Raw genomic sequence first — 576,716 nt, 5'->3', positions numbered from 1 at the left:
ATAAGGATAAGTGCAGGGTCCTGCACTTAGGACGGAAGAACCCAATGCACAGCTACAGACTAGGGACCGAATGGCTAGGCAGCAGTTCTGTGGAAAAGGACCTAGGGGTGACAGTGGACGAGAAGCTGGATATGAGTCAGCAGTGTGCCCTTGTTGCCAAGAAGGCCAATGGCATTTTGGGATGTATAAGTAGGGGCATAGTGAGCAGATCGAGGGACATGATCATCCCCCTCTATTTGACATTGGTGAGGCCTCATCTGGAGTACTGTGTCCAGTTTTGGGCCCCACACTACAAGAAGGATGTGGATAAATTGGAGAGAGTCCAGCAAAGGGCAACAAAAATTATTAGGGGTCTGGAACACATGACTTATGAGGAGAGGCTGAGGGAACTGGGATTGTTTAGTCTGAAGAAGAGAAGAATAGGGGGGATTTGATAGCTGCTTTCAACTACCTGAGAGGTGGTTCCAGAGAGGATGGTTCTAGACTATTCTCAGTGGTAGAAGAGGACAGGACAAGGAGTAATGGTCTCAAGTTGCAGTGTGGGAGGTTTAGGTTGGATATTAGGAAAAACTTTTTCACGAGAAGAGTGGTGAAACACTGGAATGCGTTGCCTAGGGAGGTGGTGGAATCTCCTTCCTTAGAAGTTTTTAAGGTCAGGCTTGACAAAGCCATGGCTGGGATGATTTAATTGGGGATTGGTCTTGCTTTGAGCAGGGGGTTGGACTAGATGACCTCCTGAGGTCCCTTCCAACCCTGATATTCTATGATTCTGATTCTAAGCCCTCCATCGCATGCCCACCAATAAATCTACAGGCATGGATGGGCTGACTGTGGAGTTCTACCGCGTGTTCTGGGACATCCTTGGCCCAGACCTAGCCACTGTCTGGGCCGAGTCTTTGCAGGGCGGGGTCCTCCCTCTTTCGTGCAGGTGAGCGGTGCTCGCCTTGTTGCTGAAGAAGGGGGACTTCCGTGATTTACGAAATTGGCGTCCCGTCTTGCTCCTTAGCACGGACTACAAAATCGTAGCAAAAGCAATCTCACTGCAGCTAGGGTCAGTGATGGCAGACGTGATCCACCCAGACCAAACCTACACTGTCCCGGTATGCAGCATTTTTGACAACTTATTTCTAGTCCAAGATCTTTTGGAACTCGGGCGTAGAGACGGTCTGTCGTTCACCCTCCTGTCTCTTGATTAGGAGAAGGCGTTCGATAGAGTGGACCATGGGTACCTCCTGGGCACTCTGCAGGCATTTGGATTCGGTCCTCCGTTTGTGAGTTTTCTCCGGGTGTTGTACGCCTCTGCGGAGCGTCTGGTTAGGCTCAACTGGACCCTGACCGAACCGGTCAGCTTCAGGCGAGGAGTACAACAGGGGTGCCCCCTCTTTACCATTAGCAGGTTATATTTGTATATTTCTGTTAAGTCTGCAGGTAATACAGTGCTTACCAACACATTTGATAATAGATAGAAGTTGCTTTGCAAAAAAGCTAAGAAACCAAGTCCAAGATTACTGTCTTCTTAAACTGGTATTCTCTCTTTGCCTTAGCATGACTGCAGAGGATTATTGGGAATTTGTTCATGAAACCAGTTCAAAGGCCTTATGAAAATATGGGTTATAGGTCACCTCAGATGTGGGAGACCCAAGTCCCTACTCCAATGACTTATGTATTAAAAAAAAAAAAAGCTTCAACAGGAGAGATCCAGATCAGCATAGCCCAGTGTACTCATTTGCAATGTGGGAACCTCAAGTTGAGATCCTCTCTCCACATCAGGAGGAAATGAATCTGGGGCTCCCACATCCCAGTTGAGTGCCCTAGCCATCAGGCCAGAAGCTTTATAAGCATAGCAGCAGCACCGGTTCATTTCCACATTTTTGAAACATTTTGATTTTTGCAGTTCAGTCAAAGCTATTCAGCAAACTTGACACAAATTAGTGAATATATAGTTTTGGTTGACTTCTCTTCAGCCCGTCTGATCAGATAAAAGCTACAATTTTCTTCTTAGATTTGCACACAGAAGTAAGTTTCAAACTGAAGATAGTCTGAATGCCTTAGCTTCCAAGAAAATGCAAATAGTGACATGTACATAGCTATCAAAATTTCACAAGGTTTTTTGTTTTAAGTACATCTTCTTGGAAATAAGTTTTTACAGTGTCAGTATTCTACTAAGATTTGACTAGAGCAGTTACACAATTATTCAAAATCTTGAAACTTTCATAACTCCAAATGTAAGAAGTGTGAGGTCAGTTTACTGAAAGAACATTGAAAATTGACTTGTAACAGATGAAGCTGAATAATCAGTCAATCAGGACTGAAACCAGAACCATGCACCTGAAGTATAGGTTGAAGTCAGTTCAGAAATTGGCTGCGCAAACCGAGACCTAACAAAACATCAGCTGTTTGCCAAAGTGGTGAAAGACAGGATTTGGGTAGTACCAGAAACTAATGCTGTAAGTGAGTGCAGTTTAAGTGCTACATCAGTGCTACTCAAAGTGGTGGTCCGCAGACCGCTGCTGGTCTGCACACACATTGGAAAAAAAAACTTGCCAGTCCCTCAGATCAGATGGTACTAGAACATGGCTTTGATCCACAATGGGATGGTCACAGCTAAACTGGTGTATGATTTCATATGTACACAAGGACAAAAGTGACGACTTACAGGTGTAGCAGGAGAATTCAGTTAAAAAAACAGGGTGAAGATCATTGTATGGAACTTTTTCAAGATTTGTAAGTCATTCCATTTACTCAGGTTTAAAAAGTAATGCTCTAGTGAGTAGTTCTGTACCATGACTGAATTTGTACACGTTTAATAAAGTGAGAAACAAGCTTCTGTTCCAAACTCAGTGTTTCCTTTATTAAGGCAACCCTTCATATTTTTGGTGTGAGGCCCTAAAGGCCCCCACAACCTCTCCAATTTTCTAGACCCATGTTTTTTGTGCAGTTGCAACTTCATTTCAACTTCTAGCTCCACTCTCCCTTTCCTCATCTGAGGGGGCATTGAGACACTAACCTTCTGGTCCATCGCCTCTCAAGGGGTTCCCTCTGCCTTCCACTACAGCAGCACTGTCCTGCAAGCAGCTTTTCAGGAGCCTCAAAGGCAAGCTATAACATGCTGCCATAAGCCACTAACCCTTGCTGTGCCGGGGTGTTGGGTTTTGAGTTGGATAGGCACGTAGCGTTACACTCTCCTGCCTCCTTAAAGCTGCAATTCCACATGGAAAAAAACAACACTCAATCAAGAGCATGAGAATTCCCAAGGAGATGAGAACCCTTTACAACCTGCCTGTTCAGGGATAAGACTGGTGAACTCCAGAGGTTCTGGGTCCCAAACAGATAAAAGCAGGCAGTCCCTTCTCAAGGGAGTAATTCATACCATTCAGGAGCAGGTGGTGGTAAACAACGACAAGGTTTTGAGTAGAGGCAGGTGAATTTTTTTGAATAGTTTGACAAAGAGCAGTTTCAGTTGACTCAGCTATACAAATTGGACACTAGTAGTTTAGGTCATTTACAAAACAGTGAGCAGGAGCATCACCACCAGTTCCCTCTCTAGCACCACCATCCTGCTTATCACCCTTAGCCCAGTAGTTAAGGCACACACCTCTGCTGTGGGAGACCCAGGTTTGACTCCTGACCCAAAGCAGACTTTCAAGTCATGAAAAATTTCAACCCGAATGTCTTTTTAAAACTGCCACTGAACTGCAAAAATCAGTTAGTTATTCTCCCAGCTCTCATTTTGAACCCTTTCTCCTTTGCCTTCCTGCCTTAGAGCATTAGAGGTGTAGCTGTGTTAGTCTGTATCCACAAAAAACAACGGGAAGTCCGATGGCACCTTAAAGCCTAAGATTTCTCTAGGCATAAGCTTTCATGGGTAAAACCCACACTTCTTATTCACTTACCCCGCATTTTTTACCCACAAAAGCTTATGCCCAAATAAATCTGTTAGTCTTTAAGGTGTCACCGGACTCCTGGTTGCTTTAGAATGTGTTTTTCCTGGGCCTTTGTTCCTCCCAGATTCTCTCTGTGCCAGGCTTGCTGCCCTACCCCCACCTTACACAGAAATCCTGTTACTCCTGTGAAGCCCTGCCTCAGACTGCAGGGTAACGGGAATTGTACCCATCAGGGTCCTGCCCATGGATCATCCACTCTACCAGAGAAAGGGGCTTAGTTTGAAAGACAAGGAGTGTCTCTCTCCACCCTTCCACTTCTATAGGCTGTATCCCCATTAGGGGCACTTCATGCAGTCTATGTCCAGAATGGAGGCATGTGAGGATGCCATTCCTCATGCAGCTGCACCATTGTGGGATTACAAGCAGGTAAATGAGAAAACCCCTCGTGTTCAAAATGACTCCTGTTTTACTGAGTAAAGCCCTGAGTGGTACAAGGTCTCCTAAAGTACTTACATGGGTGTGGGGGGGGGGAAGGGGAAGAGCAAGGAGGTGTCCGTTCAGGTTCCCATGGACATTCAACAGGCTATTCCCACCATCAGGGTATTTGTTCCAGTACGCTTCTTGGTTAAGTGGTCCCCAGACCAGGATGAACAGCATAACCTCCCTCTTGTAAATAGCCAGAGTAAGTACCACATACACACTACTTGGTGGCAAGCCAGTGGTTTGTCATCTCACACTATGATCCTTGCTTTGAGTTCCACAGCATTCTGGTTAAATCCCTGCAGTGGTGTATAAAATATTCATTCTGAGGCAATTTTTTCCTGGGCCTTGATGTGACCGGTGGCAAGAGCCAGGACTCCTAACTCTGGCTACAAAGAAACTGTGTTTACACCTGCCAATCCTCCTAAACAGATTTCCTATACCTCCAAATTTAGATGTGTAAATTAATCTGGGTATTCATTAGAGAAGTTAGTAGCTGAGAATGCAGAGCTGCCTCAGCCCTCACTACTATGCTTTTTCTTATCTTTTACTTGAACCATCTTGTAAAGAGGCAGAGAGAGCTGACGTCCTCCACTGGCCCAGAAGGCAAATGCTTGAACTTAGATGACCAAGGAACCTCCACTGCAATTGTAGAAGGGACCAGACTTTTTGTAGAAGGGACCCCTTCTTCATTTGATTCTGAACCACCCATAGTTAACAGCCTGGATATCAAAAAAAGAAGTGTAGTTCAGCAGGAGTCCTCTGCTAGCCTAACTGAGGCATTTTGGTACCCTGAAGAACTCAGTTAGGAAACTTCAATCTTTGATCCAGTCGAAAGATTAATTTCTGGTATGAGTGGAAGAGCAAGCTCTTCTGAGCAGGCACTGCCTGTATGTTTGTATAAAGCCTAGCACAATGGGGGCTTGGCCTCTAGATGCTACCATAATGCAGAGCTCTGGCAATCTCAGCTATGCTAGAGTTTCTCCTGGACAGTTGTTTGGGGTTCTACAATGAAGCGCCACAGAGGAGAGGGTATCAGCCTTACCATCGTTCTCTAGGCAGGCACCTTGGTCTCCACATCCGAGTATTATCAGATGTCAATTCATCAGAATGACCATATTAGACATTCCTAGGGCTGACTTTTCTAACTACCATTATCTCTGAAAGACAGGTTTTGTAATTAGTACCTCTGTGTATATATAAGAGCCATGCTGCTCTGCTTGGGAGGAAAAAGTTATCCTTTTAGGTCCAGAGATCCTTAGCACTCTTTTGTATGGTTGTGGCATAAACAGGCATTCCTAATACTCTAAAGCAACGCGCACACACACTCTCATTCTATGAGAAATGCCAGAACCTTATGGCTTTAAAGCTGCTGTAGGCAAGATGTTAAAATCCTGTACCAGTTGGCATATTCGTCATTTGGAAAATATTTATGAAGGAGGCAATGCTCCCTCTGCAAGGTCCCTAGTGGTATTGTGGGCAAAAGCGTATTAGCCTCATCTAAGGAAGACTTATAAAATAAACTTAAAAATTCATGCTGGAATAAGACGCGCATTTGAAATATGAAACCTTGGTAAGTTACATTTGGGGACATATGTGGGAGTATGTAAATGCAGAAGTTATGCCAATTTAAAAAAAACCCAAACTATTTAAAAGCCACTTTAGGTAAACTAATCCAACCCCTGTGTAAATACTCTGAGGTTTAAACCCATAAAAGTTTACCTTTAGTTTAACCCATGCAAGAATGTGTGTAGACCAGGCCTATGCCAATGGGATCATGTGAGCCCAAGTTTAGATATTCATCCAAATATAATTAGGGCCAGTGAACTCGTGAAGCACCTTTCTCTGGAAGTAAGTGAACAATTACAACTAGAGCCAAAGCACTGTAACCAGGCTCTGCTGACCGAAAGAGAACAAGTTAAATATTCTAGATTAAAAAGAAATGTGGAAACAAACAAGTCACATATTCCTGGATTAAGAGGCATGTCACTAAATAACGGGTCATTAAAATTAATGGGATATGTATAATTTAACTTTAATGAGGCCAGAATGGAGGGAATAGCACTACACAGTTCGGGGGTGGGAGGGGTTCAACACATCAGGCTGATGGACCCATGTGTGTTTTCTGGCCTTTGTTTCAGTATCTGGCTGCATAATCCAAGTTTGTCAAAAAAATTTAATGACAAAGGAACCCTGCTCATCCAAATGTTACTCCGAGGGTGAAATTCAACCCACGCACCAGGTCTAGGCATCATTTAAGCCTTATTTTGAGTGGTGCATAGATCTCATGCTCTTCCTCTGCACTGGAGTGAATTGTTGATACATTGGGCTGGCTGAAAATGAAAAATAGCCAAGGAAAGTTCACATTTGAATAGGAGAGGTTAGGTCTTACTTAAAAAAAATAAATAAATAAAATTCGTTACCTAAATATTTTGCTATGGAGATCAAACAGATGCTGTAGTTAGAAGCGAGTGGACTGGCAACGATCGTGGCTTGTCTATACTGTCTGCCGCTTGGACTATGGAGGCATGAGTAGTGGTGCACACCAGAGTGCTGCGCTGGAAGTCCCCCATGCGGACACCGCGGGCCCAAACTAAATGGTTGCTAGTTCATGTTAACTTAGTCCTCTTCAATTTGCATTTTCCTTCAACCTGATGACTTGTGATTCTTTTCCTGCTGCCACTTTGATAGCCTTAAAGGGTGCTACACTTAATAAACCAGAGGAGAGCCTCATATCAAGAAATGAGCCAAAACTGGACTTCAAGACTGGCACTGGTTGCCTGTTTTCGGGATTGAATTTAAGGTGTTAATGTTGGCCTATAAACCCCTCAATGGCTTGAGACCTTCCTATTTGGAAGACAGCCTCTCATTATGCCACACGGTCACAGTTGTGCACAGAGGAGACACTTCAGCTGTATCCCAAGCACTTTAAAGGAGAGGCGGCTGGTGATAGAGCAATCTCCTTTCAGAGCCCTCTGCTCTGAAACAAGCTTTCACCACTTAGCCTCAAATAGCCCTGAGCTGTTGGCCTTCAGGGCTTGCTGCAAGGTTAGGTGTATCTATTTAAGTGAGTTGCCACATTTGGTGGGGTTCAATCTGTATGGGGAAGGGAAGTATCTTGGTTTGGGTTTTGAAGGCGATTCAGTTCTGTTGGGGTAAGATGCTGTTTAATTTTTGGTTTTTATAATTTGTCAGAGTGCGGAGAGCTATCTCCCTTCAGAATCTTTTCTCTTATATTTTGCTTTGTGTGTGTTTCAAGTCACTAGAAACTTGGAGGTAGTCAAAATTAGTTTATAAATCTACAATCCAAAGTTTGAGAGACAGAGGGAACACCACAGACTTACAGGATAAATTCTCCCTATGCAAGTTGCACTGATTTTAGAATGTGATCCTTTATCTCCTGTACAGGGGGCCAATATAAGGTCTACTATCTAAGCCCTTTAAATAGGGCTACATTCATATAAGAGTCCAAGATGAAAGATGTAAAGCTACATGAAGTGTGCTTGAACAAGGTAGTTGAATAAAGTGTCATCCAGACTAGAACAAACTGTTTAGACTCCTAAAGCACACTGAGCACTTGGATGGAGTTGTTTTTTCAGAATGAATATAAACTTGGCACCATTTGCCCTATTTAGGACAACAAAGCCTCAAACCTCACTTTTCAACAGGTTTTGTCTGTTCCTTACAGTTTATCCTTCCCAGGGCAAATTATGCTCTTGGTTAAACCATTATAATTCCACTATTGGAAGTGGGATTAGTGTTTCCCCCAGGAATAGAAATGGGGGGGCAGGGGGAAGGTGTTGGAATATTCAGGGGAGAGTGAGGGCAAAAGGTGGACTGTATGGCACCATAGTAAAAACTGAAAAATGTTTTATAATCATCACAAAAATTAAAAGTTGGCTACTCAAGCCTACTATGAAGTACTACATCTACATCCTTCTTGGTTTCTTGTAATTTTACTCTCTTTGGTGTTTTCTTTTGTGTCCATTACTTCCAGTCCTTCATGATATGCTCCTGATCAGGCAGAAGGGGACTTTTCAGCTCACAAAATTCTATTCAAGGAGGAAAAAAACGCTCAACTGTAGCTGTTGTGACTGGGAGTAGCAAGAGATGAATTCCTACTTCTTTCATCCCAGGAAACATAGCACGAAGATTGGGTCGAACCACCTGTGACGATTAAGAAGTTGAAGTTAAATCTTCATTCGTTCATCATCTGATATTCCACTCTGTATTCAAAATTCTTTATTCTATCCTGATCACATAGCAGCCCTATTGCTGTTAGTGCCTCACTCCACTCTCTCTTTGTAGAAGCTGCAATTTTTTAAATCCACCCACTATATACACAGTTTGGCTTGAGTCTGTTTTCTTTCAAGAACCATGGCCTTGTTTCTAATCATCTGGATAAATGCTATTTTCAGACTCAGTGCAAAAATATTACCAGAAATCTTGGCTTCACTGACTTACAGAAACATCCTACTTATATTTGTCCTTTCCACAAAAAGTAATGCAGCTTTGTTCATACCCTTGCTTGAAAAACAAAAATTGTGTGTGAAAGATAGCCAGAAATCAAACATGAATATCAGTTACAAAAGAATGAGAGAAGAGAAATAAATTAGTTGGGGATCGATCCTGCTTTGAGCAGGGGGTTGGACTAGATGACCTCCTGAGGTCCCTTCCAACCCTGATATTCTATGATTCTATACCCATCTCACATATATGGTGATGATACATATATGATAAATTGCAATTAACATGCACGTTTGACTTCCTCACTGCTCATGAATCCAGGACTGCTTATAACAACATTTCAGACAGGTTAACAATTTTCAAACAACAAATAATCTTTCTTCTCTCCCTACAAATGTGGAATTTCCTATCACAATTACACTAATCCAAAGGGCTGATCATGCAATAAGTCCTTTAATCACAGACAAGTTTAATGTCAAATATTTCACAACTCATCATGGCTGGAAATGAGGACATTATACTGTTACAATGCCAGAGATCCTCCACTAAGCAGGGGTGCTGTCACAGATTACAATGGAAGTGGGGGGCAACTTTCAGTGAGAATCCAGCTTTTGTATTTTTTTGAAGAATAAAATCAGTTTATGTGGGGAGCATTTGTGATAATTATTTGCTAGCCTCTCTCACATAGGTTCACTACAACAAAATTACCAACCCACGACAAACGGGCAACTTTTAAAACTAAACAATCTGTATCTGTGCAGACACAGTACCAAATAAAACATAAATTTTCAAACTCTTAAAACAACAAAGTTCAGACCACACAGGAAACAGAATAAAATATTACTGATCCCACATGTCCTGGGATGTTCAACTCACAGCTGGGCTGGCACCTCTTCCTGATTGCTCTCTCTCTTTCTGGTCTGCAACTCCTCTTGCTCCAGGACCTGCAGCATCCTCTTCATAACTTAGCACGCTGGCTAAATCACTCACTGTTCCCCCTTCCAGGGTTCAGTCCATCATCAACCCTAGACAGTTTTCCCATTGCTACCCCAGTGCCCAGCAGGAGAACCCAGGCCTGCCCTCTACTCCAGGTTCCAGTCCAGGTAGGGTGACCAGATGTCCCAATTTTATAGGGACAGACCCAATTTGGGGTCTTTTTCTTATATAGGCTCCTATTACCCCCCATCCCCTGTCCCAATTTTTCACACTTGCTGTCTGGCCACCCTAAGTCCAGGGACCCTGATCTCAGCAGTTCTAGATTTCCTCTCTCTGCCTTCATTACTCATTCCCTTCTCTCTCTGGTTATACCAACTCCTTCCTCCTAGGGAGTAGCTATCTCCCTGCAGCCCCCAAACACGCCTCCCTCTTCCTAGAGAATGACTACTGCTGCTGCCTGCCTTCCTGCAACCTCTCCTAGTAGCCCCAGTCTGTAGCCAACTTGCCCCACCTGTTCCTGCACAGGTGAGCCTCCCTGGAGGTAACTGCCTCCGTCCAAAAGCTCCTCTGTTTGCAGCCTAATTAGCTGAGTGGGCCCACCTGGCCCAATTCTCCTCTTGCAAGGCTAGTCCTGTTGGGATCTTACCTCATCACACCACAGTTTTGATGTATCTGTGTTTTAGCCTTTCCATAGGTAGCAGTGCAGTCTTACAGGATGACACATCGCTACTATTTTTCATAGAGAAAAATCAAATAATTTACCCCCATATATGTAATTCCCATTTATCAGGCCTGAAGGACATTCACTGCAGTCTGTGATGTGGTCCCCAAAAATAATTCCAGGTGATTTCATGGCTTTCCTCATTCCAATTTAAAACATTAATTATGTACAGCACAGTATCAACCTACAGTATCTTCTGATGTGGTCCCATTGTTTATAAATGAAAGTTTTAGTATCTAATTAATCATGTTGCAAATTGTTGAAAGGAGAATGAAACAACTCATTTATCTCTGGCATAAGATTAAAGTGGAAGTGCTGGGAAGCAGAGGTATATTTTTACCTGTGGGAGCTGGAGCATTTTTCCATAGGAGACAAGTAAGTTGGAATACTGGAGTTATGTAGGGATAAATCAGGCCCAACATTTAGAAAGCATTCCAGGACAGAGGTGGTGCTGTAATGTATACCCCACCGTAGAACTTCTTTCAAATGGCCATTTCCTGAGTGCTTTGGTAGGAAACTCGTTTCTTTTCTCTGACTAGTGGTAGCATACGTAGTAAGTTTGGCCATTGGTTTCCAAGAAATTAGATTTGCATAAGGAAAAGGAATGAAAGAGCAAGAAAGTCCAAGAATGATGGGCACCAGGGCTAGAAAAAAAATCACTTTGTTAATAATGCAATCTGAGCCTCTGCATCTCTGCACCATCAAACAAGCAGCCCATTTACTTCCCCAAATCAGCTTCAAAGTCTTTGCCATTGGGCTACCTAATCGATCTGATACTCAGAACAGCACTGAAAAAACTGATGATTAGAAGCAAGTGAAGGAATTAATACAGACAAGAGAGAAAAACATCAGCACCTTTCCTGAAAGCCATTGAGAGCAAAACCTTGCCAGGGATTGCTACCCAGCTATAAGCTGCAGAGTTTGTGCGATACTAATTTTTCTCTAAAGTCTACTGGACTGGTTTGGTTTTTATCTTTCTCTCTGTGCATTATGCATACATGTACACAAGTGTAACTGAGAACAACCACACACAAATATATGTATACACAGACATATATACTACCCATTCAGAATATTAAAAGGTGATGGTTTACAAATGAAGGTGTTATGTCCTTTGTGCTATAATATATAGACACATATACAAAGACTTGATCTGCCTGATATTTCACAACCTCCAGCATTTAGAATTTATTTTTTTAACAAATTGACTTAACATAGGAGATGAAAAATATCCATTAAGACTGTTTTATTTTTTATATTCTGTGCTTTTTAATATTTATGCTTACTACTTGAGACCTGGTGGTAATGAAAACTTAGGCAACTATTTCACTAAAATATAGAAATATGTGAAACAAATGTAATGGAAGGTTATTTCAACCTCTTGTGATAAACAGATATGTTTTAGCTTTGTGACTGTGAAAAACAGGGATTACTTGCCTTCTTAACTGCAGTAGGACCTGATAGGCAGTGACAAGTGCTTCAGTTTTCAGGATGCTTGGAGTAGCCCTAAGTAAATACATATCATGAGCCTAAAAATAAAAAAATGTTGCATGAAAGCAATTAATTTAGATCAACCACATTCAGTGGAATATATTTACTGTAATATGCAGATAAAAGAATGTGCTTACTGTGGCAAGTTGGGTGAGATATCTTTTACTGGTCCAACTTCTGTTGGTGAGAGAGACAAGCTTTTGAGCTACACAGAGCTCTTCTTCAGGTCTGGGAAAGGTACTAAGAGTGTTACAGTGTATAAGGTAGAATAGATTGTTTAGCATAAGTAGCTAACACATATATTTCAAGGGACCAGTCAAGCTGAAGTGGCCTGTTAACACCCCCTCCAGTCATAGGGAGGAAAGGATAGCTGGGGGTGGGTAGTTAGTGGGATATAGATTGTTGTAATAAGCCATAAATCCAGTGTCTCAGTCCATAGAATACAATCCACAAAAGCCAGCATGCTAGGAGACTCCCTGCATACAGTAGTCAATAGAAGATGCTGATAAAAGAGCTGTGTCATAAGTCCTGCTCCCTTCTGCAGAGCTAGGCACCTATCTGTGCTTGTGATCCATGAACCAAGTGAAGATAAGTGTTCGCTTGCCTGTAGGGCCCGATTCAGTAGATGTGCACAGAGCTGGACACAGTATTCTAGTAGCAATCTTACCAAAGATAAGATCATTTCCTTACATTTGCTTGATATTCCCCTTTTGTATATCCAAGGAGCGCATTAGCCCTTCTTGCCACTGCATTGCACTGAGAGCTCTTGTTGAGGCGGTTCTCCATGATGACTCCTAAGTTCTTTCCTGAGTTATTGTTTTCCAAGACAGAGGCTCCCATCCTGTCGAGTCTAGCCTGCATTGTTCCCCCATGTACTACCTTGCATGTGGCTGTATTAAATTGTATTTTATTGCATTGTGACCATTTAAACAGGTGATTCAGATAATTCTATAACAGTAACCTGTCCTCCTTTTTACTTACTGCCCCACTAATCTTTGTGTCAGCTGCAAATTGTGCCAGCAAAGAATGTATATTATCATCGAGATCACTGATAAAAATATTAAATAACATTGGCTCACAGCTGTGACTAACGTAATGCTGTATTGCATCTATTTATTCTTCCTGGTCTTCTTATAGGCATGGTGCCTGGCCAATTGCTGCCTGACTCCTGCCTGTGTGGGAAGCAGAGAAACAGTATGGCAGGATTAGCATTTGTAAGATGATGGGTTCCCCTTTCTGTGTGAGTCACCAGAATCTGTAAATTGGTAGGTTGCACCCCTGCCTCCACCAGAGCCTTTCTAATCCCCGCAGGAGGAAGTAGTAGGGGACAATTTGAACATAAATCCCAGAGGAGAAGTGTGTAAAGTTTACTGGTCCTCTATCCTGTTTGTGAGAATTCAAGAGTACCTGTGGCTCACAGACTCCTAAGTCCAGTGAAGAAAAGAGCAGAAAGTAAGAATTCCATTAATATATAGAAAAACGTTAAGGTCCCATAGGAAGCATGTTAGTTTAAACTGCAGAATTCCAATAAGGTTTATTTCCCTTACAAGTCTCCTCATTAAGGGCAGGAAGGCTTCTGACTGCTATGCTGATTATTTACCCACTCTCAAGACTGGAGTAAGGGCTTTATCTAGAGCAAAGCTTCCAGGCTGGAGTGGGCATCTGAACTACACTGTGCCCCCGGGTTTCCAATATAGGCCCCCTGAGCTATATTAAACTCCCAACTTGGAATAAGTTCATCAAGGCTGAAGCAAGCCTGAGCTCCCAGAATGGAGGAAACCCCCCTAAGCTGAGCCAAACCTCTACCACTGAGTCAGGTGTGAAGCCCTCACTCCACAAATCAGCAGAAGTGAAGGCTGGCCCTGCGTCCAGAGCCCTGATTGGCTGGGGATGGGCAGGCAGGAGAGGCAGGTCTCTCCCTCCTCCCCTGAGAGCTGGTTGGCCAAAGGAGGAAAACCTGATCCTGCTGCCTACTTTCCTTCCATTTGAGAAGGGACTGCATGGGATGCAAGAGCACAGCCAGCCCAAATGGGTCTCTGGGTTAGGCCCAGAGAGTAGCCGGAGCATGCAACTCCTATGAGCCTGCAACACATGTAAGAACCAGCCACTGTCCAAAACATTGTTTGTGACCAATGGGGGAGAGTTTCTTTTAGGCATCTGGAATTTATCAAACTCCCATTGACTATACTTTGCCATGATGCTGGCGTTCTGCACATGGCACTGAAGGTGCTGTGAGAGATCTGTGTTGGAGTGATTCCTCACTGAAACCTCCCCCGGCAAAACAATAGGGTGCCCCTACCCACAGGATTTATAGTTCCTTATCCCCACCCCTTAATAGTTACTGGCCAATCAGCCCCCTCCAGTGACTCAAAATGGAGTTTTGTAGCTAACAGCTTGTTCCAGCTCTAAGAATGCTCCACCAACATATTTCTTCAAGATAAAAATATTTAAATATTTGTGGTTTCAAAAGAAAGATAGTTGGGAAGAAGAAACCTTTCTTGCAAGTTCACGCCCTGCTGTTGATTTCTACTTTTCCACTTCTTTAGACTTAGCAGAGAATGTTCAAGCAAATAACTAGCTACCCATTTAAGTTTTTCATAAACCAGCTCCCTTAGACTCCATGTTGTCTGTGATGGACTGCTCTATTGCAGTTTCACAGGGGTACTTTGGGGGAAAGGTACAGCTTGACCTTCTGAATGTGGATATTCTGATATTACATGTACAAGTAAAGTACTGTTCTTGTGGCAAAATCATGGGGTCTTTATTTTGCCAGTGGATCTCATTTCATACCCCCATTCACTGTGGAGTCCCCAGCACCTAGCTGAGTTATGCTGTGGAAATGATTTGCCCCAGTGAGCAGAGTTTGGTGGCCTGTCTATAAGGTTACTGTTGTACCTCAGTTACTCGCCTGAAAGGGTAGAATATCCCTTCACCTTGGCCTTAATTTCCTGACATTTCACGTTTCTTTTGAACTGTAAGTGGGGATTCAAGGAATTAAAAATGTTCCTTTGAAGTTCTGTTGGGCATAGAATATCTGCAGAAGCCCACATTTCACATCTGATGGGAAGACTTCAGCCTTGTTAAATTATTGACAGTGGAGAAGGATGTACACTAGTATACTGTGCATTTACAGGAACAGACAGCATGAATCTTAGTGTTTTGGGGGGTGACATTTAAAAGAAAAGTTACTCAAAATTTGTTTTCTGTAAATTGGCTTTAGTAATTTACTTTCTTTTCAAATAAATCTGCTGCTTGGCAAGCGAACTTGAATTCAATCATTCTCTACATCTGTCACTGTTATACTGTTTCTAGTACGGTGACATCTGGAATTAAGAGCAGCTGTATAAGAAATCAAGATGTAACATACAAAAACTGGGTCTGAATGTGATCCAGCTGTTACTTCATGATTTCTAAAACAAGAAAATGATAAGCTATGAAGCGAACACTGAGCAGCAGATTCAGGAAAATAGAATTTAGTTCAGTGAAAACCATTCTGAAATTAAAAAACAGTTCACAAATAATAAGACTGAAAAAAAAACCCTTCTGTGGCTTGCTTTGTCTCCTTTCTCTTCTTTTAAGTCCAATGTGGAAGTATTTGCATATGCTGTTGATAAAACCTCTGTGGTCCAAATCCCATTCTTGAAGCTATTCATTCATTGTGAATGAATTTACCCCAGTGAAACACAGCAGCATTTGATCCGTTATAAGGGAGAAGGAGAATGCTAAAGCACTACAGATGACAAGAAAAATGAAAAGTGGATTTTCATTTAAAAAATAGTTACCACACAGTAATGTATGAGATGCCAAACTTATTTCCTGTTCCTACTCTCACAGATACCACTGTGGGAGAACTGTCGATTTTTAAACAAAAACGTAAGGGCAATCACTTATCCTCTCTGATGAGATACAGTTTGAAATTTTCTTCAGGCTATTACATTTGCAATACGTTATCGAACTTCCAAGTGTTTTGTGAAAACTTGAAAACACTCTGTGAGGGTGGAATGCATATTTCAATCTGGTTCTGATTTTCCTAGGGCATTTGCTGTAAACTAATTAGCAGCATTCTACAGAAAGCTGGAACCCTGGTACTGAATCCTTCAGTCCTGTACCCCAAAGAATCTAAATAAATCCAGTTTCTTTAATCTGTACCTTTCTATGGTCTAGGCCATGCAGTGAGTTCTAGTTTTTCAGCCTCTGTGGAGGACAGCCCCTGGGTGAGACAGTTTGGCATGCGTATTGATCAATCAGGTAGAATTAGCTAACTCTAAATGAGAGAAGAACATCAGAAGAACATATAGTAGACAATGTGTGGGCTCGGTGTAGCAAAAGAAATTAAACAGGGACAAGAGGAACAGATATTGAAAATCTCAAAGTCTAGAAAGCAATATGAAAGGCCGTACTTCCAGAGAGAGTTATCTGAATACTGAATTCAGATTTGTGCTGTTTAAGAGTATGCGGCATCCCAGCTGAGAGTGAAGGCATCAACCCCACTGAATTTATGAAGAAGGTGATTCTGAAAGCGATCTGTCTAAAGCAGGAGATGATCTCTTGTACAAGAGTATTATTAGCATCATCACTGTTCAGGGTGAAAATACTTAAAAAGGGGGGGGGAGGGGGCGGGAAAGAACAAGGGCTCCAAAACAAAAATATTTTTCTTACTGGATTTCAGCCCCACCAAAAAGGGTTTAAAAGAGAGCTGCTCGCAGTAAAACGGTTATCCAGTGTGCTATGTTTTATCCTGTAAATATGACCAGCAAACCAGCAGCGTTTGTTTTGGGATTAAGAATCAGTTGAGGAACATTGACAGGAAATACAGGAGAACAGCGAAAATAATGTAGAGGAAAAAGATTCACACTACCAGTTCTATTCAGACTTTTTCTTCAGCACTTGTTAAAAATAATAGCCTTTTTCTTTCCAGTTCATTGGTGTTGACTGCACCCTGCTTAGTTTATTTGATCATGTAACTATTACCCTCAAAGTGGAATGTATACTTGGGGCAGCTGTGGCTTACAAATCTACAGGGCATCCAGTCAAATGTGCTGTGTAAGAAGCTGCCCTCACAGCAAAATCTTTGAGTCAGATTCTCCTCTCATCCAAGTGTAAATGAGAAATAGCTCCACTGAAGCCAGTGTTGTTTTACTAGCAGGAAAGCCGTGTTAGCAACATCAGAATAGACCCTCTGAGCCAAGCTCTTTCTGTCGCATATGACCTGCATCCATTCAGTGAATTTGTAACAGGGCAAATTTTTATGAAGGGCCTTTTTGGTTTAAGAGATGTTTGTCAGGAAAAGGCCATAAATATACCTAATGTCCTGTCATGGGCATGAGATGTAGTATGTCACATAGAAAATGAGAGGGTTACACCTACATCAACAGAACAATAATTGTGCCTCAGTGCTGTATCCAGTGGCACCAATTTAGATTTTTTGGGGGTGGACTAACTTTTCTGATTGGAATTAAAGTATACAACAAAAAACAATTTAGCCAGGCTCTGCTCCTCCTCCCACTCCCCAGCCACAGCATACCTCTGCCATCCCCTGAGGGGACACTGGAAGATCTCCCAAAGGAGGCAGTGACTGATAGAGATGTCCTTGCTGACAATGTCTTGGAGAGAGCAGGTGTAAACCTCAGGGAAGGAAAGGCACTTCATGCACCCACCAAGCTCAGGTGGGGACAGGACATTTTGAGGTCCCTGTCCCCCTGCCCTCCAATGTCACTGCCTGGGCCTGTTGGCAGAACTCATTGGGAGGGGGACAGGGCTCCCTGTAGTATTATCTGCCTAGATGGGAGACATTGCTGCTGTCAGAGATGGGACTACAGTGCTCCCACCTGCCACGCACTTGCTGTCTGTGTGGACCCTGTTGCTAAGTGCTAAAAGTCCCTGAATGCGCTTTGACGTACTGTTGTTTGAAACACGGAAGTGTTTCAGGCTCCCTCTGTGAGGACATTGGCTATCGGTGTGTGTCACTAGTCTGGGGGGGACGCTGCACTTGCAAGAGGGACCAGTTTCATACAGACAATGGGCCTAAGTGGGACTTTAGTGATGCATAGACCTTTCCCCAAGCCTCTGCGCTGGGGTGTGAATGTCACTGTTATATGACATCTCTTACATGTGCCTTTGTGTCACTTGGGCCTTGTCCTCACGAGAAGAAAGGATGTGTTCTTACCATGTGTTAGCTAAGACATGGTAACTAACAGGAGGTGAAATCTTAGTGAAGCTGAGACAGTTCCTACCTTTCAGCTAAGTTAGCAGGTTGAGGTGAAGTCTATGGGAGGACCTAGCGTTTACCTTGATTTAACTCATTTTAAACTATAAACTGCCTTGTTTTCACTGAGATTTCAGAGGCAGTTAGGAGACTAAATAGGATTTGGATATTGCAAACCAAAGGGGGTAGGGAAAGCCAAAGTCAAAGGGCCATCGTGCAGAACATCCTAAGGCAGCCCCCTACCCTTTCTACTGAAAGGACTCCAGCCTGAGCACCTCTGCTGACTGCAGTTGTGGCAATATTGCACTAGAAGCGAGGCTCCAAGACAGCTTGATTTAAGTGAGCGTGTTGGGTGTGGGAGAGGGAGCACCTTTCCCCCAACAGTGTATTCTCAGAGAAGATGGCCATAAAGCTGCTGCAATGTCCTTCCTTCCTGAGCCCCAGCCCCAGGCAGGGCTGTGGAGATTGCACCATATACCTTGTATGCAAGTGTGTAAGTGTATAAAACTCTTGCTGCTGTGCATGCTTCTCCCAGATCCCATGAGACACTATGCCTTGCACAGGTACAATGCTTTTCTCCACACTGCACAGGCACTGAAGGAGTTTCCTCCCTTGCATTCCACTTGCTCTCTGAGCCATAATCTGGGACTTGGTGCCTGTATGTATTCCTGAGTAGATATTTAGCTATTTAACCACTTTGCTCCTCTGCTTAACACAACAGGGGTGGCTTACAGAAAAGTTGGTTTCCGTGGTGCCTGTTGGAGCCGGAAGGAAAGCACAGCTGCACAATAACAGTGGGAGACAGCACCTCAACTGCTGAAAAAATGGTAGATGTAATGATTGGGTTTTGGATCACTTGGTCATTTGGGTTTGGGAATTTAAAATTACTTTTGAGGGGTAGCTACATTTAGCTACTAAAAACTTGCTCTTTGTCTCTGTGTGCAGTGAATTGTACTTTTCCCACTGTATATCACAGCTACATTCATAGAACAAAGGGGAAGTTGATAGTGAAATACATGCACCTAGAAGAACCCACTCAGCAAGCCAAGGAAAAGTCACGTAAAAGCTTGTGAGCAATGGACTCGGCCTGCTTTTCAAAAGCTTCATAATCATTTCACGTAATATTTTTTCTACAGCCGACCATAGTTTACAAGTTTTTGATAGTGTCTAATTGGGCTACATTTATTTTCAAATGGTGATTACTTAAAGAAAAAAAAACATAATCAGAAAACAAAGGCAAGCTTTTAAAATACACTGGATAGTGTCTTTTGATTGACTTGAATAAAAATAGTCTTTTGCTCAGTTTTCTAAGCTTTCACTATTTTTATACTCTGTTGTTAGGGGATTTCTTTAGCGATATCCAAGCACTTTTGAAAGACAGAGAATCCTTATGAAAAAGAAAAACAAACAAACTTGTACACCTTTTTAGAGAGCAGAGTGTGTCTGGCCTTGAATTATTTGTCTCCTCTGCCTCATGTCTTCCACAATGAAAATCCCTGATCAGGTGGAATAAACAAACCTTCCGACTAAGGAAGGATGAACTGTACTCCCTCCAGAGCCACTGATGCTGTCTCAGGAAGTCTCTCAAGAATAAAGAAAGATGTTCCCCACTCTGGCGGCTGAGCATGACACAAAAGTTTAATATATGTTGTGTTTTCAAAGCTCCAGGGCTTATTAGAGCAATATGAATATTGATAAACTTTTTAAAATGTAGATTCTGAATAGTGTTTAGTAATTTGTCTGATCATTCAACTGGCTGCTTGTTTTAGTAGAGTTATCCTGGTGTTTAACAAATTGATGGATCTTTCTGATTTTCTTAGCTGTTGGCAAGGAGAAAAATAGCAGAGATGGGAAAACAAAGCCAATAAAACAAATCTCATGAATGCCAGCTACTCCGTGAACAACCTCTGTTTCAGCTCACTTTCCATCAACTGCTGAGGTAGCAGTCAATGCAAATTCAAGGCAAAGAGGTAGAGAGGGTTATGAGAGTAAATGGACTATATTGATACAGTAGCATTGTTTTTAATAATTTATATAAAAGTGGAGAACTGAACATATCAGATGATACATGATGATGCTATGAACACACCTCATTCATATGGGCATCTTATCTGTATCATCACAACATCTAAATAATTATATGGCCAAAAGGACAGGTTGAGACCAACACGTTTGTTTTCTTTATGAACTGCTTCAAATTTGACTTTGCTTCTTCAGCGATGAGTGGGTGGTATGTTTAGTCACTATGTAATAATTTGACATCTCAGTAACTTCCAGTAAATTTTATCCTAGGTAGTCATTGGGGGAAGAGAAAACTAATCTCTCTCTATTAGAAATAGTATAAAGTATAATTTGCCTATGTAATGATCACATCCATTGCTCAAAACCTTGTTAATTATATTCCTGCTGTAAATGATAGTCAGTGAACAGATGGTGAAAGTGGATCATGACTGTATGATTGAACTTTCTTCAAAGACTTTTGTATAAACACTGTAAATGATTGAATAGCCATGAAATTTTGCACATGAAGACATATGTTTGCAATTACCCTGGTGAACATTTACATAATCACAATATTTTCTTTTTTCTGAAAGGATGATCTATGTATTGTAAAGTTCTTCCTTTCCTTTGACAATTAAATTATTTGATTAAGGATAAAAGGAGTACTTGTGGCACCTTAGAGACTAACAAATTTATTGGAGCATAAGCTTTCGTGAGGTAAAGCTCACTTCTTCAGATGCATTCAGTGGAAAATACAGTGGGGAGATTTATATACATAGAGAACATGAAACAATGGGTGTTACCATACACACTGTAACCAGAGTGATCACTTAAGGTGAGCTATTACCAGCAGGAGAGCGGGGTGGGGGGTGGGGAAACCTTTTGTAGTGATAATCAAGGTGGGCCATTTCCAGCGATTGACAAGAACGTCTGAGGAACAGAGGGGGGTGAGGGTGGGGATAAACATGGGGAAACAGTTTTACTTTGTGTAATGACCCATCCACTCCCAGTCTCTATTCAATAATTATTCAATATCAAAATATTCAAGCCTAAGTTAATTGTATCCAGTTTGCAAATTAATTCCAATTCAGCAGTCTCTCGTTGGAGTCTGTTTTTGACATTTTTTTGTTGTACTATTGCCACTTTTAGGTCAGAAATAGTGACCAGAGAGATTGAAGTGTTCTCCAACTGGTTTTTGAATGTTATAATTCTTGACGTCTGATTTGTGTCCATTTATTCTTTTACGTAGAGACTGTCCAGTTTGACCAATGTACATGGCAGAGGGGCATTGCTGGCACATGATGGCATATATCCCATTGGTAGATGTGCAGGTGAATGAGCCTCTGATAGTGTGGCTGATGTGATTAGGCCCCATGATGGTGTCCCCTGAATAGATATGTGGACACAGTTGGCAACGGGCTTTGTTGCAAGGATAGGTTCCTGGGTTAGTGGTTCTGTTGTGTGGTATGTGGTTGTTGGTGAGTATTTGCTTCAGGTTGCGGGGCTGTCTGTAGGCAAGGACTGGCCTGTCTCCCAAGATTTGTGAGAGTGTTGGGTCATCCTTTAGGATAGGTTGTAGATCCTTAATAATGCATTGGAGGGGTTTTAGTTGGGGGCTGAAGGTGACGGCTAGTGGCGTTCTGTTATTTTCTTTGTTAGGCCTGTCCTGTAGTAGGTAACTTCTGGGAACTCTTCTGGCTCTATCAATCTGTTTCTTTACTTCTGCAGGTGGGTATTGTAGTTGTAAGAATGCTTGATAGAGATCTTGTAGGTGTTTGTCTCTGTCTGAGGGGTTGGAGCAAATGCAGTTGTATTGTAGAGCTTGGCTGTAGACAATGGATCATGTGGTGTGGTCTGGATGAAAGCTGGAGGCATGTAGGTAGGAATAGCGGTCAGTAGGTTTCTGGTATAGGGTGGTGTTTATGTGACCATTGCTTATTAGCACCATAGTGTTCAGGAAGTGGATCTCTTGTGTGGACTGGTCCAGGCTAAAGTTGATGGTGGGATAGAAATTGTTGAAATCATGGTGGAATTCCTCAAGGGCTTCTTTTCCATGGGTCCAGACGATGAAGATGTCATCAATGTAGCACAAATAGAGTAGGGGCATTAGGGGATGAGAGCTGAGGAAGCGTTGTTCTAAGTCAGCCATAAAAATGTTGGCATACTGTGGGGCCATGCGGGTACCCATAGCAGTGCTGCTGATTTGAAGATATACATTGTCCCCAAATGTGAAATAGTTATGGACAAAGTTCAGCCACCAGGTTAGCCGTGACATTATCGGGGATAGTGTTCTTGATGGCTTGTAGTCCATTTTTGTGTGGAATGTTGGTGTAGAGGGCTTGTACATCCATAGTGGCCAGGATGGTGTTTTCAGGAAGATCACCGATGGATTGTAGTTTCCTCAGGAAGTCAGTGGTGTCTCGAAGATAGTTGGGAGTGCTGGTAGCATAGGGCCTGAGGAGGGAGTCTACATAGCCAGACAATCCTGCTGTCAGGGTGCCAATGCCTGAGATGATGGGGCGCCCAGGATTTCCAGTTTATGGATCTTGGGTAGCAGATAGAATACCCCAGGTCAGGGTTCCAGGGGTTTGTCTGTGCGGATTGTTCTTGTGCTTTTTCAGGGAGTTTCTTGAGCAAATGCTGTGTGGTTTCTTTTGGTAACCCTCAGTGGGATCAGAGGGTAATGGCTTGTAGAAAGTGGTGTTGGAGAGCTGCCTAGCAGCCTCTTGTTCATATTCTGACCTATTCATGATGACGACAGTACCTCCTTTGTCAGCCTTTTTGATTATGATGTCAGAGTTGTTTCTGAGGCTGTGGATGGCATTGTGCTCTGCATGGCTGAGGTTATGGGGCAAGTGATGCTCTTCCACAATTTCAGCCCGTGCACGTCAGCAGAAGCACTCTATGTAGAAGTCCGTCTGTTGTTTTGACCTTCAGGAGGAGTCCACCCAGAGTCCTTCTTTTTGTAGTCTTGGTAGGAAGCTCTCTGTGGGTTAGTATGTTTTCAGAGGTGTGTTGGAAATATTCCTTGAGTCGGAGGCGTCGAAAATAGGATTCTAGGTCACCAGAGAACTGTATCATGTTCGTGGGGGTGGAGGGACAGAAGGAGAGGCCCCGAGATAGGACAGACTCTTCTGCTGGGCTAAGAGTATAGTTGGATAGATTAACAATATTGCTGGGTGGGTTAAGGGAACCACTGTTGTGGCCCTTTGGGGCATGTAGTAGTTTAGATAGTTTAGTGTCCTTTTTCTTTTGTAGAGAAGCAAAGTGTGTGTTGTAAATGGCTTATCTAGTTTTTGTAAAGTCCAGCCACGAGGAAGTTTGTTTGGAAGGTTGGTTTTTTATGAGAGTATCCAATTTTGAGAGCTCATCCTTAATCTTTCCCTGTTTACTGTAGAGGATGTTGATCAGGTGGTTCCACAGTTTCTTCAAGAGTGTGTGGCACAAGCTGTCAGCATAGTCCGTGTGGTATGTAGATTGTAATGGATTTTTTACCTTCAGTCCTTTTGGTATGATGTCCATCTGTTTGCATTTGGAAAGGAAGATGATGTCTGTCTGTATCTGTATGAGTTTTTTCATGAAGTTGATAGATTTCCACTCCATACGGCTAAATTCAGTGCCTTGCATAATGACAGGTTTCAGAGTAGCAGCCGTGTTAGTCTGTATTTGCAAAAAGAAAAGGAGTACTTGTGGCACCTTAGAGACTAACAAATTTATTTGCTGTCTACATTCTTGGTGTTTACATTTATATTTGTATTGTTTTGACAAATATTCAAAAGTGCCTCACACAGACAAAGTAATACAGAATAAGACTGTGTGCATCACTTCAATCCAGGTTATTTTATCTGTTTTATAGAGCACGATTATAACTGGGTCTATTACGTGAGCTTTTCAAACATGTTCTCAGTATTTGTTTACTTGCTTAGCATTTGTTTAGGCAATGATACCGTATATTTAATCTGGGTCCCTTTGCTAGCTGCACTCAAATCCCCTGATCCTGCACACACTTCAGTATGCATGGAGTTTTATTCATGTGAATGAAGTTACACATGTGCTTATGTGTTTGCAGGATCAGAGCCAAAATACGGACCACTTAAATCACAGAGTAGTCTTTGACCTCAAGAGACTATGGGCCATTGTAACAAAAAGGTCTTGCTTTTCTGTTTTGATTACCTAATTCATCCATTTTTAACATCAACAGGTCTTCAATGAGAAAGTTAATGTAATCTGAGTAAAAAAACTATTGTGATAGTCCAATCCTCCTGTGTTACCTGTATTCTATAATTCAGACAGAAACCTGACTTTCACACTGACTAGGAAACAGTGAAATGTGTCTGGCTCTAAAGAGAAAGTAAGTTGATCTCTGACATCGAAGCTTTCTATAAAGTTAGTATTTTAAAAGAAACTAGTCAAGATGATTATTTCAAGTGAAGTGCCACAAAAATCTTTTTATGGCTCTTTTTTGCACCCTCTCCAATTTTTCAACATGCTTTTTAAAATGTGGACACCAGAACTGTATGCAGTATTTTAGTATTTGTCTCACCAATGCCATCTACAGAAGTCTTACTCACTACTCTGCTGTTTATTCGTTCAAGGATCATATTAGCCCTTTTTGCCACAGCATTACACTGGCTGCTCATGTTCACTTTTTGTCCACTGTGACCCCTAAATCCTTTTCAGCGTCACTGCTTTCCAGGATACAGTCTGTCCCCCTGCATTCTGTAGGTATGGTCTGTATTCTTTATTCCTTGATATGTAACTTTGCATTTGATTGTATAACTACATTTTATTTGACTGGGCCCAGTTTACCAAGTGATCCAGATTGCTCTGTCTGACTGCCCTCTCCTCCTCATTATTTACCATCCCACCAATCTTTGTATCACCCACAAATTTTATCAGCTGCAGTGTGCATTTTATCAGATTAGGATCTACACTTTTCCACTTTCTAAGGATCAGTGAATCCAGAGTTTTGGTTTGGACCCATCTGTAGTGATCACATTGCCAGTAATGACGTGCCTAACCTGGAGATATACTGTGAGCAATGGACTGTCCAATATGTGTGTACAATCTCAAATTGCTGTCTATGCCTCTGTCATCTCTAGTGCTAAGGATCCTTGCTTCCAATAAGTTTGCAGCTGAAAATATTATCAACTAAATACATTTAACTTTCTGGGATGACACAGTTTAGAATGATCCAAATTTTAAAAAATTACTCTGTTGTAGTGATTGTAAGCATTGTGGAATGAATTTATTGTCTTGGCTATACAGTTTACATTTAACACTTTGAGTAGGAGAATAACCATTAGCAAAGAGTGAATGATGAATAACAATTAACAAATAGTAAATTGTCCCATCAGAATTTTCAGACAAATAGCTATTTGTGCTTAAATTCAGGAAAATCAAACTCATGATTCACAAACACATTTTCAAAAGTTTAATGAATTTTAGCACAAAAGACTATTAGTCTGAAAATTCATACTGGAAGCATGTACTCATTATTTGCTGTTGGTTAATAATTGTAGGTGGAAACCAAGGAGTGTCGAGTATCCCAACATATAGGACTTTTGGCAGCTACAGAATACCTTTCTGAATAGAACTGGCCTTCCAGATTCAAATTTTTCTGCTGTCTGTGTGAACCTTATCCAACACCTGCTAATGTTAATCAGATCAGTGGATTTGTGCACCAATCCATTTTCATTACCTCCTTAAAGGAGAAACACTTCTCCATATAGCAAAAGGGATTATAGTTCTCATGTCTACTTGGGCAATGATATGTGCATTTGTGTTATGCTATTTCAATTTGTTCTGTAGATATATACTAGCCATGGCATAAAAAAAAAAAAGACACACACACACACATTCCAGCAGAAGAACCACATATTATAATAGCAAAAACTTCTCTCACATTTTTAGCATTAATTTAGTGCTTGTACAAGGTTTTCTGAAGATGGAAAACTTCTGTCCATGGAACAGGAAGAGAAAAGATGACTTCCCGCACACTACCTCCCTGAGATACCTCCTTCTTGTTCTGGAAGGTTTGCCTTAAGGGTTGAGAAGGATCATTCAGTCTCCAAGCCCACTTCATGCCTCTCTGATAAAAGTGTTGTCCTGTTAGTGCCATTTGCACTGGTGATTTTTTGGGAAACTGTGACATACTGGGGCACAGTCCAGACCAGTGGGGGACTGTGTCACCCTGGATCTCTAACCTAGAGTGCCTGTGTCATAAATATAAAGGGAAGGCTAACCACTAACTGGTTACCTAGCCATCCTCCTTAGTCCTTTGTTCTCCAGCTGGTCGCAACTGGCTGGCTTCCTGTAGGGGGTGGACCATCCATGGTTGTTTGTTAGTTGCTAGCTACCAAATGTCTGGGTAATTGGTGTGGCCCTTATCTTCTTGGACGCTCCATGGGCATGGGGCCCCAGGCCCAGGACAGCTAGGCATCAGTCACCCCTGGATCTCTGGGTCTCTGCAAAGAGTAAGCAATCTCCCCCCCTCCCCACACACCCCACCTACTTAACTATGCACCACATAAGGGAAACGGAGACACACACAATTTTAATCCAAAATATCAAAAATTCCCACTCTGTCACAGGGGACACTCTAATCCCCTCCACTTTTCTATGGAGAAGACACACTCCTTGCTGAGTTGCTTAATCCCTCAATTTCTACTGAGTTGTGCGTGCTCAGCACTCAGCAACTTACAGAGCTGTGTCATGGGCAGGAATGAGAACAGCTGCAACAGCAAGAGAGAGCAGTTGAAGTTGCCTGAAGACACTGGTTTCAGTAGGAGAAACGGTAGTCCTAAAAAGATTTGCAGTGGAGGGATACACAGGTTAACAGATAGATAGCTGGCATGACTGACTGGCCCAATGTGGTTCACAGGGAGGGCTGCTGGCAGCCCCAAAATGCGAGAAAACTGAACCAACTGGACTTAAAACCCATCCCATTTTACCTTCTAGTGAGCAGAGCAGAGAAGGGGACATACTGCATTCAATGTCCCACCACTCCTCACCACCTACTTTGTGCACGCACATACAAACTCTACTAGGGTTAAAAATTAAAAATGGTGTGTATTTATGTATATAGCTACATCTACTTATGTGAAAATGAGAGGGACAGTGCTCCATTCCCTTTTCCACCCTTTCATGCCATACAGTTGAAACCATCCTATTCACCAAGGGCATTAGCAATGACCTGGAGAGCACTAGTTCATTTCCATGAGCCATCACTATTAGAATGTCCTGAAAATGAGGCTGTTTTCCAGACCCTTAAACATTCCCACTTTCCTGCAGGTATAGGACGCAGCATTTCATCTGGTAGTGATACTTTCAGTTGCATAGTATATTGTTCAAAAGAGACTTGTTTTCCCTTTTGCCATGAATAGCACATCAAATGGCTGCTTAAATAAACTAAGAGCCCAGACTTATGTCCACTGAAGTGAATGAGACTTTTGCCATTCACAGCAATAACCACTCCCCGCTTCCATTCACATGCATTCCCATGAATTAATTTAATTTAAAAAACCTTCCTAGAAGCCAATAAGATTTCACGGTAGCATGTCTGACCTTGCTGATTTCACAGCAGCCTCCATTTATTGAGGTTTAATAACCATGCAAACGATACCATGATAAATGATTGATTGTCTTAGTAATCACTGGCATTTAAGTAACATTCAGTAACTGCTATTACAATTGCAATATATATATAGCTAAATTGAAGTTAACATTAAATAAATAGCGTTTATGCCCTCTGTATATCAATTTACCTGCAAATAGAAGGTGCACTCTCTCCAGCAGACTCAGTCCTGCTCTTAAAGATGATGCAAGTTTACATATCACTCTGATTGGCCATTTGGAGCACATCCTTCCCCCTCTTCTGATGTGGAGGGTTTTGAAGGCAGCAGAACCAGTGTGATTCTAGTGTGTGTGGAGAGGGGATGGAAAATGCAGATACCTCGTACTTGGGATCTGGACCAACTGCATATCATATGGTGCACACAGAACCTTCCTGCCTCCCAGCATGGAGAGATTTTAGGGGTTGGGAGGGGAAAGAGGAGGGCTGGTCTCAAATGAAGCAGATACACTGGACATCACATTGACATAGTGGATAAACACGGATGCAGCAGGTGCAGGGGTCAGTGTAGCTTTCAATCTGTGGCTGGAAATGAGTTCCAGTTTGTGCAGTCCAGTCATCCTCCATCTACCCCCACTGGCCTTCCACAGCTATATTCCACATACTAGACTTTGCCCTATGTCCAGGATTTGGGCCTCTGTGCAGACAAGAGTATTCTCATGGAAGAGAAATTAATTGACACCTGTGAATTATACAGAATGAATCACCTAACTGTCCTGGCACCGCAATCCATGCCTGTGAAAGTAATGTTTACATTATGTTTAAACTTCAATAATGTCCTTACAGAATGGACACACACACACACACACATGTGCCCATAGAATAAAATCTTTGAGGAGCCAGCACCTGTGGGCCAGATCCTCAAATGGTATAAATCAGTGTTGCCAGTTTACACCAGATGAGGATTTGACTCCATTCCTCTTATGTTAAAGCTGGTATGCAGAGCAGTATGCAGTCAGAAGGAATGGTGGAGTATTAAATTGTCTTTGCCCACTGAAGAGAGCTTCATAAGTAATGACACAGTAAGTTAGTGCATGAATTCATGGCTGAAGAAGGCAACGTACCCTTTATAGATTTCCTGCATTTTTTCTAAAGCATGTTCCAATGTCCTTCTTACACTTGATATATGGAATTTTTCCCTCCCCCAGAACTGAAGCTTGGAACTTTGCTGCTGACTTTGTCTGTCATCATTATTGGGATCCACAGTTCGGTGACTCAGAACCCAGGTATTTCTGTATCTTTTTTATACACTATAATATTATGAAAAGAAATTTGGTTATCACCCATTTTGCCTTTAAAGATTCATCAGAAGCTTGAGAGTCTAGAGTCGGCACTCGTATGCATTCATGCCTCGATGTGCTGTAGGCAGAAGTTGAGTTTGGACTATGGTTATAGACACTAGATACTACGGTGATGGGCTCTATAGCAAACCCTAAGAAGTGAGGCCAAGTTCAGAAGTGGAGATGCAAGTTAGTTGTTGTTAAGGGTGCAGTTCCAAACTGGGGTTTAGTGGTGAAAAACGTAACAAAGAAGGGCTCAGCCCTGCAGCCCTTCCCCTCATGTGTAGTCCCAGCAAAGACTTGGGGGGGATCTGGAACTCCACTACTTGGCTCACAACCTATTCACATCCACCTAGGCAAGGTGAGTGCAAAAAAGCCACCAAGTCAAAATTAATACAATGCAAAGGGACCCTAAAAAGGGTCACAGACATGAGCCCAGGGGAATTCACAGTTATGTATCTATTATAGAGTTTTATACTGCCACCCATCACCATAGCATCTGAGACCCAGATTTTCAAAGGTGTTTAGGCGTTACTCTGCTCAGGGTTGCAACACCTAATTGATTTAGGATCCTAAGTCTCAGTTTCAAAACTGACTTAGGCTCTTAGAAGCCAAAATCCTCAATGACTTGGCCAGATTGAGAAGGGTGAGTGTACGTGTGTAAATATATATATGCACATCCTCAGCCAGATAGCATACATTGATGAATGAGCATACGAGGCTTTGATGACTCTATTTATGTTAAAACCAGGATGGTGTGACCGGACAGAGAGCGCTTCTGCTCTTCAATCCGTGTGTGTACGTGTGCGTGTGCGTGCACACAATCCAAGGGGATAATTGACTGGTTTCCAGAATATAAACTGAAATCCCTCAATTATTTTGCCTGTATGTTTTGTCTATACTGCTGGAGATTCTGGTGGAGGTACAGTTGCCACATGCACACCCTATTTCTTATTGGATGAGCACACTAATTCATAAGCACAATCAATATGGTCATTTATAGTGATTTGTGTAGGTCCGTAGTCTTCCCAGTGCTTTCTGCAGGTTGGATATTCCATAAGTGCTCTCTCAGGCAACGATTTTGTGCTGGCTCCCAAACCACAACTGAAATCTCCCTGTTATTTCTGTTTGTGGGGATAAAGGATAATCCTGGGGTGGCTAAATCACAGGGAATTAGGAGATCTGAATTTTATTTCCAGCCCAGTGACATGACAAGGCCCCAGAGGGTTCTAGTGCAAGAATAGGTTAGGGGATTCCTAATTCCTTTCCTGATTCTTAAATCCAGTCTGTCCCCGCCCCAACTCCCAGAGGACACTGAAAGCAATCTATTGCCCTAGGCAACACTTCAGTGTGCCAACCCCACACCACTCAAATATGGCCCAGCTGCTCCTCTGTCAGGACTGGTGGATGGCCAGGTCAAATCTGCTGGCCAGAAATCTACTTCCCTAGGCATCTGCCTAGCTTCCCTGTAGCTAGAGTGCCCTCAGCCCACCCTCTCGCCAGCTCCCCCACAGCTCCAATCCAGCTCCAGCCTAGTTTCCCTCCAGCTCCCTCACAGCCCTTCTACAGCCCGTCTCATTTGGCCAGTCTCTTTAGCATATCCCATTGTATTTCTAGGGCAAAGTTATTCCATGTTAACGCCTTCTGTGATTGTCCTGTAGCTCTGTGGTTCTCAAACTTTCTTTTTTGTAGACCACTTGAAACTTGCTGAGGGTCTCGGCAGACCACTTAATGATCTTTCCAAATGTTGCTTGAACCGTTAGCTAACTATTGTAAAGCGTTTTTTGGATAAAAGCACTATATAAAAAAACCCTTAATAATAATTAATGTTTTTTTGTTCTACAAATAAAAGCATACAACTCGTATTTTAATATCAGCAGACTTACCTTTCTAATGCAATGGATGTGCCCTCTCTTCCCTGCCGCAGCAGCCCCCAAGGTGGGGCTGGGAAGGACAGGGGTCTCTCTCCCGCCGTGCCAGCCCCCGAGATGGGGAAAGTCGCCTCTTTCTCAGGCCACCACAGACCTGCACGTCCCAAATTTCTCCCACCCCCTCATGTCACCCCACTGCTTCCTCCCACCTACCCCCAATTCCCCACAATGCCACCACCTCACCTTACATGTGTGTCTTCTCCAGCGTCCAGGCACCTAATCAGTGAAGCCACGCCTGCGCGGCTCCACTAGTTAGGTGGATGGCCCTTCATTCTGTCATGTGTGGCAGCCCAGGAGCACACCTTAGAGGGAACTATCTGAGGACTACCTGAATGGAGCTCACAGACCACTGGTCGTCCATGGATCACAGTTTGAGAACCTCTGCTGTAGCAAACAATGGCTGATTTAATACACACTGAGGGTTAGAGCTATACACATAGTTCATAAAATCAATCAGAATTCATAAATTGTTGTAGATATGTTTGTCCCAGGATATTTGAGAACAAGGTGGGTGAGGTAGTATCTTTTATTAGACCAACTTCTGTTGATGAAAGAGGCAACTTTTGAGCTCTTCTGTAAGCTCAAAAGCTTGCCTCTTTTACCAACAGAAGTTGGTCCAGTAAAAGATATTACCTCAGTCACCTTGTCTCTAAGTTGTACATAGACAGATTTCCCCAAACAGTCATATCAATCAATGAGGTTACACGGGTGTAAGTGGGAATAAATTAGGGCCTCTATTTTGACTTTTCAACAAGACCATGATAGGGGTTCTTACTTATTTTGTTACTCAAAAAAACAAACATCTTAAATGTGCATCATTGTAGAACCTTTTTCTGAATTGAAGACTGCACCTTTACTTCTAGATCCCATTTAAAAAAAATGCTTTCCTAAAAGATGAGTGAGACCAGATATCCCTGTGTAGATCTTTAACAACCTCTGACTTTGCCTTCTGTTAGGCTATAGTTTTCAATATTCCATTGACTTCACTGGAGTTGCTCCTGACTTACATTGGTGTACAGATTAGAATTGGGGCCCAATTGTCCCTTCTGAGGAAACAATAAACAACTATTGGCTTCAATGAAAGTCACTCATATTTAGTGGCAGCTAAGGGTCTGGCTTGACACAAGCTGAGGATCTGGCTCATTATATAAAAAAGATTATTGTATTTATTATCTCTAGATACAGTTATTAGGAAAAGAAATACACTCCAAGAAAACTCTTTCTCTCACACATGCACATAATCCTCCTCCCCAAATATGTATTCATTTCTTAGATCAAATTTTTTCACATTATCTGGCCTGCTGAAATCACCAATATGGTATCACAAAAAAAAAAATCTAAATAGAGAGTTTCCACCACAATTATTTTAAGTATATTGTACATATTCTCTGACAGTTTGGTCATGTATTTTAATGTGTATTATTCTGCTTGTCCTTTATAAGTTGCCAACATTTTTTGTTTTTAAAGTAAAAGATGTGTCGCAACTGGCTTTCAATCAATCTGTTCTTAAAACTGAATAGCTAATTCACCATGGATATGGCCAAGGAGAAAACAATTAATATTGCATTCTTCTTCCCTTCATTCCCACTGCAATGTGTGAGGTGATTCAGATATTGCTGAAATTGTGTTCGTAGGGGATGAGAGTTTTTCAAAAGCAAACTTTGACAACATTTAAACATTCCTGCAAGACACAGTCTCCTCTCTTGCTATGAAAGTAAACTGCATAAGGACTGGCCTGGTGATGTACAGCAGTCAGTCAAAAGTGATATCTTTCCTGAACACAGAAACAAATAAAATTGATATTCTGCAGAAAATAGAGAGTCTTTCTCCCAGGGACAGAAAGGCCAACACTGTGCTACCATTAATGCTACAAGGAAAAGAGTCTTCTCTGAAAGCACTGGAAATAGAAAGACCCAAGGGGTAGAACAAATAGCCATTCTGATCACCCACCGGTCCTCTGAAGACAACCTGCGTGATGTAGCTAGTCTCCTTAGGAGAGCTGGTGTGACTGTGTTCACAATAAGCATTGAAGGTGCTAATAACAACCAGTTAACACAGGTAGCATCCTATCCTCAACAATAGTATGTTACTAATCTACAGGCATTTTCCGACCTGCTAAATCAAAACAAGATTTTTCAAAAGAAACTCTTGAAGCAAATACAGACCAAACTCTTTGTCCAGACTGGAAGAAGAGAACTTCCAAAACAGGTAAACTTTCCACGGTAACTGCATTTCTATTCTCCTTTAGGGGAAGGGTTTTAATTAGCAGTAGTCTGAATCAGAACTCAGTATCTCAGATCCGGTGAACTTTGAATCCATACTCAGATCCACACTTTACACTTGGCCCTTTTCTCTACAATGGACATTGGGGAAGTTCAGCTGTGGTGTGGGACCTGAACCCAGACTTTATTTTTCACATATTACCCACTTCATATTATTTAACTGAGATGATGCAAAAATGTATATCCCCATTCTGCACTGGGATCTGTTAGCGCAGGTCCTTTGTGGAGTCTCGCTGACTTCAGTGGGATCCTGTGTGGATGTAAGAGTCCAAGCTAGGAGATACCAATACAGGATCAGTGCCTACATTATTTGATTTAGTTGGCTTAGTAGGTGGTTTTGAGTTGTTGCATTTTTTTACCTTTTCTTTTGTATAATTATTTGTATATCCCCATAAATGGGCGGTGGATACATAGAATCTATCTGGGAGCAGTTCAATTTATTTTTACATGACTGAAACATTTTACAGTGGCAGCTTCCAAAGCCAAATCGTCCATTTACTGGCGCAGGCCCCAATCCTGCAAACAACTATGGACATGCTTAACTTCAAACATGTGGGCAGTCCCACTGACTAAATCTATAATGAAATGGGAATCTGGATATAAAACTGGGTGAAACAATACAATAACAGTTTTGGGATGTGAGAGAAGTTAGGCTTTAAATCTTGTTTCATTTAGAATGTACACTTTCTTTAAAAAACAACATGACAGGGAGGTGAGTGGGTCCATTGTTAACTCAATGCTGATGAGTGCCGAAGCATCTCCTTTATCACTGTGGCGGCAGTGGCATTAGATCCTCAATGTGGAGTCTTTTGTTTGCAAGACAGCACTGAAAATCTGAGCCATTGGCCATCATCTAATTGACGAGCATGAAAGGTCAGCAGATGGCTTGGGTAAGATGGATGGCATAAGAAGGATTTTTTAAAAATCATGGGGGTTTTTTTCTGCCTCAACCCTCATCTTGAGATGTGGAATTTGAGTGGGAGAATCAAAATTTGTAATTTGTCTCTGTCAAGATTCCTTCCCCACTCTGAACTCTAGGGTACAGATGTGGGGACCTGCATGAAAACCTCCTAAGCTTATTTTTACTAGCTTAGGTTAAAACTTCCCCAAGGTACAAACTATTTTCCTTTTTCCCTTGGACTTTATTGCTGCCACCACCAAGCCTCTAACAAATATATAACAGGGAAAGAGCCCACTTGGAAATATCTTTCCCCAAAAAATCCCCACAAACCCTCCATCCCCTTTCCTGGGGAAGGCTTGATAAAAATCCTCACCAATTTGCATAAGTGAACACAGACCCAAACCCTTGGATCTTAAGAACAATGAAAAAGCAATCAGGTTCTTAAAAGAAGAATTTTAATTGAAGTAAAAGAATCACCTCTGTAAAATCAGGATGGTAAATACCTTTTACACGGTATGTAGATTCAAAACACAGAGAATCCCTCTAGGCAAAACCTTAAGTTACAAAAAGACACAAAAACAGGAATATCCATTCCATTCAGCACAGCTATTTTATCAGCCATTTAAACAAAACAGAATCTAATGCATATCTAGCTAGATTACTTACTAAGTTCTAAGACTCCATTCCTTTTCTGGTCCCATCAGAAGCATCACACAGACAGGCAGAGCCTTTGTTTCTCCCCTCCCCCCGCCATCCAGCTTTGAAAGTATCTTGTCTCCTCATTGGTCATTTTGGTCAGGTGCCAGCGAGGTTATCTTAGCTTCTTAATCCTTTACAGGTGAAAGGGTTTTTCCTCTGGCCAGGACGGATTTTAAAGGTGTTTACCCTTCCCTTTATATTTATGACATGCCCCCCAAATCACAGATAGGGTGAAATACGGGCTGTGATTTCTTCCTGGAGCTCTAGGAGAAAACAGAGTTAATAAGACACATACACCTCTAAATATATTACCAACTATATAAAGACAAACAATATTTTCCACATCTCAAGGACGATTTTAACCAGTTGATTCTGGGAAACTTTTACGGGAGAGTGCATCAGCCACTTTGTTAGAAGCTCCTGAGATGTGTTGGATGTCGAAATCAAAATCTTGGAAAGCTAAACTCCACCGAATAAGTTTTTTGTTATTTCCTGTGGTGGTATGAAGCAACTGTAGTGCAGCATGGTCGGTTTGCAGGTGGAAACACCGTGCCCAAACATATGGGCATAGCTTTTCCAGAGCATAGACAATGGCGTAACATTCTTTTTCAGTGACTGACCAGTTGCTTTCCCTCTCAGACAGCTTCTTGCTGAGAAACACTACAGGGTGGAATTCTTGATCCGGTCCTTCCTCCATTAAAACTGCTCCCACACCACGCTCGGATGCATCTGTGGTTACAAGGAACAGTTTGTCAAAGTCTGGGGCCCTTAGCACAGGGTCAGACATGAGTGTCGCTTTAAGCTGGTTAAAGGCCTTCTGACACTCTGGGCAAGTTACGATTTTGCGTGGACTACCATATGCTGTATCTCCCCATCTGATTTGGGAACTAGAACCAATGGAGATGCCCATGCACTGCCAGAGGGGCAGATTACCCCCATCTGTAGCATATCCTGGATCTCCCATTCTATAGCAGTTTTAGCTTGAGGAGACACCCGATAAGATTGGACTTTAATTGGGTGAGCATTACCTGGGTCAATGGAGTGGTATGCCCGTTCAGTCAGTCCTGGGGTGGCTGAGAACGTCGGCGCGTAGCTAGTGCACCACTCCCTGATCAGCTGTTGCTGCATACGCCCAAGGGTCATGGAGCGGTTCATCTCTTCTAAGCCACCAGTACTTTTCCCTTCATAGTAGACAGCTTCAGTCCACTCAGCGTCATCTCCTCCCTGGGCTGTAAACTGACAAACCTTTAATTCTCTGGAATAAAAGGGCTTTAGAGAATTAATATGGTACACCTTAGGCTTTCGGTTGGAGGTGGGGAATGCTATGAGAGAATTAACAGCTCCCAGGAGCTCCTGGACCATGAATGGCCTTTCCCACGACACTTCCATTTTATGGGCCTGAAGCGCCATGACCTGGTCCCCTACTTTGAAGGAACGCTCTCTGGCAGTTTATCATATCAGGCTTTTTGCTGTTTTTGAGCATCCTGTAGGTTTTCTTTAGCAAGGGCTAGAGAGGTTCAGAGGGTGTTTTGTAGGTTGGTTACAAAGTCCAGAATGTTAGTTCCTGGAGAAGGTGTAAATCCCTCCCATTGCTGCTTCACCAACTATAATGGCCCCTTAACCTCGCGGCCATATACAAGTTCAAATGGTGAAAACCCTAAACTGGGATGTGGTACAGCTCTGTAGGCAAAGAGCAACTGCTGCAACACTAGGTCCTAATCATTGGAGTGCTCATTTACGAATTTACGTATCATGGCCCCCGAAGTTCCATTACATTTCTCCACCAGGCCATTTGTTTGATGATGATAAGGAGTGGCAACCAAGTGATTTACCCCATGAGCTTCCCAAGGGCTTTCCATAGTTCCTGCCAGGAAATAAGTTCCTGCATCTGTGAGGATGTCGGAGGGTGAACCTACCCTGGCAAAAATGTCTGCTAGTGCCTGGCACACACTTTTAGCCCTGCTGTTGCTTAGAGCTACTCCTTCCGGCCATCGGGTGGCAAAATCCATGAAAGTCAGGATGTACTACTTTCCTTTGGGTGTCTTGTTTGGAAAAGGACCCAGAATATCCACAGCTACTGGCTGAAATGGAACTTCAATGATGGGGAGTGGCTGGAGAGGGTCTTTAACCTGGTCTTGGGGTTTTCCCACTCTTTGGCATATCTCACAAGACTGGACATAGGTAGAAACATCCTTGCCCATTCCCTCCCAGTGGAATGACCTCCCCAAATGGTCTTTGGTCCCATTCACCCCAGCATGGTCACTAGGATGATCATAGGCTAAGCTCAAGAGCTTGAGCCGGTACTTAGTTGGAACCACCAACTGTCTCTGAGGATGCCAGTCTTCCTGATGTCCACCAGAAAGAGTTTCCTTGTATAAAAGTCCTATTTCTACAACAAACCTGGATCGATTAGAAGAGATGAGAGGCGGTGGGTTGCTCCAGGCTGCCATCCAAGCTCTCTGGAGGCTTTCATCTGCTTCCTGTTTGGTCTGGAATTGTTCCCTTGATGCTGGAGACATCAGTTCCTCATGGGATTGTGGACCTAGGCTTGGTCCCTCTGGAAGCAATGTAGGGGATGGGGCTGTTTCCATTGACTGTGAACCGCTCTCCGCTGGTGCACTATATTTGGGTTCAGGCTCTTGCTGAGCCTCCTGTGTAGGGTTATCAGTTGCTGCCGGTTCAGGTTCGGTGGGCCCCTCTCGTGTTGGGGTTGTAAGTACTGGATTCAGTGCTGGCAATGGGTCTGGTGCTAGTTGTTCCGCCGGTTCTGATTCTGGGACTGGCTCTGTCTGGGTCTCTGGGACTGGATCCACTACTGCTGTTGCAGACACTGGCCTGTGGTCCGGGTCCATCACCTCTGACCGGGTTCTGGTAGAAGTTTCTGGAACAGAGCTGGGGGGATGGCTTGTTTAGCCTGGCTGCGGGTGACCATTCCCACCCTCTTAGCTAGCTTCACATGATTGGCCAAGTCTTCCCCCAACAGCATGGGTATGGGATAATCATCATAGACTGCAAAAGTCCACGTTCCTGACTAGCCCTTGTACTGGACAGGGCTGTAGGCAAATTGAAAGAGTTTGACTTGAAGGGTTGAATGGTCACTTGGACCTCTGGTGTGATTCTGGTGCAATGAACTGTAATCTGTTGGGGTTCTTGGGGCAGTTAGCCTTTCCATGCCCCGGCTCGTTACATTTAAAAACATCATCCAGCTGACAGGTCACTGGGGCGAGGTGGGTTGCTGGAGAACAGTGTGGCAGGACAATAAGGAGTCTGGAGGGTTCCTTTGGGGGTAGTTGCGGCCTTTGGATGCCCCCTGTAGTAGGGTTTGGTCTGAGGTTGTCCCTTCTGGTATCCGCTCCAACTGCGACCAGTTTTTTTTCTTCTCTGCCACCTCCACCCATTTGGCTCCAATCTCCCCTGCCTCGATTACAGTTTTGGGCTTCCCATCTAGGATGTATATTTCTATTTCCTCAGGGACACCCTCTAAGAACTGCTCCATTTGCATTAGGAAGGGCAAATCTTCTGGAGATTTAACATTTGCTCCCGATATCCAGGCATCCCAATGTTTCACAATGTGGTAGGCATGTCGGGTAAATGACACATCTGGTTTCCACCTTAGGGCTCTGAACCGCTGATGGGAATGCTCGGGTATTAGCCCCATTCTGACTCTTGCCTTGGTTTTAAACAGTTCATACTGGTTCATGTGTTCCTTAGGCATTTCAGCTGCCATCTCAGCTCAGCGTCCACTGAACTGCGGCCTCAGTTCTACCATGTATTGGTCTGTAGAGATGCTGTACCCAAGGCAGTCCCTTTCGAAGTTTTCTAAGAAGGCCTTGGTATCATTGCCTGCCTTGTAGGTGGGGAAATTTCTGGGATGGGAAGTGGTACCTGGAGAAGGATTGCTAGTGTTTGTTGGTATATTCTGCTGAGCCTTTGCCTCCTCCATCTCCAGTGCATGCTTCCCCTCTTTTTCCTTCTCCTCCAGTTCTTTGTCCCTTGCCTCCATAGCTCTCCTGTGGGCAACCTCCATTTCTTTTTCTTTGGCCGCTTGTGCATCCATCACCATCTGTCTGAGTTCTACCCATCTTTCAGGTTCCCTTTGTCTTTCCTCAGCCTCAAATCTGGCTAATTCCAGCTTCTGTTGAACAGTGCAGTCTGTCATCCTAACCTCTCTGTTTTTAACTAACTTTACACCCGAGAGTTAGAAAGAAAAAAAAAACTTGGCTTGTAAAATTTTGCTCTGCTGTCCAGATACCTATGTTCTCTGATAGTGATTGTCAGCCGACAGAAAAATCCTTAAAAAAAACCCCTAACACCTTTGTTTCCAGGCAAATAGGCAGAAGACCCCTCTAGTTGTTCTTAGGAAAAAAAAAAACTTCTTCAGGTCTGTGAAGACTTATGAATTTCCCTGCAGGAGGTTAACCTCCCTGCCTTTAGGTAGAGAAAACTCCAGCTCACAAAAGACAATTCCCTTTTGTTTCTGCTCTGGCCCCCAAGCAGAGACCAAAAAACCCAAAACTTTTAACTGCTTTCAGCTTAAAACCTGCTTTTCAGCAGCCCAAAGGAAAAAAAAATTCCTTTTTGGGGGGAAAGACGTTTCCAAGCAGGCTCTTTCCTGGTTATATATCTGTTAGACACTCGGTGGTGGCAGCAATAACGTTCAAGGGAAAAAGGAAAATAGTCTGTACCTTGGGGAAACTTTAACCTAAGCTGGTAAAAATAAGCTTAGGAGGTTTTCATGCAGGTCCCCACATCTGTACCCTAGAGTTCAGAGTGGGGAAGGAACCTTGACATGGTGGCAGCGAGGTTATCCTAGCTTCTTAACCCTTTACAGGTGAAATGTTTTTTCTTCTGGCCAGGAGGGATTTTAAAGGTGTTTACCCTTCCCTTTATATTTATGACAGTCTCAATCCTGCAATGAACTCCATGCAGGCAGACCCCAGTGCCTGCACAAAGCCCAGCTGATTTCTGCTGGGCTCCATGTGAGCATTGGGGTCCAGGTATGCTGAGATCATTACAAGATTGGGGCCTTAAATACTGGCAGTATGTCACAGGCAAAAAACTCAGAGCAAAGAGACATAATGCACACCTCCCTGTGTCAGCAAAACCAACTGTACTTTACAGGGGATAATCCCCAGTGAAGGCAGCTGGGGTCTCCACTGCCACTCTTCCTCGGGATTCCTGCTGGGGGGCAACTTTTATATCCCACTGGGTGCCATTGGAATGCTGCTTGTGGAAAGCTACTTGAATCGGCACACTCCATGGCTGCCTTAGCTGTGCTAACATTTCAGTCAACTTGTCCTGCATTTCTCCCAAGCCCCCACAATAGGAGAGATTTGCAAAATCAAATTCTCTGGCAGGCTTTTTGCCACTGTGGAACTTCACGATGGCTTATGCCATGGTAATACCTGGTTGAATCTGCTCCCCTTTTCGATGGCTGGGCAATCGCCTTTAGATGTAAAGTCATATTGTTTGGTACATGATTGAGAAGAAAAAAGGTCGCAAAACTAATACTTTTATGCCTAGTTTTAATCTGTCTCAAAACGAGCTTTTTAAAAAAGTGACATACTGTGGCTATACGTGGCAAAACTGCTTTGTTTTCTTGCAATAAAGAAAACTTCATTCAACTGGCTTTCAGAATATGACCTCATTCTAGATATGTCCAAAACAAATATATCCACTGGCCCAGATTTTCAAAAGTAACTAGTGATCTGGGAAGTCTCAGTTTTTGGATGCCCAGTTTGAGACACCACTGAGAAGCCTGATTTTCAGAGGATGGGTGCTGAATGCTGTCTGAAAATCAGCCCTTTTTATGGTGTCTGGCAACAAGCAAGACACCAAAAATCACTAGTCGCCTTTGAAATTCAGGCTGTCATAAGAACATAAGAATGGCCCTACTGGATCAGACCAAATGTCCATCTAGTATCCTGCCTTCTGACAGTGGCCAGTGCCAGGTGCCCCAGAGGGAATGAACAGAACAGGTAACCATCATTCATATACACACACACACACACACACACACACACACACAGATATAAATATAGCAAACCAATTATGTCAAATATATAATATGATGAGGCTAATATTCTAGTTTGAATAATTGATAATATATTCATAATATATATATGAATGATGATTAAAGTGATCCATCCCCTGTCACTCATTCCCAGCTTCTGGCAAACAGAGGTTAGGGACACCATTCCTGCCCATCCTGGCTAATAGCCATTGATGGACCTATCCTCCATGAATTTATCTAGCTCTTTTTTGAACTCTGTTATGGTCTTGGCCTTCACAACATCCTCTGGCAAGGAGTTCTACAGGTTGACTGGGCATTGTGTGAAGAAATACTTCCTTTTATTTGTTTTAAACCTGCTGCCTATTAATTTCATTTGGTGACCCCTAGGTCTTGTGTTATAAGAAGTAGTAAACACTTCCCACTGTCATTCACTTCAATTATTCAAACTAGAATATTAGCCTCATCATATTATATATTTGACATAATTGGTTTGCTAAACCAACAGGAAACAAAGTTTCTGAGTTCTAAAGGTAAAATCAAAATTTCTCTTACCTTCTTCAGAACAGATCTCTTGAACAACTTCATTTTTTCTGTCTTTCATGTCCATGGTGCAAAGACCACTGGGATCTACCAAAAAGCTGGTGAGTAGAGCTAGTTGAATAATGAATCAGATGATTTGCAAATATTTTTGTTAATAAACAGTGGCAAATTTGCTCCTGTATTGTGCATGGGGACATATTATTTGTGGTTCACAAGAATTCTGACAACTGCTGGGGAATAAATCGTTGGTAGTACCCCACCACACCCAGGAATGCCTGGACTTGCTTTTTCCGATTCGGCCGGGGCCAATTTTGGATAGCCTCTGGTTTGTTTAGTTGGGGCTTGACCATGCCCCTTCCTACAATGTAGCCAAGGTATTTAGCCCCGGCCAGCCCTATAGCACACTTGGCTGGGTTAGCTGTGAGGCCAGCCCGTCTTAGCGTGTCCACAACTGCTTCCACCTTTTCTAAGTGGGTTTCCCAGTCCGGGGGGGCGGGGGGGGTGAATAATCACATCATCCAGGTATACCACTGTATAACTGATGTGGGGCCGTAGGAGCTTGAAACAGACCCTCTGGTGTAGAGAATGCCGTCTTTTCTTTCGCATCTTTGGCAAGGGGAATCTGCCAATATCCCTTTGTTAAATCAAGGGTGGTCAAAAATCAGGTATTGCCCAGGCAGTCAACTAACTCATCGATATGGGGTATGCGGTATGCATCAAATTTGGATATCTCATTCAGCCGGCAAAAGTCATAACAAAACCTAGTGGTGCCATCGGGTTTGGGCACCAACACAATCGGGCTTGACCACTGACTGTGGGACTCTTCGATGACTCCCAGCTCCAACATCCTTTTTACCTTTGCTTTGATCTCCTCCCTTTTTGCTGCTGGAACCCGATAGGGCCTTAAAGTTACTTTTGCCCCAGGGTCTGTGATAATGTGGTGATATGCTTTGGTGATCCGACCTGGTTTGTTTGAAAACACATCCTGGTATCGGTTGATCATCTCAGTTACCTCCTTCTTCTGGTTTGGTGTCCAATCAGTGGATATCCTGATCTGCTCCTGCTGTTATTTCCCTGGATCGGGGTCTCTTGGGCCACTACACACGCCTGTCCTTGGTGCCAAGGCTTTAAGAGGTTAATGTGATAAATTTGTTCTTGTTTCTGGCGTCCTGGCTGCCACACCTTGTAGGTTACTTCCCCCACAGGTTCAACCACCTCATAGGGCCCCTGCCATTGGACCAAAAGCTTGCTTTCTGCTGTGGGTACCAACACCATCACCCGATCCCTTGCTTGGTACTCTCGGACTTTTGCCTGATGATTGTAATGGGTTCGCTGGGCCTCCTGCGTCTTTTCCAAATGTTCCCGTACAATAGGGGTGACCCGGGCTATCCGTTCTTGCATCTGCAACACATGGTCAATTATATTTCTCCCCTCATTGAATTCCTCTTCCCAGATTTCTTTTGTGATATCTAGTATGCCACGGGGGTGACATCCGTATAATAATTCAAAGGGGGGGAAACCCAGTTGAGGCCTGAGGTACCTCCCAGATTGCAAACATAAGGTAGGGTAATAGGGTGTCACAATCCTTTCCATCCTGATTTACCACTTTCCTTATCATTGCCTTGAGGGTTCAGTTAAACCTTTCCACCAGCCCATTGGTCTGCGGATGATAGACTGAAGTTCTCCGGGTATGTATATGGAGCAGCGTACAGAGGTCCTTCATTACCTTCGACATAAATGGGGTATCTTGGTCTGTTAATATCTCCTTTGGTGGCCCCACTTGGCAAAGATCCCTACCAATTCTTTAGCTATTGTTTTAGGGGCCGTGTTCCACAGGGGGACAGCTTCTGGATAGCGAGTAGCATAATCCAGAACTACTAGTATATATTCTCCAGGGGTCCCACCAGGTCCATGGCTATTTGCTCGAATGGGACCTCTATGATGGGAAGGGGTACTAAAGGTGCCCTCAAGTGGGGACGGGGACTGTGCAACTGACACTCCGGGCAGGACGCATAGTACCTCCACACTTCTTCATGTAGTCCAGGCTAGAAGAATCGTTGCAGGACCCATGCCAAGGTCTTCTCTACCCACAAATGCCCCCCAAAAAGATGACTATGGGCCAGACTTAATACAGCATTCTGGTGTTTTTGGGGTACTGGGATCTGCTGTACCTTCTGCCCCTGTACTGGTGCAACCCGGTATAAGAAATTCTTCTTCATTATGAAGTAGGGTCCTAGTCCCTGGGTTTTCCCTTCCACGGGGACCCCATCTATTTTGGTCACCTCTTTCCTAATGTTGTCGTACCTTGGGTCTTCAGCCTGGTCCCGTCCAAAATTTCCTCTCCCAGGGCTAATCTGCCCGAGATCTAGCGGGCCAGTCTTTGTTGCCTCTACTAGTTCAGAGGCGTTAGGGTGTGGGTCAGACTTTGGTGCTTTTCCCTCCTGGGTGGCCTCCTTTTCAGCTGCTCTGGTCCGCCTACCTCTGGCTTTGGGCCAGTATTTGGGTTCCCAAGGCGTTAGCTGCCCTTCTTTCCCTTTTTGTCTTTCTACCCTGTCTGGGAGTGGAGAACAAATCTGGGGATATTTCAGAGAAGGTTGGGGGTTGACAGTCTACTGTGGATGCCTCCCTAACTTCAGGGCTTCCCCCTTTCTCCAATTCCCCTGCCAGTAGTAAGTCTCCAAACCCTGGGAAGTCCCTCCCTATGAGCACTGGGTATAGGAGTTTAGGGACTACCCCTGCTGCTACCTCAGTAGTGTTCCCCTGAATCTTGATTTTTACTGGGATGGTGGGGTAATAACCAACTGTCCCATGGACGCATGCTATCCCCATATGCTTAGCCCACAGCAGCTGACTACGCTTCCTGAGCTTCCCCGAGACAAGCGTGATAGCACTCCCCGAATCAACCAGTGCTGTGGTCTCTACCCCATTTAGCTTCGCTGGTCTGGTGAACATATGTGGGGTTAGTGAGACCCCCACAAGGTGGATTAGGGAGCATGGGTCTGCCCAGTTCCCCAGGTTACACTGCATAGGCTCCTCGGCACTGGGACACTGTGCAGCTATGTGTCCCCACTCCCCGCAGGCGTAACATCTGTATGGAGCCCTAGGCATTCCCCGGTCTCTTGGTTTGGGCAGTCTAACATCACGATCCTCTTCCCTCTCAGTGCTCCGACTCTTGGTGGCTTCTGGTGGGCCTTCAGCCCCTCTCTTTTTCCACCTGGGCTCTCCTGGCAGCCCAGTCACCCAAGCTCTAGGGCTTGGTGCTGCTAGTTTAACCCGGGGTGCTTCTTCCTTAACTGATCGGGTCAGCTCCCTTGCCGTCCTTCGCCTTTCTACCAGTGTGACAACTTCGTTGTAGGTGGAGGGTTCATTCTGGCTTACCCAGGCACGAAGGTCTGGCGGTAGTCCTCTCATGTACCTGTCAATGACCAGAACCTCTAGTATTTCCTCTGGACTCTGGAATTCAGTTCATAACCACTTTCGTGCGAGATGGATGAGGTCATATAATTGGGACCGTGGGGTTTTGTTTTCCTGGTACCTCCACTTATGATATCGCTGGGCTCGCACTGCAGTTGTTACCCCAGATCTGGTCAGGATCTCTGCTTTCAGCTGGGGGTAGTCTGCCCCAGCCTCCTCAGGCAAATCATAGTCAGCCTTCTGGGCCTCCCCACACAAGAATGGAGCGAGGATGCCAGACCACTGTCCTTGGGGCCAAGCCTCCCGTAGGGCTGTCCTCTCAAAGGCCAAGAGGTATGCCTCTACATCATCCTCCCGTGTCATTTTCTGCAGCCAATTGCTGGCCCGCATGATCTGCATCCCATCATGGCCACAGTTCAGCTCTGTAAGGGCCTTTACCTGGTTTACCAGTTCCTGCAACATAGCCTGGTCTTGAGCAGCCTGGTCCATCAGTAGGCGATTAGTCTCTTGCTGCAGCCACACTCTCTCCTGTTGGGCGGCTGCCTGGACATGAGTAGCCTCCTGCTGGGCAGCCATGGCTTGTATCAGTGCCCGCACTACCTCCTCCATTGTGGTGAAAAAAAATAAAAATAGACCCTCTCCCCTTTTTTTTTTTCCTCAAACACCCTCCTTCTTCCACTGCACTGTGTACACCAAATCCCACTGCTGACACCAGTTGTGACAAAGTTCCTCCTCTACCATGGTGGGTCTTGCGCTTATTGGCAGATTTGCTCACCGTGGAGCTTCACAGCAGCCCTCAGTTTGGCCATTTTCATTAGCCCACAGTCCAGGTCAACTCTTCCTGTGTCTGATCAGGAGTTGGGAGATTTGGGGGGAACCCGGGCCCGCTCTCTACTCCGGGTTCCAGCTCAGTTGCCCTGTGGAATGCAGCTGTTTAGAGTGCCTCCTGGAACAGCTGTGCAACAGCTACAACTCCCTGGGCTACTTCCCCATGGCCTCCTCCCAACACCTTCTTTATCCTCCCCATAGGACCTTCTTCCTGGTGTCTGATAATGCTTGTAGTCCTCAGTCCTCCAACAGTATGCGTTCTCACTCTCAGTGCCTAGTGCCTCTTGCTCCCAGCGCACCACAAACTGAAGTGAGCTCCTTATTAAACCCAGGTTCCCTGATTAGCCTTCCTTAATTGATTCTAACAGTTTCTTGATTGGCTGCAGGTGTTCTAATCAGCCTGTCTTTCTTAATTGTCTCCAGAAGGTTCCTGATTGTTCTGGACCCTTCCCTGTTAAGGAGCCGGAATCGTTCTTCACTCGCTCCTGAGCTATTTGCTTTCCTTTCTTTCCTAAAGCCCCCCGGCCCGGATTTTTCACACTTTTCCTTTTGCTTAGTTTCCCCCCCCGCGTTTGGGCCGGACGCTTTGTTCTTTTGGTTTCGTTTTTTCCCGTTTTTTTGAGCTGCGTCAGTGTGCTGGCCGGTCGCCAGCACCCCCCCCCCCGATGCCTGCTTTTGGACTTTGCTCCTTGCTTACTTGAAACCCCCGGAGGAGGGGGGGAGGACTGCCAACCTGCTGTCCGGAGAGGGGAGTGGACCCCCCCAGACCCAGCTGTTTTGCTTTTTGCCTGGACTTTTTCCGAGAGCCTTGGGACAGAGCCAACAGCTGTAGCAGACGCCAGAGGCCGGAGAACTCCCGGGCAGCTATGAATCATCGTGGAGAGAGGCCGTAAGACTGAGGGATTTCTTTTGAATTTCTACCCTCGGGGGGGGGAGTTGACTGCATTTCAGCTGCGCCTGCGGCGGCACAGGGGTGTAGCAGGGAGCTACCCACAGTTCCATCGGTGCCCCCAACCCCCCCCACCACTATTACAACTATCACGGCCCCCGCTGCTTTGTCCCTGCTGGCAATCTGCCATCTGCCTTCGGATCCAGCTGTTTGCTTTGGACTTTGCCTTTTGGACCAGGCATAACAACCAACCAAGCGAGACTCTTTGGACACTTGTGGTGGGTTGTCCTTCCCCCACCCCCCCCCCCCGGATTGTTTACCCCATAGCCTACCCCTACTACCGGACCCCGATTTTTGCCCCCCCCCTCCCAGTGTTTCCCTGTCTCTCCCTGCTTACAATGGCAGAGAAGGAGGGACGCAAGGCCCCTCCACCGAAATTGGTTGCCCCTTCCCCATCTACCCTCCTGCCCACCCCTCAAGATTTCCCCACCGCCTCCATTGTTAGAACCCCTGCCACCGCCCCCGCTGGGGCATCGGCAGTGGGAGGCACCGGGGCGATTACTACTGCTGCTCTGGTTCCTGCCCCACTAGATTCTAGGAACCCCCCCCCAGTTAGACGGAAAAATCGAAGCGGGCCAAAAGGGAAGGGCCCCGCTAATGCCGCTGGACCCTCCGTGGCAGAGGCCGCCCCCACCACAGTGGCCTCGTCATCGATCGCGGCACCCCTCCCAGCTGTTCCCTCCACCAGCTCTGCGACCATCCCTCCCCCGGCCCCCAGGACGTATGCCCGGGTGGCGACAGGCCCCCCCTCACCTGCCGCCTCCTCATCTCGCCCTCCCACTGCCTCCGCTGCCATTACTAGTAGTCGGGGCCCTCTTCCCGCCCTGACCAGGAAGCACGGTGTTCGTTGCCTCCTAGTACCCGCCTCGCCCCACGTGGAGGCATACGTGCAGGCGTTGGCGAAAGTGGTAGGACCCATGGCCATTGTGGCGGCCTCCAAGATGTATGGGAAGGTCGTTCTCTTTCTGGCCTCGGAGACTGCCGCCCAGGAGGCGGTGGAGAAGGGCCTAGTGGTGGGGGGGGTGTTTCTCCCCCTGGAACCGCTAGAAGATCTGGGCGTTCGCTTCGTCCTCACCTCCGTTCCTCCCTTTTTACCTAATGTTGCCCTGTTACCTGCTCTTTCTGCCCTGGGGAAGCTTGTTTCTGTTATTAGCCCTCTCCCGTTAGGCTGCAAGGACCCCGCCCTCCGTCACGTCCTATCGTTCCGCCGGCAAGTGCAGATTTTACTGCCGGCGGGGGTGCGTGACGGAGAGGCGCTCGAGGGGTCCTTCCTAGTTCCCTACCAGGGAGCCCGCTATAGGGTCTTTTATTCCACCGGAGAGGCCCGGTGCTACCTCTGCCGCTCGGCAGGGCATGTCCGCAGGGACTGCCCTTTGGCCCGGGGGAGAGGGGCACCTGAGACCCCCGAGACCCGGCGGGATATCGGCCCTGTTGTTGCCGACACCCCTGGCCACCCGGCACCCGACACCACCCCCCCTCCCACCCGATCCACCGCTGCCCCCGTCCGGGCCCAAGAGGCACCCCTCCAACAACGCCCGGGCGACCACGGGAGTCCCACTCTTGCCGTAACCACCTCGGCAGAGCCTATGGAGGGGGGTGTGGCAAAGCTTTTACCGGGTGCAGGAGAGGGCTCGCCCCAAGGAGAACCCCCCGCCCCTAATGCTGCCTTACCGCTACCCCCCCAAACCCCTGAACCTCTGCCTCCGCGCCCCGCTCCGTCCCCTGCTACTCCACCCCCGGACGACGCCATGGAGGGCTGGACTGTAGTCCAGGGGAAGCGAGGCAAGCGGAGGGCTCGAGCTCCGCTGCATTCATCTGACGCGGAAGCCCCCCGGAAGACCAGGAAGGGAGGTACCGACCCTGAGCCTCCCGCCTCGGCCACGAGTGAGATCCATTCGCTGGTGTCGGGAGGTGAAGATAGACCAGCATTGGAGGGTGGAATCCCCCCTCCGCGGGGGACCCTCCCCTCCGAAGCCCCGGGGGAAGCCCCTTCTAACCAGATACCACCTGAACTCCCAACGAACCCCGACGTGACCGCCGAGGCGGGCCCTAGCGGAGAGGCCCCTGGGGTGGTGGGAGTCGGCCTCTCCTCTGTGTACGCAGAGATTGAAGCCCTGGATTTGACCCCGGTCACCCAGGGAGGGGATGATTTACTGCCGGCCGGCCTCGATTTGGGCAATCTCACCCCAGGCCCCCTCTCCCCATGCCCTTTCCCCCTGACTGCCTTTCCGGGTGAGCACCCCACGGAAAGTGGTTTACCGCCTGGGGCCATGGCTGCCACGACCACCCCGGAGCCAGTACCTAGCATTCCTCGGAGCCCCCTCCCTTGCCCCTTCACCCCCGACCCTGCTCGGGAGGCGCCTTCTTTTCGCTGTGCGCCTCCTGAAGCCCAGGGCCTTACCTCTGCCCCTGCCCCCACCCCTATTCCGGTTCAGTCTCCCTCCTCCTGCAAGGCTACCGCCGCCCCTGGGGTTATTTCTTTTCCGCCTTTTGCAGATTCCCCCCAGGGAGCAGTCTTTATGTTTTCTAGTTGCGACTCCCCAGGAGTTGCACCTTTCCCCCTGCCATCCCCGTCCGCCCCAAGGCACGAGATGGAGTTAGTAACCCCAGCCTATCAGACACCCCGTCGGCGGTCCGCACCCTGCCTACCCGCCTTAGCGGACCACGAAGCTGCATCAAAAGCCCCACCAGGGACTGCTCTGGGAGTTGTAACCCTACCCCCCCATGAGCTGCAGCATGCATTACGGGAGTTCTTGAAACGATGCCGTGGTGCCCGCGATAGGGCACAGCTGGCTCTCCAGCAATGGGGGGACTTTGATCGACTCCTTCGGGCCGCGAGAGCCCTTATGAGGGAGGGTAGAGGGCAAGGGAAGGGCGGTGCCGCGGCCTACGAGCGGGCCCGCAGCTTCCGGAAAGAGTTACTTACTCACGGGATGGGACACGGGTTGCTACGCGACCCGCCGGGGGCCATGAGTACCCCCACCCCTGAGAACTCCCCACCCCCCCAGCCCTCCGCATGACACCTCTCATCATTGTAACCCTGAACACCAGGGGCTGTAGGATGGCTCTCCGCAGGTCCCAGGTGCTCTCCTACCTTCGGGAGGGGAGGTACTCTGTGGTTTTCCTGCAGGAGACCCACACGGACCCAACCGCCGAGGATAGGTGGCGGCTGGAATGGGGGGACGGGGTATACTTTAGCCACTGCACGGCTTGGCAAGCTGGAGTGGCGACCCTGTTCTCCCCCACCCTGCGGCCCGAGGTGCTCGGAGTCACTGAGGCCGTGCCGGGCCACTTGTTGCACCTCCGAGTTCGTTTGGAGGGGCTCGTGGTCAATTTTGTTAATATCTATGCCCCGCAAGTGAGCTCACAGCGGCCGCAATTTTACCAGCAGGTGTCCGAATTTCTCGACACCCTGGATTCACACGAGTGCCTGATCCTGGGAGGGGACTTTAACACCACCCTCGAGGAACGGGACCGCTCGGGGGCCGAGCCGAGCCCGGCCGCCGCGACCATTCTTCGAGACATAGTCGATTATCACTCCCTAGTGGACGTCTGGCGTGACCATCACCCAGATGATACTTCCACGTTTACCTTTGTTCGGGTGGAGGCCCGTCGGTCGCACCGCTCTCGGTTAGACCGTATTTATCTATCCCGTCTCCATCTTTCACAGGCCCACTCCTCCACCATTCGGCCGGCCCCTTTTTCCGACCATCATTTGGTTGCCGTCACGGTCTCCCTCCGTGCAGAGGGACCGGGGCCGGCTTACTGGCATTTTAACAACAGCCTGTTGGAGGACGAGAGCTTTGTGATGTCCTTCCGGGAGTTTTGGCTGGCCTGGCGGGAGCAGTGGCGTGCCTTTCCCTCGGTGCGGCGCTGGTGGGATTTAGGGAAGGTGCGCGCCAAGCTCTTCTGCCGCAATTACACTCGGGGCACCAGCCGACGGAGAAATGCGGCGATAGAGCAGTTGGAACGGGAGGTCTTAGAGCTGGAGAGGCGCCTGGCCGCCAGCCCCGGGGACCCGTCCCTCTGCGGAGCGTGCCGGGAGAAGCGGGAGGAACTTCGAGCCCTCGAGGACCACCGGGCCCGAGGTGCCTTTGTCCGGTCCCGCATCCGCCTCCTTCAGGAGATGGATCGCGGCTCCCGCTTCTTCTACGCCCTGGAGAAAACGAGGGGGGCCAAAAAACACGTCACCTGCCTTCTAGCGGAAGACGGCACCCCCCTCACGGATCCGGAGGAGATGTGTGGGAGGGCCCGTGACTTCTACGCAAACCTTTTCTCCCCGGATCCGACCGATCCTGGCGCTTGCGGGGTGCTCTGGGAGGAACTCCCCACGGTCAGCGTGGGCGACCGAGACCGGCTAGAGCTGCCTCTCACCCTGGCCGAGTTCTCGGACGCCCTCCGTCGCATGCCCACCAATAAATCTCCGGGCATGGACGGGCTGACTGTGGAGTTTTACCGCGCGTTCTGGGACATCCTTGGCCCAGACCTAGTCACTGTCTGGGCTGAGTCCTTGCAGAGCGGGGCCCTCCCTCTCTCGTGCAGACGAGCGGTGCTCGCCTTGCTGCCGAAGAAGGGGGACCTCCGCGATTTACGAAACTGGCGTCCCCTCTCACTCCTTAGCACGGATTACAAAATCGTAGCGAAAGCAATCTCGCTGCGGCTAGGGTCCGTGATGGCGGACGTGATTCACCCAGACCAGACCTATACTGTCCCGGGTCGCAGCATTTTTGACAACCTCTTTTTAGTACGAGACCTTTTGGAACTCGGGCGGAGAGACGGTCTGTCGTTCGCCCTCCTGTCTCTCGATCAAGAGAAGGCGTTCGATAGGGTAGATCATGGGTACCTCCTGAGCACCCTGCGAGCGTTTGGATTCGGACCTCAGTTTGTGAGTTTTCTCCGGGTGCTGTACGCCTCCGCGGAGTGTCTGGTTAGGCTCAACTGGACCCTGACCGAACCGGTCAGCTTCGGGCGAGGGGTGCGGCAGGGGTGTCCCCTCTCAGGCCAGCTGTACGCTCTGGCGATCGAGCCTTTCCTCTGTCTCCTCCGCAGGAGGTTGACGGGGTTGGTGCTGCGGGAGCCGGAGCTGCGGCTGGTCCTGTCGGCGTACGCCGATGACGTCCTCCTCGTGGTCCAGGACCCGGGCGACTTGGCGCGAGTGGAGGCATGCCAAGCCATCTTTTCGGCAGCCTCCTCCGCCCGAGTCAACTGGGTCAAGAGCTCTGGCTTGGCGGTGGGGGGCTGGCGGCAGGTAAGCCCCCTCCCACCCGCGCTTCAGACCATCCGGTGGAGTGCCGGCCCTCTGCTCTATCTCGGCGTTTACCTTTCTGCCACGCACCCTTCTCCGCCGGAGAACTGGCAAAATTTGGAAGGCGGCGTGATTGAGCGGATCAGGAAATGGACGAGGCTACTCCGATGTCTCTCCCTTCGGGGGAGAGCACTGGTGCTTAACCAACTAGTCCTGTCCACGCTCTGGTACCGGCTCAACACCCTAGCCCCGGCCCCGGGTTTCCTGTCCCACCTCCGGAGATTGATTCTGGAGTTCTTTTGGTCAGGATTGCACTGGGCCCCTGTCGGGGTTCTCCACTTGCCCCTGAAGGAAGGAGGGCAGGGCCTGAAGTGTCTGTACACTCAGGTCCGCGTTTTCCGCCTCCAGGCCCTGCAGAGGCTCCTTTATAGTGCAGGTAGTTCGCCGTGGAGCATATTGGCGCATGCCTTTTTACGCCGCTTCCATGGGCTCCGCTATGACCGACAGCTCTTTTATCTTTGTCCGAGAGGTTTTCCGCGAGACCTCTCCGGGCTGCCGGATTTCTACCAGGACCTCCTCCGGGCCTGGAAACTGTTTTCAACGACCAGGTCCGTGGCGGCCATCGTGGGGGCAGATCTCCTCACGGAGCCCCTGCTACACAACCCCCAACTTTGTGTGCAGGCGGCGGAGTCCCGCACGGTGCGCCAGAGGTTGGTCCTGGCGGGAGTTACGAGGGTCGGGGACCTCCTGGACTACGACCGGGGGGACTGGCTGGATCCCCTGACGCTCGCTCGACGCATGGGGCTCTCCAGCCTTCGCACCCCCCGGCGCGTGCTTCAGGAGGTGGAGGCCGCTTTGACCCCCGCCGCTCGGGCTTATGTTAGCCGAGCCTTGTGCGAGGGCGCGCCCCGCCCATCCCTTACCCCAGGCCCGCCGGACCTTTCCATCGGGCCCCTACTCTGTCGATCCCAACACACCCCTCATCCTTTCACTGCGAGCCGGCTGCATGAACTGCAACCGGTCGGTTTTCAAGTTGCATCACGGAAATATCTATATACACTCACGCTCCATACCCTTCATGCCCGTACCCTGGTGTCCCGCCCCGATACAAAGTGGCGAGATCTCTTACCACCTTTGGAGGGTGAGCAGCCTCGGTGGGCCAGCCTGTACTCCACCTTGGTCCCGAGGCCCGTCGGGGACATCAGTTGGCGGCTCCTTCACGGGGCTGTGAGCACGGGCGTGTTTTTGACACGTTTTACCTCCCTTCCGGAGACTTGCCCTTTTTGCAACGTGAGGGAAACCCTGGCGCACGTCTATTTAGAGTGTGCCAGATTGCAGCCTCTTTTTCGGCTCCTCACAAATATTCTTTTGCGCTTTTGGCTTCATTTTTCTCCCCACCTCTTTATCTATACACTCCCCATCCGTGGCCCCACCAAGTCGCGGGATCTCCTGGTTAGCCTCCTCCTAGCCTTGGCTAAAACAGCCATTTATAAGACCAGAGAGCGGAGGTTGGCTCATGAGGCGTCCTGCGATTGTGAGGCCGTTTTCCGACTCTCAGTACATTCACGTATCCGGGCGGAGTTCCTCTGGGCAGCGTCCACCGACTCCCTTGACACCTTCGAGGAGCGGTGGGCGCTGTCCGGGGTTCTCTGCTCAGTGACCCCGTCCGGTTCCCTCCGTCTGACCCTCTGATTGAGGGAAAGAGCGAGAGCCGCCAGTCACAGCCGTTAGTTGCTGTGAATACCATCATTACTGTCTTCTAGGAGGGGTCCTATAATACATGGGTGTACCCCCCTCCCTCCCAACCACCCACCCCGCAGCCGTGCCCATCTTGTTGGGCACTCTCAGGAGAGGGAGGGTCGGTGACCCTGGGCGCGGCGCTAGGTAACTCGAGAGGGTGGAAGACCACGAGTGTCGAGGAAGCCCCCCCGCTCTAGGCCACCAGGTAACTCAGGAGGGTGGAAGACCACGAGTGTCGAGGAAGCCCCCCCGCTCTGGGCCTGGGCTAACCTGAACACCTCTCCCTCCTGAAAGCTGTTGTGTTATACCTTTTGATTGCGTTGTTTTGTTGCTAAGTTTTTTTTATCCCTTTGTATTCTTTGTAACTGTTACAAATAAATTTCCTTTCTGTTTCAAAAAAAAAAAAAAAAAAAAAAAACCTTCCCTGTTACCTTACCCAGGGAAAAGGGACTTACTTAACCTGGGGCTAATATATCTGCCTTCTGTTACTCTCCTGTAGCCATCTGGCCCGACCCTGTCACATTACATGAATAAATTTCTGCATGTGGATTGTTCACGAACTGTTCACTGAGACTACTTTTTATCGTTAAACAGGCTGCATGATGGGCCACTTAAATCACATAGTCTACTTCATGCCTGGATAAATGAAAGTATTTAACAGAAGAAAAATGGATGACAAATAGTAAATAACAAGTATCTCATTTCTGGTATCAATTCTCAGGTCAATGGTCATTTGTGTTACCATTCATAAAACTTTGGAGATTCACAAACTTTTTTAAAATTACCCAGCAGTTGTCAGAATTCTTGTGAACCACAAATAATATGTCCCCTTGCACAATACAGGAGCAAATTTGCCATTGTTTATTAACAAAAATATTTGCAAATCACCTGATCCATTATTCAACTAGCTCTACTCACCAGCTTTTTGGTAGATCCCAGTGGTCTTTGCACCATGGACATGATAAACAGAAGTGAGTTCAATGGCTTCTGGGAAGTACATGCTATGAGGCTAGTGTGCCATGAATCAACCATAGCCTTCACAACTGTTTCATCATGGTGGTGGATCCCAGACCATGTGCATCAATTATCTTAACTGAAATCGAAGATAGGTAGTTGTCACAGAATCCTGCTACGTTGCATACCTGTCCACTTTTGTGCCAGTTTTTCCCCTAACCTCTGAAGTGAGAGCCCCTCAGTATTTTAAATAAATTATATATGTTATAACTATAGGATTAGACATAGATGATCGATAGCTGCTATTATCAGTAGGTTTTAAACTCCAACCACCCCTTCTGCTCCTGCTGTATGGCCTGACCTTAATTTAGACTTATATGATGTGTTAAGTACATTTAATTTTGTGTTCTTTCTACTGCCAACTCTTCCCAACCCACTACAACCTAGGGGTGTTGCAGGTCCGTGGAGTATTGGGTGCATCAGGTGGTGAGAGATTTGGATTGGATAGAGCCCTGTGACACCTTATATAGTAAGGGGAAAAGAGAGAAGAATCAGAACTCTATTTCTGTATAACACATTAAAAAATGAACCAACAAGACATGTGCCAAACCATCAAAGGAGACTCATGATCTTGTAACTGTAACCCTTGTCCTATACTTGCCCACCCTGCTTCCGTGTGCTTGTTTTGTCCTGTCTTTAGTGAGACTGTAAGGTCTCTTGTTACCTGCATACATTAGGGCACCCCATCTTTTCCCAGTCCGTAGGGGTCCAGGCGTAACCCGGTTAATTTAGGCACCTCCACCTTTTCCCAATTCGTACAGGTCCAGGCAAAAAGCACCTACTCTTACCCAATCTGTAGGGCTCAGGGCCACCCATACCCAATTCATAGGGCTCAGGGTGTAACTAACCTGGTCAATTTAAGTATCCACACCCTTTCCCAATACGTAGGGCTCTGGGTGTATACTACTTCTGCAGGTTTGCAGGACCTTTTAGTGGTGAAAGAGCCTTACACAGTAATATACTACATAACCTCTATTTATTAACAATCACCAAAAACAGACTGCACATGCTACACATACAGTGCTTACCACTCCCAATAAGACAGATGAACTTTTCTTGATGGCCAGTCAGGATCAGATCCATCTTGGGGACTCCAGTTTCTGCACGGTGTCATTGGCAGAGTGTTAAGGTCTGGCAGCTCTGATCTTGGGGCTGTGTCCTGGAGTTAGTTCCCAAAGAACTTCCTTTTTGGACCCCAGTTTATATAGTGAAATTTGAGTTCTTTTTAGCTGAACCTTAACCAATCATTATACTAAATTTTACTAACCAATCCTAACATAGTGTAACAAAATTCTTTAACCAATCCTACCCCACCACCTTAATTAATTTACACCTAGCAAAATTAATTATGTAATGGACAGAAACAATTAAAGAACCAGACAGAGACCATACAGATAAACAATAGGGAAATGAGGATCATAATGATAGAACAATAAAGAAATGAGGATTTCACAACTACAGCTATTGATAAATGATTTCTTGACAGAGAGGATGCTATCAAACTAAGTTGTTTTCTTAAAACAATTGTCAAAGTTTGACTCAGACTCACAATTTATCAGACCACTCTGTTTTATTAGCAAAGCTGCTCTGCTAATACATTTAGAAGTGAGCCCCCCGAGTGGGGCTTGTGTCTCTTAATTTATACAACTTGTTGGAGAGCAAGTTACAGAGAAGTTACAGACAAAAGAAGAAAAAGATTTTAGTCACCACCCTTCGAGATCCCTGAGACCAGTCACGTATATTCAATTACCTGCCACCCTTAACAATCTCCTTTAACAGCTTCCAGTTAACTTAACTAATTGCCCTTCACACCTTCCATTCTGATGCCTGCTTCTTAGACGTGCTGGCTCTATCTTAATTGCTTCTCCATTCAAAAGCTAACTGTCCCTACGTGTGCTCCCTCAGATACTTTGTAACATGTTTTGGCATGCCCTCTCATATACAATGTATCCAGCATGTCCCCTTATACAACGTTATACTTATACAATGTTATACTTCCACACCATCTTAAAATCTGTTTCTTTATCTGGTGATAGTGGGTGTAATTAGGAGGGGATCTCCTCCTTAACAGCTTGATATTACACTATTTTAATGTAATTTAAATAGAATTTGAGGATGTGACTTCCTGCTACTCAGCTCATGGCTGCTGCTCTTTCAATCTGGCTGCAGATGAAGGCTTTAAGCTTTAGGGCTTACAATATGGCTACAGGCCTTATTCTTACACTTTTGGGTAAGAACTGTCTTTTAGTTGTCTGTAATATGCTTAGCACACTTTGGGTGCTAGGACCCTGATTCTGCACTGTGGAGACAATGGGAGCAGAATTGGGTGCTATCAGTAATGTCATTTTCCTTTTATTCTCAGCAGAATGTGAGTGGTTGGAATAGTAAAAGCTCATTTCATTTCCTGCAAATCTCAGCGCTTCACCTAAGACCCATTTTCTTCTCTGGATCATCAACCTTTTCTCTTAGATTTTAAACTTGGCTTTTTTTCCCTCTTTTTCTGAGCTGTTTGTCTTGATGACCACATCCTCTAGCTCAGGACTCCCCTGAGTTGTTCATTGACAAGATGAATTTCTTGCATATGTCCATAAAAATTTCTAAATGGCAGCACTAAAGCTCTCATTACAGCCTCTGTTATCGACCATGAGAAGTTGGCCTCATAGACTAAAAGCATGTTATTTGGGACTTTAGCAACGCCAGTCTGCAAACTCTCTTGCAAGCTAGAATTTTTAAACACAGAGTGGATCCAAATTAATTGAAGGGAGATTCTAATTTGTATCGAGCTGATGAGCTGACTTTGATTTCATTTTCTGTAAATTCTGTGTTCTTTGAGGTTTTCAGGTTAACTGAGCCAGGCTGTTGCTAAAGATCCAAAGTTTGTGCTGATGTGTGATTTTGGTTGCTAAATCCACTATATAGAGTCACATACAAAGCTATAGAGGAAATAAAACTTGTCAGCACTGCAACAATCAGACATTGATAGCTCTTCTGTCTTTTGTAGGAACTTTGTCAAGGAACATTATCTACTCTCTCCTGTTCTTGTCCTCCAAGTTTATCCTCTCCCCCTTTTTTCTGATCTGTATAATGCTGTATATTGTTCCTTTATGGCATTCAGCTTCTCAGGTGGACTATAAGTATTTCCCAGGAATGTCAGGAGGTTTTATCACTTCTTTCCCTTTCTTTATCACCTCTCCCCTACTGTTTTCTCATTTAGCTTTTTTTATTGAATCTCATTACATCCTCAGGTCCTCTCCAACATACTGTGGTTGCTTAGGTTTCTCAAATGTGTCTCTAACAGTTACTTCACTATTTTGTATGCATTCTTCTGAACCATTATGAAGCTGAATCATCTCCTATAGCACATATAAGGAAATTATTTGGTATTCTCCACTCTCGTTGATGAATCCTGATGCAACACAAAACTTCTTTAAATGATCTTTCTGTCTTCCCCCCCCCCCCCCACCGACTGATGTATCACAAAATTAAAACTTTATAGGGTCACAGAATCATAAAATATTAGGGTTGGAAGAGACCTCAGGAGGTCATCTAGTCCAATCCCCTGCTCAAAACAGGACCAACACCAACTAAATCATCCCAGCCAAGGTTTTGTAAAGCCGGGCCTTAAAAACCTCTAAGGATGGAGATTCCACCACCTCCCTCGGTAACACATTCCAGTGCTTCACCACCCTCCTAGTGAAACAGTGTTTCCTAATATTCAATTCATCCATCATCCAGGTCATTAATAAAAATGTTGAACAAAACCGGCCCATGACCGACTCCTGGGGCATTTCGCTTGATACCGGCTGCCAACTAGACATCGAGCCGTTGATCACTACCCATTGAGCCCAACAATCTAGCCAGCTTTCTGTCCACCGTATAGTCCATTCATCCAATCCATACTTCTTTAACTTGCTGGCAAGAATACTGTGGGAGACTGTATCAAAAGCTTTGCTAAAGTCAAGATATATCACATCCACTCTAAGAAGTCAAACTACAGGAAAAGGGTAGAGGAAATTGCTACAACAATTATTATATACACTTTGATATTAAGTAAAAAAAAGGCCTGCTATGCCTGACTGCCCGTCAGTATTTACAAATCCCCATTTGCAAAGAGGAAAGTACTTTTCTGCCTCATTGAAGCGGATAGAATAATTACTTATTCAGAACATGCTTTTAATATTTCCATGTGCTAGTGTCTGTCCTCTGTTGCTCCCAACACACTGGCAGTCGCACTGTTTTTATTGGGTTCTGTGATTCAGAAAAACCAAAAATAAATAGGGTCAATAAGCTGAAGAGAAACACCAGAACGATATTTGTGAATACAGCTGTATCTGTTCTTCTGTAAATTACAGAAGACAAGAAGGATACCAGGGAGATTTTGGACTGAAAAGTATCTGACTTCACATTAATGTTGTTACTTTCAAATGAATGGGCTTGAGTCTCCCACTCTGTTACATGCTCATGTAACTGCAGTTCACAAAATTGCACTAGTGTAGTGTAAATCTGGTTCAATAGCTCTTTAAAGATGGAAACACATTTCCAGGGCAGATTTTGGGCAACAGACCCCTTCCTTATATTGTATGAGAAGAATACAAAGAGCTATTGTAAAAATAGGAATCATCCATCTTTTTGTTCATGTTAGCAGAGCAAAAGGGGAAGCTTTTGAGCATGATACACAGATTGCCTGTCATTCTAAAGGGAGCTGGCATCCTTGCCCTCCCCCATCCTGTCCTCCAACACTGGAGACAGAGGGACTAGAAGTGGAACATGGTTTTGCCAGGGGGAATCGTGTGATGATGGCTGTTGGGGGAAAGAACAGGACATAGAATGGAGGACAAGCCATGGGATACCATACTGAAATTATCTGTGGGGGACTATTCATTAATTGTTAAATCCAACATCTCCGCCAACATACTCACCTTAATGACCTTACCCCTTATCCAGTAACGTAAGGGAGTTTTGAACTTCAAAGTCCATGTTGGCCATGTAAACGCTATCATCATCATCATCAACACCAGGCAGTGTCTTACCCTTCCCCCTATATCCTGATGGCTGGCGCATAGGTGGGCGGAGCCATGACTCCTCCCATTTCCCAGCCTTCTAACCAATGTGCAGCCTCTGCTCCCCCTTGCAGCCCGGTGCCTGGAGCCACAGTCCAAGCAGCATTAACATGGTGTGGCCATGTTAAACCAGTGGCATAATCTAGTCTTGTATTGTTATAATACAGACCTTTAGAGAGAAGAGAATTTATCATGTAAAAAGTCCAAAATACTCAGATTTTTGTAAGTCAGGAAACAAAACTCTGACCGAGTGCTTAACTCTGCAACCACAATAATCTGTTAACATCGTATTTTAGCAGGAAAATATGTAAAACCAGAATCAATCAATCGAAGAACTGTGATTGGTAATTATAATATAAAATATCACAAGTTGTTGTTCCTTTTTGTTTTCTCTGCCGTATTTGATTCTGTTGCCACTTTATATTCAAGTGGGTGAATCAAATTCCAGCCTAAATCTGGGTGTCTTAATCAAGTAAATAGTTGTTTGTCATACAACAGCAATTTTGCCAGAATTAGTGTAATACAACATTCTATTCAGTATTCTGTAATTCATAGATTTTTCTGGCATGTAAATGCAAAAATCTAGCCAGGAGAATTCTTTGCTGACTTTTTCAATTTTTTAGCAATACAAATAAAATCATTTTGATGGAAAATGTCCAACTAGCTCTAAAAGTAATGACGATGCTGGGTCAACATTCAAAGAAATGAATGGAGGATTTGAGCTACAAAATTCAGACCAGAAACTGGGGTTAGCCCAGAGCAGAGATAGAGACCAGCTGTAAAATGTGGATTGCTATCTGGGATTTAGTTCTGAACCTGCCCCCTGACCTCCCCTTCAAAGTTCAGAGATGTTCAGTAGCTCAATAGGCCACAAACAGTAGATATAAAAATCAAATCTTGTCCCTTAGCTAGAAAGCCACCCAGGGACAGTAAAAGTGTAGGAGTTTCTGCTAGCAGAAAAGAAGTTATAGGGTAAGAAATTTCTCAATTTGCAGCCCAGTGTCTCCCACAACTCTGATGCATATATGAAATAGTGAGCAATCAACAGAAGTAGGGAGGGATAAAGCAGCAGAATGAGATAAGGAAAATTTCCCATCCCGAAACTAACTGCCAAAATGGCAAGCTACTTCTGGATCACTACATACTGCACCTTCCTGCCAACAGGGGCCTCTCTAATCCACCAGGTATTTAATAAAAGTGTTAATAGAGGACCCTGTTGCTGCCCTACAGATCTCTTAAATGGAAAAGAGACAAACAAGGAGCCCTATCTTCTTGTTCATTAGTTGTGCTTGATAGATAGATATTTAGTGCTCTATGAACATCCAGATTATGACACCTCTTTTCTGTAGGATGCTGTGGCTTTGGACATAATGACAGGATGATGACCTCCTGTGGGGAATGGAGACATGAGTTCGCCTTTGAGAAGAAAGATTCTAGAGTTAGTAACACCACCTTGTCTTCATGAAACACACAATGAAGTTCTTGCATGGACAAAGCTGCCAACCGTCACACTCATCTAGCAGACGTGATAGCTATCAAGAAACAGGTTTTTATGATATGTAGAATGGGACTGACCGATGTCAGTGCTTCAATGGGGCAGGGTGGTTCAGGGCTTTCAGCCCCAGTGGTAGGTCCCATTGAGAAAAGATTGGTCTGACCACAGGTCTAGCCAGTCTGAGTGCTCTGAGAAATCTAGATACATGAGGATGATCTGCCAAGGAGCCCACAGACTCCGCATGAACCCCTCAGATTGCTTCTATTTCCCCTTTATTATTCTTTTTCCATTTGGGAGGGGCTCTTTTCACCTATTTTTGCAGGCTGTGCTGGGTGGTTGCTCTTGAGGCTTTATCTCCCTCTGTGTCCTCCCCATCATAGTTCCCTACATCCAGCCTGGGGGAATGTGGTCTTATTGCCAGAGTCCCTGAACTTGTGCTGGGAAGAAGGAGAAGCTGTGCCAACATGATCTGAAGACAGTGGGATTGCACAATGTATCTTAGGACACTGCTCTTTGGTTTGCTGAACCTCTGTATGGGGGATGGCGTGTGAGGCTGAAAGGACCCAGCTTGACTGCTAGAGCCGAGGATGAATTTGCAGAGCTGATAGTTACAAAAATATTTGAAAACTGAGGAAAATCTGATATGGAAGTCAGTAAGATGCACTGAGTATGTGACCCCACAGTATTTTTTGCAAAGTCACTTTTTGAGGTTGAGTTACTGCCTAAGTACAGTTGGTCAAAATTTGGAAGTTCTGTTCCATGGGAAATTTTGACACTAAAAAACTTTTAAAAATAAATAAAATCTTTCCGAATCACAACAAAGTCAAAAAATTGCAATTTCCTGCAAAATGACATTAAAATAATTAATTTCAGGTGAATCAAAATATTTCATTTTGATTTTGACTTTTTTATTTTTGTTTTTTATATTTCACATTTAATTTTACATTAAAATTAAGGTTTAATCATTTAAATTGTACTATAAAATGTATTAGAAATTGAATTACCAATTTTATATTAAAAATGTTTCATTAATGGGTTTGGTAATTGGTATTTTAATTGATATGATATAAAGATTATTTTTAAAATAAAGTACTATTGAAATGAAAAATTGAAATATTCTGTTCCAATAAGGTCAAAACACTACTTTTCATTTTTTTTAACTTAATGAAAATATCATTGAAATCAACATTTCCCACATAATGTTTTGATTAGACTGATGAATATTTTCAGAGAGAAAAACATTCTACCAGAATATAATTTTTGACTACCACTAATTCTGTTCTATGCACTTAATAATAATAAAGTTAGAAACTATATATACATTGTAACTGACCACAGGCTGAATTGCTGGAGGAACAATACATTTTAAATTTCCTAATATTTGCCCCTTATTTTTACTGTGCCACCTTAAAGCTTAATGAACATAGTTTTTGTAGTTAATATTAAACACCATTCCTGTCTAGTTACCTACTTTGTTCTGTGGTGTGGCATCCAGTTATTTTACATCTCTAGTGTGATAATGGGATAACTTTTCTTGAGCTTAAAATTTCTGGCTTCATTCATGTAATTAGTCATAATCAGCGTCGGTGAGTTATATGGGCCCATAGAGCCCGGGCTCCAGCAATATTCAGGGCCCGGGGGCTCGGCTCCACCAGTGTTCGGGGCTGGGTCTCTCCCCCAGCCTCCACCTGCCTCCCCCGAGTGTCCCCCAGCCTGCACCTGCTGCCCTCGCACTCCTCCCCCAGGCCCGGAGCATCCCAGCCTCAAGCAGGCGGCTGCCCCCTGCAGCTCCATGCTGCACTCCGCTCTGCTGGCTCCTGGCATCAACTGCCACCTCAGGCCTCCCCCTCCCCTCCCCCCCAATCACTAGTGCCAGGGCAGGCTGACCCTGCTCTTCTGCCTCGGACCCTTCCCTTTTCTGGCGGGACCCTCCACCAGCACGGAGGCCCCCCTGCCTGTAGTCACTGCTCCTGCCCCATGCTGGGGAGGCGAGGGTCAGCTTCCTGAACCTGAGAGGGGCTCTAGGAGTATGTGGAGTGACAGTGGTGCAAGGTGAGTGAGCTGCCAGTGGGGAGAAGGCTGGGGGGAGTCCTCCTCTCTGGCCCCAGCCCCAGGGCAGCCTGCCTGCACCCCAAACTCCTCACCCCCCCGTGCCCCAACCCTGTGCCCTAGCCCTGAGCCCCTCCCACACCACAAACCCCTCCTCCCCAGCCAGAGTCCTCATCCCCCACCCACACCCTAACTCTCTGCCCCAGCCCTGAGCCCCCTCCTGCACCGTGAACCCCTCATCCCCGGCCCCACCCCACAGCCCTCACCCCTGCACCTAAACCCTGTGCCTGAGTCCCTCCCACATCCCAAAACCCTCATCACCAGCCCCATCCCAGAGCCCTCACGTTATTTTAAAAAATATATATCAGCTTACAAGGCAGGTGTATAGGGGCTTGGACCTGTTCTGGGCACCACCAAAAATTATACAAACCTGCCACCCCTGGTCAGAATGACATAGATGGGGCTACTTGCCTGAGTTAAGTAAGCAGGCTGTGATTCCCTTATATCCCTTATATTACATAATGTTCTAAAAATTAACTTTCATTTTAGTTATTCTGTGGTACAGTTTCTGAAGAAATAGTTCTTTTTGGCCTCATTTGCTGGAAAGGAGAAATGTCAGTGGGGATTTCATAGCTTTAACATTCTGACTTTTTATATCTCTATAAAAATAGATCTACAATAACATGATTTCTGTATCCAGTTATAAATTTCTTAGGAAATTATGTAAACTTGTAAACAGAAGGGCTAGAATCCAATTACACAAAGATAATGAAGAAACTCTTAGGAAACAATAGTTTTTGACAAATGCATTCAGAAAAAACCAAGCAATAACTGCAGCATTTGGTTTTAGAGTAAATCAGGAGATAGGCAGTTGAGTGATCGTGGAAGGTTCTACATTAAATATATCCAAATGCAGGTTTCTTCTATATCAGTGTTGGCCTAAAATAAAAATAGACTGTAGGAAAAATAATAGTACCCCCAAGTTTTTTTGTAGCACTTAAGGAAGTATGCTTGAAGTTCTAAAGTATGACCCCTTTTCCCTTTCCACCCCTATTACAATTAAAAACTAGTTTGTGTTATTCTGAATTTTTGGAAGCAATGTCTCCAGATTTTTTGGCCAGCAATATTTCTGTCCATTACCTTCAGATCTTTATGTAAATATGTACAACCCTCATATACCACCATTCTCTCTCAGCACCAAATTGCTCCTCACCCAACCCTAATTATCCTCTTAAATTGTTACTGACTCTGGTGACACTCACAGAACAAATTCAGACTTGCTTTACTCTCACTCTGTATCATAAGCCTTTTGTGTATCCATAACGTAAACCTTTGTATTTCTTTTCTACTGTTTCTACAAATAGGAGCTATTTTGTTATGTTGTCAAACAGGTGGAAGGGGTCTTAGGCTAAAAATGTCATCTCTAAATGTAGTGGGCCATATTTATCCAGGACATAACTGAAGTACATGGAGGTATGTCCGGATGAATTTGACCTGCTATATTTTGGTTCTGGCTTGTATTTGTAATACACAGCTTGTAAGACAATTAGATAACAAATGTGTCTGGGACAGAGATTATCAAACCAAATTCAGACTGAGCATGAGACTGTATCAGGTGTAGTGTGTTTTCCTGTGAAAACACTCGAGTGTGTTTCCCCACTAGCAATGAATTATTCCATCCTACTCATGCTATCCCCTGCTATGGCCTCTGCTGCAGCTGTTATAGAAACCTAGTTACAGCGTAAGCCTCTTGTGGCCGTGAGATAGAATCCAGCAGTGTCTCACTTGCAGTCTCTTGAAGAATTTATTCTCCTCTAAAAAATCTTTGTCCAGTTGGACTTAATAAAGATACTGATTAATTCAGCAAATCCCCTATGTAACCCTTCTGTTAGTCGAGTAGCAGCAACAAGGGCCGGGTTCAGTGTCTAGGGGTTCCTTTTCAACAATACAACACAAACCGGCTTGAGCCCCACCCAATGACCTGGGACAATTACATACCACTCCCTGGGTGCCTCTAAGAGCCAATACTTCCCCTCTCGCAACCACAGAGTCTGAGTGTAGTAGAAAAACTTTTAATAAGAGGAGGGAAATAAAGCAGCATTAATTTCGGGAAACACTGCAAACAGGGTATATAAACATTTAAACAATGAGCAAAGGACCCACTGCCAAGTAAGTTGGGCAGTGTCCTTTTCCCCTCAGGTTCTTAAGTCCAGTAACCCAAAAGCCCCTTTAATGTGCCTGTCCCTTCTCTGCACCCCACTCACAGTTGCTGTCCTTGCACAGTGCAGAACCAGAGTTCAGAGGTGCATCTGCAGAGTTCACCTCCCACCCTGGGTGGAGGGGGAAGGGGATAAGGACAGGCACCTTACTCGTTCCGCTGCGGTACTCATTCGCCGCCACTCTCTGTGGGGCTCTGCTCCTGCACTCTTGGCCAGCTTCCCTGCTGGCCACTCACCATCCCTCTCCGCCAGCTGCCCTGCTGGCTGCTTGCCGCACCTCTCTGCCAGCCACCCTGTTGGCTGTGCCTCTCCACCAGCTGCCCTGCCACCCTGCTGGCCACGCCTCTCCACCAGCCACACTGCTGGCCTCACCAAGATGTCTTCAGGGCTCCCCACTTAACACAGCTCTCAGTGATTTCAGCTGTTAGTGGGGGAGCCTCACTGCTGGTGCACACTGAGCAGTCTCTTACATCAGAGACACTGTACCAAAGCAGATCTAATACTTAGACCTAGGTATCAGTGATTTCAGCTCTGCAGCATGTAAGAAGACTCCCAGTGAGTCTAAATTAGCTCTATTACACAGTGGAGAGAGACAGGGTCAAATGATGTCTGGGGCCCTTGGGAAAGTCCCGCACCACCAGGTACAAGTATATGTCCCGATCCTCTCTCTACTCACCAGGCTTTGGAACCCATGTCCCCTGCCTAATGAGTGCTGTTTAGTTGAGAATCAGTCCCTCAATCAGGAAATGCCAAGTAAAGTTCTGCTACCCTTGATTCACATAGCAAGGATAACAATGCTTTATTACTCCTACCCCAATAACAAGGAGACTGTGGATCCCACACCAGCCAAAAGTAACCATTTGGGCAAGCAATCCCATCATGCTGAGCACCAAGGCCGGGTAGGGTACCCATGCAAACGAGAAGAACTCCTGAAGTCCTTTTCCACAGCTCACCACTAGATGTCAGGGGAGAGCTCATTCAGACTCTGCTTACATCTATATAGTGGAGTCTGCTGCTTCATGCCAACTGCCATGTCTAATGGTGGACTTTAAACCATCCAGATTTAAACCTTGTCCATCTTGTGACAGACTCATCCCCTGCAGATGGGCACAGCAGACAGAAGAGACAGCTGAATGAGAGTCACATTCCACATGGATGCTCAGTTTCTTGTTGCTTTTCTTTCAGGAACTGTAAGTGCAGAGACTCATCTCAAGCTGCATCTATGAGACCAGTCTGTGAGGGTCACCTGAGACCTGGAGGAACTGGCACCTGCCAAACTGGAGAGACCCCTCAAGCAGGCACCCCACACGTGGGTCCAGCCACAAGAAGTCAAAAAGGGCACTGAAGACATTGACAGTGGCAGCCCCAGCATCCATAGCCTTGGCACTGGCAACCTCAGCTTTGACCCCAAGGACGAGGGTCTGAAGAGAGAGCACAAGCAAAAACTTGGCTCCAGGCACCACTGCAGATCATATGGTAACGAAGGACCTAAGCACCAGTTTACCAGAGACAAACCCTCCAAATTGTCTGTGTCAACTGCTAGAGATAGAAGTGTAACTGCCAGTGTAGCACAGAGAAAGGGTGGCCAGGTATCAACCTTAACAATGACACTGTCAGCCTTACATGTGCCAATGCAGGCATAGATGTTTGAACCCACCATGGTCCCACGATATATACTGGCTAAAAAAGTCTGTATCCCCACCAGAGACATTCTCCACACTAAGACCGCAGCTGGCACCAGCTCCCTCAGCACTGAGGTCATGCTACCCTAGAGAATCACCATTTGAAGAAATATACTTTTCATTGCCCTCACCGAGACACTTGTTGTCACCAACATCAAGCCAAGATTCACCCACCTGTGGTCGGGAGGGAACACCACTGGAGGCTTCCTGTTCAGGGTCTCATCACAGGCAAGGCTCAAGTGACAGTGGACTGGCCAATACCCATACAACATGTCACTGTTGGCCCTATTGGCCATACTGGGGACCACCATCACACATGCCTCAGTACAAATTACCCTCCCACTTCTCATGGAAGAGGAAGAAATTTCGCTCCCTAGTAGCATCGCTAGCCAGGCCTCCCATGCCAGACCCAAGATCAGGTCTCTGCAAATATATTGAGGCAACACTGGAGGAACCTCAGCAACCTCCTCGTCTGCTGACAGTCTTCATCTTCATCAGATTAAGCAGTGGCACTGGTACCTGATAACTTAAAAGCATTCCAGGACCTTTTGACCCAGCTCACTGAGACCATGGATATTGGTGAACCAGAAGAAGTCCCATGAGCTCATCAATATCCTGAGCTCATCAACCCTAGATAGGGCTGCCCAAACAGGCAATCTAGGACTGCATCAAAAAGGTTATATTCAAGCCAGTTAAGGGACTTTAGCAAACCATAGCCACTCTTCCTCATCCTCAGCTCTCATCCAAGAGATTTGGAAAGAGGCCCTGTTTGCAAAAATATTTTTTTTTTCATATGGGAGAGAGAGTGGCTGCCTTTCTACCAAAACTCCCACAGGATAGTAGAGAGGAATTGAGAGATGTCATAAAGGTGGGCCAGATGGTCAGAAAAACTCCTTTTAAAAGTGGCCATAGATGCACTCGATGTGGTTGCCATGTGGCTGGCCACAGCCATCATCATGAGACAGGCCTTCTGGCTTCAAGCGCTGGAATCCCTAGAAAAGAGCAACACGCTATAGAGGACCTGCCATTGGGAGAGCTTGAGCTCTTCAGCAGCCCAACAGATGAAGCGCTCCTCTCTCAAAGATTCAAAGGTCACACAGCAATCACTGAGGATTTACGCACCATTGCCCTACCCATACAAATACCAGCCTCAACAGAGGAAGAGAACTCCCTTCTAGCACCAGATTCAACAATGGGAGTACTCTCTCAGAAAAAGACCCAGAAAAAGTGACAATCATCCTCCTCTGTTGCAAAAACGGTACCCTCTCAGAGGCAGCAGGTTTGATGGGAACGTTGGGAGCCACACTAGAGCAAACCTAGGGCTTCCCAACATCTTTTGGAAGCTTCAGTGCACTATTTCATTGGGCTTGGTCTTCAATCACAGCCAACAAACGGGCACTGTATAGACCCCAAGGCTACCCCATCCATTTCCGCTCCTTTCCCCGTATCCAGCTCCCCCCTTTCCCATCCCTCTTCATGGACCCTTCTTACAAGAGCTACTGCCAACATAAGTGGCCTCATTGCTTTATCTAGGTGCCATAGAAAATTACTGGAGAAGTACAAGAGAAGAGGCTTCCATTTCCAATATTTCCTTATTCTGAAGAAAAAGGGGGTCTCTCTTCTATCCTAGACCTGAGGAGAGTGAATTACATAGGCTGCCTTAGAATCAGGATGGTAATGCTTGCTCCATCATTCAGGTCCACTGACAGCAATTCCAGACCACAGGGCCAGGGCCATCCCTATGTGGCTGCAGGGCCTGGGATGGAAATGACAAATTCATCACTTCCAGGACCAACTGCGCTGGCCAATCACGCCTCCCAAAGTGCAGGGCCCAGAGCGGTCATGTGTGCTTAGGAGCCCTGCAGCCTACCCGGGCAATTTAAAAGAGGTCCAACAGCCTCATTTGACACGCAGACTTGCCTTATTCACTGTCCATCCTGTGTAGTGAATGATTCTGTGGAAAATATGGCATATGCTGATATAATCAGTAGTTTCACTCAATTCAATAAATTCACTAGAAACAACATATCCAGCATGTACAGAGGCTCATTTTGTAATATAACACCTGTTAAATAGAGTTGATTATATTACAGGGTAAAGTTTCCAAAAGCAAAAACAAAAAAGTTTTATCTCTGATATTTAAATGGTAATGATTTGCAAACTGGTTAAAACTTCCTAAATAAAAAAGTGTGAGTTATTTAAAAAGTATTACTTTATTTAAAAATAAAGTTGTACTGGACTGAATCCTAGGTTCATTGAAGTCAACCTTTGAAATCAAGTCTCTCATTGACTGCTTTGGGGCCAGGACATACTGGAAGGAACAATGCTGCAAGTGACAGGAGGTCAGGCAGCTTGATCCTTGTGTTTTTTCTGGCTCTGACTATTGTATTTGGCTCTGTAACCCAAATTTACATAAAATCTCTAAAGGTAAAGGAACTCGGTTCATCGAAATGTTAGACTACTGAGTATCATTTCCTTTTTGCATCTCTTCTGGTTATTCAGTTTGCCAGATATATTCGCCAGCTTTAATACACACATGTAGATTTCTCTTATAAGAAAAAAAGACAGTTATGCAAGTTAACTTGGCTCTTAGAATCAGCTTCTTAACTCATCCGTCTCCCCACATTACTCCCCACTTCCTTTCTGTTTTACCACATGAAGTTCATGCTTCTTGCCTTCGCTCTTAAGGTATCTCACAGCTCTACCTCTCCCTACCTATCCTGCTCTTTTTCTCTCTTATCTTGTCGTCTCCTGCCTCTCCCACTCTGCCAACAATGCAAACTTCATTGTTCTGTTTGTCAGCTTTTCCACAGCCATCCCTGTACCTTCTTCCACGGCACCACTAGCAAAGTGAACCCCTTCCTGAATTAATTCCTACTGCCACTACTCTCCCCTCCTTCAAATTCTTCTCACAACCTATCCCTGCTATGATGCCTACAAAAAAAATCAGCCAGTGAATGATGGTTTGTGCACCAGTTGCGGATATAGGATTTTATTTAGTTAAAATAAATTAAGAATAAAAAACTAACAAAATACTTGTTATGCAACAGCTCACTTAAATATCTGTGATAGTTACCCTTGTCCTTCCTCTCTTGCTTTTGGTTGTCATACTTGCTGTTACATCTTGTCTCAAACTGTGTGCACTGTGCCTAGTATAATGGGGTTATTTGGGGCCTGGAGAAAATATTTCAATAGAGATAACAACAAAGAACTCACTACTAATATAGAGATTAGATGGTTGCTTCCAGTGCCAATGAACTTTTAGAGGCCTTAATGCTGTTAGCCAAAAGGAGATGTTTTCACAGTCTCAGATAGCCATGTTGTTCACATTTGAACAGCAAAGTAGGGAGGGTCTTTCTACAAAATAAACTCACTAGTAAATATTTTGCTGTGGAGATAGAACAGCTGCTGTGGTCAGAAACTTAAAAGCCTGGAAGTGATTGTACTCTAAGCGTTAAATTGAGAACTTCTGCCTGTGCAGGGGAGTCAGGGAACACTGTTTCCTTCAACATCATAGCTTATGGGAAGCTTATCATCCCCCAGTTCCTATTCCTGAAGTTGATACTTCATTGGCTGCCCTAGCAAAAGCTGCTGCATATAAATGAGAAAAGTGTTGTTTCACATCCGGAAAAGAAAGCTCAGTATCAGGTAACAAAAAGCAGAACTACTGGTGCAATGGGTCACTTGTCACTGTAAGTCCATAGCTCTTGAGGCTTCAAAGGCTATTTTAAATTGGTTCTTCTATTGTGCTCACTGCTATAGTGGCTAAGTGCCTTCCAGTAGTGTATAGCACAACTTGACTAACATCTGTGCCATGTTGTTTGTTTTCTCATTCTCTCCTCAGGGGTAGAAGTGTGTGCAGGGAGTGTTTTGTTTTGGTAGGGTTTGGTTTGTTTGTTTTGTAAGCAGTGTCAGGATGAGCTCCACCCTGACATCTGGTGGTGAGGTGTCGCAAGTTGTGGAAAAGAACTTCAGGGGCCGATCTCATTTGCATAGGCACACCCACCACGGCTAGAATGAGACCATAGCTGCCCAAATGGTCACTTTGGCTGCTGTGGGATCCCCAGTGTCTCTGTTATTGGGGCAGGAAGAATAAATTGTTATTACCCTGATTATGGGAACTGTGCCTGGAACTGTACGTGGCCTTTTGTTATGATGGAGGGATTCACCATCAACTAAGTAGCACTCGCTAGGCAAGGGTCATGGGTTCCAAAACTGTGTGAATGGAGAGAGGCTGGGGACAAGTATTAATACTTGGTGGCATGGGCCCCTTGGTGAGGGCCTTACATGCTAATTGCACTTCCTCCTCTCTCTCCACTGTGGAATATCAGAGCTAATTTTGATTTCATTAGAAGTCTAGTTATAGGCTGCTGAGCTCACTTTGGGCTGACAGTGCACCAGCACTGGGGCTCCCCTATTATAAGCTGAATTCACCTAAGAGCTGAAATCACTGAGTGTTGTGTTAAGTAGTGGGGGAGCCTGAAGATATATTGTGGAGCAGTTTGCGGGACGGCTGGTGAAGCAGTTCGACGCGGCGCAGTGTGTGGATGGCAGGAGCTGCTTGTGGGCCGTGGAGCTGAGTGAAGGAGTTCGTGGGGCGGCTGGCGGAGCGGAGCGCAGCTGAGTGAAGGAGTTTGTGGGGCGGCTGGCGGAGCGGAGCGCAGCTGAGCGAAGGAGTTCGTGGGGCGGCTGGCGGAGCGGAGCGCCGCTATGGAGCTATGGGGCGGTCAGCTTCAGATCACGTAAGGTGCCTCTTACCCCTGTCCCATTTCCACCCAGGTTGGGAGGTAAAGCTCCGCAGATAAACTTTCGAACTCTGGGGCTGCCCTGACCAGGGACAGAGACTTTTGGGGCATTGGACTTTTGGGACTTTGGGTGATTTGGGGTTGCTGGACTCAAGAACCAAAGGGAAAAGGGCATGCCCCAATTTGCCTGGGGTGGGTTTTTTTTGCTCATGGGTTGTGTTATGAATTCTGTTGGTGGTGTTTCCCCAACATAATGCCACATTGTTTCTCTCTGTTATTAAAAGACTTTTGCTACACTCAGACTATGTGCTTGCGAGAGGGGAAGTATTGCCTCTTGGAGGCGCCCAGCGGGGGTGGTATATATTGGTCCCAGGTCACTGGGTGGGGGCTCGAGCCGGTTTGCATTGTGTTATTGGAATGGAACCCCTAGATATTGAACCCGGCCCTTGTTGCTGCCAATTCTGACGGGCAGAAAGGTTACAGTTTTAACATACATGTTGCTATGTGATTGTTAGAGAAGGCAAGGGCAAAGATAAGGGTCTCGTGCTTGGAGCAGAAGTGGTGAGACCTGTGAGGTCCTTAGTCCCTGTGATAGTTTATTCCACAGTCTCAGCCCAGCCACTGAGAAAGTTCTGTCTCCTGCATAGATGAACTTTACCCACAATCCACTTTAGTTATCTAAAGTGGAAGAGAGGTGGTTTTTCAGAATGAAAGTTAAATTTTGTCCTGTTTTATCTGTGTAGTTCAAATTTGTTTGAAATTTGGTGGTTTAGCTAAACCTAAAGCTAAACCATTATCTGCATAAAAACTAAGAAAACATGGGAAAGTACGTACAACATGCACAAACAAGGTAGATGAACAAAATGTCATCCAAAAAACCCCTCAAGTCTGTTTAGCCTTATTTATAAAGCAAATTGAGCATTTGTGTTGAGTTGTGCAATTCTTAGCATTAATATAAACATCAAGATATTTTCTTTAGTTCAAGTAATTGTGGGTGGTCTGAGCTATTGGACCAATGGTGGTCACCATTAAACTCATGCATTCCCATTCCAATCAGTACAATTGCATGGGTGTAAATGAGGACAGAATTTTAACTGTGTGTGTTGGCTTTCCAATACTGGAACAGTGGGAGTGAACTTTTCTCCACAATCATGAGGGCTAGAAACTCAGCTTCATTTTTTAAAGTGAGATTCTTGTGCAATCATTTGATTACTTGATTAAAGCAGCTAGGACTTTAAGTCAAACAATAAATATTGTGAGACACACATTAATACAGCATTGCCAACTCTTGTGATTTCACCATCAGTAACATGATTTTTGGCTGTTGCTGGAGCCAGTCTCAATATGATAGGAGAAGGAGCAGCTCTCATGGAGTTTCCAGCTGGCTCAGGGGCAAAATCGCCTCTGATTGGCTGCCCTCCCCTAATCAGGGCTAGCACAGGAGTCTGGCAGAGCTGTCTTCCCTACCCTGGAGAGTAGATAGGAGATTTTTGGGGAGGGAAGCAGAAGAGGGAGCAGCTGATGATATTCTCATTGGGGTGGCCTGGAAGGAGGAGGGAACTGCTGGAGGTGCTCACCCTCCCCCCAGGATTGGGAAGCAGAGACGGGGACTCTGCAGCAGCTGGGGGGACCCTGCAGCAGCAGCACCCTTCTGTCTTGGAGAGAGACACGATGAACCAGGTACACTGGGCGGGGCAAGGGGCAGATGTGGAGTTGGGGACCTAAAGTTGATGTAGGGGTTGCGGGGAGTATAATTAGTTGAAGGATGGACAGATGTGGGGCAGGGAACAGAGAAAAAAAATCAATGAGAACATTGGTTTTGGGGGAAGAAACTAGAATCTCCACACCATCAGGCAGCAGCCAAAGCTTCGCATCAGAGGCCAAAATCACCTTATGTGCTACGTTTGGGAGAATTGGGATCACTAACCGTCTCACACAGTGATTCACAAATCAAAAGACAGACCAAACAACACAACTTAACCTTTAAAAGAAGTCATGATTTTGGGCCTTGTTTAGAATTGCCAACCCTCCAAGACTATCCTGAAGTCTCCCAGAATTAAAGATTAATCATGTGATGAAACCTCCAGGAATACATCCAGCCAAAACTGGCAACCCTAGCCTTGTTGGAAATAATTTTCCTAATAATTTTATTAAGATTTACCATGACATCAGATTCCACACACACATTCCTTTGTTAGTCAAAGGCCACATGGTGTTGGTTACATCCAAAATATCAGCTTAAGTATTTACACCCTTATATTCTATATCCATAGCAACAATACAGTTATAAGCATTGGCCAACATACTTACAACAGGATCGGGAGGTACCTTTCCATCATGGCATGACTCTAGAGCAGGTAAGAAAAGGCCTGACAAAGAATGGCTAGGATACCTTCCATTTAACACACTATAACAAACAAGTGATGTCACTGCTGGTTATTGGACCTTATTTAAAGCCAGCTGAATCACTTTAAGGCTGCACTCTGCTCTCTTCAAGGTTTGTTTGTTTTTTTTTCCTTATCTCTCTTTGCCATATTTTACCCTAACTACTAGGCTAAGCATTTCTCTATAATAAATTAAACAAACATATAACCACTTATTTACTGCACTTGGTACCCAATTAACCATGTTTTCTTTATTTGTATTACTTCAGCTCAAACCTTAAATAAGCTAATACTGAGTTTCCAAAGAGTCTCTATATGTTTAACACAAATAACCCTCCTTTCTCATGATTTTCTTTTTGCTCACATACTTTGGGCCTATTGCTCATGCTAATATTCAAACTCAATTTTAAAACATCGTTCACTCAGGCCTAACATAGGTCTATATTCCTACAGGCCCAGCTGATGCTATTTTGGAGTCTAATTCCTGACTTTTTGACTTCTTTTGGGGTTGGCAATACTGATAACATCATTCAAGTTAGCAACAGTGGATTTCTTCCTTCAGACCAGTGACATTTTGTCCTAACTCAAAATGGCCACCAACTCCAATTGCTATCAGTAGGACTGACTGCCCTCAGCATGGTGGCTGCCACTTCCCTACAGCCTTTACACATCAAAGCGACGCTGCCCCCATTAAAGATGGCCACCATCTCTGATTGTTTCCAAGGGGATTGAAGCCAGGTTTCCCTCAGGGAAGTCATGGTGACTCCTTAGTCACCATGTGAGGACCAGGCAGGGAACAAGAGAACATGAAGGATCTGGGTGAGTGTTAGGAAACTGTACAGGAAACTGAGGAGTCTGAGGGAGCAAGAGTAAGGCTAAGGAGATGCAGGAATATGTGGAGACTGAGGGAGTGTAGAGAGCAGGCAGCAGATTGTAAGTGGGTTCAAGGCAGTGGGGAGGCAGGAGGCAGATTGTGGGGGACCCAGCAGAGGCAGCATGGGGTCAGACTAAGAGGTGCTGAGGTATGTGGGGACAGGAGGAGCCTGAAGTGGGTGCAGGGGAAAGTGGCATGGTGGAGAAGGAGAATATGACGGGTAGGAGACAGAGGGGGAAGAGAAGGAATTAGTGGGTGTAGGTGGTGGACAGGAGCCTGGAGGATGCATGAAGGGGGAGTGTGAGTGATGTGGCTGGCTATCCTGTCTATTTAAGGAGCGAGACTGGCCTCCCAACTGTATCATATTTCATTGTAGTTTTCGCCATGGGGCATTTAAGGCTCATGGTTGTGCTGTTACATGCAGGCTAATGGTGTTCTTCAGTCTGTAGCAGCTGGGGCTGGTACAGCAGCCAGCAGAAGCCAGTGAGAGAACAAGAGGAGACACCACCAAGCAGCACACGTCCTTGGATGTGTGTGTGTGTGGTGAAATCACCACAAAGAGGACACAGGCACGTGCTGGCAGCACCTCTTCTCCTTGGGCGTGTGAGAGGAGCCTCTGCGAGCCATTATCTGCTGCCAACCTGTAGCCGGAGGAACAGCAGAGCTGGGGAGCACTCTGTGGAGCTACCCTCCACAACCACTGTCACTGCCTGAGGCAAGCCCACAGGCTGAGAGGAGGAGCAAGGAAGCCTGAAGAGGAACTGAGCTACCACTGACTTTACTGTTGCTGCTGCTCCCTGAAGAATTTGCAGATAGTTTCCTGGCTCTTTTGGGGTCGGATATGGAGAGCAAAAGTAAGGGAGTGGGGGAGAACAGGAGGCAACAACAGGCAGCAAGAGGAACAAAGGGGAAAATGGGACTGGGGAGAGGAGGTAGGAGGGCAAAGGATACTGTTTGTGAGAAGGACATGGGTAGTGCAAAGGGGCTCTTTGGTTGTGAATTGTGCCGTAACTGATGGATTACAATGGTTCTTAAGTATAAAACCTGTTTGGGGGGGGGGTGTATTTTCACTGTTTGAGTCCAAATAAGCCAGTTTTGCAATTTAGTTCAGCAATGAGAAAAGATCCCTAAAATCAGGTTTTATGGCTAAAAGCCATTATAATCCTTCACTTGCTGCACAGTGGCTAAAAAAGCCCAGGTGTTCCATACGTTGGTCATTTGTCATGTATTTTGATGGCTTGTGCCACATATTGGTGGGTTGAGAGGTTTGTTTGCAGCCCTGGCCCTCGCTTTCTTGCATGACAGGGAAAAGCTCCTCCAGGAGGAGCTCAGAGGTAATAGCAGGGAACAACCTGCGCTCTGAGGCAGCTCCCAAGAGTGGCTGACACAGGGCTGCTTCAGGCTGCACTGCTCCCTGTGGCCTCCAAGCAGCCCTTCAGAGAGATGCACTGGATTTACCTCAGAGCAGCAAACAATACTGTTGGGAGATTAGCAATGAGAACCCTTCCCACACCAACCTCAGTGAACACAGAGAGCAGTCAGCTCTGAAGGACCAAAAGAATTTCTTGACCCAAAATAGTTTCATCAAAAAACAAAACAAAACATTTTTTGTGGGAAAATGTAATTTAAATGACTGTATGGGAAGTTTCTAAACAAAAGCACACTTTCCATGTAATTTTGAATTGAAATTTTTGTTGTATTCAAAGATGTGTTGGTTATTATTTGTGTTTTCCCCTCTTTGCCCCATTTACATTTTTGCCACTGAATGCAACAGAATGAATAATTTCCAGCAAGTGTATTTCCCAATTTTCCCCCTCCATTCTGTAATTCAGTGATTCTCAAACTTTTTTGTACTGGTGACCCCTTACACATAGCAAGCCTCTGAGTGCGACCCCCACTTATAAATTAAAAACACTTTTTGATATATTTAACACCATTATAAATGCTGGAGGCAAAGCGGAGCTTGGGATGGAGGCTGACAGTTCACGACCCCCCATATAATAACCTCACAACCCCCAGTTTGAGAACCCCTGCTGTAATTTTTCAAAATTTCTCCTAGCTTTGAAAAAGTTAAGAGTGGCAAAAGGAAAAATAAAACACTGTAAATCTGCCCCTCTGCATCATCTCCAAATGTCCTTAAGTTTTAGTGGAAAAAGGAAAAAGAAAAAAAAAGAGAGGGAAAAAATTAATAAAGCAAAACAAACCTGTAGACAACATTCATTCATTTTATTGCATGCAGTGGCAAAAAAGAAGTAGGGCTTGAAAAGTCGGTGGGGGGGGAGAGAAATAAACATTTAAAATTTCCATATAAAAAAGTAAATCAAAACAAAATTTCTGAAGTGAATCAAAACAAAAAAATTCAATTTGAATCTAAACAAAACAAAAATTTTGATCTGAACTATTTTGAAAATTTCTCACAAAAGGTTTAAAATAATAAGTTTGTGTGAATTTTTTTTTCCACAGGAAGAAAAGGGGTTTCTATCAGTTCTAGCTCAGTCTCCTTCCATCCAAGTGCTGGTTAGCTCTTCACCAGCATCATGCCCCTGCAAAGTGACAATTTCAAGTTATGGCAGCACAATTTGTTATTAACAAATATAAAATAATCAAAAGAAAAATATCCAGAAAGTCCTACAATCCCATGACAGACTGCCTTAGCAGTAGGCTTGGCAGTATTTGATTTTCATTTTTTTTATAATATTGACTTATATCAGTGTTTATTTTTAAGTATTTTTTCTTTATTTATTTAAATGTTCACAGTTGCACAAATACAGTAAAAGCTTTGTTATCCGGCATGTTGGGGGAGTAGGGGGTGCCAGTTAGTCAAAAATTCCAGTTAACTAAGAGTTATACTTACCAATGGAATACCAATTTTCAAAGAATCAGAATAGAATAAAATGAATCAAGTATAAAATAGTATACAGGGACTCACCAATCCAGTAGTAGTACTGCACTGCAGAGTGGTTGGTTTCTTGAAGCACTTAGGTGTATACAGGTAACCTACTGTATAGAAAACTTTATCTTGTGACACTACATATCGCTATGGGCAGCACATGGCATACACCCAGATCACTAAAAATACACTTAACACTAAAACTATACTGAGCATAATTTAATGTTTCTTTGGTGATTCAGAAGGCACTTCAGGATCTTGCAGTGCCTCAGGATCATCATTATCAAGATCAATTTTCATTGTAGATGTAGAAGGTGTAGGAGATGGGGATGAATCTGTAAGGACCCTCTGACATACCCTGGAAACTGCTTTTTTGAATAAATCCCTGATATCAGCTTGCTTACTTGTCTTCTGCCTCTTTTGCATAAAAGTAGAGTGCAGAATGGGCAATTACATAACCTTTTGGGCAGCATACTAGTCCCAGTTACTAGATTGAAGATTTGTATCAGGCAATATCAGAAATGCCGGTTAATAGAGTTTTCTGGTTGATAAAGTGCCAGTTAACACAGGTTTTACTGTATATGGCTTTTAAGCATTTTTTTCAATGTGTATTGATTTAAGTTTTCACAGTTGCAGAAAATTAGGGGTCAGACAATTATTTAATGACAGTACATGCTGAAAAAATTAAAGCTTTATAACCATTAAAATGCAATTTTTCAACACCATATGTCAAAATATACAAAGTAAATAACCTTAAATCAAACTCTACGAAGTTCTCAAGCAGCATTTTTCTTATTTTGCCTGTCTGTGCATTTTGATTATCAGTGGAAATATTTTTTGTGGGTTGTGTGTGTGTGCGCGTGAGAAACTCAATGTTGAACAACAGTTACCGATTAAAAAAATCTCCTCTTTCCAAGCCTACTTATCAGCTTAGGGCACATTCACTTTCAAATAAATTTTAGTATTGGCTTTTGTTATCCACTGTTGTCAACTAGTGTGTCATTCTCTTCCTCATAGATTTTCTCCTCCTCCTAAATTCCAGCTTAGGTTTGGGGCACCAGAGGTATGTTGTAGCAGGGCAGCATAGCTTACACTGCTGTTTCCCTTAGTGAATTTGCTCTGTGAATAAATGACTTCAGTCTCCCAGGGCTGCCAATTTCATACCTTTCAATAGCACTCAATTTAAAAATGCCATGTATGGCATGCAACTGTAAAGTATACTGCATTATCTATCTTTTTAAATGGCCATTTCCTCATTCTATATGTGGGAAACTTTCTCTTTAAAATTATTATTACTAGAATATACAATAGATCATGGCTGTCAGAATTTCTGTGGTCCAGCAGGATGCATTGTTGTTTATATATGTTACAAATAAAAGTTGGAAGAAAGCAGGAAAGTGCTTTCCAGCTAATTATCCCTTTGTGAGCAGTCCAAAAAAATGAGTGAGTCAGCTGGGGCAGAAAATTCACTTGGTTCATCATTAAGCCTGCGTTTCTGCATCTTGGCAGCATTACTCCCTAAAGAGGGATGAGGGTCACCTCATTATCCTGGCAGTAAACAGAATTTGTGATAAGAAGCATGGGAAGGGATAAATATAGATAAATTAAGAAAACATCAGCACCCTTTCTAAAAGCTGCTGAGAAAAAAACCCCAAGGCTGCTACCCAGCCCTCAGCTGCAGAATGTACAGGAATAACTGATGCTCAAAGTGAAAATCAGGTTAGTAAGAAACCCAAGAAAGTGATGAAGCCCTGAGCTTCACCCTCACAGCTGCTGCTGCTGCTGGCAGTGAACTCAGCATTGAAGACCAACCTTCTTCACTGTGTGAGGAGAGAGGGAGAGATTATTTCTGGTGGTTTGGAAGCTTTTGAAAGATACATATTTTAATTGTCATCATGTCATCAGTTGCTTTTAAAAGGGATTCAGTCTTTGCTGCGCCACTTTGGAGGGTCTAAAGTTTTGAGCTGATAAACATCTTCCCTTTATGTGGTAAGTATCACAAGCTGTCTTCTGCATTACCAAGGAAAGCTACAAAATTACATTTCACTCTGTGGCAAGTTTTGCATTTAAATATACTGTTAGTCTGAAATTTTCACTCTGAAGTTTTGGTAATATACAGATTTTTCTCTAAAATCTCTTGAACTTTGATTTTGTATATAGATCTATCAGTATAATCTTTTTCTCTCCTCCCCTTATTTATATCATTATATATAGGCAATGTGTGTAGAGATATTTAAGTTTAACTTTTTAATTCTGAATTTCCTGAGTATGCAATGCTTGTTTTTAAGATAATTACAACATTCTTTTAATGTTTTAGACTCTTAAATTCATGATACATTTGCGCAACCCTAATGCCAGATAAACACGGCAATGCCAGATAAAGGTTTTACTTTTTTTTTGTCCACAACTATAGTAAAGAGGAAGGATGGTCCAGTGGCTAGGGCACTAGCTTAGGATGTAGGAGACCCTGCTTCAATTCCTTTCTATGGCATGGACCTCCTGTGTGACCTTGGGCAAGTCACTTAGCCCCTCTGTGTCTCATATCCCCATCTGTAAAACTGGGATGATAACACTTTCTTACAGGGGTGTCGTGAGGATATATACATTCAAGATGGTAACGTGCTTTGAGCTTCACAGATAGGAAGTGCTATAAGGCATCCACTGCTTTTTCCATCAGATACCTGACAAGCCACATGTACCCCCTTAGTCATACTCACACTCTTAACACAAAATCAATCTCTGTGATGGTAAGGTGGAATGATGTTACATGTATACGGACTGTATGAAAGTCAGATGTGCCAGTTTCTTGAGTATGTTGTGTCCTATTGCAATCTTAACTATGACGAAAGTTTCTGCTTGTGTTAATGTATTGTATATAAATCTATACTTATACACGTACTTTTTGTATATTAAAAGATGCTGGTTTGCAAATGAAGGTGTTCCATCCTTTGAAAATCTAATATCCCCAAGATAATTTCATTCTTATTCTGACCTGGATATTTCACAAAACTCCAGCATTTATTTTTTAATATTTTACTTTTACAAATCAACTTAACATACAGATTATGAAGAATTCCCTAGGTTTGTCTCATTTATAATCACTTTTTTTTCTATTTATGCTCTCACTTGAAGATATTGAGGCATGGTAGTAATTTATATTTGAGAAATTATTCCACTAGAACAGTGGTGGGCATCCTGCAGCCCACATGCAGCCCGTCAGGGTAATCCACTGGCGGGCCACGAGACAGTTTCTTTACATTGACCGTCCGCAGGCACGGCTTCCCACAGCTCCCAGTAGCCACGGTTCGCCATTCCAGGGTAATGGGAACTGCGGGCAGCAGTGCCTGCGGATGGTCGATGTAAATAGATTGTCTTGCGGCCCACCAGTGGATTACCCTGATGGGCCACATGAGGGCTGCAGGTTGCCCAGCACTGCACTAGAAATATATGCATATAAAGGAAGGTTTTTTTAACCTCATCTAGTAAATGTATATTTTAGCCTGATGACTTTAAAGGCAAGGATTATTAGGTTCCTCAAAACTGCAATAAGACTTGAGGAGTGACTAAAAAGTGACAAGTTGTTTCACTTTCCAGACTACTGTACCCCTTTCAGGAGTCTGATTTGTTTTGCATACTCCACGTTTCACTTCACTTTAAAACTACTTGCTTACAAAATCAGACATAAAAATACAAAGGTGCCTTAGCACACTATTACTGAAATTTTAGTTTGTATTGACTTTGCTAGTGTTTATGTAGCCTGTTGTAAAACTAGGCAAATATCTAGACGAGTTGATGTACCCCCTGGAAGACCTCTGTGTACCCCCAGGGGTTGATAACCACTGTGCTTGGTGATCCCAAAATTGCCATGATTACAAAGAGCTAGACTTTGTCCAGGACTGCATAACCACTCAGGGGAACATGATCTCCCTTATGCCTCTGTCTAGATCTGGGCATGCAAGGGGAAAGTGATAATGTGCCTGGCTTGTTCTGCCAGAGTAAGATGTGTGTAGAGTGCAGAAAGAAAAACAGCCATGTTGGTATGCCAGGCCAGGAGTATAATTTACCAGTGAATGTAGCTGAGTAGTAAAAAGCAGAATCCCCAAAAATATTGTTCCAGCGTTTTGAAATAGTATTGAATGTTTGCTATAACATTACATTGCCATCAGTTTAGTATAAAATGTAATATTAGAAATTAATGATCAGCCCCCTTTCCTCCACTGCATTCCCCCCCCCTTTCCCACTACCCGCCAGAAGCTTCTCCTTGGGTCTATTGCAAAGAATAGGCTCTGCAGGGACTCACGGAGAGGGAGGTCCCATTCAGAAGAAGGAGGGGCCCATATTAGTGGAGGCATTGCATACTTTTAAAGATAATGCAAGAGTTTCCCAGAGGGCCAATTTCCTTCCATCACCTTCCTTGTCTCCTCCATCCAGAGGCTTTTACTGCTCCAACTCCCCTTCCTGGAAACTTTTTCTAACCCTGCCCTTCCATTGTCTTCCTGTTGAAAAAGCCTGCCATTACATCTGCCCCCAAAACCTAGGTCACCAAAGGCAGGCCCCATGCAAGGTGTACTATGACTGTGACACTGCATTGTTTGCACATTCCTAGGAGGAGCAGTTCTGCTCTCCTCTTACCCACTGGGAAGGCAGTTGCACATCTGTGATTATAGTAACAGTTGCCTGAAACAGCATTTACTTCCACTTCCTGCTTGAACCCCTGTGGCCCTCACGGGTTTGTTGGTTAGTTGGCATGTTTAGGTTTTGTTTCTTGTAGAGATGGGCATGCCTGGCCGATGGCAGCCTGGTTCCTGCAGAAGGAATGTTGCCACGGGGGCTAGAGGGCTGCCAGAGGAGCAGCACCAAGAAAACACCCTTTAGTGGGATGGGAAGCTTACTCTTCCCTGTAGTTCAGCAGACTCTATGGGGCTGAGAGGCAGCACCCTTCCCTTCTTGATGGCGCTACCAATCCCTCCAACTGAGGGGACAACTCAAAGGTAATCCCCTGAGTTGAAATTTATTGGCCCCCTCTCTCCTGTCACATGAACATTTCTGGGGAGTGTACACTTCGGCTCTTTGAGTGTAGATTTTCTGATGCGACAGATTGTCAAGGTTCCTTCCCCACTCTGAACTCTAGGGTACAGATGTGGGGACCCGCATGAAAGACCCCCTAAGCTTATTTCTACCAGTTTAGGTTAAAACTTCCCCAAGGCACAAAGTCTTTGCCCTTGGATTAGGAAAATGCTGCCACCACCAAGTGATTTAGACAAAGAACAGGGAAAGGACCACTTGGAGTTCCTATTTCCCCAAAATATCCCCCAAGCCATTACACCCCATTTCCTGGGGAGGCTTGAGAATAAACAAGATGAGCACAAACCCCTTGGATTTTTAAGACCCAAAAAACCCAATCAGATTCTTAAAAATCAGAACTTTATTAGAAGAACAAAAAAAAAAAAAGATAAGAGAACAACTCTGTAAGATCAGAATGGAAGATAATCTTACAGGCAGTCATTCAAAACAGAGAATCCCTCTAGGCAAAACCTTAAATTACAAAAAGACACAAAAACAGGAATACACATTTCCTCCAGCACAGCGAATTTACAAGCCAAAACAAAGAAAACCTAACGCATTTTCTAGCTAGATTACTTACTAACTTTACAGGAGTTGAAGGGCTTGCATCCTTGATCTGTTCCCAGCAAAGGTATCACACAGACAGACAGAAAAACCTTTTCCCCCCCACTCCATATTTGAAAGTATCTTGTCCCCTCATTGGTCATTTTGGGTCAGGTGCCAGCAAGGCTACCTTAGCTTCTTAACCCTTTACAGGTGAAAGGATTTTGCCTCTGGCCAGGAGGGATTTTATAGCACTATGTACAGAAAGGTGGTTACCCTTCCTCTTATATTTATGACACAGATACAAGTACAGCCCTTGTCCTTATGGCATTATCATTCTGTCGGTTGACTCTCCCTTTTACTTCTGAATTTTGCTTAATTTCTCCTGTTTCTCCTTGTGGAAACCATCAACAACCAGCAGAGTTATGTTGTGGGGTGCGGAGCTTAATGCTTTCTAATTGAGATTGCTACAGCACATTGGCTACTCCCGTTATGGGGTAGAATATCTCTTTTGCCTGATGTGACCTTAAATTAAAATATTTTCAACAGCAGAGTCCATATTTGTGCCATGTGGAACGTGCCCTTCTTCAGCAGTCACACAATCCTCTTTTTTTTTTTTTTAGGAGCTCCATTAACTGTTTTATGAAGCCTCTGCAGTACTATTTTTATACTGCAACAATGTTAAATTATAACTGTCCCAGAACCACAAAGCAGAAGTGATGGGAATGTATCCATCAATGATGCTATATTTCTGAATTCGGTACAATATTTTTTAACAGCACAAGGAGTTGGGAGAAACATTTCATAAATTGTTTTTCTTGTAGTTTTCCTGTAAAAAATATTAAACAGGCTTTGGCTAGTCACTTCTATTTTGAAGGAAATCTGAGTAATGTTTGGCAACAAAATTTTAATGAAACAAGCCTTCACATCTGTCATAGAATCGCACTTTGAAATTCATGATCAGTTTACTCTACAGCAAGGTGTTATGTATAGTTTCAAAATATGGGAAGAATAGGTCCATGATCCAGATTTATATATATAAAATAAAAAATTATATATATATAAAATAAAAAACCATCTGGATCATGGACCTCTTTTCCCCACATTTTGAAACTATGCATAACATCTTGCTGTAGAGTAAATTGATCAAAAATATTTAAATAAATGGTATTCTATTATTGTTTAACAGTGTGATTAATTGCATGATTAATCATGATTAATTTTTTTAATCATGGTCAGCAGCAAATTCAGGTAAATAAAATGTAATTAGGGCTGTCAAGCGATTAAAAACATTTATTGTGATTAATCATGCAATTGATCGCACTGTTAAACAATAATAGAATACCATTTATTTAAATATTCTTGGATGTTTTCAAATATATTGATTTCAATTACAACACAGAATACAAAGTGTACAGTGCTCACTTTATCTTTATTTTTGATTACAAGTATTTGCACTGTAACCCCTCCCCCAAAAATAGTACTTTTCAATTCACCTAATACAAGTACCGTAGTGCAATCTGTTTATCATGAAAGTTGAACTTGCAAATGTTGAATTATGTAAAAAAACCTGCATGCAAAAATAAAACAAAGTCTACTCAGTCCTACTTCTTGTTCAGCCAGTCACTCAGACAAACAAGTTTGTTTACATTTGCAGGAGATAATGCTCCCCGATTCTTGTTTACAATGTCACCTGAAATTTCAAACAGGTGTTCTCATGGTATTGTTATAGCCGGCATCGCAAGATATTTATGTGCCAGATGTGCTAAAGATTCATATGTCCCTTCATGTTTCCAGGGGACATGCATCCATGCTGATGATGGGTTCTGCCCAATAATGATCCAAAGCAGTGTGGGCCGATGCATGTTCATTTTCATTGTCTGAGTCAGATGCCACCAGCAGAAGGTTGATTTTCTTTTTTGCTGGTTTGGGTTCTGTATTTCTGCATCAGAGTGTTGCTCTTTTAAGACTTCTGAAAGCATGCACCACACCTCATTGCTCTCAGATTTTGGAAGGTACTTCAGATTCTTAAACCTTGGGTCGAGTGCTATAGCAGTCTTTAGAAATCTCACATTGGTACTTTCTTTGCGTTTTGTCAAATCTGCAGCGAAAATGTTCTTAAAATGAACAACATGTGCTGTGTCATCATCCGCGACTGCTATAACATGAAATATATGGCAGAATGGAGGCAAAACAGCAGGGGATGTACAATTCTCCCCCAAGGAGTTCAGTCACAAATGTTAATTAATGCATTTTTTTTAAACGAGCATCATCAGCATGGAAGCATGTCCTGTGGAATGGTGGCAAAAGCATGAAGGAGAATATGAACGTTTGGCCTCTCTGGCACATAAACTCCTTGCAGTGCCGGCTACAAAAGTGCCATGCAAATGCCTGTTCTCACTTTCTGGTGACATTGTAAATAAGAAGAGGGCAGCATTATCTCCTGTAAATGTAAACTACTTGTTTGTCTGAGCAGTTGACTGAACAAGAAGTAGGACTGAGTGAACTTGTAGGCTCTGAAGTTTTACTTTGTTTTGTTTTTCAGTGTAGTTATGTATCAAAAAAAATCTACAATTGTAAATTGCACTTTCACAACAAAGAGATTGCACTACAGTATTTGTATGAGGTGAATTGAAAAATACTATTTCTTTTGTTTATCATTTTTACACTGCAAATATTTACAATAAAAAATAATATATACTTTGATTTCAATTACAACACAGAATACAGTATATGAAAATGTAGAAAAACATCCAAAATATTTAACACATTTCAATTGGTATTCTGTCGCTTAACAGTGCGATTAAAACTGCAATTAATCTTTTAAATCATTATTAATTTTTTGAGTTAATCACGTGAGTTAACTGCGATTAATTGACAGCCCTACATTTAATAGAATGAAACTGACCCTGAATTTGTAAAATGTCTCACAAATCGCAAGATTGAAAAAAAGTTATGTCGAGCTTGCCTCCTGCCTTTTCTTCTTATAAATGCAATTGGACAGTATTTGCATGTGCTGTGAAAATTTATATTGTCTGTCAAGCAACAGATTCTGTCTCCTTTCCAAAAGATTAGTATTCCATTCGCTATATTTTCTACAGCCAAACATAGTTTTCAAGCCACTGACAGTGTGTAATTGGACTACATTTTTTTCAGGTGTTACTTGCCACTGTTGAGATTAAAGAAAGATAATAAAGTCAGAAAACAAAGCATGGAATCTAAACTATGCTGGATAGTGTAGTTTTGATTGACCTTCATAGAGATTGGCTTTGTCACACAGATTCCAAGCCTGAATTCATCTCTGCTATACTGATGCAGAGCCCTGCAATGGGACTAAGAAGGGAGGCAATGTGATTCCTCTTCCCTGGGGCTTCAAAGAGCTGGTTAGTCCCCCAGTACAGTTTAGGGAAGCCCTTAGCATTGGCTTAACTTGAACCCAGCTGACCATGGTCTGTATGTGTCTTCTGGCAGCTAGGAAATAGCTGTCAATAAGACTGCCTCTGCCACATCTCCACCCACCCCCAAAATGCTCTGGTACACGCCCTGTACTGGGGACTTACATAACAGGGATGGGGGCATGGAGAGCTTGCTGAACCAACTCTACGACTGTCAGAGAGCTCCTTGAACACAGGATATTCTTTAATGGTCATTACAGATGTTTTGCTTAGAGGTGTGGCCACAGGAGCAACTGTTCATTCTGTCATTGCCTCAGCCTGTTGGCCACTTGGCAGGGCTCCTTCTGCTTGTACTGCCCTGCTCCTCATCTTGAGGCTGCCTGCTGGGTCCCATTCTCCACTGGGCCGGAAGGACGAGGATTTGTGTTAAGGCTGTTAAGTGTATGGCAGTTGCAGGTATAGATCAGAGTGGAGTTTTTTGAGTGTGCATACACCCATAATGCAATTTCCCTTTACAGGTCAGTTTATTTTATGGACTCAGTTCTGATTTTAAAGATGAAAGGTCACACATCACTGACAGTAGGGTCAGCCTTATGCAGCTTGTCCCGCTCCCTCCACTATCCTCCACCGGAGTGGAGGACCTTGAAGGGTGCAGACTGATGTTAGAGTCCAGTGTTTGTGGAAAGGAGGTGGGGGATGCAGATCGTCCATGCAAGGAATCTGCACCAACTGCATGCCCCAGCACCCCAGGAGCTCCCTGCATCACAAGGCAGAGAGCGTCTTTGCTAGGGATGGTGGTTCCAAAATAAAGCAGATTCATTGGGTGATATTCCCTGTGAGAGTGGCTACAACTGGTATACAGGTGATGTAGCTTTTAGTCTGTGGTAGTTGCTGCAAAGTGGTTCATAACCAATCTCTCATGTGCTTCCTCTAGAGGGTAGTCCATTTACTCCCAACTGTGCAGTGGATCCAGGATTTGGACTTATGTGCACATTGTCATAGTAAGTGTAGCCACAGCCCTTTCAAAGCAGACATTGATTAATAAAGGAATAAGCTACAACCAAAACAAGTTGGCTTCCATCTGTTGTGGGACCAGAGATTGCACCTTTGCTGGGACTTTCAGTATAACACAGACATCTAGTGGCCAAATAACATAATGAGCTCCAACCTTGTCCCCGTGGGTCCTGCGCTTCCAGGCAGTTTATGCTAGTTTCAGAGACTTACTGCAACCCTCCACGTAGCCCTTCTCTCTCTAGGGACAGGGATACAGTTTATTGAGCCCTTTTCATCATAAGCCAGCAAGGAGGTTGGTGAGAGAATTCCCACAGTCTCTGTTGCTCCTACAGCCTTATACCAAAACAGTTTAGCCTCCTGTCCTGATAGGGGCCTGTTTTCCCCTCCCAGGAGATGTTTCTGTAGTGGCAGGTCGTGGGGGGAACCCAGGCCCACCCTCTACTCCAGGCTCTGGCCCAGGGACCCTAATGATAGTAGCTGTTAGCAACCAATCCTTCACTGCCAGAGTTGCTACATTTCCCTTGGCCACTTCTCCCTTATCTTAGAGCTCCCTTACTAAGGGCTTGAGGGTGTCTTCATTAACCAGCCCTTCAGCCACACTTGCTCTCCTCTGCCTGACTGGAGTGAGCCCTTTTATAGTATCAGAGGGGCCTTAATTAGAGTCAGGTGGTCACATTAGCTTAATGGCCTCACCTGACTCTTTGCAGGTTAATTGGAATCAGGTGTTTTTATTAGCCTGGAGCAGCCCCTGCCCTGGTCAGTCAGGGAACAGAAACATATTCATCCAGTAGCCAGTAGACCTGCTTTCTGTTCCTCTGCTGAACCCGACTGGCCTGAAGAGAGGAGGAGACTCCTACTCAACCTTGGGCTCTTGCTGCCGCTGCCGCCACTTCTCCACCTGCTCCCCTGGCTGGGCCGGGCTGGACCGGACACCGCCCACCCCCCACCCCCCTTCTCTCCTACCTGGTTGCTGGCTAGCGGCTGGACTTCCCCCCCCGACACACACATACCCTTGGGAGCTGCTTCTACTCCAACTACAGCCCCTTGGGGGGGATGGCTGCTGGCCCGCTCCCCAGAGCGGGAGAGTGAGTGACCCTGCCACAGCTGTTGCTACTGCTGTGGACACGACCACCACCACCTGTGAGGGGTCCTTTCTGTCTGCCTGCCTGGACCACCACCTGGAATTGCTGGCGCTGCGGAGCTTGCTGCTTGGAGCTGCTGGAGCCCCAAGGAGGAGGAGAAGAGGACCATCTACCAGTGGGAGAGCACCTAGAGACTTTGCAGACCACTGTGGAGGGGGTCTTTCAGACTGAATAACTTCTGAACTGTACTCTTGTGGTGGGGGTTTTGACTGTGTTTGTAGGGACACAAGGGGTGTGGTGTGGAGCCTTTCCCCTGATCCGTCTGTGTGTCCCCACCCCCAACCCTCCCCGCCTCACCACCGTTACCCCCTCCACCACTCCCACTGGCTGTTTACCATCTGCCTCAGCTCCTATCTCTGGACTCAGCTGCTTGCTTGGCTTGCCACGCCCTGCTTCCACCGTTTGGGCCTGAAGCAGCAGCCAGCCCACACTGACTTTGTGCAAGCCCACATGGGTGCACGTGTCCCCCCTTGGATTGCCCACCCCACAGCTTTGCCCCTTGCTACCTGCCCCATTTGCCCCTTGCAGCCTTTGCCCCTCCCCTTTGCCCCAGCCCCCCTTACTAGCTTCAGGTTGTTTGCCTGCCCTGCCTGTTTCCCTCTGTAGCCTTTGTTTGTTTGGCCCGCCCCAGCCTCTGAAGCTAGCTCTTTGGTTTCCCTGTCCTACCTCCAGCCTGTTTAGCCCCTCGCTCTGTGTGCCCGTGCCCCCTCCCATGCGCTTGTGCCCCTCCCCATTTTAGTTTGAACCCCCTGCACTACACCCCCCAATGCTGTTGTATTCCCCCCTCCCCTAGTGCAGCTAGAGGAGCCAGAATCCCACCCTCTGTTGGTGATTGACCCCTAGCCCCTGATTTGCCACCCCGTCCAGCCCACCCCTTTTGACGTCCTCCACCCTGGCCTGCAGCCTAGCAGGGAGGATTGGCTGACCTGCTTCCCCTTTCCCCTCTTTTTTCTGGAGTCTCCCCTTCCCTCCCTGCTCATGATGGCAGGGGACGAGGCGGGTGGGGCTCCTCCAGAAAACCCCGTTGCCCCCCTGCAACTTCTACCTCCACTGCCACAGCCGAACCACCTGCTACTGCCCCCACTGGGGCACTGGCAGCAGTGGACAATGGGGTGACCTCCGCTACTGCCACGTCCCTCACCCCTTTCGACTCTGGGGAAGCCCCCCCAGCCAGTGGGAAGGGTCAGGGTAAAAAGAAGGGTAAGGGCCCTGCAAAAAAGGCCAAGCCCTCCATGGTAGGAGCTGCCCCCACTGCTGCGGCCCCGCCATCGGCCACGGCATCCCTCCCTGCTGTTCCCTCCACCAGCTCTGTGGGTTCCCCTCCCCCGGCCCCCAGGGCGTACGCCCAGGTGGCGGCAGCCCCCCAACCTGCCGCTACATCATCTCTCCCACCCACTGCCTCTGCTACCATCTATAGTGGCCAGGGCCCCTTCCCGACCTTGACCAGGAAGCACGGCGTCTGGTGCCTGCCTCGCCCCATGTAGAGACCTATGTGTGGGCGTTGTCAAGGGTGGAGGGGCCCATGGCCATTGTGGTGACCTCCAAAATGTACAGAAAGGTTGTCTTCTTTTTGGCATCGGAGACCACCACCCAGGAGGTGGTGGAGAAGGGCCTGATGGTGGGGGGGGGTGTTCGTCCCCGTAGAGCCACTACAGGACCTGGGCGTCCATCTGGTCCTGACCTCCGTCCCTCCCTTCCTTCCCAATGCCACCCTGTTACCCGCCCTCTCTATCCTAGGGAAGCCCATTTCCGTTTGCGGCCCAACGGGAGAGGGCTGACAAGACCCTGCCCACTGTCACGTCCTCTTGTTCTGCTGCCAGGTGCAGCTTCAACTGCCACCGGCAGCGCGTGACGGGGAGGCGCTCAAGGGGTCATTCCTGGTCCCCTATCAGGGGGCCCGTTACCAGGTGCATTATTCTACAGGGGAGGCCCGGTGCTACCTCTGCCGGGCGATGGGGCACATCCGGAGGGACTGCCCCTTGGCCCAGCAAGGAGGGGCATCCGGGACCCCTGAGCCCCGGCAGGGCGCCGGCCCCGTCCTCGCCGGTGCCCCTGGCTGCCCAGCGCCCGAAGCCAGCCCTCCTCCTTCCCAGTCCGCCACTGGTCCCACTTGGCCCAAGGGGCACCTCCCACACTATGCCTAGATGAGCAGGAGAGCCCTGCCTCCGCTGCATGCAATCTCGTGGGGCCTGTGGAGGAGGGTGCGGCAGGGTTACCGCTGGGCATGCTCCCTCCCATTAACCATTGCTTCTGCTCCCACCTCTGAGGAGCCCCTGGACTCTTCCACCAACCCGGCTGCAGATGGCACCCTGCTGACAGCCACCGAGCCTGCTGAGGCGATGGCCAGTGCCACGCGGCCAGGACCCGAGCCACCAGGGGCACCCCTCGATGTGCTCCTCGTGGTCCAGTACCTGGGTGACTTGGCGCGGTTGGAGGCTTGCCAGGCCATCTATTCGGCAGCCTCTTCCGCCCGGGTCAACTGGGTCAAGCACTCTGGCCTGGTGGTAGGGGACTGGTGGCAGGCGAGCTCCCTCCCACCCGCGCTTCAGGCCATCCGGTTGAGCGAGGGTCCGCTGCTCTACCTTAGCGTCTACCTTTCTGCCACGCATTCCTCTCCGCTGGAGAACTGGCATGGTTTAGAGGGCAGGGTGATAGAGCAGCTCCAGAAATGGACAGGACTACTCCAGTGCTTCTCCCTTTGAGGGAGAGCACTGTTGCTTAATCAACTAGTCATGTCCATACTTTGGTACCAGTTCAACACCCTGGTCCTGGCCCTAGGTTTCCTGGCCAACCTCTGGATATCCATTCTGGAGTTCTTCTGCCCAGGACTGCACTGGGTCTCTGCAGGTGTTCTCCATCTACCCCTGGAGGAGGGAGGGCAGGGCCTGAAGTGTCTCCACACTCAGGTCCATGTCTTCCGCCTCCAGGCACTGCAGAGGCTCCTTTATGGTGCAGGTAGTCCGGCATGGAGCATACTGGTGCATGCCTTCCTCCGCCGCTTCCAAGGGCTCCGATATGACTTGCAGCTCCTTTATCTCCATCCGAGAGGTCTTCCGCAACACACCTCCCAGCTGCCGGTCTTCTACCAGGAACTCCGCCGGACATGGAAACTGTTCTCAGCGACCAGGTCCATGGTGGCCACCGTGGGGGCAGATCTCCTCGCGGAGCCCCTGCTACACAACCCCCAGCTCTGTGTGCAGGTGGCGGAGTCCCCCTCGGTGTGCCAGAGGTTGATCCTGGCAGAAGTCACCAGGGTCAGAGACCTCCTGGACTATGACCGGGGAGACTGGCTGGATCCCCTGATGCTCGCTCAGCTCATGGGGCTCTACAGGCCTTGTACTCCCCGGCGCGTACTTCAGGAGGTGAGGGCTGCTTTGCCGCCCGCTGCTCGGGTTTACCTCAACTGGGTCCTAGGAGAGGGCACGCCCTCCACCCCAGACCCTCCGGAACTTTTCATCGTGCCCCTACCCCATAGAGCCAACCAACTCCGCCCCCCCACCCCCTGTCCCTTCACCGTGAGCCGGCGGCATGATTTGCAGTCGGTCTGTTTCCAGACTGTGCCAAGGAAACATCTATACACGCTCGTGCTCCACACCCTTCACATCTCACCCTCGCGTCCCGCCCTGACACGAAGTGGCGGGACCTCCTGCCACCTCTAGAGGGTGAGGAACCCTGGTGGGCCAGCCTATATTCCACCCTGGTCCCGAGGCCTGCCGGGGATATCAGTTGGCGGCTCCTTCACAGGGCCATGAGCATGGGCGTTTGCACAGTTCACCCCTATCCAGACACCTGCCCCTTTTGCAGCATGAGGAAAATCCTGGCGCACATATACTTAGAGTGCGCCAGGCTGCAGCCCCTATTCTGGCTCCTCACAAATATTTTGTTAAGATTCTGGTTGCATTTTTCCCCTCACCTCCTTATCTATGCACTCCCTATCCGTGCCCCTCTAAGTCACGGGACCGCCTGGTCAACCTCCTCCTGACCCTGGCTAAAGTGTCCATCTATAAAACCAGGGTGAGGAGGTTGGCCGATGGAGTCTCCCCTGACTGTGGGGCCTATTTCCGACCCTCCGTCCATTCACATATCCGGGCAGAGTTCCTCCGGGTGGCGTCCACTGACTCCCTTGATGCCTTTGAGGAGCAGTAGGCACTGTCCGGGGTTCTCTGCTCGGTGTCCCCATCTGGTTCCCTTTGTTTGACCCTTTAACCGCACTCCTGTACCTGCTATTTCATTAGTTGTCCCCCGTAATTATTTGGTTTCCAGATCCTGTGGACCCCTCTTAGGCTGGTGGGGGGATCCTTTAGCAGTGGGCGGGCAAAGCCCGCCCTCTTTCCAGATCCCAATAAGGCTACTCTGCTGTACCCAACTGGCCTGTGTCTATCACATAACCTATAAGTAAATATCATGACACAGAAGTTAGTACTTCCATAGACAAGTAACTTAGCAACAAGTTTTTACAGACTCACAGGACTCATGCTCTTTCTTTGCTCCGAACGGTCCCTGGGAGGAACCCCCTTCATTGTGACAGTCCTTCTCAGGAGTCCACTCTCTCGGGGCTTAAGCTGTACGCTCCACCGCCTCCTGGAACTGCACCTCTCTGAGCGGTCAGCCTGGGGCCTCCACATCCAGAGGGAATAACGGAACCCTGATCTCTAGACTGCAGTGACTCAGCCAGTGTAAAACAGACGGGTTTATTGAGCGTCTGTAAAAAGCATAAGAGGCTCTCAGGGCTCTTGGGCCTAACATCCCTCAGCAAAGTACATCTAGGTCTTGTGTCACAATGGAATGCAGAGAGCCATTTCATTGTACAGCTACCACTATAAATCCCTATTCTCATTTAGCTGTTTTTTATTTGTTTAAATATTATGTTTAAATAGCTATACAGAAGGGACACAGGAAAACACCTGTAAAACATGAACTCTTAGGAGTTTCTTTATATTAAACCTGAAATGCAGAGAAATATGTAGTTGGAAGGGACAGTGGTAGCATTTAAGCTGCCTTTCATCATTGCAGAGAGCCTCATGTGCAATAATAGTCATTATTATTTGTAGTGATCTTTAGTAGTATAATGGTATGCAATTACATTGTAAGGCAATATCTAAATCTTGGCAGGCCAATAGGTTCTCTCCAGGGCCAAAGGGCTCTTCAGGGTTTGCTCTCTAGTAAAAGCACAGCAATTACTGATTCCGTATGAGGAGAGATTAATAAGACTGGGACTTTTCAGCTTCGAAAGGGGAGATATGACGGAGGCCTATAAAACCATGACTGGTGTAGAGAAAGTAGATAAGGAAGAGTTGTTTACTACGTCTCATAACACAAGAACTAATCACTTTGGGATCACCAAATGAAATTAATAGGCAGCAGATTTAAAACAAATAAAAGGAAGTATTTCTTCACACAACGCACAGTCAACCTGTGGAAGTCCTTGCCAGAGGATGTTGTGAAGGCCAAGACCATAACAGGGTTCAAAAAAGAACTAGATAAATTCATGGAGGATAGGTCCATCAATGGCTATTAGCCAGGATGAGCAGGAATGGTGTCCCTAACCTTTGTTTGCCAGAAGCTGGGAATGAGCAACAGGGGATGGATCACTTGAAGATTACCTGTTCTGTTCATTCCCTCTGGGGCACCTGGCACTGGCCACTGTCAGAAGACAGGATGCTGGGCAAGATGGACCTTTGGTCTAACCCAATAGGGCTGTTCTTATGTTCTTATGCTTTATGTTGCATAGGCACCTGATTAAGCGCCTGATTGAAAGTGTACCCCTTTAAATTGAAATGTATCCACACAGCCTAGCTCCAGTGTGTTTAAATGTAAATGAAAAAGATTCTAAATGAAATACACGTGAAGTTCATTTATCCAAATGACTTGGGGGAATGTCTGATACCTTTGGGCATTGGGATTAAGGGAAATGATATTTTTAGCTGTAGTTTCACAGTGAAATTTCATGCAGTCACTGTCCATGATGACAGACTGCATTGAGAGTCGAAGTTCTGTACACAGCTGAAGTGGAAGTGTTTGTTACTCACCCAAATAACTAAAAATCCTGATGATCTGAATCAGTGGTGTGTTGCCCCATGCTCATTGGGGTAATTAGGATTTTCAGTTTCCGAGGGTGTGGGGGAGAGAGACAGGGAGTAGTTGCAGGAGACAGGAGCCTACTTAGTACTCCTTGAGTGTGGGGAGCTGGGAGGAAGATGGGGGCAGTAGAGGCCCAGGGAAACAGGATATGATTCCCCCCAAGAGCCTGTCTTGTCCCTGCCTCCTTCTGCCTGTGCTCAGCTCCTGCTCCCAGCTGGGGGGCTCTGCTGTAAGGTTGGCCCCATGACTCATCGCTGACTCTGTCTCTGGGTCTACCCTGTGGTCCTGGGCGCTCCGAATCCTGTGCTTCCCTGCTCAGCCCTGGCTTCAGTGTGCCTATGCTGAGCCATCTCTGAGTGCCCCCGGTGTCCCCCGCCAGGGCCTGGCACTTGCCGACTCAGAGGATGCTCTGGAGCTGGGGAGGGAAAGGGGCCAGAGCCATGAATGAGGGACTTCTGTTTGGCCCACGAGGCACCAACTGTTCCTTCCTGCTCCCCACTGGTGGCTCTGCTCTAAGGGCAGCTCCACGACCTGGCTTAAGTGCGCCCTGGACTTCCAGCAGCTCTGGCCTTTGCATTCCCCTGCCAGGCGGCCCCTTTCCCTCTCAGGCTGCAGAGTGTCTTCCAAACCAGCAGGTGCTGGGCCCGGGCAGGGCACTTGGAGGCAGGTCAGCAGGGGGATGCTGCAGCTGGACTGGGCAGTGGCTGGAGCTGCTGGGAGCCCGCTGTCCAGGGCAGAGCTGGAGCCAGGTAATCGGGGCGTCCCTACAGTAGAGCTACCAGCAGGGAGCAGGATGGAACAGCTGATGCCCAGTGGGCCAGATGGAAGGCCCTCATGGGCTAGACCTGGGCCCAGGCATGCCACCGATTGAAGAACACTGCAGTATTTCCTAATGACCCTTCTCAAGGGTTAAGGCCCCATTGTACTGTGCACTGTCCCTCCCCCAGACAGGTTGCAATCTAGCAGTTAGAAAGTACGGGACAGGAGAATAAACTGACAAATGGGAGGGGCAGTGAGAGAAGGAAAAACTAACAGTAGAGCCAGGGGCAATGGGAGCTGCGGAGTTGACGCTCGAGGTGGGGGCAGCGAGCGGAACTTCCCTGATTGCCCCTGAGCAGAGCGGCCACGGGGACATGCTGGCCACTTTCAGGAGCTGCGTGGAGCAGGGCAGGCAAGGAGCCTGCCTTAGTCCTGCAGCACCACCGACCAGACTATTACGCCCACCAAAGCTGCCAGGGTCCCCTTTCGATTGGGTGTTCTAGTCGAAAACTAGTTGCCTAGCAACCCTAAGCCAGGCACATTTGCATAACTCAGCATGGTCTCAGTAACAGCTGGCTGCCAGCCTAATCAGTCCCAGGTGGCAACGGTTTGTAGGCTTGTATCTTTTAAAAGTAGGTTTCAAGGAGGAATCTCAGTGAGAATAAGGTGATGGCTTGTGAATGTTGTCAGAAGGTTCTTCCCCAGCATGTGGGGTGGCATGGGAAAAAGCAGGAAGGTGCTTCTGTGACAGGCAGATAAATGGATGCTCAAGGGTATCACTGGCAGAGCGAAGGTGAGGGTCAGGGCCATAATAAGAAACTAGATTTGAAAGGTAAGGTGCCGCTGCTTCAGTGGAGAAGGGGAAGCCAGTGGAGAGGTACAAAGGGGAAATAATGTCATTAAAATCACCTTGGAAACATTTTAAATAGCTATGAAGCGGGAAGGTTGGAGGCATCAGCGCCACACAGCTGAGATTACAATAATTAATGTCTGATTTTATGGTGTAGCAGGGCAGTCACCCCGCTCTGGTTCAGAAAGGGTTAAAAGCCGGCCCTTGGAGAGGGCTGGGGCTGGGAACCAATCAGGAAAAGGCTGATATAAAAGGGCTGCAGCCTTGGAAAGAGATGGATCTGGCAGCTGGATAGAGAAAAAGGTACCTTGGACAGCACAGTGCTGGGAAAGGGCAGGAGGAGGAGCTGGGGGAGCTCCAGCCTGGCAAACCCTCAGGCAGAGGCCTTGATGTCAGGGCCAGAGGTTGTATTAGGGCTGTGGGGAGGCATCAGGTCCAACCCCCTGGCCGATGATGAGTGGCCAGTTCAGACTTCAGTTTGCCCCTGAGGGAAGGGGCTAGATGAAGACGGGCAGTGGGTCATTGAGGTGAGGTGGGCTTAGGGGACTGGGGTTCCCTGGGGAGAGGAGGACCCCATGTGCGTGGGCGCTGCTGAGGGAAAGTACCCAGGAGAAGGGGCAGGGAGGGGACACGGTGCCTAAATTACAGTGGTGGAAATTGATAATGATAAGACAAAAAGCGACAGGAGGAGGCGCACCGACACTGAGATGAGCTAATTCCCGAGGTAACTAGCAGAAGGTGCCGTGGCGGTGAGTGCACGCCGTGTTACACGTGGATAAAGAAGACAGTGTATCCTTTACTGTTTTCCTGTTTCTTTATCTATATTGCTTTCGGTTCTTATAACAGCATATTGGGATTGGACTACATCTTTCCCAACCCTATAAGTTTCCTTATACTAATGCATTATGCAGTTATGTTCCAGGGTCTTTGTGGTATATGGGATTTTTATTTTATTTTTTCCAGAATTAAAGCTTGGAACGTTCATTCATAATATGAAGATGTTGCTGACTTTGTTCCTCTTCCTTATTGGGAGTCAAACTTCAGTAACTCAGACACCTGGTATTTCAGTATCCTTTGTATTCTGTTGTATTATGTGATTTTTTTTAATACAATATTTAGTCCTCAATTTTCCCAATTGTGAAGCCTGAGACACTTGTGTCAGGATCTCTATATCTTATGAGACTTTGTATAATAGACTGAAACTGTGTTTGGATAATGGAGATGGACATTAGATTTACATATTAGGTTGATCAGTGCTATCATAAACCTTGACAGACTTATATAGATTAGGGCCAAATTCAGAGGTGAAAATGCAGATAGTGTATAAATGAAGCCCACACATGTAATTAAGTTATTTTCAAGGGGGTACCTGGGATTTAATTACTCAGCATGTGCAAAAGGAGGATCCAGGCCTGCACCCTACTCACATGGATTCTGTTGGGGTCACTAGGATTCTACATGTAATGTTCTGCAGAACTGGGTCCTTAGTATAAATCGCAGGCACAGCGAGACCTAAATTGTAGCATTGCATGTAGTGTAAGTTAGGGCAGAATTTGGCCGTGGAGGGGGCCAGATCAATGTGATTGATAGGGTGGGCATGTTGCACAATTTAGGAAAGTTGCTCAGGAGGAAAGTGGGGCCCAATGCTGCAAGGTGATCTTCTGAGAAAAACTGAGGGCTTTCAACTCCTATTGACTTCAGTGGAGGTTAAGGATGATTAGCCACTTGCTGGAGGCAATCAGCACTTGTGACAGGCACGTAACTAAGCACAGAGGAATCAAGGCAAAAAGAAAAAGCAACGTTTGCCACTTTGTGGCATACAACACAATGAGATTCTGAAGAGGGTTGTGCACTTAGTCCACAGTTGCCATAGGATTCCATATGGGAGAGAATATACGTTCTCAGGAATGTGACAGATGTCATCTACTGTGGTGTAAGTTAAAGTAGGAGGAAGGGTGCTTTATTTTAACCCTTCTGTTTGTCACTTAAGGCTGTCTGGATCACTGACATATCCTTGAAATCTACTGTATTAAGGTAAACTATGACTGTGCCAGTGAAGAGTATGGGGATGACAGGAAGAGGTGAAATTTTCCCCATCCAAACTGGTGTGACCATGTAAAGCTGCAGCTCCTCTTCTCTCACCCCAATACCTTGACTCCTCCATAAGAGGTGGAGTAGTTGTCTCAGCCCTTCTTAGTTACTAGCACTGGGAATTGGGGCCAAAGGATAAGGTTCTGCCTAAATGTGGATTTTGGGCGCCACCTCCATCCCAGCCCTCTGCAGTAGAGTTAGTATGGAGATTCTTTTTGCGGTGCACAATTCCTTGCAATTCCTGAGCCTAAGTGGTTCAGGGGACTTTTCATGGGTCCTCCACACTAAGGGTGAACTACACTGTGCCATGTGCTGAACTGAATGTTAGCAAAAATAACCCAGAGTGCATTGTTTGTGGCTATGGGGTGGTGACTACAGGCAGATGTGAAAGCAGTTAGCGCTTAGAGATATTTCTCTAACTGGAAACACTAGATAATGTAAAAGCGGCAAAGAGTCCTGTGGCACCTTATAGACTAACAGATGTATTGGACCATAAGCTTTTGTGGGTGAATACCCACTTCGTCAGATCCCATTCAGTAGAAATACCAAAAAAAAATAAAAAAATTTAAATCTCAAAAAGGAAGCAGAATTGCTGAATAGCTACATCTCCTGGGAAGTCCTAGGTACCAAACAGATGGTAAATTCCCATCTTTGTAATCTTTCATGATATTAAAATAAGCTTAAAATATGAGAGAGAGAGAGAGAGAGAGAGAGAGAATTCTTGGGCTTAGAAGGATATTTTTCAGCTTTTGGACATTATGTTTCTGGATATCTCTGGATAAATTCTTCTGTGAAGCGTTGCTTTTATCATCTGAGTATTGTAGAGTTAAAGGGTAAGAAGTATGTAATAACATTTAATTTTCTGGGGTTTTTTTGCAGCCCCTACATCTGCAGATATTGTCCTTTTGGTTGACAGCTCTAATAGCCTGGGAAAAAAGGCGTTCCCCTCTATGAAGGCTTTTATTAGCAAAATGATCAGTCATCTAACAGCAACTCCTAACCAATACCGTATTGCACTTGCCCAGTACAGTGATGATTTGCACACTGAATTTCTGTTGGACACCTATAAAGCAAAGAACCCAATGCTGAACCATGTCAAAAAGAACGTTGTATTCAAGGGTGGTTCAGTAAAAACTGGCAATGCCCTTCGAAAAGTTCACAGAACCTATTTCAAAGGACCAGCTAGCGGAAGAGACAAAGAACAAATTTTGGTAATCTTGACTTCAGGGGCATCAGAGGATGCTGTAGTAGAGCCTGCCAAGATCTTGAAAAGCAATGGGGTAAAAATCATAGCCATGGGGATTCATGATGTTTCTCCTCAAGAACTGCAGTCAATGGCTACACCTCAATTTTCTTATAAATTTCGCACAGTGAGGGATCTCAGTATGTCTTCTCAAAACATGACCAAGATCATTGAGGATGTTATTCAAACAGATATTAATGGCATAATACCAACAGATATAATTGAGAGTGTTCCTGAGAAAGAAGGTAAGGAATGCAAGGCTATGAAAAAATTGTGATCATATTGGTTGGAAGAAGTAATTCAGTGTTAGAAAGAAAGACACCTTGAACATTTTGGGCTAAATTTTCAAAATATTAAATGACATGCATATTTTAAAATAAGGAAGAGAACAGACATGTACATGACCAGGTACCTGTGTATACAGAGAGGCATGTAACACTGACATTTTGAGAACCAGTGCCTATCTGTTCATGACTTTTTGCATGACTAACTCCGGACTCCACAAAAGTGAATGGAGAGTGGGTGGAGTGAAGCTGTAACTATTCTTGCAGATTTGGTAATTTTCAAGAGAAAATAGCTCTTGTTGTTGGTTCATGCCCTGAAACAACTAATTAATGGGCATTTTCCTTTGGGCTTCCTCTGACGTGGCTGGTATTGACCACTGCTGGAGACAGGATGCTGGAGTTAGGTAGACTGCTAATTTGATCAGTATGGCAATTCCTGTGTTTCTAGATAAATCTGGATGAGGGAAACTATTTTAGAAGACTGTTCCATGGATTGGCCAAGAAGTAGACAATTAATATTGTGTCATTTTCCCCCTCTCTTCCCACTGCAGTTTGTAATTCTGTTGCTGATGTTGTGTTCATAGTAGATGAGGGTGTTTCAAAACCAAAATCTGAAGATATTAAAAATTTCCTGCAAAATACAGTCTCCATTCTTGATGTGAAGAAGAACTGTACAAAGATTGGCCTAGTGACATATAGCAGTGAGCCACACCTGTTATCTTTATTGAGCAAAGAAACAAACAAAACTGCTATTCTGCAGAAAATAAAGGGCTTTTCTCCGAGGGAAGGAAAGGCCAACACCGGTGCTGCCATTAATGCTACAAGGAAAAATGTCTTCAGTGTAAAATTTGGAAGCAGAAAGGCCCAAGGAGTAGAGCAAATAGCCATTCTGATCACCCACAGACGCTCTGAAGACAACGTAAGTGAGGCAGCTCGTGATCTTCGGAGAGCTGGTGTGACTGTATTCACCATAGGCATTGAAAATGCTGACGACACCCAGCTAACCCAGATAGCATCATATCCTCAACAGCAATATGTTACTAAGCTGACGGCATTTTCTGACCTGCCAGAACAAGCCGGAACTTTACAAAAGAAACTCTTGAATCAAATTCAGGACAAGCTGTATGTCCAGACTGAAAGAAAAGAACTACTTAAAACAGGTAAACCTTTCCCAGTAATTGTATTTCTATCTTTTCTCTAGGTGGAAGATTTTTAAGTAGAGATGGTCCTGAACCAAAAACTGGATCCAAACCCCCCTGAACTTTTGATCTAGTTCCAAACTTTAGCCTTTGAGGAAGTGCAGTTCTGTAGCTGAAACTGGATCCAAACTGTAGCTCAGACCCATCTTCTTAACATATTGACTGGTTCATGTTGTTTTATTGAATTCATGCAAAGATTCTGCATCACGGTCTCCTAGTGGAGCAATTTATGTCTTGGTGTCAGTGGGACTCTGCATAGGTGTAAAGGAGGGTCCATGCTAACAGAACCCAGTATGGGACTGGTGCCTAAATTATTTTATTTTCATTGGGTTAGCAAGTGTGGTGTGGGGTTTTTTTGTTTTTTTTAAGGTAAATAGCTTTTTTTTTTCAGACAGCATCATTAATGTGCATAAATGTTTAGGTTGCATTTCTGGTGTCTGCTGGCATGGTTGTGGACAGTTTTTTATAGTCCAAGCAAACACAGCCTGGACAAGCAAGTTTTTACAGCTCCAACCCCAGAGTTTTGTCATCACACTGGTTGAAAAACAGAGGCTGTGTGCCTGGCGGGGTTCCCTTCATCCCCTCATCACCCAAGAAGATAATTACAGATGCCTCTGAATGGGGTTAGGGAGCTCACTTGGATAGACAAGGGAGCTCACTTGGATAGGCTCCAGGCTCTTGTACCCAGGAAGAATCCAAGCTAAACATCAACCTCCTGACACTCTGGGCAGTGCATGAAGGCTGAAAAAGATTCCTGCCACTCATCCATATCCTACATTGTCAAGTCACATCTAACATGACTACAGTACACTATATCAAAAAACAGGAATAGGGAGGTCCACTCTCCTTTGCACAGAAGCAGTCAGTCTCTGCAGTTGTTGGCCAGAAGAGTAGGTGAACTTGGGACCCTTAAGGTGGACCCTCCTACACAGTCTTCCATAAGGATAAGATTTCTTCGAGGTTACACCCTATATTCATTCCAAATGTTCCCTCTGAATACCATTTAAATCAGGTCATATAGCTAGCTATTTTCCGCCCCAAATATTATGCCACCAGAAAAGACAGGGAGCACCATTCTGGATTGTCTGAGCCTGAGCATTCTACCTGCAGACGACAGAACACTTCAGGGAATCTCCTAATCTAGTTGTCTCCTTTGCTTCCCCTTTCATACGTTTGAGATTTTCTAAATGGATTTCAAGTTGCATCAAGCTGTGAGTTGATGGTGACCCCTCCCACACAAGGTGTACAGGTTACATCAGTGGCTTTGCTTCATGGAGTTCCCCTTCTGGAGATCTGTAGAGTGGCAACATGGAGCTCTATGCATTCTTTTACTAGGCATTATGCCCTAGAATGAGTTTTGTCAGCAGATGTATCCTTTCAGATTGCAGGATCACGCTGCCAAACACATCAGGGTTCCCTGCACCATTGAGTACTGCTTGTGAGCCACCTTGAATGGAATACGCATAGGGACCATCATTTGAAGAAGAAATTCTGCTTACTTACCTTACAGTAACTGGTGGTCTTCAAGATTTGTGGTCCCGATCCGTATTCCACTACCCACCCTCCTTCCACTCTGCTTCTGATCCCTTCCTTGGATTATTCATGGTAGAAAATGAACTGGAGAGGTGGTCAGTCCATGTGGTCCCTTATGCCCTCGACTTGGAGCACAAGGAGATGATGGGCACTGATGTGGACCAAGAGACACTGCTGTTGAAAAATCTTCTGGTCTTAGGCACATGGAGTGCATACACACATACCGAGTGGCGTACAGATAGGGATCACATAACCTGAAGAACTCCAGGTATCATAAGATAAATAACCAGCATTTCTAAGCCATTGTTACTTTACATTGAGGTTGCAGCCACGTTGCGCCATGATCACCTCACTCTCTGGCAGATTTTCTGCCGCTGTGGAACTCCACCTGGGTTTGTGTCATTGTATAAATACTGGTTGACTCTGGGCCCTAATTACATGTCTATCTGCTTTGGTGCTTCTCTCAATGCTTCTCTCTTTAAATTTTGTTCTCGCACTAATGCTGTATACAATTTCTTTTTCCATGTAGGATGTATGGACACAGAGGAAGCTGATATTTATGTGCTCATTGATGGCTCAACAAGCATTCATCCTAATGACTTCGGAGACATCAAAAAATTTTTGAAGGAAGTGGTTAAGATGTTTAACATAGGGCCGAATAAAGTTCGCTTTGGAGCTGTGCAGTACTCAGATGTCAAAAGACTGGAGTTTGAACTTCATGAATACAGCAAAACAAACGATTTAGAGACTGCCATTGACAACATTAGGCAAATATATGGGAATACCTATATTGGAGAAGCTTTGACTTTCATGCAGCCACTGTTTAAAAAGGCAAGGGAGCAGAGAGCTGGCAGGGTGCCTTGTCACCTCATTGTCCTAACGGATGGGGAGTCACATGACAGTGTGAAGGAGCCTGCTGAGAGCCTGAGGAATGAGAAGGTTAATATTTATGCCATTGGTGTAAAAGATGCAAATGAAGGACAGCTACATGAGATTTCAGGGTCAGAGAGCAGGACTTTCTTTGTGCATGAGTTTGACTCTTTGAAAAACATAAAAAATGAAATTGTTCAAGGGATCTGTTCTGGAGAAGGTAAGGAAAATTTTGATTTTGCCCTTTGAACTCAGAGTGCTAATTGAACACAGCGCTCCTCTTCTATAACAAGCAATTTCAAGTTCAAAACATAAGCATATTAGTCCAGCCTGAATAACTGAAATGTAGAAATATACTTTGGGCACATTTTGAACTGAGATGGCTGTCTGCAAGCCAATTATAAATAATGCAGTTTTCTTTCTTTCTTAAATCCATTATGTGTATGTTCATCATATGCTTTAAAAAAGCAAGGGTATTTTAATTTGGTTTCAATCACAGCATCAAAGCACTCCTTTTCCTTCCTCCTTTTTTTCCTCAGCTTTGTAACAAACAAGATGGCTTTTCAACTGAAGAGGGTAGTCCTACATCAAGTAGTGTGTTTTCCAACTTGTCATGTTGTGTTGCTATTGTCCCAGTGTAAATACCTGTGTCGTGAATTGTTCAGGTGCCCACAGAGCACTAACCCTACAATCAGTCTGCAGTCAGGCAAGATGGCATTTAAGATCATTGTCTTTGTAAGACTGTAATGCTCAATAGCCTTCAACCCCACCACCACCACACACACAAAGAGTAAGAGGAATACAAATGCAAGCTAAATTCTCTAGCAGTGAGCTATGTCAAGTTGGTGTTTGTGACTAACAAGTACATTATTAGAATGCTAGTGCCATATGCTTATACACAGCTGTAAACACCTGAATCTTTTGTGCCTCTATTGATTTGTGAACCACAGAATCTCTTTCTGTTCGGAAATGGAAGTGTCTCAGACAACAATATCTCTCCTGTGTGTGTAAATGCATGTACTTAGCAAACCTCTCCTTAGGAACCCTACTAAACTTATAGCAGTGCTGTCCAGTGTCATGCAACTCGGGTGGCACTCACACAAGCAGCAGCCCTGTCACACCTGTGCTCAGCCCATCCGGATCCTCATGCACCCAGTCAGGCTGCAGGGACAGCTCTGCAGTTGATTCTCCTGGAAGCTACTGTGACACTTGGGTGACCTCTCTGCCTCACTTCTAGCTGCTCCATAGTAGATTCTAATTCATGGCAGCAACCGGAGGAGGGGGCAGTAACAGCATGTGAGAGAGGGCCCATTACTGGCCCTAGGCTCCCTGACCCAGCTATTCTCCAGACAGCACCCACCCATCCATTCACCTACCTCATTATTCCCCCATTTACCCAGCACAGCCAGAAATCTTAGCACCCACCCATCTATCCCAGACCATCCTGCCCCAGTTAAGTCTATTTACTTATTTTTAATGTACAGCCTGGGTTATACTAATATAAATGTTTTCTTCTGTAGCCTGCAAAGAAATGACAGCTGACATCATGTTTCTAGTGGACAGTTCTGGAAGCATAGGACCAGAGAACTTTTTGAAAATGAAAAACTTTATGAGAGAACTGGTGAACAAATCTGACATCAGCGCAGACCGAGTGCAGGTTGGGGCTGTCCAGTTCAGTGGCACAAACAAGGAAGAGTTCCAGCTTGACCGATACTCTTCAAAAAGTGACATTTTCAGTGCTATTGATAGAATGTCTCTTATAGGGGAAAATACACTAACAGGAAGCGCATTGACATTTGTGGCTGATTATTTCAAGCCTCCCAAAGGTGCGCGTCCCACTGTCAAAAAGATTCTTATCCTGATAACAGATGGGGAAGCGCAGGATGAAGTGAAAAGTCCAGCAAGAGACCTACGTGATCAAGGTGTTGTTATCTACTCTATTGGGGTGTTTAATGCAAATAAAACTCAGCTGGAAGAGATTAGTGGGAAGCATGAGCTGGTTTTTTACGTTGAGAAGTTTGATATTCTGAAGCACATAGAAGATGAGATCATCTTTGGAATATGCAGGCCTCATGAGGGTAAGTACTGCTGTTTTCAATAACTCATGTCAGTCTGTGCAGGAATTTTGCTCTGTCCAAATAGTTGAGTATTGTAATAAAGTAAATAAACAGGCATGCTTTCTCCTTGCAATGCCATCTTCTCTTGGAGATGCCTACAGGGATGAGAAGCATGCGAGAAAATGAAGGTAGAATTTGGATCACAGTACCAGGAGGTCTGTCCTACTAGCTTTCAAAGATGCTATATTCTCTCAAACAAATAATATAAATTTCATAATATTTTAAAAGTACAATATGTGTGCTAATGTGTGTAAGAAAAGACTAAGAATCTGATTCTCCCTTATACTAAGGCTTTTTTGTGGTGTTCTGGCAGTGTAAAACATCCTTGGGGACTGATTCTTGTTTACACTAATGGCCTAGTTCTGCCCTCATTTACAAGGGAGCAACTCCTATTGAAGTCACAGAAATTGTACACATGTAAATGAGGGCAGAAATGGGCTCTATAGGTTGTATTTACCTGATACACAGACACACACAGAGTCTGGCCCCTATCCATGTTGCCAGCAATACAGCACCGGAAACTAGTTTTCTTGGAACCATATTTACAAGTTTCAGTGTGGGTTCCAGATGCAGTTCAAACCCAATGTAGCCAAGGCTTTTAAGAAAATGTGTTGATGGAAGCATTTAAATAGGTGCAAAAGAGGCATAAAACAGTGTAAAGATAGATGAAAATGGTAGTGAGTACCACATGCTACTAATTTTGGGGGGGCCCAGTCCAGGACTGTGTGAAACGAACTCTCACAGGAACTAAGGACCGTCACAAACCTCTCCACCTTCCACTCCACGTGCAAGGTATTTTCCTTTGACCTGGCCTTCTCTAACATAAATATATGGGGAGTGGGGGTGACATTCAAAACAACTCACTAAACTCACTTTTGCTCCTGGGGAGAAGATGAGAGGAAAAACACACACTGCTTAATACATGGCTGGAAGGCACAAAGGTATATTGAGGTGATGATTATAGTATAAGAACCTATATAGAATAAAATAGAATAACCATCTGTGCAAACACTTCTCTGCAGAGGCTGCTATCTAAACATTGCACAACTTGCTGATGTATAAGAACCTGAAAAATGGAATAGCCCAGGGCCAGGTTATGCCTGGCCCCATACATGGTTGTGCAATGGGGCTGGGGAGAGCACAAGGAGTTTCTCTCCTCTTTGCACATTGCATGTTCCATTTCAGGGGCTTACAGGACTGAGATCTGGTTATCTTTTTCACTCACTTATCCAATTGCAGAAAACACATTTTTGCTGTCGCAAAGTGAGAACAGATCAAACCTGCCACTGTGTTATGCCCTGAAAGGTATAAATTCTGTTCCATGTTTAGGAGCTACAATGTCCTCCTTACGAAACTGTTAATCAGGTATTGACTTCCCATCTCCTCGTCATAAATGCTGATCTTTAGTTTAGGAGTAGTTTTAATGGGTTTCACAAAAGTCCCGTTCAGCCCTTTTTGGTCACTGCAACACAGGGCCTTGGGGGCTGTACAGGGGTGGCAGGGCTTCAGTCTCCAAACTGAACATTTTTCATACACACAGAAAAAAGATTGCAATAGATCCAAAGCACAAAATAAATTCTGCTATCATTGATGCTGGTGGGTCTCCATGCATTTCAGTGTGGTTGCATAGATGCAAATGGCAGCAGAATTTGGCTCATTTCCATTAGTAAATAGTACATAAAACTGTGTGTGATGACTCTGTAGAACAAGGGTCACAGAAATTTGACTTAACTCCAAAAATGAAAAACTTAAAATATGTTTTTTGGGGGAAAACACAAGCTTTTAGTTGGTGCTTGTATTCTAATAGAATACAGATTCATAGATTTTTTTTTTTTTTTTTTAAGGCCGGAAGAGACCATTACGATCATCTAGCCTGATCCCATTCTGTTGTGTTACCATTCATTTCTCCCCCCCGTCTCTCTGGATTTTAGATTAAGTTGAAACTATCAGTTATTTTAGGATTAGTGGTTAGGCTCTTCTGTTGTGCACTGATGGATTTTCCCAAAACATGCCTAACATAGGATGTTCAGTTGTGTTGCTGCCTCCAAAAAGTGATCCAAATTCACAAGCTTTGCTTGAATACAAAGGGACTAATAAGAGAGATTCAGTAAGAGTCCGTACGTACTTATCTGTTTGGGTTTTTTTGTTTTGTCATTTGTTCTTTTACAGAATGCAAAAGGATAGAAAGATTAGATGTTGTGTTTGTGATAGATGGATCTGGGAGCATAAGTCCCTTGCAATACCAAACCATGAAAGACTTCATGATTGCCTTGGTGAAGAAATCTGATGTCGCTCCAGATAGAGTTCAGTTTGGAGCTGTAAAATATTCTGATGAACCGGAAACGTTTTTCTACCTTAATAAGTACACAGCAAAATCCGAGATTGTTGAGGCTATCCAGAATGACTTAACTAAAGGAGGTTCAACGTATACGGCCAAGGCAATTGACTATTCGGAAGCTCTGTTTGCTCAGGAGCACGGCAGCCGCAAAAGCAAGGGAGTTCCACAGATTCTTATAGTGATAACAGACGGTGAGTCGCATGATAAAGCACAGCTCGGTGACACAGCCAAGAGATTAAGAGACAATGGAATTATTATCTATGCTGTTGGGATAGAAGGAGCAAAACCTGATGAGCTTTTGGCCATGGCCGGATCAGAAGACAAATATTACTATGTGGATACATTTGAAGGACTCAAAAACACATCTGTAGCAATATCAGAAAAAATATGTGATGATTCAAAACCAGGTAAGTGTTTGTTTTTACTACTCTATACAGTTTAAACTTTCCTTATCAATTTATTTAAAAATTGGCGAAGATGGGGAGACACATCTCTAAAATTTCAAAGCAATGTGTATGGCTTCATTTGTTCATCTAACTTCCTTATGGTATTCTTTTCTCTTTAGCAAGCCAAGCTATAGGCAAAAAGGGAAGTTTCTTAAAGTTTATCCTTACTTGATCCTACAACTGAGGATTTTCATTGGTTAAATAGTTGATATTGTTAGTCTGTGCAGGTTCAGAACTTTCATTAAGGGTAAAATTAGGGCACTAACCTTTCACTTTGAAAGGCCTGAGGTCAGGTTTCAGTTTGCTTATCCCCACAACAACTAGTCTAATCAATTACATACATCACAAAAGCACCACATGATTTGGCCTGGTTGATGAGCTCTGCTGAGGAAATAGGCAAGAACAGGCAGATGGGGACAATTGCAAGTGGCAATCAAAATGCAGTGGCAATTATGAGGAAACTTACACCATGCAAACTGCACAGTGGCATCCTCTTGTCCAGTGGTGGGCAACTTGCAGCCTCTCAGGGTAATCCACTGGTGGGCCGTGAGACAGTTTTCCATTGACCGTCCGCAGGATGAACCACACCTGGGTTGAATCAGGAGCTGGCAGATTAAAAAAAGCAGGAAGCTTCAGAGGGGTGGGAGAGAAAGTTGTAATTAGGTTTATAGACTGCAGGGAGGGAGCAAGAAGGTTCCTGTAAAGGCACTGGGTCAGTAGGGAAAAAAGCTGAAGTTGGAGGAAGGTCTCTAGGCAGTGAGACCTGGGAGAGACCTTGGACAAGCAGGAGAGAGACTGTAAAGGCCAGCTGCGATGAAGACTATGTGAGTTTGTGTTTTGTGTGTTAATCTGGAGAGGGACCTTGAACTGCCTGGGGCCTACAGGACCAGTATGTGTCAGAGGACTCAATAAATGGGATGTCTTTGGGGGGATTCTTGGAACCACTTTTGAACTATGAGATCTAAAGGGCCATGGAAGGTGGATAACAGAGTGAGGGTGCTGCAGAATGATCTCTGGCTGTAAGGGGTTGCCCAGGGGGCAGTGAGCAGGCCTGTGCTACAGTGACCCTATGGGCTTTTTGCTAACTGTTCACTTATTTTCTATTCATTATTTGCACTGTTAGTGGGCCAACATAAGTCACATGATGTTTCTGCTCCCCAATTGGATGATTGTAATTTTTTTTTACAGGTGAATAAAGAATAACAAGTAACAATGTATTTCTAGTATAGATTTTTCAGATGAGCATTCAAATTAAAATTCATGGCACTCCTGTGACTCCCACAGCTTTCTCACTTGTCTGGAAGCTGTCGGAATACTTGCAAACAGTGAATGACATGATTCCATGGATACCATCAGTGTGAATGTATTTAGTCACAAGAATATTTACAAATTGCTGTTTGTATTATTTGACCGGTGCCCTGGGTCAGAGTGGACTGTAATCAACCTCCCCTCCTGGGGCTACTGGAGTGCTGCTGTCCACCAAACTTCTTTAGATAGTCAGTAGTGTGACAGCTTTACTGCGCCTCAGAGGCAAGCACCATAGGGGCTAGGTCCTGTAGGGCTCCCAGGAAGCACTCGGAGGCATGCCTGTGTGAATGAATAGTTGACTACGGCTGGGAGGAAAGGTCCATGCATACTCTTATTACAACACCTTAGCCTAGATCTACGCTGACAGTGGGGTGCAGAGTACATACACTACATGCCTCTCTACCACAGGTATAAAGAGCACAAGACAGAGAGGCTCTGCTTAGGAAAATAAAGACATGCCAGAATCTTAGGGCATGTATCCTATACTCTCTATGTGCCCAAGTTGTGCCTCAACTGTCGACACTATTTTTAGCAGTATAGTGTCCCTCTTGCGAGGAAAGGCTCTAGCAAGCATCAGGCAGTGAGGAAAGGCTCTGGCAGCTCCCTGTTGCCTGAGCCTTTTCCCTGAGGTGTAGTTACCCAGTACAGTGTTGATGCAGCCTGCTTTTCACCGTGGTGTGTAGCTACACATATCCTACACACCGCCACCAGTGTAGACAAGTCTTTTGTCAGTTACAACAATGACAATTGTTAATTTGGCCATAAGGGGAAAGTCCAGTAAAGGGTTGGGTCTCCTGAAGCCTAGTAGTTGAGGTTCTTCTAATCCATTCTGTTATCTGAGGACAATAGCAGAACACCTGCTGGAATGTGTAAGGTCTGCAGTTCACTGGCTTGTTTGGGGGGCCCTTCCATGCTAGCATCCAGTTGTTGCACAGACTGCTTTCCCTGTTCCCTACATGCCCTGTTTTTATGTATGCTTGTACGCCTGTCCCTTTACAAATACTTTGAAGGGTTTCTGCTTCTGGAACCTCCTCCAAGCTCTCCTGTATTCAGCAGTGTCCTTCTCCTGAATCTCTGCTCCTCCCCACAGGTTCTGTGTGAGCCTGTAACAGCCCACTGTTGCTCCAGTCTCAAAAACCTCACCCCATGGAGCTCTGCTCCCATCAGTGAGGAACAGAAATCCCCATCTCATGCCAGATCCAACCAGGAGATGCCTGGGAATATGGGCTCACAGCCACATCTCCCTGACCACTTAGAAAAACAGCAGGAGGAGCTTTGGAGTGTTCTTAAAGCCCCAGCTCCAGAAACTTTTCTCATTCTGCCAGCAGCAGAGCAGGGAACAGGTGGGAAGTACCTTCACTCACCCCCAATCCATTTCCTCATGTTATCAGAATTTTTGTCCTCTAAAATACAAACTCTGATCTGCCTTTACACTTGCTGATTGCCCAACTGATTTGTTGTTTGTCCTAATCTCCTTCCATCTCTCTTCAACTACCACACTCATCCTGCTGTAGGATGTCAGCCAGCCTCTATCCCTCTTTCCTTCTCTTTTTTTTTTTTGAGCTTTCCTCCTCCTCTTCCCCTCAGTCTTCCTCTCTACACTCCCTCATGCTCATTCTCTCCCCAAAGTGATCTTTAAAAAAACCCGAATAGGATTCAGAGTATGATTGTGATTATTTCCATGTAATAAAAATACACATAAAGTGAATCAATAGGATGTGTGCAGAACCACTGAAGTAATCACACAGTCTTGTACTTGTAAGCCTTGTCCTGCTCTCACCTTCCCCACTTCCTTTGTGTTTGTCTGCACTTGTTTTGTCTTGTCTCTGTTTAGACTGAAAACTCTTTTGAGGGCAGGGATCCTGTCGTTTATTTATCTGTGAAGAGCCCAGCACGTTATGAGCACTATATAAATAATAAGCTAATTTTCCTTTTTTTTTTTCCATTTCAGAGTGTGAAATTCAAGCAGACCTTGTTTTCTTGATTGATGGTTCCAATAGTATACAACCAGATAACTTCACCAGGATGAAGAATTTCTTGAATGATATAATAGATCAGATTGATTATGAGCACAATGTTGAAATTGGCATTGCCCAGTACAGTGATGGGTATAAAAGAGAATTCAGCCTGGGTGCTTTTCAGAGCAAATCAGAACTGAACATTCAAATTCAGAACATTAAACAGATGACAGGAACTCGCACTTTAATTGGAGCTGCACTTAGGAAGGTGAAGGAATTCTTTGCACCAGCACGCAGCAGAAGAGTAACAAGAAATGTCCAGCCAGTTTTGCTGGTAGTCACTGACGGGAAGTCGTTTGATGATGTTGCTGAACCAGCAGAAGATCTGAGAAGGGAAGGTGTTCATGTATATGCTATAGGAGTTGGGGATATTGATCACTCGCAGCTCATGCAAATAGCTGGCGTCTCGGAAAGGAAGTACACTGTTCATGATTTCAAAGAGCTGAAGATTATTAAAAAAAGACTAGTTGATGACCTATGTAAACCTGCTGTTCCTACAAGTAAGTATAAATGAATAAGGGGGAAATTCAGATTTCAATCCTGACTTCTTATATCTGTCCCACTTCTAGAGCTATTTTTCTTCAAACTTGTATTATTTTTGACCATCACTGAGGACTAATAAAAGCCAGGATTGAGTTTTCTAGCTGCAGGATTTGTAAATTACTCTGGCCCAAAATTACTGCTTGGAACATGCAGGGAAAATGCTTTGTTTACATACTCCTGTTTTGCTCCTACTTTCAAAATAAACTAGGGGGTCGCACACTTTATAGCTTCCGTAGGTCAAGCTCCTTGCTTCTCTCCCATCCCCCTTTATTTCAGGGATTCACTGTAACCCGATCCTCCTGGCAGGATCCCGCCCCCCCAGCTTCCTCTTCTCCCCTCACCATTCTTTTTTCTTTGTCTGAGAGATAAGTAATTACAGACTTGGTTGAAGCTGCCTTCTTAGCAGATGCCTCTTCAAAAGTTATTGTATTTCATCCAAACAGACAGAGGAATGCCATCAAGTTGACTGCAGGCTCCTTGCTATGCCCAGCCAATAGAAATTCACCTTTGGGCCGAGTCAAAGCATGCTGGGACAGAGCCATGCTAATAAGTCGTAACAAGCTCCCTGGTGGCCAGTCCTCCTTTCTTGTACTAAGCAGATCTTGGCAGAAGGCAGAATCTGGCCAGCTAACCTCCACTGCCTTGAAAACAGAGCTTCTGATCCTTTACAATCACTTTCCTTCAGCTTATATGCCTTTATGTCAACGTGTCCCCCCCTCCCCCCCTCCAACCCCTGTGCGTCTTCCCTTTGCTTCTAGGGTATCTGGATCTCCTTGCTACAGCTATTCTGATTTTCAGCCTGCAATTCATTGGCTCAGAGGAGCCTCCTTTTTACTTTCCCATTGAAGAAAGGAGTTTATTTTTCTTCACCTCCTCTTTGGGCTGGCACTTTCTCTGCCCTCACAGCCATTGACCGAGCACTGAGCTGCTCTCTCCTTTTCTTTCACTAGAGCCTGGTCCTAGAGCTTGAGACTAATGAAAACAAATCTCCAGATTGGGAAAGAGTATCACTTGCTTCCTTTTCCCTGTATGCCTTTGCCCTCTTTCTCTGATGTGGGGGTGCAGCTGCTCTAACCCTGTCATGTAGTAGCATTGGCAGTAGCAAGAACATAGAAAGACGTAATTGGTGGCAAAAGAAATAAGTGATTTGTTCACAAGGTGCAGGCATACCATATTGTATTATTAAAGAATCTAAATTTGAATATTTGATTTTAACCTTTTAGACTGAATCATATTTTATTTACACATTGCAAATTCTTTACTTTCTTCCTACTTCATAGGTTTAAATTGCTAAAGTGGATGTTTTATACTTATTTCTCCAATTAGTTTCCTAACTGTTGGAATTTGAGGTTTTACACAGACTTTTTTTCAATTGAGAGATTTCACTCTTAAAATACTCATTTATGCAGAAAATAATTCCAGTTCTCCATTAACCCTTACTGTGAGAACAACACAAACTCGACACAAAATAGGTGAGCTATATTTACAACCAACACAATCTTGGATATACTGAACTTCCATAAGTCAAGAAACTGAAATGCTTTGACCAGGCTGTACTCCTCCATCAGCAGTTGCAGTTGGGAGCCCCTAAGACTTGTGGTCTTTATGTGGTCTTGAAAATTTCTTTGATCCTTAAGCTCATATTTAGGTAATTAACTTTAAGATATATTTTTTTTAAAAATTGCCCATTTGTATAAATAAAAGTTCATAATAACTGTTAATGTACTGAAAGTCTAAATAACTTCTCAGTGTTAACACAGAAGCTGTTTTGCTCTGAAGTGATACTGTCACTAAGACATGTTTCATAAAAATACAAGCGCTCATGCATCTATTTAAATTTAAAAGCGTAGCCTCATTGTCTATTCATATGAGTAAAGTTAGATACCTCTTAAATGCCTGCACAATCAGGGTTTTAATTTTTAGTACTTTTGCCTATAGCAGTTTTGTAAAACTCAAATAAGATACCCCACCACCACTGGCATTTAAAAAAGCAGCACTTACAATCAAGTACATTATAAATTTTATTCTAAAGTTGCAATAGCACAAAATTTCAAATTAATTTTATAAAGGCTTAACCTAACTTAAATCAATTTTTTTTAAGTTGTCATTTTAAATCATCTTGATTTAAGGTGTTCCACACTTTTTGTTAGTATTGACCTACATGTGAGACAGAATTGTCAGTATGACTTCTAGGTATATTGAACAGACTCTTAGTACAGCATCGTTAACTCTTAAAGCATCTTCCAACACAGTGCACTATTAAAAAAAAAAAAGTTTCAGTCTGTTTAACTATTGTTGGGGATGGGGACTAACATGAAATTGAGACTAGTTCTGCTCCCATTGAAGTAAACAGCAAAATTCACATTGACCTCAATAAGAGTAAAATTTGTTAAATGGTTCAGATGAAAAAATAATTGAACTTAAAAATACTTTTTAAGTTAATTACAATTGCTATGTTTGAAAGTGTCTCCCTTTTCTTTTCAGCAGAAGTACATATATTGAGGCAAGTTCATCCCTGGAATAATTCTGCTGGTGTAAAAGATGAATTCAGGGTGAATTTGGCTCTGATCTGGATTAAAGACATTAAGGACCTCTCTATACATATTCTATCCACCAACGGTTGTCTTGTTTTCCTGTCCGTATCTGACTGAATTCTACAATTACCATGATTCTTTAGCTTAAACTCTGTCCCCCTCTTTTTCTCTATTCCTCCACCTAAATTTGTTTGTGCATTAAATTGTGATATTTTGTTTTCTTCTCCACTATAGCTTGTTTTGTGGATATTGTTATGGGATTTGACATCTCCTCACAAAAGAGAGGTGACCATTTATTCCATGGACAGTACCAGCTGAAAGCATATCTTCCTGACATTCTAAAAGCTCTCACATCCCTAAGCAGTCTGAGTTGCAATGTAGGGACAAAGACACAGAGCAGTGTGGCTGTTTACCTGAACAACACAGTTACACCCGTGTCTTCAAAGTTCCAATTTGACAGTGAGAAAATACTGAACAGCCTGAGAAATATCATGATTGACCAACCATCTCATCTCAATGGCAACTTCCTGGAGTCACTCTGGAAAACATTTCCAAGCAAAGCTGATGATCAAAATAGAAAGAAGGTAACCTAGTCCCTTACACCAAGACTTTGGACCAAAAATAAGTTCTTTTGTTTTAATTCTGCTTTTGACTTCCTGTGATTTTCTCTCTCTCTTTAGGTTTTACTTGTGTTTTCAGATGGTTTGGATGAAGATGTAGAAGAACTTGAACAAAAGTCAGAAGAACTCAGAAAAAAAGGTATCTTAAAGTGGACACATATTTAAATTAAATTACTTTGAGAGGGTCTGTAAGAGTGTTACTCAACCCAAAGCTCTTTAGCTGAAGAAAGGCAGGTGAAAAAGGGACAGAAGAAAAAATAATGCCTTCCCTTTTAGCAGCCAGGATATGGAGATAGGACATAGCACTCTGAATTAGTGGCTCTCTCTAACATTACTTTTTGTTTGCTTTGTCATGAAGCTTCCATGCATGATGATGTGGTGTGATAACCCACAATCATCAACAAGTGGTACAAGGTCATGAAATAAATATAGGAAAAGCACCAGATTTGCTCAGCACCTTTCACTGGGAACAGATTTTCAAAAGGGCTGAGCATGCAGTGCCTTGGACTGTGGTGCTGATGGCTTGATTCTCGAAAGTGCTCACATGTACCCAATGTGCTGAGCTTTAGTGAAAATCTGGCCTCTTATTTTGGTGTGTATATATGGGAGCTGAAGTGGTGGGTTTTTTTGTTTTGTTTTTTTGTTTGTTTGTTTTTTAAATCTAGTCCTAAATGTGGGAGCTGAGCTCTTTTGAAAATTCTGGCCATGATACTAGGATATTTTTCAATCTATTTTATTCCATTTTTGGATTTACCTCAGCTGATGATCTAGCCCAGTGTGTGTTTTTTCTCTTCAGCTTTAAACTCAATTTTAGTACAAGGCAGTATTATTTTGAAAATTAAAAACTTGGTTTCAGGTGAAAGGACAAAATATTCTGGAAATAATTGTGCTGACAGCCACAGTGGTCACATGTTCTTTGATGCTCAAACTTCACACAGAGAATTCATTCCATGATTGCTAGTGATTCCAGATTGCCACTGGCCCATTTATTTTCTATAAATTAATTATGGACTCTTAAAAATAAAATGTGAAGATAAATCATGACTTTCATTCTCTAATCTATAATCTTTGTTTTACCCTTATAATAATAATAATCTGAATTCATACACGCAAGGATCCTATCAACTAAATAATTGTCTACAATATTCATTTGGATAAATGTTTTGTTTGTTTTTGCTCATTTATGGTCAATGTTTTAAATAGGATTGGATGCACTGATAACTGTTGTTCTGGAAGGAGCCTCTAAATTTGATGAGCTTCAGTACATTGAGTTTGGAAAAGGATTTGAATACATGACTCAATTAACTATTGGCATGAGAAATATTGCCAAAGCACTGTCCAAGTATGTGGTAAGTCATTCAGAGAAGCTCCAGTGTGTCTAGTTAGAGTTTTGATTAAGGCCCTAGTCATTTTCTTAAAGAACTAAATAAGGCTCACAACTGAATACAATAGTCAGAGGGCAAGATTCTCTGGTATGCTCGGGCTGCTTTGTGCCAACACTGTTGACAGGCCTAGAGTCAACTTGCTCAGCCAGCTGACTTTTCCCACTGTGTAAGAGAATCTTCTCATGGTACTGGAGCAGCCCACTTAGCTTGGCAGCTGTTGGTGCAAGGAGTGTGGCTGAGGGCGGGGGGAGGAAGGGGAAGAGTAGAGGCTGCTCTAATTTAGCCTGGAACCAGCCCTGGTTGCCAGATAGGATCAGGGTGCTGCAAAGGCCTGCTGCACGGAGTGCTGCTTAGCCACAGCTGAGAATCTAGCCTGTAGAATGTAAGGCACAATCATGCTCCTCCTGAATTAAATGCAAAACTCTCAATGTCTTAAAAGTGCTCAGGATCAAGGAAGTATGAATGAAAAATGAAGTTTCACATGTAGTTTCTTCCTCTTTTCTGAGACTAACGTTGCTGAAAGGACATGCTGCGCTGTTTTTTGCAAGTGCATTGGGGAGGAAGGTGGAATGGGACTCCGAGGGAAACAAGGAAATAAAGTAAGAAAAATTTTGTGACCTTTCATTTGGATTGTAATTATACGGGGGCCAGCCAAGTCCAGGAAAATTCAAGTGTTGGAGCTTTATAGGAAGACTTTTATTGCCTTTGCCTGTATCTATTCTCAGGGCTTGTCTACACTTAAAATCCTGCAGCTGTGCCGCTGTAGTTCTCCAGTATAGACGCTCCCTACTCTGACGAGGGATTGTCCCGTTGGTGTAGGCAACCTACCTCCCTGAGAGGCAGTAGCTAGGTAGGCCAAACAACATGAGATCTATTTTTAAAAAAATAATTCCAAAGTTGAATTGGCTCCTGGTGGGGGGGAATCTGCAATGAACAAACACAAAATACTCACAGCATAAATAGACCGGGTATACTACTGACTGGCAAAACCATGCTGAAAAAATATACTCTAGTACAGGGGTGGGCAAACTATGGCCTGCGGGCTGGATCCAGCCTGCCAGCCATTTTAATCTGGTCTGTGAGCCGCACCATGCGGCTCAGCCCCACTCCAGCCAGGGCGCTGGGGTGGGGGCCACACCATGTGGCTCCCGGAAGCCGCAACATGGCCCCGCTCCGACCCCTACATGCTCCAATGGGAGATGCAGAGATGGTGCCTGCGGCTAGGGCAGCCTGCAGAGCAGCTTGGTCGCACCTCCGCATAGGAGCTGGAGAAGGGACATGCCACTGCTTCTGGGTGCCACTTGAGCCTCTCACCACACCCCTGCCCCAGCCATGATCCCCTTCTCGCTCTCCAAACCCCTCAGTCCCAGCCCAGAGCACCCTTCTACATCCCGAACCTCTCATCCCCAGCCCCACCCCAGAGCCCGCCCCCAACCACAATTTTGTGAACATTTGTGGCCCGCCATACAATTTCTATTTCCCAATGTGGCCCTCGGGTCAAGTTTGCCCACCCCTGCTCTGGTAAGTCTAGCTGTATAAAATCAAACCAGTTGTAAAGCCTAAAGAAGATAGTGATTTTTCAACTGTTGCTTTATTTGAATTTTTAAAAATTTGTCATTTTAAAAAAAAAAAGTCCAGTTTCCACACTTTGTTAATGTTTAATATTCTTTTAGGTGACTTAGATGCTGCTTTTATTATTCCAAAAACAGTGGTTCTCAAACTTTTTTTTGTGTGGACCACTTGAAAATTGCTGGGGGTCTCAGCGGACCATTTAATGATCTTCCCAAATGTTGTTTGTTAGCTAACTATTGTAAAGCACTTTGGATAAAAGCTCTATATTAAAAAAAATCTTAATTATAGTTTTTTGTTCTACAAATGCACACAACTCATATTTTAATATCAGTAGTCTTACCTTTCTAATGCAATTGATGTGCCCTCTCTCCTTCGCCATGGCAGCCCCCAAGTTGGGGCTGGGAAGGGGGGGTCTTCCCTTGCTGCGACAGCCCCCAAGTTGGGGCTGGGAAGGGGGGGGGGTCTTCCCTTGCTGCGACAGCCCCCAAGTTGGGGCTGGGAAGCGGGGGGGTCTTCCCTTGCTGCGACAGCCCCTGAGTTGGAGAAAGTCGCCTTTCTCTGGCCACCACAGATCTGCACATCCCAAATTCCCCCTACCCCTCTTCTCACCCTACTGCCTCCTCCCACCTACCTGCTATTCCCCCCTCATCCCCCCCAGGCACCTAATTAGTGGAGCCACGCCTGCGCAGTGCCACTAATTAGGTGGGTGGCCCTTCATTCTCTTGTGTGTGGCCGCCCAGGCGCGCACCTTAGAGGGAATTATCCACAGATCACCTGAATGGAGCTCGCGGACAACTGGTGGTCTGCGGACCACAGTTTGAGAACCTATGTCCTAAAAAGCTGATATTAAGAAATTAAAATGATTTCTCCCTGCAGGTTATCCATTTATCCTGCTTTGCTGAACCCATTTCTCCAGTATTTGGTTTTTGTTTTTTGTTTTTTTTTAAAGAGTGCTTTGAAGACACAATCAACAAAGGAATGAAGTTTGCAATGTACAGAATAAAACTGCCTTTTGCAAACTTTTAGCCGTTCCTAAATAAAGTAACCCATCAGGACAATCCTTAATAGTTTCACCTTTTAAAGTAAAGAGAATTTTAGTATTAATCTTCACTTTTACTGTCTGAATTTCAGGGATCTAAAGGTATAGAAGGCAGTCGAGGACACTTAGGAGAAGAGGGAGAGCCGGTAAGTTATAACATTTGACTACATTTTACTAAGAAAAAATACTTCAAAACTAAGTGCCCATAAAGACTTTTTTTGGGGTCCGTATTTTAAAAAAATGTAATAACCTGATGGGGAAGGGGGGATTTCCTAATCTTGATACCAAAGAAATCATTCTGATTAAAATAAAATTGGCATATCTTTTTTAAAAAACTGTCAAGATTCAGCACTTTGTCAATATTTAATACTCTAGAATTGTAGGTAATGTATAGTTCCTTCTCTTTCAAATTTCCAAAAACTTGGGGATCTCTTGGAGAAACTTTTATATAAATTCTTGATTAAAATCCTGTTGGTCTACATGAGAATTCAAGGCTTATATTTTTTCAGAATATTTAGAAATTAAAATAATTCCTCCCTCCCTTGGTTCCTGCCTCAGTGCAGGGGCTGGACTTCATGACTTCTCAAGGTACCTTCCAGACCTATTTTTCAAAGATTCAATAAGCAAAGGGAAAAGAGAAAAACCTAATTTTCAGCAAGTAAGTAGGCAAGTATTTGCATGTGAACTAAATACTTACATGCAAAGTATGTGTACAAACTGGTGCACATGCATTCATAGAATCATAGAATATCAGGGTTGGAAGGGACCCCAGAAGGTCATCTAGTCCAACCCCCTGCTCGAAGCAGGACCAATTCCCAGTTAAATCATCCCAGCCAGGGCTTTGTCAAGCCTGACCTTAAAAACCTCTAAGGAAGGAGATTCTACCACCTCCCTAGGTAACACATTCCTTTATAGGTGCCTATTTAGTTAGGAACTTATCTAGCTGTGTGTGAAAATAATATCCCCAATAGTATGCAAAGTAGGTAAGCAAGTGGATGCTGTTGCATTCACTATTGGACCCATAGTATGCAGTTATGTAATCTTTGATGTCTACAAGCTGCTGAGACCGAGCACATGGCACAAGAAAGACACTAGGAAACATTTTCTTCTAATGGGCACCACTCCATTTATAAATAATTGGGTTTCATGCCTTCTGTTTTTCTATATACATGGCTTGATTCATTATTGGATTACTCCAGTGTGTAACCCATGGAGTTACATGGGCATAAAACTGAGTAACGTAGTGGTGATTCAGGCCCAATAAAAAGAAACGGTATTTTCAATTTTAACTATTTGTTTCAGATTAAGAAACACAACAGATAAGCACAAATATAATCCGTCCTATTTTCCACTCCCTTAAACCATACCTGTTAATGGTGTGGCTCCTGGGTTACTGCTTGTAGCGGAAAGTGCATGGGTGCACTAAGATGGAAAATACCAGCACAGTGCATGAATGTGGTCTGACAAGTAGAACTGCATGAGAAGTACACCAGAGAAACTATTGTAGCACGTGATAAGAGGCGAGTTAGAATGTATTTAATGTCTAATTTGGGGTCACGATACTATGGAGCAGATTCACCGCCCCACTTGCTTTGCACTGCTCAGGTGGTGCAAAGGGAGTATATTCTGCCCTCTTCTCCCCTTCTGGGGGAGTGTGGGAGAGTCCCATGAGGGTGTAGAGCCAGCATGGCTTCTGCACCGCACCACACTTCTGTGTAACTGAGAGCAGAATTTGGCCTTTGGACTGTGCTCACTGAAGAAAAATGATCACTCCATGCTTTTTTGCCCACTGGGCCTAGGTCTTCATTGCAGCAACACCCTCTTCCTCCTCTGGCCCTCTTCCCCTCCCCCGCAAGCAGGAACTCTCTAAATAGAGTAGTATTAAGAGCAGAATGAAGGAAAGTGCCCCACCGCTATCTATAGTGGAGGTGAGCAACATTAATTGTCAATTTGCTTTTTCAATTCAGTACTTTCTTTTTCATTATGTAAGTGATTATATTACAGTTTCATACCAAGTGTAAATACATGTATATCTATATCAGAAGCTTGTAATGTTTTTTGTAAGCACTCCAGAGAGAAACTACAGCGGTTTTAACTGCACAAGCACTTAGCTCAATCTAAGTCTGCTCAGGCTTCTGAAACATCTAGCTTATGCGGGGCTTTCTCAGAGATTTACCATATTCCTTAACATACATGCTCCCTTTCTAGTATTACATCATCTCATGAATATAGTCGCCCCTGGTCAAACACATGATCACTCTCCTTACAAACTTCATATTTCATTTCCTAGGCAGGATATACTAAGATGTGTTTTTCATTTTCTCTCTTTCAGGGTTCAAGAGGACTGCCTGGACCAATGGGAGAGCAAGGGAATAAGGGATGTGATGGTAGTAAAGGTCCTAAAGTAAGAATCTACTGATAACGTTATTTTAACTCCGCAAAATGTCTTTGCATTTATTTTTTGTTTACCTCATTCAAACAAATATTTGTTGTCATTCTTTTCAGGGATACCAAGGAATACCTGGTAAAAAGGTACAGTACTAATGCACTTATTTTCTGAAAAACTTTTGTGTTGATTTGACTACAAATCAGGTGAGATAAAAGTGCATTAAAGGAGGAGGGAGAAGAGAAAAGGTACGCCCTGACCTTCATATAGACACGTTGTCTTAATTCATCTTTCTTTGTAAGTATCCTTAAGTTTGAAGATCTTTGGTATGAGTCTGATGCTGTTTAAAGGCTCGATCCTGTGGTCTTTACCCAGAAGTAGTTTTGTTGACTCCCAAGAGAATAAAATCCAATGCTAAGTGATTCTTGGATTCATCACACTGCAAATTATCTTTGTGTTTAATTCAGGGCTTAGGGATTCGCGTTTGCTTTCTGCAGTAAGATTGTAAAAACTTACTGTGACCCATGGTGCCTAAGGCAGCCCTCACTGGAAATGCCAAGGTCAGGGCAGGGTGCAAAAAGGAGAGCAGGTTCTCCCAAAGACTGGTGGTTAACACTGAAGTAAACTCACCAACCAGTCACAAACTGTGCTTCTGATCCTCCCCCACCGGTTATCAAGAAGCAAAAAAAAAAAAAGAAATCACACAGCCCCCTTTATTGCATTCCAGTTCTCTGGCTCCCAGTCAGCACCTAGGTCCAGTCCAGTGAGTTATTTTAAAACTCTGCTCACCTATACAAAATGTTCCTCTGACCCCAAAGGGCCAGCCACGTTACCAGGTGAGTATAGGTTTGGATCTTACCCAAAATGGCTGGCAGCATGGTAGTCTTTTAGTGTGTCAAACTAAAGGTTTATTCTGAAGAAAAAAGAGAGAACAAGAAGAATTGTTGTAAAATGGTGAAGCAATCAAATACATACAGAGACTTCAAAGTCCAAATATCAGGTTCTTAGCAGTATTAGTAAGTTTGCTGCCTTGAAATTCCCTCTGGAACACATCAACAGCTTGGATGGGTCATCCGGTCCTTTGTTCAGAGCCTCAGTTTTAGAAAAGTTACTGCAGAGGCCAGAAGTAGGATTGAAGACAAAATGGAGGAGATGATGATGCAGCCAGCTGCCTTTTAAATTTCTTTTGCCATGTGGCTTGTACTAGTTTTGTTTCAAACACAAGCTGTCCAGCACATGGCATGGAAAAACGTTAGAGTTCTGTCCATAGGCATGCCCTTATATGCCTTGCTGAGTCACAAGGTGTCATCCCTGGTTCCTTTCAGTGGGTTCATTGTATAGTCAAACGGCCATCAAACAGGCTAGGACGTGCTGATGCCAATCTGTCTGGAGGAGTCAACCATAAAAACAGCACAAGTTTGGAAATAGAGATATGCCTTCATATCTATAACTCACGATACAAAGGTGATACAAACATATAAATAAGATTCATACTTGGCAAATTGTAACACATTTGCCAAAACCTCACACATCATATCTAGTCAGATTCCTTGCAATTTAATAATATTGGTGTCAACAATATCAGTGTCCCACATAATCCATACAGCAGCACGCTTACATTGAATTATAGAAATATTCACGTTACTGAAAATATAATTTGATGTGACCATTGCCACATGGTGCCAGCGCCCTGTTAGCAATTATGCAGGGTGACTATGTATTGCGTGTGTTTTAAGACACCAGTTTTACAGTCAAGAAAAAACAAGAGTCGTTAAAAACAAAATACATGTCCCTGTTAAAGCTTCCACGTGACATAAAGGAAAAAAAATGTACTGGAATGACATAAAAGTTGGGTATCATTTTGACTTTCAGCTTACTGGTCTTTTTATTGGCAAATACTCTTAACGTTGGTCTCTTCCACCCTCAGTCCTTTTAGTGGTCACTTTAGCTCTGGAAGTCTATCTGGACCCTTAAAGTTGACCAATAGCCTGGAGCATCAAAGGAAAATAAATGTGCAGATGAACTATTTTTGGGCCTTATTCTGATCCTGTTAAAGTCCATGAGAGCCAGGGACTTCAGTGGGTGTACTATTAGGGTTTTAATCCTTTTTAGCCTGTTTTGAGGGTTGGCCATAGTGTCTATTCTACTGTTGTACTTAGGGCAGATGGAAGAAATGAGATAGATAATTTGTATATTTTAAAATCTGCCAATGACTTTGGCTTCTATGGTCAGCTACAGGAGTTCACATGGACACCATTTTTGCTGGACTGAGAGCACATACTGGTTATTTAGATCAGTAGGTCTTATATAATCCCTATCACTTTTGCTACCTCAGGGAGATGATGGGGACAACGGGATTGATGGAATTACTGGAGAGCAGGTAAGTAGTTTTGCTTCTCATTTTCCATTGACATCAACAAATGTTTTTTAAATGAGAAAACATTACTTTTTCTTTTCATTAAGGGATCACTTGGGTATCCAGGAACGGCAGGAGAAAAGGGAGACCAAGGCTACATGGTAATGATTTTTATTATCTTATTTGGTCGGGGTTTGAATTTGAGAGCAATCAGATAGGTATCTCATGAGGCTGTCCCAGTGGAGAAAAAAAACTTAACTAAATGCCTGGAGAGGGGAAATGGTTTGATACCACAAATTTACTGATGTATTTCAACTTATTAGAACTGGCATCAGAACACTGTAGTCATAATTCGTGTTGCATTAGAAATGGGGTGATCCGTCTCTAAATAATCTCTAAGGTATTATTTTTTTTGCTTGAAAATGTCCATTGTAAAGTTGTTCCATACAAAGTGTTTGTATTCAGTGTTGTTAGAACAAATGTAGAATTTGAAAATATCATTTCTTGACACAAAAAAACTCCCCTTTAGGGCCAGAATTGATCTATATTTAGTGGCAAAAACTACATTAATGCAGAGTTAAGGTTATTTGGTGGTATGTCGTCCCTTGCAGAGAGCTGAGCTGAGCAAAACTCAAATGTCTGAAAAGAAGGAAATGCAGAGTTGAAATGCATGCGCAACCTTATTCAGCAATGTGCCCCTTTAACACACAGAGCTCCATTCTGCCAGCCTGATAGTCCACCTCCTTTTATAACCCATTCACTCTCATTACCTCTGAATTAATGTAGTTTTTTGCAATTTAATTTCCTAGTTTTTTGATCAGGAAAAGAGATTGTTAGTAGTCATTTTGGCAGTTGTACATACCAGGTCCTGCAATCAGCCATCCTCATGTTGTAATGCACTCCTTGCTCTACAACAAACTCCTGCAAGCTCATGATCCAGGTATCACCCAGAACCCAATGTTGGCAACCATGGCAGTGCACGTATATTTCTTTTCCCTCCGTGGTCAAAGTATCTGTGCTGTGAGTTCCAAACCTCTGCACTGTGTGTCTTTTGAAAACACCACAGTATTCTGCCCTAAGATCAGGAAGTGGCCACTGGCACCCCCACTGGCTAGTGAAATACACATTTCCCCCCACCCCCAAACAACCAATCCAAGGTTTGGCTACCACCCATCATCATTACCCAACCCATCTGCAAATGCAACCTCTTCATCTCTCCCTCCCACTCCACCTACATGCAGTCCTCTGCTTCCATCTTCTCCTCATCCAATATAACAAACATTTTGGTTAGACTGACTGCTGATTATTCTGTTTATGTTCACAGTAAGCCTTCCCATAAAATAAAATCATGTATTATAACAGACAACTTGTAGCAAGCAACATGAGTTGTTGTTTCTTTATTGCACAGCTGTACAACTATTGGTGACAGGGTGTTCCCCAGGGCAATGGCATTGGCACATTCCCTCAAACTATCCAGGCAACCATAAAATGGCTGCATAGAAATCCTCTCACAGTTTTTTTCGTTATTGTCTGTAATCCTTCCACGCTGCATGTCTGCGCAAGCAAAGTGAACGTGTTCTTAAATACCATTCACAATTTGGGTCCCCAAAGACTTAGTGGGGGCCATGCACTACCTTGGGTAAAAAATGACCAGTGGAGACTATTTTGACCTGAATCACAACCATAGTTTGATCTCTAGCTCTGCATAAAAATGATCCACCTAGAAACTTTGGAAAAATGGCTGTTTTCTTCAGGGCATATACCTCCAGAACCCCAGGCTCAAATGGCCCCAAACGTGGGTCACTCCCACAAGTCATAGCAAATTGCAAGAAAATCTACACAAACATGCAGACTTTAGAGCTCTTAAAGCCTCAGCCTTTAAACAAGGGTAGCGGGACGATGGCGGGAAAGGGCTCCCCTGCACATCCATCTGCAGCATAGGAGGCACTGAAAGGTGTAAAGTGGCCCAGTCATCTCAGTGTGACGTTCTCGACTAAATGAGAATGCCCCATGGAGGTGAGCACCACCTGAAACAACAGGGGTGTGTGTGTGAGTGGCTCCATTCATCTTAGTGGGTGTTCCTGTCCCCCTCCTGAGTGCTTTCTAGCCTGTGATATGCATAAAGTAGACTTGTTTTCAGCTCCCCAATCAAAGGGGCAGGACTTCCCCAGATACTGGTTCATATGGGGTGCAGGAAAGAGGACTCATTCACTTCTAAAAGGGCAGCACCGCCCCCCGCCCAGAACCTGGCTTTGATGTGGGGGGGAGGTTAGATAGTACAGGGCCCTCAGATCCTGGCACACAATTGGGGGGGCAGCAAGAGGGGCTCAGGCACCCCAGAGGGGCATGGCCTCCATATCCCAGATCATAGGAGTGGGACAGGGAGGGGGCTTAGATCTCCCCTTTGGGGGTAAGAGCCCTTCAGATCTGGGCACACACCTGGGAGGAGAATGTGGGGCTGACAAGTGCCACTGCTCCTATTGTCCCCTAGTTCCCTGCCACTCACCCTCACATCCCTCTTCCTAGTGTCTGATCCCTTCACTCCCCCAAGCCTCCCTCACCTGAGACCCCAGCCTTGCTCCCCTTGCTGCAGCCCCAAACTCCTCATCCCCCTAATCTCCCACTGTTCTGTCCCTTACTTTCCCCCTCACTGCCCAGGAAGCATTCACATGTCTGATTTTTCGCCCAAAGACTTTGGGCGGGGGAGTGTGGGGGGATGGTGTGCACTGGCAGAGCTGGGGCTCCAGGGGTTGGGTGCATTGGGTGAGCTGTGGAGTACACAGGGGTTGGGTGCCCTGGTAAAGCTGGGGCTGCGGGAGAGTTGGGGTGCTCTGGCATAGTTGGGGCGTGCCATGCCTCCCTCACCTGAGTTCCCCAACATTGCCTGCTGCCCTACCATCCACCACTCATTGCAGCCCTAAACCCCTATTCCTCCCCTTCTCCACTCCTAATACACCTCCATACCCAGGACCAGATGACTGGAGGGGAGCTAATGCAACACTGGTTTTATTTATTTATTTATTTATTTAAAAAAATCAATTACAGGCCAGTAAACCTAACTTCAGTACCAGGCAATGGTTGAAACTATAGTAAAGAACAGAATTATCAGGCACCTAGATGAAAGTAATTTGTTGCGGAAGAGTCAATGTGGCTTTTTTTCAGAGTAGCAGCCGTGTTAGTCTGTATCTGCAAAAAGAAAAGGAGGATTTGTATCACCTTAGAGACTAACCAATTTATTTGAGCATGAGCTTTCATGAGCTACAGCATGCGTGCATCCGATGAAGTAAGCTGTAGCTCACGAAAGCTTATGCTCAAATAAATGTGGCTTTTGTAAAGGGAAATAAAAAATAAGTTTTGAACCAGACAAAACATGTCACAGGGCTGAGAAATAGAACCCTCTGCTGCAACTGTCTCCGCTGCCTACACAGCTGGGCTGCACCTGCTACTACAGAGCGTGCACTGATTAATGTGGTCAGCTTTCCATTTCTCACTATGCAGGATTTGGGCTAATGGAGCTATGTACACTTTTATAAACCAATAGCTGTGCCCCCCACTTCAATCCCTTCTTACGTGGGGTTCTTTACAAGCAGGTCCCTCTGGAATTGACTGTTAGTCTGCTGAAAGCAGTGTCAAGATTTGATCAGTTCAATATAGTTTCACCTGAGGCTGGTTCTGAACATTCACTATGATTAACTGAAGAGGGTACTCTCTGTTTTTAGGGAAACTGATAACATGCAGAGCATATATCTAGAAGTTATTCATTGTAACCGCCTTGCAAAGGGCTGATTTTTACAGTTTTGGTTTTTTTATTTCTTTATTGAGCACCTCGGTGTGTGTGACATTGTGCTAAACATAGGCTTGATAAATCTTCCACTGGCTGGAGTGCCTCTCGCACTTAGACTGAACCAACTAAATCTTTTAACTGAAAAGCAAAAGCATTTGATGATATAAAATGTTGAGGGGCTTGTGTAACTCAGTGAACATAACCTGTTACTTTGCTTTTATAATTATGGGTTAAAAAAAGAAGATTCTGGACTGTGCTTGTTGAGGAACAGATTTCTGCTACTCTTAAATTAATTCCTTTACTCTGCAAGTGAATCCAGTGGGACTAATTGTGGATTAAGGTACAACTCAAGGTGAATAAAGATGGCAGTATCTAGTCCATGACGTATAGATTGAGGAAGGCATTACTTACTCTGAAGGCACTTGCAAAAAATTAGAGTTACTACAAAGGGATCTCACAATACTGGGTGTTTGGGCAACAAAATGGCAGATGAAATTCAAGACTGATATGCAAAGTAATACACACTGGAAAAAATAATTGCAACTACACGTTTACAATGATGGGTTCCAAATTAACTGTTACTACTCAAGAAAGATCTTGGAGTCACCCTAGGTAGTTCTCTGAAAACTTCAGCTCATTATGCAGCAATGGTCAAAAAGGCTAATAATTTTAGGAGCTATCAGGAAAGGTAAAAAAAAAATAAGTCTGAAAATATCGTAATGCCACTATATAAATCTGTGGTGCACCCCCCTCCCTTGAAACCAGAATCCAGTTCTGGTCACCCCTTTTCAAAAAGGATAAAGTGGAGCTGGAAAAGATTCAGAGAAGGGCAACCAAGATGATTAAGGGTATGGAATGGCCTTCATATGAGGAGAGACTGAAGAGACTAGCGCTGCTCAGCTTAGAAAAGAAACAACTAAGGGGGATGTAATAGAGGTCTATAAAAGCATGAATTGTGTGGAAAACGTGAATAGAGAAGTGTTATTTACTCTTTCATACAATATAAAAATCAGGAATCGTAAGATGAAATTAACAGGCAACAGGTTTAATATAAACAAGAGGCAATACTTTTTCTCACAATGCACAATTAACCTGTGAAACTCATTGCTGTGGGAAGTTGTGATGGCCAAAAGTATAACTGGGTTCAAAGAAGAAATGGATAAGTTCATGGAGGATAGGTCAATCAATGGCTATTAGCCAAGATAGTCAGGAATGCAACCCTATGCTCAGGGTGACCCTAAACCTCTGACTAGTGAAAGACTGGGTGGATCACTCCAACTACCTTGTTCTGTACACTCCCCCTGAATCACTGGTCCTAGCCACTGTCAGAGACGGGATATAAGGCTAGATGGACCATTGGTCTGACCATATGGTAGTTCTTATGTTCTTAAATAAACATTAGCAAGTGGTAACTTTTTTTTTTTCATTTTGAATAAGAGTTTCAAGCTCTTGATTGAAAAACAAAACCTACATTTCAATTTTATTTTCTCATGCAAACATTAATGCTGGGGAATCTGGCAGCTGAAGATCATCCTGTTTTTAGAATGTATTTACTGAACATGGTTAATTACAATTGTAGTAATTGCTTTAAGTTTAATAAATTGCAGTTAGCTTTTTTCCTTTGTGTCAAAAGAAAATTCAGAGAACTTGTTGCTGTTTTGTTTACATATGAGCGGGAACCAACATTAAGAGCCAAGCTCGTCCAAAATTTGGAGGTGTTCCAAATCAAATCCACCTTCTGGAACTGTATTTTGTGAAGGCCTGTGACTTAATAGATTAAACAAAATCCTGGATGCAAACCGCCCTGAACCTGGGGAGTTTCTAATTCTGTATTAAAATGTTGGCGCTTGTTCCTGTCTCTTGTTTTGTTAACATCAGCAGGAAAATGATTGTTTAGATTCTCACTCAGCCATTTTATGATTTCAGGGCAGTCCAGGGTCAAGAGGACTCCCTGGTGAGCGTGGTGAGAGGGGCTTACAAGGAGATCCTGTAAGTTTTTTCCTAGGTGCAAATCTATTCTATGTTATACATCTATGACTCTATGGGGTTCCCCCAGAGCAGTAAGGGAGGGAGGGATTGTGTCACCCTGGGTGCTTCTTTGCTGTGCAGCTTTGGCTCAGAGCCCTGGCACCAGCAGCCTGGTCACAAGACAATGGCCTCACCCTGGCTTCCACCAGCCTGGTTGCTCCTTGCAGTGTGACACCAACAGCCCTTCCAGTCCTGCATCTCCCCAAAACCATCTCTCCTGCAGTGTCCAGACCCTCTCACGGGATCCTCACACAAGTATCAAGTTGGCTGCCTCCAAAGAGCAGAACACATACCAGCCTGGTAGTTTGGCTAAGGGATTTTATCCTTCAGTTTAATACAGAGCGCTGAGATGGTTTTGTAATAAAACAAGAATAAGTTGATTAACAAAGAACAGAGATTTAAATGATAAGTAAGACTAGAGGAGACAAGCTTGGTGACAAGTCAAACAAAACCAAACCTGCTTTCTAATGACTACAACTTAATTTCAGAAAGTTGTAATCATTGTCTAAGCACGTTTCTCCCCTGTAGTCCGTTTCCAGCTACTCTTGCCTCCTGGGCCAAGAGGATCCACTTTTCATGAACTCAAAGGGTGCTGCTCCCCTTTTTTCCCCTATGTGATGGATACCCCAAAGTCTTTAGTAATTGCTTATATCCTCAGTTTATCTTTGTTTTCAAAGTCTGGAAGCCCAAATGATCTTCCTGTGATCCTTCATGCAAACAATTAGCCCATTGTTCTTAGCCACACCTGTCTTGATTGCAGTTGAGCCCAAGAGGAATTGGCTATTCTTCTTTGTCTGGAAAACTGTTTTGCCTTGTTGGTCTGTTGACCGATTCTAAAACATAATATCAGAGAGTATCTATAATTTCACATACAGCTTTATTACTTACATTTCACAGTGATATTAATCATCAGAGTGTTTTCAAACGATATGCTCCAAGACACTTTTTAGATAAATATTATGTGTGAGGTGTAGAGTTGGCCAGGCCAGCTGACTTAGTTCTATACCACGGGGCCCCTTGGCATTGGGGTGCTCTTAGGATCACAATATTAAGGATGTGAATCTGATCTCAGAACCTCACTTATGGTGCTCTAGAAAATGAATAAACTTGCAGGGAGCATAAGCCTCTGTTCAGATCTGCATGGGGATATGATATTCTTTCAAAGGTATGTTAGGACAGACGTGTGTGACTATTGCACTGTAATCCCAATGATGAGGATAATAGATCAGATAAACCTAGCACATCTTAGCCTTTCATGTCTCAAGATGACAAATTTGTCTACATGTGGCTATGCAGATCTGTCATTTGCCTCATAGACCTACAAGAAAAATCCAGTATTATGGGACATCCTGTGGATTTATGACACTTTCTGTGTGGGGACTTTGTATCCATTCACTAGTAAATGAATTATGCTTATTCCTATGCCAATATGTAATTGTATTGCCCGAGGCAAAGATACCATGATGATAAGCACTGTATAAAGGCTGATATTAATCTTTGTCAGATATGACATAGGGCTAAATCCTGCAGTCTTTTCCATTCTTCTTTCAGGGCCCAGTCCTGAAAGGTGCTGAGCATCCACTGCGAGATGAAGTGCCATCAATTCCCACTGAAAGTAAATGGGAGTGGGGAGCACTTACCAACACATGGGAGGAATAGTGATATCTTTTTGAATCCGGACCATAGTAGGATTTAGCCTCTGGATGGTGATCTTGTACTGTTGAATGATTACTTATAAAACAGAAGAAAAAAGTATAGCTCAGGATGAGGTTTTTTTTTGTTTGTTTTTTAAATAAAACAAAGAATATTCCTCTGTTTAGAACATAATATTTAAAACATTGATGAATGGAAATTACATAATGTGTGAAAAGGGACTGCAGTGTTTTCTTATGTTTATGGTAGCATGTCTCTCAGGGAATTGAAAGCTCTCACCCTGCTTCTTGAGTGGCATACCGAGGGCGTGGCCTGTCACAGTCAACAGGCCAGCTTGTGAGAGTCTGACTTCAGTGAAAGGTGTGTCATATGTCATGAAATGCTGCAGCCCTAGCTGCTAATCGTTGTAGTACTTATTGGTCAGGTATAGCATTGCTGGGCTAGGTGTAAATTATGAATGCAACCATCACAAATAGAATATGAGAAATGGAGGGAAAATATTACAAATACATTTGCAAAAAGAAAAGGAGTACTTGTGGCACCTTAGAGACTAACAAATGTATTTGAGCATAAGGTTTTGTGAGCTACAGCTCATTCATTCATTCATATCTTGAATTAGCTCCCCGGACTCTGTGGATTCAGCTGAAGATAATGTATTTCTCATATAATTCCAATCAGTTGTTTGTCATTGTTATTATTAGTTTATAGTAGCACCCACAATTTGCTAAGAACTTCTCAGACATTCTGATAGGAGTGGTCCCTGCTCCAAGGAGCTCACAGTCAAAGGATAGAGGCAGACTGGCAGGCAGAAGTTAGGGGGAATGGGAAAGGAAACAATGAATAGGGATTTCTTTAAATTCAAGTCAGTTAGATGCACTGTAAACAGCTTGGCAAAAATGGAACTTTAAGGGGGAAAGAGGAACAAGGTAGAAGGCTTGCCAGTGATCTCATGGAGGCTGCATAGGGGCTTCATGGAAAAAGGCACTGAGATGATTGTGTGAGAAGCTGACAGATGAGCAAACAAGGTTGAGAACATTAGTGGGATGGGGTGGGGGCAGGACACACTGACAAGCTTGAATAAATAAGGAGGCGCAGAATTCTATGATGCCAAAGTGGATGGGGAGCCAGTGAGGGGAGTAACATCAAATCAGTAGGGATGAAGATGCATTCTGTCTGGTGTGACAAGGACCTGACAGAGCAACATGGCTGTGGAAATCACTATAAAAGGACAGATGTTGTAGTTGGTGAGGAGGAGAAAACACCAGGAAAAGGAGGCAGGGCTGCACTGTATTTCCAGTGTGTTCAAAGAGTGCAGTATCACCTGCAAAATTGCTAATACTTGGGTTTTTTCATGGTTTTTTAAGGGTGCCCTTGTGGCTAAAGTTTGCCCCGCTGCCAAGACTTAGTGCCATGTACTCCCTTTGAGCTGCAGTGCCCACACAGGACTTCCACTGATTCGAGTGGGAATTCTGTCTAGTACTGAAAATAGAATGACTCTTAATGTCCCTTTTGTCTGCCCACCGTATCATAGATTCTGTGAAGTCTCGCAACACTGATTTCATAAAAACAAAAACTACAAATATTTTATCAAAAAGGTGTAAAGGCTGATAGGCTATTAATCTTTGTTAGACATAACAAATGGTCAACTCCTGCTGTGTTTTCCCTTTTTTTTTTTTTTTTTTCAGGGCCCCCTGCTGAAAGGTGCTGAGCATCTACCGTGAAATATTAAGTGACATCAGCTCCCATGGGAAATAAATGTACTTAACTTTGTGTCTTTGTTTAGGGTAACCCTGGATTGGACAATGACATAGTAGGGTTCAAAGGTTCAAAAGGAGAACAGGGAAGACAGGTAACTATTTAGAAATATGTGACTTTGTTTACAGTACATTGTTTTAAATACTAACCTACAATCCTTTAAAATATAGCTATTTACAGCAAATTAAAATTAATCCATTGATAACCAAGACTGTTAAAAATAGTATGACAATTCTATCGTTCCTAATTTTATACCACAAAATACATCTGAAATCAACAAGGTGACATTCAATAAAGACACGTGCAAAATACCATATTTAGGAAGGAAAAGTCAAATGCAGCACTATAAAATAGGAAATAACTGGCTAGGTAATAGTACTGCTGAAAAGGGTCTGGGGTAATAGTGGATCATAAATTGAATATGAACCAACAATGTGATGCAATTGCAAAAAAGGCTAATATTCTGGAATGCATTTACAGGAGACTTGTATGTAAGACACCAGATGTAATTGTTCCTTTCTACTCGGCCTTGGTGGGGCCTCAGCTCAAGTACTGTGTCCAGTTCTAGGTGCCACAATTTAAGAAAGATGTGAATGAATTGGAGAGAGTCCAGATGAGAGCAACCAAAATGATGAAAGGTTCCGAAAACCTGACCTGCAAAGAAAGGTTAAACAACCTGGGCATATTTAGTCTTGAGAAAAGAAGACTGAGGGAGGGAGGGACCTGATAACTCTTCATATAGGTTTACTTGTCCTGCCTCAGCACAGGGGGCTGGATTTGATGATCTCCTGAAGTCCCTTCCAGTCCTACATTCTATGGTTCTCTGATTCTATCCTTGTGGGTGATTTTGCACTCAGTGGTCCAGCTTCAGAAGTGGTCTTACATTTTTTAAAGAGATGAAAAATAACTAAGGTGTGGATGTATGATGATTAATCATACCTACTGTCATCTGTCACCACTTATTATTATTATTATTATTTTTTAAAACATTTATTTTAGTACATTAATGAACTTCCACAGAAAATCTTCCAAAGTGTGTGTGTGGGGGGGAAGTACTTAGAGCTATTTATGGGCCCAATACTACACAGCGCCTAGCCCCCCTGAACTTCCATTGATTTCACCGTAGAGCAGTTATGGAGCATCAGTACAAGACTTGGATTATCGGCATAGTACGCATGAGATCAATGTTGATACACAACAGAATGGTAACTGTAATGACAAACATGCAGCACTTTCCAGACAAATATAGTTTGAGGGCAACATCAGTGATTATTTTGATGTTACTACTTTATGAAATGTACCGTAACACAATGGCATTTCTTTGATGTTATTTGATAATGTTGCATAGATGAAGTGGTGCACTTAAAATACTATGTTTCTGTTCTTAATTCTGACAGATGGGTGAGTGGTTACAGATGTTGTATGCCCAAGTGTTATGAAAAGAATTTTTTCCCATTGGTTTGCATGTCCACTGTTCATGACTAGATGGCTTAATAATCTGGAAAAATATAAAAAGTTTGGAATTTGAGTGACAATTGAGATATAACATGAAATTAAATTTCTCATTTCCAGGGTGAAAGAGGACCAAAGGGCTCACCAGGGTCACCAGGCTCTCAGAGAACCACAGTAAGAACCCATATAGACAAGGAGACTAAATATGCAAAGGAAATACTTGATATTAATCCAAGGTAGAAAGAATAATCTCAGAGTCCATAAATTTAACCTTGATCAATCACTCCGTCAGCCTCCATTCACTGCAGGAAGATGAGATGAATAAATCTCTGATAGACTGCCCTGAAAAAATTAACACTAGCAGTAGCCTCTGATTCCAGGCAAACTCTTTCCTCTTGAATAGGGCTACCCAACACAACTATCAGAGACAAAATAGCTTCCTCGTTTCTTTCAGATTTGAACCCTACTGCAATACTACCCAGTTTCTGTCCCCCAATTCTTGTTGGTGACTTCGCTTCTCTGCTGCTTTTTTCTCCTTCCAAAGAAAGAGAAATTCTGCAAAGATAGAGTATGCAAATTCTTTTCTTCTGGTGTGGCAATGTAGCAGGGTGACCAGGCTCCTGCCTCTGTCCCAGTCTACAAACTACTCAGAGATCCTTGTGCTGGTCCAACACCTTGTGCAGTTTATTTACAAATGGATTCATAATACATACAGCTCTTGTAACAAGAAGGGGAGCGCAATCTCTCTCTCTGCCTGCTTCCCCCTTTCCACTTCCTTCCTGTGCCTATTTGTGGGCTCTGCCTAAGGGCTTAATTAGCCTTTCTGCCCTTCCCCACCCACAAATTAGGCACAGCTCTGCTTAATCAGCTCCATTCTGCCTTGCTTCATTGGAGCTACTGTGAACAGAGTGCTGACTCAGCCTTTCTTGCCTAGCGCTCTGTCATAGGCAGTTATCAATAAGAACAGACTAATGAGGTGGGAACCTTTCCTACTGCTTGACGGGAAATGTCTTTAAACTCTACAGCCAAAACCAATTTTATAAACACATCTGTTTCGCTAGGGCGGACAGGGCATGAGTGTTTTAGTCCTCTTGGCACAGCAGGACTGAAGCGTGTGAGCAGTGAGCAAAGTGATAGCAAAGTATATCCCGACACATCTATAATAACTTTCACTTTGCTCTCAATCACTGTTCTAACATGTACAGTAACTTGAGCATATAGTAAAGCATTATGTGAATATCAAATTATCTGAAAAAAATTGACCTAGTCGCCACAACTTCTCTACTGTTTGTCATTTAATTGAGAGATAGAACTGGGGTCTAACAAACATCTATCTTGTTTTGTCAGGGAGCAAAAGGTCGAAGAGGAACACCAGGTCCACAGGTAGGTTTCATTAATTTCCCATATCTACAGTAGGACTAACGTGGGAGCTTTCCTGCCTTCTAAAATATTTGCAGAGTTGAATATTTATTTTAGATTTGTTATAGCATATAGGATAAAGGACAAATCCTGCTTGCCTTACTTATGCAATTAATCTCAATGACTTCAGTAGTATTACTTGTGGGTCCTAGTTCAGCAATGCATATGCTGCACAAGTCCCATTGAAGAACTAGTCCCATTCATGAGATCTAGTAGCTGAAAGCCCATGCTGTTGCCTCAGTGTAATCCATAAAGTCGTGTTTTTGTTTTTTTTTTAAAAAGGCCAAAAATGGCTGAATTTATAAATTGAATGGTTTTAGAGTAGCAGCTGTGTTAGTCTGTATGCATCTGATGAAGTGGGCTGTAGCCCACAAAAGCTTATGCTCAAATAAATTTTAGTCTCTAAGGTGCCACAAGTACTCCTGTTCTTTTTATAAATTGAATGATAGACTGACAATCCCAGTGATGATTGAACCTCGTGCTAGAATAAACAAAAGGAGCTTTCAACCATGCCTGTAGTTGTTTTCATCTCTTCACACTGAGTATACAGACGTTCTAGGCTTCAGAGTAACACATGAGTGACAATCGTGGAATGTCATTGTACTGAGTAAGCATGTGCTGAGACTTTGCTGAATAGACTTGGACTACTGAATCTGGGCTTGAGTGTATGAGATGAGCAGGATCGGGCCCTCATACTATAACCAGCACCATAAAAATCCAAATTGTACAAAATATGGCACTGTAGAGCATTAATAGTGAAAGATTATGGATGCATAATAATTTATTTGAAGGACATTGTCAAGTCAAACTTGAATCTAAATGAGATCTTGTGACAAGACGTTTTTACAAAACCTGAGAGCAAAAAAAAAGTTTCTGTAACATTCCAGTGCAACAAAAATAATCATTTCCCTGCAGTGTTTTCAGTTCAAACAGCACTGAGACACTAAAAGTGAAACTGAGATTTTTGTTGTCAAAGACAGAGAAATGAAAAACTGAAAATAAACCAGAATAAATATTTTCAGTTTTAATCATCTGAGATATTAGAAGTGTGTTTTGTTTCGAGAAGATTTTTAACCTGGTAACACTCCTTTACAAAATACTTTTTGCTCTTTAAACAAAATAAAGATACATTATGTTGCACAGTACATAGTACTGGATTGCATTGTATAGGCACTACCCCATGTTAGGTGTAGTATGGGATGGAATCCAGAAGACATGCACATTCTGCTTGCCTCTTTGAGGTCTATAGGGGTGCTAGTCTTACAAAGTTCTTGGGCTGAGGTGAGTGCAGAGTTGTAATTGTGATGTGCCCCTAAAGAGGGGTAAAACATGGGCAGGAAGCTCCTTGCACTCTCCCTCAATTATGCACAATTGTATGGAAAAGTATTGTCCAACTGCTAAACTGAAAAAACATGTCTCAAAAACCACGTTTCAGGCATTTTGTCTTATAACAGCTGCCTTGGTTATAAGCTCAGCCTGCTTTGTGGCAATAAATAAGCTTCACTTAATTTCTGGATTTTAAAAAAAAAATTTTAAATCCATGCGTTGCAATGACCAGCTTTATTAAAAATATGGTAGGTTATGCTGATAGTCTGTGAAGCCACTATGCTAAGAAATGTAATTTGATCTAAATGCTGACTCTTTAGAGAAACGTCTCTTAATGAAAAGAAAAGAGGTGTTCAAATGCCAAATAAATGGTATTAGAAATTGAAAATATCATACTGTTCTCCTGGCAGATCAGTCGCTGTTATGATCACTTGAGAAAATTGTTACAATACTGTCTCTTAATACAGGGGGAGGAAGGAGCTCCTGGCTCACAGGGCTTTCCAGGAAAACCAGGATTTCAAGGATCCCAGGTGAATATTAACATTCATCTAGGCCAGGGGTTCTCAAACTTCATTGCACCGTGACCCCCTTCTGACAACAAAAATTAGTACACGACCCTAGGAGTGGGGACTGAAGCCTGAGCCCACACGAGCCCCGCTGCTCAGGGCGTGGGGGCCAATGCCAAAGCCTGGTGGGGCCAAAACTGAAGCCCAAGGGCTTCTGCCCTAGGCGGGAGGCCTGTAACCTGAGCCCCACCAGCCAGGGTTGAAGCCCTCAGGCTTTGGCTTTGACCCCGGGTGGTGGGATTTGGGCTTTGGCCCTGGACGATGGGGCTCGAGCTTTGGCCCCAGGCCCCAGCAAGTCTAATTCCAGCCCTGCTGACCCCATTAAAACAGGGTCGCAACCCACTTTGAGGTCCCGACCCACAGTTTGAGAACCGCTAATCTAGGTATTTTCGGGGAGAAGGAGGACTTGAAATACAAAGGAGAAATGAAATAGTCTATGTCCAAAAATCATAGGGTCCAGTGTCCATACTCACACAAAGCTTAGTCCTGCCTTGAGTGCAGGGGACTGGACTAGATGACCTCTTAAGGTCCCTTCCAGTTCTATGATTCTATAAAGCTAACATGTGAGTGAATATATTGTTGGTGGCTGTGAAGCACCAGCAGCATTAGTTTGAGTTGGGCATAGCATAGTAAGGCAGGCACAGTGCAAACTTCCCTACACAGCTCTGGCTTTCCTGGCTTGCAATATCTCTGATGTTCCAGTACTGCCCTTCTGTTGAGCAAATAATGCCTCCTATCTAGATCTGGACTTCTGACCACAGTTTTCTGTGGCCCAGATTGGAAGCCTCTTCCTCATGTTGATGAGTAATCCAGTGAAATAGCTTGTGTAACCATAGGCGCTGACTCCGTGGGTGCTCCAGAGCTGGAGCACCCCGGAGAAAAATTGGTTGGTGCTCTGCACCCACCAGCAGCTCCCTGCCCCACCCCCTCGACTCTAGCTCACCTCCCCTTCCGTCTCCTACGCGAGTGACGCCACGTGCTCACTTTTTCCCCCTAGCTCCCAGCACTTGCGCCATGAAACAGCTGTTTCACACAGCGAGCGCTGGGAGAGAGGGGAAATGCGGCGTGCTTGGGGAAGAAGCCAGGGCGGGGATTTGGGGAAGGGGTCCAATAGGGGCAAGGAGGGGGCGGAGTTGGGGCGGGGACTTTGGGGAAGGGGTTGGAATGGGGGCGGAGAAAGGGTGGAGTTGGGGCGGGGCCAGGGAGGGGGGGCGCGAGCACCCACCGGCACCGTGGAAAGTTGGTACCTATGTCTGTAACCAATGTGAGTAAGGGATTCACAATCTGGCCCTGTGTGATTTTAGACGTATGTTAGATCCCTGCATTGTAAATATGGATATAGATTCACTCTTGCAGGTACAAGGGCTGCAAATTGAAGAAACTGTATTGGGGATTTCCTTGAAGCTAACACCTGGGGAGGCAGCTGCACCAGAGTGCCATCCCATGGGTGCAAATCCGCATCCTTCTCAGCAAGTCTATCTCATCCCCCCCAGATTGCCCCATCTTCTGACTGCCAGATGCTGGGACAGGACATCAGGGGATGGATCACTTGATAATTGCCCTGTTCTGTTCATTCCCTTCAGGGCATCTGGTATTGGCCACTGTCCGAAGACAGAATAGTGGGCTGGATAGACCATTGGTCTGACCCAGCATGGCCGTTTTCTTATGTTCTTGCATGCACCTGGACCTCTTCAGCAGAAAGGGACTTAGGGGCAGCTGAACTCCTGTTCTTGGCTGACTGTCTGCTATGGGAACCCAGTGTCTGTAGCTGTGTGCTAGAACTCACTGATTATTTTTTCTTTACATTTTTAATGCATTGTATTTTTCTTTGGCGGGGGGACCTTTGCTGACATTTTAGCGGGGAGCTGTTGGGAGTTGGTGTAATTCTCCTCCCCTCCCCCCCCCCTCCCCGGGAGGATGGAGAATGCTTGTGTGGGTAAGAGCAGAATAATGGATCTTATCAAATGTCAGCTGTGAGTTTAGGAGAAACCCTACTACCGCAGCCCCACAGGCGCAGAGGACCCCTTGGCAGCAGATCCTGGGCAATTCCACTGTGAAGGATCACATGATATGGGGGCTGTTCCACAGCTCCAGAAAGACTCCCAGAGCACAGCAGGTCATTGCCATGGGGTAGGAGCTAGCTGGGAGCATGACCAGGGGATCCACAGTAATGCAGGTGATCCCAGGTCGTTCCTCCTCCTCACAGAGGGACGTTTATAAACTATTCCATCTTTAGCAGCGTCCCTTGAGCGTATCTTGCCAGTCTATCTGGACAGGATTCCTCCCATCCTTCCCCCTACAGATCTCCCTAGTCCTTCCCAGCTTCCCTCCACCCCACCTGCTCCCCACACACACCTGTTCAGCTGGAGAGTAGCTGTGCCCCTGAATCTTTGTTTCCCCATATGTAAAATGGGGAGAATATCTATCACACAGTGATGATATAAGGATGAATCAGGTGTTTTAAGAGCACTTTCAAGACATAAAGCCTATATAACAGGCTAAGTGGTGTTATTTCATAAGACAGGGTATTTAATATTTCTGTTTGTAATATATGCATTTGTGTGTTAACTGGGTTTTCTGTCCTATAACATACCTTCTAGGGACAAAGAGGAATTGTAGGTGTGAATGGAGAGAAAGGAAGTGAAGGAAGTAAAGGTCTTCAGGTAAAAATACTGTGTGAAGTTCACTCAGTGTTCTACTCACTGTGTGTGTAACCAGTGGGAGACTTCCATTTTTACTGCTGTTTTACTGCATTCTTTGTTTCAAAATTCCTGTGCAGTGTATCATGATATTCTGTCAGAAATGTATTCGTAAGGGGATAAGGAATTTTAAACATCTCAGAGCAATGATAAACTGTTTTATATTATAAGAAAAAAATCTGCAATAGCTATATAGCAATACGTTTCTATTCTATCATGACCCACCAGTTTATTTAAGGGTATAGGAGAATGTGTGTGTGTGTGTGTGTGTGTGCATAAATATTGCAAAATATAGATTTAAAATGTTTTTAAGGTTGTAAAATGAACTACTCAAGAGTTAGAAAATAACAGAACTTTCGTTTTATGATAGTGTTTAATTAAATGACAACTATGAGACTTAGGAAGCTGTAACTGGTACCTTGACAGTCACAGAAACTGGACCATTGAGTCTGAACCATGGTACAGCCACTGAATCTGGACCTATCCACTAGATAATTTAACGAGAAAGCTATCCAAATCTTCTTCCTGTTCTCCATTTGGCAGACGGGGCAATTATCAGTTTGATTTTTCTAGGCTGGGTTTTTCAAATGTTGGGGCAGGGGGAAATTCCCATTGAAATCAATGGGATGAGAGGTAGGCCAGTGTGGAGTACTTTTGAAATCTCACCTAACGTTTATATTTGCTTCGTTGCCATACTTTCCTTTCTCTTGGCAGTACTGTCTAAAAGAAATGTCTGATGATTCCATTGCTGCTTTGCTTTTTTGTATTTGGCAGTTTGCATCTTAACTGAGCAGCTATTATTTACCTGTTTCCAAAGTATTTACCGTCAATTTACCACGCAGAGAGGCTAGGTTCCTAATTTCTTCCAGGATTTTCTTTATTTCTGACAAGTTGTCACCTTTATTGTGACTGGAGTCTCTGGAAAACCATTGCACTCAAACAGCTAGACACATCAAGTTTCAATAATGGAAGAAACTGTATTAGGGAGTTCCCTGAAGCTAACAATGGGTCTTCTCCAGATTCTCTCTTGTAAACTTCCTTAAAGCCATATATGTCGTTTGGGTATATTTGTGTTCGAACGATGTGGCCACTGTGACAAAATAAAAAATTGTGACAAAATTCTGCTTCTGTTTTCAATGGGACAAAATTCTGCTTATGTCCCATTGAAATCAATATGATCTATACAAACCTGCTACAAAGCAATGGAGATTGCATCTACTAAAGGCAGAATTAGGCCTTTCTGGTTTATATATGACTAATATAGAGACTGTGTGGATGAGAAGCCAGTAGTAACTTTGTCTGGATTTTTTTTTAAATGAATGAAGAATAGGTTTTAAGTCGACAGTATAATCACTTTATAGACACGTCTCTATTTGTCTGGAATTGAGAAAACAATGTTTGATGGATACTGAAAAAATGTTCTGTACCAGTCAAACTAGTGAATGGCCTTCATCTTATACAAAGTTGCTGCCATCCTGGTAGGAAAATAAATGTTTGGTCTAGACTTGAAGCAATGAATCTAAGCGTTATTTGTGTTGACTGCTTTTGCTGCCTGCCAGATGTCTGCAGGAAAAGCACACGTGGCACAGCTGAGACTAGATTCTTGTCATTCTACATGAAGTGCTAATGAAGCAAAGTGATTTGTTTGGGGTTGTTTTTTTTTCCCCCCAAATTCTCACTAGGTATCATATGTTCATTTAATTTCAGGGTAAATGGGGAGCTGCGGGTCCAAAAGGGAGTCCTGGCAGTCCTGGAATGAGAGGAAATAAAGTAGGTTTCATTCCTTTAACTACTTTTGTTGTTGTTTTAAAGTTAATTTGTTTGTTCCCACCTGAAGATCTTGCCTTTGAGCCTGCTCCTGAAACAATCATTCAGGCAAAAGTCAATGGAAGTTGGGTTGTGGTTTTTTGTTTGTTTGTGTTTGAATAAGGACTACAGGTCTTTGACCTCAGTGGCAGCTCTATGCACAGTTCAAGGGCAGTGCATAATCATAAGTAAGGCTAGATTTCAGTCACGGGTATTTTTAGTAAAAGTCATAGACAGGTCACGGGTCACGAATTTTTGTTTACTGCCCGTGACCTGTCTATGACTTTTACTATATACTCCTAACTAAAACTTGGTCTGGGGGGCCACAGGTGCTCTGGGGGGGTGAGCTCAGGGGGGCACAGATGCTGGGGCGGGGGGTGGCCCAGCTCCCCCATTGGTGCTGAGGGGGACACTGGCCGTGACGGCGGCACATGGCCCGGGACCTTCACTGGTGTTTTGTGGGAGAGGGTTGGCCAGGCTTCAGGCTCCCTACCCGGCTCTGACCAGCATGTCCCTGCAGCTCCAAGGGGGAGGGGCATCCAAGTGGGCTCCGTGCGCTGCTCCCACCACAAGCGCTGGCTCCACAGCTCCCATTGGCTGGGAACCGCAGCCAATGGGAGCTGCTGGGGCAGTGCCTGTGGGCACGGGCAGTGTGCGGAGCCCCCTGGTCCCTCTGCCTAGAAGCTGCAGGGACATGCCAGTGCGAGCCAGGGAGCCCCCCGCCCCCACACTGAGGTAAGCGCCGCCCTGCACCACAAACCTCTGCCCCAGCTCTGAGCCCCTTCCCACAAGCCAAGATGCTGCTGCTGGCTCAGGGGCTGCCTGGCTCGGGTAGCCCCTGAGCCAGCCACACAGTCTACTGCAGAAGTCACAGTGGTCACGGAAAGTCGTGGTATCTGTGACTTCCATGACAGACATGCAGCCTTAATCATAAGTAATTTAAGTGAGATTTACTGTTTATATTTATTAAACCTTTTGATTGTAGCTTCTCCAGTATTCTTAAAATCAGTTGGCTAGAAAGATTAATCAGGCTCTGTGGGTTTAAAAGATATTACTTACAAGTCTGAGATCGCATTAATTGCATTTAACAGGGAGAATATGGTGATCCTGGAGAGAGAGGACAGAGAGGGCCACCAGGTCAACGGGGAATGCAGGTTTGTGTTTTATTCTCTCCATGTGCCGTGTGTGGCCAAAATCTAGTCCTTAATTTATAAATTGCCAATCCTGTCACTTCTCTCTGTCCTCCTGACATTTGGGTTGCTACACAAACACTTAGAATTAATATAGACATTAATAGCCGGAGTAAAGCACAGACAGGAAAAGCAGATGATTTAATAATAATTGTCTATTCACAGGGAGAAGATGGTGCTACGGGATATGGTGGACCAGGAAAGAAAGGAGCGAAGGTGAACATGAAAAAGGAAAAATAAATGGAAACTCTTAACTTGTTTTTATATTATTTTAGTGAGAGTGAAAACTGCAGGGGAAAAAAGTCCTTTCATTATCATCTCTGACTGTAAACCCTGCAAGCTGATCGAGACAGGCAGACTCCTGCACCTATTGACTTCACAGGGGGGATGCATAAAAATCCACCAGATGGATCACATTGCAAGATTAGGGCCATAAGTTGTAATGTCATTGTGGGAGGGGGGATTGTTGTTTTTATTTGTCCATCAATTGCCCTGTGTACCTGTGGCAACATATAAACATTAGAAAATAAGTTATAAACTCTCTTAAAATTAGAGTAAAAGATAAAAATATAACAGTAGTAATAACCCTAATTATTTACTGGAGCATTATTTTAATGTTGTTGTGTTGTTGTAACAATATTTTAATGCTGTCCACACTCAGGAAGATATTGTTCCTGCCCTGAAGGGCTTCCAGTTTAAAAAGACAAGCAACACATGAAGAGTGCAGGAGAAGGATAGAATCAGATTTATATACCCTTCTGTAGACACATTTTATATAGTTTAGATGCATTTTACAGTTAAAAAAGTTTACATTTACTATCATTATTTAGAAAACCTCTTTTGAAATGAGAGAAAAAATTCTGCCGCACTAAAACTAATCAAAGAATAGTTCTAATTTACTCCAAAAAATGCTTCCAGTATTGATTCCCCTCTACTTTGAACTGTGAGGTCTAATATTTTGAAATATCAAATCTTTCTGTCAGTCACAGGTGCCTGACAGCTTAGCCAGTGCCTGTTCACTGTACAGTTCCTGTCTGTATAAGACTAGTAAAGCTATCCTGGAGTATTTCATCTTTACGTAGTCACTTCCTTTTAATTTATCAATGCAATTAGGAGCACATGAATAGCCCTGTAAAGTACAGTGCTGCTTTATTTAAATTTTAAATGATATATGTCTGAGTATAATAAGGGAGAACAGAACGCTTTTCAAAAACTTTTTGTCTTTGTCCTGGGTAACTACTGCCAGACTCCCTGAACTTCTTCATCCATTTCTGTTAACCCTATTAATGCAAACCTCACCTTTTTAAACTCCTTCTGGCAAGCCCATCCCACTTTAGTAACATGCTGTCACACCCCTACTGTACCTCTTGCTCCCCCCCCCCCCCCGCCTGCCCCAATACTTCATATGTTCTAAGGACTTAATCCAGAAAGGTGCTTCCATTGGGAATTTAGGGTAACCAGCACATTGCCGGATTGGGCTCTAAACTTCCTGGTCTGCAGATGTATTTTGGGTGCAATCCAACCCCCATTAAAATCAATGGCAGTCTTTTCATTGACTCTAACAGGAGTTGGATCTGGCCCTTTATGCATCAATTGTATCATTCAGCTTAAACTATAAGATTCTTGCATCGGGCTGTGCCGTCTTCTGTATTTTGTACAATCCATGTTAGCACCTCAAAAAATAATAGATAGCAATAATAATACTGTTTTCCAGCACATTGCTAGTTTCACTGTTTATTATTGAGTTGTGTCTGATTCTGAAAAGTCAAATATAGAAAAAACTGAGTAGAAATATCAATGTGGTGATAATTTTACCTTATTTACTGTAAATAACAGGGACAAGAAGGATTCCCCGGAGATATTGGACTGAAGGTATTGTGCTTCACCTTTATGTTGTAGCTTTCTGATCAGCAGACTTGAGTCTCCGCTCCATTACACTACTTTTGCACCAACACAACTCTGCTGCAGTTAACAGTTATGTTGGCATAAAATCAAGATAACAGAGTGGAGACTTTAAGGATGGAAATAAGTTTCAGTGGTAGAATAAAAAAAAACGTTCTTGATGTTTCATGGGAAGAAAGTCCTGATTTATATGTCAACAACTGAAATTACTTATGATACTAAAGGACTAAAAAAAAATTCTTGTCTGATCACCTTATTGCTTGGAAATTTTTAACAGTTTTTTAATTTATCACTTTTTAATTATTGTGTGTCATTTCTGAGGTTGTTGGTGGAGTCAAATCTTACATTTAGAGATGTGCTGAAACAGCCTCTAAATATAGGAATAGCTATGTGTTGTGCCTGCCAGTTTAGGAGTATGTGTCCCACTTCTTCCTGTCAGTAACGTGGAGCAGGTAGCCGATAGTGTCAGCAGTTACAAAGCACAGTTATCCAAACAAAGTGCCAGGAAAAAATCCCCAGATAATATCTTGCACAGCCTTAGATGCACTTTTGCGTTTTGTCTTGTAGTGTTGTATATGAATCTGTGTGTGATATACATAGTCTACTGAAGCTATGTGTATGAAAAATACACTATTAACTAGACTTTTGTGCTGTGCATTACATATGAAGTATGACATCAATGTGTTGCGTAAGTGATGGTGAAAATATGCTGGTGTGTACGTATAGACCAACTAAATTCATTGCCTCATCTCCTGAATTACACACAAATTACAGGTTGAAAAAATAATGTATAGTAGTACACGACTGATTATATTATCAAAATTACCCATTTTGGGGAGAAATTACCCATTTTGACACATTAAAAGGCTCTAGTTTTTTTTAAATGTCAGCCCTAAAAGCAAGTCTGACATGCTCATCCTTAACTATTAGCAATGCTTTACAACTGTAAAACCAAACACCCAAAAGTCATGTACTGCTGACACAGCTTCTTTGAGGGAGAATATATAAAACCAGGCCTACAGTTTCCCCATGTATTCTTTCTAACTAGTCACTTTAAGGTAAAAAGACAAGTTGTTTCTTCCATTCTTTTGTTTTCACTGCAGAATGTGTTTCTGTTGATATTTTATTTGCTCTAGAGTTGAATCAGGGTGAGGAAAGACTCTATGCCACCTTCGTACTCTTCTGATCAGTTGTACCTGAAAGTAACTAGGAGCAGGCTAAGAGCTACTCTAAAATCTCAATCCTGCTCCCGTTGACTTCAGTGGTGCCAGATTGTTTCATCCTCTGCTGCACTTACAGGAATAATCTCCTCAGACAGAGATCACCAGAACATGACCATAATCCACTTTACATCTAGCTCTCCCCTGACAAACACTCTATCCTGAGGGAAGTAGCTGATACATTGCCAGTTACTTCCACTTTATACCACCAGGGGATTCTCCTGCACTAGGGTTATCGTCCACCAGCCCTATTAGGTTTCAGAGTAGCAGCCGTGTTAGTCTGTATCCGCAAAAAGAACAGGAGTACTTGTGGCACCTTAGAGACTAACAAATTTATTTGAGCATAAACTTTCGTGAGCTACAGCTCACTTCATTGGATGCATACCGTGGAAAATACGGTAGGAAGGTAGATAGATATACACACAGAGAGAACATGAAACAGTGGGTGCTATCATACACACTATAACAAGAGTGATCAGTTAAGGTGAGCTATTACCAGCAGGAGAGGGGGAAAAAAAACCTTTTGTAGATAATCAAGATGGGCCATTTCCAGTTTGGCCAATGTACGTGACAGAGGGGCATTGCTAGCGCATGATGGCATATATCACATTGATAGATGTGCAGGTGAAAGAGCCTCTGATAGTGTGGCTGATGTGATTAGGTCCTATGATGGTGTCCCCTGAATAGATATGTGGATGCAGTTGGCAATGGGCTTTGTTGCAAGGATAGGTTCCTGGGTTAGTGTTTTTGTTGTGTGCCGTGTGGTTGCTGGTGAGTATTTGCTTCCGGTTGGGGGGCTGTCTGTAAGCAAGGACTGGCCTGTCTCCCAAGATTTGTGAGAGTGATGGATCATCCTTCAGGATAGGTTGTAGATCCCTGATGATGTGCTGAAGAGGTTTTAGTTGGGGGCTGAAAGTGACTGCTAGTGGCGTTCTACCAATGTGATATATGCCATCATGTGCCAACAGTGCCCCTCTGCCATGTACATTGGCCAAACCAGACAGTATCTACATAAAAGAATAAATGGATGCAAATCAGATGTCAAGAATTATAACATTCAAAAACCAGTCGGAGAATACTTCAATCTCCCTGGTCACTCGATTACAGACCTAAAAGTCGCAATATTACAACAATAAAAAATAAAAAAAACACTCCAACGACAGACTGCTGAATTGGAATTAATTTGCAAACTGGACACCATTAAATTAGGCTTGAATAAAGACTGGGAGTGGATGTGTTATTGCACAAAGTAAAACTATTTCCCCATGTTTATTTCCCCCCCCCCCCCACTGTTCCTCACACGTTCTTGTCAACTGCTAGAAATGGCCCACCTTGATTATCACTACAAAAGATGTTTTTTTTTTTCCTCTTCCCCCACCTCCTCCTGCTGGTCATCTTAACTGATCACTCTCATTATAGTGTGTATGATAACACCCATTGTTTCATGTTCTCTGTGTGTGTGTGTGTGTGTATATATGTATATAATCTTCCTACTGTATTTTCCACTGCATGCATCTGATGAGGTGGGTTTTAGCCCACGAAAGCTTATGCTCAAATAAATTTGTTAGTCTCTAAGGTGCCACAAGTACTCCTGTTCTTTTTGCAGCCCTATTAGGATAGCTCTCCAGCTAGTAGGCTCTCTTTGAGCTGCTCAAAGTAGCCAGGAGAGGGCTGAGTGCCTGGTGCTGGGAGTCTAAATATAGTAAGGAGATATTTGGTCTACACCAATAATCTTGCACAACTGGGAATTAACACAGTAAAATATTCAGCATGGTATGTTGTACTTTATAAACTTTCTCACAGGTAGATGCCAACCTGGCACAAAGAGCATTTTGATATCTTCTTTTTAATTTTAGCAGTGCAAAATAGAGTTTCAGGGGAAGTACCAATGAAAAATAATGTTAAAAAAGATAAAGTTCTTACATCTCCTCTATGACTCTTATACAGTAAAAATATGCAATATGGATCAGTTGCTTCATTTAATTAAAACTTAACTAAAATAAAGACGGTATTGGGCCAACATCCAATTAAGTTATAGAAGGGCCTGAGCTGAAAAATTCAAAACAGGATCTCAGGTTTTGGTTCAGCCCATAGTAGAGATACAGACCAGCTGTGAAATTTTGGATCGTATCTGGGTTTGGATTGTGAACTTGTCTCCTCAAAGTTCAGACATGTTTCAGATTCAGACTTTTAGTTTGGGTCAATCTCTAAAAATCAATATATTTCCAAAGCAAATAAGTTAGGAGCACATCTCCCCTTGCTTTTCTGCAGGCACAGAGGCTTTGACCACAACCAGACCAATAAGGTTTCACTGCACAGGGGCTATGATAGGATATGGGGAATGTGTGCAGAGGTCTGCATCCCAATACTGAGAAGTCCCTAATAAGTTCTTAAGCAGCATTTTTCTTTCTTTGCCTATCTGTACATTTCTGTTATTGTTGATGGAAATATTTTTTAAATCAGTTTATGTATGTACAGAGAAATTGACATTTACATATAAAAATCTAATCCTTCCAAGTTATGGAGCTGGTATTTGGGGTGGAAGATAGGGCAGGGGTTGGATGTGGAGGGTCAGTGTTTAGGAACAAAACATTATATGTTAACAAAAATAATCAGCGGTAGAGTGTTAGCATACTAAATAGACTAGCACTTCACATGGAAAGAATAAGAACTTAAATATTCCCCACTGACTCAGCAAAATGTGCATTTTCTGAAAAAAGAAAAGGAGTACTTGTGGCGCCTTAGAGACTAACCAATTTATTTGAGCATGAGCTTTTGTGAGCTACAGCTCACTTCATCGGATGCATACCGTGGAAACTGCAGCAGACTTTATATACACACAGAGATCATAAAACAATACCTCCTCCCATCCCACTGTCCTGCTGGTAATAGCTTATTTAAAGTGATCATCAAGTTGGGCCATTTCCAGCACAAATCCAGGTTTTCTCACCCTCCACCCCCCCACACACACAAACTCACTCTCCTGCTAGTAATAGCCCATCCAAAGTGACAACTCTCTACACAATGTGCATGATAATCAAGGTGGGCCATTTCCTGCACAAATCCAGGTTCTCTCACCCCCTCACCCCCGTCCAAAAAACACACACACAAACTCACTATCCTGCTGGTAATAGCTCATCCAAAGTGACCACTCTCCCTACAATGTGCATGATAATCAAGGTGGGCCATTTCCAGCACAAATCCAGGTTTTCTCACCCTCCACCCCCCCCACACACAAACTCACTCTCCTGCTAGTAATAGCCCATCCAAAGTGACAACTCTCTACACAATGTGCATGATAATCAAGGTGGGCCATTTCCTGCACAAATCCAGGTTCTCTCACCCCCTCACCCCCCTCCAAAAAACACACACACAAACTCACTATCCTGCTGGTAATAGCTCATCCAAAGTGACCACTCTCCCTACAATGTGCATGGTAATCAAAGTGGGCCATGTCCAGCACAAATCCAGGCTCTCACCCCACCCCAGTCCCCTTTTTTTTTTTTTCTTTTTTTTCCCGGGGACACACACACACACACAAACTCACTCTCCTGCTGGCAATAGCTCATCCAAACTGACCACTCTCCAAGTTTAAATCCAAGTTTAACCAGAACGTCTGGGGGGGGGGGTAGGAAAAAACAAGGGGAAATAGGCTACCTTGCATAATGACTTAGCCACTCCCAGTCTCTATTTAAGCCTAAATTAATAGTATCCAATTTGCAAATGAATTCCAATTCAGCAGTTTCTCGCTGGAGTCTGGATTTGAAGTTTTTTTGTTTTAAGATAGCGACCTTCATGTCTGTGATTGTGTGACCAGAGAGATTGAAGTGTTCTCCGACTGGTTTATGAATAAAGAAAAGGAGGACTTGTGGCACCTTAGAGACTAACCAATTTATTTGAGCATGAGCTTTCGTGAGCTACACGAAAGCTCATGCTCAAACAAATTGGTTAGTCTCTAAGGTGCCACAAGTACTCCTTTTCTTTTTGCGAATACAGACTAACACGGCTGTTACTCTGAAAACCTGGTTTATGAATGTTATAATTCTTGACGTCTGATTTGTGTCCATTTATTCTTTTACGTAGAGACTGTCCAGTTTGACCAATGTAAATGGCAGACGGGCATTGCTGGCACATGATGGCATATATCACATTTGCGGGGTGGGGGTGAGACACCACACACAACACTACTTGTATATATTTTTGTATATACCTATTTCATATCAGTCTTTGTGCTCTTAAAAGCGAGATATATGAATGGAAGAATAAACAGCAAGAACCATTTCTTGAGTTATTAACATTTTTGTTTTACTGAATAGCCATTTTCAGTTTTGCTGTATCCAATTAATTAGGGTGAAATTGGAGAAAAGGGAGTTCCAGGAGAACTTGGACCAAAAGGAATCAGAGGAAAAATGGCAAGTACCCTTTTATGAATATTGATTTGTCTTGAGATTGGCTTGTTGTGAATGCAGAAATCACATGTCATTTTACCTGCCCAGCTGACAGAAATCTGTTTTAAATGGATATCTTTTAACCTGCTGAATGTATGTATATCACAGCTATTGTAAGCACAATAGTCCAGATCCCGCACTCTGTTGCAGTTGCTTTGTACACCACTAGCACGTCTAAAACTGGTGTAGCCAGCTATGGAAGATCAACCTAGTGCAAGAGGTGGCCTCCAGTGGCCTATAGCTGGATACCATGTCTGTCTCTTCAGACCAGTGCAATGGGCCACTACCTTGAATGGTCCCTTACAATATATGCTAACTACTTATGCTGAACAATCTGTTCCACCTTGCCTTTTGCTGTGACACTGGGAGTACCTTTCCCAGACCTGAAGAAGAGCTCTGTGTGGCCTGAAAGCTTGTCTCTCTCCAAGAGAAGTTGGTTCAATAAAAGATATTACCTCGCCCACCTTGTTTGTCTTTGGACCTAGAACTAGATAAGTTCATAGAGGATAGGTCCATCAATGGCTATTAGCGAGGATGGGCAGGAATGGTGTCCCTAGCCCCTATTTGCCAAAAACTGGGAATGGGTGACAGGATGAATCACTTGATGATTACCTGTTCTGTTCATTCCCTCTGGGACACCTGGCATTGGCCACTGCCAGAAGACCCAGTACTGGCTAGATGGACCACTGGACTGACCCAGTGTGGCCATTCTTTTGTTCTTATGACCAATGGCAACCTGAATAATTTACACTGGAAGACTGGTGTAGCACAGAGCAGGCTCCAAATCAGGGAAACACAACGTCTAATTATTTTATAGAAATCCTGTAGAGGGCTGATGTTATGGGGAAGGTGGCGGAGTGGGCTGGGGCATATTTTGTTGCTGTTTTTACTGGATGAGACTTTAACATTTCTTATTATATTATGCTCCTTATGAATAGTAAGTTTAATTTTTTCAGAGTTGCTAGAGCTCATATAAGTGATTTTTATATTTTAAATTGTAATTATAAATGAGTTACTTCAGAGTTACTAGTTTGAAAGAGTCTGATAGATGGCCAAGTCTTCTTCTTTTAATAGGCCAACGTAAACAAAACATTTCTTTTGTAGTAATTGTTTCCTGTTTAACTGTGTTTTTAGCTCCTCTGACAAAGGAAGGGCAAAGTCATAGTAGTAGTTTGTATTATAAGTTAGCCATGCAAACTACTCACCTTTTTCAACTCTTGTTTTTGTAGTTATCACACTCTGACCTGTTTCTCCCACCCCCCACCCCCACTTCAGCCTGATCTTGCTCCCTCTGAAATCAGAGACTTTTGCCTTTAACTTCAATGGGAGCCAATTTTTTTTTTTTTGGTACATGTAAAATGTTATTGATTAGATATTATACGTGGTATGGTGCCCATTATCCATTAATTTCTAACACAGGGTAAAATTTTCAAAAGCATCTGAGTGATTTAGGAACCTCAGTCCCATTGAAAGTCAGTGAAACCTTTATACTCCCGAAGAACTTAGAGCCTTATGAAAATTTTTCCAACAGACATTAATAAACCAGGAGAGGCAGCATGCCATTGGGGTTATAAATGTATACGTTGTGCTAAGGTAGTTTAATTGGTAGCACCCTCACGTCTGGGCCAGAAGAAGCTTTTCTGAGGTAGTCAGTTCCCTTGCCAAGGGCCAGGTCCTTGGTCATGCTAAGGTCACTGTCCACTGCTGGAGCTGTGCAATATGACCTTAAAATGGTGTTCAAATGGTGTGCCAGCATGGGAGGAGAACCTTGGACCAGCATAGCTGGCTTTACTTTCGCTGCACTCGCCCCCCTGGTGCAGAGGTTGTGTCAGGGATGGCTGAAATTAGTTAGGGGTGCATAACTAGGGATCGAAGGAGTGGGACACTTATGTAGCACCTCCTATCCAAAAATATCAAAGCACTTTACCAATCTGAATGAATTTAGCCTCAGTGTCTTTGTGAGGTGTAGGCAGGCAGGCAAGTGGTGGTGTTCCCATTTTACCATGAGGAAACTGAGTCACAGAGAAGTTAAGTGACTTTCCCAAGGTTACACACAGAGTCCATAGTAGAGGTGGGAGCAAAATCCCCATCTCCAGAGTCACTGTACAGTAAACGTTGCCAGCATTCAGCTGAACCACCCAAAGAAAAGTAATAGTATGCTGCCGTCCTATTTTTCTTCTTTTAAGGATCGTTATATGTGAAAATATACAGGGCCTGATTCTCTTCTCACCAAGCTATAAATCAGGAGTATATCCATGGAATAGAATGGAGTTAAACTCATGTAAAACTGGCATTAATAAAATGGAGATCTGGGCCCTAGAGTAGAGAAGTAAGCAATAGTATCGTAACTGCTGTATATATCATTTGTAGATTGTCTGTCTGTCTAATTTATGCCAATGTTTCCAGGGTGTTGCAGGTTATCCTGGTGAGAAGGGAATTCCAGGAGACAGGGGACCTCTGGGACCCAGGGTATGAATTGACCACATTAAGTGCATGTAATTTTATTTGCATGAAAAGGTACTTCCTTTAAATTTGAAGGTGAGGATAGGTGATTTTTTCTCCCTGTCTCAGGCTACAGTATGCATTCAATAGTCTAAATCATTAATACACTCACATTTTGGGGTGCTCGAGGTAAGTTTCTTGTAAGCTGCTTGGTTATGTCACTTTGAAAATGCTAATTCTGTATTTTCACCAGCAATATGACAATAAGTTTGTGTGTTTGTATATCAAATTATGTTACAATACTTTGAACTAAAATTCTAGGGTCAGATTTTCAGAAAAAAGAGACCCAAAGTCTATGCATGTAATTGTGTGTCTAAATTTTCACTCTACTACAACTGAGAGCACAAATCAGGTATTTGCATGTGCAAATGATTATTTAGATGCCCAAATCTAATTTTGCATGCAAATCTAGACAAGTATTTAAATGCCTAATTGAACTTAAAATGTAGTTGCAACCTTTTTTTCATTTGGACCTTGGGCCTCTCCTGAAAACTGGCAATTAAAGAACAACCCGTGTGTTGCAATATTTTTTTAAAATTAGGAACATATATCTGGTTTTTGGAATCTTTTCTAGCCATGTCTGAAGTTTGCAGCTTATGGCTGTTTTCAGAGAGTTTTTTGTAATCACAGGCTGGAATTAAAAGATCCCAATAAAAGTGAGCTGAGATTTCACTCATCTCAGAAATTGAACCTGGACTCCACTCAAATCTATTTTTTGTTAGTAATCATTACTGCTGCTTATACCCAAATAATGTCACACAAAGATATATTGGACTGATGCTTAAGGGCAACAACATTATACCTGATTTTCAAAGGTGCTGAACACTTGGATTCCCATATATATTAACTATTTATTCATTCTTCTCTCTCTCTCCCCAAACCCAATTAAAATAAAATTAACTCGTTCTGTTTCTGTTTGGGTATCATGATCCCACCATTCTGGAACTTAAATTGCCAGCATACCACAATACATATTAAATGAATAGAGAGAAAATATACAGTACAGTCAAGTTCTGGTATGATTGTCCTGTTGTACAAGACATTCTCACAGTTGAATTATTTTAATTATCCAGGCAGTTGAAAGCTTTAAATTATCTAGTAATCTACAATCTTGTTCTTATAGGGCGCTAAAGGAACAATGGGACTGCACCCTTTTCCCGTATGTATCTCTGGCATGTTCTACATTCAGTGTACATTAAGAAATAAAGCACTTCATCAGCTAAGAATTCCTTTCTTTCTCTTCGTTTTGTTTGTGTTCTGCAGCCATGTGAACTCATTGACTATGTGCGCAGACACAGCCGTAAGTACTGTATCTTGCTTTATAAAATTGCCTCACCCAAAGGGTCAGCACTTGAAGTGATATTTTAGGGAAAGAAAATAAAGTTCTACTGACCACTTATTTTTCAATTTCACACAATGGCCATTTACGTGCAAAAGAGAGTAACTGCTTGACAAGTAAACAACCTTCATTTCGGAGAGTATTTTTAGCTCACAGTAGATCCTTTTTATGAGGCTGTTTTAGCTGTGTTTGTACCGTGTACTAAGTGAATTGGAAAACATCTATTGATTCTAGTAATCAGTCGGTAACTCTGCATGAGCATTTCTAACATGCTTCTCTGATTTCCTTTGAAAGTTCAAAAATTACGAAACAAACAAAAAACCCTCTTTTGAAATATAAGACTGTTTTAAATGGCAGTAGCTGTTAGAGGGATCTGTGTTCCCTTTGTTGTGTATAAAATAGCCTTCATGGAAATTAGGTGCTTGGGGCACTTGGAAAGGGCTAGTGTCTGTAGGAATAATGAAGGTGCCCCGAGTGCCCTGAAGGGAAGATAAGTAAGTGATTTACATAAAATAATGTAATTTAATCTTAAATACAGATTATGGACCCTTACTCATGTGACTAATCTTGATCTTCAGTGAAAGTTCAGCTGAGCTGAGCTAGGCTAAGCAAAGAATATTTGGGAACACATTAGAATGTTTCAGTCAAGTGTCTCGAACGTGGAATTTGCCGAAACAAAGTCAGGAGTTTGGATCATTTGCCGAGTTACATCTATTTCTCTAAACGCTGTTAGAAACCAGGGACCGTAGAAATCTACAATAAGAACATGCAATGCAAATTCAGGGACAGAAGCTGAACTCCCTGTGCACCTAACAACTTCCACTGAAACCAGTGAGTGTTTTGCATGCACAGGGAATGCTGTGAAATTATAGATGTGCAATCCATGACTGTACACATTTTCTTTTTTAAAGAGATTTTAGGATTGTTTTAAAAACATGCTATATAATTTTTTCCCTTTTTTGTTTAGCTTGTTGCCGGGGTGAGTACTGTTTGTTTATTATTACATTATTTTAACTAAAATCTTAATGTATCAATGTGTCTGGGAAGGTGGTTTAGGTAAAGACCTCACTTTTGATCTGGAGTACCAGTTTTGGTCTGGAGTTTCACTTCTTTAAGCTCCCCACCTGCTGATAGATCAGCCACTGTTTGGCTCTGGCTAACTAAGTGGAACAATTGTAGTTCTGCAATTCTGTAAAGAGAGCATGCCTCTCATTCCCTGCCCATCATATCACTACTTCTTAATTTGTCAGACTTTTCTTCCAATAGGCATACCCTTTCTGCTTTATTTCCTCATTGATAGCTTGTCTCTGAGCATGCTGTACTGATGCAGATTTTAAAATATTCACCCTGCTTTACCTCTGTTTTTGAGAACTTCAGTTCAGCTAGTGCTGGCTGTGTGAATCCCCATTACCTAATATTGTATCAGCAGAGTTCAGTGACTAGATAAGACAACATAAACTAGAGTTCAGTTGATCCCTGTCTATCTTGATATCTTGCTTTCCAGCTACAGCTAGAAAAAAACAACAAAATAACACTTAGCTCCTGGCCCTGTGTCCTTCTGAGTTATTCTAGTTCCTTTGTTACCTGATTTTGAGAGGTTCTGAACATCTGCATTTCCATTCAATGCAGTGGGAGATGTGGATGATCTGAAATTTAGGCCATTATTGTAAAGATACTTATGGTGCATCTCTCTGGATTACTTGCCTTTTAACCACTAAAACTGCAAATTATGTCACTTACCCTGCAGCCCTCACATGAGTAACTTTATAGTCAATTGGATAGCTCACATGACATAAGGTTTTACTTCTATGGCTCTTTGAGGTTTACTCACGTTTGTGGGAATTGTAGGATGATTTTGCCTTAAAACTTCATTCGTCTTCCTCGATATCTGATGAAGTACCTAGCATCTGAGGCAACTTTGCAAATAAATATACTTTTCAGAGGAAATCCCTTGGGAAAACCTACCCCATTGTTTTCTTCTCCTCTCACTCCCAGAAGTTCTCATTGGCCTTCTCAGAGTGCTACTTTTATACTCACAATTTTCAAGGCCCTGAATTGAGTCCTCCACTGTGGGATGAAGAGGATTGGACATGTGATCAGAAAGGGGCCATCAGTGCTTCTCTTTAACTGGTCAGAGTGATTGTTGTGTGTTGTGATTGCTGCTTCCACAGCAGGAATGAGAAACCAGTATTCTTCCTTTAATCAAGAATTTCTTCACATTGAGTGTCACCCTTGACAACAATTCACATTTATGAGTTTGCTGTCCTCACAGTCTGCATATATTTGCAGTTTCAGATGTACTGAAGTTGGTAGGATCATGCACTGAACCAAAAAGAAGGATATATTTTTAGTTCCACAAATCTTTTAAGTTTACGGTCCAGTCAATCACTGATTCCCATTGTATGAATATTTTCAGTTTATATTCTCGTGGCGTTTTCTTGTATGTTTCTGATTTGCTTCTTGGTGTATTAGCATCCTCAATCCTTTGCATCATTTGTCTTCGATAGTGGTAAAGCCCCCATATAGCTAATCTCCTGGAATTTTACTTTTACCAATTCCAAAGCAGTATATAGTCATCTTTTGTATTTTTTATTTCTCTTATATCTTTGTCTTGTTGCTTTTCCTGTGTTGTTCTTGCTCCTTTTTTTTGTTTGTTTTTCTGGTCTCTCTTAAGGAGGCAGACAAGGTCCACTCCCTAAACATTCCAGTGTTGCCTCACTTCTTCAAACTGGTGATGAATTTTGTTCTGACTCTGACATATCCAGGGTACAATCCAGACTAACGAATAGCTGTGTCACCATGCCCTCTAACCTGGGATGCCCTTTACAATGTTTGACTGCTCACAAACAGCCTCCAGCATGGAAGCTTGGGGCGTTTGTTCCTCTTTTTTATAGTTTTCAGAGTAGCAGCCATGTTAGTCTGTATTCACAAAAAGAAAAGGAGTACTTGTGGCACCTTAGAGACTAACAAATTTATTTGAGCATAAGCTTTCGTGACATCTGATGAAGTGAGCTGTAGCTCACGAAAGCTTATGCTCAAATAAATTTGTTAGTCTCTAAGGTGCCACAAGTACTCCTTTTCTTTTTTATAGTGTTAATCTCATTCTTGAAAACATTTCCAGCTGAGATTCAGGAGACCGAGTCTATGGAGAAGGACGTTCCCTGCTGTGTTTTCCTCATCTTTCTGATCGCTCAATGACTCTGACTGCTTAAACGCAAATGAAGCAGAGCACATATTCCTTTGTTTGAGACAGACCTGTATGCCAACCTCAGTTTGGAAAGTGTTAATAACGCCATACAGTGGAATCTTATATCTTCATATACAATGTTGCCACACATATTTTATCAGGATAATAATGACCAGCGAATTGTGAGTTTTCAAATGATACCTCACAAGGCATACTTCATACAAAGATAATTACAATACAGTATAGGGTGTGGACAAAGGACTATATTCTGTCACATTCCCCTTCTCCAGCCCTCCATATGTGTTCTTATCTTCACCCCCTTCCACTCCTCCTTGCTGCTTTACATCCCACTCCCCAAAAAAATCCAACCTTATCAAACCATAGTTTCTCTGTCAGTGTTCTGATCTTGATTTGCTTTTCTGCTTTTGCCTTCCCTCAAGATCTGTTTCAGTTCCATGACTTTATGGCCTAACCTCCGAGTCTCTGACACACTCCATTCCTGATCCACACCCCATTAAAGAGCTAGCTTGGTTTCTACAGTTAATTGACTCACCATTTCAGCCAAGTTACCTCATCACTCATTGGTGATAGATTAATCATAGAAATGTAGTGCTGGAAGGGATCTTGAAAGGTCATCTAGTCCAGCCTCCTGCTCTGAGGCAAGACCATCCCTGACAGGTGTTTGTCTAATCTGTTCTGAAAATCCTTCAATGATGGAGATTCCACAACCTCAACAATCCTTATACTGTAGTTAGAAAGTTTTTTCTAATACCTAACCTAAATCTCCCTTACTGCAGATTAAGCCTATTATTTATTGTCCTACCTTCAGTGGACATGGAGAATAATCGATCACCATCCTCTTTATAACAACCCTTAATATATTTTAAGACTTTTACCAGGTCCCCCATCAGCCTTCTTTTCTCAAGACGAAACCTGTCCAGTTTTTAACCTTTCCTCATAGGTCAGCTTTTCTAAATCTTTTATCAGTTTTGTTGCTCTTCTCTGGACACACACTCTAATTTGTCCACATCTTTCTTAAAGCATGGTGCCTAGAACTGGATGCAGTACTCCTGCTGAGGCTTCACCAGTGTCAAGTAGAGCAGGACAATTACCTTGTGTGCCTTACATATGACACTCCTGTTAATATATCCCAGAATATTAGCCTTTTTTGCAACTGCATCACATTGTTAACTCATTCAATTTGTGATCCAATATCACCCCCATATCCCTTTCAGTAGTACCATGACCTAGCCAGCTATTTCTCATTTTGTAACTGTGCATTTTATTTATCCTAAGTGTAGTACTTTGCACATGTCTTTATTGTATTTCATCTTGTTGATTTTAGACCAATTCTCCAATTTATCATGGTCATTTTGAATTCTAATCCTGTCCTCCAAAGTGCTTTCAACCCCTCCCAGCTTGGTGTCATCTGCAAATTTTATAAGTATAACCTAAGCTTCACTACATTGTCCAAGTCATTTAATGAAAACGTTGAATAGTGCTGGATCTATGTCAGACCTCTGCATGACTCCACTAGATAAGTCTCCCCACTTTGACAGTGGACCATAGACTCTATTCAGAGAATAGTTATCAATCAACTAGTTGTGTACCCACTTTTTAATAATTTATTTAAACCATATTTTCCTAGCTTGCTTATGAGACTGTCATGTGGGACTGTGTCAAAAACCCTACTAAAATCAAGATATATCTTGTCTACTGCTTTCCACCTATCCACTAGGCCAGTAACCCTGTCAAAGAAGAAAATTGTTTTTTAGGTATGATTTGTTCTTGACATGTCTACGTTGGCTATGATTTATAATCCTGTTATCCTCTAGGTGCTTACAAATTAATTGTTTAATAATTTGTTCCAGTATCTTTCCAGATATTGAAATTTAGGTCTATAATTCCCTGGATCCTCTTTGTTCCGCTTTTTAAAGATAAGTGCTATGTTTGCCCTTCTCCAGCCCTCTGGGACCTCGCCCAATTTCCATGAGTTCTAAAAGATAATCACTAATGGTTCCAAGATTCCTTCAGCCTAGTTCCTTAAGTACAATAGGGTGAATTTCATCAGGCCCTGCTGACTAGAATACATATTCCTTATCTAAATATTCTTTAACTTGTTCTTCCCCTATTTTGGCTTGTGTTCCTTCCCCCTTGTTGTTAATATTAATTGTGTTAAGCAGCTGGTCACAGTTTACCTTTTTAGAGAAGACTGAAGCAAAACAGGCATTAAACATCTCAGCCTTCCTGATGCCATCCAGTTATTAGCTCTTTTTCATCGCTAAGTAAAGGACCTATACTTTCCTTCATCTTTCTCTTCTCCTAATGTATTGTTAGAACCTCTTGTTGTTGCCTTTTTATGTCCCTTGTACATTTTGTGCCTTAGCCTTTCTGATTTTGTCCCTACTTGCTTGCGCTATTCTTTTGTATTAATCCTTAGTAATTTGTCCATGTGTCCACTCTTTGTAGGATTCCTTTTTGATTGTCAGACTATTAAAGAGCTCCTCATGGAGCCATATTGTCCTCTTATTATTCTTCCTATCTTTCCTTTGCATGAGGATAGTTTGCTGTTGCTCCTTCAATGCCGTCTCTTTGAGAAACTTCTGTTTCACAGCTCTCCTGTGAACTCCTTTAGCCCTTAAATTTTCTTCCCACGGGACCTTACCTACTAATTCTTTTCATTTGTTAGTCATTTTGGTGTTTCTCTTTTCTCTGAGTTTTCTCTTATGTTATAACAACCTTTGGGTACCATCATGGTCCTCTTTATGGCCCATACCATGAGCTTAGATTACCATTTCCTTTCTGTTCACTAGCTTTATTTTCAGCTGTCTTTCTGAACATCATGTGCTTCTACTACCATTTGGAGCCACTAAACGCACTGAAATGTATTTAATCATAGATGCAACCCATGCTTTTCCAAGACTTAGTGTTGCATTTAAGTAAAGTACAATAGACATGGTAGGACCCATTGTGCCTGATGAGCATGGAGCTGGGGGCAGTACAGAACCACGTTACCACCGGGAGTGCTCCAGGAGTGATTGTGCCTCAGGAAAGGCAATCCCTTCTGGACCTTCCAGACAGGAAGGGAAGTGCTCCATAATCCCCCCTCTGCACTCCACCAGTTTCGCTAACCTGTATGTGGTATGGGAGGGGGCAAGACTATGACTTTGGATTCTCCCTGCCCCTCCCTTCCTCCCTGTTCGAAGGAGTACAGGGATTGCAATTGTGTCCAGCACACGCACTCCTCAGTCTCATTGCATTCCTGAACTGTGCCCCAGCACGACCTGCCCTTGTATCATTTTCTGTGGAGTGAGTCCCTAGATGGCATGCAACATATCAGGCTATCTAGGGAAAGTAAAATAAAATAGTTATTAATCACTTTAAAATAGCTTGCATTTTTTATCTTGTGTGATTTGTATAACAACTGTTTTTTATCTTCTAGAAAAACCGGAATGCCCAGTATATCCAACGGAACTAGTGTTTGCTTTGGAAATATCCCAGGACGTCACATCCCAGTTATTTGAAAGAATGAGAGAGATTGTAATATCAGTAGTGAATGCCACCAAAATTAGAGACAACAACTGCCCAGTGGGAGCTAGAGTTGCTGTTGTGTCCTACAATTCCAATACTCGTTATCTGATCCGCTTCTCTGAGTTCTACAACAAGAATCAGCTCCTCAACAAACTTAATAATGTGGCTTATGAGAGATCCTCAAGTGAACGGGATATTGCCGGAGCGATGAGATTCGTTGCCAAGAATGTTTTCAAACGAACTCGCCAAGGTCCTAATGTGAGAAAAGTAGCAGTGTTTTTTAGCAATGGGCCATCTACAGATGAATTTTCTATTAACACAGCAGTTCTGGAGTATGTTGCATTTGATATTGTTCCAGTAGTTCTCGCTTTTAATGATGTTCCCCTCCTCAGTCGTGCTTTTGCGGTAAGAACTCCACAAACGTTTTCTTTTTGATGTTCAGTAACTAGACTTTGTATTTCACCGCCTTCAAAACATAGTGGGTCACATTCGTCCTTTGGTGTAACTCCATTATCTTCAGTGGAGTTACACCAAGGACAGATCTTGCTCATTGTATTGGTTATTTGTGATCATATATTGGGTCAAATCCTGCAGCACTTACATGAATAGTCCTTATTAATGCTAGTGATCCCATTCAAGTCAGTAGAACTACTTCTATAAGGACTATGCATTTTGTAAAAATTGTAGGACTTGGTGCTTAATCAGAGTATTTAATAAATTCAAGAAAACCTGGCCTGATTCTCCACTGCCTTACACCTGACATTGTCTGTCATTTTACCCCTGTGCAAAGTGAGTGCAGAATGGCAGCAAAACAGTACCTAACCAGAATAGTGGTGTGTTCCACCCACTCTGCTTGGGGGGTAAATGACGACTACACAAGGGGCAAGGCAGTGGAGAATCAGACCCAGTGTGCTTGAAAGCTGTAAAGTTCACTACCGAAGCAATGTGTTTGTGGAACTATTAGCATTTGTGACAAGGAAATCTTTCAGATAACAGTGGTAGAGAGAGCAGGGCATCTTATGAAGAAAAACACTTTAATTCTTAATTATGCGGTGGCTTGCAGAGGTATCACTGGTTACATAATCTAACAATAACAGGGTTGCATACTTGTAGCTGAGGGAATAATTCAGCCTGCAGAATCCGTATTAGCACTGATGGTGTGTGAAATGGAAAGAACCCAAGTTGACTGTCAACAGCTTAGCTGAGTTGGTGGGGGGTCAGACAGAAAAAATATCTTCTTGCAAACTGTGCAGATTTGGTATGGAAATCACTGAGGCACACTGAATATGGAGACCCACACTTCAGTCATTGTCTTAGGGTAGCAGAGCAATTTCAGCTCTGGATTTAGCAGCAGGAACAGATCAAAGAGCAGATCTGTGCAATGTGGCTAAGTTTGCATAGCTGTAGGAAATATAAGTTTGGATTTCTATATATTTTTTTCCTTATTTTAACAGTCAGTACAACTTTAATGTTTCTCTAACACAGTTTGGGGCATCTAATGTTACATATAGTTCCTGTTCAGCTAACTTGTTCTGTGATGACATTTCCTGTTACCACAGTACCATTATAGGAGAACGCTGTCTTGGGCCAAATGCTGATCACATGAGCAAGATGAGCAGGACTCGAGCACTTACAGCACTCATTACTCGGTGTCTAAAAGTGTGTTCAGAGAACGTACTGCAGCACAACTAAGCACAGAAGAGAGAGTTCTTTTTGCAGCATTTTTTGCTGGAAAGGAGAAAAATCAGTTGGAATTTTACAGCTTCAACATTCTGTGCTTTGATGTTGTAAAAATTGCTTTACGATAAAGCATGTCATGGATTTCCTTGGAAACCCTGTAATCTCTTTCAAGGAGAAAGACTAGAAGCTAAACAAATATACAGTTGAAGACACTATTAAGAGAAATCAGTTTAACAAAGGGATGTGGAGTAGGACGGCCCCTACACAAGGAGCCCTTCTGCAGCAGGGTGCTGTATCTACCTCAGTTTCCCCTTGGAATCCACCTGTGGATAGGAACATTGTCTCTCTCAGCAGAAAATTCAAACCCTTTATATTAGTAAAAGGGTCACAGTCCACAGATGACTCTTAGTAAAACAGTTCTTCTCAAACCCCCAAAGTTAAACATGGTTACAACGCAGCAGCTCATCAATCCCGTGCAAAGGTCACCCGAGAGTCACTAACCACTCTGTCCCGGTTGCTTTAGCCCCTGTTCCAGGGCCCCACTCTCCAGGGCATCTACCTGGGTGTTCCAAGACCTACAACTCTTCTCCCATATCCCCAAGAGAGGTCTCCTGGGACAGAACTCTCCACAGTGTTCCTCTGAGCCAGGCTTCCCTCCCTGAGAGTCCTACCCCTGCTCAGGGAATATCCCTCCAGAACAACCCCCTTGTTTTGGGCTCTGGTTCCTGCAGCCCTCCACTCAGGCTTGCTGCAAGGGGGCTTCCCCTAGTGTTCTACTCTCACAGGCCTCTCTGCCTGTGACCCCTATCCCAGGTTCCCCCTCCAGCATCAATCCTTCTTGCTTTGGCTCAGCTTCTCCCAACCAGCCAGGTTTTTCCCCTTCTTCATAGGGGCTTCTGCATGAGCTCTCTTTTAGCTCCTCGGGGTTCCCCAGCTCTGGCCAGGTCCCACCACTGACCTCTTGCTCTTTCCAGTGGTTCTCTGTACAGCTCTCCATTGCTGCTGTTTCTCCCTGTCTCTCTCCTCTTCTCCTTGGACAGCTCACAACTGCCCTTCTCTGTCCTTTTCAGACATTGCTCTTGAGCAGCTCTGACTCACTGGGTTTCTCTCTCCCCTCTAAGGCCAAACTGAGGTGCCCTCTTTTAAGCCTAATTGGGGGTCAACTGACCAGTCATAGGTGTACTGGCCTCTTCTCTCTTAAAGGGCCAGTGTCAACCTGTGACAGTATTTTTTTTAAAGGCTACAGGTTTGGGCTTTACAGTAATTTAAAGGCCTGTTTAAAGGGTGAGAGATGGAAGCATGGAGTAAGAAATCTAGAAATAGGTAGTTGAGGGATACGTGGCATGTTTCTTAAATATATCAGACCCAATAGTCTGCCAAATCATTGTTGGCTAAGAATAAAAATTCCTAAGCAAGCCCAGAAGGTGGGCATAGAATTTTTCTGCATCACTCACTTCTGCCCCTTTTCCCCTCTCCCTTTACATAATAACTCATAGCTTGTGTTACATTACATCAGTGGAAAGAGAACCATTTCAGAATAGAATAAGATGCCTGGTATCACTGATTCCCAGTTTCAGCAAACAGTCCTTTTAGCCCCTACATTGAAGTCAATGGGAATTCTGTTCAAGGAGACACTGAAGGACAGGGGTCATCACTTTGTAAGGAGTAGCTAGTGTTTGGAAACACTCAATGTAGCATTTTTGTTTTGAGAATTATTCTCAATCCATACTTCTGCTTGGAAAACTAGAGTATGCAGTGCCTTATTTTTGGACACTCATCTAAAGTCACACCAGTTTTCTACTGAATTAACTGTGTGTCAGATGAAACACTCCAAATCACACAAGTTGGCTGACTCTGAGATTTGGAACACTCCAGCTCCTATAGAGGGCAAAACTTTAGTGTGGAGGTGCCAAGCTGGAGCCCAGTGCAAAGACCGACAGAACCCAAATTCATCACTGAAGGGTAGTAGGGAAATTGAAGGTTTCTCTAGAGGTTTTCAGGGTCACTGAAGTTTGTCATGCTGGAGAATATACAAAATTGCTGTTGGTTATAGGTGGCTTAGGGGTTGAATGCCTGACACCTAGGAATGAATGTAATTCTCTATGAATGCCTGATGTGAACACAGTTGTACAGCATTCAAATAAACTGTTTTAAGGTAAAACTCACCACTTGCCTTCTGCACTAAATCCTTTTATTATTGTTCTGTCTAGATGGATGATACTGGATTCTTCCAGGTAATAAATATTAATCCAGAGAACAGCTATGAGCCATTGTTGGAAACATTTCAGCGCTGCACTCTTTGTTATGGTAAGATCCAGGGTGGATAAAAATCAATGTTTTAAAAAGGATAAAATAAAATAAAATCTGATTTTTTTTATTTAAATCTGATTTTTTTCTTATAAAATGCTTAAGGAAAAAAACCTATATAAAGATAGTTTTAATTAAGATACATTATAGCTCAAAGATACCTCCTCATGGAATAAGGATTATAAATTCTAATTCTATAGTATGAGACAATATATTCATGTAAAGTGTAAGGAAAGTTTTTTAAATGAGTTCCAATAGTCCATGGATTAGGGACCCAATCTTATGGGATTCCAGGGGCTTCTGTATAGATTATTTAGGTTAATCTTTCTATCTACCCAATGGGACTCAGTGCTCAGTCTGGAAGATACCATCAGAGATGCTTAGTTTTGCAGTTCTCAAACTGTAGCTTTTTGTCTCCAGAGATAACATGCTTGTTAACAGCAAAAATGTTTTTAAATAAATTATATAGAGAGGTGAGAAATAACAAACCTCAACCCTATTGTCCCTGTGCAAATTTATGTACACAGAGTCAATCCTTTACCTCTCTCTAAAAGTGCAAAGTTTCAAATACTTCAATGAATAGAAGACTGTTGGGGGCGGAATAGATCTGGACAAGGAGTGAAAGTGAAACTGTTTGAGCAACATATTCCAGAAGTCTTGAGGTCTTTCTGAGTGTAGTCTTCATTGATTTGAGGTCTACCATACCATTCTGTCACTAGAAGGGAAAACCTGTAATGGCAGCAGGCCATAAAAGAGACCCAGTTTGGGAATATTTTAAAGAAGTTCCTCTACCTGTGGGTAAGACAGGCATGCGTGCAAAATGCAAACAGTGCAACAAAGAAATGCAAGGCCTGGTTGCCTGAATGAAACAACATCATGAGAAGCATTCCTTCTCAGGAGGAAGCAGAGTTGAAGGTGATGAAAGGAACATGTCTGAACATGCAGGATCTTCAGGTTGGTGAACATTTTTTTTTTTTTTTTTTAAATTTCGTACTCCTTTCTTAAGGGCTGCCTGTCTTCCTTCTGGACTATTCTTGAATTTTCATGTTTGAGCAAAAAATATAGTTGTTACTCTATGATACTATCATTTTAGATGCAGTTGTGTTAAAAAAATAAATAGCTGAAATAGGCGATCTTCCTTTTACAATTTCACCTTTAAAGTAGTACTGAGTGTCAGTGAATGCAATGAGTAATACTAAATGAGCGGTATGGTGGTAATAATTAAATAACTGCACTGACTTATTTTGTTTAGGAGAATCCATCCTCAACCTACAGGATTCTGAAGACTATCCACCTTCAAGATCACCATCATTTTCTATAGTTTCAGAGTTATCTGCCAATGACAGTGTTTCAGTCACATCATGTATGTCACATAGCCACAGTAGATCACCTGTAGCAAAAAAAGAAAAAATCTCCGTCATCCAGAAACAACCATAGATAAGTTTGTGATAAGAACCAGCAGATTACAAAAACAGGTAATTGATGAAAAAATTGCCCAGTTTGTTTATGCAACAAACTCTCCGTTCTGTATGATTGAGAACCCACACTTCATTAACATGGTTCAGTCATTAAGACCAGGGTACAGTCCACCCAACAGAGCAGGCAAATTGCTGGATAAAGTGTATGAAAGAGAAATTGAGCAGTGTGCAAAAGGTCTAGCACAGGGGTCTCAAACTCCCAGCCCACGGGTCATCTGCGGCCCGAGAACCTCCCCAATGTGTCCTGCAGGCCTCCAGCAATTTTCGGGCCAGGTCTCTCCCTTGGCCCCGTTGCCACCCCCCACCCGCGCATCACCTGAGGCCCTGCCCACCACCGGCAGCGCAGCGGAGCTCAGCGGCTTCCTGTGCGCTCGCTCCAGTGACTGCGGGTCTCTCCCTGGGGCAGGGCTGTGCCTCTGCGCGCTGCCCCCGCCCTGAGCGCCCCTGCAGACAGTGGGAAGCTGTGGGGGTGGTGCCTGGGGGAGCCCCAGGTAAGTGCTGCACCTCCCTCCCAGAGCCTGCATCCCCTTCCCACACACCCCCTCCCGCCCCCAAACTCCCTCCAAGAACCTGCAGCCCTTCCCCCTCCTCCTGCACCAGCACCCAAACTCCATCCCCGAGTCTGCACCCCAGACCCTCTCCCCTGCCCAAACTCCCTCCCAGAGCCTGCACACCAATCCCCTACCCCAGACCACCTCCCACACCCAAACTCCCTCCCAGAGCCTTAGGCAGGTGGGGGGGCAGAGTTAGGGGGGCAGAGTTTGAGAGGCGGGTTCTGGGAGGCATGAGTGACATTATTGGCCCGCTGGGAGAACTGAGGACTGGCACTGGCCCTAAGGTAAGTTGGGTTTGAGACCCCTGATCTAGAGGGTGACATTGTTAACCTGAGTCTTGATGGGTGGAGCAATGTCCACAATCATCCTGTTGTATATGCTTGTGTGACAACAGAAGAAGGGAATGTCTTCCTTACAGAAACAATTGATGCATCAGGAAATGCACACACAGCAGAATACTTACAAGAAGTAGCAGTAAAAGCTATAACAAACTGTGTGTGGGGGGGAATTCAAATGTCTTGTACGCAGCTTGGTCACAGGCAATGCTGCAAATGTATCCAAGATGAGAAGAAATTTAGAAGACAGTGAAGAGAGTCCCAAGCTAATAACATATGGTTGCAGTGCTCATTTGATGCACCTCCTAGCTAAAGACTTCGGTGTTCCAAAAATAAAGGCTAATGTTGAAATTGCAAAATTCTTCTGTAACAACCACTTTGCAGCAGCTGCTCTGAAAAAAAGTGGAAGGAGCCAAGCTAACTCTCCCACAAGACGTGCGATGGAACTCAGTAGTGGACTGTTTTGAGCACTATATCAAGAACTGGCCTAATCTGATGACAGTTTGTGAACAAAATCGTGAAAAAATAGATGGCACTGTCACAGCCAAAGTTCTTAACATTGGGCTTAAAAGAAATGTTGAACAGATGCTGAGTACCCTGAAGCCTATTTCTGGAGCCTTGAACAAAATGCAGGGAAATAGCAGCTTTATTGCTGACGCTGTTGAAATTTGGAAGGAACTGAGTGAGATCTTAAAAAGAGAAAAATGCAATGACAGAGTTAAATTACAAGCATTAAAAAAACGAATGAAGAAAAATGAAGAAACGAATGAAGAAAAAACAGGTCACTTCTTCTGCCCGTGTAGAAAGAATATTGTCTTCCTCTGGACTAATTCATTCCTAATTGAGAAATCATTTGGGACCTGGAAAAGCAGGCAAGCTTGTTTTTCTTTTCCAGATTATGAACAAACTGGAAAACGAAGGTGAAGACGACTGAGTTTGCAGAAGCCAACATTTTAAGTTTCTCATGTTGACCTTGCTGACATAGTCTATTTAATTTTTGCTTTTTGTTTTTTAAATATTTCATTTAACTATTTTAGTTAAAAACAATTTTTTAACAAAAACAAACCTGATGTTTTAAAAACTTGAATGTTTAACTAAATTCAAAAATTCATATGCTTGTTTTGTTAAAATATTGTGTGCTGTTGAAGAAAAAATCCAGTTATTTTAGTTAAATAAAACAATTTAAATATCTGTCTGGTGAGGTTCTCCTCCTAATACAGCATGGCAAGAAAATCCTCCAAATATTAATGATTAACCTGTTGAATTGGAGATAGTTCACCTTCCAATGACTTCATAAATATCTGCTTCAATTACCTTTGGTAAATGAAATAACCAAACAATCGTTCATTTTCTGATACAGCTGTAAAACTAATATGAAAAGTTTTCAAAATAAATCACTTTAAAAATGTAACGTGTATACCTTCTAAAAATGAAACCTACATCCATCTCTGAGTTGTGAAGAATATGTATTAAGGTTATAACAACCAACAAGAATGCACTTTTATGTAGAAATCCATAATTAAATCGAGTCTGCCTGACTAGTGATTTAAATCAATTTAATTTAAATCAAATCCACCCTGGTAAGATCCATATGTATTAGAGAACAAACACTATTATTTAGTGCTGCCTGGCAAAAAGCCTGAGAGAGACTGGCAAAAGCATTTAGGCAAAGACATTGGTGTTTCAAATAACCACAGCTGAATTTTCTGGCTCTATTTCTTCTTCACAAGTTAATCCCTAAAAGGGGGGAACTTTTCAAGGAGTAGCATGTTGATCATGATTTACAAGCAACTGCTTACCTCAACTATCTGTGTTGCCAAGTTTTTCTTAGGAGGAAATATACTCAAATACCTAAAAATTAGGGCTGTCGATTAATGGCACTTAACTCACGCAATTAACTCAAAAAATAATTGTGATTTAATCACAGTTTTAATCACACTGTTAAACCAATAGAATACCAATTGAAATTTATTAAATATTTTGGATGTTTTTCAACATTTTCAAATATTTTATTTCAGTTTACAACACAGAAGGCAAAGGGTATAGTGTTCACTTTATATTATTATTACAAATATTTGCACTGTAAAAATGGTAAAAGAAATAGTAATTTTCAGTTAACCTCATACAAGTACTATAGTGCAATCTCTATAGTGAAAGTGCAACTTACAAATGTAGATTTTTTTTGTTATATAACTGCACTAAAAAACAAAACAATGTAATAAAACTTTAGAGCCTACAAGTCCATTCAGTCCTACTTCTTGTTCAGCCAATCACCAAGACAAACAAATTTGTTTACTTTTACGGGACATAATGCTTCCTGCTTTTTATTTACAATGTCACCTGAAAATGAGAACAGGTGTTCTCATGGCACTGTTCAAGATATTTATGTGCCAGATATGCTAACCATTCATATGTACCTTCATGCTTTCGCCACCATTCCAGAGGACCTGTTTCAATGGCAATGATGCTTGTTAAAAAAATAATGCATTAAATTTGTGACTGAACTCCTTGAGGGAGAATTGTATGTCTCCTGCTCTGTTTTACCTGCATTCTGCCATATATTTCATATTATAGCAGTCTCAGATGATGACCCAGCACACATTCATTTTAAGAACACTTTCACTGCAGATTTCACAAAACGCAAAGAAGGTACCTATGTGAGATTTCTAAAGATAGCTAAAGCACTTGACCCAAGGTTTAAGAATCTGAAGTACCTTCCAAAATCTGAGAGGAACAAGGTATGGAGCATGTTTTCAGAAGTCTTAAAAGAGCAACACTCTGATGCGGAAACTACAGAACCCAAACCACCAAAAAAGAAAATCCATCTTTTGTTGGTGGCATCGGACTCAGATGATGAAAATGAACGTGCGTCAGTCCGCACTGCTTTGGATTGTTATTGAGCAGAACTGTTCATTAGCATGGAAGCATGTATTCTGGAATGGTGGGCGAAGTATGAAGGGACATATGAATCTTTACCACCTCTGGCACATAAATACCTTGCGACACTGGCTACAACAGTGCCATGAGAACACCTATTCTCACTTCCAGGTGACATTGTAAACAAGAAGCAGTTTAGGTTGGACATTAGGAAAAACTTCCTAGCTGTCAGAGTTGTTAAGCACTGGAATAAATTGCCTAGGGAGGTTGTGGAATCTCCATCATTGGGGATTTTTAAGAGCAGGTTGGACAAACACCTGTCAGGGATGGTCTACTGGTCCTGCCTTGAGTGTAGGGGACTGAACTAGATGACCTCTCGAGGTCCCTTGCAGTTTGATGATTCTATGATTATCTCCTGAAAATGTAAACAGACTTGTTTGTCTGAGCAATTGGCTGAAGAAGTAGGACTGAGTGGACTTGTAGGCTCTAAAGTTTTACATTGTTTTGTTTTTGAGTGGAGTTATTTTTTGTACATAATTCTACATTTGTAAGTTTAACTTTCATGATCGAGATTGCACTACAATACTTGTATTAGATGAGTTGAAAAATACTTTTTTTACAGTGCAAATATTTGTAATAAAAAATAAATATAACATGAGCACTGTACACTTTGTAATCTGTGTTGTAATTGAAATCAATATATTTGAAAATGTAGAAAACATCCAAAAATATTTAAATAAATGGTATTCTATTCTTAACAGAGCAATTAATCACATGATTAATTTTTTTAATCGCTTGACTGCCTAATAAAAATGTTTAAATCCTTCAAATGCTTCATCTGTTGTATTGCTAAACTGCAAAATTACTTTCAGTTTAATAACCTAGTAAATATTTCTGTCCATGTAAGAAGTTCTTCTGCTATTTGGAATCTAGGGTCAATGTCTAGTTTGGTAAATAAAAATAAAATGTAGTTGATTTTAATTTTCCTGTCAACTCAGGTCCGTTAATTTAATTGAAACAAGCAATGTTTCCAGCTTCCAGAGGAACATCCAGGCTGGGCAGCTCTTCCAGTGCCCCAGACTGTGTAGTACAACTTCCTCTAGGTCAGAGGTTCCAAAGTAGTGCCCACAGAACTTCAAGGGAAGGGGCCTGCATTGAATTGAAAAGCCTGCAAGCTATGCTGAAAGTTGCCATGTGCTTGGATCCTCACAGAGGGCAATGCATATCCTCCCAGAGGAAGCTCAGGGTGGTTTTGTCCTCAGGAGCTAGAGTACTGCATTGCTGGAGGCCACTTACACCCTTGATCGACTGAGCTCCCTAGCCAGAAGGGCAAGTGTCCAAATTGTACCATCCCTTGGAATCAGGCAGCCTGTCCAGTCAGGCATGGATAGGAAGTGGGCCCATGGCCCTGATTCCTCCTTACCCCTCTCACCACTTTTGGGCTGATTTGCAACTTTGGGGATGCAGGGAGAGAGCAATCCCTGCATTCCCTGAATGCAGCGATCATGATGGGCCCTGGCCCTTGCATAGGATGTTCCCTGTGCCTTCCACAATCTGTGTATTCACATTAGGGCTAAGGATAATCTGGTCCTAGAATGGTCCTTGGAAAAAGTAAAGTGCATGAAATAGCAGAGCATACACACACGACTCAGTGTGACTCGAGCAACACCCCTGCCCTTCATACATAGTATGGTATTTTATAATGCTTTTCTATAATAAATAAAGACGTTGTAGGAGGTGTGTTACAGCAGTTTTCAATGTGCATGTCTTGTCAGTGGAATGACTTACTATTCCATTGGAAAGAAGACAGATTAAGGAGCACGCAGATTTCTTAGTGGTTGGGAATTTGGTATATAATTCTGGAAGAGCATCTTTAAGCCTTTAGGGGTGGTGTGCAGCATCCAGCATGATTGAAATGTGGAAATCTACATAGAACATTGCACCCAGAGTGCTGATTGAAGCACCCAGAGTGCTCATTGGAACACTCAGGGTACGTCTTCACTACCCGCCCATCCAGCAGGTAGTGATCAATCTATCGGGGATCGATTTATCACGTCTCGTCTAGACGCGATAAATCAATCCCTGAATCGACGCCTGTACTCCACCTTGGCAGGAGGAGTAAGCGGAGTCTACGGGGGAGCCACTGTGGTCAACTCGCTGCCGTGAGGACGGCCAGGTAAGTCGAACTAAGGTACTTCAACTTCAGCTAGGCGAATAACGTAGCTGAAGTTGCGTATCTTAGTTCGAACACCCCCCACCTAGTGTAGCCCAGGCCTTAGAGTGGTATTCTTTCAACAAAGAAATTTCTCCTTTTAGTTATTTCTCATTCAATGCCAGTAAATATACATGTTTTCCCAAATAAGAATTCAGTGATAATTGCTAATAGAATACCAATATATATTTGGTCATTGTAACATCTGAACAGTTCCTTACATATTTCTCAGTACTGTGATAAATGTTTTTAGAACATTGTGTTTTAGGGCTATTTATATGTATTGCAAAGTTGCTTCTGGCTCTAAATTTGCATCAAAGTAAATAATGCCACAAATGTCACCAGTCTCCTAAAACAAGTGAATGGGAGGGAATTTTAATGTAATAAGTAGGGCTGTCAAGCGATTAAAAAAATTATTCATGATTAATCGCACCGTTGAACAATAATAGAATACCATTTACTTAAATATTTTTGGATGTTTTCTACATTTTCAAATATATCAATTTCAATTACAACACAGAATACAAAGCTCACTTTATATTAATTTTTTGATTACAAGTATTTGTACTGTAAAAAATCCCAAAAGAAATAGTATTTTTCAATTCACAAGTACTGTAGTGCAATCTCTTTATCATGAAAGTTGAACTTACAAATGTAGAATTATGTAAAAAAATAACTGCATTCAAAAATAAAACAATGAAAATTTTAGAACCTGCAAGTCCACTCAGTCCTACTTCTTGTTCAGCCAGTTACTCAGACAAACAAGTTTGTTTACATTTGCAGGAGATAATGCTGCCCGCTTCTTGTTTACAATGTCACCTGAAAATGAGAACAAGCGTTATCGTGGTACTGTTGTAGCTGGTGTTGCAAGATATTTACATGCCAGATGCACTAACGATTCATATGTCCCTTCATTCTTCAAACACCATTCCAGGGGACATGCGTCCATGCTGATGATGGGTTCTGCTCGATAACAATCCAAAGCAGTGCAGACCGACACGTGTTCATTTTCATTATCTGAGTCAGATGCCACCAGCAGAAGGCTGATTTTCTTTTTTGATGGTTCAAGTTCTGTAGCTTCCGCATCGGTGTGTTGCTCTTTTAAGACACATGAAAGCATGCTCCATACCTTGTTCCTCTCAGGTTTTGGAAGGCACTTCAGATTCTTAAACCCTGAGTCGAATGCTGTAGCTATCTTTAGTAATCTCACATTAGTACCTTCTTTGTGTTTTGTGAAATCTGCAGTGAAAGTGTTCTTAAAATGAACAACATGTGCTGGGTCATCATCCGAGACTGCTATAATATGAAATATATGGCAGAATGCAGGTAAAACAGAGCAGGAGACATGCAGTTCAGTCACAAATTTAATTAATGCATTGTTTGTTTTTTTTTAATGAGCGTCATCAGCATGGAAGCATGTCCTCTGGAATGGTGGCCAAAGCATGAAGGGACATACGAATGTTTAGCATATCTGGCAGGTAAATACCTTGCCGTGCCAGGTACAAACATGCCATGCAAATGCCTGTTCTCACTTTCTGGTGACATTATAAATAAGAAGAGGGAATCATTCTCTCATGTAAAATAAGAGATTGGCTGAACAAGAAGTAGGACTGTGTGGACTTGTAGGCTCCGAAGTTTTACATTGTTTTTGAGTGCAGTTATGTAACAAAAAAAATCTACATTAACAACAAAGAGATTATACTACAGTACTTGAATCTTTGTAATCAAAAATAATATACACTGATTTCAATTATAACACAATACAATATCTATGAAAATGTAGAAAAACATCCAACATATTTAATAAATTTCAATTGATATTCTACTGTTTAACAGTGTGATTAAAACTGCGATTAATCGTGATTAATTTCTTTAATCGCAATTAATTTTTTTTGTTAATCGCATGAGTTTACTGTGATTACTTGACAGCCCTAGTAATAAGGCTGAATCTTGTGTGGAGAAGATTATTTCAAAGGATCCATCCCTTAGCTTTCTGATTTTAATTATACATAACTTTCACAAAGGTAGAAGACTGTTGTTAATACTTTAAGCTTAGGCTCTTTAATCCTCTCCAGAACTGAGAGCTCAGACGCCGTTTCTCTTGTCACACTTTCAGTTTCTTAAAAAGAGAAGTACAAACTAATTTTTTGTTTATTTTCAGACAAATGTAAACCAGATGAGTTTTGTGAACGCCGCAGATACCGATCACCACCGGCATATGTGGATGCTGCTTTCATTTTGGATAGCTCACAGAAAATGAGTGGTGCCGAATTTGAGAACGTGAAAAACTTCTTGAGCAGAGTACTTGATAACTTTAACATTTCCTCTGAGCCAGAGACTTCTTCCACAGGTGATAGGGTGGCTGTGGTGAGCCATGCTCCTCCAGGTTTCAAACCCCGCCCAGGGAGGAGCCCTGTAAAGAAAGAGTTTGACTTTGTTGCCTACAGCAGTAGACCGTTAATGAAAAGACATATCCGACAATCTGTTCAACAGTTGAATGGAGCAGCTGCTCTTGGCCATGCCATACAGTGGACAATTGATAATGTTTTCTTAACTGCACCCCACTCCAGACAACACAAGGCTATCATTGTTATATCTGCTGGAGAAACAAGTCAGTGGGATAAAGAAATATTAAAGAAGGCATCTCTGAGAGCCAAGTGCCAAGGATATGCTCTGTTTGTAATTTCATTAGGACATGTATATAACGACAAAGAATTGGAAGAGCTGGCTAGTATTCCCCTGGAACATCATTTGGTTCAGCTGGGCAGAGTTCACAAGCCTGAACTTGAATATGTAGTGAGGTTTATGAAACCGTTTGTGCATCTCCTCAGGCGTAAGTTATTATGTTAATACTGTTTCATTGTTCTTCAGTGAATGTCCAACAACTCATGAAAAAGGTTAGGTTGATAACCTTGGACATTAGTCTTCCATAGATTCACAAATGTGTTTAGCATGGAGACTTCAATGGAAGTTTCCCATTCCAAAGTCCCTCAGTTCTGTCCTCAGTGGATCAACTTAAATACTTAAGGGGTGAAAGAGTGGTTCAATTCCATGCTTGTTCATTCCTAGGGCTGTCTAATAAGACTATCAACACTGGTGATCTCAATAGGTTTTATGATGGGGAAATCTCTCTACTAGGAATTTAACTCAGGCCACCAACCTTATTTCACATAGACCACCTAACAACTGTCAGATGGCAGTGACTTTAGGTCACTTCTAGCTTCTGCCACAGTTTGGACCAGTGATCTAGGCTGAGGGCTTGATATCCTATTATCGGTTCCCTGGGCCTTCCATTTATTCAATAAACAGGAAAAAAACACTGACCTAGTAGTAGATCAACACAGTGATATGTCAGAAGGTTGGTTGTGTTCTTGGATCACTTGACTAAACATCAGAAGAACCTGCAGATGGGGGATGTATTTAGTACAATCTATGCTGCTTACACATCACAGCAGCCCTTGTAGACTCATTGATGGAATGATACTGGAGGAGAATTCAAAGCATAATTAGACAATTATCCTGAAGTCCTTACCTTAACATAGACAAATTTTGAATTATTTTTAGATCCCTAGGCAAAAGTAAGCCTTTGAGAGAGACTGAATTGCAAGGGTGAGAGAACAAATATACTATAAACTAATCATAGCTTGTAATAGCATTATGGTGTGAATGTGTCTAAACAATGGTGCCTATGCATAAAGAAACAGAAGGTATTTAAACTGAGTTTGTCAATAGGCCTGTTCTCATTCTCTTATTGAACCAGTGAACTATAAGAAATGTTGTAATTAATGTATCAAGATTACTTTTAAAGGTTAAGCATACTAGAGAGTTGCACATTTGTTACTTCTGTAGGCCAAGCACATTACCCACACCAGGAGCATCTTGCATTCCTCCACCCTTCACACAGGATCCCTGTGTACCACCATCCTATTTCAGAAACTCCCTGCACTCCCCCTCCTTCATACCAGGAGCTCTCATGTCAGGGGCTGCATGTGCCCCCATGCCACAGTTCTGATTCTCTCTCTCTCTGTCTCGTCAGTATTTTAAAACTGAATTGGGAGGATGGGCAGACCTGAGATGGGGGTGGGTGTTATGATAGAAAGCGTTAATGGCAGCCATCAAGTAGTTCTTTGATTTGTAGACAATTACAGAGATGCTTGAAGCTTCTAGGTCTACAATCAGATGCCAGGGGCTGTGTGTCATTCCCCTCCCCCCTTCTGATTTTCACCAAAATCAATAGAATTCTTCCCACTGATGCCTAGATAAATCCATGGAGGATAGGTCCATCAATGGCTATTAGCCAGGATGGATAGGGATGGTGTCCCGAGGCTCTGCTTGCCAGAGGCTGGGAGTGGTTGGCAGGGAATGGATCACTTGGTGATTGTCTGCTCTGTTCATTCCCTCTGGGGCACCTGGCATTGGCCACTGTCAGAAGACAGGATATTGGGCTAGATGGACCTTTTGTCTGATCCACTATGGCCGTTCTTACGTCTCGACCATTCCCTGAGATTTTGGAATCGCTTGGCTGTGACATCCAAAAGTTATTGTGTTACATCAAACAGAAATACCATCAAGCTGAGAATAAGCCCTTGCAAGCTCTGACAGTAATTTGTCTTACTGCTTTCAGTATTTAGTACAACCATGCTGGGTGAATGAAGATACGTGGGGGCAGAAGAGGAAAAATTGAGTGAAAACTGTTTCAAATTGCATTGAGTTGGTACATTTTGTTACTATGTCTTGTTTTCTTGACAGGTGCAATCAACAAATATCCACCAGTACAGCTCAGGAGAAGTTGTACCAGAGCTGCCTCTCAGAAACCAGAATATGCACGAAGGGGCCAAGAACATGTGTGAGTCCAGACACTTATTTTATGATGACTTGTTATATATGGGCAAATTGATGAGAGCACCTAGTTCTCCTGGGTAGGGATTCCTACCAAAGGTCCTGAACCTGCAAACGCTCACAGATGTGCTTCACTTTATGCATGTGAGTAGTTGTGCTGGGCAGTAATTTCATGTTCTGCCATCAAAATTATCAGTCATTTAAAAAAAATTGAAAACTACAGAATTGTAACAAAGATTTTAAAACTTATCATTAAAACGAGATACAAAATTCTCCTCCTGCCTGATTGCTGTTTGTCCTGCAGAGCTCATTTGTGCAAAGCACTACCACATATGGTTTCAGCTCTTAGGGCTTGTCCACCTGAACATTTAGTTTGCAGCAGGCTGTGGTGTAAATCTGACTTTCACTAGCCTGCTGCAGCACACTAACAGTTCCTTAGTGTGCTTTCAGCTACTCCCTAAGTGCACTTGTGCATAACAGCAGGGTCTACACAGATACCTACTGCAGGACAGGGTAGATTCATACCCCAGCTTGCTACAAATCGTGAAGACGAGCCCTTATTGAAATCTGAATACCTCTGTTCCTGGGAGGTTGAGTTAAGACTGGAACATAAGGAAAAGGGCAGACATTGAAATAGAGGAAGTTAGCAAATACCAGCTATTTTTGAGTCCTCCTGCCAGGGCAAAATGTTTCCTGTTCTTTTATTCCCAGAGCTATCATAGATGACAGTTGGTCAGGAGGTGATGCCATAGCTGATGCTGAATATGCTGTTTCTGGGCATGCAACACTAATGTTCCAGGATGACAAAAGCGATGGTTCTCTAAACACCAACAGTTTTGCCAGCAGTACACATCAGTCCGTGGTAACTACAGACATAATGGAGAATGCTGCCAAAACAAACGGAAGGAAAGATAACGTGAGTTATGTCTGAGGTAAGGAAAGGAAGGAGGATGTCTGCATAAACCTCACGGAGCAGGGTGGACAGTTTAACCTTTGGAACCCTATGGATGACTTCGCACCTCCTTAGACAATTCAGCTGAGGGAAAGGAGCCAAATATACCAGCTCTTCTCTGTCGCCTCCTCCTCTTCCTGCCATCAAACTAACCTCTTTTCTGCCCTCTGTAGACTCACTGAGTCTGCACCAGCATGACAGGAAGAGGACCCCTACACAAGCAGGCAGAATTTCCTGTTGCCACTCGCTTTCTCCGTCAGGTAGCCTCAAAGCACAGAGCTGTTTCATGGCTTCAGGCCCATTCTAAGCTAACTTCAGCTACACATGATCCTCTTAGTCGCCCTCCTGTGGCTCTTTCCCAACATGAGCCTCTTATGTGGCTCACCCATGGCCTCCGATTACCCCAAGCCCCGATATTCTCACTGAAACAAGCACCCTCCGTAAAATCTTAAGACCTGGTCCATCTGAACTGTTTTGATTAATATTAATCACGATCGTGTTCAAATAATACAAAGCAAGAATTCCTAGGCTCCTGTATTATAAACCCAACGAGGATTTTGGTTGGATCTGCAGCCACTACAGAGTTTATCGGTCATCAGCACATTCTGTTCTCAGAATGCTGTGAAGAGAGCTGCATATAAAGGCTCATGGATAAATATTATGGCAGTTAGAAGAAGTGGAAATAAAAATATTCTTGTAAAATATCTAGCAAATTGAAAAGCAAATGGCTAGCATTCACTACTGCTTTCAAGCTCCCTTAACTACAGTGCTTAGCACTTACACAGCACGTTTCATCTGCGGGTCTAAAATGCTCTACAGGAGCAAAGACTGTGATCTCCTATTAATGGATGGGGAAACAGAAGCCCACAGAGGTTAAGGCTCACATTTTCTAAGTTGGCTGCCTGAATTTAAGCACCTAAATAAGTGACCTAATTTTCAGAGGTACTACACATCCACCGCTCTGAGTGATGTGTTTCTGAAATATTTTTGTTTCCTTTATGGCCCTTGCATAGCTTTTGAAAATAGCTGTAGAGATTTCCCTGGAATGCAGTGTCAGGTACAGTTGTGATGGGGATTGAATGGATGCACATTTGCAACTGCGTCTCTACTATGCAGCACACGTGCATCAGCTTTCTCTGCTCTTATTAGTTTTAGATGCTCTTTTGCTGTGTAGCGCTTATTCACATCCTCAGACATCTCCCCTATCCCCATGATGGATCTAGTCTATTGGTTTTGTTCTCAGAGGTGGAAAGCCTACCCATAATTCCACACTTCTGGCAACTGCAGAAGCAGCATGTGTCATTTGGGGGGATTGGGCTCAGTCTGAGGGAGAAGTGAGGGCACTAACAGAGCCACTGCATCGGGCCATCTTGCCGCTCCTCCTGGCTGAGGCAAGACTGGCTCCGTCAGCTGGCTCAAGATTTGTTCCCATCCTGGCCTTCTGGAGAGGCACCACAGCACGTGCTCAGGCTGTGGCAAGAGGCCAAGAGTTGGCCATCAGTCCCTGGTTTGAAAAGATACACTCTACCTTAATACAATGCTTAGGGGGGGAAAAGAAAAGCAATGGTATTGAAAACAAGTCTTTTTTTCAGTCCTCTGTATGGACAGTCTCATCCTAAAGAAAGGGCACTTTGGGTTTTTGTTTTATAGATGGCTGGAACCAAAGCGTTTTAAACAATGAAATGGTTAAATATGGCACTGGGCTGAAGAAACTAACTGCTGCATGGTTCTGACCTGTAAAAATTCCCATCTCTGCCTCCTACAATGGTTTATTGGTGGAAATCATGGAAGAAATGTGGACATGATCTGTCAGATACAGAATCATTTTATTCCTTGAAAAATGGACAAGAGTGTATGTTAAACTTGAATATATCTATCCATATGCACGTAGGGTCTGCTCCTGTATAGGACTGAATGTGCTCAACTCCCAATCACTTGAGTGGAAGGTGAGGGCACTTGAAAATTAACAGGGTCAGGCCCTTGAGGAACTGTCTAGTCTCCAGGTCAGTTGTGCTTTGTTGGAGTTGGCTGGCAAGAATTGAGGCATGAACGTGTGTAACACTCTCCTCTTTCAATGCAGTGCAAATTCTTCTCAGTGAAACTTTATTTTCCATACTCCTTTTACAGGTGTAAGTTGCATTTTGTAAAGATAGGAAGAAGGCTTATTAGTCACTGCTGTGCTTTTCCAGGTAGAGTAACTGTGCAATTGGTGACTGAATTACTTCCTTTAGACCAAGGGGCACTCTAAAAGAACAGTGCTCTTTAACATGGAGCATCTAGTCTGCCTTAAAACAAAACAAAAAAAAACCAAGGTCATAAGCATAGGGCTTGTAAAAAAAAATACTTCCCCATGTAAGTTTTTTCCATCAGAAAATGTCAATTCCATGGAATGTCTCTATTCCATCATAAGTTTTGATGGAAACCAAGCAGAGTGGCTGCTGATGGTCCTTTTACAGGTGTTAAGTTGCTAAATGAAATTTAGTTTCATATGCCACAATATACCAAGTTTCAGACTGATGTGATGTCAAATAGTCACCAAAAACATTGCAACATCCAGGTTTGTTGTACATTTACAAAGCTTCATTTCAGTGTTAGTACACAGACATCTAAAAATAGACAGCATACATATACAGTAGCTCATTGCATTTTAACTGGGACGTTAAGTACTTTAAGCAGGTAGTGAGCCCATCAAACTATCCTTCCCATATTACTCAAGCATTGCTAGTTACTCTTGGAGTAAACTCTTGAACCTAGAATTATGTTGTGCCAATTGTGGAAGAGAAGAGATATTGGTTAAATGTATTTTTTTCTGTGTATCTTATTCCAAAAAGGAAAATTTTAAAATTTAAACAAAACTACTCAAATCCCTGGGGATATACGCTACTGGCTTTAGTGGGATCAGGCTTTGAATAGCCGTGCACTCCAAGGAATAAAAGTCCCATTTCTCAAACTCTTATGACCAGGCATAGGTGACTCTTCACAGTAATAAGCTTGCCTGATAGTCATTGTTCAAAGCTACAGATCCCAAATTCTTTGCAATTTAGACCAGTTTTTGGTCCAGAGATTAGCATAAAAAATATTTTACATTCTTCTGACTTAAGACTACACCTGAGAATTACCTTTTTTAGGAAAAAGAGGTACTGCTGAGTGAGTGAGTGTGCAAAAAACAGTACTTTGACATTAGGAATTGAAGAGAGATTTGCTGAAACTGTCACTGTTGTCTGGCAACACAAATCTGTTAGTGGTGAGCCAAAATTCAGATCCTCATGTCCCTCCAACTAGCACTGCTGAAGTCAACAAGACTTCTCATAAGAGTATGAAACACAATTTGGGGCTACAGTACAAAATACTATGCATTATTTCTAGGAGTCACATGCACATATTGCATTGTTTACAGAGTTCAGATCTGGTTAGTGGTTTCACTCTTCTAGTTTTAAAGTTGCCATGCTCGGGTTTTTTTTTTTTCAAAAAATATATCTGTTACCTCTAATTGGTGAAAGACATTTAAAAACTGTATGGGGACAGTTTGTAAAATGTACCTTCTGTCACTATGGTGGCATTATACTGAGCTTTAATGCATGTTATGCAACATGTCATGGTACCAATTAAACTATCTACCTGAAACTTCAGATGGTGTCTTTGTTTCATGTGATCATAATAGCTAAAAATAATACTCAGTGCTATTCCCATCAAGCCTTCTGTGTTAAGAATAAGACACGATGCAGTGATCATGATGGGAAATTCTTGTTCCTTTACAAGTCATTACTTACATACAAGAGACTAAATTGCTTGCTCATGATGTACCTAAAAACTTCCTGCTGCCTGGATATAACAATCGTATCTGTTTTGTGCAAGAAAAAGTGTATAATGGAATAAGAAAACATTATGCATCACTCATTCTGTGGCTTATGCATTCATTTACAGCAGGGGGGAAGGTAGCAAGAAGTGCTTAAATATTTTTTTCCCTGCACAATACCATTGGGCTTTCAGTCCTCTTTTATATAACATGCTCAAATAAATGACATTTGCCTGCAAGCAGAAGCCTGGCAGGTTTCAAGGTTCAACACACCATAGACGTAAAGAGACACTAGATATTGCAGACAAACTACTGTACAAGTAAGCTCAAATGGAGTTTATTCTCTAACTGTATATTTATCAGAGTATACATGGACATTAGTGCAACAAATTCTTTCACTCTTCTTCCAGATCCAACGTAAAAAAAGTCAGACTTCATAAATACTGTTTATGTAGGAGTCAGCAGCTTTCATTATGTTTATAATCTGCAACATGAGATTTCATAAACTATTTTCTCATAGGTTCCTGAAGAATAGTATGGTTACCACAAGGCTAAATACAATTTCTTCATAAACAGCTTCTGCTTGTTACTTTCAGAAAGTGCTACAGAAACCAAGCAGCTGTAATATGATAACTCAAAGGGCCTTTAAACAAGCTTTAATAACCATAGTGATTGATGTATGGTCACCTTCGTATTCTTCAAAATCAGTATAGTACTATTCTTTGTTACAAATATTTACATACTATATACTAGTGCAACTTTTACTTCCATACTTTAACAATTCCATCTCTTGATGCAGTTACTATAAACCCTTGAGTAGTCTGGAAAGTAGCAATATCTGTGATGATATCATGGTGTCCAACTGGTAGAGACTCTGGTCCGCGACGAGGGGTCTCATCTGTGGGGCCCATCTTCTGCTTGTTTTGAATTTCCTGTTTGAGAGTAGAAGTATTAAAATAAAACAAGTATGCAAAATTACATACATTTAAAAGATGATGTTTAATACTCTGGCAAAGTAGAAAGACTATTAAAAAAATCAACATAAGTTGTCTTTTGCCAGAAGTTCTCCTCCTATTACTGAAGAGGGTGGGGGTAAGAGCCCTCTTCATTCACCATCTAGCTTCTTGATTCTGCACTGAAGTCATAATTCTGTACTAGTGATTAGGGAAACACGGGTGTGCCAAACTCATTACAACTTCAGTAAAGGAAAAGCTACAAAGAGAAAATGTATGCTTAGTTGTCCTCATGGAAAAATCCTAGTTCAGATCTGTTCATTTAAACATTCTAGATGTAGCAGGGATATCATTTATGTTTAACTTTATAGAAAGGATATATTCAAAATCTACAGATTTTTATAGTAATCTCTAGAGAATTCAACCAGTTTTGTCCTAATTGTATAGGACTTTTCCATAAGGGAAAATTCTCTCAAAATTGGCATACAGGGATGAAATTCTATTTAAAAAAAAAAAAAACCTTGGCAACTGATTTTACATATTAAGGAAATATGTAAAAATGCCTCCTTAGAAGAAGATTCTAAAATAGCATTTATTCAATTAAATAATCAATACAAAACATTACAATGCCATATTTAAATTAGTAAAGCTGCAAGTACCAAAGGTCACTTTGAGGGACACAATCGCAGCAGAATTCTGAAATGAAAACATTCTTGTACTTTTCTGATATGGTTTAAGTTGTGCTCCATTTATTTGTTCCTTATGGCATAATTAAAGTGTACTTACAGCATTGCATAAATAACTAATACAGTACTCAACTTCTAACTGCAGGACAAATTCCACACTAACTGGGTAACAGCCGGCAGTGGAAATGCCTCAGTGACGGGCAAGCCAAAATATTAAATTGTTAAATCACTGAGTTTCAGGATCACAAAAGTCATCCCAAGATATCAGGCTTCCCCCACTGAATACTATCTGGTGGTATTGTTTGTCAAAAGCAAGTTCTGCCTCTAAAATGTAACTCACTGACTGAAATCCTCGATCCAGAGAAGAGGTAAGGCACAGGTGCTAGCAATGAGAGCATCCCTACCATCATACTGGTGTAACTTGAACTCTGGCCTGGACAGGCAATAAAAACAAAAACCAAACAGGATACCTGAACCACCTCTGTGCCTTCAATTATCTTCCTGTAGTAGGATACAGATGGGCAAGTAGCACTTCCTGCAACAATGTACGATCTCTCAGGATAAGCCATTTCCCAAAACCTAAGAGAGGAAAAAACAAAAAAAACCAAAACACACACAACCCAAAAAACAAACATACATACATGATAAATGCTTAATGCTGCTTAAACCTCACTACGATTGTGTAAGAGCCTTCTTGCCCTTAAGGTAAAATTCAGTTAGCCCAGACTTTACAGAAACATTGAATGGAAGATTTCAGAGTAGCAGCCGTGTTAGTCTGTATCCGTAAAAAGAGAAGGAGGACTTGTGGCACCTTTAGTCTCTAAGGTGCCACAAGTCCTCCTTTTCTTTTTATTGAAGGGAAGAGTTATAGGTTATAAATATGGAAAATCAAAGTTAATATCACATTTACTCACAAGGCATCACTAACTGCTGCTTCCAGCATAGCATATCAAGCACTTTACAAAAGGTGGGTATTATTTCAGTTTTGCAGACGGGAAAAGTGAGATGCGGGAAGTTAAAAACCCTGGCCTGATATAACAGGCAGCAGCAATGAGGAATAGAACAGAGAGCACAGCTCTCTTGACTGTGGAAAAAGCGAACATTCAATTTCACAAACTTCTAAGCTTGTACTGTGAGGGGGTGGGTTAGTAGTAATAGGTTTACTATTTGCAGATTGGTTCATTAAAGATGTGATGGGTTTTAAAAAAATCTAAAGAGATTCCTCAGACTATTTTTACCTTATTTTCATGTCTGAACCTGCAGTCAGTAAAATGGGATTTCCATCTGCAGGACTACAGTATATTCCATGAACACTGTGAGGCGAAGGCTAATGGGGGAAAATGCAAACATGTTACTATCTCCAAAAACATTTTTGTACTAAATTACTAATTTATGTTGCCATGCTTCACAAAACAAGACAGGCATCAAATCATAGAATATCAGGGTTGGCAGGGACCTCAGGAGGCCATCTAGTCCAACCCCGTGCTCAAAGCAGGACCAATCCCCAACTAAATCATCCCAGCCAGGGCTTTGTCAAGCCTGACCTTAAAAACGTCTAAGGAAGGAGATTCCACCACCTCCCTAAGTAACGCATTCCAGTGTTTCACCACCCTCCTAGTGAAAAAGTTTTTCCTAATATCCAACCTAAACTTCCCCCACTGCAACTTGAGACCATTACTTCTTGTTCTGTCATCTGCTATCACTGAGAACAGTCTAGATCCATCCTTTTTGGAACCCACTTTCAGGTAGTTGAAAGCAGCTATCAAATCCCCCCTCATTCTTCTCCTCTGCAGATTAAACAACCCCAGTTCCCTCAGCCTCTCCTCATAAGTCATGTGTTCCAGCCCCCTAATCATTTTTGTTGCCCTCCGCTGGACGCTTTCCAATTTTTCCACATCCTTCTTGTAGTGTGGGGCCCCAAACTGGACACAGTACTCCAGATGAGACCTCACCAATGTCGAATAGAGGGAAACGATTACGTCCCTCGATCTGCTGGCAATGCCCCTACTTATACAGCCCAAAATGCTGTTAGCCTTCTTGGCAACAAGGGCACACTGTTGACTCATATCCAGCTTCTCGTCCTCTGTAACCCCTAGGTCCTTTTCTGCAGAACTGCTGCTTAGGCATCTTGTACAATAGTGACTCAATTACAGACAGGCAACTTATTTGTAAAAAGTTGCCTTTTGTTTCATGACAAACATGAAGTGTGGTGTTTTGGTGTCTTGGTAAATGGTCAGATCTTAAATATATAGAGGTAAACATTTCTTTTTTTTGTTCCTGTTCACAAAGCAACGCAAGAGAAACTAACTCTTCCTACACTTCAAATGAGAGATGACAAAAAATTCTCTGACATTTCCATAGAGATGTTCTCAGCTGAGTAAAATTAGGGTAATTATCTCTTACAGAATTGGGTAAAATGAGTAAGTTGAAAAGCACATTGATACACAAAGTCTTGATGTCCTGGCAGTTCCAAGGTTATAGGAACCAGCATAACAGGTTGCCAGTTAACTGAATCACAAAAATCTCAGTTATGAAAAGCTATCATTACACAGGAGACACAAGGTGGATGAGGTAATATCTTTTATTGGACCACCTTGTCGCTTGAATTATCCTGGGATCAACATGGCTACAACCACCCTGCGAACTATTTAAGATCCCAACAGTGAAGGGAACCTAGGGCTTTTATTCAGGAGAGAGAGAGGTCATTTAACCAAGTACAGCATATACTGCAATCTGAATGTTTAACATTTATTAAAAAGGGGGGGTTAGTGATATTTTTTTGCTTGAAGGTTTTTATTTTATTTTATTTGGTTTTGCACTCACTGCTAGATATGGAGGTGCCTCTGACTTATGAGCAACAGTGAAAAAAGCATGTGCGTATTGCTCCGTATGAAGGTATATTTTCTCTATTTAATGCTAACTGCTAAACACAGTGGTGCGTTTACTCTCTAAAGGGAAAGTGCAACAGAACAGAGGTACTGTGATCACAGGAATAACATTTAAAAGTCATTATGTTATGAACAGACCCAAACACAATACTATGAATTTGCCATTTTGGGAAAGATCTTTACAGTTAACATCACAGCACAGATGGTTGCTTAGTTTGTTTTGTGAGAAAAATAGGGTGACCAAACATACCAGTCAGTGAGTTAAATATCATTAACTCCTCTACAGTAGATGAAGCTGCAAGGGGAATAGGCAACATACCCTACCCCAAACTACCTGGTCCAATTCCCTGGTGCCAAGGTCACTTTGCAAACACACTACACAAAGGGGTCCAACCCCAGCTATTGAATCTAAGAAGTTTAATAAGGAAGAAATATCTAAACCCTTAACTAAAAAATCCAGACAATTGACATCAATTAATTCTCTGGAGCCCACAGTTGCCTTATATTGTATCTTTCATTTCTGCAGGATCCTAGACTTCTTTGGAAAGTCGATTTCATTTGGACAGCAAAACATGATTAAGTTGCCCAAGATGAGCACATGCTGAGAAACTACAGAAACAAAAGGCAGGAATCAAACACACAGGCAAAAATACTGAAGTGCTGTTTGGAGGCTGAGGAAATTCTAAAGAAAACTATAAAGCACAGTAATGGGAAAGGAAAAAGGAAGTCAGACCTGTAATTCTGAAAGAGGAGGTGCACTGCTGGCCCACAAAGTGAAGCGCCTGTCGCCGGTTTCCATATCCCACATGGAGACTTCATTATTGCCTTGAACAGCTACAGGAAAGACATTGCCAACACAGTTACAACTAAACCAGATGGCTTGGCTTTCTATTGACAGAGGCTAAGTGTACAACACATTTGGCTTGTTCTCCTTGGGGAACATGTCAGCCTCACTCTATTAGTAAGTTCTGAACATATTTTGTTGCTTTCATCTCTACAGTGGCAGCTGCACTACGGTTAAAAAGGACCCTAAACCTCACTTTAAGGTAGTTTTGATAGTTTTGTTTTAAAAACTCTCTGTTACAGGTGAGTCGCATCATATGCGCATTTAACTTATGCAAATTCAACTATTCGACAAAAAAAAGAACAAAAACCAACCAAACAAACAAGGTACCTGTAAATAGTGCGGGCGATTCCGCCCACCATTCCACTCAATGAGCATGAGTGAGCGCGAGATGGGAGACGTGACTCTGCTGTTCCCTCAGTCGGTCTCAGTTCCTGCGTGCCTCTCATAGTGTGAGCATCTCGCCGTGCTGAGTGTGATTCTAGCGTTTAAAGACACGTATTTTTCGTACAAGATGGCCCCAAAATGCAAGCCAACTACTTCATCTGGTGCTCAACTGAAGAAACAGCGATCTGTTCCAATGCTGGAGGAAAAAGTGGCTGTGTTGGACTTATTGAGAGACGGTATGTCGGTCTCCAACGTGGTGCATAAATATGGCCACAACGAATCTAGCATCTGTGCCATCAAGATTCGAGAGAGAGAAATTCGTCAAGCTGTGGCATCAAGTGCTCCAATAACTGCAAAGGTGACGAGCCAGGTGCGCGATAAAACTTTAGTGAAGACTGAAAAGGCATTAAACTTATGGCTGGAAGACACGAACCATAAACGTGTGCCTATAGATGGCAACACGTTGCAAGAAAAGGCTCTTAGCCTCTATGCGCTGTTCAAACCTCCCGCCGAAGAGGGACAGCCTTCTGATGAGAAGGAATTCAAAGCCAGCCAAGGTTTGCTTAACAGTTTTAGGAACCGCTTCAACCTCAAAAACATGCAGACTACTGGTGAAGCTGCATCTGCCAATGAAGAGGCAGCAAGAGCCTACCCCAAACAATTAAAGAAAATCATAGAAGAAAAGGGCTATCTTCCGGAACAAGTTTTTAATGCTGATAAGACTGGGCTCTTCTGGAAAAAAAAATGACCAACCGCACTTACAATTCGAAATCAGAAAGACAAGCCCCTGGCTTTAAAGCAGCTAAAGACCATGTGACTGTGTTGTTTTGTGGCAATGCGGCTGAGCATTTAATAAAGCCGGGTTTGCTCTGCAAATCCCCAAGCCCTAAAAAGCAAGAACAAAAATCTCCTGCCTGTGTTCTGGCAATCAAATAAAAAGGCTTGGGTGATGGCAGCATTATTTCTGGACTGGTTCCACAAGTGTTTCATTCCGGAGGTCAAGTGGTACCTCGAAGAGAAAGGACTTGACTTTAAAGTGTTGTTGATTGTAGACAATGCTCCTGGCCACCCTGAGGCACTCCGGTTCGCACACAATGACGCTGAAGTCATCTTTCTCTCCCACAATACCACCTCCATCCTCCAACCTCTCGACCAAGGCATGATTCGCTGTTTCAAGGCCACATACACAAGGCTTACATTCTCACGGATACGTAGTGCTATGGATGCTGATCCCAATCTTAATATGATGGAGTGTTGGAAGTCCTTCAACATTGCTGATTGCATCACTTATATTAAACAGGCAATGGATGCAATCAAGCCTGAAACAGTCAATGCATGTAGGTGAAACCTATGGAAAGAATGTGTGAATGATTTTAAGGGTTTCCTGACCATTGACAAAGAAGTAAAACGCATTGTTCAGGTGGCCAGGCAAGTGGGTGGTGATGGCTTCGTCGACATCCTTGAGGAAGAAACCGAAGAATTAATTGAGAGCCATAGAGAAACATTGACTAACGAAGAGTTAGAGGCACTGATACAATCGTCTGCAAAAGACGACGACGATGACCAGGAAGAGCCAGCAAGTTGGAATCTTCATAAATTTGCTGAAGTGTTCCAAACAACGAAACACTTGAATGATTTAATTTCTGAATACGATCCCTCTATGGAACAAAGCCTCAAAAATCACACATAGTATTACGGACGAGTTGAGACCGTATCAAGAAATGTTTGAGCAGCTCAAGAGACAACAGTGACAGTTGCCGATCACCATGTTTTTCAAGGAAAAACAACCAGCAGCAGATGAGCCTACACAATCAACTTCTCGAGCTGAACCAGAGCCAACCACTTCGTCTACGACTCGCTCTCCATCACCCAAGCTCACAGTCACCTTCGTCTCCTGGATCAACACCAAGCCCTGACGACCCCCTGTAATTACCCCCGTAATTAAAAATACAGTACTGTAAATTTATATTTTGCATATGTACTCTTTATTATATACTGTACACATACATATTACTGTACAGGGTTGTACAGTATACTGTACTTTATGGGCAATTTAAGGGATTTTCAAGGGAAATTTTGACTATATGCGATTTTCGCTTTACGTGCTGACTTTAGAACCTAACCCCCGCATAAGATGCGACTCCACTGTTTTCCAATATCCTCTTGAAAACATATAATTGTATCACTTACTTCCTGGGAACTTCTGCCCCCAGCTTGTGAATGGTAAATGGTGGTTTGCCTGTATAGGTATAAGAGGCAGTTCAGCACTCTGGCTAGGAAACTCAGAGCACATCCTTCCCTTCCACCTGTTAGAAGAATTTCTAAGTCTATAGAAATTCTTGTAGACTATTATGGTCCTGATCCAGCAAAGCACTCATGATGTACTTTACTATAAACATGTAAATATTTCTGTTTAAATTCAAGGGATCTACTCCCATACTTAAAGGCAAGCACATAAGTGAATCCTTTGCTGGATCAGAGTCCAACAGGACAAACTTAGCTATTTATGTACCTCACCAGCAGGGGAGGACTTGCACTGTTTGTGCAGGTTTCATACAAGTGAAAGGCTTTTCAAAGAGATATTTAGAATCTGGATGTCATCACCCATTAAAATAAAACAGGTGACATTTAAGGAGTAAGTTTACTTAAACTCTGAACCCCAAATTTAAAAATCTTTTAATTTGCACTGGGTGAAAGAAACTTTAAATTTTATTCTTACTATACTGCAACTTTGTATGCTCTGTTACTGCACAATATTTTAAGCATAAGAAAAATATCTCATTACAGGAATGGGCTGCTGCACCATTACTTAATAAAATATTTGCAATATTATGGCAGAGTACTACAATTCTGTGTATATAAGAAAAAAACAACTGCAAGTGTTTGTGGTAAGAATCTTGGGAGATTTTCAAAGGCACAAATGAGTTGAGTTCAATGGGATTTGGACACTGAACTATCCTTCATACTGCTGAAAATCTTCCCTAATCTGGGAGAACTCCTGACCCCAACGAAGCCAACAACAAAACTCCCACTAACTTTACTGGGGTCAGGATTTCACCTCCTGTCTTTTAAGCAAATTCCCCCTAAGCAGCAATATGTGGCAAGCAGTGGGCTGGGCTCGTAACCTCTTGAGAATTGGAATATCCAGGAACACAAACTCTAGAGATTATAGTTTTCATCTGGGGATAACACTGTACCCCCTTTTTTTTAAAAAAAAAAAAAGTCATTATAAGGCACAGAGGCAGAATCCAACTGTGACCCTCACCTGCTGAGCAGAAGCAAGTCTGCAGAATCAAGTATTCAGTGCACCAGAAAGCGAAGAACAAGCCTTAATCACGATCCTCAACAATAAAGTGGTAAGAAAGATATCTGTTTTACCTGCAATTACCCATGACTGAGACAGTGGATGCATCAGCAGGCGTCTGATACGAGCCCTGGAAGGATGGCAATGGCTGGAGATGGGTAACTGGAACCTCATGTCCCAGCATGCCATGGTACCATTGCTTGTACCTGGTGAGAGATTTATTTGTTGTCAAAGGGACTGTTGCACCAGTTGTTTATCTATATCCTTTCTTTCTGTTCCAAAGGTAAAGGGACTGCACTCTTGATTAGGTATACAATAGAATACCGACTGCAAAAAAATCTGCTCTTTAAAAGTTCTCTTTCCCCTTTTGGAGGCAAGAGTATCTGGAGTCATTATAAAACATGCACTCTATAAGGGACAGCTTTAATTACATAGTTATTTTAGAGGAACTTCACTAAGTCTAACCAATAAAATGAGAATGAATAATAATTAAGCTTACCAATACATAGCCAGCACTGGTGTATGTCCACAGCAAATGAGGTTATGAGACCTAGCCTCAAATCATGTTTTAATGTCCAAGCATTACTAGTGGATCGCAGGTCCCATCCAACTAGGGAACCATTCACAGTGGCATAAGCCAGCACTGACTGTGCTCCCGAATTGAAGTGATGCATATCTACCACACATCCATCATCCTTCTGGTCTAGCAACCTGGATAAATAAAGCAAATCAGAAACAAGACAGATATTATCCCTTTATATGTTTCTTTAACACTCCCCCAGACTGAAGATGCTTTACTGCCATTCTCATCCACACTGTCGCCTGACCTTTCTGCAATGAACATCTTCCCTATTTCTCCAACAAATTCACTTCTCCTGCAAGGCCTACATATCTTAATCAGCCCAGTAAAATGTGGTCAGCTCATCTTTAAAATCCACAACTACAGCACTGACTTCTTGGTCTCCCAACATGTCTGATATTTGTCCAGATTGTGAGGGCAGGAACTGTACATTTCTTTGTTTCTTGTAGAGTGTTATTACAGTGCTGACAGCATACCCGATAGTCATCTAAAGCGTATGCAAATAAGCAACTATTTCATACAGAGATGCAATATACACAAGGATGAAAATTAATCTCTAGTTTATAAAAAATGGAACATTGACCACATTTGGGTTATTTATTACATTAATCCCAATTCAGAGGTTGACATTTGAGACACAACCTTGAGTTTACGGATCAGACAAAAAACTGCATTCAAACAGTGAATTTTTAACCTGGATTGCTAGAATTTAGGAGATACAACCTAATGTGGAACTTACAGTCACACCTCATCTAAGTATCAGAAGTAACAGAATCATAAATAATACAAAGCAATACTAAATATTTAAGACAATAAAATCTTTCATATGGCAGAGATGACCAAAGACCAAAATCACCTCCCACAGTTTACACACCTATCTATTCATCCCTTAAAAAAACCTGGAAGAATCACCTGTATGTCTGCAGCAAAATCACATGGCATATATTTGTAAACATGATGTAAAAAACTTTAAAAGCTTTATAAATAGCAATATTTTCCATTTATTTAATGCCTTCCATGAAGACCTCAAACAACTTTATGAGAAAAGTAGATGTCATTCCCATTTTGCACAGAGGAATAGGAAATAGGAATAGAAAGTTTGGTGAATAATTCAAGATCAAAAGCATGTCAGTGACAGTGCTGGGTATATAACCCATATCTCCCAATTTTCTCCTATGCTAGACCCATAGAACTGTGCAGCCTTTCAAGCATTCTTTACCCAAGAGGGAGGGAATTACTGTTAAGTGCATGCTAGTACCTTATAGTACATGAATTGTCCAGTATGAAATAGACACTGTTGACATGTACCTGCTTTGTATTGGATGAATTTTAGGAGATTTCGGAAGCTTTGATGCTTCAATCCCAAGAAGCTGGATCCCACCATTATCTGAAGCTACAGCCAGGTAGTGTGAGCCTTGGCAAAAAGTGAGTGTCTTGACACTTCCTCCAATCCGAGAATATGTCAAAATTGATCTAAAAAGGGAGAGGGGAAGAGACAGGAAACAGTTTCAAGTAGTGGCCCAGTGTCTTAGCAGGCTCAAAAAACAATTTAATCTCTCCCACCACCTTAAAACAACAACTTTGCATTAAGACAATATTAAGGTTGCACAGTTAAGTGCTCCAAAGTCACGAAATGTCAAAGTCTAAGTTGCCCACGTAACCTTAATTCTCCCCCTTTGTGATATGTATTATGATACTCTTCAATTTCATGACCATTCTGTGCTACGGATACAGAATAATAAAACCCCTACAATCTTACATACATACATGTAGCTTTTTTACAATATCTTAATCTGTCTATGAACATACATACTCTAATTTCATTATCATAATGGCCCTGTGCGTCTTTACTGACTTCATTTCTTTTTAATGTATTAACAGGACTTCTCTTCTCTGTAAGGTATGCATTTCAATAAATTATGTACCATGCATTTTCTCTTCAACCAACAGTACAAACTTCCTGAAGTGCATTTCAGGGAATGAGGCAGTTAACTATGAAGCTCATTTAGCTGCAAACGTAGGTGATCTTAAGGTATCAGTACCAGTATATATTTCACCTGTACATCAAAAGGATTTGCAATTACTTTGCCTATGTAATATTCCCCTTGTAGTTTCAATTAGATAGAAGAGAACAAAGATTCCTAGAAAATGAAGCATAAAATGTTATAGTTGCACACTTACATGTTCCATTTGAACATTTCAGATCTTCAGTATACTGTAGGAGTGGTTCAAGCTTAACTCCGAGAGTGTATTTAAATATTTTTGGTTTAAAAAAACAACAACAAACAAACAAACAAACAAAAAACCCTACATATTCCAAGAAATTTTAAGTTACCTGGTCGTAGTGGTTTTTCCTTCCATTTTTTGGCTGTTCCAGATTTTCACCGTGCCATCATTAGAGCATGTGGCAAAAATGGAATGTTCATCCGAGACTCGAATACGGTTCACTGCAGACTTGTGTTCATGAAGGTGAGCAACTAACAGCCCTTTAGGACGCCACCCTATGGAAACAGCAAGAGGAAATCAACCCCCAAAACCGACCACAAAGGAAATATGAAAATTCCCATCCCCATCCAAGTGATAAATTGTGATAGCTTGCAGGCACATTCAACACTAAAAAGATAGTAGGCAGACTGCACATCAACACACCAGATTTAGGCACCGTTTATTGGTGCCAAAGAGAATGTTTTTAGGAGACCCAAAAGCAAGAGCAGTATTATTTTATTTATTTATTTTACACACATTCAAATATATAGTCATTGGGACTGGTCTGTGATGCTGGACCCAAAGGATCCTAGTGTGGGATTCCATACAATAGAAGCACATAGATGGGATTTAAAATATTTTGTGGGTCAACAACCTCTTCTCTCAAACCACTGCCTCCCTCCCCATTTAATTCATGAGAGCTATGTTTAAAACCGATGAATGATTATGGGCTTTCAGACCTTGAAGATCTAAACTGATGTTACTCCACTGGCATTTAGAACAGCAGCAATGTGGAGTGCTATTCTCACATTGTCATTACTTGGCACAGTGGAATAGAGGAAATGGCAGCAACTTCTGACAACAATGCTCTTAAGCTGTTCTGCTGAGAGCCTGCTCCAATAAAGCAAAGTGAAATACTCCCAAGCCCGCTGGGGAGGGGATGCTTTGCAAGGAAGCAAAGAGACAAAAGGCAGCTGCTTACAGGCAACTCTAAAATTGATAGTGGGGCTGCTGCCAGCAGGAAGCTTGAAGAAGGAATAACTCACTGTTAGCACCAGTAGCTTAAAGCACATTAAAGGGACTAACCCAACCCTGTTTCTATCAGAGGTTAATGCATTCTTCCTGCCTCTGATCTTAGAAACAGCAGGACCCTGCCCTCTTGCTTCCAGTCATGTGTGGGCTGGATTCCTGCTGCCTGGACTCAGCAGGATGGAGGGTTGATAGAATCACACACAGCCCGCCCCTTATCATTGCTAGAACCTAGCAGGAGGGATTTAACTGGAATCCTTATCATCAGCAACAGCATCTCTGTATGAGTAGTTATTGCTATCTCCTCTTGCCTACCTACCATTATTAGCCCTTCCCAAATGTGGCTGGCAATCAGGAAGCGAGAGCAGGTTCCATAAAACTGAGAAGTACTGTAGATCTAAAAACTAAACTGGGACTTTTTAAAAACAAAACACAGATTCAGAGTTATTACTAATAGGTTTTAGCAATATGCCAAATTACAGGGGAAGGGTATATTAAAGTAACCCAGATTCTAAAATAAAGCAAATCTACCAGAGTTTGGAGGACTGGAAGGGGAGTATTTTCTTTCAGAGATGTGACCTATGCATTTAATAACGTTACACAGAGGCAGTCAAAGCTTAGGAATATTGTAAAGTTATTGACCCACAACTGTTACACAAATCCTCTGCTCTCCTGTTGGCAGCAAGGAGTTGATTTGCATAACGATATTATTCCTCAATAACTATAGAGTATGCAAATTACAATACTGCAGTTGGCAACTGTCCTCAGAATGCCATAAAAGAGATTGGGCCATGTTGCACATCCTATTAATTTAGCCTGAGCAACCTGAACTTCTGGGACTATCTGACTTAAGAGCGTTTGATCTTGCAGCCTTCATGTTGTATTAACACTAGGTTTTCTGCACTATTTAGGTATTTGATAAAACGCATGACAACTCTTCTAAAGCCATCTGAAACCCAGTAAAATCCTTCAAAAAACAGGGGGGAGGGGGGCGATATCAGAGCTTCAATTCAAGCACTCTTTTCCTGAATGAATGCAATTTATCATGTAAATATTAGTTTCTTCTCCAAAACGGCTAACCAAAAGTATCTGGATCAACCTCTTACATACTTTTGTTGTGAATCTTTCCTTGAAACAAACAACATTGTTTGGTGCGCTTGATCACTCTGAGGGTATGTCTACACTACAAAATTAGGTCGAATTTATAGAAGTCGGTTTTTTAGAAATCGGTTTTATATATTCGAGCGTGTGTGTCCCCACAGAAAATGCTCTAAGTGCATTAACTCGGCGGAGTGCTTCCACAGTACCAAGGCTAGAGTCGACTTCCGGAGCGTTGCACTATGGGTAGCTAACCCAGAATTCCAATGGGCTATCCCACAGTTCCCGCAGTCTCTGCTGCCCATTGGAATTCTGGGTTGAGATCCCAATGCCTGATGGGGCTAAAACATTGTCGCGGGTGGTTCTGAGTACATATCGTCAGGCCCACGTTCCCTCCTTCCCTCCCTCCGTGAAAGCAAGGGCAGACAATCGTTTCGCGCCTTTTTTCCTGGGTTACCCGTGCAGACGCCATACCACGGCAAGCATGGAGCCCGCTCAGCTCAGTGTCACCGTATGTCTCCTGGGTGCTGGCAGATGCGGTACTGCATTGCTACACAGCAGCAGCAATCCATTGCCTTCTGGCAGCAGACGGTACAGTACGACTGGTAGCCGTCATCATCATGTCCGAGGTGCTCCTGGTCGCCTGTGTGAGGTCGATCAGGAGCGCCTGGGCAGACATGGGCGCAGGGACTACATTTGGAGTGACTTGATCAGGTCATTCTCTTTAGTCCTGCAGTCAGTCCTATTGAACCATCTTATGGTGAGCAGGCAGGTGATACGGATTGCTAGCAGTCCTATTGCATCATCTTCTGCCGGGCAGGCAAGAGATGAGGATGGCTAGCAGTCCTATTGTACCATTTCTGCCGAGCAGCAATGAGATGTGGATGGCATGCAGTCCTTCTGCACCGTCTGCTGCCAGCCGAAGATGTAAAAGATAGATGGAGTGGATCAAAACAAGAAATAGACCAGATTTGTTTTGTACTCATTTGTAACCCCCTCACCCCCGCCCCCCGTCTAGGGGACTCATTCCTCTAGGTCACACTGCAGTCACTCACAGAGAAGGTGCAGCAAGGTAAATCTAGCCATGTATCAATCAGAGGCCAGACCAGCCTGCTTGTTCCAATAAGAACAATAACTTAGGTGCACCATTTCTTATTGGAACCCTCTGTGAAGTCCTGCCTGAAATACTCCTTGATGTAAAGCCACCCCCTTTGTTGATTTTAACTCCCTGTAAGCCAACCCTGTAAGCCGTGTCGTCAGTCGCCCCTCCCTGTGTCAGAGCAACGGCAAACAATCGTGCATCTAAGTTGAGAGTGCTGTCCAGAGCAGTCACAATGGAGCACTCTGGGATAGCTCCCGGAGGCCAATACCGTCGAATTGTGTCCACAGTACCCCAAGTTTGACCCAGCAAGGCCGATTTAAGCGCTAATCCACTTGTCAGGGGTGGAGTAAGGAAATTGATTTTAAGAGCCCTTTAAGTCGAAATAAAGGGCTTCATCGTGTGGACGGGTGCAAGTTTACATCGATTTAACGCTGCTAAATTTGACCTAAAGTCCTAGTGTAGACCAGGGCTGAGAGGAACAGCTCAGCTGTGTCCTGGGATGCATTATGCATTTCCCAGGTCGCACAGTTCTCTTCAAATGAAAAATGTATGGCTGCGCAGACAATATTTCTCTCAAAGGAGAAATCAATATATATCAGTCAAGATCACCAAGATTTAAATATAATTTGGCGGCTCATATCTTGGTAAAATACCATTGCAGTTACCATTTTATATAGCAATATAAGAACAGTGGACAGTTAAATCTTTTACTTACAAGGCACAAGAGGAAAAAAATCAAAATACCCCTATCCAAACTTGAGTACAATATTTAAATTGTTGTAAAATTTTAGCTCTATTGTTTAGGTTTCTGAAGGTTTAACACATAAAAGCTTTCCAAAAGTAGAGTGAAATTGTTAAAATTACCTAATCAACACCCTGGGCAACTGTACCTTTCTATACATTTATATACTGCCTAGAACAATGGAGCCCTGGTCTGGATTGAGGCCTTTGGTCACTAACACCACACAAATAAATAAAATGTTATTGCTAATATGGCAATGGACATATCCAAATGATGCTAAAATAGTAGAGTCATTAGGGAGACTAACAGAGTCAGGAAGGCCACTTATTTTATAAATTCAGTCAACTGGCCACGGTTTCTCCAGCAGAGAGATTACCACTGTAACCATGCTTTGAAAAAAAAAATCATGTTTTGTCCTGTGAATCTCACCACAGCACAGGGTCTAACCTGAGACAAAACTAAAATTTTAGTAATTCCAAGACGGTGTTGAACTGTAGATTTAGAAATTAAAATCACTGTTTTATCTGCTGCATCAGTATCAGTCAGGCAATCTCCTTATGCAATAGGATGTCCTTTAAAAATAAAAATCACATGCCGCAATAAAATTAACTGCATCCTCGGTACAGATAGCTTAGCATTTTGAGTGAGGCTAACCCTGTCTCCATGTTAAAGGTGAACTGAAAAGCTTACTGATCAGAGTTCAATCTCTTTCCCAGCAAAAGTTACTGACAAATCAACTACACTGATGGACAACTGCATTCTCTGTACTGCCTGAAGTATTAGCAAGGTCATCTGTGATTACAAGAGAACAACTGAAGACTAAGTCTTGGCAGGTAGATGAAGAAACTGATTTTAAATTACCATTTATAATTTGCATGTCTACAGGTTCAGTAACATGGAATATAAAAATGGTTTCCCTTTTTAAAATTTTTAAAAATAAGGCTTTTTAGGTGACCTTTAGGGAAAAGGTTCTGTTTTGACAGTGGAAATATTAGAAGGAACCAGTCCAGATCAGCTTCTTAAAACTGCAACATTTCCTAACCCGGTAATTTCCTGTGTTCCTAGCATTTCAAAATTTTCCCTTATTATGAATGTAATTTGATCCAAGAGGTTTTATCTGTGGTCTAATGACACCTTGGTCCTGATCTTTACCTGTAGGAGGTGGTTTGCTCTCCCATTCAGCATTTTCCATCATCTGTTTGGCCATTCTTTCTGCATTGCACTGTTCTCGCTTCTGTTGGACTAACTGCTGAAGTTCAGTTTTGCAAGTAGTGATGCGTAATTGGTACGTGGAAGGTGAAGCTGTACTGCTTAAAACCTGTATGGTTGGTTTCCTGGTTTGGACAACTGTTCCATCAGTTGCCTGTATGCCATAAACAATTTAAAAAAATGTTCACAGCTAAATCAGTCATGTGATTAGCATGTCACACTGACGAGAGCATGGAAGAATCATTTAGCCTTTAATTTGTTAGTGGTGAGTAAAGACACACATTCAAAATTAAGAATTCAATACTTGTACAAGTGAGCAACCTGAACGCAGACACACAATTCGCCACAAGCCAAACTGCAACCACATTAAATGAAAGGGTTCCAAAGCCACCATAGAGAGTGGAGTCAATGTCCTGATTGCATAACAACTTTAAATACAAATTACTATTCAAAACACAGTACACAATTGTCTATTCACTGTACACATTTTCGTGAAGAAAATATTTACTAATATTTCTTCAAGCAACTGTTGTAGGAGCAGTTACTGCAAATATACCTGTAGTTAGTATTGCCAACAAAGTGACAAATTAGCTAACAATTATTTGTTTACATAAAACCAAAAATGTTGACAAACTCCCATCAGAGTTCCAGAATTAATGTCACAGCTAATTAGTAAGGCCCTAATCCTGCAAGGTGATCCATCCAAGCCGCCCCTAACACCCATACCAATTTTGGAAATTCTACAAACACATGCTCCAGAATACAAATCAATCTAATGAGGGATGGGAAAAATTTTCCCTATGAACAAGTTATTCCATCCATGTTTACAGCAGGATTTCTTGCACCTTCCTCTGCATCTGGTACTGACCACTACTGGATACAGTATTCTGTACTGTAGACAGACCACTGCTACGATCTGGTATGGTAACTGCTGCATTCCACTGAAGTCACAGACAAAAACGGGTTCACCCAAAGGGAGATTACAGGGCCTAAATTCTTGAATTCTCAAAGAGCTTCCAAGAGCTTTATTGCCAGCATAATTTACTTAATGCATTGGTTAGTCTTCCCCCAGCACATCCCTTAGAGAAAGATATATATTCACTTGTAGGATCATGCTGTTCATAGAACTAACCCTTATTTTTCCCATTTTTTTGAACTTTAAGCCCCAATATTCTGTTGAACAAAAGAGCCAAAAGAACAAAGAAACACTACATAAAATGGCTAAAAAAAAAATCCCTTTTTACCCTGGTTTCAGTGAGTAGATATTAGTGTTTGCTGCTATTTAAATATTCAGATTAGATAAAAAAAAATGCAAAAAAGTGAGGTCTTCAGAAATACCTGTGGAGAGGATGACAAATTGGCACAGATGCCAGCAGCGGACTCGGAACGAAGAGGTTTTCCAGTCTGAGCTGCTTCTTGATCAGTACTTTGCCCTTTAGGTATTGGCTGGGAGATGTTAGAAGGTTCCAAAGACCCAAACATACTTTTCCATTCTTCATTTACATTTGCTTCTTGTTTTACATTTTTTCTAGCTATAAGGAACAGATCAAAAGAGAAAGGATTAACATAAGATTTAATTCATTACAACAATCATTCAAATTGGTCATGACATTAGCACTAAGTGTAACCCAATAAATGCCATAATAAATCTGCATGTATTACATTTATCAAAGAAAAAATGCATTACCGGGTTATTTAAATCAGCTGGTAGGGATGTTAGAAGAAAGAAACAGTTTTACACGCCTACTAATTGGAAAATTCCAACTTAGCATTAGAAGAGCTTTATTAAATAAACATAATATTCTATTTACATATTCTTAATCCTAAAGCTGCCCCATTCAGATAACTCATACAAATCACAGGGAATTTTTTTTAACGTAGAAGGGATGTAGGATCAAGCCATAAATAATGATGTTCTTCCTATGAAAGTTAATCCAGTATTGGCAGAGGAGAGAGACTAGTTCAGTGATTCTTAACCTGAGGTACGTGTACGCCTGGGGGTACACAGGAGTCTTCCAGGGAGTACATCATCTAGTTTTACAAGAAGCTACGTAAAAAGCACCAGCGAAGTCAGTACAAACTAAAATTTCATACAATGACTTGTTTATACTGCTCTATATACTCTAAACTGAAATGTAAATACATTATTTATAATTATATGGTAAAAATGAGAAAATAAGCAATTTTTCAATAATAGTGTGCTGTGATACTTTAGTAATCTCATGTCTGATTTTGTAAGCAAGTACTGTAATTTTTAAGTGAGGGAGTATGCAAGACAGATCAGACTCCTGAAAGGGGTTCAGTAGTCTGGAAAGGTTGTGAGCCACTGGACTAGTTTATCATATGACACTAGGCAGATTACTGCTGGCATCAAATACTATCACTTTTCCAGCAAGGTAGCACCCCACCTTCTGATGGCTCAAGAATGCCTATTGTAATTAAGAAATTTACTTTGAAAATTCCTTTTTGGGTCACTTAAAACTAAAAAAAGTAGACACATGGGGCAAATTAAACCAAAGCATAAAGACTAAAGGCAAGATGCCTAATATTAATCAGTTTAAGGGAGAGAATTTATTAAAAGCATTCACTCTGCATATTAACTTGTAAACCCTCTCTACGACTGACTTCCCAGTATCCAAAATTTGTGCTTATGCTCCCCTCCACCCAAATTTATGAGTATATTATACATATTTTATAATATACCACAGGGAGTTGACAGGCATTGTGCTTTTAAATGTGAAAGTCAGAAATCTTGAGATTCCCAAGGTGCAATAAAAATGCAGGCATGTGTGAGAGAGAGGGGAGCTGAAGTGTTTGCTGCAGAGCAAGTTGGAGCAGTGAGCTTGGGGGATTTGTAGCAAGCAGAGTTCCAGGTGAAAAACAGACACAAGTAAGAGGAGTGGCGGAAAGCCTGCAGCATCAGGGAGGAGTTGCCCACAGATGGGGGCATGATAGAGTCAGAAGAATGGGAAAGAAATGGAAGCAATTGAAGGCAGCAAGGTATTGGGGTAGGTGTTTGGATGGGGGAGATGAACAGTGTTGATACAGAGAGTGATTGATGAGACATACCAAAAAACACTCCTAGAAACAACTCCTTGCCCCAGAGTTCCACCCTTTAAAATACCTCAGACAAGTGGCCAAGATATTCAGAGTGAAAAAAACTGGTCATCCCACTAAGGGGGAGCAGGGGGAAGAAAAGTGGTGAAAACAAGGTCATCTGAGACACTGAAAACCTCACCATTTATTTTTAATACAAACACTACTTATAGTCCATCTCACTTCACACAATCTTTGCTCATTGCTGCCCCAAACAGAGTTCTACAGAGTTAAGTCCAGTTCGTTAGAAGTGAAAGACTCCACAGCCTATTACTAATCCAGTGGAGCCTGCCAGTTCCCCAGTTTCTGATATTTCAAGTGACACTCTTGTTTAGTGAAGTTGTGCTTTCTTTATTACTTCTATCACTACGATCCAGTGTTATTGCCAAAAACTGTTAAAGCTGAAATACTCAGAATGTTTACTGAATATGTTCAAGAATCAACTGTACGACCCTCCTGAAAATAAAACAAAGAGAGAGAAAACGTGAGATATACCAACCACGTTTGTCATCAGGCTCCTGCTTTGTTTTAACAAGATCAACTTGTCTTCCAGTTATTCCCAGAGCTGCCAAGTCAATAACCCCTTTTTGAGTGCTGTCATGCAGGTGGCTCTGGTCCACTATATTGGCCTTGGCTTTATTGGATTTTAACATAAAGTCTTTTAGTGCTAACAGTTTGTCTTCTTCCTCCTCAGTCATACCCTACAACAGAACATATGGAGACAATTTTAAACAGAACTTTCATCAAGATATGTAGATACAGAAGTGGGATACATTATCGGTCCTTAATAAAGGGAGTGAGCTCAAGAACTCAAGACAGACTTCTATCATTTCAAATACATTTTGGGGAATTTGCTACATTGTAAGGACAGTATTTTGTGCCCCACTACCACCACAAGTTAGGGAGAAGGGATAAAAAACTGCTAAAGGACGAAACTACTAACTGATATATCTGGCTTGTTTGCCTAGCACCAGGGATTTGAAATCAGTGCACACTAGGAAAGAACTGACATAGGCTGACTCTTCTCTACAGTTTCCATCTCTGCAGATGGGAGGTTCTCAAGGCCAGCCATTTCCATAAGGAGGATTACAGTGCTCCATCATTAGCAAGTCTCCCCCCAGTTATCTGCCTGGAGACACAAGAAAGGGAATGGGCTGTATCCCACAGCTCAGCTGCTTTAGCGGATGGGAGGAAAGGGTTTTAAAAAGGGACTTTATGCTCCTCCTCCATTCAGTACTGTAGAGCCAGCCTACTTTATCCCATGTCTTCTCTCTGGTCAGGTGGAGCAGCACATCTCTGGGGCCTTGGAGTGATTATGTCCTCTTTGTAAAGCGCTTTCCCTCCTCCTTTTACACATGCAAGCCTCTAAACACCATGGGTCCCTCTTACTCTAGCCTGGTTGTCTCTCTATGGCAGACCTTTTTTAAATGCCTCATTACCTTCTCAAGGCCCTCATTCTGCAAACTCATGTACTGAAATCAATAGGACTGTTTGAGTAGTTTTTTGTATGATCAGAACTTTGGATTGTGAGCTCCTTGGGACAGGGACTGTATCTACCTGTGTGTTTGTACAAAACTTATCACACCAGGGCCTCACGCCTAACTGGCATGTACTACTGCAGTACAAATAAAGAATAATAATTACTTGGGAAAGTAGCTTCTTTAGCAGCTGCGCTATGGCTGGGTCCTCAGGGGGAGGACAATCAGGGAGAGCACCATTCCTTTTCTTCTGACGCATATGAAGATGTCTGAAAAGGCTTGCGATGTCCTTTGATCTTAAAGCATAATCAAATATGGAACGGCTTACTGGTTCTTTAAGGACACTCAACAGGACTATTTCTTTATCTATCTGCAATTCAGAAAAAGGGAACAATCAACAAGGAAGGTATCATATCTGTAGAAATACAGGACTAGTCCAATAGCTTTTGGCTATCATCTCACCTTTTCAATAGTTCACCCTGTTAAAGGTCCAATAACAGATATTTGGGCCACTTAGAGGAAAGAGAAGCATCATTCCCTGAAAATGCTAACAATCCTTCAGAGGAAGAGATTTGTTTTATTTTAAGAACATGTTTTCAGTTCTTCCTGATGGGCTTACTTTCAAACTAGTACTGTAAAAATTTTACCCTAGTATTTCCTAATCATTACATACACCCCTATTAAGCAAGAGAAGTTAAATCTCAATCCTGCTCAGAGGCGATGCACTGGGGGTGGGGGGAATGCGAGGTCACATAAATTGGAATACTTTTTCCTCAAAATCCAGAAAAGAATCTATCACAGGATGCAAGATGCGATAATGTCTGTCTGGTTTTAAGAAAAACTACTTTTAAAAAGAAATAAGTGTTTTTATATATTTAAATCTTACTTAATATCATAAATTTTTGTAGTTACCCTTTATGAGTCGTAGATGTTTATTACATTATAATACACAGAAATCATTTTATGCTGTAACAGGAAGTGAAAGATTATAAATCAGAGTACTTCTCATTTGAAGATGTACACAATATAAAACTTCTTTAAAAAGGCATTGCTTAAAATAATATTTTAGCAATGAGTTTCTTTACAGTGTTAACACCACCATAGTTTATTAAAACAAAGCATGTTAAGAATCAAATGTACTTTCAGAATATATGTTGTGATTACATTTGGATTTCTCTTTGCTCCGACAATTGGGGCACACATTCAAAAAGAAACCTACAGTATTGTGCAAAAAGGCGTGCCACTGCACACCATTTGCGCAGAAAATAATTGCAAACAGAATGATCTGCAATTGCTTCGTCCTGCAAGGTGCTGACTACACTGGCCCTGATCTAGCACAGCACTTAAGCATGTGAGTAGTCCCACTGAACTCAGAAGTGCATTGATGACTAGCTAGCTGAAGTCAACAGGACTACTACTGTACTTAAAGTTAAGCATGTACTTTAATGCTTTTCTGGATCAGGGCCGGAATGCTCAGCATCTTACCGGACTGAGACCCAAGTGCGCGTAGCTATATGCACACAACAGACCTTGCTTGCACTTTTGCACATGAATCATTGGTCTCAAAAAAATTACCCATAGCAGTTTTTACGGCCAGTTTATGATCACTTTCAGGTTCCCATGAACTAGCACAATACTACAGTATCTTGGTTGCAAACACTGCAGGGAAATGCTTTGTTCAAAAATTATTCTATCAATTTTAGCTGCTGTAAAAACTTCTATTATTTGGATGAAATTTGAAGTGGTGTTGCCCTTTAAAAAAAGAAGTTTCATGTATACTGCATTGCCAGTCTATCAACAGCTGCTACAAGAGGTCAGAAAAACTGAACTGCTCCTAACTGAGCATCTGATTAGTTTCCTAATCTGAAAATTGAATTGAAGCTTTTAAAATTTTTAAACCAGACATTATTGCAAAAATGATCTAAATTTATGAAGATACAGTACGTAGTCATGTCAGTATGCGAATGATTACCTGTATTATCGGCTGAGTGATAAAAGGATGGAGATAAGGCATTAGCTTGCAGTAGACATCAGCAATATTTAAGTGTTGTGCTACCACAGTGATAAATCCTACTGCACCGTAACGTATCCAAAGGTTTGGATGACATAGGAAAGGCGCTGGAAAAAAAATTAATGTTAAAACGTATCATTTCAAATCTGTTGTTCCAATTGAGGAGACAGGACTGTCCTGTATTTGCCAGTCAAGGCATTTTCCCTCCCCAAGTTCAGCCTCTGCTCCTCCAAAGTACCAGAGATTTCACAGATGGGGCCTGAAGTCAATGAGCTTCAGAACAGGCACTTGGGGCCAAATCCTCAAAGGTATTTAGGCACCTAACTGATTTCAACTGGAAGAGCACTGGTGACAGACTCGAGAAGGGAGCCAGCTCCAGAATAATTGAGGGGAAATAAATGAAAAAAATTGGGGGAAATTCTGCATGCACTCTTAAAAATAAGATGGGGGAACATCACCACAATCATTTGGGAAGTATGAGCCTGTGAGTCGTGTAACCTAGTCCCCTGAATAATGGCAGGGCAGACAGTCATCGCTAAAGTTTCCCCAAATATTTCAGTTACAGCCTTAAACATTTCTAATGATTGTGCAAATCTAACCATTATAAATTTCAAATTATTCTATAACCTTCTTTGGCAGTTTATTCTCTTGTATAATCCAGTTTTTACTAAATATTTCACATAAGTGTTCTTTGCCGTAACCAGCACATGTTATTTCTTATTTAATCATCTCACATTTCTGAAACTGACAGGTAAAGTTTCAGGCTGGTAAATTTATGTAAGCAGAAAGTGAGCCTTGACCTTAATTTTGGCAGCGCTTCTACTGGAAGTATTGATTAAAAACAGAAAGTCCTAATCCAAGTGAATCTGAATTTTAATAGAAATTTTACGCCCCAATATCCACTTCAGATTATTTGTTATATCAAAATAGTTATTTTACAATTCTAAGCAACATGTTATTGCATTAGCAACAGCTTAGTAAAAGTTAGGAAAATAATTCCCACCAGAACCTAAAGAAATTTGAAGTAGGGTCATATAATGGATAACTAAGGTAACAGTTGCATCCGATGAAGTGAGCTGTAGCTCATGAAAGCTTATGCTCAAATAAATTTGTTAGTCTCTAAGGTGCCACAAGTACTCCTTTTCTTTTTGAGAATACAGACTAACACAGCTGCTACTCTGAAACCTAAGATAACAGTGAAACTTTACAGAATAAAGATTTTCCATAGAAAAACCAAGATATTTTCAGCAGTTTTTTAACTTACCTATATCACAAGCAAATTCATAGATGTGTGGTTTCTGCAACAGCCCTAACTGGCACATACAGGTAAGGGCATTGAGAGCCTTAAAAATGACAAATTCTTCAGCATCACTGAGACCTTGCTGGAGTAGAGGTTTTAAAATTGATGAGCTTTGCCAGCCAACGTAAGCAGCAACACCTAAAACCCATAAAGAAAAAAAGTGTTATTGTAATCGGCAAGGTAACACCCCCAAAAAGCTAAGACAGCAGGGTAACAAACACTATATATAAAAGCAGTCCACATCTTCCTGAAAGTGATTACATCATTTGGAGGAGGGGGGAGAATGGGTGGGGGAGACCACCACAGATTCAAACACAAAACTGATAAGCCAATAGCCCATGCTATATTTGCAAAAGGCAAAGGCAAAACTCACAATAACTTCAATGGTGCATCATCAGGGCCATACTGAACCTCCACAAATGAAGAAAGCTGAAATGATTCATACTTCAGGCTACTCTCCTCCATCAGTGTTTGCAGTTGGAAGCCCAAGAGACTTGTGCCCTTAAAATTATTTAGGCTCTTAAACACATACCTAGACACCTAACTTCAGTTACTATTTTTGAACATTGAGCCTGTGTGTATAACAAAGTTGGCAATAACTTTGTTAATGTATGGAAAGACTAAATAACTTAACTGTTAATAAAGAACCAATTTTGTTTTGAAATGAGAGATTTTATGCCACTCAGAAAAGTTTAATAAAAATATAATTTTAGCCCCCTGGTGCTGCAAACACTTATGCACATGCTTAAATTTAAGCACATGAATAATCCAATTGAAGTGAATGGAATTATTCATGCAAATAAAGTTCTGTATCTGCTTTGGGGGAGGGAGCTAACAGTTTTGTGTAATTCAAATACAATACTTTTTAAAAAGAAAAAAAACAGCATTTACAGTTAAATTCGTTATAAATTTGAATCTAAAATTGCAACTGCACAAATTTTCAAATTAGTTTTACAGAGCCTCAACTTCACCTAAATCAATTTTTTTTAATCAAGAGATTTAAAAGGTCTTGATTTAACTCACTCCATCCTGCTACCAAGAAGGGGAGGAGGGAAAAAAAAAAAAAAAAGACATGCATGAGCATTAAATTGCTTGCCTCTATGTCAGAGTTACTAAACTCTCCACAAACGAAGCCCTCTTCTATGACTGTAAAAATTTCTAAGAACCTGCAGCAGTGTATTCAATTAATTGATTACATCTAAGCATGTTTCAGCCAAGAAACCGAGTACCTACCAACTATGCTGTCAAAGAAAGCTCCCCGAAGATGCCAGTCATTCTTATCATTCAGGAAAGTGATCATATGAGATAGGAGGACATCATTGGCTTTTTGACGTCCAAAGAAGACACAGAGACGTGTTATTCCATTTTCCATTAGTGTCTGTTTCACAATGTTTTCTGGGTCACTCAGCAGAGTAACAACTTTCTGCTGGACCATTTCATGCAAAGCCTGAAGCTCTGCAAGTCAGACACAATAGAAAATTGAGTCAACATAAAACAAAACATATGCATTTGTCAGCCACCATTAAATGAATTAAAATAATATGCAATTCTGAAGTACAGCAGACTCAGTAAGCCAGTAATGCAACAGAATGACTAGGATTCTGACGCCATGCTTACAAATGGATTCATACTCAGGCTCTGAATTGATAGAACTGGGGAAGCCATAGAAGCGTATATCACTGATATGAATAAAAACATACCCCAAACAGTCTAGTCTGTGCTTCTGTCATAAATATAAAGGGAAGGGTAAACCCCTTTGAAATCCCTCCTGGCCAGGGGAAAGCTCCTCTCACCTGTAAAGGGTTAAGAAGCTAAAGGTAACCTCACTGGCACCTGACCAAAATGACCAATGAGGAGACAAGATACTTTCAAAAGCTGGGAGGAGGGAGAGAAACAAAGGGTCTGTGTGTCTGTCTATATGCTGGTTTCTGCCGGGGATAGACCAGGAATGGAGTCTTAGAACTTTTAGTAAGTAATCTAGCTAGGTATGTGTTAGATTATGATTTCTTTAAATGGCTGAGAAAAGAATTGTGCTGAATAGAATAACTATTTCTGTCTGTGTATCTTTTTTGTAACTTAAGGTTTTGCCTAGAGGGGTTCTCTATGTTTTGAATCTAATTACCCTGTAAGATATCTACCATCCTGATTTTACAGGGGGGATTTCTTTATTTCTATACACTTCTATTTTTATTAAAAGTCTTCTTGTAAGAAAACTGAATGCTTTTTCATTGTTCTCAGATCCAGTTTGGGTCTGTGGTCACCTATGCAAATCGGTGAGGCTTTTTATCCAACATTTCCCAGGAAAGGGGGGGGTGCAAGTGTTGGGAGGATTGTTCATTGTTCTTAAGACCCAAGGGTCTGGGTCTGTAGTCACCGAGGCAAATTGGTGAGGCTTTTTACCAAACCTTGTTCAGGAAGTGGTGTGCAAGGTTTTGGGAAGTATTTTGGGGGGAAAGACACGTCCAAACAGCTCTTCCCCAGTAACCAGTATTAGTCTGGTGGTGGTAGCGGCCAATCCAAGGACAATGGGTGGAATATTTTGTACCTTGGGGAAGTTTTGACTTAAGCTGGTAAAGATAAGCTTAGGAGGTTTTTCATGCAGGTCCCCACATCTGTACCCTAGAGTTCAGAGTGGGGGAGGAACCTTGACAGCTTCCATTGAGGTGACCCACTCATCGCACTTATAGCTGAAGTAAGGATGCAGAGAAGCATTAAAATGAGTCAATTAGAGTATGTCTACACAGACCAAAAAAAACCCGCAGCTGGCCTGTGCCAGCCGACTCAGGCTCGCGGGGACTCGGGTTGCGGGCTGTTTCATTGCTCTGTGTTTTTCCAGACTCAAGCTGAAGCCCAGGCTCTAGGACTATGACAGGTGGAAGAGTCTCAGAGCTTGGGCTCCAGGCCAAGCCCAGAAGTCTACACAGCAATTGAAACAGCCCTGCGAGCCCGAGTCGGCTGGCATGGGCCAGCCATGGGTTTTTCTTTGCTGTGTGGACATACCCTTAGAGATAATGGTTCAACAGTGAACAAAAAATGCTTTGTGGCAACAGAGTAATTGAAAATTCACTTGCTCGTTAGTAGCTTCATTTCCTAAACTGATGGCAGAGTTGAGGTTGTGTATTTTAAAAAATCTAGACAGATTATCCCTATTAGGAATATAGAGATAAATAATTAGCATCAAAAAAAATCAGAGATTTCCAGTTTCATTAAATAAGTGAGCAATTATCCCCAAGCTACTAAGTGTGCTCTAAAATGGTAAACCACGATAAACATTCATTGCCAAGTCACGTGCTTGGATATTTCTAGTCCATGGTTTAAATAAAAGTGTAATTTTACAAAGAATTTCTTAACTATTAGATGGAACTTGATAGTACAGGGCCAAGCCCCAAGAGATAACGAGTAAGGCCTGGTCTACACTGGGGGGGGATCGATCTAAGATACGCAACTTCAGCTACGAGAATAGCATAGCTGAAGTCGACCTATCTTAGATCAATTTAGAATCACTTACTTCGCATCCTCGCGGTGCGGGATCGACGGCCACCGCTCCCCCGTCGACTCCGCTTCCGCCTCTCGCTCTGGTGGAGTTCAGGAGTCGACAGCAGAGCGATTACACTAGATGCGATAAATCGATCCCCGATAGATCGATCACTACCCACCGGGCCTTAGACTATGATTTGGTTGCAGAAGTCACGGAATCCATTACTTCCAGCGACCTACGTGACTTCAGCCTGTGGTGGTCAGGAGCTGCAGGGTCCCCCACCACCCCGGGTGAACACTGCAACTCGGGAGGCGGCAGGTCTGTATAATTTTTAGTGGTGCCCAGAACGAGTCCAAGTCCTGCTCCCCCCCATACCTGCCTTGTAAGCTGATATATATATATATTTTTAAATAATGTAAAAATGTGAGGGCTCTGCGGTGGGATGAGGGGTTTGGAAGGGGCTCGGGCAGAGGGGTGGGGTGAGGGGTTTGGGCTGCAGGGTGGGGCCAGGGATGAGAGGTTCAGGGTGCAGGAGGGGGCTCAGGGCTGGGGCTGCATGCTCTGAAGTGGGGTGGGGCCAGGAATGAGAAGTTTGGGGTGCAGGCAGGCTGCCGCTGGCTGGGGCCAGAGAGGAGGACTCCTGCAGCCCTCTCCCCCCGGGAGCACACTCACCTTGCACCACTGTCACTCCACGTGCTCCTAGGGCCCCTCTCAGGTCCAGAAAGCCTCCTTGCCTCCCCTGTGGTGGGTGCGGCGGCGTGGCTGCCATCACGTGTGTGCGTCTTCCTACTGCTGCCCCTCACTGTAGCCTCACTGGGGAATGGGGCTGCCTCTTGCCCAGCGTGGGGCAGGGGCAGTGACTGTGGGCAGGGGGGCCACCTGAGCTGGTGCAGGGTCCCGCCGGAAAAGGGAAGGGTCCAAGGCGGAAGGGCAGGGTCAGCCTGCCCCAGCACTAGTGGTTGGGGGGGCGCTAGGACCCAGCAGCAGCAGTTGATGCCAGGAGCCAGCAGGGGGCACCCGCCTGCTGCCCAGGGCGCAGGGACGGACGCTCGGGGGAGGTGTGCAGGGGCGGCACGCGGGGCCGGGGGAGAGAGCCGGCCTCAAAAATTGGTTGAGTGGGCCCCGGTGCCCTGAATATTGCTGGAGCATGGGCCCATACAACTTGCCACCCCTGCCTGCAGCTCCTGGATGCCGGAGAACCCCCTCAGCTCCTGGCTGACATGGGAGGCGGGGGCACCCCACAGCTCCCAGCCCCACAGGCTGTGGGGGACCCCCAGAGCTGCAGGAGGCAGGGGTATCCTGCAGCCCCCAGCTGCTGCAGGCAGCTCCTAGCCCCTGCACAACTGCCCTGCTTGTGGCGGTGTGGGGACCCCACAGATCTCCATTTCGTCACTGATATTTTTTTACTAAAAGTCATGGCTTCCGTGAATTTTTGTTTTTTGCCCGTGACCTGTCTGAGTTTTACTAAAAATATCTGTGACAAAATCTTGACCTTAATAATGAGCACCCAGAATTGAAATCAACAGAAATGTAAGAACTCAGCACATCAGGCTTTGACCCATAAGTAAGCAACCCATGTATAAGTTACATTACCTGTGTCATAGTTTTCACTGGGATGTGACACTTCATCCATTTCTTCACTGGTCGGCTCATTTTCCATGTTCAGATTTTTCAGCTGTACTAATTCCAGAAATCTCAGCGCCGTTTCTGCTAACAGTGCTATGTTTTCTGCAATGATAAACATTTACCACCATAATTTTTTTTTCATTTTAAACTGTGTAAACCTGGTGCTTGCAGATGGAAAGAATTATTACTACTGACAAGAACCAGACTGTGAGCAAATACAGTAGTACATGCTCTGTCAACACCAGTGCTCTCAAACGTTTTTACTGGTGACCCCTTTCACATAGCAAGCCTCTTGTGTGCGACCCCCCTTTTAAATTAAAAGCTTTTTTACATATTTAACACCATTATAAATGCTGGAGGCAAAGTGGGGTTTGGGGTGGAGGCTGACAGCTCACAACTCCCCATTTAATAACCTCGTGACCCTCTGAGGGGTTCCGACCCCCAGTTTGAGAACCCCTGGTCAACACAAGGTGACCTGGCACATTCCTGCAATTATAGCTCCAGTAAAACTGTCAGGTGAATCAAACTGTGTGGTACTTTGGTGATCTGAGAAGTTGGAGAAGAAGTGGAGAAGTTAAAATGAAACCAGGTTCATTGATAACATAAGCGGAACTATTTTTACAGAAGCAACAAGCTAATGGACTAGCCCAACAGGTCACCTAACCTCAGGCTCATGATTTATAACCTGATAGAATTAAATGCCATTAAATTCAAATTAACCAACAGGATAGTAAGAGCTTGCATCACAACAAATTTGTTCAGAACATGAATGTTTGTGGTTACCCCAGGGCAAAACACAAACCTTTGTAGAACGTCTAGACTAGCATTTACTATCAGGTTGGTTAACTCAAGATAATTGACAATCAGTTAACTCACCTTTAAAAACAAGACCAACAAAGCCTGGGTGTAGCGGAAGAGTGAAACAGGCCCTGCTCACCCACCCAGATTCAGCCTGACTGTAGGGGTAACTACTGAGAACTTCCCCTGTTACCATTCCTGCCTCTCTGGGGAAAGAGGAGCTCCCTGTTGCTGCCTCTAGTGCTTCCAAAGGTCGTTGTTGCCACTCTGGGGGTGGGGGGGGGGGCCTTGCCTCTCCTGCTACAGGGAGCCCTGTGCCGTAGTGCTCCTAGGGCCTCAGTCCAGCTCTTTCAAAGGAATACTGACTTTACCAATATGCAACAATCTACAAGCTGCTTTATTAGAAAACATTATATGGTTTTGCATGTACAACTGAAATAAAAGTAGTTTCTACCAAAACATTACTTCATCTGCAGTAGTGAGCACTGATAATGCTGCTGACAAACTTTTACACTTAAAAGCATGAAACTCCCACTAAAATCAATAGCAGCTTCATTTATAAACATAAGAACGGCCCTACTGGATCAGACCAAAGATCCATCTTGCCCAGTATCCTGTCTTTTGGCAGTGGCCAATGCCAGGTGCCCCAGAAGAAATTAACAGAACTGGTAATCATCAAGTGATCCATCCCATCACCCATTCCCAGCTTCTGGCAAACAGAAGCTAGGGACACCATCTCTGCCCATCCTAATAGCCATTGATGGACCTATCCTCCATGAATTTATCTAGTTCTTTTTTGAACCCTGTTATAGTCTTGGCCTTCACAACATCCTCTAGCACAGTTCCACAGGTTGACTTTGCGTTGTGTGAAGAAATACTTCCTTTTGTTTGTTTTAAACTTGCTGCCTATTAATTTAATTTGGTGACTCCTAGTTCTTGTGTTAAGAGAAGGAGTAAATAACACTTCCTTATTTACTTTCTCCACACCAGTCATTATTTTATAGATTGCTATCATATCCCCCCTTAGTTGTCTCATTTACAAGCTGAAAAGTCCCAATCTTATTAATCTCTCCTCACGTGGAAGCTGTTCTATACCCCTAATCATTTTGTTGCCCTTTTCTGAACCTTTTCGAATTCCAACATAATCTTTTTTGAAATGGGGCAACCACATCTGCACGCAGTATTCAAGATGTGGGCGTACTATGGATTTGTATAGATGCAATATGGTATTTTCTGTCTTATTGTCTACCCCTTTCTTAATAATTCCCAACATTAGCTTTTTTACTGTCTCTGCACATTGAGTGGATGTTTTCAGAGAACTATCCATAATGATGCCAAGATCTCTCGCCTGAGCAGTAACAGCTAATTTAGATCCCATCATTTTATATGTACAGTTGGGATTAGTTTTCAATGTGCATTACTTTGCATTTATCAACACTGAACAGCCATTTTGTTGCCTAGTCACCCAGTTTTCTGAGATCCCTTTGTAGCTCTTCACAGTCTGTTTTGGACTTAACTATCTAGAGTAGTTCTGTATCATCTGCAAATTTTGCCACCTCACTGTTTACCCCCTTTTCCAGATCATTTATGAATATATTGAAAAGTACTGGTCCCATTACAGACCCCTGGGGGACACCACTATTTACCACTCTCCATTCTGAAAACTGACCATTTATTCCTACCCTTTGTTTCCTATCTTTTAACCAGTTATCAATCCATGAGAGGACCTTCCCTTTTATCCCTTGACAGCTTATTGCTTAAGAGCCTTTGGTGAAGGACCTTGTCAAAGGCTCTCTCAAAATCTAAGTATACTATATCCACTGGATCCCCCTTGTCCATGTTTGTTGATCCCCCTCAAAGAATTTTAGTAGTTTGGTAAGGCATGATTTCCCTTTAAGAAAACTATGGTGACTCTTCCCCAATAAATTATGTTCATCTATGTGTCTGACAATTCTGTTCTTTACTAGAGTTTCAAACAGCTTGCCTGGTACTGAAGTCAGGCTTACTGGCCTGTAATTACCAGGCTCACCTCTGGAGCCCTTTTTAAAAATTGGCATCACAATAGCTATCCTCCAGGCATTTGATACAGAAGCTGATTTAAATGATAGGTTACAAACCACAGTTAGTAGTTCTGAAGGAACTCAAATGTGAAATTGCAGAACTCTTGGGTGAATACCATCTGGTCCTGGTGACTTATTACTGTTTAATTTATCAATTTGTTCCAAAACCTCCTCTAATGAATGTGGGCCAGTTCCTCAGATTTGTCACCTAAAAAGAACAGCTCAGGTTTGAGAATCTCCCTCACATCAGCCATGAAGACTGAAGCAAAGAATTCATTTAGTTTCTCCACAATGGCCTTCTCATCCTTGAATACTGCTTTAGTATCGCCATCATCCAGTGGCCCCACTGGTTGTTTAGCAGGCTTCCTGCTTCTGATACACTTAAAGAATTTTTTGCTATTATTTTTTGAGTCTTTGGCTAGTTGTTCTTCAAATTCTTTTTTGGCCTTCCTAATTATATTTTTACACTTCACTAGCCAGAGTTTATACTCCTTTCTATTTTCCTCACTAGGATTTAACTTACTTTTTAAAGGATGCCTTTTTGCCTCTCACTGCTTTTTTTACTTTGTTGGTTAGCCACAGTGGCACTTTTTTGGTTCTCTTACTATGTTTTTTAATTTGGGGGTATACATTTAAAGTTGAGCCTCTATTATGGTACCTTTTAAAAGTTTCCATGCAGCTTGCAGGGATTTCAATTTTGGCACTGTACTTTTTTGTGTACTCATTTTTGTGTAGCTCCCCTTTCTGAAATTAAATGCTACCGCGTTAGGCTGCTGTGGTGTTTTCCCCGCCACAGGGATGTTAAATTTAATTATATTATGGTCACTATTACCAAGCAGTTCAGATATAGTCAAGTCTTGGACCAGATCCTGTGCTCCACTTAGGACTAAATCAAGAATTGCCTCTCCTCTTGTGGGTTCCAGGACTAGCTGCTCCATTAAGCAGTCATTTAAGGTGTCAAGAAACTTTCTCTCTGCATCCCGTCCTGAGGTGACATGTACCCAGTCAATATGGAGTTAATAATAATGGAGGATTTCAACTGAGTTTTTTAAATTTATAGCCTCTCTAATCTCCCTGAGCATTTCACATGACAGCATGTGGCCTAAAGCTTTCAAGACAATGGAAAATATATGAGTGAGGATCAAGAAAAACTGAAGGTGTTTCCCTCTTACCAGCATATGCCAGTCTGACAATAGTGGCTTCATCTTGGGCTAAATGTGCTATGCCTGGCAAAATATATTCTGGGTAAATATTGATATCATTGCGTGGCACCTCCTTGACAAGAGCAAGAACTTTAGTCAGCGTCCTCACAGCTTCTGCCCTCACCCTGGGCACAGAGTCATTGCTGAAATGTAATAGATAAGGCATAATACGATCCAGCAGAATCTCCACACTTAATCTTGGTGCTAAATGCAGAATCAGTTCCAAAGCAGCCAGTTTGGAATCACAGTATTTGAGAGTCTGTAAACAGGACGTTATCACAGACACTAGAACAACTAGCCCATTCTCTTTTGTCTCTCCCTCTGCTTTCTCTGTTCGGTCATGTCCACAGAGATTGTGAATAATGTTGTCCAGATCTTTACGTATGACAAGTATACGCTCATCTGCTGATAGGAATGTTTCCTTGGCAAACTGTGCCATGTAAGGCTGGAGAAAGGTGTAAAATATTTCAGGAAATGCATTGTTACGTTGTTGTTTTAAGTAATCGTCTGCTCCTAAACGTTTATCTGGCTCACAGTGGATCATCTGAGTGACCTGCAGGGAGGCAGGGGTGGAGGGGAGTGGGAGAAAAGATTATAAGGTTTAGAAATGAATGACAAGTTATCCCCAAAGCAGTCAAAAGCAAAAGCAGAATAAATAAGATGGCTCTACAGAATGCAGTGTTATTTACCAGTTCTCTGATACTGCGATCTTCAATTTTGTTCAGGACTTGGTCAGGGGAGAAAAGACCATTTCTATAGGCCAAAAGCTGAGATAAGTCAAACAGTGGTACACCTTCTGTGAAGAGCTCTGCTATTACACAGCCTGGAAAATATCAAATATGGTGTCTGAGCATTACAAAATAGGTACTGCTCCTTTGCTGTCAATGCAAAAACAAAAATAAGTTTTACACAATTCAACTGAATACAAAAATCTAAAAAAGGTTGTGTCCAAAGAGCTATTTTAAGTTTAATTTCTCTGTATCAAGAAAAACCCCAAAATTGCTTTCAAACTTGATCCCTACATTCTAAGTCTTAGAAGTATATTTCAACAGCCACAGGGTGGTAGCATTAGGCAACATAAGGCACTTGCATTTTTCAGCTGGCAGGTGCTTGAAGCAAAACCAGAAAAGGAAACCACATCACTGTCATGTGGCAGAGTAACTAACTAACCAACCAACCAAGAAAGCACAGAGTAACCAGCCCTCCTCAGGAAGTGACTGAAGGACCTTTGCTTCTGTGATGATGCTCAGTGATGGTGTTTGTCAACTACGGGTATGTCTACACTGCAATTAGACACCAGTGGCTGGCCTGTGCCAGCAGACTTGGGCTCACCAGGCTCGGGCTGTTTGATTGTGGTGTAGACGTCCAGGCTCAGGCTGGGGCCAGGCTCTAAGATCCTGTGAGACAGGTGGCTCTCCCAGCTCGAGCTGCAGCCAGAGCTAGAATGCCTACACCAGTGTTAAATAATCCCGCAGCCTGAACCCTGCGAGCCCAAATCAGCTGGCACAGGCCAGACACTGGTGCCTAATTGCAAGGTAGACCTACAGCTTTACTTGTTTTAGATATTTTGAGCAGTAACATTAAGATTGGGGCAGAAACCACCCAGAATTGCCAAATAAACACAATTATTAGGTCACGTTGAGTACACAGAACTACAAAAGTATCCTTTTCCAAGACTTGAATACCAATCCTGAAATCTGATCCACTTGGGCAGAATCCCACTAGAGCAGAGGTGGGCAAATTACAGCCCATGGGCCACATCCGGCCCATGGGACTCTCCTGCCTGGCCCCTGAGCTCCTGGCCCGGAAGGCTAGCCCCCCGGCCCCTCCCCTGCTGTTCCCTCTCCCCCACTGCGCAGCTGGCGCAATGCTCTGGGCAGCAGGGCTGCAAGCTCTTGCTGGGCAGCGCAGCTGCAGAGCTACGGCTTGACCCGGTGCTCTGTGCTGTGCAGTGGTGTGGCTGGCTCCAGCCGGGCGGCACAGCTGCCTGTCCTGGTGCTCTGGGCGGCGCGACACCCGCGCCGCCAGCCACCGGTACTCCAGGCAGCATGGTAAGGTGGCACGGGGGGTTGGATAGAGGACAGGGGAGTTCGGGGTGGTGGTCGGCAGCTGGGGGTATGGATAGGAGTCGGGGCAGTCAGAGGGTGGAGAATGTGGGGGCAGTCAGGAATGTGAGGAGGGTTTGGATGGGGCAGCGGGGGGGGGGGCAGTCAGGGGACGGGAAGGATGGATGGGGCAGGGATCCCAGGGGGGCCATCAGGGAGCAAGAAGCAGGGAGGGAGCGGGGGTTGGATGGGGGGCAGGGGCCGGGCCACACCTGGCTGTTTGGGGAGGCACAGCCGCCCCAACTGGCCCTCCATACAATTTCAGAAACCCGATGTGGCCCTTAGGCCAAAAAGTTTGCTCGCCCCTACACTAGAGTCAATAAGGCTTGGCAGATGTCTGCCCATGTGGATCACACTGCAGGATTAGGGCCACAGATTTTAAATTCAGATCCCTAGTTACGCAAAAAAAGAAAAATGAACAGAGACCAAACCTTTCCAGGTGGCTTCTCTAGACCATAGTTGAAGCACATTAGCATGGCAGTTTGCAGTTCCACAGATACATCACCATGGTATCAGAGTGCCTTTGTAAGGTTTTATATCACACAAAAATATATAGATTTTGTACAGTACTTATCCTGTGAATAGAAGGCTCTGGGGTCAACACTAAGAAGTTGGGGTGGGGGGGTTTATTTCCCCCCAAATCTCCCTAAATTCTTTAAGCTTCTTATTATAAAAAAAATCTCTACCCAGTTGATGCAAAACTATAAATCATGTATAGTTCTCGGATAATCACCCCAAATACCTGCAGAAAAGATATCCATTGCACGTTTCAATTCTCCTCTGGTTCGCTGATTACTGTTTGCCAAGTCTACCAGTGGCATTGAAGGATCTTTCATATTCTCCAACTCTGTAGAAAACATACTGCCATCAACAAAGCGCTCAGGGGCAATATAACAAGTCCTTCTACGCGATGTGTCAAAGAAATAATTGAAGTCAGCAGGATTGTCCTCAGGAAGATAAGTTGGTTTAAAACTGGCAAAGTCAGTTAGAAGCACCCAGTTCCAGCTAGTCACCATAATGTTTTCAGTTTTGATGTCCCCATGACGGACTCCAGACTTGTGTGCTTGGTCCACAGCAGTCAAGATCTGGAAGGCTATCCACCTCTTTTCAATGTTATTTAGGAATGGCCTAGTACTAATTCGATCATAAAGGTTGTCCCGCACATACTGTCGGAAGAGCATAGCTGCTTTTTCAGACAAAGTGGCCTTCTGAAAGGGAAGACAGTTCTGGGCAGAGTGTAGCCTTATTTTTAACTCCTCTAGCTCTTGTTTGTAGCTAGTTAGTGGTAAAGTTGGATCCTGAATTGCAAACACCTTCACAACCACCAGGCCTTCCCTGTGCTTGGCCCGAGCAACTTTAAAAAATCGAGTACTCCCCAGACTTTTGTCATATTCAAAGTCATGGATGTCTGAGAAATAGCTGTCAACAGACAGGATCTGAGATGGGGCTATGCCGGCCAGCTGATTCCCCATGATGGCACCTCTTGTTGTAGAAGTCAGCACTTCACAACTGCACCTAGAAAACAATTAAAATACTATCTCATATTTTTATAGTGTCCTTCATCTCAAAGTATCCAAATATTATATATAAAAAGATAGAGACATGCAGAAATCATTTCAAATGACACACAAATGCAGCCATTTCTGCTCTGGAGTGGAATGTGGCAACTACTTAATAACTCCTAGGACTGAAAGCTGTTCCTTGCTTTTTTATTAATAGTTCATACTCCTGCAGTACTGTACTTGTTTAAAAATATGTTTTCTTTATGAGTTTCTCATGATTTCTGAGAAACACTTAATACAACAGCTCCAACCTCATTGCTCCCATCGATGAGCTCAGAATTTGGCCTTTCCTTGTGCAATGAAACCACAGTTTGGTTGACAGCTATGCAGGACCAAGTTCTGCCCTGGCATAAGCAAGTTGCATCTCCCACTGAAGTAAAAAAACACTTATTCCAGGAGCAAATTTGGTGCAGACTCTCCAGGAACAGTACTGGCAACTGCACTGATGTGTCTGGAAAGCCCTAGGGTCTCAAGGGATCAGCATTCCTACCCACATCCTACTGCTACTCCCTCAGAGATTAATCTACAAAAGGAAACTTCAGCATTTGGGACATTTGCAACAAGCCAGGCACAAAGAATGAGAGAACAAAGGGAGCCCACTGAAACATTCATGGCCAATCCTGCCTGAAGAAGCAGGGCTGGAATGTGTGGCAGACTAGGACTAGTCTACACTGGCAATGTTAAAGCACTGCCGCCGCAGCGCTTTAAAATGGCTTGTATAGTCGCGGCAGAGCGCTGGGAGAGAGCTCTCCCAGTGCTCTAAAAAAAACCCACCTCCACAAAAGGCATGGCTCCCAGTGCCGGTGCACTGTCTACACTGGCACTTTACAGCGCTGCAACTTCCGCGCTCAGGGGTGTGAAAAAACACCCCTCTGAGCACAGCAAGTTTCAGCGCTGTAAAGCGCCAGTGTAGACAAGCCCCAAACAAGGTTTAGTGGGCCTATTAGATTTGATTTCCAGAGTCCCCTCCCGCCCCTCACCCTGTGCTCATATCAGGCATGACCTGCACTCCTCTCCCATGCGACACCCGCCACACACCCCACCCAACTTTCACCTGATCCCCTCCCCAATACTCTCTTCGGGCAGCAACCCCCTCTCCCCCCCCCACATCTCAGCCAGCGCCTACCTGACCCTGCTCTGGCAGCATCCCCACCCAGCTCCCACCTAACCCCCTCCCCAATGCCACCCCCTGTGGCAACATCCCCACAAAGCTCCTCATCACCCTGCTCTCACCTGATCTCCCTGCCCCCCGTGGCAGCATCCCCACCCACACTGTTCCCTTCATTGCTGCTGCTGCTCCCCCCGCCCGACACACATCCCCCCCCGCGGTACCTGGAGCAGAAACCCGCGGAAACACCAAGCGACCCCGCCCCGTCACTCACCCGGGGGCCGCCCCCCGCCGGGCCTGCGGGGACCCGGGAGCCCCCGGCTGCGGGGTGGAAGGGGCCGGCGCGCCTCTGAGGAAACTCTCTGCTCCGCGGAACCGGCAACCATGACACGGGGCGGCGCTGTGAGCTCACATCCGGCTGGGCTGGGCCCCGTCACCGCCCCTCGGGCCTGCGGGGGCTCCGGCTACAGGGACCGCGTCAGGCTGCAGCCCCCAGCCAGAGCCCCGCCCCCGGCCAGCCTGTGGCGCGGGGGCGGGCCTGGCGAGCCAGAGCAAACACCGCCCCCCCCCCCCCCGGCTTAGGTGGCGGGATTCGCCCCTTCCCTGTCCCCCTGGGAACGCCGGGGGGCGTTGGCAGCTCGCCCGCCCTGGCCCCGCTGTGGGGGTGGTTCTGAAAGCCCCTGCTCCTGGAGTCCTGTGATGAGGGGAGGCTCTCCGCTTTCATTGCAAAAAGGGGTCTGGCCCTGGGGCGGCTGAGACAAGCTGGGGCAGGTGACCCTTGAAGGCTCAAAAGGGAGACACCGAGTTACTTGTTTCACTTATAGCTTGTTTCTTGTTTTAAATCTCATTATTTTGGAGCCTAAGGTAAGTGTGAAGAGCGGGGAGATAAGGTCATGCTAAAGTGTATGATACTGTTCGGCCCCTAGGTTTCACATACTGTACCTGATTTCAGCTGGCCTCAGCCCATAGCTGCCAGAGCAGTAAACAGTGAACTCATCTGGTGTCCAGCTCTCTGTGAGAGAAAAGCCCTGTAGGTTTCAGAGTGGCAGCCCTGTTCCACTGTCTCAGCAAAAACAAGGAGGAGTCCTTGTGGTACCTTAGAGACTAACTATAGCTGGTACAGGAGCTTGGCTTGCTAGTAGCAACCCCATCACCGACACCTGCCATGTGGAAGTGTATGACCCGGAGCATGACTAGTGATTTTTGAACAGCTGGGGTTGGCAACGTTGCTGTACGCAGTGACTGTAAAGCACCCTTCAAAGTCCTTGTCCCTCTTTCTCCCAGGGGGAGAGGCTGGATCAGAGAGATTACAACGCATCTAACAACGTTCTTCCGCCAGCCTTGGGAGAGACTGTAACACACTAACAATACCTCTCCCTGGTCCCCAGCAAGAGAGGATGAAAAGATTGTAACAGTGAGCAAAATGTCGCTTCTCCCTAGGGAGGGGGGATTCTGCAACACTCCTTTGCTCCTTTTTTTTCCTGTCAGAGTGCCCCTTCTGCTTCTGCCAGTCTTTGCAATGAGGAGCAAAAAGCAGCAGCGACTGGTCTCCACAGCACCATTTACAAGTAAGGGCTGGTCAAAATGTCTTGAATGCAAAGCTTCTTCAGCAAAAAAAAAGGCCTTTTTATTTTCTTTTTCAAAATAGAAATATTTTGGGAAAGCATGTCAATATTTTGAAATGTTTGTTTTATCAAAAAATCACTTTTTCAAAACGTTTCCCAGTATTGTTTTCCAGATTAGTTGTGAAATGTCAAAATATTTTTAATTCGCCACACTGTAACTTTTGATTGGAGCGTTTAGTCACATGTGGGTATCTTGTTTTCTTGATTGGATGGTATAGTCATAAATACTTTGACAGCATGTAATTGAGTCATCTGATTTATGCCTTCCAGAAGACAAGCTGATTATTCTGGCTTCTTTGTGTGGGAATCAACTAGGCCAGGCTATATGGTGAGACTGACCTTCTGTTAGTGGTTACAGGGCTGTCGGTCCTGTCCTTCTTCCCCCCCGCCCCTCCAAAAAAAATCTTTGTAGGAATAGGCAGTGGTGGTACATTTCCTGTAGGAAAATTTCACAATTTTTGTTGGGTTTTTTGTGTTTGTTTGTTTTAACTCCTCTACTTTCAATTTAAGAGGAAGGGCAGCAGCAATGAGGTGCTATACAGCACATTCTCCTCTCCTGCAGTTGATGCTGTAGTTACTGGGATCAAGATGACGTAATAGGCATTAAGGGATGCTGAAGATGCCTGTCATGGGTGTATCTGTGCTCTTCTAGGCCAACCAAATGGGGAATTAGCTAGCCCATTTCTTTCTCCCTGTGCCCAGGTTTAGATGTTAGTGAATAAATGATCTAGCAGAGGCCTGTGCTTTTACTTGAGTCCTGATGGCTTTGCAGTAGGTTTGTCCCACTTACTCCTCTCTGAGGCTTAGAAGGGAATTTGTTTTCATACGTTTGAGTTATAAGGAAGAGTCTTTTCAGGTGGCTTTTGGTTGTTTGGGGGGGATTGTCCTCAGGCTTGTTTCTTTTTAAGAATTCTTATGAAGGTAAAAATCTCCATTCTGTATTTTTAAAACTGAGAAATAGGATTAATTCCTTCCTTGATACTTTTCTTCTTTCATGACATGGCTCTTCTTGATGAATTTTCTCAAACCTAGAATGAAGTAGAAAGGGATCTTGGTTACCATTTTAGTTTGAAAACAAATGTGACAGCAAGAAGCGGGGGATAGAATTAGGGAAACTGTTTTCTGTTTTTGTTGGATTCTTCCTTCAGCTGCCTGTTGCTTTCATGGTATAGTGCTCAGTCCTCTGGACTACCGTCTATAGTCCAGGTTTTGGTATGGTCTAATAGGTAGAGCAGGGAATGTGGAGCCAGGTCTCTTGGGTTATATTTTCAGCTTTGAGATCAAGTGTGATCCAATAGATCTAAACTTCCTGCTCTGATCTCTCTTGCCTTTAATGCAGAGGTGGGCAAACTAGGGCCTGCAGGCTGGATCTGGCTCACAAGCCATTTTAATCCAGTCCTCGAGCTCTTACTGGGGAGTAGAGTCTGGGGCTTGCCCCGCTCTAGAGCTCCAGTCTGGGAGCAGGGTCAGGGGCCACTCCACACAGCTCCCATAAGCAGCGGCATGGCCCTGCTCCGGCGCTCCAGCCAGGGAGCAGGGTGGGGGCCATTCCACGTGGCTCCCGGAAGCAGCGGCATGGCCCCCTCCGGCCTGGTGGCTCTGCACGCTGCCCCCGCCCGAAGCGCTGCCCCCACAGCTCCCATTGGGCAGGAACCACAGCCAATGGGACCTGCAGGGGTGGTGCCTGCGGATGGGACACCGTGCAGAGCCGCCTGTCTGCACATCCATATAGGAGCCGGAGAAGGGACATGCTGCTGCTTCTGGGAGCCACTTGAGGTAAGCGTTGCCCGGAGCCTGCACCCCTGAGCTACGCCCCTTCCCCAGCCCTGATCCCCCTCCCACCTTCCAAACCCCTCGATCCCAGCCCAGAACACACTCCTGCACCCCAAACCCCTCATCCCAGCCCCACCCTAGAGCCTGCACCCCCAGTTGGAAGCTGCACCCTCTTCCCACACCCCAATCCCCTGCCCCAGCACTGATTTCCCCCCCCCGCCCCCGAACCTCTCGGTCCCAGCCCAGAGCACCCTTCTACACCCCAAACTCCTCATCCTCTGCCCCACCCCAGAGCCTGTACCCCCAGCTGGAGCCCACACTCCCTCCCACACCGAACCCCAACTTTGTGAGCATTCATGGTCCACCATATAATTTCTATTCCCAGATGTGGCCCTTGGGCCAAAAAGTTTGCCCACCCCTGCTCTAATATCACAAATCTGTTTACTCCTTTAGGTCACTATTCCTACTCATATGGCTTAACATGTTGTATTTGAAATGGAAACAACTGAATTGGGATAGTACTATGTAGGGAATGATGATGGACATGGGCCTGCCTGGCAAATCTTCAGTTTTTGTTCCTTCCCTGCCCCTTAAAACATTTTAACATAACTGGTAATGATGATGCTTGTGCTTGTTGTGAAGTTAGAGGGTGGCAAATCCAGTGGTTTAATAATCTTTGTTTTAAAACAAAGTGTCAAATGGCCTAGAAATAAAATAGATATAGGTAAATAATGTTAAGTGACATGGATATTATTCGGTAGCCTGAATGACCTTCGTGTCTTCATTTTTAATGTTAGTAGCTGAAGAGTAGCTTACAGGATTTTGTTTGTCCCATTGTATTATCTTAAAAAAAGAGAGAGAGCATTTAATGCTTGTTTAGAAAATCTCCATTATCTTGTTTCTATATAACTAACGTATTTAATTGATACATTAAATTAAATGTCCCATCTACAGAGACGTTATTGGCATTTGAGAACAAAGATTCTTATCAATTAAGTCAGATGCATGAAGCCTATTTGAAAATGCAAATTTGTACATGTAGGCTATCCGAAGAAAATAAGGCTGTTTAGAACACTGAAATCACCATGATAACTATTTAATCATCTTTTAGTATTTAATATCCCTAGGTCATTCTTTTCCCAAACCAATTAAATTATGATAGTCTGAAAGAAATATCCTTTTGTAGTTAAAGAACAGGATTAGGATCCTGGATTCCCAAATTCTGTTCCCTGCTCTGATCCTGACTTCTTGTCTGGCCTTGGGCAAGTCATTTCTCCTCTTAACCTCAGTTTCCCCAACTGTGAAATAGAGTTAATGATACTCACCTACCTGGTGCCTTGGGAGGACTAATTCAGTAAAGTTTGTAGCTTGCTTTTAAGGTCTTTGGATGGAAAGTGCCGGATAAAGGGGTAAAGTATTTAATAAAGAAGCTTGGTAAGCAATTGGGAGCAAAATGTTGGATGCTGGAACCTGCTTTGAAATCACCATCTTTATGCCATTGTTTCAAGTCTGAGCTTTCTATCCCAGAGTGTTCCTGTCTCCTCAGGAGGCCCAGCAGATGCTGCATGACAGGGAATATTGTGAAGCCCAAAACTATAAATGGGTTCAAAAAAATAGATACGTTCATGGAGGATAGGTCCATCAATGGCTATTAGCCAAGATGGTCGGGGATGCAACCCCATGCTCTGGGTGTCCCTAGCCTCTGTTTGCCAGAAGGTGGGAGTGAATGATGGGATGGATCACTTGATTATTGCCTGTTCTGTTCATTCCCTCTGAAGCACCTGGTATTGGCCACTTTCGGAAGAAAGGATACTGGGCTAGATGGACCATTGGTGTGACTCAGTATAGCCATTCTTATGATTTCTGTCCTTTTCATCCTTGAACAGCTCTTGTACAACCTACATAGTCTGACATCTGAATGAAAATAAGATCTACAGTTTCAGAATGTGGAGAAGGGTGCAGTTTCCCTGGCATGAAATATCTGATAAATTTTCAGAGAGACAAGGTAGGTGAGTTAATGTCATTTATTGGACCAACTTCTAATATTACTTCTTTAGTATCCTGGGACCAACACAGCTCCAGCAAATTTTCAGCAGGTCATTTTGCCCCTTTCTCCCTTATTTTAACTGTTTAACATAATAGTGAAAGACGTATTTTTCATCCTAGTTCTCTTTCTGGCTTTATTTGATATTTATTAATCTGTTCTTCCTGGGTGTTGTAGGTGTGAAACATGTTTTCAGCCACAATAGAGATGAGGTAATAGTCATAGTATTATCAATATAACAACTAAAGTCATACAAGGACACTGGACACTACACACTATAGGATATAAATACTGGGGAACCCCAGAGAGTTGCAGCCTTGTCCAGCAAGTAATTCTAGGACTCTTTCTTTGGGAAATATTTCTTGGATGCATATCAACGGCACAGTTCTTTGCTCTTTAGAAGTACCATGACAAGGCAGGAAAAGCCCTCTTGAGTCAGGAAGCCTCCTCACTCACAACTGCTATATCCCCATCTTTCCTTTGCTTCTAATGATGCTTAAGTGTTTAGAAGAAAGACATTCACTGCAGTCTCTCAAGCTTTTGCAGTTTGCTAGAAATTCATTTAGACATATTCCTTTTTCTCATTTAGCTCAAGTGATTGAGATCGTGGATTTCTGAACAGTAGATCTAAGTTCTGTCCTCAATGAACTTTATATTGTCTCATCATTGATCATGATAAACCTCTTTTTCTGTTCCAGCAGAATGGGAGACTCAGACCACGTCTACAGTATACATTTTTGTTAGTATAGCTGTGTTGGTCAGTGTGTGCAGAGGCGTGATTCCTGACCCTCTTAGTTGAAAACTCTCTTTAGCCTCCAAGATTAAGCTGTATTTCATCCCTCCCATCCTATCATCTCTTCACTAGAGATCATGAGAAGTGATCATTACGCCGGTGACTGGCTGACAGACTCCAGAGAACTGACTTCAGGCTTGCGTATCATGCAGAATCAGCTGAGCATTTTATGTTTGAATTGTTTTATACTATATTGTTATTTAGACTCCCAGCCTAAACTCTAGGCACAAAAACAAAATAGTTCTCTTCAAGGATGCATCACCTGATCTGCGAGTGAATATCACAGGATAGCACGGAAACATTTTGGCTGTGTTTTTATCTAAAAACAGCACTTCTGTGCTAAATGAACTAGGACTGATAAGCTTCACTTAGGGAGAAGGAGCTAGTGGTGACCTGAAACTTGGCTTTAAAAGACTGGCTGTCTTTGGTAAGGCCACGCTCTGAAGCAGAGTCACAGTCAATTTACTCCATTCATTACAGGAGAAAATGGCACTTCATAGCCTCTAGGTGGCAGTGATTCTTTACCAGGAACAGCATATCCATATCCCCCTACCCCCAAGTCACAAGACTGGGAGCCAGGGGAGCAGAGCGGAACTGGCTGAGGTCAGGTCACTCCACTGCCCGCCGCCCCATGAGTGCAGGGTCGGACCCGCCCTGCAATCACCGGGCAGCAGGAAGTGGAGCGACCCGGCCCCAACCCACTCTACCGGCTCGTTCTGGGGGATCTTGGGGGAGCGGGGGCTGAATAGGGCACCACAATGTCTAGGGACGGCCTAGTGTTACCAGACAGCTATATCTGGAAATAATCCATGCCTCACAGCTCCCCAGAAGGCCAAAATCTGGCTAAAATTTTAAGTTCCATGCTTGTTTGAAGAGATGCAGCAGTAGCATGAAATGTATTACTATGAACAGAAAGCCAAACAGTCAATTCCTGTTTTCCTAATTAGCATTTGGAAAGGATTAATTCAGTTACTGGCATCTCCTCAAAATTTGGTTAGAGAATGCTTTCCACAAGCTCTACAACCTTCCAAAACATGCATAATTCACCAGTTCCTGTGGTTTTGGCTCAGTTTTCATCACTAGGATGGAATGAGTCGCTTCCTCAGTAAGTAATCACTTCTACTGTCAGTACTACTGGCAGGTGGTATAAACTGTCCTAGTGCCTAACTATGAAAGTCGTATTGGAAAAAGGATGAAAAAATTCCTTGTAAAATGCATGAGTGCATGCTGATTCAATGAATTACCCAGCATTGAAATTGTATGGGAGAGAGAAAGAGATTAATTAGTTACCAAGTAACCTGAGGTAGCAGGTGTTGCTAAATATGAGTCAATGCTGGTAGATAAGCATTGGGTGGTGGCTGTAAAGCTTGAGCCAAAGTAATGGTAATGCCTTGGACAGAAGATCGGTGTATGAGCTGTTTAGAGATAAGTACAGGTTGGAGAAGGGCTACTGAGATAGCAGCAAGGTAGCCAAGTTTAACTGATTTACTGCCTCAATTCCTATGCATCAAAGCAAACAATATGACAGACTTAGAACAGCAACATTTGAATACAAACTTCAAACACCATCCTCTTTCTCCCCCCCAAAAAAGAGTGTGTATCCAAATCTGGAGTCTTGGTTCAGGCTATCATAGAGGCTAACCACAAAATTTGGCTCCAAACCCAAGTCTGAATTCCAAACCCAACACCACCAAAGTTTATGGATGTTCAGGTTTGGGAGGACGGGTTGGTTCAGGCCCATCTCTAGGATAACTGTTGGTGGTCTGCCTTTGGATCCCTGGGAGACCCAGTGCAAGAGAGAGCTAGTCACCTGGGATGCCTGTTTGCCTTGGGGATGGTGGTTCTTGACTTGTTATATTGAAATAGAAGCCCATATTTTGATCCTAGTCTCCATAACCTTATGCCAATAAACAGGGATTTTTTAAAGCAGAAATTTACGTGCAATTTCATCTCCCACACAGTCCAGTCACCCAACCTGCTTCATCTTGTGCAGTAACTAATAAAAGAACAGCTTGCATGGCTACTGTAGCTATATAAACTCAGGGAAAAGCTCTTCAGATTTTAAGGAGTGCCTAGAGCAGGGGATTAAACAACATTTAATTTGTTACATAAATTAGAGCAGAAAGATACCATGCCTCTGTGTGGGTTTTAGGTTTACAAGTATGTACTTTAAAAATAATTGCAATATGGGTAAAACAGCAAAGGAGTGAGAGAATAAGCAGGGTAGAACTCTGGGTAGAACCCTCATTATTAAATCTAGTTATAATTAATCTAGTAACGACAGTGCAAACCAGCATGTAGTTTTATATGTAATAGTACATTGGTCAGAAATGACATGTTTAGAGAACCTTTTCAACCAATTTCCAGGCCTTCTCATTCACAGTAGTCTCACCAGCGTTCCAAGAAAATATCCTCTAGAAAGGTAGATTTGCAATAGTGGTGATGGTGTTTGCTGTAGCAGCCAAACATCTAGGTCATCCAAAAGATTCTACAGACTTACTAAAGTGTTGACCTTTTGTCTTGAAAACTGTTGACTTTTAGAATTGTTATGGTGTATATCTCTTCGCAATTCTTTATGCATCTGAAAAATACATTTTTATTGTTCTGCAGAGCTCCCAGTCACATATGATTTGTTTTTTTAAATGCTGAGTAAATTGCATTCCTTTGCTTTTGCATTATTCTCCTCCTACTGCTTTCCTCCCCTCACCATCTTCCATAAAATGCCTGATCCACTGCTCTCTAAATTCAGTGGAAATATGCTGGTTGGCTTTAATGGCAGACAGGCTAGGTCCAAGGTAAGCATTTAGGATTTCACCTCTCGGTAATTATTGCTTCTCCAGTCTAGGGAAGTGTCACCAGGATTTCATTCATACCATTTCCACTTGCTAAAAAAGCAATAAAATTCTTGTATAGTCTATTGAGACAGAGCAACATAATAGCTTCCAAGACTTTTAAGGCCAGAATCCCCTGTGATCATGTAGTCTGGCCTCCTGTATAGAACTTCACCTAGTAACTCCTGCAGCAAGCCCATAACTTCTACAGCACGTCTCTTACTGGGATCATGGAAATCTTGGATACTGTCAGTAGGAAAGCTGTTGGCATTGGCTAGCTAGTACAGTTACATCTACATCAGGGATGGGCAAACTACGTCCTGAGGGCCGCATCTAGCCCTCCAGATGTTTTAATCTGGCTCTCGCGCTCCCGCCAGGGAGTGGGGTCAGGGGTTTGTGGTTTCAGGCTTCAGGTGACTCTGAAGTTTGAGTTGTTTCTGATTGCTCTGAGAGGCCTATCCTTTCTTTAAGTTGCTATGAAATTAGTCCTGGGACTGCAGCTGCACTTTCCTTGTGCTTGTGCTATTATTCTTATGTTTTAAATTTCTAGGACTTCAGGCTAAGCCTTGCATTAAATCAGAATAAATATCTGGCTGAGTTACTTGGGTTTCTTTCTTTGGCATTCTGTTTCTGAATCCCTGTTTGGCCTTTGTTGAGGATGGGATACCTTTCGTTGTTGGTTTGTTTTTCCTTACCAGGTTTCACAGTGGCTTTTTCTTTCTTGTTATCTTTTTGCTTTCATTATAAATAGTGGAAGCCAGAAATGACTTGGTTCCTCTAGTCCAGCCTCTTGCCTTGTATGACTCCTGAATACTTCATTTCCAGGTCTGGTGCCTTAAACCTTCCTTATTTCTTTGAGTTTTGGTTTGGTTTGGGTTTTTTTGTTCCTGCCTCCCTTAATCCACTTGTTTAAAAACTGTTTTTTTTTCTCCAGCCTACAATTCCCTAGCTTCAGCTATTATTACATGATGATTTTTTTAAACAAATAAAGGGTATGACCCTGCAAACTCTTAGTCACAAGGTTGTCTGTACCCACGTCAGATGTCCTGTTGACTTCAATAGTCCTATTACCATAAAGATTGGTTGTCTGAGAGGGTGTGCAGGATCAGGCCCTAATGCCCTTCCATTAAAGTCTTTACAGGGCATGGTTCGACTCTGTTCTGTTCTCCCACTCCAGCCACCAGACTTGCCCCTGCCCTCCCGCCAGACTACATACATTCTGGGCCTGATCTTAAAATACGCCTAAGCCTTGCTTAGGCCAAAAGCCAAGAAGAGGAGGTGGTAAAGGTGGCTGATTCCCTCAGGTAGCCAGAAACTGAGGTGGTGCATGTCGTAATTTAGAGCAGGGATCTAACACATATCAAGTTCTGTCCCATGACATATCCTGTGTGCAAGCTCTGTAAGTGATGGAGACCCTGGTTGCCTGTTTAGGATAGCTTTACAGGGCCTTTGCACCATGGGAGTGGTGCAAAGAGGCCTCCTTGTGGGGCAACATCTGGCCTTCTGCTTCCATCCTCAAATGTATAATCTCAAATTCATGTATCCACTTTAGTGCCATTCTTTGTAGTCCCTTCCATTCATCTCTGCTGAATGCTCGGGGAGGGAAGCCAGAACTTATCCACAATATTTCAGGTGCTCAGATAGCAACGAATGTGAAATAATAATCGTCAGATCTTTAGCAAGTAAAATTATGAAGTTAAAAACGTTCCCCACAGTAGTTTAGCCAGGCTCTGGGAAGGGTTAGCTAGTATGATGCAGCTCTGTGTTTTGTTAGATGGGTTGCTGTTACAAACACTGGAGGGCAGCAGAACAAATGCAGCTAAGGATTTAACCAATGAACAATAGTAATGAGCTGGATTCTGAATTACCGTAGCATCCTCCCACAGTCAAGTCAATACAGTGACTTAGAAAGAGGTACTTCGAAATGTGATATTTTTCTGTAAAAAGCCAGAACTAGTGGTACTGGCTTGAAGTAGCAATAACAACCTAAATACATGGTTTCTGCCTTCAGCACCCCCACTATGAAAATTGTTCCATCACCACTGGTAAAAAAATAAATTCAGTGAGTAAGAATTGCTTTCCCAACCTGTAGTAAACCTTTAAAAAGAACTAACCACTTCCCTCCTCTTGCAAGAGAGTTCATTCAATTCACAATGTCCTATTGTTTTCTTCCCCCGTTTTTTTTTTTTATAGGATTGATGGTGAAAATACACCAGAAATAACCACTTTGCGTTATCTCAGATTTGAAAAATTAACAAAGGTACCTTTGTAATGAAGAGTTACAGCCCCAGCCAGGTGCAAGGAGGATGAAAGTGAGTCTGTCTCTGGGTTCTTCATGTCTAGCTGTTTGCAAAAGGGGGAAAGATTGCAAAAATCTCTCCTCTGTTGTGCCACAGACACAATCACGCATACAGACTCACACAGTCCTTGTGCTCCTAGAGTGCAAGGATAGCTTCTTCCAAGCAGTGCCAAAGTAGGCAGGGAGGAGCAGTTGAGGCAAAGCCATCGCTCCACCAGTTTCCCTCTTTGTCCCAGCTGGGCTCCATGAGGAGAGCACATGCTGCCCCTTGCCAACATATACCAGAGATTTTGCTCTAGCATCCATTGCACTGGGAGCCCAGGAGCACTTTTTACTGTAAATATACATATATAAACACAATGAGTTCATGGAAGATAGGTCCAGCAATGACTGTTAGCCAGGATGGACAGTGATGGTGTCCCTAACCTCTGTTTGCCAGAAGCTGGGAATGGGCGACAGGGGATGGGTCACTCGATGATTACCTGTTCTGTTCATTCCCTCTGGGGCACCTGGCACTGGCCACTGTCGGAAGACAGGATACTGGGCTAGATGGACCTTTGGTCTGACCCAGTATGGCTGTTCTTATGTTCAGTATACTTTTAAAGCTGGATTCCTCTTTGCAGGCAGGCAGAGGCACCCAGTGTCCAACTACTGGAAAACATCCTAAGCCAGCATTGCAGTGAACCCATTTATATAAAAATTGCCTCATTACTGAGACTACTACTCATTACTTGAGACTACTAATAGTCTCAAGCATGGAAGGGATGGAGACTAAGTTATCTTTTCAGTCTTAGAGGTGGCCCTTCCAGAACATGATACACACAAATGTGGAGAAACTTGTACTGCTGTTCTCCATGCCATATGTGTTCTATGAATAAATAGAGACATGCAATTTACTAAGGCTGCTGAGCTAGAACTTTCACAAGAAATGAATTCACTGTAGAAAATACTGGTTATAAATTGTATAACTTCCCAAGAATTGGGAAATTAGCATGTGCAATACAGTATATGTAATCAGATATTGCTACAGAGGACTAAGTGTACATACAGTATCGTTTATAAATCATGCCCAAAAAATGTGGGGAGAGTGGGAGGAACGATGACATAGCTGACCTTTTATCATTTTCAATGGAAAATTGTTTGGCAACTTCCATTGTCCAGGCAAATTCAGACAGATGAAAGGGTCGACTAAGCAATGATTATATATGTACATAAATTAAAATAAATTACTGAAAGCTTTCATGTTTTATCTGTTAAAATGCTTCTGTGACTTTGGCTTAAAAGAAGGAAGAGCTTTAGAAGGATCAGAAGAGAGTGTCCCATGGGAATAAAATTACCCGTGGAAATAACAATTTGTTTTTTGAACTTCACAGAGAAACAAAGGTTTGATACAGATGCAATAACCATATCTCTGCAGCAGGATTTTTTAATAACCAAAGGCAGAGGAGTTGTGACTTTGCATGTAATGGCAACTTTTGGATCATTCATAACTTTTCCCACAAGCAGCTTATTTCAAACAACAGTAACCTACCAATGCTATTCTAAGCAGAACTAGTTAATAGTTTCCTGTTAGCAAAACACGAGTGGTGGTGTGTGAGGGTTGATTTCTTTATATTCTAGAAAAAAGCTAAACTGTGTTATCTGTATTCTGATTTGTGAGGGTCCCTCCTCCCCTAATATCCATTTAAACCAAGCAGTGTTGTTAGGAGTCTCTTTCTTTTTCTAGTGTTTGGCCAAATATCACTTCATTGCCCTCAGGAAGTGTGAAATTAGTCCAGTGCATTTCATCAGGTAGGCCCTGATCAGTAGGGACTCCAGAATGTTGACGGGCAGTCTGTATACACCCATCTCAAAGATAAAGTAGAAGACTTGCACAGAATTCAGCCACCTCGGGGCATTCCCATCAGATATGAAGGGAAAATGCTGCAGCTTTTACATTCCTTCCAGAAAGCATGTAAATAATCAACAGAATTTTTTTAAGCAAGAGGAAATAATGTATCAGCGGATCATCATGTAGCTGAGTTCCATTACATTAAGTACCTGGACAAAAAGCTCGCCTACACGCTTTTGAAAACTTAACCCACAGGGAGCATGTATGTTAGTTCTAAAGTACTATTTATACTGTCAGCTCTCTCATCAGAAACACACTTTGAAGTTAGAGGACATCTTTCCCAAGCATTAAATTCAGTCCCATGTTTGGGAGCTAGTAAGTGCTGGCTGTGGGCTCTCTCCACACACATTCCCAAATTGTGTTTAAATTGGAATTTCAGTACAAATATAAAATAAACATGTTATTGGCAAATGCAGATGTCAATTAAAATGAGAGCTTATCCATATAAATCTGAGTGGGAGAACGGTCTGGGCATTTGGGAATGCATAAGTGTCCATGACCTCCAAAAGGGGACACCAAGTACCTGGCCTTGTCAGAGTTAATAGATTATTTTTTCCATTTAGGCTATAAACACCATGTTTCTTGTTCAATCCAATAATTAAGAGTCATCTTATTAACTACCAGCATAACAACTCAGCACGTTTATACATTTAGTGTAAGCCAATATTTTAAGGATTTCTTTTAAGGATTCCGTAACTGATAAATTGTACTTTTCTCTTATGATTCTGCTAATATGTTTCCATATTTTCTGTATTGCAGGTAATTCTCACATTGCAGGGCAAGCTGATGTTTCTACTGTATAGCATTTGGGACATTTAAACGTAGCTATTCTGGGGTATAATTTAGGACAAATCAATCCTTTGTTTCCACATGCAGTTGTTATGGGGCTTATTTTGTTGCAAGTGGCTGCTTTATATATGTTGGATGTGCCCTGGTTCTGTTCTTCAGCAGTGTTTTCAATTTACTTTTCATTTTGCAGTTTCCCCATACCACTGAGGCAATATGTTGGATAATCATCTCTTAGTAGTTTATATAACATCTGCTAGTCAATTTAGAAGTGATGGAGCCGCACAGCATCGTTTCTTCAAAGAGTGAGAAGTGGTTATTTTTCCTTTTTTGGTAAAGATGCAGTGATGGGAAGGCAATGCAAACTGCCCTGATGGAGAGGCATTGCAATGATTCAATCTCTAGTGCTCCCTTCCAGGAAGATGTGTAGAGCAGAGAAGATAAGCTCTGTCTGTCTTGTATCAGTTTAGATGGGATCGGGCTTGACATGAGGGCCTTGCAGGTGGGGTCTAGGGCATGGTTAAAATGGAGATATTTATGTGCACTATGTACTCTACAGACATAAATAAGATTCAGTCCCTGCCCCCGAAGATCTTACAGTCTAAGGGGTTGATACTCGGGTGATTAAGTTTATGCATGTCAGTAGTCCCACTAAACATGGGGCCTAATGAAGACATGACAGAACACGGAAAGACAATCAAAAAGTAAGGCACAGAGGTTACTCATACAAGCCCACAGACTAGATCCTATATGTACCCCAGCTGTTTTGGAGCTCTGGAACAAAGTAACCTCATTCTCTCCCCTGAAAGAAGCACCTCCTTTAGCTGCTTCTAAAAATTCCTGCTGTGATTTAACAGACAATAAAAAGCCATTCTCTGGTTGGATAAGGACTCTGCTAGGAATACTACTAGGTGAGGTGCAATGGGGCTGCAGGCCCCTCCAGGGCACACCAAAGACCTGTACTCCCCATCACAAGGTGGGAAAATAAAGTTGTGTACCCGCATGAGAAGAAAGTGATTGCACATCATCACAAGAATGGCTTAGCCTCTAAGAACTGAAAAATGCAGTCTCTGGTGAGAGAAGAAAGGTCAAAGATCTGTCAACTTAAACAGGCACAAAATGATCTACTGGGTGACATTTCTTTTTTCCTTTCCCTCACGGCCATGTGGCTCTTTTCTCATTCTCAATGAGTGTCACAGCCTGACATCTGCCCCCCACAAATCAAAAGCTGCACTAATAAATATCTTTTCAGCTGGCAACTTCGATGCACATAAAAATCATTAATAATGGTAAATGGTTTCCATCTCAGTTACTTTGTCATTACAGGTTCGTTAGATGTATCCAGAATAGAAATGGCAGCACAGTTTCACTACTTTAAGAGTGAAAAGAACTACAAGAGTAGTGGTTTTTAACCCTTGAGAATCTGAGTTACATTGGGAAATGCGGAGGACTTCTGAGGCAGGCAAAATACCTCCACTGGCACCAGCAGGGAGAGCTATGGTCAGGAGCAACTCCTCTGCCTCCTTTTTAGATCTGCAGAATGTACTCCTCCATTCCCAGCTTCAGACTGCCTCAAGGGGCTGGGACTTGGACGTACACCCTCCCCTACGCAACCATTTGGGATTGTAATCTTCTGGTCACACAAACAGTCCCTCCTCTCCCCTTACATTCATTGGTGCAAGAGCTAGAATGTTGGCTGTCCTTGCCCAAGTGCCTAAGGGAGGTTAAGCAGCTTCCTGTGCTTTCTCATTCCTTGGAAATTTGCATAGAAGCTGCCAGAATCTGGCCTTATGCACTGATATTTACGCATATGGCAGCTGTTTTCCTACAGTTAATTTATTGCTCTCTTCATTTTTTCCCCATAGACGTCTTTTCCTGTGTTTTTGCAACTTCAAAGTGCCCTGTGTAGGTAAATGGAATTAGGGTTTGTGCCCTATTTATGTTTTGATTTTGAGTGGCACTGTATCACCAAAAAGAGGATCAGTCCCTGGTTCTAGGCACCTTGCTTCTTTACTGAAAGGTTCTGGGTTTTTTAATTTCTTTTCCTGTATATGTTTGACCTTAGAAAGTGTATTTACCTCCTTCTTGTAAACTTGCTTAATGTAATTATTAAAGAGTTAATGCATTTGGACAAACCACAGAGCAAGAGAGAGTTCTTTTTCTGTGATCTCGTAAATTTGATTGAAATTTGAAAGAAGACAAAGTGTACGATCAACTACAGTAGGGAAGGCATAAAGTCTACAATGTTCTCTAACCTTTTGCTTTAGCTTACACTCTTCAACACATAAATGTCTCTTTTCTAATGGACAGAACTGCAGAAATGCCACACCAGGGCCATCTAATTAACTAAACCTAGGTAAACTGAATGTTAATTTAGTCGAATCTTCTTAGCAGGTGGACAGCCAATTCACTCAGTTAAACAGCTATTCTGATAGAGAACGACTTATAATGACAGAAAATACTGAACAGAGTAAAAATGCAACAATAAAAATTATATTTGTTGCAGTTCATCTTTATTTGATCTTTATTTCTTATGGTTTTTTATTTGGAAATTTCTTTATGGAAAAAACTGGAGTTTGGCATTTCAGATTTATTTAATCTCTTGTTAACTTGTTAACTTGTTGTGTCTCTGGGTGAATATACCCCTATTAAGCAGTTTCATTATCATTAAGTACAATTATGCTAAACTAGCACCATGGAAGATGTCCTGCTTAAGAATATCCTGGTTAAGTGGCGTGTACAGTGCCTGTAATTCTTTGTCTCAGGTCTCACATTTGCACTTGGTTAGCATTTTCCTTCTGTATATTTTGAGTTGCTTGCTTGAGTTTTCATCACATATGTTCCTAATTACAAGATGTGAAGGTTAAACAATAAACACACCAGAATGCAGTGGGATACTACCACACCCTACTGTGCTAATTATGCAAAAGTCCATTAATATAGGTCTAATACTTGGTGTGGCTATACTATAAAATGACTCATTTGGGTATTAATTATTCATAAATATGGTCTTTAAATAAAAAATGAGTTTTTTGTCCCTTTTATATTGTGTATAAAGAAGGCATGTTTTTTAAAGGAGTGGGGATTGTTTCTGCTTGTATTTTACCTTAGAAATTCGGGTCTTACCTATTGAGGTTTTTCATATGGACTCTATGGACAACTGGATAACTTTTATGGTTATAATATCAAAAGGGTCAAGGTGAAATTTGAGCAACTGAGAGAGGAAGGATTTTTTAGTCAAACTGCTAAACTATTTTCTATTGTGTTTTTCTGAACACCTGTTTAATACAAGAGCCTAATAAACAGTTTGCTGAAAAGATGTCTTTATTAAAGATTCACCACCCTGTTCTTTCATTTAAAGTCTGTGGGAACTCTTACTCCTGTTCTCTGGTCCTTCAGAGAGACCTCAAGCAAAATCAGGGAAGACTTGATAATCCCATCTCTGGTTATGGTACAGAACAAAGAATCTTTAAATATTGTATTTCTGAATCTGGAATTGTGCATGGTTTTGTTTAGAAGGGTATTTTAGGTAGCACTGTATCTCTGGAGTTAAAAGCTAATATTCAGGGTGACAGGTTTCAGAGTAACAGCCGTGTTAGTCTGTATTCGCAAAAAGAAAAGGAGTACTTGTGGCACCTTAGAGACTAACCAATTTATTCAGGGTGAAAGATCTATAAGATGTGTCATCATTAACAAGGTACTAATTGGGTAACTGGGTGAGACTGAAAAGTTAGTTGTTCGGAAATATAGCTCTGAACCCTCCAAGACCCAAATGCAATAGCAAATACACAAAGGTGCCAGTCCTACCAGGTGCTGAGCACTTCCTTCCAGAGCTGAGCACTCCCACTTCCAGTCAAGTGTCTGTCAGTTGTATGCCACTGTAAAGTACCCCTGCACAAGGAGGCTCCTCAGCTGGTTACTTAAGCAGCCATAATGAGGCCAAGAATCCAGCCCTATGTCTGTCTGCTCTATTCTTTGCTAAATATTTGTTTATTCTATGACATTACAAGAGTTTCACTCACTGGTAAAATTTGTGCCTTTTTTCTAATTTGAATTTGTCTGGCTTCAGCTTCCAGTCACTGGTCCTGGTAATACCTTTTTCCAGGAGATTAAAGAGCCCTTTAATAGCTGGTATTTTCTCCCTGGGAAGTTACTTATCCACTATAATCAATTCATGTCTCAGTTTTCTTTCTGATAAACTAAATAGATTGAGTTCTCTAAGTCTCTCATGGTGAGACAATTTCTCCAGCTCTAGACTAATTTTTGTGTTTCATGTCTGCACCCTCCCCAATTTTTCAACATCTGTTTAAAAATGTGGATACCAGAACTGTGTGCAGTATTCCAGTACTGGTCTCACCAATGCTCTGTAGAGAGGTAAAATCATTTCCCTACTCCTGCTTCCCTAAGTATATATCCAAGGATTGCTTTAGCCCTGTTTGTGACAGCATGGCACTGGGCGCTCATGTTGTTGCTATTATTTTATTTATTATATTATTGTAGCAGAGTTGCTTATCCACTTTGACCCCAAGATCATTTACAGAATTGCTGTTTTCCATGATAGAGCCCTTCCCCTCCTGCCCCATTCTGTAGGTATGGCTTGCATTCCTTGTTCCTAGATATGTAACTTTGCATTTGGCTGTATTCAAATGTATTTTGTTTGAATGGGACCAGCATACCAAGCGATCCAGAACACTCTGTATGACTGCCCTGTCATCCTTATTTATCATGCCACCAAGCTTTGTGTCATCCACAAATTTTAGCAGCAGTGATTTTATATTTATTTCCAGACAAGTGAAGAAAATTTTTCCCTGACACCATGTCAATATCCCAAACAGCTATATAATGGTGAAGGGATCACAATATGGAATTAACTTCTCAGGGGGAAGTTTCACACGTTAACAGTTCTTGCAAGAGAGAACGTTGTACTGTTGTTTTTTTCTTTCAAGCATTTAAAACTGAGTGAGTAAACCTGTTTAGCTTGCCCCATATTGCTTTGACTACAGCCTTTTGCCTAATATAGATGTGGGTGTCTTAGCCTGTGGCTTGGCAAACATCCTAAGTTTTTGTATGATAGGCTTTCTTCCTGGATGGAAATCGCATGTGATGTGCTTTTTCTTCTGCTTCCCATGAGCTCTGTGCTCAAGAACGATGTTTGCCGTACAAATCCTACCCCAAAGCGCTCTTGTAGGCATTAGTGTTGGACAAGGAGCCTTATGAGTTGTCATACTTAATTTCTAATTAGCCCAAGGCATGAAAGCTGACATCATTGTTTAGCCCACACCGTCTCATGAGGTGAGAGGAATGATTTAAAGCAGGGGTTCTCAAACTTCATTACACCGTGACCCTCTTCTGACAACAAAAATTACTACACGACCCTAGGAGAGGGGACTGAAGCCTGAGCCCATATGAGCACCCCTGCCCGGGTCGGGGCAATTCCAAAGCCTGGTGGGGCCAAAACTGAAGCCCAAGGGCTTCTGCCCCAGATGCGGGGCCTGTACCCTGAGCCCTGCCACCCAAAGCTGAAGCCCTTGGGCTTTGGTTTCGACCCCGGGTGGTGGAACTTGGGCTTTCGCCCCAGGGCCTAGCAAGTCTGATGCCAGCGCTGGTGACGCCATTAAAACGGGCTCACGACCCACTGTGGGGTCCTGATCCACCGTTGAGAACCGCTGATTTAAAGTAATCATTAGGAGCTGCTTGGTCCTGAAAACAGAACTCTCTCTTTATTCATAACCCAGACAATTGCATTACATTTAGGGCTCGTTCCTGCAGTTATTATACAGACGAAACACAAGTTGATTTAAAAGCTGTGCAATACGCACTATCACCTTGATTATCAGAATATAATGCCAGCCAATGAACAATTTCAGGTAACCGATGTTTTGGTAATTGAGGGAATTTTAGGTCTAATTAATAGACATTGGGAGACAAGAACCCATTTTGGATAAGAGGAAGTTTTAGTTAACTGAATTTCAGAAAATCATGGTTACACTGTATGCATATCTCTTTAACTCAGTCTTTCACTTTATGGAGGACTTGTGGCACCTTAGAGACTAACAAATGTATTTGAGCATAAGCTTTCGTGAGCCAGAGCTCACTTCATCTGTAGCTCATGAAAGCTTATGCTCAAATACATTTGTTAATTTCTAAGGTGCCACAAGTCCTCCTGTTCTTTTTGTGGATACAGACTAACAGGGCTGCTACTCTGAAACCTGTCTTTCACTTTATGAAACGTTATTGAAATTCAAAGGATTATTTGGAAATAATTTTTCGTTTCTTACAGTATGACTCTTAACTGTCCTTGACTGCTAATCGTTTGATCGTTTCTCATTTCATTTCCAGAAAGTCATGTTGACAGCACATTTTCTTGCTTATGTATGCAAAGGGAAAGAAGAGGGGATAAGAGCTGTGTCTTATCACCTAAAACTACCCAGACACTGGAAACTTCACATGACAAATCATCACTTAGACTGACAGAGAAAATGTTTTTAGGTGTATTGTGGGGTGGTGGTGATCGCAGGGTTTGGTTTGGTTTGGTTTTCTTCCCCGACATGATTTTGAAGTGTTTCAATATGGATTATAAAGTATATAAAAAAACCTTTTTGAGACCACTCTGCCATTGTCTGTCTTCAGCATTTCATACTCTTTTTATTTATTCTATTGCAATGTTTTCTAAAGGCTGATCGACACACAAACTTTCACTAAATATCTAAATTAGTTGTAAGTGAGACCTCTTGTTATTTTGGTGCCATCCTGTGAGTGGACATTCTTATTTTGGTATAAGAGTGCCTATATTGATTTAGTTTATATTGGTGTTTTACTGACTTCAGCTAAATTGAAGTAGGACACCTTAATTCTGAAATACACAGACTTCCACCAAAGCAACAAAATGTGTCAATTACAACTACTTGAGGCTATGTCCACATTACTATTTATGTTGGTATCACTTATATCATGGGGGGGTAGTTAAGCCAACGGGAGAGCTACGCTAGAAAGCTTACAGTGGCATCACTCACTGTACGTTCTCCAGTGTAGCCATAGCCTGAGGCCATGTCTACATGTACAATGCTGCAGCGGCCCAGCTGCACCCAAACAGCTGTGCCACTGCAGCACATCTGGTGAAGATGCTCTATGCCGATGAGCGAGAACTGTCCTGTTGGCATAAAAAGACCACCTCTGTGAGAGGCGGTAACTATGTCAGCAGGAGAAGCTCTCCCACTTACGTAGTGCTGTCCACACTGGCACTTAGATTGGTGTAACTTATGTCACTCGGGGGTGGTTTATTCACACCCTTGAGAGACCTAAATTATGTCAAGATAGGCTGTAGTGTAGACATAGCCTGAGTTATTTTGGTGCAAATTTATATGAGAATGAGGCTTACATTTTCTCTAGCCGTATTAGAATCTTTGGCCTACCTGCACCATAAAATACCTTCTACATGAATTTTGTTTTCTTTTACTTGTTTTATAGAATGGAATTTTCCTTCCAGGGGCAGACTTTTCATTTTGTTTTTAAATTTGTGAATAAACTGGTGAGACTAATACCAGCAGTGTGAGCCAGGCATGGCCCAGGAATGTGCTATGCAAGTTTCTACACAGAGACAATGCAGGATGCATTTCCTTAAGCAGTGAGAAAGGGCAGCAACGGCAAAGATTCTCAACAATCTAACTATGCATATAACTGTGCTGGAGCAAGTGAACAGCGAGTCATCAGGAAAAAATCTAGTAACCAACAGTGGCCATTAAAGATTGCTAAATACTGGTAGGCTTGTTTGGGAATGATGAGGAGCAGCGCGCTGCTGTAAATGGGGCAGCATCTAGAGCAGGAGCTAGTGGTGTCCAGCCCCTGTGCAGCAAGCTTTGCCAAGCCTTTCGCCAGCGGAAATGAAGCCATCTATGTCATTATTTCTAGGTAGCCCCTCAGAGCGTAGAAATCCAGAGAAGCGAGAGTGCTGGTAGTGAAGTTCCATGGCAAAGCGATTTTGACTGCAGCATCAAGATATTTTTAAGCTCTTAGACCAGAGGCATGCAGCAGTCTGGCCACCACATCCTCGGAACGTCAGACAGATTATTTTCAGGAGTACAGCTAGGTTAATGAATGTTCACATATGAAATGTGCTCAGAACATAGTCCCTGGATTAGAAACAACACATCCAGCTCCTCACCACAATCACCTGCCTCAGGCCCAACCCAAGAAAAGAAATGGCCATTTCAGTTTTGCCTAAAAGTCAACACATCTGGACTTTGTTAGACCAGAAGGAAAATCAAATTCCAGGATGAGGCCCCATCACTGACATCACCCCTTTCCCTCCACTTAGACATTCAAATCTAGGGACTGCAGCCAAGAGCCCTACAACTGACCTTGACTGTAATGCCAGGAGGAGAGAGAGAGAGAGAGAGAGTTTCTCAGATACCCAGCAGGCAAGCCACATACCACACAAAGACATGGGTTTCTGTTGTTAGCAAATAACTGCTGCCTGGAGAAGAAATCATTCTTGCAACTTTTCTGTATTAAGTTGCATTGTTTTTCCAAACAATCATACCAGTGTGCAGCAAATTTGGGTTTTTCCTGACTCCTCCTATGTTTCCATAGACCACCCCCTCATTTGTGCTTTTTGGAGACACTTGCCTTGGAGCATTTTACTGCTGTAATTTGGTATGACATCATACCAAGTAGCTGGTTTGGGCTTGTATCAGAGGTCGGAGGCAGGTTTTATAGTATGTTGCTATGTTTTTTAATGTGCCAGTCATGGGAGTATATGCCCCAAATTTCTGGCCTACAATAGCCATTCTATTCCAATTCTGGGCTTTTTCTGAACAGACACAGCCAGCTGTGCCTAAAACCATGGTCATTTTCTCTGACATGCACAAATGGGAAGTAGGATAAGACCATCAAATATATTTTCAGAGGTGAAAGACCAGTATAATCATACCACATCCCCCTTTTGCATGTATTTGATCTCATTCTGTTTCCTGGTACTGCAAAGTTTCCTTGAGTCTTTCTGGTCATTTTGAATAATTTCAATAGAGCAGTTTCAAAAATGCATCAGTGACTTAGGAACCTAAGTTCTATTGACTTTCAGTGCTTTGACCTTTTATAGTTAGTTTTTTCTCATCCGTTCTTGCTCATTCTCTCGGTAAACAGATGTTCTTTTTCAAAACGGATTTTTGAAAAATATTTATTACAACTGTACATATTCTGTCGGTTATAGCCTTCCTTTCACTCTCCTAATGAAATTTATTGATGAATAAATCACTACGGGCTGGATTCTGCCTCCTTTTTGTATATTGAGTACCACCTTACTCCATGAGCAGTCTCACTGATTTCAGTGGAGTAAGGTACTATTCAACATGAGTGAGGATGTCAGAATCTGACCCCGAGCCATGGGCGTATTCTGCGAGTTCTCATTTACCTCTTTTGTTTCTGATAAAAGCCTCTGGCTAACAAAATAATATCTAATCTGTTTCAAGACCAGATGATTACTGCATCCTAGTTAATATTTCATTATATTTGTGGCCTTTGAGTTGTTTTTGTCAGCCTCTTTTTCCAGCACTAATAAATAGCTGATAAAGCTCTCGGAGGAACTTTCCATTCATATAGTGAACCCAGTTTGTCCATCTTGTCTATTCTGTACTTCTGTTGTCTACAAAGAGTTCAATCTTTTGCCTTTTAAACTAGAATAGAAAGTTCTGGGTTCAGAAAAATCCAGGTGCTTCTTAGGTGAGGACTGGAGCTCTGACATTAGTGCCTCATCTTGCAGTAATTTAAATCAGTTGACATTTTGCTTCAATGAGAGCAAGATCAGCCCCTTCATGTAGTCATTTTGATACCCAAGCACTGGTCCTTATAAATAGCCTATCTGCTCTCCTAGAGCCGGATCCTCCCCTGATGCCATCCGATGCTGTTGCCATCCCATCAGAAATGGACATCAGAAGTGGTAATCTCTAGAATAATGTTGCAATGTCTGAAATAAAGACAGAGTAGGAAATCCTGACTCCATGGAAGTTAATGAGAGTCTTTCCCTAGACATCAATAAGGGCAGGATTTCACTCTGTTTATGAAGAAATGTAATTTCAGAATCATAGCTCTGAAAATGACCATTATCTCCTTGTTTTAGCCACTAAAGTCCTGGTATTTTATGGGATTTTCCAGTGTCTTAGGAACGTCTGTTTTTCATTTCATCAATCAAAATTATTTGGCTTATATATAGTTATGTTGATATGAGAGAGAGAGAGAGAATGCATCTCTTTTCCATGCAGAACATGAAGTATTCACCACTGCCTTCCATCTTTGCCAGTCTCTTGCTGCAGTCTTAGCATCTTCCCAGGTCATTTTGATTGCTTTTAATTCTGCTTTTAGTGTGCATTTACACACACACACACACACACACAATATTTGTTCAGCACCTATTGCTATATAAAGTAGAGTTTGCTCTGTGTTTTCCAGACACAAACAGACCACTGTAATGAATGTTCAGTTCAATGAATGATGTTTGGAATGTAGAGAAAAGTCAGATGAGCGTAAACATGATCAAAGCTGTTCTTTAGCTCAAAGGAAGTGCTAATGATCCTTGTTCCTCGTTTCATGACCGATTTATTCAGAACTTTAAGGCACTGAAAGAAATTCTCCACGCTGAGAAGTATACACATCATTGTTTGGGTCAGAAGCTGGAAGTAGTGACACCAACATGCATTATTTTAAAGTGCTACTTTGTCTTCTGTATGAATATTTCATGACCTTAAAAATGTTGTCACACAGTGACCCATTCTTTGATTTTGAATATATAGCTACCCTAGGAAATGGTGTTATGTTATGACTTTTGTGAGAGGGTGTCTTTTTGGTATCCATGAGTGTAGCGCATCTCGAGACATTGGTTCATTGCTAAAGACATTTACATCCAACTTAACGTGGAATTTTGCCAGAATGTCTTCAGTAGGCAAAAAATCTTTTTGGTATAAGAAATCTAAATTACTGATGTAAAAGCATAACATATGGTTCCATTTTTCAACCTCATTAACCCATCAACAACCAGCACAATCCATTCCCAAAGGTTCAGAAGCCTTTTTTCATATCCTTCTTAGTGTTAGTGCTATACTGTATCCATTATATTAATATAGCACACGCAAGTATCTTATTTACTCTACCAATCCCAGAACATCCTGCAGGGTTTTTATGTCAGCTGGACTGGTCCGTTCCTGATCTTTGCGGGGAGGTTGCAGGGCAGTGTTCTCACAATGGGGAATTGAGAATCCAAATAGGGATTCTCTGCACTCCATGCCAAGGATGCGTTGCTCAAACTACTCATTGCCCAACACTTTCAGTAGGTAAAAGACCATTTCTCTGCATCACAGATTTGAAACTAGCCTAGGTTTATAGTGGCCAGAAGTTCTCAGTTTCTGATGGCAAGTTTCTGATACCATGACCTCTATGAAACAAGTTGATAGTGATATAATCCAGTTCCTAGTAGTCCAGTATTCACATAATTATTAGCATAATCACAAGTGGCATCACCTGGCAGCCAAAGACTGAATGGGCCTCAAGACTAAAGAAGCCTCTCCCTTTCGAAGCAGGGTTTGGGAACAGTGATGTGGGGACATCTTCACTTGCAGCTGTTCACACTGTATCAGTTTGGTGGAGAAGGGACTTTCACGATTAGGGCTGGGACCCTGGCATGTTCACCATTACAAATGTGTTTTCAAAATACCTACAAGCAACCCACAACCACACAAATGTGTGAAGTGTCATGCTGTCTGGAGTGGCTCATGACTGAAAGTGCCAACCTCAGGGCAGCCTGCCAACAAGCAGGGCAGAGACCCCAAACTGGCTGTGTTCTGTAATTAGATTTCACCGACCCAGTAACAGTTGTGAACTCCTAATGCAATACTTGTATAAGTAGGGGCATAGCGAGCAGATCGAGGGACGTGATCGTTCCCCTCTATTCGACATTGGTGAGGCCTCATCTGGAGTACTGTGTCCAGTTTTGGGCCCCACACTTCAAGAAGGATGTGGATAAATTGGAGAGAGTCCAGCGAAGGGCAACAAAAATGATTAGGGGACTGGAACACATGAGTTATGAGGAGAGGCTGAGGGAGCTGGGATTGTTTAGCCTGCAGAAGAGAAGAATGAGGGGGGATTTGATAGCTGCTTTCAACTACCTGAAAGGGGGTTCCAAAGAGGATGGCTCTAGACTGTTCTCAATGGTAGCAGATGACAGAACAAGGAGTAATGGTCTCAAGTTCGAGCAGGGGGTTGGACTAGATGACCTTCTGGGGTCCCTTCCAACCCTGATATTCTATGATTCTATGAATGCACTATACCATGGAGTGCCAGACAGGCCCCTTGGGCATTCCAGTCTAGCTTGCCACCTAGGCAAGCAGGACTTAGTGATAGATGGTTGCTCTACACCAAAGATCAGAATATATTTAGGTTACTCCCAGTCCCAAAGGACCAGTCACTTTCCCCAGATCACTTTGTACCTTAGATCTCATGCCAAAGACAATGCTTGCAGATAGTTAATAAATCCTTAGATAGTTTACTAAGGAAAAAAAAGTGTTATTAAAAGATTAAAACAGGCAAGCATATCTACACAAATGAGTTACAGTTACGGTGTCAAAAGGTGACAGATTTGTAGAAGTCCGTCAGCTCCGAATGCCTTTCAGGGCTAACCCAGGTTGACTGTGGGGATCTCTGCTTCTGTTCCATAGCTCCAGCCCTGTGAGAGTCCAAACAGCAAAAAAGATGAACAATTTTCTTGTCAGCTATTTTTATTTCCTTCTTCCAGAATTCAAGCTAATGGGCTGTGCCCTTTTGCACAAAGCTTGTTCATGAGTGTAAGGGGGCAATTAACAAAGTCTTTGCATTGAGATGTCCCACAATGGCCCATTTAGTTTTGATAGGCCTTCTTGATGGGCAGGAGATGAGCCTTCCTTACTGGATTCATTTCAGAGTAACAGCCGTGTTAGTCTGTATTCGCAAAAAGAAAAGGAGTACTTGTGGCACCTTAGAGACTAACCAATTTATTTGAGCATGAGCTTTCGTGAGCTACAGCTCACTTCATCGGATGCTGTGATCATATCGATGAAGTGAGCTGTAGCTCACGAAAGCTCATGCTCAAATAAATTGGTTAGTCTCTAAGGTGCCACAAGTACTCCTTTTCTTTTTTCTTTTTACTGGATTCAGTTTCAGAGCAAACTTTTTTACAGTTACAAAGGGCATGTCTACACATACAGCACAGCGCATCTGGTGAAGATGCGCGATGCCAATGGGAGAGAGCTCTCCTGTCGGCATAATAGCCACTGCCTCTTGCAGAGGTGGTTTTATGTCGGGGGGAGAAGCTCTCCTGCCAAAGTAGCTCTATTCACACCGCACTTATGTTGGTGTAACTTATGGTGCTTGGGGTGGGCTGGGGGGGTTATTCACACCCTTCAGTGACATAAGTTACGCACTGGTTTCCAGTGATGAATTTGTCAGCACTCAGCTGAGGCCTAAAGCCTTGGCAAGAACTGACACCTGGTCTGCCAGTATCACATAAACCATACACAAATATTGTAATGAACACAAAAACAGGGACATTACAAACAGGATTCCTTGACACTAAAAAGCATTGACATTTATTTTCCCATTAATGTGTTCATATAATTCCAGTTACTGGGAGTTGTGTGTGAACATCAAGAGAAACTATACCTCAGACTTTTCGTTCCTGTAATACAGGATATAGAAAAAATAAGTACAGATGTTTCAAATCTTCTGACTACCCAAGTAGATAATTCAAAGATTAGGAAAGTGTTATTTTCCTGTACTATTAATAAATCATTAGTAAGATTGTGTAGTACATTTATGTACAAAATCTAACATATCTTGGTAGCAGGGAATACAGTGTGGGGTTTTTAAAAGTCAGCTTGAAGATTATTATTTAAAACAGACTCAAAGGCTTAGGAAGAAGATATGGATTTAGCTCCCTGGAGATGATAAGGAAAAATTGCATTGAGAAAACAGAGCAAGAGGTTAGTTTACTGCACTCTGGAAATGAAAAGCAAAAGAATAGTAGTAAATCATAAGGTAATGGAAGCGAAAAGTCATTCAGTGAAATGCCCTGGAAAATTAAATGGAAGGAGGAAAGTCGTGTTCTATACACAGGCATTGTGAGTGTACCGAGTGATAGACTAGTGTGCTGGCAAAAGGTCTTTAAACAGAAGCAGAACATACTGGCCCTTCAGATGCCCCACAAACTGCCAACCTGCCGTCACCCTGCATCCTTCCTGTTGGATTCTGGGGAGCTATTACAAGCGGCACACCCTAAATTTTCACATGCTAAAATGAGGATAGGCTTAATTCTTCACCGTCAAAAAAAAAAATAAACATCATTACAGCTGAAGATCATTTAACAAGCCTGCTGTTCTGTGGCACAGAAGTCCTTAAAGTGACTCTTCTAAAAATGAAATGACAGTGTGAGTGTGGAATGAGGTCTTGTTCTCTACCATTACTATAAAGAAAGAGGAATTACTGCGTGCTCCTAGCATCTGCCTCCTGCATCAGAAGGGGGAGTGGGCATCTAGTAAACCTCTGAAGAGGCCCTTTGCAAGAATAGGGGAGTGAGAACTCTGCCCCTCAAGAAGAAAGCTGTTGTTGGAGGTAAGTGAAATAGGTGGAAGGGGGGAAATTTTTGGTTCTAGGGATCATGCCAGTTCTTACTGTACACAGTCTAGTCTGTCCATCCATCATTTATAGCTCCCTGAAGAATTAGGTCAAGGGAGAGGGTCTTTGAAAAGCTCCTGTGACAGCATAATCTATGGAAAGGGATGAGAAATATTTAGTTATATGGCAAGTTTCACAAAACATTTGTGACCAGTGCATAACAACAGTACATTTTAATCCACAGTATGTCCATTCCCATTGCAGATATATTGGGAAATCAAAATGCAACAAGAAAATCCCTATATTATGGTAGCAGCTAAGACATGCTATTATTGCCCTTGAAATAATTGGTTTATCTCACCACTACAACATTACTTGTTTTTTTAATTCTCCCTGTGGACTTGGGAGTTACTCAGTTTTTTATGAACTACTACATTTATATCTTGATTAACACAGAAATTGACAGTTTGTAAACTGATCTTTTTTCAGACATGTCCGTATTAAAATACTTTCTGATTAACATACACCATAATGTATTCTCCCATGCAAACACTATTGTGTACAGAAATGAAAGGTTTCTAACTGAGGCATTTGTGCATGTTTATTGTAACATATTAATCATAAATGGGAGGCAGCCAAGAGAAGGCCTTCTCCAGTGAAACAGGGGGTTACAGTGCTGATTATGTTCTCAATGATAAGTAGCACTGATTGTGTTATTAATCTTCTCATTTATTCTCTGAAGATATTTCCTTCCAACATAATTTCTACTGATAATATGCAATTTACTGCCCTTTTTTATGTAATCAAAATTTTGGCTGCCAAGGCTGATGACACCAGGACTGAAAAAAAGGAAAAAGGAAAAGCAATTTGATTCTCCAACCCATAGAGGGCAGCCACTCCGTCATACCACTCCTTAAACTTCCTTTACGTTAGAGTCTTCATGCCAGGAGCTTTGTGTTTCCAGGTGAAGACAACCAAGTGAAATCATTCAAAGCATCTGACCGTACTTAGTGGATCAAATTACTTACTTGATAGTGGATCAAATTCTGCCCTCAGCTACACCTACGGCTCCAATAATAACATAGTTGCACTATGATAGCATTTTTTTTTATTAGAGACTCTCAAAATCTTCACAGAGTGGCTAATAATTATTATCCCCATTTTATAGATGAAGAAAATTAGATACAGGAAGATTAAATGACTTGCTTAAGGTGACCCAGTAAGTTAGTGACAGAGTCAGGAATAGAACTTAAATCTCTTGACTCCCACCCTCTTGCTTTTAAAACTGGACAATGCTACCTCCATTCACTGGGTGTGGATGAGGATAGACTTTGGCCTACTATGCCAATTAGTTGAACTATTAAATGGGAAAGACAATGCTAAAAAACCCATATGAATAATTGTGGATAAAGAACCGTTTCCTATACAGCCCTTTTCTGAAAGCTTGGAACAATACTAATAGAAACATCAACAATTCCATCATACTTGATTACACACTATCAAATATTTCATAGGTCCTGCATGATCCTGTTAAGACTTCACAAAGATATGCTGCTGAGGATTATTGGAGGGGCTGAAAGACTGAAGGTTGTGATTCTAAGTAGACATGATTGGGAAAGTCTGAGAATTTGTACACATGCCTTCTCCATACATTCTGGGAATAATTGTATAATCCAGCCTGTCTTGCTAGTGATCCATTGAAGAATGCACCTTCATTTAGGAATTTTTCTTGACTTCTCTATGGACAAACATGGGCCCCACTCCTACAGTGGGGCATACCTGTGCAAAGCTCCTTGCAGGATGGAGGTCAGAATGGAAAAGTCCATACATTCCAGCAATCACCATATTTTTGTCAAACTATGGGATGGTTCATAGCTTGAAAAAAGTTAAAGAATATGGAGTACTCTGCCACTGGAATCTGCTCATCCAATATGCCTCATGAATGGCAAAGGAATACCTCCCAAAATCTGTGTTTATTCTTTCTTTTCTTCATTCCTTCTAAGAGAATTTTAGGCTCAATGAAAGATATCAGACTAACTGCCCTGACAAATGATGCCCTTTGCCCACAGAACAGACAGTTCAAGATGCATCACGCTGTTCCGTCAATGTGCTTCAATGCTTTGGGTGAAGGACTTCCTCTTAATAAGAAAATAATCCACTGTATGAACATTCAGTCCTTGGCTGTTCTGTGGAGACTGTGAACAAAGGTCCCCAGTTACTGTCAATTGTGCCTGATGTGGAGTTATGTGCACTGAAACCACTGGCTTATTTCACCCAGCGCTTCAGATGGTGATGACTTTCAGTTACCACCTGAAACTGGATTTGAGCAAGTGACCTAAAGTTGTAAGGCTCTGTACTGGATTACTAACCCCTCTGCTGTCATAATTATTCAGCCTATAGTAATAGAATTTTTCACAGTTAGAGTCTGCTCTCTGATGTGGTACTCTGATTCTTTTTCTTTTAATTAAAACTCCTTCATTCATTGACTCACAGTCTTCCTACCACAATTAAATTTCCTGTCTTTCTTTCTAACTGTGGGGTCTTCACTATGCTCAGTTTTTGGGAACTCTGATTCTCTGTCTCTACATTTTATGATTTTCCATCATGTTACATCTCATCTCAAAACCTATCTTTTAATATGTCTAATGAAATGATTTCCCTTTTCTTGCTTTTTTAAAGACCATTATTTTGTTCACTTAAATACCACCAAATGTTGATTCCTCTGTTTCTTTTGTAAATTGGATAGTGTTTTCTTTGATGACTGTATCCTCCTGTTTTCCTTCCCCAGTACTGTGAATTCAAGGCACTGTATGTATGTACATATAAGGAAAGTAAGAAAAAACTCCAGAATGGACAATTGTGAAATAGCTGTCCACAAATGAAGTTTCTTTCTAATCCTCTCAGCTGGCTGTTGGCCTGTGCCCCAAAGCATGAAGATTTCTATCCCCGACATAAAACATGGTGTCCCAGTGAATTTAAAACATGGATGTTATTAGTGGTGTAAATGTCCAGTCCTCTTTTGAAAGCTACTAATTCCTGGCCTCAAGATGACTTGTGTCAGAGTTCCACATGTTAATTATGCAATGTGTAAAAAAATATCTATTTTATCAGTTTCAAATGTGTTATAATTTATTTCTTTGTTACTGTTTTATGAAAGTGGCTTATTAAGAGCCTACATTTTCCCTTCTCTATTTTGTATGCCTCTTTCCTTTCCCTTATTATTCAACTCCTCTCTGAACATTCCCAGCCCTTTCATCTCTCTTCATATGGAAATCTTTCTATGTCTCTGATCATCCATCCCTCAGCTCTTTGTATTTCTGCTATTTGTTTTTTAAGATAGGATGACCAGAACTGGATATGGTACTCCAGATCAGACATACCACTGATTCATAGAATTGAACATAGTGGGGAAAATATTGCGACTTCCCATTCTTTACACATGCTGACATTTTATTTGCTTTTTTTGACCATTGTTGCACATTGAGTTGGAACCCCATTGCTTGCTATATTGGAAAATGATTGGCTAAAGCACCAGAGAATATGCTGTTGGGCAGGAGATTGGCCTACGCGACTTAAGCCCTTTTTTATCTTTATGCCCCGTGACGGTACATCCTTCTCAGCACTACAGAGCTATGGCACCAAAACAATTGCCAGTTACATTCCAATCCCAGAGCAACTTTTGCAGGTGCTCTGAAAGGGGAAAAGAACAGCTTGCTATACAGACAGATACTAAACAGTAGGCAGCTAGAAAAATCCTTTTTTGACTTATAAGCAGAGCAAGAAACATTTTTCACAATGAGTTTTCTGAGTCGTACTGTACTTTGAAACATCACTCTTCTGGTCAAACTTTCCCCCATTAATATTATGAAATTCAGGGGACTGTTAGCAAAGCCTTTCTTCTGTTTCTCTCTCTGGACTATCATGCTGCTTCCTCTCACTGCTTTATGAAGTTTTCTTACTGATTCTTCCCCTTCTCTGAGCTGAAGGGAAATTCGCTTGACAGCTAGGTCTGCAAAAGGCTAAGACATACCAAGTAGCACCTGATTTGCAGAGGTGCTGAGCAGCCTCAGGTTCTATTGATTTCAGCTGGACTTTTGTGTGTTCGGCCCTTCTGAAAATCAGGCCCTTAATTCCTGGCCCTTGGTAGCTGGCCCGTAATGAGATGCCCCCTTTCCAATTACACATTTGCTTCCCATTAGCACCCATGTATCCCATCATTAATTGAACACACGCTGGCTAACACAGGATGAAGTCTTTTTGATGGATTTACATTGTTACTTTTCTTGGTTTGTTGATCTCAGGCTGTCTCAAACCTAAAGGTTTCCATAAAGAAAAGGAAAAAATAATGATGTCTAGCAATCTTTTCCCTAATCTACAAGTCCTGCTGTGTCCCTTTAAGTGGCAGTCAGACTAGCCCAATCTGACCTTTTATAAAGGCAGCATTGCAACACCTCTTCTGCTGTGTTAACAGTCTTGTCAAAAGCCATGGTTTCAGGGGAAAATCTGAAGGGGCAGCTCCTTCGGAGAAGGAAGCGAGGAAGTAAAGTTGATGAGCAAGAGAAGATGGGAGAAGAGGTTAGTTATTTTTTGTTCTTTGCTTTATTTAATTTGGTAGCCAGTGGCAAAACCTTTCTCATGTTTTCTAGCTTATGAGAAAACTTGCTAGGGACCCTCTTCAAACAAGTGGGGTAGCTTGAGGTCTGCTGGAAGGTCACATTTCTGTTCTTGTGAATTTTAAGGTCTGCCTTTCTGAAGAAAGGGGAGCAAGCAAAGGAAAACAACATAAATCTTTCAGATTACATCTCAGAAACTCCTCTAGGCTTTTCACTTCGTTGAAATAGATCCCTGGGAATACTGTATTCCTGCTATTGTGGCATGAAGCAAATACTCAAGAGCTCGGTAGCCACAGCAGGGGCTAGGTTTGAAAAGGAGCCCAGCTCCTGTTTAGGCCCCAAACAACAAGAGCCAGATTTTCAAAACTACTCTACACTTGGTATCTCCCCCTGTAACAGTGATGGCCAGACTATCAAATGAGCTTAGGGCCAGATTTTTAAAGGCATTTAGGTGCCTAAAGATGAAGATAAGCATCTAGTGGGATTTTCAAAAGCACTTGGGCACCTAATTCCCATTGAAATCACTGGGAGTTAGGCATCTAGAGAGGACTTCTGAAGATCCCACTAAAGTACTTATTTGCGTTTTTAGGCACCGAAACACTTCAACAAATCTGTTTCTTTGTGCCCACAATGCAGAGTTCTTTTGACAATCTGGTCCATTATTTTGATTCCTAAGTGAGAGCTGAATGCCTTGAAAATCTGGCCTTGTGTGTTTCCTATTGTTCCCCCTGTAGTCTGGCTTTCCACAGGTCCCATTCCCTCCTTTGGTAAGTAGAGCCTCTGCTAAAGGCAAACAGTCCAGTTTTTTGGCTACTGTATGCAAATATCTCCCACTGAAGTCAGTATTGCTGTAAAATTGTGGGTAGGGTGACCAGATTCGCCCAGTGAAGAACCACACCAGTTTTGGGAGGGTACTGTGCAGGCGGTGGGTGGGAATTTGAACGGGATTGGTAGCTGGGCAACTGGGCACAAAGGGGGATAAAAGTCTCAACTCTGTTCTCACCCAAATGACGGTCTTCCTTGACATCCTTCCATTGGCTATTTACAGCACTTTGAGTCAGTATGTCTGATTTCATGTGTAGGGGAGGCTGGCTTGAGGACTTGGGTAGAACAATGACTTGCTGAGAAGTTTAATTGAGTTGGGTAGAAATGGGCATTGTAACAACACAGGACAGAGCTTGGAGGCATGGGGGAAAGGGATTGTCCTAGAGATGCACAAAAGCTAAGATGGCTGTCAATTTCACATGTGCACCGTGGGGCGGGGGAACCCAGCTCTATTAGGGTGTCAAAATAGACACATACCTTGTTCTCAGGGAAATAATTAGATGTTTTGTTTTCTCTTCAGAAAAGGCTAGTAGCCTTTGGCCTATTTTATACGTTTGGTAAACAAAGAAAAGACAGTGGATTTGCTTTATTTAGCTCTAGTGTGGTTTTTCATTCCATTAAAAATGGAAAGCTACAAAAACAAATCTCTGGTTCAGAATACTGTAATGTGAACACAGAAGTGGTTGGATCCTAATCCAGGCATAATTATTAACAGTAAACCATCAAAATGGGGGGAGTAATATCAGCTGAGATCCACAGGGTTTGGTGTGGGTGCTAATTAACAAATATTAATTAGCTTTTCCATTAAACAATCTGGAGGATCAAATAAATTATACCTTGATCGGATTTGTAGAGGCTTGGCTGAAGCGACAGAATAATTGATCTGGAGATCTTAGCATAAGAGGCACATCTAAAAAGAGTGAGATTTTAATTTAGATAAATGTTAAACAATACACTGGGGGGATGACTCTCAATACAAGTATAAAATGTAGACTGCTGATTATAGAGCAATAATACAGAAATGAACCCGGGATAGTGGATAAAGTCTGGGACACAGAACTTCCAGCTACTATGAAACAGTAAAAAGGCAAATGTATGCAATCGAGACAAGCACGTGACAGCCCTTTACTGTGTACAACAATGGTGGCAGTAATACTTCTATGTGCTATAGGAAGGCTGTAGACAGTTTATGTTCTAGACCTTTCCTATAAAAGTGTTAAAGTAGAATCCAAAGATGGGTGACAAATGACTAACTATGGCAACTGGGGAGAGATTAAAAAGACATGATATGTACAAGTGAGCAACAAAACAAAAGAAGCTCTGACAACTGTCAAACATTTTTTATTTTTTGGTGACAAAGAAGGGTGAGCAGGGTTTGTTTCTGGTGGTGATATTTCGAATACCCGTGCATAATATAACACAGAACTTCACCTTCTATCTGGGACTTGCATGCCCCACACCCCATCACCATTCTATTTGACCACCCTCCAAGTATTTTAAAACAGAATAACAATCTCTTCCTTCCCAGCTTGTAGGGGAAGGGGAGAGGGGAAAGTGTGAGGAAAATGAGTCTTGAGTTTAGCTCTGAACATAGTGAGGCCCGTTGGTGGTTATTCTCATCTCTTGTAGGAGTGAGTTCATAGAGGTCCTGGGGAAGTTCAGTCTCCCTTACACTTGAACCACTCCTCTTGGTCAACATGTTCCCCTGGAATAGTAAATCTGATTTTTCTTTGGAGGAGAAGTTGGGTGTCTCTTAGCAGCACTGTTTCTATAGCAGTCATGGGGACAGTGGTGCTACCAAATAGTATCATGCTAGCCATTTGCAATTAGATACATACACTGTGCATGTTATTTCTGGAAGGGCACAGGTGAGTGCCCTGACATACATATGTATGTGCACATAGAGTTTAAGCTTGAAATTAGATGAAGGTTTCTAACCATCAGAGGAGTGAAGTTCTGGAAAGCCTTCCCAGGGGAGCAGTGGTGGCAAAAAGCTAACTGGCTTCAAGGTTGAACTTGATAAGCGTATGGAGGGGATGGTATGATGAGACTGCCTACAATGGCATGTAACTGATCTGTGACTGCTAGCAGCAAATATTTCCAATGGCTGGTGATGGGACAATTGATGGGGAGGGCTCTGAGTTACTAGAGAAAATTCTTTCCCAGGTATCTGCCTCTTGGGTCTTGCTCACATGCTCAGGGTCTAACTGATCGCCATATTTGCGGTTGGGAAGGAATTTTCCCCTGGGTCAGATTGACAGATTCTGTGGATTTTTTTTTCACCTTCCTCTGCAGCATAGGGCACAGGTCACTTGCAGATTTAAATTAGTGTAAATTGTGGATTCTCTGTAGCCAGGAGTCTTTAAATCATGATTTGAGGACTTCAGTAACTCAGCCAGAGGTTAGAGGTCTATTTCAGGAGTGGGTGGGTGAGGTTCTAGAGCCTCCAATGTACAGGAGGTTAGACTAAGGCCAGAAGAGACCATCATGATCATTTAAAGTCTATAAAGAAAACTCAGATGTTGCATTTCAGTGATTGTAATGTCTGTCTTTCAGTAAAAATACATTTTAATTTACACTTTTAAGTATATCCAAAAGTTTAGGATGAAGTTTTTGCCTTTCAAAAGTAAACAGGAAGTAGACTGTGGTTTAACCAGATTCAAATAAATCATGCTGATAGGAACAGAAAATATATTAAACCCTACACTAACATTCTGTACTAGAACACAAGCCATTTTAATCAAAGCAATATATGAGAAGGAAATTATCTGCAAACCATACTTCTTGCACTCTGGATCTGGGGACCGTTGTGTCCCTTACTATTTGTTTGCACTATAGTTGTGCCGAACAGAACCAATCAAAGATCAGGGTCTGTTGCACTAGGCAGTCTACAACTTTAGTTTAAAAAAAAAAAAAGTTCCTGACCCAAATTTATGATCTAGGTTGTTACAACATAAATTGTGTGGATGAGACAAATAGGGTAGGCAGGAGAAGAAGATAAAGCAAGGAACAGCCCACTACCATTGGCTAGTATTGTTCTATAGGTACTGTGGCAGAAGTGAATCTTTGTATGTCACTCATTTCCTTACCTTGTAAGCTCCCTGTGGTAGAGACAGTGTCTCCAGGTTTGTAGTTACAATTTATTTTATTTACATTTATAGAAAGGCCCTAAAAAAAAGTGCCTGTTCTTCCACAATGGAGTCCTGATCCTGACTGGGGCCTCTGGCTGCTATTGCAATATAAACATTTTAATGACAATAATAAACTTCAACTTGCAGTTCTCGATAAATGTTGAGAATCTAGTTCCCCAGTCTGGGCCTTGACTTATACTGTGCTAGTTGAACAAAATGGAGTAATGTTACTCTTGATAGTGGATGTCTGCTCATTCTGGGGCTGATGGGTTTATTCTGCATTATTTGCTGTTGTCTGAACCAAATAATGGATCAATATTTCAGTATAAATGTACTGATTTCTCCTTCCCCCTCCCCCACTGCCCAGTCACGTTGAAACGTAAGTTTATTTTCTTTATGTATATTGTGGGGCTTGAGACCACTGGATAACAATGAGAAAAGATAGTATTGAACAGCTACAAGTAACTGGTTTTCAGATGACATCATCTAGTTTGCGGGGGAAAATAATAAAGGAGAAAAGAGAGCCTTTCACCAGAAACTCTTGCATTAACAAATTCTGACAGTGGTATATGTTGAACTTGTCTTTACTTTCCTTAGCTTGTAACGCTTTTTGTTAAAGGGAAAAAAAAAGTAATAAAATATGCATCACTAGTTTATTCATGTGAATTGAACTTGCCAAGAAAGGTAGTATAACACTGCATAATTTCATCTTTTTATATGTCCCTTAAGTGTCTCAGGGGCTATTAAGAAAAATTGTAGAACTGTGATCCTGGCTATGGTGAAGCTATCCAGCAACAAGATGACACTGCTTCCTACGCTTTCAGAGCTCCAGCCATCTGGATTACTGCTGATGTCTCCCCTTGCGCTCAATAAATATCCATCTGTACCATACACAGAAACTGGCACACGTGGCTTACAAAGGATTAATATAGGCATGTCCTGAAACAAGTCCACACACAGGAGGCCCATCACCCTTGGAGGAAAGCATATTGACTTGTTAAGGTATTTCAGGGCTGTGAAAACAGGCAGTTGTTGGTTCTGGAACGTGGTATGTTCAATGTATTTCTGTCCTGTCTAGAATACTATTGCTCCTTTGCTCTTACAGGAGCTAGGTCACAGTAAAGAGGTCATGTGGAACCCTTGTGTGCAAAGTCTATTTTCACCCACTGTGGAAGAGCGGTGTTAAAGCAATTCTAATTCCCGGAATGAGGGAACCCCTTGTGTTGATGGCTTTATTATTCTTACTCTGAGCATGAGCCCTGGCAGAATACCTACAACAATGATTCTTATGCTCTGACATACCAGCATTAATACGTTTCCTCTGGGTTTGCAGCAACACATGTAATTACTTGAGGTTGCCAAATACACTAATCCAGTTTTCCTTTTCTTCACTGTTGAGGTGGGCAGGCTAGTTGCATAAATGACAACATCTTTGATAAAGAGAAGTCACATTTTTGACTTGGAGGGACTTCAGACCAAAGTGGGGGCATGTGATGTGTTGTCCAGGATGTCCCTCTCTGGCTGGCATCTTTGTGGAAACTGGAATATCACCTTGAGTGGGCCCATTGCCATCCAAACAGAGGGCCTGAAGCATAAGCAGCCAAGCAGTCATTTAGGAACATAAAATTCATTCACCATGGGCAGGATTCCAAATATGAAATAACAAAATGGCTGTTTGTGCGGCGTTTCCACACCGAGAGCAGAGGGATGCCACAGCTAATCACTTATGTGCTGGATTCATAGGCAGTCTGAGTTACTGGGCGGTGCTCTGTTCCACCCTACTCCCCCGAGCGCACCCTGCCCTCTCTTCTCCCCCTACCCCACAGGCACAGAGTCCCCCAGACTTGGATTTACAGTGTGCTGTAGACATAGCCATAGAAATAGCAAAATATTTCTACCAAATGGATCAATTTCTACTGAGATTCTCACACTAAAGAAATCAGTTCTTGTGTTCTGTAGACTTCAGCGTGCAGAAGGCCTAAATATTTCTAGTTAATTAGTCCTTGGTTGCTGTATTGCTACTACCCAAATCCTAGTCTTTACTTGAATGCCTAATGAATTATCAAAGCTTACCCGAATAAGGCCTGAAAGTATTTTGCTTGGTAAATTCCTATTGGCTATAGAGTGTTCTGAGTAAAGACTGCAGGATTTGTCTGATTAGCTTGAATAAGCACCTAACCCCTCCCTTCAGCATTACAAGAATTTTGTTGCTTCTAACAATAATTCTAAAAGCAGAGAATCCTATTTAAGATATTAAACTGAAAAGTCTTTCACTCTTTTTTGACATAAAAGACAAAAGAATTCTGCTACTCGTTTGATCAAATTTATATATTTGAAGGGTCTGGGAGGAAGGGGAATTCAGTAACTTGAAAGAAAATATGATAGAAGGTATTACTCCAAATGAAGGCACTAGTTGCAGCCTAAGCTTTATATGAGCTTAAATTGTTATGCACTATAACCAGCATTTGTGACATCCAGCAGTTCCATATTAGAAAATAGAGAATAAAGTAACACATGTGGATTTGAGACTGATAAATAACAAGATTCTCTGTGGAACAAAAGTGAAATCAGACCTTGCAGTTGATGGAATGCAGCTGGGGGCGGGAAGGGGAGAAATACATGCTAGAAACCCTGCACTTCCAAACTATTTACTGGAGCTAAACAAGTTTTAAAAGGAATTAGGCTTTAACTTCTGCAGTGAGGGGGATGGGAAAGTCACCAGCTATCTAATAGCTACAGCAGAATAGTTTTACTAGAAATAGGATCATCAGATTGCTGCCGGAGAAGTGACTTTTATTCTGCGTGACTGCCCAGCTCATGCTGTCCTTGTGGCATTTTAACACTGGTCATTTGTTGTACATACTGCATTTGATCTTCTGGTTATCGCCAGTTACACTGCAGAAAAGGATGTGAGCAAGACTAGCCCCTTGTAAAGAACGGTAGTCCTTAAAGATGCATTCACATTTCCAATTCCAACCTGGGGAGCTTATTTACCAGTGCCCTAAAGAGAAGAATTGTCTAGCTGACTTTAATTATGGATAATCTACTGCATAAATATCACTTATCCTATTTCCCAGAGTTGCTTCTCAATGCAATTGGGAAACTTATACTAGCACTGAAAGAAAAGAGGACTCAAGAAAAGGTAAAAAGAAAAACCCCTTCAGCTGTAACGTCATAGACAGAATAGAATATCAGGGTTGGAAGGGACCTCAACCCCCTGCTCAAACCAGGACCAATCCCCAATTTTTTTTGCCCCAGATCCCTAGATAGATCAATTAGCTTGTGGGAATCTGAAGTTTAGGTGTAATGATTTCTAAAGTCATTGTTCCTTTATGGCAGCTGTTTTATAGCTTCACAGGAACTATGTAGCTTTTTGTGAGGGGAAAACTGGCCACTTTAGCCAATAATGTGTAGCTTTAAGGTAACTACTGAACACTTACAGCAGTTAGAGCCTGAGTCCATAGAGCTTTTTAACAAGTCCTTGCCCATTTGGTAAGGATTGCAAAAAAATACCCATGTATCATTGCTGTATTGAACCATATTTATAGCCATTTCGGTTCTTGACTCACTGCCTCCATTCAAGCTATCTGAATGAATGGTTTGATTCACATTTTTGATAGTTTTGAATCTACTTGCGATGCTAATAGTGTATTTAGACATCTGAAATTATTTGTGTATGAGAGAGAGAGATGGATGTTTGTCATAGCTGTTGCCAGCTGTAAAAGCTATGACAAAGCTTGCTTACTTGCTGTCTTAATGTTGTAAGCAAATCGAGCCACTCAGGAACGCTAATTTGCACATCTGATCAGTTCAGACCAATGTTTAGTCCCCACTTTGAAGCAGACTTCTGCCAAAGAAAAGGTGGGATTCTTAGCAGTAGGTTTATAACATAATTTACTAAGCCTTCTGATGTGAGTTTCATGATTTTCTAAAAAAAATTTTAGAGCAATGCAACTAATTTTAGAAATGTAAAACTGTTAGTCAACTCTGCTAGTTCAAGGATGGGAAAGGAGTTGGGGGAGACATGGGGTGAGTGTGGAGTTGAAGCTACACAGCTGACAGTGTCATTATTCAATATATAATCAATATCAAGGTATGTGGTCAGCATTCACGAGATGCCAGTACAACAAGCTGAAATCATTCATTCCTGTTAAACCTATTCTTTGTAAAACACTGTTAGTCATAGCGCTCTTGACTCAATGAAAGGTCAGCAGACAAACGAAGCATTCCTTTCAATATAATATTTTGGACAAAAATACCAATGCTATCATTTCGAAGAGAAGAAACAATTTTTGACAAGTGATGTTTTCCCCTCTCACTAATGTTTTTACAATAGCTAAAAATCCCAACTATGCATAGAAAAAAGAATAGCTTGTGTTTTCTGATTGGTTTAGTCCTCATATTTATGAGGTGATAGTCAGCAAAGGCACGTTTCCTTTTATTTACTCTAAAAACACTAACTCCGTTGAGTGGAATGCCGGTTGTGCTGTATGGATTGCCACACAGTGTTTAGAACAAGTTTTTACTTCTGAAGGCCTCATTCCTTTTTTTCTAGCAGTGTAAATACTTAGGATCTGTTTGCTTAGGAGAGCTTTTGGGAACAAGCCCATTCTTGCATAAATATTGTCAGTGGTTTGCTAATCCCACTTTTTTAAACTTGCAGGCAGTTGTTTCACTTATTCTGATCTCAACTTAATTAAAACTCCAGATCAGAATGGCTGATAAATTCCTGCTACCGGGGCTTTATTTCAGATCTGGAGATTCCTGCCCTTCTAGTAGGGGACGCTTCATACACGTGTGGAAGTGGAATGGAAGCATGTATGCAGGATTGTAGACTAGTTAACTATTCACTTTGAATCATTCAGAGAAGGTTTTGCCTGAACACTGAACTTGACTGTAGCTGTTCTCTACCTAATTCTAAAGAGACTCAAATGACCAGTTTTCAGAGTAGCAGCCGTGTTAGTCTGTATTCGCAAAAAGAAAAGGAGGACTTGTGGCACCTTGGAGACTAACCAATTTATTTGAGCATAAGCTTTCGTGAGCTGTAGCTCACGAAAGCTCATGCTCAAATAAATTGGTTAGTCTCTAAGGTGCCTCAAATGACCAGATTGCTTGACTGGCATGAAGGCAAACTGCAATGGCTAACTTGTAGTTCAATTTCATAATGAAGCTTGTTTGTAGATCTGAAATATTCAAATACAAAAGCCTTTTAGATGCAATATACTTTTGGCACTACAGCTCGAAACAGTGGGGGGAAACTATCCATTCCATTGAAAGAAGCATTCATAGTCTTGTTCAACTTTTTAAATCCCATTTATGAAGCTGTATTTATGTAAAATTATATACACTGCTGTTCGTGGTCTTTTTTTATATTATCCTGCATTATGTTGTGAATGCAATATGTTGTATGACTACTGTTCACTGGGATGTCAAGAAAAGTTGTGTATTCCAAGACCCTCTTCTATTGATTTAACACTTTAAATGAAATAGAACATTAAAATAGATTTATCAATTTCAGGCTGAACTTAGCTTTACATGATTACGTTACTGAGCTACTCCTCAAAGGTTGCCTGAAAACTTTAGGGAAACTATTTCCTTTTGATAACACTAAAGCTGTTCTCGTACCCGTGATGGAATTAGACCTGAACCACTTCAGTAAAAATAAAGCTATAAAATGTATACTGTCTAGAGCAGTGGTTCTCAAACTTTTGTACTAGTGACCCCTTTCACATAGCAAGCCTCTGAGTGCACTGCGGACCCCCCCCAATAAATTAGAAACACTTTTTAACCTATTTAACACCATTATAAATGCTGGAGGCAAAGTGGGGTTGGGGTGGAGGCTGACAACTCGTGACTGCTCCCCCCCATGTAATAACCTCATGACCCCCCTGAGGGGTCCCAAACCCCTGGTCTAGAGAGAACACGATAGCCTGTGGAACTCATGGCTTTGGTTACATTTTGTAGCAAAGAGCTTAACAGGATTAAAAAACAGAACACTTATAAGGACAAGAACATGAGGCTGGAAGAGATGGACACTCATGCTTCAAGGTATAGGCTGCTATTCAACCGAGTTAGGAAGAGCTTTTTCCACATGGCAGTTATTTATACCCTGCTCTACTTCAGAATTTCTTGCCTGCTTCTCTGAAGCATCCAGTACTGAACAATGCAAGACACAGGACCATCAACTACATGAAGTCCTGATCTGATCCAGTATCTCAATTATTCTGTTCATGGTCTGCAATAATCCATCCATTCTCTTGCTGCCCAATCACCTAATGTATTTAATACATCAGGACTGTTTCTCATAATCATAGCTTTGACTAAACAAAATAGCATTAGCATTTTCTAAGTAGGTAACTAAGAAATTCATGAATGAATGAATTTGGTTGCTGCTTTCTTATTTAAACTTTGTTAAATGCTGTCATGCATAATAAATCCACAAGGTCTGTTGATGGACTCAGTGGAAAATGCATGAAAACATGCATAATATGGGTACATACCAGAGGTTCTTTGAGAATGAAGTGACCTCTCTTTGCAGTTGTGATTAGGACATAATACTATTTAAATGAGCTTTTTATCCACTCTGATACAAAGCAATTGCTATTTCTCGTACAAATATCTTAAAGAACCACTTCTTATTTTATATTACACTCTGAATTCTTAAAGTATTACTGAGATTCGGTTCCTTGGAAGGTGAGGTTAGTTACTATTGATAGTTGCAATATTGTTAAAACTGATCCTGCACTGGTTTCTGGCATGCCAAACCAGTCTCTGACAGTCCAAGTAATGTATTATAATTCAAGTTAAAAAACACTGAGGAAGAATTATCATTAAGGAGTGCATATAATCTATGTAGGAAATCTGAAGATAGCAGAGAAAAGACTATAAACTTTAGGGGAAACCTATACACCAAAATGTGGATATGGAGACAGGTTGCTATAAGAAACTGACTTTAGCTTCAGGGATAACTGGTAGTAGTCCCAAAATAGCATCTGAAAACCACCATGAGCCACTTTTCTGCAGTGAATAAGCAGAATCTACAGACATATGGTTTTAATAATATTGTAGGCTAATCCTGTTCCAACCCAGTTTCTAAATAGATAAATTCGAAAAATTCATTTTGCTCCCTGCTGATAGTCACAGTATATCTATAAACTATAAAAATTTTTCTTGTCAGGCTTATAAGACCTTAAATTCTAGGTGCTGTTTTAAAAACCTCCATACTCTTGAACAAATACAATAAAAACCCTGCAAATACCCCATGAAGTAAAGTGGCATAAATTATTTCTAATGTGCTCTTCTCAAAGAACTAATTTTTCAATTTATCTAGCAAGACAAAATATTACCTCATTGCTGGTTTGATTATATTATCCAGTCCTATAAATTAGCATTTAACAACACGACTCTTGAAGAGTATTCCAAGGTTCTCCATTTCCAAAACGTTGCTGTAAATTTAAACTTCCTGTTGCAGAAGCCAGATAAAATACTGTCACAGGAGAAACCAGTCTTTTTTATCCTAGCTAACATCAGCCTGAAAAGAGCATCTGACTTCCATTAAGGAAAATGGGAGAACCATTATGTGTTGAAAACTGCCAATGCAGGTAACTAGTAATTACATGTAGAGTAAATGGGATATTTATGAGAGCACGTAACTTCAGTGCTTTATCATTTAACTGTCCTACTGAGTCCTAACAGTAATTATGACATTCATGAACCTGTCTTGGTCAAAAAAAATTATACGGCAGTTTATTAGAGGGATCACTTAAGTTCCAGATAAGCCACATTCAATGTTTATTTTTGGTAGCTAATGTTATTTGTCAAGTGAAACTTAGCATATACACTTGAACTATGAACTTCTGCATATATGCCTTTATGCTAATAAGGAGCTCTGTGCAGACATCTGCCTATAAGGAGCAATTTGCAGGACTGGACACAATTTGGTAATCCAAAGGGAAAACCTGAGTTCTCCTTGATTTGACAATAGGCATGTCTTTGACACAGTTAATTGCTAGCTGGTTTGGTGAACTTCCCCCACACTGAGCAACCAGCACCTCTTCATAGGTCATATAGACTCTCGCTCTTCATGTGAGTTACTTCTGAAAGTACTGAATTGGAACCAGGCTTTTATATCTCCACCAATCTATACCTGTGAAGGTACCTGTAACCTTCAAATCCTATGATACTTGCAGGTCACTCTCAGGTCCTGATTGAGACTAGAGAGCACAGCCCACCGCTACCCCATTAGATGTCATTGTTACATCTCGTTGTCCTTTATCTTGCATTTTTCTCAAAAGTGCCAGCCAACATCTTCTGTAGTGTAATGCTGAAAACCAACTCTCTGATCCACAAGTACCTACAAGGGAAAGAAATTTCTGAAAGCAGATGGCTCTTTAATAAGAAAAAAAAGCTTACAGAGAACCAGTATTTGGAAGCTGAAGCTAGACAAACTCAAGCTAGAAATAAGGTACAAACTTTTATCAGTGGGTAATTTTAATCATTGGAATAACTTACCTAGGGTCACAATTGATTCTCTTCCCCTTCCCTCCCCCCCCCCCCATTTAAATCCTGACTGGATAACTTTCTGAGAGAGCTGCTATGGCCCAAGCAGAAGTTATTGACTTGATGCAGAAATTACTGAGTGAGGCTGTTTGGCCTGTTGTACAGGAGATCAGATTAGATTTCAAACTATCCTTTTTTGACTTTAAAAATCTATTAATCTGATCACATGAAAACAGAGGGGCAAGAGAGAATGAGACCCTTAATTATTAAATGCAATAGATAAGAATGCTTATTTGTAGGACAAGCAGAGTCAGTTACAGTGGGGTGTGTGTATAAAATATATAACATACTTAAGTCCAACAGCATGCTTATCACCACTTCTTGTACCAAATCCTGGATGTACCTGCATGTATGATTCACCTGGGCTCTGGACACAGAGGCCTAACAAATGGTAAGCACCACGTCTCCTTAAGGGTGGCAATTTAAGAATTCTGCAGGAGCCCAGCTCTACCTTTTGGGCGGAGGGTGCTGGCCCCATATTGTTGCTTTTAAATTAATAGCTGAGCACTGGAAGGTCAAATCTCTTATCCTCAGCAACATGACAATAGTGGTAAAAGCACGTAAGACCATCTGAACAACAATCCAAAGTACCACCAATGACAATCAGATAAAATAAGAGAGGTTAAAACCTTGGACTTCCTCAGTCTCTAGTCTACAGAAGAACAAAGACAAGGCTGTCTGTACTAGAGGTTTTTTCTTTTAGTGCAGTTAAATGCTCTACAAAGCAACAGTTACTACAAGTGACTTATCCCTTTATTAGGAATGCATTAAGAAAACTATACAGTTCAATGAAAAGGTCTCAATTATATTTCAGAGAAAATTCCAGCATCAAACTAAGTTTATTTTAAAAATGCTGATGCAGTTACCAGTATTTGCTTGTAAACTCTGCAAAAATGACATTTTTAGGTAGGGCTGTCAAGCAATAAAAAAAATTAATCGCAATTAATTGCACAGTTAAACAATAATAGAATACAATTTATTTAAATATTTTTGGATGTTTTCTACATTTTCAAATAGATTTCAATTAAAACACAAGTGTACAGTGCTCACTTTGTATTTATTTTTGACAAGTATTTGCACTGTAAAAAAATGAGATCGTATTTTTCAATTCACCTAACATACTGTAGTGCAATCTCTAGATCATGAAAGTTGAACTTACAAATGTAGAATTACATTTAAAAAAAATCTAAAATTTTAGACCCTGGAAGTCCACTCAGTCCTACTTCTTATTCAGCCAATTGCTCAGACAAACCAGTTTGTTTACATTTGCCTGAGATAATGCTGCCCACTTCTTGTTTACAATGTCACCTGAAAGTAAGAACATGTGTTTTCATGGCACTGTTGTAAATATCTTGCAACGCTGGCTATGTACCTGACGTGCTAAAGATTCATATGTCCCTTCATGCTCCAACCACCATTCCAGGGGACATGCGTCCATGCTGATTACTAATTCTGCTTGATAACAATCCAAAGCAGTGTGACCAATGCATTTAATTTTCATTATCTGAGTCCAATACCACCAGCAGAAGGTTGATTTTTCTTTTTTGGTGGTTAAGATTCTGTAGTTTCTGCATAGGATTGTTGCTCTTTGAAGACTTCTGAGAGCATGCTCCACACCTTGTCCCTCTCAGATTTTTGGAAGGCACTTCAGATTCTTAAATTTTGGGTCGAGTGCTGTAGCTATCTTTAGAAATCTCACATTGGTACCTTCTTTGCATTTTGCCAAATTGGCAGTGAAAGTGTTCTTAAAATGAACATGTGCTGGGTCATCAACCAAGTCTGCTATAATATGAAATATATGACAGAATGTGGGTAGAACAAAACAGGAGACATGCAATTCTCCCTGAAGGAGTTCAGTCACAAATTTAATTTACACATTCTTTTTTTAATGAGCATCATCAGCATGGAAGCATGTCCTCTGGAACAGTGGCTGAAGCATGAAGGGGCATATGAATGTTTAGCATATCTGGCACGTAAATACCTTGCAATGCCAGGTACAAAAGTGCCATGCAAATACCTGTTGTTTTCTGATGACATTGTAAATAAGAAAAGGGCAGCATTATCACCTGTCAATGTAAACAAACTTGTTTGTCTTAGTGACTGGCTGAACAAGTAGGACTGAGTAGACTTGTAGGCTCTGAAGTTTTACATTGTTTTGGGTTTGAGTGCAGTTACATAACACACACAAATCTACATTTGTAAGTTGCATTTTCACAACAGAGATTGCACTACAGTACTTTTATGCAGTGAATTGGAAAATACTATATTTGCATTGTAAAAATTTGTAAAAAAAAAACTTTGCTTTTAATTCCAACACAATACAATATATATGAAAATGTAGAATAAAACCAAAACATTTAATAAATTTCAATTGGTAGTCTCTTGTTTAACAGTGCAATTAAAACTGTGATTAATCGTGATTAACTTAAAAAAAAATAATCACCTGAGTTAATGGCAATTAATCAACAGCCCTAATTTTAAGTGACCTCTTGAAAGTGCTGCCTGCTGCATATGATAAAGTTACCAAGACTTTGCTTCAAACAGAAGTTTGCCTCATGTCTCAAGCTAAAACTTTCTCTAGTCCCCTCCCTTTATTTTTGTGAAGCATGATAATGCACTAATTGGTTGCTGTCCTTCATCCAATATGTGGCTCCATTTCCCTGCAGTGGCAAAGTGCTTTGGGACTGAAGGCATATTATATTTTCATTTAGAATCACTGAGGCCTATGGTAATTTTTGCCTTAACTGCGTTGTTTGCTGCTCACTGAATTTCCTTAGAAAATATGTATCTGCCAATAGGGAGTGGTAGTCCAGGTGTTCCATCAGTCATGTTATGCTAATTCCAAATTTATTCAGACAATGTTTGAGTTGTAATCCCTCAGTTACGTGCATTGTAGTGCTTCAGAAGCTAAATTACCTGAAAACTGCAGTAAATATGGAGTTCTATCTACTAAATGCAGTATAAAAATATTATGGTAAACAGAGGCACCTCAGGATCAGGGCTCCATTGTACCAAGTGCTGTATAAAACATATGAAGATACTTATTCTTGCCCCCAAATGATTTCCTTCCGGAATTGTACTCACCGGTAAAACTTAAATCTTTTCCATCTAAGATAAACTCTTTTGCTGACTCTCATCTTCCTGTGTATTAGGAGTTGAAATTCAAGCCACATCTCAAATGCCTTACAGTAAGCGCATAACATGTTAGCCCTTCAAGTAAACATTTTAAGTGTACAAATTAAGGACCGCTTCCAGCATTCCTGTAAAGAAATGGGGAATAAATGACAATCTTGTGGAGGAAGTTGTGAAGCTCAATAGGAGCCTAATAATGAAGTATTTGAGCACCTGCAATCCCCAGTGAAGTAAATGGGAGTTGAGGATGTTCAGCACCTCTAAGAATTAGGCTGCCATCCAAAACTACTGGCAAATGAAGCTTGTTTAGTATCCTCAACTATTTACAAAGGTTTTTGCTGTTCAAATCCCTGCATTTGTCCAATAAGACAGCAAATGGTTTGTCATAAAACAATGCACTACAGTAAAATGGACAGTGATTCTAGGGGTCCTGCCTTTTCCAGGAGCCTGGGAAATTTGAGACCATGACGAACCAAATCTTATGCTTCAGGACTTTAGCTAGTCACCTGCAGGTCTCTTTTCCTAGATGCACAATTGATTAATACACCCAACTTGTGCATGGGGTCTCAGCACCACTCAGGTTGGGAAACCCTCTGAAGCTTCCCCAATGAATTGGCCCTCAGCACATGGCTAGGTTGTCCATGCCTAATCTGGCCCTGCTCTGAAGGTACAAAGAATCCTGTTTCTAGAATGTCTGGCTGGGGTTTCTTGCCCGCATGCTCAAGGTCATGCTAATTGCTTGATTTGGGGTTGGGAAGGAATTTTTCCCCAGGTCACATTGCCAGAGACCTTGGGTTTTTTCACCTTCTTCTGTTGTATGGGGCACAGTTTGCCTGCTGGGATTACCTAGACAAATCTCCCCATTGCAGGGACCTCAGACATTGGTGTAGTACCTTGGTCTTTCCTGTTCTCTCCCATGGCGCACCAGTTTAGTCTTCTGGGAGTGAAATGTTTTGGTCTAACTGAAGTCTTTGGAGTTCATATCAGATAATCTGGTCCCACTTAGTGGCATTTGATAGACACAAGGTCAGAGTTGATTATCCCTTCTGACCTTTAACTCTATGAAAGAGAAGTACAGAGTTTGTAAGCTGACATGGTGCATGATAGAATTCTTATCAAGTTTAGATTAAAAACAGAAAATTGCATATTCCTTGGATAAATTTTTTTAGGCACTTGACAATACCAATGACAGATGACATCTCACCAATGATGCATTGTCATGTCATTCACTTAAGTCAGTATCACTAAAATCATGACTGAATGTGACTAGCAATGACCGCAAAACTGATTACTGAAGCAATTTCTTAAGTAGTTTTCTTCTTTTGCAAAATTTTAAGAAGTTAAATAGTAGGTAACCGTAACAAGAAACTTAATGAAGTCAACTTATCCAAATACTAAAAATGTACGGAAATGACTAGTATATTAACATAATTATTCAAATATTGGGTGTACAAAAAAGACTGCAAAAGAGAGAAGCTGTTAAGATTTCAAAATACAGAAAAACCCTGTTGCCTTAATCTGTAACAGCACACTTGCTTCTCTACTAGATATCAGTGATGTACAAACTTTGATTTATAGCTAGTTTATCCATCCACATTATAATACATCTTAATCTAAGATCTCCCCCCTCGCACCCCCCCCCCCACTCAGAATAAAAAGTTGCTAGATAAAACCAGGTAGGTCTCCACAAAGTGAACCGCATCTCAATAACTTGTTACAAATATTGTCAATCAAAAAGCTCTAAAATTAAGCTAAAACCAGGGAATTTGAGTGAAACTCTGTCCAAGAGCTGTAACCAACTTCAAGTGAATTTACCTCAGTACTACTCATTAATTTTCAACTGTTACTACCAAGCTATTTTGATCACAAACCTTGGATGCACAACATATTTTCCTTTCACTACTCTTGATTCTACAGAAGAAAATGTTGTCTTCTAGGAATTTGCACAGTGCCTAGCACAATAAGGCCCCAGCTCCAGTTGGGGTCCTGGAATTCTACTGCGATATAAACAAATAACTAGGCAGCAGAAAATGTTCAATTAGACTGAATTTGTCTACCAATCTTAACGATAAATTCCTACCAAACAAGATAGATTCACGCTGGAGTTTCGAGAATCACCAATTCCAAGAACTCAAAAATCATGAGACTTAGAAAAAGAAATGTGGGTTTCTTTTTATTTGCGGCCTGGTTCTTGAGCCTTTACAGTTCACATTTTCAAGCTTTTCTCCCAGTTACAAGGGCTAGAGTTCTATAATGAACACTGAGATTCCCATTCCCATTCCCCTCCCCCTCCCCCCATCACATGAGTCCATGAACTGGCTCTTTAAGAAATATACCAATTATTGCAAGACTTGTGATTAAAATCTCAAGAGTTGGCAATGTTGCTATTAGCACAGCCTTTCCATAACAGGGCTGTCCCACTATCTCCCATGCATATGTTATACCAGATTTCTTCTCCACCTCCTCGTCCCCATGTGGATGCAAAGCAGTGAAACTTCTTATAGATCTACACAGTAAAAGACCCCCTCAGGGGTTGGGGTGAACATACACAGCCTGGGTAGACTCATGTTAGCAGAGCTTGAGCTATGGCACTAAAAATACTAGTGTGGATGTTGCAGCTCAAGCTCTCAAGCCTAAGGGATCGGGTGGATTTGAGATCCTGAGCTCCAGCCCAAACTACAATGGCTATAGTGAGTCAGTGTACTTGGGCTCAGAGGCTCACTCCCAGCTGCAGTGTAGACATACCCTGAGAGGCCAAAGGGAAGGGAGGTGTATACATTTTTCAGTTGTACCTGTCCACTGGTAGTGATAGTCTATATGAGGTCTTATCCTCTCCCCCCCCCCCCCCCGCCCCCAAGTGTATGTGTGGTCACTGCAATTCATTTAAGGGAGTCAGAAGGATAATTACTGATATTTCTGTTGGAAAACTGTAAACTCTTGAACAGCATGTTAATTCAAAGTCAAACTAAATTTGATAAATCATTTGCTTTCCATTGTTCCAGAAACAAACACTTGACTCAAAGCACTATTAATCTAAAATACTTGAGGAATTTAAAATGTATCAAGTACAAGATAAATAAGACATTTGATTCCCCTGTCACTGAGAATTTGTGACATTACCCAGTGTACAATCTCGACTGTTGAACAGCTGTGTCCCCTTAATTCTCTAAGCTGGGGTGCCTTTTACACTGCTTTGCTGTCAAAACATCCACTCCTGACCTGCTCACACAGCCTTCAGCAAGCAAATTCACGCCAAGGTAAGTACATGAGCACTCTGACCAGTCACTCATGAATTTAGCTGCAGGATGACACCCGCAAATTCTTAATCCCAGCCTTGTCTACCGGAAATGTGCATTTTTGTACTGTCCAGCATGCTACTGAACAATGCAAGCTCACAAGTCCATATATCACTTTCCTTCGATGAAATGATGCACCATCTTTGCTATCCCAAATACTTTTGCCATACATCTTAATCCAAACATACTAGTTAAGATAAAACAATAAGATAAGTTTATTAACAACAGAAAGATAGAATTTAAGTGATTACAAGTATTGGTGCATACGTCAGGATTGGTAACAGAAGAAAATAAGAGGTATTAGCTTGCGTATTACTAACTTAAACTAAGTGAACTTAAAAGCAAAGGTTTTGTCTCTCCATATGCTGTTGTAAATTTCACAGGCTGCATCTCCTTTCAGCCTGGGACGACCTTCTCCCCCTTAGTTCACATTTTGAATCGTTGATGTCATGAGCAGACAGATGGGAGGAGAGGTGAAATCAGGTGTTTTCCTCCCTCTTTATAATTCAATTTCTTGTATTAAAACATCTGAGTCATGATGACCTGCAGTCTGTTGTGAACGTGAGGTTTGAATCATCCTTGTGATGAAATGTAAATTTCTTGTCTATACCTTCCCTTGGCTGGAGGATGGTTGCATAAGTAGGTGATTGCCCTTTAACACCTGTCTGAAGTGCTAGTGTGCCCTTGTCTTTGAAAAACTGCTTTCTGGGTGTTGTAATTCTGGGTAACACATTTAAGTAACATAGACTTATAGAGCTTAAGGCCAGAAGGGACCATCATGATCATCTAGTCTGACCTCCTGACACTGCAGGCCATAGAACCTCACCTACTCCTGAAATAACCTCTGGCTGGGTTACTGAAGTCCTCAAATCATGATTTAAAGACTTCAAGTTACAGAGAACTAACCATTTACACTACTTTAAACCTGTAAGTGATTCATGCCCCATGCTGCAGAGGAAGGTGAGAAACCCCAGAGTCTCAGCCAATCTAACCTGGGGGAAAATTCTTTCTGGACCCCAAATATGATCAAGACCCTCTAGACAGATATCTGAGATACAATTATATGTAGCAACTCAGAACCCTCCCCCATCTAGTGTCCCATCTCCAGCAGCTGGGAATATTTGCTACTGGAAGTCATCGATGGTCCACATGCCATTGTCAGCAATCTAGTCATACCATCCCCTCCATAAATTTATCAAGCTCTGTCTCGAAGCCAATTATGTTTTGCACCCACTGTTTTTCCTTAGCAAGCTGTTCCAGAACTTCACTCTTCTGATCTGATCTAATGTTGAGCATAACTTGTTGATGGCCAGTTTATGGCCACTTGTTCTTGTGTCCACACTGGCACTTAACTTCACTCCTCTCCCTCCCTGGTATTTATCCCCCGATGTATTTATAAAGAGCAATCGTATCTCCCCTCAGCTGCCTTTTGGTTAAGCTAAACAAATCAAGCTCCTTAATTCTCATTTCATAAAATAGGTTTTACATTTCTTGGATCATCTTAGTAGCTCTTCTCTGCACCTGTTCCAGTTTTCATTCATCTTTCTTAAATGTGGGAGACCAGAATTGCACACAGTATTCTAGATGAGGTCTCACCAGTGCCTTGTATAATGGTAATACTTCCCTGTCCCTATGGGAAATACCTCACCTGATGCATCCTAGGATTGCATTAGCCTTTTTCACGGCCGCATCAAATTAACAGTTCATAGTCGTCCTGTGATCAACCAACACACCCAAGTCTTTCTCCTCCCCTGTTGCTTCCAACTGATATGTCCCTAATTTATAGCAAAAATTCTTGTTGTTGTTAGTCCCTAAATGCATGACTTTACACTATTACATTTCATCCCCTCTATTCTCCAATTTACAAGGTAATTCAGATCTTCTTGTATGAGATTCCAGTGCTTCTCCATATTGGCTATACTTCCCAACTTTGTCATCTGCAAACTTGTTTCACACTCACTTTTTGTGCTAATGTCCATAATAAAAATCTTAAATAAGATTGGTCCCAAGACTGATTGCTGAGGAACTCCACTAGTAACCTATCTCCAGCCTGACAGGTCACCTTTAAGTATGACCCGTTGTAGTCACCCCTTTAACCGGGTCCTTATCCATCTTTCAGTTCTCATATTAATCACAATCTTCTCCAATTTAACTAGTAACTTCCCATGCGGAACTGTATCAAATGCCTTAATCTAATCTACCTGGATTTCAGTTACTGCACTTCCTTTGTCTGAAAAGTCAGTTATCTCAAAGATCAGGTTGGTCTGGCATGATCTACCTTTTGTAAAATTATGTTATTTTATCCCAATTACTGTTCACCTCTGTCCTTGACTACTTTCTCTTTCAAACTTGGTTCCAAGACTTTGCATACAACTGAGGTTAAACTAATAGGTCTGTAGTTTCCTGGATCACTTTTTCCCCCTTACTTAAAAATAGGACCTCTATTAGCAATTCTTCAGTCAGAATGTCTGACCCCCAAGTTTACAGATTTATTAAAAATTCTTGCAATTGGGCTTGTAATTTCATGTGCCAATTCCTTTAATATTCTTGGATAGAGGTTTGCCTCCCTCCCCAATTTAGTCCCATTAAGATGTTTGCATTTGACCTCAGATGTAGTAATTTCTACCTCTATTTCCTACAGTAGAATCTTATAACTTCACATATAGTGTGGCTACACATTTTAACAGGATAATGATATTCAGCAGATTATGAATTTTCAAATGATACCTCACAAGACCTACTTTGTATAAAATTTATCATAGTCTTGTGAAAATGGTGACTATAATAGTATAGACTGTTACAGTATTCAATAACTAAATACTTTAATTTTTTCCTCACATCACGTTTGCCAAAATTTCTTGATCACAGTTCTTCGTGCTTTAAGCCCAGAGGTACAGTGACTTGAAAATAGGCTCACTGATGACTTCAGAACTTGTCTTGCTACAAAGTCAGCTTTCTCATCAAATTCTAACTCGACTCTGGCTTCCAATACAAACAGTAAAAAGCACTATGGATAGTAGTTTCTTAATCCTCACATCACTTCAATGACCAAGTGAAGAAAAGGCTCAAAGAATTATGTGGGGGAGATGGAAGGACTTGTCACAATGATGGATTTCAACTCATTTAAAGAGTTAAGACAACACAACTGTGAAATTTTAAAAGCCCTGAAACTTTTACAAACAGTTTAAAATACACTGGGCCTACTGGAGGTTTTCTTCAGCATGAAATGGAAGTACCACCCTACAACTGTAGGAAACTACATCAGGGATTTTATGACATCTGCATATGCACAGTGTGCATCTTGTAACTAATCCAGGTCACTGCTCAGCATCGGGGCTCATAAAGATTCTCTGAGTTCTGACTCGTCCCTAGATGGCTGACTTTCCATATAGCACAGACAACTACAAAAACTAGAAATGTTTAACATTTTGCATGTTGATATTTCTTCAGCAAATCAAATGAGTGACCATTTTTGTAGGGGTACTACAAAAATACTCCATGCCAGAAATGAGCTTCTGAAATCTGAACATAAACCTGTAAATTGACCAGAACCTAGTAATATTTCAGATTTGGATGACTTTAAAAGTTAACGGCAAACATAAAAAGAAACAATCTTCTCCCAGACTTGTATGTTTATTGCCAACTTTTGAAATCTAGAAATACACCTTTTAATTCTGACTTAAAGGACGTCACCTAGTCCTGGTTTATAACAGACAATGGGAAATTAATAAATATTTTACTGAAAAAGAAACTTCTTCCTTCAGAATAGGCAGTTGAAATTATGAATTTGTATAGAATGTCCCCCACTACCAGACAGTAGGGAGGATTCAAATTCACTTGTAATTAAGCATGAATTTAACTCTTGAAAATAAATTAAAAATCTGGCCACCGCCCCCGCACTTTCTGGTTTCTTAAAGATACACAAGAATGTGACGGATAACACTGGTTGCAGTATGTAACCTTGTATCTGCCACAAATATATGCCAGAATATTTTCAGTAAACCAGGAGAGCTAGCAGACTTCAAAAGAAGCGTGGGTATACACATAGTCTTATTCCTCACCCTCTCCCTGGTCAAACTCCATAGCTGTATTGGCAGACTAAGAGTAAAATCTTGCTTCCATCCACTTTCACTTCAGCATTTCATGTTATCTTAAAGCTACTGGGGTCTTTCATTCTAGAGTGTGTACTTTCTATAGAAATAAAGACAATAGCAACATGCTGCAGAAATCATTTAATCTGACTTTAAATAGATCTCTTCTAAAAGGGGTGGAAGAACCTCTAAGGGAAGGATAGATTTCTATTTCAGTGTAAGTAGTACTTTTTTGTAATAAAGAATGTGAATTGTCTTATAAGACAAAAGTTTAGAATAAATCTTTTGCCAAGCAAACTAGTATGCTTCCACTAGATTAAAATTTTGGCTCTGAGTCTGAATGAATTTATAGAAACAAACCCGTCACCTCTAAGAACTCATCACTGAAATTAGCTTAGTTTTGCCCAGAGCTGAAATTTTACAAGTAGGTAAAGATCTATTCATTAACTTTATTATATAAATCCTCCTCATCCCAATTTTCAAGATCAGAACAGGAATCCTGTAAATTCTCAAGTGAGACAAGTGGCTTTCTCTTTTAATGTATGCAACATAAGTGAAATTCTTGGCATGTTAGCTTGGAATTGATTGAAACTAAGCTGCTCTACCACCACTAATTTTCATCTTGCTTCATAGTCTTATTGCTGGAATGTCTTTATGCTCCACCACAGACACTTCAATACTGTAACTGAAACCTTTTAATAACACTCTGTGCTGGAGTGCTCTTCTTTATACTTTGGTTTTAAATTCAAGGAACAATCATAGCTTTCCTCTGAGCCATAAAACATCTTACTCCACTATGGAACTGGTAGTTATCTTTCATCCCTGCACTAGTACTACATCATGGCTTTAAGCCATGGTTGGTGTTGAAAGGATGTGGTGAGGCAATATTGTAGCAAGGGCCTCCATTGTGGCTGTCTCAACTAGGTGCCCCGCTTGGCATATGATGCAATTTAAGCTTCTGTTCCAGGATGGTGTATAACATGCACTTTCTTCCTGGCCTGGCTAGCTCTGTTGGCTATTTCTGTGCGAAGGATCATGGGACTCTGCTAGTGTGTGTGAACAGGGGTGTTTGAGCCCTATGTACAATAGGGAGAATCACCACTTGTGAAGAGTCTACACTTGAGAACCCAACTTGAACAGGGGCAGTTGAGAACATAACAGCTGAAGATCCTTAGTTGTGTTAATGTAGGGGAAGAGCAGGCAGTCTGGAGAACCTACACCTGAGTCTTTGACCTAACCCAAAACACAAGCTGCTCAAAGAGAGGATCAGCTGTGGTGTGCTCTGTATGAAGTCTAGAGGAGAAACAGATGTTAAGAGGAAAGAATGTGAGCACAAAATATTATGAATATGGAAGAAGATTAGACCTCTTTCCTGATTACAAAGTTAGAAAATGAATTCATCTTGTCTTGCTGACAGATAATTGAGAGGCTAGAGTCTGAAACCTTTATAATTATGCCACAGGAGGAAAAAAAATTTCAACAGTCTAATGTTTAAAGAAACATTAGGCACTTTAGTGTTGGTGGTCTCATATTACTTGAAATGAATTATAAGTATATGGTTAACTGCATTGTCATTAGAGAACTAAGGTTGTTTGGGTACCTCAGTTGTGCATTTCTTACATGAGCTTAAACGTATTTTAAGTGAAACCTTAATTATGATTTTTTTGGGGAGATTTATAACACTTCGTGAAAATTTTCAAACATCCCTGGAACCTTTTTAACTTGCTGGTACATCTACTCAAACTTTGCTCCATCTTAGCACAGTTTTCTATTCTGGGAATTCTGTACACCAGGGCTTCTCAAACTGGGGGTCATAACCCTTCAGGGGGTTGTGAGGTTTTTGCATGGGGTGGGTCTTGAGCTGTCAACCTCCACCCCTAAACCCCACTTCCCCTTCAGCATTTATAATAGAGTTAAATATAAAAAATGTGTTTTTAATTTATAGGGCGGGGGTGTCGCACTCAGACGTTTGCTGTGTGAAAGGGATCACCAATACAAAAGTTTGAGAACCACTGCTATACATAGAGCTGAAGTGCATGCCCCATTAACTGTCATGGATACTGTGATGGGGGGAGGGAAGCTCTAAAAATGATACAAGCCACTTACAAAATGTGCATTGCTAAAAATGGAGATCTGCAGTGCCAAACTTTCTGTACCTGACTGTAGTAGCATAAGCACGTTGCTTTAATTCTCCTCTACAATGTAAGAAACTGGATTTATACTTTCTTCAATCCCTTCCACCAGAAAGAGATTCTCTTGTTATGAGGGAACATTTTCCTCCAAAAAAAGCCAGTTTATGAAGTAGGAGGGAACAGGGTGCTCCAGGAGGCTGAATTCTCATACTTGGAGTAAAGAAGTAAACCTTTTAAAATGCATTTTAAAAAAAAAAAAAGAGGAAGGTCCCAATGAGATTTCCTCCATTTCCCCAAATTGGATATTGGTGTCTCAGAACTTTGCTTCTCTCTTGGCATCTCTAAAGTTATAGACCATTTAAAAAATCCAGGGGTGTTTTAAAATATAGAATTTAGTAGATTTAAAATTCTGTAAAATATTTCAGGTTATAAAAAAAATCTGTACACATTAATGTCTCATGAGTAAAACAAAGTCCTAGGCAAGCTTTATTCTAGAACTTCTTCTCAATGTCAATAATATTTAAACAAATACATCTTTAAAAGGATGCTTCAGTGTTGGTTTTGTGTGTAAAAAGAAAAGGAGTACTTGTGGCACCTTAGAGACTAACCAATTTATTTGAGCATGAGCTTTCGTGAGCTACAGCTCACTTCATCGGATGCATGCCGTGGAAACTGCAGCAGACTTTATATATACACAGAGAATATGAAAAAATACCCCCTCCCACCCCATTGTCCAGCTGGTAATAGCTTATCTAAAGTGATCATCAGGTGGGCCATTTCCAGCACAAATCCAGGTTTTCTCACCCTCCACCCCCCCACACAAATTCACTCTCCTGCTGGTGATAGCCCATCCAAAGTGACAACTCTTTACACAATGTGCATGATAATAAAGGGCCATTTCCTGCACAAATCCAGGTTCTCTCACCCCCCTCCCAAAAACCACACACACAAACTCACTATCCTGCTGGTAATAGCTCATCCAAAGTGACCATTCTCCCTACAATGTGTGTGTGTCTGTGTGGCATGAGGGTGGGAGGAGTTTGGATTTTTACCTTGAAGGAAAGGCGAAAGTGTTTCAGAATATATTAATCAAAATGCAAGCGAGATGGGAATTTTTTGAAATGCAATATCAATATAAACTACCCCAGAATTTATTTCAATAAATGTTCTGATTCTACTTTCATACCAAAGATTTTTCAAATACCCATTGGTGTTATATACTTTTTTTGTAAGATCATTCCTCTGAAAAATTTAGTTGTGGAGCTTGAATACCTTTGTGGTTCTGCCTTTCATGTTCCAATTAGCAGTTAATCACCTTCATTCTCCTTTTAATGATTCCGTTGGAATTGAAACAAAATAGAAAATATTACTCCTTTGTTTTGCTGACTAGTATTCTATTACAAATAGTTTGAAAATTGGGACACACTACTCAGGATTCTCAAAATGCATAGGACTGATGACCACAAATGAAAAACTTCCATTTTTATTCTGATTTCTGATATTTATCTTCAGGCTTTTAAAAATCTATTCCAACAATGTCCTTTTTTGCCAAATAGCTCCTGCTAAAACTAAAGCTTTCCAGTGGAATCTGAAACTAGTAAGGCTGTCTTGACACTTTGCTTTGTGTATCAGGCTCATGTTAGGGTCAGAAAACTTCTGAAAACTGCTGCAGTGGATGGAGCTTTATGCTATTATCTAGGATTTTTTTTAATACGCAAAACCCTGAAGGTAGGACTAGGGATGTTGGAAACCGAATTAGTCACAATTTTTTTCTTTTAAAGAATGCTTATAATTCAGATATCGCCTAATAATAGTTTACATTCAGTCAGACTGAAGTTGTTTAGGCCTAAATGCTGAAGTCCTATGGTTTAAAAATGTAAACACCTTTTTTGTAGTATGTGGATCTAAATATTAGCAAGAGCTAAAGGGCTTGCACTGATTTTTTCTTTAATCTTTCGCGAGGAAAATGTTAAGTGCTGTAAACTTACATACTTTGCCTTAAAATAGCAGTTGTCGTAGCTTTCACAAATTAAATGACAGGTTGTCCACTAAATGAGTCCTTATGCTCCTGCATTAATTTACTTGGTAAACTGAATTACCCTAGTTTCCCATTTATGCCAGCTCCATGTTCTTCTTTGGTCTAGCTCATTGTGGCTCCTAGACTACTGCTGATGATAGCAATGAGAAGAGATAAATATGGAGGTGCACACATGCAAAAAGCATAAGAATGGGCAGGATATGTTTAGCTGTGATGCTATTCTTGCACCTTTTTCCCACTGGAAATAAGTGGGACACAGATTTCAGAGTAACAGCCGTGTTAGTCTGTATTCGCAAAATTAAAAGGAGTACTTGTGGCACCTTAGAGACTAACCAATTTATTTGAGCAAAAGCTTTCGTGAGCTACAGCTCACTTCATCGTGAGCTGTAGCTCACGAAAGCTTTTGGCTCAAATAAATTGGTTAGTCTCTAAGGTGCCAAAAGTACTCCTTTTAATTTTACAGATGAATCACTAAAATCTCTGTTGGTGACCCACTGTTACAATGGTAGTCTTTTGGGATACTTTGCAGTGGCATCCTTAAACTCTACAGGCTCACTTTCAGACAGCATGGACCACCATCTGTCATGGCAACTATTTGGGCAGAGCCTGAAATCATACATTATATATTTTTGGAACAACTAACTTACCAGTTCTCCTCCTCCTCCTCCCCTGAAAGCAGATATTTTTCTTCTCATAGTAGGTTAAATCAGAACTTCTGTACTCCCCTCCCCCACTGTAAACAGCCAGATGCAAATATATCTGCGTATAAACAAATTCAAGTATTAAAAAGAGACAAGCATTTAAATCTGATCTTGCCTAGCTGAGGCCTTCAGAAAGCCATGCTAATGAGTTATGAGACTTAATTTTAACCTTTGTAATTTGGTTGCTGTAAACACCACTTATGAACTGACAGATTGATTTTTGGTTCCCTGTTCTCTTGCTGAAGACTGATTAGCCTGTCACTTCAGCTTTGTTTGACAAGCCGTCAATGAGATTCCTTGTATGACCATCCTTTATATTTCTTTAAAAACCAGGTGTCAGGCCTGCATTAGCATGCCTAGATCACACTTTGACCTTGAATGACAAAACACATCATGTACTCAATACATTATCTCCAAAGGAACAATCCTGTTTAAAAGATCTACCCTGGATGCTCAACGCTTTCATTGGCATCCCAAAGGATGCCCTCCATGTTGTTGGGGTGTATATAACCTCTTATTAATAGGAAGGGTTGGGAGTTATATTTTCACTCAAAGGAAATAAAGATATCCTGTAGTTAAACTCTGGTTTAAAATGTCTAGTTTTTAATGTACTCAAATATTCCTCTTTCTGGTGGCTGGGAGCATATGCTAGCTAGCCTTCTTAGATTAGTATATGATACTCTAAAGCAGTGGTTCTCAAACTTTTGTACCGGTGACCCCTTTCATATAGCAAGCCTCTGAGCACGACCCTCCCTTATAAATTAAAAGCACTTTTAAAATATATTTAACATCATTATAAATGCTGGAGGCAAAGCAGGTTTGGGGTGGAGGTTGACAGCTTGTGACTCCCATATAATAACCTTGTGACCCCCCCGGGGGGTCCTCACCCCCAGTTTTAGAACCCCTGTTCTAAAACATCAATTCAGTGTGTGATATTGGCCTTCATAAAAGGTGTGACTGACACTTAGTGAACACCATAAAAGTAGCAGAGGAGAATTAGTTGGGATTGAGTCACAGGGAGGAATGATTTTGATTTGTGGAGGCCCTGGGCTGGGATTTAAATATTTGGGTTTGTTGATACATTGCATAGTCAATTGCTTGACTATGCTTTGGATTGTTATGAAATATACTCAAGACCAAATAACCAATGTCAGTCAGGTGTATTAATAGGGTACAGGAAAAGGGGTTTATCTGATGCCAGTCTCTGAGAAGCAGTCCAGTGCAGCATGGTAAAGAAGGTATGTTCACCAAATTACACACCTTGCCAAAGGTCACTTAATCTGTGCCTCTGTAAAATGAGGTTAATGATGCTTACCTTCTGTGTAAAATGTTATGTAGTACTTTTAATCAACAGGTCTCAAAAGAGCTAGATATTAATAGATTGTAATATATTTGGGACAGAGACTGTCACACTATATTTGTACAGTGACTAATATAAAAGTTTAATCTCAGCTGGAGCCTCTTGATGTGACTGTAATACTAATGAATGAGGTGGGCACCATCCATCTCTCAACTTCCTTATCTACCGTCACATGAATGCGCTAATGCCAGTTTCAAGAACCAGCATCTCTGATATCAAAATACAGTAGCAAAGAGAGCTAAGGGTCGATCAGGCCCTTGGAATCTGGCCTGGTCTTAGGATGCTGTGATGCCCCTGCCTCCAGGGGCAGGCTACTGTGAAAGACAGGTTTCTTAGGTAAAAGGATTTTAGCAAGAGCAGGAAGAAGGAAAGGGGAGGTGGTGGAGCATGCAGAAGTGGGGGCTTACTCAGGAGTGGGTGTCTACGGGCAGTGTGCAATGTGGCTCATGGTGGGTGGGGATGTGCAATCAGCTGGGGTGGGGACACCGAGGTGTGTAGGGAGAGGGGTGGGCACTAGAGCAGGGAGATGCTCAGTGCCATGGGGTGGGTGTGTGTGTGTGAGAGTCTATGGGGCACGCTTGACGGGAACGCTCACTCAGTGGAGGGGGGGGTACGTAGCCGCTAGGGGGCAGGCGCGCGGGGGGGGGGGTCGGTGACCTGTGAGCGGGCTGGGGGAGTTCAGGGGGGCGGGGCTGGAGCGCGCAGCAGACGGGTTCCCTGGGTCTCGCTGAGGTGCTGGCGGGGCACGCGGGCGCTCCCGAACAGGTGGCTGCGGCGGGGGTCCGTGCGGGGGGGAAGTCGCTGCTCCTGAGACTGGGAGTGGCAGAGGCGCGGGCGCGAGCGCGCGCGCGCTCGCTCCCGACCTTGGGCCGCGCGTCTGGGGGGGGGGGGGGGAGGGGAGAGAGGAGAGGAGGAAGCTCTGAGGCGCCTGCGCATCGACAACTCCCTCTTCCCGAGTGGCCCTTCCGTTCCCGGCCCCACGGGTAGCGGAAGTGGATCGAGCGCTCGGGGAGCGGGGATGCGTCCGTGCCGCCGCCGCGCGGAGCCCGAGCAGTGAGACGTGCTGGGGGGCGGAGGAACCGCCGCCGCCTGCGCCACAGGCGTCTCGGGTGAGCGGGGGAGGCCGGGGACGCCAAGCGGGGGAGAAGTCGGAGGGAGGAGGGGGGGCAATGAGGCGCTGTGCGGAGAGACTGGGGGGGGCGGCGGCGGCGGCAGGCGGTGTATCGGGGGAGCTGCGGGGGCGGTGGGGACAGAGGCCCTCCCTAGGGGCAGGGAACGAGGGTGGTCACCGGGTCCGAGGCTCTTCAAGCTGCCTCCCGGCGTAGGGGAGCGGTTCTCGGTGGCTGGGCACGGGGGGGGTGAGGGATATCGTGTTGTCGGGGGGCGGCGGCTATGGGGCTGCCGGGAGCTGGTGTAGGAAACGCGCCCTGCGCTCTTTCCTCGGGCGGCATCTGTGCTGGCTTCGTTGCTGAGTCTCCCTGTTCGGTGTGGCTGCTGGGTAACTAATCCTCCCGTGGCAGCTGCCAGCCAGCTCGCCCCGTGAGCGTGTTTGTCTCGGTGCGGGGCGGGGGGGGGGGGTGTATGTGCGTCTAAGAGAGCGAAGGGACCCGGAGATCTGCTTTTACTTTTGCTAGCGCCCATTTCTCTTGCAGATGTTGCTGCAGGTGGGGGCAATGGGAGCTGTGTAACTGCCTGGGATCTGGGGCGGCTCCCCCTTCTCCTCTGTGTCAGCTCCAGGGCTGCTGTTGCTAAAGTCTTTGTAACTAACAACCCAAGTGCAGTTTGGATGGAAAATGAAGGTAAAGCTCTCATCAGAGTCACTGACTTCATTGGAGCCCAGAGGGGAGGGGGGTTGCGCGTGATTTGATGGTGGTAGGTCGTACAGCTGTTTGTACACCACTCTAGGTTTACACTGCTGCTTTGACATGTTCATCTAGTATCTGAGGGTTTTATGAGTTCCTGGGTCTTACTCTGCAATCATACCTTATGCATTATAAAGCTATTATCTTTGTGGCAACATCTGTTGAACATACTTGTGGTGAAGTTTTTATTTTGTTTTTGTCATCCTCTGCAAAATATAGTGAAATAAATTCTCCTCCAGAATGTCTTAACGGTAAGTAGATCTTTGTGGTCTTATTGACATTGGAAAATGCACCTTAGTTGCTTTGAAAATAATGAATTAAATATGTATCCTAAAACTAGTGAATTCTTTTGTTGGTGGTTATTTGGATCACCTGCTTCTTAGAGAATTAATATTGGAAATACTCTTTTATTTTCTTTAAATTGTGTAATTGTAGTTCTGTTTTATGTAGAGGAAACCTGTTTTAACTCCGTACTGTGAATAAGTCATTATGGTAGTCTTTCAGCTCTGTTTTTTCCTAATTGAGTAACAGATGTTATGGTGTTCTGATGGTTATAAAAATGCAGCACTGAGGAATCTCATGTTCATAGTACCTCTTGAAACGTCATACATAAAGATATAATGTGTCGATCTAAAAACAGGCTGCTTTGTTGCCATGCCACTTCCTTTTAGGTAGGATATCTAGGTGTTCCAGTAATAGAACTACTAATAGTTCACAGATGCCATAGTCCAGTGATGACCCCACCCAAGCCTTTCCTATAGTTTGAACCCCCCATGCACATAGCAAGCCAATCCTAGAATCCCTAAAGCAGTGGTTTTCAAACTTTTTTTCTAGCGACCCAGTTGAAAAAAATTGTGGGTGCCCATGACCCAACAGAGCTGGGGATGAGTGGTTTGGGTGAGGGGTTCAGGCTGTGGGATGGGGCTTGAGTTTGGGGTTCAGGAGGAGGTCAGGGCTCTGGGCTGGAGGTGCAGGCTCTGGGGTGGGGATGAGGGGTTTGGGGTGCAAGAGTGGGGCTCTGGGTTTGAAGGGGAGGCTCAGTGGTGCAGCTGGGGTACAGAGGCAGGCTTCCTGCCTGTCCTGGAACCGTGGACCGTGCTGTGCCTCAAAGCATCCAGCAGCAGGTCCAGCTCCTAGGCAGAGGCACGCAAGCAGGCAATAGGACTTTTAGCGACCTGGTCAGCAGTGCTGACCAGAGCCGCTGTGACCCAGTACTGGGTCATGACCCACAGTTTGAAAGCCATTGCCCTAGAGCAGCATGGTTGTGATCCCAGAAACAGATACTTCCCCCTCACCCTGGGCTGAGAATCCCTGTTATAGTTGATGACAAAGTCAGTCTGTTGAAACTTGTCAGTGACATCTAGATCCTCTGCAGATTTTGGATAGGTATGTTTGTGGCTTTGAAGTTTCCTTCAGCTGAATTTAGATTTTTTTTTTTCTTCTGACTTCTACAGGTTCTGATTCTAGAGAAAGCACTAATTGCTTAGTTTTAAATAGAAGGTTTCAGAGTAACAGCCGTGTTAGTCTGTATTCGCAAAAAGAAAAGGAGTACTTGTGGCACCTTAGAGACTAACCAATTTATTTGAGCATGAGCTTTCGTGAGCTACAGCTCACTTCATCGGATGCATGCCGTGGAAACTGTAGCAGACTTTATATATACACAGAGAATATGAAAAAATACCTCCTCCCACCCCACTGTCCAGCTATTACCGGTACTTATTACTGGTAATAGCTGGACAGTGGGGTGGGAGGAGGTATTTTTTCATATTCTCTGTGTATATATAAAGTCTGCTACAGTTTCCACGGCATGCATCCGATGAAGTGAGCTGTAGCTCACGAAAGCTCATGCTCAAATAAATTGGTTAGTCTCTAAGGTGCCACAAGTACTCCTTTTTAAATAGAAGTAACTCCAAAATCAAGATGAATTCTACTCACAGTGGAATGGGTTCATGAGACTGTTAAGATAGACATTTTTTTTAGACTCTAAATTGACCTGAGTGCTGTTTTTCTTCCTCATTTTGTGTCTGAATTATGTGTAGTTAATTTCTCTTGATTGTGTAGGTCTTTCAGGCAGCAATGGGAGAAATTATTTTAAAAACAAGATAGTGATTGTAGAACCACAGAAATTTGCAGTGGCACTGGAGCCACTTGTTGGTTTTAGCCTGTACAAAGTTTTAAAAAAAATTATCTTTTTGTTCATTACTTTGAAAACTGAGAGTTCTACTTTGCCACTCTGATATTGTTAATGAGTTTCTTGTATGGAATTTAACATTTTAATTGTCTTCTAAGGGAGTACTGTACTCTAATTGAAGAGCATTAATGTGGAACAGTAGGGCGTGTACTAGAGAGAACACGTCATAGTAGGACATAGACTACCCATTTGCAACCCTAGTTAGCTTGTTGCATTGATTTTTCTTCAGTAATCTGCATTTCAAACATTGTTATTGTAAAGAAATATGTAATTTATTTTAAAAATGAGACTATTAGAGACTGAGTGTAAAAGAGATGAAAATAACATGTTATCAGTTGAATGCAGGTAAGTGTTCATCCAGCCTGAATCTTCTATGCTAGAAATAGATAACAAAAATAAGGCTTATAATTTTTATAACTCTAGTCCTCTACAGGGTAATAATCTAGTTCAACTCTTCTGAATATCAGTTGCACGAGAAGGGGATTTCTTAGTCAATTCACAGTGAGGAAAATATCTATAGGAATAAATTAGTAAAACGTGTAAGCTTAATGATACTTCCACTTTTTAAAATGTAGCTTTAACTTCTGGAAAAAAGGACAGGTTTTCAGAGTAGCAGCCATATTAGTCTGTATCCGTAAAAAGAAAAGGAGTACTTGTGGCACCTTAGAGACTAACAAATTTATTAGAGCATAAGCTTTCGTGAGCTGTAGCTCCTTTTTCTTTTTACAGAAAAAAGGAGACATCTTAAAAGATGAACAGTTTCAACTCTGTTAAATTTAGATAGCGAACACTTGCAGTATTAATACATGCTTTCTGTCTGCTATCAGCTCTAATTTATTTTCTAAATTAATTTAAGAAATGCCAAATATCTTCTAAGCAATTCAGGTACTGAACCTGTGACTAATACAATATAGTCTTTCTTTGTGAGGACAGATACATTAAAAGATTGTGTAGTGCTTTGAAATTAGGGTGACCAGATGTCCCAATGTTATAGGGACAGTTTCGATATTTAGGGCTTTGTCTTATATAGGTGCCTATTACCTCCACTCCCTGTCCCGATTTTTCACACTTGCTGTCTGGTCACCCTATATGAAATCTCTTAATGGATAAGTGCTATATAAGAAGTAGGTGGTGGTGGTGGTATAGTATGAATGATGCTACACCTATCTCATCTGCCTTAGGGTTAGTGAGAGAAACTGAGGTGCAGGCAAGGGAAAGGAGTGACATACCTGAGAGAACTGGAAGTCTGTTCCAGAAATATATGTACACTTCCTTCTAAGTGATATTTTATAATATCATTTTTTTAAATTAAACCGTAATTCTTTGTAAATGCAGGTCCCTTCTTAATAGCTATGTTGTGAAATGTGAATGAGGGAGTGTTCAGGGATTGAAGTAATTGAGGAAGCAATGGTATTTATGAAAATGACTGTCAAGGTTCCTCCCCCACTCTGAACTCTAGGGTACAGATGTGGGGACCTGCATGAAAACCTTCTAAGCTTACTTTTACCAGCTTAGGTTAAAACTTCCCCAAGGTACAAATTAATTTTATCCTTTGTCCTTGGAATAACCACTGCCACCACCAAACTCTCTAACTGGGTTTACTGGGAAACGTGGTTTGGACACATCTTTCCCCCCAAAATCCTCCCAACCCTTGCACCCCACTTCCTGGACAAGGTTTGGTAAAAAATCCTCACCAATTTGCATAGGTGACCACAGACCCAAACCCTTGGATCTGAGAACAATGAAAAAGCATTCAGTTTTCTTACAAGAAGACTTTTAATAAAAATAGAAGTAAATAGGAGTAAAGAAATCACCTCTGTAAAATCAGGATGGTAGATACCTTACAGGGTAATTAGATTCAAAACATAGAGAATCCCTCTAGGCAAAACCTTAAGTTACAAAAAAGACACACAGATAGAAATAGTCATTCTATTCAGCACAATTCTTTTCTCAGCCATTTAAAGAAATCATAATCTAACGCATACCTAGCTAGATTACTTACTAAAAGTTCTAAGACTCCATTCCTGTTCTATCCCCGACAAAAGCAGCATACCAACAGACACACAGACCCCTTGTTTCTTTCCCTCCTCCCAGCTTTTGAAAGTATCTTGTCTCCTCATTGGTCATTTTGGTCAGGTGCCAGCGAGGTTACTTTTAGCTTCTTAACCCTTTACAGGTGAGAGGATTTTTCCTCTGGCCAGGATGGATTTTAAAGGGGTTTACCCTTCCCTTTATATTTATGACAGAGACATACACAAATTTTCAACGTTTTATTGTCCTGTTCTTCCTTTCATTTTTCAGTCTTTGAATTAGCTCTTCCAGAGGTTTAAATGGTTCTGTTAATAAGCATATATTTTCTTGTTTGCACATCTGCTGTTCTCTGTCCCCCCACTCTATTCCTTTTGCTGTTTTGAGCTCTTGTCTTCCTTCTCTATCCTGGTCAACACTTTTTACAGCTAGATGCTAGGAGCTTTCATTTTAGTAGCTCTACTAGTTATCCCATCTGAAGTAGCACTTAATTTTTCAAGGAGAGAAATGTCAGTAAAGATTGCAGTTAGAACTAAAACCTTAGTTTTACATTTTTGAAAAAGGATATTAAATTTGTTTAATAAGATCTTGCTCTGAAACACCACTACTTTGGGTCTTGAAAGTGGGTTTTATTAGTCAGAGCAATAAGTTTGAATGGTTCACCTTGAAAGCAAAAACATTGTTCTACTAATTGACATTAGCCTCTGAAAACTGAGTTTTGGTAAGCAGTGATGTATTAACATACAAGTATGCTTCTAGGAAGACAACATTAAATACATTTCCCCATTTATAATTCCCTAATGGGGTCAAAGTGAATGAGAAAACCAGTATTCCCAGAAGCTGGGATTCCCACCAATGTTGTCCCAGGACCTTGCTTGTGCCTCCCTCTCTTCTATTGAGGTTGACAAACTAGGAATGTTTAAGCTGAGGCTTGAGAAGAAGCCCCAGATGTTTCCTGGTTGGTTGGAGGCTAAGGGATGCTCATCTCAGACAGTTTTTACCCAGCTCAATCCCCTCCCCCCAGTCAGGGAGATGAGACACTCAAAAATAATAATCATGGAACACAGAACATAATACAAAATTAACTTAATAAGCAAATACTTATTCCTTAATCATATGCTGTTCAAAATAAAAAGCTTGCAATTCTGTATGTAGAACAACTCAAGTTTAGCTCTCTGCCTATGAACTAGTTAGGCTTAACCACTTTCTTGTACCTGCCCTTAGATACAGATGCACTTTTACCAACTTAATTCCCCCCCCCCCAAATCTATCTTGTTACAGGATTTTGATCAAACTAATCTGAATGTGTTAACACTCTGAATTTTTGCTAAACTAGAGAGAAAGGAATGCAGGTTTCTGTAAAACTAACCATTCTGATTAATCTCTGTAGTCTTTGACTTTATTCCCACAATTTTTCACCACTTTGCAAGAAATTGTGACATCTTTTCTTGGCAGACATAAGCCTGGTGTAGAAATCTGGATATACAACTAAATGCTAGGAAAGCAGAAAGGAACCCAGGGTTATTGTTCAGTTACACCTCTTCATCCTGTTTTTGAGCTCAAACTGTAATCTTTGTATTGGGGATCAATCACATTGACAAGTGATACTGTATAAATGCTTTTCACCAGTAGATTTCACTTTACAAAGGAGGTAAGTATAGTTATCCCCATTGTGCAGATGGCAAAACTCAGGTGAAATGATTTGCCCCGGGTCACACACTAGGCCAGTGGCAGAGCTGGGAATAGAACCCAATTCTCTTAAGTTCTGGTCACTTTCTGAATTATTTTGTAGCTATTATCTAGTCATGTTTCATATTTGACCAACCACCTTAGAGTAACATCAGTATTGATGCTCTACATTTTTAACATTTCCTTCATTTGCAGCATCTAGTGGTGGACCTGGAAGTTTACATCTTTCTGGAAAAGTATATTCAGGATGAAGTTGCTCATTTTATTTTTGTTGCTCGTCTTATGCTACATTCAAAGTGACTTTGTCCTTTTGAAAAAAGACTGCACCTTTCCTATCAAGTCTTAGCTTTTTCAGTTGTTTAATCTTGAACGTGAGATGCAAAAAACCTCCCGGATTAACGTGATGAAGGGGAGTTGTTGGAATGTCTGGAACAGGGACTTTATCATTACAGCTCCACCCTTTTCCTTTGGGCTTGTAGGCAATTTAATACTTTCAGTGGTGTTATCCCCTCTATTAGAAAACTATTCTCATCACTTCCCTTTTAACTTCTAGAATTAAATTAAAACCAGTATTTCTGGTTTCCAAAGCTTTCATATGTTCATACAAATACTTCAGTGGGGTATTTTAAAACAAAAACAAGCCTCAAGGCGACTTGGGTTTCTTTTGGGGAGTGGGGGACAGAAAGGGGAATTTCTTTCATAAACCTGCCTCCAAGCAAGCTTCAGTACCCACATCTTTGTTCTAAATACTGTCATTCTCCAAGCTGGTCGTGTTACTAGTTATTCTATTTATCCTAGCACTGCCTTTCTACCGTGCTAATCAGGCAGACTTGTTTGCCAGATCCAGCAACCAGTGTCTCTTGTCTGTCTGGTGCTGCTGTAGTAGTATAGCTTATACTACACTACTTCAAATACTTTCCCTTTCCCTCCAGTGCCAAAAAAACTTCATTTATCTACTGTGGCATAGAAATAGTTTTGAGACTGAATCTGCTTTTGAGTCAAACTTTCATGAAAGTATGCCAGTGTGATCCTGTTACTAGGTTGTCTGTTAAAACCTATTTGAAGGGTCTGTAACTTAAACAATTGTTGATGAGGCAGGAGAAAGTAGTACTCCTGGGGGCATTCTGCACCAAAAAGTTAAATTGTATGCACAATATTTTAAAATTCTGCAAATGTTTTGTCAAAAGACACAATCATGCCATTTTCAATTATTTTGGTAATTTTATTTCAAAATACCTGTCATCAAGTACGTCTGACTATACAGACACACACAAATTCCCCTGGGAGTAGAGAGTTAAAGAACCACCCTATGATAACCCAGTTCCTGTTCCTCTGCCCCCTTCCATCCCTGCCCAGAGCTCAGCTGCGAGCCCCCCTCCCCCCCCCCATGCCCAGATAACCATACCCTGTCCCTCCCCAGAGCCCAGCTGTGTGGTGGTCGCCGCCCCCCCCCCCCCATAACTTTGCAGTAGCTGCTCTGAAAAAAGTGTGAGGAATCAAGCTAACTCTTCCACAAGACATGCAATGGACCTCAATAGTGGACTGTTTTGAGCACTATATCAAGAACTGGCCTAATCTGTGAACAAAATCGTGAGAAAATAGATGGCACTGTCACAGCCAAAGTTCTCAACATTGGGCTTAAGAAAAATGTTGAACACACGCTGAGTAGCCTGAAGCCTATTCCTATAGCCTTGAACAAAATGCGGGGAAATAGTTCCTTCCAAATTTCAACAATGTCAGCAGTAAAACAGCTGAGTGAGGATCTTAGAGAAATATGCATGACAGAGTTAAATTACAAGCATTAAAAAAAACAAATGGGAGAAGCACTATCCCTAGCTCATTTTCTTGCAAATATTCTCAATACTGAGTACCAGGGTCAAACCTTAACTGCTGAAGAAGAGTTGGCTCTGATATGGACATCCAGCCATCATCCCTCCATAATGCCAACTATAATAATCTTCAGAGCTAAGGGTGAGCCATTCAAGAAATATGTTTGCTGATGATGCTTGAAAGAAAGTCACCCCAGTGAACTGGTGGAAGTCACTTAAGCACTTGGATTCAGAGACGGTTGAAGTGATGATCTCACTTTTAACAGCAGTAGCTGCTTCTGCTGGTGTAGGAAGAAAATATTCTTTCTTTCGACTAATTCATTCCAAATTGAGAAATCGTTTGGGACCTGAAAAAGCAGGCAAACTTGTTTTCTCTTTTCCAGATTATGAACAAACAGGAAAACGAAGGTGAAGACAACTGAGTTAGTGGCAGAAGCCAATATTTTAAGTTTCTCATGTTGACCTGGCTGACCTAGTCTATTTCATTTTTTTTGTTTTTAAAAACTATTTCATTAACTATTTTAGTTGAAAACAATTTTAACAAAAACAAACCTGATTTTAAAAAAACTTGAATGTTTAACTAAATTCAAAAATTCATATACTTGTTTTGTTAAAATATTCTTTGCTGTTGAAGGAAAAAATCCAGAATACATAACGTTGTTGTTGTTTTAGTTAACTAAAAACAATGTAAATGTTTGTCTGGTGAGGTTCTCCTCCTGATACAGCATGGCAAGAAAATCCTCCAAATATTAATGGTAACCTGTTGAATTGGAGATAGTTCACTTCCCAATGACTTCATAAATATCTGCTTCAGTTAGCTTTGGTAAATGAAATAACCAATCATTCATTTTCTGATATAACTGTAAAACTAATCTGAAAAGTTTTTTCAAAATAAATCACTTAAAAATGTATATTGTCTACCTTCTAAAAATGAAACCTACATCTACCTGAGTTGTGAAGAATGTTTTAAGGTTATAACAACCAACAGGAATGCACTTTTATGTAGAAATCCGTGATTAAATAAAGTCTTCCTGACTAGTGATTTAAATCCAATTGATTTAAATCAAATCCATCCTGTCACCTCGATTTCAGACTTCTTCAAGAAATGTGTCTCCACTATATGCAATGCATCTTTGGTATGGTAGACATCCTTTGAACTTTGTAGACTAGAAGATCCACATTCTTGGAAAGTTGAAAGCTAGATGAAAACTTCTTATCTGTTGTTCTTTGAAGTTGTGTGTGGTTATAACAGATTATGCTCTCATCCTTCTCATATTCTGAATTGGGGAATGGATGGTGGAGAAAAATGTTTTAACGTCTTTATTGATTTACAAATAACATGAGGGGCTTATGACTGTCAAGACTACTAGTTATGGCTCGCATGCAAATGCCTGCTATTGGTTGGTGTCCAGAGAACTTGGAACAAAGCATGTACTCAAGACTGTAGTTTTATCATTGCATGCCCTTATAACAAAAATAAAGAACTATATTTCTTAATTTGTCTTGAAGTAGAGGATTAAATTGCCAATATATCTAGTAATTGTAGATTACTTCATAGAACTCATGTGAACTGGGTGTATATATATATATATGCAGTGTAGTTGTAGCTGTCTGTCCCAGAATATCAGAAACAAGGTTTTCTGAGGATACTGCAGGAAACTGCCATATCTGACACAGAAGGTACTTACACTGTAGTGAAGCCATCTCTGTAAGTTGTTTTCTGTAAGGTATTTTCTCTAAAGCTTGAATCATTTTTGACTTTTCTTTACCTTCCAATTTTTCAACATCCTTTTTAAAATGTGGACACCAGAACTATATGCAGTATTTGTCTCACCAATGTCATATGCAGTGGTAAAAATCACCTAAATGTATACCAGTGTCCTACTCACTGCTCCCCTGTTCATACATTCAAGGATCACATTAGCCTTTTTTGCCATAATATTGCACTGGGAGTTCATGTTCACTTGCTTGTCTGCTATGGTCCCTAATTTTAACTTTTAAACTTACGTGGTAATGGAAATCTTGAGGATGTAACTAGAAAAATAACCTTCTTTAGCTTGTGAAATGTAATGTTGAATGAAACTAACACTAAAATAAACCAAGTAGGGAGAAAGCTGGGATCTAACAGATTCTTCCCTGCAATTTAAGTAAAACTATACATGCTGTATTTTGTAAAATACAGGACATCATTGTTTATTGTCCAGTACTGACTGTCAGAATCCCTTTTGTTCCGGAATAAGTTGTGATAAGCAAACTAACCAAAATTAGTCTGGTTTAATATTATGTATTTTTAAACAGATGTGTAAACTTTACTAGTCAGAGAAAAGAATCAGAAATGCAAGTCAAAGACAAGACTTTGTCTGTGATGCTAGTTTGTGAAGTTCTAATTGGTCTGTACAGCTTTATTGTCATTGATGTTACTGAGTTGTTACTCTGAAAATTGCTATACCATTGAATTCCCCTCTCTGTAAATCCACCATGGGCTGCCAGGAGTTAACTTTTCTAGTAGGGAAGTACTGTAACTGTTCTCCTGCCTTCAGACAACCTCTTCAGCATACCCATTATATAGTCAGAATACAGTCATTTAGGGACAATGGAGAACCATTTTTCTCCAACCCCTCAACAGGGGTCTGTCATTTTAGAGCAGTGGAAAATTCCCAACAGCATAACAAGGGAATCAGGCAGTGGTGGTAGGGCATATAAATTCTAGGGACTCAGACACAGGAAGTTTTGGGCAGGTAGAGAGGAGCATATGCTTTTGTAGCGTGGGAGTGGTGCTTGGTCCCACAGCTAGATCAAGGTGAGAGAAAGCAAGCCTGTCAATAGCTCAGACATAAGTGAGAGGTTTTTCGCCGGAGTGGGTGGGTGAGATTCTGTGGCCTGCGTTGTGCAGGAGATCAGACTAGATCATAATGGTCCCTTCTGACCTTAGTATCTATGACAGGCAGAGAGTCAGAAGTCAAGCCATGAGCTGTAGCAGAAGGTTGCTGGACATCCCCCCAGAGTACCCCTGCCAAAATAATGCTCCAGAGTGGTGACAAAACTGAGGCAGAGAGATGCATGTACGATTTATCTTTTTGTACAGATGTCTGCATTTCTTGTGCCATTTGAAGAAAGAGCAGTGGTGTCTTACAAGAAGCCTGTGCAAAGTCTATATGTTATGTGCTACACCTGTCATGTCCCTGAAAAGGTAAACTAAACTGGATGCTCTTGTTTTCAGGTGGAGTGCTGAGAAAGGGTGTCTTAAGAAATGGGGTTGTCTCAGGAAGTCAGTACTAGTTCCAGGGCCTGGGCAGTTGGAGCATGAGGTCTCAGCTATCAGAAAAGGGGGCTAGATAGAGGATCTGCACCCTGCGAGTATGCTTAGGAACCCCAAGGTGGGCAATACCTGCATTCTGTTCAGATTCTGGAGGCTTAAAGCACATGGGATCCAGCAAATTCCCTCATAGCAGGCTGGTGGGTGCCTGAAAGAGGGTATTTGACTAAATCTGTGACATAATTGGAGTAAATTCTCCAGAGGGGCAAGATCCCTTTGTTCTGAACAGCACATGGACTTCTGATTTGGTGTGAAATTGTCTCTCTATTGAAATTATTTTTGCCTTTCATGTCAGTGGACCCGTGGTTTCACACTGGGGTCTACATCTACATGAACTACATAGCTTAACTTTTAAAATAACAAAATATTGTTGGGAGAATTTTGCCCTTGCCTCCTGTCATAAATATAAAGGGAAGGCTAACCATCTTTAAATCCCTCCTGGCCAGAGGAAAAAACCCTTTCACCTGTAAAGGGTTAAGAAGCTAAAGATAACCTCGCTGGCACCTGACCAAAATGACCAACGAGGAGACAAGAACTTTCAAAGCTGGAGGGGGGAACAAAGGGTTCTCTTTCTGTGTGTTGTTTTTGCCGGGACCAGAGCAGGAGTGCAGGTCAGAACTCCTGTAAATAAACAATCTAGTTAGATATGCTAGATTCTGTTTTGTTTAAATGGCTGATAAAATAAGTTGTGCTGAATGGAATGTATTTTTGTAACTTAAGGTTTTGCCTAGAGGGATTCTCTGTTTTGAATCTGATTAGCCTGTAAGGTGTTTACCATCCTGATCTTACAGAGGTGATTCTTTTACTTTTTCTTCTATTAGAATTCTTCTTTTAAGAACCGGATTGCTTTTTCATTGTTCTTAAGATCCAAAGGTTTGGGTCTGTGTTCACCTATGCAAATTGGTGAGGATTTTTATCAAGTCTCCCACAGGAAAGGGGGTGTAGGGTATAAGAGGACTTTGGGGGGGGAAGATGTTTCCAAGTGGGCTCTTTCCCTGTTACATATTTGTTAGACGCTTGGTGGTGGCCGCAATAAAGTCCAGGGGCAAAAGGTAAAATAGTTTGTACCTTGGGGAAGTTTTAACCTAAGCTGGTAAAAATAAGTTTAGGGGGTTTTTCATGCAGGTCCCCACATCTATATCCTAGAGTTCAGAGTGGGGAAGGAACCTTGACACCTCCTCTTAGTTCCCTACTTTTTGCTAAATCCTCTGCTGATTATCGTCCCTGGTAATCAAAAAGACAAGTAGCTTTAAAGCTAATGTTTCTTGTTTGAGAATCTCTTGTGATGCTTATGTAAAGTTCATCTGGGAGTTGGGGGGAGAAAACAATAGTGGACAACCCCCCTCAATCAAGTTGACAGCTGCATAGTGTTTTAAATAGTCTGCTTTGTTTTGAATAACACTTTTGGTCTCTCTCTCTTCCCCCCCCTTGCACCCCCCCTTCTGCTCCCCCCATCATTTTTGCTACTTATCACATCTTCAGTGTTCACCTTGGGCAATTGATTAAAGTCTTTTTAATACTGGTTTGGTATTTTTAATACTGGTTTGGTACTGTATTAATTTCCCACAATAAATACCAGTAAAAGCTGTTATCTGGTACTTTACCAATTGGAAAGCTCTAGAAACCGGCATTTCTGGTCTCCATTAAAAGTCTGGCTATCGGGAACCACGTGGTTCCCTGGAAGGGGGAACATGTCCCTGCTGTTCTAAGGTGGAGGAATGGCCAAGGGGCTGCGTGCACTGCCTCTACCCCGACCTGAGTGCGGGTTCTGCAGTTCCCATTGGCCAGGAACTGCAGCCAATGGGAGCTGCGGGGGCACATCTGTAGGGCAGAGGAAGTGCGCAGAGTGGCATGACGTGCTTCCACCTAGGAGCAGCAGGGATATGTCACTGCTTGTGGGGAGCCGCCCAAGGTGAGTGCCGCCTGGATCTGGCACCCTGAAACCTCTCCCATGACTCGGCCCTGAGCCCCCTCCCACATCCAAACTCCCTCCTTCCATTGGTAAGTATAACTGTTAACTGGAAGTTTTGACTAACTGGCATCCCCTATTCCCACAACATGCCAGATAACATAACTTTTACTGTACTTGTCTTCATAAAACAAATCCCCCCCCCCCCCCCGCCCTGCACAGAATGACTCTCCTTTGGAAATAGGATACATCTGACCGGTGGAATTCAGAGGTGGGCCAGCTTTTCTTGGTGCTCCAGGACTAAGCCTTGCACTTCAGGCCACCAGAGTTTCTGCCTCCCGTGGTGGAACAAATTGGCAATTCAGTTTCTCTCAATCACTTTTGTATTATACGTAACTTCAACGTTTTCAACTTCTAGCTGCACTGTCCCTCTCAACTGAGCACTCATTAGAGCATTAAGGCTCTAACCCTCTGGTTCCTCCAGTGTGATACCACTCTAGCAAACTCCTGCTGTACCTCTCTGCAAACATCAAGCCAAGTCCAAGAGCAGATTTTCAAGAACCCGAGGGAAAGCTGTGTCCTGCTGTTGCAAGTCAGTGATCCCTCTTGTGCCAAGACATGAGTTGAGTTGGGCACTATGCTGGGGCCTCTCCTGAAGCTGACTGTGGGAAGGTTTGACCAAGAGCGCCTCTCAGCCTGCATACTTGAGTAATTCTTGGAAACTGTAGAGGCTCTGGGTCCTCAAAAGACAAAAGCATTCCCTTAAGAAGCTGGCAGAGCTTGTGAATGTCTTACAGCCTGACACACCTCTGCAATTGTCTCTAGATTGAACAACTGGTTGGCATCCGTTAACAGTTTCCAGGATACTGCATTTCATCTAGTTTATCCTTCCAATAGATTTTAACATATCCACACCCTGAATGACTAGTCTCCTGGAAAGAAGGAAGAGTGGTGGTGGAGGAAGAGGGAAGTCTGAGGAAATGGGGGCATGTGCATGCCCCCAAGGGCTTATCTGTACTTAACATATTTCTGTATAACTTATATTGCTCAGGAGTTTGGATAATCCATATCCCTGAGCAGCTTAAGTTGTACCGATTTTAAGTGCTTGTGTAGACAGTGGCTTCTCCCACCAATATAACTGCTGCCTCTGTGAGGCAGAGTTGTTATACTGATGGGAGAGCTCTCTCCATTGGCTTAGAGCATCTTCACCACCACTAGTGTAGACCATCCCTTAGTATGGGGGGAGAAATGAGGTACACAAACCCTTGGTGCGGAAGAGATTGGGCATCCTGGTATAGGTGAAGTGGGCACACAGAGCTCCATCCAGGGGGCAAGAGAAGGGTATCAAGCAGGGGAAGATGTTAGTCTTTGCCCTAGGACTGAGGGCTCTCACAGTTCCCTTGTCATGGGGACCCTATATGGGAAAGGGAGAATAGAGGTGTACACAGAGCTCCTGACATGGGTCAAGTGGGGTTACGCAGATCTCCTCGCAGTGGGAGTTTGGGGAACCTTGATGGGGGAAGAAGACAATGGAGGACACACAGCCACAGCCATGGAGGAAGGAGAAAATGTTGGTGTATGTGGGGCTGCTGGTGTGGGAGAATGGGGGGATCATCCTATGGGAGGAGGGAAGGAATGGGGGTTGCAGAGAACTCTGGATGGGGGAGATTGGGAGAGTTGCAGGGAGCCCATAAAAAAGAGGGGAATGGATGGGTGTCACACAAGGGGGGCAGGATGTGAAAAGCCCCTGGTGTACACAGTGTGCTGGACCTACATGTGCTGGGCCTACATAAGATACAAAGTGTCAGGACCCTGGCCCCCAGCTTATACTGTTAATGAGCAAGTGATATAAAAATCAGGGTTTGAACCCTTTTTCCTTGGCCTTCGACACTGAAAGAGTGTTTACTGGGGCTTCTCTCCTCACTGCGACTCTCTCAGTGCACTATATCGAGCTCATTACTCTTTTCCCTACTCACACGAACATGTTGCCATTTGCGGGTGTGCAGAGAAGCATTTTACTACTGGGAAGCCTTGTCTCAGGTAGCTGTGGAGTGAGAATTGTGGGTGTCAACCTATGTACCCTGTTAAGGAGCACTTAATGCAGCCTGTGCTCGGAACAGAGGCACATAAGGATGCAGCTATGCCATAATGGGATTTCCTGGGGTGAGTGAGAAATCAGTTCCTTTCCCATGTTAAAATGGCTCTGACTTAGTAAAGCCCTGAGTCTTACTAGGTCTCTCCTAAAATACTCAGTGTTAATGCTTTCAGCTCCCTCTCCCACTCTCCCCAAAAGAGAGAGTGCAGTAACTTCTCAGTGAAGGAAAGGAGCTGTTCAAGCATTTTTAGAATCAGGATTTTTCCTGCACATACAGGCTTTGAGGACATAAGACCCAAGTGGGTACTTCTGGTTAAAACCAAATGTTAAACTAAATATTACATTATACATTGTATTATATATTGTACATTACATATACATTAAAAATAACTAAGTTGGGAGATTCCTAACCTAAATCTGCAGGTGGGTGCAGCTGCTGCTCTACTATTGAGATGCAGCCATATCTTCAGAAGGGGACTTTGTTCCAAAAGATCCCATACAAATGAGGACACTACATAGAAACGTCAAAGCCTTGACTGGAGCCATTCAAGCCAAGTATTTCCTATCCTTACAGGGAAAAGCTGCTTGATGGAAAGCAAGTGGCTCATCATCTAGCGGTATGATCCTTGTTTTGAGCATGAAAATGAAGGGAGGCAGCAACTCTCATTATCAAATGTAGCATAGGAATCCTGTACCAACACCAAGATTATTCTAGAAGGGACTGTTCCCTTAGCAAGGGAAAAAATCTAGAACAAACTCCCAGGAAGGCCTAGATTATATTCTCTTCCCAAATCACAGGAGCCAACAAAATCCTCACATGACAAACAAAAATGAGCATCTATATAAGAGCTTGCTATACCTTTGAGACTTTTCCTTTTGACCTACCCTCTACATGCAGAGTCTGAAACAGTGCTTGGTAGTAGTCATAGCCAGGCTCACCTTGCACATTATGCAGCTATACCCATAGATGGACAATATGCCAACGTGTAGTGTTCAGAGAAACAGACCCACTCACAATTATCCAGGTGTTGAAAATGATTAACCCATCAGTTGAAAAAAAACTTTTTGAACCCAAGAGAATGTTCAACTCGCTGCCATAAAAGGCATAGCTGTGGCCATCACTTTACCACCATAGTAAAGATTTAAAATCCACAGCAGCTCCTGGTGATTTTTAAAAAAGCCTACAGGAATGTAAGCCTTGGATTGGGAGTATGACTCAAGGTATGGAACCTTGGGGGAAGCTGGGAAGGCTGGGGAGTAGATGACAAGTGACTTGGGAAGCTGCTGGGGGCAGGGGAAGGTCTGCTGGTACCAACTGGGCCAAGAAAAGCTTGTGCTGCTTTAGAGATCTCTACAGGCACCCTGACTTGGGGTAGTAGAGAAGCCCTAGGAGCAAGGAAAATGCCAATCCAGTTGACCACTTCTTATTGCTTTTGGCAACTGTATCCTTTTAATTAATCACTTGTACACTTGATAGCTCATCATAAATCCAACATTACCCTAATGTTCATTGCATAAAGTAAAAGTAGCTTTGTAATCCTGCCAGTGAAAGTCATGGATTCCATGAGCATCTAGCTCTTCTTCTTCTTCTTTTTTTTTTTTTGGTGAAACTTTTTCTGCCTCCATCTTGTTGGTGAAAGACTTAGTCTACATTCCTGCAAAGAAGGTGGTGCTAATAAAGGTATTACTGCCATTCCTATGAGGACAACTGCAAATCAAACCTCCCCCTGTAGAGGAGAGAGGTTTTTAAATTAATCCACTAGAGAGGTACAGTGGCCTCTGTAACCTGCTGCCTAGAGGGATCACCATTGAGACAAGGTTGCTGTTAGTAGAAGGATGCCTCTGAACAAGTGTCGTCATTTGGTGGGTGGGGAAGAGACATTAATCCCTTCGTAAATGCTTATTGGGACTTAGAAATGCTTTAAGAGGGATGTCCAAGGGGAGCAGCAGATGCAGAATTGACTTTGCTGCTATGAAGGGTGTGTTGAGGATTGTTCCTGGCAACACTGTTGCTGGCACAGAGAGCAGGTATGAAGGGAAGTGAAGATGTCACTGTGGGATCCCTTCTTTGACAGGAAGGGAGAGGTGAAAATGTTTCCGTAAGTTCAAATATCTGCTCTAGGCAACTGTCAACCATAACCGTATAGAAAAGCTACTTCCTGTACATAAAAGGTTCTAGCTGTTGTGTGCCTTTAAGTGTACATAACATACACATTTGCAAATACGTAATTTGCGATCTTGGATTTCTTGGTATTTAGAAATGGCTAAGCTGGCATTAGTAATTTTGAGTGGTTGTCCAACTAAGACCTGAATTCTTAATTTGAGAGGAGGAAACTGCTTTTTTGGTGGAGACTGGATGGAAAGGGGAGGTGGGAGGGTGGCAGGAAATGCACTTAGTCCTTAATAGATCATTTACCTTCTCTGCAATTCCGTTAAATATCTTAGCCAGCAGAAAAGAAGCATCTTCAGTACAATGCTGTCCCATACTACTGATATTTCACAATGCTAAACATCTTACTGCTCTCCACAGTTTATGAATTATGATGACATGAGACTCTTATCACACCTGACTGATTATAATACTGGCTCTTGTAAGCTTTTTTCCATGTTACAACTTTTCATTTTGATTTGTTTTACAAAAACTTTTAAAATTTTCTCTGTACCCTGCTTTAAAGAGCAGGCAACTTATTGGTATACTCTTCTTGAATTAACCAGCAGGGGACATAGAGCATGGAGTGAAATCCATCAGGGAGTTGTCAGCATGACTTCTGTTTTGCTCAGCCATTAAGGATAGTGAACTAGAGGATTATACATACATGTAATCATTAGGATTTACTTGGTGGAACATTTGCTACTTGTAATTTTCATGCCATTAAAAAACATCTCCTGACAGTCACACAAACTTAGTCTTTTATATTGTGCTGTCACTGCATTAAGCTCTGAATTTCTGAATGTGCTTTCTCAAAGTTAATATAAATTTGTTTGAGTTGCATTTTCGTAGTACGATATTGTATCATTACTGGATGCCTCATTTAAATAAGTGTAACAAAGTGAGGGTTCCACTGATTGTTGAAATGGACACATTAGTATACCTTGAAGTTAGCCAGATTTGATCACACTGTGTGTAATTATTGAAACAATACTAACAGTGGCAATTTTTGTATCTTAGGTTGCAGGTTTTCAACAAATACCTAATGGTGACAGTGAGACAATGATTCCCGTACTGACTTCAAAAAAAGCAAGTGAATTGCCCGTAAGTGAAGTTGCAACCATTCTTCAAGTAAGTAGCAAGTAAATGGTTAAAACAAGACTATAGCAGTATTGTAGCAGCTATTTAAGAGGTTATTCAAGGACCAATTCTATGTACTCTTTTATGCAAATAGATACAAACATTGGCCTTCAGCTTGATTTCAACTATTAGCTATTTTGAATGCAAGCCTGATTTTTTTTTTTTTAAATTGGCAGTTGAAACTGTTTTGAGAAACCTTTCACTAACATTTCAAGCACCATTCAAAATAAAGTAGAAATTAAGAGCAAGTGTCTCAGCTTAAATATTTTTAAAAATTCATAATGAAAGGACTCTGCTGTCTCTAAAAATCAAGTCCCATGCAAGAAAAAGTAGGTACCTTTATCGCTGCCTTTGAGAATATTTAAAAAAATAGAATTGCTCTGTTCTTCTTACAGACTTCTTAGACTAGGCTTTCTATCTTAATAAGTAAGATGTTGAAGGCTTTTTAAAAATTTTTCCTTGATATGGCTTTTCTTAAATACTTTATTAAAATTATTTCCTAGACATTATTCTTGACGCAGGTATCTGTCAAGTTTGGAAGTGACTTAAGTCTCAGTTGTGTGTGAATAAGATTATAAATATTTTTTTAGTTTTAAAAAGACAAATATTTTGCTTTGGAATTGCCAGTTGCTTGTGAGACATCACTTTTTTTGTTTACTCCTACCAAGAAATGTTGTTGTCTTCCTCCTTGGAAGCACTGGCAAAATGGCTATTTGTACACATGCTATAAAATATATTTCAAGAGCAATTTGACTACATTAGACAGTTTAGTTTGACATCTAATAGCAGTTGTGTTAACTTAATCAATTTTTTTTAAACAATTTAAAAATCTGGTGTGTATTGGGGACCTGTTCAGCTTTAAAGTGTTCTGAGTTGTGCAAGCTCTGTAAGGCCATGAATGTTGGCTCTGTATCAACAGGAAAGGTTGGCTTTTTTGTGAAACGCCATATTTTCTGCACAAGTTTCCTGCACCACTTTTTTCCCTTCACCTATCCCCCATATATCCTTAAAACACTTTAGCAGCCCTCAGGATGGGTGGAACACTATCACAGTGTCCTGAATCATCTTCCAGCTGCCACTTGTTCAGAGCTGGATGATCTGGCAGTCACTGCGGTTCTGGATCCAGACATTTGTACCGATGCTTCAACACTGGATGAAGTAAAGTGTGTCATCTCTAAACTGAAAAACAGATGTGCAGCCGGTGCTGATAGCACTCCCTCAGAGCTGCTAAAATGTACTATTGATCCTGTAGCACAATTACTTCTGGTCATCTTTCATCTAGTGTGGAGAACTGGAACCCTGCCAACTGCCTGGAAGGATGGTATTGTGATCTCACCTTATAAGGGCAGGGGACCACGCAGTGAATGTAAGAGCTACAGGCTGATCACCTTGCTCTCCATTCCAGGGAAGGTGTTGGTGCATGTTTTGCTGGCACACCTGGAGCATTTGCTACATCAGCAGCATTGTCCCCAGCAGTCAGGCTTTAGGAGGAATAGGTCCACATTCGATGCCATTTTGGTCCTTTGCTTGTTGTCAGAGATACACCGTGAGTTCAGGAAGCCCATGCATGTAGCATATGTTGATCTCAAGGCTGCTTTTGATTCAGTAGACAGTGTCGCGTTATGGAAGGCCTTAAAGGGCATAGGTGTCCTTACCACTCTGCTGGACTTGATTAGAGAGCTGTATAATGAAATCACTGCCCATACTCATCTGGGGAACCAGATGTCAGCACCTTTTAAATCAGTATCTGGTGTTAGGCAAGGTTGCGTTTTGGCCGCTGCACTCTTTTGTCGGGCAATGGATTTCATAATGCAGTATTCAGTCAGGTCCAGAGGCATTGAGATTGGTGATCTCTCGCTCACAGACCTTGACTATGCTGATGACATTCTTATAGTACAGCGCCCCGACAGGTTTCGTGAGGCATATGGAGGAGGAGTCTGCTAAGATTGGTCTCAATGTTTCATGGTCAGAGACAAAGCTACAAAATTTAGGACCAGGTCCACCCATGACTCCAATCTCTTTGAACAACGAAACCATCGAATAGGGTGACCAGATGTCCCGGTTTTATAGGGACCGTCCTGATTTTTGTGGTGGGTTCCCCCCTTCTTATATAGGCTCCTATACCCCCCAATCCCCTGTTTTGATTTTTCACACTTCTGTCTGGTTACCCTATCATCAAATCAGTTCTATACTTACCAGCTGCTCTAATTCTCAAACAGCAGTTCTCCATAGGATTGGAATCGTAGCATCTCCCATGAGCCGTTTACAACGGATGTGGAATCAGCATCATAGTATGACAACTAAGTTCAGGATTTATTTGAGCTGTATCCTTCCCATACTGTTGTACAGCTGCGGAACATGGCACTACGCTGCTCAGACTGGTTAAAACTGGAGGCTTTCCACACAATGTCAACATTGTATATTGGGCATAAACTGGAATGACTTCATCTGTAGTGCAGATGTTTATGGTCACTCGGGCCTACAGACTGTAGGGGCCATTGTCTGCAGGCAGCGCCTTATACTTTTTGGACATGTCACAAGGATGCCATGAGACATTCCAGCAAATGCTGTTCTCTGGGTGGCTTGTAACATCCAGGATAAAATTCCACCAACCAAGGGGTGGAGGGGGCACAGAAGCAGACCCCCTATTACATGGGTTCATCAAGTCTGTTCCGATGTTGGACTCTTAGGCCGTCAAGCCTTTGCAGTTGCACAGGAACAGACCAAATGGCGAACGATTGCTACAACTGACTGTTTAGCTAAGTGTTGAAGAAGAGGATGAGTGGAGGAAGGAGGACTGGGAAAACGGCATGAGGCTGAAGCAGCCTCATAATTCCTTATTCATGGTGCTAACTCTGACCAGGTTTTTGTGTCCATAAATCTTGGGTCAACTTTCAGGGCACATGGTCTTTTGCTGCTGCTTTGATCCCAAAGGTGCTCATGCTCTCTTCATTAATATGAAATGGATGGAGTTTTTGGCCAGTAAGGGACCAGTACTTTCAGAATATGATCTCTCTAAAAGTGTTGACAAACTGAGTCACTAGGCTCCTGACCTAATCCTCAAGAGCCTGAATGCTGAATACATTTTGACAATCTATCTGGGTGGGGTGAGTGGGTTCTGCAGAGAATGTGTTATGGATGTGGAGCAGCATCCTGTACTATAGTGTTTCATTATATATATCACTACAAAAGTTTTTTTTCCTCCTGCTGATAATAGCCCTTAATTGATTAGTCTCGTTATAGTTGGTATGGCAACACCCATTTTTTTCAGTGTGTGTGTATCTTCTGCTGTCTTTTCCTGTGCATGCATCCGATGAAGTGGGTTTTAGCCCACGAAAGCTTATGCCCAAACAAATTTTAGTCTCTAAGGTGCCAGAAGTACTCCTTGTTCTTCATAGTGTTTGTGGGCTCTTTTGTATATAAAAAGCATAACTTTTTGCTGCTGCTTGTAACCCCCCAATTTTTTTATCTCCTTATCAGTATGTGCTATGTGTGGAGTCAGTAATTGCACATTCTCTCCATGTTCCAATAGGCTGATCTTCAGAATGGCTTAAAAAACTCTGAAGTTTGTCATAGGCGGACGTTCCATGGATGGAATGAGTTTGATATCAGTGAGGATGAGCCACTATGGAAAAAATACATTTCTCAGGTGAGTATGTGGCATTCTCAAGGCACTCAGGACTGAGTGTCACCTTGTTACCCCTCTGACATCAGCAAGTGGGAGTCTTGCCTGTGCTTGGTGGCACCCAGCCAGCCTTTCAGTCACTGAAGCACGCGCTTCTGGGCTATGCCAGCCCTGTCTTTGCCTTGCAGGTTAACAGTAGGTACACCCCAATTCCTGAAGTCCCCTTGAATTGCTCCCCTGTAATATACAGCCCCTGACACTGGCTGCTTGCAGAAATCCCAGATCCTCTATACCCAAAGGTACAGTTTACCACTTTTGCCTTAAATCACCACTCCTGTAAACTACACAGCACTTGTGAGCACTCATAGTAAAACAAGAACAGGTTTGTTTGAGAGAATAAAGATTTGACTAGAAATAAGTGTGTGCTGGAAACACATAGGTACAATAAAAATCACAAAACATGAACCTGGTTCTATGCTTATTTATATAATTACCTTTCCTATCTCACAGTAGTGCTCCCCCCAATTAAAAAAAAAATTCAGAGCCATCTGGTTTCCCAAGAACCAGGATCCAAACATTAATGAAAACACTCCTGCTCTAGAAAGGGTTTCTCAGTGAATGCATTGAGTGTTTCTCCTTCCTTCCTCTGTGCTATACTGAAAACAGCCTTTTGATTCTATTCACAAACAGGGTAAACCCTTGTCTTGTTTTATAGTTCCTTTTGTTTATCTTAAATTGTTTTGATTGTTTGCAGTTGTCTCTGATTGAAAGTTTTAGTGTTGTGCAAGTCTAAACAATTGAGTCTTGCATTGCACCACTGGCTAAACAGGGCAGGGTGACACCCCAAATGAGCTGTCACCAAGACACATTATCCCCGGTGACTAATTTAATTCAAAGTCCACAAAGCATGTTTTCAATATAAATACATTATTCCTTAAAATATCACCCATGTATACATATCACAATAATGATGAATCCTGACCAGTAATGAGCTTTCTGTAGATACCTTTATGAATAAATATCCTGTATATGTATTTGGTGTATTGAGTTTGTCAGATCTAAAGTGCAAGTTGCTTGTAAAGAACACCTTTGCTTAGAAGCCCTTGTCAGTTGTTTCCTCCACTTGGTTTTAATTTTTAGTACTTTGTAAAGATTGTTCTCCACTTTCATGGCCTTAGTACAGTGATCAGTTAGGAATCTGTACTGTAAAACAGTTGGTTTATATATTGTAAGGCCTTTTATTATTTAGCAGTACTCAAAGGTCTTAATTAGACATAATTTGTTTCTGAATCTCGCATTCATGAATGAGTAATCTAACCAAACTGGAGCTGGAACAATTAAGAGTTCTCTGGAGGCTAAAATGTGAACATAAATCACCCCCTCTAGGTGATCATATATAATTCCATATGTGTCTTTGATTGTTGGGTCAATGTTTGTGCCCTGTGTAAAGTACAGACCCCATGTAGATAAGACAATTAAAAAAAAAAAAAAAGGCAAGCCTGGGGAATAATGCACTGGTGTGAGGACTTCACCGCAGTGTAAAGCAGTGCTGTCAGATGAAGAGCAGCATTTTTCATGTCAGCCTTGGCTTGTAGGTGTGTGAGCCTAAACATTTCATCTGAGTGGTGCAGGAAGGTTAGTTCTTTCCTTCCTTTCTCCTCCATAGGTCTACTGCAGCAGAGTACTCATCCTCTTCTCCCTGGCCCAAATCACACAAATCCCACACTACACACTTTTCTGGAACAGCATAATGTTTACAAGACTGGCCAGTTTGTTTCCTGAAACTTGTCAGAACAGCAGACTGTTATATATTTCACTGAGAAATGAGAGGTGGTTTAGGTTAGAAAGAGTACTGTGCTTGAAGTTACACTAGAAGCATATTCAATCCTCTGGTTTTGGTGGGAGTGGGAAAGGCTTGACTGACTCTTCTCCCTCACCCCCATTCCCCATGTACAGCTTTGGGGGATTCTAGTAGTGCTTGTAGCTTCCACCACATGGAAATCTAGTGTGTTTTGAGGACGTTGACTTCCACAATGAAACACCAGATTTTTTTTAACTACTGTCAATGCTTTCTAGAGAAACTTCCCACACACAATGGGCAAATTCTCTCCTACCCTCATTTTAAGTCTTGACTTCATTGAACTAGAAAAGGGGTTGACCATGTCCAATAACTAGTGGCACCACAGCATTATTTAAAAAATTAATAGTAGTAGACTGTCCTAAGCTATCGAAAATAAACTTTAAATTTCAATTAACATATCTATCTGCTATGGACGTACTTCTCTAACAAATTGCTGATGGCCACGTGGCCTTTCATAGTCATGTGCCCTTAATTTAGGTAGTGTAATCTCTGTTTGGACAGGTGGCATTTGACTCTTGTCTAAAAAGAAGAGTAAAACAAGAAAGGCTCCTATAGATCTGAAGCAAGCATGATGTGTATCTAACAAGAAATCTGTATGTACTATAAAATAAGAAAATGTGGATTGAAAACTAAATGCATATTTCTGCCTTGACACCGCAAAGTAATGGGAACCAAGTTTCTTTCCTAATTGTAAAGCATTTTAATCCAGTTCAAACATTAAGTCTTTCAATATAAATCAGTCTTGTTTTAAAAGGTAATAAAAACAAATACAAAAAAATTACTCTCATCCTGGGAAGACTGAAATCAAGAGATTTCCATATCCAAACCCACTGTCTTACATACTGTTAAGAATTTCTGTATTCCCCCAAGAGAGCCATTCAGGTCCCTTGAGAGAGTAAAGTTGTTCACGCTTGTTTTAGCAAAATCTGTTACCATTTGAAGACCTGTTTCTAAATCACTCATCTAAACAAACTTGGTTCAGTTAGTTCAACTTGACCCAAAGGCAACATATCAAACTTGCTGTGAGAGAGAGAGTTTATAGTCACTCTTCCAGAGTGTTGCTGAATTACTTTTCCTTTTTTTACTTTCAGTTTAAAAACCCCCTTATTATGCTTCTCCTGGCTTCTGCAGTCATCAGTATTGTAATGCATCAGTTTGATGATGCCGTCAGTATCACTGTGGTAAGAAACTGAAATTTGCCTTGTCTTTGGGTTTTACTTTTAAAAAATGGGTATTAAGTTCCAGTAAAATGGCAATTAGCTTGGAAAACACTGGAATATTAAAGTTAATGTGCACTGTATCACTCCTTTCTAACATACAAGACAAGTTGCATGCTGCTGTTCAGTAACAGCCTATTCTTAATTGCAAATGGAAAATCTTTTCCACAATGTACAGTTAATAAAACTAGATCTTACGTTTGTTAAAATGTTTGACCAATATATTGACTAGCTCTCAAAGTATATGGACAAAACAAAACATTTACTAAATTAAAACAAATGCCAGATGAACTAAACTTACTGAAGGTGTCTGACATGTTTTATTGCTACCTTGGCAGTTGCAAACAATCTGTCTAGTATTCCCCTTTGATAGGGATATATGTTCCAAATCTTACTGACCTTCAATCCTAAATTGTGGCTGCATTACGCAATTGAACCATATGTCCTATCAATGACCTATTAAGAGACTCCTTGTTTGTATGTTAAGTTCTTTGAAAGATGCAATCTAGAGTCATCAGCATCATAAAAGTACATTTCAATCTTCTTCTTTTCATCTAGCCAGAAAGAGCGGAAGATGATGCTACCAGAAAAAAAAATCTTTATAGAAGTCTGTAGATAAGAGTGAAATAAGCAATACACTAGTGGGCCAATAAAATATTGCTAATTAAATCTGTCTGTCTGCAGTAAACAGGAAATTGTCACTTTTAGTGAGTTCAAAAAAGTGGTGTCCTAAATATGTTGTAAATTGTGATATAAGGTGGGTGAAGCGGTAAGTTTTTTTTTTTTTTATTGGATCAATGTCTGTTGGTGAGGAGACAAGCTTGAGTTCTCTCAGGTCGTTTTCAGGTCTGGGAAAGGAACTGAGTGTTACAGGAAAGATAGTGGCCGATTAACACCTCTGCGGTCAGAAGACAAAAAGAGAAGGTTAGTGGTTACAGATGGCTTATTACAATAGAGTGGCTTATTACAATAGAGTCTCTGTTTTGTCCATTATTTTTTCTAGCAGAATATTAAGCTCCAAGGCCCATCTTTTGAAAATGTTGTGCAGGTTTCTTTTCAGGATCAGGACTGAAAGGTCAGATATACAGTGTTTGCTTTGTGAAAAGTGTTCACGCTCAAGTGTTTTTATCTTTTTTTCCCTATGTTGGCTCATTCAAGAGTATGAGGGTGAAACTAGACAATCACTACAGTTGTTAGGGCATTTAGTGCATTGGATGAGGTGCACCACACGTTGAGAGATGTGTAGGATCCACAGTTCTTTTTGGGGGTGTTGACCATTGTAGTAGTGGAGATATGTCTGCAGGTTTTGCATCTGTTCTGGTAAGGTTTGGTGCCACTTTGTGGTGTTGTGTCCTGGTCTGTGGGGAGTTGTTTGAAGGCCAGATGTGGGGGTTCAGGAAAGATTTCTTTCAGGATGGGGTTCCCATTGAACATGGGTTCCAATGTGGGTTGGTAGGTGTGCAGTCAGAGGAGGTTTTGTTTGTTTTGAAGCAGGTTCTCTTGGTGTATTTAGGTGGCTTGTTTCATGATGTGGGATACTTCTCTGGTGGTATCTGTTTGGCAAAGGTGAGTCAAGGTGTATACGCTAGACTTTTTCTCCTTGGTGCACATTCTGTGATATTGGAGTGCCTGGCTATAGATAACTGATTTCTTTGAGTTTCAGATGCCTACTGGAACTGCAAAGATAGGTGTGGTGATCTGCGGATTTCTTGTTTGTGGTTGTCTGTAGGGTTCCATTGTTGAAGCAGACTGTGGTGTCCAGGAAGTTGATGCTAGTGTAGGAGTGATCCAGAGAGAGTTTAATAGAGAGGTAGTGGTGGTTGAAGTTGTGGTGGAAACCTCTTAATCTTGTGGTTGCTAAAATACGCTCTTCTGGAAACTGTTGGAGAGGCTTTGTAATAGCTTTTTAGATGAAAGTGCGGAAAATCTATCCAGCCCCTTAACTTTGAGTAACTTGTCTGTAATAGCACACAGAACCGCAATAAGAATCAATACTGCTGGAGAGTAACCATGCCATGAAGGGGTGTAGAACATATAAATTTCACACTAAAATATACAATGCTTTGTTTACAAAACCAGCATATACTCGTATATCTCAAAAGTGAGGCTTAAATATAGTCCTTAGAGTAGTTACATAGCTCTTCTGGTTGCAAAGCTGTAAGTATCTATCTTGGTTTTTTTCCCCAGTAGTTATAGTACGTAACTCCAGCACTTTTGTAATCCTCTTTTCATTCATATAGATATAGGTATAAATGAAAAGAACATGACCAGTATACCAGCTGGACTGTGTACCTCTCCGGTATCTTTGTGTACATCTGCCTGTTGCCACCTTTTTAGAAATGTAGCACAAACAGCATTTTTCCCCAAACTCTGAATCTCCTTGTTCAAAACATGTATCTGCTTATGTGCTTGAAATTCACATTGTTTCTCTGTAACCCAATTTTATGAAGGCTTTAGATGTTCCCCAACATAATGATAAAACTGGTATAAGTTGCTATGTTCTTAAAATAATCTATCTGTTTCAGGTAGTATGGCTTTATGTGTACTGGCAAATATAACTAAGCTAGAGCTAATATGACTGTTTACGCTACCTGATATTTGGAATTTCAAAAACGTAACTGCTTTTATTTCTGTTCAGGCAATACTCATTGTTGTTACAGTTGCCTTTGTTCAGGTAAGAACTCTATTTTGCCAACTTAAATCACATTAGTACTTCATATAAATTCTTCTTCTATGTAAGCAATTGCTGTAGTTTTCCTAGGGATATTGTGCAGTTGTGAATGGCAGAGAAGATTTGTATGTTTCTCAATTTTTTTCATAACAATCTTATATCTTGTCTATAAACAGTACCACTTTAATCAGTGTAATAGTTTAGTGGTACACTTACCCAGGAATAGCTGTGTCCACGCTATGGGGGTTGTACTGCTTTAATTACATTGGCAAAAAATCGCAACACTAATAGTTACAGCAGTACAAAAAACACTCTTGACTACATAGTTTCTTTATTTTTTTGAGCGACCACAATAGGTTTGTCTTAACAGACTGGTTAACTTCGAAGTGTGGACTTCCCTGGCTGTTTCAGTGCAAGTTATTTTTTCACTGAGCAGATACCATACTGACTCAAGCACTTATTTTCCAATTTATGTGGACATCAATGTGCAGAGCAGTCTTCATTTTTTATCTTGAAAAAGTTGACTGAAAAAATCATACTTAAAGCATATTTTTATTGAAAATTACATACAAAATACAAACCTGAGTTTTTGAAGCATCTGATCTCCAAAAGTGTAAACTATCTATTTTTGTAATCCCAGAAAATGGACTAGTTTTCAACACTGTAATTCAAACACAAGAGTAGTTCCAAAAATAGCATCTGAGCTGAGAACCATTGTGAGAAATTTCAACTCAGAAAGTTTCAGTTTAAACTACTGAAAACATGAGCTTACAATGAAAGGACTATCTCAGCAGTAACTTAATCTTTGCTGGAAGCATTGCTCTAATAAGAGCAAAGTACTAAAGGATAAAGGAAGGAACCTACAGGATTCTTTCACAAAAATTGCATATAGGCAAACTAGCAATATATTAAGATTGTGAGCTTGTCAAGGCTTGCAGTATACTTTTGTCTTTTACTCCTGAGAAAATTCTGCGCCAAAAAATTCTGCAAAATTCTGCATTATTTTATTTGTCAAAATAATGCAATATAATCACACCAGTTTCAATTATTTTGGTAATTGATGTAAACTAAATACAGAAAAAAGTGACCAGTATTCAGCATTTCCAGAACACATGAAAGTTAAGTTACAAATACTTGGTAACCAATATCCTGCATTCCAGTTGTAAACCTGGTTGGCTACTTTGGAAAGTGCTTGGTTCTGTTTGTCCTGATGTTTTGATTGCCCTCCATTTTTTTTTTTAAATGGGTAAGTAAAACAGATCCTGAGCTGTAATCTAACCCCATTGTGCCACTCAGGCACAGGAAAAAAGCGAGAAGGCACAAAGGGAATCCTCAGCTAGGAAAATCTTACTGTCATTTACAGTAAGCCTCCTTTACACCCCCTCTGGCAATGTAAAGGAGCCTTAAAACTTTTACACATGTTTTATGCTCCTAGGGGAATCGATTAAGAATGGAACATTAACAACTATGCAGGCAGGTTGCTACATTTCTGCTCTGCCTCAGGGGACAGAGCCTGCCTCACGCTTACCTCCAAACAGCCCAAAGCCCTACCTCTCCATACCTGGCGAGGCACAATAGCAAGTGAGGGGGCAGTCTCTCTCACTCCTTCGTGCACACACCCATTTCGCGCCCCCCCCCATTCCCTGCTGTGACTTGCACTCTGCTGGCTGCTCTGGGTGCTTGCACAGATGTCCCCAGGTTGACAGGGAAGGAGCTCATGTTCCCCTCAGATTTCTTTGCTTCCCTATTTTTTCTGCAGGGGATCAAAGAAATCTGCAGACTATATGAATTCTGTGCCCCTGCAGTGGTGCAGAATACCCCCAGGAGTAGTCTTTGCAAGACCTAGCAGCTTCTGGGCCTGATTTGGGTTCTCTGGGTACCACCTTTAATACGTAAGGCTGGCTTTAAGTAGTAGGTGCAGGTTTATAGAAAAAACAAACAAAAAAACCCCTCCACCCCTGTTGGTTAGTAATCTTTTCTCTCTCATTTATGTGGTCAGTTTCAAAGGCTTTCTATCCTCTAATTGCATCTTTTATTTCACTGCAGGAGTACCGCTCAGAAAAATCCCTCGAAGAGCTTAGTAAACTTGTACCTCCCGAATGCCACTGGTATGGCGCCTTCTACTGTTTCAGACTTAATTTAAGTGACAAAGCTGGTTACGCATTAAACTTAATCTGCTGTGAGTGTAAAGGCACTTCAGGGAAAAGCTTCCTGCCATTTACATAACCCTTTGATTTCACATTAGCATGTCAAATTGTTACACTATTATAGAGCATGCTAGAGGAAAGGATTTCCAACCATAAGGATAGTTAAGCACTGGAATAGGCTCCTAAGGGACTTGTGGAATCCTCATTATTGGAAGTTTTTAAGAACATGTTGGACAAACACCTGTCAGGAATGGTGTAAGTTGGATGCAGGGGCTGGTCTTGATGGCCTCTCAATGTCCCTTCCGGCCTTACATTTCTATAATTCAATGGATCTGACCTTAGGAATAGTTCATTTTTAAAGCTTTTTAACTTAAGCATAAAAGATCATCATGTATCAAGACACTTAGAATGGTGCAAATCAGGTTGTTTCACATCACAGTAATATAAGGACAATCTTGTTCTCAGTGTCCTTGTTTGAAACTAAGGTCTTTGATTGTAATGCAGTGCTAATCTTCTTAGAATCAGTTTTGTTTTTAATCCTGCCTGTAGTAGTATGTAGTAGGGATTTCTACCCCAAACAAAATACAGGGAAGTAATTCTTAAATTGATGATGCACTGCCACTTTTGATTATATATTTGTTCTCCACAGTGTACGTGAAGGTAGGGTGGAACACACACTTGCCAGAGACTTAGTTCCAGGTGATACAGTCTGCCTGTCAGTGGGAGACAAAGTCCCTGCTGATCTACGCTTGTTTGAGGTATGTGTTTAGAAAATTGTCTATTAAAATTGGTTTGGAGGGGGAAGGAGGCAGGAGGGACAGAAAAGGTAAATGAAAACATATATACAGAAACAAAGATTATTATTGTCTAGTGGTTAAAATACTTTGTTTATAGAGAATGCTAGTGTTTTATTTCAAAGATTAGATTTTTGGGGAGTGTGTGATACACATACATATAGGTGGTTATTAGTTTTCCTGTAACATTTGTGAGGGAATTGGGAGGACCTGATTCTAAATACCCTTTCAATTTTTACTCCTATTTACTGACTTAATTTATTAGTCAGTTAAGTACTTTCCCTAAATGCATAAAATACAGCAAGTTGTGAAATGATTCAGACTGGAAAATAAAATGATCATCAACCATCTGGCAGTTGTTTGTAGCTGATTTTGATTTTTGTTGAATCTTCCCTTATATTAATCTTATTGGTTATAACTTAAATGTTCCAGTTTGTTCATAATTGAGTATTTAAGACATTATAGATGCTTATGTAGTTGTGCCATTCTATTTTATATCCTTTGCATCAGAAATATAATCTATAAAATTGCCTAGTTCACTAAATATCTGACTTCTAACATGAATATGAGTAGCTGTGTTTAGGTGGTAGCAATAACACTGATCATATTTATAAATCCTCCAAACACCACAAAAAGTGGGATGTATGTTCCTTTTGCTGTCTGTGATCCTTACTTCCCTTGAAGCTGAAAGGTGGCATGTTCTTAATATTGGTCTCATCTCTGATGTTAAACATACTGAATCTATTTTCCCATGTTAAGTATCCTCACACCACCTTGTCAACTGTCTAAATGGGCCATCTTGATTATCACTACAGAAGTTTTTTTTCTTCTGCTTATAATAGCTCATCTTAATTAGCCTCTTACAGTTTGTATGGCAACTTTCTTGTTCTGTGTGTGTCGTCTTACTGTATGTTCCATTCTGTGCATCCAACGAAGTGGACTGTAGCCCATAAAAGCTTACGCTCTAATAAACTTGTTAGTTTCTAGGGTGCCACAAGTACTCCTGTTTGTTTTTATATCTGATGTTAGGCATTTTGAGGTTGATGATAATGTCAGGGCTCTCACATTAATATTTTCAGGACTCTTGTTGAATTAATTGGAAAAGTCTTAGAAGCACTTGCTGTTTGTTAATGCAGGTTTTTCTATGCAGTGTCCTGTCCAGTTGCTTTTTGAGACTTCTTTTGAAAAGCTAGTATCAAATATAGTTATTAATCTACAGTGCATTTTTTCATTGCTCCTGTCTTATCTGTCATCAGCTCCCTCTGACCCACTGTCAAGCCATGGCTTCTTTTGCATTCCATAGTCTCTACCCTAATGCAGCATCTGTTGTGCAGCATCGTATGTTCTACAGAAGTGGCATAAAAACGTGTTTTTTTTTGTTATGCACTTTCCCCCAATAACTGTGTTTTTGCTGTTTTTGTTGTCTCACTCATAAAATTTACAGCATGTTGTGGTAACACTACTTGTCTCAGCACCTTTTCTGTTCCCAGAGTTGCACCTTCAATACAATCAGTTATACGTAGCAATAGGCCAGATCAGTGCTTACCACCTTGAGTTTCATAATTACTGATGCTCTTATTTTCCAATGGTTTTCTAATGATAGCCATTCTCCTCCATCAACCATTATAACACCTCCCTTTCCAACATGGTTGTGGGGTTGTATATGTATGTCCTCTCCTGATTCATACTTACTGGGTTCTAAATGTCCCTTCTCAGAAACTTGAGGGCCAATTTAGGTTTTTTGTGGGATAGCTGACCAGCTTAGTATATATCCTGATGGTACACTTGACTTGGACTCTTGTTCTGAACTGTGTTTTTTACATTCCTGATGTGGCAGAGTACAGTAGATACGCTCAGTTTTAGCATAGGTACAAAGGCATGATGGCTGTAAACTACTAGATTCAAACTTCTGAATTTCATACAAAATTGAAAATTTTTACTTTAGATTCGGTGTTAGAGTTGCTTTAAGCATTTTGACAAAGTTAGAAGCATTTGCAAAGTTCTAATTTTGGGCTGAGATTTTGTTCTTGATTTTCATTCTGAAAGCAAAATTTTAGCTTTTTTGCACATGAAAAGTTAAGCCCTTTGGTTTTTTGCAAGGTTTTTTTGTTTGAACCATTCTAGTGCTTATGCAATTTGAGGTAGAAAATTGAAATTTGACAAGAACCCCTAAGTAAAACCCTTCAGTGGTTTTGTGAAAATTTGTTCTGACTGGGCTACAGTAAAGGATATTAAAACATGAATTTGCCAAGTGCACTGGTTTTTATTATGGCTTTACTAGTTTCCCAATGTTCCGTTGGCATAGAGCATGTGTGCATAAAAAAACTGTACGGGGGTGAAGGGAGGCAAGGAAATTCCAACAATTTTTCAAAAGAACAGATTTCAAACTGATGACTCAAAGCCAGTGAATGTCAAAGATAAGGTTACCCATGTGAACTTAGGTCTGCCCCCTTTTCTGTATCTGTCCCAGTTTGATCTTCAGTTATTTGATCACATATATTTTTTTTCCTTATGAGACCCCTGCCTCATTTGTCATGCAGGTTGAACAGTGAATGAAACAAGGTTACGTTGTGAATGATGCAAGAGTCCTGCAGAAAATGACTGTGGGCCAGATTCTGTGCTATGTCCAGAAGTGCTTTACCTGGTAGGGGAGAGCAAGTGTGATTTTGGGTTGTCTGTGCCCTTGGAATTCTGGGTCACTGAAGGGACCAAAATGGAGAATGTAAGCATTCGTTTGGGTTGCCCTAAGTAATGGCAGCTTACTTAATGGCCTGCAGCACAAGCTAGAATGGCTGTAGCTGTGTGCAATGTAGGTCTGGATCTTTCCACTCTATCTGTATCCCTACTTCGAGGCTTTTGAGGTGCTTAGAATCTCCTATGGAAACTCAATGCGGTGCCTGTGCCAAAGGTATTGGCCCACAAGGAGCTGTGGGAGACTTTTCAGCTCATTTTCACTGGTGGGGTTGCAAGGTGGAAGCTGCAAGGGGTAGAATCCCTCTGTTTTCTAGATAGGCTCTTGTGTGCCAACGGTCTGTCAGATGTCCTAGGGTCTAAAATTGGGTTGAAATATCCACAGGAAACATGATTAGAGGCAGACCATGTAGAAAAGATTAGATTTATTGCCCTCTGTACAGATCACCCACCAACTAGGTCCTCCAAAAACACTTAAGTTTATCCTAAGCATTATGAATAGTATACTTACAAAGTGAGAAATGCACTGTTTTTTACAAAAGAATATAACCATGTTGGTTTGACCGCTTCCAAAAATAATTAGCAGGTGGGTAAACTACATGGTCTGGGTAGTTGAATCCCAGATAGTGTCTGGCTGGATTTAGGAGATATGCCCTTAATTGGGATTAGCTTTATAACAAGTGTGTAAATCCAAGATATCTGAATTTCTGCTGAATAGGAAGAAACACTTAACTATTCTCTTCAATTTCCTTAAAAATGAAATGGACAACTTTAACAGCCTGCAGACATTGTCAAAGGTGGTTTGCTCTTTGTTGATTTCTTTGCATGCACTCATGTAACAAAATGTTAGGATTTGTGTATATTAGTTTTTCTTCAGAGGGATTGTAGACTGCTTCTGATCAGATATATTCCATTACGTAGAAAATGGAAACACAACTACAGCTGTGTGCACTGTACTGTATTGGTTTTAAGTAATTTGTCTAGCTTCTGTCTGCAACTCAGTGTTAGATTCTTTATTCTCTATCAAGACAGTCACTTTTTTTTTCCAGCTGCCTTGAACCAATGGAAGTAACTTACTGTTAAGCTTCATAGGTGATTTCTGGAGAAACAAAAGACTGCATTTATTTGCATTGCATGACCATTTAAAAAATTAGCTTTGCAAATACTCGGAGTATAAATAGTTTAAAAGCATATTCTTGAGTTCCAATATTCCTAGCATGACCTTTTTAACAGAGGTTGCAGTTGTACATGAGCATGTTGAGGTAAGGGCTTTTTGGGATAAGATCAAATCTGCTTGACTTTAATGACCTCCCTTACATGTATTTGGATCTCATTGAGAATGAGGCTTATTTTATTAGATGCTTAAGACTTCCACTAAAGGTATGCATATGTCTAAGAGTTTATTCTTAGCCCTTTGTGTCTACATGATTTGACTTGTTTCATTTATAAAAAGCATTGCATTGTTTGTATCTTAGTAGACCTTTTGCTTGTCTTGTGCTTTTTTTAGATGAAGTTTAGTCCAATTCCAGCTAGTCTCCTAGATCTATATGGGCCTATCCTTTCACTTCTGTTCTTAATCAATGACAGATGTGTGTTTTTCTTTAAAAAAAACACAGTAACTGGTTATTTTACAGTTAAAACCCTGGGAAAAATCATTTTGTTGATGACACGTTAGTGTTCATCTGCACAGCAAAGTAGGCCAGTCTAAAAATGTGTGGAATTTGAAGATGCAATATAAACATGTAGTCGACTTCATAATATCTTAGCATTATTAGAGAAACCTCTGCGAAGATGTGACTGCTTAAAGAGGTTTCTTTGATGCCCTGGGATTTAGACCAAATTAAATGAAAAGCCCACAGTGTGAATCTACATTAGATGAATATGTGGCTTTGCAACTTATTTGTAGGGAAGTGACACACACAAATGATCTAATATATTAGAAGGGTCCTAGAACAAAATACCTAGTTTCTTGCTTGATCATGTATGTACATACATGCATATAGATAATTGTCATATTTTCCTTTTTATTTATAGATATTCAACTGAAATTGCGTTTGCTCTGACAAAACTCAATAAGTTAAACCTGAATGAGGAATATAGATTTAGTGAACTGCCTGTTTTTTAGGTGATTGGAATTAAGAGTAGGTTTTAGAAAGGTTATATGCCTTAACAGTACTAGTCAGAGGGGGAGGAGGAATAGAACAGTTGAAAAACTAGTTGGTTTCAGAATATTTAAACAGCTTCTAAATCTTCAGTCTAATCTTCTAGTTGATGACTGTCTTAGAAAACTGCAGAAATTAGAGTTAAGCAGTATTTGTCCTCTAAAGCATTTCAGATATAAGAAAAAAGGAAAAATCTTTACTGAACTAACTCCCACAGCATTTGCTGAAAATCTCATTTTTCTAAAACGTGAAATTTGAAACTGCCTTCACCCTTTGTAATCTCTATATACTAATGAGCTATCCACGTATTTAATGCTCTCCAAAATCAGAATGTAACCCTGACACATAAAATATTGCATATTACAGTTCAGGCTTCAGACAAAATATCTCTTGGGAGTGATTATTTAAATGTTTCAAAGTCTCATTTTTAAAGCTGAACAAGGAGACCAATGCAGTTTGTTTTTTAATTCCATAGATAGACTTGAGGTACTCTACTGTTTACATAAAATAGTAGCACTTTCTGTAGCTGTTCAATTCTACATAGATTTTATTGATTATGATTGAAAGATTAGTTGCAGTTTTTGACAAGTGTCCCTTTTCCTTTATTGATACAGCATCAACATTTTAAAAATGGGCACTGCCCTGGTAACTATTTGAGAGAATAGCAGGAAATAGAAGGGATATGGCTGATCACAAAGCGCTTTAGTAAAGGTACCATCCTTTTTTAATGTTAACTACATTTTTATCTAGTGATCTATATTCATCTTGCTGTCCAGCACTGATAAAGAATACTCAGTACATTAAAAATGGCAACATTTTTATTTTTGAACTGGAAATACCTGAAATGCTGTGATCTGCCACAGCGTTAGTTGTTTTGAGTGTAATTCAATTGGTCCATGTTTACCTTTGGAAAGACCTCCTTTTGATGAGTTTAGGTGTTCTGGTGAAGGATCTTCCCATCTGTCCTTAAACACTGTTCCTCAGGTAGCTGGCTAAATGTGTAGACTGATTAGGGAACACCATTTATTTGTAATCTATTTAATCAACATCCCTTTACAGAGTGATTACAATCAGGGGAAGACTAGAGCAGGGTAGTCCTTTGTGATTGACTTCTGGCTCATTAAAGAGGCCAGAATAACTCCCATTAAAGACCATGGGAAAGCCTTTAATGGGAGTTGGATTTGACACCAAGACCGTTCTAGGTGATGTATTTTAATATTAAAAGACTTCTATTTTTTGCTTTGCACTACCTTTATTTCTTTACCCCATGTCTTAACCTGTCTTATTTTTCTTAATACTAATTCTTCCTCTTTCTGCCAGACTCATTCCTGAGTAGTTCTGCTGATTAAGGGAATCTAGACTAAAGAAACATGATTGCATAGATGAAAATGTATCTTCTGAACAACAAGGCTGCCTTGACTATTGACAGGGAATGGTATTTTTTTTCAAGAAATTAAGTGTGAACAAGCACTTTAGGGAACAGGATTCTTGTTAGGAGTTGAAGAATGAAGCTAAGAATTGTCTCATAGGTGAGAGTGAAAGGATGATGCAGCTGTGCGTATGTACTTGCAATCCTAATCCTTTTGGTTGGTGGTTGAATGGATCACACTAGCAGCCCTTCTTTGGGTGGACCAATAGGGATACTAGGGTTTGGGAATCCAGTTGGTAGTGGTTTTAATAAAGACAAGTGAATTGCATCCTCACTTATAGTCAGTACTGTGCCTCTGCAGTTTTTTCCAAGCTGTTAGAGTATCTGTTTCTTTTTCTTCTCAAGTTTTCCTCTGGTTTAATACCTAGGATCCCAAAGACTTTTGCATTTATTGAACTGGAGGATACATTCTGTACAACAGCTTATTCATTTACTTAGTTTTCAACTCATTTCATTGATTATAAGAGCATGTTTAGTTAACGTGTAATTTCCTTACACACACAGAATACATTTTGTTTCTAAGAAGGGAATCTGGGGGAGAATTTTTAACTGTCTCAGCATTCTGAATACTTTGAAAAACTCAGTGCTGTGCAGATGGACATGAAGCTTTTTACTTAGTCAGTATGTTTTGTTCCCAAAGGCTGTGGATCTTTCTGTTGATGAATCTAGTCTGACAGGCGAGACTGCTCCTTGCTCTAAATCGACTGCTCCTCAGCCAGCTGCTACCAATGGAGACCTCACCTCCAGAAGCAATATTGCGTTCATGGGAACACTGGTTAGATGTGGAAAAGCAAAGGTAACATCATATTGGTCGAGAAGAATGTACTGCACATCTTAATTATTTCTAAGCTGTCAGATCTACTTTAAAGTTCATCCATCTATTGACAATGTAGCTTAATAGCTGTACAATATTTACATTTTTCTTAGACCAATATTTAAAATGCATGACCTTTTGTAATTAATATAGAAATGTTTAACTACCTGATGTACTATAGCAGAACTTTTTTTTGTAGCTTACTTCAATTACTTGGTTCCAATGACCCGTAGGGGGCAGAAAGTACTAAAAGGGGAGTGTCTTTTGTGGGGGGAAGGCGGTGGAAATTGGCCTGTGAACACCACAAGGTCTCCCACATCGCATGAGCACAAGGCCCATCTGCAAAATTCCAGGTCTTTTTACTTTTGGGAACCATTCCTTTCAACTGCACTGGAAACCAACCACTGGGGGTGCCAGCGACTAGCTTGGTCATACCCCACCCATATTGCCTGGCATCAAAACTCTTAGTGATCCATTCCCTCACATTCCAGAGCCAGATGTCTCTTTCCCAGCATCATCCCTGAAAAACTCAGGCCAATTGTAACAGGTTTCCCTATGCTGAACCACTAGTCTCTATGAATATCCTGGTAACCTCATGGTTCACGTTCTTCTGGGCCTTATCCCCAGGAGTCAGTTCATCAGCTCTTTGTCAAATTTGCTTTCTGATCAGACCATTCTTATGTCTGGCCACAATTGCTTGATCAACCCAACATCCCTCTGAATTCAACCCCTCCGGTTGACTACAGTGCAGGCCCCAAGATCATTTTTCTCCAAGGTGAATAACCAGGACTTTAGGTGGGTGCTCATTGTTCAGAATGCAGAAAAGGCATGAGCTGATCCCACGTGCCCCTCCTCCCCCGCCCCCGATGCCTCTCCTGCTGAACCACTGAATGTGTACAGCTTTAGTCTTGAAACTCAGCTGCAAATCACCTGACCACCTTCTTGTGGGTCCAGTGTGCTATAGAGAGCTGGCAAATCCAAACATCAACTGTGTTTTGGATGTCCCCCTCCCCTGGGGTGGACATAAACCTTTAACAATTCAATTTCCAGTGTCCTGTAGCCTGAACCTTTTGAGACAAAACTCGCTGCTGCCAAAGTTAGCCAGGTGGAGACAAAAATGGGCAAACACTTTTTACATAACTGCAGCAAACAGCCTCCTGACGAGATATCAATCACCCTTGTACAAGTAGTGGGCCTGGCTCCTGATTATATATTGCTAGGAAAGTTTTAACTGCCCTTATGGGACACTGGTATTCATTCACACCTTCCCAAAACACCACGAAGACCCCTTTCTTGTTTTGGTCTGTTTTTGAATACCCTAAGTGCAGTGACCCTGCTCTAGGTGACAGCCATATGTCCAGTAATTCCAATACCTGCTTGGGCCTGTCTGCAGCTGTTTGAGGCAGCTCACTTACCCTGAATGCAGCTGGAATGGAACAAAGAGACTCCCCATGGCCCAGACTACAGTTTAAATTAATGAAAGGGGAGGGTGAGGGAACAATTGACTTTCTCCTCTGCTGGCCAATGAATGGCTAAAGCAGTAGTCCCCAAATTGTGAGGCGCACCCCCACCTTGGGGGGTGCAGAGGAATGTTCGGGGGAGGGGGTGTTTATGGTGGTGCGCCACCCAGCCTTGCTCTGCCCTGGCCCCCTGCTTCAGCTGATGGGGGAGGAGACGCACAAACAGGTGTAAGGGGGGGCATGAGGTAAAAAGTTTGGGGACCACTGGGGTAGAGCCTCTAGAGGGGGAGGGGCCACCCCTGCATTCCTAGTGAATGCTATCCTCCTTTCTGCTGGGGCTGTCCCAATCACTGCTGCTCCTATCAACTTTTCTATCCATAGAGGCAGATGGGTGGCATTGTATTCATTGAAATATTACCTGAGAAGTTACTGAATACTTCAGCAGAGTGTACAAAAGGCTTGCAAAATGCTTTGCAAAAATGCTTATCCGGCTTGTCCAGAGCACTGAGAAAGCTTTAAAAAAAAAAAAATCAGTACAGCCAACTAGTCACTATTTGATCCATAGACTGTAAACAAATTGTCAAGAACCATTAACCGTTGATACAAAGTCTCAAATTGGAATGAATTTTATTTTTTAGGGGATAGTGATTGGAACTGGAGAAAACTCAGAGTTTGGGGAGGTTTTTAAAATGATGCAAGCAGAAGAAGTAAGTATTAATACTTCAAGCACAATACACTTTTTGTAAATGTAAATACTTCTTTCCACCAAAAATTTTGTTAGTGGAGCTTGCATTGGTATTTTAGCACAGAAATTTGGAAACAAACCTTTTTTCTTATTGGTGTCACTGTCTTTTAATTTTTCTTGTCTTACACGAAAACAAGTCTGAACTCAGAGCATGAAAGCAGTAATTGAATTCAGATCAGCAAGCTAATCAAAATTGATGTAAAATGTGCAGATAATTGAAATAAGATTCTGAACTTGTTAAAGATTCATTGCTATGCTAGAACAGTTCTTAGAAAAATATGTGGAAATGCATTCACTGGGAATTGTTTCTATTTACATTAAATCGTCCTGATGCTCATCATATAGGATGTAATGGTTTCATAACTTGCTGAACAAAGGTTTTCCAGAGAAATGACCAAAAATCATGTCCGATATGGTGGTCAGAATTTCTTTAATCCTTTTTGGCTAAAGGGTCATTGTCAAGACTGACTGCAGCAAAATGTATATATCTTTAAATTCCTTTTTAAAGCACAATTTTCTTCAGAGAAAAATTACTTTCAAAAGTCAGCTTGCCCAAACAAGGGGCTTCAAAAGAGAAACGTGTGTGTTTAAAATCTGGGCAACCGGCCAGAAACACAACAGTGCTGCAAGGTTTCTCCAGATTAATGGATTATTGTCATTGTGCTCTGCTTGCCACTTGGTGTGGGGTTGAGGGGGAGAAGGAGGAAATGCCTTGTATTGAAACAAAAAAAATCCTGAATTCAAAAAACTTCAGAAAGGAGGATTTCATAAGTGATGTCTTTGCATTTGTATCTCTTCTTTTCTTTTAATTTAGAAAAACAAGCCCCCATACACAGGCTCTAAACACACCCTATCACAAAATTAAATATACATTTCAGTGTAGTGTTACAATTAATTAGTATGTTTCCATATTAATTGAAATGCAAAACAATCAACTACAAATGTTAACCCCGTGCCTCCAACCAAAATAAATGTAATTATTAAAGTCTAAGCTCTGTAGGTGAAGGAGGAAAAAGCTTGGCTCAATGCACTTATATAACATTTTAATGAGTAGTTGGTGTGTGCTGGAAAAGTCTTTTGTGAAACAGAAGAAATTGATATAAACAAGTCATAAATCATAAACTGCATCTTTATTTCTCCTTGATATGGAGATTAGTTAGTTAGTTAGTTAAATTCCATAGTGAATAAATGTTAGATTTTACCTTGGTCACTTTCTGCACTTTGTTTACCTAAATTCTCTCTGCAGTTTTAATTGGCTATGGTATTCGTCACTTCCTTTCTAAACTGTTGTACAATATTGTTGCTGTCCACTATTTTAAGCAATTTAAAACTATTGGGTTTCACTTATGTAATTGAAGTGACCCTAGTGCTTTTTCATCTCTAGTTTGTATGGAAATTATACAAAGTTCACTTCATAAGGTGTTCCATGCTGTATTGTCTGTGTCCTTTATGGTAATTTAGTTAAGGCATCAGTTGTAATGGTTCTTAGTTAATGAAACTGTGAAGTCTGTTAATAAATTCTCTCAAAATAGTTCACTTTCTATGACTACTGAGTGTAAATGGTACCCAGGAATGAGATACAAGGGTTCTGAAGTTTGTAATGCATTTATGGGCCCACTTTTTTTTAATCCTCAGAAGTATTTGTCCATTTTTTCATCCTTCTTGCAGTCTTTTTATTGCTTTATGTTCAGCCAGATATGGGAGAATTGGGAGAGTCTGCAGTAGGGAGCCTTATTTGGTGCTGCACCAAAATAATGTGATAGTTAAGGCAGTTCCCTCTTTGCTCTCAGCGGAGACCTGAGGTTTCTCTCTTCTCTTCCTGATAACAGAACACTTCCTAAATGTCAGCTGACACTGCAAAGTTCTCAGTTATATTGTGGATATTAGGAAGTCAGAACACTTATCCTTCTACTTCCTGGGCACCTAAGCTAGACATGATTGCATCCCTGAGCTCCCAGATCTAATATTCTGTTTTAAGCCTCTTTGGGGAAAATACTTCCCATTGTGTTGGAGTTAGGAATGAGCCAAAGTACTATTCAGTAATCTGAAGTACAAAGTCAACTTGGCTATTCTCTGTGCAGTTGTATCCATAGGATTCTGACCCTTTGCTTTTACTCTAGTTTTTGGAAAGCTTTTCTTAACTACTTAATAGAGCATTCAGTATCTGCTATATGTATTTTTCATACCATAGTTTAACTTTTGTGTTACTGTGTAGATGACCATTGGAACATCTAATGTAAGTGTCTGCTTTCCTGTCTCTTATTTTATGGTTTCTAACTTGCTTTCTACAGAAGCTGGTTTTGTATGCAGTTGTCTGTTTTTTGGCATTAGGTGTTATGTATCTTTCTATGGAATGATGAGTTCTGAATCTCCTCCAGATGACCCAGCAAATCCGCTGGGATATATAGTGGCCTTTCATGACTCTGATACTTGTTTAGACCTTGAAAAAGTCACATTTGTTCCTCTGTTACCTGGAGCCATGGGGTTGTCTGTCTGTTTTCAAGAACTACAGGGCTTCAAATCCACTTTGCCAACTTGTAAATACTCAAGATAAATAACTTGGTACATTCAAAGCGCTAGGAAGCTGCTAACAAATTTTATGTTCTTCACTCTAATGAATTATTCTTTGATGCTTGACTTCCACTTCTCGTAAGAGTGGAACAGAGCACTAGATAATGCATAGTGCACGGATATTTCTATAACCTAAATGTGGCTGATAATTGTACATTTTGGTGGTGTCAGCTTTGACAGAGTACCCATTACACTTTTACATTTTAGAAACTTAGTATCATACTTTGTATTGTAGTGTTGCTTACATTTTTGTTTAAACATTAATGATTCAATTGTCACCTTGAATGAACTCTTACATTTCATCAAGGCTCCAAAGACACCTCTGCAGAAGAGCATGGACCTTTTAGGAAAACAGCTTTCCTTATATTCCTTTGGTATAATAGGTAAGAACATATCTGTATCTGCATTTCAGCTTTTTAGGAGCATTCATAATTAATTCCTGCTAGACACTTATGTAGCTGTAAATGAAAAAATGTTGGTCTTGTAAAATTTTGGGATTTAAAAACACTTTACTTTTCTGCTTGCTTTTAATTTTATTGGTCTGTGCTTATTGGTATGGAACAGCAATTGATTGAAAACTGCTAAACCAATGTTGCTTTCATACTTGTAGATCTTTATTTGTTGCATATGTCCTGCTGACTGCTACAGATCTCTTCTCCCACTGTCTTATTTTTCTGATACTTTCCTACTCTAAATCTTCCTTTCCTTTTAGATGGCCATTTGTGCCTCCTATTTTAGTTCTGAGTCTCAGTGCCAATGCTGCTCAGTGGTTTAGCTGACAGAAATTTTATTTCACTTTTGATGCTGAAGGGTATCGCCATGCTAACAGCCGCATTACACTGACTAAGGAAACTAAGCTTGGGTTCTAGAGCTGCAGTATATAGCACAAATGACAAGTTTACATGTGCTTAATGTTTGATCATCCCGAAGCCCTTACATTGTTTTATATTTAAATACACCCCTGCTTTGTTCTGTTCGTAGGTATTATTATGCTGGTTGGCTGGTTGCAAGGAAAGCATATCCTTGATATGTTTACTATTGGTGTGAGGTGAGAATTTCATATCAAAGTGAAAAATATATTCTTCTTTGAACACTAAAGCAAACACTTGAAAATCAGTTGCATATGTATTTTGGTATGTCTGTGTATAATACATGCTGTGCTTTTAAGCCACTTGCATTTCAAATAAATGTAACAGATATTCTGCTATGACACGAGAATGGTCAGTCACTTCCATTTTTATGCTAAAATGGTATGTATACTGTGCTTGACTTATTTAAATCCATAAATCTATGGCCTAATCTCTAGATGTAGTTGCAAATTAAAACACAACTAACATCTGTATACATACTGTAATAACCAGAAGTTTAGATTCTGTTTAATATAACCACTAGAACTCACATTTAAACCCAAAAGAATAAAATTCACTAATTTGATGGACTCTGGTGAATGCTTGAGTAAATAAATATCTTGCTTTGTGTCCTAAGACTGTCTCCCTCCCTCAGGGTGGTAGAGGGAGTAAGTTCCCCAGAAAGAGTCCTTCTGTGAAGAATGAAAAGGAGTACTTGTGGCACCTTAGACTAACCAATTTATTTGAGCATAAGCTTTCGTGAGCTGTAGCTCACGAAAGCTTATGCTCAAATAAATTGGTTAGTCTCTAAGGTGCCACAAGTACTCCTTTTCTTTTTGCGAATACAGACTAACACAGCTGTTACTCTGAAATCTGTGAAGAATGACCATTATGTTGGGTGTCCCAATGATCTAGTCTAGGAAATCTGCCTCGCATACTAACTTTGGTAGTGCATAGGAAAAAAGGTGATCTCTTTGGGAAAAGACCCAGACCATATAGAGCTTTATATGTCAAACCAGCACTTTGAAGTGCATCTGTGAGAAACTAGGAAGTGCTAAGTAATCTCCATACCAGATGAAGTTTTCAAACATCCATGTAAGATCATCTTAAATATAGTGTATTGTTGTACCCCAAACTGGAGGTGACAGTGATGGATCATTGATGCAGCCTGCATTAGAGAGGAAGTTTGACATTTTCCTAGAGGGATATATATGGAAAACGGACCCATGAAAGCTTATGCTCAAATTGGTTAGTCTCTAAGGTGCCACAAGTACTCCTGTTCCATATATGGAAAAGTTAATGATGTGCTGAATTACCTTTCTTACCTGCTAATTTGATATTTATGCACAATTCAGATTTTATTAGTTAGGGTTTGAGGGTCTTAGATGGGGCGGACACTTCAAAATTGATCTTCCATCCTTAAAACATTGTCTCTAACTTGATTGATTATGCTTTAGTTAGTACATTGACTTCTAAGCCAGTGTGTTTTGTTTACATTTTTATTGCAGTTTGGCTGTAGCTGCAATCCCTGAAGGACTGCCTATTGTGGTAACAGTGACATTGGCCCTTGGTGTGATGAGAATGGTCAAGAAAAGGGCTATTGTAAAAAAGCTACCTATTGTTGAAACTTTAGGTATGACTAAACCAAATAATAAAGAATATTGTGATATTAATGTTAGCGTTAACAGAAAAAACAAAGTTTAAAAAGTCTGTTCAACTATTGTTAGCAACAGTTTTACCAAGAACATGGTAATACTTAAATACAGTAAATTGAAGCATTTTTTTTACAAAAATTATTATACTGTTGAATTTACTGCAGGACCTGTGATGCATTTTCTCCAGGTTCTTGAGCCTAGCATCAGGGCATACAGAATTAATTGGCCTATGTCATTATCAGGCTGTAGTTTCACAGGTGAAACAGTATGGAGGAAAACTGTTCACCAATTAAAACACTATTCTCTTTCCTGTGCTTGGTTATATAAAATACTGATGCTTTTAAAATTGGTAGGTTGCCATATATTTAGGAATAGTACCATTGAGATATTTGTGAACACTTCTAAGTTTATCAGTACTAGAAGATTGCATGTTGCATCATCAGGAAGTCTACGTATCACTTTTCAAGTATGTATGATCTTAATGTCATACATAAAGCTATATTTTAGATATTAAACAAGGACTTGCATCTATATCCTATCTGGTGCCTCAGTGCATTGATACTAATGGACATGCAGAGTGCTTCAATGCTGTAAGGTTCTCTTAACCCTTTTAGAGTTCCTGAAATGTCAAAGGCATTGAGAAGCACTATCTCAAGATGCCGTTATTTTTCTTGCATTGTATGGCTAATAAATCACACATTCAAAAATCTCTGCCATCCAATTAAACATTCAGATTTAGAATAGTTTAAATGAAAAAAGACATTAAATCAACTTTGACTTGAAATTTTAAATGCTCAACTTAGGAAATTCATGTAGAGGCAATATCTTTGCTAGAGTAATAATAAATATTTGTTGAATGTAAGGAAGAACTAGTGGTTGCTATGGAAATAAGAGCATTAAACTTTTTACTGTTCACAACGTTTTCTGACACTTCCTTAATATAGTTGTTTGTCTTCCTATTTACTGAACTACAAACGTTTTGGAAAACTCTAGTTCTTAGCTGCATTCATAACTCTTTGCATAGTTTTGTTGAACTATCTATTGACAATTTGTGGTGAATCCTTTGAATCAGTTTACAAGTGACTAGAAATTTTTTGCCTCTGTGGTTAAAAAACAAAACCCGTATTGAATTTTTTATAAAATCCAAAAAATGGAATTGTAACCAGGTAATTAGTGTTACTTTTTGGCATATGAGAGTTCTGAAGGAGATAGTGAGAAATTAAAGCATAAGTGAAAATTGTAACTGGCTAGATATTTTAACACCTCCCTCTAATGAAGTTCTGTAACATGAACATCTTATTTCCAGTTCCAAAGCACTTTGAAATAAATTTCAGTGAGTAGTTTGTTTGCTCATAAACTACTCAAGTTTCAAAGAAGACTTCCTGTTTAATTGTTTTTTTTCAGGTTGCTGTAATGTGATTTGTTCAGATAAAACTGGAACTCTGACCAAGAATGAAATGACTGTTACTCATATTTTTACTTCAGATGGACTGCATGCTGAGGTATGTGGTAGGAATATATTTTTAAACTTTTTCTCTAGTGACTTTCAGTGCAGGTGAAAGGTGCCAGACTGAAATATATTAATTACAGCAATCAGTCCTGGGGGAGGGGGAAACCCAGACATCAGCCCCTGCCTCTGTCCTTGGGCTCACTCTCACTCTCTCACCCTGCCTATGTGTTCAACAGCACAAGCATTCCACATTAATGGTTTGCTTTGTGTCGCGGAGCAGATCAGCACAGCATGCAAAGGCTGGCAGAAAGGGTGCTTTGAAAGGTCAGGGGCTTGTGTTTCCAGGGCAGCTGGGTTCAAAACAATGAGCAGAGCGGTCATTTGAGGCATTATGGGACAGCTCTGGAGGCCAGTTACAGCGCAGAAAGCAATCAAGTGTCAACTGGCAATAGAGTGCAGGAGCCTCTGCACAAATAGCCTTACAACTCTCGTTGAGGTGTGTGTTTTTTTTTTAAGTGCTGCAACAGAGGAGTTTCCGCACACAAAGTGGCGTGGCAGTGTGTACATGTCTGCAGTTTGAGCACAAAAAGCTGCTTTACTGCACAGAAACTTGCCAGTGTAGAAAGCCCTAAGTGATGCTGTGTGGTAAGGCACTGAACAAATGATAAAGGTGAAATCTTGGACTTACTGAAGGCAATTGGAGTTTTTCCATTGACTTCACTGGGGCCAGGATTTTGTCCTGTAAGTTTAGTTACTACCAAAAGGCCATATTCTCCAGCTGAACTCTACAAAGTGCCTGTTAACAAAGTGGAAATTCCATTTGACTGTGAATCATTGGAGACTAACGTTTCCCTTCAGCCAACTGATTACAATTAAAAATGAAATTCTGCCCTCTCTACTAAAGATATAGGGTATGCTCTAGCCAAGTAATCAGAGTTCTGATTGTTACTAAGCCTGAATACTGGAAGAAGTGTGCTGTGCCTAATACCTACTGAGTCACTTGTGGTGATCTGATAATGAAACATAAGCAAGCTAAGTGGTGTCCCTCCTTGCATGTTTCTGAACCATGTACCTTTGAGTGATTAAGAATGATTAAGAAATGTTTTTACAAAACATTTCTTAATCACTCACATAATCACTTCTGAGGGTTTTTTGCTGTTGATGTGGATATTTTTGTAAAACGACAGTTTAAACAAAGCTATCATAACATCTGATAAACTGAAATGGACTTGTTGCATGGAGTCAGGATATAGGAATGACGTTCTGATGCATAACTATAGATCAGAGCAACTCTTAAAATAAGTCTTAAATATTTCAGGTTTGGGCTTCTTTGAAGAGCCAAAATTTGTCGTCTTTCTATGGTACTTTCCACAGACTTTTAGTCAAAACCCTGGTTTTCTGTCAAAACAGCTTTGGGAAACATTTTTGACCAGCCCTACCATATACATTTTCCAGTCCTGCAGTTCTCGACATGAATAGTTATTTGTCAATAACTGTAGGGTTTTTGCAGTCAGGTACTCGGATCAACTTACTCTGGTTGGCTCCTGCATTCAGAATTTCCAGCTGTTTACTATCTGTAACAATGTCACTCCCCTTCAGCTGAAGCAGAAAACTCAGCTACTCTTTTCTTTTATGCCAGTTTTATACAGAATAGGAAGAACTGAAAACTTAAACCAGTCTCAATTTCTTTGACTACTTTCAGGTCTGATTTTGCTCCCATTGCCATCAATGGGCATCTTTCCTTTGACTTCAGTAGAAGGAGGATGGCTTATCTGTTACCTACATCCTTTCTTCTCTCCTTCTTTCGACAACCAGTCTTGTGTTTACATTGGGAGAAACATATAGTGCCTCTTTTCTGATTGAGTTTTGAAACACAGCATAAGCAAAAGTATATTGCTGTTATTCTGGGGAGAAGAACCTTACTGAATTGAAGGGAAAAGAAGAAAATAAAGACAAAGATGAGGGAATGAAAGTGGCAAAAATTAATTTTCAAAACAATGTACTGGTCAGCAGTTTGACAACTTGCTTAGTTTCTTGTCTTTTTAACTTTTACTTTTTTAATTTAAAATATCAGTGTGGAAACTTGGAGGGCTCTATATTTCCCTCTAATTACTATACCCAGGGTTACTAAACCAACCTTCCACACAAACTTCCTCGTGGCTGGACTTTACTAAAACTAGACAAGCCATTTACAACACACATTTTGCTTCTCTACAAAAGAAAAAGGACACTAAACTATCTAAACTACTGCATGCCACAAGAGGCCACAGCAGTGGTTCCCTTAACCCACCCAGCAATATTGTTAATCTATCCAACTATACTCTTAGGACAGATTCTTCTGCTGGGTTATCTCGGGGCTTCTCCTTCTGCCCCTCCACCCCTATGAACATGATACAATTCTGTGGTGACCTAGAATCCTATTTTTGATGTCTCCGACTCAAGGAATATTTCCAACGCACCTCTGAACAACATACTAATCCACAGAGACCTTCCTACCAACACTACAAAAAGAAGGATTCTAGGTGGACTCCTCCTGAAGGTCGAAACAACAGACTGGACTTCTACATAGAGTGCTTCCGCCGATGTGCACGGGCTGAAATTGTGGAAAAGCAGCATCACTTGCCCCATAACCTCAGCCGTGCAGAGCACAATGTCATCCACAGCCTCAGAAACAACTCTGACATCATAATCAAAAAGGCTGACAAAGGAGGTGCTGTTGTCGTCATGAATAGGTCGGAATATGAACAAGAGGCTGCTAGGCAGCTCTCCAACACCACTTTCTACGAGGCATTACCCTCTAATCCCACTGAGGGTTTCCAAAAGAAACTACAGCATTTGCTCAAGAAACTCCCTGAAAAAGCACAAGAACAAATCCGCAGAGACACACCCCCGGAACCCTGACCTGAGGTATTCTGTCTGCTACCCAAGATCCATAAAACTGGAAATCCTGGGTGCCCCATCATCTCCGGCATTGGCATCCTGACAGCAGGATTGTCTGGCTATGTAGACTCCCTCCTCAGGCCCTATGCTACCAGCACTCCCAGCTATCTTCGAGACACCACTGACTTCCTGAGGAAACTACAGTCCATCAGTGATCTTCCTGAAAACACCATCCTGGCTACTATGGATGTAGAAGCCCTCTACACAAACATTCCACACGAAGATGGACTGCGAGCCGTTAGGAATACCATCCCCAATAATGTCAAGGCAAGCCTGGTGGCTGAACTTTGACTTTGTTCTCACCCATAACTATTTCACATTTGGGGACAATGTATACCTTCAAATCAGCGGCACTGCTATGGGTACCCACATGGCCCCACAGTATGCCAACATTTTTATGGCTGACTTAGAACAACGCTTCCTCAGCTCTCGTCCCCAATGCCTCTACTCTACTTGTGCTATATTGATGACATCTTTATCATCTGGACCCATGGAAAAGGAGCCCTTGAGGAATTCCACCGTGATTTCAACAATTTCCATCCCACCATCAACCTAAGCCTGGACCAGTCCACACAAGAGATCCACTTCCTGGACACTATGGTGCTAATAAGCGATGGTCACATAAACACCACCCTATACCAGAAACCTACTGACCGCTATTCCTATCTACATGCCTCCAGCTTTCACCCAGACCACACCACACAATCCATTGTCTACAGCCAAGCTCTACGATACAACTGCATTTGCTCCAACCCCTCAGACAGAGACAAACGCCTACAAGATGTCTATCAAGCATTCTTACAACTACAATACCCACCCACTGAAGTGAAAAAACGGATTGACAGAGCCAGAAGAGTTCCCAGAAGTCACCTACTACAGGACAGGCCCAACAAAGAAAATAACAGAACGCCACTAGCCGTCACCTCAGTCCCAACTAAAACCTCTCCAATGCATTGTCAAGGATCTACAACCTATCCTGAAGGATGACCCATCGCTCTCACAAATCTTGGGAGACAGGCCAGTCCTTGCTTACAGACAGCCCCCCAACCTGAATCAAATACTCACTAGCAACCACACGCCACACAACAGAACCACTAACCCAAGAACCTATCCTTGCAACAAAGCCCGTTGCCAACTGTGTCCACATATCTATTCAGGGGACACCATCATAGGGCCTAATCACATCAGCCACACTATCAGAGGCTCGTTCACCTGCACATCCACCAATGTGATATATGCCATCATGTGCCAGCAATGCCCCTCTGCCATGTACATGGGTCAAACTGGACAGTCTCTACGTAAAAGAATAAATGGACACCAATCAGATGTCAAGAATTTTAAGATTCATAAACCAGTCGGAGAACACTTCAGTCTCTCTGGTCACACTATTTCTGACCTAAAAGTGGCTATTCAACAAAAAAACTTCAAAAACAGACTCCAATGAGAGACTGCTGAATTGGAATCAATTTACAAATTGGATACAGTTAACTTAGGCTTGAATAGAGACTGGGAGTGGTTGAGTCATTACACAAAGTAAAACTATTCCCCTTCTTTATTCCCCCCGCCCCCCCCCCCCACTGTTCCTCAGACGTTCTTGCTGGAAATGGCCCACCTTGATTATCACTACAAAAGGTTTTCTCCCCCTGCCCCCACAGTCTCCTCACTCTCCTTACAGTGTGCATAATAAACACGCATTTTTTCATGTTCTGTGTGTATATAAATCTCCTCACTGTATTTTCCACTGAATGCATCCGATGAAGTGAGCTGTAGCTCACGAAAGCTTCTGCTCAAATAAATTGGTTTGTCTCTAAGGTGCCACAAGTACTCCTTTTCTTTATACCCAGAGTTAAGGTTCAGTAACTTCAGTGTGAGCAGTCATGTCCTAAAGGAGGGAAATGAGTAAAAGGCTTCTGAATTTTAGTTTTAAATTCTTCCTGTATGTTTCTAAATAGGGTTTAAACTAAAACTGCCACAATCGTTCAGATCAATGGTTCATCTAATTAGATAGCCTGTTTCTGAAAGTGACCAGTACCAGATGCTTCCATGGAAGGAACTTTAATCCTAAACCTGGACACACAAACCAAATACCCACACTACTAACCTAAGGGATTATTGTAGGGCCCCTGACTGGGGCCTCTAGGTGCTACTGCAATACAGTTACTTAATAAATATAAATTAATAAGTCTTCAGTCTAATCTCTCCCAGGCCTCATCTGCTTTGCTGTTCTTCAGGCAACCCACTTCCTGTAGCTATACTTCTGGCTCTCATTGCTTGACCCCCTGCAGTGGGTATGCATTGTAATCCACTTAGCCTTGCTCTCATTCACCATCCCCCAAGGGCAGTTATCTTTACACTAGAGATCTTACAGTGGCGCAGCTGTACTGCTGTAAGGTCTTCTGTGTAGCCGCTCTATTCTGACAGAAGAGAGCTCTCCCATTGGCATAATTTAAAACACCCCAATGAGCAATGGTAACTATATCTGCAGGAGAGAATCTCCTTCTGACATAGCACTGTCCACACCGGTGCTTCTGTCAGTGTAACTTATGTCACAAAAGTGCTAATGTAGACCTAGTCTGAGACAGCGGCTAGTGGGTCCTGAGGGGCAGGGAAACCAATATCCTAAGCTTTTGCTTACCACTGATAAGCAGTAAGAATACAGCAGTTGAAGAATACTGAATTAATTCTGAATTTGAATTACAGATTTGGAAGTTGTGGTCTGATAGTCTATAGAAATATTAAACTGTTCAGAGATTGAGTTAAATACTCTTTTTAACCTAAACCCTCTGCAGTAGAAGCTGATTAGGAAATGTTGTGTGCGCGCACTTTTCACTTGATATAATTGTTCCATTTTTAAATTACTCATATTCCGTTATCTGTATGGGGGATTATGGATTTATTAAACAAATTAGTAATCTTGCCTTTCAGGCTTCCATTTTATGCTGTTTTGTGTCTTACAGGTTACTGGAGTAGGCTATAACAGGTTTGGAGAAGTCGTGCTGGATGGTGATGTTATTCATGGGTATAACAACCCCTCTGTTAGCAGAATTGTTGAGGTAAGATCTCAACACAGTAAGCAGTCTATTTTCATTGAATTAGTACAGGAACTGTATATTGCCTTGACCTCTGTTTTGTTTGTGTCTTTTTAGGCAGGTTGTGTGTGCAATGATGCCATAATTAGAAACAGCACTCTAATGGGAAGACCAACAGAAGGGGCCTTAATTGCACTTGCTATGAAGGTGTGCACCGAATTCATGGTGGTTCTTCTCTACATGTCAGAAACATTAAGTTTGTAGGAATGAGTGTTTAACTATAGCACTAATAGTTAGTATGTTTACACTGAAAAAACCTCATCTCCATACGAGAAGCTGGATATGAGTCAGCAGTGTGCCCTTGTTGCCAAGAAGGCCAATGGCATTTTGGGATGTATAAGTAGGGGCATAGCGAGCAGATCGAGGGACGTGATCGTTCCCCTCTATTCGACATTGGTGAGGCCTCATCTGGAGTACTGTGTCCAGTTTTGGGCCCCACACTTCAAGAAGGATGTGGATAAATTGGAGAGAGTCCAGCGAAGGGCAACAAAAATGATTAGGGGACTGGAACACATGAGTTATGAGGAGAGGCTGAGGGAGCTGGGATTGTTTAGCCTGCAGAAGAGAAGAATGAGGGGGGATTTGATAGCTGCTTTCAACTACCTGAAAGGGGGTTCCAAAGAGGATGGCTCTAGACTGTTCTCAATGGTAGCAGATGACAGAACGAGGAGTAATGGTCTCAAGTTGCAGTGGGGGAGGTTTAGATTGGATATTAGGAAAAACTTTTTCACTAAGAGGGTGGTGAAACACTGGAATGCGTTACCTAGGGAGGTGGTAGAATCTCCTTCCTTAGAGGTTTTTAAGGTCAGGCTTGACAAAGCCCTGGCTGGGATTATTTAACTGGGAATTGGTCCTGCTTTGAGCAGGGGGTTGGACTAGATGACCTTCTGGGGTCCCTTCCAACCCTGATATTCTATGATTCTATGATATAAAGAATTTTTTATTATGAAAAATTTCTGGGAATCCTAACAATTTAGATAATGAATAGGAGATTAACATGAATTTACTTCAGTTGTTTGGATCTGATTTTTAAGTTTATGGTTCAAAAATGAAATTTAACTTATATCGAGAATAAAGTAATTGATAACTTGTCAACTTTTTGACCGTTTACAGTTTAAAGTTGTCATTTAATTTGGTGCTAGTCCATTTATCAAGTAATCAGCATCTGTTTTGAAGCTGGAGTGGATTAGATAAAACAGTAACACATAAGCAGTTGCTCATTTACTGGCACTTTAATGCTGCAACTCTGAAAGGTGCTATTTAAGTGTTTGGATACAGGGAATTTCAGTTGAGTAATTTTTGGTTAAACAAGATTTCCTCTATGTGCTGTGCCAATGAAGTACTAAGACTAGTGGGGCGGGTGAGAGTGAACCCCGGTACCTAATCTTTCTATGACTGTTCGGTCTTGCTTTATAATTTTGGGCAAGTCACTTAATGCAGTGGTTCTCAAACTTATTTGATTGGGCCCCTCTTCTTTGTGTCTGTAGTCATTCATGCCACCCCGGGCCCCAAGTACACATGCCACCTCCCAGCTCCGAAGGCAGGGTAGAAAGCAGCGGCTGTTGGCCAGGTGCCCAGCTCTGAAGGTGGTGCTGCAGCAGCGCAGAAGTAAGGGTGGGAATGTGAAAAGTGATATTTGTCAATATCACTCATCACAGCAGATTTAGTGCTACCTTGAAACCTTCTGTACTACTGCTGCCAGCTGGAGCCCCACGGCTCCAGGTATGGGGGAAGGAAAACCTGAGCCCAGAGCTACCTCCTGTTGAGGCATGTGGGGGGGAGGAGAGCCCGAGTCTGGGTGGTGGGGCTCCAGCGGTCTCCTTTATTCCCGCTTCCCAGGTGTGCACGAGCCCCAGCCACCTGGAGCTGACAGCCAGAGCTCTTTTTTTTAAAAACACCTCCCTCCCCTCCCCCCCCCCCCACAGTTCTTGTCTCCCATGACACAGTCCCATGCCTCCCTTGGGAGCCCACCCCATAGTTTGAGAACTGCTGACTTAACATGTCTGCCTGTTTCCCAGAAATGCAATAGAGGTAACACATGCCTATCTCAGGGGTATGCAGGCTTGAGTCATTGTAAAGTGCTTTTTAAAACCTGGAGAAAGAGCTATAGAATACTAAAGTATCTGTGCTCTAGAAGTTGGATATGTTTTAATGAGCAGTGTGCCACAGCAAGATCTGTGTTTGCACCTAGGTCTGACTATGAGACACTGAGGTCTTTGGATGAAAAGCAGAATACTGTATAAGAACAAAGTAGATGTGATTTGAAAATGTAAAAAGTATGCTGTTGGTGACTGACATTGAAATATAAAAAGCTGTGGGTTTGCTCATTGGTGTTTATCGAAGCTTATATCTAAGCTGGACTAGTGTGACTTGCTTTTAGTTTTAATAGGGAAATAAAAACTGAATGGGTTTATAAATAACTAAGAATGCAAATGAGCCATTTGAACTCGTGACTTGAAAGGCTAGTAGCCTGGCTAAATAAATAAAAAATGGTTTTGATATTACTGTTACATTTTACACAGATGGGTCTAGATGGACTCCAGCAGGACTACATTAGAAAAGCAGAGTATCCCTTCAGCTCAGAGCAAAAATGGATGGCTGTTAAATGTGTGCACAGGACACAACAGGTAGGCTTTTCCATGGCTATTTCCTCACCCAGTGATGTTAAGTAACTTCCTGAGCACAGGAAATGGTGTACGAGCTCTCTGTTTAACTTCAGAAGTTGTGTACAGGAAGGGAGTAGCAAGCCAGCAGCACAATACTACACCTGTGAGTGTGAAGGAGAAAGTTTGGTAGTGAAACTAGTTTAATTTTCTGTCTCTGAAGTGGTTGTTGAAAACTACAGGGAGTTTGTGGAAGTATACAGTGAAATTAAACATTTAAAATCCTAAATTTGAGCTCCTTCATAGAAATCTCATGAGATTCTGTTTGTTCTGATGTTTTTCTTGGCAATGTAGTTACACGACAAGAAGGAATATATCAGTTTAACAGAAAAAGGAATTTTATTATGTGAAATAACCATTTCATTTGGAATAATGGGGAAAAATAGATGTTATGGAGAAAGTTATCTGTATGTTTACCTCCTTCTTCCCCCCCACACCCCCCCAAAAAAGGTGTGAGGTGGAATATTTTGGTGTAAGTGAAAGTAAGAATCGCTGTTAAGTCTGACCAGTATGAAGTAGCCATAGGCTCCTAAACAGTATGTGTCATGGAAGGCAATGGATCCTGGATTTATGGAATATCTCCCTAGTGTTTACAGCAAAAAAGTTAGCTTGCTGTTAAAGCTTCAAAATAGCACCAGAAACTCTCTAGTTGTGGAGATGAAAGGTTATAATTCGTGGCCTGCCCACTTTCCATGCTGCACTGCTTCAAATTTTCAGGGCATTAAGTCATCAGCTTTAGGATAGAGTCTGCAGAAGAATTAAGGAGAGCATAGCAGCCTAGATTGGATTTGATTTTTAAAAATTACCTTGGGAGCCAGGAGGATGACAGGATTCCCTATCATATACTACAGGTAATATCTTCCCCTACCCTCAGTGTTCTGGTGTTCTTGTTAAGTTTGAACCTTTTCACTACTCCCCCTGCTGATCTCTGAAACAAAGGTCCGTTGGGGAAAATTACAATACAAACAACTTGACTACCTACAATAACTTAAAATATCCTGGCTTCACCAAGCCCTGAAACAATTAAACTCTATTTATTTGTATAATGTATAGAGGATTTTAACATAGATATTTCTTTGACTGGATAGCTGGCCTTCTAATTTAAGGCCTTGGATGTGGGCTCAGGAGATCTGAGGCTACCTCTGCACTGCAAATGGGGTTTGTATAATTTGCAGTTTGTATGGATATACCTGTGCTAGCTTTAATCTAGGGAAGACGCAGTGGCATAAGCTGTGTGAGCCTGCCTGACTCCCTGGGTAGGCCATACTGAAGCCCATGCCACCATGTTCTCCTTGCTATGTTTAGCAAACTAACTAGATTTAAAGCTAGCACAGGTACATGCACCCCTGCTGCAAATTATACTCAGTTGCAGTGTAAATATATTGTGTTCCGTTCCAGATTCTGCCACAGGCTTCTTTCTGTGCTGCAGTTTCCCATCTGTTTGCCATTAATGCCATTCAAAATGTTTTTATGGAAACCAGGTCTCTCACCTGATTTTATTCTTTGAGATTACAGATTTGATAAAAGTAACTGCATAAGTCTAATATATTTAGACTTTGTATTACACAATTTGCTGATGAAAAAATTAGGACTACACGGTATTGAGAGTACACATTAAATGGATCAAGAACGGACATCTCAAAAAATAGTCCTTGATGGGAATCATTCGTGAATGGGGATGTTTCTGGTTGGAGTTAGAGTTTGGAGCTAGGCTTGATGCTATTGAACATTTTAATCAATGATCTGGAAGTAAATATAAAATCACCGCTGATAAAATTTGCAGATACAAAGTTATAAATCCATGAATGAGGAATGCAGACCATATTTACAGAATAAGGGATTGTATTCTGGAAAGCAGTGACTGTGAAAAAGACTTAAGGATCATAGTGGACATACAGCTGAACATGAGATCCCAGTGTGGTACTGTGGTAAAAAGGACTAATGCAATCCTTGGATGTATAAATGGGAGTAGTGAGTAGAAGTAAGGAGATGATTACATCTGTATGTGTGGCATTGGTGAGACTCATTGTGTGTAGTTCTTGTCCACAATTTAAAGAGGATGTTGAAAAATTGGAGAGCCACAAAACATGATTTGGGAGCTGGAGAAAATACCATTCAGTGAGAGACTCACAGATTCTATGAATCTGTAAACTGAGGTTTCCTTTTCACCCTTTTTCTTGTCTATTTAGGACAGGTCTACTCTACAGACCTATATCAGAATAACTGTTCAGGGGTGTGTGAAATCCATATCCCATAGCAACATAATTATACTGACCTAACCCCCTGTGTAGATAGCGCTATGTCGACAGAGCTTCTCCTACCAACATAGCTACCATCTCTTGGCAAGGTTGATCAACTACACCGAGGGAGGAACTCTTCATTAAAGAGCTACCGATGCAGCTGCGCTGCTGTCAAGCTGCCCATGCAGACAAGCCCTACTGCGCTGTACATGGAGACAAGCCCTACTGCACATTAGACAGTTCATGTCCTGAAAAATTAGTGTGTATCCACAATGCCTAATAAAATGCCCTAATTTCTGGAGGGCTTTCTGGCGGGCTTCGGTAATACTACTAATTTATATATTGTATTTAGAATTGCACTGTTCTGAAAATAGATTTTAGCTTTAAATGAATTGGTTAGCTCTTACATTTCAGAATGTATGATATAGGTTAGAGGACTGTAGTTATTCATGTGTGAATATTCTTTTTTCCCATAGGACAAACCAGAGATTTGCTTTATGAAGGGTGCTTATGAACAAGTGATTAGATACTGTACAACATATAACAGCAAGGGGCAGACCCTGCCTCTCACCCAACAACAGAGAGAACAGTATCAGCAAGAGAAGATATCTATGGGCTCTGCAGGACTTAGGGGTAAGGCCACTCTAGCGTACCATCTCTACAGGTTGTTAAACCCTTTAAATGTGTTACTTGACTCACTACTTCATAGTAAGAAAAAAACCCCACAATTTGAAAGCTTTAAAACTCTAAATTCAATCTTTTCTGGTTTTGTTGTGTTCACCAATTTCTTCAAATTAGGACTAGGTGTTAAACTTGCACTTTAGTTTAAGGGTTAAGTAATAACATGGCTGACAGTGGATGTTAACATATTGTACTTCAGGTTTCAGTTTCTTCTCATGTGTCTGACCACCCAAGAGATAAGACTCATTACCACTTAACTATCAGTCATCTCTTTCTTTCTGCAGGAATTGGTTTATGGGTTTTTTTTGGATAATCCCAGGTTATCCACTGTTTTCTTCTGTTTTGTTTCATCTCATTTGAGTTAGACACACCCTTGTTTGAGTCAGAGGTGCATGTACTGTCTGGGTGAGGCACGTATCTCTAAGTGCAATATGTATAAATCCTTCCTACCCAGAACTAGAGAAGCCTGAGAGCTCTGACTGAAAGTTCCTGATGGAAGAGGCTATGAGACCCTGCATAAACCTGGGAGACCTCCCCCCCACCTCCTGTACATCAGCCTCAGCTGACCAAGAGTAGCCCTCCAAGTACGAACCAGAGTGGAGCCCTTAACGTTGAACCCCAAGGAGTTGTTACATAGTGTCCCCCATGAGAGTAAGACACTTGCAGGAGCTGTCCTTACGTTCATGTAAGCGGTCTGTCCAAAAGAAATACGTTTCCTTCCCGAGCTGGTCCGGGTTGGGTGAGATGATGTGTACAGAACTGGCTCTGCTGAAGACCCCCAGGCTGAAGGGTAAGACATGGAAAAAAAGGGATGTTAGTTCCGACGGAGACTGCGGGGGAGAATGGGAAGAGACTCTCATCAGTCCGATCCATGAGTGCAGGTGTGGACTCATCATCTGAGCTGCCTCGCTTATCCATTAATCATCCATCTGTGTCATCAGAACTGGTCCATCAGGAGTTTTTACTAGAACTCTCGTACTGTGGGCTGTACAGAGAGACCTTAGTAATGCTGGAGGATATCTTCCTCCCCTACCTGCAGTCTCCACTCTGTTCAGGCCATGCCCTCCTGAAAGACATCCTTACCCCAGAGGAGGAACTGGTACTGTTGTTTCAAAGAGGCCCATCTCCATCCACTGAGCTGGAGTGCCTCAGTACCGATGGTACCACTGTTACAAATGGAGCCATCCTCTGAATTGGAGGAGTCAGGAGATAGCTGCACCAGTATCTCCATGAAGGCAAAGGAGTCCTGGCAGACAGGTGAGATCTTACTATTTCTCCAGCTATGACCCAATCAGGGACAACTGGTATTGATTCCTGTGGGGGCCACTGTGACCAATAGATCCTTACTTCTGGCCTTATTGGGGTCCTCAGGACACCTATGGTAGCCACCTGGACCCCTTTCAGGATTTGTACCATTCCTCCCCTTCTTGTCCATTGGTGTATGAGGAGGAAGAACCAGAACCAGTTCTGCTAGTACCCCTGCTTCCAACAGGAGCCTCCCCATCGTCCCTGGATGCTGCCATTACTCCTCCATTGCCTTCTTTGCTACATGACCACAGCAACATCAATAATAGTTGCAGAGGGTCATTGTTGATCTACAAATCCCAGTACAGGAGGTCCAGGACCCTCACCATCGACTTCTGGGCATTTTGGCTATCCCAATCAATGAGGCCATATCTAAACTGGCCAGAGCAGTTCAGAAAACACCATCTTGAGCCCCTACACCTTGCCTACGGCAAGAGCTTGGCCACACTACCAAAAATCTACTTCAGCAGATAAAGGGTCAAAGAGACTGGATCTCCTGGGTGGGAAAGTTTTCTACTTTGCAGACCTCCAGTTTTTGTATTGCTAATTGCCAAGCCTTATTAGCAACATACGCTTTTAACACCAGGCTTGTGGACTTTAAAGACCAGCTACCCATGGAAGACCAAGCCCACTTCCAGTCCTCTCTGGATGAGGGAAGGTTGGTATCAAAGGTGGCTCCCCAGGCTGTGGGAGATGGTGCAGATACAGCATCCAGATCTTGAGCCAGAGGACTGGTCACATGAAGGCTTCAATCGTTGGACTTCCCTAGAGAGGTCCAAAATACTATCCAAGACCTCCCCTTTGAGTCCAACCTTCTTAATGAAAAGACAGACTAGACTCTACATTCTGTAAAGGATTCAAAGATCCACCCTGCAGTCCCTGGACATTTACACCTGTAATTGCCTATGGAGCTTTTAAAAAAAATTTGGCATCACATTAGCTATCCTCCAGTCATCTGGTACAGAAGCTGATTTAAATGGTAGGTTATATACCATAGTTCTGAAACTTCACATTTGAGTTCCTTCAGAATTCTTATGTGAATACCGTCTGGTCCTGTTGACTTATTACTGTTTAATTTATCAATTTCTTCCAAAACCTCCTCTAATAACACCTCAATCTGAGACAGTTCCTCAGATTTGTCACCTAAAAAGAACGGCTCAGATTTGAAGATTCTCAGGCGTGAAGATCAAGGCAAAGAATTTTCTCTACAATGGCATTATCTTTCTTGAGTGCTCCTTTAACATATCCTCGCAGAGAGCTTCTAAATGCAAGACATCTGCATAGCGGTGACTTGGCGTTCCATCCATAGTTTCATGGAACACTACGCTGTAACTCAAGCAGCAGTGGCAAATGCAGTCATAGGAACAACAGTACTACAGACATCTCTGCTGCCAGTTTCCTTGCACCTGCCTCTAGTCTGAATGCTGTTTTGGTAGTCACCCACTGAGGAATATACATGGGGACCATCACTTGAGGAAGAAATGGAGGTTACTTACTGTAATTGGAGGCTCCTAGAGGTGTGCGGTCCCTATCTGTATTCCACCCTCCCTCCCCTCTGCTTTAGATCCAGTAGGCTTGCAGTAAGAGGAGGAACTGCAGAGGTGTTGACCCGCACTGCCTCTTATAGCCTCGGTTGGAAGTACAAGGAGAGCTACTGAGTATGTGCTCCAAAACTCTTTGGAGAGGCAAGGCACCAAAAAGCAAACCAGAATATATCTAACAGCCGTTACAGTTCTCTGAATGGGGACCTGAGGGTGCGAGCACTATCTCACTTTCTACTGTAGACTGCTTACTGAATGAGGCCCCTGTCCTGCAAATGTGCACATAATAGTTGCATTGATTTCAATGGGTAAAGTTATTCATGTGAGGTGGTTTTTTTGCTGCTTTGGGCCAGCAGTCTGTGTGCAGCAATCATCCGGTCTTTTTTCAAATACAGATTTATTTGACTTTTATCCTTTTAGAAAATATATAGGGTGTGTGGTTGAAATCCTTATTTTGGAAGGGGCTGCTGTTAAATGTACTATGCTGGTTAGTTATTAAATTGTTTAGTTTTAAAAGTAACTTATTTTTCTTGTTTTTATAAAGTTCTCACCCTAGCCTCTGGCCCTGAGCTGGGACAGCTTACCTTTTTGGGGCTGGTGGGAATAATTGATCCTCCAAGGACTGGTGTAAAAGAAGCTGTCACTACACTTATTGCTTCAGGAGTAGCAATAAAAATGGTTACTGGAGATTCACAGGAGACTGCGATTGCTATTGGTATGAATATACCTCTCTCTCATTTTGACTTGTCGGAAGCCATTAACTACCTTATTAAATGTTACTCTAAAATGGTTTATGTGGTGCAAATAAAAAAATAGAAGTAAGGTTTTGTGAAATTTACAAATGAATAGACTACATACAGTTTGTATTTTAGTAGACCTAAGATTGTCAAATGTGATATAACAGGAAAGCGAGTAGTTTAAACTGAGTATCCCTTTAAAGTATAGTTGTCTGAAAATTTGTTTTTATACCTAAGGTTTGCTGTAATTGAGACAATTTTGGTTTAGTTTAGTGTGTTTTTTTCCCCATCTAGCACTAGTGTATGCTCAGTCAATTTAACAGTTCATTTTTGTACAGTTTTCCTTGTCTGTGGGGGGCCTTTCACATAGCAGCAAGCACTTTCGGAAACTGGGCCAGGTTACTCAGAGCAGGTATGGTACCAGAACTCTTTTGCATATGTGACTGGATTTCAAGTTGAAAGTGTTTTTTTAACTTTGAACAAGTTATCTACATGACTTCTGTACTTTATTGGTTTACAGAGGGGGATTCTTTGTGTGGGCTGATCACAAAGCTTTGTAAAAGGAGTTAAATTAGAGTGAAATTTCACTTTTGCCTGAGTGATTTTTTTATCATCTTTTCCATACACTTAAAAGTTCACATTTTATGATCCCATCCTTTCTCTACTTGTTTGCATCCATTTGCTAATTTCCTATTCCTTTTTTTGGATTGTAAGCTCTTTGGGGCAGGGACTGTTTTCGCTATGTTCGTACAGCACCTAACACAATGGGGCACTGACCTGCTTGAAGCCTCTAGATGTTGATGCAAATACGAATATGTAATCAGAATAGACTTCATGACACGTTTTGTTATTTCTCAAGAGTTCAGGTAACCACTCCAGTCTAATGATTCCATAAAAGTTATGAAGCTACTGGAGTAAACATACATGTAGTAAACATGAATAGATGCACAAAATCTTGTATACCGTATACTAGAAAAACTGGTAGTCTGTTAAATCACTTTATTTTCATTTCCCCTCTTTCCAGCTAGTCGCCTTGGGTTATATTCCAAAAATTCACAGTCCTTCTCAGGAGAAGAAATAGATACTTTGGATATTCAACAGCTTTCACAAATAGTACCAAAGGTTAGTATAACCCCTTCCCCTCGACTAATTACAGTAATGTAATAAAAGGATGTAGCCTATGCTGAGAGAAGGATTCTTATTTAAAAAACTAAACCGCAATATTTCCTAAGAAACTGACAAGATGGTTTTAATAGAAAGATGATGCATTAAATTATGAAAAGCCAAACCCTCTAATTTAGGAACATGGAAACTGTCATAGCAGACCAGGCCAGCTGTTCACTATGGGCAAGTCTGCACTTCTGCTTCAATTGATCTAACTTGCATTGCACAGGGGTGTGAAAAAGACGCACCTCCCCCCACCCCGGATTGCCCTGGAGTCTCCAGGAATTAAAGATTAATTTTTAATTAAAGAAATGTCATGTGATGAAACCTCCAGGTATTTGTCCAACCACAGTTTGTAACCCTACCCCCAAGCGACGCAAATTACAGCAACCTAAGTGCTGTCCACACTGGTGCTATATTAGTAGGAGTGTGTCTCCCACTGACATAGCTTCCCTCTCTTGCGGAGGTGGACGGGAGAGCACTCTCCCGTTGGCATAGAGCATCTTCACCAGACGTGCTACAGTGGCGCAGCTGCATTAGTGCAGCTGCACTGATGTAGCACTTTTAGTGTAGACCTGCCCTTAGTCTGACCATGTCCAGATGCTTCAAAAGATAGTGCAAGAAACCCAGTCATCAGTAGATAGGGAATAGCTTGCCCCAAACTTTTTCTTGATCTCTCTCAATTAGAGGTTGTCATGTGATACGAAGTATGAAGCTTTATATCCCTTCCAAACTTTGGGTTTTTTAAACCTTACTAATTTAACTTCAGATGTTTTCATTATGTGTATAATCAATTTGAGTGCAGCTGATCTCTTAGCCTCTAATACCTTATGGCAAAGAATTAATTGTGCATTGTGAGATGTTTCCTTTAATAGATGTGTTCAATTTCATTGAATGGCCTCCTTCTTGTTTCATGGGAAAGGATGAATAGAAGTTCCCAATCAACCTTGTACATATTCTTCATTATACCTTTGTCATGTATTCACTACCTCTAGACTGTGCCAGTCGTCTTAGTCTCTTCTTATGAAAAATTTTCCATGCCTTTTTAATTTTTAATCAATCCCTGAGCTCCCTCTAACAAACCAGTTATTTGCAAAGGATAGTTAACTTGCTTGACTGATGAATAACCTCATTCAGTTTGCAATTTTGGCAGTTGTGAATGTTCAGTTACTAAAACTAAAAAAACACGAAGTTAATTTGAGGCTCAAACTTGACTTTTCCACAACTTCTTTTGTTCCAAAATATTGTTTTATTTACAAAAGAATGCCAGTCTGCAAAAATGAGGACTGCAGCATTCTTAATCTGTGACCTTTATTGAAATATGGATAACATCTAATCTGATTAATATAAACCTAACTCCCTGAATGCTCCTACTTGAAAGCTAATTATATGGGGATATAGTTTGGTATTCAGAGTATTTTTGTATCATCTAATTTTACAGTATAAGTTTCAGCCTTAATTTCTCAAGTTTTCAATGCTCATTCTTTATGCTCTTCCTTTGATAGGTTGCAGTGTTTTACAGAGCCAGTCCCAGGCATAAACTGAAAATCGTAAAGGTATGTTTCTCCAGAAGTAGGAAGTGCAGGACAACTGCTATAGACATTATTTTGTAATGTATTTGTTAAAATTGTAACAGGTTAAGATATGTCGGAATGAAATAGATTTGAAATGTATTTGGTTGTGAAACAGAAATTTATTTGAAAAGAAAAGTTGGGAAACCTCACAATGCCCAGCGGAGCGACTACATGTATCTGCTGTTGGGCAGCATAACACTTTTTCAGATGCCAGAGGGCCAACTGAGAATGTCACACTGCAGTTGAATTCACTAGAAACTTATGGGAATCCATGTTTCTGCTGCATCCCAAACAGAATGATAAGGCATGAATTTCAAGCCACTTCTGTTGGAATGCTTCAATTCTGAAGCTAAAAAAATGGCTAAAGTGACATAGAAACATTAGAAGAAAAGTGAATAAAGCAGGACTACAAAACAGATTTTTTCAAGATAACAATTAGCACAAGTAAAAGAGCAAAGATAATGAAGAAATCAAACATTAAGAAACAGTTGGAATGTAATTGAGAGAAATATAGGAAAACAGTGTTAAATATAAACACATGGTCGTCTTCATGGACTTTATTTGCTCTTTTTGATTATTTCTTAATTCAACTTTTGAGCAAGCTTTCACTTCCTTACAAGCATAGGTTTTTAGTTGGGCTTCCTGGGAAGGATTACAGTAACTTTAGATTGAGGTGTGGTTTTCTTTAGGAGAAATCACAGGTAAGAGCTCACTTAAATGGGAACATAATACCATTTTTATAATTAGATGACATGATCTTAGACTGTCAGGAAAGTGGTGTGGACCAGATTGCTCTGATCATTGCCGAAACAAATACTTTCCTTTTTTGTAGTCCTTACAAAACAATGGTGCGGTAGTAGCTATGACGGGAGATGGAGTGAATGATGCTGTAGCTCTGAAGGCTGCAGATATTGGAGTGGCAATGGGGCAGACTGGAACGGATGTTTGTAAGGAAGCAGCTGATATGATCCTAGTGGATGATGATTTTCAGACAATAATGTAAGTTTCTGATTTTTGCAAGTATTCAACAAATCTTAAATAAAATAAGCATTAGGAAATCACTTCCCCCTTCCCCCAAATGAACTATACTTTGCAAATGGATACTTTCTTCTTCTTTATTTAGCTGCAGTTAACTTACAAATTCCTATGCATATCCTAAGAAAATAGATCTTTAGTGTTGATTAGCTTGTACTGTAGTCTAAAAAACATTAATGCCTTTATTCAAACCATTATTTTCATGGGCTCTAAATAAGCTTTTCATATTATCTGGTTACCTTTCATAAGCACTTGGGCAGCTTGTCAGCAAGAGTATGCAGATTTCTATGGAGGGAGTTGTAGGAGGAGAAGGGAGTCTGTTCTTAGATGCATATTGGTAGTAGAACTATTTAAGCCTTTAGGCCTTGTCTACACTGAACTCTTTTTTCCCCATTAACACTTTCTGCTGGTTTGAACGTTGGTAATGGAGAGTGCAGTGCAGAAAGGACATCGCATTACAACGGTTCACGTATGGAACCGCTCTGAGCCAGGTTAGGCCACACGGGAGTCACGCGCTTTAAAAAGCAGAAGCGTCTGGTATGTAGCACCAGCCCTACCACCAGTGGAGCCGCAGCGCTGGGAAGCGGAAAGAGACGCCGCTCGCTTCAATGCAAGAGATGTTTGGACTTCTTTACGTTCAGATAAATCAAAGTGTACCTTCTGATGCTGCAGTCCTTCCTCCAGGAAGGAACTGAAATCTCACAGTAAAAGTAACTGTTTTGAAAGCTGCCACTGACCATCTTTGATTTGGGTTACTTTTCATTGTTTTGTCATTCCTACAAAACATTGTTAGCTGAGAAAAACAGCGATGGTATTTTGGCTTAAACCAAAATAAATACAAGAGAAATGGATGAGTCTCCAGCCCCATGCAAATGGAGCGTGGGGATGTTGGACCTCTCCTGTTGAAAGAAATTACTCGAACACATCTGTCCTTGTAGTATAGCAGGAGTACACTCCGTTGCACTACACTAGGAGTATTTCTCATTGCCTGACCAACTCTACCTTCCTATTCCTAGTCTGTGCTTCTGATTTCTACCTTCTCACCCACCCTTTACCTTTTCTTTAAGATTAAGCTATTTGTAAAACTGAACGTGTTTTTCATTAAGTCTGGGGAAAATAGAACAGGAGAATTTCCGAACACTCTTCCTGGGCTTTAGCCAACTTTTGCGTGAATGATGCACTTCAGCACTTACAAGTGTTTTCCTATGCATAGATTCCAAGGCCAGAAGGAACCATTGTGATCGTCTGGTCTGACCTCCTGTACAACACAGGCCATCAAACTTTGCCAAAATAGTTCCTAGAGCATCTTTTAGAAAAAGTCCAATATTGCGGATTTTAATCTTGATTTTATTTCTGAAAAGAAAAGAAACAAACTATTGAAATGTCTACAGATGATAAAAATACTTTCAGGCATTATCAGCTCCTTGTATGTAACTAATTGATTATCCTTGCTTGTATTCATTAAGACAAGAATAGGGATATTGTCTTATTTAGATAGAAGCCCTGGAGTCAAACACTGCCATCTAATCTAGAGTATATATTAACTCCTCAACTAGCCTTATAGATTTCACATAGGTTAACTTAGTCATGCTCTAACCCTTAAATTCTGAAACTAACCCCTCTGAAACTCTTCAAGCTGATTATTCTCTAAAGGAATATATTGTGATTTAGCCGCATAGCATCAGGAAATCCGTTTCTTGTGCAAATGAGTTAAAGGTAGCTCTTCAGGATCAGGTATTAAGGTCACCTGTAAGTGACCTCTTTTTTTTTAAATTATATCCTCTTATTTTGAAAGTCAAGTTGTAGCAGAACTGGAATGAGAAAATTAATATGATTAAATTAGTAATAATAGAAAAGCTGAATAAGCATGACTATAATTGCCTGAGTGGAATAGAAGGCTCTTGTAACATTTTGTGAAGTTTGAAAAAATTTAAAATATAATTAAAACTGCTGGAATTCACTTTTTTCAGCATAGCTTAATATTTTAAGCTTTTTTTACATTACCTTCATTGGTCTAACTGTGTAAGTATTGTTTTTGTTTTTAATTGCAGGTCTGCAATTGAAGAGGGTAAAGGAATTTATAATAACATAAAAAATTTTGTTAGATTTCAACTAAGCACGTAAGTTTGCAACATCATTGCCAATGTCAGAAGCTTCCAATTACACTGTAAATGAGTTAAGTTTCATACTGCACAGAACCAAATGTGATAAATATTAGTGTAGAGTCTACAAGCATTGGTGGTGATACACACTAGGTTAGAAGGCACATTGACCATTATTGTGAAAGTTTCCTAATCGTTCATTTCCCCCTGCCCCCATTTTCTATTTTACTATTAGTATTTAGTAAGTATGACTTTGGTCAGTGGTTATTTTGCTGTTTTTAAAAAATCTTGACACCTTGACAACCCCCCTCTAAGATGGAAAGGAACTACTTAGCCATTCTCCTGCCAGTCTGATCACCCTATAGGGTAGGGGTGGACAAATTTTTTGGGCTGAGGGCCACATCTGGGTGGGGAAATTGTATGCAGGGCAGGGGGTTGGGGTGCAGGAGGAGGTGCGGTGTGCAGGAACGGGCTCAGGGCAAGAGATTGGGGCAGAGGAGGGGTGTGGGGTATATAAGGGGGCTCAGAAGGGGATTGGGGTGTAGGAGGGGTGCAGAATGCAGGAGGGGGCTCAGGGAAGAAGGGTACAGTAGGGGTGTGGACTGCAGGAGGGAGCTCAGGGCAGGGGGTTGGGGTGCAGGAAGGATGTGGGGTGCAGGCTCCGGTCTGGTGCTGGTTTCCTCAAGCGGCTCCGGGGTGGCAGCGGCACGCGCCAGGGCCAGGGCAGGCTCCCTGCATGCTTGCCCTGGCCCCGCACTGCTCTGGGAAGCGGTTGGCACCACGTCCCTGCACTGTCTCTTGGATGGGGGGGGGGGGGGGGGCCACAGGGCTCCACATGCTGCCCTTACCCTGCCTCCAGGTACCTCCCCTGAAGCTCCCATTGGCCGCAGTTCCCCGTTCCCGCTCAATGGGAGCTGTGGGGGGTGGTGCCTGGAGGCAGGGGCAATGCACGGGGCCCTCTTCTGCCCCCTGCCCGGGCCAAAGGGACGTGGTGCCGGCCGCTGCTGGGGGCAATCCCGCAGGCTGGATTCAAAGCCCTGATGGGCCAGATCTGGCCCGCAGGCCGTAGTTTGCCCACTCCTCCTATAGGGTCATGGTTGGAGAGGGGCATTCCGTCTGTCACAATGTCCCTTCCTCTCTCCCTGCCCAGAATACACACATCAATCATGGGGGTGGGGGGCCTGATAAGATTGGAACAGACCTCAATCTCCCCTAGCCACCCACACCCATATCCAAGTTTCTAGGCTTGCTGTGGGCCTAACCTATCATCTTCTGGGTTCAATTTTTTTTTTTCCCCCCTTCTGGGGAAGATTGGCAAGCTACCCAGTGGGTTTTTTACCCACCTTGAGCATGCTGCAGGTAAGGTAGGTGAGGATAATAAGGATGAGGTGTGGGGTTTTTTTTGTTTTTTTTTTCGTTTTTTTTAAAGAGGCAGGGTATGCAGGGGGGATAACAAATGTCAATAAATATTATTGCAAGTTGTGGCTATACCTGGGGTATACTGGAGCACAAGACCCAGGAGGGACTGGTGAACTCAGCCTAGGGTGTTCTCAGGTCTTTGCAAACAGAGTGGTCCCTTTTCTGTGATTCATTTCTCCTTTGCATGAGAAGTGTGGTAGGATTGGGTAGCTAGCAGTGGGCTGAATCAGGAATTCTTTCTTGGTTGTAATGTTAGGCCAAGTAACCTTGCACTGGACCCAGTTAATTCCTAATACTTTGGGGGGGATCAGTCCCCTTTCAGTATTAATAAAATTAGAGCCTGTCTCTTTGATTCCATTCACCTGTCTGTGTTTTCCTGTCTCCTGATCAATCTGTAGAGGGAAGTGTCCCCATCCCTAAATAAAATTTCTTGTTTTAGGAAGTCTGGGTAGTGTTTCACTTGGTTAATTAAGGTCATTAGTCTCTCAAACTAGCAGTTCCACACAGCGTCTTTATTTTCATTAAAAGAAAATTAATCTAGCAGTTTGCATTCCAAGGAACATAGTTAAAAGTTCAGTTTTCTACACACCCTGTTGCTCAAACCAACACAACAAAATATGCAAATTAATTACCTATTGCAAAATATATTAAGTTGTTGAGTGTTGACCAATGATACTTTTAAAAGATTATCTGGAAGTTTGGGAGTCATTTTTAGACTAAAAGACCAACTCTGATTTTTTTTGTGTTGCATTAATATAAAATAAACTTCCATATTTTAAACAAAATCTGTTTTGACAGATTAATTTAAGTGGCCCCAATGCTTTTCCTTGCAAAGTCAGGGTTAGCTTTTAAATCAAGTACTAAGATTATCTAAACAAGTGCTGAAAATTAGGTATGTTAAGTGTTGAGTAGAAAGTATTATCAACTAATCTTCAGGAATGTGCCGTGCTGACAATTATAAAATGGCTTTTCTCAACAGGAGTATAGCTGCATTGACTTTAATCTCACTGGCTACATTAATGAATTTACCTAATCCTCTCAATGCCATGCAGATCTTGTGGATCAATATTATTATGGATGGACCTCCAGCTCAAAGGTAAAACATTATTTTCACCTCTTGATGGAGTCTGATTCCAGCAAAATAAACAAATACCATAATCTTTTCAGGAAAGAGCAACTTCCTATGTATGTAACTTGAGAACTCTCTCTCTCTCTCGAACTTATTTTAAAGTGACTTCTAAAAACTGGGAGAACATCTTTTACTAGTGCAACATTGCTACCTAGTGTGATGTTTGCAGCATAGCTCTGTATTGTTATCCCTTCTGTTCAGTGTGTATAAAGAATAAGGAAGACTGACACTTCAAACTGCAGTGTCTCCCGTATGCTGATGACACTTAGCTTCATTTTTTTCCCAGCAAACCCAGATTCTGTTGCTCTACTGCTTTCTGCATATGTGGTTGAGAGAGGGATCAGGATAAAAATGACCTGGCCATAACTTCTCCTTGATAAGGGAGAAGTAACTTCTTTTTTTCCAAAAGAGTCAGGAGCAATATGAATAAGCTCCTTTGTCCCACTAGAGTTCGGTGGTCTCCACCATGTAAACTCATCCTTTATTTTGGTCTGATTCTTATCTAATGAGTGATCTGTTAAGGTTCTGGTAACAATAGTTCTGTCTATGACTGCCCTAATCAAGAAATAGAATAATGCTTCAGATACCATACAGATAGATGTATCACGTTAGAGAAGAGGGATTTTTGTTGTCAGAAGGACATGAATCCTTCCTACTGAACAAGGGAGATAGCACCTTCCAAGAGAGGGCCTGGACTTCGGCAGGGGGACTGGCTTTCCTAAGCAGTGGCAGTGACCTTTCCATTGTAATTCTCCGAAGGCTGGATGCAGCATTCCATGGGCTAGTAGCCCGACCTAGTTTTTAAGGAAATCTAAGAAGAGTTCTGCATGACGTTCAAAAGGTTTGAGTTTACAGCTTATAGCACTTCTAAAAATGTGCGCCAGGAAAGAATCAGGTGAAGGGTGACTGCTCTGAGGAGGCACTTTGCAACAAGTTCCTCTTGTATTGAGTAAACAGTCTCCCGATGTGTGGGAGAGAAGAGTACAGTCCATTAGCTCCAGATTAGGGGAGTTTAGACACTGGATACACTGGTTAAGAGCAAACCTTTTTCTGCTACTGCATGTGTGTCACCTATATTAGATTTTTTGAAAGTACATGGGAGCTATGGTGATGGGACTCGAGAAATCTAAGATGCACGTGATGCAGGAAAATACTACATTAAATGACAGTGCAACCCTACAACTCTAATACTGCATGGCACTTAATGTGGAATAATAAGTACTCGTATGCTAGAGGGGACTCTTGTTTACAGATTGAATATTCCTTCTATTCAGAAAAGCATATAAGATCATTCTCGTTTTGAATTATTCACTGTTGATTTGAAATCTTGTATTTTGGTGATAAATCTAGTATTCTAAAATGTCTTGATTTTATTTTTTTAAAGCCTGGGAGTGGAACCTGTGGATAAAGATGTTATTCGGAAGCCCCCAAGAAACTTGAAGGACAGCATTTTGACCAAAAACTTGATTGCTAAAATACTAGTTTCATCAATAATTATTGTGTTTGGAACACTCTTTGTCTTCTGGAGGGAGGTATGAAAAATGGAGAAGTGTTAAAGCAATAAGTGAAACTTCATTTATAGCACAAATCCCATTAATATTAGCAGTTAAATTAAGAATGTCCATAAATTTGAATTTTTAGTTTTCGGAAACCGTTTCATCCCAAATTGTATGCTGGGCAGCCAGATTGTAGGGAAGAATTTCAGAGATTGTTGGAAGGGAGAGCTGTAATAGTAATAGGTGTGGTATTAAAAATAGACCCTCTTCAGGCAGGCACCCTGTGGGTGCTCCACTTCAAGCGCACGTGCGCCTCTCAAGCCTTTAATTGGAGATTTTCCATTAGCTGTGGCTGTCCGGCCTGCACATGCGTCCTATGCCACCTTGTGCTATGCGCCAAGCATAAATAGGGATGTATGGGCAAACCACCCTCGGTTCCTTTTCAACTACCTTGGCCTAAGACCGGGCTTTCACTTGTTACCTTGAGTGTACCTTTGCTATCTTGTGTACCATTTCCTATGGTGGTTTTCGTGTAGCATTAGCTTAGTGCAGAAGCCGCCTGGCCCCAGCCTCAGCATGGCTCTGCTCCTGGCCCCGCCCTCAGCCGCTGGCCTCGGCTCCGTTCCTGGGCCAAGGCTGGGGACGGGGTTGGGAGCAGAGCTGCACTTAACCACGGGCCCGGCAGTGGTGCTGCTTCTGCTCCCACCCCCAACCACGGCCTCTGGCTGCAGCCCCACTCCCAGCCTTGGCCCCCTTATCCCTGTTCATGCAGCCCGGCCCCTGGGTAAGGGGTGGGAGTGCAACCCTCAAAAGTTTGGGATTAAGTGTGCTTAGTTCTTAATGATATAGTCATAAGAGGACTGATGTGACTCCTCCTCTTCCCTTCTGGGAGCCTTATTATCCTGGCAGGGTATGCATGTCTCGCCACATTTTAAACACTGCCTCTCCTGCATATACCAGTTAGCGATGGCCACTCTGTGTGTCCATTGCTTGGGGAGTTGCACATCTCCAAGAAGTGCAATTTCTGCCTGGCCCTCTAATCCAGGGAAAGGAAGGACAGGGAGACTAAACTGAGGTGGCTGATAGAGTGCTCCCTTGGACTGCCTTCTGAGTCAGGAGCCTTCCCCCACTCCCTCATACATCTGTCACCAAACAGATTTGGCACCCCTTCAACATTAGCACATTTCCCCTAAGAAAAGGAAGGCTCTGGAGGCTTCATGGAATGTTTCCAAGGAGAGGAGTGTGGACACTCATCTTAAGGAGCCAGCTCCTAAAAGGCCCCAGTCCTCTCTGAGTTTCATGGTCTTGGAAGCCTTGACCTCTTAGCTTGATACTGTAGAAGTGAAAAACTCATCCTCTGGTACCAACAGAGCTGGAAAGCCCCATAGCTTGAAGGAGAAACACTGCTCCTACAAGGCCAAAGGAGGCCAAGTATAACTACTTTGGCTGGTACCATCTGGCATAGCCCTGTTGTCAGTGCCTAGCCATTCAGCACCCTCAGTTCCGAGCAAACAGTGGCACCAGAGAAGATTAGTACCTGTATCAGTATGGTCCCAAATGATGTACTGTGTCTTTGGCTGCCATGTTGTCCCCTACTCTGTACCACATTAATTCAGGTACTCTAAGGACCTGTCTGTGATGGATGAATCAGGGTCCCTACTGCTCATGGATACTGAGCATCTGAGTAGTGAGATCCTGGTCTCCAGGTTACCATGGCCTTTTGGTACTGCAGGACTCTCCACATGTTTCTGTGGGTGCCTCCCCCCATTGAAGGATATTGAGTAGGATGAAGGAGACTTCAAAGAGACTGACTTGGTTCTCCTATATGGATATGTAGGAACCCAGTCTTTGAGAGTCATAGGAAGATCCTTGTGCTCGATGACAAAAATGGTGGAACCATCCTCACTCCTGTATGGGACCCCCAGTGGCCATGTTGGGATCCCTGAGCTACCAGCAGCAGTTTGCCAAACCACTGACAGTCTTATAAGGATGCTAGATGTGTACAATCCTCTCTCCTCTCTAACCAGTCCCCCTGCAAAAGATGAGATGTTTGAGGAACAGGAGGCTAAGGTGGATAGAGGACACCCCTCAAACACATAATTCATCTTCTGTCTCCAGACGAGGCAGTTATGCCTCTTCTGCTTTCTGTGGCAAACAATTTCCGGCACTTTCAGGATCTTACAAAGAAGGCAGCTGGCACTCTTCTGATACTACTTGAAGAGGTCAAGGACTCGTGGCACAAACTGCTGGACATCCTGCAGTCAGCAATGCCCTCCAGGGCAATGTTACCCATTATAGAGGCACTCCTGGATCCAGCTAAGACTGTGGCAAACACCTGATACTTTTCTGCCAATGTGTACATAGGAAGATAAGAAATATTATATTATTTCCCTAAGGACTGAGAATTTGTGTGTTCTCACCCCTCCAACTAACTCCCTGGTGGAGGATGCTATAAATGAATGGGGTAAGCAGTACTAATCCAAATCTACAAGGACCTGTATGACTAGCACCTTTTTGGATGGAAGTCCTATTAGTCAGCAGCCAGACAATTTCAGATTGTGAAGTATCAGGCGATCACAGACCAATATAATTTTATAAACTATGATAGATTTATGGCCTTTATTGAATATTTGCTGCAGGAACATAAGGAACAAGTGTAGTCCATTATTTCAGAGGTCCATTTATGGTCTATTCAAGCATCCTTTAACGCTGCTGCCAGGTCCATCTCCATGGCAGTATTATGTGCAAGGCATCTGGGCTCCAACTCTCAGGGTTTCTGAGAGAGGTCCAGAACACTGAAGACCTCCCCTTCGATGGGCTAAAGCTGCTATTGGAGATCACAGATGAGTCTGTGTACATGCTAAAGGACTTCAAAGTCCTTTAGCATGTATACTTTATGATCCCAACATGTATATGTACACCATATATATATATATATATATATATATATATATATATATATATATATATGTACACCTATGAATAAGAGAAGATTTAGTAGGTCAGACTGCCCAGAGAGTGTGTGCTGCTCAGTTCTCTGGATTTCATAAATTCTCTGACCCTCCCAGGAAAAGACACAGAGGGCTACTCACCCACTCTCCACAAGTACTCAGTAGTCTCCAACAGTTTTGACAGGTTCATGTGAGGGTGCAAATCCTCCCACACCTCTGGTTTTACAGCTGGAAACCATTCACCCACCTCCTCTGCTTTGACTGCCTTTCCCATTTCCAGCATGCTTGGAGATGGGTCACAGACAAATGGGCCATAAGGGTCATAATGTCAGACTACACCATCCACTTTACCTTGTCCCTTCCATCCTTCTTCCCCATCTTTCTTCAGGAATCCCTCTCACGAGCTTATATTGAGACAAGACATGGACTCTCTCCTTCAGTTAGGAGATCCCACCTCCTCACAAGGATAAAGGGTTTTACTAGAAATATTTTCTTGTGCCAAAGGAGAATGGAGCGTGGAGACTGATCTTGGATCTAAGACTTCTAAGTAAAATCCTAGAAGTTCAGGATTGTGACTCACAGCTATAACTTGTTCACTAGAGGAATGGGATTGGTTTTTGGCTCTCGACCTACAAGAAAATGGCTATGCTTCGCTATAGGCCAAGATAATTTCCAGTACTATTTCCCTTCGACCTTTCTTGCACCCTAAGGCTGTCAAAGGTCCTGGTGGCACTGGCTGTTTACCTCCAACAAGAAGCAATCCTAGTCTTCCCAGACCTCAACTGCTGGCTACTCAAAGGCCATTCCTATGAAACAGTGCCACCTGAAGTGGACCGTCCATAAGGACACTACTCGAAGAGGCTACTCACCTTATGCAGTAACTGCGGTTCTTCAAGACGTGTTCCTGAGGGTGCTTCACTACCCGCCCTCCTTCCCCTGCTTCAAACTGTTCTCTGTGGGATGTTCAGGTGTAGAAGGAACTGAGGGTGGTTCCCCCGCACATCCCCAGATAACCTGTTTGTGTGGCCCAAGGAGGCATAGGATGTGTGCAATGGGCTGACTGGATGCTGCTAATGAAAATTTCTGATCCAGGGCTCAAGAGCTGCATGTGCACCTGAAGTGGAGCACCCCTGGGGGAACATCTTGAAAAACCAAAGTTACTGTACAAGGTGAGTAATTTTATTTCAAAGCATTCCCCATTTCTCCCCCACAGCTCCACAGATGTGCTTTTCAAATATGTTCTGTGAGCATTTTGGGCATTGAAAGTGGTTGGTGGTCTAAAATGACCACATAACTTCGTATCCTGAAAGGAGGGAAATATCAAATATTGATTGTAATGTATTAGTTTCCTGTACTCAGAGTTGTGCATAAATATTTGCAAAATCACACCATTAATTTTAATCACAACCTGAAATTAAGAGTACTACTTAATGAGATTAAAGTTTATAAGCATGTATGTAAGTGCTTGTTCCTTGACTGCAACAAGCTGATTTAGCAAAAGTGGAGTTTTTGCTATTTCCAAATATTAGAACAAAACTTCCTTAAAATAAATGCTTTGAATGTTTGTTCATTTACAAGGTTACATACACTGAAGCCATTTTCTTGCTTTCTTCCGTTAGTTACGAGATAATGTCATAACACCTCGAGATACAACGATGACCTTCACCTGTTTTGTGTTTTTTGATATGTTCAATGCTTTGAGTTCCAGATCTCAGGTATGCAATCCTATATCTAACATAAGTATCCTGAGATTTTTGTCCCTTTATATAGTAACTATACTTTTCTTCTGTTGAAGCTGTGCTCATTTAATTTCTGGGCTTCAGACTTTTTCTTAAATGTACTTTCTCATCATGTGAGAAAGTGATGTCTCACAGCTTTAATGTGAGCTAACAAGCTCAGCAGCTCCACAGGCTTAACAGGCTAGCATTTGAAGTCACACGTCAGTGTGCTAGGGTTTTAATTTGGGGTAATTGATGCATGAAACCCCCAAAACATTAGGCTAGCAATGCTGACCTAAACTCACAAGAGTAAGAAAACTTAATTAAAAACGCAAAAGCTAGTGTCTCTGTATTGCTGCATGTATGTATTTAATAATCATTCTTCCCTTACAGTATACCAGTTAATACCTTCAGTTGTTTAGGGACCTTCACAAAATAAAATCCCTCTAGTTAACTTGCTATCCACAAAAAGCAAGGAAAATTTGTTATGCTAAGCCTTGTTATGAAAATAAATCAGTGTGAATTACACGTTTAAAAACAAACAAAAAACAGTTGCACTGTGAGAAAATAGACCCTTAACTGGCCAGCTATATTTTCATGATACGTTCTGAATGAATCTGTTGCACTGACAATAGATGTCCATTAATACTTATTGTACATGTGCAGAAGCAAATTCCCCCTCATTTTATTTTCTTAGCCTAGGGCCAGATTTATGAAGGTGTATTTAGGCATTTAAAGATGCAGATAGGTGCCTAGTAGGATATCCAAAAGTGCCAAAGTAAGTTAGGCACTTTACTCCCATTGAAATCAATTGGAGTTAAGCATTTAACCTGCTTAGGTGCTTTTGTGAATCCCATGAAGTGACCATCTGCCTCTTTAGGTGCCTAAATAACCTTGTATATCTGGATTATGTGGATTAATGAGAACATGGTTTTTAAGTTAAATATCACTAACTTTTTAAAATTTCTTCAGTTTGTTTTTTAAATTGTCTTTCTGATACCTAGACCATGTTTCTGCCTACAACAAGTGGATTCAGCAGTGCTGAATCCATCTGTACTGTTATTGGTGGGTGTCCATCATATTGCCTCTCTCCATTCTGAAGGATCCCTAACCTTAAACAGAAAACAGCTCAATCTTGAGACAACATGCAATTCATTAAGTATAGAAATCACATAGTTATCACATAGGATCATCTTATTTTATCTTTTCAGAATTTGTTCTGGATTGTCCCAAATCTGTCACTGAGTTTTTGAATGTTGGGATAAAAACAAATGATAGGGAAAGAATTTTGCATTGTATAACTGGTTGCAAATAACTAAGGCACAGAGAGATCATAGAATTAAAACTACAGATATAACGTAATTCACTATTTTATTTCGCAGACAAAATCTGTGTTTGAGATTGGACTCTGCAGTAACAAAATGTTTTGTTATGCGGTTCTTGGATCTATAATGGGGCAATTACTGGTCATTTACTTTCCTCCGCTTCAGAAGGTTTTCCAGACAGAGAGCTTGAGTGTACTAGGTAAGAAAAGTATTCCTTTTCCACTTAGCTCTGTTTTAGGCATTGATGATCAATCCCCAAATCCAGTGGCAGAAGGTTATAGAACATATTTTGCCCTTTATACATAGATGAAATGCACATGGTGCAGAGCCTTATCTTGTACAAAGTCCTGTTAAAGTTTGCTTAGAACAATGATTACATGTATATGAAAAGCACAAAACAAATGGCTCAGTACTTCCAAGATCCATAAATACGTCATATGCATAGAATTCTTTTCTAGCATAAATTCCAATGTATGCAAAAGTGAAGTACTGATCAGTTTTTATTCTTTTTTGAAGTTCTGGGTTTTTTTGTGGGGTTTTTTTTAATTCACTAAATTTTAAAAACTTGAGCTTAACCAGAAAATGTCTCTTTAAAAAGAAGTAGAAATTCCACATCATTAGGATTGTTTTCATTAAAATGTCAGTCAGGATTTTGAGAAGTTGCCGTTTTACCACAGTTGCCATCACTTTAAGTATCTTAACTTTATCAAGCCAACAGTAATGTAATGATGGTGATTTTATACTGAGGTTTCCTGGAGATGAAAATTAATTACCTCCTATACATGTATTTCTCATTGTATAATATCACTCCTTCTTTACAGGTTTCATTTCCAAAAAGCTGCCTATTCAGAATAAGATTGAAATATATTGTTTATAGTAATACATTAGACATTCTTACTTTAACAAATGTTAATAGAAAATAGTTAAAATATAGAATGAAATATTTCGATTTAAATTTTCTGTCAATCCCAAGGATTCTGAGTAACATATATACATTAATTTTTATCCTGTAAAAATTGACTCTTAAAATGTGTATATATTCAACAATTAGAATGCCTATAAGAAAGAAAAGATACCTTAACTTGTTCTGGAGTACAGGACATAATGTATGACTTGGGTTGTAGAAAGACTAGCAAAAGCACAAGAAGCAAAGTTAAAATCAACCCAATTGTCTCTTCTAGATTTGTTGTTTCTTCTGGGCCTCACCTCTTCTGTCTGCATAGTGGCAGAGATCATGAAGGTTGTTGAGAGAAGCAAGGAAAAGATCCACAAACGTGGAAGTTCTTCTTCGTCATCTTTTCTTGATGTATGATGCATATTGCATTCTTTTATTTGCAAACTAGGAATTGCAGTCTGAGGATGTAAGAGAAAGCAAAACAAAGAATTTGGAGGATAAAGAAATCCTGAGGGCTTTTGTCAAGTTTTGTGTTTCACCAACTAAAGATGAACACTGATATTCAAGACTGTTGAGATTTAAAACTTCCAGCTGTGGGAGTAACAAATTAAATTATGCAACTTTGGTAACATTTTCCCTCAAATATAAATTTACTTTTGAGATTGAGTAGAACTTTGTAAAGTGTGTTGGAGGGTACTTTAAAGAGAAATGTCAAAGCCTGAGTCCCACCTTCTGCACTTAGGAGATATACCTGTACAAAAACCATCTTAGATATAAATATTTTAGTTTGTTTTTATTTAATTGTTTTCCTTTACTTTTATGGTGGTGGGACTTTGTAACTAATGCAAGGATAAACTTAAACATTTCAGAGGCATTCCTTTTGGTTTAGAATCTGAGGCACCTGTGCCATATTTCAGCTACTGTATTTATTTACTTTATCCGGCAATGTGTAAATGGCTCAAGTACCTTGTGCTACTATTTTTTTGTATATCCTAAGTTTTTTTTGCACAGGACGTGACCACTGTCTGATCACTGTTTTTTTTTTTTTTTTTTTTTTTTTTTTGTGATTGAAAAGCCTATACTGCAATTTGAAGTAAATGTTTGCTTTTCTTAAAGTGTGTGTGAATGTCTAACTTGGTGTGTTGAATGAAACTGGCACTTACACTAGATCATCATGCTTGGTTTTTTGGCATTCCTGCAGATACCAGTTTCGTGTTTCACTATCAACATGGTTGTTTTAATGTACAAACACTACATTATCACTCGAGTGTTTTCCACACACTCAACGTTATTAAGAACATAAGAACAGCCATACTGGGTCAGACAAACGGTCTATCTGGCCCAGTATCCTGTCTTCCGACAGTGGCCAATGCCAGGTGCCCCAGAGGGAATGAACAGAACAGGTAAATCATCAAGTGATCCATCCCCTGTTGCCCATTCCCAGGTTCTGGCAAACAGTGTCTCAGGACACCATCCCTGCCCATCCTGGCTAACAGTCATTGATGGACCTATCCTCCATGAATTTATCTAGTGTGGGGTTTTTTTTTGTGTTGAACACTGTTAGTTTTGGCCTTCACAACACCCTCTGGCAAAGCGTTCCACGGGTTGACTGTGTTGTGTGAAGAAATACTTCCTTTTGTTTTTAAACCTGCTACCTATTTCATTTGGTGACCACTAGCTCTTGTGTTATGAGAAGGAGTAAATAACACTTCCTTATTCACTTTCTTCACACCAGTCATGATTTTATAGACCTCTAGCATACCCCCCCCCCAACAAATGTTTTGATAAAGCAGTATGCAGTAACTTGTTCCCTTGGAAACAAGTGCACTGTAATTCTCTTTGGCAGTATGAAATCATTTCCTCTCTGAAGAAGCTTAATTCTATCTATTATCTTTGCTGCTTTTGTTCTCCTGCCCTGCAAAGAAAACTCCTTGCTATTTCCTTTTACAGTCTGACTTCTCAGTGTAAATTTCAAGCTTTTCTGGAAGAAAACTTTTCAGGAAACTGTCTTAACAGGTTTAAAACTAGTTTTAAACTTAGTCTAGAAACTCTGGGAAATTACAGTAGAACCTCAGAGATATGAAACCTCAGGAATGGAGGTTGCTCGAAACTCTGAAATGTTTGCAAAAAGAACAGGACGACTTGTGGCACCTTGGAGACTAACAAATTTGAGCATAAGCTTTCATGAGCTACCCACGAAAGCTTATGCCCAAATAAATTTGTTAGTCTCCAAGGTGCCACAAGTCCTCCTGTTTTTTGCAGACACAGATTAACGCGGCTGCTACTCTGAAATCTGAAATGTTTGTAACTCTGAACAAAATGTTACGGTTGTTTCAAAAGCTTACAATTGACCATTGACTTAATACAGCTTTGAAACTTTACTATGCAGAAGAAAAATGCTGCTTTCCCTTTTTTTTAGTAGTTTGTTTAACACGGTACTGTACTGTATTTCCTTTTTTTGGGGAGGGAAGGGGGTGTCTCTGCTGCCTGATTATGTGCTTCCGATTCCAAATGAGAGGTGTGATTGACTGGTCAGTTCGTCACTTTGGTGTTCATAACTCTGAGGTTCTACTGTAGGTCAGTGGGACTTTGTATTTTAAAATCTCTAGTACATGCTATGGTGTAAATCTGAACTTCATTATAAATGTGAACAGTAGTAAATGACAATGTCCTTGAAACCTCAGGCCCTGCATATCTTAAAGCTTGCTTCCTATAGATAAATTATTAACATGTATTGTTGAACATCTATATTTAATAGGAGTAGTAGCTGGATATTAATGTTTTTACCATTCCCATGATACATATAGGGACTGACACACAGTCTCAATCTTTTTCAAAAGCATCTTGTATTTTAAAACTGCAGAAAATCTGGTTATTAGCCATCGCAGACTTAAAACACTGGTCATGTTGCTCTTTGGTAGATAATTTAATATTTTTCCTTACACAGAATGTTTGTTTTGCAGAAATAGAAACCATTGCCTACTCTGTAGTGCATGAGCTGATTTTAATTTTCAGATGTTTCCATATTGTGTAAACAAAATTTATGGGAAATATAGTGACATTGACATACTAAACTCTTTGGCTTCTGTTGAGTCCCAGATCCTCATTGGTGCCAATAGAAATCAGATTTTAATCTATTTTTGAAGTTATTTATATTCTCAAGCACATTACCTAATGTGAGTTTTAGGTGAGCCTATTCCCAGTCATGGCACCCAGTTCAATTAAGGATAGAGGAAGTGTTTTGTTTAGGAAACACACTAATGTAGTAGATGTGAGTAACTCTCAAAGTATTTACTGTCCTTATGTTCTCTCCCACTGTTGTGATCATGGGAATTGCACTTGTCATGCATAATGTTGAGTAAGAAAATGTTCCTGTTGCAGAGTCCTGGGACACTTTCTTATCAGCCAGGAGTACTCTTCAGTTGGGGAGAGTAAGTGACTTCAGGGAGAAAACTGGTAGCCTTTATATTAAGGCTTCAGGAAAGAAAACAATCCCTCCACTGCCATAGCTCCAATCCAATCTGTTTCGGTAAGCTTGACTGTTCTGATGGGGAGATCTTTTTACGAAGGATAAGTCCACAGCAAAGCCAACAGAAATCTAGATGAGGCTAAGTTTGAACAGCTGGGAAATATGGAAAGAGGTGTTCTAGAACTCAAAGAAACGCATACTGTAGAACTTAATCAGAAGTCACTAGAAGCTACATATGCACCAGATACTGATAAATGAAATCTGAGCACAAACTCCTCAAAATGCAGAAGAAATAACTGCATAAAGAATAAGAAATCAAATGGCATTGCAATAGTGTCATGGGAGGGACAGGAAGGGGAAAAAACACTTAATTCATGAGTGCAGGACACTAGTCTAAACTTGAGACCAAGTTTTTCAATTATAGGAACTTAAATGTAGGCTCCTAAATTCATACTTAAGCACCTAAGTAAATGACCTGTTCTTCAAAAGTGAGTGTCTAACAGCTCCAATTGTGGAAAACTTGGGTGAGAGGGTTTCTCTTGCCAGACCTCCAACTTTTGTGTGACTGTCTGAGGATCGGCCTACAGCATCTCCAAGTGTCTACAGATTAGCATCAGTGATTTTAAAATGGGTCTTAATCCTCAGCAATGTGGATCACACTGTCTTTCTGGTGCTGAGCAGGGCACTTCTAGTGGCTAGAGTGCAGCAGTGGATAATACCTTATCGGCATCTGTTTAAACCCAAAATGCCACCCGCACTTGTGCACAATTGGTTAATGCTTTCCTAAATCAGTTAAAACTACATGTTCCCATTTGTGCCTTTCTTCTGATGTTTCAGGTGTTAAGTATCATATTTTTAATGCTGATCTAAAACCCAGTAACTCTTCCTTACATTAGCCTTTAACTGCTCTTTCTCTAACCCCAGTTGCTTCAGGAATGCAGACCTACCTCACCTTGCATTTTAGGAACCTTGCCTACAGACAGCCCCCCAACCTGAAGCGAATACTCACCAGCAACCACATATCACACAACAGAACCACTCACCCAGGAACCTATCCTTGCAACAAAGCCCGTTGCCAACTGTGCCCCCATATCTATTCAGGGGACACCATCACAGGGCCTAATAACATCAGCCACACTATCAGAGGCTCGTTCACCTGCACATCTACCAATGTGATATATGCCATCCTGTGCCAGCAATGCCCCTCTGCCATGTACATTGGTCAAACTGGACAGTCTCTATGTAAAAGAATAAATGGACACAAATCAGATGTCAAGAATTATAACATTCAAAAACCAGTCGGAAAACACTTCAATCTCTCTGGTTACTCGATTTCTGATCTCAAAGTGACTATCCTTCAACAAAAAAACTTCGAAAACAGACTCCAACGAGAGACTGCTGAATTGGAATTAATTTGCAAATTGGATACAATTAACTTAGGCTTGAATAGAGACTGGGAATGGTTGATTCATTATAAAAAGTAACCTATTTCCCCTTGTTTATTCCTTCTCCTATCCACCCACCCCCACTGTTCCTCAGACGTTCTTGTTAAACCCTGGATTTGTGCTGGAAATGGCCCACCTTGATTATCATACACATTGTAAGGAGAGTGATCACTTTAGATAAGCTATTACCAGCAGGAGAGTGGGGGAGGGGGGGAGAGAACCATTTTTTCATGGTCTGTGTGTATAAAAACATCTTCTGTATTTTCCACAGTATGCATCTGATGAAGTGAGCTGTAGCTCACGAAAGCTTATGCTCAAATAAATTGGTTAGTCTCTAAGGTGCCACAAGTACTCCTTTTCTTTTTGCCAGGTTACTGTAACCAGGAACTCTCCCCTCAAAGTTCTTACCATGGAACATCATAAAACAAGTCTCTGAATTGGCCTGGTGACAGAGCTTCAGGAGCCTTGTGGAAAGGAAGCACTTAGATTGGGGTTGTGCAAGTGCCCACTTTCAGCACAGAACATTTAGAATTCTCAGCTTCCAAAAGGGCTGTGCAGCCCCAGCTGCCTCAGCTCCTTCTTTTGTTTCCATAGCTAGCTGTGAGTTTTGGACTTTCTCTTTGGGCCCAGAGCAATCTTGAGCCTTTAATCCAGTATCCCTATTACAGTTAAATGGTATCTAACTTCCTACTGCATCAGAATGTTAGGCATGTGAAAGAATAAATTTTGAGCATCTATGTATTACACCCTTCAATAAAATAAAACCTAGTATGTGGGTAGGTCATTAGAAAAATATTTGGAAGATCTTCTTAATTACAGAAGATTCCTTTTATGTAAAAGTAAAATAAATATGTACTATTTTCTACTGTAAATACAAACTTTGGCTATCTGCATCTGAGGGATTAAAAATTCATATTAGCCACTATAAAAGTAACTAATCTCAAAACTTTAAAGGCTTTATACCTTTTCCTTGATGCATATGTAACCTGATTTTCCTCTAACTTTCAATGCAGATGCATTTTTAATTTGCGTGATTTTTCTCTAACCTTTAAATAAGTGACTTATTACATTTATTCTATATAATAGAATGTTAAATCCGACCTTAACTTTGGAACAAATTTGTTTTGTACATCCAAACTTAGTAAAACATTTTTAAAATGCAAATTTAAAAAACAGTTGCTCTGTCAAAATTAAAATATTTCTTTCCTCTAAACTGTACATTAAACTCCATTTAAAAAAAAATTATACATTTAAAAGAAACATTTCTCTCTGTTCTACCCCCAAATAGTCAAGCAGACAGACCAGTTTAAAGTTATGACAGTTTAGTACAGTTATCTCACTGCACTGATACTATCTTCCACCTCTTTACTTCTTACAATCAGTTTTGAATACACTACTTCTTAGGGACAAATCCTGAAGTCACTTAGTTAGTTTTTACCCAGTCAAAACTGGCAACCGTTTCAATGATAACACTGCCTGATAAAGGACTTTTGGTTTTATCCCATCTAACTTCAATGAAAGTGAGAGGGGCTACAAACTTAAGTTTGTATAGTTGTCAGTTGATGCTAATATGAAAATGATGCTAATAGGAAAATGAAAGACATTCAGAAAGGCGTCTTTAAGTAACTTGCTGTAGGACTGCATTTGGGTGCCATCTGCAGATAAAAATTAATTTAAAAAAACAGTAACAAACTTTCTGTAATGTTCCATGTCTGATATAATCAGACAATCATACAAGTAGCACTTCCAGAAATCTAAAACAAAACTATAGATCTAATTTCTTTTTATCTCTTTATCAATTCATTCCACTACTTGTCAGCAATGTAATAACTGCAATCATGTCTTTCCCACATCAATTACATCTTTTGAGCTAAACACTTAATGCTAAACTTATTGTGATCAACATAATGAACTCAGGGCACATCAGGCTTTCCAGTTCTATTCACATTTCTCTAATATTTACTTTTTTGGACCGGGGTGGGGGGTTTCTCCAAGCTTTGTCAAAATTCACAGGTTTGAATTTGAGCAAAGGAAGATTGAGAAATATCCTTCCAGCAAATGTGTAAAATTGCATCTGTCTTGTGAAAGTTTGACACAACTTTCCTGTTTGAGAATTCATTAATGTTCATTTTGCCTACATTGGTACGTCCCCATTAGATTTAATATCCCTACAGAACTTGTACTACTTGAGCCAATCTTGAAAATATTCAGATATGCTGAAATTTTTAACTGCAAGTGAGTGCTTCTGAAGCAATACTACCATATTTGAGACCGCAACTCTATAAAAGTTCCTTCTTGAAGACAAGGTGGGATGGTGTGTGTGTGTGAGAGAGAGAGAGAGAGAGATCCCTCTTCCTTGCGGGGGGGTGTGTGTGTGTGTGTGGGGGGGGTTACTGGATAAATTGGTTGGAAGTTACCAATGCAGTTGGGCAGTGAACAGGTCTCAGTCCATTAGAATGAAATAGCTGTGACTTTGTAACCAACTTATTGATAAACTGTATGTATGTATGCAGAACTTTCCGGATCTCATCACCTGGTACGAAGGAAAACCCACAATCATTTAACAAAATAACCAACATAGCTGCCATCTTGGGCTTTACAAAATAAACGTCTGCACCAACTTGCTCACTTACTACCATGAGGCTTTCCTGTGATAGCCTGCAGCTAGAACCTTGCTTCTTGAGACCACCTTGCTTGCCTTCCACTGAAGTTCTTTGTTCTTCTATACAGGTTTTTATACCATACTCATCACCATAGTATCTGAGTACCTAAGACAACACTACGCAATCCTGAAGACTGGTGATTATCCAGGGGTTGTTCATTTAATCTGTCAGTATTTTTTAGTTTCTATGTGGAAATAGTGCTGAAGTACAAAATTTCACTAAATAGAAGAAAGAATCACAGGTATAAAATGAATGGCCAAGAAAAGGCATCCTCCTAGAAAGTTTGACAACTAAAAGTAGTAAAACTAACTTAAGTCTTAAACTAATTGTGTATTTTGGAAAAGAACTTTAGTTTTGACCATCTCCTCGCTTTGATGGGAGAAGATACACTCCAGCTGAGAGACTTCTATCTAGAAAAATATTTAGATCATTCTGACAAATCACCTTTACTTCACATATTTTTCTAGTCTGAGAGCCTACAAGACACAGGATTGAAAGGTGAGCACAGCCAAAGATGATGCAGAAATCAAATCTAGATATCCTTTTTTTAGTGTTTGTCCACATAATTGCACATGTGCCACAGATCAGATTCTTTTGAATAGCTGTGCCCACTGGGGCTGTGCCTGCACCTTGGGAGCCTTCCAAACAGTAGCCAAAAGATATAAGGGGTGGGATGGCCTCAACTGCCTCTCATTCCTTCTTATTTCCCATAGCTGTGAGACTGAACCCCACTGTGTGTACATCTCTTCACCTAAAGAGAGTAGCTAAATCTACTGCTGATAAGCTTCGTTTACCCAGTAGTAGTAAAAAGTTCTGCTGACGGCACTGATAGGATTGCTACCCCGCCACCACCCCTGTATGAGAGCTAGACCCCACTCTACCTAGGCCTAAAATAGCCAAAAGTCACTTCTCCAGGAGTCCAGATTTGCCCATCCTGCTGCACAGCAATGATTTTCTACAGGTGCTTGGGATGCCTCTTATGCCTAGGACAAGTGCCTGAAGGCTGCCTGGTGTGCAAGTCTCGCTCAGAGGACATGCTGAAAGCTAGAGAAGGTAGACTGAAGCTTCATTTCCTAGAGTCATTGATGTGGGCAACATCAGTCCCTGAAAAACAACCGGAAAGAAAGCCTCCACCTGGTCAGTCACACTCCTAATGTCTCATTGAAATCTTTGTCACCCCAAGCTCAATGGACACTCAGCAACCCCACTCTTCTGGCATTGACCTAGGAGAGGGGCCACCAAGAGCAGCACTTCAGAGCCCAGGGAAGGCACAGATTTCCTCTAATCGGGAGCCAGACAAAAGTATTGCCCCAGTACTCCTACACTCTAGAGCCTCAGGCTAAACCTTGCTCAAATCCATCTAAAGCAAAATCACAGATCACACAGTGCTCCTGGTGCAAAGTGGCTGTCTCCATTACTGCTCAGATAGAGGGCCCCTCTCTGGCATCATGAGTACTGGCACTGGATGGCTCCATGCTGGCTGAGAACCTGTGGTGTGCACATTGGCGTGACTGTTGTGGTGCCGGAAGCTCATCCAGCACTGACTCATTAGCACTGCTGCAAGCCAGTTCTTAGCAGAGGCTGACTTTGCTGTGGGACCAATTTCAGAATCTCTGACCTTGGACAGACACAGGCAATGAACAGGCCAGGTCCCTCTTGTGATCTTTTGGTACTGCCCATAAACTTGAGTAGGCAGGACTGTGGACTGGGGTGTCCTACCTATGGAAGAAGAATTTGCTTTCTCGGCTTCTTCAGAGGAATGCAGTATATCCTCCTCACCAGAATGTAACCCATCTCCACCCTGGATAACCTAGTGGGATGTGAACAGACAGTCAAAGCAGGAATCCCAAACAGGCACCCAAAAGCCTTCTGGACTGAGAAGGAACCACCAAGATGCGAGCCTCCCATATGCCCTCCTCCCCCTCACTACCACTACCACCCCTGGATCTCTATTGGTCTCCTTGAGGTATGACCCATATGTTAAGAAACTGCTTCCTTAGTGGTATCCAGACCAAGATCACCCTCTCCAAAACAGATCCAGCCTGTTCCAGTACATCACCAACTACTAGGAAAGCAAGAGGTCTGGGATGGTGATCTCTTCCTCAAAACCTGCTTGCTATTTTTTCCTTGTCCTCTGATAGGGTATAAACCCACAGTGGCACCAAAAGGGCTAAAGGAATCTGAGAGCACTGTAATTTCACTGATTACACCTGGGAAGGGTGTGATCAGGTAAAAGGATGGACTTAAAAGGAGAGCAGGGGGAGGTCAGGGGAGAGAAGGAATCCCTCCTCTCCAGGAAGCAGCCTGAGGGAAGGCTACGAGACCTGGACAAAGTGCCTCCAGAATTCAGAGGGAAAAGTTTCTAATTCCACTACTTAATCCTGAAGAAGAAAGGGGAAATGGAGACCCATCCTGGATCCTTGATGTCTCAATGCCTTCATTCTTCACTTCAGATCAAGGATGTTACTTTAGCCTCTGCCATCCTCTTTGGATTGGTTCATGGCTCCAGACCTGCAGGACACTTACTTTCACAGTACTACACTACAAGTAAAGTCTCCTCCCCTTTGGCCAGTCCACAGTCTCAAAGCTGTTCACCGATGTTCTTGCTGTAGTGGCAGTGCAGCTAAGGAGACAAGAAGTCCAGTTATATCCCTGCTTAGATGGGATTCATCCTTACAGCATGTCAGAAAAGACTTCCTCTCTTCACCTCTCTGGGCCTCTGAGTCCAATTCACACTAACCCAACACAAAACATCCAATTCATAGGAGTAGTCTTAGATTCCAGGCTAGTGAAGAGGTACCTACCCCAGAAGTTCCAGACAGTAATTGACGTTACAGGCAGCTCCATGTGCATTCCATGATGCAAATAACCTGTTTGACGCTTCTGGGACACATGACACGTTGCATGCCAGACTTCACCTGCATTCACTGCAAGGGTGTTGAAATCAACATGTCCATGCTATATCTGTTTTTGTGTTCCATGGAAATCCTGTCATCATTAAACTGGTGGATGCAATCTACCAATGCAGATGGAAACTATTCTCTTTTTGGTCAGAGTTACCATGGCTCACCTCTGCAGAAGACTGTTCTCCATATATTTGTATTTGCTCTCACTAAGCTCAATGAGAGTCTATCTGGCTGCAATCTCAGCAAATCATCTTCCAAAACAGACATTGGTATTCTCACCCCACTGCAGTGGAATTTTCTGAAAGGACTGACCTCTGCTTTTCTCCATGTCAGAACTCCCTCCTTCCCTGGAAGAGTGACTAGATGATTTAATAGGTCCCTCCCTTTGAGCCCATGGATGCCTGCTCCTTCCATCACCTCTGTGAAGAGAGCCTTTGTGGTGGTCATAAAGTTGGCGGAGAGATTCAAGCCCTTATGGCACAACTTTCTTATATGAACTTTCAGCGTCAACAGTAGACCTTACCTGCAGTTCTTGCTTAAGGTAGTGTCAGATTTTCACATAAATCAGTCTCTTCATCTGCTGGTCTTTCCCCAAAGCAAAAACTCATATATTGGACATGGATAGAGCATTATCCCCTTATCTAGACAAGACTAAATCAACCAGAGCATCAGACTTGTGGCATTTGTGAATGGATGAGAGGACAACAGTTTCTATGAGGGGTATTTGAATGGTTTTCAGACTTTCAATATAAAACTACTACATGCTAGCAAAGGGAGATCCCCCAGGACACATCAGGTCCCATTTGATTTGAGCCCCTGCAACCTCCACCACCTCATTGAGCATCATCCCATTGACTGAGACGTGCCTGGTGACGTGCTTGTACTCAGTTCATACTTTTACTATGCATCTGTAACCTTTGTGCAGGCCTCTAAATCAAATGTGAACTTTGCTAGCATGCAATACGTCAGTATTTACATAGGAGTCCTATTACCCACATCTGAGCATGGGATGCTTGTCACCAAGAGTGGAATTTGTGGAAATCACTTGAAGAACCTTGGTGCTGTAAGGTAAGTAATTGTTCTTTCAAGATGTGTAGTCCACACAGACTCCTTGACTTTCCCTCTGTCCCACTAATTTGAGTCTTTATTGGCAAAAGAACTGAGAAGTGGTTGAGGCTGCCCCCACCCCTTATGCCCTGGGCGACAATGGTTGAGAGGGTTCTCAGGGTGCAGCCATGGCCCTAATGGACACTGCTAACCAAAAGAATCTCATCTTCTGCACAAGGAATGCATGTGCCCCAAGAAGGCAATCTGCATGGACAACACATCTCAAAGAACCACAGTTACTCTAAGTTAAGTAACCGTTCTTTCTGGTGAGCAGTGGACACAACTCTAACTAAAGAGAGAGGTAATGATCTAAAAATCTTTATAACCTTGAGAGAAAGAAACATCACATTGATTCTTGAAGAGGAACAAGAGTAGTAAATACTAGCTATTTTATTGCAGGAGTATGTCGGAAACCAAATCAGATGGACTCTCAAACCTAAATGCATAAACAATTTATTTAAAACAAATCTTTGTTTTAACATTCCTTTATTTTTAGAATCTTCCGGGAAAAGACCCTTGCTTGACAGTTTCTCAAGTGGTATCAAATGTCCTTGACAGAAGAAAAAATTGTCTACTTTAGGTGGTAGCACTCAGGCTTGGTAGTGACTATCCAAACCTGTTTCTTAAGAGAAACACAGGAGAAGAAAAGGATAAGTTCCAGTTTTTTTTCCTCCCCAACAGTTCAGTAACTAGAATATATACGCACAGCAGATGACCCAATTTTCAGTGGAAGTCAGGCACCCCTGTTCCTCCCTTGGAAACTTTTGAAAATCTCACTGGTGGACACTGGCCCTGCAGAATTAAATTTGTGATTAGCTTTCCATGTGTAGTATGTAGTTGTGATGGTGGATTTTTGTTTTTTTGCAATGGTAGTTGGAGGGGTGGAGAGACTACTGTCCTCTTACTGCTTTACTTTAAAATTGCAAATTTAGTTTCTTCGGTTGTATCAATGACATCAAAAGACTGACATTTTTTAGAAAGTTCAGATATAGTATCCTATAACATTTATAGAAAAAAATCACTGTAGCAAGATTCATGCTAAAAACTGTAAAAGGGCCAGTTAAATTCCAATGCAGTTCACCCACTTCATTGTAACTGTGATCCATTCACAAAGCAGAATTATTTGAATGTCATGTATGTGCTACTTTCAGTCTTCCACCATTAGTGATGCAAACCTATTGTTAACATCACACAAAGGCTGAGCTTCCAATGTAGCATGCTGTCTGGTAGTCTCTGCCTGACTAGTGGCTTGCTTGTTCTTTACCTTGCAGAATTGGGTGGTCTTGGTTGTCTCCTGGAAGAAGTCTGGAGGTACAGTTGACTTTACTGCATGGAGCAGATCACAATAAAGCTGGCTCATCTTTGGAGATGAGAGAAGCTGATTCTCTGCTGCATGTACTGATTTAAGCTCTTTGCATAGTCTATGCACAAAGGTCCCACAATAAAGCCTGCCGAAGGAAAGATTAAATTTAGAATTATATCTAACTCTAGCTACCAAAACTATACTGTTTAGTGGAAAAAACAATACAAACTAGTGTCTTATTTGTGGTTTTATGCTACTCAGTTACACACCTCTAATGAACAATCATTGAATATGAACTCTTTAAATAAAAGCCTTTTAAAGAAACAATCCCAAACTCATTTTCATGATGAGTTCAAATCTAGCTTGTCTGCAGGTACATATTTACATTATTACTATATTTCTTAACTTTATTGGTTTTTAGAACCAGCAGGCAAAATAAAGCCAAAGAAATTTCAGGTGACAACTCAATTTAAAACTGTTCTAGGTTTAATCAGAAGAAAAATCAAATTACTTTAGTTGCTGGGAATTAGCTGACATACATAACTTGTATCTTCAATGCCTGCTTTTTCATTTGAGCACTCTATAGGAGTGAAGTATTATTGAGTTAAGAGCCCTAGACATGAATATAGGGGAAAGAAGAACTTTACACATCTATGCAAGTAACAAGAAGTGCAGAACTCACTTGCCCAAGGAAGAGAAACTGCTTTTTAACAGCACCTTGAATATTTGAGAGCACTGAATTTGAGTAAAGTGCATTTTTAACCCTACATAAGATTTGCATCTAATGAAAGATGTTTAAAATCAGATTTAACATTGAAAATACAGATCCTAGATAGAAATCATTTCTGTGAATCTTCTGTAGTAACAGGTATAAAGAATTCTGCTCAAGTGAAAATGCTTAGGATCATTCATTATATGCCTGTGATTTCCAGACTTTTACTCTGAATTTTTTTCATGTTTTCAATTTATTGTACCCTTTTCCCTTTCTTGATGCACTTCTACATTATGTAATCTCCTAGATGTTGGTCTCAGGTGGTGATGCATACATGTTTACATACTTTAGTTATGATCTTACAGTTTGACTCATGAGTCATTTTCATTGGCCTCAGAAAGGGTATGCAAGATCAAGCCCAAACTTTCTAATTTGAACACTACTTTAATTCAGGCACAGTATGTACTAAAGAATTAAGAGTAAAATTTTAATATTTTCGTTCAAAAAATTTATATTGGAATTTTATATGTAGTAATTACTAAAAACATGATTTTGCTGAAACATTAGAAGCTGTTATCATTTATTAAGTGCCAGAGTACTAGTGCCATACAACAGAATATGAACTGTACCAAATTTAAAAGGTCCCTTACCCAAGGAGCTTACATTCCAGAGGCACAGCAGGTATAAGACAAGGCAAAACACAATATAAGGGTGCTTTATATTTGGAGCACCTTGTGAAGAAGGCAGGTCTCTCACAGGTTCTTACCGAGTTAAGTCTGGTTCAGTGAGAGGAGTAGAGAGTAGCTGGTTGAGATGCAATCCCATCTGGAGGCAGCACTGCCACTGGCAGAAAGTGTGTGCTGTGTCTAAATCCAGTAATTTCTGAAAATTCTTTTCTTTCCATTTTAGAAACTGGTCATAGACCATTTGATCATCTTCGACATGGAAAACCGCAGGATCTGGATTATGAATGGACAAGAAAATAAGGGTATTTCTAGAGGCTCCCAAGCACTCTCCTATACAAAGAATGACTGGTATGTACAATTAATGGTGCCTGTGAACCTCTAAACACTAATCTGTTTTCAAGTGTCTTAAATTGTTACTGTTCAAGTACCAAAAGCCATGAGTGTCTGAAACAAAAGAATTCAATCTACTTGCTGGCTCAGTTGTGTGTGTCAGAGTGCACATACTTATGTGTTGTGGGCCAACTGGAAAATCTTTAAAAAATCCTACTATGTGCCAGGTTAATGAGAAGCAGCTGAGAATTGCCTGCTCTGCTTCTGTAGTCTAACCCTTTCTTCCTCCCATACCGTCAGGAATGCCACCTAAATCGAACGCTGGCCTATTATGTTACCTAAAAACCTTTCCCCACAACCTTTTAACTTTAAGATAGAACCAAACCCTTAAATCTTGCTACTTTTGCAGTATTAAGATAGCTTCCCCCCCGCATTTTGTGGGGAAAACCCTGCCTTAAACAGGATTTAATCCCGAAGTACTAATTACTGCTTACTAATTTGTTATACAAATGCTATGTTAAAGTAACATTTCCAATAGATTCAATCATAAACTGCAAAAGCAAACACAAACCCCTACGAGTTCTGAATTTAGATAGTAACTTGGCCCCACAGTGTGTGTAAAGCTTATAGCTGATCATTGTGTATAATACCCTGTCACAACAGGCCAAGTTAATTACAGCTTTAACATTAATCCTGAATGTTCTGGCTTCTTGTTAGAATATAGTTAAGGCTCTGACTTTAAAAAATAAGATTAATATAATCAGTAGTGCCTAGAGTGCCCCATTAGAGATCAGGACCCCATTGTACCAAGCACTACATGTACACAGACTATTCCTGCCTAGAATTTATAATCTGAAGTAGACCCTCAATGCTTAGCTGCTGCCAGTATTAAGTTTGCTTAGTTTCCCTGTTAACTCTCTCAATACACTATTTTATTTATTCTTACTGAAACTGATGGTTTCTTTGGCCAAATTTCTATTAGTATTTCCCCTTCCTGAAAGTATGAAGTTGTGAAAGTATGAAGGAGAGGTAATACCTTTGCTTTCAAAGCTTCCCTATTGAGTCTGCTTTGAATTAGAATTCATTGTTAGACTCGCACATGAACAATGTGTTTCCTGTAAGTACAAACTGACTTTAGTAAAAGTTCATTACTGAGTAATAAGTCTTATAGAAGTGTCAACCTTTGATGCATGTGTATGCTAAGTCTGAAAATTTTTTGCACTTTTTTATAGTGCTCCTGAAGCACAATTACAAATGCCGCCACCACCACCTGACAAGGTCCATTTGGATTTTAGCCATTTAAAGATAGGCACCTGAGGCACAGATAAGTCAGATGTCTTTCCCAAAGACAAAAGTTGGGAATAGAACAGAGTTTAACTTCAAGTCCCTCAGTCTTAACTGCGACACAGCACTGTCTCTGATCTTCACCAATGTATCAATTGAGTGCTGAGGGTAGAGCGTAAATCACCATTAATTCCTATGGAAGTGGAGAGTCCTTACAAAAACAAAAGGGGGAAACTGTGGCTAGAATGTAGATTTGCATATAAATATGAAACATCCATGTCAAAGTTTTTAGTTCTTTGGGGACCTACCTGGGCTACTTGTTGTCCTGTGCAATTCCCCAAATACCATTCCTAGAAGTAATGCCTGTAAATGATGCAATTTCACTTTGGGTTCTGAGTAACATGTCCAGTAGCAGGTTACAGCAACAGGGAGCCACAAGGGACTGGGGATGGGTTGTAGGATGCTGGCTTTCACTCCTAACGTCTCCAACAGCAGTTTTAGCCGAACTGATCTGGGCACCTGCCAAAAAAGTCATAATTATGGATATACTGTGAAGAGGTCTGGCTTTATATTGCTGTAAGGAAGTCCATTTACACTTGCCATCTTCACCCAAAGGCAAATGACTTCTGTGTTAATGCTAAGATAGCAGTGTTAATTTTTTTCAAAAATGTCCAACCTCATAAATATTGAGCTAATGAAAGTGACATGGATGAAACTTAGATCATTCTGTAGAATAAATTATTCCAAAACTATTCAATCTTTTTAAAAAGTAGTCACATTTCCTATGTTATCTATTCAAGGGTCAAATTTTTTGGAAGTGTTTCAGTTGCAGTTAGGTGCCTAAATGGAGTTGGGAGCTGAGCACATTGAAAATCTAGCCATTATTTATGCATTCAAAACCACCTCCTTTGGCATGTCCTGGAGGGTGTCTGTCCTACATCACCTGCATTTCAGGGGTTAGCATTGCACCATAGGCTGTAAACTTGTGCTACCATCCAACTATCCGTACCATTGATCTATACTCCCAGTGGAATCTTCTACCTGGATTTTGACAGAGAACTGCAGTTATCACTTATATGCATTGAGAGCTCATACAATACAAGTGAAAATCTAGCTTCATAAATTGTGACTAGTAAATGAGACTTGACTCATTTAAAAAAAATCCTAAGCCATTACAGTAATACTGGTACAAATTGTGTGTGTATATACAAAAAAAATTCATTAAAAAAACTGCAGTTGCAGTATTATAGGAGCCTGGGCAACCTTAGTTCAGCTGCTTTGTGTACATGCATTTTAGTCTTGCCCATTATTAGGGCCCTACCAATTCCATGGCAGTCAAAAACATTTCAGACTGTGACGTTTAAGCCCTTCCTCATGAAATCTGATCTCTCCCCCGCTGCTGGGAGTGCCCCCGCCAGGGGGCTCCTAGCTGCGAGTCTGGGCTGGGCTAGGAAGGGAGAGGACTTGTCCTTCCACTGCATGGCTGCTCTCGGGGAGATCAGACCTACCTCTGAGTACCTTCCCCTGCTGCAGGAAGCTCCAGCCCAGGAGGTTCCTGCAGCTGAAGGAGACTTGTGGAGGTGGGTCCAATATGGCCCTGCTCCTGGAAATGCCCCAGCCAGGGTGCTCCTACCGGCAAGTCCCTGCTGGGCTGAGGAGCGACAGCACTTCTCCTTCCCTTGCATGGCAGCTCTGGAGGTGCAGGTGAGATCAGATCCACTTCTGGGTAGGGACCCCCATGGTTACAACACTCAAATTTCAGATGTACAGAGCTGAAAATGTGAAACTGACCAATTTAAGAAGCCTCTGGCTGTGACCTCAAGCAAAATGGACCATGAATTTGGTAGGGCCCTACCCGTTATCAGACGAGAAGTCTGCAGTAGAGCAGAAACAGAACCCAGCTCTATTGGGCCCCAATCCCATGCTAAAAATGCAAGAACATCTTTTCTCTCCTGTAATCCTTTGCTTCATTTATGGGCCACCCCATGCATTGAACAAGGCAGAGTGGGTCCTAGAGCACAAGAGTATGTAATAATTTAAAGACTAGCACAGTGCCTACACAGGGAGACAAATTAAAGTTGCATGGACGCTTCCTAACTTGTGCTTGACTCTGCAACCTTAATGTTCATTTGAAGATTTTTGTATGCAGTTTCCTTAATTTAAAAAAGAAAAATGAAAACAAAAATATATGGGTCAGCAGCAGGGTTTGAATGCAGGTCCTCGAGATCCATAGCACCAGTTGGGCTAAAAGAGTAAATGGTAGCGGTCACATCCGTGTGTCATCCCCCTCAGAGCCATATACACTTCGACAATTTAGTTTAATGGTTACATACAGCACTGCCAATACAGATCTGGAGCATTCATTCTGAAAGGTTGAGCGGGCAGTGGATGAGAGTTGAGGCTACCATATTAGAACCAGATTCTGTTCCTAGCTCTCCCCGAAGTGACCTTGTGCAACCTCACAATTATGTACCCTTTGAAAGGGGATGAGAGAGATTTTTCCTTCCTCTAAAGATAGGGGTTACAAGGCCTTGATCAATAGTGACTGAACCATACAAGATTGCCACCCCTAGTCAATAGAAGAACTGAGACTAGAACTGTTTCCTTCTAGTTCCCAACCCAGCACACCACCTCTACCCCAAAATGTTTTCTTCAGCTGCTGCTTTGTCCATTTACTATCTGGAGCCAGGAAGGGAGCTCTATGGAACTGGCAAGTATATGAACTGCAGATGGCACACAAAACTGGGGGGCTGAAGCTTGCTCAGTGCAGATTAGAGACTTTAGCAGAAAGCCTTTAACTCATACTCAGTATAGCTTGTGACTTTTTTTCCTGAAGTGTATAGCTTTATCAAACCTGGATTGATTTTCATGACAAAAAAAAGCACCTCTTTAAATCAAGGATTACTCCTCATGCAGATTTAAAAAAAAAATCTGCTCTGAAAGCTCTCTTAAATGGTTAGTTTGGGAAAATTGAATGCAAATGAAAACAAGGTTATAATGGGAAGTTTTAGGCCTCTACGACCTCTGCCTATAACTTGTCGAGTGTTCCTTTCTAAAAAGATTATGTAATTGTAACATCTCTGAATGCTGGAAACCAAAGGCTATGACCCTACTGTTAGTACTGCATGTACTGCTTATTACCATGAGCAGTCTTATAAAGTACTTACAAGTGACTTCTATCTGGTACTAAACTGACTGACTGGATTGACACCCAAGTTCCCCCCCTCCCACCCATTACACTCACAACATTGATTTGTTATCCAGGATATCTGTTCTGACAACCCTACCTCAGTTAATGTGGCCAAACAGCAATGGTCTTCACAAAAATCCCGAGGCAGCAATGTTGTTGGAACAAAGGATTTTTTGAGCGTCTTTTGGATTCTATCAAATTCACGGACAATTGGGAGCTTGTTGGACTGCTTACTTGGGGAAATAACTTCAGAATTTTGAGAGGCATTCAGAAGTAGCCCATAGATGACTTGACGAATGGGTAGGGCGACTGTGTGAGCACTAGGCCTCTGCATGTTCTCCACCTGGACATGAAGGATTGTTCTTCTTAATAGAAGGGCATCACTAATGAATGGAGACAAATGACCTTTTGCCAAAGCCTCAAGCATCCATTGTGGTAACTCTAATTTCCTGATCACCTGAGACTCATAGGTTCCATTCTGAAAAAAATCCTCAAGCTTCACATCAGACTGTTCATATTCCTCCATGGAAGAGCACAGAATCTCCCTTATTTCTTCTCTCTCATGCTTTTTAAGATATTTCAGTACATTGTCTATGGCCTCTGTGGGATCAGCAAAATGGGACAACCAGTTTAGAAGTCCCTGAATGCGGACATGCTTCCTCCCCCTCCCGCCAGAGCCTCCAACTGGCAGGCGCACCTTGCTGAAGAACGTCTCCAGAGCTGGCAAATTAATGTAATCATTACCATTCATCACAGCAAAGAGAGGAAGAAGGGCTTTGTTCATATGACTGAAGTGGCTGCACAGTCTCTCTGAAGAGAAGCATCGAGCTGGAATGTAGCAGTCTAGTGTGCCTTCACAGGTACAAAGGTTTCTCCACTGAAAGTAATTCAGAGGGCAATACCCAGCTTTCAAATCAAAAATACAAAAGTCACTGTCTAAAGTTAAAACTGGACAATTCCAATGATTAGCCAATGACATAATATCCCTATCTGCTTCTGAGAAGCACTGGACAAAAGGTACTTCCAATTTGCTCAAGACTTGCTTGAAAACCTCTCTCGTGAGCAGGGGTAGCACGCTTCCACCACCACCTCTAGAGATGGAATATGCTCCCTGGATCTTATCCCTGGCTCTTTCCTTTAATGTCACAAACTTCTTATCGGACAAGTCACACCCTCCATCTAACACAACATATGGGTATATTTTGCATACAGACAAAGTTTCAAAAAACTTGTGCACAATATCTGTAAAAGAATCATAATCCCCTCCATGTTGGAGGTCTAGATTTGATTCAAAATAAAGCCGATGAAACAAATTATTTCCATCAATGATGATTTTTGTGTTCCTTAATTGTAGATCAGTGAAGAACTGCTGATGCTCTCCCACGTAGCTCATTAATCCATGGATGCCCATACTCTTAACGTGTTAACAGCTGTAGTCAAACAAATGAACAATTTAATTTTCAAGTACCGCCTACGAAACTGATGATCAGATTAATTAGACACTAGTGCTGTCCACTTACCTCAGCTCCCGCTACCTTTGAGTCCAAAAGTGACAGTTACAAGATTTTTTCCCCAGGTCAAAAGGAACCAACGGACACTGTTTACATATAGCTTTTTCCCCTGACCGGCCAAATTGTTTTGAACTACAGCTGCTGGAACTGCACTACGCTACCCCCCATGTGACTTGGAGCTAACCTATGCAAACTGACTTTTCTAGTGCTATCCATGGGCACTGAAAACTACACCTCTGAAAAGGGACATGCGGCCACTTCTGTCCGCCAGCCTTTCCATGCCGTCGTACTCAGTGATTCCCCACCGAAGCAGTAGCTCAGTGTAAATGGCTGAGTTGGTCCATAAGTTACAGAACAGGTTTTGGGGCTTTGTTAAGCCGCACTCACCCTCTGTAACATACTGAAATAGACACGCAAAATGAGGGGACCTCCCCGCCATTACGTGACCTGCGGCCAGCTCAGGCCGGAGGGGGTGGGGGGGGGAGAGAATCCCGGCTATAACGTTTTACCCAGAGAAACCTCACCCAGCCGGGGCCTTTCACCACTCAGGAGCTGGGCCTTGCTCGGGCTTACGACACGGCATGGCTCCGCCCCGGGGGGAGGGGGGGGGTGCAGCTAGACGGGGCAGACATGAGCGGTGCGTCCCCCCGGAGCGCGAGCGAAGCCAGCGGGGCTCGTGGCGCTGTCCGTTATATCGCACTCGGGCGCGCGCTTCAGGCAACGCCTCGCGCCTCCTCCCGTCCCCCAGGAGAACGCCAGCGCTGCCGGAGGGCTCAGCCCCTCTGTGCGCGCCGTATAAGGGACCCGTAACTGCCCTAGCTCGGGCGACTCAGTTCCGCTCCTGCAGACACGACCCGTGCCACAGCAAACAGCCTCCCTTCCTCCACTTCCGGGGGGGGGGCGGGACACATCAAGATAGGAGGACCCAGGGATTACGCCTGGTGAAGCCACGCCCACTCCAGCGCCTCACTGTTGCGTCGCTCATCGGCGGGTACTATTAGCGTCCGTTTCCATGCGAGCAGGGTAGAGCGGGCGCAGACGGGTCGCGTGACTACCCCTCTCGGGTTCTCTCTGGGAGCTGGTTGGGTCCGGCCTGGGTGTCTGTATCCCGTCGGGCAGCGCGGCGTCTCCAGGAGACCAGTACCAAACAGAGGCCGGGCGGGAGGGGAGCTAGCTGGCGGGTGGAGCGGGGCCGTGCACAGAGAACCCGGCTGGGACGCAGGGGTGGGAGCCGCGCCGCCTCCGCTTCTATGCCGGGGGCGGGGATGAGAAGGTAAATGGACGTGACCCCCTCCTATGTCCAGCACAGCTCCTCTCGTCGCCCCACGCTCACGCCCCCAGAGCCGCAGGCGCCGGAGTCACTTGGGCGGAGAGCACCTGACAGTCAGTGCCCTGCCCCATCCCGTCAGCAGGCTCTGGGTACTGGGGGCAGGCCTTGCGACAGCGGGTGGGAGCATGGGATTGGCCACACGGGATCCGACCAATGGACCTTCCAGCCCAGTATCCCGTTCTCTGACAGTGGCCAGTGCCAGGTGCCCCAGAGGGAATGACCGGAGCAGGTAGTCATTGAGTGAGCCATCCCCTTTCGCCCACTCCCAGCATCTAGCCGTCAGAGGCTTAGGGATGCCCAGAGCATGGGGTTGTGATCCTGATTGTCTTGGCTGATAGCCACTGGTGGACCTATCCTCCATGAACTTATTTAATTATTTTTTGAACCCAGTTATAGTTTTCATAGCACCCCCTGGCAACGAGTTCCACAGGTTGACTGTGCATTTGCAGTACTTCCTTTTGTTTGTTTTAAATAGGCTATTAACAGGCTGCCTGTCAAATTCATTAGCAGACCCCTGGTTCTTGTGTTTTGTGAAGGGATGAATAACACATCCCCATTCACTTTCTCTACACCATTCATGATTTTATAGAGTTCCATCATATCCTGCTCGTCTTCCCTCCTGTCATCTTTTTTCCAAGCTGAACAGTCCCAGTCTTTTTAATCTCTCCTCATATGGAAGATGTTCATACCCTTAATCATTTAAAGACTCTGTTCTAAGTAGGCTTGGAAGGATTAAATGTGTCTTTGGTAAATATAGGTAAATGTCAATTTCACCGTTCACACACAAACCCATGAAAAAATAGTTCCCTCAATAAGAATAGAAATTTACAGATAGGCAAAGTGAGAAAAATGCTGCTTGAGACCATATTAGAGTTTAATTTAAAGCTATTTACTTTATATGTTTTGACATGTGATGTTGAGAATTTGTGTTTTAATGTAAAGCTTTAACATTTTGAATCTCAATGTCTACTATCGTTAAATAATTATTGGCTGACCAGCCCATAATTTCCCACAATTGTGAAAATTTAAATAGATAAAACTCAAAAAAATTGCTTAAAATCTATACTTTTGCACAACTGTGAAAACTGAAATTGATAACAATAGAAAAAATGCTTTAAAATAAACATTAGATAATATCCATCAAAATTGTAAAACAATAAACATTGAGTCCCACCAAACCTAATTATATGGGAATTAAATCCTATTACTAGGCGTTACTGCTTCCTGGGCCTTGCAAAATTGTCATGAACACATGGCCTAGCCACCAAATCTAGTTGCTTGCTTGGCTATATAAACAAGAAGTACAGTAAAATCTGCCCTAAGGCACAGCTACACTAGAGATTACAGTAACACAGCTGCACCGCTGTAAACTCTCTAATGTAGCTGCTCTAAGCCAACGGGAGACAGGCTCCAGTTGGCTTAACTACTTCGGCCCCAAAGAGTAGCAGTAGCTATGTCTGCAGGAGAAGCTCTTCTGCTGACATAGCGATTTCCACACCGGCGCTTACGTTGGTGTAACTTATGTCGCTCAGGAGGGTGACTTATTCACCACCTTGAGCAACATAAATTATGCCAACCTAAGCTGTAGTGTAGACACAGCCTTAGAGACCACGTCTGAAGAGAGACTAGCTGTCACAAGTGAATACTTGCAAAGGCCACAGAACACTATGGCTCTCTGCTGTGCAAACCTCTGAAGAGAGACTACCTCTTACAAGAGACCACTTTTGCTAACTCCCATGAGTGGTCGCTCTTGGCAGGTTATACTGTACTCCGTCTAAGTGTGGGGACACCCTATAAGGAAGGGCACTCTAGAAAGAGATCTAAATCCTGGCAGGTTCATTTCTCTGTCTTTTTTCTGGAGTAGATAAACTGCGTTCTAGGAAACTCAGTGGGCAGATTGGCATGGATGAAACTGACACCACCACTTCTAAGGTACTTGGTGCTTGCCGTTGAAGTCTCCGACCAAAACACTGACCACTAATCATCCTGCTTAGCTTTTCCAGTCCCCCTCAGAGGTCCAAGGAAACCCAAGCCACTTCCATCTTTTGAGGCCCCTAGCCATAATAAAAATAAAAAATGACAATACATGAAAACAAAATAAGGCACCAAAAAAAAGAGTGAGACATAATATGAATATTTTTTAATTTAATAAATGCTTTTCTAGCCGTTTTACGGGCCAATGCTCTAATTATTGAGGAAAAATCAAGCTTTTCTGCAGTGTCACAACTGATATTAAGCATGGCAAGCCCATTCAAATGCTCTTGTCCCATAGTTGAATGGTGATAGTTGTTTACCTGCTTCACTTGAAGGTATTTTCACATGAAGCCACTGATGCAGGCAAACTGACAAAAATACACAATTATGATATTAGGAAACACCCCAGAGAGTTCAAGTTTGAGTATTTCTTGTAGCAATTCCTTTGGCTTGCAATCCAATTTAAAGTTTGTGGAGTATATTTATTTGAGGAAGATGACCTTGTCACTGAGATCTTTTGATATTTCTTTGTTGTACTGTTGCTGAAATTGTTCAGCTGCAGAAAGTATATCTTCATTACTCAGTCTGTTGAACTACCAAAGAAATCCAGAAAGGGTACACATTAGTCACAGTGACTCAAATTGATGTGTAAGACCTGACTGAATAGAGTCAATGATGACAAGGAAGACATTGATCCTATAATGCTGCTCGGCATTGGATTCAGTAGGTAAATTGCAATTGGTGGAGATCTCAGATGAAATGCCAATATTCTGTGCTACTAATTTGGACTCAGTCAGGATCACATACCATTGTTCATGAATCTGTTGAATGTCATTGATAAGACTTTCAATGTTATCCCTCTTAACATCAAGGGTAGCATTGTGTGCTTCAATTACCAGATTAATTTGGTGGATCATTGTAAGTAGCTTCATCCACAAAGATAGGTTTCAGAGTAACAGCCGTGTTAGTCTGTGTTCGCAAAAAGAAAAGGAGTACTTGTGGCACCTTAGAGACTAACCAATTTATTTGAGCATAAGCTTTCGTGAGCTATAGCTCACTTCATCGGATAGCTACAGCTCACTTCATCTGTAGCTCACGAAAGCTTATGCTCAAATAAATTGGTTAGTCTTTAAGGTGCCACAAGTACTCCTTTTCTATCCACAAAGATGACATCAGAATGCATTCAAATTTGGACACCTGCTTCTGAATAGACTGAAGTTCAGTTTGAGCCTGGGCAGTGATATTGAGAGATTCAAGCTCATTTAAAGCCTTTCTCACTGAGTTCAGATGCTGTGCAACTGGTTGAACACCATCAATCTGTGCAGACCATCTAATTTTGGACATCCCATGCAGTGAAACAGGAAGAAATTGCTTCAGAATTTCCCACCTTTGTGGACTGCTACTGAAGAGATTGTACATTTGCTGAACAGTTCCAAAGTATGTAATTGCCTTCTTGCATGATTCAGTACAGTCAACACCTGCAATGTTTAGTGTGTGGTTTCCACAGCTGGGGAAAATACAGTTTGAATTATGCTCAAGCAGAACTGCTTGTACACCTTTGTACTTCCCAGCCATGTTAGATCTATTGTGATAGGCTTGACAAATGCAGACTTGAAAATCTAACTTAAAACCTTCTAGCATTGCTAGTACTCGAGCAGCAATTTCTTTTCCAGGTTTTCTCTTGAAATTATCAGACAAAATAAACCTTTCTTCAATTGAAATTTTTGACCTGTCTACAATCTTAACATATCGAATAACCATAGTAGTCTGTTCCTTGTGAGAACAATCTGGAGTGGCATCAACAATGACTGAAAAATACTTGGCCTTTTGAATATCATCAAGAATTGTTGTTTGTATGAATGATCCACATGGCTCAATAATCTCATTTTGTATGCGTGTGGAGAGATAGTGGACTTGCATGCACTTTTGACTCTCTTGCAGTTCTTGAGCACGTTTAACATGCTCTGATAAATGTGGATCATATTTGCTGAGGAGTTCAACTATGCCTAGAAAGTTTCCATTTTGCATGGATCACCAATACGTTGACTGGAACCAAAGAAAGCCAATCCCTGCTCAGAAAGAAAAAGGATGACATTCAGGATGCACTCAAGAAGCTTTTTCCAGTTAGTTTCTGTAGAGAATTCAGTCAAGAGTAAATTCTCAACTGAACTTTCAGCTGATGCTGCTCTACTGGGTGATTTCCAGGCAACATAGTTTCTTCGTCGAATGATTGCTCATATTGATTCCAATTAGGTGTGTGCGCACTGCATGCACAGCTGTCGGAAAGTTTTTCCCCTAGTAGCACCCATCGGGTCAGCTGTGGAGCCACCCTGAGTGGCACCATCATGGTGCTCAATATATGACCCTGCCAACCCGGCGCCCCCTCAGTGCCTTCCTACCACCTGAGATGGTCGTTGGAACTGTGGTGTCTTGCTTAGTGAGTTTCCCTAGCTTGCTTTATAGTTGTTATAAATTTTCTTTAGTTCTTGTAGTTTATTTTTGTTGTAGTTAGTAGCAGTTGGGCTGGGGGGTTTACCCTGCATCCCGACTGCTTTTTCTTGGGAGGGCTTTCATGCCCAAGGATTCAAGTCTTGCAAGTCCTGCTCCAAGCCTATGCCAGCGAGTGGGGACCCCCACGGTTCTTGTCTGAAGTGTCTGGGGGAGGCTCACGAAGCTGATAGGTGCAGGATTTGCAAGGAGTTTCGTCCTGGGACCAAAAAGGAGCATGACTTTCACCTTAAGCAACTCCTTATGGAGGCAGCACTTAGACTTCAGCTTCCTTTGGCGCGGCAGGACCTGGCACCAAGTTCTTTGATGCGCAGTGGCCTGGCGGCAGTGGTAGAAGCAGCACTGCAGATGGACTATGGCAGAGACCCGCGGCACTGCCGCTCCCTGGCGCTGAAACCGGCGGCATCAACCCAGCATCGCTCCCACTCCCCAGTGCAGAAGCAGCACTGGAAGCAAGGGAGGAGTGGCTCTCTGTCCCAGAGACCCACACTCCTGGAGGTGGCCAATGGGGCGCATCCCAGAGAGGAGTACCCAGGGCCAAAGCCTGTGGAAGTGGCACCATTGACTTCAGCCCCACAAGGGGAGCCATCGAGTCCAGTGCCATTGGACTCCCCAACCCACAGTATTGAGGAAGTACAGCTGCCATCCACTCCGGACACCTTTGCGGCCGTGAGGGACCCCATCTCCATAACAGCACCGAGCTTGCCTATGATACGTGCCAAGTCTCCGGTACCACAGTGTATGGCACCGTCTTGGGGCAAACCAGTGATGATCTGGCTGTTGGCACTGTTGGTCGAGCCCCAGCACCGCTCGGAGTCCCGGTACTGCTCCTCATGATGGCACCGGTCGTACTCGCAACACCGGTCGAACTCATGGCACTGCTCCAGATCGCGCCAGCACTCTCAATCATGACGCCAATCTGCACACCTGTCGCCTTCGAGGAGCAGATCCCGGGCTGGGTACTGGTCCCGGCATCGCTCACAGTCCCTGTGTAGCTCCAGGTCACAGTAAGGTTCTAGGTCGTGGCACCACTCCCCAGCCTTGTGGCACCGATACCTAGCTTCTCGGCACCACTCCCCAGTTTCGCAGCAGCACTGCTCGCTGGCTCAGCTCTGCTTGGCACCATCCTGACCCTCACGGTCCCGATCCCATTCCTTGGGCTCGGAGGCAGGGTCTAGGTACTCGGAGCGGGACCAGCACTGGTCAAGCCGTAGATGGCCTGAAGTGAGGGGAGGGCCATGGCTGGCGCAGTGGCAGGGACCAGCTCAGTGGCCATTTTGGACCCCGTGGGTGTACCACCAGGCCCAGGGTGCACAGTCTAAAGCAGGGGTTCCTGGCAGGCCACAGGACGTTTTGTTGGCCTAAGCGTCTGCAGGTACGGCCTCTCCCAGCAGCTGCGGTTCGCTGTTCCTGGCCACTGGGAGCTGCGAGCGGCCGAACCTGTGGATGCTCAGGTAAACAAAGCATCTCATGGCCCGCCAGGGGCTTACCCTGAACAAGCCGCGAACCAAGTTTGGGAACCCCTGGTCTAAAAGCTCCCGGTTGGCCACCTCTGAACTGAGGGTGCCTGAGGCCTCAGTCATTTGGCCCCCGCACTGCTTCAGAACTGATTACAACTCTGGTTCCTGAGGCGGATAGCGAAGCAGGTCATCGGGCTCCTGATGAACAGGAGGGTCAGGAGGACCCTATTCCTCCCTTGGCCTCTTCGTCGTTCTCCCCAGACGAGGCCGTCACAGGCACTTCCATATCCAGGCCACCTCTTATAGACAGCCGCACCCACCAGTACCTTCTGCGCAGGGTGGTGCGCAACATGGGCCTGCAGGCCAAGGAGGTGGTAGAGTCAGAGGACCAGGTGGTAGACATTTTGGCCCTGGAAGGTCCGTCGAGGGTTGTCCTTCCCCCATCAAAACTATTCGGGCCAATGCTAAGACTATCTGGCAGACTCCAGCCTCCATCCCCCCTACAGCCAAGGGTGTGGAGAGAAAGTACTTTGTGCCCTGGAAGGAGTACAAATATCTCTTCAAGCACCCACAGCCCTGCTCTCTGGTGGTTGAGGCCATGAATGAGAAAGAAAGGCAGGGGCAGCAGGCCCCAGCACCCAAATCCAAAGAGGCCAAGTGACTGGACTTATTTGGCCGCAAGGTGTATTCCACGGGAGGGCTCCAGCTCAGGATTGCCAACCAGCAGGCAATCCTGAGTCGATATAACTTCAATTCCTGGAACTCCATGCTCAAGTTCAAGGAGCTTGTGCCACCTGAGTCCAGGGAGGAGTTTGGGGGTATAGTAGAGGAGAGCAAGGCAGTGGCACGGACCTCTTTACAGGCCTCACTGGATGCTGTGGACTCGGCAGCATGTACCTTGTCCTCAGGAATTGCCATGAGGCGCACATCTTGGTTACAAGCCTCAGGCCTGAGATTCAATAGACAATGCAGGACCTGCCCTTTGATAGAGCAGGCCTGTTCGCGACAGACAGACTCTAGGCTGCATAGCCTAAAGGACTTGAGAGCAACCATGAAGTCCTAGAGTCTGTCTGTTTCGCGAACAGGCCTGCTCTATCAAAGGGCAGGTCCTGCATTGTCTGTTGAATCTCAGGCCCGAGGCCTTTTGAAGCGATGCCCGAGGACGGCGTACCAGACTTATCCCCGGATCCTTTCCTGCCCTTTTTGAATCGTTCGTCCTACTTCTACTGTGCATGGTCCCAAATAACCTCGGACCACTGGGTCCTCCTCATGGTGGTGCGCGCACACCTAATTGGAATGGATCTGAGCAACACATCTCGAAGAACAGTAGTTACAGGAGGTGTGTAGCCGTTTTTTTCTTTGTGTGACGTTGAACTCTCATGTGATGGTATTTAGTTTTTCAACTTCCTCCAACCTCTGTTGATGCTCCATCCTGATTGATCAGAGAGAACTGATGCATTTGCAGCACTTTTGTTCAAAATGAAGCAGGGTGCACTGTACAGAGATTGTTTTTCCGTACTCCAGCATAACCAGTCTCTTGTGCAGGTCTCACTATCTGGAAGAGTTTTTGTCAGCAGATGAGTAGGGAAAGCATGATTATCAGCATCTCATGGAATGTTACTTGGAATTTCAAAACAATTAATTTGAAGAAAAGATTGCATTTGGGCAGCACTGCTCTTGTCAATAATTCCAATGTCAGTCACAGTCAAACCTGTAATACTCATGAAATGCTCTTGCTGCTTAAGTTCTGCATCTTCCTGTTGCTGTTGAGTTTCTTGATTGTACACAGAATCTTCTGCTGCAACTGTTACTGTTGGCACATCTCCTTCTTGACTACTTCTTGACATGTTCAGGTATTGGCATCGAAATATTATATGTTGCAGTTGTAGAGTTTTCATTATTTGTAGCATTGTTTGTTGGGTAAGGTGTGTTTTCCAGTGGTTTGAGGAATAAAGTTATTCGCTTTGAGCTGTTAGCTGCTGCTTCACTCAGTTGTTTTTGCCATCTGTTGCTTGCACCACTTTCAAATCCCCTCTTCATAGTGATCTATCTAGTCAATATGTAGCCTATCCACACTTGAAGTATTCTGCTGCAAATAAGTAGCTTATCTACACTTGAAATCTTCTACTGTAAACATGTACACAAATGCCGAATGGTACACAAATGCTGAAAAGACGTAAAATGAAGGAATACTAATTAAGAACACAAAATGAAACAGACAGATTATTATCCTTATCACTGAATCAAAACTCAAGCATGCAAGGTATAATATAACAGGCTGAGCTGAAGACAAAGGGATGACATATATATATATATAGTGTAACCCTTCTGCCTGTCAGAGTTGGCAGCAACAAGGGCTGGGTTCAGTATCTAGGGGTTCCATTCCAATAACACAATGCAAAACCGGCTCGAGCCCCCACCCAGTGACCTGGGACAAATATATACCACCCCCGCTGGGCGCCTCCAAGAGGCAATACTTCCCCTCTCGCAAGCACATAGTCTGAGTGTAGCAAAAAGCCTTTTAATAACAGAGAGAAACAATGTGGCATTATGTTGGGGAAACACCACCACCAGGATTCATAACACAACCCATGAGCAAAAAAACCCACCCCAAGCAAATTGGGGCATGTCCTTTCCCTTTGGTTCTTGAGTCCAGCAACCCAAATCACCCAAAGTCCCAAAAGTCCAACGACCCAAAAGTCTCTGTCTCTGGTCAGGGCAGCCCCAGAGCTCAAAAGTTTATCTGCAGAGTTTTACTTCCCAACCTGGGTGGAGATTGGGGGTGGGGAGAGAGAGTAAGGGCACCTTACGTGGTCCAAAGCTGATGGCCCCACCTCTCCATGGGGGGGGCTCCCCATGGGCTGCTGTAGGCATCCAACAAAGTGCTCTGCTCCACCAGCCGCTCCGCTCGCCTTCCCGCAAACTGCTCTGCTCCACCAACCGCTCTGCTCGCCGTCCCGCAAACTTCTCCACCATATATCTTCAGGCTCCCCCACTACTTAACACAACACTCAGTGATTTCAGCTCTTTGTAAGTTTAGCTCTTTTGTGATTTCAGCTTGTAGTAGGGGAGCCTCAGTGCTGGTACACCATTAGCGCAAAGGGAATTCAGCTCAGCAGCCTGTAACTAGACTCCTAATGGAATCAAAATTAGCTCTGATATTCCACAGTGGAGAGAGGAGGAAGTGCAATTAGCATGTAAGGCCCTCACCAGGGGGCCCATGCCACAAAGTATTAATACCTGTCCCCAGCCTCTCTCAATTCACAGAGTTTTGGAACCCATGTCCCTTGCCTAGCGAGTGCTACTTAGTTGATGGCGAGTCCCTCCATCATAACAAAAGGCCAAGTCAGTTCCACTGTCCTTGATTCCCATAATCAGGGTAATAACAATTTATTCTTCCTGCCCCAATAACAGAGACACTGGGGATCCTGCAGCAGCCAAAGTGAGCATTTGGGCAGCTATGGCCTCATTCTAGGCGGGGTGGGTTTGCCTATGCAAATGAGATCAGTCCCTGAAGTTCTTTTCCACAACTTGCCCCGCCTCACCACCAGATGTCAGGGTGGAGCTCATCCTGACTCTGCTTACAATAGTAAACACAGACACGGATATAGACAGAGGGATAATGTCCAAAAATTTCAAACGTGTCCTCACAAAACTCACTGTACAAGATTATCCTTACAAATTTTCACCTTGAATCTGGGCCTATAGCCTACGAAATCCTATGATGATGGCCAAACTACCAAGCTAGGGCTCAACCAACCAACCAGTCACCTCTTTTAGCTAGCATATGAAGATAATAATGAGGAATTTTCACTCATAAATAATTCCTTAGTCAACTAGATGTAAAACTATAAAAACAGTAAAATGTAACAATTCTGTACCTTTCAACATGCACTTGATCCAGCATCAGCCAGTAGTAGTGGTTTGTTTATATAATCAGGTGATCTGAGAGTACACGTTCATCAAGGTCTAATCTTGTGCCATCAGAACCAATATATATTTATTAATATTTATGAACATTTTAAACTCTTTAATATGACAAAATCTATATCAGTTAACAAAAAAATTATGTCTATTACCAAATCACATCTCTTATTTGCTTAAATTTGCAGCTCTAAGCTGAGAGAGTGTGTCACATTTTCATCCAATAGGGATGCGCATAAAAACAATTTACGAAAGTTATCAAATACCAGAAAATTAACAAGTGTCTAAATTGAGTCCCCCTTTGAGCTTAAGGCCCAGGCCAAATGGCCCTCCTGCCCCCCCCCCCTCCAGCTGATTGGCCCTGAGCTTTTGATATGTGACGAGATGATAGCTTGAGGTGTGGTATTTTAATTAGCAACCTGAATATCTTGATAAAACTTTAGAGTATTACATAAAATCTTATCTATTTTTCTGTTTTAGGTGTTGTTCTGTGAACATCACTGGAAGAATAGGAGCATTACTAAGGAGACTTGAATATGAAAGATACGTTATAGATAAATGAATGTGATCTCTGTTACATGGAGCAATGCTGAAATTCCAAGAGGCTGTTAAACATGTCAGTGGTTCCGCACCTATTTCCACTTGCTCTGAAACCTTGATTGCAAGAAGATATGTTCTTCAGCAGAAACTTGGCAGAGGAAGCTTTGGAACAGTCTATCTAGTTTCAGACAAGAAGGCAAAACAAGGAGAAGAATTGTAAGTAAGCATCTTATATAGCGTGTTGACTCAATGTATTTGGGAAAAAAATTGGCCCATATTTCTAATTTTTTTTGTTTTTGTTTTCTTTGGTGCCCCATTACCTCCCAATTTAGTATTACCTGCAAATTTCATTAATACACTCTTTACCCTATCTTCACTGATGGTGCTAAATTGGCTGACGCTGAACCTGGCACTCCACTAGATACCGTCTTTCCAACTCAATACATTATTGTGTAGGCTTCTTCAGTAAGATTTCAGTCTATGTTATGGTGGGCTTAATCAAGCCAGTTTTAACTGATTTTATAAGTTAAATTTTTTGTCTATCTTCCATATATATCCCTCCTGTCCATAGTATCTAAGTACTTCTCAAACAGTAAAAAGAACTCTATCAAATGGATTACTAAAATCCTGATACATCTAGGGTTAAATTCACTCTATCCATTACTTAAATGCCAGTTACAACTTATATGAAGCTTAAGTGGTATATAGGGTCTTGTGCTAATTGAACAGGGGTGAATTTTATCCCTTCTGTATAAAATGTCGTTTGTACATTCATGTAATTGAGAGGACGCAGTGAGAAGGCGTATATCCACCATAACAGTTTTCCTTTTCTCCAGTGTACCAAAACTGCTTACTTCTGACAAAAAAGGAAAATAATGTGGTCCACAAGATCTTTCTTGAGGAGGTCTATTAAAATTTGCACCACTCATAATGCATTTCCATTCCATGCTCAGTGACCTTCATGAAAATATTATCTTTATTTACTTGAATATTTAAAAATTGTTATAAAATGCAAAGAGAGAGATCCCCAAAAATGATACAGTTCAATTGCTGTGGTATCTAACTCGGTAATGCTCTGTCCAATTATAAATGGCCTTTAAAGCAATCAAGCTGGGAAAGATAAGAACAAGGTAAGAACATTTCAGAATTCCTGCTTTTCTTTTATGGATCTGTCCCCTTCAGGTGACTTTTCCCAGGGTTTGTCTAATCTATCTAAGTTTTTATACCATGCCAGTCACTTTAGTGTTGTAGTCAGGGTACCATCATAAAGACTCAGTTAGATTGTTGGAGAGGACCTAAGAGAAGCTGGTAGCTAAACCAGCAGAAAATACAGAAGACTTTTTCTGTTTTTGATGATAAAATTGGATGCCTGCTTGTCTAATAAGAAAGGAGAGGTAATGACTATAGAAATCGTAAAGTGAAAGCTACCATGGCTACTGTACTTGTAATTGATAACAATTTTTTTTATTTAGTCTCAACAATCTTAATTTTGTCTCTACCTGAAAATGGACACATTTTCATCAATTTATTTTATAATTTCAATAGGATCACAAAATATCACAGACTTAACACTTCCAAGGAATGTTAACAGCTCTGCATGTGAAATCAAATTTGGGTGCATGTCTAATATCATTGGATGAAATTTCTTGTTGTATAAAACTATATTCTCATCACTCTGACAATTTTACAGACTGGGACTTTAAAAAGTATCTTTTCCCTATAATCTAGAATTTTGTGTGTCCATTGGACTTGATACTGGTTGCTTCATGTCTGACACCTCAATTGGATAATTTTTTCATCCAGAAATAGGCTCTTTTCCTTAAGCTTGGAACCACTCAGTAACCTAACCTATGTGAGGAATCAAATTTTCCGTGATGACTTGGATATTGGCTCAAAAGATAACATTAGTGTTGGTAATCCAACTGTGGTCAGCACATATGTAGTATTTCTTGTTGAAGATACTGATAGTGCATCACCTAGCCATATTTGATGAGAATATTCAGCTAATAGAATTTCTGATTTCTGAAAAATTTGGACACTTGCTTATTGTGTAGAAGAGATATCAAGGCTCATCGGAGTGTGTTGGGGAGCCCCCTGATACCTGGAACGTTTACAGTTCCAAGAGCTAGGTGCATGCAGCAATATTTCAGTCACTTCAACTAGTGTCAGTAATAGCAGAGTTCTTTTTCATATTTTTCAGAAATATTAAAGTGCACATTGTACAGTAGCCATTTTGGTAGGTCACATTTCCAATAAATGATACATTTGTTGGTTATTATGTTATAGTAATTAGGTTAACAGGGAATTGAAAGAGTCCTATTCATTTTAAACCCAGGTATTTTTTTTTATCTTTTTCCAGGACTAAGAGAGAGAGCCCTTTCAGGCAGTTTTCCCAACAGAAAGGGGCAGGGAAGTGGGTTTTAGTAGTTACACTGTATATTAAGGGTACATTTATAAATAGTTTATAAAGATTTAAAAATGATTGATAAATGCTTTAATAGATAGTTAATCAATTGTTATACAGTTCCACGGGTCAATATGTTGTTTATAACCATCTGTTACACCTTCTGCTGATGTGCTTTCAGGCTTCTATAATGTATGCTACTCATATCTGTAACATGCTTATAACATCTATTAATCATTTATTAACCTTTGGTAAACTATTTATAAGTTTACTTTTTATATAAGGCATGACCATTTTGTTTTCTGATTTTTACATGTGCCAAATTAGTTTCCAGCATTTTTAAGGCAACTTTCCATTACAAACTTGTGGTTATACTGCATTTGTGTGGAAGCCTGCAGAGAGTTAGAGACCCACAAAGATATCTTGACTATTAGTGAAACATTATAGTTTTGCCAAAGCAAAGCATTTTGCTATTTTACCTCGAAAGAATTGCTCATTTGTGAGAAAACTAAAGTCAGTTTTTGCAATTGGAGGGTGACATTGCACTACAAAAAATGGCAACATTTCTTGCTGGAATAAATTAGCACCATCTTAACAGTGAGAAGCTGGAAATGACATCTCACCCTAGATAAAATTATTTTTAACAATATAAGTATTTATTTATGTTGCTGTAGTGCCAGGTGTTTTCTAAATGCAGAAGAAGACAGGGTACGTATGCTGAACAGATTACAATCTAATGTTTTGTTACTGTACTTCTTAGATGCTTAACTTTATGATAATCTGATCATGATAGGCGTGACTTTGCTAGGACCATTCATGTGTAAAGTTAGCCATGTGCATAAAGTCTGCAGGAATAGGGCATTCAAGTTGTGATGCTGAAGAACAACTCTGAAAAATATAATTTGAGCATTCTAAACAATGTTGATCAGTTAACTCTTCCAAAGACTCCTGTCTCCATTTGAGAGATAACTGAGACAACCTTCATGGAAGAGTTTATTTCTATTTTGGACATATGCAAAACTTACAAAATAAATCGGACTAACTCTTATGAATTCATATCTGAAGCAGTCTGCTCATAGTCTGCTCTTATTTTGTTTTGGTAATGTTTGGATGTTTCCGTGACTGAGACAGTCCTAATGAAGATTGGCCAACAGAAAAAGTTGTGTGTTTTGGGCAGTGTCTTCATGTATTCTTGAATATGGCATGAGCAACTCACAGTAAATGAAAGCACTTTGCATGATTGAAATTTGAATGTTTGGGGCTGAAGTGGCTGTATTTTCAGCAGCAAAAGCATGAATTAAATTGAAAAATATATTTTTGCCTTCACAGAAGTGGCTGTGCAAATCCATATGGTAGAATAGGCTGACATTAGGACTCATTTCACATTTATCTCTGTCCCAGGTGGTAAAGGCCATGCAGTTTTAAGTAATCTCAGAGGAAGTGCCCTTCACTTCAAACAATTTGCATGCTGATCTGTTATGACATCTTATCAGTAAATACACAAACCTGCCTTCCCCAGATCCACTATTTTGGAATTATAAGAGACACGAGAACAAGAAGCAGTAACATTTATTTTTAGAAAGCTCCAAAAGTACCAACTGATCTTAACGTTATCTAACTAAACTAAGTACAAAGACTATGTAGACTAAAACCTGAAGTGAGCAGCATTGAGAAAGGAGAGAATAGATAGTTCCATGGCTACTGTTACTGGCAAAAGAGGATCTATGAACTGTAAGAGGTACTAATCCTCTACATCTTCTGTTGGAGAATTTGCTTCCAGGAGTCACTGTGTGCACTCCTTCCTCCACCCCCATTGCTTTAAATTGGTCCTGGACATGTGAGGCATTGTGTGTGTCCCCTGCAGAGCCATTACCTTTGGAGAACTCCAGATACTGGTAAATTATCTTCCTTACCAAAGTATGATGAAGCAAAACATTTCTTAAACCCAAACTAGCAGAAATTGCAAGGTCTGAGGAGCCTCAAGTGGATGAAATGACTATTTATTCTTTTCTACTAGATTTATGATAGGTTTAGGTTTGAGGTGAATGGTTCAGGAGTACTACTTCTTTAGCAAGGCTTCACTGTAACTCTGGTATAATCCCTACTTCAGTGGTTCTCAACCAGGGGTCCGGGGCCCAATGGGGAGCCATGAGCAGGTTTCTGGGGTTCTGCCAAGCATGGCTGGCATCAGACTCGCTAGGGCTCAGGGCAGAAAGCTGAAGTCCCACCACACGGGACTGCAGCTCGGGGACCTGAGACCCACCACCCAGAGCCTGAACAACTTAGCTTCGCAGTGCCCCTTATGGTGTGAGGGGTCCCCGGCAATTGCCCTCCTTGCTACCCCCTAACACCGGCCCTGATTATAATATGCCTAAAAGCAGTAGTTGTGGCACAGCTTGGCTGTGGAGTTTGTATAGCTTGTCAGAGGGGGCCTCAGAAAGGAAAACGTTGAGAACCCCGCCCTACTTCATGCCTTCATAGAGGCTCTCATATTTCTATTGGAATTTTACAGCTGTTTGCATTTATGTGGAAGGTTTAATGAGTGTTTTTCTTTGTTGATCACTAGGTCTGACAGGAGATACTTTAATTAAAGTTTCAGAGTAGCAGCTGTGTTAGTCTGTATTCGCAAAAAGAAAAGGAGTACTTGTGGCACCTTAGAAATTTGTTAGTCTCTAAGGTGCCACAAGTACTCCTTTTCTTTTTAATTAAAGTGTAAGACCTGAATGTTTCCTTCCTACTCCAAGTCCTAACTATTTATCTGTTTAGGCCCTTGTGACCCTAAGAGCAGCCTAATGCTAGAGGGCAAGGGGCTGCCTGGTACCTAGCAGTGAGTCTCAGCTGGCCTGACGAGTTCAGTGTACTACTGTTTCATAATCTATATTTAAAAGGTGCGTATGTATCTAAAAGATATCATATGCAAATTGGTAACACTCATTCATATTATTGCGTGGTGTATGTGTGGGTGATTCAGTCATTCTCCTGCTCATGAAGTGTAGTGTGCACACTTTGGATCACCCATTTCCAGAGAGCCCAGTCTCCTGCCAGTGTTGCAGCCTGTTCTATATTAAGGCTGAGGCGGGCACGGTCAGAAGCCACTTGTGAGACTATCCAGTTTTTATTGGATCAAACACATAAAGCTGGTGGGCTGGTATGGACTCCAGCATACACAGCAGATGGCCAAGCCACCTGAGACAGCATTGTCACGTGGGAAGACCTTGGAGGCTGGTTGGTCTAACACGTGACATCTTTGTTCATAACATGATGTAACCACTGTATGCGTTCAATACATCATTACTGTTTCATGTCAAAAGGGTCCAGCAGGGGCATTTGCATCTCTGTGGTGGCTCAGGTTTCTGAGCCATACAAATGGACAGAAGCTACTGCTGCTTGATAGATGTGCATCTTTGTCCGAGTTGATATGTGTTACTGATGCTGCAGAGACTTCTCATTACAAATCAGATTTTTGATCCTCAGTTGAATTAGTAGCACATAGATGAATTAAAAAACATGTGATTCAAATGTCACCTCACTCGACCACATTAAGAACATAAGAATGGCCATGCTGGGTCAGAACAATGGTCCATCTAGCCTAGTATCCTGTTTTCTAACAGCGGTCAATTCTAGATGTTTCAGAGGGAATGAACAGAACAAGGCAATTATCAAGTGATCCATCCCCTGTCGTCCAGTCCCAGCATCTGGCCACCAGAGGCTGAGGAACACCCAGAGCATGGGGTTGTGTCCCTGAGCATTGTGACTAATGGCCATTGATGGTCCTATCCCCCATGAACTTATGTAATTCTTTTTTGAACCCATTTATAGTTTTGGCCTTCACAAGATCCCCTGACAACCAGTTCCATAGATTGACTGTACGGTGTGTGAAGAAATACTTCCTTTTGTTTGTTTTCAGACTGCTGCCTACTAATTTCATTGGGTGATCCCTGGTTCTGGTGTTATGTGAAGGGGTAAATGACATTTCCTTATTCACTTTCTTCACACCATTCATGATTTTATAGACCTCTAGCATATCCCCCCTTAGTCATCTCTTTTCCAAGATGAACAATCCCAATCTTTTTAATCTCTCCTCACATGGAAACTGCTGCAGACCCCTTATCATTTTTGCTGCCCTTCTCTGAATCTTTCCCAATTCTAATATATATTTTTTGAGATGGGGTGACCACAACTGCATGCAGTATTCAGGGTGTGGGCATACCATGGCTTTATATAGTAGCATTATGATATTCTCTGTATTATTATCTATCTCTTTCCTAAGGTTCTAACGTTCTGTTAGCTTTTTTGACTGTTGCTGCACATTGATGGGTGTTTTCAGAGAACTATCCACAATGACACAAAGATCTCTTTCTTGAATAGTAACAGATAATTTAGACCCCATCATTTTGTATGTATAGTTGAGATTGTTTTCCAATGTGCATTACATTTATCAGCACTGAATTTCATTTGCCATTATTTCCCAGTCACTCAGTTTTGTGAGATCCCTTTGTAGCTCTTCCCAGTCAGCTTTGGACTTAATTATCTTGAGTAATTTTGTATCGTCTGCAGACTTTCCTACTTCACTGGTTACCCCCTTTCCAGATCATTTATGAATATTATAAAAGCGGCACTGGTCCTTGTACAGGTCCCTAGGGGACCCTCCTATTTACCTCTCTCCACTGGGAAAACTGACCATTTATTCCTACCTTGTGTTTGCTGTCTTTTAATCACTGATCCATGAGAGGACCTTTCCTCTTATCCCATGACTGCTTGGTTTGCTTAAAAGCCTTTGGTGAAGGACCTTGTTAGAAGCTTTCTGAAAGTTCAGTTACACTATATCCTCTGGATCACCCTAGCCTACATATTTGTTGACTCCTCAAATAATTCTGATAGATTAGTGAGGCCACAGGTGCTGGAACTAGGAGGGGCTGCTACACTCCCTAGCTTGAAGTGGTAATAATAACACAAATACATGGTTTCTGCCTTCAGCACCCCCAGTATAAAAATTGTTCCAGCACCACTGGGTGAGGCATGATTTTCCTTTACAAAAGCCATGTTGACTCTTCCCCAATTCTATTCTTTACTATAGGTTCAACCCGTTTGCCTGGTCCTGAATTTAGGCTTACTGGCCAATAGTTGCCAACCTCGCCTGTGGAGCCTTTAAAAAAACTGACGTTACATTAGCTATCCTCCAGTCCTCTGGTACAGAGCCTGATTTAAGTGATAGGTTATGTACTAGTTATCAGTTCTGCAGTTTCATATTTGAGTTCCTTCAGAACTGTTGGGTAAATACCATCTGGTCTTCGTGACTTATTACTGTTTAATTTATCAATTTGTTCCTAAACCTCCTCTCTCAACATCTCAATCTGGGACAGTTTCTCAGATTTGTCATTTAAAAATAATGGTTGAGGTGTGGGACTCTCCCTCACATCCTCTGCAGTGAAGACCGTTGCAAATAATTCATTTAGCTTCACTGCAATGGCCTTGTCTTCCTTGAGTGCTCCTTTAGCACCTCGATCATCCAGTGGCTCCAGTGGTTGTTTGACAGGTTTCCTACTTTTGATGCACTTTTTTTTTTTTGCTGTTAGTTTTTATGTCTTTTGCTTGTTGTTCTTCAAATTCTTTTTTGGCCTGCCTATTTATGCTTTTGTACTTGATTTGCCAGAGTTTATGCTCCTTCTATTTTCCTCAGTAGGATTTGACTTCTAATTTTTTAAGGATGCGTTTTTACCTCTACCCAACTCTTCTACTTTGTTGTTTAGCCATAGCGGCATTTTTTTGGTACTACCTACTAATTTGTTTATTTGATGTATACATTTAATTTGAGCCTCTGTTATGATGTTTTTTAAAAGTTTCCATGTAGCTTGCAGGGATTTTACTCTTGTGACTGTTTCTTTTAATTTCCATTTAAGTGGCTTCCTCATTTTTTTTTATAGTTTCCCTTTCTGAAGTTAAATTATACTGTGGTGGGGTTGTTTGGTATTTCCCCTCCCCGCAAGGATGTTAAATGTATTTACATTTTGGTAACTGTTACCATGCGGTTCAGCTATATTCACCTCTTGGATCAGCTCCACTTAGGACTAAATCAAGAATTACCTGTCCTCTTGTGGGTTCCAGGACTAGGTGCTCCAAGAAGCAGTCATTACTGGTGTCTAAAAATTTTATCTCTGCATCCCATCCTGAGGTGACATGTACCCAGTAAATATGGGGATAGGTGAAATCCCCCATTATTATCGAGTTTTCTATTTTTATAGCCTCTCTAATCTCCCTGAGCATTTTACCATCACCAAACTAATCAGGTGGTTGGTAGTATAGTCCTACTACTGTACTCTTATTAATCAAGAATGGCATTTCTGTCCATAGAGATTCTAGGGTACAGTTTGATTCATTTAAATTTTTTACTATAGTTGACTCTTTCTATGCATTCTTTCACATATAGTGCCACTCTCCCACGAGCACGACCTACTCTGTCATTCCTATCTGTTTACAAGGCAGGTAATCATGCAAGCTGCATTTGTGCAATAAATTGAATAGCCCCCACTGTGCTACTAGACTTCTGCCTGCATTATATTTACTCTTGTAGCTTTTTGTTTTTGTTTTGATTTTTGTTTTTTTATGTGTGGAGTGTTTGTTGGCCTAAGATTAGAAAATGTTAGGTATATCTGGCTCTCTCACTCCCTTTCTAAACTCTTTTGCAAAACTCCCCAATTCACTAGCTCCTCTGGTTGTTTAGGAGTTGGCTTTTTAACTACTTTTCTCCTTGGGTAGCCCCACTCCCTGGTTAAGGGCTGCTAAAGGAATTAGGGGTCAAAGCCTTGTTAAGAAACATGCCTCCCCCCCAAACAGGTTGCATTATAAACTTCAGTCAAGCAGGCACACTGCAGGCAGCATGCATACAACAAACAAATGAACAGACAACAAACTCACCCCAAGGGTCACATGGTCATTCTTCCTTCACTTGGAGAACTGTCTTGCAATGTTTCATGTCAGTAAAGCAACCTCTCTCCTTGGTAACAAAAGAGCCAAGATGCTCTAAAGAGTAGATGAATTCAACTTCTTGTCCATCAATTATAGTGGGTAGAGGTAGAGGTCCATCAGCCACTTTCATCAGTTTGGTCTTCTTCCAGTTAACCTGAAGACCAAGTTTACTTGCATCTTCTGTAAATGTATTCAGTACATTGATGAGATTAGTTCATCAGGATTCAGATAGAGCTGTGTCATCTGCATATTCCAGGTTTGTTATTCAGACGTCCACCCCCAGTATGCAGCTAGTGACTGCTTCCATCGTTCGGTCAATAACACGTAGAACAGATCAGGGGCAGGCACATGCCCTTGACAGATGCCACTTTTGTATTCGAACCAGTTTATATTTTTTTCCTTGTGAGCCCTTTTACTGAGAAATTTGGTTTACAATAACATCAGCTGTTTATTTAATGGGATCATCAATTTGACTGCAGCATTTCAAACATTGCCTATTCTTTGTAAGAGACAAAACTGAATGAGCCGTTTAATTCTATTGATGTAAAAGTACAATAGTTATGTATTAAATTATGGCTTCTTATTTTTATTTTATTACTTTTTGTTTTGACTTGCAGCATTTAGCAACAGATAATACCTGTAAATGCTTGTAGCTACCTATCTTGTGATAAAGTTCTGCAGTTCACCAGTATACCACTTGGAGGCACCTGTGTATTGCAGTTATTCTCCTTAGCTGCTGCTGAACTTTAATTGTAAATTAAACATAGATTCCCTTAACTTTCTGTCATTTACATGTGCAGTAGGTATAATTTCAGATCCAGTGAAAATGGCATAACTTGAATACAGCATTCAAGATGGAAAATATTAATCATTTGTGTAAATTTCTCATATTACAGGGAAATATATTGCATGAAAGTTCAAATATTATTCTAGGACAGAATTTATCTACAGTATTTAAGAATTTTTCCCTTCTAACAAAGCTGATTTTGTAAGGTAGTAAAATTAAAACATTTAACAAACCTTTCTAAAATTAGTCTTTGTGCTGAATTTACCCATGTTGTGGTCCATGTCCATGCTCTGTGGGCATTTTGATGAATCAAAGGAACTGAGTCTCACACAATCCCCCAAATTACATCTCCATAGAGTATGTTTATTATTTCATAGCTGATTCAGGACATGATATACGGATGTTAGAGAAAGTATGAAATCAGCTGGAGTTTGCTAATGCAGATAATGTTCAGGAAACATACTCTGTCAACCTATGTAGTTGTCTAAATCGCTACGGGGAGAACACAAATGAACTTTAAGAACAGAAATTCTCAAAGAGAATCGAACCTCAGCTGTTGATGCATCTGGTTAGTAGTTGTTGAAGCATATCTTTTGGATTTTTTTTTTAGCACAATGCCTAGGAGTGATTTAACAAAACACTAACAACATTTAGAATGTTATTTCAGTGACCGCTCAGAGCAATTTTTGGATGGGACAAGGAAATAAATTTTTGGGGATCTTTTACCCCTCCCTATCTCCTAATGGCTTTTGTTCATTATGATTATAGAATTATGCATGCAGCTGGCATATTATCTGGTGCACACTTAAAGTTAACTGACTAATTTTAAATAAGAATGTGTGTGGAGATGGTGAGATCAGCACCAGCCTCCTGCTGCAGATGTGGATCCCAGGTGCTTGTGTGGGGGTCAATCCATATTTACTAACATTTTAAAAAAGTTTTCTAAGGGTCAGTTTTCTAAATAAATGTAGATTCTTTGGGCTGCTAGGTCCTCAGCCATTGGCTTTGTGTGCTTTCTGGTGAATGTTAGTACTTACTGGGAGCTTTTTACAAGAGTAAATTGATTGAATTGTCACAATAAGCAACATTTGCTTTGTGAATGGACCCTGTCTTCGTATGTGTTTGGTTTATATAAAATTTGTGTACTGGCATTTGGTTAGTGTGTGAATATAACTATTACAGCAATAGTTATATTCACATGTGGATGCAGATATAGTGGTATAAAGGTGCTTTATACTGGTATAGTTTACTCCTCTTCCTGTACCAGTGTAGTTACAGTGGTATAACTGTTGTGTGTAGACAAAGCCTAAGAGTCTGGGGCAGCTAGTCTTCCAGCTGTTGGAGAGCTATGTGAAGGGTGGTCTCTCTGCCATCACTTCTTGCCATTTCCACAGGTTTCTCTGCCTCTGCCTTTCTGCCCCACTATAGGGATTGTATGCTCTTGAGCAGGCTTCCTCTTCAGCTACCAAACCTTATAGAATATGGGGCTGGCTTCAGAACCCATGCCAGCTGCTGCTCTCTGGCTATCTCTCAGCATCAGGTAGAATAGATAAGAAAGAGCTGGAGGAGGGCAGGATTGTAACTGGCTTTAGGTGAGGTAACCAACAGGGGGTGGAGAAGAGGCTGCTGAGCAGGAAAGAGAGATGTTGCTGTCTTACGGTCCTACACTGCTACTGCCTCCTCCTCCTGTGTCTCATAAGCCTGTGACTTTGGCCAGGACTGTAATTACTAAGGACTGGTCAGTAAAATGTGGGCCAGCCTCTGTGAAACCAGGGCTGCTGGTTATGATAACTATGTATTAAGTAAACCCATAAACCAGGACATGTGTGCATTCAGCAGAAAGATTAATTTTAGAAAGTTTAGTTAAAACTACAATAGTTTTCAACCTCTGTGACGGGATGGACTAGGCCCTGAGGCCCCCTGCTGGAGGCCTTGTGGCCCTGCCACACCCCACTCTGGAAAAGTGCAGTAGAGAGGTCCTACAGGAACCCTATAGATAGCAGACAGCTACTATCTATAGGATTCCTGTGCTGGGACCCAGAGTAGAGGGTGGGCCTGGGTCCTCCCCCACCAGCCACTGGGAAAGTGGCCTGGACTTTGAGGCACCCCACAAGGGGGACTGAACTGAACTGAAGCGCTGGGGCCAGAAATGCCCTGAAAGGGCGAAGACATTGCCTCCAGGTAAGGGGCCCGGGGCACTGCTCTATTCCGGAGCAGGGACAAACTGAGGGAGACGTTACAGAGGGCACTCAGAGAGGCCCCTGTTGGACTTGTACCCTGAAAGAGGTTCGCTTTGCTTTTATCTCACAAACAGACTGTGTATGACTTGGCCGGAGGGCTGAGTCAGCGAAGACCCACCACAAACAGGTAGAGCGAGAGTGCAGGCGCTTCACTTGGCCAGGGGGCGCTTGTGAGAAGTGTGTGCAACCCCGTTACAGCCCCATTTAATTCTTTGGACTCTTCTGGGATTTCTGTAGCAAACTCTGAATGATGATATATGGTATCTTATGAGCACCAAAGAGAAGCCGTCACACTAAGATACTTGGTACCTGTAAAATCTCTGGGAAACTCTGAATGATGATATATGGTATCTTATGAGCACCAAAGAGAAGCCGTCACACTAAGATACTTGGTACCTGTAAAATCTCTGGGCATCTCTACAAAGCCAGGAGAGGCAGCATGCTTCACAGTAGCTGAAAACCAGTTTTTAAAATGCTTGTTAAAACATATTTATATGCTGGCTGCTCTCCTGGCTTGGTTAGAGGAAGTATTCAACATAAATGATCCCAAATAGGCTGTGAAGTCAATTTCTCAATGTGAAGTCATGAGGTGAATTTTGGGACACAGTGGTAAAGGTTACTCCATTGTTGTTAAAAGGGTTGATACTTTTCTTTAGGCTGGGCTATCTAGGAAACCACAAGCTATCTCTTACAATGGGGTGCGTCTTAAAACTTAAGTTATGCAGAAGTTGGCCAAAATTGTGGAAAGGACCTAAAATTACTGAAGTTGTAACTACAGTTTTCTTCTAGTTCATCCCATTAGCCAGTTTTTACCAGAGTTAAAATATGTTATTAATAGAATAATTAGCTCATTACAGCTAATTACAGGTTGGTATATTTTTAATGAGATTATAAATTTGATTGATAAAGGTAATAGTGTTGATGTAATAGACTTCTATAAGGCATTTGACTTGACTTGACGCACAACATTTTGATTAAAAAACAAGAATGAGAAAATTAACATGGCACACATTAAATGGATTAAAATGGCTAACTGATAGGTCTCAAAACTGTAATTGCAAGTGGGGAATCATGGTCAGGTGGATATGTTTCTAGCAAAAACCATTGAACCATTATCCAGTGTTTTTATTTGCTGTTTTTTCCACCTTGCTACTGATACATAAATATTAAAAACCTTTCACTGGTTAAGTGTCCAAGGGAGAGGCTGACAGGAGTCATTTCTTTGCTGTCATTGCACAACTGTATCCTTCCTCATAACTAATGGATGAGGTCACAATCCTCTGATTTACAGGATTATTTTTAATGGGTTATTTCTCTCTCTCTCTCTTTCTCTCTTCCTCCCTCTCTCTCTCTCTCTCTCTCTGTACAATTAGATTCAAACAGCCTGGATTTACGGACCAGTGTTTATGAAAAATCATACCAATAAAATATTTTAGTCCACTCTGAACCATTTCTAAAAGTTTCTCGTACAATGTGACAGGTTTCAGAGTAGCAGCCGTGTTAGTCTGTATTCGCAAAAAGAAAAGGAGGACTTGTGGCACCTTAGAGACTAACCAATTTATTTGAGCATAAGCTTTCGTGAGCTACAGCTCACTTCATCGGATGCATTCAGTGGAAAATACAGTGAGGAGATTTATATACACACAGAACATGAAAAAATGGGTGTTATCATACACACTGTAAGGAGAGTGATCACTTAAGATGAGCTATTACCACCAGGAGAGCGAGGGGGAGAAAACCTTTTGTAGTGATAATCAAGGTGGGCCATTTCCAGCAGTTAACAGAAACGTCCGAGGAGCAGTGGGGAATAAATATGGGGAAATAGTTTTACTTTGTGTAATGACACCTCCACTCCTAGTCTCTATTCAAGCCTAAGTTAATTGTATCCAATTTGCAAATTAATTCCAATTCAACAGTCTCTCATTGGAGTCTGTTTTTGAAGTCTTTTTGTTGTAATATTACGACCTTTAGGTCTGAAATTGAGTGACCAGAGAGACTGGAGTGTTCTCTGACTGGTTTATGAATGTTATAATTCTTGACATCTGATTGGTGTCCATTTATTCTTTTACGTAGAGACTGTCCAGTTTGACCAATGTACATGGCAGAGGGGCATTGCTGGCACATGATGGCATATATCCCATTGGTAGATGTGCAGGTGAACGAGCCTCTGATAGTGTGGCTGATGTGATTAGGCCCCATGATGGTGTCCCCTGAATATATGTGAAATACCTGACAGCAGAGGGTAAAGGTTTGGGCTTGCCCTGAAGAGTGGCACCAGACTAGCTGACTGACTATTGTATCAGATGGAACTGAGCTAGCAGGCTAAGGGAGTTAAGCTTACAAAATGTATTGGACAAAATGGCATACCTACCCACCTGCAGACTGGCTGAACCCCACCGTATCTGTGGAGAGGTCATCTGGTGTTAAAACCAATTATTCATCAGTTGAAGAGAGGAGTAGAGACTAAAACAGTGACACACTGTCTGGTGGGGGAAGGGCTTTGACTTAATTACTTTGTCTGTTTGAGGTATTAATTATTAGGGTCTGCTGTCCATTATCTTTCTTTTTTGAAACAACTGTGGGTAACTTCTTCCTTCTTTCTCCCAAACCTCCACAAATCTGCTGCTAGCTTGATGGCAAAAACAATCAGACACCTGTGAAGCAGATACAACAGTTTTACAATATGTATAAATCTGCTGAGCTATTTGCCATACTGTCCCACATCTCTGTTGCTTTACTTGTAGAGAGTTGGCAGGGAAGATGGGATGTGCATGTGCACAAAGGATATCCACTTAGATGGAGAGTGTGTCCTGTGTGGAATTAAGGGGCATTTTATTTCATTTACACTGTTCTCTTTAAGCAATTTCCTGCCCCAAGAAATCTCCTGATTTAGATTATTTGTCTTTGATTCTGTGAATCATATATGTTGTAGACATGATAAAGCATCATAATCTCCATATTTTTTCTCACTTTTTACTTCTAGTCAACATTTTACGTTTACTTGCGGTACATATTTTCATAAGCTTGCTGTGAATTATTCTATATTACGTATTTCTCTTGAAACAAACTACAGCCGTAATGCTGTCGGTGATCATGCTGCAGTTTCTGCTGCTTTACATATTAATGTCTAGCACTGTAATTTCAATTGTCAGTGAATTACTAGCAACAGTTTTCTAAATCAGTACATAAGAAGCAAAAAGCCTATGTTTTGAGAAAAATGGAAAGCTACAGAGATAATTTGCAGTACTTTATACAGTTTATCTAAAAGAGACTGTCAGCAAGCGTTTATTAACCGTGTGGTAGGGTCATAGTCTCTCTCCTGCTACTTCTATCGGAAAGGCACAGCAAAGTCACAGAGCTGGGTGCATAGTGGAACTGAAAGAAAGAGGACAAATTACAAAAAATGCTGGCAGTTCTGTGCCAACACTGAATATGTAGTGCAGTTCCAAGTGAAGTATCGCAACTGCCCTGACCTACCTGCCATGTGCAGTATGGAATGATTTTTTTCTATGAATTTCATTGGGAGGCTGGAATACATGATCCTTAACCCAATACTTTAGAAGCTTCAAATGGAAAGGCTTGAAAGTGAATCAGAACAAGATTGAAAGGGTTAGAATGCAAACAGATAACCTGCATGTATAATTTGTTCTCTATCTGACCCTGATGTGACAGACAGGAAAGTTAGGTTTCTATATGAAGCGTAGTAATATAAAAATCTAGCATTGTACATAGGATTCTATTCAATTCTCAGATCCAGTTTGCTTATCTATTTTGATTTTAAAAAGATACAAGCAACTAAAATTTTTAATTTTACAAATATATGCTTAGGAAATTCCTAATAAAAAGTAGGTAAGAAGCATCATGGATTATTACTCCTGATGTGCAGACAATTGCAGTTATAAACGGCAAAATTTATATGCTCAATTGCTGATCTTATATCCATCTATAAGTATAGAATAGGTATGAAGTATTGCCAGCATGCCACACATGATCCTATGTGGCTCTGAAATACCGGTACCTGTATTACACTATGTCACACACAACAATACATTCCAATGTGAAGTGATTCACTCCTTGCACATTGAGTTAACCGGTATATCAAGTTTTGTAATTTATCTGTTAATGTTTATGTCTAGCCTCTAGAATTTTGCCTTCTTTTTTTATTTATTAGATAATACTAAAATACTTTTCACTTCTGCAGTACTTCTCAACTGATAGTTTTTTAAGGTGTAGTCTAAACTAGAAACATCACTGTGCAGCTGTAGACTGCTGTGAGCAACAGGTGTAGCGAAACACCTGCAAGCCTAGACTAGGAAAAAACATTCAGCCTGCATACATTTTCTAGTGTTGATCAGGCCAATTTCACTTTGGAAATCCTGTTTGTGACAAGACCAATCTTCTTGTGCCCCCAAATCAACATCCATACAATGATCTGTGCACATGTAAGCTCTAAGTGACTTTTCTTAGGTTGCACAGGAAGTCCCTGACCAACGCAGGAATAGAACCTAAGATTCCTGATTCATGTCCTGTGGTTAAGGCACTAATGGAATTGCACCTGCTTACACCAAGTCTGAATTTGACCTGTTTTGTCATTTAAAAGAAACAAACAACTCCGCTATTCATGTTGGGGGAGAAAATAATTTCTAGTGTATTAATGTTTTTTTTGTTGGGGTTACACTAGGCAAGTCTATGTATCTCTCTTTTTTTTTTTTTTTTACTTAGGCCTTGTGGCAAGTTTCTGTGCAGTAAAGTAGCTTTCTGAGTTGTAATTCCCGAGATGCACACACTGCCAAGCGACTTAGTGCACAGAAACTGCACAGTTGCAGCGGCGTAAAAAAAACACCCTGATGAGAGGCATACAGCTTTTTATGCCAGGGGTACAGTGCCACGGTGCCAGTCTAGACACCCTGGTCGATTACAGTGCTGTGACTGGCCTCCGGGAGGTGTCCCACAATGCCTGTTCTTGCCTCTCTGGTCATCGGTTTGAACTCTACTGCCCTTCCCTCAGTTGACCAACCGTCATCCCCACCCTGTAAATTCCTTTGGAATTTTGAAAGTCCTGTTCCTGTTTCCTCAGTGATGTGTGCAGTGGTGTCAGTGGTCTTTCCAAGTGGCCATGCCTGCTGCACACACCAGGCGATCCCCTGCTTGGAGCAATGCCGAGCTGCTGGACCTCATCAGCATTTGGAGGAGGCTGTCCAGGCCCAGCTGTGCTTCAGCTGCAGGAATAATGATACCTATGGACAGATTTCACAATACATGACAGAAAGGGGCCATGACCGGGACACACTGCAGTGCAGGGTGAAAGTGAAGGAGCAGCAGAATGCCTACCACATGGCGCGGGAGGCAAATTGCCGCTCCGGTGCTGTGCCATGAGTTGCTGGTTCTACAAAGAGCTGGACGCGATACTCGGTGGAGACCCCACCTTCACTGTGAAGGCCACTGTGAATAATTGGGTGGCTCGCATGCAGGGGGGAAAGTAACATTCAACACTTACCGGTACGGGGGCTGGCGCCTCGGGCGGAAGGGGCAAGGATGGGGGTCAGTGTCCCCCAGCCAGCCCATCCACATTTCCTGGCCCACGCCGCCCGGGGCTCCAGCTGCGATTTAAAGGGCTCGGGGCACCGGCCGCTGCTGAGGTAGCAGCAGTGGCAGCCAAAGCCCTGGGCAGTTTTAAATTGCCGGCCCCAGGGCAGCTGCTCCTTTTGCCCCTGCCCCCTCGTTGGCAGCCCCTGCTCGCGTGCCAGTCAAGAGTGGACCAAGCCAGGAGGAGGAAATATTGGACGAGGAGGGAGAAGGGAACCCAGATGCAGAGGACAACTAAGAGGTCAGAGATGCATGCAGCCAGGAGCTCTTTTCTATCCCCGAGGAAGCTAGCCAGTCACAGCTGTCGGATCTTGGCAAAGTGCAAACAGGAGAGGAGACCCCTGGTAAGTGGATTTGATTTTTGGGAATCACTGAAGTGAATTGTTGCGGGCAGGAGAGTTGCAGAAAGCAGGCTTGTGTCTGTATGCTGCACGTACCACCACATGCCTAGTCTGAGTGGCAGAACACTTCAAGAGAGTCTGCCTTAGAGATCTCCAGAAAACTCTCATGGAGATACTAGGCAATCCGCTGCTCCAGGTTCTTTGGCAGAGTTGCTTTGTTTCTTGCCTCATTAGTGGTAACTTTCCCGCACCACTCTGCTGTCACTGGGGGGATGGGGGGACCATTGCTGCGCACAGGTGAGCTGCATAAGGGCCAGGGCAGAAGCTGCAGTCTTGAAGACTGGTTGCCTGATCACCCTCAGCAGTGAGATATCTTCGCTAATGAACACAGCCTGTGGAAAATGTGGAGACAGGAATGATTATCAGGCTCCCCGTTCAGAGCTGGCTCTCCCCAAGAGCCCCATGCCCAGGGTCCAGGAACACTGATTTACCCTGCCCCTGCAACTGATCACCATTTTGGGGGTCTTGGGGCTCATGTGTGCTTGCCTGGGGTTAGCCAGTTAGTTACAGGTATGTGAATACAGGCAATGTTTTAAATCACTGAATCAGTGTTCCATGTGTTGCAAACAATACTGCTTCTGCAAAATGTTGCATTTTGGCTTCACAGAGATGACCTTGGGAGCCCAGCCTCCTTCTTTGTTATCGGTGGCAGAACGGCTGCACAGAATTAGAAAGCGGCCACGAAGAACTAACGAGGACTTTCTGCGTAATGTTATGATACACTCTGTGGCCCAAAACCAGGAATTGAAGGAGTGACGGGACAGCGAGACGAGGGACAGGAAGGAGAACGTGGCACGCCAGAATGAAGCCACGGAGCAGCTCTTAAATGTTAGGGAGCACCAAGTGCACATGCTCCAGGCAATACTAGCACTGCAAACCGCACAGCTCTTTCCCAGGCACCCCCCAAATACCACCCCCACACTCTTATCAACCTCCTGGCTCCAGTCTGCAGCCGTGGCATTCCACTCCTCCCCCGTCGCAGTCCAGCACTGCGGACTCCCAGTACTCACTGCACTCAACACCCATTCCTCTGCAGTTTGACCCTGCTGAAATACAGTACCCGATGCACTGTACTCCAAAGGAGAAGGTTGGATATGATCCCTGGACATACACAAATCTTTAACTGTCCTGGGACCCCACTTCCTCCTGGGACCTTCCCTTCCCCCATCTCCCTCAGTGCTGATGTGGTTTTTCTGTTTGACTCTCTCCTACAGTTTTTTTTTTTTTAAATAAAAGAATAGTGTGGGTTTGAAAGCAATCTTTATTCTATTAATTGAAAGCAAACAGAGCCCTGCAAAGCAACAGACAATTATCTTAAACTTTCATATTGCATCATCTGCATCAATCACAATCACCTCCTAGCATTACAAGAGAATAGCAACAAATATTAGTGGCTTTCAGCTTCAAATTGCTGCCTCAAGGCATCCCTGATCCTTATGGCCCCGTGCTGTGCCTCTCTAATAGCCCTGGTCTCTGCTGCTCAAATTCAGCCTCCAGGCACTGAGCCTCAGATGTCCAGCCCTGAGTGAAGCTTTCACCCTTCCCTTCACAAATATTATGGAGTGTACAGCATGTGGCTATAAGCATAGAAATATTGTAATCGGCCAGGTCCAGCTTCCCATATAAGCAGTGCGACTGGGCCTTTAAATGGCCAAAAGCACACTCAACAGTTATTCTGCATTTGCTCAGCCTGTTGTTGAACCTCTCTTTGCTGCTGTGAAGGTGCCCCGTGTATGGCTTCATAAGCCATGGCATTAAGGGGTAGGTGGGGTCTTCCAGGATCACAATAGGCATTTCGACTTCCCCGACAGTGATCTTCTGATCCGGGAAGAAAGTCCCTGCTTGCAGCTTCCTGAACAAGCCAGTGTTCTGAAAGATATGTGCGTCATGCACCTTTCCGGACCAGCTTGCGTTAATGTCTATGAAATGCTCACGGTGATCCACAAGCGCCTGGAGAACCATTGAGAAATACCCCTTCCGATTAATGTGCTAGGTGGTCTGGTGCCAGAATTGGAATATGCATACCATCTATTGCCCCTCCACAGTTAGGGAAACCCATTTGTACAAAGCCATCCACAATGTCAAGCACGTTTCCCACAGTCACTGTCTTTCGGAGCAGGATGCAATTAATGACCCTGCACACTTCCATCAACATGAGTCCAACGGTTGACTTTCCCACTCCGAACTGGTTAGTGACCGATCGGTAGCTGTCTGAAGTAGCCAGCTTCCACAGTGCAATCGCCACGTGCTTCTCCAATGGCAGGGCAGCTCTCATTCTCATGTCCTTGTGCCACAGGACTGGGGCGAGCTCCTCACACAGTCCCATAAATGTGGCTTTCCTCATCTGAAAGTTCTGCAGCCACTGCTCATCATCCCAGACGTGCATGAGAATGTGATCCCACCACTCAGTGCTTGTTTCCTGAGCCCAAAAGTGGCCTTTCACTATGGTCAGTACCTCCATGAATGCCACAAGCAATCTTGTGTCATAGCTAGTATGCGTGGTGAGATCAATGTTGCACTTCTCTTGCCTTTGTAGTTTAAGGAATAACTCCGCTGCTACTCACGACATGTTAGGCAGAGCAAGCAGCATACTGGTCAACAGTTCAGGATCCATTCCTGTAGACGGAAGAGGTAGAGCGTGCAGTACACAAACGGTTGAAAGATGGTGCCAAATGCGAATGGAAGCACAGGGATTGCTGGGATACGAAGCAATGTATCACGTAGCATTGGGACAGGACCTAGGATGCCCTGTGACTCCCTCCACCTTCCCACAACTCTTAGCAGCAGAAGAGAAAGAGATGCTCTGTGGGATAGCTGCCCAGAGTGCACCGCTCCGAATACCACTGCAAGTGCTGCAAGTGCGAACATGCTGTTGCGCAGGCAGCTGACAGTGTGAACACACAACAGCGGTTTCCCTTCAGTGCTCTCTGAGCGGCGCTGTCACTCTGCCATTATTGACATACCCTTAGTGCTGTGCACATTTAGCCTAAAGGCATTCTTTGCTACTCGGTCATTTTTCTAGCCCAAGCATATGTACTACAGCATATTACATAATAAATAATAATCTTTTGCATGTATATAACACCTTTTATATTTTCATCTGTGAGCAATTTGTAAAAGTATGAAAGTAAAGAATTATTATCCCCAGTTTGTAGACGAGTGAACTAAGAAACTGAGAGGTTAAGTAAATTTGCCCACATTCATACAGCATTTCAGTGGGAGAGCTGAGAATATAACCCATGCCCTTCCTCCAGCAATCATTTCTTGGAGTTGACAATTTGCTAACTGTCACTATGTCTCTAATTTGTCTTTGTTTAGATTGTAAACTCTTCCCATATGTTCATGCAGCATCTACCACAATGGGGCTTAATCCTAATTGGGGCCTTTGGGTGCTACCTCAAGTTTGAGTAAGATCATTGAAAATGTGGTGCAAGGAAACTATGGAGTCACATATAGTTTTCAGATTTTTTTTAAATCTTTAAACTTGCTGCTTTGTTTTTAGGTCAGGATATAGAATGAAGAGTGTACTGGACACATTGGGAACAGCGTGGGATGGATATACGTGCTTCCATTCAATCTGGGGATTCATAGTATCAGTTTTATTGGCAAAATTAGGATTGAAGTGTACTAGGAGCTCAGAGGCTAGTAAATCCTTAGTCTTAAAAACTTTCTCATACTCATCTCTTGAAGACCAGGTTTTTGCTTGATGTAAAACATCAGGAAGAAGTTTCAGCATTGTAGCTAGATGTGGAACGATGCTTCATAGCAGGAAGGAAACTAACTGACATACATTTTGGGACTAGGGTGTCATTGTTACATTGATCTTTAATGGTTCCTTTTGAAGACCATTGGGACTAGTTATATTTATTGTCACTTACAAAATGCAGGAAAAAATCCAATTGCTCGTGAGATTCTGGAACCATAATCCTCCAATATTTATATGGTTGCATTTTTTTTAGATTTCTGAGACGTTTACTTTCATTTTTTGCAATTAGTACTGTATTGTTTCTTGATGATCCACTCAAAATCAGATCCATAGCCTTCTAGAGCAAGAGCTTAGTGCCAGTATTTAAAAATAAATACAGTGATATCAATGCAATCACTTCTTACATCACTGTTGTTAGCTACTCCTGGGATTCCTCCCTCCCGCCCCCGCAAAAGATAATTCCTTACTTAGCCTATAGCTGAGTTATTTATTATAGTTAAATTACTTAATATATCATTGTTCCTGTGATATCCGTGGCTTGCTATACAACTGTCTACACTGGGAAGACAGTGCTATCATCTGTGGATAATGAATGTCCCAATCAATTGTATGAAAAGGATCTTTGGGTTAAGTCTCACTATTTCATAACCATGCATGGACAAGCAACAAAAGTAAACAGTAGGCAATAGGGATTTCTACTTCATAAATATTCAGTAGGTATTAATATGTCCCCTTGGTGGAAGGCATATGCTGAGAAGTGCCAAACACCCTGCACTGTTCCTGCATGTGGTAATTGTGGGGTGTCAGCTCAACTTCTGCCTCTGACTTGCATTATACCATTAACCTAGACTCATGCTATGATTCCTTGGAAACTGTGCACTTAGCTGAATAATTTATTACATGACTTTTAATTATTTATGGCTTCTTATTACAACTGAAATAAAATCTAAAGGTGGAAGAGTTCTGTGACTTATGAATATCCAAGAGACAATCGGCAGATTGCTGTGTAGTTAAGTCCCTGCATTTGCTCCTGTTTGTTTCTCTGAAGGTATTCCAAAGAGAACATTCATCTGAACCTGAATCGATTAAAACAATAACAAATGACTTCCTGCTGGTTGCACTGCATTTGTTCATCTAATCATGCTGTTTGCCTTTTCTCCAGTCTCATTTAGGCCTAAATATAAAAATTATAAAATAAAACAGGAACTGTGCAGGTCATCATAGGTTTATGAATAATCTTGTCCATGCTAGAAAGTGACCAAGAGAACTGTACTGACAGAGCTTCCTTAACAGGTCATTATTTTTAATAAGCTTTTCTTATTATACAGTAATTTTCACTTATTTCAATCAGGTGTGCTCCTTTTATTTCAACGAAAGTAAGCAGTTAATCTTGCTCTGTGTACGATCACCATAGTACATATTACAGTAGTTTAGCGCACAACTGCATATAAGCCAAGATTTTCAAAAGTGACTAGTGATTTTTGGGTTCCTCTGTTTTGGGGTTCCTAACCCTCAAAGGGTCCCAGTGTTCAGAGTGTGGGTGCTTAGCACGTTCTGAAAAAATCACATCCATTTTGGGTGTTTCATATGAGCACACATAATCACAAGTAAGTTGAAAATCTTGGTCGTGATATTAGTAGACAGGATTTTCAAAAGCACTTCCTGTTCAAAGTTAGACTGGTCAGTGGAACTTGGGGTCTTAAATCACTTAGGTGATTTTGAAAATCTCATGCAATAACAATATCTAGTGTTCTTCGTTTTATTCTCTTTCTTGAGCTCTTTTCTTCCCTTTTAGCACATTCAGAATTTTACCTTTCTTGATTAAATGGCAACTTTCTACTGAAAGTTATTTGAAGTGTCCAAAGATATCTGGCCAAGTTGATTAAGGAACCTAAGGGAGTAAGGTGTCCAATTCCCATTGAAATGGGAGATTTGGGCATCTTACTCTCCTAAACTTCTTTGAAAATCTGAGTCTAAATAAAGGATTGGAATTAATTATATCAGTATAGCCTGCTAGTGCTCCTATGTAGGCAGTTTGTCACATTTGCAATTAAATGCTGTTTTTCAAGGTTTCCACAGGTTGCCAAAAAATAAAATAAAATTCTATTGGTGTAAAGTTCAGCGTTTTGGTATAAAAGGTCCTACTTGAATTTGGTTTAAAAAAACCCAAACAGCTAAAATATCCATTTCACAGTTTTACAGTTACAAAAGTATATGTGCACAAACAAAAATAAAAAGTACATTGGTTGGAGATGATTTTGAAAATCTCCTTAAAATAATTTGTAAATTATTTTTTAGTACAGTAGTCTTAAAAAGTGCGCTGGGTCTGTTAAACAAACAAAACCCCTTTTAAAACTGAATATGGCCATAATCCTGCAAACACTTACATGCCTAACTTCAAGAATTAGGACAGTTTGAGTGGCTCTTTGCTCTTCCCCAGTTCAGCCTAAAAGAAGGGGCAGTTCTCCCCCGGCTAATCAGAGTTCCTTAAGGAAGGAGGAGTAATCAGTGGCACTACCTAAGGGAAAGCCAACCTGTAATTGATCAGAAAGGGAGACCCAACATTCCAACATACCTAGCGGAGCTTGCCACTCTTCTGTAAAAAGAACAGGAGGACTTGTGGCACCCTTGAGACTAACGCATTTATTTGAGCATAAGCTTTCGTGAGCTACAGCTCACTTCATCGAATGCATGCAGTGGAAAATACAGTGGGGAGATTTTATAACCACTCTTCTGTGGTTCTTTGGGAGGAAGTGGTGGTGGTGGCTGACCTGAATTTTCCTCAAAGTTAAATATTGTAATAATTTTTATCAGTATTATTCTCAAGTCCAGGTAAAGATAATGCTTTATACAGCTGTTTGAATTTTTGTGGATTTTTTTCCTCTCTGAGATGTACAATAAAGACAGCACTGAATAAAGATTTTTGTAATAAAGCAAAATCCCTTGGAATCATCTTTGCATCTGCATTTATTTTATTGTAACTGTAGTTTAAATTTTTTAATCTAATTTTTGCAATAGCAGAGGTTGAAAAGAGCATAGAATTTGCTACCTCTGGTCAAAATGGTACTGAATTCCTCAGAGACATGCAAGATATCTGAATGTGCCTATTAATAGTATATTACTGCAGTGTGTCTGCATTTGCAAGATTAATTAGCTTTTAACTCTTGATCAAGTATATTGTACTTTCTTCCCTGCAAAACTGGCCTTTAGGCTCTTTGCTACGTTCTATACATTGTAATGAGAAAATTGCTGTAATGAATGAAGTACATTCTTGATGCATTGGACTATTAATGTATTTGTCTTTGTTTATTCTGTTCTTATTGGGGTAGTTGTTGTGAAATGCATTTATGTTGATAAACATAACCCCTAATTCAATACACATTTATATGTATGGTGAACCCTTCATTCAATGTACAATAACTTCAGTGCTGATAGCTAATTCCTTCCCTGTTGATCTTCACACATCACTGAGTTCATCTGAGACCTCAGTATCATTGCCACTAAAGCTGAAGTACACGCACAGCTTTTGACCAAGGATACTCATTATACACAATTAATTTTCTCAGTCATTTCTCAGTAATTTTATCCTGTTGTAAGTTGTCTGGCTGTGGGATATTTAGCATTCTATTGTCACATTGCAGTCATTTATGTATTAGCCAATAATGTACTTTAGAGATATGTATTTGAAGAGATGCATGCATGGAAGAGAGGTGCAAGGAAGAGTGGGAATTCTGATTTATCAAAGTTGAAGCAGATTAGTGTGATTTAAATTGCATATGGGAAGTGATTTAAAAAAGTTAAACTGTTTAAATGCATCAAGGATATTCACGATATGTTAAGGAATATAACCATGCAAGCAAAAGCATTTACACACAGAAGACAGTCAGTGAATTTTTACTTTACAAAATCTTTTAATTTGACTTGTACTGTTTGCATATGCTTACAACGATTGCTTAGTATACCTCTGAGCCTTCTTGCGTCTCCTGTGATGCAAGGTTCACTGTAGCATACACTAAACTCATAAAATGTAGACATTATCCATGGTGCAATTAATATGTAGGGCTCTCTTTCCGGGAATTATTTTTTCAGAGTAATCTCCACTTCCTCACACAAGCTAACTTCCTTTTTGTGGTGTTTAAAGTACAAATCTGGAGATTCAATAAATGTGACATGGCAATTACAGAATATTTCATCATAGAATGGTGTTTAAAACCAAACAATGCAATGTTAAACTTTATTTTCCTTAACCATTAATCTGTTTCCCTAAAACAGAATCTGATTTAGCAATCAGTGATTACCGGAGTTGATATTAAAACTCGGTATGTCAAACATGTACAGTTTGTTGATTGAATAGAAGTCACAATGGGAAAATGTCTATTTCAGTTGCAAGCTTTTAGCCATGTTCATGGAATGCAGTCTTCAGATATAGATTGTAAACAGATTCCTTGGCCCTTGAAACACAAATCCCCAAAGAATATTTTGTTTTCCATTAAAATTAGCAGCAACTGGCATCTGTGACATTTAATTATATTTTTAAACATGACTAGTCAGGAGGAGAAAGTGCCTACCCGCTTTCGTTCTCTCAGTTAAAACAGTGACGAACAGTAGATGGTAGTAATGCAACATCTAGAGAGAGACTTCTAAAAATCATGATATATAGTCTGTATCTGGCAGTATTTTTAGTAACTATTCCTGAGTCCACAGCAATTTCTTCATTTTAATTACAGTCTATCAATATTTGAGTTTAAATGTATAAAACGGCTAAAAAAGGTAATTAAAGTATTTCTGATTTCCTCCAAGGAAAGGTATACATGAGCTGAAAAATATGGCTTTAGAAGGAGGATTCTTTTTGTCTTTATTAATCATTTTATTGGGATAGCCAAATCAGTGCCCATCTCTGCTAGGTACCATAACTTTTGGGGTTTTTGTTTTTTGGCCAAGACTACCTGATCATAGACAACTTAAAATAATTTAAATTCTAGAAAGGTAATAAAAATAAATAAATCCAAAGGAAAAGATTTGTAAAATACAAATCAAGGCGCTTGGATGACTCTTTGTAGAACAGTAATATGGCCTATTGCTTAGCAGGAGTGCCACAACTATTCTGGTTTGCTATTCTGCATTTTTTTCCCTCTGCCATAACCATGTATGATCCACTAAACCAGTCTGAAGTTTGTCTTGCTTATGCAGATAGCAGCCAACTGGGCAAATTAATCCCTGCTGTAACTTTATTTCAATGGAGTTACATCGAGGATGAATTTGACCCAATAATTTTATATTTTCTACATTTCTTTAATATTAAAGAAGATTATTGATTTAAGTAATAACTATATTGAATTGCTCAGTGGTAGAGCATAAGTTTAAGAGATTCAACTAAATTTTTTAAAAATATTGTAGGTAAATTCAGTTATTTTGACTTTTTATATAGGGAAATATTGAAGAAAATGGAGAATGGAAACTTTTCCTTGGATGATTGTCATCCATAAAATGATAGCCAGTTATCACAGGTTGATCCACAGGTGGCTAATGAGACCAATCCAGGATCCATAGATGTCACAATTGGGGCAGAGATTTCCCAGTGGAAGGGGCGGATCTGGAGTGTTGAGTTGGGCTGCGGTGCATTCTTACCTCCTAATATGTGGGAAGGGGAAAATGGGGGCAAACAGAAACACTGGTGGGAACTTTGAGGACCATGGTATGGGGGGCATACAGATACCTTGGCATTGGGGGACTAGGAGGCTAGCGGGGAAGGAGGGCACACATAATGCCTGGCGTGGGTGGAGAATGGAAGGCAATGGTATGGGGAAGCGACACAGATCTCCTGGCATGTGTATGGGGGAAATGGGCAGGAGGGGACAGAGCCCCTAGCTTTGGGGGAAGGTGGGAATGGGGAATCTGGAGGAGGGGGAAATGGAGACCACACAGAGCCCCTGGCACGAAGGACTGTTTGTGGGGGTTTAACAGGGAGTTCTTGATAAAAAGGGAGATGGGAGGGTGATACACAGGGAGCTTTTGAGAGAGAATGGAGGGGTGCAGAGCCCCTGGTGTGTACAATGAGCTTGGCCTACAGAGCTCCTTTGGTTTTTAATGAACACACAGACTGAATTGTCTTCTCACCCTCTAAAGCTGATCCATTCAACTCAAGGATAAGGCATGCTGGCCAAGCAGTGTGTGAAAACTTACAATATTTGTATTATACCTGCACTAAATTTGCTTTAAAAAATCTGAAACCACTTCCTCCCTGTCAATAAACCAGAAGGACTATAACATTAATTTAAAATAGAAGCAGTTTGGATGGTAATCTTTATATTGGTTAGATTGCAGATAATTTACTGGAATTGTTGTGGAGAGATTCCTAACTCTTATAACATTTTTATTTTAACATAATATAAAGCTATATATAAGAATTATCAAAACCATAAGTCAAAAAGTAATGTAACCAAATTATAATGCACAAACAACATACACATCTAATATCAAAATTCTGAACTGCTAAAACATTATTCCACCTGCCTTCTCTATCAATCTCTTGTTATTTTCACTTGCAAATCTGTACTTTCCTTTATATAAACTAATTCCTCCCATGAGGTACAGAATTAATCGTTTTTGTAAAGAGGGGTGCTCTTACAATGCATTTTCTGCTGTACCAATTTATCAATCTGTATATGAAACATACGCATTCTTGTACCTTCTCAGGATTAATCTCTGTGACCAAGCAAGGGCAACTGCAATCCATTTTTAAAGGACTTTCCCAAGTAGTGATGAGAAATCATATAGCAAATCTAGTTCTGAGGTGGCTGTTAATTTATTATTCCATATAATTTCTATACCATTTTATAACACTTGACCTAGAAACTTCTAATATTAGAACACTGCCAAAAAGAGTGTCAAAATTCTACCCTGACTTGCACAGTAGCAATACATTATTGTCCAATTTTCAGAGTAACAGCCGTGTTAGTCTGTATTCAGCAAAAAGAAAAGGAGTACTTGTGGCACCTTAGAGACTAACCAATTTATTTGAGCATAAGCTTTCGTGAGCTACAGCTCACTTCATCGGATGCACACTGTGGAAAGTATAGAAGATCTTTTTATACACACAAAGCATGAAAAAATGCCTCCCCCCACCCTCCTCTCGTGCTGGTAATAGCTTATCTAAAGTGATCACTCTCCTGTAAGGGGGGAGGTATTTCTTCATGCTTTGTGTGTATAAAAAGATCTTCTACACTTTCCACAGTATGCCTCCAATGAAGTGAGCTGTAGCTCACGAAAGCTTATGCTCAAATAAATTGGTTAGTCTCTAAGGTGCCACAAGTACTCCTTTTCTTATTGTCCAATGCAGTATATTTAAACATTGTACATAGTATGCATTATTTTAAATCACTGTGGTTTTAGTTGAGTCTCACTAGCAGATATTATAGCATAGTCCCATGTATTTGACTGTTGTCTCTCACAGAACATACTGTACATTTAACTTGTATGCTTGCATTCCCATCTGAAGAAAGACTAAATGCACATTTAGGATAAGATAGCCCAAGTAACAATCATATGAGGACTTGGTGGGTTTTGAGGAGTCACCACTGTGTTACTGCTTTGTTGATCCCCTCTCCTATTCTTTTTCTGGAGTCCCTGTTACACAGCAATGGGTCCCACCATCTGCAAACGGGCCAATATTTGTGCATTTCAGATGGAAATTATTGGTAGTCCTAGCTAACTCATACTAGATGATCATAATATAAGAACCTGAATAGAAAATAATAGAATAAGTTTGTGTAAGAGGGATCTTTTTAGTGGGGAAGGTTGGGGAGAAGGCTGGCTTGTTAGTTTTATTTTGTTAGTCCATTTGCAATATTGCAATAGAGTTGTTTAACTAGTTTTTTTTCTCAATTTTGTACCCTTGTTAGTTTCTATAAAGCTTATTCAGTTTACATTGCTCACCCTTTGTATTTTTAGTGTCTACTTTTATGTTTTATTGATTTCATAGACCGTAATTATTGCCCCAGTCATTTTACATGAAATATTTTTGGTTTCTCTATTCCCCCAGATGGAAGTCTCCAGCCATTTATTATTTTTAATAATTTTGTAATATTTCTATCATTACTCAAATAAAGCCATAGAGTTCATGCAAAATGATAAAATAAAAAGGCCAACATTTTCCAACTTGGGTGCCTAAAATTTAGGCTGCTAAATCCATATCTAGGCAACCTAAAAATGGCCTGATTTTTTAGAAGTGCTGAGCACCTACAGATCCCATTAAATTTGCTACAGATATTCAGCACCTTTGAAAATCAGGCCACTTTTATTTAGGCATCAAGATATAGACATAGAAGCCTACCTTCAGGAACCCAAGTTTGAAAATTTGACCAAAATTTCCATTTATAAATGCTTTATATGAGTTTATTAAATTATTCATAAAAGTATATTATGGACACAACATTTTTTGAATTCTTATTTCATAATACAATGAAATTATGTTAGGTTTTTGACTTTATTTAAACTATACTAAGACAGACTTATGTGAGTTGTGCTACAGCTCCCCATATTGAAATCAAAATTATTCTGAAATGTAAAATATTTGTTGCGATTAGTTCACAGATCTGCAAGCTATGAGTAGTTTGTCTGTTTTACTATTAGGGTGGCATGAATCAAATGAACACCTGATGTATGTGAAACTGAGATTTTGTTTAATTAAACCTTCAATTATTTTGTCATATATTCTCGTAGCTTCAGCCATGATAGTTTATTAAATACATCCATTCTTGACATTAAAAGAGTTCTATTTTTTTCATTAAAGCAAATAAACTTACCCAGTCAATAATTTATGTTGCTGTTTAGTTTAGATAGAATGAAAAATACACTGGCTTTTCCCCCCTAGGCTTTTAAAATCACTTCTGATCCAATAAATCAGATTATATATATATATATTTTGTGAGGCCATCAATGAAAACAGATACCAGATGGACTCTAAAATAATGTAAATAGACTGGGATAAAAACCACTGTGTCATTTAGTCACTCGCTGTTAATTAAAACTTAAAAATTCCTTTAGGGTGCCTGTATCCTTGAGGGAAACCTTAGGATACCACGTTTGATTTTTTTTTGTTTGTTTGTCTAGGTCCCTCCTTGCCCCATATTAGCACTTTTTCAGCCAAGAAGCATTGGGCTGGCTCTGGCCTCATTTCAAAGCTTGCCAGTGTAAGCCAGAAAGGGTTAGCTGTTGGGCAATATGAGGCAATCTCTTTTCCCACAAGATGAGCATATTGTCTCCACAACACTGTGAGTCCCAAGCAAGTCCAGGTGCAGGTCCAATGCACTACTAGTACTGGCCAGCTTCTATAATTATTCTGAGGGACAGGATTTTCTGAGAGTTTCCCCTGCTTGTTGTTTTCCCTTGTGCATCAGATTGACCTCTGCTTTTAACCATACCAGGCAAACATATCTTCCTCTGGAACAATATATGTTGGCTGGAGAGGATCAATAGAAAATGATAGAAAGGGCTTTCTCCTCCCAAGATATGAGTGCACTTCAATACAAGAGTTTTTAAGTTTCAGTCAGCTCAGGGTTGAGATTGGGGTAACAAAATACCAGTAAATTGCCAGGTCAGGTTTATATTTATTATTTTATACTCAATAAAAATTGCAGGAGTAACATGCTTACTCAGGATGAAGAGTTGATTCCTCAATTGATTTATGCTGGCCTGATCCCAGTGCTACTATCAGATTGGTGAGGTTTCCCTGTAGTGGTGACACTGCTGTAGCCAATGGGGTGATTGGTCCCTTAGGACTTTGAAGAACCTTTACATATTGTCATAGTTTTCAGTGATATATTTTCTAGTGCTTTGTGCTGTCTTAAATGCCTCTAAGAATAGGGCTCCCACCACTTTGAGGAAAATCATTCCACATACTCTTAAAGATCTATGTCAGGAAAACTTTCCCTGATTTTTAGTGTAAAACTCCCTTTCTAAATTTCAGCCAGTTACTCCAGTTTATATCCTCTTTTACTGTGCTGTCTCTATTCAGTTTTATGCCCTTCAAAGATTAGTACACTTATCAGGTATCTTGAGACTTAGCTAATCTAGATATATATTACATGCAAAAAACTGCCTTAAATGAATATTAAGACTGAAAAGTCAAGCACTCCAAAATTGACACCCATATGAGTCATCAGCAGGGTATGAACATTTGGGAACTGTAAGGGGCTGGAGCGTGGTGGAATCTTTGAAGATTTTAACTGCTGAACTCTAAGAAATCTCTACAGAGCGTATGTGAACTATGATTTTTCAAAGGCTTAACCAAATTTGGTTGGATTTTCATCAGATCATTAAAAGACACATCTCTGATAAAAATAGCCTCCTGCTGCTCCAAAGGGTGCTAGAGCTTCTCAAAGAAAAGGTTGCTAGAATTTTTTAAATTTGGATGGAATTTTTCTAAAAAAATTCAGCCTGAGGCAGTTACCTAGCATGTAAAACTTCAGCACAAACAGTTAAAGTTTGGCAAAGTTATAAGCAACTGAAAGGGTCTTACAGTGGGAAGTGTCAGGCAGCCTTTGGTACTAAACCTGCCTATAATTAGTTCTGTACACTTTCCTTCAAACCAATCACTTATTCTGGCCCCTCAGTCATTCTTATTGCTCTTCTCTGAACTCCCACCAACTTCTCTTTAATTTTGGAAATGACCAAAATGCAAATTCAAGATGTGGGCTCACCAGAGTCCTAAAGAGAAGGACTATCAAAATACATCATAATATGGGCATGGCAGAATCTTGCCCACATGCTCAGGGTTCAGCTGATCGCCATATTTGGGGTCGGGAAGGAATTTTCCTCCAGGGCAGATTGGAAGAGGCTCTGGAGGTTTTTCGCCTTCCTCTGTAGCGTGGGGCACGGGTCACTTGCTGGAGGATTCTCTGCTCCTTGAAGTCTTTAAACCATGATTTGAGGACTTCAATAGCTCAGACGTAGGTGAGAGGTTTTTCACAGGAGTGGGTGGGTGAGATTCTGTGGCCTGTGTTGTGCAGGAGTCAGACTAGATGATCATAATGGTCCCTTCTGACCTTAATATCTATGAATCTATGTTTTAAAGTGGATAGTTTAAAAATATTTCAGTTTGCCTGATTGCATCTTTTTTTAAATGGTTCATTGCTTGTGGATTTTCATCAGATGGACTGCAAGTACTATAGGTGTACCATGTACGGTGTCTAACTTGCACTTTAATTTAGACCAGCCTTATATTGGCAGTCAGCTCCTTATAAAAAGAAGCACTTTGTTTTGTCTCCTTAGAAGTTCAAGGTTGGCAGTTTTTTTGCTAAAGGGTTGTACTATTTGACTATACAATGTTTTTGGGTTTGATTTTTTTATGTTCACTAACATTTCTTTTTTCCTAAGAGAAAAGCATATGAGGAGATGTTAAATCTGCAAGGGTTGTCAAAGTTGAGAATTCTGACAGGCCTTCAGATCATGGAAATGTAGAAGATATTTTTCCTTGCCTGGTAGGGTAGCAATTGCTTGTCTTATAAGTATGGTGGTCTGGGAGATCCTGAGCATGTGATTGATCAATGCAGATAGTTCACCACAAGATTTCTTAAATTCGAATCTACCTGGCAGCGTATAGCTACATGTGTTTTTTGTAACGGATAAAAAGTAGAAGTTTGCAGTTTCTTTCCTGGACTGAATTATGAATGTCAAAAAACCATGGGTTTATAACAACAGATGTTTGCAGATGCTAAAGCATGGGAGTGTGAATCAAGCTACTGCAACATAAACATGGGGAAATAGTTTTACTTTGTGTAATGATACATCCACTCCCAGTCTTTATTCAGGCCTAAGTTAATGGTGTCCAGTTTGCAAATTAATTCCAATTCAGCAATTACACCCCCCCCCCATACACACACACTGTTCCTCACATGTTCTTGTCAACTGCTGGAAATGGCCCACCTTAATTATCACTACAAAAGGTTTTTTTCCTCTCCTGCTGGTAATAGCTCACCTTACCTGATCTCTCTCTTTACAGTGTGTATGGTAACACCCATTGTTTCATGTTCTCTGTGTATATAAAATCTCCCCACTGTATTTTCCACTGCATGCATCACGAAAGCTTATGCTCAAAAAAATTTGTTAGTCTCTAAGGTGCCACAAGTACTCCTTTTCTTTTTGCAGATACAGACTAACACAGCTGCTACTCTAAAACATGAGAGTATTTTAGTGACTGGCAAACATTCCTGGAAAAAAAATAAACAGTAAAAATCACATTTTTCCAGAAATTTTGCATAGTATGCCTCATCAAATTGTATGTCCCTTTTGCTCAAAAACTACATCACCCACCAACTTCAAAATTCACCCTAATGTCAGCCACCCCCTCTTTTGAATTACAAGGCTTTCTGAAATCTTTTGGCCCTTCTCTTCAAAAGTGACAATTTCTACTTAAGTAAAAAAAAGCACCAAAAAGAGGCTGCTGAATTGGAGAGGGAAAGAGAAAGAGAGAGACTTCTTCCATCAAAATAATCTTTGGCTTAGGGGGATAAGCACCGGGCTGGGAGCCAGATGACCACAAGTTCAAGTCTTACTTCTTTTGGACTGGTTTTAATAATTTTATATTTTCTTCACAGTCATTATTGAGCAAGTCCTTATATGCCTATCTTAGGAGTAAGGCAAGTCTTATTTCCCCCCATTTTACAGATCAGACAACTGAGGATCTGAGTTGCAAAAGGCCACCTCTGGCAGGGAATAGTGTTCAGGTTGCTACTGTTGCAAAACCAAATCTCATCCATTTAGCTACACTGCATCTCAGAAAGTTTAGGTTAAAGCTATCTAGTTGGTTTTGCTCTCTCTAAAATGGGAGTCCCAGTCTACTCCCTCCACTATGACTCTCAGGTCTGACTCTTGTCCCTTCTGCGTTCCAGTCAGGCAGTTTGCACTCCTCTACTTTGCGTAAGAGCCAGCAGCGGGAACAATGAGAGCACAGGAGAGACAGTGTCCCTGCTCTCAATTCCAGTGCCCTCACAACAGCAGCCAGGAACAGCAATTGCAGGGAACATTCTGCTCAGTTTCTACACCCCAGAATGGAGCATGCTCATTAGCATGTAGAGTTTAGCTGCCAAAACCCTAACAAGAGTCTACTAGGCATGTGCAAACTGTGATTTTTTTCAAAGGCTTATAACTTGGTCAAATATGAATAGTTTTTCACAGGAACATGAGCAACAGCACATTCTTGGTGCCATGATGTCTCCCCTGCCAAATTTAAGTCAAAGTATGGAGGTACTAGAGCCTCTTAAAAAAGCAGTTCAAATAATTTTGATGACATATGGAATAAAAAATATTTTTCCTTTCCTTGTTCTTGGAAATGGCTCAGTTCTTTTTGCCGAAACTTTGCAAAACATTCTGCCTGAGGCAGACAGCTGGCATGGAAAATGTCAGCCCAAAAAGTTAGTTTGGCAAAGTAATAAACAACTGAACAGAATGTTTTGTAATGGAAAGTGTTGGGCAAGCTTAACTAGAGACAGAACTATATGCCCATGATATATGCCTTATCTCTATAATACACTTTATGCACAGTAACTCCAACTGGTCTGTTTAATGTAGGCCAGGCCACTGTTTAGAGATGATTTATTTACCATTTCTTATTAAAAAGAAATTAAACTTTATTCCTGGAGACTGTCATCTGTTTTTGTTACTAGAATCCTGATGAGTTTGAGCTAATTTCCTTGATACTTTATTACCAATTCAAAAAGGCTGCTTTGCAGAAAGTATCTTCAAGTGTCTTTTTTATATTAAACGTAGAAAAATTAAACATTTTATATGTATATAATGTGTGTGTGTGTGTGTGTATATATATAACTACCCACGCAAACTTATAGTATAAATAAATTTAATCTTGATAGCTTTGCAAAATTTTGTTTCCCAAATGCAAGAAAGTTGCCAATTCTGGATATGAGTTAGCATTGTATAGTAGTAAACCAAAGCTCATTTATAAAAGTACAGCTTCTTGATTTGCTGCTCTGTGGTTGAATTTTAATAAGATAAACATCTGCCAGTTGTCTGACAGTTAATGGCAGCATCAAAATCACTGAGTGACTAAGGTGACAAGTTACTTTGACATGTCAGGTTTTTATTGCTGTCCTTGGCATTTAAGGATCATGTATAAAGTGATATTTAATGAAGACTCATTCTGTTTGTCAGTTCCATGACATGATCTGTGTGATGGAAGGAATAATGTCCTGATGTCAACTTAAGATGAGAAGATTTGCAGTAGATATTACTTGTCTTAATAGCACAGAAGTAGTCTGAGGAGATGTAGGCAAATCAGATTGCATGTTTTATCATCAGGCTGCCAGATGGAGCTTAGGTGAGCTTATGTGAAAATTCAGGCACTGTAACTCAGTAACTGATGGGTTGTGTTTGGGGGAAAAAATCACTTATGGGGATTTACTACATTCGCTCCTCAGAGCAAGTGAATTTCTCTAGTTTGTGTAAAATTCTATTACTGTCATGTTTAATTACTGCAACTTTACAAATATGTAGCAGGGAACAGCAAATTATTTAAAAAAACCAATATGAACACATCATTTCAGCTTGGAATATACCTTTAATTTATTCAAAAGTCACTGGAAATTCATAAATTTTGCTTCAGTAAAATACAGTAATATTCTCCATATGCTCAAAAGGCTTCTTCAGCTACAGATCAGCATTGTATATTCTCTAGTTCCTGGTTCAAGTATATAAAAATGCACACCTTATTTGATACACATACATTTTTCTTTCTTAAATATTTGAACAAGAAAATCATAGTAAGAGTAATATTCACTTCTGTAGTCCTATCATCACAAAGTGTTTTTCCAATAATTATTAAGTTTCACAATACTCTGGAAGTAGATAGAGATGGGTCTGAGTGCCAAATCCAGCCATGAGTCATTCACATGCTTAACTTTACATACATGCATAGCCCCATTGATTTTGCAGGATTGGAGAAGTTTAGGTCCTCCAGAACCAATCTTTGACCCCAAAGTTTGGTAATTTTGAATATGGAATTTTGCTTCGAACCCTATAGTCAGTATTTGTACTTCTTAGTTTGGCGGGGTTCAGGTCCCGGCCAGTCTCTAGTTGGTATTATTATCCCGATTTCATAGATGGGAAGACGGAGGCATACAAAAGATAAAGTGACTTCCTCATGCTCACATAGCAAGACAGTAGCAGAACTATGAATACAAGCCGGACTCCCTATTTCATGTTTAAATCTCTAATTTATGTTGCTTCTCAATAGTGTTTATAAAATGTAATATCTGTTTTTTTCCCTGTACAGTAACTCCTCACTTAAAGTCGTCCCGGTTAAACGTTGTTTCGTTGTTACATTGCTGATCAATTAGGGAATATGCTCATTTAAAGTTGTGCAGTGCTCCCTTATAACGTCGTCGTTTGGCAGCTGCCTGCTTTGTCCACTGCTTGCAGGAAGAGCAGCCCGTTGCAGCTAGCTGGTGGGGGCTTGGAACCAGGGTGGACCGGCAGCTCCCCATCAGCTCCCCGCTTCCCTAAGTTCCCTGTGAAGCAGCCGCCCAGCAGGCTATCAATCAACTGCAGTTCAGCTCTCCCTCCCCCCACTGCTATGTGCTGCTCCTGCCCTCTGCCTTGGAGCTGCTCCCCAAGCCTCCTGCTTGCTGGCGGGGAGGTGGGGGGGGGGCTAATGTCAGGGTGTCCCCCTCCCCCTTGCTCCTGCACCCCACTTACCCCATCTCCATAGAGCAGGGGACACATGACAGGGCTCAGGATGGAGGGAGCTTCCTGGCAGAAGCTGTGGTCTCAGCTTGCTGATTAACTTAACAAGGCAGTGTAGGTCAGCTACTTAAAGGGGAAATGTGCAACACACACACACACACACACACACACACACACACACACACACACACACACACACACACACACACACACACACACACACACACACACACTGTGTGTGTGTGTCTCTATCTCTGTCTGCCATGCTGTCTCCCTTCCTTCCATTCCTGCTGCCTTGTAGAGTGTGAGGCTACATTAACAACGAGTTAACCCCTTGAGGGCTCAGCCAATTGCTAGTTCATCATTTAGCAGTAAGGCATTTCCTGGGAAATATCCCACCCTCTGACTTCACCACCTCAACCAAGCTTCACAGTCATCACTGCTGTGTACAGTATTAAATTGTTTGCTTAAAACTTATACTGTGTGTGTGTATGTATGTGTACATATACGTACACACACACAGTATAAGACTATATATATGGTATTTGTCTGGCAAAAAAAATTTTTCCCTGGAACCTAACCTCCCCTATTTATAGGAACATAACTACAACATTAAGTGAGGAGTTATTGTACATTCAATATTATATGATAGGCTATAATAGTGAAAATATGTCAAGAAAAAAATAGTACAGTATAAGTTACTGAGCAAAATTATTTTCTTAAATCTTGCTGGATTGGCAAAAATATTTTTTGCAAATATACCTGAGATCATGTGCAGTGGTATTGGACCATTTTAATATCTAGCATGTTTGCCAATATTTTACTGTAGTGTCTTTATATTTACTTGATATTGCCTGATCACTTCACATTACAAAGCCAGATCAAACTTATTCCAGTTAAAGGTCTGGTATTAAGATGTCATGGTAGGAAACTATAACTGTGGCTGAAGCTTTATTTGATGTTGTATATTGCTGCTTTTATTAATTTGAGGGATCTTTTTTTCCAGAAAGGTTCTAAAGGAAATCTCTGTTGGAGACCTCAACCCCAATGAAACAGTTGAAGCAAATCTAGAAGCACAACTACTCTCCAAGCTAGATCACCCAGCCATTGTCAAGTTTTATGTGAGCTTTGTGGAACGAGAGAGTTTCTGCATCATCACTGAATACTGTGAGGTAAGACTTCTTGTAAATTATTCTGAACAAATTAGAGGCAGTGTGTTTCTCAAAATAGGCCTTTTAGAAGACTTAGTTCATAACATTATTTATTTGCAGTATCATCTGCTATTTAGTAGGCACATTCCAAACACTTAAGAAAGATGGTCCTGCTCTGTGGAGCTCATAGACTAAGGATAAAACGAGTAGACTGACATCAGGGGAAGGGGAATAACAATAGGTAATTTCAGAGTAACAGCCGTGTTAGTCTGTATTCACAAAAAGAAAAGGAGGACTTGTGGCACCTTAGAGACTAACCAATTTATTTGAGCATGAGCTTTCGTGAGCTACAGCTCACTTCATCGGATGCATACCGTGGAAACTGCAGCAGACTTTATATATACACAGAGAATATGAAACAATACCTCCTCCCACCCCACTGTCCTGCTGGTAATAGCTTATCTAAAGTGATCATCAGGTTGGGCCATTTCCAGCACAAATCCAGGTTTTCTCACCCTCCACCCCCCCACACACAAATTCACTCTCCTGCTGGTGATAGCCCATCCAAAGTGACAACTCTTTACACAATGTGCATGATAATCAAGTTGGGCTATTTCCTGCACAAATCCAGGTTTTCTCACATCCCCCCCACCCCCATACACACATACATACATGTGTGTGTATGGGGGTGGAGGGGATGTGAGAAAACCTGGATTTGTGCAGGAAATAGCCCAACTTGATTATCATGCACATTGTGTAAAGAGTTGTCACTTTGGATGGGCTATCACCAGCAGGAGAGTGAATTTGTGTGTGGGGGGGTGGAGGGTGAGAAAACCTGGATTTGTGCTGGAAATGGCCCAACCTGATGATCACTTTAGATAAGCTATTACCAGCAGGACAGTGGGGTGGGAGGAGGTATTGTTTCATATTCTCTGTGTATATATAAAGTCTGCTGCAGTTTCCACGGTATGCATCCGATGAAGTGAGCTGTAGCTCACGAAAGCTCATGCTCAAATAAATTGGTTAGTCTCTAAGGTGCCACAAGTACTCCTTTTCTTTTTGCGAATAGGTAATTTAAATGTAAACCAATTTGATTCACTGTAGGCAGCATAACATAAGTGGGTCTTTAAGAGGAACTTAAATGTGGATAGAGTAGCGCCCTCAGAGAGGTGGTACCATGTATAGGGGGCTGTATGGAAAAAGGCATGGAGATCTGACAAATGGGCAGATGAAGCCGGGAGTGTTGGCAGAGTGCGGGGAATTGGGGCGGATATTATTAAATTTGTTAAGAGAGGATAAATAGAGAGGGGCAGAGTTATGTAGCTTTTTGAAGGTGGCGACAAAAAGCTTAAATTTGAAATGATGTTGGATAGGAAACCAGTGGAGGGATTCAAAGAGGGGAGTTATATGATCAAACTGATAGGAAAGGAAAATGAATTTAGTATCGGTATTTGCATGGACTGAAAGGTGGGCTTTGGTTGTATATGGGAGGCCAGTGTGGAGAGGATGCTATGGTGGTGTAAAGCAGGGTATAAAATGAGGGCCTGAATGCGACATTTGGCCGTGAGGATGGATACACAACTTGCTTGTCCATTACAAAGGATGTTCCTCATTGTTAATGCAACTGTATTTCTACTTCACACAGACTTGCTATCGCACTTCTATTATAATAATTTATGGAAAATGCAGAATTCTGATATAAATCATACAACATTTTAAACTTCTGTTCCCATTTTTTGTGAATCCCACATTTGGTTCATGGCAGGTTGAAAGACTTAGGTAAAATATATTGTAAGGTTTTAAAATGAAATTGTAAAAAAAACAACCAAGTCTAACCTTTTAATATTCTTTAAAAATTTTCCACCCAACTCAAAATGTGCAGTTATCCTGGATACTTTTATCTATAACTTGGCTGTTACTTTCCAAAAAAAATGGATTTTGTGCTGGAAAAATCACATTGTTGCAAGCGTCCAAATTTGGTCTTAACAATTAAGAAAATAAAATTCCATCGAATCAAAAATTAATTCACTCCTTAAAGTAACTTTGTTGATAATTAACTGTTCTTTTATTGTTGGTCTGGTCAAGTTTGTTCTGGAAATGACACAGTTTTTTCAAAGTTGTGAGACAGTGAATGACTGTCACTCTGTTGATCCAACATGTGTTACAAAAGAACTCTGATAAGTTGCAAATAACGCTTAACGGGGTATTTCTTTATGATCAGATACCTATGGAACCGACGTATAAAATTAGGGAAAAGTCAAGTCAAGGGCCTAGATTCTTCCCTGTGTTAGGGCTACTTTTTACTGTGCCACTGGTACAAAGTTGCCCTAAAGCCAGAATAACTAGCCACAGGCACATCATACCAATGTAGGGGCTTTCTCTTCCTCTAATGCTATAGAGCCTGCATAATGGATCCTATACCCAGCCCCTCCCTCGAGCTGGTATAGAGAGAATGGCTGAAGGAAAAGGGCATGGCAGGGACTCCCCTGCACCCAGACAATCACCAGCTGCTGCAACATGCCCTTCAGGTTATATGTAACCTGGGCAAGTAAAAGCAGCCTTCAGGCTGCTCTAATGTGGACTAGGAAAGCAGAAAATGTACTTCTATATTTGCATAGTTCTAATACAGCTTTATAGGTAATGGCATATAGAGCTTTTCACCTAAAAGTTGTCTGTTTAAATCCTGCCTAAATTAATGGTGAGCAAAATTTGCTGCCACCTGATGGGTGTTTGGAAGCTTACTGTGTTCTATGTCCAGTTTCTAATGTACAGAACTACTTCCACAATTGGCAGTAATTGCTACCCTAGCTGACAGGTTAAGAAGAAAGACCAATCATTAAGTTAGCATGGGAAGATGAGGTACCCCTTGTTCTATTTCCTCCAAACTACTGTGGCTTTGAACCTTGCTGATGGAACAGTGCAGTGCAAGCCTCCTGTGCAGCTGCCTGAAGCTGTGCCTGTTCTATGAATAACAAAGTACTTCAGTCTGGCACTTTTCATCAGTGCTAACGACACTCGCAATGATAGAAGAGAAGTGTGTGTGTTCTGGTTTGTTTTTGTGGACTTCTTTGTTGGGTGACCCATTTCAAATATTTTAAGGCAATATAAAAACAGTCACGTCAATCTGATTTCAAACAAAAGTACCTAGATGAACCTCTGATTCTATTTTGGTGCCTAAAACTGGACATCAGTGAAAGATAATTCTTAAAAACAATAATGGATTACTTCCCCTAAATGACATATGATTTTTTTAATACAACAATGAAATGTAAAACATAAGTCATTACATTCTCAAAAGAAAAATAACTTCATTTCCTTTCTTCAGTGCAGTTTCAGTTCAGCCTGAAATACACATTCTCTAAGGAAAATTAGCAACTTTAGTCACGAATGCTTGTTCACATTATCAATCATAAAAGCCAAAAAAGCAAATCCCGTTTGAAAATAGTTATTACTGCGTGTTATACAATATTCATGAAATTTAAATGTCTGAAGTAGCTTGACATCTTCCTTGTCCTTTGCTTTATTTCCTTCTCTCCTGAACATTAATATACTGACCTTCCCAAACACAAAATAGGAAGAGTGCACTTCTTCAGAGTTTCCTGGCAACAACATTTCAGAGTTGTTTTTCTTGAGCAGTTTTTCCTAAGGTACTTACCTTTTACACAGAATCAAGCTTAGAATAATTTGTAGGTCATTGAAGCCAATCTTTTAATCATGAAGGCTGAACGTTATTTCAAAATGGTTATGTTAGGACAGGGAGGAAGAGTGGGTGGAGCATGGTCCGCTGTGGTAATCCCCATCAGGTGTATGGTCCTTATGGGACCATAACCAGCTAGACCAAGTTAGAGCAGGCACTTTGGAGTCGGGTGGGGAATCAAGGAGCTGTCACTGGTTGTGAGTTCTGAGCTTCTTTTCTTTTCTCTTCTCCCTCTTCTGGACTGGCTTGGTTGGCTCCATGGGATAGGGGAACTATCCCTTTCTAGGTACATTACTAGGCTCAGGCAGAGCCCATCTAGCTAACTTGTGGAAAAACAGGTAACAGAGAAACTAGTACTACTATCTCCTACCTACCTCAACATAGAAGGCAATGAGGTTGGTCAGGCATGACTTGCCCTCGGTGAATCCATGTTGACTGTTCCTGATCACCTTCCTCTCCTCCAAGTGCTTCAAAATAGATTCCTTGAGGACCTGCTCCATGATTTTTGCAGGGACTGAGGTGAAACTGATGGATCTGTAGTTCCCTGGATTCTCCTTCTTCCCTTTTTAAAAGATGGGCACTATATTTTCCATTTTCTAATAATCCAGGACCTCCCCTGATCACCATGAGTTTTCAAAGATAATGGCTAATGGCTGTACAATCACATCAGCCAACGCCCTCAGCATCCTCAGATGCATTAGATCTGGCCCCGTGGACTTGTGCATGTCCAGCTTTTCTAAATAGTCCTTAACCTGTTCTTTCACCACTGAGGGCTGCTCACCTCCTCCCCATACTATGCTGCCCAGTGCAGCAGTCTGGGAGCTGACCTTGTCTGTGAAGACCGAGGCAAAAATAGCATTGAATACTTCAGCTTTTTCCACATCATCTGTCACTAAGTTGCCTCCCCCATTCAGTAAGGGTCCTACACTTTCCCTGAACACCTTCTTGTTGCTAACATACCTGTAAAAACCCTTCTTGTTACCCTTCACATCCCTTGCCAACTGCAACTCCAATTGTGCTTTGGACTTCCTGATTACACCCCTGTATGCTTGAGCAATATCTTTATACTCCTCCTTAGTCATCTGTCCAAGTTTCCACTTCTTGTAAGCTTCCTTTTTGTGTTTAAGCTCACCGAAGATTTCTCTGTTAAGCCAAGCTGGTCGCCTGCCATATTTGCTATTCTTTCTGCACATTGGGATGGTTTGTTCCTGTGCCCTCAATAAGGCTCCTTTAAAATACAGCCAGCTCTCCTGGACTCCTTTCCCCCTCATATTAGCTTCCCAGGGGATCCTGCCCATCAGTTCCCTGAAGGAGTCAAAGTCTGCTTCTCTGAAGTCCAGAGTCCATATTCTGCTGCTCTCCTTTCTTCCTTTTGTCAGGATCCTGAACTTGACCATCTCATGGTCACTGCTGGCCAGGTTGCCACCCACTTCTACTTTCCCTACTGGTTCTTCCCTGTTTGTGACCTGCAGCTCACGAAGATCCCGGCCCCTAGTTGGTTCCTTCAGCACTTGCGCCAGGAAGTTGTCCCCAACACTCTCCAAAAACTTCATGGATAGTCTGTGCACGACTGTATTGCTCTCCCAGCAGATGTCAGGGTTATAGAAGTCCCCCATGAGAACCAGGGTCTGTGATCTGGAAACATCTCTTAGTTTTCTGAAGAAAGCCTCATCTACCTCATCCTCCCGGTCTGGTGGTCTGTAACAGATGCCCACCACGACATCTCCCTTGTTGCTCTTGCCTATAAACTTAACCCAAAGACTCATGGTCTTCAATATCTCTAACTGGAAGGTTGTTTTCCTTTTAGGCTGCATGTATTTTGAAAAATTGTATTAAACAGAAATTTTAGAAAGCTACATTGATAAAGATCAGCATTAGAATTAAAGGATGTGTCCTCTAGCCAATATCCCTCTGGGTCTCAGATAACAACTGAGTCTTATATTTTGGCATAAGAAGAAATGTTTATAACCCTTCTCTTAAACATGCAAATATCGTCCAATGTTTCAGGGTCGAGATCTAGACTGCAAAATTCAAGAATACAAAGAAGCCAAGAAAATATTCACTGAAAGCCAGATAATAGAATGGTTTATACAGTTGTTGCTTGGAGTCAACTATATGCATGAAAGGTACAGTAAATTACTTTAATATGAGAACAGTTAGGTGTGATATGACAGAGCAGACTTGTATTGGCTAATTACAGATATTCAAATGGAAATAAAACCCTGCTGATTATTTTTTTCTTTGATATAAAACACTTTTGAATTAATATAGTATGTGTAAAGTGGTTATTGAAAAATCATTTTGCAAGAACAGTGCATTTTTTAAGGGTCTGACCCTTCAATATCTATACTTCTATTTCAACCTATCATCTAGCAATATTATGATGACCCTCTTTTAGCAGTAGTCATCATTTGCAGACCTTTATTTTCTAAGATCCAGGTGACAGCCTTGAGAATACAGAGTAGAATCAAAACAGTTAATCAAATCTTGTGATTAAAACAAATATTCAGCCTTATAAGAGAGAGAACACATCTTAAACATAAAGAGTAAAATTTATCTCTGGAGCAACTCCATTAATATAAATGAAGTTACCTCAGGGATAAATTTAGCCTAATGTTCCTCATTTTGGATTTGTGTTTGAAGGCACATACTACTTTCATTAGTACATCAACGACTTAACCTAAAAAAATACTGCAGGTGACTCAGGCAATTATGTTTCGAATCTCTAAGTGATGAGCATATTTTTATAACTAATAATGTAAGATCCATGACACCAGAGGAAATAAATTAGTCATTCCGCAAAGTTCCACAGGTTATTTATTTCAAATCTACTTATAAGGTCCACTTATTCTTCTCTAGTCTAGAGATATGAAGAGAGAAATAATGATTCCACTCAAAGGCTGAATGGCTTTGTCTAGGCTAGATAAATTTGGCAAGCTGACCACTGTTTGGTCTCAACAGCACATCTGTAACACCCCTCCACCTTCATGTCCACACACAATTGCTCCCAGCAATCTGCAGACAGTTGAACTACTATTTGGATTAGTTTTGCTTTGAGCAAGGCTAGCCACCGTATGATATTCTACCTAGCCAGTCTCCACTAATGTACTCCCAATATGGACAGTGATTTCTGGCATACTAACCCTGGTGGTGCAAATAGTCCTATCAGTGTACTAAACACTACTTAGGTAGCTTGTCTAGTCCACTTTTTCACATTTCATTACACAGGTTAAGTTTAACCTAGACGGGACTCCTCACATGCTGAAAGTTACGCATGGGCTAAAGTGCTTTGCTGGATCAGGATTAAGCCCTAGGAGAGCAGACACGGGATGAGAGACTCTTTTCTCCGTGGCTTTTGAGAAGTTCTAGAGCAGGGAGCCTAACTTTCAGCATCTTCCCTTTTTCTCTCTTTTTCATCAAAGTTGTTTGTGGCTGTTGGCTACACTGAAGTACCATGGTGATGAGCTTGATATAATATCCTATATAGCTAGCTCTACCCTCCCAAATTCCAGCATATTTCATCCTCCCATACTCAAAGACTTGGACCCATGCCAGTCTTTTAGGGATAAGAATCCCCTAGCTGTGCAGGCAGTTATTTTAGCAGAGGTTGGTACCTTTGCCTATACATCTACAGACTGTGCTGACGAGAGCATGATGGATAGAGGTCTTTGCTTTGAGTGCTGCCTTTCAGATTATCCAAGCAGTGCTTTCCCAGCATTTGCCTCAGACAGAAAATGAGGAATAGGATTGAAATGAAAAACCTCAACATCTAATTAAACTACCAATTTTCTTTTTCAAACTCCAGTTGGGGAATTAGGCATTAGGAATGCAGATATCCTGGAAAGACAGTTTTGTGTGAACCCTTACTTAAACATATATGCATGAAATAAGGGGATATACTATGTAATAAAGTGAGAATAAAAAAGCTTTGCTGTCCTAGGCTCTTAACTTCTGTCTTTCCCCTGTGACTTTTATCTCTCTATGTCTTCTGTATCTCAGGTTCTCCCTCATGTGCCTTTTATCAACTTTCTCCCTGTACTGTATTTTTCTTGTCTTCCACTTGGTCTGCAAATAAATCTTTAGAACTCTCTCTGGTAAATAAACCTCCCTTGGTAAATAAATGTATTAAACTACTGGGCTTCCTGAGAAGTACAGTTTAATTCTCCAGTGGCAGCAACAATTTGAGTTTTGAATAGCTATTTATTTTCTCTCTTTGAGTCATCACTGTTTAATGGCACTTCCCCAACCATGCTCAGATAGTTTGACAATTTTTATTTGCATTCCTTTTAATGTGCCATATATTTGTATATAGATGCACATTTTAAAAAAATATTCTGTACCTTTCTGGTATTGCTTTATTATCATGCACCATAAAAACTACATAGCAAGAATGTAAATATGTGGACTTTTTAATAAGTCTATAACAGGCATCCATTCTAGGTACTAAAAATATAATTGCCAGCCTCTATTTATATGATTATACTGATTTCTTCTCTAACAATATGGAAAAATTATAGCACGCTTTTAATCATTTCCAGTTCTAGTGCGAAGACAACATGGCCCTAAAACTGGAAAACATGAGTATTCATAAACAATTGCATTTCATAATAAAAAAAAATTTCTTGGATAGTGTGAAGGAGAACTTTTGCTCAGGAGCATTTAAATTGCATACATCTATCCACATAGCTGAGCATGTGCCTACAGCTTAGCTGAAACTACTGGTTCAGTACTGTATTTAAAAATTCTATTTTCAAAACAAGATGTTTTTTGCTTTGGATTTTTGCAATGACAGTACAGATTAGAAAGATTTTCATCTTTTTCTTGTGCCTCACAAATCTCAAAGGGTATGATTATCTCATGGTGACCACACCACCTACTGTGTATTTTACATAATTGGAAGTTTTTTTGGATTTGAACTTGACAGCTAAATTGTCTAGAATAAATGGATGCACATCTCATCTATCATTAGTATAACAGAAGAGAGAAATAATCGTCTGTGTGCTTAATGGTCTTGTTTAGGTTAGAGAAAGTTAGCATGCTAACCACCATTTGGTCTAGCGCTTGCAACACATCACATGTCCACACACAAAATTGCTCCTAACAGCATCCAGGCAATCACGCCATTGTTGAGACTTCTTTTGAGTAAAACTAATCACTATGTGGTCCTTCCCCTTGGTAATTTCCACTAGAGCAGTTTCAAAATGGAATGATTTTGGCATGGTAGCCCCAATGATGCAAATAGGTTTTCAACTACCATCCTACAGCGCAGGAGGCACTGCCTAGATTACATGTTTGGTCTTTCCTCCTTCTACTACACAGGAGTCAAGTTTGCCAGAAGCCACTTAGCTCTACAAATAGTTCTTCACACTGTTCAAATTAGTTCCACAATATTTTCACAGCAGTAAACTTCACTCTGTTTCAGTTGGTAGCATATGGCAGAGGAAGCCTTATTCAGCATGAGCGGAACATGCTGAAAAAAGTTCTTCCATACATTTCTATGAAAATAGATTGTTTCTGTCTACTGCACCTTGAAGTATGGTGCTTTTATATGACAAGTAAGGATCAAATGCACAGTCTGTTGTACATAGACATGGATAAATTTATAACATTTTTAATAACTAAATGTAGCCACATTTGAAGCCCACCCTTTGGAATCCAAATCCTACCACCCAGAAATCAGTGACTGGTTGTTTACTTCAGAGTTTCTTTGTGATGAATAGTAGCCGCAGAATGTATCCATCTGTACAAAGTGAGACATTTTATATAAAAATAAATATGTATACATATGTGATATAAAGGTGAATGTCACTTTAAATAGCTTAATGTTCCTTGCTAATTTAATGTATGACAAATGCATGTATACTGCTTTAAAAAGTTGCTATAACAAGTATATTTCATTTGTTTATTTAGAAACCTTGGTAAATACCCACTGCATAATCCATTGATAATTCATTCTCATATTTTAATGCACTATAGAAACAAATTGGTTAACTATTATCCTTGATGACAAGAACTGGAAGAAGTAGTTAAAATATTAAAATACTATTGAAATCTTTTCTTTATATTTCACTAAGCATAAAGACTCATTTTTCAATCTGCAGTCTATAAATATACAATAATGCCTAATATTAGGCATTTATTATTTGTATTTTATTGTTTGTTATTTGTGAATCGTATATATTGGATTCTGTGAAATTACCTTTGTATCTCATGAAAAAAGTACTTTCCCAAAGATGTGGACTACATTGCTCAGTTTAATGATACATCAGAAGAAGTTATTGTCTCAATATGGAAAACATTTTAGAAATCACTACACTGTTTCAGTTCAGAGCACTTTAAAAATTTCAGGAAAAACAGGGCAATATTTGAAGACAGCTGAACAACGACTGTAGTCAGTTACCATATTTGATTTTATTGCTCACCCCTAAGGATTCTAGAGCCTGTGGTGCTCTCTTTATCTATTGTAAATGGTTGAAGAATTGGTCTCAATGAGACTACATGCAATACCAGTAACTGTAGGTATTGCAGACTGTTTTTCTAACTCCATTCGGGGGCAGATTATTGCCTGAAAGAACACTGTTGCATATGCAATGGACACTGCAGAAATCAAGTGGGGAAGGTAGGACCTAGATAGGATGGTGGGACGTGAGGGAGCCCTATGGGGGGAGAATTAACAAAAATTCCTTGAGCCTGTGATTTGCATGTAATATAGATGATGGTGATTTTTTTTTTTATTTCGTGCGGGGAGGAAGATAAGGGTGTCATGGGTAGAAATTTCAAGAAGTTGAGAAAATATGGTTACACACAGCACTACTCATGACTTATGATGTCATGTGACTCTTTGAGGAACAGCTTGGTTAAAACTGATTGGAGAGACAGAGAAAGAGAGAGGAGAGAATGATATATATTTAATAGATATATTTTGTTTTTTTTCAAGGAACACTTTTTCCCTGAGAGGGGGTTCTCAGACCTTTGAGGATCCTCCACTTTTTAATTCCTCTATTCTGAAGTATCTCATGGTGAGGATTATCCTTCTGGCAGATGACATAACATAGCTCCCTTAAAAGCACCCAGATGGGTAAAAAGAGCAACAGGTTTTGTTCCCTTCCATCAGAGGCTGAATAGGTTGCCTCTGCAGCTCACCTAATTCCTTACATCAGAGGAGTGAGCGATAGTCTCAAACTGTGATACCTGCATTCATGTGTTTTATGCTAGGTTCCTAGTTCCTAATATTGCAAATGACTGCACATGGATGCATTTCTGCACCCCAAGGAGCCTCATTGAAGGCAATGGAGCTAGATGCAGGTACAGGGATGTGCCTGTGTATTGTGAGTTGCAGGACTGGGTCCTAGTCTGCCAGGCTGGCCTTTAGTAACACAGTTCTAATGAAGGAAGTGGCTGGGTTAGTGCGTTTGACTATAATTTCCCCAGATCAGATGAAATTGAATTCCCCTTTGTGTTTCAGGCGAATACTTCACAGGGATTTAAAAGCCAAGAATATTTTTTTGAAAAATAACCTTCTTAAAATTGGTAAGATTTTCTTACTTTCTTAGATGACTTCTAGTACTATAGAAAATTCCATCACAGATGTTATAAGTATGTAGATTTAAATTAGATGGTATCTAGAGGTGTCTAATACACTGTATCTTTTTTGTTGTATAGTTCTAAAACTATGGTAATGCCTAGTTTTGTGTATGGCTTTTTAACTTGGGGATGTCAACTTTTCATGCACAAGCATTTGAAAACAAAAGGATATCTTAAAGCATTATTTTATTTTGAACTTGATCTAGACTTGAGAAACGATGTATATCTTTTGTATAGAAGATTCATGACCAATTGATTTTTCTCCATGTTTGAAAAATCATTGCAAGTTTTCCTTGTAAAATCATTTTATGTCCTTATGAACATTCATTATAGATAATTAAAATGTGCATAGAATTTAGTCTCCAGCCTTTTCTAATAGTTATTTGTATTTATAATAGTTATTTCCACCCATTACACCCTAGATTTACTAATCTTTATATAAACTGGTTCTTTTTCATTTCAAAATGAAATATTTGTAGGAACATATTGCAAAGTCCTGTCAAGACACTAGAACTGAGAAAACTCTGGTCTCTCTTATTTTTATAATATGCAGATGTCTTATTTTCAAAGATTGTACAATATTAACATTAATAAAATAATGCCCCTTTTCAAAATCTTTTCTGCTGAACTAATTGCAAAAGCAATAACTTTTCCCCCCTCATAAAACAGTTCTTGTCTTTTCTGTATAAGGGCATATGTTCATGCACTGCATCTGTTTTATTCCCCTTTGTAAGGGGGATAGGTGTACTGACTCTTATACTCAGTATGTTTGTGTCGGTCACAGCCATATTGTTAGTTAAATTTATTAGTAATTTTTCTTTACTTCTTCTAAACATTCTTTTATATGAATATCATGGTAATGAAAGGTTCCAGACTGATATTGTAGCAATTTGATCTAAACTAATCTCTGATTTTCTACTGCACCCATCACCATGGTGACGAGGTGTCGAAATTCTCTATTTAAAAGGTACAGCATGCATAGGCATCAGCAGTGCAAAATTCTCCACACTGCCTAGACAATATGCCTTGGCCTTGAACTGTAGGAATCACATCAACAGGGGAGACAAAGTTTATTCTCCATTCCCTTTCAATCCTTAGCATCTCTGCTGAGAGTATAAGCAACGTTGCCAGTTAGTGCTGCTTTCTGTGAGATGTATGGACATTAATCCATGGGGGAAAGGACTGACTCTGTCAAATCAATTTATAATATACCAGACAGCCATAAGATGGAAAAAACTTCTGTTTACTATTAGCTTTGGCTGCATTTGAATCAACAGTGTAGAAGTGAAAAGTTCTCATTACCAATACTCTGATCCATTCAATTACCCCAATTTTTGTGTTTCAAGAGGCAGATCTTTGTTGATAATTGTCATAGCTCCACTGATTTCAGCAGAGTTATAAGAATTCATACCAGCTGAGGATCTGGCCTCAAATTTTTAAAATAATATTAAATTATAAAATGTTATATTAAAGACACTCAAAGTAAGTTTAGAGTTCCTGATTTGATTTTTAGTCTAGATTTTCTTACCTACCTAGTATTTTTTTAAAAAAATACAATTTTATTTTAAGGGGACTTCGGAGTTTCTCGTCTCTTGTTGGGATCGTGTGATCTGGCAACTACGTTTACTGGGACACCTTACTACATGAGCCCAGAGGCACTGAAACATCAAGGTTATGACACAAAATCTGACATTTGGTGAGTGGGCAACATGCTGTTTGGACTGGACTGCCTGTAATGAGCAAGTCAATTAAAATGCATTGGTTTTCTAGGTCACCATCTATTTGCTTGTATTATGTGCTTGCTATTTTTTTCTTTAAAAATTTTTTTGAATACAAAAGAAGTCAGGGCCACCTGGTTAGAATGCTTGACTACTCCATTAGAACTATTCAAAGGCATTTATTTCAGTTCATAGCTATGTTGCAATTTGGAGCTTTGTTCCTCATGTTTAGAAGTGAGTAGGCTGTTGTCATAGGACGAGCTGGGCCTTTAAGGGGAAGATCAGGCGCAGCCTCTGCTAGTACCTGTCTTTTCTTCCAGGTCAAGGAACTTGGTGGAGAAGGATCAGGTGATCATAGACCAGGAGCTAGGCCAGTTGGGAAGGGGGAGACAGGATAAAAGACAGGTTCCGTTCATTGGTGAGAGAAGTAAAAGGAGAGCAGCAGCTTGCTGTTAGGCTTTTCAGTGACTGGGATCTGGGAAAGGACCAATAATGGTTCCCCTTGCAAGGGCACCAGGAAGATCCTGTGAGGGGCTTGATTGAAGAAGCCTGGAAAGGGTACGGGGAGGAAGGAAACAGTAGGAGGTAGTCCTTGGATCCATGAAATAGAAATTTGTAGTGTGAGGACAGACAGATGCTTTGCACCACAGGGTCCTACGGTCAGATCCTAGAGTGGTGGGAGAGCTTGGGCTCACCTATTGTGTCACTGAGGGCTTGGCTACACTTGCAAGTTAGAGCACATTAAGTCAGTCCCGGACATCCTAACTCCTGAGGTGTCCACACTGGCAAGGCATGTAGGGCGCTTGGACTCTGCGGCTGGAGCGCCCCTGGTAATCCACCTCCACGAGAAGCATAGAGTTTGCTCCGCCCTGGCTGAAATGCCGGGGTGTCAGTGTGGGCGACATGTTGCATTACTGTGCTGTGATTGGACTCCGGAAACATCCCATAATCCCTTGAAGTCAAGTGGCCACTCCGGTCATTGTTTTGAACTCGGCTGCAGGCATGCGGATACCCCCTTTCAAAGCTCTGTTTCTGACAGCCAGCTTGCTTATCTGCTCTGGGACACAAAGCAAACCATTACTGTGGAATGCTCCTGCTGCAGAGGCAGGCATTTGTGCCTGTGTCTGAGAGAGGTGGGGGTGGGGGCTGGTGTCGGGGTTTCCCCCTTCCCCCTGCCGCTGTCTGAACTTACAAGACAGCTTGCTGACACTCTCTGCCCCCCAAAACACACTGTCTCTCCCTCCACGTACACACTACACACTCCCTGTCACTCTCCACTCTCCCATTTGAAAAGCATGCTGCAGCCACTTGCACACTAGGATAGCTACCACAATGCACTGCTCTCTGTGGTGTTGCAAGAGCTGCTAATGTGGCCAGGCCACTGCCCTTGCAGCTGACGGTGTGAACACACGTCAGCGCTTTCCCTGCTGCTGTCTCCGAGGGTTGGTTTAACTCCCGGCGCTCTACATCTGCAAGTGTAGCCATAGCCTCATAAGTGGTGGGAAAAACCACAGTGCCCAAGGTTGAAGAGCTTTATGAGCCCCTGAGATAAAGGGCAAAGGACCAAGTCGAGATACTTAAGCCTAAGTGATGAAGGACTTTGGCTAAAGGGTATGTAGAAACCCCTGCAGACAAAGGGAAATAGTTTTGGTTTGGGGACTTTTATTTGCTGTGGAATGGTAGGATTCTTGATTTGGCCAAATCACCCTACCAGCCCAAGGGAAACCTCCAGGGGAGGTTTCAGAGTAGCAGCCGTGTTAGTCTGTATGCGCAAAAAGAAAAGGAGTACTTGTGGCACCTTAGAGACCAACAAATTTATTTGAGCATAAGCTCACGAAAACTTATGCTCAAATAAATTTGTTAGTCTCTAAAGTGCCCCAAGTGCTCCAGGGGAGGGAAACTGAGACACAATAGGGAAACAGAGGCAGTGGCACGCACTTGACACCGGAGAGGTAAGCACACCCTCACAGTCATCTGTCGTAGACAATAGTTTATCATTTTCCTGCTATTCTAAAAATATTTGTAAGCGACTTACTGTCTCATATTCTAAAATGGCCATTACCTTCCCAAAGAATGTAGTATTTCTTTAAAAAAGGGACTTGTTTGTTTTTTGTGGGCACATGTATCTGAATGATTGCTTTTTTTTAATATTCCAAATCAGAAAATTCTCTGTATAAGACTTTGAACGCTGGAGTGCAGTTTTATTACTGAATTACTTGGAATCCCTGAAGATTTATGCCACCTTTTATTCCAGTCCTCCTCAGATATATTGGTGGTACCTGGGGACAGTTCTAAATATTGAGAACAGATCACCAAACTTTTAGACACTAGTAACATTTACTATTATTCACAGGCAATATACTGTAATATTCAGCTTGTGTCAAGGGATGAGTCAGGAATCTCGTCTCATGCTTCCTGTAGCTGAACTGAGAAAGATTTTATGTCAGATTCTCCACTTTAATCTGGGCTCAATGCTATGAAAGTGTCATTCCATTCAATAAAAAATATTGAGAGGGATTTCAAAAGATGTGGGAAATAACTCATTCAGCCCGCAGTGAAATCCTTTTCAAGCCATGAATTATAGTTGTTGTTACTGAGTTGCCATAAGGAGTATTTTATTTTCTTGCAATATGAGCAGTTTTATCAGTGCAGCTTTCGGTACATTAAACATAAAGAAAGTGGGACAAATTCTATTCATAACTACATCTATGCAATCCCTCTGATGTCGTTGGGGTTGTAGATGGCTAAATGAGAGCAGAAATTGCTCCAGTATATTGATATAGTATCTGTTGATTACATTTCCTGATGGTAAAGCACCAAACCACACAAAACAGAACCATCACAAGCAATAACTTTATTCTAGATATTATACTTCAAATATTTCATGGTACTTTTCAGATCTAGTCTTTAAAGGCTGTCTTCTACACAGGATTCTTACTCTTGGGTCTTGTGCTCCCAGTGCAAGAGACGACAGAACTCCTATAACTCAAAACTTTTCCGCTGTCTGAGGTAGGGGTACTGAAGATCCACATGTACCATCAAATACCAGAACCTCAGCCCTAAGTAACTTCTCATCAGCTCCTTGTTAGTCAAGAAAGCTGAGATCAGATCCCATCAACCATCATTGCTCCAATTCTACTTTGATCTGTGACAGGTTTTGAATTTCTTCTGTTGGTTCCCTCAACCCTTCAGTTAGTCTTTTAATACCGCATCTGTTTTTTTGTGTGCATCTGCTCATTCTTACACACTTGAGGCTACGTGGCCCTGAAATGCTGGCCTTGGTGTTAGCTTTAGATTCTACTTGTTATTCAGTTTGTTTGGGAACCCTTCTTCACGTGCCACTGAATTGTTAATTTGGTTCCTGCACTTCATATTTTGAGTTGACATTTTTCAGTGCTTTATGTATGAAACTTTAACACATTAAGTTCCAACAACAATACTTAATTTGCCATTCTTTTTTACAGCTTTGATGCATTGAGGTTTTGTGTCCAGACCTTAAAACGCGTTGAGACTTGGAGATGTTGTATCCTATTTTGTTTCTGATGCTTCTGAATGTTTCTTTCTAGATCCATGCTGAAGCTTCTGGATGTTCAATTCAGATATATTTTCCTTTCAATCTACCTTGTGATCCAAGATGCCATCATTCCTCTCATTGCCAATAATGAAAGATCAAGAGTTTTAAAAAGTGTGAATGTGACAGAAAGGTTTCACTAACCGGCAAGTGTGACTGCTGCATTTTTGAATGAGCTTGCTCTGCCCTTGCATCCTATATTGATAAGTTGGTGAAGACACTTCACACCTCTCTCCCCTTGTCCAGGGACTCAAGAAAAAAAGTACAATTTGCCCTAAAATACCACTGACTGTACTTCCCTGTCCCCACAATAGAGTGTGATGGTGGAGGTGGCTATGCCTGGCAGGGAGACCTTTATTCTAAAACCCAATGTCACCTTTATTTATCTGAGGCTGGATAGAAGACTGATTCCATCCAAGTTAATTTGACAGCTATTTTGACCTTTCATGAACTAGTAATTGAAGGTAGATCAGTATTTCTGTGCAGACCCTTATCATCAGGTTAGTGCAAGCTTTGACACATTTGAGGGCCAAAGTCCACTAATGTGGTTCTGACAAAGATGATGAAAACTCCTTTTGAACCATTCAGTATATGAGGAGCTTTTTTTTTTTTTTATGGAAGCTCATTTTCCTAGGGATAGTTATTTCAGCTCATAGATCTGCTTTATACTATATTTTACAAGTATACAGTGGTGTTACAGACTCATGCTACATTCCTTCCAAAGATGATGGTAGGTTTCTACATTAGTGAGCCTATCATCCTGCTAACATCTTCCCATGACTGCATATCTTTCATGTATCTTCTCCTCAAATTTGATGTTCAGATATCCTTTGGTTTCTACTTATTGTGAACTAAAGACCTTAGAAAGCCCACCCAGATTTTCCTTTCTTTTGGCAATGAATCATTAAGCACTGCTGTCTTGAACGAGTCATGTTTATGTGACTGTAAGATTGTATTCTGGCAGGCCTGGAGACAGGTTCCATTTCAGGACACATGCTAGGCAAGATATGTACATTTGCAAAGCTCTGTTGTTAAGATTCAGCCTGTAGAGAAGAACTTCAGTTTGGTTTCTAAGTACTACAGAACCCATCCTAGTCCTTAGAATCTCTTTTTTTTTGGGGAATATTTTTTATATAAAGCTTTGTTTTATGAGGACTCATCCTTAATGCTTTGTCACTTTTCACCTTTTGTTCCTTTTTTTTTTTCAAATTAAAAAAAGGCAAAAAAAAAAAAAAGTGCTCTAGGAGTGAATGGGACAAGGTCAAAATAGAAATATTAGCCCACTGCTGGCTGACAAATAGTGTTGTCCAAAAATAAAAGTGAACTCAAGTAATTCTACAACAAAGGAGAAAAATAATCTATAGAAAAACTGCCATCTGTTTAACAAATAAGATGGATGCCAGCTTAAAACAGTGCCAGCAATTCCTACATAATACTGTAAACAAGAAGGATGTTATAATCAAAAGCAACACTTGGGTCAAGCAAAATTAAAACATCCACACTGCTGGCATCATACTACTGTAATAAATTATTAAAAACTCTGAGAAATTCCAATCTAGATTTCATTAGGATAGAGCACAGAGATTGCTCTATTCAGAGGTTGTTTTCTACTTCATGGTGATATAACTGAGAAGCCATTACCAGTTCTAGGGTCTTGACCAAAAATAGAGAATTTGAGGTAGGTTATTAATTACATAGAATATATCTGGATTAGGTCTGGGTTTATTTGACAATTGAATTTCTGCAGTTAGTTTTAAAATGGCAAGAATGACAATGCAGTATTGATAATTATGGTGACATTTTAGCAACAGTATGTGGGATAATCTATGGGAAGTACTCTTTTTGTATGAAACTTACAGCAAATAAGGTGTAAGCAACTTGTTTTTGGTAACGTGTGCTTGGCATATTTTGCAAATGAAATACATTCATCAACTAGAATTTGTATATCTTTTCCAAGATGCATAATTTTTCACATATTGTCCTGAGGGAAGTTCAGAACAACAGATAGGCAAACATGAAAGCTTTGTACAACTGTCTGTTCGCGGTTAGGTTCAGACCTGAAACGCTGGCAAGGTTTTATTCAGTTTTGAGCAAAACTCAGGCCAAGTTTGGGGTACTAGGGAAAGGAGTTATCATTTTGGGTGTAAACTTAGTTGTTTTAATGGAATTCAACCAGAAATGAAGCAAAACTCTTATGGTTTTGTATGAATTATATTTTCTTTTTCTCTTTATGCCCAGAACTCAAACGTGAGATGTAAGCCCACACAGAACAATATTTTTAAAAAGATCATGTGAAACCCTGGAAACATTAAACTGTTGACCTTAGACTACTTCTACCACTGTTAAAAGAAGTCAGGATAGCAGAAGAGAATAAAGAACTCCTGTCAGTTGCATCACTGATGAATAGAAATGTCAGTTAAATTATAATAAATTGGGAAGGCCAGAAAAATGTGGGTTTTAGAAAGATCTTACGAATTAAAGGGAAATTTCTGAATCTAAATGATATTTCAGCATCCTGGGAGGCTGACTTTCTCTTGCATTTCACTGTGACGGTGAACTCCTAGCCCTGTTAAAGTCAATGGTAGTTCAGTTGAGCCAAGATCTTACTTTAAATCTTCAAATTATATCCTTAATTGGCATATCTAGATTCTTCATCAAAGTGACCTCTGGGAATCAAAAGAAGATGAAACAAGGTTAGTTCTCTACTGACTAAGTTGACCCTGTTTTTTTTCAGATGCTTTTTTTATTCGTTGTCTCCAGAAAATTCAACCATGTCAGCAAAAAACCAGGGTAAGAGGAGACATTTTGAGTAGAGGTCTTGTTCTTTGGCTGCCTGTTCATTCTCTGCACCTTTCTGACCTCAAATTTGATGAGTTGCATGGCCACTATTGGATCTTTGAAGCTGCAGTATACTTCATGACCTTAATGCAGCCATCTGTGAGAGAGGGGAAGAGGAAGGAAAGATCTGTTTAGCTGTGGAATCTCCTACTCTCACTTTCACATAGTTTCTGAGCAGTGGCATACAAGGACACATAGAAGAGGTGAGCTCCATGTTCACCCTGTAAATCTTGCCCTTCACTCTGCCCTTTGCAGCAGAACTGGCCTAGTTCTGCTGTGAGGGGAACCCCACATAGTAGCAGGATTTGCACCAACTTGAATGAAAGAGGATTCAACACCCTTCAATTCTACATTATTTCTAATAGCTACATCTACTATACTTGCCTCTTTTAATGGTATTCAGTCCACACTTAGAATCATAGAATATCAGGGTTGGAAGGGACCTCAGGAGGTCATCTAGTCCAACCCCCTGCTCAAAGCAGGACCAATCCCCAATTAAATCATCCAAGCCAGGGCTTTGTCAAGCCTGACCTTAAAAACTTCTAAGGAAGGAGATTCTACCACCTCCCTAGGTAACGCATTCCAGTGTTTCACCACCCTCCTAGTGAAAAAGTTTTTCCTAATATCCAACCTAAACCTCCCCCACTGCAACTTGAGACCATTACTCCTTGTCCTGTCCTCTTCTACCACTAAGAATAGTCTAGAACCATCTTCTCTGGAACTACCTCTCAGGTAGTTGAAAGCAGCCATCAAATCCCCCCTCATTCTTCTCTTCTGCAGACTAAACAATCCCAGTTCCCTCAGCCTCTCCTCATAAGTCGTGTGTTCCAGACCCCTAATCATTTTTGTTGCCCTTCGCTGGACTCTCTCCAATTTATCCACATCCTTCTTGTAGTGTGGGGCCCAAAACTGGACACAGTACTCCAGAGGAGGCCTCACCAATGCCGAATAGAGGGGGACGATCACATCCCTCCATCTTCTCGCTATGCCCTTACTTATACATCCCAAAATGCCATTGGCCTTCTTGGCAACAAGGGCACACTGCTGACTCATATCCAGCTTCTCGTCCACTGTCACCCCTAGGTCCTTTTCCGCAGAACTGCTGCCTAGCCATTCGGTCCCTAGTCTGTAGCGGTGCATTGGGTTCTTCCGTCCTAAGTGCAGGACCCTGCACTTATCCTTATTGAACCTCATCAGATTTCTTTTGGCCCAATCTTCCAATTTGTCTAGGACCCTCTGTATCCTATCCCTGCCCTCCAGCATATCTACCACTCCTCCCAGTTTAGTATCATCCGCAAATTTGCTGAGAGTGCAATCCACACCATCCTCCAGATCATTTATGAAGATATTGAACAAAATCGGCCCCAGGACCGACCTCTGGGACACTCCACTTGACACCAGCTGCCAACTAGACATGGAGCCATTGATCACTACCCGTTGAGCCTGACAATCTAGCCAACTTTCTACCCATCTTTATAGTGCATTCATCCAGCCCGTACTTCTTTAACTTGCTGACAAGAATACTGTGGGAGACCGTGTCAAAAGCTTTGCTAAAGTCAAGAAACAATACATCCACTGCTTTCCCTTCATCCATAGAACCAGTAATCTCATCATAGAAGGCGATTAGATTAGTCAGGCATGACCTTCCCTTGGTGAATCCATGCTGACTGTTCCTGATCACTTTCCTCTCATGTAAGTGCTTCCAGATTGATTCTTTGAGGACCTGTTCCATGATTTTTCCGGGGACTGAGGTGAGGCTGATTGGCCTGTAGTTCCCAGGATCCTCCTTCTTCCCTTTTTTAAAGATTGGCACTACATTAGCCTTTTTCCAGTCATCTGGGACTTCCCCCATTCGCCACGAGTTTTCAAAGATAATGGCCAATGGCTCTACAATCACAGCCGCCAATTCCTTTAGCACTCTCGGATGCAACTCGTCCGGCCCCATGGACTTGTGCACGTCCAGCTTTTCTAAATAGTCCCTAACCACCTCTTTCTCCACAGAGGGTTGGCCATCTACTCCCCATGCTGTGATGCCCAGCGCAGCAGTCTGGGAGCTGACCTTATTAGTGAAGACAGAGGCAAAAAAAGCATTGAGTACATTAGCTTTTTCCACATCCTCTGTCACTAGTTTGCCTCCCTCATTCAGTAAGGGGCCCACACTTTCCTTGGCTTTCTTCTTGTTGCCAACATACCTGAAGAAACCCTTCTTGTTACTCTTGACATCTCTTGCTAGCTGCAGCTCCAGGTGCGATTTGGCCCTCCTGATTTCATTCCTACATGCCCGAGCAATATTTTTATACTCTTCCCTGGTCATATGTCCAACCTTCCACTTCTTGTAAGCTTCTTTTTTATGTTTTAGATCCGCTAGGATTTCACCGTTAAGCCAAGCTGGTCGCCTGCCATATTTACTATTCTTTCGACACATCGGGATGGTTTGTCCCTGTAACCTCAACAGGGATTCCTCGAAATACAGCCAGCTCTCCTGGACTCCTTTCCCCTTCATGTTAGTCCCCCAGGGTATCCTACCCATCCGTTCCCTGAGGGAGTTGAAGTCTGCTTTCCTGAAGTCCAGGGTCCGTATCCCGCTGCTTACCTTTCTTCCCTGTGTCAGGATCCTGAACTCAACCAACTCATGGTCACTGGCTCCCAAATTCCCATCCACTTTTGCTTCCCCTACTAATTCTTCCCGGTTTGTGAGCAGCAGGTCAAGAAAAGCTCCCCCCCAGTTGGCTCCTCTAGCCTTTGCACCAGGAAATTGTCCCCTACGTTTTCCAAAAACTTCCTGGATTGTCTATGCACCGCTGTATTGCTCTCCCAGCAGATATCAGGAAAATTAAAGTCACCCATGAGAACCAGGGTGTGCGATCTAGTAGCTTCTGCAAGTTGCCGGAAGAAAGCCTCATCCACTTCATCCCCCTAGTCCGGTGGTCTATAGCAGACTCCCACCACTACATCACTCTTGTTGCTCACACTTCTAAACTTAATCCAGAGACACTCAGGTTTTTCTGCAGTTTCATACCGGAGCTCTGAGCAGTCATACTGCTCCCTTACATACAGTGCTACTCCCCCACCTTTTCTGCCCTGCCTGTCCTTCCTGAACAGTTTATAACCATCCATGACAGTACTCCAGTCATGTGAATTATCCCAGCAAGTCTCTGTTATTCCAATCACATCATAATTCCTTGACATCACCAGGACCTCCAGTTCTCCCTGCTTGTTTCCAAGGCTTTGCGCATTTGTATATAAGCACTTGAGATAACCTGCTGATCACCCCTCATTCTCAGTATGAGGCAGGAGCCCTCCCCTCACAGACGTTCCTGCCTGTGCTTCCTCCCGGTATCCCGCTTTCCCACTTACCTCAGGGCTTTGGTCTCCTTCCCCCGGTGAACCTAGTTTAAAGCTCTCCTCACTAGATTAGCCAGCCTGCTCGCAAAGATGCTCTTCCCTCTCTTCGTAAGGTGGAGCCCGTCTCTGCCCAGCACTCGTCCTTCATGGAACACCATCCCATGGTCAAAGAATCCAAAGCCTTTTCTCCGACACCACCTGCGTAGCCATTCGTTGACTTCCATGATTCGACGGTCCCTACCCAGGCCTTTTCCTTCCACGGGGAGGATAGACGAGAACACCACTTGCACCTCAAACTCCTTTATCCTTCTTCCCAGAGCCACGTAGTCCGCAGTGATCCGCTCAAGGTCATTCTTGGCAGTATCGTTGGTGCCCACGTGGAGAAGCAGGAAGGGGTAGTGATCCAAGGGCTTGATGAGTCTCGGCAGTCTCTCCGTCACATTGCGAATCTTAGCCCCTGGCAAGCAGCAGACTTCTTTGTTTTCCCAGTCAGGGCGGCAGATAGATGACTCAGTCCCCCAGAGGAGAGATTCCCCGACCACCGCCACCCGCCTCCTTCTTGGGAGTGGTGGTCGTGGAACCCCCAACCTCAGGACAGTGCATCTCATGCCTTCCAACCAGCGGAGTCTCCTTCTGCTTTCTCCCCCCAGACGTATCATCTGGTCCACTCTCCGCAATGGTACCTGTGGAGAGAACATGAAAGCGGTTAGTTACCTGTGTCCGCGTTGCTGGAACCCGGACATTCCCCCTTCTTCTTCTGGAGGTCACATGTTGCCAAGCTTCTTCACTGGCCTCTTGGCTCCGCTGTGCAACCTGCTCTAAATCTTTAGAGCTTTGTGCCCGTAGAAGCATATCCTGACTTTTGTCCAGAAAATCCTCAGATTCTCGTATGCAACGCAGGGTCGTTATCTATTGCTCCAGACCTTCAATTTTCTCTTCCAATATGGAGACCAGCTTGCACTTTGTACAGACAAAGTCGCTTCTGTCCTGTGGAAGAAAGACAAACATGGCACATCCAGTGCAGGTCACAACAGCTGAACCCCCCCCTTCCATATCACTTTCCTACTATGAGCTTCCTCAGAGACGTTGGCAAGATGTAAGCCTCACTGGGCTCACTCCAGGCGAACTCCCAGGCAAACTCCTGCTGTGTGCTGCTCTGCTGTTCCCCGCGGCTCAGCTGGTTCGCCGCCGCTCAGCTGGTTCACAGAGCTCTGGCTATTTTTAATATTGTGATATTGATATTTTCTCAGGATTCACTTCCTAAAATTAGCTGAAGTAATTTAAAATGAAAATATCCTAATGGTAATCCAAGTTGGCAATCAAAACTTCTGGCATAAAAACTGCAATAATGGTTGGAGGAATGGGGCAGAAATGATTAGAAATGTAATTTTGTTGGAAACGGATTGGATTTTCATTCAGGGACCTAGTAAACTCTTTCCAAGAATTATATCAATAACTGAATTTTGTTTTCCTGAGCTAAGTTAATGTCCCTGTTACATTTAAAGCCTTTACCTTCGAATTCTTCTGTGTGATCTTGGCAGATTCTGACAGATGGTCTATGGAGTTCAGGTGTATTGGGCTCCACATGCATCCTGTCATGGGATTTTCATTTTAGCTTCACTTGTTTCTCTTTGTTTATGTTCCTGTCAGATTTTATTTTGTTAGTTTTTTTAAAAATTATTCATCTGAAGATGGGACTGAAGATGCACAGAAAAGGTGCATAATTGAGACTACAGCGATTCTAAAAAGTAGCGGTAGAATTTGTGTATTGTAGAGATTACTAATACTTGACATATGAAGCATTTTGTTTCTAATTAATTTGCATTTCTTGTTTCTTTTTATTGCACTGTTTCATTTTAATATTATGGCATTGCAGTACAGAAAGGCAAGGTTAAAGGCAAGATTCACCAAAACTCTTCCTAACCACTTTCCAAAAGACATGCAGAGAAACGTGCAGGGCTATGAAAAATAACACATGTTCTGCAAGTTTGTAGGGTAAGGGCTAGCATACAAGTGTTCGGTTCAAATAAACCACTCACGTATGTTGTCTAAACTGCACACACACAAACTGTTTTTGTTTGAAGTCCTATCCCTATGCTGGATCATGCAAAGCATACTTGTGTACTAAGGGGGTGTGTTCTATTTCATGTGCATATGTGTGCCTTTAAAACTAGTGGCTATTTTATATGAGAATTAACAGAGAAGTGTAGACATTTTGGGTGTAATCAGGGCTTCACTGTCACTCTGTCAGGATGTAACTTTGTTACTTACATCAGACTTTCCTGTATAACAATGTAGTGCAGGAGTCCAGAGTCCATCTCTTTTGAGGTCAGGCTTATTACATGTCCCCTGCCGCACCAAAGACATATAGAAAGTTTTCTAAAGAAACAACTCTTCTATGCTTTAGAGCAGTGATTTTCAAAAGTTTTAGGCAGCATACCCCCTTCCAAATAATGTAGTCTACTGCATACCCCCTTCTGAGATAGGGTCATAATATACCTATGATTAGATTGCCAAGACTTACTAAATAAAATGTGTTGTGTGCCATTACAGAATTTTTCTCACGTATCCCATGATGAGAGCTCATGGACACCTAGGGTACACATACCCCAATTTGAAAACCACTGCTTTAGAGTAACCTTCTACTCTTCTGATTATTTGAAATATAGTTGTATTTAAATAAACATTGTGGTCAAAGCAAAGATCACAGATTTCATATTCAGGTACAAATGGTAAGTCAGACAGGCAGATAGTGTAACTCAGGACAGCTCCAGTGAAGTCCTCTCCAGTGGCACCTCCCAGAAAAAAAATTTCACGAGAAAAACTTCACAACCCATGTAAAGTGTGATATACGGAAACAATCTAACCAGATCTGGTGTTCTTTGAGTGGTCCTTACCTAGCTTTTAGGCAACTCTGGATGAGTAATAAGAATCTGCTGAAATGTAATCCACGATGCAGAAAATCCCAGTTTGGTCTCTGACTGATTGCCCAGATTATCCACAGACAGGGGCGGCTCTACCAATTTTGCCGCCCCAAGCAGTTGCCGCCGAATTGCTGCCACCGCTACAGTGGCGAAGCTGCTGCCAAATTGCCTGGAAGAGTGGCGGAGCTGCCGCCCAAAAGCGCCGGATTGCTGCCGTGGGTCACGGACTGCCGCCCCATTCTCAATGCCGCCCCTAGCACCTGCTTGGAAAGCTGGTGCCTGGAGCCGGCCCTGTCCACGGATAAATACGCATAAAAATGAAAGAGTGCTTAGTACATTTTGCATGTTTTATTATTTCTTATATTAGAATACAGCAAGTTGTATACTTGGGAAAAGTCTTCGGAATTTTTATTTTTTGCCAGAGTTGTAGTTTGTGCAGCATTTCTGAAAGGCATGTATAGATAGATAGATAGAGATTGAGATTGAGATTGTGATTAGTTTAAAGCATCTAAAGCTTGTTTTTTCTCTTTGTTCCCTTCCTTGTCTCCAGTAAATTTGGAAAGAGAAGAACCAAAGGCTGACTGAGCTGGCACTGTCATTTCATTCATTTGAGCTTTAGGTCCAAGCATACAATCCGGTGTCAGATACCCCAGAGTTGTTAGCATGCTGATTACTTTGCATTCCAAAAAAGTTTGGGTATAGTACAATAATTGCTTAATAACATCAGTGCTTTTTCATTATCTCTGATATAGTCGTCTAATTGTTCTTAATGATACCTATTTCCCTTCCTAAGAATAATGGGCCAAATCCTCAGCTTATGTAAATCGGTGTAGCTCCATTGAGATCAATGCAGCTATACCTATTTACATGAGCTGAGGATCTGGGGAGGCTGCTTCATGTGCCCCTACCCCCATGCCAACTTCCCAGATCTTTATCCTTCTACTGCACCCCACTCTGAAATCCTCCAGGCCACTCCAAGCTTTGGCTTCTTCTCTTGCCACCCTCAGGCTCCTTTGCTCCCAGAAAAGCCCTCTGCAAGGTAGGGGTTGACACCTCTGAGGTACAAAAAAATGGGACATCCAGGATGATCCTGAGCCCATAAAACTGGACATCGGACAATGTATACTGAACACCCTGACAGATTTCCTGGGAAAGCTGGTGTGTGTACTGAGCACCCTTACAGATTTCCCAGGACAGCTACCTCAAAAAAAGGGATGATCCTGGGAAAACCTGAACAGGTGGCAATGTCTAATGTCACTCTACTCTAATGTCACTTCAATATCTTAGTACCTATTGGCTTTCCCCACTTCTCCCCAGCTTTCTGTGGCTCTTGTCCATCCCCCTCTCTCTGAGGTGTGCCAGGGTGAGTGGGATCTTTCTTCCCTGCCCCAAAACTCCTCAGAGGGAGGGGGATGAAAAGCAGGTAGAGAAATGTCCCATCAAGAAATGTCAGCTTGGCAGCTATGCTACATCATTAGCTGAGTGTGAGGACAGTATCTAAATTTCAAAAGATGTGGTTCTGTCACAGAATTTTGAATTGAAGAAGATTTGCAATTTCTACTGTAGAAATTATAGAAGGTTATAACTAGATTAATACAAATCCGGGATCATTAAAAAATGTTTTTTATAATAAATAGTTACCAGCATATGTAAAAAGCCTGTTTTACTTCCTTAAGACTTAGTTCAATGTAAGGGTTCAATTCATATAACTTTTTAAAGGTCCTAATCCTGCAAACCTTTATCACATAACTAGTCTTTACTATCACATGTAATCTCCTTGAAGTAAATAGGTCTACTCACCTGAGTAAGCATTTGTGGTATCTGGCCCTAAATAAATATAAAACACAAAATCCACTTAACTAATAATAGTCTTCCAATGTTCCTTCTAGTTATTTGAATTTGCCTCATGTACGTGAATGTTTTGGAAATTTTATATTGAAAGGAACTTCATTAGTTGGCCTAAAATAAATGATCCCCTGCTAATTGACAATCCACCCACATTCTGGAAAAGAGTGACAGTTCCTGAAAGCATATAAAACACAGTTCATTGCTTGGATTATGTCCTTTTAGAGCTGCAAAGAGAGTTTTGTTTTTACATTTCCTAAGATGAATAAAAGAAATATTTTTCTGAAGTACTCTACTGAAGTACATGTTGTTTTCTTGTGATCCTTAGTCTTTAGTTTACTGAATTCCCCCTACACAAATCCCAGCATGTTGGAGGATATCTGCTAAACACCGTAGAGCAGAGCTTTTCAACCTTTTCCCATTTGCGGACTCCTAACATTTTTTGAAGGGTGGTGTGAACCCCTTTGGAAATCTTAGACATAGTGTGCGGATCCCCAGAGGTCCATGGCCACAGGCTGAGAACCACTGCTGTAGAGTATTGTGAGAAATTTGAAATGCTTTAAATATTGGGGCTCGTTGGTCAACATAATGGCAGATGAAATAGAACTTTGATAAATATAACGTATATTGGCAATCAGCTATTCTGTGCTGCTTATAAAAGCTAATGAGTTCTGAACTTGCATGCCCGCCCCCCCCCGATGGAAATGACAGATGCAGACCCTGTCTTGAGGAGCTTACAATTGTTGGGTGAGAAGGTTACAATAAATAATTTTTCTAGAGAGAGACAAGTATGTCAGAAAATTATTCTTCTTCAGAATTCCTTGTGCTATCAAGCTGATAGAGTGCTCCACAAAGTTACTGGAATTTTGATTTTCTGTTTTTTGAGTGTTTAATTGAAATGTCAATTTTGGCCTCACTACCTTAAAAACACTGTAGCAGAGGTTGGAAAGATCCACAGAAGAGCAACAACAAAGGGTTAAAAATACAACAGTACTTACATATGAAGACAAGACTGATAAAGCTTGGATTATTTATTCTGCAAAGCAGAAGTATCAGAGGGATGTTGACTGTGATTGTGAAAGGTATAGTGAAAACTGATCAGGCTCTCTTTTCTATGTGATCAAATAATATGAGCATAAGGGGCCATTCTATGAAATTAATGTGCATCACATTTACAAAAATGAAATGGTACTTTACACAGCTAGCAAACCTATAAATTTCACTAACACAAAAGGTCATCAAACCAAATCTCTGGCTGGATAATTTTATGACCACTAATAATATTAGTAGCTATTCCAGCTAAGATTATAAAAGTAATCAAATTATATGCTTCAAGGCATAAACTGATTGCTTATGGTAATCAGGAATAGATTTCCCTTCCCCATGTGCAGCAATGCACAGATAGCTGAATGCATCCGGGTGTCTTTTTCATCTTACTCTGAAGCCTCAGGTGTGGGTAGGATACTGGACTAAATAGATAAATGCACTGACCTGATATGGCAAATCTTATGTTCCTGATGGCACCTTAAGCAATTTCAGGTGCCAAAATCTGCAGCTTCAAAACAGATTGTATCTGCAAAAGCCAGCTGCAACACATTGTCTGTCAGATTGGGATTCTCCCTTCTTTTCCTTCCCACTGCCTGCTTTCATTTCTGTTTAACAGTTTCAGATACCATGTATATATGCACTTCTGTGTATAATGTGTGTGTGTACCTGTGCTGAGAGAACATTTCCTCACGTAACAATTGTCTTGCCTCCTAGTTTGATAGCCTTCTAAAGACTATCAGCATAAATACTTCTTTACTCTATTAATATTCACTGTTTTGGAGGATATGGGAGCTGCTAGGTACCCAACACTTTTGGAAATCAGGCACTCATTTAGGTACTTAAATATGGAGTGAGCATAACTGGACTTTAAGCACCCACTACTGATAATCTTGGACCAATTGTACTGAGGTTCAGTTTTAGAAAGCACCACTGAGAAACATGTACCTGATATTTTGCCTCTTTTTTGTCTGTATTATGTGTACAGCATGGGCCTCACTTTCATCTCCAAAATGTAACAACTTGGTCTCATTTTTAATTGCAGACTAGACCAATATGCTTTCTAAAAGTTGTATTTAACTAATCAAAAGTGAATAACCGAAATTTGTCATATCTGCTATAGTTGTTTCCTTGGACTGTCATTGTATCTGCTTGAATCAGTTCTACCCACACATAAGTAAAGTGGTTTAAAGTCTTTAGACGGAATGCTTGGTGGAATTGCAAAGTGGTGTTATTATTATTATCTAATATGTAAGTCTGTCACCATATCTCAGTGGGTCACAGCTGAAAATGCCAGATTCAGGACAAACTCCTGAAAAATAGAGCAGACTCACCCCAAACTGGTGGTTATTCTATCATTAGATTATACCAAGCCAGTAACAAAAGTAAACTTCTGTTTTACCACACTGATTAACAAGAAGTCAAAAATGCAGTCTCCTTAGGCATTCCAGCCTTTGTCTCACCACCCAGACACTGGACTTTATGATGAGTGGTTACTGAAAACCAATTTAATCAAATATAGGGTCGTTCCAATGTCAAGAGATCAGCCACTTAGCCAGGTCAATATATAACTCAGATCTTACCCAATAATCCCACTGCTGCCAATCTTTGAGTAACTAAAATCTAAACAATTATTAATAAAAGAAAAGATGAAGAGAGTTTAAAATCTTTAATAGATCGTATACATACAATAATTGCAAACTCCTTATATCAGGTTTGTAGCAGTGAAGTTATAGACTTCTGGCTTGTAAAGTCTCTGCTAACTCCCAAAAGATTGGAAGGTCCTCAGTCCATAATGCAATATGCTCCTTTTAGTTGTAAATCCACAGTCCAGAGAATCTGGGCAGGAAAGAGGCAAAATGGAGGTATCTCAGAGGTCTTTTATACCCTTTGCCATATGTCTGTAAATTGAGTAACTCAAACACAGTTCACAGCCGCAGTTTGTGGAAAGTTACTGGCCTAAGATGGAGTCCAAGGTCACATGAGCATATCACATGTCCTTACATGCTTTGATGACTCTCAGAGTCAGCCATTGCCCATATCTGTGCTGAGGCGTCCACGAGAAGACTTACTGGATGGGATGAATTTATTGTATGGCCCATTGTTAGAGTGAAGTGTCCTTAATAGGCCATCAAGCATGAATAGTCCATTCACAATGGGCTGGAGAGACTGGATGTAAACTACCCTGTGGGTTTCAAAGCAGTAGCCGTGTTAGTCTGTATCAGCAAAAACAACAAGGAGTCCTTGTGGCACCTTAGAGACTAACAAATGTATAAGCTTTCATGGGTTAAGGGGTTTAGCTCATGAAAGCTTATAAATTCGTTAGTTTCTAAGGTGCCACAAGACTCCTTGTTGTTTTTACCTTGTGGGTGTTACCCCAGGAACAAACACATTTGATTTATAGATACATAGCCAATATTCAGAGCTTCAGATACAGTGATGATACATGAATTTAAACAGGATAATCTTATTTAGCAAAAAATAACTTTTCCATTGACACCTTATATGACAGGCTTTGCACAAGACCTGTTGCAACTGTACAACACAGGCAACATCAGTGACACAAATGGTCATATTTCAGTCATCACAAAGTCATATGAGTATCAGGATATTTGTCCTAAATATATTCTATCTGGAGATCTTTCAGCTCCATTAGAACCTTGAAGAAGAGCCCCACAATGGGTGAGAGAAGGGGAAATCAAGGCACTCATTTAAAATTCACTGTTCACATAGCATCCTCTTGATTTTGATAGTTTAAAAATGGAGCTGGGCCTGAGCAGGTCCTCACATTTAAACATTCTTTTCTCTCATGTCCCCTGTATAAAATTTTCAAGGGGATTCAGATTTGAATTTTTTTATATGAACCCACCACTTAGGTTTTGGTTCTGGTTTGACTCTAAAACTGGAAGGGGTCTAATGTCTGAAATAATGAGGCTTGGATGTGTGCCTAGGTGACTGCAATCTCACTAGAACGCTCTTTCCTGTGAGTTTTCCATCATTTGAAGCCATTTTAGGTGCTTTTCTAGTCCTGGTTTGACCTCAAACCTAAACCCCCAAAGATAGCCTAAACAAATCTGTATCTGAACATCACCTCTCTGCCAGTCTCTAGTTAAAACAACCAGTACTGACTGTAACAAACACAAAAGCTGATTTATATAATAATCTTTTAATGTGGTTTAACTTTCCTGCCTATGTCTGTGGAAATGAAATGATAATGGCTACAGGCTTTACAAATGCTAAGCAGTAGCAGATGATTCTATGGTCTGCATGAAGACTATTTCAGATGAAGAGAATAGTATGACATCGAAGTGTCCTATCATCAAGAGAAAAGGACACACACTTCAGCTCTTTACAGGCACTGTTATAGTTAATATACTGTCACTGAGTATGCCACTTCAAAATACTGTCTCTGTTATTTCCTTACATCATTTTATTTTGTTCTTCTAGGTCACTGGGATGCATTTTGTATGAGATGTGCTGTCTGGATCATGCATTTACTGGACACAATTTTTTGTCTATTGTGCTAAAAATCGTGGAAGGCAACACACCTTCTCTTCCTGACAGATATCCAAGTAAACTGAACACAGTCCTCCACAGGTTTGTTGTTCTCTGGATTATCATATATGTTCAATTATTTTCAAAATAATTGAGTTAGCTTTCTTCCATTGATATTTCAGCATGCTGAACAAGAATCCTTCTCTGAGGCCATCTGCAACAGAGATTCTAAAAATCCCCTACATTGATGAACAATTACAGGTATTTAAAATGAAAAAGCAATAGACATGCACTTAACATGCAAATATGTATGTTGCAAAAATGCACTAAAGTAGAAGAACATTTGATGAGAAGAAATGAGTCCATGCAAGTTTGAGATAGAAGTTTTCTTTACAAATGATGGTGGGAAAACACAGCTCTTGTCACCAAACCCTCTAGAAAGGGGATTGGGTGAGTGAGTCTGCTTAGCATGAAATTTTATAAGCAATAAAGAGAGCATTCATTTATATATTGCAAACTTCTGAGATCATTGGGGGTGAGGTATGAGGAATCTCAACTCTGTTCCACTTGGCCAATGGCCAAGAGGTATCCAACTGTTTAATGAAAAACAACACATTCAAGTAAACATCTTGCTTTTCTGTTTCATAGTCTTGCTAAAGTGTATATTATTTCTAGGCTTTATGGGAAGAGGGACAGAAATGTTGTTAAAACATTTTATGTTGGGACTGTACCAAATATTGGATCATAGATGAAAATGTTGGGTCACTGCGTTACTATAATTTGTTGATTTTGCTGCTGTTTTATTTTTTTAGCAGAATGTCAAATGCAAATTCATAAATATGGCTCTGAAAGACAAGACATTTAATTGTCAGAAAGAAGCTGCACGCATCGTTAATGCTGTGTAAGTACTGCAGTGTTTTTATTAGTAAAGACAGGTTTCAGAGTAACAGCCGTGTTAGTCTGTATTCGCAAAAAGAAAAGGAGTACTTGTGGCACCTTAGAGACTAACCAATTTATTTGAGCATGAGCTTTCGTGAGCTACAGCTCACTTCATCGGATGCATACCGTGGAAACTGCAGAATATACATTATATACACACAGAGACCATGAAACAATACCTCCTCCCACCCCACTCTCCTGCTGGTAATAGCTTATCTAAAGTGATCATCAAGTTGGGCCATTTCCAGCACAAATCCAGGTTTTCTCACCCTCCGCCCCCCCCCCCCCCACACACAAACTCACTCTCCTGCTGGTAATAGCCCATCCAAAGTGACCACTCTCTTCACAATGTGTATGATAATCAAGGTGGGCCATTTCCTGCACAAATCCAGGTTTTCTCACCCTCCCCACCCCCATACACACACAAACTCACTCTCCTGCTGGTAATAGCTCATCCAAAGTGACCACTCTCCCTACAATGTGCATGGTAATCAAGGTGGGCCATTTCCAGCACAAATCCAGGCTTTCTCACCCCCCCCCCCCCCCCCCGGAAACACACACACGCACACAAACTCACTCTTCTGCTGGCAATAGCTCATCCAAACTGACCACTCTCCAAGTTTAAATCCAAGTTAAACCAGAACGTCTGGGGAGGGGTAGGAAAAAACAAGGGGAAATAGGCTACCTTGCATAATGACTTAGCCACTCCCAGTCTCTATTTAAGCCTAAATTAATAGTATCCAATTTGCAAATGAATTCCAATTCAGCAGTTTCTCGCTGGAGTCTGGATTTGAAGTTTTTTGTTGTAAGATAGCGACCTTCATGTCTGTGATTGCGTGACCAGAGAGATTGAAGTGTTCTCCGACTGGTTTATGAATGTTATAATTCTTGACATCTGATTTGTGTCCATTTATTCTTTTACGTAGAGACTGTCCAGTTTGACCAATGTAAAAGGCAGAGGGGCATTGCTGGCACATGATGGCATATATCACATTGGTGGATGTGCAGGTGAACGAGCCTCTGATAGTGTGGCTGATGTTATTAGGCCCTGTGATGGTGTCCCCTGAACAGATACGTGGGCACAGTTGGCAACGGGCTTTGTTGCAAGGATAGGTTCCTGGGTTAGTGGTTCTGTTGTGTGGTATGTGGTTGTTGGTGAGTATTTGCTTCAGGTTGCGGGGCTGTCTGTAGGCAAGGACTGGCCTGTCTCCCAAGATCTGTGAGAGTGTTGGGTCGTCCTTCAGGATAGGTTGTAGATCCTTAATAATGCGTTGGAGGGGTTTTAGTTGGGGGCTGAAGGTGACGGCTAGTGGCGTTCTGTTATTTTCTTTGTTAGGCCTGTCCTGTAGTAGGTAACTTCTGGGAACTCTTCTGGCTCTATCAATCTGTTTCTTCACTTCCGCAGGTGGGTATTGTAGTTGTAAGAAAGCTTGACAGAGATCTTGGAGGTGTTTGTCTCTGTCTGAGGGGTTGGAGCAAATGCGGTTGTATCGCAGAGCTTGGTTGTAGACGATGGATCGTGTGGTGTGGTCAGGGTGAAAGCTGGAGGCATGTAGGTAGGAATAGCGGTCAGTAGGTTTCCGGTATAGGGTGGTGTTTATGTGACCATTGTTTATTAGCACTGTAGTGTCCAGGAAGTGGATCTCTTGTGTGGACTGGACCAGGCTGAGGTTGATGGTGGGATGGAAATTGTTGAAATCATGGTGGAATTCCTCAAGGCTTCTTTTCCATGGGTCCAGATGATGAAGATGTCATCAATATAGCGCAAGTAGAGTAGGGGCTTTAGGGGACGAGAGCTGAGGAAGCGTTGTTCTAAATCAGCCATAAAAATGTTGGCATACTGTGGGGCCATGCGGGTACCCATAGCAGTGCCGCTGATCTGAAGGTATACATTGTCCCCAAATGTAAAATAGTTATGGGTAAGGACAAAGTCACAAAGTTCAGCCACCAGGTTAGCCGTGACATTATCGGGGATAGTGTTCTTGACGGCTTGTAGTCCTGGATTTGTGCAGGAAATGGCCCACCTTGATTATCATACACATTGTGAAGAGAGTGGTCACTTTGGATGGGCTATTACCAGCAGGAGAGTGAGTTTGTGGGGGGGGGGGCGGAGGGTGAGAAAACCTGGATTTGTGCTGGAAATGGCCCAACTTGATGATCACTTTAGGTAAGCTATTACCAGCAGGAGAGTGGGGTGGGAAGAGGTATTGTTTCATGGTCTCTGTGTGTATATAGTGTCTTCTGCAGTTTCCACGGTATGCATCCGATGAAGTGAGCTGTAGCTCACAAAAGCTCATGCTCAAATAAATTGGTTAGTCTCTAAGGTGCCACAAGTACTCCTTTTCTTTTTATTAGTAAAAAGTACTACGCAGGAAAGAGTTGCTAAATGCATCCATGTTTTAACATGTATTTAAATTAAACTCATAAGACCAAATTTTTAAAAGGGATCTGTGCTAACAAATGCATATGCTGACATACACCTACGTTTTTAAAGCACTTTGAGAACTATGGTAAAAAGCGCTGTATGAGAGCGAAGCATTCTTTTTTCTATGTGCAAACCCATAACAGCATGTACACATTGGTTAATTGTGCATGCGCATAGGGTATTTTTACATGCAAATATAGTACCTGTTGTATGTGTAATTAAATTATTCCTGCTCACAATTACAAGTTAATGCACATTTTTTACATGTGGTCCTCAGATCTGTACCTTTTGAAAGATTAGGTCATGATTTGAAGTATGTTATGATTCAGTTATGCATGGTGTAGTTTGTGACTACAGTAATATCAAAGCTTTTTTTCTAAATGGTTTCAAACTGAAGATGTAAACATTTAAACTAATATTCAGGATGCAGGCCTGTAGGATATCATACAGTTGCCTTTTAACTATATTGAGAAATTAATATTAATCATATTTATTAGATCTTATACTAATATGCATTGGACGTAACCTGTCTGAGATAATTCTATGATATTAAAGATATTTAATTTAAACAGTATTAAAGCACAATACTGCAATGATTAGGACAAATTTCAATGCTGATCATTTCATTCTGCCTTCTTATATTACCCCTGTAGTTTCAGTTAGATCTGGCATTCCACTTCACTTCCTGTCCCTAGGGATTTTGTGTCATATTGCTTTGCACTATTAAACAGCTGCTGTTTTCCTGCACAAAGATGGCAGTAATTCACAGCTGGGAGAAGTGATGCACATTCCTTGTCTCGTACTTGCCTCCTGGTTTGTTATGAGGCTTAATTAGTTGTTTGTAAATTTCTTTGAGATCCTTAGATAACAGGCAATACAGAAGTGCAAATTATTATTATCCCTTGTAATCATATAATACAAATCAATGGACATAAATATTCATAAAATATTACAGGACGCTTCCATGTGCTTCACATTTATTACTCAGATTTGTTATGGGAACCATGTAAGAGCGAATTCATAGCTCTTCAGAAGAAGTACGGTTGTTTGGTAGTGGAGAGTTGTGCTCCTAAATGTGATCGGCACAATATGCAGGCAAGGTGTTCAGTTTCCAAAAAGTGTTTGAAATGTGTTAGCTGAAATACATACTGAAGCATAAAATATTTGAAATATCAGGGATGCGATTTTCAGTTCTGGCCTTCATTTCGTGGACACAATTTTTCACCTCCATTGAACTGCACACACCATTTTAAACATAAATCACACTTTTTCTTGGTTATTTATTTGGGGCCAAAAATTGTGGGTGCAGCTTATTATGGGAGCAATATTACACCTGAAAAATGGAAAATCAACCTCCAAATTTCCCAGTGTTTCCAGAATGGACTGATCACACTTGGACCCTACCATTGAAGGAATACAGTAAGCTCCAAAGATGTTTTAATTGGATCCAGTTTGAATATATTGAAACAGATCACCTTTCTAATTGATATTATGTATGGCAGAATTGGCACATACAGAGAGAGAGTGTGTGTTATTCTGTGGTCAGTAACCTCTTGCATCCATTCAGCATTGATGGGTCTGTGATCTTCCTCAACACAAAGAACAGGTTCTAAGTGTTAACAAGTTCTTTGCATATATCTATAGAGAAATTCTTGATTTCTGTGACAAATAACAATTTACTTTTTGATAAACCTTCCTATAAACATCCATTCCTTTTCCATGTGTCCTTATGCAGTAGAGCTCTTAAAACACTCATTCCTAGGAAAAGGTGTATACAGTTTTGAAGCTTTTCACCTTGCATTTATGTTTGTTCCATATGAAAAGTCAATTTCTGTTGGCAGTGGTGATCTCTGTTTTCAGAGGCCCAGAGTTCTGATAAAATGCAGCACAGTGCAGATCATCTATTTTTGGCAGAGATTAAAAATTTACCCTTAAGCTTTTCAAATTAAAGGCAACTGTTTTTAAAAAACCCTTATCATTAAATATAAACCCTCCCAGAAATATGCTATATTCTGAGTCAGTTGGGTTAAGTATTCAGAATATGTATGAAAATAATATGTCTGAATCTAATTACAATAATATATAAAGGTTTTAAATAAAATTCGGATGAGATCATTAAAAATCTGTATTGTGATTGTTGTTAAGCAAAATGCCAAAGAGACAGATTAAAAAAAAACTCTGGAAAGTGTTATCATTCAAAAAGTCAAAGGACAACAATTTAAACTTGAAAGCTATATAATCATAAATTGCTATAAACTTGAAGCTGTATTTTATTTTTGGAAGTCCCTACCAGGAGCAGCTCAATGTACATCTTTCCCAACCACTTTGTCATTCTACATCTGTGGGGTTTTTTTACTTTCCATGAATTGCTTATATATCAAGTCCAGCCTAGCTTTAAGTTTTCTAATAAAAGTCCATAATAGCTTACTGCGGTTCTACCCAATTCATAAATTTTAAATATTTAAACAAGCATAAAGCTCTACAAATTCAAATTCAAAACTTGGAAGAAGAATGGCTTTGTTATCCCAGAGGTTTTTGTATTATAAATCCCAGCTCTGTTATAATGCATAAGAAATATGTCTAAATTATTCATTCTTAAAGGATTTGTTCCAAATTGCTTAATAACTGAAATCTTCTTGTCTTTGTCTTCAGTGTCATATGTTTCCCAATACCACTGAGATCCTTCTACTATTTTCCTCCATAGACAACATTTGAGAAATATGGTGAAAATATATCTCCCTGCATTGTAAACATTCTGATGTTTCCCAAGATAGTTCCCCATGGCCTATTATGTGATTTATTGGGGCATAAAATTAAGCTCTTAGATGATCACACATCAAAGTAGACGAAGACTTAGAAGCTAAATCTTGAGAATAAGAGTAACAATTTGAAATGAATACTGCTCACCATAAATTCCAATACTCTAAACTTTGGTTTACATGGGAAGTCATAATGTATGACTGCAGTTGCATTTTTATAGTCACTGTAGGCTGTAAAATAGTCTGGAATCTGTACAGTTTTTTCAAGTATAGGACATGTATTGGTCTCTTGTGTTTATGGATACAGCTGAGGTCTTGAATAGGTGAGTTAGTAATTCATGCTTAACTTTCAGGAGAGGTCTATGAAAACCATTTGAGTCATGAAAAAACCACTACAATTCTGTGGGACCAGGAAATGAATAACAGCAGACAGCATTTACAAGGAAGTAAATGACTATTATAAAAGCTCATTAAAGGAGCCTTAACATTTTCTTCTTTTATACTTCTTCAAAATTGATCATTAAAAAATTCTGGTTGGTATTGTTGTTATCAGTTGATTTAATTTTAAACTAAAAGGCAGAATTTCTGCTTGTGATATTCTGAATGAGACAAGAGACTATAACTTTTGTAGGTGTGCTTCCATATTTATTATTTTAGTAATAAAGTACTGAGAATTTCACTTTGTCTGTCCTCTTATGAAATATTTAAAATGGTGTATGCAAAATGTTCTGGGTTTATAGGTCTACATTTTGCATACTTTCATAATGAAAATAAATCTGATATAACATTACTGTAAGTAAACAAACCTCTGTTTAGTCCATTACATTACCTATGCTTTCCTCATTAATATACTCAAAATGTCAACATCTCAGCATCACATGATGTAATTTTAAATATTGCTGTTTACATTTTTATATAAATAGAGACTTGCATGCTTTTATTTTTAGGCAGAAAAAAGTCCATTTGCAAACTCTGCGGGAACTGTCTGAGGTGCAGAAAATGACTCCACGAGAGCGAATGAGGTTGCGGAAGTTAAATGCTGCAGATGAAAAAGCAAAGAAGCTTAAGTAAGATGTATAACTAACACTGTGTTTTCACCATGCATTCCTTCACCTGTGCAATTTGCCAGGAAAGCAAGAATGAAAACAGTTGACTTACAGACACTCTGCAGGTTCTTCAGCTACTGATGGGTGAATGGTGATTTTACATTGGTTAGATAACAGTAATTGCTGAAGCGGGGGGAAAAGTCAGAGCATTAGCCCAAAACTGTACTTCAGATGCTGACTTTTTTACTAAATAAATGAGTAAGAAATCTTCAGATTCATTTATATAAAAGAAGTTTTGTTTAAATGACTTGTTGAGGCCCCTACTCTGACAAGGCAGCCACCTGGCTTTGACTGGCAGTCCAGTTTGGATGAAACTGTCAGTCATTTTGGCCTCTGGGATTTGCGTAGAGGCAGAAAATTAATAGTCCTCAAAGAAAAGATGTTAGGTAATGGCCTTATTAAGTGAGCAGATACAATGGTGATGGGCATGGTATAAAAACTCTACTTAGAGAGTTTTTCCTGAGACATGATGGGTCATAATAGAGAGTCTTTGAAATACAGAGCATACTCTTCATGAGAGGGACATGAGGAGGACCTTGAAGTGATGATTGAATGCCAAGGCTGGCTCCACCACAAAATAAGGAAGAATTTATTATGTTGCTGATCTGCTCGATTTTTTCCCCAGTAAAAAATTTGCAACTCTTTTTATTTGAAGTGGGGAAAAAAATCATAGCTGCACTGCTTGAATTCATGTTAATATCCTCTTCAAAACAGTCTCTCAAAGTTCAGATTAGATTAACTAATGTATATTTTGTTATTTATAAATGTACAATGGAGTGGTTAATTGTTTATGACCATTGGGATCAGCATCTTAGTCTTGTTGTGCCAAAGCAAGCATGCATCTTAATTTCGTAATGACACCCGATTACAACAAAGACTACAAACAAGAAAATAGCTGCGGTTTTAAATCCCAATTTGAAAAAAATTCTGAATCTCCATTTGTTGTGTCTATTTGACATATATAAAAATTAGTGTAAGGGAGGGGTTAAAATTACAACTGGATTGAAGATGATAATGATGTTGTATGGACATGAATTTTCATACCAATAGAAATTGTTCTCCCTGGAAACATAGTCACTGTCAAACAGCTATTGGAATTTCACCATCTCTGCTCCGACTTGTGGCTGTTGCTTAAAATCTTTGATAATATTCTTAACTATGAGAAGCCAATTTGCAAATGTATGGGAAAAATCATAAATAGTAGATTACAGAAGCAACTGAGCATTTTGTAGATTGGGATTCGGAAACAGTATAGAATGGCAGTTTTTAATTCATGGTTCAGCAGATAAAATAAATCTGTCTCTTCAGTAGCATAAAAAGGATAGTCATCTTCAAAACCCATTCGTAATTATGAAATTAAAACACTTTGGCCTAGATTCCACTGTGGGATGTCCGAGCATAGTGTAGAACAAGTGCACCAGGGATAGAAAGTATAGGTGTTATAAAAGATACAATTCCATTTCAAGTGGGCTACCTGCAGCCAGCTAGTGCAGTTCCAAAAGTGAGTGAGAAGAGAGCATAGCCATGGAGCCCAGAGGATATGCTGAGTTAGCAGGTGACTAATACAATCTCCTATGAGGAACATCTGGCACAATGGGCAGAATATGAAAACACTGCCTCTCTTTCCTTGGGGTGAAAACTTCCCTAGAGCATTTGGTGGAACCAAGGCAACAGTATTTAAGTTCTATTGAGTTGACCAGGTTCTTGTATGGAACCAACAATTTGGAACCTCATGGCTCTTTTATACAAAGCAGGCAAGATACATTTTATAAATTCTGTAACTAAGGACTAAACTCTCTACCTAGATGCATCCACACAAGACCCGCTGGATAAATAGAGGCCCTTTGTGCACACCTGAGCATGTGGCCCTATGATAGAATGTACTTTTCCATTTATTTATGTATGTGTAATAAGCAGTAGTACCTTATTGTAGAAGCTCCTGCATGGTATTTGTGATACATAAAATTGAATAAATGTACTCTTTATTTATAGACAACTGGCAGAAGAAAAATATCAAGAAAACCTCAAAAGAATGCAAGAACTGAGGTCCCGTAACTTTCAGCAATTGAGTATAGATGTGCTTCATGTAAGTATGAACTCACCCTTAGGGTGTTTCAGACATACACTCAAACTACAGTACTTTTCAGTTTCTCACACTTCTACAGTATTGTGGGCCAAATCTTGGCCCCAGCTATGTAGTTTGGATTGTGCATAGAAATCTAGAAAACTCAGTCGAACTTGGTTCTGTATTGAGAAAAAGTTCCTTCAGTAACTCAGGTACACTTCAACAGATGTCTTTATCAGTCCCATGGCATCATTTCCTTTTCTTAAACTAATTCTTAAAACCAAACATATGCACTGAAATTTTGGACTCTACTGCCTGCTTCTGCTTCCCCCCCACATGAAGTCATAGTTCAAAATAAATTCATTTTCAAGATAGTGTTAAGACTGTAATCTCTAAAATACCATACTTTGGCAGGGCTGCTGCTTCCTTTTATTTATTTAGTTAAGAAGATTACTTTGAATTTTCCACCCAGACTTTAGTAAGAAGGAAGTCTCAGAGTGTCTCCCCAGGCAAGCTTTTATTTGGTCTGAAGGTATCTGTAAGAGAAAATAAGTCAGTTTAGCACCAGCTCTGCAGCTCATCACAGATGCAGCAAAGATAGTTTGAAAAAGTCAATCCACGCATCCTAGAAATTATGCCTTTTTGTTTAGCGTTTAATAGCTTCTCTCTGGCATGCAAATATGTTTCTGTTTCCCACTGTCTCTAGTGAAATAGTGATGTTTAATCTGTCTTTAAGAAATAACAATTGCTGGTGCTCAGTTTTTAAAAAATGATTAAAAAGTCCTTTTTAAAAAAGTGACTGCTCATTACAAGTACCCAGCAGTTGTATAGATCAGAGTATCTGTTACACTGTGGTCATGCTGAGGTTTCTAACTGATTATATTTACTAATGTTGCTTCAAATAAGGCATCTGATGAGCAGACTTCAAAGCATCTGATTCAGTCTCAGCCAGTTACTGCACTGGACTACATATCCATAGGACATAAAGAACCAAGTGAAAATGAGACACCGGGCAGGCTCTGTATGTCTGAACCTGTGGAGCACGGTAAGGGTTTGAAACTGTATGGCAAGTTAATCCACTTTCTATTTGAAACCTCATATAAACAGGGCAAGGTTTAATTTTTTTCTCCTTTGGTTAACCTATAGCAGATAAATTTCAGTAAAAATCAATCAGGGTTGCTAAGGAGTTAAAAATCTACAAGAGAAGGAAGGATGGATGCTGAATATGGGACTGCAGTGTAGAAACATGAGGGTTTTATGGTTTTTGAGCCTATGGGAACTGGGAGTATCAAAAGGTGGTGAACTCCACCTCCAAGTGAGAGGCTGGGTTAAGAAATGGACAGCTTTCATCTTCACACCTTCAGGTGATTGGTATTGGAACAGCATTATGCTCGGCAGTTATCCTCCCAGCTGCAAATCGACTGTAGGATTATCCTAGGATATGTGCATTTGCTATGTGTGCTGGGATTGTACCCCAAAATTGTATCACAGTGAGAAAAGCAGATGAAAAACCTTTGAGCCTTGCTTGTCTGTACTGGCCTAAAATGCTTAGTCACTGTCCTGGGGTCATGAAAATCTATATAACATGTGCTTTGCTTGTGAATGAATGAGCAAAGGGAAAGCTCAGGCTTCCGTACCTGGCACACTGAAAATAAAGTTTTACATAGAGTAATGTACTCTCTTTTAGTATAATATTTCTGATAGCACACACATGTGTTCTGTTTCTTTCTAGAATGGTAACTCACTTTGCTTCTTAATGCTTAGAAAGCAGATCCTGTCTTTTTTTGTGTGCCTATTGTACTGGTGAAAGGTCAAAAATCCTGGGGACCGAAGGCTTCCATTTTTTCACAGGATAGGCATATTATAGCCAGGACAGTGACAGTGCAAGTGTCCAATCCATATGCTTCAACCGTGACCTGTAAGGAATTGCTTCGAGGATCAAAGTAGTTCCGTCTTCATGCTTGTTCAGTCATTGGCCTCTCTGCTGAGACTTCCAAACTAGGGGCAATTTGTAGTGGCAGATTTTGTGATGTGGGTGCCTCTCCACTGGGAACAGGACTGAAACAACCAAACTCCAAGTCAAACTGAAGAGATGTGATTTTTGAGGTCAGTGGGCTTTGGATCAGGCCCATAAAGTGTAAAAATAAAAAAAGGAGCATGTATATGAAGTGTTCATGTATTATTTAGGTCTATATCCGAAAAGTTCAAAGGTTTTAATTAAATTATATATCACTTCTGTGATGTACTAACTTCACAAAATCTGACCCATGTGGTTAATGAGAGTGACATATTCACTGTGACTTATAGCCTCTTAAAACAGTGTTTGTTAGATATCTCTATATTTATGTAATATTTATACGTAAATGTCTGCATTAAATGTATTAATATTGAAAACTATTGAAACTATTTTCCATTGGTTGCTCTGGGTTTAAATGTTAACTTTTTATTTCGATATATCTAAAATCCTAATTGGGAACATCAAAATTGCTTTTTTAAAAAAATAGAAAATAGCTTTTAATTTTCAATGTAGCGGCATTTATGCCTAACATGGTTGGCTTGCTCTTTCATAGTAACAAGAGAGACACTCTGTGTGAGAGAGAACACAGCTGCTAGAAAGTACGTCCAGGGGAGAGAGACAGTTGCACATAGGAGACCAAAAAGGAGCAATGGAAATGAGGCTGTGAGTGGGAGTGTACCAGGGAAGAAGCAGATGCGGAACAGCATGTGAGCGGGGAGGAAATCTATGTCTATCTTTAGAGTTAATCCGTTAATAAATCTGATGGGTACTTATGATAAGGATTCATTGAGAGCATAGGAACACTACCTAATTTTACACCCCCATCATTCAAAAGTTTGGCCAGCTGCTGTTAATTTTCAAGTTGCAATTTTCTGCTGAAACTATATTTCCACAATAAAATTTATGTTTGTATCAATATACTATAGAGCACAAAAATAAAAAAAAACTTGGAACAAGTTTATACAATGACTTTTTGAGGTTCTTACGCTTTAATTGAAAGTTAATCCAGATGACTGTAGGAAATACTTGTACTCCACTAGGAGAGATCATCCAATGAGAGTTGGAAGATTTAGTTTAATTAGTACCTCAGCTGTAAGTGGCATGGAGACTCAATCAAATTTTTGAAGTATTAGGTACATCTATTAAAAGCTGGGGGGGGGGAACCCAAAGCGTTGAAGTTAATTAAAATTATGAACAAACACAGGATCATTGGTGATCACGAGCTCAAGCATGAAATGAGGCTTCAGCTTGCTAGAGAAATCCACACCAGTTAATTGCTTTCACCGTGAATATAACTTTCATGAAGCGAGCTAGTCTACCTGTGAGTATGCCTGTCAAAATGATTTTCATTTCACTTGAGGCACAGGAATTACCTGCAATTACAAATAACTGACCAATTTCGTCTTCAAGCAATTCTCTTTTTCAGAGGATGAATGGGGTCTAACTAAATGCTCACTGCAGTCTGCAAACTGGTAGCAAGTAGAGCTAGATGCAGAGAAAGCCACACTTCTTAAAACGTCTAACACATTAGTTATCAAGTCGACTCTACATCATGCTACTGTTCAAAATCAGGTTACACACAGATAGTGAATCGTTGTAAAATGACATAATTCTCCAGAACTGTGAAGAAATAATCAGTTTCTTACACTGTTTATAGAAGCAGAGGTGATGTTTGCCTTTTGGGGGCCCTGAGCAGGAATATTTTGGGGTCCCCCTTATCTTTCATCCACCCCCTAAAAATATGTTATCGCCACAGACCAAAAAATTCTCAAAGTAATCTGCTTTTTAAAAAGTCCATGTTAAATAAGATGAACAGTATTTGGGGGTAATGCTAAATCAGGGCCCCCTTTAGCTTCTTGGGGCCCTAAGCAATTGCTTAGTCTGCTTATGCCTAGTGCCACCGCTATATAGAAGGATGCTGATGGCAATTTGAATATTATTTTTAAACAAGAGAAGATTTAAATTAGTTCTCCAACATTTCACTCCTTACTACACCATCCAGATGAATTATGGAAATTTATTCCTTTCACTTAGGGACCAGGACTGCTGCAGAATCATCTGAGGCTCGCGGGACTGCAGCTGATTCAGAGCATGACTCCTGAACCCAAGTGTTCAGATGTCTACTGTTAAGCTAGAGCGGTTTGTGGCTGCCAGTATGCCTTGACATTCTGTCATTTTCCCCTATCTACTTCAGTGGCTTTGTGCACATATTCTGTACCACCCTCTTTTACTCAGCAGAGAATGCAGAATGCAACTAAAGAGAAAAAAATATGGGCTCTAGCTTACAGAAAGCACTTTGAAAATCTTATACAAATATATTGGTTAAACTTGAGTAGACAGGAATTCAGTCTTAGGCTGATAGGCAGTAAAAGCGACAAATGAGGTGAATCACAAATTATACTGATTTTCTTTTAATGAGCCAAGTTCTTTGCTCCTGTGCAAAGGAGATAAAGGGACGAAGTTATGTCTGTAACAAGCATATCTCCAGAACTCTGATATTTACTCCTCTTTGTGCACTGGGAGGCAAAATTTGGCATTGCCGACATATGCAAGTTTCTACAAATGGGAATACAGGCTAGAAAAGAGTCTGGCTTCTGGGAAGCAATATTAGGCATACTGACCCCAGAATGAGAGAATCTTCACTGTATATACTATGCAGAATTTATTTCAACTACCTGCTGGAATCTGCATCTGTGTCCCGCTCCCTTTGCAGTCAGTTTGCTGGCAGAGATGGGAAGCATTTGAAACCTGCCTGCGATGGTGTTGTCAAGGTTCACTGGAAAGCCAATAGGGAGTGGACTGGTCTCTCTTTCCCTGAATCATTAACCTGCAGGCTTAGGAGACCTCATTCTGATGTAGTAGCTCTCAGCATTAGTAAGTTGGGTGGTTTATGGACAGATGTGTTTGTATTCCATTGAATCTGCAGGTTGTAGGATTCTGCCAGTACAGCCCCAATATGTAGGTGCATTTTTGTGCCCATGCTGTAGTAGAAGATTTAGCCATTTTGACCAATTTTATTTAAAGGTTTGCAGTGTGTAAAATATAGTGCTTACCCTGGTAGGTGTTCAGTGAGAGTGCCCTGCAGCCAGTGGAAGTTAACAAAACTATCAGAAGACCTTTTTTTTAATTTTTAAATTTTTTAAATTTTTTAAATTTTTTTTTAATTTTTTTAAAAATTTTAAATTTTTTAATAAGTGTTTTTCGTCACTAAAATTCATGCATCTTCACTCACCAGTCTGGGTTAACAGGTTGTTTCCTCTTTCTACCAGGAGGCAGCAGAGTCACACAAGAGAGCAAAATAATTTGCTTTGGGGTATTTTACTGAAAGAAACATTGTTATTAATTATTGATAGTTACACCAATTCAGCCAGCTGTAGCCAGGCCAGTGTAGATCAGCTGCATCCTTGCCCACTCAAAAGTGTAGAATTTGCTGAATAAGTGCAAAGGATTTATGATTTATAAAACAATAATTAATGAGTTATAAAACAACTTTTTTATTCTTGAAATTGTTTCCATGTAACATAGTTTTCTTCTGAGCTGATACTTTTAGTATTGATAATGTCTTCCAAGTTCAGTGCCCAGTTAACTTGGATAATTGGAGATTATTGGAAAGAAGTATAATATAGTTGAATTTAGTATTCAGTGAGAAATGTTGATGTTCTGATCATATTTTTCTGAGAAGTAAGGAGTCATTCATCATCTGAATACTTTAAAACAGGCTAAGCAAAGCAGCTGAGAATATTTTGCATTGTCAGATAATCTCCTAGGATTTTTCCATCTCTAATTTCTTTGCTTAAAAGAAAGGCATGAAAACTTTAGACAAAATCTTACATTGGGATTGTGTGCATATGCTTTGCTCTTTATTTAATCACTGTTAGTATTAAAAGTAAAGTAACTGAATATTTATTATTTGCTCCTGTTTAAGTTATATATAATGTTGCTGATGAACAAAGTTGCATTTACTTATTCCAGCTCTATTCTGACCTATTAGAAAAAAGAAAGCAAAGGAACTCCACTGAACCATTGCACAACTTGCCATTTAAATAAAATGAAAACAGAAATCTTACTAGTTTTTCTATAGATTTCATGTCCTGGCCAAATTTCAACTCAGATAATTGCATTGTAACTGCCTAAATTCCCCTTGCATGTGTTTATTTTTCCACTTCCCATCCAGAAATACTAGTTTTCCAGCCCATATCCATTAATTATTTTTTTATATTCCCTGTATATTAAGTAACTCATTTTGTAGATTATGGGGACAAATGTGTATTGGGGTAATCGTGTATGCATATTTTCCTCTGTTACAAGTACATACGTTTCAAAGACCCCCCCATCCCCATCTTCTCATGATCATAAGGAAGAACAACCACGTGGGGATGATTTGGCTGATATGGACTTGCTTTTTGTTTTTGAAAGCCCATATCTTCTGAAGTTTTGATTAGTTTTTACTATTCTCTTTTTTATTCTCTTTGATTTGTTTCATTTAACAAAGCATCCCAATTTGTATCATGTGAATTATGGCAGTGTAATGTTTTCTGGGTATGGCTAGATGTCTTTTGATTGTATATACAGTACTTTTCCTCTAAACTGCAATATATCAGAATAAAAACAAAACTGGCTGTATAATACAGCTGGTAAGTAGAGGCCACTTTATGTGTGGGGGAGGGCAAAAGATGGCACAAAACAAGAGTGAAACTCCCCTTATCCATCCAGCTGTTCCCAACAATGAAATACGTCTGCATCTGGAGTGAATTGAAACACGTACAGCTGCATCTGGAGTAGAGTGGGAATTTATCTATAGAGGAGGGCAAAAGCTGTTATAAAATAAGAGTAAAAGTCTCCTTGAAGCACAGTCAGCCTCCTGGTACGGGGAGTATAACTGGTGCCTTTTTCTGCCACCAGTGTGAATTTGGCCCATATAGCTAGGTAGGTAGATCAGATATATAATGCAGCTTCTGCTCTCGTTCTTCTGTTTGAAAGCTACTGAAATATAATGTAAGGTAATATTATTTTATTTCTTACTCATCTAGAATAGTATAAAGATAATTTCTTTAGAATAGCAGGTGCCCATTGTCCTGCCTAATTAGATTCTGAGTAAGGGCTTGGATGCTAAAGGCCACATTCTGCACTCAATTTACATCTGTGTAATATGATGTAAGTCAGTGTAGCTCTGCTGTTTTACACCAGTGGAGGATCTGGCCCTTAATATTTTATTGTTCGGCTACTGTGGATAGAAGATGTATGTTCTCGCGTGATGACAATGTAGGTGATGGCTTTGCAAGGCCGTACCGAGTAGGTTGACAAGAATGGCGTGGTAGTGTTAGATATAGAGAAGAACAATGCTTATTCTGCAAAAGGCCGAATTCTCTTCTCACATAAGTTTTACACTGCTAAAATCGCATTGACCTCAGTAAAGTTCCTCCTGATTGCCATTAGCATAAATAGGAGTAGAACTGGGTTTTAATAAAAACGGAAAATGAGGAAGAGTATATTACAAACACACACTCATTGTAGTCCTCATGTGAGACTCCTGTGGTGCTTCTCTGCTATTACTGAAAAATACACTCACATTTAATTTCTGGGCTCGCCAAACTGTATCCGTCTTATCATTTCATCTTTACAACAAAGTGATTCATCTAAGTGACAAAAATGGATAGAGCGATGAAAATTTAAAGCCATGTACTCTTATTTTTGGCTCAAAGTGCCACTTTACATTCATATCAATTTCACAGCTGAAAGGTCACGGTAAGCAAGAGGGGAACAAATGTTTATTATTTTTTCAAAAGTATTTATGAACCCATGCATGCAAACACAGTTAACCCACCCATGGTATATTTCTAAATAGGGAAAGGAATATGAAGACTCTGAATAGGGTAAAATCTAACCTGGGATTGAAAGGACAAAGCTCTTTTCTCTGTTACACCAGAGGAAATCCAGAATATTTCTTCAGATAATAATTACTCCAGATTTATACTGGTGTAAAAGAACAGAATTTGGCCCACAAAGCATGTACAAGGAGGTGCACAGTTCCTGTATACAGTGAAGGATTCATGCACCCTGTTGTCCAGGGCTGATTTGTGGATGTGTTAGGATCAGTAGATCTCCTGCTGCTATGAATCCTCTGATTCTCCCTTCTCCTCCACCCCCTTCCACCTCATCCCTGTGGGGCTCTGGGGCCATGGAGCCTAATCCAACCTCAGTTCTGCAAAGCACATGCTTAAATTTAATCATGTATTTAAAACCATCTGTATTAAATTAAAGTTAAGCACATGCTTAAAGATTTTTCTGAATTTGGGCCTTAGGCTGCAGTGCTGGCTGCAGAGATGCCCAGTTCCAACTCTGCAGCCTGGGGGGAAGAATTTCTTCCTTCTTTACCCCTCATTAGATCTCCAGTACCTAGATACATGATTTGGACTGAGTGCTGAAGAGGGCTTGTCCCTTTGTTTTCATAGATTAATAGATTATAAAGCCAGAAGGGACCACACTGTGATCATCTAGCCTGATCTCCTGTATAATGCAGTCCAAAGGACTTCCCTGAATCAACTGCTGTTTGAGCTAAAGCAGATCTTTTAGAATAACATCCAATTTTGATTTTAAAATTGGCAGTGATGGAGAATCCACCAGGACCCTTGGTAAATTGTTCCAATGGCTAATTACACTCACTATTAAAAACGTGTGCCTTGTTTCCAGTCTGAATTAGTCTAGCTTCAACTTCCGGCTATTGGATTGTGGCTCTGCTAGATTCAAGAGCCCATTATCAAATTTTTGTTCCCATGTAGGTACTTATAAATTGGATCCAATTGCTCCTTAACCTTCTCTTTGTTAAGCTAAATAATTTGAGCTCACCACTATAAGCACATATTCCAATCCTTTAATCATGCTTGTGGCTCCTCTCTGAACCCTCTCCAATGTGTTAACATCCCATAAGGCTCTAAGGGTCATCAGTTTCAAAGGGTGTAGAACCTGATGCTGTGGGGGACCTTGGGCTCCGACACTCCCTTGTCACCACCAAGGGAGACAGACAAAGTAACACCTCACTAATCTTGAAAGGTCAGGTCTCACAGCAAGTCCTGTCAGGACACCCAAGGTCTGGGGCATCTGATTGGCTTGCACACACTATGTCAGCCAGAAAGAGACCCAGGTGGGTTGCCTGAGCAACTGCATAGGCTCCCGATGGCTGCCACATTGGACACCACTCTTTGCCTGTCTCCTGCAATCTGCATCCAGTCTTGTTCTGGTTCCTGCTCTGCTCCCATTCTGTTCCTATTTACTGCCTTGCTCCTACTCCATGTCTGATCCTTGCCTTGTCTCTGGTTCATGACCTTATGCCTCGCTCTTGACCATGGGCTCTGACCCTTGGCTCAACTCCTGACTCTGACTCCAGTTCTGACCATTGGCTTGACTCCTGACCATTAGGCCAGACAACCTATGTTCCAGTTCCTAACAGTTGCCAAGACCTGCTTAGGCTTCACACTTCATGGTACCTGAATGGAGGAGGAGGGCTTGCTGCTACCCAGCAGTTCCCCCCGGCCCTAGTCCTCCAGAAACAAGTTAACTAACTTCAGACCAGGAATCTAGCACTGTGGACTCAAGTGACTCAATTTTCAGCAGAGGATCAGTTGCTCCACAAACAACTTGCTCATTCCTACGGAGAAATTGCCACACTCCAGGCTTCAGGGGGACCTCCTTCACTCAAGCAGGATCCCTCAGTTCTCCTACCTGAATGCTTTGATGGTGATCACCAGAAGTTTAGGGGATTTTTGAGCCAGCGCCATTTGCTTTTCGTACTCTGTACTCACTTGTAACCACATAGACCAGGCAAAATAGATGAGCCTACTTACAGGGGAAGTGTTGCACAGGGCTTTGCCCCTTTTGGAGCAGGGCAATCCACTTTTTGACAAAATAGGATGCTTTTTTGGAACCGTTCTCTGCTATATTTGATAACCTATATTGAGACTGTACTGCTGATGCAGTGCTGTGTAAGCTTAGGAAAGCACTGTCAAATTACAAAGGATGAATATAAACAAATAACACAAGTATGTAGGGACAAAATTAGTAATGCCAAGGCACAAAATGAAATTAAACTAGCTAGAGACATAAAGGATAACAAGAAAACATGCTACAAATACATTAGATTCAAGAGGAAGATCAAGGACAGGGAAGGCTGTTACTCAATGAGGAGAGTAAAACAATAACAGAAAATGTGGAAATGGCAGAAGTGCTAAATGACATTTTTGTTTGTTTTCACCAAAAAGTTTAATAGCAATTGAACATCTAACTTAATGAATGCCAGTAAAAATGAGGTAAGATCAGAGGCTAAAGTAGGGAAAGAACAAGTTAGAAATTACTTAGAAAAGTTAGATGATTTTAAGTCACCAGGAACTGATGAAATATATCCTAGAATACTCAAGCAGCTGACGGAGGCGATGTCTGAGCCATTAGTGATTATCTTAGAAAAGTCATGGAAGATGGGCGAGATTCCAGATGACTGGAAAAGGGCAAATATAGTGGCAATCTATAAAAAGGGGAATACGGATAACCCGGGGAATTACAGACCAGACATCTTAACTTCAGTACCTGGAAAGACAATGGAGCAAATAATTAAGCAACCAGTTTGCAAATACCTAGAAGATAATAGGGTGATAAGTAATGGCCTGGATTTGTTAAGAACAAAACATGTCAAATCAACCTAAAACTTTCTTTGACAGTGTAACAAACTTTGTGGATAGGGGGAAGCGGTAGATGTTGTATATCTTGACTTTAGTAAGGCCTGTGATACTGTATCACATTACCTTCTCATAAACAAACTAGAGAAATGCAATCTAGATGGAGTTACTATAAAGTAGGTGCATAACGGGTTGGATAACCATTCCCAGAGAGTAGTTATCGGTGGTTTCCAGTCAAGCTGGAAGGATATACATTAACTCCTCACTTAAAGTCATCCCGGTTAACGTTGTTTCATTGTTACGTTGCTGATCAATTAGGGAATATGCTCATTTAAAGTTGTGCAATGCTCCCTTATAACATTGTTTGGCAGCCACCTGCTTTGTCCACTGCTTGAAGGAAGAGCAGCCCGTTGCAGCTAACTGGTGGGGGCTTGGAACCAGGGTGGACCGGCAGCCCCCCTATCAGCTCCCCGCTTCCCTAAGTTCCCTGTGCAGCAGCCGCCCAGCAGGCTATCCATTGCTGGCAGTTCAGCTGTCCCTCCCCCCACTGCCATGTGCTGCTCCTGCCCTCTGCCTTGGAGCTGCTCCCGGGAGCCTCCTGCTTGCTGTGCAGGGGAGAGGGGAAGATGGAGCTAATGTCAGGGTGTCCTCCTCCCCCCTACTCCTGCCCCCCGCTTACCCCTTCTCCATATAGAGCAGGTTGGGAACACAACAGGGCTCAGGACGGAGAGAGCTTGCTGGCCGCAGCTGCTGTCTCAACTTCCTGATCTTTTTAAATGTACTTGAGTGGTGTCAGTGTACTTAAAGGGGCAATGCGCATCTCTCTCTCTCTCACACACACACACACACACACACACACACACACACACAGAGTGTGTGTCTCTGTCTGCCATGCTGTCTCCCCTCCCTCCGTTCCTGCTGCCTTGTAGCGTGTGAGGCTACATTAACAACAATGTGTTAACCCTTGAGGGCTCAGCTGAATGCTAGTTCATCATTTAGCAGTAAGGCATTCCTTGGGAAATATCCCACCCTCTGACTTCACCACCTCAACCAAGCTTCACAATCATCATTGCTGTGTACAGTATTAAATTGTTTGTTTAAAACTTATACTGTGTGTATATATATATATAATATAGGTTTTTTGTCTGTTGAAAAAAATTTCCCTGGAACCAACCCCCCGCCCCCGTTTACATTAATTCTTAAGGGGCAAATTGGATTTGCTTAACATTGTTTTAGTTAAAGTCACATGTTTCAGGAACACAACTACAATGTTAATCGAGGAGTTACTGTATCAAGTGGGGTCCCGCAGGGATCAGTTCTGGGTCTGGTTCTGTTCAATATCTTCACAAATTATGTAAATTCAGTAACTCCCCACTTAACGTCCTCTCACTTAATGTTGTTTCAATGTTACGTCCCTGCTCCATTACAGAACATGCTCGTTTAAAGTTGTGCAATGCTCCCCTATAACGTCGTTTGGCCACCTGCTTTGTCCACGGCTGGCAGCCCCCCATCAGTTCCCCTATGCCAAACCCCCAGCACCTCCCACCCGCCGGTGGACCCCGTGGATCAGCACCTTTCCCCTGCTCCCCCCTCCTCCTGCCCGCGGCAGTCAGCTGTCTTGTGGCGTTCAGAAGGCCGGGGGCAGGAGGCAGGGGAGCGAGGGGAGAGGCTGCGCCTCACATTCTCTCTCCTCCCCACAGCCTCCTGAATGCCACAAACCAGCTGATTGCCGTGGGCAGGAGGCAGTGGAAGGAGGTGGGAGGCTGCGCGCCGCGTCCTCGCTCCTCCCCACAGCCTCCTGAACTCTGCAAACCAGCTGATTGCCGCAGGCAGGAGGCTGGGGGAGGGGAGGAGCAAGGGCGCGGAGTAAAGGGGGAGGAGGTGGAGTGGGGGGGGGAGAAGAGGCGGGTTAAGGGAGGGGTATTGGGAGAAGGGGTGGAGGTTAAGTCAGAGGACATTAAGTGGGGAGTTACTGCATTAAATTGCTTGTTTAAAATTATTTAAAACCTAAACCTGTATTAAATTGCTTGTTTAAAATGTATATAATGCCTTTTGTGTGGCAAAAAAAAAAATTCCCTGGAACCTAACCCCCCTATTAATTCTTATGGGGAAATTGGATTAGCATTTTTCAGGAACATAACTACAAAGTTAAGTGAGGAGTTACTGTAATGGCATAGAGAGTACACTTATAAAGTTTGCAGACGATACCAAGCTGGGAGGGGTTGTAAGTGCTTTGGAGCATAGGATTGTAATTCAAAATGATCAGGACAAACTGGAGAACTGAAGTAGATAGGATGAAATTCAATAAGGACAAATGTGAAATACTCCGCTTAGGAAGGACCAATCAGTTGCACACATACAAAACTGCCTAGGAAGGAGTACTGCGAAAGGGATCTGAGGATCATAGTGGATCACAAGTTAAATATGAGTGAACAGTGTAACAGTTGCAGAAAAAAAGCAAACATCATTCTGGGATGTATTAGCAGGAGTGTTGTAAGTAAGACACGAGAAGTAATTCTTCAGTTCTACTGCACGCCTCAGCTGGAGTATTAGGCCTCAGATGGAGTATTGTGCCCAGTTCTGGAAAATTGGAGAAAGTCCAGAAAAGAGCAGCAAAGATGATTACAAGTTCAGAAAACGTGACCCATTAAGGAAGATTGAAAAAATTGGGTTTGTTAAATCTGGAGAAGAGAAAACTTAGAGGGGACATGATAATAGTTTTCAAGTACATAAAAGGTTGTTACGGATGAGGGAGAAAAATTGTTCTCCTTAACATTAAGGATAGGACAAGAAGCAGTGGGTTTAAATTGCAGGAAGGGACATTTAGGGTGGACATTAGGAAGAACGTCCTAACTGCCCAGGTGGTTAAGCATTGTGATAAATTTCCTAGGAAGGTTTTGGAATCTCCATCATTGGAGATTTTTAAGAGCAGGTTAGACAAACGCCTGTCAGGGATGGTCTAGAGATAATACTTAGTCCTGCCTTGAGTGTAGGGGACTGGACTCGAAGACCTCTTGAGTTGCCTTCCAATCCTAAGACTCTATGATAGGCCTACCACCACATATGCCACTCACTATTGGCAACTGGCGGCAGATGTGGAATGGAATGATATGGCCCAGTTACATCAGTTCCAGTGGGGCTTGAGTGAAGAGGTGAAGGACAAGTTGGCGCACATCGAGAGCCTCTCCCAACTGAATTCTTTCATCAGCCTAGCTCACCACATAGACATCCGATTATGAGGGAGAAAGGAGAAGAAAAGCTTTGGTCCACCATTGCAACCGCACATGGAACCAAAGCCCCGCCTACCAACACCTGAGTCAATGGAGACTGACCTAAGCCACTGCCTGACCCCGGAATAAAGAGAATGATGATGTCACTAGAATTTGTGTTTCTACTGCAGGGCTTCCAGACATGCCCTCACCTCCTGTTTGATCAGAAAGCTGCTGGGAAACAAACAGGCCTAGGCATGGTAAGAGTAACTGGCTTGGGTACCGTTAATTTTCCCCACCCCAGTACTGCCTCTTGATGGGCCACCCACAAATTAACTGAGACCAAAAGGGCTTCTCCACATCTCCAAGTTCCAATATAAATAAACATCCTTGATCTAGCTACGTCCATCCCCCTCCAATGGGCTCTGATCAACTCCAGGGCCATAGACAATGCTATCAGTGTTGAGGTAGCATGAGCCTTGCACATCCCCTTCCAGCCCAAGGGCACACCAGATTTTGTAGAAACTATTGATGAGTCCCTCTGATCTTCAGGTCCAGTGACCCAAGAAACTGTTCCTTTAGAGATCAACCACTAGGAGGTCGTGCAACTAAATGCAATCCATTCACTGCACTTTCCCCTAATTCTTGGCATTACTTGGCTGCTGCAGCATGACCCTGTTATTTTCTGGCGGGAGAAGATTTTTCTTCCAAATATTGTCAAAAGGTCTGCCTGCAACCTGCCAACTCCCAGTCTCCAACCCCATGTTTGGAGCACCAGCAGAATGGAAAAGTTTCACCAGGATCATCCCAAGGTGACAGGCCCAGTGCTACCCCAGAAGGGAGTGTGCCTGAAGAAGATGGTGGTGTAATGAAAGTGAAAGAGTGAAAGGCCTCAGTTTTGACAGGTCTAGCACCCACGGCTGCAGGGGGCATAGATCTCCAACACTCCCCTGTCATGACAAAGGGAGACAAAGCAACACCTCATTAATCTTGGAAGATCCGGTCCCACAGGAAGTCCTATCAGGATGCCAAAGGACTAGGGCATCTGATTGGCTCACACTCAATGCTTAAATCAGGAAATGACCCACATGGATTGTCCAAGTAATTGTGAAGACTCTGTTGCATTGGACATTTGCTCATTGTGTTCTGCGTCCAACTGTTCCCGGTTCCTGCTCTGCTTCTGTTCTGCTCCTAGTTCCTGCCTTGCTCCTACTCTATGTCTGATCTTTGTCTTATCTCTCGTTCCTGTCCTTACCGTCACTCCTGATCATTAGCTCTGACTCTGGCTCTGATCCTTGGTTCAACTTCAGATTTTGACTCTGGCTCTCTTTATCGAGCCAGACTGCCTACATCCCAGTTCCTAACACATCTTTCTTGAATTGAGGGTACCAGGGCTGGATGCGATATTGCAGTAACTGCCACACCAGTTTCAAATAAAGAGGTAACATACCCTCTCTACTCCTACTCAGTATTCCTCTACATCCAATGTAAAAAACACTTAAAGTGCAGAATCTATCCTTGCTTCTCACCATAAACTCTCAGAAGATCTATTGAGGATCTTGGCATTAGCGGTTTTCTTTTGTTCTAATCACTTTTCAATTGTTACAAAGTTTTCATCTCTCACCTTTGTCCATCAGTCAGCTCCATTCACCTAGTTTCTCTGTTTTGTAATCTATTCCCTTTTTATTTTTGTATACTCCACTGATTATAATATTTTAAATTCATTAACTTAATAAATATGTTGCAATATATTACATCTGGCAACCCCCTGATTTCATTATAATTCCAAAATAGCAAAGTACATTACAATAATTGCATACATTATTTCTATATTTCCATTGCTAATTGTAAGGTTTGGATGTATTGCTTTGAATTTCAAGTGGATAAAGTTTCAACTGAATCTAAATAAGAAATTCTCACACCTACAAAGCAAATGTAGTTAATGGTTAAATTTTTCACTCTAGTTTTTCATAAGCCTTGTTGGATAATTTTTAAATATGTTGTACCTAACTGAAAGAGAGGAGCAAAGACTTAAACATTTTAGGCCACATTTTTAAAGGGCCTCCGTTGTGAGCATACACCATCTGAGTTATGGCTGCATGCATATTAGGGAACCGCATACTAAAAGTAATTACCCAAGATGTGATCTCAGAGATAGTCACAAATATCAAATGGCTTTAGAAAATATCACAATTTGCTTCTTGACTCTGGATATAAACTATAATAGAATAATCGTTATAATAATTAATTGTTAAGCACACCTCTGTGTGATTAGCATAGTATCCTCATAACCATAAAGACTACAGTATGGATATGTCCTTGTGATTCCATAGTTAAGGTTACATTACAGTTTCTACTCTGTGCCACCCACTGCAGGAGCCCCAGCCATAAGGGCAGGATGGGTCGTGGCCTGGATGTTGCTACACCCCAGATATTCCCTTGTCATGTAAAAACCTAACTTGCACGGGGGGCCAGCTTGGGGCCAGCTTCTGCAGCCCCATTGTAGAGGAAACACATGCTGCCCCTACACTGGGTTCAGCACTGGTGTAGGGATGAATTCCTCCCAAGGAGCAGCTCTGTTGAGCTAGATGGTAGTTTAAAACACAGTCACTTTTCAGAGCAGAGCCACACTTTAAAATAACTATGTCCAAAAGCTAATCTTGGGGTGGGCAAATGGGGCACAACATTTTGATTAGCTAGTTCTGTGTAATGTAATTAAACTATTACTGAAGAGGAAGAAAAGAATGAAATCAATAGAGGCCAAATTCATCCTTCTCTGTGGGTTTTAGTAGCATTACAGTAAGGATCAGTTTGGTCCATTGAGAATATTATATGCAAATGAACTTGGAATATAAACATAAGAATGGCCATACTGGGTCAGACCAAAGGTCCATCTAGCCCAGTGTCCCGTCTTCCAACAGTGGCCAGTGCCAGGTGCCGCATAGGGAATGAACAGAACAGGTAATCAAGTGATCCATCCCTTGTCATCCATTCCCAGCTTCTGAAAAACTTCACTAGATATAAGAGGAATGAAACTATTAAAAAGCCAATATAATAACATAATGATAATATTGTAATTGTTATAAAAACAATGCAACTTTACTTAAAATATGTGGCTGTGTTTACTGTCTACAGTGTGTGTTAAGTACTGCATTTATGCATAAAACCCTATCTTTTTTTCTGGATAATTGGATGTGGATAATTGTATTTACAGCACCTTATTCATGTAAGTCAATCATTAAAATATCAAAGCTGCAGAGACTGAAGGAACAGCAGTTTTTCATCATTCCAGTGACCCAAATGAGATGCAAATCCTTTGATAAATGCTTTGGTGTAACTTCTCATCTTCTCTCCACCTATTCTCTTGAGAGAAAAGAAAGGTAGGACTTGTGGCACCTTAGAGACTAACCAATTTATTTGAGCATAAGCTCACTTCATCGGATAAGGCTATACAGCATTTAAGGAGGGGCAGAAATACAATCCATTCTGTAATTCTGTGCATGGGGCCTAACTCTTCTCTTTCTTAACCAAGTTCAAGAGTGGTGTAGCTCTCTTGTCTTCAGTGGAGGTACTCTAGTGTGAATGAGAGGAAAATCAGGCCCACCTGGTCATGCCAGTTAGGTCTGATAAAGTATTACAGACTGTCAGGACAACAAACATATGTTCTATCCCATTGGCCTACTCTCCAGTGGACTAAAGAACCTATTTCTAGGTCGGATGGTGTCTCTGTCACAATGGAATGAGTGTAATTTTTATAGTCAGGAGGATGCATGTGGAGTGTGGCTGTGGCCCTTTATCTGGTAGATAACCAATGGAAAATTCTACAGATCTTGGGGCATTACTGAGGGCCGGGGCATTTGTGTGGCAGTCTAGTGCCCCATACTTTCTGAGCCTACTTGTTCCTCACAGAAGCATGTATTGTTAAATACTTTACATAGCAGTATAACTTTTCATTGCATTTTACAGAGATGAGCCGAAACCCAACCAACCACCAACCAAAAAAACCACGTCAGCCATTGACTTATAAACAGAGCACATGTGATTAGGAAGCTGTTGATAGACACTAAATACGGAACTCCCCAGTGCAGGATTTACTCACTCAGTTTTCAGATTAAAACTGTACTTCAGAGTAGCTGTGCCAAATCTGGTGGTGATGTAAACAGTCAGACTCAGTAACTAAATAAGTTAAAGCTGCTCAGAAAACAAATGTAAGTGGCAACTTCCACCAATTTGGGTTTCAGTGCAAGTGAAAAATAGGTACACTATAAATACCCAAGCATGTGGGATTTGAGGAGGTAACAAGAAAAGCGACTATTTTAGCTTAGTTTATTTTTCTATGCCCTCCCATTAAGTCTCCTAGGTATGTAATTTTTACACTGTTTTTCATCTCTGAAGTTGACATGGCTAATTTAAAGTTAAAAGATAGGAAACAAAGGGCAGGAATAAATGGTCAGTTTTCAGAATGGAGAGAGGTAAATAGCAGTGTCCCTCAGGGATCTGTACTGGGGCTAGTGCTGTTCAACATATTCATAAATGATCTGGAAAAAGGTATAAACAGTGAGGTGGCAAAATTTGCAGACACTACAAAACTACTTAAGACAGTTAAGTCCAAAGCAGACTGGGAAGAGTTACAAAGGGGTCTCAGAAAACTGGGTGTGACAGAGTGCTGAGCAGAAAACTGCTTAACCCACCCTCTGTCATTCCAGCTCCAATTAAGGAGCTGGGTAGATCACCTGGCCCTGACTGGGGAAGCTGGAACAGCTGCTGCCTCATCAGGCTGGGGCTGGATAAAAGCCCCAGAGGAAGGAAGCCAGGAGGAGGAGCTGGAAAGAGGGAAGCTGCAGTAGAGGAAAGGAGGTGAGAGAACGCACGCACTGGGCTCCCCTCTCCCCCCTACTGGTGAACTGTAAGAAAAGGACTACGTGTATGGTGGAAAGGTGGTGGAAGCACAGCATGTAAATAAAAGCGCCAGGTGAGTACTGCAACAAAAGGTCTCTGTGTGACTTTCTCACCCCAGCAGGAGCCAGGAGGGCCCTTCAGGGACCCTGTTATATTGGGTGACTGGGCAACAAAATGGCAGATGAAATTCAGCGTGGATAAATTCAAAGTAATGCATGTCGGAAAACATAATGCCAACTATACATATGAAATGATGGGGTCTAAATTAGCTGTTACCACTAAAGAAAGAGATGTTGGAGTCATTGTGGATCGTTCTCTGAAAACATCTGCTAACTGTGCAGTGGCAGTGAAAAAAGCTAACAGAATGTTAGGACCATTAGTAAAGGGATAGATAGTAACATAATGATATTTTCTTATTATATAGCCATGGTATGCCCACACCTTGACTACTGCATACAGTTCTGGTTTCTATAAAAAAAGATAAATTAGAATTGGAAAAAGTTCAGTGAAAGGCAACAAAAATAATTAGGGATATGGAACAGCTTCCCTATGAGAAGAAGATTTAAAAATCCTGGGACTTTTCATCTTGGAAAAGAGATGACTAAGGGGGAGGGTATGATAGAGGTCACATGGTGTGGAGAAAAGGGAGGGGATATGATAGAGGTCATGAATGGTGTGGAGAAAGTGAATAAGGAAGTGTTATTTATTCCTTCTCATAACACAAAAATTAGGGGTCACCCAGTGAAATTAATAAGCAGCAGATTGAAAACAAACAAAAGGAAGTTCAATGCACAATCTACCATGGAACTCATTGCCAAAGGACATTGTGAAGGCCAAAAATATAACTGGGTTCAAAAAAGAACTAGATAAGTTAATGGAGGATAGGTCCATCAGTGGTTATGAGCCAAGATGATACTGGATGAAACCTTGTGCTCTGGGAGTGGGTGACAGGATGGATCACTGAAATTGCACTGTTCTGTTCTTTCCTTCTGAAGCATCTGGACTGGCCACTGTTGGAAGACAGGATACTGGGTTAGATGGACTATTGGTCTGACCCAATATGGAGGTCTTATGTTCTTAAGTGGGGATCTTTTCTGTTAATCCCTGAGGTATTCTTCAATCACTTATTTTCTGATCAGCATACATCCAACATGTAACTTACATCCCTGTTTACATCTAAACTAAGTTTACATTACATGTTAATATTTTACATCCAGACTTTCATGGGTGATATAGCTGCTTACATTATGTGTGAATCTGATCCATTCTATGTGACTGCTACTGTTCCAATAGACCAGGGGTTCCCAAACTTGGTTCATGGCTTGTTCAGGGTAAGCCCCTGGTAGGCCATGAGACGCTTTGTTTACCTGAGTGGTGTCTGCAGGTATGGCCGCTCACAGCTCCCAGTGGCCACGGTTCATTGTTCCCAGCCAATGGGAGCTGCGGGAAGTGGTGGCCCTGTCTGTGCTGCTTCCCGCAGCTCCCATTGGCCAGGAACGGCAAACCGCGGCCACTGGGAGCTGTGAGCGGCTGTACCTGCGGACGCTCAGGTAAATAAAGCATCTCATGGCCCACCAGGGGCTTACCATGAACAAGCCATGAACCAAGTTTGGGGAACTCGTGCAACAGATCCTAGAAGATATCCCTTATTTACTGCTTGAAAATGGCACATTTGAATGGAATCTGGGGAGGAGGTAACTGCCTTCCCAAAATAGCAGCTAGTTATTTGATACATAAAGACTTCCTCCTTCACACTCACTGTCATCAAACTGAGACTGATAGTAGCAGGTAGTCTCTGCTATTTACAATAGTCATACAAAGGTATTTAAAAGTTTTCTCTGACTGATCAAAAAGTTGAAAATAACCCCAGGACTAAGCATAACTTTTAATATAGTTTTGTGGTCAGTTTTCCTTTAATGAGATGTACAGCACTTGCTGTGTTTTCTGCAGGACACTACGCACGTTATAGGGCAACCTTTGAAATAATTGGATCTCCTCATGCATAAAGGAAATGGTTTCCAAAGACTTTTACTGAGTCTCCTCTGTTATCTTCATCTTCAACCTTATACTGTTGTTTCTCCCCCCAGCACCATCCTCACAAGCATTTCTGAATATTCAGAACTCATATGGGAGATTATGAGGCTATAGGACCTTCGAGCTGATCTTGAACGGCAGCCACACACTCATCCATACCACTGCTGCCTCACTATTTCTGGCTTTTCAATGCCCACTCTGAATAGAGCCGGTCAGGAAATTATTTGGTTCGCCCCCACCAAATGGTGATGAAAACCATCATTTCCATTTTTGTTGCCATTTTTCTGCAGAAGGTTTTGGGATTTTATCAGAAAATCAATTTTTGTTTGCCTTTTGTTGCCCCAAACAAAACAAAACAAAATTGCTTCAGCTGAAATTCTGGGTTTTTTTTGTTTTTTTTTTGTTTGAAAAAAGGCACGTCTAACATGGCCATTTCTCACGGAGATTTTCCATATTGATGATAAAGCTATTTTTCACTAGAAATATTTTGAACAAAATAACTATAACTGTGAGTCATAAGAAAACTCCAAAAAGCTCTGACTCATTTTAGAGCAAAATGTTACGTGAGCTCAGTTATTTCAGATAGGTTCTCATCTGCAGAGACATTCTTGCTAGGACACCAAACTGTGTGGTTCTAAATTCCATTCTGACTTACACTCCATGCAACTCCATTAACTTAAGAGGCACTGCACAGGAGGTAAATCAGCACTAAACAAAGCCCACTGTAGATAAACGAAAGCTCTTTCCTGCTGTTAATTCTGTATACCCAAGTAAAAAACACCTATTCTTTTTTTGTATTCCTGATCCTTGTGTTACTATGGAATTCTGTCTGTGATTTGCTATTGTTTTTGTTCTCCGTCCTAGAAATGAGGGATAGAAAAAACCCATTGGATCATCTAGTTCATTTCCTTGCCAATACACCTTTCTTTGTCCCCACTATATATTTGCTAGTGTTTTTGAGTGTTTTTTCCAGTCTAGCATTAAAAGTTCCAAGCAATGGGGCTTCCACCTCTTTCTTCCCTGTGGGATGCTGTTGCACAGCCTCATAAGATATATTGCTCTCTTGAAGTCAATGGGAACTTTATGTACATAGCACCTCTCAGTGGCCTAAACTGCAAAAAAAAAAAAAAAAAAAAAAACCACCCCAAGCCCTGTGTCTACAGACTCAGGCTCATGGGGCTCACACTACGGTGTTAAAAATAGCAGTGTAGATGGACCTGCTCAGGCTCTGAGACCCACCCACCTCACTGGGTTTTAGAGCCCAAACAGGAATATCTATGCTGCTATTTCTAGCACAAGGCCAAGCCTGTAGACCTGGGCTTGGAGTCTCACTGCCACAGGTATTTTGCATGTAGAAGGAAGAGTAAATATACTGCAGGTGCTTGGGGGGGTGGGGTGGGGTGGGGGGTGGATATGCATTCATGTGCTCAAACAGATAATTGTGTGCATATTTATATATATGGATAATGGTAGATACTTGGTTTATGGAGCAACACACAAACCCTGATTTTTATAAAGATTCCTGGAGAGATCCATGATCTCAAAATCCAAATGTTGGATTAAAAACTGTTATACCAATTTTAAAAACTGGTGACCAAACAAATTTTGGATATCTGGGATTTACCCTCGTACCGTTCACAAGCCTTTACTCCATCTGGGGGTTGGACACAACATGGAAGTGATAACCCCAGAAGGAAACTGTGATATGCCTGATATTGCATGTGCAATTAAGCTTAACTTTCCATGGGGGAAAAATGACAAACCCCATTTTTACAGGTGGTTATACTCTCTCAACGTGATCCTTTGAAATGTGCCTTCATGTGCTGAACATCTTGTATATTTTTTTCATGCTTGTGATGACTGAGAATAGCATACCACAGTTTGGGTCATTCTCTACACCATTTCGTTTCCTTGTTTACAAATCATTAAGACATTGATTTTCTTTCCTTAGGCAAAGGATCAGGAGTACATCATGCCACAGATTTAAATTGCATGAGAAGCTCTCAGCTTCCGATCTGAAAGTCACTTTTTGCCTGATTCTGAGCTGCTCTAAGGGCCAAAAGGTGCTCAGTGAAAGGCTGTAATACATGGCAGCCTCCTGCTGCTACTTGTGGACTGCTCTGTAGCCTGGAGCAATCTAGAATCACCACAGTGGTATGCACTGTAGAGACACTCCTCTTGTCCCTGGCTCTACCTCCAGTACGCCTGCCGCAGCAGGGCTTGCAATGGAGGGGCAGCATAGGGCTATCTACAGTGACCCTATATAGGACCTGCGCCAGGGAAATGCTTCTCTGGTTCCTTGGGGGCTGTTATGGCCCTATACAGCAACAATGACATGGTGGCATATAGAGAGCGCAGTGGGGTGAGAATCTCCCCTCCAGTGCTGCAAGGTTCATTTCCAATTTAAGATCAGAGCATGACCTGTGAGGGAGATTCTAGCTTGTTCCTGTGTTTCAGAGGCATTGCGAGGCAATGAGGGGTATACGATGTGATACTTTTTAAGGGCCATGTTCTCAAAGGTGCCTCACCCTATCCTTTGTTAGTGTGCATTATCACTTGTGCGGTCATGTAGAATTTACATGTCCTAGGACCCATTTATGGATGCAAAGAGAACACAAATGTGTTTATATGCATAAGTTCAACCATGTGAGTGCGCAAGTGATAGTCCACAAAACGTGTGCTCACACTAATGTGCAAAACTTGTATGCACAAAGTCGCATGCACATAAATGGAGGCCAGGTTTTGAGAATTGTATCCTAAATGTTTCAGAGTAACAGCCGTGTTAGTCTGTATTCGCAAAAAGAAAAGGAGTACTTGTGGCACCTTAGAGACTAACCAATTTATTTGAGCATGAGCTTTCGTGAGCTACAGCTCACTTCATCGGATGCATACCGTGGAAACTGCAGCAGACTTTATATATACACAGAGAATATGAAACAATACCTCCTCCCACCCCACTGTCCTGCTGGTAATAGCTTATCTAAAGTGATCATCAGGTGGGCCATTTCCAGCACAAATCCAGGTTTTCTCACCCTCCACCCCCCCACACAAATTCACTCTCCTGCTGGTGATAGCCCATCCAAAGTGACAACTCTTTACACAATGTGCATGATAATCAAGTTGGGCTATTTCCTGCACAAATCCAGGTTTTCTCACATCCCCCCCACCCCCATACACACACAAACTCACTCTCCTGCTGGTAATAGCTCATCCAAACTGACCACTCTCCAAGTTTAAATCCAAGTTAAACCAGAACATCTGGGGGGGGGGGAGTAGGAAAAAACAAGAGGAAATAGGCTACCTTGCATAATGACTTAGCCACTCCCAGTCTCTATTTAAGCCTAAATTAATAGTATCCAATTTGCAAATGAATTCCAATTCAGCAGTTTCTCGCTGGAGTCTGGATTTGAAGTTTTTTTGTTGTAAGATAGCGACCTTCATGTCTGTGATTGCGTGACCAGAGAGATTGAAGTGTTCTCCGACTGGTTTATGAATGTTATAATTCTTGACATCTGATTTGTGTCCATTTATTCTTTTACGTAGAGACTGTCCAGTTTGACCAATGTACATGGCAGAGGGGCATTGCTGGCACATGATGGCATATATCACATTGGTGGATGTGCAGGTGAACGAGCCTCTGATAGTGTGGCTGATGTTATTAGGCCCTGTGATGGTGTCCCCTGAATAGATATGTGGGCACAATTGGCAACGGGCTTTGTTGCAAGGATAAGTTCCTGGGTTAGTGGTTCTGTTGTGTGGTATGTGGTTGTTGGTGAGTATTTGCTTCAGGTTGCAGGGCTGTCTGTAGGCAAGTTTCAAATGTTGTTCAGTTTCCCCAAGGTTTTCATTCATAGACATGGAAAAAGTGCCATGTTTTGTAATGAATATTTTCAGATCTGGGGTGATGGGAGAGTTGTTTTCCTTTGATCCTGGTGAGGTTTTTGATAATCTATAGCAGCTTGCAGATAAGGATCTCACTGTATTTTGTGAAGATTGGTAAACTGAGGCACAGAGAGGTTAAGGCCCAGCTCCTCAATGGTATTTAGCTGCCTAACTCCCATTGTTTTCAATGAGAGTTAGGTCCCAAAATACCCTTGAGAAACTAAGCCGAAGTGACTAGCCTAAGATGATCACAGTGAGAAAGTGTCTTGGAGAAGAAGAATTCTCAGCAGGTCTTCTGACATCCTGTCCCAGGCTCTAACTGCTTCTTTATGTTAATAGAGGCTCCCTAAAAAAAACCTGCTGACAACAAGATTACATTCTTTTTACTGTCCATTACAGATGTGCATCTACTAGTTACAGTCCTATGGTAGGGCACAGCCACCATAGATTTTTTTTTTAAATATATAAATGAACTCACCCATTGGCTCTTAAATGCATGGGAGCTTCTGAATGCAATATTAATACATTAGTTATAAGCCTGGCTTCAGGGTAAGAGAAAATTAAATCTATTAATCAAGGAGTGTTTTTTACCTCACTGAAGGAAACTGCTGTTGTCACAAGGGGATCATACTACCTAGAGAAGGCGCTTAGCAATTTGGCAAACAAAGTCATACAAGTTTTTACATTCTCTGTTTTCTGCAAAGTTTATCTTTTTGCAAAATGAGTTAATTTATAGTTAGGGCCCTACCAAATTCACGACTATGAAAAACACATCATGGACTGTGAAATCTGGTTTCTGCCTGTGAAATCTGGTCTCTTGCGTGCTTTTACTCTATACTATACAGATTTCACAGGGGGAGACCAGGGTTTCTCAAATTGGGGGTCCTGACCCAAAAGGGAGTTGTGGGGGGGTCACAAGGTTATTTTAGGTGGGTTACAGCATTGCCACCCTTACTTCTCCACTGCCTTCAGAACTGTTTGGCCAGAAAGCAGCGGCTGTTGGCTGGGCACCCAGCTTGGAAGGCAGCGCCCTGCCAGTAGCAGCACAGAAGTTAGGGTGGCAACACCATCCCATGCCGCCCTTACTTCTGCACTGCTGCCCTCAGAGCTGGGCAGCCGGAGAGTGGCGGCTGCTGACTGAGGGCCCAGTTCTGCAGGCAGCAGCGCAGAAGTAAGGATGGCCGCACCATCCCATCCTTCCTTCTGCGCTGCTGCTGGCAGCAGCTCTGCCTTCAGAACTGGGCTCCCGGCCAGCAGCCGCCGCTCACCATTGCCCAGCTCTGAAGGCAGGGCCGCTGCCAGCAGCAGTGCAGAAGTAAGGGTAGCAATACCGCAACCCGCCTACAATAACCTTGTGACCCCCCCCCCCACTGACTCCCCTTTGAGTCAGGACTCCTACAATTAAAACACTGTGAAATTTCACATTTAAATAGCTGGAATCATGAAATTAACTATTTTTAAAATCCTATGACACTGAATTTGACCAAAATGGACAGTGAATTTGGTAGGGCCCGACTTACGGTTTAATTTGATAAAATTACAGCATTCATTGCACAACCCTAAATGTTTTTGAGTTGATTTTTTTTTTTGTTTTTGGTCCACCTTTTAGTATTTCAGTAGTAATAAAGAGAAATGTAAGGTATTGTTAATTATTCAGAACTACTTTCACTTTCGCTCAAACATTTACGAACATTAAGTCTCTCAGTGTCTCCATGAGGCACTGTGGTTGCTCTTAAAACTCAATTTTCTCTGTCACAGCATCTGAGATCCCGCAGTTATTGTAAATGTAGGAAAATTCTGTAGCATCTCAAGATAGCCTGGGTGACACTTGGTAAATATTGGGGTTTTTTAAAATATTTTTAAGGTCTCGATTACTCAAACCATCCTTATTCAGCAAAGCATTTAAACGTGTTTCACTTGAAGGAGGTGCTTTGCTGAAGTACAGCCTTCATGGGAACAACATAGCTAGTAATAGCCACATTTTCCAGATGAGGAAGTTGAGTCACAGGGACGTGAAGTGACTTGTCCTAGGGAAGCACAAGTCCGTGGCAGATCTAGAATTAGTGCACTAGTATACCTGGCTTCTAGCCAGTGCCAAACGGCAATTAACACTATAGCAGAGAAATATAATCCAGGAAGGCTAATTTCTAGTCCTTTCCTCTAATACTAGGCTGCCCGCACTGAATTATTATCATAGTATTCCACAGCTGCTCCTGAGAAGGGCTATTTCTCTGCGTACAGTATTTTAAAGGAAAATTTTTGGTATCCTACTGTCATTCAATGTCATAACAATAAATTGATATTTGAAGCTAGAAAGGGCCAAGATGCTTAACTGTAAATTACTGTAACGTCATTGTGGCTATGCTGATTTCCATCTGCAAGTCTATATTTCTTGGTCAGTCTAATCTCTTCTAAAGGAGTAACTTTTTGATGGAATGTAAACAGGGTTACTCTAAGTGGTACTACACTGACATAAAATAAACTTTAACCACAATTCATTAAAAATGATCAATGTGTTTTTAAACTGTTCCATTTGGATGGTTTAAGTAAGGATCTGAAAATAAGAGAGGCCATTGAAGAGTTGTCATTTTGATTTGAAAAAAGCTGCCTAAAGGTCATAAGAAGGAGCATCAAGGTTAAAGCTACATTTTGTCTGATGCACAAGCTGAAGGAAGCTTCCCAGCTAAAATATCTCTAATACTACTTTCCATCCCTAGTATATATTTTCTTGTTTTATATATTTGATTTGCATCCAAATGCTGACACAGCTCCACTTGGGTTTTTCAGTCTTGCAACATTTATGCAGGCAGCACAATAGCAGCATGCTTCATTGCCACAGTTTATTTGAGGGGTTTTTTAATTCTCCCCACTTTCTAAAGAAGAATGTTGAAGTGGTATTTAATTTTTCAGTGTGTGGACCTCCAAGAAAAAAGAACTTTACCAACAAAATAATTATTATTCAGTTATTGCATTGACCTGCTTCAAATTGTCTTTCTAAACAAATAGTGAGAGCCGCACTGCACTTAAAAAAACTATCTAAAATGTGGAATATACTCACTCCTTATGATAAAAAGGAAAAAAAATTGAAGATATATTATTTTGTCTGGGTGGGGTGAGCAGAGACTCCTCCTTTCAATAAGGGGTTCATAATTGTATTAAGTTCATTTATATTACATGCATGTGTGCGCACACATGAATTCACTTGAACTATGTTATATATTAACTAATTCTTGGAATGTGTAGAGTTCTTTTTTTTTGCTTATTGTTCTTTAAAAAGAAAGCTCTTCAATCAGTCCTGGTACTATTATGTATCTGCTCTTGTAATGGAAAACTGTTCTGCTTTCCCATCCCCTGAGTGATAATTTATCCCATTTTCACTTTACCTAAGTGGATTTTTAACACTGAATTGCTGAGACCCCAAAATTATCAAAGGGCTGGCGTCATGCCATACCCAAATCCTACTCCTGCTTCTGCATCCCTTTCAGATCTGTCTGGATTACCATTTTTGGACCTGTTTTAACTCCAGATCATTTCCAATTACTGGTAATTCAAGTACACTAAGGGCTTGTCAACACAGCACGGCAAAGTGCTCTAAAGGGTTGTGATTTGTAAAGCGCTCTAACTGCCCCATGTAACCCCTGCCAGCATGCTGTAAAAGGTACCTAGTTTGCATTAACCTAGGTACCTTTTAGAGCATGCCAGCAGGGTCTCCGTGGGAGAGTTAGAGTGCTTTACAGATCACACCCCTCTAGAGCGCTTTGTCACGTCGTGTAGAGAAGCCTTTATAGGGCTGTAAATGCTCATCTACACATAGCAAACATATTTCAAGACACAAACATTTGTGGAGTGTCTAGACTAGCATTTATTGATGTTTAATTTGCATTGATTCACAACAGGACTTAAAACAAGACCCTGGAATGGAGATTTAAAAGAATTTATCTAACTACAAACTCTTACTCCATTCCAGAGATCCCTGAAGATCCAGAAATCGCAGAAGAATATTATAATGATGTGTTTGATTCTTGTTCAGAAACAAGTGAAGAGGAGGAGCAGAGTGAGGAGGAGGAGAATATGGAAGTATCACAGACTGTCTCTAAAACAAATCAACAGGTATACATGCTTTTTTGTGTAAAAAGCATATGTGCAGGTGCTAATTTTTCCAGTTAAAATAGCAAATAGTAAAATACCAAAGTTTCTAATCCTGAAAGGTTACTGACTTTGAGAACTATGGGTGTTTGGTGCCTCTTGAAATCATTTGGGGGGGGGGGGGGACAGGGGGGAAATGAGGGAGAGAGTGAGTGAGAAACTCTTGCATCACTTCAACATTAGGGGTAAAATTTCCAAAGGTGTCTTCGGGACTTAGGAGTCTGAGAATAAAATTTTCAAAAATGTCATGGGCACTTAGGAGCCCAAGTCTCATTGAAAGTGAATGGGCTGTAGACTCCTAAATGCCTAAGTCACTTCTGAAAGTGAGTTTTAGCTTCCTGAGTCTCTTAAGAGCTTTTGAAAATTTTATACTAGACCTTCAACCTATGTGTTGTATGCATTTGAATTATAGTATCTGTTTTTAATTTCAATTGCAAGCTCTTGATGGGACTGTGACTTTTTACATTTTTTATGGAACCAAACATACTGCTACTGATAAACAAATTATAAATAACTTCTAACTCGATGATTGCCCCAAACTGTAGTTTTCCTTCTTAAGACACAAATAAGGTTGCTTGCTATTTAGTAGGGAAATAACTGCCTTTCTAACACTGTGTTAGGGAATCAGGAATCTATGCCATCAGTTAAACTTGGGTTTAAAATGTACAAAACAGTTTTACTTCTGATCTGGACTGGAATGTCCAAGTATTAAACAGAAACCAAGGTACCATTCAAATTAAACACAAAAGAAGGTGATAGGTTTTCAATTGTGTTTTCCTGCAGAGAAAGTTTTAAACAAGAAATTGTCTTAAAAAAACTTACTGGAAATCAAAATAGTCTTAAGACTGTGAAAACAGCCCTTGATCAGATAGATATGTCCTTTCAAAGAAATGAAGCTCCTTCCCACATTGTTTTTACTGCAGATGTATGAACATTCAGAAGCAGTATGTGTATCCTGTTAAAGCTGCCGGGCAGTGATCTTACAAAGTAATAATTAGTCAATCAAAAATCAGTGGAATATGTCAGGGAATGCTTTTGATATGATTGTTCAGGATCTGTAGTCTGCAGGGGCTATGTAGACTGAATCTAACAGTGGTGCATAAGCCACTCAGTTGCTTGAAAAAATCCATCATAATGTACTCCCAAAAATATACTATTGCTCACTTTCATAGCCCTTACTGTATTTTTCTTCTTAGCGCTACGCTGTGTTTTCATTTGACTTTCATCCACGATGTCAGAGAGTTCTAGCATAAAGTGTCAGTCAATAGTGGTTTTGAACATGAAGACTGCTCCTTAGAATTAACAAAAGACAGCAGGTATAAATAGAGTTCTTCATGATGCAGAGTAAATTGGGTATTGGCAGGTCCGATGTAGGCAGAGTGACATTTAGTCATTCCTTGGTGATTCAAAAGTCAATGACAAGAGCAAGTATTGGCGCTTCGGAGAAATGTTGAATTGACACCCCTTGTCAGATTCTGACCCCTCCATCTACATATGCCTATTTGTTTGCCCCTACAGGGCACACACACAGATTCTGTTCACATTATGGAAAGATGCGTGTGCATAATGAGAGGAGAGCACACCCTGTAATATCCACTTTTTTAGCACTGCCTCTGTCAAAGAAGTAACTTCTTTTTTCCTTTGGTTTCCCCCCCCCTATACCAGCATCCTTGTTGTGGCAGAGGCTGATCCCGTTTCAGAATATTGTTAATACAATCAAACTTTCACTTTTCAGGGGGGGAAAATGCTGAATTTTAAATTTTCCATTTTACAAGTGAAGAATTGGGAACTGGGCCTGATCCAAAGCCCACTGAGGTTAATGGGAGTCTTTCTATTGACTTCACTGGACTTTGGGTCACACCCAATAGGAGTAAAACTAAAATTTTTTTTTGGTAGAATCTGCCTTCCTGGTAAATTTCAGGGACTGCTTCTGCTCCCACTGATTTTAATGGCAAAACTCCCATTGATTTCCATGGGAGTACAATTGGACCCTTAATGTGGAGTGAAGCCCTTTTGATATATCGTTCATACCCTTCCTTCTTTGAAATAACCTGAAAAAATACAACCATCAGTGAAGTGGTTTGGATGTGTGTTTTTAAATGTGTTGTACTGTGTTACCTGTGAACTCCTACAGAGCCTTCATTCTGTAAGAAGTTTACCTTCATAGTAGCAGTAGTGGCATTGTACTTCACCGGGTAGTGGCCTGTTCAATAAATCCTTGATTACATGCATGGGGCATAACTCCATTTCACCTAAGGGAGTAGGGTATGCAGAGGAGCTCTGCATCTTGGCTGCCATTTGGGATGGGTTCAGTGTCCCAAACCTCTGCTTAATTCTCCTGCCCAAAGCCAGTTTACTCAGCTTTTTTGTGCAGGGGAGAGGGAAGATTTAACCTTTAATGAATCTGACAGTTACTTTTCCAGGCTTCTGGCTCCCTGATGATCTTATACATGTATTTGTTCAAGGAACACTGATTTTTCTAATTGCATGAGAGCTAACAAGGACAAATAGCAGGGGAATCTGAAAACTTTCTTTAAAAATCATCAGCAAAAAATGTTGCTGTTCAATAAAAGTTCCATGTTGGCTTTAATTTAGCTGAAGCAATAATGGACACACTCCATTTCAGTTGATCGAATAGAATATCAGGGTTGGAAGGGACCTTAGGTCTTGCTTCTTATGCTTGCTTTTGGTGCTAATGCTAATATAGGACTTATCTGCAATGATTTGGTAAGGCAAAAGTCTAGTTAATTCTATACATTAGCTTCCTATTTTGAATGGTGGCTTAGACTCCAGAGCCAGGTCAGCAGCTGGTGTAAATTGCTATACCTCTGTGAGCTTCATCAGAGCTGTGCTGAATTACACCAGTGAGAACTGGACTCAACATATGAGATACAATAACAAACTTGACTTTGTTCTGCATATACAAACCTTTGCAGTATGTTTTAATATGCCAATAAACCAGACTTGGTAGACTATGGGTGTTGGCAGACTGTGCTGTTGTCAACCCAAGAAGTGCTCCATTAGATTCCTAATGCATGCCTTGGCATAGACTGTTGCTGTTAGAATACGATTCTTTATTTTTACATTTAACTTGTCTATGCATTCGTCCAGGATAGCTTCTATGCATGGAAGAGCCCTTCCATGTTCATTTGCAAAGCCCCTTACTGCTCCTCATTTAGGGCTTTGCCTTCTCAGCAAAATAGGTATATATATTTTTTACATTGAGGTAACTCTCTTGATGTAAAATCTGAGTGGAGACAAGACACAGGTAGTTTTTTACTTCAGTGTAGCTAACTGAAATCAACCGTATTACCTCTCCCCTGCACTCAGCTAATTAAGATTGACCTTGACTACCTACATTGAGGCAAAAACTACAGTACCTTTGATTCACCAGGATTTTAAAAACACACCATTTTTGCAAGGAAGACATAGCTCCAAAGGGTACGTCTACACAGGGGTAAAAGACCAATGGTACCACCACATATTGCAGGGTTCAGGGTCCAGGGCTAAAAATTACTGTGGATCCATTCAGGCTCAGATTGGAGCCCAAGCTCTGGGGCCTTCCACCCTCACTGTGTCTTAGAGCTTGGACTCCAGCCTGAGCCAAATATCTACACAGCAATTTTTCAGCCCCAGACCCTGAGCCATGTGAGCTTGAGTCAACTGACCCAGGCCAACTGTGGGGGTTTTTTAATCCCTGTGTTGACTTACCCTAAGTCTCTCTTGAAGATCTGTTGTGAGGTCTACAGAAAATGTGCTACCTGATAATGACATGCTAGAGGATCCATTTGGGAATAGTTAACATAATCTCATATAGGTCGTGCCTAGCTCCTTACCCAGCCATTGATCTGTCTGTCTTTAGAGTGTCCATTCCTTGGGAACTTCTTTTCACTGTTGGTGCTACTGGAAATACACAATTATATAAAAACTCGATTTGTGGGGATACAGTTGGGCACTGTATCCTTCCAGTAGTTCCTAGTAGACAAAGAAAACAAGGAGACAGTTATAAACACTTTCCCCTGCAATTTTGAATATATTCCTTGTGTGTTAAATTTTTTTTAGAACCTCATTTCCTTTTTTTAAAAAGAGCTCACTCGTCATTGATACCTCCCTGATCCCAGATGAGTGAATTTAAGCCCATTAAGAATATTAAACACTTCCCTTTTTAACTTTGACAGCAGAAAATGATTTCAAAGCAGCTCCTTAAACTGCGGTTGAAAAGGCATCTTAGTGTTTTGGGGTTTGGGTAGTTTAAAACTGTCACTTTTCTCCTCTCACCATATGCCTGCAGTCATCCTGAGCAATGAAGAAGTATATAGTAGTGGGGAACTGTCTGGATACCCATAACCTGTTCATTTCCAGGCCTGAACATTTTGGGGATTGGAGGGTTCTGATTATGTAGGTTTTATGTTGAGAGCATCTTTTTTTTTATTGAGGAGGGGTGGGGTGCGCGATCTGGACTTCACTGAAACTCACCTTTCCATATTAACTCTTGCTAGCAAAGTGTTTTTTTGTTTGTTTGTTACTCCATTAGGCTACTGTACACACAGGATACTGTACTGGTGCTTTAGTATATCAATTATATGCTTTAACCAAGGGTTAGCAATAATTTGGAAAATCATTTCATCTTAGTAGCTTCGGGACACACCAAATGTATAAAGAAGGGATGGTGGGCAAAGCAAAATGATCAATAATGCAACACAAAAACTTTTAGCAAAATACAAAGTTTCTGCTGAAAAGCAATATAACCTCAACTTACATGCAAAAGGCTCTTTTCTCCATAACGGTTCATTTCTTAACCAAGGGAGGTTCCACCCCAATGAAGCCATGCTTCCTACCTGGGCCAGGAATGGGATCAAAACTTAATATATTGCCTTCATCTTACGTATATTGCTGCCAGACACAGTAGGAACGACTGTCAGAATTCAGCTACCAACCTGGATGTTTCCTCTAGATGTCTCCTCAGACTCTAGAGCCAGACCTTCAGCTGGTGTAAATCAGCATAGGTCCACAGACTTCCTCAGAGCTGTGCTGATGTGTCCCAGTGAGAACTGGACTCAACATGTCTCTTCGAGATACAGCAACAAACCTCATTTTGTTCTGCATATAAAACCCCATACAGTATGTTTCCATATGGCAGTAAACCAGACTTGGTAGGTCCTGGGTGCTGGCAGACTGTCAAAGGGTTTACAGCAAGCTTGTCTGTAAACAGCTGAAATAGACCTCTGAATCCCCACAGCAGAGCAGAAATTTTATTCTCTCCCCCCCTTCTCGTCTCCCTTTTTTTAAAAAGTAAGGCCTTGTCTACATGGCAAGGGAGTATGCAGCAGCCATGGTGTGAATCTACAGCGCTTTAGCCTGCTGCACACTAACTTGTTGTGTGGATCCTGCTATCACACATGACAAGTTCCGTACCTCAAAGTTCCGAACCACAAGTTCCGTACCTATGAAATTTTGTGTGCTGTAGGAGAGTCCATGCAATGAGTTAGTGCATGGCAAGCTAGTACGCTCTAGAGTCATACTCTGGCTTGCAGTACACTAAAACTCCACGTAGGAAAGTCATAAGTTTGTTACTGGTGAGAAGTGCTGGTTTGACACACTTATTTACATACAGAACAGATACAGCGTTGGCAGCAGTATTGCAGATTTCCCCACAGTATCTAGTCAATCTGTCTCAACCCTCATGTGAGGGACTACCCAGGTGAAAGGATAGTTCAACCACCACTGAATCCTCAGTTTCTTTGCTAACACAGATACCATTTAATGCCCTACAAATCTAACTTTAAAATATCAGTCTGTTTCAGATATAAGAGCATTAAACAGCTTAAGGCCATAAAAAATTAAATCCTGCTTAATCCTAAAAGCTCTCACTTGAGCACAAACAAGCATTAACCAGCTAAAGATTGCCAGTTTAACTTGGCAAGTAGTCAGTGAAGCATGGCTATTAGCCATCTGCTAGTATTTGAAATACTTAGTAGAGTACCAAAAGCAGTTTGTGTACAACAGCCATTCCCCCCCCCTACAGGAGCCTAGAATGGACAGTTTAGTAAGATGTTGAAACTTAAAATAGCATGCCAGTCTTAAAGTTTGAAGGTAATTCCATGTGGCTAGTATAGTTTGTTTTACACAATACTATAATTTATTTCTTACACGGGACACTGATTTAAATTTAAATTTTAGAATCATTGATATACAGTTTTAAAATATTGTGGATGAAATCCCGGTCCTAGCAAAGTTTTGCCATTGACTTTAATGGGACCAGGGTTTTGTCCTGTAGCTTTAAATAGTACGAAAATGCCACACTTTTAAATAGCATACTGTAACCTGTCTTGAAAATTGCACTTAGAGTTTACCTCTTGACTTCAGAAGAAAATGTTAATTTCTCACTGAAACACGCCCTGCTATGTCCTTTACATTCAGGACTTCAGCTTATCTTCACCAAAGTGCATGAATAATTCTTGGAGGAATCGGGGCCATAATTGCAGAAAACTCTGGTCTGTTTATCTAGTGCTTCAAATTTAAAAAGCTATAATCTTTTTTCTTAAAGTAAAAAATCCCCAATTCATAATTGCAGCTACAAATTATAATATTTTTTCTATGAGATGTAGACAGGTAAAACATGAGGTATTAATTCCTTATGGCATCTGCCACAGGCCTTGGAAACTTTGGAATCATTAAGGTGCTCTCATTTTCCCCTGCTCAGCATGATATTACTTTAGATATCTCAGGACTAATTAATGTTAAATGCTGATGTTTTTGCTGAGATTGCAAGTGATACTAAACAGCAACACAAATGCTATAAAGCATCCTGCATATTTGTTGTACATGTTTGCAGTTCTGTAAGGCAACTAACGTCAGAAAATCATTCTCTAATGTCACCCGAAACTTGACACTTGGGAGCAAAAAAAGTAGAAAATTGTCTATATTTTTTTACAATTTGGAGTTCCAGTGTTGATGTCAGTAGGATTGCTCAGAGTAGGAAACTCCTTGACAGTAAGTGTTTTCAGGATCACACTCTTAGTGTAGAATGTTAAACATTCTAATGTTCTAATTTTAATATTCTTTCTCATTCTTCCACATCCAGGACAGTGATGTCAAGGCAATGGTCAGGTATTTGGAGAACGTCCTGAATAACAGCTCTCTAGGTGAGATGATGTCTCGTCTCCAGAACAAATAGTAATATTTACTAAAGTCTTCTGCAGTCTTTATGGTCTGCACTCAGCTCACTCCCTTTTCAATCCAACTGCTTTAAGGTGATTTTATAAAAAGTGACCTTCTTTAAAATTGCCTCTTTTGTCAACTCCACAAAGCATCAAATGCAACTGCACATAAAGATGACATTGTTTTGCTATCATGTTGTGAAATGGACAGAAAGCGTTATGGATAGTAAACTGAAGCATATACTGGTGGTGTACATAAGAAAAAATTTTTGAAAACTAGATATCGGAAGACTTTCTCCTCCAAAGAAAAAAAAAATCTTTAAACCGGCCATATGTAAAGAAGCAGGTTGTTTTCACTTAGGCCAAAAGGAGAGTGACCATGGAGTTCAGTTGTAAAGTGAAAGTTGTTAGGCATTAAAAAGTCTGAAGTGTCTTATTGCTCTCATTTTCCTAGAGTGGAGAAAAGATTTTGGTGCTTTAGGGATAAAACCCTGTTTTAAAATTTATTTTTAGAATGGACCAACTCTAGTCTGCTAAAGCTAATTAGCAATTTATTACAAGATATGAGAGAGAGAAAGAGATTGCCCAGATGAAAAATACTGCATTTGTGTATTTGTGACTGCAAGAAAAAGAAAAATAACATGTTTCAAGTTACAGTATTTATGAGCTTCATGACATTACTTGTGATTGGATATTTTCTTCCATTCCTCCTCCCTCATCAGTGATCTCAGCATTGTCAAGTGAATAAGATACAGATCTGGGAGTCTAGAGGCTAGTGTTCTATTTCTGGCTCTGCCATTGACTTGCTGTGAGAACTTGGGCAAGTCACTTTATCTGTGTGTCTCGCATTCTGCTTCTGTAAAATGGGGATAATAAGACTTATCCTTGTAAAGAACTTCACAATTTTCAGATGAAAAGTGCAGATGAAAAGTGCAGTATAGCTAACATGTAGTGCAGTATAGCTTATGCTAATTGTGCTTAAAATAAAGTAAGTGGGGCTATGTCCAATCAAAAATTGACTAAGACAAAATGTGGTAATTTGCTTTATATCATGTGAAAGGATTTATTTTTATAATCTTTACTAGAATTCTGTAGATATGAGCACATATTATAATGATAGAAAAGGCAATTAAAGTTCGTTTTTGTTTTTTTTTTAATTCACCCAGGGTTGGAACGAAAACAATATTTTCTTTAATAGACTGTGTCACTCTTGGCAGATATGTAATAACAATTGATTCCTAAGGTTGCAAGATTTTAGCTCCAAAGTCTCTCTTTCAAATCCTAGTTATGAATTTTCAATTTCTTAGAAGTTAAAAGTAAAGTTTAAACGAGGGAAGAATATTAGGTTGAGACTGGCACTGTTGCTTGTCCTAAAGAACACAGGATAGATACATTTTTATTTCTGCTCCTAATAGATCTGAGTAATGAACTTTTAAGTTGTTGAAATATGTCTGACAAGTTCTGTCTTGAAGGTTAACACCGTTCTCCAGGCAGTGGTAATAACTAGATTTGTGTGATCTATTTTAAACAAATATAAGTGATAATGATGAAAGAGAAATCTGTTAACGTCTATTTTATCGTTATTTGCTCAATGTCCAGTAAGGGTATTAAAAAATGTATTCTCTTAAGCAGAGGCAGCGCTAGCCCATTTGGAGCCATCAGCAGGAATATTTTGAGGGGCTACCCCCGCACAACACATGCTTAAAAAAGCAAATAGGGGACCCCATTGAGCTGGTCAGGGCCCTAAGCAATTGCTTAGTCTGCTTATGCCTAGAAACAGCTCTGCTCTTAAGATCTTCAAATATAAAGCTACAAAGTTGCAGAGGGAACTACCTTTTAACGTAAACTTACTATAGTTTCCATTCTATGGTAGACATGCTAATTAGAAGAGTCACTTAAATAAGATATTTCTTCTTTAGCTAGGTTGTGAAAACCAGAAATGTCAAGATTTCAATCCAAGGAAAAGAAGTCTTATATCATAAACAGAAGTCATTAGTAAGGCTATAATTTAGTCATGGGTATTTTTAGTAAAAGTCATGGACAGGTCACGGGCAATAAACAAAAATTCATGGCCCATGACCAGTCCATGACTTGACTTAGACCTTAGTCCATCCCATGCTTTGCTGCACATTGGACTACCCACACTTGCCATCCTTGCCTGTCAACTGCCCATCTCTCCAAATCTTCCCATTTCAAGTTAAGGCGCTTGATGTCATTTAGAACTGTTCGTTTCCATGTTGTTCACAATCTTCCTCTTTCTTCTTGCATTTTCTTGCTTCCATTCAAGGGCAGTATTTGGTAAGCATTTTTTCCATTCTCAGCACATCTCCCAGCCACAGATGTCGTCTTTTGTAGATTATTTGTGAGAGGATACCTTGTCCAGTCATTTTTCTGACTTCTTCATTCATCTTCCTATCTCTGTTATTCTCAATATTCTTCTCAGACACTTGTGATGAAATGCATCCAGCTTTTGCATATCTTTCCTGGTAAGTTGCCATGTCTCACTGCTGTATGTTGTGATGGTGATAACAATTTCTTTTTACACATTCAGTTTTGTCTTGAGGGAGATGTTTCTGAGTCTTCCAAATGCAGCATTTGCCTTCCTGATTCTTCTTGTTTCCTCGGAACTAGTACCATGTTGGCTGATAGTACTTCCAAGATACATAAAATTGTCCACCTTCTCCAGTTTCTCTTCTTCAGTTTGATTTCTGTCCCTATGGTCCCCATTAACATGATTTTACATTTGTTTGCATTGTATCTCAAACCTCTCTTCTCCATTACTTCTTTTACTTGGTTTGTGCATTTTTGTAGTCCATTGGCATCTTCAGCAATAAGAGTGATGTCGTCAGCAAAGTCTAGATCAAATAGCCTTGAATTGTTCCATTTTAGGCCATATGTATCACTGTTGCATTGTTCTAATGCATAGTCGATGACTAGCATAAACAAAAAGGAAGACAAGATGCACGCCTGTGCCTTACACCTGTCTTGATGCTGAATGGCTTACTCAATCCATTTTAATGTAGCATTTTGAATTGGTGTAGAATGCCTTCATAATGTTAATTAATTTTATTGGAATTCCAATAAGTTCCACAATTTTCTGCATTGTTTCTCTGTTTACACTATCAAATGCCTTTTGAAAGCCCACAAAATTGATAGCAAGACTGCCTTGGAATTCAATTGTGTTTTCAATAATCCGTCTGAGGGTGAAAATAGCATCTGTGCATGATCTTCCTTGTCTAAATCCCAATTGTTGTTCATGTAGGATGGTATCCATCTTTCTTTTCGTTCTGTTCCCGAAGACTGCTGCTAATACTTTCCCTGTGACAGGTAGAAATGTTAATCCCCTCCAATCTGAACAATTGTTTAGATCACCTTTCTTTGGTAACTTGATTATGATACTGAGGGTCCATTCTTCCGGCACTTTCTCCTCTGTACATATTTTCTTGCACAATGAACAGGGGTACTATATATCCCTGACTAAATCTTAGCTGGGGGTTAGGCAGGCTGCTGCTTGTGGGGGCAGGGGCCAGCAGCACCAGCTGCGAGGGGGCCACCAAGGTCAGCAGCACCAGCTGCCGGGGCCACTGAGCAGCAGCTGCTCCGGCCACCCCTGGGGCTGCCCACCTGCTGCTGCTCCCACTGCCCTGGGACCACTGCTCAGCTGGTTCCCTGGGGCCCACCAGCAATGCCGGTGCAGCTGGCTGTGGGGCTGCCCGAGTGGCTCACTGCAGAGCCGCTCCAGCAGCGGCCGGTGTGGCTGTCCCTGGGGCGGGCTGGTTGGATGGCTCTGGGATCAGCCACACTGGCTGCTGCAGAAGTCATAGAGGTTTCAGGAAGTCATAGAATCCATGACTTCCAACAACCTCCGTGACAGACACGGAGCCCTAGTCATTAGAAATGAGAACCTCACATTTCACTTGGTTTTTTGTCATTTGGGCTTTTCATTTGGGATTTATAATGGGATTAAGTTGAATTGTTTTTCAGGAAGATTTTAAAGTAAAAATATAAAATTTTTCTCTGGCAATGTTTTGTATGAGGTACCATTCCTTATATTACAGTTTCCTGTATTACATATTGTAACACATAAATAAAGCCTTTCACTAAAGTTAGAAAGTGGGATGTGAAAAATCAGGATCCACTTCAGTAAGATCTCTGATGCTCTGAGCAGCTACTAAGTACCATACTTGTCAAGAGTATTCAGAAGTATGCTGGAAGTATTCATACCAGAGTTAATATGTTTGTGTGTCACTGACACAATAATTAGAAATGGGATCCATGGCCTCCGCTCTTCTCACCACCATTTTCATTCTGTGAATTCTCTTCATTTGAATGTGGTCCCAGACTCCATATGACTTTCGCAAAGCAGAATACCTAGTTCACACAGTCACGTGGTAACTTGCACACGACATGGCATTTACAGATTTGGCATGGATTTAATTTAATTAAAGAGCTGTTCTAAAGTGCTATGAATTGTACAGAAATATTGGGAACTGATGCAGATTTTGTGCTGGTCAGAATCTACGGGGACACTTTCATTTTTAAAGCTATCATGAAGCAAATATTTGCAGTTTCACATAGCTCTGTGGAGGTCTAACTAGCACATACCAAGTCAATAGAGGCAATGTTACTGGTGATGCATTAAGTATCATGGAGCAGGTCCTCAAAGAATCAATCCTGAAGCACTTAGAGGAGAGGAAAGTGATCAGGAACAGTCAACATGGATTCACCAAGGGAAGTCATGCCTGACTAATCTAATCGCCTTCTATGATGAGATTACTGGTTCTGTGGATGAAGGGAAAGCAGTGGATGTATTGTTTCTTGACTTTAGCAAAGCTTTTGACACGGTCTCCCACAGTATTCTTGTCAGCAAGTTAAAGAAGTACGGGCTGGATGAATGCACTATAAGGTGGGTAGAAAGTTGGCTAGATTGTCGGGCTCAACGGGTAGTGATCAATGGCTCCATGTCTAGTTGGCAGCCGGTATCAAGTGGAGTGCCCCAGGGGTCGGTCCTGGGGCCGGTTTTGTTCAATATCTTCATAAATGATCTGGAGGATGGTGTGGATTGCACTCTCAGCAAATTTGCGGATGACACTAAGCTAGGAGGAGTGGTAGATACGGTGGCAGGGAGGGACAGGATACAGAGGGACCTAGACAAATTGGAGGATTGGGCCAAAAGAAATCTGATGAGGTTCAACAAGGATAAGTGCAGGGTCCTGCACTTAGGACGGAAGAACCCAATGCACAGCTACAGACTAGGGACCGAATGGCTAGGCAGCAGTTCTGCGGAAAAGGACCTAGGGGTGACAGTGGACGAGAAGCTGGATATGAGTCAGCAGTGTGCCCTTGTTGCCAAGAAGGCCAATGGCATTTTGGGATGTATAGGTAGGGGCATAGCGAGTGATCGTCCCCCTCTATTCAACATTGGTGAGGCCTCATCTGGAGTACTGTGTCCAGTTTTGGGCCCCACACTACAAGAAGGATGTGGATAAATTGGAGAGAGTCCAGCGAAGGGCAACAAAAATGATTAGGGGTCTGGAACACATGACTTATGAGGAGAGGCTGAGGGAACTGGGATTGTTTAGTCTGCAGAAGAGAAGAATGAGGGGGGATTTGATGGCTGCTTTCAACTACCTGAGAGGTGGTTCCAGAGAGGATGGTTCTAGACTATTCTCAGTGGTAGAAGAGGACAGGACAAGGAGTAATGGTTTCAAGTTGCAGTGGGGGAGGTTTAGGTTGGATATTAGGAAAAACTTTTTCACTAGGAGGGTGGTGAAACACTGGAATGCGTTGCCTAGGGAGGTGGTGGAATCTCCTTCCTTAGAAGTTTTTAAAGTCAGGCTTGACAAAGCCCTGGCTGGGATGATTTAATTGGGGATTGATCCTGCTTTTGAGCAGGGGGTTGGACTAGATGACCTCCTGAGGTCCCTTCCAACCCTGATATTCTATGCAATTTATTTTTCAGCGTAAAAGTGGCCGTGAGTAGGGTTTTTTCAGTGTAAAAACTCAGTTTTAGTTTCAAAGGATGAAATTCTGACCCTTTTAAAGTCCGCTTGACTTCACTGGGCATAAAGGGTTTTTCCTGGGTCATTATGATTATACTAACAATTCAGTATAGTCCACTATTCGTTTTGGGTTGCCTGTACAGCTGCATACAGGGTAAGTTTTGCATCAGACAGGACAGGGATGGAATCCTCTCTCCATGCTATTTATATATTTAAAAAAAAAAGCTAAAAAATTGGAGAGGTCTCAGAAGAAAGCCACAGGAATGAATGAAAATTTGGAAATGAAAGACCTAAGGCGTTCAGTCTGTTTAGTTTATAGAAGGAGAAGGTTAGAGGAAATTTGATCACTTTGTATTAGTAGCTGCAAAGGGCAAAGATATTTGATACTGGAGGGCTCTTTAATCTAGCAGGTAAGAGTATAACGAGATCCAGTGGCTGGAAGTTGAAGCTAGAAAAATTCAAACGGAAAATAAGATGCAAATTTTTCAGTGAGGGTAATTAGCCATTGGGACAACTTACTGAAAGATGTGATAAATTCTCTATCACATGAAGTCTTTAAGCTTGGCTGTCTACAAGATATGCTCTAGCTCAACCACAAATTATTGGGCTGGAGGTAGGAATCGCTGTGTGAACTTCTCTGGCCTATGTTATGAAAGAGCTAATCACAATTGTCCCTTCAGGCCTTAAAATCTGTGAATAGATGTGGACCAGAGGATCTGTTACTGTGGAGATCCTCCAGTCCTTCACCATCCAGTGGAGCCAGGGGAAGGAGGGGGAATGCTGAGGCCATAGAGGCTGCTGCTTGGTTACGTGAGGGCAGGGGAGGGTCTTCCCCCATTTTCCCTCTCCAGATGTCCCCAGCAATCAGGCTAGCTAGCTGGGCTGGATGCTGGGGAGGTCATTTGCCCCTAAAATAAACTTAGAAAGCTGTCATCTTATAGCTTTGAAATGTCTGTGCTCTGAACAGTTTATTTTAAATTATCTGAAGAATCAATAGAGATTTCATTGTGTTAAATAAGTGTGCAATGATTGGCTATTCTCCTTTAGATAGTGGCCAAATAACTATCATTTAATGCTGATTTATGGGTGGATTACTCCTGGGGGAATTCTGCACCACTGCACATGCACAGAATTTATATTCCCTGCAGATTTCTTTGCTTCCCTCCAGAAAAATGACTTTCTGATGGGAAAGCAAAGGGAAGCCCCAAGAATGGTCATGCGCCCCTCCCCAGCAGTATGTTTCAGGTGCCCGGGGCAGCTGGTAGAGAGGTAAATCACTGTGGGGCAGGAGGTGGGACTGGGGAAGACCTGGCTGGTGCTGGGTCCTACCCTGTGCTGGGCTCAGCTGCTGTCAGACCCAACCCCAGATTTCTCCCCTGGCTGTAGGAAGCTCTGCAAACTCACTCCCTCCCCTACGCTTCCTGCACCCATCACTCCTCAGCTATAGGGGGAGGGATCACTGTAGAGGGAGCTGCTCCCCAATCCACCCAACCCCTGTGCATCCAGACCCCCTCATAGCAGACCTTCATGCCAAGCCTCATGTCCCCCGCACTCAGAACCCCCAGGGCGAGCCCCACTCCCACTGCAGCTGGACCACCCTGATGAGCCACCCTCACCCAGATCCCCACCCTATGGAGCCCCAACCAGCTGCACCTGGATCCCCACTCCCCCAGTACCTGGATGCCACACTGAGCCACACCCCCACTCAGACCCTCTCTGCTGAGTTCTAGCCCCACCACACCCAGACCTCCTCCACTGAACCCAAACCATCTTCACCTGAACCCCCCTGCAGAGTCCCATTACCATTGCATCCAGATCCCCCCTCCCACATTCAGATCCTCCACTGAGCTGCTCACACTCAGATTGGTTTGAGAGGTTCTGTGTGGGACACACCTGGATCCCCCGACACTGAGCCCCTCCACATTTGGATCCTGCCTTCCTGAGCCTGCCTGCCTGCCCACACCTGGTGCACCTGGCATGGAGGAACAGGGCCCTGGGGTGTTTTTGGGGCCAGCCCGGTCCTTGCACTCTGTCAGGATTGGGTGCAACCTCACAACTGGGTCTGTGTCCTGGGGGGAGCTGCACAGTGATCTCCCACCTCTGTGCAGCCAGTGGCCTGTGCTCTCCAATGCCGTACTGGAACCTCCACATTCATTTGAAAAAATTTGCAGAATTTTAAAATATTGTGCACAGATTTTTTTATTTTTTTGGCACAGAATTTTTAATTTTTTTGAGCAGAATGCCCTCAGGAGTAGTGAATAAACTGATCTGAACTAGATGCAAAATGTCGTGTGACTGCTTACAGAAAAATACCTCTGATGAAATAAATACCTTCTTTGAGGCCGGGGTTACCAAGCACCCTTGGAAAAGTCTGTGAGGATCGTTACGCTAGCAGTACAGAAAGCTCTTCACCAACCTTAACTGAAACCCCATATTTAATTATAACAGCCCCTTCCCAGGATACTCCAGCCTGATGCCCTTGCATCAGCTATACAATACCCATAAGATGTTGTTTAGTGGAGGGGAAGATATTAGTTTGTGTTTTGAGACCAAGTTTTCTTTGGCCACTCTCCAACATGGAGAGAAGGCAAAGTAAGAATGGTTTATTTAGCATGAGTTCCCAGAAAGTCAAGAAGGATGTCTTTAATAAAGAAATGTCAGAGCAGAAGAAGCAAAAGTATTGGAGCAATAAATATGCCAGGACACTACTACAAGGAGAATATACTAGCTTCTTACCACCATGGTCTACCCTGCAATATTACTATTCACTAGAATTTATCGGGCTGCCAGGCTTAATACGACTTTGTCTTAAGAAAAGTACCATTTGCGCCTTCTTTTTAAGGCACAGGTAGTCAGGACATCAATTTTATCTCATATTTGAAATGTGGCAACAGCACTGAGGCCCGAAGCATCATACTAGGGCCTTGGTACAATACTGATTGAGAGCGAACAATGCCACCTACCAAGTCATCAGCATCATTTTGTGTAGCACCTGCAACGTACTGACCGCTCCAACGTTTCCTAGGCTTGGTCTACACTAGCAACTCATGTCAGCAGCACTACGTCACTCAGGGGTATGCAAAATCCACACCCCGGAGCGACTCAGTTATACTGACCTAAACTCCTGGTGTAGACACCACTATGTTGATGGGAGGGCTTTTCCCAGCAACATAGCTACTACCTCTTGGGGAGGTGGGTTAACTGCACTGACGGGAGAAGCGCTTCTGTCAGCAAGGGAAGTGTCTTCACTGAAGCGCTACGGCAGTACAGCTGCACCCTGTGCCGCTGCAGCCTTTTAAATATAGCCATGCCCTTAAACTACACTTGCAGATGCAGAGTGCTGTGAGTTAAACCCGCCTTCCGAGAGCGCAGGAGGGAAAGCGCTGCAGTCCGTCTACACTGACGGGAACAAGCGCACTGGCGTGGCCACCTTTGCGGCATTTGCAGTGGCATTTGGGAGCGGTGCATTATGGGCAGCTATCCCACAGAGCCCCTCTTCCCATTCTGGCACTGTGGCTTGTGGGAAGGGGGCAGAGGGTGCGGGGCATTCTGGGTCCTGTCCCAATGCCTTGTGATGCATCGGTTCGCATCCCAGCAATCCCTGTGCTTCCATCCACATTTGGTGCCATCTTTCAACATTTTTTGTACTGCGCGCTCTGTCTTTCCTTTCCGTCTGTGGGAATGGAGCCCAAACTGCTGAGGAGTATGCTGACGAGTCTCATTTGGCAGTCAAGTTATTCCTTTTGATCCAAAGTGACAGTGAGGGCTCCGACGATATCGACTCGAGTAACGCCTATGACACAAGTTTGCTTGTGGCATTCACGGAGGTGCTGACCACAGTGGAACACCGCTTTTGGGCTCGGGAAACAAGCACTGAGTGGTGGGATCACATCGTCATGCACATCTGGGATAACGAGCAGTGGCTGCAGAACTTTCAGATGAGAAAAGCCACTTTCATGGGACTGTGTGAGGAGCTCACCCCGACCCTGCGGCGCAAGGCCATGAGGTTGAGAGCTGCCCTGATGGTGGAGAAGCGGGTGGCTATTGCAATCTGGAAGCTGGCAACTCCAGACAGCTACCGATCGGTCACTAAACAGTTCGGAGTGGGGAAGTCGACCGTTGGAATCATGTTGATGCAAGTTTGCCGGGCATGAATGCTGCATTACTTCATGCAACATGTCTTCCTTGTGTCTACGTGGCCTCTTTCTGATTCTTTGGAGTCTGTCGGCCGGTGATAACACAGACGGATGAGATCTCAAGGTTGTATCTGTAAAGGCAAAATGCAACACTTAACAGAGGCAGCATTGTTCACGCCAGACAGATCAATGATTCCCCACACTTAAGGGCAAGCACAGTCTACCCAATAATATAATTTGCCTGTCCCAAAGCGAGCGCACATAGCCCACGGGAGCCCCAAAATGGTGATTAAGCACAGGGTCAAGCATGACTGATTGTTCCACGGCTGTACTGTCCTCTGGGTTTCTGTGCCTTGGGGAGAGCCAACAGTGGCAGGGGGCCCCTATACTGAACACTGTCCCCACATTTTCCACAGGAGTTCGTCCTGGAAGATAGCTCGCTGCTGAGGATGACCTGGGAAGCAAGAGAGGGTCTTCTACTGCAATGCGGCTTCCGCCCTGGCCCATATGCAGCTTGCCTGTGTGCGGCAGTGGTCCCCCCGCCCCTCATGGCACAGTGGCGCAGACAAGTTAGGCTTACTGGGACAAGGACCATGGTGGCTCTCCTGAGAAACCTGCGCAAGCGCATTGCCCAAGTTCTGGATGAGACCTTTGAAGAGATCACTGAGGCCGATTACCGCGATATGAGAGAGCACATAGACGCCCTATTCTGCATCTAGGCATGCATGCAGCCCTAACCCTCCTCGCCCCAAGAGCCCACACCGAATAACTTCCTTCCCAAAATAAAAGCTGCTTACCGGAAACCTCCTCTGGTGTTTGTCCTTCCCCAAGCACCGGCCTCCATGACTTGCTACCTTCATTCTGGCTTGAGAACAGCTCCTGGCTGCATGCATATAGGGATTCTGGGATGTCTTCCTCCACCTCAGCACCCTTGCTCCCACTTTGCTCCTCCTCCTGCCTTGTTGAACTGGCCTGTGAAGGGTACTAGGAGTGGAGATGGGGTTGCCCCCCCCCAAGTATCACATCCAGCTCTTTGTAGAAATGGCAGGTCATGGGGGCAGCACTGGAGCAGCTGTTTGCCTTGTGGGCTTTGCGGAAGGCATTCCACAGCTCCTTCACTTTAACCCTGCACTGCACTGCATCCCGGTTATGGCCCCTTTCCATCATGTCCCTTGATATCTGCCTGAAGGTATCGTAATTCCTACTGCTGGAGTGCAGCTGGGACTGGACAGCTTCCTCCCCCCAGACACTGATGAGGTCCAGCACCTCGTCATTGCTCCATACTGGGGATCGTGTGGCGGCATGGTCACCTGGAAAGATGCGCTGAGAGCATTCCACGTCTGGCTGAGCAAACATGAAGGGGAATTTCAAAATTCCCAGAGAATTTAAAGGGTGGGTCTGATGGTTGGTCACCTGAGGGCAGGGCAGTAGAGTTCAAAGTGATGACCAGAGTGGCTAGAACAGGCATTGTGGGACACTTCTGGAGGCCGATCAGAGTGCATTAATAGACCAGGGCATCCACAATGGCGCCTCAGCGCTGCAGCGGAGGCGCATCAACCGTTATTCCACTCGCCGAGGTGGAGGTACCAGGAGCAGACCAGCCGCGGAGTCAGAGCGCTCTACGTGCCTTGCCAGTGTGGACGGGTAGTGAGCTAGTGCGCCCAGGGCTCCTTTAATGAGCTGTAACTCGCAAGTGTAGCCAAGCCCCAAGAGATTGAATGATAACACAGTTGAAGTTGATAAGGGGCTTCTGTACACAGAGACATTCAGGGAAGTTAATCTGCATTAACTAAAGGTGTAAATTAAAAGTGGATTAGTTACATTGCATTACGCCCCTGTGAAGACACTCTCATTCACAATTAAAATAACCTTAATTCAGTTTAGTTTGATTCAGTTGGGCATTGAATTTCACTAAACTGAATTAAGGTCACTTTAATTCTTAATGAGAGTGTTCACACAGAGTTTAATCCAGTGTATCAAATATACTTTAAAACTCACACAACTTTAGTTTATTCGAATCAGCTTTCCTCAATGTCTTCCTGTTGATAAACCCATTCATACACATGTTTGCATCATGCTTGACCAAGTTACTAGAAGAGTGTTTACATAGTTTTGCCCTGAAATTGAACCGCTACAAGCATAGAAACTTAGAGTGATATTTTTTTAACTAGCTGCGGTGCAAATTAATTGTTGACAAGAACCGAGCAAGTCATTTCTCACCATTTTAACTATAAGCACATAGACAAAACCTTGGGTACATAGTAATATTTAGGAACCAGACAAGTAGCTTGGGCTACTGAATGCAACCTCGCCTATCTGGTAAATGGCCTTCGATAGTCTGTATTTCACTATCACCAGTGATTGTCTTAGTTTTCAGTGAAGGGTAGCTGACATTTTCTAAACCTGGAGGCTTGTGAGCTGTAACCTCACTTATAAAACATATCTGACTGCTCCCACTCGTCTTATCCCCCCCTCACTTCAATAACAACATGATTTTAGTGGCCAGTATCTCAAAGACTGCAAGAAACAAGGCTGGGCACCATCTGAATGCTCATAATCCTATCGTTCAATGGTAAAGCATCAATTATTAATGCTTGTATCTTGTGAGTATAATGGCTGCTAATATCATATTATAACTGAAGTGAAAGTAAAGAAGAACTGGATTTTAAAGCATGGGTGTTGTGTAACTGATTCCCCCCTCCCCCGCCTATTATTTTGGTTGCCATTGTATAGTAGTTACATAAAACCTCTCAGTTTCACAGAACATATAGAAATATTATTATTAATCCTGTGGCTGCTGTTTCCTTCTGCCTTCAAAGTCTGAGAACTTGTCTACACTAACATTTCGTTCATGGCAAGCTGGGGTGTGAATCTTGCCCGCTACGGTCTAACTGTTCATGTGCACCCCATGCATTAACAGTCCTGCTAATGCACGTTGGTCTAGGCCTGTTTCCAAGAGAGCTAGATCAAAACACTGTACTGTGTATCAGCAGGGTGCCCCTGGCAGGCTAGTGAGGGTAGATTCACTCCCAGCTTGCTGCGGTCTAATTCTTTGTGTAGACAAGACCTGAGACACCAATTGAAACCCAGGCTGCTACTGACATCATAAGGATTTCCTCTTCCCAGATACAAGGGGAGCTATAGCAAGCCCACAGCATTTCTGACTCTATGGGACAAAATTGCTTGATTGGCATGCTCCATTATATCGAGAGCACAGGTCTAAGCTTGAAAGGCATAAAAAAGACCACGGGTCAAAGTGTGGCTGGCCATTCATGGGTGAGGGAGAAGTAAAGGGGTCTGCTAGTGTACCTAGGCAAGAGAGAGCCATTATTTGGAGGGGGTTGAACAGCCTGAAGCTCTAGCAGCCCCAAGAGGTGTTTTTGGGTTAAGCAAAGGTGGCTCCATGGTCTCTCCTCTTCTGCACGTTGGACACTGTCAGGGGGGTGCTGGCTATACTTTATTAAAGATGCATCAGAAGCTGCAGCCCTGCACCTTCCTCCATGCCCCAGAAGGTATTATGCCTTGCTTTGTCATAACAACCTCTTCACAGCAGTCAGGCAGCCTTCCTCTTACCCATCACCCTGAGCAGCGCTGTCTCTTGACCATTTCTAAAAGGGCTGGAACTAGTCTTATTCTGACCCCGGCTCTTTCAGCTACACTCCTAAAATCACTGGGGAGCTCACAACGCCCCTGTGCAGTAGGTAAATGGTGAATACTGCGGAAATCCCTTCACCTACAACAGCAGAAGTCTGATGTTGTAAGCACAACACTGAAACCTCAGTACACGATCAAGCCAAAGGAGGAACTTGGCTGTCAGAAGGATCTTGTTCCTATAAATAAATACAAGGAAAGTGAACGAAACAGAAAACGAGTCTAAGTAGATTTCTTTTTGTTGAATAGTTTCTCTGTCCCAGTTTTTTCCCATGTGAAAGACCTTTTTGTGTAATGCAATGGTTGGATGACAATTATTGTAAACTGTAAATCTGCTTATCCCTCTGAACTGAGTTGTCTCAATGTGCATATAATAATCTAATTTATCTTTAATACAGCAATACCGTGTGACAAAGGGGAATTATCTTCCATTTTCTGATTGCCCTTGAATATTGTCCTGAATCTGCAGCGCTACTGATGAGATAAAGATGAATAAGGTTGAGTGTCTGTGCATTGATTTGTAGGTTCTGGGACTGTCACCAGCGTGGCTCCAGTCGTGCCCCAGGGATCGAGAGCAATCAACAAAACCATGGCTGAGACCAAGCTGAAACGCATGAGGGAGTAAGTAGCTCATATCTTCTATGAAAGCAATACTTGGACCAAGTTGAAATGCATGAGGGAGTAAGTAGCATATATATCTATGAAAGCAATACTTAGACCAAGTTGACAGTTTTGAACGACGACAGGATATGGTTGGGAGTGGGGAGAAGAGATTAGAAAAGAGAGATTGTGAAATGGATCCCAGAATGTTCATTACAACGGAACGCTCGTCTGCACCAGTTGAGGGAAAGCTTAACCGTTGCTTCTGAACGGTTCCCCTGTAATCGGCACAATCCCTGTTAGCCTTTCCAGGAGCATACTGTGTCTTCATAGCTTTCTGTGTTGTTCTGAACTTCCCCTTTTTTATCATCTCAACACAAACCCCATAAATCAGCGGCAGACGTTCATGTTGTTGTGTTCTTTCCCTTACTTGCCCTTTGGCCTTTATTCCGTCATTCCTGCAATGGGTTTTTTCCGATGGTCTTGTACCGGTTAAATAAGGATAGTAGTGCTGTAAGCTGGGATTTTCAAAGAAGACTAAGGAAGATAGGCATCAAACTCCCATTGAAACTCCATTAGGCTCCTTTGAAAATGGCTCCTTTGAAAATCTCAGCTGTAATAAATAATTATTTCACTTCCTTAATAGAACAGAGATCTGTAGCTTCCCTTCTAATTATATATATTAATACAGCTCATGCCTATTACAGTAATTACAGAGTATTATTATAGTAACTATGTCAGGTTTACTGTACTTCTAGCTAGATAGTGACCTATTAGTTATGATGCTCTATCAGAACTGAAGTACAGTGTTACAACATTTCCGCTGATCTTAAATTGTGAGTCCTTCCAGACAAGGACACTGTTTTCCTGTGTGTGCGGACAGTGCCTAGCACATTCCGGGTATTACCAAAATACAAACAATAAACACAAATTATTAGCAATAGTAATTTAATTGAAACCTCTACAGAAAAAAAAACAACATTATAGCACTGATGCACTGCTCAAAACACTCTGCTACACTAAAATGCCCAGTAGAGATGGGCCCAAGAGAAGTAGCTACCAAATATCTGTCTTACTGATGGTCACCCTGAACCAGCTGAGGCTATTCCATTTTACAGAAGTCTTAAATGTACCATCTCCCTAGGATTTTACTTCCTGGATTGGCCATAGCACTGAGGTCACGCAGCGTTGGCCAATCTGATTCTTGTCAGTACCACTTTCATGGAGAGCACTTTTGAAAGAGACACTGTGCGTCATATGCCCAGTGGTTCAGAGGTGAGTTTGGTTACACAAAATACCCAATAACCTTGCAGCTTTCACCCTGCAGGCAAATGGAGTTACAGGATAAATCTGCACCATTCAAGACATCTTTATATGTCTTTAGACGTCTTTCATTTCCAGCTGAAAAAAATAGAGCTCTGCCAAATTACTCTCTGTGCAGGACACCAGACAAAACTTACAGCTTGTAGACCAGGTTTTCATTATCTGTGCTGCTTGCTGGGGTCAGCTTTTGGACCATGGTCTTGCTAAGCTATTTAAAAATAAAGTTGCATTTTCCAACAAAAAATGTTTGTCAGTTTCCATGGGCTGCTGAGCCAGGCCATGTGTAATGTAAATTATTTCTTGGCACCCAGAAACTTGTAGGATGGGCTCCTTATGTAAGTTAAAAATCGTGACAGAAATGTTAAGAGAGTGCTAGGCTATACTAGCTTGAAAACATGTCCCAGAAATATTTTAATAAACACACACATTTTGGTGAAAACCCTGGTTTAACATGTTGAGAATGATGGGTTGGTTTTTTTTTTACACTGTGGTCCCTTTATGCTTTTTTAATTTTTTGTAAACTAAAATCAGAACTTATTTTTGTAAGTCAAAGTAACCACTTAATTATGTAAGCATGCACAGAATTTGTCTGTGGTTAGAGCGCTCTAGGGCCCTTTGTCCATCGTATGCTGTGCACCATGCCACGGTCCGAACATGCAAAGGTGAGACAGTATGTTAATTGCAAGAAAATGGGGCTGGAAGTTGAGGTGGAAGAAAAAAGCTGATAAGCAGCACATATGCAAACACACACCCCCGGGGATCACAGCAACCTCCCGTGTGTGAACAATGCATGCTTAGAGTACTGTCGTGGGGGCATACAAAGCAGGGTGGGTGAATAGGGGTGTGTGTCTGGCCAGAAGGGGACCATCAAGTATCAGTTGTTCTGTGCTCCCCTAAAAAAACCCAGCATATAATGCATTGCAAATCTGTGCAAGTCAATGCTGCTTAGAGCAAGATTAATATTATTCAGAGTTGTGTTGTTCAGTTTCAGTCAGAAAATTGCAACTCTACAAACCTTACTGTAGGGCCTTCCAGTTGACAGGCTCCAATAAAAGAGAGAGATCGTATATTTTGCTATCATAAAATCTCAGTCGCTCAAGAGTCCTCTTTGGGACATAGAAGGTAAGATCAATAAGGATGGAATGGAAGTGCGGTGGAATCCTTGTAACTGGTACATTTTTATGGAACCAGAAGCATGCCAATTAATGATTGTTCCCATTATCTACTTTGTGCTGAGAGATACTCTTTTATTTTATGACGTGCTTTAAAGGTAAGCATTGTACACGACAAACACTACAAATTACATTAATGAAAGAAACGCATTTAGTCAACAGAGGGTGAAACAGCAAAAAGCGTGTGGTAGCAAATGTTAATTGACATCTGTAAATAATGTGAATGGGGTTGCAGACAACAGCAGGCAGGACAGTCAGTCAAATAGATTTCATGTATTCATTGTTTGGAGTCATTACTAAGTATTTCTGTGACTCCGTTCCCTGGCAGTGCATAGACATGCAGTTTATCAGGGTACTAATATAAGCAGATTCAGCTCTATCGGTGCACAGGGATTTTTGTAGTGTATTCATAATTAGAGGATGTCAGGAGATGGTGCTAAAAGAACATCTTACAGGAATGTAGAATGAGGTCATTGAGCTTTTTGAATATAATAACTCAGATACCCAGCTGCAGTTTGCCATATTTAGGGAAACTAATTTCCTTCTCTGAGTGATTGGCTACATGGATTCAACTCATGGTGCGCATGCATCCCAGACACTTAAGATTAAGATCTTTTGGTCAGCAGTGTCTGAGGCCACACCTGCACCCTCAATGGTCTTGCATCACCCCTCGAAAGGACTCGAAGGACAGAGTGGAGCTAACTGTTCCTTAGTACATTCTTACCGCCATGGCAATGAGACAGAACAGAGAGAGCCGTGTCACTGTATCTTGCACTTGTGCTCATTAAAATGAATTTGTTGGTATATAGTCACCCTAGCAGTGTTGTTCGTAGTTAGTTAGGATAATAGTTTTATTAGGTTTTACTTTAAGTGAACTTTTTTCCTAATGTTTGTTTACCTGGAAGCGGGTGGGCAGCTTCATGGTTCAATGAAAATCTCCTGGGTCTCAGTGTTGTTCATCTTGTAAGGCAGCTGTACCCCTCACTGATGGACACTCAAAATGTTTGTTTGGTATCAGTGAGGGGCATATTGCTGAGAAAGGTTCTGTTTGTCATTCATTCTTCAAACAAACTTTATTAGTGAAGGATTCTTTTTTAAAATTTATTTATTTATTTTTGGACAAATCAATGAGACCTGCTTCAGATCCAGGCTAACAAACCCCTTCTGGCTCTGAGTAATCCGCCACTGAAAATGCCCCAGCAGGCACCTGCTCTGGGCTAACCTCCAGGGCTTCTGCTTCCTCACTAAAGCATTCCTCAGATGCTCCTCCTATCAAGTCTTTGGCTTATCTTCACTACCGGGGTAAATCAACCTAAGTTACGCTACTCCAGCTACATGAATAACGTAGCTGAAGTCGACGTAGCTTATGGCGATTTACCCCGGTGTCTTCACTGCGCTGCAGTGACGGGAGACGCCCTCCGGTCGACTTACCTTACTCCTCTCAGAGAGGTGGAGTACCGGGGTCGACCAGAAAGTGCTCTGCCATCAATTTAGTGGGTCTTCACTAGACCTGCTAAATCGACATCTGCTGCATCGATTGTAACAGTCCCACGTAGTGAAGATAAGCCCTTCCTCTGCAGCCAAAAGTAATAGGAGGCAGCACTGTTCCTCTAAGGAGCACAGGTAGAGCAGTCCCTAGGGTACAGCAAATCAGGGTGACCTCCCCAGGCCCCACACTTTTGGGGGCCCCGTGCTTCGTGAGGAGGCAGGGAGGTGAGGCGGGGGGCGGGCAGGCAGGGGGGCAATTGAAATGCCATCATCCCCCTCCCCCCAGTGCCTGCTGGTGGGCCCTGCCAATCAGCGCCTCCTCCTCCCTCCCAGCACCTTCTGCCGATCATCTGTTTTGCTGCAATTGGAGGTGCTGGGTGGGGGGAGAGGAGCGAGGGCACAGCATGCTCAGGGGAAGGGGCAGAACTGGGCGGGGAAGAAGCGGGGTGGGGGCAGGAAGAGGCAGAATGGGGGCAGAGCAGGGGTGGGGAGAGGTGGAGTGGGGGTGGGTCCTGGGCAGAGCTGGCGGGGAGCACTCCCTGGCAGATAGAAACTTGGCGCCTATGTCCTGGGCCCTGAGCACAGGTGCAGGTCTCCATCCCAGGGATCTAGCTAAAAAAGAGGAAAACATCTCCTCTTCCCACTTTAAATGAAGGTAACTCAAGGCCTGACTTAGGCCCCTCTGGCACCCATAGTGATGCCAATCCCATGCTTCAGTACCATCTAAAATCAGTCACAAGCTGCCTTTGGTACAGAGTCTGGACTGCCACCGTGTTCTCAGTGCTGGCAGTGGGATGCCAATTCCTTTGGTATTGACCACGTCGGCACCTTTTCCAATTTGTTACTCTTGATACTCAGAAGTTTATAGCACTGGGCGGTTTAACTGTTTCAGCCCTGCTGGAGTCCCCTTTATTGTTTTTCACAGTGAAGATATCTTCAGTGGGGGTGGAGGTGAAGGGGGAGCAATCAACAAAGTCTTTAGTTGTGTGATGTTCCACAATAGTTCATCTGGTGTTGAGACATGCAAGAGAATTCCTCCCAACAGCTGAATTTGCAACTCAAAGCAGAAGAGGGAAGAACAAAAAGTCCTAGAAAGGAGGAACTGTATCTTCTATGCTGGTTGGACTCTGAGGGGGCAAGGATTACTAAGCATAAGCAAAAGATCCCCAGTGCTTGCCAGGGTTAGCCCTAAAGGACACCTAGAACTTGCTTACTATAGAAGCTTCTATTAGTTTTGGAAAATTAAAATTGGAACTCATTTGTGTGTATGTCTTTACTTGCTTTAACCTTGTAAATGGCTCTCATTTCCTTTTCCTAGTTAATACATCTTTAGATAGTTTACTATAGGATTGGCTACAAGTGTTGTCCTTCGCATGAGATCTAAGGTGCAATTGACCTGGGATAAGTGACTGGTCCTTTGGGACTGGGAATAACTTGAATATTATTGTGATTTTTGATGTAAGGGACCATCTGTCACATAGGCAAGCTTACCTGAGTGGCAACACAGACTGGAGTACCCAAGAGGACTGTCTGTGACTCCATGTTAAGGCTGTTATAGTGCTTGAGGAGTTTACACTTGATACTTGGTTGCTGAAATCTAATAATAGAACACACAATCCATTTGGATTTTGTGCCCCGCTTCTTAACAGTTTGCCCTGAGGTTGGTACCCATGCTCTTGAACTACTACAGGACAGCTTGACAATCAGCCATGCCAAAGACCCTCCAAACTGCCTAGAGACAAACAGAAGTTTCATTGGAGAAGGCCGCCTTCTTCTTCTACTGCGGCTTCAATGAGACAGACACCAGCTTCAAAACAGTTTGGTGGTTGTGCTGAGAGTTGTTGGGAATGCCATTAGGAGATCAGTTGATTTATTTTGAGGGAGTTGGAACAGCATTACCACTGAGCAGAGGGTCCTTGAGAACACTGAAACAGGCTATTCAATTCAGTTTCAGGCAATTCCTACTCACCACCTACATTTCCCATCCGTTTTCAGGGACTATCTTCTTGAGAGACTGTTGCAACAAAAGGTGGAATCCCTCCACACTCTTCGAGCAATAGAAGAAGTTCCTCATCTGGTCAGTGGGAAGGGGTTTTATTTCCTTTACTTTCCAAAGAGAATAGGATGCTGGTGCCCTGTTCTGGACAGCAGAGAATTCAACACCATTGTTCACAGTTCAAGTTCGGAATGGTGAGCCTGGCATCAGTAATCCCTATTTTAGATCCTGAAGACTGGCTTGCAGCTCTCCACCTCCAGGATGCATATTTCAATGTATCAATCCATCCTACTCACAGAAGATACTTAAGATGTGCAGAGGGGACTTCACACGCCCTGTCCAGAGTACTGTCAACAGCCCCAAGAGTTTTCACAAAAGGTCTGGTTGTCATAGCAGCACATTTTAGGAAACAAGGCATTCTAGTTTGTCTCTTGATGACTGGCTGATTTGGGGACGCTCTCCTCAGCAAGTCACAGGCAGCATACATTGGCACTCCAGCTCTTCACCACTCCAGGGCTCCCAATCAACAAAGAGAAATCATCACTCCTGCTGATGCAAAAAATAGACTTTGTAGGAGCACTTCCGGACTCTACAATGGCAAGGAGCATATTTACCTTGAAGCAGGTTTGCCCCATTGTCAGACCTCATAAATCAGTTAGCCAAACCCATTGACAATGGTCAGGACTTGTCTAGGAATGTTAGGCTGCATGACCTTGTGCCTGTGTGGGGCTCAGTAGGTTAGACTTCACCATAATTGTTGTTTTGTTTTTGTTTTTGTTTTTTTTGTGGGTTTTTTTTTGAAAGGGTGGTTGAAGTCCACTCAAGCAGACATGACATAGACATGGCAGTTCAAATACCTCAAGAAGTCCTATTATTATTAAATTGGTGAAATTTGCAAGGTTGTTCTGTTTTCTCCACCTCTACCAACAAAGATTTTGCCCAAAGTCCTCTCAGAGTTTCATCTGAACCAAAGGATATATTTACCATTTCTCCTCCTAAGCAATATTCTACCCAAGTGTGTGTGGGAGGGGGGAGTCTAGGCGTCACACTTTAGATGTCCCTAGAATCCTGTCTTTTTATCTGAACAGAACTAAACCCTTTAGAGTCTCAATAAACTTATTTCTTGTTTTTGCTGAAAGAATGAAGGGACAAGCTACATCATCTCAAAGACTGTCCAAATGGATTTCAGATTGGTACCCGTGTAGCTAGACTAGAATCCTCTGCCCAGGCGAGAGCCCACTCTGTCAGAGCACAAGCAGCTTCTGCAGCATTGTTCCCATTGTTGAAATTTGTAAAGCAGCGATCTGAGGTTCAGTACATACGTTTACTAAATTATTTTCTTTGGTCCCGGCATCTAGATCTGAAGCCTGCTTTGGCAGACGCCGAGCACCAGCCCCTTACATGAGGGCACCTCTTGTGAGTCGCCAAGAGTGGAATACATAAGGACAATCATTCAAAGAAGGATCAGTAACTTTACAGTAACTATTGTTCTCTGAGATGTGTTCTCTCTCTGTGTTCCACAGCCCGCCCTCCTTCCCCACTACTGCTGAGTCTGATAGCACCTGCTTTCTCTGTTGGCAAAGGATCTGAGGGCCAGTTGGTCCTGGTCTGCTCTCTGCTGGGTGGCTGTAAGGGCACTCAGGGCATAGGCATGGCCCCACTGGACACCGCTGGCCAAAAGATTCTGATCTGGAGTGCATGAGCTGTATGTGCACCAAGAGTGGAACCCATTTGGGCAACACATCTCGAAGAACCGCAGTTAGCATAAAGTGCGTAACTGTTCTTTGTTTCGTTTTGAAAAAGATAGGTGATGTGTGCAACCATGTATCTGGAAGGTTTCTGGGGATATTCTTAAGTGCTTCCCAAGATGTGGTGCAATTATAATAACCAACAGAAAGTTAAGAGGGTTATTCAAGACCAGGATAGGAGGTGACTGGATCACTTTCTATATATGCATCCACAGAGAAGATTTTTTTGATAGGAAAGGTCTCTCTTATGTATCAGACAAAGTGGCTAGAAGCTGAAGCTAGACAAATTCAGACATACTCTTAATAGTGGTGGTAACTAACCATTGGAATGACTTACCTAGGGATGTGGTGGAGTCTCTGTTATGGTATCTTTGCATCAAGACTGGGTATCTATCTAAAAGATATGCTCTAGGTCAACCAGAAGTTATGGGCTTGATGCAGGAGTTACCAGGGTTCTAAAGTGGGGGCGGGCAAACTTTTTGGCCTGAGGGCCACATTGGGTTTCCAAAATTGTATGGAGGGCGGGTTAGGGGAGGCTGTGCCTCCCCAAACAGGCAGGCATGGCCTGACCCCTGACCCCATCAGACCCTCCCCTGCTTCTCGCCCCCTGACAGCCCCCCCCAGGACTCCTACCCCATCCAACCCCCTTGTTCCTTGTCCCCTAACAGCCGCCTCGCATCCACTACGCCCTGCTCCCTGACCGCCCCCGGACCTCCCACCCCGGGCTGCTTCCTGATTGGCCCCGGGACCTCTGCCCCCATTCAACCTCTCTGTTTCCTGCCCTCTGACTGCCCTGACCCCTATCCACACCCCTTTGCCCTTACCACCACCCCGGACTTCCCTGCTCTCTATCCAACCCCGCCGCTCCCTGCCCCCTTACCGCGCTGCCTGGAGCACCGGTGGCTGGCAGCGCTATGGCCGCGCAGCACAGAGCACCGGGTCAGGCCGGGCTCTGCAGCTGCGCTGCCCCAGGAGCTCATAGCCCGGCCACCCAGAGCATTGAACCAGCAACGCAGTGAGCTGAGGCTGCGGGGGAGGAGGAACAGCAGGGGAGGGGCCGGGGACTAGCCTCCGGGGCCAGGAGCTCAGGGGCCAGGCAGGAGAGTCCCGCAGGCCAGATGTGGCCTGCGGGCCATAGTTTGCCCACCTCTGGTCTAAAGCCTGCATAATACAAGTCAGTCTGGATGATCAAAATTGGTTTTTTCTAGCCTTAAAATCTATGAACATCCCGTCTTTCTAAGCGGAGGGTAAAGTCTTTAAATCCTAATCTTGTACTTGACTAATCTGGAGCATTAAGGCCAAAAGCAATTTTAAAGCTATGGTGCTGGTGCCTAATGGGGGACAAAGCAGTGGAGATCCCATGCAGAAGAATTGTAACCCCCACTGCACCCCGAAGAAGATCTCCATACAAGGGTTCATGTCTCATTGTGGAAGGGAGTAATGTAGGTGGACAAGGAACAAGACAGCCATTGGCAGCAAAGGCCTTTTGTGGGGAGGTGAGGTGAAATTGGTCACATTCACTATTCCAACTCTTAAAGTGTTGTAGCATTTGCAGCCCATCTCTGGCAAAGAGCAAGGATTTTGTTCCCCGCAAGCCTTCCCAGTATTATATGCAGGACTCTCTTCCTTGGACTTTGCTTGCAGGATTGGGATTTGGGCCTTATTGAATATGGCTGGTTTTAGAATAACAGAATATATACAAAATAGAATGCATATCTTTTTCTTTTGATCCTGAAAATATCAAAAGGAATAAAAACATTAAAAGGGAGAAAGGGCTATCAATGCAGAGTGTTTCATGCTCCTTTACAAAGGTATCCATGAACGCATACAGTGAGTCCGTTGAATAGAAGTGCAGGTGAGAATTCAATAAAATGTATATGGCTAAAAAGAGAGGGCTCTTATCCCCCAAATTTTAAGTAAATTAAGATCCTAGAGCACAGCAGTAAATGCCTCTTATTCAGTTCCCAAAGTCTTGCACACAGCAGCATATCAGGATCAGGCAAAAGACTTCATTATCACCTGCTGAGTGTAAGTAAAATTGCCTTTCAGGCACTGCAGAGAAAGGCACTTGGTGATATTTTTGTTCTGGGCTTGTGATCGCTCCTAGCACTGTTGGTTTAGATTCATGAATAGTAAGTGTATGTGCTGTTTGTGCTTGTGATGTTGGCATTGAATGTGTTTGTTTCTCTTGAAAATTCAGAAAGAAAGGTCAAGTGACGTCATCGAATGAGCTCCACGTGGTCTTTAAGATTAGCATCTCAGATTATGCCTACGCTAAGGCACAGGTTTTCTAAATTATTTGGGCATGTTTCCAAAGGATTGGGGTAAGGAGTCTAGTAGGTTTGTTGGATGGATTTTCAAAAGTGCTTGTCACTGTCCTAATGGTGCTGCCATTGGTATTGACGCTAAGGGGTCACTCCCAAGAGACTGGTTACAAGCTGAGTCATACACCAGACCCGGTGACAAGCCCCTATACAAGAAATACATCAAAATGCTTGATTAACTCCAGTTTTCTCTAGAAGGAAATGCATTACCAGTGACTGCCCCATTTCCGTTGAATACATGCAGAGCCACAAACAGAGCGACGGAAACAGAATTAACACACCTCAGGATTCACATTTCCAGTATAATTTTTATCCTCCTGCTGAACAGGAAAAGCAGTCTGTATTTTGAGTTTGAAATTGTCATCTTTGAAAATGTGAAGACTATACCTTCTGTGCACCCAAATAATGCAGAGGGATGCCTTTCATTTAGCTTGTTTTTCAGCTTTATGGCATCTGCCATTGTTATAAATAAGAACCTATAAATAATACCAGACATTTAGTTTGTGATTTTTTTATTTAGCAGGAAGCATCGGCAAATACTGGAAAAACTGAATGAGTTTAATAAGGGTTGGAACTGATCTGCAGTTTTAATTATTATACTGTGTTCAAAGTAACAGTAGTTCGAGGTGTTCTCATGTAAATGCACTTAATGAGCTACCCTTTCTGTCCACAAGCAGGCCAAGTTTCTGTCTTTTTTGTTTATGTGAATATGATGTTCCCAGATGGTTCCATACTGATAATTTTGGAATATGAAATCACACCTCCGTACCAAATACAAATCTGCTCCAGAGCCCAGTGCAATCAGTGGAAATACTCCCATTGAGTGGAGTTTTGGTCAGGCACATATGTGCTGTAGTACTTAAAGCATTCCTGAACTATTCCCCCAATATATATCACTCAGCTCTATAGCCTAAGTGACTTGGTCGTCCTTTTGCTAGTCCTCCGTACAAAGGATACCAGCACAATGGGTACTAATTAGCCCCCTTGATTGCTCTCTCAGGAGAGGTGCCAAAGAATAAACCCAAGTTCAGCAAAGCATTTAAGAATGTGCATAGCTTGATGCACAGGAGTAGTCCCCTTGTCTTGAGTCAGACTAGTCATGCTTAAAGTTACAGATATGCTTAAGTCCTTTGCTGAACCAGCCACTAAATGTGCACAGCGATCGAACTTGCACTCTCACTTGTAGGGACCGTTCTCGCAGGTCAGCCTTCTATCTGTAGACTGTCCTCAGGGCAATGCAGGGAAGCTTACATTGCTCCTCCTTTCTGAGCTATACCTGTGGATAAAGCGAGAACGTCACTTTATAGGGCTGTCACCAGAGGTGAAAGTGAGCCGGTAAGAGCTGGCGTGCCGTACTGGGACCGGCTTTCCCAGACAGCAGTTTAAATCCCTGGTGTAGCGGCAGTGGGGCTGCGGCGGGGATTTAAAGGGCCCTGGAGCTCCAGCAGTTGCTACCGCCCCGGTCCTTTAAATTCCTGCCTGAGCCCTGGGGTAGAGGCGGCGGTGCTCTGAAGGGGATTTAAATGGCCCCGGAGCTCCAGCCACCACTACCGCCCCGGGCCTTTAAATCCCCTCCGGAGCTCTGCTGCCAAAGCCCTGGGATAGCGGCGGCGGGGCTCCGGAGGGAATTTAAAGGGCCAGGGCGGTAGCAGCAGCTGGAGCCCCAGGGCCCTTTAAATGCCTGACGGAGCCCGGCCACCGCTACCCCAGGGCTCAGGCGGGGATTTAAAGGGCTCGGGGCTCCAGCGAAGCCCCAGGCCCTTTAAAACTCTGCCAGAGCCCCAGGGTAGCGGTGGCAGTCAGGAGCCCCCAGGGCTCCTCAGTGATTTAAATGGCCCGGGGCTCTGCTGCGGTAGTAGCAACTGGAGCCCTGGGCCCTTTAAATCGCCCCCGAGCCCCGGGGCTTCCAGCCACCTCCGCAGCTGATCGCTCGGGGGCGATTTAAAGGGCCCCGGGCTCCCAGCCGCCATGACCGCAGCTGGAGCCCTGGGCCCTTTAAATCAAGATTTAAAGGGCCGGGGGATTTAAGACCCTGCCTCTTCTGGTTAAGGCCACGCCTCTACCGGTTGAGGCCATGCTCCCTGCTCAGGACTCCAGCGTACCGGTAAGTTCTCTAACTTACTTTCACCCCGGCTATCACTTCCACACTTTTTGCCAGCACTAAATTCATGATGAGTAAATTTAAAATAAGTGAAGATGGCAGTCAGAGTAGGCAGAAGAGCACAAGATCTAGAGATCCTAGTGCAAAAAACCACTATTAAGCCTTGGTACGTTTTCTTGGGAAAATAAAATGAGCTAAATGAGTCCTGGGACTCTTAACAAGAAACACATTCTAACCTCTAAAAGAAGGCAATACACTTTTGTGTGTGTGTGTGTGTATATATATATATATATATATATATATATATAGAAACCTTGTTCAGATTTTTTAAATTTCTTAATTGAGCTAAGAGTTGTAGCCCCATGGTATATTTCACTATCTCTTGCTGCCGTGAATTGTTTGTTGTGACATTTATTGTTTATAGAGGAAGGTGAGCTTGAACCTGCTTTAAATACCCAAGATCATCTGTATTCAGTCTGATAATGAATTACATTCCACTACCGTACATAGCACAAATTAATACAAATATGCATTTTAAAGGCTCATTTTAAAGAAATGTCAAGTAGCCCATAACGTTTACAACATTAAGGAAATTGTATGCCTGTTACATCTTATTTTGTATGAAAAGCACGGATTTTTTCCTTGTTTTTCTAATGCTGTGCATGCACAATAAAACACAGATTGAGCTATTCAGATTTCAAGCTTGAAAAGGCTTAATAAGACAGTTGATTGTTGATTTTTGTCAATATTTTGCAAATGTGAGAATGTTTTCGCACATCATTAACGATAGTCTATTTCAATATTTAACATATCATTACAATGTTTAGTAAACCCAACATTCTGACCCTGCAGGATTTACAGATATGCAAGAAAATAATTTAGCTAGCTAAAATGTAAATATTGTTCATTTGTTCACCAGGGCCTAGGTGGGACTACAAATGCATTCCTATTTGCTCCATCATTTTTGTCTTGCACAGATATGTTCACTAAGTTATCTAATACTACAGTGTTTTCTGAAAAGAAAATCAGTGTTTCTTTTTCTCGTACATTTCTTGCACAATATATTTTAATTGTCATACTGTGCTATATTTGTTGCACATCATGCAGCATATGTAAGCCATTAAGGTGTAAATCTGGCCCTCTCCTGACACACACAAGATATGGAAGGCCCTGAATACAGCAGGACTGGTATACAGTAGTTCCATCATGCATGGTGGGGGCCGGAGGGTGGGGTCCTGTGCAGGATGTCTGAATACCTTCATGAAGAATATTTGGGGAAGGAACTAGCGTATGCGGAACGATGGATGGGCATCTTCAGAACCCTCTGTAGTATTGCACAGCAGCCAAAAGGACTACTGCAGTCCTGAGCGTGCAGTAACGTCTGAGGAGTGACCACTGCTGCTTTGCAGCTTGTGGGAAACTGTACTGCCTTTCCACTCCCTTCATAGACCTCTCCCGAGCTCAGCCCATTTTGTCAGGTTGTCACTTGGATGCAAGCTTTGGGAGCAAGTCCTCAACACGTAAATTGTGCTCTATTGACAAACGATAACATTGGACATGGACAAGGTGTATGTTAAAAGCAGCGGGCATTCGTTAGAAGTGAGGTAATTCATTAAACAAACACGTCTGCGGATTGTTACCAGAAGGAGACACTTGATACTAAAAAGAGAAGCTTTACCAATAGGAATATTGCAAACATTGTCTCGGGCTTTTTTATTACTATATTGATTTCTGTGTGTACAGTGTTGAAGATGCAAATATTGAATAGTGAGGCATTCCTCAGCTATAAATGCAAGTACACGTCAACTCAAGGGCAATTATTTTGAAGTCAGACGTGGTTCAGGGAGGATTTTAAATTTGCAACATACTACCTGATACTAATTAAAGTAAATATTGGATTTTGCTATTTATATTCAATAAATGTAAAAAAATCTTTGTTAAGTTGTTAATGAAAATATTTTTAGGCAGTGAAGCTATGTTCAATTTTTAGGAAAAATTTCAGCTGGTAACATTATAGATTTGGTTAATATAATTCATTCATTTGTATGCCATTTCTCCATTTTTCATATGGCTGTATTGTTTTACAGGATCTAGTGAGAAGTTTCCTTAGCACATTGCTCTCCTGCAATATGCTTGCTATTACTCATGACAAGCCAAGTCCAACTTTTTGTTAGCTGACTCCATTAATCACTCTTTTGACATGACTTCAAGTATTTACAGCTTTGACAGAGTTGGCTCGTTTGTGACTAAAAAATAGGTCGTTGTACATCCAGTATTAACTTCTGGTGCACGATACCAAAAGATGATTTTTCCATTGTTCAAATAATTGTCTAGATTGATGGCACTGTCTTGTTAGTTAATTAAATGGATAAGTCTGTTCGTCCCTTCCTTTTTCTGATATTCAAATTCTAGTTTTTTGTGCTTATATGTGAATTTAATTTAAAAAGAAATGTTACTTTTTGTTTCTGGTAAAGGATATATACATGAATTTCACCTGCTTCTGAGAATATAATATGTCAGCTTTCAAACTAGCTTTTTATGGGTAGGTCCCTGGGCCACAGAGAGACCCACAGAAATCAAGTCACCGTTTAAAATAAATAATAATCAGCTTTTACCCTCAATGACCAAAAAGTGGTATATACAATACTGCAGTTATTACCCTATTTTAAGTAAATCTTGTGTGATGACTGTGGGTAATTGTTGACTTTTAATGGCAGTAATTGTGTGGTGTATGGAAGGAAGCTACTATTCAGACATATCTGCATCTGGTCTAGTATAATAAATACAACAGACATTAATAGGCAAAGTAAATTGGGTCAAAAATCTATCTGTCTAATGTGTTGAGAATTTTTGCTTCATCTGGCTCAGAGATGGATGCTGTTGGACTGACAACTTATAGGAAGTCTTTGTACCTGTGACTGTGCTAAATGCCAGAATATTTACTAAATTAATTTTACCCAGGCCTCAGAATGTCAGCAGGTTTAGAAACAGTTTGCAATCTGGGGACTGTTGTCTGATCTTTTTTTTTAAGGCTCTGGACTGTGTCAGTTGTTACTAAGGACCTGGATACTAACAGTTGTTTCAACTAAATCTAGAAAATAGATAAATACTGCCTGATTGAAATGGCCCCATGAGTGAAATTCCTGGGTCCATTAAATTATATATAATATTCTTTCTTGCTCAGCAAATGGGCAGTCCCTTAAAATGACCCATATGAAGAAATAAGGTGGGTGAGGTCATATCTTTTCAAATCTTTATTGACAAAGTAACATTCTAACGAGTTACCCAGGGTCTTCTTTGCTACAGCTATGCTGCCTATTGTATATGGTACAGTTTAGTAGTCTTACTGCAGCTTTCTTCAGCACTAGAACAGAGACAGATAATTGCTTTCAGCACTTTCATATCTAAGCATTGCAATATAATGGATTATGTTAATCAGTTATTGACCATTTTCTTTACTGATTTTTTTTAAATTACTTTGTTAATATTGATCATTGCTATTCAGACCGAGATTTTGTGGTAGGTGTGTAAAACTCATTCAGGGAGTAGAAACAGTGTATCATTGAACTATGAGCCCATCAGCAGAAATGTCCTATTATCCATCATTAAGGCTACGTTTTAGTCATGGGTATTTTTAGTAAAAGTCATGGACAGGTCATAGGCAGTAAACAAAAATTCACAGCCCGTGACCTGTCCATGACTTTTACTATATACCCCTGACTAAAACTTGGGCCAGGGGGCCACGGGTGCTCTGAGGGGGTGGGCCAGGGGCGCTGTGGGTGCTTGGGAGTGGCTCAGGACCCCTGATGGTGCTGGGGGAGAGACGGGCAGTGGCATGCGGCCTAGGACCCATGGTATGGGAGGGGGCGGGTGGCAGTGGCCCACAACCTGGGAACCCCATCTGGTGCTGGGGATGTGGTGGGGAATGGGTGGCAGCACACAGCCCGGGAACCTCGGGCAGCCCCTGAGCCAGCACTGGCCTCTGCAGAAGTCATAGAGGTCATGGAAAGTCACAGAATCCGTGACCTCTGTGATGGACATGCAGCCTGATCCATCATTATTAAATCTCACTCTGGAGCTTTTCCACCACACTCATACATGAGCACATGTGCGCTCTCTCTATCTCTCTCTCTGCTATGTATTTGCTTATGTCTGTACTTTGCTGAGTCTTATAGGATTTACCAAAACAGACCTTGAAAGTACATGGCAGCACAAAGCAGCTAAAATGTATTGGAGTATCTGGCTTTTAACTACTACTAATACTTTTCTGAAGGGGAAGAGCTAAGGGGAGAACAGATCCCTAAATGACAAGCCTGTGACAGGAGGTGATGAGACGAAATCATCGGTATGTGATCTGGATTCCAGCACATGGCCTAAATCAAATGGCAGGACATGTTAAATGATTTTTTTGTCCTCAGCACTGGATGTGGAGCATGCAGGACAAAATAAAGATCTATTGTGTCTTTTCAATGAGTGTTTTATAATTTCAGAATTCAGGACTCTGCCAATAGAAGGTGCAGTACCACAGTTAGCTTTCAATTCACACTCCTTTCAAGAGCAGGTGTCAGCTTCAATTACTGTTCTACAAATTCATTTTAGTCAGTTAATGAAATCCTCTGGAGAATCATATTGATATTATTCTCCAGCTGTCTGTCGAAAGCCTTATATAACATGTTCCTTCTCACCCCATGGGAAAATTTGTTCCAAATATGCTTTAGACTTCACAAGTTGTTCAAGCAGGGCATCAGAGAGTTGTGTGTTATCAAGTTATGGTGCCATAATGCAGGAATTATGAAGTTATTAAGGATGTATTATTAAAATTATCATTGCATCTTCATGCGAAGAAATTTTCACTCGACAAAACAATGAAAGTCAAAATCCACTGGGCGCTGAAGGTGAAGGTAGATGCTAATCTTCCATAATTAAGGTTTTGTTCTTTTTGCTATTAAATAGTATCTTCTTGTCATTCCCACACAACCTTTTGTTCCCGAATGCTTGTCCTTGTGTATATTCCACGCTAGGTGGGTAAGCACCCCACTCACCTGATATTGGAGATTTTATTGTTAGTAGTGTCCATTTGGTCTGCATGCATACCCTGACTAGCCTTGTGCCTCATTCCAAGGGTATAAACTTTGGGGTGCGGCAGGACCAACCACCATTTGAGTTTCTTCTTACTGCCCTTGGCCTTGGTGTCCGCACTCCTTCAGCTTAGCTCATAGCCTTTTGTAACTAGTATTTTAGATTGCTTTCAGTACAGTTTTTTATATATATAGTACAAGGTGGTGGAATATTGCCCTTTGGAACTGACACTTTAACAGTCCTATATAGTTTGAGGGAGTTTTCACTTCCATCATGACTCCCCTCTCTTTTTGTTGTTAGCTCCAGGCCAGTTTTCCTTGTAATACCCTAATCCCCCAGCTTTCAGTTTTGTGCATCTTATGAGGGAACCTTTCCCTGTAATGATGGTCATACATCCAGCCTTTTTGTTTGGGGTTAGAGCCTGTTTTATAGTCAGTACTGGAGAGGCAATCGTTACCGGTGAAAGTCTCATATGCCACACCACTAGATGGGACTCAAGTTCATTAGAGACTTGTCGGTCCTCTGGTACCATACACCTAATTTATACTAGTGCAGGTGAAGGATGTTAGGGATGTTCTATGGGATGAAGTGCTTGGTATTGGCTTCCATGGCACCGATAGTTTGCTTGGTGGCTTAAAAAAACCTAGGACTCTCTGAGCCTTAACTGATTTAGTGCGGGCCCCTATTTTAAAATGTTTGATACATTTTAATATTTGATCCCAAGCTGCATTCTAACATTGCAGCTACAGAACTAAATATCAGCTGAGTGCTTTTTGTTTTCTATGCCAAGAAGGCAGTTTAATGCTTACATGGAATTTGACATGAACAGTTTGCATTTTACAATAACTGAATTTCCTACAACTTATTCAGAAGCAGTGCTGAATGCTCACTAGTATGGTATAGATGATGTATTATTTTTGATGTCTATCAAATATATAACCACTTTCATCCCCATTTCATTATTCTGGTATCTCATATTGTTACTTCAGTCCAATATATAGACTAGTAACCCAAAGTACAGTTTCTTAAAGGGATTGGTGAAAACTACTTTGTTTTTAGAAGCAAACAATGCTGCTCATTCTTCTGGTGGAGGAAGAAAGGAGAATGCGGTTCAGTGGTTGCTATGATGCTAAATGAAATTTGGAAGCAAGAAGCTGAAAAACCCCTTAGCTGCAGATGTCTGCCATAGTTGCCTCACACAGGGACAAGCTGTTGGGCAATACTAACCCAGCTGTCAACACCCACAGAGGAGTGCTGACGCTAAGCATTAATCTTACTTTGCGGCTTTTGTCAGTGATACATAGTGATAGATATATTGTAATTGATCTCCAGACCAGCAGGAAAATGTTAATGGACAGGTAGTAATGCAGTCTTTTTCTATAGCCAAGACACAGATTCACAGGCTGACTAGTGGCAACTTCCACATTAGCCACTAGGAGAAGGTTTGTAAACATCACAGATTGCTGAGATTACACCATTCATATATTGTAAAATACTGGTGAATCACATTAATGCCAGAGAGAGATCCACTGCAAACCATCACATGGCACATTAGAAAAAAGTAAAGGCCTGGCATCATAAATTTCATTTTGTACATTTGTTTTCACAGATGCAGCCTCGTTTTAATTTGAGAAGTATACTGGTAAACATACCATTGGGCCAGATCCTCAGCTGCTGTAAATTGGCTTAACTCCATTGACTTCCATGGAGCAAAACCAATTTATGCCAGGTGGAGAGCTGGCCCAGTATATTTTGTTAAAGTAACAAAAGCCTATTAATATAAGACCTCATTAAAGCACTGGGTTATTAATGCTTTGTCATCTCTTGGGGCAGGAAATGTTTTTGGTTCTGCATTTGTACAGCATAGCACATGACTAGTGTTCCTGAGTGCTATGCTAATACAAATAACAATAATGATACTTGGCTGAAAAATAAAGTGATGACACCATTACGGGGGAGGACTATTGGGTTTGCAAATGAGTGAAATAATAAATAATGCAACAACAGTGGATGCCAGATTATCAGAAAACAAGATCCACAGTTGTGTGCAAAACATATGTATGTGCACATACCCCTTTGCCTTTGTGACAACTAACAGAAGTTTCCAGATCACAGGCCCTGGTTCTCATGGGGGACTTCAATCACCCTGACATCTGCTGGGAGACCAATACAGCCGTGCACAGAAATCCACAAAGTTTTTGGAGAGTGTTGGGGACTTCCTGGTGCAAGTGCTGGAGGAACCAACTAGGGCCGTGCTCCTCTTGACCTGCTGCTCACAAACAGGAAGAATTGGTAGGGGAAGTAGAAGTGGGTGGCAACCTGGGCAGCAGTGACTCTGAGATGGTAGAGTTCAGGATCCTGGCAAAAGGAAGAAAGGAGAACAGCAGAATATGGACCCTGGACTTCAGAAGAGCAGACTTTGACTGCCTCAGGAAGCTGATAGGCAGGATCCCCTGGGAGGCTAATATGAGCGGGACAGGAGTCCAGGAGAACTGGCTGTATTGTAAGGAAGCCTTATTGAGGGCGCAAGAACAAACCATACTGATGTGCAGAAAGAAAAGCAAATATGGCAGGTGACCAGCTTGGCTTAACAGAGAAATCTTCAGTGATCTTAAACACAAAAAGGAAGCTTACAAGAAGCGGAAACTTGGACAGATGACTAGGGAGGAGTATAAAAATGTTGCTCGAGCATGCCAGGGTGTAATCAGGAAGGCTAAAACACAACAGGAGTTACAGCTAGCAAGGGATGTGAAGGGTAACACCAAGGGCAAGTCATGACCAACCTGATTGCCTTCTATGATGAGATAACTGGCTCTGTGGAAACGGGGAAAGTGGGGGACATGATATATCTTGACTTTAGCAAAGCTTTTGATACGGTCTCCCACAGTATTCTTGCCAGCAAGTTAAAAAAAAGTATGGATTGGATGAATGAACTATAAGGTGGATAGAAAGCTGGCTAGATAGTCAGGCTTAATGGGTAGTGATCAATGGCTCGATGTCTAGTTGGCAGCCGGTATCAAGCAGAGTGCCCCAGGGGTCTGTCCTGGGGCCGGTTTTGGTCAGCATCTTCATTAATGATCTGAATGATGGGATGGATTGCACCCTCAGCAATTTTGCGGATGACACTAAACTGGGGGGAGAGGTAGATACACTGGAGAGTAGGGAATGGGTCGAGAGTGACCTAGACAAATTGGAGGATTGGGCCAAAAGAAATCTGATGAGGTTCAACAAGGACAAGTGCAGAGTCCTGTACTTAGGACAGAAGAATCCCACGCACTGCTATAGAAGAGTGAGGGGGGATTTGATAGCAGCATTCAAATGCCTGAAGGGGGGTACCAAAGAGGCTGGAGCTAGGCTGTTCTCAGTGGTGGCAGATGACAGAATGAGGAACAATGATCTTAAGTTGCAGTGTGGGAGGTCGAAGTTTAATATTGGGAAAAACTATTTCACGAGGAGAGTGGTGAAGCACTGGAATGGGATACCTAGGGAGGTGGTGGAATCTACATCCTTCGACGTTTTTAAGGCGCAGCTTGACAAAGCCCTGGCTGGGTTGATTTAGTTGGGGGTTGATCCTGCTTTGAGCTGGGGGTTGGACTAGATGACCTCCTGAGGTCTCTTCCAACCCTAATCTTCTATGAGTGTGACCGCCACAGTGCACGCACAAATTGCGCATTTAACTTTAGACACTCAAGTGCCTTATCTGAATACAGAATTGCAATAACTGCCTGCACAAATGTAGTGCAGACTCCCATGCATGTGCCTCCATGGGACTTGACATGCGTGCCAAAACTAACATTAGCTCGCTTTGATACAGGATCAGAGCTATACTGAGGACATTATTGATAGCAGCTCCCAATGATCTTGATTCGGGTGTCAGACTGGTTTTTACACCAGTGTAAATCTTTTGATTTCAGAGGCATTACCCTGATTTTTGAAGTTGGATAGTAAACTACATTTGAAATTTTCTGTCCTAGATTCCTCTCCCACCCCCCTCCAACACCACTAGGAAATATACTTTATGGCAACTGCCTTTTCCTAGGATCTCAAGGCCAAATGGCACCTAATGATTTCTCTCGAAGAAGCAGATGTTAACATTTTTGACACATGCTCCTTTGTTGTCAGCCTTTCAACATTTGTTGCCTAATCCCATTGGTATGAATTTTATACAGATTAGCTTTCCTAGATGTTAATTTGTGTGCTCTCTCAACCTAAACAGAAAGGATATAGTCCACAGGTCACATTTATTAGCAGTAGCATGACTCCTGAGGTGCCCATTTACTTCATTTCACATCTCTAAATCGATGGGAGGGGCAAAGAATTAACCATGTTCCTTTTGAGAGGAAGAGAGCAGTCAATGAAAGGATTGATGCAGAAGGAATTACTTCAAAATATTTTCTCATTAATTTATGTTAACCCCTAGAAGTAAGTGCTGTAATATTGCTGCAGAAGATGGGTTAAAGTTATTTTCAAAAGGAAACCCTATTTAACTCTTTGAAATCAGCGATACCCCAGATAGCCATCATCTGAGCACTAGCTAATTTCCAAGGTTTTAATTTCTCCATTAATGAGTGACAGTGGCAGGGAGGAGTGAGGCTTTCTAGCTCTTGGAGACAGGGATGAGGCAAATCTCATACCTGTGGGGCCACCAGACTGGCCCCATACCTATCTATACTGTTTCCCATCTCCACCTGCTGGCAGTTCCTAACCCATCCCTTGTGTCAGGAATCAGCCAGGGAAGACAACAGAGCTGAAGAGCAGGTCAGAAGTGGGGATGAACAACATGGAAGGAACAAGGTGATAGCAGGAGTGAAGTAGGGAGGAGGTGTTCGGTTCCTGTTGTGTGCGAGATCAAAACAGTAATACGTTCTTCAGTTAAGGAACCTTTGGCATGAGCTGGGGGCTGATGCCATCTGTAAGGCTACAGTGCATAATTCTATAATTTTTGGGGACTCCTTTATATTCTACTGAGGCTACTTAGTGTTTGCAGTTACATTCAGGAAAAAATAAATTGCAAACAAAACCTTTTTTCATAATTTTAACAGCCATTACTGCTTTCCAAGGACAACCAGAATTCACATTAAGAGTCGTTTAGAATCATGTCCCTTCTGGGCTCTTAGTACTCAATGCTAATATAACAGGGTGTTGGGTGATGTTGATTGTCCTCTGGACACGCACTGAACAGTCCCATGATATTGTGCACAAAGTTGTTTTCTCTGTTTATGTGCTGTGCCCTTCCCCGACTCTCTCCTTTCGTTATAGTGCTGACAGTATGAGGTTGTTCCTGCCCCTTCAGCTAGTTGTGCTGTCAAGTTAGGCTTAACAGCAACACCAGGGGGGCTACCAGCATGGCTTAGCACTGAAGCTGTTCATGTATAGAAGAGGGGAGTTTGATGCCCATTTCTGAACATTGAAACAAATATTCGTAAGGAAACCTTCAGTGGAGCTTGAACGCCCCACATGTATGCGAAGTGGTGCAGCTTGAAACCCTCATGCCAGCACCATGGTGCTACTTAGAGTTGCCAGGTGTCCAGTTTTCGACCAGAATGCCCGGTTCAAAAGAGACCCTGGTGGCTCCAGTCAGCACCACTGACCGGGCTGTTAAAAGTCCAGTCAGTGGCGCAGCAGAGCTAAGGCAGGCTCCCTGCAACTCCTGGAAGCAGCGGCATGCCCCCGCCCCCCACCAGCTCCTACACGCAGGGGCAGCCAGGGGGCTTCACGCGCTGCCCTTGCCCCAAGCACCGATTCCACAGCCCCCATGGGAGCTATGAGGGCAGCCCCTGTGGACGAGGCAGCGCACAGAGCCATATGGCTGCGCCTCCGCGTTGGAGCCGGAGGCAGGACATGCCACTGCTTCCGGGAGCTGCTTGACGTAAGTGCCACCTGGAGCCTGCACCCCGACCCCTTCTCGTGCCTCAGCCCTGATCCCCCTCCCACCTTCTGAACCCCTCAGTCCCAGCCCGGAGCTCCCTCCCACACCCTGAAGCCCTCATTTCTGGCCCCACCCCGGAACCCACAGCTCCAGCCCAGAGCCCATACTCCCCTCCCACTCCCCTGCCTCAGCCCGGAGCCCCTCCCACACTCTGAAGCCCTTGGCTCCACCCCCCCAGCCTGGAGCACCCTCCTATACCCCAAACCCCTCATCCCCATCCCAGAGTCTGCACCCCCAGCTGGAGCCCTCACCCCCCCCCCACACCCCCTAACCACCTGCCCCAGCCCGGAGACCCCCCAGCCCAGAACCCCCTCCTGCCGCACAAATCCCTCATCCCTGGCCCTACCCCAAAGCCTGCACCCCCAGACCGAGCCCTCACCCCCTCCCGCACCCCAACCCCCCTGAGCCAGCCCGGTGAAAATGAGCAAGTGAGTGAGGGTGTGGAGAGGGAGTGGGGGGATGGAGTGAGTGGGGGGTGGGGGCCGCAGCAAAGGGGCGGGACATGGGCAGGGCTTCAGAGGAGGGGCGGGGCAAGGGTGTTCGGTTTTGTCTGAGTAGATACTTGGCAACCCTATGGCTACTGTGATTCCTCCCTCTGTGAGACAGCAAACGTAGAAGGGCATGCTCAGCCCTGTAATGGCAGAGGGCAGCTCCTGCCTACCACTGAAGGGATAGATTAGATATTCCCAATGCCATGAGGGTGCTGATTCCCAAGGTGCAAGTGTCAGATGCAATATGTGACAAAGGCCCAATAGGAGGGACACCAAAAGATTTCTTCTTGCTAGAGCCTTTAAATGGTTTCTGAGTCATTTCTTTAGTATATGGGACTTTTTATTAGCTTGATGATATTTTCTCTCCATTGTAAAGAATTTTTAACACTAAAAGGTACAGGCCATCAAATGTGCGGAACGTGGGTATCTTGGGGAGTAAAATGAATGACAGCCCTCCAGAGGAGGGACACTTGAGACTGAGAGGTATGTTGAGAGCGCTAGTACAGTGGCCCCAGGAGAATAGATACTACCAATTTATGTAAATATATTACAAATAAATTAACATGTCAGATAAAGCCCTCAAGATATATAAAGAAACCTTATTCAAGAACGCCTGGTTGCCAGAATGAATTTCTCGGGCAAATCCTCTAGAACAGTAGCATCTGTTCATTACTGAAATACTGACAAAGATACACAAATGCCCTTGGGAGGACAGGCTGCACTATAAAACTGCTGCTAACCGTAATCAGTTAGGGTTATATTAGCAAATTTCTGGAATTTCTGCAAGGGAATCCCATTTGGCCTGCTGCTATTTTGACCAACTGCAGAAAATCATTGCTTCTAATGGGGGAAACCATGCAACTCTGATAGGAAAACAAACAAAATAAACTCAGAGAAGATTAAGTTTGCATGCTTCAATGTTCAAAAGAAAAGAAATGACAAATATAGGGTTGCACATGCAGCCACAACTCATATAACTCTGTCCCGCTGTGCGGAGGTATTATGATGCAGTCTCATACAATCACATACTCTTGCTCAAATGATACACTGTCCGTTATTTACTTTAAAAAAGAACTTGATTGCACCTGGAGCAGTGGTTTCCAGGGCCCCTTATGAGCCCCCTCTCTTAAAATTATTCAGGCTGGATGCTATGCTGTATGTTTCAGCATACTTTTCAGGAACAAAGTATAAATATTTCTATCACAATGACTTTTAATGCTGTATTAGGCCCCCAATCCTGCAATGAGCTCTGCATGACTTCTAAAGTTCGACAGTTTTAAATCAGCAGTCAGCATAACTTATATCCAAAAGTTTTAAGGGAGCTCGGTGGACCAATAATATTGATTTTCAGTAAGTCTTGGAACAACAGGGACGTTCCCAAAGACTGGAAGAACGCTAATGTTGTGCAATTATTTAAAAATGGCAAATGGAATGAGCCAGGCTTATGTCTTATGCCAGGCTTATAGGCTTGTGTCTCAGGGTGCTCACTCCCCTTGGACAGTGCCTCCTCCTGGCTGCTCTGGGAAGAGTTCTCTTCTAGGTCCGACACCTCCCCTTGCAGTCTCTCCACCTGTCCTCTCTTTCACTCCGTGGCCCCTTTCTCACACCGAGAGCTGCAGGTTTCCTTTTTGTGACGGCCCTCTGCCCAGGTCACCGTTTGGTTCCCCCCCTCTGGACCTGCTGCCCTGGTACTACCACTTCATCAGTAGGGGAACCTGGGCCTGCCCACTACTCCGGGTTCTAGCCCAGGGACCCTGTGACATGCAGTCAAGGGCTGCTCAGGCCCCAGCCTCACTGTTCGTTTCCTGGGCTGCTTCCTGTCCACCTCCCAAAGGCTTTCTTCTCACCCCTTCTCTCTGAGTATGCCCTTCCCTCAGAGTCAGTGTGCGGCTCTTTCCCTGGGTTCCCTCCTTCCCTCTCTTATGCACAGAGGGTGGCTGCAGACTTCCTCACTGCCACCATTTCTCTTTCCAGCTTCCTGGCTTTATATTAACCCAGCTACTCCTGCTCAGCTGAGCTCCACCTTCCAATCAGGGGTTGCTTGTCCAGCCTAAGCCCCTCACATGTGGCCTGTCTCTCTAACTGGCCCTTTCTCAGCTATGGTGTGAGGTGAACATCCCATCACAGTCTGCCAGTCTGACATCAATCCCGGACAAGATAATGGAGCAGTTGATATGAGACTCGGTTAATGAAGAATTAAAGGAGGGTACTGTAATTAATGCCATTCAACATGGATTTATGGAAAATAGATTCTGTCAAACTAACTTGATAGCTTTTTGATGCGATAATAAGTTTGATAACAGTAATAGTGTTGATGTAATATACTTAGCCTTCTTCAAGGCATTTAACTTGGTACTGCCTGACATTTTGATTAAAAAACTAGAAAGATATAAAATTAACATGGCACACATTAAATGGATGGCTAACTGAGGTCTCAAAATGTAATTAAACAGTCATTGAACAGGTGTGTTTTTAGTGGGGATCCTTCAGGGATTGGTTCTTGGCTGTATGCTATTCAACATTTTATTAATGACCTGGAAGAAAACATAAAATCATCACTGATAAAGTTTGCAGATGAACAAAAATTGGGGGTGTGGTTAATAATGAAGAGGATGGGTCACTGGTTCAAAATTATCTGGATTGCTTACTAAGCAATATGCATTTCAATATGGCTAAATGTAAATGTATACATCTTGAAACAAGGAATATAGGATACTTACAGTAGGAGGGACTCTATCCTGGGAAGCAGTGATTCTGAAAAAAGATCTGGGGGTCATGGATAATCAGCTGAACATGAGCTCCCAGCATGATGCTGTGCCCAAAAGGGCTAACGCAATGCTTGGCTGCATAAATGGGAATCTCAAGTGAGACTAGAGAGGTTATTTTACAGCCATATTTAGCACTGGTGTGACTGCTGCTAGAATACTGTGTCCAGTTCTGGTGTCCACAATTCAAGAAGGATTTTGATAAATTGGGAAGAGTTCAGAGAAGAGCTATGAGAACGATTAACATGCTGTGTAGTGATAGACTCAAGGAGCTCAATCTATGTAGCATCATAAAGAGAAAGTTAAGAGGAGGCTGATTACAGTCTGTAAGTACCTACATGGAGAACACGTATTTAACAATAGGCTCTTCAATCTAACAGACAAAAGTATAACACAATCCAGTGGCAGGAAGTTGAAGCTAGATGAAGTCAGACTGGAAATAAGGTGTTAACTTTTAACAGTGAGGGTAAGTAACCACTGGGATATCTTACCAAGGGTCGTGGTGGAGTCTCCAATTTTTAAAACGAGATTGGATGTTTTTCTAAAAGATCTGCTCTAGGAATTATTTTGGGGAAGTTCCAAATCTGTGTTACATTAGATGATGACAGTGGTCCCTTCTGCCTGGGAACCTATGAAATCTATAAATGAATCCACATGGATTATTGAAGGCTCTAGGACTAAGTTTGTTTTCCAAGTGGTGCTACCTCCCTTCTTGGTCATCTTTATGAGAAAGCTGTTTTGTTCAAAAGGTAAAATGAATAGAGTCCCCTCTGCAAACACATGCACCCCGGCACATGGGTTTATGACAGCCTAAAGAGGAAAGTTACTGCAAGATCCTCTTGTTATAATATTGGTAGCATGACACCGACCATAGCCCTGTCTGTTACTTGTGGATTTTTACATGTATCATTATTTTTTTTTTAATCAATGAGTAATCTTACAATGGTCAACTGGAATCTTTGTGTAAGTCAGTATTAGGTAACCATGAGTGTATTTTTCATCGCTGAAGGACAGAGAGCCCGTCTGATTAAAAAGGGAGGGTGTTGTTATAGTAGAAGAATAATGTGTGTTCAGTTCTCATTGCATCTTGTACAACAGTTTTTTGATAAAAGTTTAAGGGATGATTTATGAATAGTGAATGTTGACAATATAGCCACTGGCAAATTGTTTAATGTATTTTTTTATAAAATCCAGAGGCTGTAAATGTGTCTGTATGAACTGGAATCACTGTAGAATGTGTTATAAAGTAGTTTATCAAATTAGACATTAAGAGTGAAATCCTGGCTTCATTGACAATGATGACAAAAGTCTCACTGACTTCAGTAGTGCCAGGATTTCATCTCAGGACTTTTGTTCATATTAAAAATGTCAATAGGGAAATTCCATAATAAGCTTTGTTCTATGCAAATTATGTACATAGTTACACTTTGATCTTAAGCTGAAAGCCATTTTGTTTTAGCCCTACAGTAATTTACCAAATGAATGTCTCTTGCTACATGTTTCAATATGTAAAATGGATTAACTTGTGAGTAACTTCTATGTAACATTTTTCTGTAGATCAGCAATTCAGAAGCTGGGAGCAGAAGTATTTGAAAAGGTTTACAGCTATCTCAAGAAAGCAAGACAGCAGAATGCAAGTGAAGACGAGATCCGGGAATGTCTGGAGAAAGTGGTTTCTAGAGCAAGTGACTGTTTTGAAGTGGATCAGCTTCTCTACTTTGAGGATCAGCTGCTTGCCTTAGCTCCAGTGTAAAATGTACATTAGAAATGGACAACACTGGAGATATGTGAAAATGCTGAGCTACACCCTTACGGGCCAGCAAACAAGTACTGTATTATTGGGGGTCAGAAAGGTGTCCATCATGGTGACAATCTTTTTTCCCCATTTGTTTTATTGCATCAAGAAGTGTATTTCCTTAGGTCCAGATTTTTCACCCACGGGTTGTTCCCATTGACTTTAATGGTGCACGATCAGGGTCCCAGTGAGGTCAATGGGAGTTTTGCCATTGATTTCTATAGTAGCAAGAGTGGTCTTTGATCCAGCAAGACATTAAGCACATACTTAAATGCTTTGCTGGATTTTGCCTTGGACAGCAGTATGTATATATGAGTGTGTTTGTGTGTTTATATACACATACGTGTGTATATATGGTTACTCAATTATCAGAAATCACACATTAGTTATTGCTCTGTTGAAGGCGTGTATTTCACCTGAGTGCCCTTTGAAAGAGCCATGCAAAAGAGAGAGAGAGAGACATGAAGCCCGACCTAAAGGCTGCTGAAATCCATGAAAATATTTCCATGAACTTCTGTGGGTTTTGGATCAGGCCCATAGTGTACAACTAGAAAAATAAATCCATTTTAGCTTGTTCACAGATCTTGTTAACTTTTTATCTCCATATTTATGTTGCCTGTTCTAAAAGCACAACACTTGTAGTTATATCAAATACCCCTCACCACGCTCATCATAACACCTTACCTTCTCTTCCTAACATTTTTCCTTTTCGTTCTGCATGCTGATCACCTTTACTGCTACTTGTTAAACTCTAAACACGGAATAAATGCCACACTGTATAACAGGTTCTCATATGAGCCTTGGGCCAAATTCACTTTAGACTCCCAGCCCCCATCGGACTCCTCACATTGCCTGTTCATGTGCAGCACACTGCAATCCTTTAAATGTACTCAGGCGGGGAGTGGGCAACAGTGGCCTTCAAAATCATTGCAATTTGATCTTAGACAGGCCATTATGGCTGGGAGCTGCAGCTACTTAGCACTTCTGGAAAGAAGGTCACCCACTAACTTCTCTATGCCTCAATTTGCCAATTTGTAAAATGGGAATAATGATACTTCTTCTGGTGTGTGGCTTCTGATGGCATAAACAATGAATTAGGTGTTGGTATCTATCTCAGTGATTGTAATAACTGGTGTGGTAACACACTTTTATCCATGCCAAGCAAAGTGTTGTGTATGATCATAGTCCAGCATATATCAGAGGCAGTTGATAGCACTCTCAGAAAAGAGCAAGCTGGTTTTCAGAAAGGGCGTGGATGCAGAGAGCAGATCTTCACTCTACGAAACGTAATAGAATGGTGCTTAGAATGGCAATGGCAACTCTACATAAATTTCATAGACTTTGAGAAGGCTTTTGATAGCATTCACAGGAGCAGCCTATGGCGCATTCTGTGGGCATGTGGAATTCCTTTTGGTATAATCAACGTCATCAAACGCTTCTATTTCAACTTTACATGTAGTGTTGATTACAGTGAGCTCAGTTTTGAAGTCAAAACAGGAGTACGTCAGGGGTGTGTCATGTTTGCAATCCTCTTCAACATTGCCATCAACTGGGTAATGCAGCTTACAACAGAAGACATGTCAAGAGGCATTAAATGGACACTCTTCTCATCACTTGGAGACCTGGGCTTCACAGATGATCTTGCTCTCCTATCACATACCCAACAACATATACAAGAAAAAACAACACAACTCAATGCATTCAGCCAGCAAATTCAACTGAAAAAAGACAGATATCATGACCTTTAATATTGCCTCACCATCACCAGTACAGATAGAGGATTATGTTCTCACCAATGTAGAAACATTCACATACTTGGGCAGCACCATTAGTTAGGTCGGTGGAACAAGCCAGGACATCCAGAAAAAAAACAATAAAGCCAGGAACACCTTCAGGAGCTTAAATACAGTCTGGAAATCATCAAAATACACCACCAAAACCAAATTCAAGATTTATCAGAGCTGTGTACTTTCAATACTACTTTATAGTGCAGAATGCTAGGAAATGAGAAAGTATGGCATGTCCAAACTGTCTTCATTCCATACAACCTGCCTTAGAAAAATCTCCATATCTTTTGGCCCAGAACAATCTCAAGCCAAGATCTATTGACACAGTGCAGCCAAGAGGATCTGAGCACCATCATTGCCAGGAGGCATTGGAGATGGATCAGTGCTTTGGATGAAAACTGATTCCATCACCAGAATAACAGTAAGATGGACACCTGAAGGCAAGGAAAAAGGAGGCCACTTGAAAACAACATGGTGAAGAGCTGTGGAAGCCGAGCTGAAAAACCTGGGGCACAGCTGGGGAACCACTAAAAGACTTGCCAGAAACAGACGGGAGTGGAGGAGCTTCGTCACTACCCTAAACACCAGAGGCGTAATAGGAACATGATGATGATCTCTCTCTATCATGGCAGCATCATCCAGAGATATCAAAAGCATCCGTCCACCATCAAGAGGATCAAGTGGGCAGTCCATAAGCAGATGGCACGCTGTTTTCTCTTGAGATCCCCAGGGGCAGGATGGGGAGCTCAAGAAGCTCCAGTGGTAAGATGCAAGTTAAATGGCCTGTGAGCACAACATATCTTGTAACGAGGAAGGCTCTTTTGGCTCATATGGTTGTTCTGAGGGGCATGTGAGTGCTCATCCAGAGAGACTATGGGACACAGATCTGAGTTGTCTATCTGCTAAGAAATGCGCCAGCAATCCAAAATATATTCCCTCACCACCTGTTGCTGTTCCTTAGAAAGGTCGCATCTGATGTATTGTCTGAGAGGCTCAACTATTTTAGAGAAGGGGGATCTTGACTTTGGCTAGCATGTATGATGTGACTTTGAGATGAAATTGTGAAGTAAGCTGTCTAGATAGTTGGCTGTGTGCAGTAATGTGGCCAGGGTCCTGCCCTCACACCTAATCACGGCAGGAGCAATGTCAGACGAGACAGGAATGTTGGACACTGGAGTCGTCCGGGTTGCACCAGTGATGATGCAAAGGGCAGAGTGGATCATTGAGTCCAACTTTCCACGATGACTTCTGGACCTCATGCTGCCACACACTATTGAACAGCTGCAATAACTAGAGCTTTGGTAGATGTCCACAAGGTTGCAATGCCAGCACCTTGCGAATTGCCACCAAGCCTGCAGAGAAGTGCAACGCTTGATTTTAGCACATCTTCTTGATGTGCTGTCAGAAGGACAGAGAGTAGTCATGCTTTATAATGATAGTGGCCCGCCTTTGTAAAGTGCTTTGAGATCCTTGGAAGGAAGGTGCTGTAGAAGTGAAGTATTATTAGTCCACTTTAGTATTAAAACAAACTGCAGAAACAAAGAATTTGCCCACATAGCGAAACAAGGTAAGGCATTATGATCCCTCCAGAGCAAGCCAATTGGAGTTTTTATTAAGAACACAGATCAGGGTGGAGGCTGACCTCCAGTGTGAACTTTCAAAGTAGGGGTCCAAAGTCCTGTTTCTCACTTGTGGTGATTAGTGACCATACACTGAAGTCGTGGCTCTAGGTCAGGACGGCTTGAAGGTCCTTTTACATTATCTAGCATGGTACATATGGCCCCCCTCACCACAGTGGCTGGGCACCTGTTTCTGTTCCTGCACATCATTTCTATTAAACCTGTTAAAAGCTGAAGTAGCCAAAGCACAGGCAGCAACTTTCCCCAGGATATGGGAGAAATGCCTGGGGCCTGCAAGAGCCAACTAGCTAGAAAAGCAACCAGTAAATAATTTATATATCGCAATATTGCTGGGGGGCATTCTGCACCAAAAAATTAAAAATTCTGCACCAAAACATTAAAAATTCTGCTCCCAATATTTTAAAATTCTGCAAAATTCTGCCGATTTTATTTGTCAAAATAACACAACATAACCACACCAGTTTCGATTATTTTGGTAATTTGTTTCAAAATATCTGTCATCAAGCATGTCTGTAACAATACAAAAATTCCCCCAGGAGTAGAGAGTTAAAGAAACCCCTATGACAACCCAGTTCCTGTTTCTCTGCTCCTTTCCCCTCCCCAGAGCCCAGCTGGGGGGCCCCTGCAGCCAATATACCCAAATGCTCTCCTCCCCAGAGCCCAGCCATGGGGCCCCACTAGCCCAGATATCCGCACTCCCTCCCCTGCAGAGCCCAGCCATGGGTCCCCCAGCCCAGACACCCACCCCCTCTCCCCCAGGAGCCCAGGGATCCAGAGGGAGAAACAGCTTGATGCTTGGTCCCAGGCTTATGTGGAGTTTCCTGCATGCTGCTGTCTCTTTCCCTCAGAGCATGCTGGGAACTGCAGGTGCCAGGAACCCTCTAGCTCCCTTCCCCCAGCAGTGTCTTCTATGTGCAAGCTGGACTCTGCCAGGTCCAGCAGCCCCTAGTGGTAGCTAGCAGCACTGCAGTCCATGGCTGTGGGGGAAAGGAAATTCTGCGTGCACAACATTAATTTCCGCAAAATTCTGCATTGCGCAGGGGCGTAGAATTCTTCCAGGAGTAATAGCAAGAAGGAAGCCCAAGGAAGACAACCTTGCCTGCTGTACATATCTCCAACTGGCTGTGGTCCAAAGTAAGTTACTCCAGCACCTTGAAAACAGACTCTGCAAGTAATAGATGGCTTTTATGAATGCTGAATATTGGAGTCATCAACCCTTTTAGAAAACAGGTTTTTCCAAGAGCAAGTGAAAAAGAACTGCATGTGGGTGTACCATGCCCTCTGGAGCAGTCAAGCACTTAGAAAATCATTAAGGGTCTAATCTTTGAAGTTTGGAAATCATGTTTTGTCCAGACCGCCAGTCCTCAGGCAAACAATCCCGCTCTGATGTGACGAATTCTTGCTTGACGTACATTTAAAAGAGATCCTAATGGCTTTTAAAGCTGTTTTGGTCAAATTCAATTTGAACAAATTCAGGCTGTTTCAGACCAAAGAGGTGAATGGTGATTTTAGGAGCTGCATTATATATAAACATATACCAGGAGGATTGACACTTAACATCCTAGAGTAGACGGACAGATGTTATATAATGTCAGGTAGAACTACCTTTGTCAAGTTTGGCTGATGAAGTGGTCTCCTGGTGCATTTGTTTCAAAGACACTGGTCTCAAATACAGTGGTGTTAATTAAAACACAATGCTGGTGTCATAAATATAAAGGGAAGGGTAAACCCCTTTAAAATCCCTCCTGGCCAGGGAAAAGCTCCTCTCACCTGTAAAGGGTTAAGAAGCTAAAGGTAACCTCACTGGCACCCGACCAAAATGACCAATGAGGAGACAAGATACTTTCAAAAGCTGGGAGGAGGGAGAGAAACAAAGGGTCTGTGTGTCTGTCTATATGTTGTTTCTGCCGGGGATAGACCAGGAATGGAGTCTTAGAACTTTTAGTAAGTAATCTAGCTAGGTATGTGTTAGATTGTGATTTCTTTAAATGGCTGAGAAAAGAATTGTGCTGAATAGAATAACTATTTCTGTCTGTGTATCTTTTTTGTAACTTAAGGTTTTGCCTAGAGGGGTTCTCTATGTTTTGAATCTAATTACCCTGTAAGGTATCTACCATCCTGATTTTACAGGGGGGATTTCTTTATTTCTATTTACTTCTATTTCTATTAAAAGTCTTCTTGTAAGAAAACTGAATGCTTTTTCATTGTTCTCAGATCCAAGGGTTTGGGTCTGTGATCACCTATGCAAATTGGTGAGGCTTTTTATCCAACATTTCCCTGGAAAGGGGGGGTGCAAGTGTTGGGAGGATTGTTCATTGTTCTTAAGATCCAAGGGTCTGGGTCTGTAGTCACCTAGGCAAATTGGTGAGGCTTTTTACCAAACCTTGTCCAGAAAGTGGGGTGCAAGGTTTTGGGAAGTATTTTGTGGGGAAAGACGTTTCCAAACAGCTCTTCCCCAGTAACCAGTATCTGTTTGGTGGTGGTAGCGGCCAATCCAAGGACAAAGGGTGGAATATTTTGTACCTTGGAGAAGTTTTGACCTAAGCTGGTAAAGATAAGCTTAGGAGGTTTTTCATGCAGGTCCCCACATCTGTACCCTAGAGTTCAGAGTGGGGGAGGAAACTTGACAGCTGGTAAACTCTGTAGGCAGGTTATCAGTTCTGTCATTCTTCCATAATTGAATCTAGTACAAAAGAGAAGTGGTCAGTTTTGAATGAACAAAAGATTTACTGAAAAATGGTCTTAGAGAAGTTTAGGGCCTCAGAAGTGAGAGAGAGAGAGAGAATGCACTATGCACAGTACTACAAACTGCATTGGGAAATGTACCAGCCTAGGTAGGCATTTAACTGGCTTCCACTCTCTACCATAAACAGGTCAATACATAATGGGGCATAATGCAGAGTTCTCTGCTATCCTAATAACATATTTATGGAACTAAAGAAATAGATCAAACCCATCACATCATCATCCTGAAAGCTATAAGACAACACTCAACAGGTCACTTTTTAAAAGTCTCTTCTCACAGTATCATGCCCTGTAAAAGACACGTGCTTAAATTTGCAACTTAGGTTTTAAACTAAGAAAGGATTATGTCCTTATCTCTTTTTAGCTGAAATCTATTGTTCTATTAAACACGTACACAGTCTCATTTCCGGCAAGATCCTCTTATTGATATTCATTAGTAGAAATCTGACAAGGATGGGGAAAAACTAGTAATACTGGTGCTACTTGGTAAAGAACAGACTAGCGGCTTTAAATGAATTGTGGAGACATTACAGGCTAGATCCATAAAGGGATTTAGGTGCCTAAGTGCCACTTTAGGCACCTAACGCCAAAAATTTAGAGGCCCCAAGCACCTGCTCAGCTGCTGCTTAAATCTCTTGGTGCCTAAAGTCCCTAGGTGCATAAGTTTCCACCAGTAAAGTCCTCAAAATTTCTGCTGGTGGGCATACACAAAACCCCCTAAATCCTGATGCAGCCTAACTGCTCAGTACCTCACTCACACATAAGCTCTGGCAGGATCCTCAAACTAGGCATTTCCCCCACCTATCTTGCCTGCAGGGCCTGAACTGATAGGCTACTCAGAGACCACCTATCAGATCAGGCACCACATAAAAAAATGACTGTGGTGTCCCCTCCCATTATACCCTACATCCAAGTGGTTAGAGCACTCACCTAGGATCCCACCTCCCAGGTGAGTGCTTTAATCACTAGGAGGTATAGGGTATTCTGGGATGAGTCTCTCAATCTCTTTGAAAACAACAAGGAGTCCGGTGGCACCTTAAAGACTAACCGATTAATTTGGGCATAAGCTTTCGTGGGTAAAACACCACTTCTTTAGATGCATGGAGTGAAAATTACAGATGCAGGCATTATATAATGACACATGAAGGGAAGGGAGTTACCTCACAAGTGGAGAAGCAATGTGGACAGGGCCAATTTGATCAGGGTGGATGTAGTCTACTCCCAATAATAGATGAGGAGGTGTCAATTCCAGGAGAGGCAAAGCTGCTTTTATAATGAGCCAGCCACCCCCAGTCCCTATTCAAGCCCAAATTAATGGTGTTAAATTTGCAAATGAATTTTAGTTCTGCTGTTTCTCTTTGAAGTCTGTTTCTGAAGTTTTTTTTCCTCAAGTACAGCTACTTTCACATCTGTTATAGAATGTCCAGGAAGATTGAAGTGTTCTCCTACTGGCTTTTGTATGTTACCATTCCTGATGTCTGATTTGTGTCCATTTATTTTTTTACGTAATCTCTTCGGTTGCTGTTCCACTTTTTATAAAATATTTAAATATTCATGGGGCCAGCAAGAGATTGAGTCTATAGCTTAGTGCTTAGGGCACTCACCTGGGATATGGAAAATCCAAGTTCAAGCCATCTGCTCAATGAATATTTATACAACATGGAACAGCTTCAATGGGAAAGACCACACCAGGTTATGCTGTAGGCCAGTGGTTAGGGCACATACCTGGGAGGTGGAAGACTTGGGCTCAAGAGTCTTCTCTACATCAGGCAGAGTGGAGACTTGAAACCAGGTTTCCTACCTCCTGGGTGAGTATTTTAACCACTGGGTTAGAAGGTGGGCCTCCTTCTCAGCTTTTTGTGAGAAAAGGCTGACCTGGCTTAGGAGCCTTACTCCAGGTGAGGGTTCACAACTGAGAAAGCAAGTGGAACCCAGAGTTATTTAAGTATGTCTACACTGCAATTAAAAAAACACAGCTGGCCCCATGCCGGCTGACTCAGACTAAAGGACTGTTTAATTGCAGTATAGATATTTGGGATTGGGCTGGAGCCTTGGCCCTAGGATCCTGCAAGGTGGGAGAGTCCCAGAGCTCAGGATGCAGCCTGAGGCCGAACATCTACACTGCAATTAAACTTCCCCTTATGCCAAGCCCCTTAGCCCATGTCAGCTGGCATGGGTCAACTGTGGGTTTTTAATTGCAGTGTAGACATACCTAAGAGGCATTTCTTCTTTGAGTGCTTGCTCATGTCCATTCCAAGGTAGGAGTGTGCTTTCCCTGAGCACCACTGGCGGAAGGTTCAGTGGTATCCGTCGGCTTGGCTCTGGTGCCCCCTGAAGTCACGTGCCCATAGTGTTGGTATAATGGGTCCTACCAGCCTGCAGTCCCCTCAGTTCCGTCTGACTGCCTGTAACGGTTGCTGGAATGACCTCATCTTTGCGTTTGCTAGTACTCCTTCAGTCAACTTTTCTCTGCTTGTTGTATATAGTTACCTTTATTCATAATTGTTAAGTTTTGGTTGTTAGACAGATAGGTTAGCAAACTCCGCTCAATGGGGTTCATTCCTGCCCACTACTGGGGCATGCCTTGGTCTCTGGGGTTTAAACCTTGTGCTTCTTGCCACAAGGCTATGCCCATGTGTCACAAGCTGCCTTCAGTGTCTGGGGGAAGCTCACGCGCGGGATCTGCAAAGACTTCAGGCCCCGCAGCAAAAAGATAGAAACACTATGCGCAGAATTATCCCCATGGAGGCAGCACTTCAACCTCCCTCAGTGCGAAGTCACTTGGACTTGGCACCGAATACTTCAGCCTCTGTTAGGAGCAGCCCAGCTACTCTTATGGAGACTCAGCGCCATTCCTCATCTCCAGCACAGAGAAAGGATGCTCTGTCTGCCTCTCATGAACCTCAGCACCGCGAAGAAGATCACTCCATCGAGGGGCTCTCGGCACTGCTCTCCATCAGTGCTGAGAAAGCAGCAGAAAAATATGGACAGACTTCAATCCTCAACCTCGAGTCAACAGGGCAGAGAGATGCTAGTAGAGTGTGACCCGCGCCGGGCCACTCTGAGGCTCTAACAACCCGTGTGGTGCCATTGACTCCGGCCATGGAACGGGTACCACTGAGTCCGGCACCGATGGACTCTCCACCACAAGAGAGCCAGCAAACCTCCACTGCCCTGGTGGTAGCATCAACACCAGAGGCATTTATGGCAGCAAGAGATCTACCCTCTCTTCTGGTACCGCCATTCCCGGCCTTATGGGAGATGTCAGTGGTGGCATCCCTGGGAAGAATTTCCATGGCACCGTGGCCTCAGTTGCCTTCAAAAGGGAAACTGGCCATGATGGTTCAGTCCCAGTCTCCTCCCTTCCAGCACAGCTTGCTGGCACAAGTCAGCACCACTCCAACTTGGTCTCTGGGAAGGGAATCTTCAGACAGACTCCAAGACAGAGTCTTACATCTCCCACTGCAGTTAAACAGCCCGTTAGCACGAGTCCCGTGAGCCTGAGTTAGCTGGCATGGGCCAGCTGCAGGTTTTTAATTGCACTGTAGACATACCCTAATAGACATTTCGTACTGACTAGCTTATGCAGCTTCTCACTCAGCATACTGGCTTTTGTGATCTGATTCTTTGGCACCTAGCTCTCCCTGTCCATTATATAGGGCAGTGGTTTTCAACCTGTGGTCCACGGACCTCTGGGGGTCCACAGACTGTGTCTAAGATTTCCAAAGGGGTCCGCATCTCCATTCCAAATTTGGTAGGGGTCCACAAATGAAAAAAGATTGAAAACCACTGATATAGGGAAACTGAGGGTCTAACATAGGGATGTGCATTCCACTAGGTGGCAGGGTGCCTAAATGTTAGGCAGTGTGATCCCGATTCTACGTCCCCCTTCTGGATCTAGGCTTAAAGTGTCCCCTGGATCCCACATATTTGTACAAAATACATATTTCGCAAACGCCAGTTGACCTTGTTCCTTTCTATTCACATTCCTAAAAATGACACAAGCAGTATTATTCGATGAAGAGATATGGCACGCAAAGGAATTGATGGGAGTTAATTATTGAACATCTTTGGGCCCTTGGACTATTAAGGGAAAAAGAGCATATGACCATTTTGATAAGAAGTATAGCTGTCAACATCTTGTCTGCAGCTGGATTAGAAGGCAGACCAATTATAGCTGTAACAGCACACAAGAAGTAAGTCCTTTCTCAGAGGTGACTGGACTGCCAATAAATCCTACAGAAGGAAACAGAGCCACCTGTCTATCAGACAAATTTACAGAGAGTCATGGGGCCTGAAAATTGCACTTGCAGGCAGGGAGTGTCATTTTTTGCAGGAACTCAGTGTGACTTGATGGAATTCACTGTGCAGGGCAGGCAATCTCCAGCAGGACAGGTGAATTGTATGGCATCTGAAGTGTATAGGTATGCAAATATATTTATGGTTTTATAGGGTTTGTTTTTAATCTGTAGTCACTGTACAAGTTTAAGAACACACATTGACTTGCTGAAAGGTAACTCTAGGGAGCATGACAAAAAAATAATTAAGGAGGGCAAGTTACAACATAGCTCAGGTCCCATCTCTCTTCCCCCCAGTTGATTTTTGGTTGATGTGCAGACAAAGCTACTTAAGAAGGTAAATCCTAAAGCTGAGGTATGCTACGGTAAATTAGAGTAGTCTGGGAGCTGCTCTAAATTATGCCAGACACCAGGGTAAATAAGTATTTTTGTCACCTTTCTACAGATGTGGAAACTGAGACAGAAAAAGATTTACCAAAAGCCCATTGAGACATTCAGTATCAGGGCTGGGACCAATACTCAGGCATTCCTGGCCCTGTGCTCATAGCACAAGATAACGATCAATGGCTCTCTGTGTTTCTACCACTATGAGTCCAATTCTCCTTTTGGTGTATTGTAAATTACTCCTGATTTGTAGAAATAGGTTTGTTATTTGTAAGCTATTCATCACATAATTTACGCAACCAGGTTTCAAACAATGTTCACTTCAAATCTTTGCTGTGCATGGAGTGTGCAGTTGCTCACATGACATTGTTTCTGCACCCTGATTGAAACAAACTTTGTAGAAGGGAGAATTATAAATAGAATAGAGAACACGCCACATAGAACTTGCTTTCAAAACACGCTATCAAATGAATAATTATTCACAATATTTTTAGGATTCATGATTATATTTACAAAGAAACTGGTGGCTGTCCAAATACTCATACACAATGATTATATAAGACCCTCATGAATAATAAAAAGGGTTTGTTTTTTTGTTATTATCTGGCCAGCTCTAATCCAAAGGCAACAAGAGCTCAAAGAAAAAAAACACGTAATGGTAGTGTAGAAGATTAATCACCTTCCTGCTAGCTAAATGCTCTGTGCAGTTAACCCAGGGTAGGGCAAACTATGGCTCGCGCCCCCCTGCCCTGGCCCCGCACCGCTCCTGGAAGCTGCCGGCACCATGTCCCTGTGGCTCCTGTGAGGCAGGGGAGCAGAGGGCTCCGTGTGCTGCCCTCGCCTGCAGGCACCGTCTCCCGCAGCTCCCATTGGCCAGGAACGGGGAATCACAGCCAATGGGAACTTCTGGTGTGATACCCACAGGCGAAGACAGTGCATCGTGCAGCCACTTGCCGCACCCCACCCCCAGGAGCCACTGCCACATATGCTGGACACTTCTGGGAGCAGTGCGGGGCCAGGGCAGGCAGGGAGCCTGCCAGAGCCCCACTGCGCGCTGCTGCCACCCTGAACCCTTCCTACACCCCGCACCCCAAACCCCTGCCCTGAGCCCCCTCCCACACCGCGCACTCCCTCCCCGCCCCAGCCGTACATTCATGGCCCTGCATACAATTTCCCTACCCAGATGTGGGCCTCAGACCAAAAAGTTTGCCCACCCCTGATTTAATCTGTATGTGCATTCACTGTTGGATTTAGACTGTATAGTATGCCGTAATGTAAACAGGACTCCGGCTCTGTACATATACTATACTGAGCACAAGCCTTCAAGGTTCTTTTTTCCCCCTGAGAAAGAAAATATTTGTGCTGACTGTTCAGCATAGTCTGTAAAACCTTAAGTAGGTAATTGCACTTCTAGCTGACTACTGTTTGGAGGGAAAGAAACCAGCAAGCCATGAAAAAGTCTGTATCTGTAGCTTTAGTATATGCTTCAAGTTTGTACCAGAGTAGACAGCAACTAAACCAAACAACCACTCAAGAAAATTAATGTTTATGCTTTCTTTCAGCAACACTGCATAGAATCATAAAATATCAGGGTTGGAAGGGACCTCAGGAGGTCATCTAGTCCAACCCCCTGCTCAAAGCAGGACCAATCCCCAACTAAATCATCCCAGCCAGGGCTTTGTCAAGCCTGACCATATCATACTTGGGGCTGCTGCAGAGTTTTATAGTGTTTACATGCTGGAGGCTGTGTGTGGGCAGATCAGGCATGGTTGTTCTTACAGCAGATTAGTGTAAAAGGCACCCCAGGCTGGAGAAGTATGGGGACACAGCTGTTCAACAGTCAAGGTTCTACCCTAGGGAATGGCACACTCATCCTAACTCCCTTGCCCCACAAAAAGAAAACAAAGCAAAATCAAGTTGCTTGGTCTTTGGAGTAGGAAACTATAATTTGTTCTTTGAGTACTGTCCCTATGGTTGCTCCACTTCAGGAGTACATGCACCCCATGCACCTTTGACTGGAGACTTTGATTGGCAGCAGTGCCCATTTGGGTCCACATGTGTGCCCTAGCTATCCTCATGCCCCGTACCTGGGGTATATAGGGTATAGATACCCAGTGTCGGACGTACCATCCTCAGTTCCTTCTCAGCCTAAGGTGGAGCATCTTGCAGTGCCCACTTCATAGCTAGTTTTTTCTTAGAAATAGCGTTCTAGTTTAACTTTGTTGGTTTAGGGTTTAATTAGACCTTTTCAGTTTTTTACTAATTATACTAGTTTTAATAATTTTTGATTTGGGCAGAGGACTTCTTCGAGAGACTCTTTGTCCTCCCCTCATGCCTTTCCTTCTTTTGAAAGAGTGTATTCTCAGGTTATGCCGAAATCCCCTGGATTTAAATGTTGCCTCACTTGTTGGGATTCTGTCCCAGTTAGTGATGGTCACTTTCACTGTATCCGCTATTTAGGGGACACCCATGTCCCATCTAAGTGTAACATTTTTTCAGGGTTTAAGAGCAGGTTTAGAAAAAACAGGGAGATCAAGCTTAGGTTTCTCAAGATGGAGTACTCCCTTCAACCTGCCTCAGACCCTGATACCCTCATGTATAGTGGCCTTCCAGTAATCATAGTGCCTCATCAGCCTCCACAGCCCACTCACCCATTAGATCTTCACAGGAGAAAACCAAGGGGGAATACTAGCAAGGCTTCCAGTAAGAGGAGCTCCAGATCCCCTCAGAGAGAAGGCTGTGACAAGAAGCCTAGGTCAGCACAAAGACCTGCTGTTTTCATGACCTCACATCCGAAAAAGCATATTGCTGACATGCTAAGCTCTCCTGGGACCCAAGGCCCCTCCTTATCTAAGGCTTCAGGTACTTTTAAGTCACATGGTACTGACTACGGGCCCTGCTTCCACATTATCGGTGGTACCCAAGTCAACGTCGCAAACTGATCAATGTAATTGAAAGTCACCCTCAGTATCACCATCTCTCACTACAGAACCTTGCCAGGTTTCTGTTCAGATTCACTGGGTACCACAGGAGTTTAGTTCTTACTTGTTTATCACAGATTGCTAATGGGTACAGAAAGACTCTTGGTACTGGAGCATGATCTGTCATTGCAAACACATCATTCTTCGGTATCGCCCTGTTCATTCCTAAAAAGGACAAACAACATGCCTCAATACTACCTCTCTCTGCTCCTCCCTTAACCTTGAGGAGGATAACTCCTTTACTGTCAGATATCTGTTTGAGATTCGCTTGATTACCAGCCTAGAGCTACCTCTTCTCACTTACTTTCTGAGAGAGACGCTCCAAGACACAATCAGACTCTTGTCACTCTACATTCTTCCTATTATGACCAATCTTGGATGCCTCCACCTTTTCCTTATGGACCCTCTCAATGGTCATATTAGGACTGGTGGACTGATTATCAGCAACAATGCTCTGGTGCACCCAGCTATACCCATGCAGGAGCGCCAGAGGCCACAATCATCCACTCCTCTTGTCCCTCTGTATCAGTCTCCACCTCAGGAGGAATCTTTCAAAGGATAGGAGAAAAGGATTGATGAGGACACTACACCCCAAACTAATATTTCTGCCTTCTCACCAGACGAGGCAGTGACACCTCCCCCACCATATATGGATAATTTGAAGCAGTTCCTTCTGAAGAGGGTCACTGACTCCCTTCAAATCCCATTGGAGGAGCTCTGTGAGACCCAACATAAACTTTTGGACAGTCTCCATATTGCACTTCAGGTCAGGTAACCTTGCCCATAAACAAAGCTTTACTTGAACCTGCCAAAACAAGAAGGCAAACCCTGGCCACCATACCTCCAAATTGTAAAAGAGCAGATGAAAAACAGTACGTTTGTGCTAAAGGTTCCAAATTTCTGTTCACTCACCATTTAATTCCTTTGTCACTGATGCTGCGAAGGAATGTAGTAAGCAACACCGTCCTTAGGCCACTATGCAAACTTTGGTTGCGAAAGTTACTCATCTGTCTCACTACAGTTTAGAATTGCCAGCTATCAAGCCCTGATCACATAACATAACCACACTAGCTATGGGAAGTTTAACTCTTTTATTGACCATCAAGAGCAATTCCATTCAATCATCACGGAGCGTCAGTTATTAGCAAGGACTTTGTTGCAGGTTTCTCTGGATGAATCTGACACAGCAGCTCAGTCTATCATTACAGCAATTGTCATGTGCCATGCCTCCTAGCTGCAATCATCAGGAATCCCGAGAGAGAACCAGAATAGTGTTGTGGACCTTCTTTTTGATGGGCTCAAGCTCTTCAGTAAGTCCACTGATGAGTCCTGTGAGTCCTTGCACTCTCTCAAAGATTCAAAGGCTACTCTCCACTCCCTCTGCATCTACATGCCTCTGATTTAAATATCACAGATGGTCCATCCCAATTTTCTGCCTATCAGGCCTTCAGAAATGCCTAAGGAGAGACCTAGGTTCCAGACGAGAAAACCATCTGCCACCCCAATGAAAACTGCTCAACCATCATTGTCATCTAAGAGTCAGTTCTGATGCTTTGGTTGAGGGCTAAGAACTCTCACACCTTCCAGATCTAAAGCTGCATTATCCTGCTCCCGCCTACCCCCACCACCCTCTGGAGATCATCTCTCCCATTTTTAAACCACATGGGAGCAGATTACTTCTGACAGATGGGTTTTAGGGGCCATAACATTGGGCTATTCCATCCATTTCCTCCCCTTTCTTCCCTACTCCCCCCACATGAACATCTGCTGAGACAGGAAATCTTATCCCTTCTCCACCCAGGAGCCATAGAACCAGTTCCCACCTAGCACAAAAGGAAAGAGTTCTAGTCAAGTATTTTCTGGTTCACAAGAACGGAGGATGGGTGTCAGTCTTAGATCTGAGGCTGTTGAACACTTTCATCAAAACACAGCAGTTCAGGATGGTGACACTCACAGGTATAGCTCCATCTATGGATCCAAGGGTTCACAGCCCTTAACCTAAAAGACATGTATTTGCATACAATCTCACAAGATGTTTCTACATTTTGTAGTCTACCGGGAGCACTTCCAATACTGAGTACTCCTCTCAGACTCTCTACTGCCCATAGAGTCTTTATGAAGGTTCTGATGTTGGTAACCACTCAACTATGGGAAAAAGAACGAGGAGTACTTGTGGCACCTTAGAGACCAACACATTTATTTGGGCATAAGCTTTCATGGGCTAAATGCTTATGCCCAAATAAATATGTTAGTCTCTAAGGTGCCACAAGTACTCCTCATTCTTTTTGCTGATACAGACTAACACAGCTACCACTCTGAAACCTGTCAACTATGATAGTAATCAGCTACTCTTATCTTGATAATTGGCTCCTCAGTGGCTGCTCTGGCAATGAAGTTCATTCCACAGTAAGAAAGCTATGACACTGTTTGACAACCTAGGTCTCCAGCTCAACAGAGAAAAATCCACTTTGACACCAATTCAGTCAATATGGTTTGTAGGTGCCACAGCAGATGTCACAACTTCCAGAGCTTACCTACTGACAGGCAGATTTATAACAATAATGAATCTGATTTTGCAGGTTCAAATGAGTCCACAGACAATAGCCAGGACTTGTCTGCAGCTCCTAGGTCACATGGCAGCCTATTCCTTTGCCACACTTCATGGCAGGTTGCACTTTTAATGCTTCTGAGGATGGTTAAGAACTGTTTACACCCCTAACAAATCGTCTGAACAAATTAGTGTCAACCCCTTATCGGATTCTGGAGTCATGTAGTGGAAAGACCTGGAAATGGTCTGTGCCCCCTCACTCCACCTCACACCACCATAGTATCAGATGGATCTCTCATAAGGTGGGATGCTCATCCTTGAATGCAAACCAGTCAAGCCAAAAGACCACCCAAAAGTCCATTCTCCATATCAATTTCCAGAGCAGTCAGAACTCAGAGCAGTCAGATTTTCCTGCAAACACTGCCTTCCCATGATCAAGGGCCAATCCATCAAGATCATGACAGATGACAGAGCCAGCATGTACTGTATAAATGAACCAGGAGGAGCAAAATCCCTCTTCTTTTGTGCAGAAGCAATAAAACTATCGAACTATTGCACAGCCCATTGGATTTTCATCTTGGGCTCAGATTTGCTAGCTCTTCAGAAAACCATAACTGATGGTTTGAGCAGACACTTCTGCCAGAACCACACATGGGAAATCAACAACCTGATTCTTAAGCATATATTCCTTACCAGGGGTTCTCTCTTGGCCATCACCATCAACACAAAGACCCAAAAGTACTGCTCGAGTACTGCTAGCCTTTTGTCTGAGAAACTGGTTTGTTGCTGCTTCCCCAGATTTAGAATATCTCTTGATGATATCATACAGTAGAATTTTATAACTTTGCATATAATGTTACCACGCATATTTTATCAGGACAGTAATGATCCACAAATCATGAGTTTTCAAATGATACCTGTCAAGGTTCCCTCCCCACTCTGAACTCTAGGGTACAGATGTGGGGACCTGCATGAAAACCCCCCTATGCTTATTTTTACCAGCTTAGGTTAAAACTTCCCCAAGGTACAAACTATTTTACCTTTTGCCCATGGACTTTATTGCTGCCACCACCAAGCGTCAAACAACTATATAACAGGGAAAGAGCCCACTTGGAAACGTCTTTCCCCCCAAAATCCCCCCAAGCCCTACACCCCCTTTCCTGGGGAAGGCTTGATAAAAATCCTCACCAATTTGCATAGGTGAACACAGACCCAAACCCTTGGATCTTAAGAACAATGAAAAAGCAATCAGGTTCTTAAAAGACGAATTTTAATTAAAGAAAAAGTAAAAGAATCACCTCTGTAAGATCAGGATGGTAAATACCTTACAGGGTAATCAGATTCAAAACACAGAGAATCCCTCTAGGCAAAACCTTAAGTTACAAAAAGACACAAAAACAGGAATATCCATTCCACTCAGCACAACTTATTTTATCAGCCACTTAAACAAAACAGAATCTAACGCATATCTAACTAGATTGCTTATTAACCCTTTACAGGAGTTCTGACCTGCATTCCTGCTCTGGTCCCTGCAAAAACAACACACAGACAGAGAGAACGCTTTGCTTCCCCCCCTCCAGCTTTGAAAGTATCTTGTCTCCTCATTGGTCCTTTTGGTCAGGTGCCAGCAAAGTTGTCTTAGCTTCTTAACCCTTTACAGGCAAAAGGGTTTTTTCCTCTGGCCAGGAGGAATTTAAAGGTGTTTACCCTTCCCTTTATATTTATGACAATACCTTACAAGGCATAGTTTATGATAAATATTGTACAGTTTTGAAGAAGGGATGGAAAGAGAGATACAGATTGTCACACCTTGTTGGCCAGTGTGGGGTTGGTACACCCCATCACAAAAAGTTTCCAGTGTTTGCTTACCCCAACACTTACAGATTCACCAGAAGATTAGTAAAATTTTTTCCACATTCAGGGAACCCACTCCTATGTGGATCTTGAATTTGGACCTCATCTTTCCAATGCAGCTTCTTTTGAGCCACTAGCTAAGTGTTCTCTTCTACACTTGTCTGTGAAGACTGCATTTTTAGTAGCTAGGAGAATTGGTGAGCTGAGGGCCTTAATGTCTAATTCCCCACTACATGTTTTCTATAAAGAGACGCTCTCTCTCTCTGGCCACATCCCTGATTTGTACCCAGGGTACCCTCAGACTTTCATATCAAACAGGTCATTCAGTAACCAATTTTTCACCCTCAATCTTATCTGACTAGGAAGAAAGCTCCCTTCAGATATAATGTGTCAGGAGGGTGTTGGCTTTTTATTTGGACAGGGCTAAACCCCGCAGGGTCTCTCCCAGGCTTATTATCTCTGTGGCAGACAGTATTAAAGGGGCCCCAGTTTTGACCCAAAGGCTCCTAAGTGAGTTTCAGGTTGTGTCCTCTTCTGCTACAAGGCAGCTAATGTCCAGCCTCCTCCCAGGGTTATAGCCCATTCCACCAGATCTCAGTTTACTGCCATTGCCCTGCTGAAGAATGTACCCACTGTGGAAATACGCAAAACTGCCACATGGGCTTCAGTCCACACCTTCTCTAAACACTGTGCCTTAGTACACACCTCTAGAGCATAAGCTGCCTTAGGGTCTGCAATTCTGCAAACGGTCTTAACCCAAAGAACCCACTTCCTTTTGGAGATACTGCTCAGGAGTCACCTGAAGTGAAGTACTCATAGGGACATTACTGGAAGAAAAGGGAGTTGTTACCCTGCACAGTAACTGAAGTTCTTTGAGATATTTGTCTGGACGGGTCTTCCACTATCTGCCCTCCTGACTCTCTGCTTCAGAGGCCTGTCTTGGTGGAACTTTGCAAGTGAAGGCATTCATCTGACACCGCCCTATAGACGCTCAGTATGGGGCATGAGGCTAACTAGGGCGCCTATGCGGACCAAACAGGCACTGCTATCATGTCACTGATTATAGGCACGTATGCACCAGAAGTGGGGCACATCTCGAAGAACACCAGTTACTGTACAGGATAAGAAACATCTCCTTATTGTCTTCTGCATCTAGAGGCAATCTTTATTATTTGAAAGTTATTGCTTTGTCTCTCACTTTGTAACTTTCATTTTCTAGGATGAGAGTTTTATTTTATTTTATTGATGGGTTTATACTTTAAGATCAATTTCATGCTGCTTCCATAACTTTCCTGTTGGTGTTTTTTTCCCTTCGGAAATTGAGTTTACTTGTTTCTATCTCACTTCTGATAGAAGCTCTAGGCCTATAAGGGGTGTCTGTCCCTATCTGCCTTATGTCCAGATTCAGCCACTCTTACTCATGTTGAGTAGTACCTCACTCTGCAAGTAGTCCCATTGAAATCAGTGGGAATATTTGTGGAGTAAGTTACCACTCAGTGAGCTTGCCTGTAACCCTGAGCCTGAGCAAGGGGAAGTGCATAGTTATGCTGTCCCAGGAGAAGGGTAGGAATCAGATTGTGACTCAGAGTCAGAATCTGGTTCCTGCTCCCCCCTTGCATCAACACGCAGGCTGACATGCCATGGCCCACTCCCCAGCTCTGCCTGCCCACTCGTTTGGAAGGGGGAGAGGCAGCCCAAGGATGGCGGTTCTCCTCTCCTCTGAGGCAGGCTCCAGCGATGTGGGTAGTTCATGTAGTAGCACAATCGCTCCACCCATTATTCCTCTGTGCAGGAGCACTTCAGGACCCCCGACTGAGCCCAGTGGTGGTAAGGGTGTCAGGAGTAGGCCGCAAGAAGTT

General features: G+C 42.1%; 5 protein-coding genes and 1 long non-coding RNA gene across 18 annotated transcripts; 4 read left to right on the top strand and 2 right to left on the bottom strand.

The window, feature by feature from the left end:
* Positions 1–79,756: 79,756 nt before the first annotated feature.
* COL6A6 (collagen type VI alpha 6 chain) lies at positions 79,757–183,452 on the top strand. The gene is given in 37 exon segments (XM_084619391.1): positions 79,757–80,041; positions 97,864–97,959; positions 99,871–100,479; positions 101,070–101,678; positions 103,780–104,340; positions 105,641–106,198; positions 108,407–108,982; positions 112,281–112,847; positions 115,659–116,008; positions 116,105–116,183; positions 117,248–117,393; positions 117,936–118,028; positions 120,133–120,186; positions 122,373–122,444; positions 122,546–122,572; positions 124,762–124,806; positions 124,890–124,943; positions 130,493–130,555; positions 134,031–134,096; positions 135,575–135,628; positions 136,802–136,837; positions 138,667–138,729; positions 141,366–141,428; positions 143,172–143,234; positions 144,362–144,424; positions 144,626–144,676; positions 146,297–146,332; positions 151,932–151,994; positions 154,437–154,499; positions 155,656–155,691; positions 155,796–155,840; positions 162,503–162,994; positions 166,480–166,576; positions 176,194–176,865; positions 178,782–178,878; positions 179,583–179,803; positions 181,474–183,452. Coding segments are annotated over 35 exon segments (6,810 nt in total). The 5' UTR covers positions 79,757–80,041; positions 97,864–97,892; the 3' UTR covers position 179,803; positions 181,474–183,452.
* A 488-nt stretch (positions 183,453–183,940) lies between these two features.
* On the bottom strand, positions 183,941–222,876 carry PIK3R4 (phosphoinositide-3-kinase regulatory subunit 4). Of its 2 annotated transcripts, none has more exons than XM_084619386.1 (20): positions 222,745–222,876; positions 220,543–221,315; positions 218,385–218,518; positions 217,666–218,248; positions 213,603–213,737; positions 209,765–209,986; positions 208,496–208,669; positions 207,193–207,338; positions 205,387–205,590; positions 204,242–204,443; positions 201,985–202,178; positions 200,590–200,800; positions 195,597–195,762; positions 194,570–194,734; positions 193,181–193,392; positions 192,756–192,887; positions 188,880–188,980; positions 186,497–186,585; positions 185,729–185,837; positions 183,941–184,551 (listed from the first exon to the last, which is right to left on the bottom strand). In XM_084619386.1, the coding sequence occupies exons 2-20, from the start codon at positions 221,270–221,272 to the stop codon at positions 184,381–184,383; spliced, it is 4,080 nt and encodes a 1,359-aa protein (XP_084475512.1). In that variant the 5' UTR covers positions 221,273–221,315; positions 222,745–222,876; the 3' UTR covers positions 183,941–184,380. The 2 variants fall into 2 exon arrangements, with proteins under 2 accessions (XP_084475512.1, XP_084475513.1); XM_084619387.1 differs by having other exon boundaries at positions 222,695–222,834.
* Positions 222,877–222,971: 95 nt separating this feature from the next.
* On the top strand, positions 222,972–238,975 carry LOC311515901. Its single transcript, XR_014710254.1, has 5 exons — positions 222,972–223,334; positions 223,959–224,038; positions 227,755–227,873; positions 233,730–233,848; positions 236,486–238,975. It is a non-coding gene; the product is annotated as an uncharacterized lncRNA (long non-coding RNA).
* Positions 238,976–285,715: 46,740 nt separating this feature from the next.
* On the top strand, positions 285,716–366,430 carry ATP2C1 (ATPase secretory pathway Ca2+ transporting 1). 3 transcript variants are annotated; one of them, XM_084619389.1, is made up of 29 exons: positions 285,716–285,786; positions 286,674–286,820; positions 297,706–297,810; positions 305,110–305,220; positions 308,762–308,878; positions 311,807–311,896; positions 314,571–314,606; positions 316,650–316,711; positions 317,400–317,508; positions 324,467–324,622; positions 326,739–326,807; positions 329,724–329,799; positions 330,398–330,464; positions 331,773–331,897; positions 333,324–333,421; positions 339,267–339,362; positions 339,456–339,545; positions 341,921–342,025; positions 344,778–344,934; positions 348,373–348,543; positions 349,590–349,687; positions 351,235–351,285; positions 352,136–352,302; positions 354,390–354,458; positions 356,839–356,955; positions 358,373–358,520; positions 363,055–363,150; positions 364,536–364,677; positions 365,660–366,430. In XM_084619389.1, the coding sequence occupies exons 2-29, from the start codon at positions 286,815–286,817 to the stop codon at positions 365,788–365,790; spliced, it is 2,865 nt and encodes a 954-aa protein (XP_084475515.1). In that variant the 5' UTR covers positions 285,716–285,786; positions 286,674–286,814; the 3' UTR covers positions 365,791–366,430. The 3 variants fall into 3 exon arrangements, with proteins under 3 accessions (XP_084475515.1, XP_084475514.1, XP_084475516.1); XM_084619388.1 differs by lacking the exon at positions 285,716–285,786 and adding an exon at positions 285,974–286,130; XM_084619390.1 differs by lacking the exons at positions 285,716–285,786; positions 297,706–297,810 and adding an exon at positions 285,974–286,130.
* A 10,969-nt stretch (positions 366,431–377,399) lies between these two features.
* On the bottom strand, positions 377,400–386,757 carry ASTE1 (asteroid homolog 1). Of its 3 annotated transcripts, XM_084620353.1 has the most exons (6): positions 385,989–386,497; positions 384,566–385,898; positions 381,587–381,797; positions 379,745–379,937; positions 378,228–378,411; positions 377,400–377,755 (listed from the first exon to the last, which is right to left on the bottom strand). In XM_084620353.1, the coding sequence occupies exons 2-6, from the start codon at positions 385,877–385,879 to the stop codon at positions 377,687–377,689; spliced, it is 1,971 nt and encodes a 656-aa protein (XP_084476479.1). In that variant the 5' UTR covers positions 385,880–385,898; positions 385,989–386,497; the 3' UTR covers positions 377,400–377,686. The 3 variants fall into 3 exon arrangements, with proteins under 3 accessions (XP_084476479.1, XP_084476478.1, XP_084476477.1); XM_084620352.1 differs by lacking the exon at positions 385,989–386,497 and adding an exon at positions 386,504–386,757 and having other exon boundaries at positions 377,400–378,411; XM_084620351.1 differs by having other exon boundaries at positions 377,400–378,411.
* A 120-nt stretch (positions 386,758–386,877) lies between these two features.
* NEK11 (NIMA related kinase 11) lies at positions 386,878–557,196 on the top strand. Of its 8 annotated transcripts, none has more exons than XM_084620355.1 (16): positions 386,878–386,970; positions 397,656–397,931; positions 436,508–436,673; positions 442,357–442,475; positions 447,815–447,879; positions 449,503–449,629; positions 468,666–468,815; positions 468,896–468,974; positions 469,526–469,614; positions 475,784–475,903; positions 477,935–478,028; positions 478,914–479,052; positions 506,682–506,824; positions 513,945–514,005; positions 528,334–528,430; positions 534,388–535,173. In XM_084620355.1, the coding sequence occupies exons 2-16, from the start codon at positions 397,762–397,764 to the stop codon at positions 534,584–534,586; spliced, it is 1,818 nt and encodes a 605-aa protein (XP_084476481.1). In that variant the 5' UTR covers positions 386,878–386,970; positions 397,656–397,761; the 3' UTR covers positions 534,587–535,173. The 8 variants fall into 8 exon arrangements, with proteins under 8 accessions (XP_084476481.1, XP_084476485.1, XP_084476483.1 ...); XM_084620359.1 differs by lacking the exon at positions 386,878–386,970 and adding an exon at positions 387,124–387,252 and having other exon boundaries at positions 506,745–506,824; XM_084620357.1 differs by lacking the exon at positions 386,878–386,970 and adding an exon at positions 387,125–387,252 and having other exon boundaries at positions 469,529–469,614.
* The last annotated feature ends 19,520 nt before the right edge of the window (positions 557,197–576,716 follow it).

Source organism: Lepidochelys olivacea (assembly GCF_965140295.1).
Source record: "Lepidochelys olivacea isolate rLepOli2 genome assembly, chromosome: 2".
Lineage (NCBI taxonomy): Eukaryota > Metazoa > Chordata > Testudines > Cheloniidae > Lepidochelys > Lepidochelys olivacea.
The sequence above is the reverse complement of the archived record's forward strand: the minus strand, read 5'-3'. Positions and strand labels throughout refer to the sequence as shown.

Excerpts from the sequence above, each read along its gene's own strand:
- PIK3R4 (XM_084619386.1), bottom strand. The coding sequence starts at position 221,272 with ATGGGGAATCAGCTGGCCGGCATAGCCCCATCTCAGATCCTGTCTGTT. Across the intron at positions 213,738-217,665 it reads TGTCAGACTGGCATATGCTG|AAAACATAGCACTGTTAGCA; the intron begins GTAAGAGGGAAA and ends TTATCATTGCAG. Across the intron at positions 195,763-200,589 it reads GAGCAAACCACCTCCTACAG|GGTGGCGTCCTAAAGGGCTG; the intron begins GTAAAGATCAGG and ends CTGTTTCCATAG.
- ATP2C1 (XM_084619389.1), top strand. Across the intron at positions 339,363-339,455 it reads CTGTTAGCAGAATTGTTGAG|GCAGGTTGTGTGTGCAATGA; the intron begins GTAAGATCTCAA and ends GTGTCTTTTTAG. Across the intron at positions 342,026-344,777 it reads GTGTGCACAGGACACAACAG|GACAAACCAGAGATTTGCTT; the intron begins GTAGGCTTTTCC and ends TTTTTCCCATAG.
- ASTE1 (XM_084620352.1), bottom strand. The coding sequence starts at position 385,879 with ATGGGCATCCATGGATTAATGAGCTACGTGGGAGAGCATCAGCAGTTC. Across the intron at positions 381,798-384,565 it reads GTTTGGCCACATTAACTGAG|GTGCCCAGATCAGTTCGGCT; the intron begins GTAGGGTTGTCA and ends CTTTTTTGGCAG. Across the intron at positions 379,938-381,586 it reads CAGGACAACAAGTAGCCCAG|ATCCTGCGGTTTTCCATGTC; the intron begins GTAGGTCCCCAA and ends TTCATAATCCAG.
- NEK11 (XM_084620355.1), top strand. The coding sequence starts at position 397,762 with ATGCTGAAATTCCAAGAGGCTGTTAAACATGTCAGTGGTTCCGCACCT. Across the intron at positions 436,674-442,356 it reads TCATCACTGAATACTGTGAG|GGTCGAGATCTAGACTGCAA; the intron begins GTAAGACTTCTT and ends CCAATGTTTCAG. Across the intron at positions 469,615-475,783 it reads GCACGCATCGTTAATGCTGT|GCAGAAAAAAGTCCATTTGC; the intron begins GTAAGTACTGCA and ends TTTTATTTTTAG.